This window comes from Pyrgilauda ruficollis, unplaced genomic scaffold, assembly GCF_017590135.1.
Source record: "Pyrgilauda ruficollis isolate IOZ18807 unplaced genomic scaffold, ASM1759013v1 scaffold10, whole genome shotgun sequence".
NCBI classification, from domain to species: domain Eukaryota; kingdom Metazoa; phylum Chordata; class Aves; order Passeriformes; family Passeridae; genus Pyrgilauda; species Pyrgilauda ruficollis.
The window spans coordinates 13,121,284-13,596,641 of record NW_024508101.1 but is presented as its reverse complement, the minus strand read 5'-3'; the positions used below and the strand labels follow the sequence as shown (position 1 = coordinate 13,596,641).

The 475,358-nt window shown below is 37.5% G+C and overlaps 2 protein-coding genes across 2 annotated transcripts; one reads left to right on the top strand and one right to left on the bottom strand.

Moving 5' to 3' along the window:
• Positions 1 to 75,044: 75,044 nt before the first annotated feature.
• Positions 75,045 to 464,665, top strand: CACNA2D3 (calcium voltage-gated channel auxiliary subunit alpha2delta 3). Its single transcript, XM_041463788.1, has 38 exons — positions 75,045 to 75,163; positions 75,793 to 75,874; positions 159,220 to 159,336; positions 195,707 to 195,766; positions 230,484 to 230,646; positions 248,652 to 248,783; positions 250,165 to 250,225; positions 250,308 to 250,458; positions 258,845 to 258,919; positions 269,647 to 269,736; positions 273,346 to 273,459; positions 323,483 to 323,561; positions 328,316 to 328,449; positions 348,334 to 348,351; positions 355,173 to 355,244; positions 356,031 to 356,111; positions 360,102 to 360,176; positions 370,442 to 370,525; positions 375,491 to 375,562; positions 375,796 to 375,857; positions 377,691 to 377,758; positions 379,467 to 379,512; positions 379,665 to 379,762; positions 380,581 to 380,674; positions 382,407 to 382,502; positions 383,609 to 383,730; positions 384,344 to 384,424; positions 423,075 to 423,136; positions 424,007 to 424,051; positions 427,353 to 427,415; positions 429,960 to 430,030; positions 438,437 to 438,512; positions 441,965 to 442,017; positions 443,565 to 443,620; positions 447,065 to 447,176; positions 462,749 to 462,861; positions 463,652 to 463,734; positions 464,573 to 464,665. The coding sequence occupies exons 1-38, from the start codon at positions 75,045 to 75,047 to the stop codon at positions 464,663 to 464,665; spliced, it is 3,273 nt and encodes a 1,090-aa protein (XP_041319722.1).
• Positions 395,793 to 416,696, bottom strand: LRTM1 (leucine rich repeats and transmembrane domains 1). The gene is made up of 4 exons (XM_041459692.1): positions 416,388 to 416,696; positions 401,021 to 401,072; positions 399,821 to 400,417; positions 395,793 to 396,226 (listed from the first exon to the last, which is right to left on the bottom strand). The coding sequence occupies exons 1-4, from the start codon at positions 416,694 to 416,696 to the stop codon at positions 395,793 to 395,795; spliced, it is 1,392 nt and encodes a 463-aa protein (XP_041315626.1).
• Positions 464,666 to 475,358: the final 10,693 nt, after the last annotated feature.

The following is a 475,358-nucleotide window of genomic DNA, read 5'->3' as shown; positions in this document are numbered from 1 at the left end:
GACACTTAACTGAGAGCCCACAATATGTGAAAATATCTTGTGCAGATTTCAAATGGAAATACATTTTGCAAAATCAGTATCTCTGATCCTGGCATAAAATCAGGTCAGGTGCACAATACACCTGAACAATTTTTTTCCCCTGACTGGACAGAGACTAGATAGTCTATTAACAGAATTTGTCTTCAAGTTGTTTGCTTATACAATTTCTTGATATCTGAATAAAAAACATAAAGAAGCTTTAGTTCAAAATATTATGGTTAAGAGTTTGAAAGCACATATGTGCTAGAGGAATGCCCAAGGGTCTGCTTTGTGCTTTATTTCTTTAGATAACAGCATATCCTTATATACAGAAAGCCATAACTGTCTGTGTATTACATATTTTTCTTAACTACAAAGACTTTACCCTGCACTAGAATGAAATTGGTGCTCACCAATTTAAAGTTGTACGAGAGTCTAGAAAGAGACTTCCAGCGCCAGGCAGAGTGAGTAGTGCTGCATTTAGTGTTCTAGCAGAGAAAGAGCAGCTCAGTCCCTGCGGAAAGCGCCTGAGTGAGGAAACGCCCGGGACTCGGGCATGGGGATGCTTGGAGCGTCCATCGGGTGGCAGCGCGGCAGTGAAGGGACGCGACCTGCCTCGTTTGGCCGCTGCGAACGCTCCGCGCCTTCGGCACAGCGCGGCTGCGTTCTCCGGTCCCGCACAGTCCTTACTCCGCTGCCGCTTGGCGCTTTGTCGTGCGAATTCTTCCCGCGTCGAGGACTGGTGTCGGCTACACAGATTGAGAATTTGTTAGACGTTTCATATAGGCAGAGTTTTGGGTGAAGTGGGAGAAATGCTTATATGTTTACATATCATTATTTTATTGATGGGAATGATTTTTTTTTTTTTTTCATTTGGGCTTGTTGGCTTTTTTTCTTCCTTTTTTCCTCCATCTCTGTATACTTCCCCCCGTTAGTGGAATGTCAGACTTCCTTTTTTGTTACTGCAACAGTTGGCTTTTTTTTTTTTTTTCTTTAATAAATTAGAAAAAGATGAACAAAATAAATGAACTAATAATAACCTTTTGAAATATAGCAGATAAGAAAAATTATGATCATGACATGGGTCAACTGAAAATAAAAATCAAGTCCTCAAACCTATGTGATAAGGTTTTCAGGCAAAGCCTGAAATAGAACTGCCCTGCTTACTCTCCTACTTATGTCATTTCTTGAGGATATACTTGCATCTGTCAGGTAGAGGAAGCAAAAGCAGTTTCAGATTCTGGCAGTGTTTTGGTTTAAGGCAAATATCCTTTGCCTTGTTATGCTTTCTGCAGATGCATGAGAATTTGATTTTTCATGTACCTGATGAGTCTGGATGGTGAATGTGTGCACACACTACTTTGGCATGTTTTTCTTCTTTTTCTGAATTCTTTAAAAATATTTGGCTTTCAAAGGAAAAGTAAAATTTAATACAATGAAATTTGAAGATTAAGTGTTCACATTATGGATGATCCTTTTTCACTACTGTTCCTTTATTTTAAAATCCTCTTTGTAAAGGGAGCTTGTAAGCACACAACTAGATTTTGTGTAGTTATTACCACCTCCTAGATTTTACTTTTTGGTACTAGCAATGATGTCATGCTGTTGTGGTATCTTTAGAAATGAAAAGGAATGATTAACCAGGGAAATGGATTTGTTAAGACAGATATGAATGTTGCCTTTTTTGCCAGACTGTTTAGCCCACAGACCAGGGCAGTGCATCAGCTGCAGGTGACCACATGGTTCAGCTGATGTCACTGATGTCTTCTACTGTGATTCTGGTCTTATCTGCACACAAAAATTTGCCTGTACTGATTTGCTTAGCATGACAGTACTAGAAAATTAGGGAGAGAGGCTCTAAAGACTGAGAAGATAAACATTTATAGGGGAAAATGGCATCTCAGAATGCTGAAGGGTGGTTTAAATGCCAGACATTATCATATCTAAGTAAACCTGGTCTCCTTCATAAGGTTTTACATTGATTGTGTTCTCTGGAGCCTGCTAGGGCATATAGTGTGTTTCTGTTATCTGTAAAAGCTGTCTTAATTGTTTGGCATGCATTAGACTGTCTGTTTTTGGTGATAGCTTGGTTGTGAATACACTCAAAAGAGGGAAAAAAGCTTTAGCTCACTGATGCTGTGGAGCTGCTTGTAGGTAGCTGGAACATTCTTATCAGCCCCTTGGTGAGACAGGTATCGGCTGTTTGACCGAGGAAACTCCTGCCTGAAAAGTGGGAATGGAAGCTGGGAAGACTTGCTTTCCAGCAAGGTGCTACTGTTTGTCATTTATCTCTGTTTTTGTGTCTGAGGCGACTGCAGCGCACAAAATTGATTCTGGAGTCCTCTGGCCTCACAGATGTGATATCCCTGAAAATATGTGCAGCTGGGATACCCCTGTGCTGTTTCCTGCTGGATGTGCATGGGTTGCATTTACACTGATGACTGAGTGAGTAGAAGTGTTTCTTCTTGATTCATATTTGCTTTGCTGTGTGTTTGGAGATTTGTGTCTGCATTTGGAGCCTTTTAATGGGCACTTGAATGTGCCATTGCTGTGCCAGGAGTGGATTCCCCCTGATGAAGCAAGGCTGAGATTGCACAGCAGCTGGAGCTCTCCTGCAGCGTGGGCATGGAGTGATCAGCTCTGCTCAAGTGCTGTGCACACTGACGACTGGCAGCTGGCAAAGAGGCTGCGTGGATAAGCAGTTCTGGAATCAACAGATTTCAGCAAACGAAACCTTGGTTTTTCCTCTCTGTGCAGCAGTAGTGGCCAGCAATTTCCTAATGGCCAGCAGTTTCCTTGCCAGTGGAAATTGTATAAAACAGTATGTGAAAAGATTAGCATAAATTTTGAGAATTTCACTTACTGCATTGGAAAGGGGGATGCAAATAAGGTGGCAAATTGAACAAGGCTCTAGCTGTGGCTAGAGACATCTCTGATACTTGATATACCCTTTTAGCTGTTAAACTTTCTTCAACTGCTTCAGACTTAACAGCCAAGGTAAAAATAGCACGTGGGGTACTTGGCAGAAGTAGGTGGATGAAGCAAATTCAATAATCTATTTGGTGAATAAAATGCTGATGTGATAACTGGAACATTGTTCTAAAGAGCTTTTATGGTTCTGTTGTTGTATTAGTATCAATTTTTTGTTTTCCAAATATTTCTTACTTTAATGGAATATGTTTGTGCAATCAGAACACCTTTGAATGGGTGCAAACTGTGTAGGTATTTTAAAAGCACATGGTTGTTGAAGGTGGAGTGGACTCACACTGGAAAAGTTCATGCAGGACTATATCTCAGTGAGGGACCCCAGGCTGGAGGAGGGGAAAGACTCTGAGCAGTGGCTGAAACAGCCTGTGATGAACTAGACAGCAGCCCCATTCCCTGTCTCCCTGTGCTGCTGGGGAGAGGAGACGAAGCTGGGGAAGGAGAGAGGAGTAGTAGGAAGGTAGTTTTAAGATTTATTTTACTTCTCTTTATCCTACTCTGATTTTACAAGTAATAAATTCAGTTAATATCCCAAATTTGAGTCTGTTTTGCCTGTGATGGTATTTGGTGAGTAATCTCTCTCCTGGACCTTAACCCATGAACCTTTCATTATATTTTCTCTCCTCTGTCCAGCTGTGAAGGGGAGTGATAAAGTGGCTTTGGTGGGTGCCTGGTGTCCAACCCACCACACAGAGTTAATTAGAGAAGTGTTATCTAATATCCGGTTGTGCAACACACACCTCCTCCCAGGTTTAGTTTTTGTGTGAAAATCACATTTGCCTCTGTTATTATCACATGGTAGAGGACCCTAAAGATTCTGATTTTAAAACACAGATGACACTTTTTACTATTCTATTTACTGCATTTTCCATCTTTTTCACATTTAATGCAATCCCACTGCATTATACCTCACAATCTAGAACATAACGTACATGGGCTCTGTGCTATCAGAGGCAGAACTGGCCCCCAGTAAGAAATTGAATATAAACTTGAATATTTTTTGTTCATTTTCATCAGATGACAGATTTTGGATGACTAAACCATGGTTTCAGTTCTTTACAGTCATATTGTCATGACTTTAAATAGTCTTCCTTTTATGCTTGACTTAAATGTGTTTTAAATTCAGAAGGAACAAATTCAGAAGTATTTCCAGTAACTTCTTTATGTCAAAAATTAATTGCAATTGAATTATCATGTGTTTTGTGCTTAAGGAAGCAGAAAAGCCTACCTGTAAAGGATTCTGAAATGCTGATTTTATTCATCAATAACTATGGTAAAAATTCAAGTTCTGCAGCAATCCAGTCAGCATGAAGCTGAGCTTCAGTGGTAGAGAAAACGAATGCAAACCAGACTAAGTAATGACATGATAAAATTTCTTGCTGAGTTCTTCCATAAAGCAATATGTTGAATTCTAATTACTGCTTTAAAAAAAAAAGGAAATTATAGTGGTATTGAAGAAGATTGTAAGAGTTGATTTCTTGTAGAAGCAAAGGCAGTAATAGATAGGTGGTATCTGAAAAAATAAATAATGAGAGAGTTGAAATATATAAACATGTAAATGGATTAAGCAGTGAAAAGTTTTCCATTTTTTTGGTAACAGAAATATTTGATGACAGTGAAAATTAGTGGGTGGTAACTGGTATCTTTATGGGCTCATGACAGAAAAGCCTTCGATGCAGAAGGAGGTTGTTCTTCCACAAAACCTCCCAACAAAACCTGCAGAGTCAGACTGTTTTTCTTGAGAAAGACTTTGGAATCAAACATTTTAGGTCTTATGCTTTTTTTTGTAGTAGGATGCTCACATTCTAGGCTGCTGTCAAAACTAAATTTATTTTTGGAAGAAGTAGAGGTGATTTTAAGGAAAGATATTTTTCCCTTAGGCGTTGGATTCCTTCCGTCTTCTTGCTGTTGGACACAAGAAAATCTGACACTCAAAAGGAGTTGGACACTTTTCCATGAGAATAGTGTTTAAATTTGTGCTTTAAAACCAGTCATGTATATAAGCAATCACCTCTGAGTCTCCAAGCAGTAGGAATTAAGCTGACATGTTTGACTAAGTAGCTTATTCTCATATTTATCTCAACTAGTATCTCCTGAGCTTTTCTTTGAAGTGCTTGACAGCAGGTACTGGAAAGAGCTACAGCAAAGCATTTGATGCCTGGAGCTCCTTTCAGAGACTTTCCAGTCATCCTTGCTCCTCCTGCTGTGGATCTGCAGCCTTCCTATGGATATTAGAAGCAGCCATTGGGCTGCAAGGTTTGCTTCTCTCCCTCTGTGTTCCAGCTGCTTGTCTCCCATCATTAACAGAGGTTTTCAGGCTGTCTTGGCAGTGTTTGCCTATCTCATTTCTAAGGCAAGACAATCCTGTCCTGCACTGTCCCACTGTGTGACGTGGTCTTGTAGAGAACCAGTGAGCACCAGTTCATTGTGAGGATGAAGCCAGGCACCAGCATGAAAACACAAGGATTTTAGCAAGCAGGTCTCTTGGCTGGCTTCCTTATGAAGGATGTACCCAAATCCAGCCTGCTGCAGCCCAGTTGCTTTGGCAGCATTTATCTCCTGAAGCTCTCTAAGTGATGTTGGATATCACCTGTGCCATGCTTTAGGTGGGTGTGACTCGTGGAGAAGGTGCTCCTGAGCATTCCCAGCTGCACCATGACCCTGTGGGCTGGGGTTTGCTGCTGACCCAGCACAGCACACGTGGTCCCCAACAGGTCACAGGGGCTCGGTGTCTGGCTCTTCAGGTGGCTGCCAGAGGGAAGGACAGGGAGGCCAGGCTTGAGGCAACTGCTTGTGTTTTTCGTGCAGAAAATCTGCAGGTGTGTGGCAGCAAGGTAAGCAGGAGACAGCTGGTGATGAAGTTCAGTGTTTAATTTGCTATTTTCTTCTCTTGAAGACCTGTCCTGCACCCTTTAAACCTTTCATAATTTTAAGTCATTAAGGAGAGAGAAAGGGTAAAGATTGTTTCTCTGGGCTCGTACTTTCACCCTGTGACATAATCCTTTATGTTAAGAGGCTTTCTTCCAGGCTGTTAGCCAGGTACACGAATCTCTGTAGACTTAATCAAAGAAATGACAACTAAAATAGTATGAGAGAAGCTTCCAAAAAATTGAACTCACCACAGACTACAATGCTTTATTAGGCTAATAGACTTTAGAAAGTGCTTGTTTCCAGATTTTCCTCTTTAAGCTGTTCAAAACATGCTCCTGAGAGCAAGCTGAAAAAAAAAATATCAATGGAGAGCAGTTTTGGCTTTCACTTGCTTTCCTGCTGCAATGTGACTGATCCCATTAGAGTTCACTTGTTTAATGCTGAGAGGCAGAATGCAGGTTCTGGAACCATGGGCTGTATTTTGTCAGGTTGCTTTCTTTTGTCAATTACAGCTGTTTTGAAGACACAGAAACTTCACTAATAGCCTAAAGTTCCTTCTGTTACTTTGGGTTAGTAGCTTTCCATGTGTGGAAAACTGACACTATTGCCTTCAAATTTAAGCTGTTTCATTGCTTGACAGCATCACATGTTGATTATCAGTTTTTTTTTTTTTGTTTTTCCCCTCTCAGGAGTTATTTTCTAAATCTCTTTTTCAGGTGACACCTGACTACATGAATAATTTTTTAAAATAAAAATGTAATAGTAGCTTATGAAATCTTTGCTTTTGCATTGAAATGTCATAATTGGACCGTAAATTACCTAATTTGCACAGAAGTCAGAGATTCTTGATAAATACTGACAGCACGTGTCCTTTGGGAACACAAATGTAGAGATTGCTTCTGAGTGTTTTCTTACAAACAATACAAAGTGTGGGGGTCTCTCCCAGTGGGTAAATTATTTATACAGTTCTGTGTCTTCCTTGAACCTTTCCTTCAGCATCTTCTGGTCCATTTACAAATGCTGCAGTGATAACATATCCAGTGGGTGAATATATCCAGCATTTGGGTACCACATCCAGAGAGTGATGTGTCTGCGAAGTGATTAAGCACAGAGGAGTAATTTATTATTAAACTTGGATAAAAGAAAAACTGGAAGCCAACTTCTTCCTTTTAGTCTCTGAAGCCGTTATTTGAATCTCTTAATGTTAATATCTCAGTCTTTTTCTAGTAATTCTTTCTTTTTGATGGACTTGAGGCAACTCAATATTTTTACAGACAGAAGCAGGGACAGCATGCAGACTTGAAGATGAGTGCATTTAAAGATCTGAGTTTTTGACCACAGCATTCTTCACTCCCTTTCCATTAACTTTCTTAGATTTACATTACAATTTTCTTTGTTGCTATCATTGAAATACCGATAGTCAGATCAAGCTAGTTCTAAAATAAAGACAGAATATTTAACTACTCTGCATATTTCATTTTAAGCATGAAACTGAATAAACTTGATACTTCTGGAAAAACCAGTTCCCTTAATAAGAATAATCAATTACATTTTCCTTTCTGCCACATGGCCAGACATGCAGAGCAATTCTTTCCACCTGGGTTCCTCATGTCATTTGAAAAGCCAGAATTAAAAGGGACAGAACAGGGATTGCAGCCCTCTCCATGTCATTATATAAACTTTCTCTCAGTGCAGCTGGTACATCAAAACAAAACCTGCTTCAGAATAGACTCAACAGATTTTAACTGTGAGAACAAAAGAATTTAATTCTATATTGTGATTTTTGTCCTAGAGAATTAGCATTGTTGTGGGGATCCATAATCACCTCAGTACATCAATGTAAAAACACCTATGTCTTTTTGTAAATTTTGTGGATTTTTTTCCCCTTCCCTCTTGCTGCCCTCCCTGAACCTGTCATCCCCTGGCTGTGAAGTGTCGATCTCCTTTTTGCAATATGTGACCTGCAGTAAGAAAAACCCTGAAAATTATGCACTTACCCTCATCTCAGCAATTAATTCCTTCAGTATTTTATGGCATCTATACAGCCACTGGTAAGTTCAAAACAGTTGGGATAAGCAGAAATTAGAGGAAGTATATAAATAAGCAATTAAATATAGAAGCAAGGGAGAAAAGTGTTTTCTGGGCAAGTGGGTTTTATGTATGAGCAACAGCTACTTGTCACCTTTCTGAGAAAATTCAGGTCATCTTCAGAGGTCTGGAGGCCCTCCCTAGGAAGGAAATGTCTTTGTGGCTATTTCTGTAACACTGATGTGGCTTCTACCAGCTAGAACAAGGCAGAAGTGTCTCTCTCCAGGCTCAAGAGGTTACTGCATGTGTTGTGTACAAAGAGTTTTCACAATCTGTGTTGAGAAGCCAGTTTAATTTTACTGATTCATACATCTTCATGCATAGTCTTTACAGAGCCTCTTAAGTTTGGTCAGTCCTTTATCAGAATTTATTGTATTTGAAATCATCTGGGTCTTTGAGGTCCTAGGCCTGCTGTGACTCTGCAAAATTCCTACAGATTGTTGCTAATTTTTTTTTTTTTTTTCAGGAGCTTTCCTATTCTTCCTATTTGCATATTGATACACTGCTCATCTCTCATAGAACTAGTGCAGCATTTTGTGGTAAAATGTTGTTGTAAATCACTTTTATGTTTTAAAATGTCTTTGCAAGGTGGTGGAGTGACTTAGCAGAAAATATTGCAATTGCTGACAGCAGATTCTTTAAGAGAGAATGCTTGCAAAAAAAAAAAAAAGATAGTGTAAGCAGAAAAAAATCTGGAAGTCTCATTGTCCACTTTGGTTCCATGACCTTGGATTTAATTAGAAGACTTCTCATCTTTGTTGCTCAAGCAATGCGTAGACAGTCCTATACACAAACTTGACTTATTTTATGAAAGAGGAAAAATTAGCTAATCTAGGAGCTTGAAATGAAAGGTAGCTAAATTGATTTTCTTTTCCTAAGAAATTTTTATTTAAAATTGACCTCTCTGAGATGTGAACAAATACAGATTCTTAATTTTTTATGTTGGTTCCATGTACGAAGGAAAAAAAGAAAATCTGGGTTTTGGATTTTTTTCTGCTGAAAACCTTTATCTATTTAAAAAGGTATGAGTATTGCCTTTATTCTACAAGGTTATTTGATTAGTGATATTATCTATTTCACTAGTGAGTATAGACCTTAGACATTTTGGAATGAAAATAGGACTTTTTAATGTGACTGTGTGCATTGTGTCATGGGAAATCCTATTCCAGTTATTTCTCATTTTCTTTTGTCAATGATCCTATTTTAAATGTCTGATGTCTGTGACAGCAGTTGAGTTATGTGAATTCTGATTTTTGTAACACACATGCTGTTTTATGTATCTTTAATAATGTTAACCAATCAGACCAATGTGCTTTGTAGCATCCTGACTTAGTTCATGTCTTTTTGGCCATGTTTGTTTTTTCTATTGATTGCACAGAAGTGAAGACAGTGTGACAGTGTTGTGTATCTATTTATTTATTTTTTATTCTACTCATTCTCTTTTGTCTACTCATTCTTTGTTTCTGAACCTGTGGAGGAACGATGGGAACTCTTGTGCATTGCTGGCTGGTTGTGAGGGAGGAATGTCTGAGGGGCAATGAATTAATTGATGTACTTAGACTGTGAGTCTGTAGGAAAGAGAGCCCCCCCAGCCCAGCACAGACTCAGGTGGCTGTGGGCAGCAGGAGACTGCAGTGGCTACAGGAGCACAGTGCAGCCACTCTTCATCACCTTGAAACTTCGCATAAAATGAGGCTCCGTCAACTTCCCAGACCCAGATCATGGCAGACCTGGGGTTACTTTTGGGGGAATGGCTGTTGGTGCTTTCTGACAAATCCAGTTCCTTTCTGGTGAATTTTTTTTAGGAAAGGGAAGAGTACACTTACTTAAAGCTGAGTGCCAGTCATGTTAGGGTAGTAGCACCAGATGACATTCTCCTCTTCTCACCCTTTTATCCTCAAACTGGTAATAGCCTTTGACAAGCATTGCTGTGATTAAGTAAAGAGACAGATTGCCTTGTTAAAGGTACTTCAGAGAGTAGGGAAAAAATACTTTGAAGACTGCTTAGATTAATAATTCATAGTTAGCTGATGTAGCAGGACAAACAAAGTACACTCAAAGTTCCAGATACCTGGAGATCATGAATGTCACTGCATCCTTATAATGGACAAGGTGCTGCTTCAGGACTTCAGGGACAATGTATTCATTGTTCTCCACTTTGTCCAATGTGGCAATTAATGTGATTAAGCTAGCGCCAAATCTGTTTTAAATACTGTTGCACTGGGTCATTAACTTTAACACTGTCATCATGTTCTCTCTAGTGCATTTGCCTTATTTAAGGGAGGTACTAATGCTTAGCATTCACTTGAATCAAGAATGTATTAATGTTTCTCTAGTTCTCAAGATATTACTCAGTGTTCATGCATTAAGAAATATATTGGACTAATAGGTGAAAAAAAATTCAGCCCTATATCCCTTAGCCATTTGAAACTCCCACTGGCATAGTAGCAAGTGTTTTTATACCCATAGTTTGCAAACCTGTTGGTGTTTAGCCAGTTGTATGTGCTGTTTTTATCTTTTTATCTCTAATCTTCATGACTGCCTAGAATAAAAGTAAACTGGAACTGTTCATAGGTTCTATAAAGGACATGATGCAGTGTAGTTCAGAAGAATTGCCAGGTAATTTCAAGCAGTTCCTTTTATTCAAAAGGTCCATCGAGCCGTGCTGGATTTTCTGGGGAGCACTATTGGGATTGGCTGGGCACTGCTACAAGGGCTGCCTGAGGCTGCCTGAAGATGTGGGCAGTAGGTCTGGACACCAGTGACACATTGCTTTTAGAAATGACTTAAATAGAGGCACAAACTGCATATTAAACTTGGGTTGGGTTTGGAAAACTGACTTGTTTGAAAGAGTCCTAGTGATCAGAGTGAAGTGAAATCACATAGCAGAAACTTGAGCAAAGGATCTGAGTGTCAGTTACACAGCCATGAATCCACAGAAACACTTAGGCAGCAATTGGTGTAGGTGGCTTCTAGTCTTTGTCTGAAATTCCTCATATAGTTGAAACAGTGAAGTGATTTAATATCACATATAATGGTATCTCTGTGCTAGAAAATGTAACAAAAGAAGAAAAAAGAATGCATTGATTTTTTTTTTTTTTTCTTATTAAAGATATCAGTCTGTCACTGCTCTCATTGTTCACATGTGGGAGCAAGGGTAAGAAAAATTCTCAAGGGTCTAAAATAAATTCTTATTATATAATTTGCATGTGTTTGACTTTAGGAGAATGAGTCCTTGGCCTTGAGTTTAAAGTGAACAGGAAATGTGCTTGTGTGGTCTGTGTCTGAAAAAATTACTAGAGAAGCATTGAATACACAAATGTATCTGCTAGTGAATTTCAGACACGCTCTTCAAATGTTCATGTTGCTTTACTTGGGAGAGTTTTAAAAGTAGTCAGATATTAAATTGCAGACATGTTGTGTTCACCAACATGTGAAAGTCTGTTAGGAGCTAGGGTGGAAATTGATCTGTGAGCTCAGTTCCAGTGAGATTAGAATACATTCACAACTTAGGGTGCACAGTTCCATGGGCAGAAAAGCATGCAGTTGTCCAAGGGCTTGTATACCTAGGAACAATCACTGAATTAAGGTAACTTCACTGAATAAAGTTAAGAGCTCCGCAAGTGAGATTTGTACCACATTAAATACAAGAGGAGCTCTTGCCAAAGTGTAAATGTGAAAACATTTATTTTTACTTTTGTTGACTACCTTTTAAAGATATGTAACCTTCTCTGAAGTACATAAAGCACTCAGAGGTCTCTTTCTGGAGCAGGCAATGCTGTGTTTTTATGAATCAATCCATATGAACAGCTACATGTCCATAAATATGCTTGCTTTTATCTTCTTCCTTGATTATTTTTTTCTTTGGAGTTCTGTAGTTTTCAAAACAACTCTCTATGCTTTGCAATGTGACCTGAAAAGTTAGTATTAAATGTATAGAAACCTGCTGCTATAGAGCTGGCGAAGAATGTAGTGGATTCCATCTCCGTCATGACAGCAGGAGCTGTGTTGTCTTAATTAGCTCTTTTCATAGCTGCATCATTTCCTAAAAAAAAAAAAATAAAATTGAGAATTGGTTGTGGATAGAAGTTAACTTCTTCACTTTCAGCCCTGGTACATACAATAAACTGAATTACCTCTAATAGCCCTTCTGTTCCAAAATTGATAATTTTTTGTCTCGGCAGCCTTTGAAAGCATATGTCTGCAGCACTTTGTATCTTGAAATAAACTGAGGGAACTTTCACACTACTGTAGAATCATCTGACTTGATAAGTACCAAGGAAGATGGAGTTTTTCTTGTGCACTAGCCAGATGGATCCCACAGATTCCACACTGCACAGTCTGGTCCATACTCTTGGCAATAGTTTCTAATGTACATTTGAGCTTCATTCTTTCATTTGTGATGACCTTCACTTCACTAGTTAATGTTTCTAAATGTGTAATGCACTACTGGTGTGTTTTCTCTTTTTTTTTTTTTTTTTTTTTTTATAATTCAATAGCCATGTACTTGTAGAAATTCTTCCCAATAGATTCTCTTAGTGTTTTACGTTTTTAGAGGGAGGGTGGTTGGGAGATCAATTTATTGGATATTTTCAAACTTTTTTACAAAATTGGGGTTGTGAATGTATACTGCTTAAGAAAATTTCCCATTAATGATCTAGTCCACCTTCTTGTGAGAAAATTTGGCCTCCTCTGTGCAAAATCCTACACAAAATAAATTTTTGGGCAGACTAAGTATATCTGCACTTCCATCCTTTGCATCTTCCTCCAATACTGATTATTTTTTCTATTTTTAAAATGATAAAACCCAGTGGATGTCCTTTAGACATTCCCTTTTCCAGGTACTTGGGAAGATATGTGCCTGTTTATCAATGTTTTATGTGTGCATTGCTCCTGCCCAGTTCCCCAGAGGATTTGCTAACTGAACCTCACACTCTTATTATGGCGTGTGCCTGTCAGGAGTAACTTAGGGGGCAGGTGGGAGGTGAGAAGATACTTCTCTAAATAAGGGACCCTGTGAAATCCTCATCTGAGACAAAAGAAAGACAGATTTGTGTCAAGGTACCATGGGATTTCTTTATGGATGAAAAGAGGAGAATACTTTCATAATGTATCCCTCCAAGATAAAAAGGTAGCAGCCTGTTTTGACTGCATTCCAAAGGACTTGTGGCACATTAAATCAATTCAGGGAAGTAAGAGGGAACCCAAGAGCCTTAGGTGTTATTTCATGTAGGCTCATGCAAAAAAATTCCAAATTTTTTGTATGTATTTTTTCCATCTGTGATTAGCTCATTAGTTCCTCAGAGAACACGGAGCTATCTGAGGATAAGAAATGTTAGGTCACACACTAGTGTAAAGTAATTCCCAGGATGAATTTTTTTATCCTTTCAGATGAAAATCATACAAAATTAAAAACAAAAAAGCACATTTCAAGGTTAAGAGATTATTGCAATGAGATGAGTATACAAAAACATGCACAAATTATGCCCACTAGATGAAACCTATTAAGCTATTATTCTTACTAGTGTTGCATTCAGTATTTGTAGTATAGACTCTAAGGAATTCTGCCTGATGCCTGTATTTAAATTAAGGTGGAGTAGTTTATAAGCAAAATAAAATGCTCAGTGTTTCATATTAACAGCAAGTAAAATAAAATATCTGCCATAAAAGGGAATGAAAGAGATCTAAAGCCTAAATTGTGTATATTGGCTCTTCATTGGGAAGATCATCTCTCCTTAGGGGATTTGATAGTTCACAGCTGAACTGCATTTTGACTTTGGTACAAAATATGTTGGACTATTTGGAGCTTAGTGACCATGTCATGTAAAACCCACATTCTGTAAGTGGCATGCAAGGACAGTATAAATATCAGTGTGTATGTATGGATAGCTAACACATAATTATCAGTAAGCTGTCATCATGAATACAAAATAATGGTGCTTACGAGAACAGAAAATAACTACCTTTCTGCCTCTAATACGTACACCAGTACGTATTCTCATGTCAAAACCACAAGTTCTTTTCCAGGTCAATTTTGCATGTGCTGTTTCATTCTGAGGAAATCTTGAAAAAAAGAATTCTGAAAATTTGAGATTTTTCAAGCCCTCATGGACTACCCATATTTGATACTTTCCATCAAGTTCATCTCCTTTGCAAAGCAAATTCATTATTGATCAGATAGTTTTAGGCATAAAACACAGTAAAGCCAGTGCAGATTCTAAAATAGATTTCCAGCAAATTAGCAAGAGTGGGGCAGTGTGAAATAAATCAAGTGCACCTTGTGATAGATTGTTGCTTTTCCAAAGAAGAAATAGATTTTTTTCATGCATTAATGGAAAATTCTCCCATAGCATGGCTTGTCTAGCATGTGTTTCCAGAGGGTATCATTACAGATAATGGACTTGGGTTTGCCCCTCCTTGGGATACCAGAATTTTGCAGAGCTCCAAATTTGATTGCCATGTTCTCAGTGCATTCTTGAAAATCTATTATAGAGGCAATATCAAAATTGTCAAAAGACCCATGCAAACAAAACTCACAACAAGTGTTAAAAGGCAAAGTATGTGCTTTTGTAAGTGATAGTGAACTTCAGGTTTGCATCTTCAAAAGACTCTGCTGCTTGTGGGCTATAATGCAGAATAACAGTTACAAAATATTACAGAATGGTCAGTGAGGCAAAATCATCAGCTCTTGGTGTTACTTGAACAGGCCTGTTGTAATGATTCTCCTTCATGGGAGCATTTAGATGTAATGTGAGGCACTTGTGGATGTTGGATATACATTACGAACATGAATATCCTTTCTTTTCTACTCTGAAATTACATTTCACACTATCCTTCTCTCCCCAGTCCTTTTGCTAAAAGGGTTTGTAGCTTGCACATCTCTCTGTTTCAGACTGTAGTTGATGCATGTGCATTCCCTGCTTTGGCAGGTGCTGTTCCTGATCTCAAGGACAGAGATTCAGCTAAGTGCTAAATGCGCAGGTCGGCTGTGGCATCACTTTTCCCACTGAGTCCTGGCAGATTCTGTACAACAGGTTTTCATAGCAGGGATCATCTCCAAATTACTGATTGAAAATTTGTGTATGGAACATGCTGTAAGAGTTCCACTATAACTGTAGAAGGAACTCCAGTCGGTTTCAGGTTTTTGGCATAGAAGAGCTACAAAGCCTTATGTAGTTCTCACCATGGAATTAGGCTGTGGAACCCTTCTACCAGGTTGTAGATTCTATGCGAGTTCAAAAAGTGGCTATGCAAATTTGTGAAAGGAAAATTCTTGAAGGAGGGGGAAGCACAAATATATCAGCTCTGGGTCAAGATGTCTAAGGTGCAAGATGGTGGAAGTTGTGAGAATATACTTCAGTGTTATAATTCCAAGTTATTTCTTTTTTTTTTTTCCTTTACATTCACTCTTGATATCTATTGGAGCTGGAGCACTGAGTTGGCTGGCTGGCTTAATGCAGAGATATTTATATTAAGTTCTTAAAATCTTTAAGGATTTTTTCACAAGAAAAAATTATTTAGCAACAAAATCTTTTTCAAAAGTCTTAAGGGTGCCTCAGTCCTTCTCAGAAAGAGGGGAGTTGGTGATAGCTTACAAACGGAGGTTAAACATGTTTATATCTTCTTGAACCTAAATCTCTTTGTTGCTGTCTCCCTGATGGCTGTGCCTTCTAGGGTTTTAGCAGCAAGCTTAGGCTACCTGATTAAAACTGATGTTCCTCTGTTTTTAAGGTGATCAGTGGTGGCTGACTTACTACCCTGGTGTGGAATGGGAAGTAATGTGAATAATTCACCAAGTAATTGTAACACAGATGGAATTCAACTGTATCATTCCATCTCCTTCCCTGTAGGTGCTTGGACTTGTCTCAGCATATTGCCTGGTTTCATCAGAGTAACAAATCCAAAAAACTGTCAGGTTTCCATTATCACCATGTCTTTGGCACATGAGGTAGATTTTAAGTAGATGATTCATGAGAATACATTGTTGGAAAGGGCTGTGCTGAAATGTGTGTGACAGATGTCAAAGAAATATTGCTGATATATTTTAAGTGCTGCTCCCAACTGAGGCATTCCTGAAAGTGTAAATATCCTATAGCAACAAGGAAAAAATCCTTCTGTACCCATCAGGAAGTGCTCTATATATGGAGCCAGGCTGAACATTTGTGGTGTTGACAAAAGACACATATAGAACAACAAAATTGAAGTCATCCTTCAGGATAGCAATATGGGACACACAGCTGTGCTCCCATGCTGTTGTCCAGCTTTTGTGTAAAGGTGATTTCTTCTTCACTGCCTTTTGACGTTTCTAGTGTTGTAAACAGAACACTTGTTCAGCTTGCAAAAAAGTTTTTGTAAAATGCACAAAAATTCACGAGTGCCTTGTAAATGCCAGTTACAATAGCAGATATGCAAGCATGTTAACTGAATTTCCTTGTATGTATGTGCATGAGTAGGGCCAGCTTGGGACAGTTATTCAGGGGCAAAATTTGCCATGGATGCAAGACTATTTAAACAATATAAATAACTAGTTACATGTCTTGTGCATTAAAATATCACTATGATGGAGGTTCTTAAAAATTAAGACAAAGTTAAAAAACAAAGCCCAAACTCTCCAAATAGTTTAGAAATTCCAGGCAGGATAGGAGGATAACTTGGGGTAAAACCAGCCCACCTAGATGAGAGTAAAGGGGAGGGCATGCCAAGCTTAGGACAAGGACCTTGTTTCTCTTGTGGCTGCTCTCTAAGAACCAGGAGAGGAAAAAGCTGAAATTAATAATTTTGACCAGAAAGATGCAAATGGCTGTGAGACCACAGCTGTTGGCAAGGATGTTCCCAGGAAATCTAACAGCACCTAAGGGAGTAGCAATAAAAGGGAAAGAGCCACCAAAACTCTGCCAAGGCTTTGTGACTCCATGAACTGAGTGTGTTCAGCTTCTGTTTCTGTTGGAAGACATCCTTGCAGGTTAACAGATCTGAAATTTCCTTATACTTAACAGTATTTACTGCTCATTATGGCTGTAAATGACGCTGAAATTAAACTCTCTTATTTTGTTTTGTTTTCTGAGTCCAATAAAGTTGCTGGGAACTTTTTTGTACTGCAAAGTATTGAGGGACTTTAGTGAACTGAAATGCAAAGCAGTACTTTCAACTGCAGTAATAACAAGGAACAAATATGAATGAAGGTGTATTAAAGTGAAAATAAACATAATAACCGGATACTTAAAAATTAATTTACAGCTAAATAAATTTAAGTTTTAAAAAGTATTTTCACTTATCATAATTTATGTTAATAACTTTATATCTTTACTCTGTGCTACAGAATCAAGTTTGTTTCAGGACAATAAGCAAATTAAAAATCTTTGTAGACAAGGTGTGTTAGTCCCCTTAGGGTTAGTGTTAGTCCTCTAAGGCACAGGGAAATCAGAAAGGTGCCTTTGTCATCTGAAATTTTCCTCTTCTGCACAAAATTATAAATGATATAAAGGAGTATATGCCTTAAGCACAAGGAACTTAAACATTTACTAACATTGGAATCAATGATTTCTGCCTAGAGAAGTGACCTTTTCTACAGCAGCCAGTGTTCTGTTTTATAAATATTTGATGAAACACTTTAGGTTGGGCTTGTTGTTAGCAAAGGAGATAAGTGGGGGTAAGTGTGCTGTGCTTGCCGTGGGCTTGCTGGGCAGTGCTGTCCTTACCAGCTGCTGGACCTTCTAAGAGGCAGTGTCAGGCTGTGAATTTAGCTTCCACACCTTGCTGTAGCAGTACAATAACAAGTGGAAAATATATGTGTGCATTTCTGTGTGTCTATTTCTATTCACAAGATTTAATTCCAGCTTTGTCATTATAGAATCAGACACAGAGTTAAAAATCCTTTTCTGTTTGCATCCGGGATAGGCCATGCTCCAAGCAATGGCCACAGAAATTGTCTTTCCTCTTGGTTTCTGTCTGCAAGTTCAAATGAATTCCATGATGTGATACTGTCAGCTAGTTTTGTGCTTTCATGTATTTGCTCAAAAAGAAGCGCACTTTTGATGTTGTTCTACTTATGTCTCATCAAAGGTTTCGCAGCAGCTGCATTTCATGGTTCTGTGCAAAACCACCTGGAAAACATCCATCCTCTGAAAGTGATATTCTTAAGAGCGCCTTGCAGACTCAGATTTGCAGGTTGCTGAATGCTGCTAAATTGAAAACGACCCTATTTGAAAGGAAATGGATGCCGTCAATCCTTTAAGAATATCAAAAGCTACAGCACAAACAGCTCACAAAATGTAATGGGTGTCTAGAGATCCAGCTGTAAAGCTGCAGTGTAGTGCAATCTGTTGAATTTTAGTCATATAGAGTGAGATTTTGCATATCTCTCCTAAAATGATTTTATAGTGAATGGCTATTTTAAACATTTACTGAATACGTGATTACCTGTGCTTATTGAAAGAGACAAGACCTGTGTTTAAAGGAATTGTAGCTAAATTCTCCTGTTACCTTCATGTCTTCCCCCATCAAGTTGCCAAAGAGCAAAGCATGTGCTTTATGCCTGCTTAACCAAAAGTAAATGCATTTAAAGATCATTGAAAAAGGATCATTGCTGCACTTCTGTAGTGGTTAGGAGAGTACTTGAAATATTATTTTAAAAGAGAGATGAGAAATAAATTATGCATGTTCCTGATGAAGCTACTCACGAAGGCCTCAAGTAACTGTTTGTGTACTTGTGCTGGTTTATATATGCTACATATGCATAAATTATTAATAAAAAAGGTAAATAGTACTATCAACAACAAATTTTGTTTTCTCAGTGATCTTAAACAGTGAAAACTTAATTGGACCGTGGAGAGTGTGAGACGGATCTTTTAGAATTGTATGATGCAGTAATATGATAACAATTTTTAAAAAAAAAATACCAGGTAGTAGTAAGCAGAGGAAGTCCTAATATAATGCTACAATGATCTCCAAATTGGCTATTGTTTTTCAGAGAAAAAAAAAATCTGAGATATTCTTGAGAATTCTCTAAGAATGTCAGTTGAAGGTTTACACTGGATTATTCCAAGTGGCTTTAGAAAATACTCATTTTGATGAAAATTCAACGCTTTTTTAGCAAATCCATTTGGAAAAAATATGATTAAAAGTGTTCTGGTGTTCACCTTGTTCCTTTAAAGTAGATCAATCAGATGAAATTAAGATCCTTAAGATCCTTAAAGATCAATGATTAACAGAAAATACTAAGTAAAAAGAGAAGCTCTGTATCTCTTTTTGCTTGTTTTATTCTGTTTTATTATTATTATTCTTGTTTTATTATTATGTAGCAATCTGCTATCCCTTTCCATCAGTCACTTGTAGTGGCACTTAATGCTGTGATTCATACCATTAATTTATTCCAAGAATTAACAGATAGTGTGTAATAATTAACTACAACATGCTGTCGTATGGGTTTCACTGCCTGCTACACGGAAGGACAGATATCTCTGTACTGATCTGAGATTTTTGCTGTTCAGGTGATACAAAGGAGCCAGATGCTGGCTGTAATTAATCACTAGAGAATTGTTCTGTTGATGGAAACTCTCAGCTGGAATAAGGCACACAGAGCTGGCTTCTGCACCAAACACTTCTGCCTCTCTGACATCGGAAGAGGGACAACATTTTGATCCATGAATCCGTCTGATATGTCATGTTTTATGGAAAACATGTGTTCCTAGGACATTAGGTTGATGTTGGCTTGCCCACGGAATCGTGGAGTTGTAATTATTTCCTTGTTTTTCATCTGCTGCCCTGGTCTGATGAAAAATTTCAGGAGATAGCATAATGAAAGAAGAATTTGGACTCTAAATTTATTTTTTTTTTTGATTAATGGATATCCTCTTAAAAATAATTCCAAGAAGTATTAGAATGATGATTAGAACTAAGTCCTTTAAACTATTTCCCCTGTTATATTGACAAAGATTTGTGAGGATCTCATTAGTCACAAGAAGTACAATAAAGGAGTACTCACTCTAAGAAAAATGTTTCTTTAAAAAAGGAGATATATTGTTTTGAATTTGCACGAGAAGCAGACAGTAAGGTGCCCTTCTTGCAGGGTCACCCAAGTAAGTAGCATGCGTATGTTTTCTGTTGAGCTCCTTCCCCTGTTTCTGCACTTACTGTACCTTTTAAGGAAAGGAAGATAAATTCCTACCAGGAAATAGAACACAAAGTGAAATCTTTATCCAAATTATAAAACCCAAACATTTTGTGGAGATTTTTTTTTATGATTGCTAAAAAAGAAAATGATGTGTTTTAACTCTCCCATAGTTTTATATAATCTCCTATTCCTTTGAAATCACAGCAAAAAAGAGCTCTCAAAGAAGAACCCTCCATGGGGAAGATTAAAGTGGGTCATTTATGGTGGGTGTGGCTGGACAGTGCCCAGGCAGAAAGGGAGGACTGCTTTTCCCAGGGAGGTGGTGGAATCACCATCTCTGGACGTGTTTAAAAAAAGACTGGACATGGCACTTGGTGCTATAGTCTAGCTGAGGTGTTAGGCCTGGGTTGGACTCGGCGATCTTAGAGGCCTCTTCCATCCTCGCTGTTCTGTGCTTCCGTGAGGGAAGGAGGGCGGGCTGGGTTGGAGCGCGGAGCTCCCGCCTGCGCTGCGCCCGTTCCGCCACCGGGGGGCGCCGCAGGACGCGGGAAGGGCCGGGAGCGCCGCCCGGGAATGCGGGGTGCGGCTCCGCGGCGGATCGGGAGCGGGGCGGCTCTGAGCCAGCCCTCCCTGCTGGAGCTGGAGTCGGGCTGCCAGTGACCTTTCTGCCGCTCACCCGACAGTTCAGAAATGCGTGGTGATAATTATTCTGTCTGTGCTGATCTGGCACTGGGGAGTTCCTGTCTCAGTGGAGTGTCAAAGTGGATCGGATGGTGGAAAGAGAAATTCCCAAATCCTGCTCTCTCTCCCTTCTCCTTCCCACCCCCTTTTTATTTATTTATTTATATTTTATATTTTAACCCTCTGCGCATCAGTTACTGTCCTTCTGGTCCAGACCCTTTAGAATTTGCTCGTGCTTTCTGAGCTTGTTTCACCTTTGGGTCCCGACAGTTGTTGCCGCTTCGCTGTGCAATGACAGAGACTGATAGCTTTGAAAGGAAGTAAGCACCTGGAACCCACTTCTCCCAGGTGTGGGTGCTGACCACATTTAACTGCAGTCCTCATGCCCGTAGCAGCATTGCTCTTTAATGTTCTCTAGAGATCCATGGCAGAGCGATTCTGCTGATTTTCTTTTTTTTTTCTTCTTTTGGCATGAACACCATCAGGACTCAGAGCATCCTTATGCTGTCTGCAGGGAGGTGCAAAACCACCCACCAGGTTATTTATTCATCCACTTCAGCTTTTTGCTTGGGATCACAAGAAGCTGGCATTGTCACCTCAGGATGTGGTGAAACCAAAGTGCATGGCTGTGGTAGACAGGATGCTGTTGTAATTCAGTTTCTCTTTGAGGTAAGCCATAATTCTGACTATTAGAAGAGGTATCATTTCATCATAGCTGCCAAACACAGTGAAATTCTTACAGACTTTCCAGGTGGGTTTGACCCTGGTATCAGCTGGGTCACTGTTGTTAAAATGCATTTCACAGTCAGTGAAACACTTTGCACCTGGGAGTCTCTCCAGCCCTGTGATGAAAAGGGCAGCTGAGTCCTGGAAGGTCTCTTGAGGCAGTGTTAATGCTCAGTGCTCATTTCTGGGCAAAAAAGCCCACTCAAAACACCAGTGGGAATAAGAAGATTATGACCAACACCTCTGAGGAAAGTAAATCTTTCCATGTCTCGATGTATTCATGTGAATACTGGATGCTTTTAAAAAAAGTTTTAATTTATTTTTTAGCTGTAATTAGAGCTCATTAAAGAGCTAAGTGGATCAAAACCTATGGACTATGATACAGTTATAGACCATGTGTGTGGTAGCCTAAGAATTTATATTCAGTTCTTGACAACACAGACTTGGCAGTTTCTGTGCTTTCACTCCCACTTGCTATAAATATACAACGGAAAAATCTAAGTGTTAAAAATTTTAAAGTGTTTCCCAGGCTGTTCCTGCAGTGAAATTATTGTGCCAAAGTGGGTCATAGGTGAGAGTGGGATCTGCTGTTCCATAATCTTATTGCCTCATGTTAAGGGTAAAGTGCTGTGACAGTGATATTGTGCATCCTGACAGGTCAAACAAGTGAGAGCAGTGCAAAGAAAACCACAACTCATGTAATCATTGAGATCAAAAAAAAAGTATTAAAACTAGGTTTTTTTTTTCTTAAGGTGAAAAGTTTTTGAACTGCCTTTGTAGTTATTTCATTTCTGTTTTATACAAACCTGCCAAGCAGCTCACAGATGTTGGGGCACAGCTGGGCAGCACCTCTGGTTTTTCTTCTGAGGAAAGTCTGTCTTAGAGCTGGCAAAGCAGTAAACCCTGGAGTGGCTACTGAACGTTTGAACTCCTAATACTGAGCAAAGGAATCCTTCAGTTCTGCAGGGCTTCATTCATAGCTTTTGCATGGAATTTCATGTTTTAAAAAAATGTACAAGAAGAAAAATGTTATCTCTAAATTCTAACATGAATTCCCATAAGAAGAACACAAGATTTCTGATGGGGGTGTTTTCCTCATTCCTTGTTGTCTGGTTTTCATCAGTCTTTTCTCTAACAGAAAGACAATCTGCTGTGTGTTAACTCTTCTTTGGGGTCTGCCATCTTTTTCCCTCCCTAATGCAGGTACAAATCTAGTGTGTGGAGGTGTTCCTGCAGTCCAAGGGAAGTTGCAACAGAGGTGGTGTTACAAAATGTTCAATTCTCTCTCTTACAAGTGTACGTTGTGTGTTTTTCATTATATATTTTTGCAAGGTTGGTAAATTACAGTTTAAAAATTACCTGTTCAGCACTAAATTGCTTCCCTATTGATTTGGTTACCTTCTTGCTGCTTTTGCCATGCAGGCCAGCAAGAAGTTTTGTTTCCTGTGGTGAAGTTAATCAATGAGGAGAGACAGAGAGCATGGAAGGAAATATACTTGTTCATATCAAAAAACTTTCCATGCATTTCAGCAATGTTCATACCAAAGCAATTGCTCTTGTTTTCATTAATATTCCTGTAAGAAAAAAGCAAATTTCATCTAAGCATGGTTATTCATTTTCCTCATGAATACATTTATTGGGAATATTCAGAGAGAGATGCAACTGGTGGCAGTGTTGTGTGCCATTGGGAAGCCCTTAATGATTGGCTCCTGAGACCTCCTTTCCTCTCTGTGCTGTGAGTTGGTCAGGGGATAATTGTTGGTTTCAGTGCAATGTGTACCAGTGCCCTTTTGAGCAGAGGGTTCAGGCTGCAGTGTGTAATTGCTGGATAGATGGATTTATAGTGAGTTGTGGTCTGCAGGGCAAAACACTTACTTGGCACACCATCCCTGCTTCTGCACAGCTCTGCAGCCATGTGCTCCCAACTTCATCTTTCCAGATGATGGATGCTGTCATTCCTGCTCTCTGAATGAATCAAAAAGGAAAAAGTCTTGCCATTAGTCCCATCATATGCTTATAGTTTCTTTCTTATTTGATTATGCTGGAATTATTTGAATTTTTTTTTTTTTTTTTTTTTTTTTTTTTTTTTTTTTTTTTTTTTTTTTTTTTTTTATTTTTTTTTTTGCCCTTTTGAGCAGAGGGTTCAGGCTGCAGTGTGTAATTGCTGGATAGATGGATTTATAGTGAGTTGTGGTCTGCAGGGCAAAACACTTACTTGGCACACCATCCCTGCTTCTGCACAGCTCTGCAGCCATGTGCTCCCAACTTCATCTTTCCAGATGATGGATGCTGTCATTCCTGCTCTCTGAATGAATCAAAAAGGAAAAAGTCTTGCCATTAGTCCCATCATATGCTTATAGTTTCTTTCTTATTTGATTATGCTGGAATTATTTGAATTTTTTTTTTTTTTTTTTTTTTTTTTTTTTTTTTTTTTATTGTTTCAGATACTTTTCTACCCATATTCAGTTCGGAGTCCCACAAGATATCTTAAGTGCAAAAACTTATATTACTGGTACTTAAGAGTGTCAACAGGGCTCTGTTTATTTCCCTATCATTTTGTTATCTCACCAAGAACATGTTATGACGTTTTACATGCCTGGTATCTTCTAAAAATGTGGAAATACATCTGAAGAATAATTTTTAATTCCCCTTTTTCACATAGGAAAGCTGAAGCATAAAACCAGAAAGATTCACTTAGGGCCCACAAAAAGGCAGCTGTTAAGCTAGAAATAACCTGAAGTTTGGACTCTTAGAATCTGACTTCATTATTCATTGTTGATCCATATCATGTCCTTTTTGAAATATATGGGAGTCAGAATTTTATTTTCTGTTACTTTAAATAGAAAATATTTCTCCTAATTGAGAACCCTGTGCTAAATACTAATGATTGTAAGTTACTGAATCCACAGTCATGGAGTTCTTTCCATGTTTGGTTTGGAATGAATTTTTTTTTGTTGTTCCATGAAGTTACACATGTGTTATTTCTACTCAGTGCTGATTTTGATCTTGATGTCATGCAAAATCTCCAATTCCCATTCCCTCTGGTGAGCAACTTAGAGCAACAGAGGAGAGAGACACTGTGAGTAAGAAGATTTTTGATTAGTTAGTGGTTCAACATAGTAAGACTACAAGTCTTTCTCAAGTATTATTATGTAGTAAATACAAATTTATTTTCTAATTGCATGGAATGAATTTTCCTGGTACTCAGCAAAAGAAGCTGTATCAACCATACTAGTTCAGCTACAGAAAACAATACCTGGAGTTAGACAAAGAAATGCTCCTCTCCCTCTCCCTCTCCCTCTCCCTCTCCCCATTACTTTATTCTGCATACTATTTAGAGTAGTAGAAAAGGTGAAAAACTCAATTTTAGTGTGTCTGTGTGTAAGTGGTATATTTTGGGAAATGTTCAAAAGAATTACATGAGTGTGCTGAAGGAATCCATGGTGCTTGTGTTGGAAGGCAGCCTCTTGGGAGCTGCAAGCTGCAGTTGAAGCATGATGTTTTTAAAGGAAGCCACACTGCTTTGCAGGGCAGCTTGGATCATTGGCATTTATTTCTGTGACTGCGCCGTGGCACTCGTAAATCAGCCTGTCAATAGGTCCCTCCCCTGAGACATTGATCCCTAGGAGTCCACTTTTATAAAGAAATATTGTCCATTTCCATCCAAGAAAAGACACCATTGAGAGTAAACATGGACACAGGAAGGCTTGTCTTCCTTTTGGTGTTTGCTTTCTTCTCCAGGCAAATAGATGATCTGGGTTTCAATCTCATATCCTGATGCTATTAAGCTTCTTGAGTTAGACAACTTTTGATATTTTCTGCGTATGAATTTACCTTAATAAGTACGTGCCAAAAATGGATATGCAATCAAAAAATGGTACCAATATGTAGTGTGTTAAAGAAATTAATTTTTGTGTCAATAGATACACCAAATAATTTTTAAAACAAGCCCCAGGTAGTGATTTGATGTAAAAAAGTATAAAGTAAAAGAAAAATCCTTCAGTAGTGAAATTGACATTAATGAGTAAAGAACTGCTCTAAAGTTGCAAAAAACCAGAGGTCCACAGGAATGTGTTGGTGTTAAGATGTGTACCACAACACGAAACATCGCTGTGCCACATGTGCTGAAAGTATACTTTAAAGAGAATTATTGCTATTTGATTTAATTATATTCATAATGGACATTCACACAGCTTCCTGGTTATAAGTGGTTAAATAGCACTGAGCACATTCTTACTAAAGTTAAGGCCAGCTGTGGCATATGCACAAACACAGAAAATATGGAATACAGCCATCTATACTCTGTGGTGCAAATAGCTTTGCTTCAGTTAAAAAGGGACCTTACCAAAAAGTTTCAGTGTACAAATATATATATATATTTGCATACACACACGGGTCTATGTATATATTCATGAAAAAGTATTCCTTAAATAGTTCTTATTTGTATTTCTCTATTAATTAATGTGAAATCCTTGTGTTAGTCTTTAAACAACTGCTTCCCCAAGTCTTTTTAGTGTACCTCCACATTTTTATGGTGTACTTATAAATTTTTTGAGGTTACAGGTAACTGTTGTGTTGGATCTTGAATCTTCAGTTTTAGAAAGCACTGTGTAGTCAGCTGCCAGTTTTTATTAATTATTTCAATTTATTATTTCCTTACTATTTCAGCTTTCTCAGCTTGTAACTCAGACTTCTGAGAAAACTTGGTTTGCAGCTCCAGCAAGTTCTTCAACAGCTGCTGGTGGTTAGTCAGCATTTTATAGGTGATTGTCATTGTGTAGTACAACAGTAAAAATGCTGTACTGAATAATGCTATATATTTAAAAGAATTTTTGCAAGCAATATAAACCTTAAAATGATTCGTAAAATAGGGATCTTTCCTAATATCTTTTCATCTGTTATACCAAGAAAATATAATGCATAGTACTTTCTGAGGCTTCTTTTAGAAATGTCTGTGGTCAACAACCATAACAGTGTTTTGCAGTTCAGCTTTGCTGGGTGTGGAGCTGCTCTGTGCTGAGGGGAGAATACTTTCATTCCCAGCTGTTAGCATGGGGCAGGGTTTTATTTCACCAAAAGGTTATTTGTGTGGTGCCTCTGCAATGAGCTGTGACAGTAACTCTGGAATTTCTCTCTGAGAGCGCTCCCCAACCTCAGGATCTGATCTGACAACAGCTTGGCCCCAGTCCTGCCTGCACTGCAGGCTCTTTGCAGCACCCCAGCCCAAGGTGACTCTGGAGCCAGTTTAATTGGCCATGGAGGGATGAGCCCAGCAGCAGGAGCTCCCTGGGGGCTCTGCCGTGCGTGGCTGGGCTGTGCTCAGGGAGTGCCAAGCTGATGGTGCAGGAGCCTTTGGGAACGTTGGCAGGCAGAGAAAATCCGATTAGACTTTGGACAGCTCTGATTTATGGGAAAAGCCTACACCAATAAATGTGCAGCTGGTCCACTTGCCAGCCAGGCTGTGGGGAGAAGTGCTCACAGAGAATTAGTGTTCACAGCCTGGTTTGCAGTTTCAGTGTATCTCCACTCTATGCAGTGCTAAAGACATGATAGCTTCAGTTAAAACTCTAGGACAAATAATTTAATCAATGTGCTTCTGGGTTTTTTTGTTGCATAATTATAATTGTGATAGAAATGTCCCAGTCTGTGGAATTAACTTTGTGCCTAGGCTCATGTACAACACAGTGTAAAGAGCTCCTCATTCCACTGGAAAGGGTTAACAAGACATGAATAAGGGATGTGCAGTTAAGATATTTGCATGAAATTGTTAGGGGATTTGTAGGAAGCATTTTAATCTTATAATTTTTCACCAATTATTCATTTTTTAAAATAACATCACAAATTTGAACACAGCTAAAAGGCCCCAGGCTTTACCATACATCCCAACTTTTGCAATCACAAGAGAAAATGTACCCTTTCTGATTTTTATGTTTCCTTCAGCTCTTCACTTAGAGAGTAAAGGGAAATGATATTTAAGCTTTTCTCTATTCTTTCTCATCCTCCTACCTAGAAAATTATAGCACTGAGTCAGGTGGATAATTCAGAATAGAAAGAATAGCTCTTGTTTGCATCCTTGTATCTAGTTTTCAGAGCTCTTTTTATATTTCAAAATTTTTTTCTCAGGTAGTTCTGGGGGTAAATTTGGCAGACTGTTCACACTGCATTTATTGATGATTCAATACCAATTGTCCTTCTCTGAGAAGGTAGTAATGATTTTTTTTTCATGCTTTTTTCTTTCTTTTGCCTTTTTTTTTTCTTTTTTTTTTTTTAATATTCAAATCCTGGCAACAATTGCATCATTCCTCCACTAAATTTTGAAAAATATTCATTACCATAAGGGAACTATAGTTAAGAATCCCTTTGTGACTTTTTATAATAGAAATGGGCAAAAATAATAGGGCTAATACATGTGTAAAAGGCTATGTTCATCCTTAATGTGTCTTAGAATTTGAATAGCTGAAGTATCAAGACTCAATGAATTGTCATCTTCCCCACTGGTGAGTCAAAATAGTAACAGTGGCATTTTTGGGGTGGCCATAGGATACCCAGTATGTCACTGATGTTTGTTTGAGCTGCTCTTACTTTGGCCTGAGTTGGACACTGGTTCACTGGAGTGTCAAACAATAACCAAATGGGTGGTGTTGGCCCACACTGTGGCAAAAAGAGCAAATCCTTTGGATTACCATGTCCCCTTTGGAACAGGAAAATTACATGTTTATTTTGGCAGAAAGAGTAAGGCCTTAAACAGGCTCAGAGACAGAGTTACCCTGGGTTAGGTGCATCCAGACAGTGACTGAGGATTGTTGGCCTGTCAGTGTTAAAGCCTCTCAAACCTAACTTTAGTTTTTTTTATAACTACTCAAAGTAGTTATAAAAATTTAAAGTTTATGTCTGTATTTTAAAAAAGATTACTTACTACTGAGAACAATAAAATTTTTAGATATTGTATATTTACAAAAAAATAAGGGCTTACCCTTGCTGGAGTATTTACTAATTATCAGATGGTCAGTGTTTTACATTCCTGCTTGAATACAGATGTGAAGTATCCTTCCTGCAAGAGATACAAAGGTAGACACGAGGTGGAGAGCGGGTGACATTTAAAGAAACAAATTCATAAAGAGGAGGTTGAGAATAGCCTGTATTATTTACATACCATAGTATGTAAAGTTTCAAAGCCAAGTGATATAGGTCTTTTTTGCTTTTTTAAGATGTGTCCTGTCAAAAACTTTGTTTCAGAACTCTTTGTTTCAACTATCTGTTTGTGACTGTATTTTGAAAATTTAAAATTTCAGTGTCCCAACATGAAAGATTATTTCTGTGATTACAGTCATGGCACTGTATCCCTTTGGTATTTCTGTCATTGTCGTAGATTTCTTAAGCAGTCTTGGTCTGTATGTTTTGTTGTTTCTACAGGAAAACCTAACGTATTTCTGGAAGCTTTGATAATATTTTAAGTTATATATATGCATATATGTTAAACCTTATATATTGTTGATTTCTGTTTAAATTTTTGCCATTTGTTTTGCCATTTTGTTCTGGTTTTGACTTCTGCCAGAAATAATTATGTTGAGGTTTCCCTCATGTATTTACTATGGATCTTATTTGATAGTCCAGTTTAGAAAACACATTTATCTGCTGGACATTAAAAAAAAAAAAAAAAAGATGATAGCAATGGTGCTTAGCATTATGAGAGGATTAAAAGCAGTCTTCAGTGAAAATGTCCCATTCAGACAGCTCAGGTAATGTTTCTTCTCTCATCCCAAATGCTAATTGGACCTCAAACTGGAGCCAATAGTCCAGCAAAACAATGTAACATCACCTGAAAAATATGCCCCTGCAACATTTCCCAGTGGGGGACGCAGCCATGCCTGGCATGTGAAATTGCAGGTTTGTCACATCCTGGCTCATCAGCTGTGTCCTTTCACCCACAGCAGCACTGCGGAGCGGGGTGATGTGCCCCAGCTGAAGAGCCAGCGTTTGACAGGCTCTTCATTCCAACGAGTGTGCCAGGTGCCAGGAAATCCTGCAGTCTCCACTGATGCTCAGTGTAATCACTCTCCAAGCCACTGTGCTCTCTCCAGTGTGGTCTTTTGAAACACCACTTAGGCAGAACAATGATTATCTGCACTTTAGGCTTGCATCTGGAATAAAATAATGCCAATAACCCTCTCCCCACTGTCCTGCCTCTACATCTGTAAATCATTTAAATATAGCCCTTTATTTCAGAACTCCACATTTGCCAAGGAATATCAGAAATCCATATAAAGTCCCAAGTGCCAGATTTTGTGTCTGGATCTCTGATTTAGATGAGTAATGTGTAAAAGTTCATGAGGTGTGAAACTGCACATAGATAGCTGCTACTGCTTTATGCACATGAGGACATTAAGGTTTCTTCCAAGGTCAGTTCAATTTATGCTCACCAAATCCTATCAGAAATGTCACCTGTCTTCAGACAAAGCACATGACTGAGAATTTTGTTAATATTAGCTTATGTCCCACCATACTCACTTTTGAAAACCTCATATTAAAAGAGGGATGATGTGAAGACCATACTCTCTTAAAGATGTCATGATATATTGTAATTATAATTTAAAAATAAGGACTGCTAGCTACTCTCACAATCTTCATGTTCCATATGCTTAAGAGTTATGAGATTTAATATTGAATTTGGTTTGAAGACTTGTTTTAAAAGTAACCACAATGGCTGCAGACATACCTATTAATTTTTTCAACACGTTTCAGATCTACACACCTTTTCTTTATTTGGACTCATCCATCCCATTATTGGAAATCATGTTTATAACCAAAAGTATTTTTTCCCTGTTCAAAACAGTTAGTTGATCTTCTAAATTGGCCAGTGAAATTTTTCACTAAAAGTTGTGTTGCAATTGATAGCACTGTCAGTCCTTGTAACTGTGAGTTGTTGATAACTGCAGGCTATTGCTAATGCCACAACAAAGTTATTTCTAAAGCATGCAGCTACATACTAAAGAACTTACTGACAGGATTTGATTAAACTGTTTTGGATAAAATACAAGGCTTACACTAAATGGAAGTTAACCAAAAGGTGTGATCACTGAAAAGCATAAGACAAATAAACTACCTGTTAGAGTGGTCTAAGGAGAAAAATTAATATCCTTTATTTAATGTTTCTTTATTATTTATTATATTCCACTTATAGTTCAAAGGTTCAAATATATTCCAGAAACAGGAAGTTATTTCCATTTGAAAATGTCAAGATATTCAGTGCAAAGTGATGCCTCTGTTCATGTGCTTTGTGTCATAATAATTTCCACATTTGAGTTTTAGTTTTTGAGTTTTGCTGGTGGCTCATCAAAAGGTGTAAGGATTAGCATGAGTAATACAGATTTATGTCTACTGCGGTCCGGGAATGTTCTTTTGTGGAAAAGGATAAGACATGTCATGTCTTACTTTCCTGCAAAGCTTTTCTCTGTAAGCGACCAGGTCTGGGTGTTGCTGAACCTGAGTGCTACCAGAATTCTTAAATGATGCTCTTAATCCTTAGTCACCATTCCTCTTTGTGCCTGCTAATAATTTGCAAAACTAAGTGTTAGTCTTTGCTGCTATTTTTTTTTTCCCCTCATAATCTCTGAGAAGCTGTTGATGAGAACATGGTTCTGAAATGGTGCTTATGAGTTTGTAGCTGTTTTGGAGAATAAGGCATGAGGATTAAATCAGCTCACACAACATAACAAATGACCAAATGAGGCATTATTTATGTCTTGTGTTGACATAAAGATAAGCTGCTACCTGCTCTATTTTTTCTGCACCGGAATTTCTACAGCACTTACTTTCAAACCCACACTAAAGTGAGTAGCCATAGATATGGAATGTTTAAAGCCCAACACAATCCATGACTTGACAAGAACTACACTTGAAGTGCTTCAACTTTAAGGTAAGACAAAAAAATCATAACCATGGTGGGTAGACAGATTTACTTCACTTAGTGCTATTTGGATAGTCAGGGAGCTCTGAGCTATATAAGTTCCTAGATGTCATAAGTCAATACTGGCTTGAGAGATCTCCCTGTGGATTTCACATTTTAGAGTTCCAGTTGTTGCTGTGGCCCATCCCTTATGTGCAGTAGTTTTGAGTATGGTACACCAGGCACACTTAAAGACAGGAAGTTTTTAATGTGTCAATGATCCTGATTTTTCAGATTTATCTATGGATCCTTTCTGAGCTCTTTTCCCCTTCCTGAAAGTGTGTTTGTATTTCTTAAGCACAAATATACTACATTTCTAGTCAGGAGATTGAAAATGCAAATGTGTTTTTCCCTGAGATGTTCATATCTTTTTGTGGGTTTACTGGTGGGAGAGAAAAGCTGGCTAGAGTTTTAAGAAATATTTACATATGTGAGTTGAAATGTTGCTAACTGCACTAAGAAAGACTGCTTTCAGTTTACACGAGGCATTTTTAATGCCAACTTCAATTAAATTTTGCAAATGCTATATTACTGAGGAACACAAGGTTCTGAGAAGAGAGAAATTTTTTTTTAGGGCTGGAATGATTCTTTAAAGTCTTCAATATTTTAATAATTAGTAAAGCGCATATATAGTTGCAAAATAAGTATCAGTGTTGTCCCTTTGAAAATCACAATAAGAAATGTCCTCAAATTCCTGAAGAAGTAAAGCATTCTTCTTTGGATCAGAAAATATGTATGTGTGTTGATTTTGTTTAAGAAATAATATCTGTGCTAACCTCGGTGAATTTAAAACTTTGTCAGAATTTCTGAAAAAAACCAACATTGGCTCCACTTGCTGGATCATCTGAATGAAAGTTCAGATACCTATTTCCTGGTTTAGTTGCAGAGGGTATAAATTTTTTTCTGTTTTACCCTTTTAACTCAGTCAAATTGCACAAGAATGAGATTTGCATGCCTAATGAAGAACAGCTTAGAAGATCAGGAACAAAGCATTTTTGTAGAACTAACACAAACTTCAGATATGTAAGTGCAGAAACTGTTACTTAGCCACAAATGGTTTCTGTCAGATTCAGCTTTTACCTTGGATATTTCTGAATGAATCTGGATTAACATAATGAGAATTGCCATGAACCATCTCATCATAATTTTAGAAATTTCAGTGCTGAATAGTACACTAGGCTTTATTATAAAGCTTTGTGACTGGGTATTTTTATTTTATAAGATATATTTGCCCTGTATAGTTTAATTTACATTTGTTTTCCTGTTTGTCAGCTATTTTTTTGTTGTCTAGCATTTGAAAAAAGGAGACAAAGTACCAGTAAAATTCTGACCACCAGTTGAGGATTATATAATCCAAAATAGCAAACAATTGCAGGTTCTCTGTTTCCTAGTGCCCCTTGTACTGGACATGTCCAAGGGGATATTCATTATACATTGTCGCGAGTTACAAGTAATTACAATTTATTCCAAGAATTAATGGAATTGAAAATACCCTTCATCTGGATTTTATGGTAGGATGAGAAACTGTGCATCACTTTTAAATTTGGCAATCAAAAGAAATCAATCACAAAGGAGTAAGCATATATAATATGCTTTAGTCTTTGATGAAACTATCTGGATGGAAGTGTTTTTCAGATATGAAATATTTGCAGTGATACAAAAAATCTGCTAAGATTTTTCATAGATAGGCTTTTTTCTTTTTCCCATGTCAAAAACACAGAGCAAATGTGATCTAGTTGGAGAACTGATGATAAAGGGGTTTTTCTGTTTCATTCAAGTTATTGACAGCTTCTATGGCAGCTTTATCTCTCTACATGAGTGTGCAGCATTTTTCTCTTTATTCTTGATCCTTTTACAGCTTTTAAGCTATTTTCCTTCCTGTAGTCTCCGATTCCACTACTCTTCTATTAAAGATGGAGAATGATCCTTCACAAGGGAAGCAGGTTTGCCATCAGAGATGACACAACAATTTCTTTAAATGCTTCTTTTAGTAATATAAAAATATTTTGCATAAAAGAATTTATTTTTTTAAAGAACTCTCTTGGAAATTCACCTGTCCTCCAGTTCAAATATGTTCTTACCTCCTTTTCTTATTTATAGAGGAATTGGATCCAGTGTGGACAAAAGTAGCATTACTTGTTGCTGGTGATGTGGATTTAAATAAAACAAACTCCCTCTGAAATATTTAAGAATTTATAGAGCATGGAGGGGTTTTCATTCTTACCTTGACTTGTGTATGTCAGAAAAAAACACATCTAATAAAGACATCAACATGATTTGCACAGATGGCAGTGAAGTAGATTTTTCCCATTGTGAAATTGATGGCAAGCCTTTCCTCCTTGCTGCCCTCTGCACATTATTTCCCCTTCCTAAACTCCTATTTCCAGAAGTCCTTCTTGCTGTGGAAATGTGTTAGGTTGGTTACCTAATACTTATTTATTGTCATGGATAAAGCACACATGGAATTTTGGAGGTGTAGGTGAGCTCTGTCACAGACAGCAGGAAGAGAAGAGCCTCAGAAAGCAGAATTATCCTGCAACACAAATCCATGAAATCATGTCCTCAGGATATTAAAAGTCTATGGTGACTGAATTGTTGACTTTCTTTAGTAATTTTACTTGTTGGCAAGGATATTAAGTGGACTTCTGTAAATATTGAAGTAAATTTTAATTTGGAAGTCTGAAATCAGGTTCCAAGTCCATAGATTGGTGCCTAAATATAACTGGCCTGATTTTTATTGAATATCAGGTCAGTCGTACTGAAGCAATGGAAATTATTCCCAAGGGATGGATACCAGAGGCTGGTTTTAGATGTCAGTTTGGAAAACTCAGACTTTGGGCTTTAAATTCTAAAATATATACAATAATTCTTTCTTGTCACATCTAAGTTTTACTACTGATCTTTGTTAAATGTTGCGAATGAATGAGACGTTGTTAATGAACTTTTTATGCGCTTTTGAATTGTGTACCTGAAATTCCTGTGCTCAGATGACCAGGTGTTTAAATCCAGGTGCTAAGTGCTGCTTTACTGAATATTTATGAACGTCTCAAGATGTAAACTGAGCTAAATGGAATAAATGCCGGTGTGGGTGAGCACACAAGTAAACCTGGACAGGAATTGTCTCATATACCCCTGTTCTGCTGGAAGAGACTTTGTAATGAAATGAAACATCATCATTTAGTGATTTAATATTATTGTTACTGTGCAAACACTTAAAATGTCAGTGTGTTAGTCTTAACACTGTTGTGGTTCCATATTTTATTAAAAAACATAAAACATGCAATGCTGCATCAGTTTGTATCCATCTGTTTGCATCTAGAGTTTTCTAGGTTCTTTCTTAGCAGGATTTTGGGAGCAAAGAAAAGATCATATGTAGAAAATCCTTTCTGAATTTTAACTTTGATGGCTCTTGAACGAATCTTTGAGAGGTTAATGAGGGTTCTGTGAGTATTCACAGAGTGATAGCCATTAAAAAGATGACAACTGATGCGGTAATTATATCTTTTCATGGAAAATTTTCTCTGATCATTACAGAATTCATAATGAGTTTCTGAACCCCATCTCAAGAAGGTTTTAGAAGCTGAGGACCCATGACTGTGAACGCCTTGTTCCTGTTGTGTTGTCTCCAATGCTTGCATTTTTCCAAGAGCAACTACACTGCTATGGAAAAAGATATTATTGGTTTATCCTTTAATAGTTGCTTCTCCAGAAATTTGTGTAAGCTGGAAATATGCTAATTTGATGTATCTTTTGGGCATATGGAGGCAACTCTGTAAGTTTGGGAGGCTGCGGAAAAATAGAAATTTTGAAAAATAGAGAGATGTGTAATATTGTAAGCACAACACACAGAGATTTCACTCACCCCCCCGCAGCCCCTCTCCCCCAAAATTTTTCCTGCACAAGTTTTAGAATATTTGAATATATACATTATTAATTACCTATTCAGTAGTTGGCTGCACTTTTCTCCTTGCAGTTGTGAAACGGCCACGTGTAATGAAACCTTGCCAAACAGCATAGGAAGGTAGTCAGAAAATGGAAGTTCTTTACATAAGTAACATATGTAGATGAATATATAATTAATTAAGAGTGTATGAGAGGCTACATCCTCTGTAAATCTGCAATATATTATTCATTTTTCTTCATCTTTTTATTAGTTAACCTATTACTGTAATTATCACTCCTCTTTTGTGGCAAGCTTTTTAGATTAGAATTAATCACTCTAAAAATAATGCAGTCACCTAAAATATTCACATCATCAAAGATGAATTCTTTTGTGGTGCTGCAACCTGATACACCTTGGTGAAAATTTGTAGATGTGGCATTTTATATCCGTTAGGGAAAAACAGGCTGACTGCATGAGAAAAGGAGTGGTGAGTCAGGGGAGGGAGATAGGAGTGACCTTTTCCTTTTTTGTTCTTTGTCTTAGTCTTGCACTTGTGGTTTGTAGTCATCATTTTCAGAGCAAAAAAAATGCCAGGCTAATTAATTCAGTATAATGTGTAAATGCTTCCTGAATATTTCTGAATATTTCATAATATTCAACAGTATTATGTTATTTAAAAAATAATTGGGATGTAAGATCTTTACTCACATTTTCCACAAATAATATTCACAAGTCACATGAAAATTCCTTGTAGGGCGAGTCAATCATCATTTGACAGTTTTTGGCCAAAAAGTTGTCTGGTGTTCCTTGACGTGAGAGTTTCTGTAGTATCCAAATGTTCAAAAAAGCCCCTAAGTGATGTAAAATATGGTCTGCATTTCCTTCTCATTTTTTCTTGTAGTGGTATAATGTTGTGCTCTCAAGCAGTAATTATGACAGCTGAGAATGGATTTAGAGGTGTAAAAGCTCTAAATTAACACTACTTGTAAAGAGGGACTGAGCTCTGTATGTAATTTTCTTCTGTGTTAATGGTTTCAGAAGGTGGGTGAGTGAATCAGCCTCAGTTGGAGAGGTCAGCCTTGCAATTTTTCCTCCATCACTTACACTTGGAGTACTTGTGACAACAGAAATGGAAAAATATTGGAAGGAAATTATTTTGGATCATGCAGCATGATATCTTTATGCAAGATGGATAGTCCTGGACAGTGGGCTGTCAGCCAGGAATTCTTTTCCACTGCTGAAGCTTCAGACTGTGGCAAGACTTGCATTAGGTACAGTCCACAGAAATATTGTTTAAGTCCACAGAAATATTATTTTCCCCATGGAAGGAAGAGCTTTCCCATTTACAACTCTCTCATATCCAACAGATCACGGTTCCTCAGGAAGGAAGGAACATGGCCAACCTCTTTTCTTTTATGAAAGGTGCCATCAATGAGCTAATTATCTAATTCAGATTAATACTTTTATCATGTCTGTTTGTGCCAGCCTTTATGTCCAGCCAGGAAATAAGACACTTGTCCTTCTTCAAGTTGCTTTGAAAAAAACAGCAGAAGACAAGTTCTAATTGCAGCTCCTCTTCCTCTGACCTTATATTTAAGAACAGAGCAGGACACTTCCCACATGTCCTTACCACCATAGCTCCCAGTCTGCTGGCCTGTAGACACAAACACTCTATACAAAATTGTAGGTAATTAGTGCAAGCAGTGAAAATGGCTCTCTGGTTTGCCTTTATATCAAACATTCCAAGTTCAAGCACCTCAGTGAAAATTGCACAATGACAGATTTTTAAAAATTCCTCTGTGTGATGACTAAAATGGTAGAACAATGCTGAATTTCCTGATAGTTTTAGTAGTACTTGCTTTTTTGGATTTTGCATATTCAACCTTTGGATTAAATTAAAGAAGGTATTTGGTATGAGTAAGTAAATCTGTAGGAAAAAATGCAAGAGGTGAGGTATCAGACAGCTCAAGGCAAATTTATGAAGCCTTTCATTTACCCATGTTTCAGCAGGAATCAGAGCGATTTCAGAGGGATAGCTTTTCCATAGCATGGATTAAATGAGTTTTTTGCCTTAGTGCAATGAAAGATTGTAATTCTAATCATTGTTAGTAAACAATCTGTCTCTGTGTACCTGTAAATGTTTTGGTCATAGAATCTTTTGCAAAATCATTTGGCTGCATCATTTGATGGTCATGACAGAACTCTGTCTCCACTCATGCCTCTTGTCTCTGTGGCAGTAGTTTGTATCCAAATCCATCATCAAAATGTCTGTCCCATGTCTCTTATTGACCTAATCAGTCTGACTATTTTTGACCATGGGAAGCCAGTTATTTCTTCTTAACTGTGAATATTCTCTTTTCTAGAACAGAAGTGTAGCTGCTTGGTACTAGTTTTGCTCCAAATGGATGTTTGAGTGGCATAGTTCAGGCATAGGACCCTGGAGGTATTGACTTATTTTAAAATCAGGCAGATTTCCAAAACTGAATTTCCTTTCATTCAGGCACAACTTTCAGCATAAGAGATGAAATAAAAAGGTGAGAAAGAATACATGTTGATAGGTGAATTGATGTGCTTTTCCCTTGCTTAGGGACAAAAAGGAAAAGTAAGGAAATAAAAGTTGCCATTTGCTGTGTCTCAGGAAAATGAAGCATTTCATGTTCACCTGCTCACAGACTCATCCACAGCACCATTTTCACTGTGTGAAAGGTGCTTGGAGGCCTATTCCTGTGAAATGCACTTGCTTTTACTACACCTAGTGAAGAGGCAGGTAATGAGGAGAAAGTTTGGAACAATTAAATGAACTGCAGCCCCTTGTTCCCTTATCCATTAAGGAAAGAGCATTACAGGAAGCAGCTATGGTGAATAATAACTCTGGAGAACCAAGAAGAGAGCTGACATTAGTGATAATGCACTTTCTGCCTCTAGAAGGTAATATGTCTGCAAAGCAAACAATTTGAAATCCACTCGAAAGCAAAGAATAAATACTGAGAGTGGAAATGCTGGATAGCAGATTGAAGCAAAACACGAATTTGAAATGCAGTCATTGACAGTAGGAAAAGACATAAATTGGTATATAAGTGCTACTGGGATTTACATAGAACATTAAAAAGTTTGGGAAAAGCAAAAAAGCATAGCTCATATGTCAAAAACATTGGAAACAACTTACAGAAGAAAACAGTGTAGCTATTGACTCCCCAAAATGCCTCATAAAACTTGAGGGTATTGGGAATTGAATGGGAACATGTGGTTCTGTGGGCTGGATTTTGGCCTGCATTCAGTTACTTGGGGTTTATGGTCACCCCTAAGCTTACAAACACGTCAGGCGAAGTCTTGCTAGACCTGCCTCTGTAAAACTGGAGTTGCAAGGGAGGAATGACAGAATGGTTGCATGTTAATGACCAAAATTACCCACCTGAATGGTTTACTGAAGGAAAGCAGGCTCTGCTGAATACATTTATGTTCTGATTGTGGAGATTAGATTATATTCCCCTTAACAGTGGAGTTTTGATTTTACAGTTATTTAATACACCAGAAATAAATAGATGACAAAAGCAAACCTTAAAACTTGCGTACGTTGAAAATGTATTTTTGCCAGATAGTTGCATCCTCTAATTAATTAATTCATATCTGTGTTCTGTGTGTTAATTTATCTATTTCTCTTTCTCAGTTACTCTGAATGCAGAAGGTGAATGGTTATCACAATGTTGCCTCTGTTCTGGAAGTTGTTTCCCCAGCTGCCATGAGGCTGTGCTGTTCCAATAACTCACATGGAATTCCACATTGCTGGGGATGCAGCTGATACCCATAGGGGTGTGCATGTGTCCATGTCCCCTCTGCAGCCACACAGCACGCCCTGAGCCATCCAGGGTAGCATCTGAAATACGTGTGAATAACTTATTAGATCTTTCCAACAGTATGGCTGCTGTATTATGACCAGCCTGAATGTTTAATTTAGAAAGAACTGATGAATTTTTCATATTGATATAGTCATTTTCCTTTTAAGTGTGTGTTTTGTATCCATAGGGAAATACATGGAGTTGCCAGGGTAACCATGACTTTTCTTGAAGTCCTAGGATGATTAAACACGTGCAGTTCATGGATATGTGTCTGTGTGGGGTGAAAAGGTTTCTGTCAGGGCCATTTTGACAAAGTTGGGATGAATGGCATCCAGTATCCCAGGGAAGCCTGTAACTAGAACTACACTGACCATGGGATTTCTTTTGTAAGCTTGTGCAACACACAGAGAAACCACTTTGCTGTGCAGCAGCATTTATTGCTTGCAGGGAAAAAGTAAAGACAGCACTAAAGGTGCCTGGGTGGTGAAGACTCAAAGCCAGAAACTGTGAACCTTCAGTGTGTCTTGCCATGGGAGCAGTAAGTCAGGTCCACAACTCTCCTTGCCTGGGAGTTGGGATGCAAATGTGGTTGTGAATTCAGGGACAGCCTGCAAACAGTAAATACAAGATCAACTGCTGCAGTAGATCTTCCTGATGCTTAATTCCACAGAGATGATGAGACTTTCCACATTTCATAATATTTGGTTTCCCCAAACCATATAAAGATTAGGCTTGTAACATTTACATATGGATGTATGAATCAGGTATAACTATGTTTGCAACTTTAGCCTAAAAACCATAGACATAGTTATTTAAAAGTCAAATGTTATGACAGGACATCACAAAAAAAGCTCTGTAGAAGTAAAAAATCAAGGCTAAGAAAGGTCATATTTAATATATTATAAATATTTACTTTATTTCTTTGTGGCTTTAACAAAAATATTCTTGCAGAGCCATTCCTTAAATATCTATCACAAAGCTTTGTACTAGTGAGAGTACATATGAGTAACTCTTCTTATCTTTGGCTATCATGCACTAATATTGAAAGCTGGAGGTGTAGACCCAAGCTCAATTTTTTGAGTAAAATGACTACTATTTATATACATGTGTACACACAATATTAGTTGCACTTAAACTCAAGTAAGATATGATTCTATGATCTAGACAAAAGCAATTATTTTATTTTAGTGGAAAATTTAGAAGGCTGTCTTGAGCTGATGTGAATTCTTCTGTTTAAGATGCCAAAGACTTTTGTCTAATTCTCTTCAAACAGCTTAGCTCTGCCCAGGTTAGAAACAAATTTACTGTTTTGTTCAAACCTTAAAACTACAGTAGTGCTGTTTTACATCTTCTTTTCCTTGCTTTTTTTTCCTCTTTTTTCAGAGGAATGGAAGTCTATTTATCTACTGCTAAGCAATGAATGACACTGATAAAACTTGGCTATTTTCAATAAAATGGAACGAGGTCAATTTGAATAAAGAATATCTTATGCTAGTCAAAGTGCTCAAGGACAGCAGAGAAGGGGAAAGAAACTGAGGGTGGAAGGAATTCAGTTACACTTTTTTCAGGGGAAGTCCAATATCTCTGCAAGTCTAAAATTAGAAATATCTGCTGTATTAAGAAATTAGCAGTAAGAAAGGTGGACAATCTAACAAAACTATAATAAAATGATTTGTCAAGGTCAAATAGCTCAATTTAATGCTGCTTGAAATCTCTCTAAAGTACTTAAGTGAAGCTGTGTGCAAATCTGAAACCACTCAGTCCCACAGTGAAGGTTTTACAGTGAAATAGAAAATCAGCCACTGGGAGAGAGCACATCACAAAGAACATGTAGAGAACTCAGTATGGATTTTTATGGCTGGAGCTACTGTAGTAAGTACAGGGAGGACTTGATAAAAAGGAACCTCTCAATAGATAGTCTCCATTCCCAAGCTGTTTTTCCATGTCTGGCTCCAAGAGCTATTACATTCAAACACTTTCATGTGTTTGGGCTCAGCCTGAAGTTCACTGATGTGGCACTTGACAGAATTCTGTCACAGGTGCTCATGCACTTAAATGCAGATTTTTACTCAACAGCTTCCACCTGTGTTCACTCCTGGGTCAGTCTTTCTTTGGGCTTGTACAAAAGCTTAATGTTTTTGCTGCATGTGCTTTTTATCATAATAGAAACATAAGTATTTTGCACTGTCATTGGATAGTGCTCCCAAGGAACTTCAAAACAATGTGTTGAAATCAGGTTAAATGTATGTCTACCCTGAGCAGCAGAGTAATGTGCAGTGAATGCCGTCCAGGCTGCTAACTCCTCATGGAGCAGGACAGAGCCAAGGTTTAGCTTCCAATAATAATCTGAACTCCTTGTCAAGAGCAACCACCTTGCAGGATGTCAGCAGAGCTGCTTGAATGACCTGGGAGAGATTTCAGGTGGAACTTTTGACTGGGAGTTGTTTCTGTGCCTGCCTGGTGCTCAGAATGCTGTGGACATGTGGGTTTCTCTTGGACAGTCCTGGGATTAAATCACAATATTGATGTGAGTAAGCAGACACAAATCTCTGTTTTACCTAGTTTGATGTTAAGAAATTGACCCCACAGTGAGGAATATCAAGTGTGGAGCACCTGTGTTTTCTTTCAGGATTTCCTTGCAAACAGAGGTAAACAGAGAGGCTTTGGGCTCTGTAGTATTCAAAGAGGAAAGAAAAAAGTAGACACCTTAGTGCATAAACCTCACGGGGATTTCTTTAGTTTAGTGGGTTCACAAGAATGATGCTTGTGGCCATCAGGGAAATCTCTCTGCCGCTTGCTCCTGCTCAGAGAGTTGAGAGTTTTCTCAGAGTACCTTCTTTCTCCAAGCTGACCCCTCTTACCTGTATGGTGTTTGCAAAGCAGCTGAAGGCATCTGTGCTAAATGCACCCCAGTCCTCAGCTCCTCCAAGGCCACCAAAGCTGTTTGATTTAGATCATTACTTCAGTGAAAACAATGCCCTGTAAGTTTGCCAATGTAATCCTGGTTTCAACAGCACAGGACATGAGTAGTAAAATATACCAGTGTCCATTTAAATTTAGATATCAGTGTGAAAAAGAAAATATACTCCTACTAATATTTAACAAACAGTGCCTGTTGATTTGTGCCACTCATCTGGAGCACCTTGGGCATATCTTCCAAGTCTAAAGTTTCTAGAAATCATGAATTAAAAGCTGAAATGACTCTTAAAATCTGGTTGAATTCATTAGTATTTATGTTATTGTTTATCCCTCAAGGAGTTAGATTTTGGATACAAATGGAAATGCCCTTGCTGCTATGCCTGACTAGATGCAAAATACAAACTAAAATTAAAACACATTAAAAAGAATGAAGGATTTCCAAAATCTCTCCCCCCCACCCAAAGGATTTACTGGACAAAAGGAGGAGAAATAATGTGGGAGATTTAATTCCTCGGTAATTTCTGTCTCTGCCTTCTGCCCTATGACCCATGGTAGGTGTAGGCTTTTAACACTCCAGTCTGCAGAATCTCCTGAGGAACCAAAGGCTACACAGCCTTGAGTAAGGAACTGAGAGTGGACTAGTGTAGCACATGCACTGCTTTCATTTGGCTCAGATCAATCCCTCACTCATCCCTTTGGTCAAATATTTTATCAGTGTTTGTATCAAACTACCTGAATATCTTATTTTTACAAATATTTTCCAAGGATGGGTTAAAATTATGGCCACAGATATAATAGCTTTCTTGTGTTTAATGAAGTGGGTGAGACTAACTGTGATTTAATCAGATCTCTCTGTCCTCATGCATGGGTTTGCACAGAGATAGTTCCCATCTGTGCATCTTTTCTTTTTGCCTTAGGGAATTTAGCAGGAAACCTAGTACTCATTCAAACAGAGCAGCATAGCTTAGTGATTTGTATTCTGGTCACATCATAAATAATCCTCCCAATGCTTGTTCCAATATATAGTAAACACATTTGGGAAAAATACACACAACTGTGTTGAGTGGAGTTGATTTGGGATCACTAAAGTAGTATTAAACCAGCATGTTTGTAGCTCCTTCTTAAAATTTTAACCATGTGGGAGAGAGAGATTTCTGAAACTATCTGATAGATAATAGTGAACATTAATATTTCTTTTTCTTGAAAAGACAATCCCTTTTTTGGATACTGTAAATTAATTTTATTTCTTATCTTTTTGTCTTGCAAGCAGACCCAGAAGCCATAAACTGAAACAGCAAAGCAGAATCAAATGCTTGAACACATTAAAAAAACCCAAATACCTTGTTCACAACAGCCAGAGCTGAGCAGTGAAAGTCTCAGCACTTTTGAAAAGCAAGTCTGTTAACAAAGAATGTAAAACGTGTTTTTAGTAGCTTTAATTACAGGTACGTTTTTAACATCAAACACATTAGTTGAGCAAAGAGTAAAGTAAGTCAGAGATGGTTAAATGAAGATTCCTTATGCTGTCAAGGGCCCAGCCAGCTGAAATGTCTGTACCTGACTTATCTTGAGAGAAACATGCAGGCCACTGTAACCTCAGATTCCTTCCTTTCACATCCTGCCCCAGACAGAAGGCTCAATCCTGTTTCCAGTACCATGGACTAGTTACCAGCACAATGTGCTTTCCTATCTACTCACTTGCACTGAGCTCTGTTTTGCTCCTCTTGCTCCTCTGAATATCTTGGTTCACGAGGAATTTGCAAGGGTATAAATTCCCTGAAATGCCAAAGGTGTTTTCCAGTTGCTTAAGGCTGATTAGGTTCTTAGAAATGAACTTCTTACTTTAAAAAAAGGTGGGAAAATGTCTGTTACCTCCAAGATGTGTTGCAGTTATGTGGTCCATGCATGGTAATTATTTTAATGTTTAATAAAAAATAGAGATGTAAGTTACTGTATGAAGAAGAGTAAGGCAGCATGGGGCAGACAGCAAGGCAGCTGCAAGACCAAGTAGCCCTGAATTCAAATCAAGGCTGGAACCTCTGCATTTTATGGACAAAAATATTTTTTTTTAAGTCAGAACCTTATCATAACATCTCATCTACAGATCTGTTCAATAGATGAACAGTATTTTTGCACAGTCATTTTTAATATTTCAGCTCCATTGCAAGGTCTTCTGTGCAGGGCAGGTCTCCTCTAAAATCCATGGCAAAATTTTTGAAAAAAAAACCCCAAAGAATATTTAGAGCAAATATATTTTGTTCTAAAACCAGACATCCAGAGATGTGTTCCATTTCTCGTTAACTGTCTTTTCAGAAATGAAAGTTCCTCTAGCCTTTTTTAGGCTAGATTAAATAAATGTGTTTTTACACATTTATTTTTTTCACATAATTATTTAATTTCTTAATTGTGCTACTTTTGTGGGACAGATTTCAAGGATAACATTTCAGACTACATCCAGGTGATTTCACCCACCCACGTTATCTGCTAAATTTTCCCCATGGATTTAATTTTCTGGATGTAATTTAAATGATGTGGAATTAAAAAGGGACTAAATACCCTTTTGTTCAGGAATTGTATTGAGTAAATATACTTATTTTTCCTCTGTGTCTAAGCTGTAAATAATAGTGTATACTCACTTTAAGATGGTCATTACTGCGATGGAAGTTGACATAATTTTGAATTTTTTTTGGTTAGTTGAGCAATGAAAGTAGTACAAAGAAGAGGAAGCAAAGAGGCACAGGCTCCAATAACTCCAAATGCCTCTTGGCAGCTGAAATATTCAAGTGTTTAACAGAATCATAGAATAGTTTATATTGGAATGGACCTTTAAATATCACCCAGTCCAAAGCCCTGCCATGGGCAGGGGCATCTTTCAGCAGAGTTGCTTGATGGATGTAAATACTTTGTGATGTTTAAGCTCTGGCTTTAATGGTTCTGGCAGTTGCATTTGGAAGACTGAGCCTTATCAAGGGTCAGAGCAGTGGCTTTGGGCAGGTGCTTGTTCTCTGACCTTTTCCTCACAGACATGCTTCTCTCTGGATCTAAATAAACTAGTTAACTCGTGCTTTTCCTTTACAATAAACCTCAGAAACAAATGGAGCATTTATTCTGTAAGGTGACCAGCGTTCACTAACAAGGTAAGAGAAGCCTATTTAATGCAATAGTAATTAGGAGAGAATTGTGCAGGATTTAGGGCAGGATACCCACGTAAACTTGTGCTTAGGCAACTTGTAGAGTTGTTTAACACACACATGTTGCACAGCAAGGCTTCTTACTCAAGCCAGGAGACCAGAACAGTGCTGAAATATTAGGACCTGTGTTGTGTGTTTAGACATGGGGTTCAGTGCTGACATACAGCAATAATGGCTCCAGATATTTTAATTAGAACACCTGCAACGGAAAAATATTTACAGCTTACTCAGTCTATTTGGACCCAATCTGTATCTGTTATGCATTTTTAGCACTTCCTATTATCACAATCATGTGTTGGAATGATCCCCATTCTTGAGCTCAGATTACTCATGTCATGACAGTAGTGCCTAGGCAACAACACAAATCAGGGGTAATGGTAGAGATAATGTGTTTTGATATTTTATCACATGTAACAGTTGTCTGTCTCTGCCCCCAAAGCACATCATCTGTCTCTTCTGTTAGATGTAATTTTTTTTTTTAGTAAAGAAATAGGAGAGATCTAATTTTGCTGGACAGTCAAATTACACTTTTCTAGAGTCATAAAGAACTATTACAAACAAAATAATCACCTAAAAAAATAAAAATAAGTTTTTTTTTTTTTTAAACAATAACAATTCTTCATTGTTGTCGATCATGGATGCAGTAATTCCTGAAGGTTAATGGGTTATTTCTTGAGCACTTACATATTCACTCATGTGTTAGTTTTGAATGGCCTGGTTTTTGGTAGTAGGGGGCCACAAAGATTGCTCCTGTGAGGAGCAGCTGGAAGCTTCCACCATGTCCAGCAGAGCCAGTCCCTGATGGCTCTGAAGATGGACATGCTGCTTGCCAAGGCTGGGCCATTAGAGAGGTTGATAATGCCTCTGTGATGACATATTTAAGAAGAAAATCAAAAGAAAATAATGCAGTTTTTGGCTTTTAGTCAGAGAAGAGGAGGAGGTGAGAACATGTGAGGGAAACACCATGGAGACACCAAGGTCAGTGTATCTGAAGGGGGAGGAGGTGCTGCAGGTGCCCCTCTCCTCTGCCCAGCTGTGGCAGGGGAGGGTAAGCAGGTGACTCTCATGGATGCCTGGTGTTGGGCCAGTGTCAAACCAGAGCAACCTAAATAGGAGAAACTTACATTAAGTTCAAGGTCACCTTACAGAAAAAATTGCAGAGTTGAAATTTGTAGTAAATAACTCTAGATAAATACAAACTAGTTAATCTTTTAACAGATTTTATGTGATTTAAAAAGCACCTCCACACACACCTGGTCCTCATTGAGTTTTTCTGGGACCAGTCTGCACACGAGATTCAGGTGCTTTGGGAACAACAAGCCAGGTTATAAGAGATGAGGCTGGGTGTGAAGGAAGAGGTGGAAGGGAAGAAAAAGCTGGAGAGGTGAGAATGTAGAGAATGCAATACAAGGGAGTTGTTGGAGTTCATGCTGTTTAGTTTTCTTACGGTATGAAAGATGTTATGATTTATGGGAAGACAGATGTGGGGCTTGCATTCTGGGTAAGTAAATATTCCAACCCGCATTTGAAGTCCACCCAACTTCTGTTCATTCTGGTTTTGTGTGTTTGGTTTTTATTTTCCCCAGTAAAACAGTTTTTCTTAAATTTTGTCTTTCTCACCTGTGCCCTTACATTCTTTACGATCTTTAAATTCAATAGACTGTATGTTGTTGCGTGCTATGAGAAATCTCCAGTAATGCATTGTTGCTGTATATGATGAAAAGGCTTTGCTATTTTGCAGAACAGAACTGTAAGCCAGGGACAAGGCCAGACATAGGAAGATATTCTGAGTTTTCATACGTGTATAGAAATGGAGTCTTGCTTTAGCCACAAGTCAGGTGTTAGTCCCTAGACCTCTTCTCTAGAATTACACACAGAGCAGTGAGTGATATTGAGAATCTATGGGCTACTTTTAAAGGGTGCAAAAAGTAGCTACCGCCAGTAAACTTGTATTTGCCATATGGGGACTCTAGTTGACAACAGCTGAAAATGTCTCATCTAAACAACAATGCACCTGTGTGGACTTGCTCTGTAACTTCTTCATAACCCCTTGTGCACTGCTTGGCTTGGACCAGAATCCCTGAGGGGATCTTATCCTTCTTCTCCTGCCTGTAACATTCCTGCTGAATCATGTAAGATCTTATTTTCTGACTTAACAGTCAATGCCCTTCTGGTCTCCAAAATCAGTTGTGAGACCTTTTTGTTCCTCCTTTACAAAGCTTTTGTATGGCAGGTTTGCTCTGAAGGTCTAAGTGCCTATCCAGGTGGTTATGTGGTTACTCCCTTGGAGCTCTGATATAAAAAACTTGTCTTGCAATTAGTGGGAATGACTTTGGCAGAGTGGCATCTTGCTGGAATATATCATTCAAGATTTAAGAGCTGAAGTTAAGCCTTGGTTTTTTTACAGTAATCTCTCTTGTGTCAGAATGGAGATGAGTGTCTTTCACTCCTTTTTGTGATGTCTGCTGTTGGACATGGACGTATCTGAATGCCAGGTGTTAGAAAATATCAGTGGTATAACAACTTGAAGTTTATCACAAGCTATCCAATGTAGTTGGGGCAGAAGCGGTTTTCTCCCCTCACCCCCATGCTGATTAAGTCTCCTCTTAGAAAGATCTATTCCATTTTGGGTCCTACTGATGGGGCAATTTAGCCTGGATTGCTGCATTATTGTTATGTTCAGTTATTATCCTCTGACTCTTTGTACTGCTGAATCACCCTATCTCATCTTAGAGTGTCTCTGCTTGTGATCAGGTGGATGAGTGACCTTGGTACCTACAAGAGTTTACTTTGGGTTGCTGTAAGAAATATGATGTTAAAGGTTCTTCAGAACAAAACTGTAAAGCTGTGACTCACAGCAACACAGACTGGACAAAGACGAGGATTTGAAAACAAAGGAGATTTAACAATACCTTGTTTATGCCTGGCATTTCACTCCAGTCCCTAGATAAGTGTGACTTATCTTTGGCATGCCTTGCCTACTCTCTTGGGGCCCAAATTACAATCTGCTTGCTGCAGCCTCTGCCTCTGTGAGATTGCTGCAGCTGACAGCTGCAGAACTCAGCACTGGCCAGCGAGCCAGCAGCAGTGAGTTTGCAGACGTGCTTGTGCTCTGCCTGTCTTTTGCTTAAAAGCAAAAAAAACCCCTTAAAATAAAATTCTGTGGGCAGATGACCCTGGTGGTGACTGAGTTTACACATATTTCCTTTTAGTATGTCAGGTGAATGTATGTATATACAGATTTAATAATCTGTTAAAAGAAGTGATGCTGATTTTTTCTTGTTTTTTGCCTTTTTTTTTTTTTTTTCCTTGCCCTTTTATTGTCATCTTTTCTGTTATGCTAAGGAAAGACTTGGGGGAGTGATGGGGGGAGAGACAACCAGGAAAAGTATGATTTTTAAAAAAAAAATTATGGCAATGTCTTTAAGAGTACATGCTAACATATTTCATTGTCTTAATTTCAACAAAGAAAATGCCATGTACTGCCAGGACTGTTATGTATAGCATGGAGAAGATGATACCATGGGCCTAATTTTGAGAATAGAAATAGAAATAAAAATATTTTTAATTTGTTCATGAAACTATCCAGTCCTGTTCAACAACTAGGAAGTTACTGGTGAAAAATTTTTAGTTTTAAAACTTTTTTAGGTTTATCTTTGGTGTATCTGGCTTTATATTCCTCAAAGCTTTGTTCCTTGTGCTTTTAAATGATTCAGTAGTCTGTTATTTCTTTTTTTAGGAAAGCTTGTACTAAAATGTGTATTAATTTCAATCTAAAACCTGTGTTGGACTATTTAATTGCAGTCTAATTGGAATACCTTGGAAGCCCCATGCAGTTTGAATGATACCAACTCTCTGGTGCACTGCCTCCTGTCCTACTTGGAGCTTTTGCTTCTCCCTGCTGGTTAGAGAATCTATACTGATTAATAGTTTCAGTCTTCATTTAAAAATAAGTAATTCTTCCCTGTTGCCTGTGTTTAGGTTTGCTGGATTCTCTAAGTAATTTTTTTATTTGTTTCTATTATATTGGAATTCCATACCCAGTTTCAATTGAGTCTTGAAGAACAAAGCATGAAACAATTGAGTTTAATAAAGGAAAAACTCCTCACAGTGATCAGTAAAGCAAGAAGGTGATGCTTATGTGTAGGAGCACCAGGTATTTGTGCACTACTTACAAACTTTAAGGGTTGTTCATGCTTTTTTTTGAAATATCTCCTTACTTTATTGACCCTTTACTACTCATAAATCAATGGTGACATTGCACATGTCTAAAATTGTAGATAAAAGCCCACCTGGAGCACAACCAGCAATTCCAAGAATTAGATTTAATAATATGCTTCAAACCTATGGATTTTCTTTGATGACTGCATTGGAGAATTTACCAAGTCCCCTTTTTGTAAGGTTGATCTTCAGTGCTTGTGGCTCTGGAAATGTGTAAACCACAGGCATTACTGACTTTTCAATTGTGAAGTAGTAAAATACTTTTGTTCTACTTCAGGGCTTGAATAGTTGTGTGTGTGCTGAAAGTATGGTGAACTGCTTTGTTGAAGAAACCTTGGGATTGCTTGAAAAGAAAACAAATATTAATAAATGCAATGAAACATTGCAGACTGAACCTTTATATTTAAAAATAATGTAGCAAGCCTGTAGTGGTGGAACCATTAGCTGGCCTTTTCTACATTTTGTAGAGCAGGATAATAGTTTCTCAGGTGCAGAAATGACTAGCTAGTTTTATTCCATTGCTTCCAATTTTTTGCTACCCAGAAAATGCTCTTCAATTTTTTTTAATAAGTTGTTATCTATGGACCGACATTAACCAGAGCTGGAAAAATGATTTTTTTTTTCTTAAAGTACAAGAGGGAAAGAGTGTTATGGGCTGTAATTTTCTTTGAAAAGCAAGTAAGTTAAAAAAGTTACAATATGCTCTTTTATTGTCACTTGTAAAAGCTAAACTGTTACTGGGAGTTATGTGAAAAATCATGTTTTAGTTTGGCAAACAGTATTATCGATTGTTGAGGCTTTGCAGAATTTTTTCTGAGTCATAATTAACATCTTGGCAACCTTGCACATATATAGCTTCATTTTTATTTTTGTGCATAATTTTAAAATAGTGTCGTCTGCAGTTCTGGTAGCCTGCTCTGCTTTACTGTAGACCTGGGAGATGCACAAAGACATCGCACACTTGGGTGGTGTGTAAATATCTTTGCTCTACAGCACTTATGAGAAATTTCTACTTGTTAGAATTTTGTGAATAAAAATTGGGGTTTGCTTCCTTAATACGGAGTCAGAGAATGAAAACAAAGAAGGCTGGGTAAAAGAATTAGGGCATATGTTCAAATGTCTTTGGGGATTTCTCAGACTAATATGTGAAGATCCCTCACAATAAACAGTGCCTTTTGTAAAGCTCTGTGCTCTTGGACTTGCAAGTGTCAGCTTAGGTGTGTTTCCCACCCAGTTAAACCATGTATTCTTGAAACTGCTCTTAATGCAGGGAGGAGAGCAATGGCCAATAACTGCAATACATTATTTCAAAGGTCCCATGGCTGATGTTATTGATATAAACTTGCAAATTCTGTTATGTGTACCGCATTATACTATTAACACCACCCACTCAATATTCCTATTAATAGTTTGCATGCTGTATGGTATGATAGGGGATGTCAGGGCTGTGTCCCTTCACAGAAAGAAACCGTGAGGTTGTTTTGTTTGGGGAGTTCCACAGAATTTATGTAATGGTTAATTTATGGAAACTACAGTCTTATACCAAGAAACAAGTTGGTGTAAATTGAATCATGCAAGACCCTTGGTCATTAATAAAGACAGATCTAAACTATAAATGGCCAGTATAAAACACAAAAAAAAAATCCCAAACAAGAGATATAGTAGTATTTTATGCTAACTCCTTGGAACTAATGATTGAAAACAGAGTTTGCAGATGGCACTGAAACAGAAAGAACAAATATTAGGCAATGTGAGTAGACATGAGAAGGGTTTTGTTCATAACCACCATGTGTGAAGTGAACTGTTCATTTGATACAAATGCAACAACAGATGCTGAAAATGTCTATTATGGCATTATCACAATGAAACAATATTTTTAGTCTTGGTGTGTGCAAATGACTTGCATATTAATAATTATAATTTGTGTCATGGTGAGTTATTACAATACACAATCCTCATGTTCCTGCAGTACCCACAACTTTTTTCTTCCATTGATATCTATTAATACTGCTTGAAATTTTACAGCAGATCAAAAGTCCCTTGTCATTCTAAAAGCTGACTCTATTTTGCATGAATTCTCTTCTTTGTTTCGTTGTGTTACTTGAACACATTGTATCTTCAATTTTTTTCTTAAATCCACAATAACAAAGAAATCAAGGACTCTCAGCAAACCATAATTTTTAAAAAATATATATATATATTTTGTTTTGAGTACAATTAAACAGTATAATTTATGTTTAAGGGCATGAGGAGAAAAAAGTCCTTGCCCCACATTAGGTATTTTCACTCTTTATAACTCAGTGGCATTGTGCAGATCTTCTGGGTGGCTTTTTTGTTTAATTGTTTCATATACGATACCCATTTATAAACCAAGAGCTTCTGGAGCTATCACTTGCTTAGTCTGACTACTTGAAGCTTGCCTATGTTTTCAAATTCTTGTATTGTTGTAACTCAGAAAAATAACAACATAACTAATCTTGTCTATTAATTTTCTGGTTTGCATATACTATTATATTCTGTATTAAAATTCTCTATATATAAACTGTGTTGCTTATAGGACTTCTATAATTAGCCATTTGTTCTTTGGCTGGAACAATGTCTAGATGCTGTTTCAGACTTTGCCAGTTCATTTGAGGTCTAGAGTAAAGCTTTAAGGGAAGCTGAATGACATCCTGAAATCCATCACTGATTTCTGTGTTAAATGTGCAAGGCAATATTAAAACAAGAGCTGGCACCTTCTGACCTCCCTTATGCAGCTGAATTAACAGTTTAAATGAAATAGATTTACCATTAGTGTCAGTCTTTGGGCTCGAGGCAATGGGTCACAACACTCTATCTGCCTTGGAGAAAGTGACAGGAAAAACATTGATATTGAAAAACTGCTTTTAAATTCCTGCATCTGGGTGGTGGCAATCTTAAAAAAAAAACTAAACTAGCTGAAACACACTGTAAGGGCTGTGGGGCCAAGGTTCCCAAAGTGACATGTTTTGTCCATTTCCTACACAGAAAATGAAGCCAAGGGAATTGGTTGCTTACCTAATTCTTCTTCAAGCAGCAGTTTTGAGTTTCTCTTATCCCTGCCTTTGTTTTGTGCTCTCTAGAGATTCTTCCTAGATGAAATGGTTCTGATTTTTTAATAGGGCTTGCTTTTTGCTTCTGAGACTATTGCTGTTCAACAATGAATGCACCTGGTAATTTTTATCACTGCTGTCTTTAATTTGAGCTCAAAGTTAACTGCTCTTAAATTAGTAATTCCACTGCCAAGATGAAGAGTCTTTTTGAAGCTATGAATGAGTGAAAATGTAGGAAATGAAGTGTGGGTTTCTGTTTGGAGATAACAACACTGCTTTTCTTGCACTCCCAGGTTTTGGGTCCCTGCTCCTAAACTCTGTTTCCCATTTTGCATAAATTGTAGACCTCAGTTCTGAAGTCTTTAAGCTCGTGATAAAAATTTCTGCCTAACTAAAATATCTCTGATATTTTTCCTCCCTCTGAGTGTTATGGGAATATAATAAGGGTTATTAAAGTAAATAAGATTGCATTTTCAATTAAAGTTTCTGTTTTGAAAACTCAAGAGCTCCAGTGTCCTTTTGAATGATTAGGGAAGCTGCTTGTTTGATGTCTCTTCAGTTGTATCAGCTGTAGGGAACACTTCAGGACAACTCTCAGCCGCCAGCCCTTGCCCAAGAAGGGGACTCTAAGCCACCATTTGATGGAGAAAAGAAGGATGATGTGTTATTTAGTTGCTCTGTAACAGCAAGAAGCATGTGCTGTTTCAGATCCATTGAGGTGTGAAGGGATGTGATTTGTGCTGCCTGTTTCTGCCTTTCCCTGCTCCCTTCTAAAATTTTGCCCTTGAATTTTACTCATGTATCATCTGGCCTGCAGACACTGGTTTTCAGTCCAGTGACTTCTAGTAGCTTCTTGTTTCAGTAGCCCTATTTAAAGTTTAAAAAAAAAAGTTTCAAAATATGGTGAGACTACAAATGGAAAGTGCTGATTTTTGTTTAAATCTCTTAATGCTCTTTGTGATGAAGGTGCTGAAATATGTTAAAGAAAAGCTCCAGTGATGAGAGCTTTATTTGTAACAATAAAGTGAATCACTAAGCTTTTTCTAATAGTGCAGATTGTCAGTGATTACTGAATTTTCTGGCTCCTGCTGCTTTGGACAATTCCTGCTTTGTGTTATCAAGGGTCACGAGAAAATTGTGGTGTTTCTTTTGTGGTGCTGGACAAAGTGCCATGTTTTGTGACTTCTGAAATGAAATAATTTTGAATTTGGTTTTTCCCCCTTTTCTTATTCACCTTCTTTTGCACAGTAGTTTGAATTCCCATTAGAGAAAAGAAGGTTAGTAACAGGCTTTCAACTTCCCAGCACTTGCAAGGCAATCATTAATGGAGGCATTTTGACATTCTTCTTTCCATGACAGCCTTAAGCTGCAGCCACAAATGGCTTTTCAGATTTATTTGAACTCTTGTCTTTAGTTTTCATGTTTTTGATGAATGGATGCTGCCTTTAGAGTTTCTAAATATATGTTGGACATATGAAAACATATTCAAGGTCTCTTCTTAAGTGAAAAGAAAGAGTAAAGCCCATAAATAAACCATCAGAGCATTGCTTTCGGAGACATGTCACACCTGTTGTAGAATTAGCGTTCTGAAACTTCAGAATGTCAGACTGTTTTTAGAAAGATTCTTCCTAATGAAGAGAAAAAAAAATAAAAGAAAAATAAGGAAGAAAAAAAAGTCACTTCAAAGAGCTACTTGCCTGATTGAGTTGGGGTGAAAAAATGACTTGATGGCTTTGATCCTTCCATCAAATGAAACAACATGAGAGAGGAGGGGGGAGGTAAATGTGTGGCTTTGAGAGTAATGTCATGCTATCAATGAGGATACTAAAGATATTTATTGGCTTCAGCAGACTGTATCATAATACAAAAGAATTTTTCAGTCACTGTAGGGCTACCAATGTCCTCTGCATTAAAATTTGGTGGCAGAATGTTAATAAATCAACAGTGGTTGTCTAACCAACACTGGGTGAGTGGAGATAGATTCAGCATTACTCTCCAAAGAATAAGGGCTGTCTACTCTGCACAGCTTATTTCCAGTATAAACAAACATTGTATTAGATAAATATAAACACATTTGTCTAAATATGCTGTGAATATTTTATGCATAGCTCCTACTGGGGAAGGAAAAAAAAAATCTATCAGACCTACAGTCTGAGTTTCATTGAAGAAAAATGCTACAATTTCCATATCTGCCACCAAATTTGATCTAAGCCTTACTGAGTACAATTGCAGGGAGGGGGAAAGGGATTGTTCTTGAACATTTGGTTGGTGTTTCAGATCCTGTGTTTACCATTTATGGTGTGCATGGAGACACTGAGGATGTGGAAGACAGATGGGTTGTAGGAAGGATGAACAACATGAATGGGTGGGGAGAGGAACCCCTGGGTGCTGAGTGGTGTCAGGAGCTGGCAGGTGTCACAGGAGAGGTTCAGCACAGGGTGTAACACCGAGATCTGGTGAGAGAGCCATGGGCTGTGAGCAGGGAAATGCTTCCTGTTCCTTAGTTCTTGCTGTCTTCAGGGAACTGGGACTTCATACTGTCTCACTAAAGATGGGCAGGGTTGCATCAGGAGATACTTGGCTCTGTCATCAATTTTACCTGAAAACAATCTCAGGGATTCTGTGCTCATTTCTGACCCAGGAATAGTTATTTCTGTTCTCTGATGTTGTGATTGTGAGTTGCTTTTGAGGCCAAGCTTTGCAGCTGACCTTTCAAATTTGAAGTGCTATCTCCTGTAGCAGAATCCAACACTCCATTTTCCAAGTAAAGCTAGAGCATTCAAGGTCTGCTTTTTCTATTTTGAGACTTTGTTTTTCTAACCTTCTTTTTAGTCTTCTATAAAGATGATAGAAGAAGGGGGAGGAAAGAGAATAGTAGCAAATGCTTTTAAAGATTCAAACAAACAGCAATGCAGAATAATTTTTAAGGTGTAGTCAAATCTAGGCACAATTTTTTTCTTGTCATCCTTATTGTAAGTCTGTAATAAATAATTAAGTTGGATGCACTACTTCTGTACAGGTTAGTGTAAAGTAAAAACAGCTGCTGTCTGGTATTTCAATCTCATTTTACTTACTCCCTTTAGTGAAAATGCTGACCTAGAAATTGTCATCTCTGACTGAAGCAGTGCCGCTTCTGCTCCACTACCTACATCTGATAGTGATCAGTGGCAGCTGTTTTGGAAAAAAGTAGGATAAAAAAAGTCTATAGTGGGAATATATAGAATATTTTTTGCATTTGGAGAATATTTCTGTATGTGATGGTGTGCTAAGAAACAAAAGAAGACCGTAGGGGGTCAAGTAGCAAAGAAATGTTCTCATGCTGAACAATAAAACATTGATTAAAAAAATAAAATAACAAAATTTGTGAAAGATCTGTTTCTTGGACTATGGTAAACATTTTGTTTCTTTACAATCCAGTTAATATTTAGCTAAAACTAATGTGTAATTGGTACATCTTGCAATCAAAATTAAAGTGTAAAATCAACCATCAAATTTTTAGCACTTTCAGAGGTTGGTCCTGGTAACGTACAAATTTGACTCACTGTGAGTAAGTTATTACATGCTCTGGGAATGCTGACTCAATTGCTGGTCTAAAAGACATAAGAGAATAAATGTATTTTCCTACAAGATGTTCAGAACAGGCCTGTAAGTGTAGGCTGGTACAGTGTGTGGCTGCGGCTGTTCAGATGAGTTTTGTATGTTCAGAACATTTCATTGATGTGAGTGTATTGTTTTGGAAATGGATATTGACTTTGCAGCCTGTTACTGTTTTTGTGTAACACTTAAGAAGAATTGAATGCGAATTATTACTCCTTTGGGTTGGAGATGCTGGCTGCTGGTTTTGAGTGGAAAGCAATTGTAGCCAGTTCTCACCAAGTCAGGCATCTGAAGTGCTAGATGCTTTTCAAAACTCTAGCAGATGTCTAACTCTATTTTCAGGTTCTTGAACAACATTTTGGAATCTGGTCTGAAAAAGCTAAAAACCCCCTGTAAATAGCAGTAGGATTTTTATGGCAGATTCAGGTACATAGATTGTCTATCTTATTAATATATTTTTTGTGAATGCTTTGCAAGGTTTGAAGGATGTTTTGCTTGTGATCTCACAAGTAAAACACTCCAAGACACCTTCTGTTCACTGAAACAGTAATAAAGGTCCTTTTTCATGGCATTGGTGGATCTAAACACTCATAAAACTGATTTCTAATTTTTACTTTTATTTTTATGTTTGGTGCCACCAACCATAAATGCTCTTGGTGTCTGGGGACTAAGAGTGGTTAGGTGATTGCTGTGAGAGTTTTGTTGTTTGGAGGGGTGTTTTTTTATTCTTCCTTAAATTCACAGTGGTAGACAATAACTGAGGAAGTCCTTACAGCATAATTTGGGAAGGTATTTTGGCAGGTACATTCTTTGTCTCTTTAGTTGAAATTCCTTTTTGGGATGTGAAAGAAGGCTTATCAGTGAAATGGAAAATTTCTGGGCCTTGGCATGTGGTGACTCTGACCTTTATGATGACATTGATTGATGTTCTGGATGACACTCTCCAGAATACTCTGCCAAGCAGCCTTGGCCATTGTTCCCCAGAAGAAAAAGCCAGAAGAAAATGTGGGGGTTGGGTTGAAGCAGTGAGCTTGGTCAGCCAAGAGAAAGCCCTGAAGCTGCTGCTCACCTCTGTGCTGGGGGCTCAAAGCTTTGGGCCCTCAGTAATGCCTGTAATACAATAATTGTTTTTTTAAGCTCTTGTGCTGAGAGAATAACAAAATAATTATCTGTTTATCCTAACAGATCAATTGAGCATCTGTGGGGGGGGGGGGGGGGGGGGGGGGGGGATGAGGCCTTCAAGTGAGCTGCTGTTCAGCATGTTTCCATCTTATTGGCCCTATACATTCACTTGTAATCTTGTTTAAATTCTATCCCACCACTACTGTTGGCCATTCAGATGTGCTGCCACCTGGACTTGTTCTCAGTAGAGTAACTGCTTTACCCTCAGGGAATAAAATCTGAATTAGTGCAACTTGTCTTGAGAATGCAGGAATGGCCTGAGCTCTGGTTGCTACTGTGCTGCTTTTACCAGGCTGCCACCAAAACACACTTCCAGGGGTACCCCTGGCTGTAATGTCCCCACAGCCTCCTGCAAAACTGGTGCACAGTGGCATGGCCAGAAGTTCAATGCCTTGCTCAAAAAGAGCAGAGTTACCTGTGTGGTGTGGAAAAGGCATAGACAAAAGTAAGGCAAATTGCCTGGCTGTTGTGTTACCAGATGTTAGCAGATTGTTCTTGAGCAGAAATGAAGAGTTAATGACTATGTTACACACAGGTTTGTGGTATCTAGGTTTAAAGAACTCTGGAACTCTTTGTTAGAGAGACATTTTTTAATTGCAAATGATTTTTTATTAAAATTAGCAGAGATTAATGTGTTTTGTTTTCAGTTTCTTGTGGATTTTTCTGTAGTGTTTGAAGCACTGCTTTGCTTGAGTGCTTTACCATGCAGGCAGTTTAATGATTCAGTTGTGTTTTGTTCCTGGGAAAATGTGGAAGTTTGGGAAAAGCAATCACTTAGTCCTGTTAAAAGTGTTTTTGATAAATATTTACTGTCTTGTACAAAAGCTGGCCTCATCTAGTATGAGATTAAGGCTTTTCTCTACCTTTACTTCTAATAAAGCAAGGGGAATGTTGAGGCAGACTTGATAAATAAAAATGGATTATGGTTACAGTAGATGCAGGTCCTTTTGAATATCTTCTGTTCAGCAGCTTCCAATGTCATGGAGTCACAGTTTATAGTTCTAGCTTGTTTGTTTTTTGGTGTTTTTTTTTTTTTTTTTTTTTCCCATGCTCTATCATTATATAGTTTAATAAAGTTAAATCAGAGTCTACAAAATGGCAAGTTTTGGAATGAACCAAACTGGCTATATACCCTTAAGACCAGAACAAGCTGGTATCAAATAATGTGTACTCCACCCCTTTGGCTTGCTCATTTTGTAGGAAGAATCTGATTTACAAGCTGTGCTTATAACTGGCTGATTTCTAAGGGTCTTGCAGTGTAATATTTTTTGCTTGTGACTATTTGCAAGACTTACAGTGAATGAGATAATCTTTACAGGTTGTTTGAAGTATAGAATGGATTTTGTGCTTTGTATTTTAGAAGGAATTTTTCCGACATAGCATGTGAAACTAACAGCTTGATAGTGGAATAATCTGCAAGGAGTTCAGTGTGTGTTGGGTGGCAGTTTGTGGGCTGGGTTTTTTTGTAGCTGTAGTAAACAGAGAAGATCAGAAGCAGACTAAAATAGGGAGGAGCATGCAAATTATATTAGATCAAAGCTTTTTCAAAATACTGTTTAACTTTCCAGATGTATTCTCTGAACATGTCATCTCATAGAAAAGGGGAAAAACCCCATTGTAGGCCAGGAAAAAGTGAAAAAAAGCATAGGTAATTTAAAATGTAGTCAGATTATTTGATAGCAAATTAGGTAGCATATAGGAAAACAGAGAAGAATCTTGCAATAGAAGATGAGTGATGGATCCAGGGGTCAATAAAACAATCTGAGAAGTAGGAAATCTGGCAGGAATGATGTAGTTGGTTTAGTCAAAGGCAAGACTTTGAGCATGTTTTGTGCAGTGTGCTGAGCCAGGTGATGATGTGGACTTACCCTGGCAGAAAGCAATTCAGTGAGATTTAGCTGTGACTGGATCCTGAGGGCTCCTGCTGCTCTGTGTCATTTCACTCTCCTCAGTCCTGACAGGCTGGCTTCTCTGTGCTTGAGAAATTTGCTGTGAAGGGTTGGACTCTGCTTCTATTCAGTGCCCAGTGGTGGGGATTTTGTTGGGCAACCAGTCCAGTAAATATTTCTTAATCTGCCCAGTATACACCGTCAGGAAAGGGAGATGTTCACAAAGAAAAGACAGACACAGCTCTCCAAACCGGCCTGTAGCACAGATGGGCACTTGGCATGGAGGCAGTGATGTTTAACGGGTGAGTTCGTATCCTGGAGACTTGAATGCCCTTTCCCAAAAGGTTCATATGGTATAATTTTTTTTCTTTTTCTTTTTTTTTTTTCCCATGCTGGGAGGGGGGACTGATCAGCTGTGGTGCCTCCCTGAGGGCCTCTGTGCTACTGTCCTTTTGATGCATTACTGGACCTGCTGTGCAGTAGGATGGGTGCTGGCTGGAGCACGGGTGTGCACGGCACTGTCCCTGTGCTTAACAGGATTTTCCTGCATTGTACAGCATTTCCTTTTTCTAATTCACTCCCAGAATAGGTGTGAAGACATCTACGAAGCATGCATTCTCTTTGAGTCTTTACTCCCAAAAGTTTGAAATAAATCACAGGTAGTGTGAGGAAAGAATAACTTAATCTTTCTAGGCAAGTCCTGGGAGACTGTTTTAATATCTCAATAATTACAGAGCAAGTATAATAACAGGGAACAGAATAAAATCTGGAAGCCATCAAAAAGAATCAAATAGCTATTTTTAGTTTGCTCTTTTGCTTGGATTTTTACCTTGCAATGGCAAATTTTCCTGCAGTAAAGATATTTTCAATTGGTGGCTTCAAAGCCTTGCAAGTTTTAAATAATATTTCCTTTTATTGATATGTGAACTCCAGCTTACACAATAGTATATTTACCCTAAGTAACTGTGTATTGATCTGGCACTTAGTCCTGGCTCACATATTTAACACAAACTGAGAGATTATTCTATATCTTCTATAGTCTCATTCTAGAATAATTCTGTTCTGAAGGGACTCAGCTGTTGAAACTGCAAAGTACAGCGTATTTCTGACTAGTAAGTAATAGGCTTTTCTTGATTTGAAGGTTTACCAGCCTGCTCCCTTAGAGACTGACACGTTTGATTTGTCTCCTGTGAGCATGTAACTCTTCCTTGTACCACTCTTTGCCACTTACAATTTAATTAACTCATAGTTGCCAAGTTTTTTTTTTTTTTTAAAGTAGCCTAAGGCTTCAGCTAAGAAATGTAAAATATGCTCTGCTAATGCCACCTGCTGATGCTGAGAGTACATATCTGTCTGCAGTTATGTTATGTGTGCAGTTATCTGTACTTATTATGTATGTACTTATTTTCTGCAAGTTTTTATGTTCCATCCTGTATACATGCAATGAATAACTTCTCATATGCTTTGTCAGAGTGTTATTTTAGACACATAATAATGAAATACTTCTGGCTCTTAGTCCTGTGCGCAGTAATTTCACTTTAACTCTAGTCCAACTCATGAAGTGCAATTCTGGTTCCTAAAAATAAACAAAAGAACCCAACTTAGTCCTTGTTCTCACTGTTGTGTACTAGTTCCATGCATAGTTAAACTGCAGACTTTAAATAAGCCATTCTTTACATTTTTATAAATGTGTCTCACTGTCTCAAAAGTTTCATGTGTCTGGGAAGATATAACTATTGGGCTTTTGTGTGACTCAATCAAGTAGAATTCCATTTCTCTGCCCCACCTTCTTGCTGTCTTTCTCTGTTGCAGAGGACTCGTGTACAAAGTAACCCTGGTGATCAGGATCAAAGGGTGCTAAAAAAACCTCCTTTGCTGGAAGTAGTTTTCACTTTTCTGACTGATGGCAGGCAGGGTTGCCCACAGCCCTGAGAGACAGGATGCAGGTACACTCCCCACTGTTTGGATGGGTTTAGCAGTGGATCATTTTTGTTCCAAACCTTGTGTTTGGTTTTCCCTCGTTGCACAGTTCAGCGGGATGCAAACAACTGAAATAATCAAGAGCTGGAATTACTTAGTATCAACCTGTACATAAACAGTAATTGAGTGATTTTGGACGAGGCTGTGCAAAAGCAGGCCAACACTGAAAGCTGAAGTTACTGAAAACCTGCTTTTCACATTTCCCTCCACTAAGGGCATGGTTTGGGAGCTGGGGAGGGAGAATTGTGATGGATTAGAATGTGTCAGGCATGAGCTTAAACTGTGAATCAGAACTCTGAAACAGAACTAATACCACTTTAGGGGGAAAACAAAGAAAAAAAGCTGATCTATTAGCACCATTAATTTATTTGTGCAGTAACATTTCCTTTGACAAACAGCTCTGTATATTGAGCATCTGCTTGTTTCAGCCACAATCATGTCCTTCATCTTTATAATTATGGACATAGTAGCTGAAACAAGGTCTGTTTCTTGGGATTAGTGAGATTTTAAAAATATTTAATTACTATTTGTGATTACTTTTTCTCTGGTCAGTCTTAATTGTGTGCTCTGTTGTTCCTTTCATAGGACCCATTTAACTCATCTGATTCAAATAGTTGCCGTCAAAGGAGTTGAGGATTTAATGTTCATGTATCTTTTTTACTTGGAGTTGCAAACATCCCAAATTTCTCTTTACTCATAAGAAAAGAAGGGATCTCTCTCTCTGTGTTCTCTTGTGGATGTTGGGGCAGATATCTTCGCCTGCCCTCAGGCACTGTGCTCCAGCCCTGTGGGACAGTCCATTTGTTGTTTTGGGATCCTGGCTCTTATCTCCCATGGCTGTGACAAAATTATCTTCCTGTAGAATATAATTACTTTTGATTGTTCTTCATTGTTCTTGCTCTGTGTTTTTTCACTAATTTACAGTAAGGAAAATATTTGTACTCCTGACTTTTCTTATGCATTATCTCAGAATTACTTGTTTTGTGGTTTAAAGTGAAAAACTAAGTCAGGACCTCTAACTGGCATCATATCAACCCCTTCAGCAAATGCAATTGTCTGTCACATAGATGGGCCTTCTTATGCAGAAAGATGAGTTTATTTAGCAGAGATGTTAAAGCTAGTTATATTATTCTGTATGTACTTATGAAAGTGAAAAATGTCACTGACAAAAATGTGTCAGGAGTTTAATTTTTTTCTTGTACAAATTGTAATTTACTTTGTTGGGTATTTTTTGAGATTTTCTTTTTAATTGAACGTACTAAGAGCAAAAATGAATTTTTATTTTGGTGGACAAGTGCTTATCTGTAAGTTAAATTTGAAAGCTGTCTCTTAATCTTTGGAAAAGAAGCAGTGAAGGAAAGGAAGAGAAGACTGATGAGCTGAGGCTGTTTATCTTGTGTGTGCAGGGGATTTGAGAATGTGATTCTTATGTGTTTTAATTCTTTGAAATTGTTGCTGCAGTAATGCTTTTCTATTTTAATTTTGGATGATGCATGTGTACATAGAACCAACAGAGTGTTTCTGACTTTAAAAGTCCCTGCTTGCAGCTGCTTGATCTGCACTTTGCTTTGGACTGAAACAGGTGCTTAACTTGTCTGTCTGCCTCTTATCCTCTCCTCCACCCCACGTGCCTCTGAAGTGGACTGTGAAATGCTGCAGCAGCAGTAGCTGAATACAGTTGTTAAAGGAAATGGAAGGAGAGAGACTCTTGCTTCAGCACAGCAGGGGTCTGCATGTTGTGGAGACCTGCTGCACTCACACAGCTACCATGCAAAGATCATGTCATTTTAAAACACCACCATAAAGGAAAATAGTCTTTAATGATGGACTTTGCTAATACTGAAGAGTAGAATTAGGAAATGTTACAAAAGGTCTAAGCATACCTGGGTTTTTCTTTTCAGTCTAACAGGGGCTGATTACTGTTGTGTTGGAGCACTTAAGAACAGTCCCATTCTGACAAGTCAAATGAAGGGGTTATATAGTTTCCAAACATTTAATTTTGAGGAGAAAGACTCAAAAGTGTGGTCCAGAGGAAAATATATCTGATCTGCAAGTACTCCCCAGTGAATGATCCTTCATGTATGAATGGAAGTCCAAGATGTATTAAAAATGTGCATACCTGAAACTTGCAGTGTTCAGATGTGCACAAAAATCAATCAAATTCCTTCAAACCCAGAAACAGGGTCCAGTTTGCTGGCTGTTTTGTAGGCATTTTTGAATGTTGCATGCTTACCAACTGAATGCTCAGCCAGCCTTACTTAGCCTGTGAACTCTGAACTCAGTAAGTAGAACAGACTTTTTGTCTGTCAAGTTTTCATTAAATTTTAAAATACATATGCAGGTTTGTGGTGTCAGCAAAGAAAAGAATTCTTTCTGGCAGGATTCAGCTTCAGGACTCTGTTCTCTAGGATAACCCTGCTTGAGCAGGGAGGTTGAACTACTGTGGTCCCTTCTAGCCTGACCCATTCTGTGACTGCAGAACTTCAGTGCCCGTGTTGGTACATTGCAGCTCTCTGTGGTGTTATTTATATCACATAATACCTATTAGCCAGGAGCTGGGGGCTCTGCTCAGTGAAGGCAGATTATTTAGTGTGTGCAGGAGCTGTAAACCTTGTGATGATCATTGTCACAGCACTCTCAACACAAAGGGCTTCCCTGCCCATAACAAACAGCTCTCAAGCTCGCTGCACATCTCTTCCTAACCTCTTGCTGAGCCTTGACAGGCTGGCACAATGGCAGACTCTGCAGCTGGTTTCCTTTTAATGAACTGGAAATGGCATTACACGGGTGCAGGCTTGGTGTTAACCCCTGATTGATGTGTTATTTCACCAGGTAACTTCCTCTGTGCGTGTGCTAGTGCAGAGCAGGCACGTTCCACTGCACACAATGGCTTCATTCTTCACTAGATAAATATAATGTGAGTAATTGCAGTTCATTATGTAAATTCCTCTGTATGAGACTTTTATGGAGTAGTAATGGATTTTGCAGAATGTTTTTCTCCTACATAGAATGCTGTTTTTTAAAACAATGTAACAGTGTCCATCAGGAGGGAGGCTTCTAAACCTGCAATTTATAACATTTTGTTATAACTTAGTCTAACTTGAACTGGAGAGAACAATGCTGACTATACAAACATCTTACTACCTACTACTGGAAGGTGAAAGGCTGTTTGGTGTGATAACTGCATTGTTATTTTACTATTTATTAAGCATCTACATCATAGAAGGGAAACAAGGGTGGAATTTAAAAGGAAAGAAACATACACCCCTAAATAAAGGGAAACATATGGGAGAATTAAGAAGATGTGATGGAGAAGAGGAGAATTGAGGTCTAGAGGCACCATTGCTTGTGGTAATATTGGAAAAATATCTAAAACATAGGAAACATCTTGGTATATCCCAAATTTATAGGGTTTAAGTATTTCTCTCCCCGTGTATATGTCAGTACCGGTACAGAGATAACAACAAATATTTGAATATAATAATAGAAGAGCATTCCAGTGTGAAAAATAGGAACAGATCTTCTGTTGGTAAAGCATAATTAAGAATGAAATATAAAAGGACTGAAAGGTATCCCTGTTAACCTGATATTATTTTTTTTTCCTGACAGTATGGTTTTAAATCCCATCTTATATTTTACTGCAGATTTCTGCCTAAGTTTTGCATTCTGGCATGTAGAAAAAAACCCAGTCAAATGAAAAAAAAAAGAGCTGGCAACTCTTATGCCTGATTACAGTAGTTTTTAAATTAATCTTTTCTGCTTGGAATAATGTGGAATGGCCTTTGTTTCTGGGCAATAATAACTGAAAACGTGAAAATCTTATATTTTATTTCTGTTGGGTTATTCTGTTTTGCAAATAGAGGAGAGATTCTTTGGTCCTTACATTGACTGATAACACCAAGATGCAGTTGTGTCAGTCAGTTCCGTGGAAAAAAAGGTTGCCCAAGTTTGTGAAGACAGATCTTTGTTGTGTCCTGGTGAATTCCAGCCAATACTGTGACATATCTGGAGGGCCCTGACAGGTTTCCAATCTAACAGTGTCCCTAAAATATTGACGTATACAGAACGGCAGTCTTTGTGTGTTTTTGATATAGCTGAGATCCCTGCATAGTGAACAAAAACTGTTAATAAGGAAAATAGTTTGAACATAGTTAGAAAAGCAGCTCAAGTCTATAACTGAGTGAAAGGAAAAGCCAGATAACACAGCTGCTCTGTGTAATGGCTAGCCTGTCTTCAAACAACTCGACTGTGAAATGATGCAAGCCTTGAGATTATTACTTTTCCCCGTTGGCAATTTGTGTGCTTGAACAGCCTGTGCTCTACTATATTTCAGTCTCAGGATGGGGGTGGCAGGATGCTGGGGGGTGCGTATTGTGCCAGTTGTAGTAAAAAAGGGCAATTAGGGCACTCATTTTTTTTTAAATAAATCCCTAGTCACTTCATCTACAATTCTTCAAAATGCATAACACTGGCTCTCTGGGTGGTACAGCAAGGCAGGATGCCCAGAAAGATGACATGTGTTGTCTTCAACTACTGCAGTTTCCTGGTCTTACTGCTTCACGAAATATGTAACTGCTGCTCTAAAAAGTGCTCCTTGAAGTGTGGGCTGCTGTCAGATCTGCCTCTCGCTGCCAGCAGGCTGTGGGCTCAGATGTTACCCAGGGTGCTGTGAAGGAGCTCAGCTTGGCTGAAGGACTGGAGTTGACTCTGTGCATCTGTAGGTTAAAGACGGGGCATGTACTGATTGCATCCAGAGTACCTAAAGGTTGTCTTGGGAAACTGAAGCTTTTTATTTACTCAGTTTGGGAGAGCTTATCTCTTCAGAGCTCTGCAGTTTCTCAGCTGTGTGTTATGACTGTCTTGCTTTGCCTGGGAGTAATTAGTTTGGTTCAGCAAACCTACCAGACTACTGACTACTAGGACAAAACTGTTAGAAAGAAGTGCCACTGAACTGTTGCAGTTTTCCTTGATAACAAAAACATCATAGTATTGCTTTCCTTTCACAACTAAAAAAAGGTCTGGCTTTAGATTTTAAAGCTTGAGTAAGGAGCTTCCTAGAACAGCTGCTTGCAATGAGGATTTTAAGCATTGTGAGTAGGTGACACCCCAGGTGGAGATTCCCTGGGGAGAAGTGGCACCCCAGGGAATCAGCAGTGCACTGGTGAGGGGGTCAGGGGGCTCATGGTGGTGGATGGCAGTGGTGCCCTCAGGGGCTTGTGGCTGTAGCCCTTGATTATGAGGCAAGTGCCGCAGGACATCACTTCAGAAGGCTTTTCATGGAGTTCTGACACCTCCTGTTCTGGAGACTGAGCAGCTTTTGCAGTTCAGGTTTATGGTAATTTGAGAGAGAACGGAGCATAGGCTGTGATTTACATGGCTGTGTCTTCTCCAGGAGCGTGTAGGAACCAGAAGGGTAGCTAGGATGAAATAGCCTTCATTATACGTTTATAAAGGAGGATGGAAACATGGAATTTAGGGATCCAAGTAGCTGGAAAACTGTTTAAGGAATTTGATGTGTTTTTTGAGAAAATGGGTGGTACCTTTCTGTGCTTGGGAAAAGTAGGACTTGCACTAGATAAAGGTGAGAACTGAAAAATAGGGAGCCTTAGTTTACACGTACCAAAACACGCATCAGGTTGTATAATGCTCAGGAGAAGCTCTTGGAGTCTGATACCTTTCCTGTGTCCTTCTTGTCTGTCTTTTTTGTAAACATTGACAAGATAGCATATTGTTTTTTATCTTGGCAGCCCTCAGCTAGTTAAAAAAAAACCCAAAAAAACAAAACACTTTGAGGAAAATTAAGAAGTCCATCCACCATTGAAATGGAGACAGTTATTTCTAGCAACAGCTGAGAAGTGGAGGGCTGAGAACTGCACAACCTTTTTATTCTTATTTTTGAGGTCCCTGATAAATGCCACATGTAATAAAACATCCTCTTTGGATTGTCACTGCTGTTGTCACTGGCCTTTGCTCAAATATTGCATTGAATCCATTATCTAAATCTACTTTATTGGTCCCAATTGAAGATTAGCAAAAGTATTTTCACAGCATAAAAAAACTCTGAACCAAACTAACCCCCTTCCCTGCCAAACTGCAGCCCTCAAAACCCACAAAATATTGGGGTGGGAAAAATGTGATAATAAGTTTGAGTCAGAAATTTTGTTTTTTCTGTATTTTTTCTAAAATATATCTAGTATTGTGTGCTTATAAGTAAAATTGTAGTATAAATTGGTATTTGGGTGGTGATTTTTTTTCCTTTTCTTTTTATGGATAGGAAGGATGACTATATTATAGCCTGAACTTGTTAGTATTAATGTTTAAAATGGAGTGATGCATTAAAAAGTAATAAGCACAGCAGTCTGTGTCTGTTGCAATGTTAGTGACACTATGATGGATTAACAGCCTGTAAAATAGAAATGCATGCTCTGGCAAATATTTTACCTAACACTTATTAGTATATTTATGGGTATCAATTTTACTTTTACTTTGCATCTTTTAAGCATAATCATGGTTTAATATATTTTAAAAACCTACAGACCTATAAATCTGCTAGTCTGCAGGTGTGAACTTTCCATGATATGTAATGTCAAGTTATATTATTAAAGTAGAAGTAGAATTTAAGCATTATACACAAGCCAGAATTTGAAAACCCAGAATAAGAAACTAGATAGTTGTTTTGGTGTTTTTTTCCTGTGTTGGGGTATTTTGTGTGATGTTGGAATCATTCATTATGCCCAAGTCCACTTTTCCACTTTAGAGTATTATAGGAGTGCCCTAATAATAGATGGTTTCATCTGTCTCAGCAGCCAGATGCCATCAATTAATGCTCACCAGAACAAGAATGCACTTGCACTGGTGGGAAAAAATGCAATCTTAAATTTGATTCTTACCCAAGGTGACAGTAACCCCTTAAGAAATGAAACTTGATTTGCATAAACCAGCAACTCTTAAATAGGTTTTATCAGCTTGCTGTTGTGACCTTAAGACAAATAATGACTTGCTTACACTCTTCTTGAAGTTAAGCCAATTTCAAATTCTGGAAAGCTAAGAAATTTTCTTAGTGCTCCCCAGTATTATTTTAGACCTTCTTGAAATCTCTTTTTTTTGGTAGTTCCTGATAGCCTTTCTCTGCAACTGAGATCAGATATGTAAGCCTAATAGCTTCACAGGATACTTGATTCTGTTGATATATATTATTTCCTTATGCAACAATTTAATGGAATTCATTACCACAGTGCGTTACTTTTTAATACATACTATTTCCAAACTGAGATAACTTTCCTTTTGAGATAACTTTGATTTTCAGGATAAGTCAATGTTCACAATAAATAAAAAAGGCTCAACAAAGTGATAGAGCAGAGGTGGATCACAGGTTAGCAACTGCTGCCATGGAATTATACAAATTCCATTTTCTGTACTCAAGAAGCAGAACTGTGGTGAATATCAGAGAAAGAAGCTGGCAGTTTAGTCAAGACTTCATAAAAGTCACATTCCCACCACAAAATTCATACTTGTGATGTAGGAATTAATTGGAGAGTGACAGAATTATGGCCCTCTGAAGTACCTTATGGCTCTATGTAATTACTTGACACGGCCCTGTTTCTTGGATTAAAAGCCATGGTATGTTTTCCACTTGGAAATATGAATGTTATTTTGAAAATAATTGCATGCCAACCTAAAGTTTGCTGGTTGCTTTCAGCTGAGTGGTTGGAACCTTGACCTCCCTGATGACAGTGGCTCCACAGATGTCACTTCATCTCCTGCTGCAGAAGGTGCCCCTTTGACAGTGGCTGCTCTGGGCTGTTGCTCCTCCCTCCCCCCTCGAATACATCATTTTGGGCACCCAGTGTTTGTGTCACCAAGCCTGCCAGGGTCTGGAGTACAGGCAATGCTTTTCCTAACCCTTGAAGTTGCAAAAAGGGTCCCTCCAAGTGGCTTTGAGGAATTTGTAAGGTTTGGGGGGGGAACATTCACAGGCCATTATAGGCACGACCAGGGTTTCATTCTAGAGCATAGACAGTAATAGATTCACACTTAAATGTGCTGTGACCTCTAGTCTTTTTTTTTTTTTTTTTTTTTAATTGTCAGAGAAAGAATGCTAGGTAGGTTTGTTTCCATAGCATTCTGTCCATTATATCAGAGCTCTTAATTACAGTTTCTCATTTTTAAGTCATATCTTCAGTTTGCAGGTATTTTGAATTCATTGAAAGCATTAACATTTACAGCCTAGCACCAGCTTTGGGAGTAAAAAGATAGTTTATTTGCTTAGAGAAGAGTTCATTTCCCAGCGTGAAACACTTGAAAGAAACCAAAGGCAGACTTTGTCTTAATAGTTGAAAATTCAAAATAAATGAAGCTTATGTAAAATGGCAGTAACAGACTAGAGCTACAGTGGACTGCTGAAATTGGATTTGGGTAGCTATAAACATAATTAGCTTAAAGCATTCTAGCTTGCCATGCAGTGTGAGCTCTCATAGGCTGGGATTGATAATGCTTTGCTCTTTTGCATTTTAACTCCTTGTGGAGATTCAAAAGCCAGCTGATCTTAGGCTTTGTGGAAGCGAAATTAACCACGCGTTCCTTAGGGGGTTATGGCAAACTGTGAGCTTTATTGGGTGTGGAAGTGTGCTAAAGATAACGTGACAGTAACCTAAAATGCTGTACTACCAACATGCTAATTAGGATTGTATATTAGTATTTTTAAAAATTTTTAGAGATTTGTATTTCTAGTTGTGTAAATGATTGATTATATGTAAACATTGGTTGTGCATGCTCTTAATGCTCTCATGGATGAAATACTAGTGCTTGATTTGACCTGAACAATATACACAAACAAGGTGATAATATTGTAAAGTTGCATATAAGAAATACTGATGCGGTTCAGAATTTCTGCAGGATTTTTGTTTCTCCAAAACACGAGCTCATGCCCATTATGTGAAGCTGTGCTCATTTAAACCAAAGTAATGCTACTTGACCTCGGTCTTTGCTGTAAGTGGGTTGGAATTGGTCAATAACTTGGCATTCCCACACTAGTGGAACACTTAGATTTATACACGAGACCTCCATAAAAGTCTAGGAATACACATTCTGTGTGTAATGTGATTTCCTAGAAGCTCCAGAATAGGCTTCATGTGCAGCCTCCTGCTCTTCCTCAGATCTTTGGATCACTTGGAACAAGCGAGCCTTTGTTCTCACAGCAGGCAAACACAGCTCGATGAGTGCTTCCACCACTGGGCTGCTTCCAAATAATAAATTCAGAACCTTCAGATTTTGCCTTTCATCTGACAGACACAAGCTTTGCAAAGCTGAGAACTTTTGTTATCCCTCTACTTCTCCTTCTTCTATTTTCCATGAGTGAGTGTATGTGAAACATTATGCTTACACAGAAGTAAGGGAAAGTTTCATAGACTTGTTAAAGGCTGAAAGGATTTTTACCATGATATTATAATTGTTTACTGTATGAGGTGACTCTATATTATTTCACTTTTTCCCTCTTTATTCTTCCACTGCTTTTATTTAAGGGATATTTTTTGAAATTAAGTATTTCAAACAAGAATAAGAATGGATAATTTAGTCTGTTAAATAAAAAAAATCACTGTGGAGAACACATCTGAGGATTATAATCTTAGTATTTAGTAGTGCAGAGGAATGTAGTACAAAGCAAGTATTAATACCACATCATGCAGAGTAGTTACAGCTTTTCTATTTTTGCAGTATCTGAATCTTCTAATATATGGAATAAAGATAAACTGACTTATTTCCTTTCTTGTATTCTTTTTAAAATATTAATTTCCAGTGTAGGTGTCTTACATCTTCAACAAGGCTTTTAGTACTTCAGGCTTCTGTATTTATTACTTCTGTTTAGAACTCATTGTAGAGAAGCATCTGAAAAAAGAAATACAATAAACATTTGTGTTAATTATATAATTTCCTCCTACCCTTCTCCCCTGCACCATATGTTCTCTTCTCTGTATGGCTCTCAATTGACTTTTATTAGGGTTTGATACGTGTCTAATCAGAGACCTCAAAGTACATGCTGATGATTCAGTTGTGACCCTGTTTCTGTACCCTTTCATAAGTGCAAATATACCTGGAGGTAAAAGAAAAGAACAAGGGGATTAATTGATCAGGTAGCTGTTATGTGTATTTATATATGGGACTTTGCCTTAGTCTGTAGTCTCTACTTCAGCCTTTGTGTCATGTCTCACATATCCCCTTGACCTGGATGTTTTGATTGCTTATTTGTGGGTTGGTTTGGTTGTTTTTTGTTTTTCCCCCAATCCCTTGTTTATTTTCTTGAATGTGGTTCTGTGAAAAACCTTTGGGGATTCATCAAGTTTCTCTGCCCTTGTCTATGACTTTCCATTACAACATTTGAGTCACATACCCAAGTTTTATTTCTGCTTTCATGGGGAAAACAGCTTCTTTCATTTTCTGTGAGATACCAAAATGAACCATTGTGCTTGATCATCAAGGACACAGCAGAAAATTAGTTGCAGTTTTTTATCCTTTAAAAATGAGAGGCCAGGAGCAGGGAGATGCAACTTAATATACTTGTATGAGGTGCTCTACTTCAGAGACCAGAGGCATGTAAGGAGGTTACCTGCACTTTCTGCTGAGATGCACTTTGGTTTCTGAATGTATATTTGCTATGTGCATAAGTGCTTTCCTTCTCTGGTCAGTTATATGTGCATATACTTTTCTAGTGGGACAGAAATTATTCCAGATTCAGCAGTTGTTTATAACAGCATAAGGACATGATAGAAATGCCACATTACTTCCAAAAGAGAAATTCACTACTATGCTTTGAAACTGGGCTTTCTGCTGCCTTTGCTCCAGGACATCAGAAGGCTGGAGCAAATAATGAAACACATTGCTCTATCCCCAGTAAAAAGGACTGAAACTCTCCACCAGAAGTTACCACTTCTTTTTCCTGTGCTTTTCTTGGTCCTTCGTTATGCAAACCCACTTAGGGAAAGTTTCTGCATCCTGATGGGAGCAACATGGGAGAAATGCTGACATGAATTTTGAATCTGGTGTCATGACTGCAGTGATCTGCATACCAGGAATAGTCAGCAGTGGTCAGGCCAGGACACAGCTGCAGACAGGCTGTGGTGTCACCTGTGGTGGTTTGTGGGTGTTATGGTTCAGGTTTGATTTCCATTCACTGAATGGTCGGGAGGAGCTGATTTCCTGCATGGACAAACCCAGTGTGCATTAATGAAAGGTGCTGAAAGCACTCTGAGGTATAGTGTACACAAGTGTTAACACAAAAGAAGCTTGTTCTTTCAAGCAAAAAATTATTTTCCAAGTGAATTTAATCTTAGACTAGCAATAGTACAAATACAATTTTTGTATTAAACGAGTGTGTGTCCAGTTTTGCATGACGCATAAACAGTAGGTCTGATATAGTATTGAATGTATGATAAATGTAAACAAAGTCAAGGTTTGATGAATGACTTTATCATCTTTTATTGCCAATAATTAGTGATGGGTTAAATCTATGTTAAATTTTGCTGGCCTCTTGAACACAGGCATTTGTGTACTTTCAACAAGCTTCCAGTAGTGCTTTCAGAAATAAAGGTTATTTGCCATAAGGGCACTGTGTTGGCTTGAAGCAGATAAGGATCTTTGTTAACATAAGAACTGTTTGAATCTCACCAAATGAGCTTATGTATTTACTGCCTGACAGCGTTCAGCATGTAAAAAGAAGTAAACAGCACAAGTACTGAGATATTCACCCAATTCTGTTTCTTTTCTGGCTTTGGAAAGATACTATTGTTTATGTAATATGTTCAAAGGAGCACATAATTGATTATATACAGTTAGTCAGCCATGTGCATTTTTACATTTCTGCCTGTAGGTAAGCTGAACACCTGGTGACATGGCAGCATGTTTTAAACACTGCTTAGGAAATCCACAGTAACAGCACAGATAACAGGACTTTCAAAGTGGTTCAGTAATACACAAAATAAATGTTCCTTTTAAGAATTTTTTTCTTTATTGCCTTTATACAAAGGTATTAGAACAGAGGGAAATGTGATCTATTTACTGTTCGTGGTGGGGATGGCTGGTGGGTGGTGAAAGTTGCAGGGTACTCTGTTCTGCACAGTTCCCCTGTTAGTCTTTCTATCTTTAAACTTCTCATTTCTTTTGAGAAAGCAGGAAGCTTTTGTCAGCTAGATATTGAATAGAGGTTTTGATATTTAAAACAAAATGTTCAGTGCTCTTAGAGATGTTAATATGGAAAGAAATACAGGTACTACATCTCGGGCTTCAAGACAGAAAACGTTAAGATAAGGACAGTGTACAAAGGCAGAGCGAATATTTTGAGGTGTTAATTCTAACTACAGAGGGAAGAAACTAGAATTCTGGAGCGGACACTGGAGCTATATTGTAGGATGCGAGGATGACTCAGCCCGTGCTCAGATCATGGTCTTGCCATACTTGTTTACATTAAAGTTCAGTTGCTATTTTAAGTCTGCACATTTAGTAGAGAAGAAGGTGAGAAAAAAGCAGAGGGAGAAGAATAAAAGCGAAAGGAGGGAGGGTATATTTTAAAACGCAACAACAACAAAAATACCTGGACCAATCCCTCCTGCTCCGTACGCTGCTCTCTCAGTGGAAGAGCTTGTAATCCTATATTTGCTATATCAAGAGGATTCTTCTATGAGCACAAATTAATAATTTATTCATAGGCTGGAGTCAGCCCGCATTGATTTACTTATGCTGCATTTCTTTTCATTCATAAGCCTTTGCCGGTCCCGAGCTCTCGGAGAGTGACTTGCTGCAGTGCTCCGGCGTGGGAGGAAGCAGCAAACGCGCCTTTATGCACAAGGACGCGCTTCCTACCACTCGATTAAATGTGCGAGCCTGACCGAGAGCCGGGGCTCGCTCCGGGAAGCCGCCGCTGCCGGGCGATGCTGCCCGGGCAGGGAGCGCCGCTCCGCTCCCGCCGCCCGCCCGCGCCCGCCCCGGTGCGGCGCCGCGGCCGGGATGCTCCGGGCACCGCACGGCGCTGAGCTCCGAGCAGCCTTCGCCTCTCCGGGCTGTGTGACAGACAGGAGCTTGTCATGCAGCCGTGCCCTGCCTGAATCGCTCTCCGGTGGGTGTGCGCGGCCCCACGCCCCCGCCCCTGCCGAGCCCTTCCAAGCTCAGCCCCCGGCAATGTGCAGCGCTCTCTTCTCGCCTTCCTGGAAGGGCTCAACTACACTTTCAGCTGCTCCAGACTTTCTCTGCTTTTGCCGTACCCTCCCTCTGGTCCAGCTCCTCCTGTGCCTGCCTCTCTGTCTCGGCGCTATCCCGTTAAAAGGCTGCTGATCCTGCTCCGCTGAACCAATGCTCTGGCTGGCTTGATCTGGGATGAAGGCTGGAGGTTATCGGCGAGGGAAAGGAGAACTCTAGGCAGCTTTCCATTTGCAAAGTGAGCAGTAATTGCAAGAAGACAGCCTCCCCAGCTGGAATCAATAGTCTGCTTTCTTGCTGCTAAGGGCACTTTGGAGCAGCAGTAGGTCACTGAAGTAACTTCAGCACACTGCTGACTGCGGAGTTGTAAAGAACTACATGCAAGTGGCTGCAGTAGTGCTGGAAAACGCTTTGCTGTTACCAGGGACACAATAGTTTTCAAGTCATTAGAGCTTCGATTCTGGTCCGCTCCTTCCATTACACAGAGAGGGTCATTCTTTGGAGGAGTGAGGATGGAGCTGTGAATTTTTCTTTTCCAGTGTCTCCTTCTAGTGGAAGGGGGTAAGAGTGGGGGAAAAGAAGCTTTTAGAAACAAACCCCCACTGCTGCTGCACTCAGCTTCACTTGAATTTCCCCAAACCTTTCCAGGCAAAGAGAGGCACAATGCCAGAGAACCTGAATCTTCTTCGGGGTTTTGGGGGTTTTTTCTTTATCTTCTGGACAGCTCTTAACACAGCCTTAGTGGATGTGGTTGGATCGGAGCAGCAGATCCCCTTGTCAGTGTAAGTGCTTTCATGCTATTCCTCTCAGGGCCATGCTCAAGGATGAGAACTTGGCTGCTCAAGTTCTCCTGTTTTTGTATTGCAGATATTTGGCTGTTCCAGGGCACCTTTGCTCCTCTGTCAGCTGTGTTTAAAGTGGTTGTCTCCAAGGTGCTTGGCACTACTTTAATTTTATTGTAGGAGCATGTGTTGGTGGAGTATGTGGCCACTGAGTTTTAAGTGCTTGTGTTTACTGAAATTGATGCTGTTAACGCTTTCTCATGTAGGACTTTATCATTCAGAACTGTTTTGCCATTTTATCTGCTATTTTCCTTTCAATGCATGTATGTTATGTTGTGCCAAAGCACGTTTCTGTGCAAGTTAATTGCAAGTTAATTCCTTACATTTTAATGGTTCAGGTTGGTAGTTTCACATCAGAGGCCTTACCTTAGCACAGGGTCTGGTTTGTGCTTATACTTGTACAGCTTCACTGATCCTTTGCTGTGCTTAGGTTCCTTAGTGAGCTCTCTAATGCAAAATTGCTCAGATCCTTCCGAGTGCAGCTGAAGCTGTTACAGTCTCTGTTGCTAGCTCTGACATGTGTATTACATTTCTTCCTGTCTCTTTTTTTTTTTTTTTTTTCTTCACAGTGTAAAGCTCTGGGCCTCAGCATTTGGTGGAGAGATCAAATCTATTGCAGCCAAATACTCAGGTTCCCAGCTCCTACAGAAGGTAAGGATTTCTTTGGTTGTAATAAGGAAGGTTTTAACAGAGAAAATGGAGGCAGATTTAATTTTTAAATGAAAAGGAAAGCAGTGCTGTGTGTGCTTTTGTCCAAGATCTATTTTTGTATTGCATACTAGTCCCTGATGACTCTTTGCATTGCACTGCACTATCTGTAGACTCCTTGCTTAACCTGATATTTTTCTGTTGGAATGACTTTTTTTTCCATTGGAAAGTAAACTCCAACACTTATTTCTTGTAGCCTAGGCTTCAGCCCAGGTTGCGGGTGTTTAGTCTGGTTGCTGCATTGTGATGATGATGATGATGTTTCTGTGCAGAAACAGCTGTTTCTTATGAAAGATGTTAACTTCATTCAAGGAACAGAATTAGTGCATATTGTATTATTTTCACCCTGGGCTCTGTGTACACAATGCACTGTATCAGGAGAAGGCGGCTGCACTGTTGTTTGTCATCTCTGCAGTTTTTACAATGCCATTATTCCCCCAATCATCTCAACCCAGTGCTGAGATGTATTACATCATTACAGATAAGAGGAATGAATGTGGTTATCTTCTTGCTCAGCTGCACAGCTGGGTAATAAGGTGGTGAAGTATAGCAAAAACTTGAGAAATTGGTATAAGTCTACATAATTGGGACAGAGGGTAATGAAAAAGCAGATTTGAGTATTAGGTATATATCAAGGACTCTGTTTAATTTAAATATGCAACCTATAGTAAACTTCTGTATTGTGGACAATTTATTTTTACAAGAGTTGCAAAAAAAAAAAGAGAGACTAAGAGGAACATGTTAGACTAAGACTGCTATTTTGGGGCATTTTTAACAAGTGATTCTCAAAGTGCAATATGTAAATGCAAAAACATTGAGACATTCACTGATCAAAAACACTCATTCAACCCATATATTAAATTTCTTCTGAATTTTTGTAGACATGATTTTTAGTTCTGAGTAACACTAATTTTATTTTTTGTCTGATTGTGAAGGAAATTATTCCTTGAGCTTTTAGCATTTATTTCGAAAGGCTTATATATGTGTGAAATTATATAACAGTACGTGCAGCAGCTGAAATAAAAAGCTTGTGCTATCCTTTAAAATGAAAGCAACTGGCTTTAGTAATTACTAAAGACATATGAGTTCTTTAGAAGCTTGTCTTTTCAAATTTGTATACCCAGGACTGTAAAACATGAATTTCACTAAGTGAAAATACTGAGCTATTAAGAACAAAAATATTTGCGGTCTCTTACTGCCTTTCAAGGCCTTTAGATGGCTTTGCTTCAATATGTTGGGCAAACTTTCATTTTATTATGAAATTCTGGACACTGAATATTTATTATACTTCCAGCTCACATTCTTTAAAGTCTGTGTAGTCTTACATTGTCACTGTTTTTATGAACACCTTAAATTCATAAAGCAGATGGAGCTTTCAGTTTTGATTAGTTTGTGATCAAGTATTATTAAAAAGCTTTATTTTTTTTTATTGGGCCATAACAAACAAGTATTTTTATTTAACTTTGGAGCTCTTCCATGTGCAGCCATTTCTGCGCAAAAATGGCTTTAGAAATGAAGCCTGCCCAGTCCTGAGCCCAGCGTTTGCTAGGAGAATGTGGAATGTACCGTGTGTGGCAATCAAGCTGAAATCCACAGAGTCAGGATGGAATCTTCCTCACAGTACATGCTGCTGTCATCCCTTCTGGGATGTATTTTTTCCCTCTGAAGTAGCAAGATTGCTTCCTATTGGTCGTTATAATTGTAGGTAATTGGAAGCTATTCATTTTACCTTTTCATCAGCATCCTTTCTGTTTCACTAACCAGTCTGTGCTCCTGTTTTTGAAGGTGGACAGTTTATGTTCTTTCAAAGCTATTTTGTTTTTCTTTCTTGCTTATATTGTATTTCCTTATTTAATGAAAGAGAAAAGAAAAAAACGCAGGTTTGGCAGGTATTTAGAGCATTTTTATTCCTCTGTCACTTGTATTGTTGTTTTTTTTTTTTTTCTTCCTTCTGGTTACAGTAGTTTTTATAAGATGTCTATTGCTTTTTCTTTTATTTAGAATTCCAAAATGTCTCTGTCCATTTAAGCTTGCTGTACCCTGGTGTTGATTGTGGCAAATGAGCCTGGATGACAGATGACTTTAGCATGTACTTTTTTGTATGGTTATAAAGTATATTTTTTCTGTAAGCTTGTGTGAATAGAAACATACCAAACTTCAAGTGTTTTCAGCATGCAAAGTCAGTGACAGAGGTTGTCACAACAGTTAAGGAGGTGATAGCACAGGAGGGCTCTAAGTACAAATGCCTTTTTTTCCCACCCCCTCCCTCCCCACTAGCCAGGCATCAAGAATATGTTTGGTATTTACTGTGAGCTCTGGGTGATCAGAATCCATGTCATTTTAAAGTCAAGATTCCACTTTTAGAAGCAGTGAGACTTCTGATATTACCAGAGGAGCCCACATTTCCTGATTATGAATTAAGCATCCTTAAATAAGTGAAGATATAAAATGTGTGCATGATTATGGATCTGGACAGTATAGATTCCTCAACTGTCAACTGCTTTGGAGTGCCATTTAGGCTTGCTAAATGAAAAATTAATGTAAAGGTTACTTGATTCATTCTGTCAGCACACACAGTGAGTGCTGCTTTCAAAGGGATGTGCTCACAGTCGAGGCGTGATTGACAGTCTCTACTGCCCAAATGTTTTGCACATTGAGTCATTTGACCCACACTAAAATTCCATTCAGCAAATTAATTCGTGTGAGATACTCAGTAAAGAAATTTTTTGCCGGTTTACAGTTGTGAATATTGATGGAGTTATTGCAATTCTTAAGGTCTTGCTGTACTGTGAACATCAAATACATGACCAGCACTGATGTACTCTTGAGTTTGTAAAAGATGTGTAATAATATTTTGGTTGCTTTTTAAAAGTACTTCTTTAAAATCCACTACTTCCTATATCTTAATTGAATGTTTCATTATTTTATGTCATTATGATGATCTTACCCAAGTATTTTTTTATGCCTCCTGGAAGTATCTGGGATACATGACTTTTGTCAAAACTGACTTTAGATGAAATACTGATGCTTCAAATTGCTTGGAAAATAATAGTTCAGTAAGTAATTTCAGAAACTATGATGAGGTTTTAAGCAAAATTAGCACTTAGAAAATGTTCTATTCCTTGCTTTCAAAGAGATGGAACACCATTAAGTGTAAAAGAAAACATCCAGTAGCAAACAGGACTGTATTGTTCCTAATTTGTCTGGTTTCTGGGAGCATTACAGTTGTCATATAGATTTGGAGAGACTCCTTGATGCTGTAGAGATTTCATACTCTTCACTTACTTAGCAAATATTACTGGGGCCTGAGAATTAATTTTAATTCTCTCTTAGGTGTTTTTTTTTCCTTAGACTGTCAAAAGACATCTGCATTATTTGAATCCTGATATTTTTTATTATTTTCTTTTGTAAACACTCTGAATTTAGTGGGTCCTGTACTGGATGTGAGAGTGTAGCCCACTGGCAAAGCCAGGCTTCAAATATGGGATGCAAAGCAAGGCTTAGGTGCCAGGAACATATTCACTTCAGCTGCTGCAATTAGAGTTTTGGAAAACAAGCTTTGGGGAATGCTGCTGTAATACAGTAAAGCTCTTAAATCAGTGCAGTGTTGGTTTGTGTGAAAGTGCAGCATGGTCTGTGCATTCTCAGGTTCCTTTTGATGAGACTTCCTTTAAAAAAATATTCTGAGCTTTGATTATTCTTCATTTCTTCCTGAATTGTCAATTTTATTTATTGCAAATGTAGGAACAGTGAAAATACCCTTAATTTCTTGGTCCATCCACAAGGGTTTGTTCCTGACCAGAGCTTGTTTAAGGCTCCCTGAGACTTTCCTTATGTAAGTTGTCTGCTGGAGCTCTCAGTGTTATGTAAGCACTGCCTGCCTTGGTCTGAAGCAGGCTGGAGTCTGCATCTGCCTGCTCCTTTCAACAAATCCTTCATTGTGTTGGGAGCTCTCAAATCACTGCTTTCTCAGAGCAGGTTTTTCAGTCAGCAGAGCATTCCTGTTTTTAAAGATGCAGAATTGCATTTTATCTCCCTGAATAGGATGGGGTGTTGGATCTTGGTAGTTTCTTGTAACTGTGGAAATGTCAGTGCAAAATGAATATAACGGGGTGATTTAGATCAATTAGCATTCAGCTGGTGGATCTGATTCATACAGTACATCTATCTTTAGTTTAAATTGTATAGTAGGAACTTAAATTCTTAGGCAACTTTAGTGCAATCATCTTGACATTAATTGCCTTTCTTTTATTCAGCCTTGTGTTGGTTCTGGTTTTTGTAGGCTGTTTCTTAGATTGAGACACAGCAACTACTGCTTGGAAGGAAGGGTCAAGTAGGACTGAGACCTGCAGGTTAAAGGATAGGCATGGACTGACTTTTTGGATATCAATTTAAACTTTTGCCACTTGAGCAATTCTAAAACAGAAAAAAAAATAGGGAAAAATTATCAATAAAGTCTGTAGACATATGGCTGTGAATCAAAAAATACAAAAACCCCATCAAAGGAAATATCACTACCCCCAAAGTCCAAAAACCAAACCAACAGCAACAACCCCTTTTTTCCCACCAGCCAAACCTGACACCTACCCCAAAGCCCAAATTCAAAACCCCACCAGCCAAGTAAATAGTGTAGAGCTTACCAAAAACTGTATTCAGAATTAATTCATTATAATCTGGACTCCTGAAGTCTGGTTTATGTAAAATGTGTCTCTTAGCACTGACTTAAAATCAAACCTTAGAAAATAAAAGAAATATACACCTGAGAATCTTACACCAGTGTAATTCTGTGGATTAATGCAAAAGATGTTTTGGAATTTGCAGGATTTGAATCTCCAGTTGATCTTTAATTCCTAAAGATCTTTGGGCTACATGAGCAATGAGATTTTTCTCCATGCCAAACTAGGTACAGAACATTTCAGTGTGCTTTGGAGCATTTTATGTTGTCTGCAGACATAAAGATGTAAATTCTTCTGGATAGATATTTTAGCTTTGGTCAAGAATAAAAAAATCAAACACATTGTTATGCTACTCGTGTATTTGGTGGGAAACCCGGTGGCTTCCATGCTGATTTTCAGGCAGTATGTTGATCTGTAGAGGAAAGGATTAATCTTCTCAAATTAGAATACTTTCTTCTTTTTCTCTATAACAAAAAAAAACCCCTTGGCCTTCTTTTTTTGTAATAAACTTCTGCCTTTTCTGGAGATGTTGGAAAATTTTTTCTCTTCTGTGAAGTTATAACTGTACCTTGAATGATCTGTGATTTGTACTCTCCTCTCCTGTTTGAATATTATGGCAGGAGTAATAATTTTTTTTGTTTTGGTAATGGTTTTAAAATGCATTCAAATCAGCTTGAATATTAAACATCATGTTTTAGATTTCACTTGGTCTAAAAGGGAAGCTATGCTGAATTAATGTTTTTCTTCCTTCAGCACTCTCTGTTTTGCAGCATGTTCTGTGTCTTTCTGGGTTTTGCAAGCAGAGTGTGATCCTCTTGTATTATTGAAAGTAAAAAAAATTGTATTGTTAGTATGTAAGAAGAATATGAGATAGCTTTAGTAAGTTCATGATACATGCATTGCACTTTCAGTAATGTCTTTTAATATGGAAATTATTGAGCAGACAATCCAACTGGAAAACATCAGATCTTGAAAGGAAGAGAATGCTAATTCCTTTACTTAATGCATTTATGGTTGTTTGTTTTCACATCCTGTATTGGAAAATGCTTACGTTTCAAGGTTAAAGGAGCTGCTCTCCATGCAAATTATCTTGACAGTGAAGGTATGTAGAGCATGAGTAGATGCTGTATTGAAGTGGTGATTCACTCTTAAGTAACTGCTAATCAATACTCCACACTTACAAATGTCATTAGTGTTCTGTAGGGGAGTTTTTTTTTGGTGCTGATAATAAGTCTTAACACATTTTACAACACAAATTATATATTGATAAGGTAGATGGTATTTTAGTTGCTGTAGTAGTTTCACGAACAGATAGCAATGAAATAGTTAAATTAATTTATAGTTCTTGTGGAGTTCCATTTTGCTTTTTTTGCATATAATGTTTCTGGAAAATTACATGGATGTTTTTATGATCCTGTTTAGCATCCACCAAGTTAATTTGTGTAAAGCTGTAATACTTTCTTCGAGTGTGTGATCAAATACTTGCAAGATTTGTATTTAAAAAGGAAGTCTTCACAAAAACACTTTAAAAATCATAGCTGGAAAGAAATTGAAAAGGGTCTTGGTGGCCTTTCCAGAAGTGATTAATTCCAGAAACACATAATTACTGGAAATATCCTGCCCTCAGGTCTCCCAGGACCTTCCAGGTGAAGTTACCCATGTAATAAATGGTTACCAGTGCACTGGTTTTAAAGACAACGATATAAGACACAAGGGGATTGTGACTGCTCAAGACAGGAGTGTACAGATTCTGCATCCAGCATACCAAAACAGGGCAATATAAATTTCTTCTCCACATCCATGGTAGATGTACAAGAACCGGTCTTTAAACACAATAATTAAGTTTTTGCTACTATCCATTTATGTATTTAATTGGGATTTTTTTTTTCTGAGAGGAAACCCTAGAATAGTGGGGAACTCTTGCAGGCTGGTTGCTCAGAACAGGTTCCTGGCCATTATGTAAATTTTGTTGAACTGCCTGATATTAGGAAAATGAGCTGCATCCTTTATTTTGGACTACCATCAATAACAGTAATTGTATTTCTTATTTGATGTTTGGTATGTATGTGGTATTAATCTTTGTGTCTATATCTCCTTAAGGCATAGCTGGGGTGTCCTTCATTTTTCACAACAGAAACTGGTTATAAACGCAGTTGTCAGTGCTGTATAAGGTAGCCAGGCTGGATGAAAACTTGCTGGTTTTCTCCTCCCCTTTTAAGCACACAAACAAATATTCTTAACAAAATAGATTTTACTATAGAGGAATAAATATGTCAGCTCTAATAGAATAAACTTTTTGGAAAAAGATGCAGACTGCTCACATCATCTCTTGTTGGGCTTCAGGTCTTACAACCACATGACAACGTATCAGCAGGGAGAGCTTTTCAAGGTGTTCCCGTGTGTTCTTGTGTTAAATGTAACTATGGAGTACACAATGGAACCTCAGTGGGGCTTGTAAGACTCTGGGATGTCCCAGTGAGAAAGAAGGAAATGATCAGATGTAGACTCCTGGTCGATTCCTTATGTACCTACCACAGGTTCTAGTGCTTTGTTATCAACAATTGATACTTGTTAAAGTTTGTTCTTCACTGTTGTTATTCTTGAGAAGAATTTTCCTGAAGAATTACTTGCACTGAAGTTTTGCTTCTTTAGGTGGAGCCTGGTAGGTTGGTTGGATAGAGTCTTCAAAGCATCTAAGTTCTTGTAGTGATTCTTCATCAAAAGAGTTTGACAGGTGATTTCTTCTAACCATGTTTTCTGTCTGTCAAGATTCCTGAAAGAACTGGAAAGAGTTAAACCAATGCATTTCACTGAGGTGATTTAAAAAAAAAAAAAAAAAAAAATCCTTGAAGGTATTTTCTTTGTCCAAGTACCTGCTCTCACTTTTGTGTTTTGCTTTTACTTTTCTTAACTTGACATGGTTTATTGTTGTCTTTGTTTCTCTCCCTGTCTCTTTCTGAACCACCTTATTTACCTTTCATTTTAATCTTTCAGTTTTTAAATGGGCATATTTTCTAGAGAGAAATGTTTTCTTCTGAGCCTGATGCCAAATGTTTTGCATAAATAATTTCATAGTACAGGAGGCACTTAGAGATAGTTATTTCTATTTATCTTTCTAGATTGAGATCTTAGAGCACCAAAGTTAAGGAAGTAAAAGATGAAGGAAAAAGTTGTTCTCAGGTCCATTAACAAACCAAACTATAAGGTGGCCTAATCTACATAATAAGATTGGGGATATAAAGAGAAATGTGTGTGTATAATTCATTCAGAATATCAGGGCTTAATGCGTGGATCCTGTGGATTGTTGATTATTAAAGTTTCTCGTATGTATCACTGACAGTAATTTCCTTAAAGCAATTCCTCTTAATTTTTAAGAAAGGATGGAAAAACTTCTAGTAGTCCCATAAGATGTTTTTCCTTGGTGCTTTCAAACTGTGGCTTCCCTCAATTTTGAGCAGCTGATGGATTATATGTCCTATTAATACCATTCCTCTACAATGTGCAAGTTGACTAGATTTCTTTTGCTTAATGTTCTGAATATAGTGATACTGGATTTAAAAAATTCTAATTATACTGTAAGAATTGAGACTTTTATGTTTGACACTAATGACTCCACAAAACTGGTTTTGGAAACCAGCACTCATCACCCCCTCTGTACAAAGTCTTCCTGTCTTCCACTGTGGAGCTCTGTTTTTCATTATTTCTAGACATGTGGAATAATGAATTCTGGAACAGGATTTAGAAGATCTTTTAACACTGATTCCTCTTCAAAGTGGGGTCAAAGCTAAAATCAGTGCAGATTTCTTGGGTCTTTGAGTTTGATCTTCAAAACCTTAAAGGGCAGCAGTACCACAGCATCTTTGGTTCCAATGCTTGTCTCTAGACTGGACAAGAAGTTACTTGAGCTGGAACTTCCCATTTCAATTTGGCTCCTGAGTGTCACTTCTACTTCCTTAAATATTATAGGTTCATCGTCTTCATAATCTCCTGGAAGGCATGGAAAGGCACGGCACTTTGTCATGGCAGGCACCCCTGAGGTCCCAGTCATAGACAACACTATGGAATTCTTTAGTTGCTTCATTAGGTCTCAACACTTTTTCTGACCTATTACTTTAAAATGCTTTATGGACTCTTAAACGGAGCTCTCTGCTGTTTGATATTCAGGTGGGCTTTTTACCACTCACAATAGGAATATGTAACTGTTCTCATAATTATGAAGTCTCAAGAGTAATTTCCACTTAGCTGATTGCATGAATAGGAGAAGACTTTTTAATTTGTCGTTGGTAACACAGGAATTTATTTTCTAATCTAGGGCTAAGACAAGCCATTTAGCTCCCAGTTGCTTTATTAGCCTTTTCTTTTACTATCTTTATCCCCCACAGTATCTTAAGTGAACTTAGTGTTGTACAGAAAGAGTCTGTCAGCTGGCAGAAGGTTTTATGTCTTATTGTCTATTTTTACTTTATTCTACAGTAGCTGTCAAGGGATTTCTTTGTGCTTTTATACACAAACAAGGATTTTACTTGTTTTCAAAAAGCGGGATTCAAAATTATGCAGTCGTAATATCTGTAGCCTGTTAGGTAAGAGCACAGTGAAAATGCTGTTTGGAATGCATTATGAAAACTCTGGTCAGGGCCCCAGCATGCAGTGTTCCTATTGTTCCTTCAGGTCGCATTTTAATACTTGGATATTCAATATACTTTGAAGATTTTGTGTCAAGCTATCTAAAATTGCTAACTTTCAAAAGAAACATAAAAAAAATCCACATACTACGGGTATTAAAATTTGATGCGATGGGAACACATCGTTGGTCATAAAATTAGATAATTATCTTCTAAAGTAACAAAGCTTTAGAGATAAAAAGCAGGAGCATTCAAACTTTGGCTTTACCTTGAAGCTAAATGTCTATCATCTTCTGAACAGCTGTATGAAATGTATGAGTACTGAGCTGTTTGGCCATGATGCTATCATATTACATTAATAGCAATTTTCACTGATAATGAAAACTGGTAGGAGGCTAAGAGCAAAGCTTTAGATTATGACTTGCAGCCATTGACTATCTGCATCCAGCAGATTTATTACCCCCTATGCACATTGTGCCTTTTATAATGTTTTCTGCCGTTTCTTCATCAAAGTACGACAAGAAAGATATTATAGATGGCATGAAAGAGAAAAAATCTGGGTACTCACTTCACATTTCAGGCGTGCACTCATTACAAACTGCAATGCGGCTTTACAGTAAAATTAGGGATAAATTCTAGCATCCCCCATGAAACCTTTGAAGGGGAGAGGAGTGTGGATGAAAGAAAACTGGAGAATTTCTGTTGGTCAACACTAATTTTCTATGTATAGATATATCTGGCTTTTATCCTGTGTGTTTTGTAACCATTTCTTGATGATCTACTTAAGTCCTGTAATCTTGGTGGCCAAAACTCAGTGCAGTCCTTAAGCACAGTGCTAATTTAACCTGTAATGTCACACAGACAAATCTGGTGCAAGCATCTGGATTTCCTGAAGAGTGCCAGAAACCTTAAACTGAAAATGAAAACTGCCAGAGTAACTCCCCTCTCTCCCCAACTGGAGGCATCTTTCCCCAGTTTTTTTTTTTTTTGAGTAAAATGGGCCTAGTAATACGTTTATTCTCCTCAAATTTAAAACTTTGAGATTAGAATTAGGGGCTATGCTTCATTATGAAGAGTTTAGCATTTAGAGAGAATTGGCTGGTGAGGAACACTCTTAGCATATGGATATGGAAACAGAGGGAAGTGGAATGGAATGGATCAGCTCTGAGAGCTACAAGGCATTAATTTTAACACACTATTTAAGTATAACTGCTTGCACTACTGAAAAGATAAATGGTTTCCTGTAACAGTCCTGAATAACTACAAAATTGATAAAAACTCTTTTTCCTGTTGATATTTGGTGTCTGTAGCTGGCAATAAATCTCCATATGGCAATGCACTGGCAAGTGAGATTGAACCTTTTTTGTCAGAGGATGAATTCCTCCTGTGCTTTGAATATAAGCTGATATGCTCTGCTGATATCAGAAAGTAATTTGCAAATTTGCAAACCTTTTCTTCTTTCCCTTATAATTTTTCCATGCTGACATTTCTTTCTCATTATCCATTTTCCACATAACTACAGTTCTGCACCACTTTTCCCTGTCTAGATCCTTCAGACCTTTTCTCACCTATTCTGGTTTTCTTCCAAGTAAGATGCCACCAACAGGACTCTCATTAGAGTCAAATCCACAATTGTTAATGCAGCTAAATTGGGAATCGAGCAATTTTATGTATCATTTTATGAGTGTCTGAGTATTTCTGTCTACATTTCAATTACCATAGAAATTTATTTTCATGCATTCTTTGTCACTCTGTCCTTCTCTTTACTCCCACTTGTTTATAGCCATTGGTTTCTTCCTTTGGAAATATTTGCTCTTAATGTGATTTTTCTAAAAGTTCCTTTAGCGGTTACATTCATAATACTGCAGTAAGGATCTGGTCACCTGAGAAAATAAACAAATAAAATGAGTAATATCCCAGTAATGCTTTTATACCTAAGAATGGGGGAAGGTTTTGCAAATAAAGCAGCTTTTCTTAAAATATTTTCATTAAATTACGGGGTATGAACCCTTAAAAGGAAGAATAAATAGATAGGATCTATTGGTGCACATTATACATTGAGAATGTAATTGGAAAAAGAAGATGGTTATTTCTCCAGTAACAGCCAATATACTTGGTTTTGCCTTGGATGGCATGTGCAGGAAATAAGGTGGGAGGGACAGAATTTCCTCCAAAACCAAAAGGAAATTCTATCATGGAGGGGGAGGCAAGTTGTGCAGAAAGGAGCCAGCATCAGGAAGATTCTACAGGCTCAATAACCAGCCAAAGGTGAGAACAGGGACACATAAACGTAGCAAAATGAAGGGGAATGGAACACATTGAGAGCAAAGAAGCAGAATAAAGAATGTTGGTTTCTCCTCTGTATTTTAAGACAATTGGAGAAGAAATAAGTTTGTGTGAAATGCAGGCAATATCTGTATTCTGGTGATTATTTTTGACAAATTTATTAAATAAATAACATATTAAAATTATGTAAGTCATAGAAGGTTAAGCTTGCGTTTTTGAGTGCACAAGTACCGCATTATTTAGAACTTTAGCCAGGAACTGAAAATAAGAAGAAATTGTATGCTAAGAAATGTAAATTTCAATTCAGGAAAGGCATCTGAAATTAAACTGGATTTACTAATGATGTAATTCTGACGTTTGTATTTTCCTTCTCAGATGCTTAAAATTGGAATGCTTAAACATTTAAAAAAATTTCTAGTTTGCTTTGCTGAAGTCCTTTTTTTCTGTACAACCCCAGTGTAATAGGAATATAGTTCAGCTACATTCATAAATTAACTGTGCTCCTGTCCAGTCCACCTTAAGCACCTTATTAATATAGATATATATTTGTTCAGTAGAACTTCCTCAGCATTGCAAGATGTCTAGGGAATTTTGTCTGAAAAAGGATGGCAGAACACAGCATTACATGAGGGATTGGGACCTATACTTATGTGTTGGGATAATTCAAATGTTAGTGTATAGTATTATTCATCTAGACCATATTTATCTGATTGCATGCTGCTTATTTATCTTGGTTTATAAATATACAGGATTTGAATTACTGAAAGCTCTAATTATTCTGAACATAATTTGTCAGACAAAACCAGCTGCTAACTCAGCTCTTCTCAAGAATCTCCAGTAAAAGGCACAACCTAAATAATAATGTCTTGAAGTACAGAATTCCCATTCTTCACACAAATCCTCTCTGCCTGTTGGGTACCTTCCTCTCCAGAGTCCAGTAAAAGCCCAGGTTTTTTTGATGTGGCTGAAAGGACAAGAAATCCAGGCAGAGTGTACTGTGGCTTGCATTGCTTGGGCTTCACTCACGGCAAATTTTTCAGCATTATTTAACCTGTAGGTTGGCAGAGATGATTCTTTCCCATCTTGGCAGAAATGTTGGTATGTTCATTGTCTAGTGCAGCCATTAAGCTGAACTAAATAGTATTCCTGCTTTCAAAGCTTTCAAAAAAACCTACAGGTCTAGTTTGCCCCTGACCTGGTAATTAACCTTATGCAATTCCGTTCTAAAATGTCTTCTTCCATGTGTATAAAGATGGGAAAAGTCCTGCTTTCTGTCTACAGTTTAAAAAAGAAATTGATGGCAGCTTCTGTGCAAAATTTGCTTGTGTGGGGTGTGTTTTAATAGGTGTGGTACTCTTTGTTTTGTAAATTTGGTGGTTTTGTTAATTTAATGAGGTCAAATATCATGAGTAGGTATAGATGAATGACTGATCTAGTTGACTGAATAGGTCAATTATCTGTAACTCTGCATCTATAACAATGCTGTCAAAAAAGAAGAGCCATCTATATGGCATTTATAGAATCTGTTTCCAAAGGCTTGAATGAAAACAAGGTGTCTGTAGGATTAATGTTATTATTTCAGTGTCATTTGGAAGTAAACTAATTAGCACAACATTTGAATGCACAACAGTTCAGGGTTGATTGAGGCCAGGGCGGATGGGAGTCACTTCTCTTGTGGTTGTGAGTGGCACCTCTGCAGCAGCCTTGTGCCTGAAGTGAGGTCGTTTTTGGGTAGCTTTTAATGAAAAGTTCTTGCCTGAAGTGTTGTGTACCTCAATTATTGTCAAAGAATAGCAGATCTTCTGTTGAGGGTCTAGGGCTAAAATCATCACTGCTGATGAGAAGTGATGTTAAGAAGAAAAGTGAAGGAAAGAATTGCTGTTGACTGAGAGGTAGTTAAGCCTCAAAAAATTTCCACCTATATCTAGGATATATGAGAAAGTCTGCATCTACTGTGACTGTATGTTGCCTTGCAAGCCTTTAAACCAATTTTTGGAATGCTGAATTTTGTGTAAATTGTAAAAGGATTGGATCTGCAATCAGGTAGTTTTCTTTTATATTCAGAATAGTATACACAATGATGAGACTGTTATCTGTAATGAAACCATATTCTCTTGGAAAAGAGGGGGAGAATGTTTGAGGAGGCAATGTTCTTCAGACTAGAGAAACGTTATGGTTTAAATATGAAGAGTAATTATAAATCTTCTTGATGGCTTCACATTAAGTCGAGCTGTAATTTATTTCACTGCAAAAGTGTGTGTACTTTCCTGATGTCTACTTTTTCTCCTTGGTGGGTAGGAGGTTAGAATTGAAAGATGGCTTTTGTTTCCTTATTTAATTGCCTAAAAGGAAAAGTGACTGGAATAGAATCCCATTTCTTGTAGGGGAACAATAAAATGAGATTCTCTCACCTACTGATTTCAAAATATGCACTTCTTAATTCTCTTCATTGTTTCCCACAGGAGCTGGCAATCCTTCTGTGACACCAACTCTTCTCTGTCCTTGTATCACATATAAAGAATTGCTTTTTTCCCTTTTTAATGAGTGGCTTGATATACAACATGTCTTTTGCCTTAAGCATTTATTTCTGTTCTCCTTTCTAATGCATTTAATTTCCTTCCCCCCACAATCATCTGTCCTTGCTTCAGACTTCTGATATTATTTGACAATTCACTTTTTCATAATACAGTTTATTTAATTCTGTCTTCAGATTTACTCCTGTGTATTAATTTAATTTTTTTAATATATACACACATATAGTAAAGCTGTTACTACCTTCTCAGCTCTTGGAAATACCCCAGTACCTATCTCTGAAGAAATATCAAAACTAACCTTATGTACATAAAATCCCTCTGGGGTTGGTGACTCCACCACTTCCCTGAGCAGCCTGTGCCAGTGTTTGAGCACCCTTTTAGTGACAAAGTTTTTCCTAATATCCAATCTAAACCTCCCCTGGTTCAACTTGAGGCTGTTTCCTTTTGCCCTATCACTTGTTAACGTGGACCTCTCCGTCTCTACCAGTGTCATTCAGCCTCTTAAATGCCCCTTGGTTTTCACTGCATTTAGTCTAGAACATCTTCTGGGTTATGGAATGTGATCTCTGGAAAGTGTGAATTATTCTCTGCTTGTTCATTGTGCGTGAAACAGCTCAAGGTCATGATTTGCTATAGTTGCAGAAAAAACCTGATTTACTTGGCTGTTTCTTAATGGCAACCACCTTCATTTAAAGAGAGAGACACTGTTTATAGGATTTTACAACTGCAGGCTAAATACTGTGCTAGAAAGGGGTAATAAATAACATTTGTGTAGTTTTATGCCTATTTTTTGACTGCATATTCAAATTTTCAAATTTCCATTTTTAGGACTATTTACCTGTTCCATCTTAACTTTTCTCTCATTGCTGTTGATAGATTTTACAAGGTATGTTTTATATATATATATATGTACATAACCATATGCTATCCTTAAAAACCAAAACTCCCCAAAATCTCTGAAAACCTTGTATTACATTTAATTATTATGTAGCTGTATGAAACGTTATGAGGTTTGGTAAAAAATGATATAGAGCCATTTGAATACACCTTATTGTCTAAGATGGTGAAATTTATCACTAATGAGTTGCATACTGGCTTGTCTATTCTTTGTTTACTGTGTCTAAATAGTCGTTAAAAATCATATAGTAGAATTGTGATATGATTCTAAGTCTTGATAAGGTTTACAGGGTAAACTTTTTATTTTATTCTTTATAACATGGTTATCCAGGAGAACAAAAAAAAAAGGCTGATAAGGAAAAAAAACCCTGTACAGATTCCCCCCCCCGCCATGTATTCATTATACATTCAAGGATTGCTCTACCTGTGCAGAGATAAAAATACCCAAGCACTGCAGCAAGATGTTGTATTGCAGGTGGTGTTTGTCCAGGCATGAAAAAACCCTTCCTTACTCTGGTTTTCTGAAATGTGAAGAAAATGTGAACAGAGATTTACTTTGTTGTGCTACATAAGTACGAACAGTTGTTTATTCTGAATTAAAGGAGGAAGACAGTAGGTGAAGTTGGATACCATTGTTCATTGTCCTAAACAAGCCAAGCCACTTGTCTGATGCTCTAAGAGCAGGATTTAATTATTGTTTGGGTTTTTTTTTTTTTTTTTTTTTTTGGTAAGATACCGTCTGGATTCTTTCTTGACCCTTCAAAGAAACAAATCCTTTCCATACAAAAGTATCCTTTGCAACTTCCTTACCATAAAGTTGTTGCATACTTCTTCATGAAAAATAGAAAGAGTGAGAGTTAAAAATGAGCAACACTCCCAAAGACATCTGATTTGCCCAGAGCATGCTGTGAATGAGATCTTAGCTTTACCTAGTTATTTTTGGTGTGTGTTTCTTTTGTTTGAGGTTTATTTTTGGTTTTACCCAAAGTTTTTTAAGGACAGAGTAGCAATTTGCTACTTAAACCATGTACATCCAGTCCCATGTAGAAGTGGTATTTTAGTAGTGCTTGGCTACTGTCTAGGCAACTGCACATCCCAGAGCTGCTGCTATGTCAGGTGCTCAGGAGCCAAGAGCACTAAAAAATCAAAATGCTAAAATCAATCACTGATATATTTTGGGGGAGGGTGGGGTATGGGTATGAAAAGCTCTCACTTTGTTTGGCGCAGTTAAACAAATTCAAAGTAAACCAGAAAATTGTTGAGGAAACTTGACTTGTGGAATCATTTCCAAGGTTGTGTAGCTGACATCAGAGGGAAAATAGTGGAAAAGAAAAGAGCAGGAAAATAAGGACTTTGTAGGTTGGCCAGGGAGCCTTGGTGTGGAGGCAGGTGTGCCATGGTGACCGTGTCTTGTCCCAAATCTGCTGAGCTGCCTTCTGAAGAGTCTTTGCCACAAATGCTTTTCAAACAGAATATAAAGCAACACTCAAAGGGAAGTAATTATTGATTAAAACTTTAATAAAATTAAAATTTTAATCAAAGGGGGGATTTTTTAATCAAGTGTCCCACATTTTTTGATGAGTGCTGGCAATTGTGTGTCAAACACATAGACAGTTGTGTTTCTGAAGATCACTGTTGCTTGGCTACTCATTCCCTAGCTTTTCTGCTCTGGAACTGGGAATGGCAGCACAGTAAGACAACAGTAGATGTTTATCCCTTTGTCTAGGCATAGTTCCATTTTTTTTTTTCCCCCTCTCACCAAAGGTAAACGTATTCCTCTTGTAAACAATTGGCTTTTAGTTAGTTGGCTGATACTAAAAGATAAACAGCAGGAGTGCCAGAGGGTATTAAGTCACTCTTAATAATCCCAGTCACACTCTGGGAATCTTAGTTGTACTGGCTAATAGGAATCTTTGGGGTACAGCTCTCAGTCCAGACCACACGTTGTCTATGAGCAGATCCTTACTTGGACTTCATTAAGTTTAACCCTTCCAATCTGGAATCAAATTAATGACAAACCCCTCCCCACTCACTTCAGCTCTGCTTCTTTGTGGGTGAGCTGCCTGAAAAGTTCCTGTACTCAGATTCCACTCTCTTATGTGTTTCTCTGCTGAGCCTTTCTCATCTGGTTGGAATAATAAGCAATAGATAGTTATTAACAGGTAAATTAGAACAATTGCAATCAGGCAAAATATTGCTTTGTACACACTGATCAATATTTCATTTTCTACCATTTTATTAATCTGTTTGAGTTGCTGAGGATAATTTGCCCTTCTCCTCCAACTAAGAGGATGCAAATTTTCAGGCAAATGATTCCACCCTTCCAAAGGGTCTCTTTAACCAGTGCCATGTGCAAGCCAGAATTTTTTAGGTGATCTGTCTCAACTTTTAAAAACAAACCCTTCAGCATTCCTACAGTTGCCTAAACATTTTGTATCTATGACATATGCTTTTAAAAAGATATATTTTCCTGTTTTAAACAATAAACTTGGTCAACATGGAAAAAACCAACCAAATCTCATGAAACTCTCTTATTATTACCGTTAGGAATATTTAAAATGCCTGGAGGATATTTAGTTAAGCTTTGACTCTTGGTATGCCTCTGTCCTCAGGAGTGCTGAGCCAAATGTGGGGATTTTTGGGTTCCATCTCATTTCATGTGTTATGGGTTCTTTATTTCATCAAGTCAGGAGAAGCATTTTAATCTCCTGACACTGCCATGAGGCAAGGTGTTTCTAGGAAATGTTACCTGTTACATTGTTAGAGCAGACAAAAAAAGACTTATGGGATCCATGATAAGATTTTATTAGCTTGACCTATTTAGTAGTTTTTCTTCCTTTTTGTGACAATTTCTGTAATAGGGATCAGGAGAAGTGTCAGTTTTTCACTGTGGAAGTGGTAAAGCAATTACACACACCTTTAAGGCATTGTATTTTGAAGTTTTATGTTTAATGCAAGACTTTCTTCTAAGCTTAAAAAATAGGAAGGAATTTCAGAAGTGTTTTGATAATGGTCTGGGATTTTTCTGTGGAACTTTTTTCTTGCGTTTACTGTTTTTTGTCACAGGATGGCAGCATGAGTAAGACCCTAAGAAGGTATAGCAGGGAGTACTTTTTGACGTATTTTAAAGATTTCTCCAGGGTTAGATTTGTTGCCCTTCAAAGGGAGACATCAGCAATAATTTTGCATCCTAAAGACTGATTAGCTAAGTTTGCAATGCTAATGCATCATCTTGTGGTCTGGAGAGCAAACTATGAAGGGATGGAGTGGATAAGCTTCTGATTTGCAAGATGAAGTTTCCATTCAGATCAGGCTTTTGAATAGAATTGACTTTTATACACTGGCCTTTTATTTTCCAGATTAGAATCCAGGGTTCATTTTAGCAAGCTTTTATGACTTGGAATTTTTTTCCTTTTTGTTACTGGACTAAAAACTTTTGGCTTGTCAGAGTATTTCACAGAACATATACTTGAGGCTGAACCAAATGCCTGGATCCCTAAACCCTGATGCATCTTACCTATTAGAACTTTGTAGGCTAAACCCATTTTTAAAATGAATTATTTGATCATCAGTTTGACCAGATCCTGGGGAAGATCTCTCACCAAGTGACTGGTTTTGCAGGACAGCTGCTGCTGCTAGACATGCCTCTGTCAAGAGCAGTGATTGTGTCTCAAATATCTTATCTGGAAAAGCACCTGTTTTTCAGAATAAGTGGTTCTTGAACATGTGCATGTGTTCTGATTTGTACAAAATTACAGATCGATTTTTCTTGCCATCCATTGCCTTTATCCTCAAAACTATTTGCTTAACAAGGTAGAATACAAAAGGAGGAAACCCAACTTCTACTCATGACCTAGTGCTTTTACATTTTATTTCTGTTACTCAAATCTAAACTCTCCAAAGTTTACAGCCTTAGTTTCCTGTGAATTATATTCTCTGATAGTTTTGTGCCCTTCTCCACTATTATATTTAGGAGCTTTGTAACTGAAGATTCAGACTTTCAGTACTTGCTCCAACATTGAGAAATAGCAAGAAAAATATTTTCTTACTGAAAACTCTCTGCATGGTTGACTGAATTCTTCACCCTCTTTCCATAGAATAATTCAATACAAAGATCCTAGGATGCATCTTCATGACCAAGTGGTAAGCCTTGGAAGTCTATGGCCTGGGTACAGTTTGGGTTCAGATAAAGAGTAAAGAATTTCAGCCTGAGATGAACCCATTATTAGCCATCATATTTATGCAACTTATAGATATTACTACTAAATGCAGAATGGTGAGAGGCAATAAATGGAGATCTACTTATTCAATTTTTTTCTGTAGGAACAAGACTTGTTATTATAGGGTATTGTCAATAGAAAGGGGGAATACGAGAGGAGGGAGGATGAGGTTTGGGTGGTACATGTGCTGATGTATCACTTGGTGTGGTTCTGACTATGTAATCTCTCTTTCCCTGCAGACTTCTTTTATATTGGATCTCAATTTGCCACTGCAGATAATTCTGCTATAAACCACTTAGAGTTGTCATATTCTCTCACATAATGCTATGTCAACCACAAAGCCAACAATGTCTTTGATCACTTCTGTGGTGTTTATTAGTCACTTTCCTTTCAGGAATTTCTGGGCCCTTTTGAAAGCTTCAAAGAATTCTACTCCAATCCTGCATCAAACCAAGACACCCTTCAGATGAAGAGGGCTCTGCATTATCCCTGCAGATGCCATTGGTGCTGGTTCTGAGTCTACAGAGGAGTTCATGAACAGTGTAGTGCTTTTCTACTGCTGCTGGGGAGCTGAGCAAACTTCTGTGTAGTGCTCCCAGCTGCCAGTAATTTTAGAGGCTTTAAGTATAATGCTCACTATGCAGATTTACATTTACAAATTCTATTACTTTGTCCATTTTATTCTGTGAGTGGTTCATGTCCTTCCTATTCATTTTTCTGTTCGAGTGTTATTTCAGCTCTAATTTGTTTGACATTCTTGGTAGTAGTATATTTGTATTCACAGAAAAGCATGTGAACAATTTCATCTATTGATGCTGTACAATGTGCCTATTAGATATACAAGTAGCAGTTGAATATATCCCCCGACCATTGTTAGGCCTCTTCAAATGATAATGTGCCCACGTTCTTCTGTGAGGCTGATGCAGCATAAGAATGAATCTGCAATCTTCAAGGACTCTATGTTGTGCTAGTAGTGACCAGAAATTGAAAGTAATTACTTCCATTACTTATGCAGCGAGTAGCAGGGAAGATGTGTACTTTCATTATGTTCATTAGTTTTACTTGTAGATGGCAGCCATTAGCAAATCGCAGCGTTGAGTTCACCTGGCTCAGCTGGGGAGCTCATCCTGCTCCCGTGGTGGCATCATGAGCAGAAATAGAGTGAAGAGTTCTGGGTCATTCTCTGGGTATTTCCACATGAAGTGTGGAATCAGCCAGAGAGTGACTTTTAAAATCTCTAGTTATTCCATACCAGCTCCTTCACTAAAAATGCCTTTGTGGAGTGATACTTATTATGCAATGATAAAAATATATACACAAATCTTCTTATTGGCCTCTTTTTACAGAGCTATTTCTTCATATTTGGAAGAAGTATGAGCATAAGGAGATTTGCTTTCAATATCCCAGGAAAGAGAAATTATGTTTATTTTGTCCTTTTTGCTTAAAGGTTCTAATAGTAATAAGTGATATTACATAAAGGGATCTCAGTGTAGCATAACTAGAGAGCTGTCAAGTCCATGTTCTAAGATCCCCTTGAAGGCAAGAATTAAGAATGACAACTTGTTAACATTTATTTCCTGAGCTGAATTTTAGGCAAGTCTACGTGTTTTACAGAAGCAACTGTATAGAACAGCGAGCATGTGGGTGTTCTCAGCAGGATCACAGTGTGCTGCTACCAGCAATCTCACTGAAAAATAGTAATAAAGCAAGAAGGAAAACAAGTATCTGCTAGTAATGTATGTGCTAGTGAATGAGCTGCTTGATATAAATAGCTCAGATACATCACAGTTGCAAAATGGAGCAAGATCCTCCTAAGTGGAAGCAGCTTCTTTAGGCTTGTGTAGCTTCTCACTCTTCAGAGAGAGCTGGGGAAATTCATGGTGCAGAGTTCTTGAAATGTCTGCTTTGACGTGGTTCTGGCTTAATGCATTCAATAGATAAGATGAACTAAATAGAGAAGGCAAGCTCATGGGAGGCTGAATGTGGGACTTTGTCACGCTATTTTGGCGTGGCAGCGTTTTTGAAGCATTTATGGACTTCAAGAAGTAAGTAGGAATCATGTGACTCCTTTATGTCAGGCTTTTGAATTTTCTGTCAAATTCAGAATTTGCTTGAGCAAAATGTTATTTGGTTTGAATTGCTGAAACAGCATGCTCAGCTAGTCATAAAAGGTATAGATGGTGTAGTAGGTCCTTGCTGTGCTGTTGAGGGTGGTAGCACTGGATTGCCATCTCTGAAAACCACTGCAAAAATGCTCTGAAGTGTAGAGGTGAATGCATTTTCTGTGCATGAATAGAGACTGTACTGGCCATCTTTCATTGCAAAGGATGAGCCCAAGGTTGGACAAGTTGCTTCTTGGTGCCGTGTGTGTGTGGTCTGTCTGTGTGTCCCAAGGACCACTGGCAGGGCTCTTTTATTTTTTTTTTTTTTGTATGGGTGTTTGCTCACCCATACATCCTCTGAGGGATTGCAGCATTCAGTTGTTATACTTTGCACTCAATACCATTAATCTAAAGTGTGTTATTTAACTTATTCTGGGTTATTAGCTGCTAACCTTGAAAGGCAGTGAATAAAAAATGAAAAGTATCTTGATGCCAAGCATTATTTCTTGAAAATGCAGTGCCTGGATTCAGTAATTGTCATTCAACAGACATTGTCATTTCAACATTTCAATTGTCATTTCAATGACAGAAAGGAGAAAGTGCTAGCTGAAGTATTAGTTTATATCACCTGTTACGTAATAAACAAATTAAACGGTAATATCATACAATTTGGGAGCTTGAAGGAATGACTTCCCCACTTTTTTTTTCCTTGTCCTCTCACGCACCAAGATACTTTGGGGTTTAGTTACCAAGTGAACTTCCCCCGACAAACTTACCATTTTCTTTATTTTTCATAGTATTGCAGCTTGGATTCTGGAAATAAAATGTGTACTGAATTCATCAGGCTATTAGGAAAAGGATTATTGCCTCTTATGTGTGTTGCTTAGTTATGGGCACAGGTAGAATTTCACACTGTCATTATCAACCTTCAAAATTTTCTTAGGAAAGAACAAATTAGGGTTATGTGCACCTGACATGCCTATTGATTCAAAGCATGATGGGCAGTTCTGATAAGATAACTGATTTCTTAATATGGCTGATAATTGAAAAGGGGAACTCTTCAAACAGATGGGTTTTGCATTACAATAAGTGATTTAATATGTATAATTTTAATTATTTTACACTTATACATTTTCAATGTAACTTTTTCTGAGTTTTTTATTTAAACTAGAGGTAGTTTTAAGAGTTTAAATTTGGAGTAATGATTATTGGTTTAAAATTAAATGATTTTGGTTTAAAATTAAAACTTTGGATTTAACAGGTATTGCGTTTTCTCTATTTGCAGTTTAATTTCTCTCAAACTGTGTCATGTCTTTCATATGATTTCAATTCATGAGTTCTGAAACTCATGATCATGTGAGCCTTTCAGTTACGGGGTTTATAACTATACTGGAATAACTGCATAAGGGAGTAGTAACTCTGAGCTTACAGTCTTTCAATATGTGAGAAAAAAAGTCATGTTTGAAGAGCAAGGGGGGGTTTTGTTTTGTTCCTCTATTTGTAAGTAGTAGAAAATGTGATATAAGAAGTTGGTGTATGGTGGCACATCCCACATCCCCTTCCATTATTTTTCTTCCCTCATGAGAATGCACTTTCTTGGCTACTTCTCGTTATGTACTCTGTCTTGAGACAGAAAAATAGAAAATCTCTTGGCTGGCATTATGGCAGTGATTTCAGTTAGTGGACACCAGCTTCAGCTGGAAGGATTTTGTAAAAGTTATTTATTTAGGGTTATTATATTTTTTCCTTATCTGTTTAGTGGGTATGGGCACATTAATGTTTATAAAGTACTTTCTGAAAATTGAGGGAAGGTGTTTGAAAAGCATAAAGCAGAGCCTTTCTCCTGTTCTCTGCCATAGTCTTCAAAAGGGATTAAACTTAAAAGCAGTCTGGGAGGATCAGTTGTGGGAAAGTAGCACAGTGTTTCAGCTCATTTCACATGGCTCAAAACTGGGGAGAGGCTTTTCAAATCAGCTGTATTTGCAGAGCCAGGCTTAGCCATATTTGTTTGCTGTCTTTTGTACCAAGCCATAAAGTTTTCTTTCACCATGGAGAGCTGACACACTATTTCATATTTCTGAGCACAAGAAATACTAGTAACTAAACTCCAGCTTTTCACAAAATGTCATTCTCTTGAAAAGTTGTCTCTAATGGATACCATACCACTTCTGCAATTTTTTTCTTGTTTCTGAATGCATTCTATCCCCACAGAATAGCCTGATGGTCTGAGGGGGTGAGAAGCCTGCAAGATGACCTGAGAGCTTTTACTATTTTCCCTCTTTGGAAAGAAGGTTTTGGTGTGCTCTAGGCTTAGTCTTGTGTATGTGATAGATCAAGTTAGTGGTTTAAGTGTTTTCCAGGAACAGTGGGACTAAATTTAGAGAGAGTTTTATGCAGGATATTATGGTAAGAAAATGTGCCATAATATCCTTGCCAAAGCACGGGGTTGGGATTTCTAAAAAGCACCCCCAAACAGCCCATTTTGGGGGGGGGGCGGAGGGGGGTTGGGGCGTAAAAAGTGGCTTCTGTTGTAAGAAAGAAACTGCTTGGAAAAACTTTCCCCTTCAGGATTCCTCCTTGCCATGAAATCAGAGCACTTCCAGGTTAAGCACTACAGGAGGAAAAGAGATTTTCATGTAATAATTATTGGTGAACCCAAAGAAACATGACTGTGCTGCTGGCATTGAAGGTGGATGGCTGCAGAATATAAGAAATGTTGCTTGAAATTGCAGGGCAGAACACAGACTGTTCATTTGGGTTATCCTGTTTGTTGGTGTTCTTCACTCGCCAGTGGAATCTATTCTTTGTGAAAATATTTACATATTTTTAAGAAAGGTGTGTGATACAGTGATTGAGCAATGTTGCTATAGCAATTTAAACAGTTTGGACATCTGAGGAAAACTGTAATAATTACAGAGAGTGTTGAGCACACTTTAATGCAAGCAGCTTTTCTATGGTGCAGATAACTCTGCCAGGGATAAGTTTACAAAGAGGTATTTCTGTGATTTATCTTCAAGATGGAAAGAGCTTTGAGGGCACTTCTTTAGTAGGACTTCCTAAAACTTATCTTGCGTCTACTGGGAATTTGCCCCAAAATATTATTCTTCTCCAAAATGTAGTCACACTACTTTATCCTGTTTTTGTTCTTTGTGTTGCATATCAGAAACTGATAAAACTCACAGTGTTTGATTAAAATGAGAAAATCTTTGCTAGGGCAAAAGCTGTTTAGACATTTAATGGTATGTGTGCAGAGAATGTTGCAGCTGAAACCTCTGAGACCTCTTACCAGGGCATCAGGTTGAGACTTTGAGAAGCCCTGCGCAGTTTAATAATTCTGAGGACAATCACTTGTTACTCTGTTTTTGACCTTCTTAAACCAAACAACCAAACTATTTTCATTATAAAAGAAAATGTTTTGATTTTCCTTTTTCCTAGTCACTTGATGTAATGTTTTCTTTTCTTTTTTTTTTTTTTTTTTTAATCTCTGGCAAAGAGCAGGGAAGTGTCCATGGTACTGGCACACCAGTACAGCTTGGAGCAGCAGTGACCCAGGACTGCTGTCTGTTTTCAGACTTACATCTTTAGCTGTATCAGCCATTGAATTGGAGTGGTACTATGGAAATACAGCACTGCATCAGGCATTCTGTATTCAGTCATAATCATAGTGCTTTTGTCCTGCTCTGGTCCCAGCTTCATATTATCAGTTCTTCTTATTTCTTCTTTATTGTCTGCTCTAGAAGTGAGATCCATTCAGATGTTGACCATGTGCAGAAAAGAATCAGGCTTATTTTATGTAATATTTTAAATCCTTTCCCATTTTTTCTGGATTCAAGATATGCCTCTATAGAAATGGAAATAAGGCCTAGCAACTGAGTGGTATTGTGGAGTGAGTTCCATCAGCTGCATGAGCAAGTGAATAAAAAGATGAAAGAATTTGAAATGAGCTTAAAAATATCTCTTCCTATTACTTTGTCCCTTCTAATTTTTGAAATCTGTCATATTTTATATTTAAAAATTGAATTGAATCAGGACTCTTCCTTAGCATGGTATATTTAGTGGATTCTTAAATTTGAAAGATTTAAAAGGCAAACGGTTTTCTTTTGTGAACTTAAAATTACTCTTGAAAGCAATAACTCCTTCAAGAAATATAGTTAAATGGATAATATTCATGTGACCAGGAGCAATTTAAATATGCAGTTGGTTATATGCCTTGCAATTGGAAAGGAGAATAATGCAGAAATTTTGCAATTCACCAATACATCCTAATACATTCACTATGACCTAATTCATGTAGCTACAGTTTCTTCGAGTCTAGGAGTTTGTTGGAAAACCAGAGCAGTGGAGTGCTACATTGCAGTTGTGTTTGGCTAAATTTCAGCGTTGGCTTTTTAATTCTGAGTTGAATCTTGCAGGCTTTGTGCCTGCTCAGTTCAACAAATGACACGGTCAGTCTTGATCTCTGCATTCTTATAAAAAGCATCTCTGGTTTACAGCAAAACAGTGAGTTTGGTGGTGCAGCTCTCCTGTAGAATCATGCTTTGTGCAGAGTGGAATCCCAATCTGAAAAGAGGACAGCAAGAATTGCTGGGAATGGAACAGGATGAAATCAATTGTTATGCTAAGCTATTAATGCATGTTGGACTCAAATCTTGAATAAAATATGCAGGGCTGATTTTCCATCCCAAAAATGTTGCAGTAGGATGAGAAAAGGTAGAGGCAAATCTTTAATATGCTGAAATGTACAAGACACCTTTGCTGGGTGAAATTAAGACCAGCATCCAAAAGAAATGAAAAGCAGGGAAAGGATAGTTTGAAAGCTGTGTAAAATCACTGATGACAGGAAGAAGTGATCAAGAAATTATTCACAGTTTCTTTTAACAAAGGAGTTGAAAAGCACCATATGACATTCAGTTAAAAGTTTTGATATAAAGGAGATGCTGTTTTCATTAGACATAATTAATCTATGCAATTCATTGTCATGGGATATTATAAATGCCTAAGTATAAATAAGTTCAAAAAGCAATTAAGCAAGTGCACAGAGGAAAGGTTTACCAAAGAGCATTAAAAATTAGGTGGATGTAGATGCTACTTTTATCTTGAAGTTCTGACATCACAGGTTTTTAATGCCTGGGAGAATTTATGTGGAGCATATTAACACCTACATCTCCCCTCTTTATAGCATTTAAGCATCTGCTGCTGGACATGTTAGCAGTGAATATTGTGTTCATCCAATGTGACTATTCTTGTGTCTATAATGATTATTGTAGGCTACATAAAGCATACCTTGTTCATTTCTGCTAATTAAGGGTGACAGCATAAATCGTGCTGGCTTCAGGGTGATGAAGTTTAGGCATGACTTCCTGTGCTGAACAGGAGCAATTTCAGATGTGTCATAGGAGCTCCTACAAATCACCTGGCTGCTTTGCTTTCCATTACAGGTGTGTTTTGTGTGTTATTTCCTTGCTGAGTACAGTGTATGACTTCAGCTCAGTGTTATGAGCTTTGGTACCACTCTAGGAGAAGTAATCTTGGATCTCTGCTAAAGGAATGGTTTGTTTACAGTGCTTGTCTCTTGAACTGGATGTGGCATCTTCAATACACATAAAAAGAAGACAATAAAACAGGTAGTTGACAGCAATATCAACCACACCAAACTGTTTCCTCCTGCTGGTTCCTCACATAATTTGCTGTGTCATTGTAGATTATATTTGTTAGTTCAATTACTTTTAAATTCCTTGATAAAATAATTTGTTAGTGTGCCTATTTAGAAAGGTCAATTAAAATTACTTAGCCCAGAGAAATCAATTTACATCAGAAAAACTGCTTGAAGACACCATTAAGTGCCTCATTCACTGACAAAACTGGGTATGCAGTTAGATTGGAGCTCCAGATGTGGGGGCTTCCCACAATGAACTTGCACTTTTGAGTTATGAATGCTGAAGCATATGAAAGGCTTCATGAGTTAGGAGTTCCATGGCTGAATGTTTGCTCTTGTGCCATTTCACTTCAGTTCCTTCTTATTTATTGCTTTCAATTAATTTTTCTTTGTTGCAAAACAGCTAAAAAGAAAATTAGAAACATAACCTGTCATAGTAAATCTTTGCTGCATAGTCAGTGTAGCTTGTAGTCTGCTGCCCTAAACAAACTGTTCAACTGATTAGGCATCAGTAGCTTCTTTGTGTTTTGTCTTTCCAGCTAAAATAGCAGAAATGGGCACAGCTAAAATTAATTTTAAAAGAACAGGTTACAATATATACACCTCTTTCTCACCTCTTTACCCTTTGTTAATGGTGAAGAGCAGTAAATCGACTTGAAATTGGGCCGAACTGACACCTACAATTCTTATGCTGTGCTTATTGTGTGAGAAACTAACTGTAGCATCATTAATCAAGCTGTCAGGTACAATGTGAAAGTCCTACATTCATTACATAAAGAGGAACTCCAGGAAGAAATGGAACCCCGGTGATGAATAGGCACTGGACACCAATTATTGTGGTGCTATTAATCATTACAACCAAAGTTAACACAGACTGGGGAGTGCAAGCTTAAACCACTGTGGGGAAGAAATGCACAATATGCTCACATTCATATATATGGTTTTGTGAGCTTTATAATCTTCAACATTCACTTGATGAGATGACAGCTAGAAGTGAGGGTTGCCAAGTTAACTCAGAAACACTTCTAAAGGCAAGTATGATAGATGAGGAATGTTCTTGCCGTGCATGCTCTGGGAACACATGAATCACACTGACTGTGGCTGCCTCTCAGGTTTTCCTTGGGAGCCTGGATGTTATTTCACAGAGAGAGTTCTCATATTCACCCTGAAGGTGATTGTTGTTTCCAGAGTTGGAAAGTTTCTCATCCTATGAGAATATGACAAGGATACACTTGCAAATGACAGGAGTGGTAACATCTAGTTAATAATATCTAAAGAATATGTTTTCACTGATAGGAATCTTTGCACATCTATGTAATGAATATCTATGATTGTTTCCTTGGATGGCAGACATCATCCTGATTTACAGTTTTTCAAATAACTTTCTGTAAGTAGTTTTGTGGCAGGGACTTTTTAGGGGTCTTATTCCCACTTCCTGTAATTCCTGAAACTTTCTGTCTAAAATCAAGGTCTGAAATCAAAGCTTAATGAATTTGATGCAAGTGAAAAAAAGCAAACCCCTAAACTGTAAAGGCAGTGGATCTCAAAGTAGTTTATTGCTGTGTAGCACCATTGCAAAGTAGCATATGTGGTTGAAATGATGTGCAACATGAAAAGTGTACACTCCACTTGACTGACAGTCAAATTGAAGATTTTTTCAGAAAATACTGTGAAATTATTAATTTTTGTGGAAAACAGACACTTCCCTTTGGAGTAGAAACTGTACAAAATGGGTTTGATCCTATATGTATTTGAAAGCTCTTAATGAAATTATTATTATGAATCTCCAAAATTCTATTTCTTTTATCCTTATGTTTTTCACTCCAACATTAACTTTTGAAAGCCATTCTTTTGTGTTAATTCCCATCCCTGGAATAATTCTCATTAATTTCAAATGTTTTGAATACAAAGTAGGTATACTTATTTGGGTGATCAATGACTTAAGCTAAATAGTGAGATTTAAACTCTTCAGTTCATCTGCTTCACGCTTCTCTTTCATTTTCATAGAAACTCTTTGAGCTGTGGCAGAAATCTCAAGCTGATTTTTGCCCTGATGCATAAGAGAACTGTACTCTGCCATTCTTTCTTTTTCAACAGAATTTGAGTGGAAACCCTGTCTGCTGCTTTGCTTGGACTTTTCAAATTATCACTTGAATCCTAAAGAGTCTTCAGGATTTCATGTCCTTTTTTGAGACTGCTGAGAGCAAATGTTGCCATCTCAGTGTTTCACTGCAGAGAGGAAACTAATTGCACGAGGCCACTTTCTGTACAATCATCACAGAACATTCAATCAGAATTAATTGCTAAAATTATATAATTACAGCTGCACTGAATGAGACTAGACCACAGCATCTGTTCCAGTCCCAACTGCATTTACTCTTGCTTTTGGGAGAAAAGTGCAAACTAGGATATTGCCTTTTCTGTGCCATTTTATGAATACCTAAATAAAATAGTGGTTTATTTAATGGGAGACTTTGAGGTGAAATAGATATTTTAAAACCATCTTATGGTAATAATATTACTGTCGGAAGAAAAGAATTATGACTTAAATTATTTATTAAATCCTGAAGGGCTTTTAGGTTTGGTTGTCTTATCTTAAGATATCTGAGGAATTGTCATAAAAGAAAGCAGTAACTTGAATGGAAGGTCTCTACACTGAGACCAAATAAATGAATATTGTGTTAATGATTGCATGAGAAACAGTAAGTTTACCTCTAAATATCAAGTAACTTTAGAAGGGAAAGGTGTACTGGTTTTGACAAAGCAGGAAGAGGAACTGAAGCTTTAAAAGACACAGTGAGAAAGGTAAAAGCCACATTGGAGTTCCTTGCTCATGTGGCTGATCTTGGTGTCCTGTCCATTGCATTTACTTCTAGGCTATTGACTGAGCAGTAAGGAAATGTTTTCTTTTTGCCAGCCCTAAGCCATCAAAAATTTCGAGACAGTCCCCTTAAAACAAGAGATGGGCTTGAAAGAGAGAACCAGTACATTCCATCTACTGCTCCACTGGTTCTTAATCTTGAAGTTGACCAACTTTCAGAATTTATTCTAAAATCATGAAATTGGTATAGATATTTTTCATCAGAACTCGATTTATATGTAATAACTTTTCCCTCAGAAAACAAACCTTTAAAAAGGCATAAACAGCTTGAGATTTGCAATCATGAATAAGGAAATTTAGCAGACACTGTTCTGCTATGGAAATTCAGGGTTATAACAGAGCATTTATTAAAGCTAATTTATTATCAAACATTTCAGAAAACTTAGATACATCAAACTGACAAAGAAAATAATAGTTATATTCCAAGTGAAAAAGCATCTGTGTGTGTGTGTATCTCAAAAACCTTTAATTTATAAATTGTGTTTCTTGGTATCTCATCCTTTTTTTCAGAAATGCAGTAACACGTCACTGAATCCTTGTTGCTCCCCTTTTTATGTTGAAGTCGCTAGTTTGAGCATGTTTTTTGAACGTATTAGACTTGTTAATCCACTCTGATTTAAATGTTGTCTTTCCTAAAACAGCAAAGCAGCATGTCTGAGGCTGTCATTTAACACAAAATATCAACTAAAAACTGCTGCCTCAGTAAGTTCATTTACTGCTCTGTCCTTGCTAAGAAGGCAGGGTTGGGGTTTTTTCCTATTTCACACATATAATAAATGTTGACAATATTTGTCAAAAACTTTTTATTAGATGAGACAGAGACAAAATTGGATTTCATGATAAAAGGAGCACTCAAACAATCTCATTTAGAATGTATAGTCTTTTTTGCAGTGCCACTCTGCAGAGCTGTTTGGTGATGAGCTCTGGTTATATGAACAAAATATTTTACTGACTGAATTGTTAATGTGCTTAATCTCCAGCAGCCTTTGCAGATGCATGGAAGCATATTGTGATAATTGCTAAAATGATATTTTAGCATATTTTCCTGTTTCAGAACTCATTTTGCGTTCAAGTGTTAATTTCTCTCTCTACTTTGAGTAAGATCACATTTATTTTTGACCAGATGTTATACAACAGCACAACTTAAACTGAAGTCAGAAAGCAGTATTAATTAATATTATTGACGAATAAACAATAGGTTTAACATATAAATAATATTTCTGTGTATTTCCTTCCTAGTTCTAACTACAATACCTGGATATGTGCATGTAAGGGGTCAAGTCACATGAAATTAGGTTTTATGTGGACTAGACAAACTGACAGTGATTCCTTTCTTGGTCAGGAGACTGAAGCTGCATAAGGGCCTTTGGCTTAATAAAATACCATGATGGAAAAATGCAATTTGTATTGTTTCACATGTACTAATTTAGGTGTTTGCAGTTTTATTTGGTTCATGATAGTAGCTTCAGATAAAATATACACATTACAGGAAGTATTTTCTGCACTGTGGGTATCTAGTAGTTGAACTTCAGATGCAGCTTTTTAACTGGCATTGATAATTAAAGGGAAATCAAATAAGGAAGTTTTAGGGAACTGCTTACAACTAGCTGGGATTTTTGTGCTGTTGAGATTCATGACTGAAAGATATTTTGATGAAAACTTGCTATGGCATTATATGTGATTAAATTACAGTGTCAGCCAAGCAGCATTGCCTTCAACAGTATCCATATAAATTACCTTTATGCTCTTTGCTCTGAGAGTCTTTGGAGCACCTGTATTTATATGCTGCTGTCTGCTCTTGAGGGCCCTTCTTTCATAATGAGGATGCAGCTCTTCTCACGTGGTGTTTGATGTAGGCATGATTACAGACAAGATACAGAAGGTTCATATAATTTGCTCTATTTATTCTACTGCTGAAGATACATATTTCCATTTTAAAGATATCCTCCTGTGGTTTCTTTATAGAGACGTAAAGATTTCAATAAGTAAGTATAATTAGAATTTCTTTCCAATTCAGACAGTGATTTTCCTGTTGGTGGGAGGTTATTTTAAACCTGTGTGCCTGGTGGTTATTACATGCCAACATTCTCACGTTTATACTTAACCAGGTTGAATTCAGGTATCTTTCACCTGGAGACTCTGCCTTTGGCCCTACAAAACTTAATTACCTTGATGTCAAAAGGAAAATTTGCAGTGTTGAGCAGCAGGGACAACAGGGATAGGGGATGTCAGGATAAGTAGCAGGCCATCTTTGTCCATGCATCCCTTTTGTAACTGGAACAGGTTGTGCAGGGAAGGTCGTCTCCATCTGCTGAGCTTTTCAACACTGGGGCTTTGCCTCGTGTTGAGTGGCTGGTGTGTCACTGGGGTTTGCTCAGCTGCATTCTGGTGCCCTGCTCTTTGCAGTGTGAATTGTGTTAAAGTGACCTCTCTGCACCTGAGCTTTGAAGAAACTGGGAGACATTTGGAAAGCACAGGTATTTCACTTTTTCATTTATTTTTCTTTTCTATTTACCTGTATGAGTGCAAATCAGTGCAAATCTGACAATTTGCACTGGCTTTTTTTTAAACTAATTTGGATGGTTGGCATAGTGACGTAAAGAAGCAACAGTTGTTGAAATTGTTCTTGTGTACTGGTTTATTTCACAGGAGAGATGTGAAGTGCTACTATTTGGGACATGAGTCTTGACAAAAGGATCATACAAGAAGATATGCTCTAATTAAAGTAAAATGTTCTAACTACTTTTACAGCTAAAACCCTGTTTTTTGAATGGTGAAATAGTGAAATAAGACTAGGAGGCGAGTGATCAAATATGTGGCTATAGTGTGTATTGGTGTTTCTTACACCTGCATAGGGAATAAAGGCAATCTAAACAAATTAACATAAATGTGCTTGAAAATGACAGAAAATCCTACTGAATGTGCTCCACGGTGTGCTTAATGCAGGCTTCTTGGAGATCTCAAAGATAGCACTAGTTAAGATGTGTGAAATTAGATCACTTAATTTAGCTGCCTCATGTCCTGGATTTCTGTGAGAAAATAAGGTCTTGATTTCACTCGACTCATTAATATAAAACTTTGTATTTGAGTGCATATGTTTCAGGATGTGAGAATTGTGTTACAAAGCCCTGGCCATCCACAACATTAAAAATCCTTATGAAGAAGTGAAGTGCCCAGTGTTTTGAAGGATTCTGCTTATGGTATTTTGATTATGTGTTAAACACATTGCAAAAAGTTGGAAAAGACCCCAAACAAACAGGGAAGTGAGCTGTAAAATAGCTGTAAAAACAGTAATCCTTGTTTTATGCATATATTGTGCACTCTGTTCTGTATTCTTACTGACAGGTAAGGCACAGACGTGGCTGATAAGTTTGAGTGTAGCTGCACTAGAGTGTTCCTTAATTCTGGGGAGAGGTATTTGTGACAAATTCAAATTCTCTGTCATTAGAAAATGTGCAAGTTTCAGAAGAGTTGAAATAATTTCAGATTTAAGAGGCAAAAATAGGAAATAATTGAAAGCTTAGAGGAAAACCTATTACCTGGCTATGGCTGTGTGTGTGCTCTGCCATTTACTGGGAGCTGTCGGTGTGGAAGGAAGGAGCTGGGACAGTGGTGCTTTGGGCAAACCAGCAAACAAAAGCACCTGGACATCACTCCAACTCACATTTCTGTCCTGCCCAGGTAGCTGCAGTGGTTTCAGGGTAATGGTGAGTGATTTCTTGAAAATGTTAGCAAAGAAGAACGCTATTGAGATGTTAATTTGCTTTTATGCAAATTGACCTGTCAATGGCACACTGAATGTGGAAGACCCAACTTCTTTTCCTGGAGTGGTTCCTATGGTTTCAGAGGTATGCTTTCTCAGTTGGGAAGATATGAATATTTATGGTACACAAAAAAACCCTCATCTGTGTTGCAGTTTCTATAATTTTTATTTAATTTTACACTAAAAGATGTCATTTCTATCCATTGCATAGGTAAATGGCTTCATCAGCAATCATTTTATGCATGCAGGAGCTGGCCTGATTTACAGAATGCTAAACACAGATGGGTTTGTTCCTAATGCTCTCTAGTAGCTACTGCAGGAAAGAGTGCACAGTATATGCCTAATACATTATTTACTGAAGATAAATGCCAGACATGATTATGGTAAATTAGACCTTTTGAATTATTTATGAGACTCAGTGCTAAATGTTTTTCTCCTCCTTGTGTTACTATAAAAGCTGTTATATAATTGTTGGTAAACACTTTTTTTGTTAATTATTCAAGATACAGGAAATAAAATGTTTGGTTAAGTGAATCTGTTATTCACTTAAAACCATCTGGTTGTTTCAACATTTATCTCTGCTTTCTGAGGTAAAAAATTAGTGCATTATCAGATAACATTCCTTGTTATCACCTAGATGGAGAAATTGAAAAGCAGAGTATGTATGGAAAACATTATTATTATTATTTAACCATCACACTTCACTTTCTAATATTACCTAAATACGTGAGTGGCAATGTGTTCCATGACATGTGACTATTCTCAGTTGAGTGGATTTGTGGCTAAAGTTGGGTATTTTAGCTTGTGCCCTGACTTGCACAATGATTGCCCTCTTTTCTAGTGAAAGATTTGAGTTTCTGAGGAAAGCAGGTCTGTGCACTACTGGGATAATATTTTGTATGTTCCAATCTCTAACTGCTTCATTGATTTCCAGTAAAACACCAAACAAAAAAAATCTGAACCTGAATTAAGTATTCTATACAAGGAATTCCTCCTCCAGCTATTTTAATGTTTGTGGAGTTCTTTTTTCTTTTTCTAATTATATTTTGAAATTGAAATTCTAAGATGCCACCATTCCCAAAGGCCAAATGAACATAAGCTATTTGACAACAGACTTGTTTTTGGCAGCAAGGAACATGCTGACAATGTGGGCATGTACATCTTTTGTCAGTTTTTATTTAGCATTCAAAATATATTTCCCATGCTGTGAGAGTGCTTCTGCACCAGTTTTAAAGCTATGCTGGCAATAATGTGTTAAAGTCTCATTCTGCATTTTTCACAGAGACAATACCCACTTATTTATTCCAACTGGAGCATCTTTGGGAGCAGTTCATATTTATTTTGATAAATTTTCTCTATTGTTTTTTCACTCAGTTGGGATAGCAAATCTCCCCAGTTGGTAGTTGTTTGGACATCACATTTGAATGTGCTGTAAAATGTAGCCATTCTTAGATGTGGAGATGTTGTGTGGTTTTGGAAGAATTAATTTCAGGAAGATTTTCTTCATGCTTTGTGTGTGCCTCATTAAATACCTTGTTGGACTGAGAGGTATGAATGGAGAAATGCTGGAAACACATTGAAGACTGGTCTGTAATATGTGCCCAGATCCCACTCACCATATTTCTGACTCTGGAGGAGGAAACAGTGAATTTGCGGAAGGTGCGGAACGTTTGGGTAGGAAATTGTAGGGATAATGCACTCCTGCCACTGTGTGTTTCTTACCAGTCTTACTCATCAAATTAAGAATCAGACAACTTTCTTATCAACTTCATTTTAGAAAGCTGTTACTGTTTCTTCTTTCTTGCAGCAGATTAAATTTCTCCCCCCATTCTTCTCTCTTGGATTCAGCAAGAGAAATGAAACACTATTTGTGTTACCTTTTACTGAGAAGTGTTTTTTGAGTTGTTTCATTTTCCTCTGTTTATAAAGCATTATGAGAACTGTGGTTTGTTTGTTTTGTTATTTTTTTTATGCTTATTCTTCTGTAAAAGGAGAATGGACAATTCAGGCCCAAATCTAAGCTATACATTTGTTTCAGGAAAGCTTTCGTAAGTAATGTTAATATATGCATTTTGTTCCATTAAAAGGGTAAAATGCAAAATGCTTAGCACTTAAATCTGTGAGGAAAAATGGGGGAAAAAAAACCCCCAAACCTGCTTTAATTTAAATTAATTCAACTTTAAGAGAAATTTCTACATAGGTCCAAATTCTGCCTGTCTGTTTTTTCCCCCTATAAATTGATGAGTTAAAGGAACCCAGTGTGGTTTGGCCAAATCCTGTGTGCACACTTCTCCAGAGTGCTGTTGGGTGTGTGAGGCAAGAGGAGCTGGTTGAGAACATGCTGAGAAATGATTTGTGTTTTTCCTCTACTCATTTACCAAAGGAGCAGGAGAAGAACAGATAATGATTTGTCCATGCATATTTACATCACTTGACCTGTACAAATTTTTTTGTTCCCTGTGATCTTTTCATAAATGCAGGGACCTGAATTTCAGGTGTGATTAAAAAGAGTAGTTATAAACCCTGAGCTAATATACAATAGAGAACAAAATACCTGCAAGGCTATAGGAAACATTTCATATCACTCCTGAAAAGCAAATGCAGCCAGCCAAGGTTAAAAGTTAAAAGTTGGCGCTGGTGAGGTAGTAATTGGTGTTAGTAAAAAACCTGAGAGCACTGTAATGGGTAGAGCACTGGATTTCAGTTTCAAATGCTGTGATGGCCTATTTATCATCCCTAACACTGCTTGTTAGGTATCAAAGCCTGAGATTCTGTACCAGCTTTTGCATGCAATTTCTTAATTTCTATTTTCAAAGTAGATGTTATTGTGGGGCTGGTGTGGGGGCAAGTAGTAAAACAGGTGCCAGCTTAAAAATTTCTGATGCTGACCTTTGAAGGAGGCATATTAAAATGTTGCTGCAATATAAAAAATGCAGTTGAATACCATTGCCCCAAGTTTCCCTGATTTTCATGCCTGATGTGCCTAATTTACTGGAAAAAAATTTCAAGGGGTTTGGGGCTGCATAATTTCCTTGGTTTGCAGCCTTTCTTTCTCTAACAACAGTTTTGTGCACCCTGGCACAGTAAAAACCACTGTCTTTATCATTTCATTGGTATAATTTAATTAATTTCATAAAAACTATGAATTCAAATGATTTCTAGATTTTCACTCTGCACTTAGCTGTAGGAAAAAGCTAGAAAAAATCCTGTTATAAATTAAATATTCTGAGCATAAGCCAGTTTGGAATCCATACTGTACTTTAAGAAAATTAGTTACGTTTCACTATTTGCGTATTAGAATTTGTGTTTTGTCATAAAAAGTAGTTTGGAAAATGTCCCCATTCACTCTGTTTAAATTTTGATCCTATGAAGAAAAGTTAAGCGTAACTTTTCGTAAAAATTTTTTCCCCTTTGAGTTCTATCAAGTGGAATTAAATATGGCCCCTTTGTTTTCTCCTAATCCACTCGGCAGCCTGCAGTTTTCTGATAAACAATTAGAGTAATGATTTATCTAGAGGGAAAACGCAAATGCTTAAAAGTTACATTATCTGGAAAATTATTTTAAAACTAAATGGTGAAGCAATGAACCCAGAGGGCATAATGATTCAAAACACCACTGAGGAATACTTACTGTGAGGTTTGTAAACTAAACAGCCATCAATATTTACAGGTTCAGACAAATGGTGATTTATTGTCCATGATTAAGTTGTGCTTTAGCAGAAGCCCAGTTGCCAAGACAAAAAGTAACTCCATGTGCCATTTGTTTGAAAGAGGACAAATGACATTTTTGTGGCTGAGAAGAACAGAAATGTCTGCAAGAAGTTGGATACCTTGTCTCTAGCTTAAAAAAACCAATCAACCAAACTCACCACATGCTAAAAACCAACCCTCCAAATAAAACAAACTCGACCTCACCAATCAACAACTCCAAAAGACCAAAACCAGGAGCTGTGTGCAGTGAGATACTGAGGATCACACGTGAGATGCTGATTTCTCTCAGCTTTCTTATATTTAATGAGATGTTGCAGGCACCCAGCATGGTGTGTGTTTGGAAACACAGGTGTTAATGGCTAGCAATGTATTTTAAATGGAAAAATTGTCATAATGTAGTGGAATACTGTTTGCCCCAAAGGGTTAACATCTTTACACGCCCAGCTCCCCCTCTCGGAGTACATCAATAACGCATTTAAAATTCATTACTGCTAATTTTATCATTGCAAGCCGTTTACTGTGCTTTAATGGGAGTGCTGATAAGAGCCTGTCTGCAGACGATAACAGAATTTTCCTCTCCCTGTTCCCGTGCCGGTGCTCAGGGCTGGGGTTGTTTTCTCACAGCTCAGGAGTTGCAGCTGAATTCAGGAGCTCCTGGAGCTGAGCAGCAGCAGCCCCAATCCAGCTGTTATTCCACGAGCTGGCTGCAGGAATTAGCACTTAGTGCTCAGTGTTAGTGCCCCAAATCCCAGGAAAAAATTGGCTTTAGAAGCATCCTGTTGTAACAGTGCTAGCACAGAAATGATTTGGAGATGAACGGAGCTGGGTACTTTTCAAAAAACACTTTTTCAAGGGTGTTTCAACTGTAGAGCAGCATAAATCCCATTTTATGAAAAAGGCATATTATTTTTCTAGATAATTTTTTTTTTCCTAATGTGGTGATTTCCACCTGCTTATAGGAGACTGGCTCAGGCAGATAATAGCCACACACAGCCACCAAAACCCCAAGCATCCCTTGGGTGCCTGCAGGCTGGTGCCCACTGGCTGTGCAGGGGATGGTGGAGGCTGCTGGGAGCACAGGCAGATCTTTGTCTCCCTGGAGCTCCATTCATCATTTCCTAAGGAAGGAATGAGCTTCCTGCTTCCCTTGCAGTCCATGTGGCAAAACCTTTTCCTTGTCATCTAGGGCCCTTCCTTGGGAAACAAATGACCTGCTTCTGCCTCTCCTGTGTTAGGCAGAAAAGGTGTTTAAGCAGGAGGTGAGTTAGACACAGTTCTGCTTCAGTGGTGGCTTCTGCTGGCTGTTGCAGGGAAAAATTGTCCTGGATTTTTTATTACTCTGAGTCCTTAATGCCTCAAACTTCTAGGCAAGGGCTACTGGATTATGGACACTGTTTAGCTCTGGCAAACACTGAGTTTATCCCTCTCTGATGTTCAGGCTCAAGTTAGGAACTACCATCAGGAAGGGTGGTTCTCATGCAGTAGATCTGAGGGCAGCCTGGCTGTGACTTTACTCACTCACTGTTTCATGCCTTTTAGCTGCTCCCAGTGTATTTATTTTAGGGTGGCAAAGCCTGCCTTTCGCTATTTTTAAAGACTGATTTGTGTTTTTAGCTATATCGAAGTATAAAATATGTGTCAATGAAATATATGTATCATACATTCTATGATCTCGATTAATTTAATTTAATATGCCAAAGTTCCAGCGCAAACAAATATCTGGATGCATTTAGAATGCTTCCTCTCTTCAATGAGAGGAAAATTGGGACTGGTGTGCATTAAATCCTGTTTCATAAACAGTCATGGAAATGCACAATTTTCTGAACATAAACAGTCTCATTGGCCTCAGCAGAAATGTTGAAAGTGACTAAACTGATTAGGAGCTGACTGATGGAACTGGAAGGCTACAGTCACTACAAAAGACTGTGCTTGGTCCCAAAAAACCTACTGGCAAGCCTTGTCAGCTCTGGAAGGGCTTCTGTATTCTGGGAATCTGAACCCATTACAGTATTAAACAGGTGGTGGATCAACCTAAACTCCAAAAATCTAAGATATCTGAAAAAAATAATTGTACTTTAGAAACAGGGCTCACTCTGTCAAGTCAAATCAAGTGCCCTATAGTTTAATACAGATGAGGAAATATGTGGAAAACATACACAGCCTATCAAGAAGAGCAGGAACATGAAATAAGAAGAGACCAGACCTTTCCTACTATGTCGAACGGATTTTAACCAAATAAACCTATTATAGAATTGCCTTTGGGGTTTATTAATGTTTTAATTTCTATGTAAATACAAAAATGCAAAAATTAAAAAAAAAATATAAACCCCGAATCTTTTTGGGAAGATTGATCTCAGGTTTCCCAGCTTTCCTCAGTGTGCTCAGCTGTTCCCAGCTGATCTGTGACCCGTGTGAAGTTGGCTGTACCTGCAGTACCTGCACAGTGCCAGACAGAAGCGGGTCCCTGTGCCAGTGGGCAGTGCTGGATCTTTAACACCAGACATCTCTTTGAAGTGTTATAGTGGAACAGGTTGAAACCTGCAGAAAGAAGCTGCGGGGGATAAAACACTACCTGCAAGGAGGCTTGTGGGGACAGTAGGATGAATAAAATATACATGACGTCCATGCAAAATGTGTTCTAATAGGAACACATCTGATTTGGTTTTGTTTTTTTTTTTTTTAACTTACATTTTGCGAAAATCTTATCAGGGTGATGCAATGGTAGCATTTGAAGATCTCCTTAAATTGTGCTTGATATTTTTAGCAATGTGCAATGTTTTCCTTAATCCATTTTAATAGGATTTACAATCCCTTTTTGATCAGAAGCTTCCAGCTTTTCTGAAGCTTCACTAAAGCAATAATTGTGGTAAAGCCAAAAGTGTTGTATGAATTTGGCTTGCAGTCTCTTGATGCAATTTATATACATTCCTACCAAGGGAAATAGCCCAACACAGTATTTGTAGTATGGGTCACACCTGTTGTAAATAAGTGGTCTTTTGTAGTGCTTTACAGTGAACATATTTTTAATTTAACTCTTAGAAATTTTATTTAAGAACATTTTGAGATTCATCAGTATATAAAATTCATTTCCAGGGCTAAAACACCAAGACTGGATCCTATTCAGAGCATTGTGTTGTATCACACGTAATGGAGTATTTTCTTTAGCCATTACCTTCTTTTTAATCCACTTGATCTGGTGTGAACACACAGTCCCTTCCAACCCAGGTGGCTGGACCTCATGCAGACTCCTCCCATCAGGGAAATCAGGGGCAATTTGAGCAATTTAGAAATCAGAATCAATAGTCCTGATGATCAGATTTGCACAGTATGCAAATCTGCAATTGTTTTATAGATGTATTAGCAGAAATAGGCTCTCAGTAGCATGTAAAACTATCCTAACCACCTGGTTATATAACTTGATCTCAACACATTCCTTTTCACATAGTTTTCTTGGTGTAGAAAATAGGTTTTTTTAGAGCAAGGATTAATAGTAGTTAGTGTTTAAAGAAAGCATTTTGCACCCTTTTACTCACAAAGAGGATTATATTTAAGATATGTGACTTGACCACATGGGAGAAGCAAGGCTTCTTTTCCTGAAATGCTGTGAAGGTGTCTTTGGCCCCTCATCCACATAGGACAGCCTTGGTCTAAATGGGAAGTCCTGTAGAGCCTGCTGGAATTATGTTTAGAATCTTGAATAATGTTCTCTTTGTATACTTATTTCTCTTATCCCCTTCAATATTTTTGCCCTGTTCTATCTGAGAAAAACACAAAGTGCATCACAACTGAGCTTTCCTTATTAGCTGATTAAAATCCTAGGTTTTTGTTATTATGTCTGTCAAAGTTGATCACTGATAACATCAGAACAGCAAAAGCAGAGAATTTATTATATCTATCTGCTTCCTCTGAAATGCAGTAAGTAGCAGAGACAGAGGCTTTGGAACAGCAGTAGTGCAAAAAAAGATATGGTAATTACTGTGGTGATGTTTTATAAAACTAGTTTCTGCTATTATTTTCTGCATATCCTTGGGCTCAAAAAGCACTGAAATGAATGTCATTAAAGACAGTGTATTCCCAGCTGTGCCAAGTACAGTGTTCAAGAAATTCCTCCTGTGCCTTTTGAAAAGTGTTTCAACTTGTATAAAATCTATTTACAGAAAGGATGGACCAGAAGACTGAGTGGGGAAAATACTTTGGGGAAAAAAAGATTGTAAACAGAAATGAATACATATTTTCCAAAGAATTTTGGAATATCTGCAAGGTAAATACAATAGAAAAGGTTTTAGTGTCTACTCTGAAATAGGGCTTTACTCTGTCCCCCTCACCCTATTTATCCATTTTAGGGGAAAAGTTAAATAGGTAATCACTGGGAGAGGTTTTTTTTGAATCTGGACTCTGTAAAGTGCATTCTTGTATTGCAGGTCTCTGCAATAAATTAGGAATTCCCTGTTCCCTTTGTCGTATTTCTGGTTGAACTCTAGTCACATGAATGCTGGATAAGTTAGACATATTTTTTTAGTCGAAGATATTTAAGTGTCGTGATTGTCTAATGTGTGAGTTCCATGATTGCCAGATATCTGATACAAATGAATTTTATTGGATATTTAGGTAAATCCAGTCACAGTACTTTGTGAGTGTGCTTTAAAATATTTTTCCAACTGAGTGTAGAAGAGACTACAGATATTTGGCCTCATTAATCATGTGTTAGTTGAGAGTAGCCTGTGTGAAAAAATAGCCTTTATTCTCAATAAAATTCCCTTTTTGCAAAGGAAGGAGTTCTAGATAATCACTGCACTCAAGTTTCTAGTTTCCACAGTTATAACATTGCATATCAATTTCTTTTTTAATGTGCTATTTATCCACTTTGTAGAATTCTATAGTCAAGTGTTGTAATTTGCCCTCCTATTTAAAAATCTTAAATTGAATAATTGCGAAATATAAACCAGTGTTGAACTGGATAAGCTATCTCTATTCATGCTGCCCATGATTACTGAAAATTTCTTAGAAAAGGTAAAAGCTGAGAAATTCCAAACTGTGAAACAGTAAAATGGCAGCCAAGGAAGGGTGCATTCCCAACCCCCAGACCCAGAATAAACCTGAATAAATGGGATTGCAGGATTCTATTGGGAAGGCAATTAATCCCTTGAGAGAGAGAGAGATCTATTAGTATGCAAATGAAGATCATGACACGGTCAGCATATTTTAAAGGGTTTTGTGTCATTGGCAGGCTTTTTCATTGAAACAAAGCAATTTTCAAGAACTTGTAGGAAAAGGAAGTTCTGAGAAAAGGAGTTTATAGAAGATAATGCTTTCAGAAGTGTTCCTTTGCTGCTGGTTTCTGACAGAAGCTGCAGCAGCCCAGAGAGCTTCATCACTGGACAGCCAGGCATGGAGCTTTAATGTTTTCTCCATGTGTTCTTTGTTCCCCACAAGCAGAGCCTGCCAAGGCAGGGCACAGACCATGCTCTTTCTAGGGACAGTGTGTTTCTAGTCAGCTTGGGGAAAGGACACAGTGATCAGGATGTTTGCAGGGCAGGCACCTGCCCAGGCTTTGCCTCATTCCTCTGCTCTTCCATCCTCTCCATGCTTTCCTCTGCCCTGGCTTTTGTTCTCCTCCTGGATAATTCCTGCCCCACAGCCTCTTCAGCTATCTTTGCAGAGTGCCTTCCTCCGTATTGCATGTTCTGCCTCTTATTTTCATCCAGGAATTTGAGGCAAACCTCCTCCTTCCCCCAAATGTGTGAGCCAGAGCAGGGGCATCACCTGCCTTTTACAGAGTGTTTGACCCCCAGCTCTGCAGAACATCAGTGTTGCTGAGTCAGTCTTCCAAAATCACTGAAATGTTCTCTATCTGGATTGTTATGAAGGGGCTGTGGTGTATTCTGACAGTTTAAGCTTGTCTTTATAAATTTCACTGGAGGCAAGTGGTCCCTCAGTGTTATCTTTGGCTGGGCTGGAGACCAGCAGCTCTTTGCTGAAACTGCCTCGTGCCTCCACTCACCTCCTGTGCAGTGAGGGTAGCAGAGCTGCTTTTAGCCCCTGGCTTTCCTAAACGGAGCCATCTCCTGTGTCCAGGATGTGTCTCCCAGCTCTCAGGAGGGTCACTTGTGCTGGGAGGCGACCCACCCTGCTGGCACAGCAGGGACCACTGGCCCTTGAAGCTGGGGAGCAGAGCTGGGCACAGAGCGATGCTCGGAGCACCTGGGATTAAGAGGCCAATTTGGAACGTGCAGTGGGAGTGCTGAACTGCAAATCTCTGAGGAAGCACTGAAAATTATTTTAAAATGCTGGACCCAGTTCTGCAGACCAGGAGCCAGGGCAGATCCTTTGGTAGATAAGCAGTCAGAGAGGCTCTAAGGCTGGAAGAAAACTGAGTTGCTAGTGGTCTCTTAAAAGGCTTTGACCCACTTAAAATCTTTGTGGAAACAAACATATGTAGTTGTGGAATGTTATATTTTGTTTCATTTGTGAATTTATTTTATATTTATGGCTCCAAGCCACTTTCTGAAAAGCAAGGGAAAAACTTACTGTGTACAGCTGAAAGGTATGAAAGATGTTATTTTTGTGCAGAAAATCCCAGAGCTTCCAGTAAACACGGTAAAGCAGAAAATAATAGCCTGTAATAGCATATGAAGGATTTTAAGTTGAGAGATTAAAGAAAATGGCCATTCTGTCCTCTGATACACAAATAGTTTTGCTCATAATAAAACACTTTTTGGTACAGTAGCACTGCAAGAAACTCAGGACATTTTAAATTCTTCAAAGAAAATGTCATGAGACAGTGAAATCTTGAGATTGTGCAAATTAGCATTGGAAAATAGTTTGTCAACCTGATTTTATGTTTTGTTATAAAATAACAAAAATATTTTTGTGATAGCCTGTGGCCTACATTGGGACTAAGGTCTCAAGAGAAAAGACACCAATACTTTAAATATCTCTTTAGTTTGTTTGGACAAACAAACTTTACTTTAGTTTTTTTTGGACAGCAGCAAAATTGACTTTTTATCATGAAAATAAGGGAGATGCTGAGAAATTATTGAGCTTCCAAAACTGCTTGATCCAGTACAATAGTCTGTGAATTTGTGTAAAATGCAAAAATTTGTGTAAATTGGGCTAATTTTTTACTAGGGGCTTACAAAAATCTTGGGTTTGAAGTACTTAATTTCATAGGTACAACATAACATTTATTTTCAAATCCTCAGAAGCTGGAGAGTGTCTTTGGGAAGGTTTTCATCAAGATCACTTTTTAATGGGAGGAAATGCTTCCCTGTGAGGTGCAGAGGCTGGCCCAGGCTGCCAGAGGAGCTGGGAATGCCCATCCCTGAGGTGCTCAAGGCAGGTTGGACACTGGGGCTTGGAGCAGCCGGGGATAGTGGAAGCTGTCCCTGCCCATGGCAGTGGGGCTGGAACAGATTATCCCAAAGGTCCTTTCCAACCCAAACCACTGTAAGGTTTTTAAAATGGTGTATGACTAATGCAAAATTAGTCATATTTGATTTTACTTCCCCTTAATGCTTGCTTTTTGATTTTTTTCTCAGTCATATTTTGATGTGAAATGACAATTTTGTGACAGAACACAGTTCAATAATATTCAGCCATATCTAGTTGAGGAATATTGCTTATTTAATATGCTATTTGGTGAACATTTGCCACTATTCCTATGTTTTATAAAAGAGCAGAGGTATTTTAGTTTATCAAACAATGAAAATGTAAGAAGGAAGAAAAAGTCATTTGAATTATAATGAAGTGGTATAAAATTCACAGTACATTAGTTTTCATCTGTGGGATCTTATAATGAGTATTATTCTGCCAGGCTAAAAATTAATGTTGTGAGGAACTCCCCTCAAGTGCTTTGTGATGTTTCATATCTTTTCACTGTGTTAACCATCATAGGGTTTGACCCTGAGCTCCCAATGTATCTCATTAACACAGAGATTTCTGCTTTAGTTTAGATAATAAAATTACTGTAGCTGATTTTGTCTGTCAGTTTGTCAGTGGGATGGAAATCTCTAAACCTCTACTTTCTCAAAAGTACCTCGAGAGCATCAATACTTGCCAAAGAACCTTTGTTGATGTTTCCTGTGGTATTGTACATGTATAAAAGTTTCAAGTTACATTTTCTGCAGTCCTTTCAGCACAAATCTATTTGACAGAACCCAGAAAACAAGTCACTGTCAGGTTGCATGTTAAGTGTTGGATTAGAAGAGCACAGAGACATTTTTTGGCCACTTCTACATTCTTGGATTACTTGTGCTTGTTGTCTTCTGAAACTGAAGATACAACCCCTTTACCTTCACACAGGTTGTAAAAGGTTCTTTTTGTGATAGCCACAATTGATTTTGGGAGATGATCTCAGTGAGTAGAATCAAAACACTAAGCATTTCTTTTTCAAGCAAAGATGCAAAGCCAAGTCTTTTTAGGGGTGTATTTTCTTAAGAGGTTTATAGGAATGCATAGGATGCAGCTTTTGCTTTTATTCACACTGTTTCAGCTGTTGGAATTAGTGTCTGGTGTTCTGAGGTTCAGTCAATGATTCAGATCTACATCTGGAGTTATAAAATATTGCTGCATCCATAGAAATGTTTCCTTGATGTAAAACATTAGAACTGAATAGAAATAAAATAGCAATTAAATATAATAATTTTGCATAAAAAGCATCACCACAATTGCAAAATTGCACATTTGAAACCTTAATTTGTGACATTGAGAGACCATCCTGTGCACTGGAAGTCACTGATCTCATGAAGAAAGTTAAGTGTACATCATAAAGTGTTTGTACATGCAAGCTGAAATGCTTTTGCTTTTGAAACTGAAAATCGAGTTGCTTTTTGTTTACAAAGGCTTGAGTTTGTCAGAGAAATTGTTTTTCTTAGCATAACTTGTTCATTTGTTACTCCCCTGAGGGTTTTTGTTTGCTTGTTTTTAAAGCCAAATCCTCAAAGAGCTTCTTGTGTTTCTCCAGGGAGTTGCCAACTCCCCTTGGATGGGTGGACCTGAGCAGCTGCTGTGCTTGTGGCACTTCATCCTTGGGGCTGGGGTGCTGCCTTGGGAGGGTGCTGAGCCTAGAGAACACATGGATGGGATGTCAGCTGGGCATTGCAACTGCTGTGCTGCTTCTGCTGGGTGGCTCTGGCCTCTGCCTGCCCTTCTTCAGCTGCCCAGGTCCCTCCAGGATGTTCCACCCCTGGTGGCAGTGCTGGGGCTGCTGGCTCAGTGGCCACTGCCTGAGAGCTCAGCAGATTTCACCTTCCAGGGTCAACTTCAGTAAGGTGACAAAGTAAAATTCTGATAATCCAAGAGTGAAAGGAGAAGCTCTTCCCATATTGCTGACACTAGGTATCTCAGTGAAAACAAGCACACTGTAGAGTATTTTCTTGTCCTTTGAGGATATCAACAGCTTTGGCAGCAAACAAAAGCAGTTCTAACAGAAAAGATCAAGGTAAACACAGGGGTTGCTGTCTTTTTCCCCTACACAGACTTGGATTTTGTTTCCTATTTTTACCCAGGAGGTTATTAATTCAGTAATGATATATTGTCCTGGAAATGCAAAGTATTTAATTCTTGCAATTTCAATTTCAGAATTTTTTTAAAAGTCAGAATTCGAACTCTGGGCTGACTCTGGAATCCACTTCTGTTTCCCAATTGACATCTGTTTTTTCTTTTCAAAATAAAAGGACTAGAAGGACATAACTCCTCTTGACACAAGCTAAAGTATTTTATTTATCCACTGGGCTGAGAAGTCTAGTGTTTTTATAATTTCTGTAATATAAATAACAACACTGGCAAGAAAATCTGAAGGAGAACAAAAATCAAACTTTTCACACTGTGTACGTTTTATTGAGTAATTTTTACTTCTTTGTTTTAGAAGATCACAGAGATCAATTGTATATAGTTATATGTGGGCAATGAAAAGACAATTGCAGCCCCAGAAGCCTGCAGTGTAAATACAGCATGAGAGAGAACAGCTGGACACTGCAGCAGCCCAGGTGCTCTGGAATGAGTGAAATAATTGTGATTGCTGTCATAAGGGGTGCTCACAGTCGACCAGCTGTCTCACCAACAAGAAGCAAAGTTTCAACTGGATCAGGTATTCATGAGTTTTCCTGCTCTGGTTTACTGTCCTGAGGCTTGCAAGTGAATTTCTTACTTGTCAGAAGGGTAAATTAGTGGCTGAAATAACAAGAGAATGTATCTTGGCAAGGGGGTCAAGAAGAGTCTGAACTTAAGAGGATGAAAACAAATAAAACTGTCTTTAGAAGAAGTGTGATGTTCTTTGAACTAGTTGAGTTTGTCTGCATTTATGTGTGCTTCATAGTTCGAGAAGAGTCTGAACGTAAGAGGATGAAAACAAATAAAACTTTAGAAGAAGTCTGATGTTCTTTGAACTAGTTGAGTTTGTCTGCATTTATGTGTGCTTCATAGTAACAAATGTGGTAAAAACTGGAATTGAAGAGATTTATGGTAAAAGTAAGGGAACAGCTTATTTAACGTAATGCTCTGGGTATGGAAGGATTAAAAAATACTTTGCAGACAAAGCTTTGTTGCCATTCAGGGCTCAATTTGCAGTGCAGTGCTTACAGGTTCCTTGGTTGGCCATGTCCTATGCAGTTGATGCTGGAAAAAATTATATTTGTCTATGTCAGAGGAAGGCTGAATTTAGTACTGAATTAATCTAATTCTCTCTCTCCCCTGTCTGATCTGCAAACACCCATATGTAATCAGAGTTAAATGCATCACAGAGCCATGTCTTTTGTGTCATGGTGACACAAAATTATTAGTTTTCTCTTTCACAATTTTTGAGGCAATCTTTGTGCAGCAGGTGAAAAAGGCTTGTACATCCAGAGTATAGCATCCATACATGCTGACTGTTCCTGGTAGTGTTTATCTTTAAGCATGTCATTTATTTACTATTAGTTTAGTACTTTAATGACTTTAATGAGTAAAATGCCTTAAATAGTATGATTGCAAGTCTAATGAGTCATTTGGATGAAGAAGTCTTGCAGTCTTCTGAAAGCACAGACACTTCTATCTCTCATGTCTGCACACAGTGTTGCATATACAGTCTTACAGAAGTGTTAATTTCTTTCCTTTCAAATAACTCTGATTCAACATACAAGAAAATATTTTGTGGCAAGGGCACATTAGAAGACAAATGGAATGTGGAGCGTTTTTTGGGGTTTATTTTCTTTGTTTGTTGTTGTTGTTTTTTTTTTTTTGTTGTTTTTTTGTTTTTTTTTTTTTAACAGCAGTTTTAGGACAAGGTATTTCATTCTCAAACCCTTGAATTTTTTCAGATAATTCTCATGCCTTAAAAGTGAACATTGTCAATTATCTTAAAATTTTTTATAATATACTGATTATATTTTCATTCTAATATCTTACAGGGGAAAGGGTAAGACATTGACACAAGTGCCCACAATATACATCCTGAATTACAATGTTTGCTTCTCTCAAACTAAAAGTTTTACAGCCTTCATGTGGCTGTAGGGACACAAAGCAGAGCAGTTAACTGCTATTTCTACTGAAGACTGGTATTTTCCTCTTGGAAGTCAAAGCAAGCAGGACTGCAGATCCCAGTGAAATCTGAGTTCCAGGGATCTGCAGCTTCCTGATGCACCCTTCCTTTAACCAAAAGGATGAAAGAAGGAACATTGTGGCAAAGGACAAGGTCTTGATGGACAGAGATTTCTCATGATGCGGCTGAGTTTGGAGAGTAACCTGTTTTATTCCAAGTATTTTGAAAAGTTTTATTAAAAAAGCCCTTTTTTCTAATATGGAATATGAGGCTATGAATGGTTGAGTATATGGTACTGCTATCCTGAATTCTAAGATTTTTGTGCTGATTGTGGTAAGAAAATTAGTAAAGATAAATCTTTTACTGTAAACTTTCAGACATTTTCAACTTTAACTTCACTGGATTTGCTGCTCTGTATTTTACAATGATTTTCAGAATGCTGTGACATTTGAGAACAATTGGAGGAAAAAAGTATGTATGTTGCCCTTTATTCCAAAACAGTAATTCTGCACTTTTGGTTGTGTTTATATTTGCATTAAAAGAAATGTTAATGCTTAAAGCTGAACCATTCTGAAACTGCAAATGCACTGTAAGCAGGAGATAAATAAATATATAACTTAGACAGAAAAGGTAGAAATGGCTTTGAAATTGCAGGTACACTGAAGAGGTGAAGCTTCCAAGCTGAAATTGTGTTGACATTTAGCAGTGGAACAATGGGATTGCATCATGATTTGTTTTTATATAAGCAAATTTCAAAGTTATTTCTTTGAACCTCTCTGCTTAAAATGGATTTTATGACCCCTTTATTCATAAACTGCCTTAAAAACTGAAGAGTAATTAATAGAATGAGCAGATCTGACCAAACTTCATACAAAACTTCAGCAATTCTAATGAAATTGTATGAATTGAAGCTATCATCTTTATTAGATGTTTGACTGATGGAGGAAAAAACATACCAGCAGGCAGTTTGAGAAAAATTTCTCTCTTTATTGGTTTGGAAAAAACCTCTGTAGATTAGTGTGATATACTTAAAAAGGTGAAGGTTTCTGTGAGGATGAAATGAAATAGGAAACTAGAAGACGTTGTTTAAAATATTTCAGGGCAGAATAAAATATTGTAGAACTTCATAACTTTTCTGCATAAAAACTTTTGATAGGTTTCAGTCTCCTGTAACTCTGATCAATATCTGACAGCTGTATTTACTGCACATACTTCTACTTAATTTTCATGAGGGTGGGGTATAAAATCTGTGTATCTCCTCCATTCAGCAGGTGTTCCCAACAAGGCTTCCTCCATGCATGTGAAGCAAGAATCCTTAAAAATATACAAAGCCACAACCTTCTTTGCACTTGTTAGTATAAATATACTTTAAAATATATATGAGTGTATTAAAAGCTATGTCAAGTCTGCCAAAGGTGCATTAATCAGACTGGCAGGAACTGATAGAGAAATTAATGCTGGTTGCAATATTTGGCTAATCAGGTGTGCAGCCTCAGCTCTGGCAAATGGTTGAGAGAGTGATTTTTTTCCAATACAGTTATCAGTAGGTTTCTGTGCATGTACTGTGTGTTACTTACACACAGAGTGGCTGCTCTGCCCTTGGTCTCTGTGTTTCTGATGGAGAGAAAGCTTGCAATGGTAAATGTTTATGTAAAAGCACACACTCGTTTAAATACAGTACATTTTGCTGAATTTAATGGTGACTCCACTATAAAACGCTGATGGTATTGCATTTTAGCATTTGTGTATATTTAAATACTAAATTAGTTTTTGTAATATTCAGGCTTTTTATATCTTACCTGATCATCCATTTAAACTCTCTCTTGCCTCCTTGTCCCTTTCTGGTAGACCTGGACATATGAAACAAGACCAGAGAAGATTTTTTTTTTTTCTGATGTAGCAGTGTCTTATCTGCTGTGCCAAGTGTTTAACCTTTTACCACAACTTAGTTCTCACATAAGTGGCATTTTATGCCCATTTTCCAAGAGATTAATTTTGCTCTGCTTGCTGTCAGAGAACTGTTGTGTCTCACAGTGCTTGCAGTCGTAGTGCCAGCAAATTTCTCAGTTTTGAAAGTTGCTTATGCTATGGCTGAGCAGAGATGTGTCACACATCCTGTCTTGCTGAAACAACATGATGTGTTTATTACAACACAGAGTTGTGTTGTGTGTCTCCAGCCCCAAGGAAGCTGTTTTTACCAACTCCATTCATGCAGTGCTGTGGATTTTCTTGTGTGTGTAATAGGCTGCTGTTTAGTCAGCATGAAATCCAAATCAGCACTCAGCGTAACTGTGAGTGCCTCCACAGGAACTGTGTCATTAAACAAAGGTTAAATCAACAAAATGTTGTGGGAAGAGAAAATTGCAATTATTAAACATTTTCTGTTTTGTCCAAAGCAATAATATGAAACCGAATCTATAACATGAAATCCATAAAACCAAGATAATCAGTTGGAATAATATTCCATCCAAAATGTCTAAGAATTCTTCAATATTTTCCTGGCTATTTGTTACAATTCTGCATATCTGTGCATAGGTGGCAATTTCTCAGAGCATTTCCTTTGATGTGCTGCAGAAGACTTGAAGGAGCTCAGCAGCTGGATTGCTCCTTGTTGGTAAAATCTCCAGGTAGGAAAATGTAAATGTATAGGTGGCTTGTAACCTGCTTGCCAGCCTTGGTCTGTGCTGAACTGCAGTCCTGCAGGAGGCTTCAACACCAGCAAATTGTCTCTGAGCATTAGCTACCTACAAAGATTTCTGATTTTTGAAGGAAGCCCTTGCTGGGCACATCATGGCAGAAAGAGTTGCTTCAAAGCTGTAGAAACAAACTGAGTTCTTTTACCATTTTTTAGTGAAGGTGGCTTATGATTACAGTAAAATGTTAAGATAATTGCAATTTATTAAAAGCATCTCTCCTTGTTTAATAACATTTTCTGTCTTTATCAATAATGAATGTCACTGTCAACATTTTAATGATGTTTGTTAATATGTAATTTTAAATGATAGTGATATAAACAATGCAGAGGAGTGAGATGTGCTTTTTTTTCCCTATGGTTTATCAAGCAACTATCTCACTGGCATTTAAAAATTCTTTTTGAAAAGCATGATTTGTTGAAATAGAATGGACAAGCTCAGTGTTAGTGGTGGCACACAGGCACCTCGGGCATCATTAGCTGTTCCACTCTGTCAGCTATTTTCAGAGGGCAAGGGTTTTATGACATTTCATTCACCAGCTGTGCATAGCTTTTGCTTAAGGAAGGTTTCTAAAACAGATAATATTATGATGAATTAAAATTAGAAATTATGAAGACATAAGGGAGCAGAACATGCATTTGGTTAAGAGATCTTCCTCTGTGGGAGTTTTCCTGTAGGTTCTAAGTGACCTATAATTTATAGTTATCTCATAAATACTCTTTACTGTAGTATTTACTTGAAAACATACTGGCATAAAAACTTACTTGCATTTTCAGACTACATAATTCTCTTTAGGCTGCTCTTATTCCTGTATCTGGAGCCTGGGCTTGTGGCTGCTCCTGCTATACTCTGTACCTTCAGCTCAGGATAAATATGTTTGTATGGAGAGCATGGAAGGAAACCACCTGTTCTCTAAAGATGTGCAATCTTCTTTGCCTGGTTTTGCTTTCCGGGTTTCTGGGGGTAATTTTTTACCTAGATTTTGTAAATTTTAGGCATACTGTTAGGAGAAGCATTTCCCAAGGTTTCATTTTTTGGAGGAAGCAAAATGTGCAGTAACTACAAGCTGCTGGTTCTTCATCCTTGTGATGGTGGCGTTAAAACAGGTTGGTGCACATTAAGAAGTCAGTATGGATCAGAAGTAGTTTGGTAGTATCTGGTGGTTGTAGTTTTTTCATGATTAAACTTCACAAAACTGTGCTAGTCGTGGTGTCAGGTGCCTCACGCACCAAGATTTCTTGAGCTTTAAAATTCTACATTTGACAGACTTTGCCAGCTGTTAATCCAGGAAATGATTAAAGCATCTTGGATGAGCATAAATAAACTTTCTGATGATATCATTAGTGTGGAAATGTAATCCCCTTGAGGAAAAAAAACCATGGCAGCATTAATGGCATGGAATTATGTAGTGCACAGCTTAGAGGGTATAAATAGACAATATAGGGAAAAATGTTTTGCTATCTAAAGACTTAAAATATTTGATATTCTCAATCTGTTAGCATTCATGAAGAGCTCTGAATTATGAGGCCTGATCTGCAACATAGGGGGGTAAAAAAAATTTTTTTTCTTGTCTTCAGTGGGATGTGAAACAGGTTATATATAACCTTCTGGAGTTTCCTTATTGTTACCAATGACAGACTAAATATGGGCTGTTATTTAATATAATAATTGTTCCTTGTTTTTCTTTCTCTGCAATATTTAATTTCTCTTGCCCTAAGCATCTTGGCTTCAAAATGTTCTGTATTATTAAGTCTGGTTCTGAGACCTTCAAGGACTTGTAAGATATACTCTTAGCAATTAAAACTAAATTGAAGTAATTTCACCCTGCAGTCAGAATTCAACCACACTGTTTTCATGTTTCAGCTTACCTTTTCATCTGAGATACCCAAATATTTATGCTAATCTTATCAGGAAAAGAATTTTAAAAATTCTGTTTACCATTGAGGATACTGTAATACTGATCTCGGTCTCTGTGTTTAGCCAGAGCAAAAGTGGAATGTTTAAGGTCGACTGCTGTATCAGATTCTGGGAAATCTATTATCAGGCAGAACATTTCACACTTCAGTAAACTCCAAATTAATTACATTGATGGTACATGAATACCAAAAGAAAGTGAGCGTAATTAATGCTACTTCAGCAAACATCAGAGGAAATATTAGAGATTTCCAATTGATGATAATGCTAATGTGTTACATAAAAGTATTTTATTAGAAATGGTATAATGCTGTCTCTTGCAGTGCCTGTGTAATGTGCCAGTTTATTAATTTAAACATGTTTTTATTGGCAATTTAAGATTATATCAGCATACAAATGTATTTTAATACAGTCTTAATTACATGCAGTTTCCTTGCAGGACAGTTTAGGTGTGAGGACAGACAAATCTGAAATGAAAGAGGAACGTGTATGAAGATAGTGGAAGACAGCAAACCTGCTACCTTAGACTTGTGGAGGGCAGACTTTGGCATCTTTAGGAGACTGGTTGGTACAATCTCTTGGAAGGCATTCCTGAAGGGCCAGGAAGTCCAGGAAGGCTGGACACTCTTCAAGAAGGAAACCTTAAAGACAGGAACTGGATGACTCCATATGCCAAAAGATGAGTGAGGTGGGAAGACTGTCCTGGCTGAACAGAGAGCTTTGGCAGGAATGTAGGGGGAAAAAAAATAAAGAGAGGATTTATGACCCTTGGAAAATGGGATAGTGAACTCAGGAGAACTGCAAGGATGTCATGAGATTATGCAGGGAGAAAATTGATGGGTCAAATCCTAATCTGGCTATTGTCATAAAAGAGAATTAAAGAATGTTTCTATAAAGGTGTTGATTACAAAAAGGAGGCCTAAGGAGAATCTCCATCCTTTATTGGCCTTGGGTAAAACATAGTGAACAAGTATGAGGAAAAGGCTGAAGTACCAAATGCCAGTTGTTTGCCTGTCTTTAATAGTAAGACCAATTGTTCTCCAGGCACCCTGGCCCCTGTGCTGGAAAAGAGGATTGGGGAACAGAGTGAAGCCCCATAATCCAAGGGAAAATGGTCAGCAACCTCCCACACCCCTGAAACACACAGACTATGGGACCCACCTGAGGGTATGGAGGAACTGGTGGCAGCACTCACTGGGACACTTTCCATTGTTTATCAGTCACTGGTCCCCATTAACTGCAAGGTGCCAAACGTGATGCCCATCAGATGGGATAGGAATGGGTAGGAAGATTGGTAGGACTGAGGATCCCAGGAAGATCAGGCTTGTCAGTATCATCTTGGAGCCAGGGAATGTCATGGAGCGCATCTTCTCAAGTGCCCTCACATGGCACAGACAGGACAACCAGGGATCAGGTCCAGTCAGCGTGGGCCAGTTTATACAAGACAGGTCCTGCTTGACCTGCCTGATCTCCTTCTGTGACAAAGTAAGTCCTTAGTGGATGAGGGAAAGGTGGTGGTTGTTGTCTCTCTGGACTTCAGGAAAGCCTTTGACAACATTTCTGTAGAATTCTCTTGGACAAACTGGCTGCTCTTGGCTAGGGTGGGTGTATGCTTTGCTGGATGAAAAACTGTCTGGGTGGCTGGGCCTGGAGGGTGGTGGGGAGTGGAGTCACCTCCAGCTGGGGCTGGTCACCAGCACTGGTCCCTGAGATCTGTAGAGGGGCCAGTCATTTATCAATGATCTAATGGGGGGTTGAGGGTACCCCATCAGTTGCAGATGACTCCAGGGTGGGTGGGAATGTTGATGTGCCGTAGGGCAGGGAGGCTCTGCAGAGGGGTCTGGGGAAGGGTCTGGAGCATGAGTCTCATAGGGAGCTGGGAGAATTTAATCTGAAGAAAAGGAAACCCAGGGGGACATTATGGCTCTCTTATAGCTACCTGGCAGGAGGTGTAGCCAGGTGGGGGTTGTTATTTTATATTATCCCACGTAACAAGAGACAGGATGAGAGAAAATGACTTCAAGTTCTGGCATGGGATGTCTAGATGGTTATTAGGAAAAACTTCTTCAGTAAAAGAAAAAAAGCTGCCCAGGGAAAAGTGGAGTTGCCATCCCTGGAGGTATTTAAAAGATGTGTAGATGTGGCACCAAGGGATGTGGGTTGGTGGTGGCTTGGACAGTACTGGGTTAATGGTTGGACTTGATGACAGTAAAGGTATTTTCCAACCTAAACTATTCTACGATTTTCTATCTTCTAGTGTTTATAGTGTAACATTAAGAGCTGATGCTATCTCAAAAGACCATCTGTAATTCAGTGACATTTACACAAAAATATGCCATTAATGGTATTATGGCTTCAATTGTTTACAATCTGAGCCATAATGAATTCCACCCTGCCTATTGTGGAGTACTGTAAGAGCAGCCACTGTAAAACAAGCTGTCGGCATCCAGAATGCAGTTTCTCACCCAGAAACAATGTAATAAGAAAAATAATTAGATTTTGTGATTAACAGAACACAGTGAAATTATATAAGGTGGTTTTGAGTTTTTTTGCAGATGTTAGCACTTTATAAATTTGCATTGGAATCTTATTTCAGCCACTACGACTGACTTTCAAGCAACAGTAAGCAGGCTATAGTTACCCACTGAAGCAGAAATTTAGAGTCAATGAGTAATTATTAAGAGCTTTCCAGAATATTAGCTGTTTCAGTTGCTGCAGTGATGGAATAGTCCATTAGATATTTCTGTTTCTGGCAACTCCTGAGAATTGATTCTGATACGAAACAAGGAGCCATTTTGATCAATACTGTAATTACTCTTATTGATGGATTGTTTTACAATGATAGTCATCATTGCAATGTGTCTGCTCGGGAGGCATCAGCGCTGTCCGCTGCGCGCCGTAATGCGCCACAAATATCGGATTCAAATCAACACACTATTGAGACTGGGCTGACAAGCGTGAAATTAATTGTTCCACTTCATGTAAGACCTGCATTCTTCTTTTGAGAGAGTAATTTGTTGCCGTGTGTAGCCTGGGAACAGTACAGCTTCGGTGCCATGTTAGGTGTGGCTTTCTTGGTCTTTGTCTTTTCCCTGCAAGATCGGTTCTTTTACCCTTTTTAAGTAAAATCAAAGGAATTTGTGACTCAAGGGCTCTGGCAGTTCATATTCTGTCAAGTTTTTCAGAATGGAACTGCATATCTTGGTAAGAGAAAAATAGGCTTTATCATCCAAGCTATTGAAAGGTTTTAAAATACAGGAGTATCACTGAGGCAAGGAAATTCAAAATCCTGGAATATGAAAATAAATCAGAACAAGATAATATTTCAAAAGCTGTTTTTCTTGTTTTTCTTTTTTCATCTGAAATGTTGCATCATTACTAGTGTGTTTTTTAATGAATATTTATACTGAAAATGTTATCTTCAAGTTGCCTTGGTGGAAAAAAGAGACTACTTGCAGAGAGAGAAAACAATTAGAAACATAAATATAGATGTACTGTGCCACACCACTATGGTCTATTCATGGTTGGTTGGACAAATGGCTTATTAATAAATGGAAAGTAATTAATTAATTGTGATAATGAAGTGACAGTTATTAGTACAGTTCCCAAAATTTTGTTGCCCTTACATTGTGTGTTTCTACTTTGAGGATGTTAATTTTCAGCTTTAGGTTTCTTAAAAGAATATTCCTTACATTAAAATACTTGAACTCAAAGGTTTTTAAATTTATCCTATTCCACTTTGCCATTTTCTTCTCTTTTGTATAAGCTGTTCTCTCCCAAATGAAAGGGAAGTTTATTGCCAACTGGCATGGTGTGTGTGCACCCATGCATGTGTAATTTCACACATGCATCTGTGTAAATTCTAACAAAGTAAATTCATAGCTGGCTAAGAGTATACTGGTTTGAATATGGCAAACAGAGAAATAGCTGTGCAACTCAATGGACATTTCTCCATCTACCATTCTGTCTAATAGTGTCAGACTTAAATGTTTGAGGATGATGCTAATATTTTTGTTGTGAACAGCTGAGAATAACCTCCTTGCAGGAGTGAAGAGCCCAGCACAGAGTCCCTTGCTGGAAGCTGATTACTGAGAATTTTGGGTTTTTTGTGTTGAGCCTTAAGAGAACACTACATCTGACCTGAGGTTGTGGAGAAGGTTTCTAAAATTGAGTGATAGAACTGGGACTGTGGGTGTAGTTTGAGTAGAAGTATGTAATATTATATGGTGGAAAACTTAGAGTTTAAGGTTTTTGAATATAGTAATATATTTAAACAAGATGGAGGTTTGAGGGTAGACACTAGTTTTTTTCCCTTTACTTTCTTCTTCATGGGTTTGAGTAGTATTGTATAATTGGATAAAAAAGTCTGCATTGAGGGCAATAGGTAGTTGGTTATTAAGTTAAAAATTAAAAAAAAAGTGTAATTTTTAATTAGTTTATTTTTTCATTTATTTTCATAAACATAGATTTATTTTCATAAACATAAATGCTCCAGTCACTTATTGAGAAAGAGTGCTGTCCTAAAGTCACTGTTCTCTCATCACGAGACTGTCAATCTTGTTAAATACTCTTATCTAGATGGCCGTGGTGGGTTTTTTGTGATGGCAATTTCAGGGCTTTCGAGATACATTGTGTAAAGGGATGGTGCTGAGGGAGTTTTACTTCTGAAGGGACTTGTTCATTCTGTTTGTGTTAAAACTGCTTTCTTATGCTCTTCCCAGGGACTCTTCCAGTACTGGAACACTACCAATAGGCTTTTAGTGCACCCTGAGCAGATGCACAGATGGCTTATTTTTCAAGAATGCCACCTAACAGACAAACATTCGCTTTTTGCCTGATAAAAGCTGTTGAAGGGCTCGAATTGTGCTGACAGCATTTATCCCAGTGACATAAGTCCCACGTTTCACATTTGTGACATGTCCTAGAGAATCACAGAATGGTTTGGGTTGGAAGGACCCTGAGGCACCATCCTGTTCCAACCCCGCGGGCAGGGACACCTCCCACCAGCCCAGGCTGCCCCGAGCCCTGCCCAGCCTGGCCTGATGCTTTAGTGCTGGACAGCAGCTCAGGAGCACACAGTGCTTGTCTAGTGCCATGAATACCAAAATTCTTAGGCACTGACAGTGCCAGCATTATCTGTCAGCAAACATCACAGATCCTGTGCCCCACTCTGGCCTCACCTTGTGCCATTTAGGTGTTAGCAGCAAGACCAAAGATTCAAGCATTATTTAGAAGTGGAAAACCTGGTTTGTTTAAATCTACTTTCCTATATAGAAAGAAATATTTTGAGTTGTAGACAATAACATTAAAAAGTTTCAAATCTTTAATTAAACATTTGTCTCAAGATTTGTCCTGTGCTAATTGAGTTTTGGGGTTTTTTTAAAAACTTGTTTGGATGTTTGATTCTTTTCTGCCTGAACCAGTTGAAGTTTATGCCATCATCTGAATTTCAAATTGCATTTCCAGGATGCAGGCATGAATCAAACACAAATGAAGGAAGCCCAGGGCCAGTTGTGGCTCAGCTCTAGCAAATACAGAAAACCTGTCAGGGAGATTTAGCTTTGTGTTCTCTTTTTCTCACATATCTGTACTGCAGCAGCCAGCAGAGAACTTAAGCTTTCAGGTATTTCTTGAGACAAAACTTTTGAATTTCAATTGATTTTCTTAAATTTTGTTATAAAATTCACATTTATATATCCATCCAAAAAAATGCACAGAACTTTGCACACAAATTAATCAACTATGGTGGTTCTTCCATGAATCATAAAGAAAAATAAAATACATCTTCCCCCTAAAGACCAAACTTTCTTTTTTTGAAGCTCATTATTTTTTTGTTGAGTTTTGACTTGTTTGAAATTGGTTTTTGCAATGAACTCACTGAAATCTCGCATTTATCTTTAATTCATCCCTAGGCTAAAGACACAACAAAGCTCTTTGCTGAAGATAGATCATGCCAGAACAACAGAAATATATCAGGCAGTTCTCTAGGTCAGAAACTCAAAGAACTGCTACTTGCTGACTTTCCAAAATATAACAGATATTTTATTGATCTGTCTCCTTAATTACCATAATGCTGTCTGCTTTATTGCTATTATGGTGTGTGTGATCTGTGATCACTGGAGTTTTATTTTATCTAGGGTATCAAATATAATACATCCTCAGTCACTTAGAGTTTTGAGATTGTTTCTACGCGTATTGATTTTTCAGCTTGTTTTATTAAATTGCAAGGAGAATAAATTCAAAAGCTTGCTTGCTTGATGGATGTTTACAAGTTTGGTTCCTTGTAGGATAGAAATCTCAGTGATACAAAGAAGGAAAAGGCAATCAGAGTGCATGGTTTGCTTTTAGAGGTGAAAGGAGGGTTGGAAGCACCAGGCATCCTGAGGTGTTTTGCTTTGCCCCACAGATGTAGATAACAGCTGCTTCTCTTCAGTCTGGACAGCTTCACCTGAGCCAGAAGTTTTCTGGGCAGAGAACATAATCCCTCTGCTTGAATTTCAAGTAAGGCTTTCCTTTTCTGAGTGGCAGAAATGAGTTTCCTTCTTGAAATTCTCTGAGATGCTCACTTTTGGTGGCTCATGTGTTTGAACAGTGTTCCACAGCAAGTTTGCTACTTCAGATTTCTCTTTGTGTAAGGTTTTGTGCTGGTGTGTTTGTGGAGCAGTTGATGAGCCCAGGGGCTTTTTCAGTATTCTTTTACATCTTCTTTTACATCATAAGATTGTATTAGTTTATGCCTAAACATTGATATGTACAGTTTAAAAAAAAAAAAAACAACTGGTTATTTCTTCTATAAAAATTAAAATCAAACCAAATTTAGATGAAAAAAACTCAGAACTTGGTATATTCTGAGCCTTAGCAGGCAATTGTATTTACCTTCATGCAGATTTTTAAAAGGAAAAAGTATTAAATAGTATTAAAGCATTAAAACTTCCATTTATTTGATGATGTTTGCTATGTAAAAAATCTGCTATCCTTTGTAGCTAGTGTTAATCTAACTACTGTCAGGATAATATTTATGCAAACTTTCATGTGATAAATCACCCAACATTTTGTAGGCTTAACTAGTCATTGGTTCTTTTTATTTGCTAATTTTTTGTATCTGTTCTATAGTGAAGGCTATGTGTTTATCTGCTTAACATTATAAAAATGAAAATATTACATGAACCTGAAATTTTGAGAGGATTTTTTCTTTGTGTACTGTCAAATCTTCTTAGTAATTTAAAGAAATAAAGATTCTCTGTCCAAGAGCTTTGCCAGATGTACCTTGGCTTTTTATCCCTTTGCAATGTTATACTACAGCTGAAGTCTATTTTGCACTTTGTTGCACGGTGGAAATTCACCTTTCTTGCATAAAAAACTGCCTACTTTGAGCAGGTTGCTTTAAAAAATAAAGGAAGGAAGCAGCTATAAAGAAAAACAGCTGAACACTTCTGACTGAGAAATCCTTGGACAGAGGGAAATTGTGGCTATTGACATCCTGGATCTGGCACAGTTATGAACCTGAGTGTGTTATTGAAACTGGACCAAATGCTGCCTTTAAAACCAGAAATTTGTCTCCATTCCCAACAGACATATTTGAAGTAGCAAGTGCTCAGTGTATAAATGCTTTGATCGGATTAGCAGATTTGAGGATTAAGGTTGTCTGTTTCAGAACTGGAAATCACTTTTTCTGAAAAAGTCATATGCTAGTTTTCAGAAATTCTCCTTTCTTTCCTTATTTATACTTTAATCCTGGATAATATAAATGTAGGCACATATAATGCATTGTATGATTAAAACTTGTGAGAAAAATGGATAAAAACTCTGCTTTCATTCACTTGAGTCAACGGTCCTAAATCTGTCTCTCACAGGTACTGGTTATTCATCTGACACGGTCACAAAAACCCCCTGTCAGCTGACAATTGTCTGCCTGAGGCTTAGTCTATAAGCAGGAATTACTTCCCCCCTTTCTCCATGCATTTGGGGAGTAAAGCTGAAGTGACTTAATTTTGAAAATCTGGAGTGCTCGCTGAAAGCAGCTGGGCACGTTAGGACTAAAATCTGATGGACACTGGAGTGTTCTGCTGGCATTTGGTCTGTGCACAGTGGGCATTAGTGCTCCTGCCTGTTTTGCTGCAGGGCTTTGTCCTTGGGCTTGGTTAAGGTGGATGGTGGCACCGGTGGCAGTGTCTAAGGTGGATGGTGGCACTGATGGCAGTGTTTAGGGTGCATGGTGGCATTGGTGGCAGTGTGTAATGTGCATGGTGGCCCTGGTGGCAGTGTCTAAGGTGGATGGTGGCAGTGTGTAATGTGCATGGTGGCCCTGGTGCCAGTGTCTAAGGTGGATGGTGGCACTGGTGGCAGTGCTGGAGCTGTCACGTGTGCTCTGTGCTGGGACTGGATCCCTCCAGGCAGCGCTGCAGCTCCTGCCCAAAGCACTTGGGGCACACCCTCAGCCTTCTGCCAGGAAATTCCCACTTAGGTTTCCTGAGGCAGAGCTAATGGATTGTCCAACCTGCCAGGGACACGGGAGCAGCTGGAGCACGCTGCAGGAAGGAGCTGCTGGGCCAGGTGTGAGGGGCCAGGCAGAGCTCTGCTGGCCACAGGCTGGCCCGGGGCTGAGGGCTCCTTGCCCTGCTCTGAGCCACCAGGTCAGCAGGGACAAAGCTCTCTGAGCTGTCTTGCCACCACGAGAGATCCCCAGGAAAGCACAGAGAGCTGTCAGGGCTTCCTTTGGATGAAGCCATGCAGGTGGAACAGCCACAGGGGCAGTTGTGGTGAAGTGGAGCCCAGCCAACAGCTGTGAGAGCCTGGACAGAATGACAATGCTCTGTGCCACAGAAGCATATTGAGATTTTATGTGTTTTTATTTTTGTCCTCCTGATTCAGTTTGCCATTGAACAGTCCTTAATCTGATTGATTTGTATGAGGATAGCTGAAGGTAATGCATATAACCTAGCGTTCTGCTCTAACTTGAAAATCTCTAATTCTTGAATGAACTTAGTGTGAGACCTGAAAATAACAATGAAACAGGTTCACGTATGTGTGTATATATATATATATATATACACACATATATACTGCATTATTTATCTGTAGTTTTAAAAACAATTCAAAACTGAGACTTCACCATTTCTCCTTTTTTTGTGTTAGAGCATGAAGATTCAGTACATGAAATGGACAATTTACACTGGAAGGATGAGGAAATATATTAAAAAACTGTATGTGGAAATGAATCTGGTTTTTGTGGTTTGAAAAGCAGCCATTGTGCCCATGAGTGGATTTGTTTCCAGCAAGAAAGTTTCAGTGGTAGATTTATGGAGCAGGTAACCAAATTGTCATGGTAAAGTATAGTCACTCTGGATTTGGATCAATACTTCATAGAGTAAATACAGATGAATTTCTGTGTACAGATGACTGACATTTCAAGCTAGAATTTAAAGATTCTGTATTTTCAGTGTTTTTTTAAGCAGAAGATGGGTGCACTTTCAGACTTGTAGCTCTCAAACAAAATTGCAAGTGAGAGGACTGCAGCCTCTATATCAGTTGGAAATACAGTATCAGCTCCTAAAAAAGAGCATGATTTTCACTAGATTTATAATTATTGGATTAATTCCTAAAATAGTAATAAAACTGATTTTTGTGTTTTGATTAAATAGAACACAAATCTGAAATGCATATTTCAATGAAGGATTCTTAAAGTATTAGATTAATAGAAATTGATGACTGCAATTAAATCAAATTACTGTCCTCTGGTTGTAGCATTTTATAGAAAAACCCTGTTTTGAAACCTCTCACCTTTTTCAGAAACTGCAGTAAATAAAAACTTCAGATGGGGTCAATTAAATTTTAAAAGTTCAGCAAATAGAAGCAATATTAAACATTCTTGTTGTCCCTCAGTGAAGTGCTACGAAATGCTGTTTGCTGCAGTACCTCTGCAGGTTTGGGGCTTCATGCAGGTCACTCCCAGCCTTTTTTTGGTTGCAGTAACATTCTGCTCTTTGTATTATATTGCATTTAGATTGTACATAAGTCTGATTCTTGCTGCTGCTTGAATTGCAGATTATTATATTTCATACTACTTGAACTGTTGTGGACTTTTTATTTCATGCTACCTACAAAGGCTTTAAAGTGTAAAATCTTTCTGTGGCAACTGCTCCTCCTGTGATTACTGTTTGCACAAGTAGGAGCTGCACTGATGGCAGCTTGATCAAGTGGGTGAAGGAGGGTTTGCAGGAATGTATCATGTACTGTATGCAAATTTCTTTTAGTTTAAAATTATTTAGAACACTTGCATACTATGTATTAAGCAATTCCCCTCAGATTTATGGCAGAAAAAACCCCTAAAACAGATTAATCCACTCCTACCTGAAGGGTTTTTTTTGGCTAATTAAATGCCTTTTTTTCAGGTCCCTTCCCCTCTTCCCCCACATTAGCATTATGAAACAGGTTAGTAAAGTCACGGTTTCTTTCAAACTATTTTAGTAACATTAATTTTATTTTTGTTCCTCATTTTCACAGAAGTTTTTTTGCTGCAGTTAATAAAAGAGTTTGATCTGTTGTGGCTTGATTTGGTAGATAATGTGATTATTTTGTCCCCTTTTGGTTTGTTTGTTACAACTTCCAAGAAACTGACTATAGACATTTTGTATTTCTGAATGGGAAATTGAAGGAGAAGCAAACAGTTTATGTGGAACTCTCTGTATTATTTTTGGACTAGAGAAACCTGACATCCAAGAAAATTGCTTATGCAGTTAGATTTTGTTGTTTCTCAGTTGGGGTGGCTTTAGATCAAGGGAATGATGATTTATGCAGTACATAATGGTCCAGGGGTAATGAGTGTGTCACTGCATGCTTTGTGAAAAAGAAATTCAGGGAACCATAAGGTATAGAATAAATAGTGACAACAGTGAATTAGAGATCCATAATTCCACTGAGAGGGTCTGAGCATGGCATAAACTTCAGATGTGAAATTTGGATGGTTTCTGGTGCTCCACCACTGGAGCTCAGAAGAATTAATTCCTGTTCAAGGTGCTTAATTCCAAATTAATGAGATTTTTTTCTTGTTCAACATGTGAACCTCACCTTCTTTTCAATTTTAAGCAGTGTGTCCCCACATTTTTCTATCAGGACATCTTTCGTGCTCCCAGTGTGTTCCCTCTTTCTTGCAGGCTTCAGGAAGGGAGCAATAACACCTTTCATTTTCAAACTGCTGCAAACTGACATCTCAGCTGTACTTAGAATGGTTATATTGCTGTCTTGTTTAAATGTCCAAAGCTGTTCATCGGTCAGGCTTAAAATCTGTGACCTTGTCATAGACTGACCATGTCTTAGCTCGATATGTGTATGCTTTTATGGAATTTAAAGAAAAAATAAGTGTGTTTTGGTTCTAACTGTAGTTAATTTCTTGCGGAGTTGTGCAGCTTTTAAATAAATGGTTGGAAAATATTTTTTTATGCAGTTCATCTCTTAAGAGGTCTTTGGGAAAAATAAAAAATTGGAGATTTATACAGAAAATGGTTGTTTTTATTTTTAAATAATATAAAATAGTTTATGATCTGTATTTATCATAGGCTAAAATGTGGATATCTTTTCGCAAATTGAATAACAGATTAGGTACATAAGCATTTAGTGGAAGATAATAAAGATTTTCTTATGTTCATTTCAGTGTATCAGTTCTTCAGAATCACAGGTACTGTTGCTCTTGCTACATAGAGAGTTGTTTCTTAGACTGTGTATGTCTCTCTTGCGTATTAATTATGAAAAGTACATTTTATTTAATCAGATTCAAGTTTTGGTCAAAACTCTGTATTCTTTCCATTTTTAAAGACTTGCATACATACAGAATGTATCTGCTGAAACTATAGTTGTGTATTGAAAAACCCAAACATTTGTGTTTTTATGTTAGGTTTGAAGTTTGCTAGTGTTATTTTAACAATCAATGTAGTAAGCCCTTGCCTTTTATGCAGATAAAGTACAGATGACACAAATATTATTTCTGGAATTCTATTATTATTGATTCTTTCTTTACTGTAGTTCCGAGGATTTTTGGTGTTTGGGATCCCACAATGAAAACTGAGACTGATGCCAAGCCTACAGAACAGAAACTTAGCTGTGAAACAAATTGTTTTTGGCAATAAACTACTGGAGCCTTTCAAAGATTTTTGTTTTCTTCCTGATTTGCCAGAGAACAAGGTGAAGCTTGCCATGGAAATATTATTATCTGTGTTTAATACCTTGAGAAGAGAAGCACCAAGTAATTAAGTGACTAATTCAAGGTTATGCAAAACTCTGTGGCAAAGCTGGGACTTGAGCCCACTTCATTCAAGTCCAAGGTTAATATCTCGACCACCAGACCATTCTTCCTCTAAGAATGTAGCTTTCATTTTAACCCAAAATTTCACTTATGTTAATCTTAGAGCAAAACCAAAATCCCTTTGACTTAAATTTTCTGTAGTTACTCTCAAGTAACAAGGGACTTAAAAACTGCTTCTGCAAAGTCTGACCATTATTAAGGTGTATTTGTTGGTAAAATAACCGATATTTGAAAACATGTTTAAGCTTAAATAGTAAGACGTTTTCTGCTTTCTTTGATTTTTCTTTCCTCTGCCAGCTAATACTATAGATTACTTTATTATTTAATGTAACTGTTTCTGGAAACTAGACAGATTGTGTCTATCTCAGCAATATTTGAACTACAAAGCATGGTTGTTATATTTCTTCTCTCTCTCAATGTATATTTGTAAAATGGAAGCTAAAATCGGAAGGAATTATTAATAATGTGACAGTTCAATGTTCTAAAATTTAAAGCTGGTGTAGAGGGACAATTGACATCAGACTTGAGTTATATAGTAGATCTCACTTTAAAGAATTAAAAGTATGGTATTCAGGACAAAAAAATGAAGTATGAGTACATGGTGCCTGTCTAGAAAGTGTTTTATCATAGAACAAAATTATTTCTTCTAATGCAACTTGTGAAACTCCATCTGGAATAATATGGGAATTGTTTTATAGTTCAGCCCGGAAAAAGGGTGACAAGTCAGGACCAGTAACTGGAAAAACAACAAATAATTAGGAGTGTAATCATGGATGCTATAAATTATTGGGAAAGAAATTGAACACTAAGGAAGTCTGAAATATTGTATATCTAATGTGTGTGCTGCTTTAGGAAACACACAAGCATTTTATTTGCCAAAATATTTTCTGGGGAACTCAATTTTCAGAGGCAGCTTCAATGATCTGGTTTGTTAAGAAGCCAACTGGGGTAGAAATAAATGTAATGGTACTTTTGGATATTATTCATTCATATTTAGTTTGCTCTGTGCTGTATGCTAATACCTGGTCCTCTTAAACTAATTTAGAAGAGCTTATAAATATTTTAGTGAACAAAAAAAAATCATGTATTTTAAATGTTTATATATCTTATCTATACAAGGATGTTGAAGAATGGTAACAATTTTTGCATCAAACCGTTCCTGAAGCACAAATTTGATTTGTTTTATGAATGAAGAAATGAAGAAACAGAAAAGTTAAAATAATTCCATCAGAAGGCTGCTGCAGTGCAGGGAAGACAGCTGCAGTGCTCAGGAGATTTGTGTTGTCTTCCCAATTGTCATTTAGCAAGTGCTTTGTTCTGACTCAGTGTACTGTGCAAAACAGGACCTTTTTTCCTTTCTCCTGGTCCAGATATATAATCTCTAAACCCACCTCTGCCTTCGTACACCAGGAGGGAACCATTACATTTTTACGGAAAATATGCAAAAGTTAGGCTCTAATAGTCATGGAATTGTATATATTTTCTAATCCTTTCAGGTGCTGTTAACTGATACTACATAGAATTTGGATTACACAGGAATTCCAAGGAAAGCCAGGGGTGACCACCTGATTATGACCTTTACCATTTGTTGTTATAGAATTTGTGAAATGTTTCTGCTTGTTAGTGGAATTATTATCTAGGAACAAAGAGTTTTTCTGGGCAGGATTATAGCCACTGCATGCTAATTAATGGAACAAAAGGGATGAGGATTACAGAAGCAATAACAGTAAAATATCCAAGAGCAGTTGCACTGGGGCATTATCTCCTGCCAGCTGTGCTGTTGTGTGCTTTGGCACATCTCCTCTTGTCATCCCTCAGTAACCAGAGACTTTTACATGGGCCTCACAGAAACTCGCCTCCTTCTGTCCATGTGGCTTTCCTTTTCCAGAAGAAATCCTGCCCACAGGGTCAGCAGAACCAGATGGGGAGAAGAAAATAATCTAATGCTGGTGTTGTGAGTGAGATGTCAACGGTTCACCAAAAGGGATAGAGGATGGGTGGTTTCTGTAACCACTAATTGTGGGAGAAACTGTTTAGGGTGAAGTGATTTTCTCTTCAAAACTACATGGTGGCAATTTGAGTATCCTCAGACTGTTCTGCCACGAGATCCTAATGTATACAGAGATTTTCTCAGCTATCAGGGTCGTCAAAGAGTTCTAAATCTGGAAACTGATAGTGAGTTTTAAATCTTGTAAATGATAGTTAAGTTTTTACTGGAAAGCAAAGCAGTACGATAAAAGGTTAGTTTGCTGAAGAATGTTTTCATTTCTAGTACTGAATACCAGAGATCAGATATTCGTAGCATATTCTCTAGGTAGTCTGTATTTTCTTCAATTTCTACTCCACTGTTTTATTTAGAAATATTGTCTTGTCAGGGCTTCTAATGGCTCTTTTTAAAATTTGTCCTATCTCACATCTTGAGGCCCCTAAACCCTGATTTTTAGACAGTTAAGCAAGGGGGTTCATGTGATTTTTCTATTTGTTGTTTTGGGAAGAAGTTTCTGCCAACCACAACTCTCTTCTAAAGTGATCACCAAACACTCCTCATTTGAAGCAAAAATATAAAAGGGTTGGGAGTGTGATTGGAGTATTTGCATGCTTATTTCTTGATTTTTTTTTTCAAAAGGAGTATTGACAGAAAATCTGTAAAACTGACAGAAATCAAAGTAACATTCTTTAATGGAAACTCTTGCAAAATTTTCTAATTTATTGCACTAAATGCTCCCTATCACTGTTCCCTATAAATGTATAATTGTATTTTTTGGACTTGCATGGGTGTATTGATGGGCAGTGTTCTTGTGGTTTGCCTTTTCATCACCAGCTGGAACAGGAAAACTTTGAAGAATGAGCCAAAAACAAATTATGAAGAGTACAGTTTTTTGTTTTAAAGGCTGGAAAACATTCCCTTATCAGCTAAGGCATCGTCAGCATCCATCTGATCAGGGTGTTCTGGAGACATCTAGAGATGCATGATGGCACCATTAAAGCATAAATAAAGCTCAGGAATCCACACAAGCTACGTGCTAGTGTAGTGTTGCAGGCAGGCTTGGGTTGTTGCTGTGAAATGACCTTTTCCATGTTCAAATGCCCTTTAGGAGAGTTTGTGTGTGGGTGTTCCACTGGGACACTGCAGTGGGAAACTGCGAGGAGTTATTTTAAAAATGGATGGTTGGGAACAAAATTAAGTCAAATGAGGCAAACATTGTATCTGAGAACAATTTATTGGTAACAGAAACGAGACTGAAAAGGATTTTCCCAAATGAAAGAGAGCTAGAAGAGACAGAGAAGAAGGAAGGAAAATGGAAAAGGCCTGGGGGAGAGGGGGCAGAGAGGAGGCAGTGGGACAAGTGGAGTTTGGGAGTGCCGTCCGTGTCCCGCGGCGGGGCTGGGCGCGCTGCCAGCGTGGGCAGAGTGAGGGGATTGGGCAGCAGGGCCAGGAGCCTGGATGGGCAGCGGGCAGGGATGGACAAGGCGGCCCAGGCAGGGACACAGAGACAAGCAGGCACGGTGTTGGTCAGGGACACAGGGAGGCAGGACAGGCACGAGAGCGAGAAGAGTCAGAGAGGGCAGGAGAGCCAAAAGATAGGCTGGGGCCAGGGCAAAAGGTGTAGGATTCTAAAAGCCCCCACAAGATGAAAGCATAAACTCCAAAAGCAAGTTCAAAAAAACCCCCAAGGCTTAGGATGCAGTCACTTTTTATGCCCCTTGGCCCCTCCCAAAGTCTGCCTGCTGACAGGAGACTTGATGTCAAAAAGTGGTGGAATATCGAGTAGGTTTTATTATGCTGTAGGATTTTCAGTTATCAGAACCCTTCCCAGTTGTGATACTGTGACAGGAATGCAAGCTTTTTTCAGAGTCAGGAATTTCTATGCAGACACTGAAAGTAAATATAAAATAAATTAATAACTCTATATAACAGATTATGTGGTGGTAGTACAAGTTAGAATTCTAGAGCAAGAAGAAATGCATGTAGTGCAACCCACTTGGCCCCTCCCGAAGTCTGCCTGCTGACAGGAGACTTGATGTCAAAAAGTGGTGGAATATCGAGTAGGTTTTATTATGCTGTAGGATTTTCAGTTATCAGAACCCTTCCCAGTTGTGATACTGTGACAGGAATGCAAGCTTTTTTCAGAGTCAGGAATTTCTATGCAGACACTGAAAGTAAATATAAAATAAATTAATAACTCTATTTATATACTCTATATAACTCTATAACAGATTATGTGGTGGTAGTACAAGTTAGAATTCTAGAGCAAGAAGAAATGCATGTAGTGCAACCCATGATTAAAATGGTCCCTGTGAATTGTTTTCAGTCTGTGTTTAAAAAAAAAAAGAAGTAGGTGGTGTTCTATTGAAGTCTTTAAAGATATCTTGCATCTTTTGCCAGTGGCTATTATGCATTCAGGCACCTCAGGAACAAAGAAATGACAGAGAAATGGATGGCCTGGGTTTAACTAAGTAGGTGATGGTACAGATGAGGCCTGATAAGCTTAACACTCCATCTCTGTGCTGCCACTGTGGTTTGCAAGGAGATTAGAACTGTCTGACTGTGAGGAGGGCAAGCTCCACAAATTCACTCATACATGGCAGTTCTGTAATGAGGTGATACTTCATTCCTTAAACTACTGAACTAGAACTGCGCAAACAGATGTGTGCCTCTGGCAGTGCTGTGCAGGCAGCACAGGCTCTGCCATGCCTCCAAATGCAAACACAATGTCCACTTGCCACAATTGTATTTTATTGGGGTACTCTGTTCTTTGTATGTTTGTTATAGTAAGGGACAAATTATGATGTTGTGCAAAAGGGAAAGTAAATTTAAAGGTGTTTATTATGCAGGATAGAGTCTGAAGAGGATCTAAATATTTATTTTAATTTTCAGTATGTTAACGTGACAAAATTTGTGTTGGAAATTGAGAGTACCTTTCCCTTGGTTATTTGCATTATGTTGTTTCACAGAAAAACTTTCAGAAAGCTCGCAAGATGGATATGTGGCCCCACTTAGAGTGTTTTACACAGTGAAAAGCCCAAGGTCAGCTCAGACTCAGAGCTCAGCTTCCCCGTGTTTGGGGGCAGCAGTTTCACAGAACCACAGAAGGATGTGAAATGACCACTGAGACCCTAATTCACACAGGGTTATCTTTATGTGCTGACTTGTTCTGCCTGCTTTAATATCACCACTTGTGATTTTAACTTCAGTATATGTTAATTACTCTGCTGCTTAGAGGCCTGAATGCAGCTCACCAAGGTCATTGCGTTGTGGCGCTCACGGAGGAATTTATCAATAGGTTGCCTTGCAATGACCTGTGATTGTGGTGCCTATGTTTGATGTTCTGAGGTTTAGTGAAACTGTGTATTTTTATTAAGCAATGAAATAGTTGCAATCTGCTGATGGCAGTTTGCTGAGCATTGTCACAAAGGATATATTTTTAAAATGGAAACTTTAATTTCCATGTATGTGAAAATGCATTGTTAATTACAGCAGCCTAAGGTTTACTTTATACAAAAACAGTACTTAGAAGAACTTAAACACGATGAATATTTAAATTCTTTTCTTTAGAAAGCAGCAGCACTCTCTTTAAAACCAGAGAAACAGTAACTTTATCTTGTTTCCTCTCCTAGAAGCTTGCTGGTCCAGAGACAGTCCATCGGATTAACAGGACCTCCAAATATTTTTTCCTGAGAAGGGGATGCCTCTATTAGATGCTGATCACTTAAACCTTGTGTCTTTTTTTTTGTAATTGCAAAGAAAGGGCATTATTTAATTAACAGTGGAGTTGAATGCAAAACCCCTAAGTTGCAGCATAGGCAAATGTAGTTTTCAGTGATAAGGCTTTCCATTATGGGATATTGAACCACACAAGACTTAGAACATTTCTACAGGTACATTCACTAGGAGAGTAGTATTTGTGCTGCAGAAATGTAATTTTAGGCATTGGTCATTTATACTAAAACAACCCAACCAGAGCAAGATCATTTATTTGAGAAACAAATTTTCAAATTGCAGTACTTGAAAATATCAGCTGGCACGTGCATATGCTCCCAAAAACACAAGCTGTTTTTTCTATGTGCAAATAAAGTAATATTTTTCAAGTGCTCTAAACGTATGAACAGAAAAGATACAGTAAGGAAATAACAATATGTGTTCATTTTATAATTAAAAAAATTTATGTGATTACTGTGTTCTGCTTGCTTCCTCTCATGTGTGAAGGGAGGGAAAGTAAATTAATTACCATTAGCCTGAAGGAGAGCACACTGTGTTCTTTACAACTTCATAGTATTGATTTGGCTGTTACTCGTGGCTTCTATTCTCTGCTATGCAGATTGATGCATCTTTAATTCATAGATACATTATCATTAATAGTGGTTTATTGACCAAGCAAAACAAAGCTGTTGTTGGGTCCTTTCTAGTGCCAAAGCTCTTGACTTTTTCTGATAAATGTATTTGTTTGTGCAGTCTATTACAGACCCTGGAGTTACATGGTTTATTTCTATATACTAGGGTGATGATCTCTTGTGGTGCTACTATAGGTAATACACTTTTTTTTTTTTTTTTTTTTTTTTTTTTTTTTTTTTTTTTGTGAGATGATCTCTGTTGGTAATGTAATAAGTCCCTAGATTACAAAAAAACCCTTTCAGCTCCTTTTGAGAATCAGAAAAAAGCTGAATAAGCATCTGTAGGCACACAGTTTGTGGTGATTGGAGTGGGGCTGGCCCAGCCCCATCCCCAGTGGCACAGCTGTGAGCAGCAGGTGAGCAGCACTGACAGCAATGAGCCATGGAGTGCCCGGGGCACTGAGCCACCTCCAAAGGGAGCAGGGGGCACGCAGGGGCAGGGCATCAGCGTGAGGGGATAAAAGGTTGGGCTGAAGAACAAGAAGGGCAGACCCTTACAGCCTCCTGAATGATGTTACTCTGCATGGGCAGATGCTTGCAGCCTTCTGATTTGGTAAGGTGTTATTCTCTATGGGCTGAAGCTTTCTGCAATTGTGTGGGGATACTCTGTGTGTTGTGACTGTCTCAGCTGTGATGTGCTGTGACAAGCATTCCATGTTTGTGTGTGTATTTTACAGTAAACTGAACCTAGAAAACTTTCTATGTAGTAGAAAAAAGAATGTGCCCTGCACTTTTAACTTGAAATAGGTTTGCTTCAGATTTAATTCAGGCAAATTTCTTTCAAGTTTTCAAAAACAGAACTAAGCTGATGGTTTGTTGAAATGCTTCCAATCTGATCAGATACTGACTTGTGGGTACAAAAAAATAAATCTTTAGCTTGGTAGCCAAATTATTTTCTTGTTTTGTGGGATTTTTGAGAGAGGAAAAAAAGACAGGTTTGTAATACAGGCTTGAGACTGCACAAATTTCTGAGCAGAGGGTCTAAATCTCGTTCATGTTGGATGATAAGTTTTGATGAAGGTGGTATCATTAGGCAGATATGTACAATTAATAAAACCAGTTTGAGCATTCAGTTTTGGAGGAAATAAAGGCAGAGATTGGGGCTGCTCTACTTCAGTCCTCTCTGCTGAACATTTGAAATTTCTCAGGGTTTATTTACTCTTTGCAGTGATGTTTGGGAATACCTACATGTGGGTATGATATGGTACCCACTCTATTGTCTAGAGTATTCATCCAGTTTTCATAAAAAATCCAAAACAACCAAGGAAAACAAAACAGAAAAATCCCAAAACAAACAAACAAAAACCAAAAGAGAAAAAAAGGAAAAAAAAAAAAAAAGAAAAAAAAGTAAAAAAAAAAAAAAAGAAAAAAAAGTAAAAAAAAAAAAAAACAAAGAAAGAGCTACAAGCAGAAATCTGGCTGGGATTTTGAGGCACAGGACTTTTCCTTAATGAGGTTTCAAGTGTCATTTTTAAAAGTGTGAGAGAGGAAAAACTCTGTTGAGGGAAAAACTTGTTGAGAGGCAGCATGCCACATGCTAGTCTAAGACTCTCACAGCTAAATGGTCCAAAGAGAAAAGGATCTGCACAAGTTCTGCTGTACCAGGCATTAGTTTATATCATATTGGAGCCTTTCAAAGGCAGTTATTAAATATTGGATTAAGGGTGGTTTGGTAGTTGAACTTTAACCCTTTGTTTGTCCTTGTCTGTTCAGCAGTTTGCTTTATGAAGCTTTGAAGGAAATGATGATGGATATACCCCTCTCTAGAAGGATACAGCAAGGCTGGCCATCCTCTGCTCTTTCTTTGAAGTTTTACAAGTGACTGGGAATCACATATGGAAGTGAAAAGCATTAGCTTGTGTGGCAAAACCACAAATATGTTTTCACACTTCCAGGCAGTGCCAAATGCTATAGTTAGGTTCCCAAATATTTTTTTTCTTTTTTTTTTTTTTTTATGGGTAACTTACTGAATTCTTCTCAAGACATCTGCACTCAGACCACATGCAGGTGGTCTGATTTTCACAGATGCTGAGAATAGACTGATGTTGCTGGCTTTGATGTGGCTGAGGGGAGTCCAGATTTTTGAAAACATAGTAATTTTTAACGTTCAGTCATGACCTGAAGAATTGGGAGCCTAAATTTAGGTACCCAAATTCTGGTATTCAGACGTTATGCTTTTTCTTGTTATTACAATTCCCCTTCGATCTGAGTGTTCTGACACCTCTCTGAAGCCCTAAATCAATATAAATACTTTTATCAGGTGTGTACAGAAAAGTGCAATGATGATCCAGAGCAGCAGGGATCAATGCCATGTCCTTCAGACTGACAAACAATGACATAAAATGCTCATTTAAGAGTTAATGTTGAAGGTACCATACAATGGTTTAGAGGCATCCAAGCAGACAAATGTTCATGGTATAGAACATTGGAAAATGTAATTTGTGTCCTGAGGAGATTGTGTTTCTTTTTCTGAGGAACAAAACCCATTAAAGATTCTTAAAAGCAGTGCTTTTTGGACCTTCTCAAAAGGCATGGTTATTGCTAAGCAAAGGTTTGTCTTGGAACACACTCCTGGTTTTTTTTTTTTTTTTTTTCCTGCATACATTCCACTTTATGGAAGTTTTCTTGGCGGCTCATTTTATTTTATTGCTCATTTAGGGGCAACCATGAAGGGTGGGAAGCCAATTGTGTAAGTTTTTCTTAGATGGAAAATAAGTGTTGTCTAATAAAAGTCTATAGAAACAGCAAAACCTGGTAGAAGAGCTTGGTGTAAGGCAGGCATAGATTGAGGGGGAACAGTAAGGAGAGAAAGAGACATTCAGTGATAAGAGGAGTGTAAAGAGGAAAAAAAAGATTTACCAGAATGTCTGATTGAAAAAAAATGTTTGTGGTTGTATCCTGTGACCTTACAGCACAAAGCAAGCTGTGTCTTTTGGCTGTTCTTGTTTCCAGCAGCCATGGAGGTTTTGAAGAAGACAGTGCAGCTTTGTGTACGAAAGAAACTGTGCTAGTATCTCATCCCTGCTGAGAATTGGTGATGGCAGTGAATTGTCAGGTTCCCTACTTCTGAATCTTCACTGGCTTAGAAGAAGTGTCCAGGGTAAAAGGATTGCATTCTCAGATTGCTTCAGTGTTTTGTGAGGAGCAAATTAGTTGTACATGCTTTTAGTATACTTACTTTAACCTGGAAATATAGAGAGGGCTTTGCCTTGGATGAACACAGCCTCAGGATTGTGTTTAATTCTGGACATTTATACTGATTGGTGTTTTGTTGCTCATGGAAAGCAGTTCATGTGAAATACTGTAGTGAGTTTTCAGGAGTATCCAGAACAGCCTTATGGAAAAAGGAGTCTCCAGGGCAGTTCCAGAATGTTCTTATTCAGTTTAAATGAGGGCTTTATGTTCTTTTCTAAAATAGAAGCAAAGGTGTGGGTAATTGTATAGACAGCTTCTGCAAAATATATTTCCAAAGCAGCTCTTAATAGCCTTTGTTAACTAGCTCTTGAAACATCCTTGCTGGCCTGTGGAGATGTTTGAGATGTCTGAAAGAATTTGCAAGACAATAGCTGCTTTTTCAGCTATTTTCAGTGATGATTAAATTCACATTCAGGAAAGCTGGTGCGGTGACCCTCCTGTGGAAGGAGTCCCAGGTGCCTCTGCCGTGGGCTCTGGAGATGCAGCCAGGCAAACCTTGCCAGACATTTGTTACTGGGGTTAGCCCTGACCAAAGCAGCTTTGTCAAAGGGAAGGATGGGAATGTATTTCCAATTGCTGTTTGCTTGGAATTAGATTGCCTAACTACTTATTTGGACCACCCATTTGTGGTGATTTTCTTTTCATTATCTACTTCAGGTAAAAGTTAAAATACTGATTTAATCTCAGAGAGCAAGCATTTGAACCTCCTGGAGTGCGTTTCCTTGTCTTTTTATTTATTAGATGCTATAATTTATGCATCACTAGTGTGGCTGCTTTTCTAAAATTGTACTTGTGATGAGAAGTCCTCTGTGGTAGAGTAGCTTTTATCTTCCCCCACTAGCTCAGCTGTTTTAGCCATGCTTGTATTCCAATTAATGCTCTTTACATGGTATTTTTGGTTATATAGATGCTATATATATTTATATATAGCTAGACATAAACTGGTCTAGTTGTGGAAGGTTCAAGGAGACACCTTGTGTGGCATTTCACAGATGGGGCAGAGTAATGTTGCTAAATCAGGAGTTGGGTTGTTTGGTTTTGATGATCATTCAGCTTAATGCTTTAATGGATTTGGTTTTGTGGCATTTACATATAGCCATGAGGTAAAAATAGGTCAGAAGTAAATATCTTTGTAAAGATGCTGGGGGTATAGTGCCCTTGCAGTGATTTTAATGTGTAAATTATTTTGCAAGGAAAGCAGTAACTATTCTTGTCAAGTCTGCTGATGATAACAAATTTCCCAGGATAGCTGATCTTTGGCTATAACATACCAGGTACAGCATTGAGTAGTTAATCACAGTAAAGAAGTATGCAAAAAATATTCCAATATTTTGTTTAAAAAGTGTATTTTGTGAAGTAACCAAACTGGACTTTGAGGCAACAGGAGTTCCTCGGACACCAGGGTGTGTGAGAGTCAAATGTGAGCGGCTAATCCGGAGCTCCTAGGATTTGTTTGATGAAGTGAGTGAGAATTTCTCTGCAGAAAATGAGTGTGTCATCACACTGGACATTGCTGATGGATTTCATCAACACAGAGAGGTTCAGGAAAGGTTAATAGGAGTGTGTAATGTGGTGTAACACAAACTCTCAGTTACTAAGGAGTTCTCTAATGTCAAGGTGAGGAGAAGTGTGCTGTTGTGATTCATCTTGCCATGCAGATCAAGAGGAAGTTAACAAAGCTGACTGTGGTTTATTGAGCAGGGCATTGGAAGAATAACCAAGAGAGCTTGTTCTCTTTGTAGTTCTGAACTGTTGTGTGACATTGGGCACATCACTGAATTTAAGGACAGCCCAATATCCTCTTCTACATGGAGATTTTGATCGACATGCTTTATAAATTCTTTGAAACTCTGGGGGTGAGAAACTTAATACCAGCTCTGAACTAAAATAATTTTGTTCAACAACAAAATAAAAAACCCCTAGTCGTTAATTTTGTTAGAGTTGCTCCACTGAATTAATACATTTCAGAGTCAGGAGGAACAGATAGCAGCATAAGAGTGGCACTCTAACAAAACCACACCGCCATGGGGTCAGTGTGATAAGGGGAAAATACAAAATCTTGTAGGAATAAGAGATTCACAGATGAGTCTGTCGGAGGAGTGCACCATCTGTATTTGATATCTCTGCTGTGCCTGTGCCATCTGAGTACCCTTCTGCTCAGTGGAAAAGCTCCGAGTCCCCCTCACACGCACATGTGATGCTGGAGAAGGCTTTTGAGTTGGCTTCCAGTTGGGTTTATTCCAGCAGTGCATACATGGTTAGTGACCCCTCAGCTCTAATGAGGCAGTCAGTGCTGGATAATTTTAAATCTTCTCCTGGGAATTGCTCTGCCATCTCCCACATGCAGAAGGGATGTGTGCTGTATGGTAGGGCAGTGCAAGAGCTCAGGCCACATAAGGGTGGAACTGTCACCAGTTTTGTCCCATCAATTTGAATATGGTTGTTTTCTTATAAAATGCTGTGATAGACTTTCCAGATGAAAAGTAATTTATATTTGTTTTGATTCAAAAGCCCAAAACCATGTTTTGCTACAGTCCCTGCTCTGTGCATAGCTTTTTAAAATTTTAACAGAACTGTTAATGGAGTAAGGCAGCAACTAATGAGAGATTTTGGGTTTGCTCCATGTATATGGCAGGTTTCGGGTTCTATAATTTTAAAAATCCACAAAACCAAAGCCTATATGAAGTGTGAAGAGGAAGAGGTGTTTTTAAAACACCTTGAATAAATGACATTTTAAAAAAGATTGTGCAGTTGTGCTAAAAAAAAAGGTAAAAATACATTAAGAGGAGTAAAGAGATATGAAGGGGCTTATTGTTAGATTACGATGAAGAATAGATTATTCAAAGAAAGAAAAATTAATTTCTTTATGCATAGAAAACTAGTTTATTGTCAACTTTCTGATCCCTACAATTTAAAAGAACTTGCCATAAAAATTCAAGGCTATGTCAGCTAGGAAACTCAACTTTAGTGATAAATTCATGCATTTAGGGGTAAAGAATACGGTCAGGACTCTGGCATAGCTTTTTAACTAAAGAAACTGCTTTAACAGCTGCAAATTGTATCAGCTGCAAGCTTTTTCCGGCCTTTCAGTCTCATTAATTACATTTGGTTTTTGGGGTATCTCAAATGTAGAATCAAAATAATTCTAATAAGTTTATTAACTCCTGTGGCCCTTCAGTCCAGCACTGCCTCTCTGGAGGGAGTCACTGCTAGGACTGGCATGGCAGAGGGACTGAAGCAAGTCCAAACAGTTCAAGCACTACATAGCACAGCTTTTCTGCTGGGCCAGAGATATTAATTGAAATCAAAAGTTGGTGATTTAATCAAAAGTGCATGTTTCCGCAATCTCTCTTTACATTTACAATGTTGAGGCTTGCACATCTGAAAGTGGTTTTTTGAAAATGGCATGGAGTAAACACACATTTAATTTTTTCATGGAAACAATGGATAGATTGGATATTTGATCTGCCATTTGCGTGCTGGTTCTGCTTTTTCATTATAAAGCATAAAATGTATATATGCACATATAGTTTTAACATGCCTTTGACAAAATCTCTCAACCAGCAACATTTGTGAAGTGTGTGCAATAGAGCTACGAATGCACCTCAGAGGCAAATAACAGCTCCAAACAGGCAACACAGAGAGATGACTTTTAAAGTATTATTGCAAGATTCCTGTTGAATTCCTTTCTTTAATCAGGATGGTAGTGGTATTTACTGGCTCTGAAAATCCCAGGGAGGGGGAAGAATTTTCATCATGAATGGGTAGTGTTCTGCAGATGTACACAGCAACCAGAGCCCTTTTGAAAAACTGAGACTAAGGACGGTGTGCACACATGTAAGTAACTTGAAATATTTTTTGTTTACAGCACAAAGGTGAATATCTTGGTTATGATAAGACTTGATAGAAGTAGATAGAAATAGGAACACAAAGACCTTATTTCTCTTTAGAAAAAAAACAAGGAGAAAAATATTTGAGCTGTAGTCAAGCGTCTTGCTTCAGGAGTGGATTTCTTTTCCTGCCTTGGTCACTCAAACTCTGTGGGTTTTGGTGTGGTTTGGCTTTGCTTTGGTTTTGTTTCTTTTGGGGGCTCTCCGCTATTTTTTTGTTAGCAATTCTTAGTTTGTGCGTGTTTGCGTTGATCTTTCAGTGCCAAATATTTTGATTGCATTAAACACTTCTGATCTGAGTTTTGTACAGATAGGTTTTTTTTTTGTTTGTTATTCCTAGATGATCATTTACCAAGAAAAAACCCCCACACCTAAACCACTGAAAAACATAAAAGCATTAAGGGTTCTGACAGTGAAATACTGTCTGTCTTTCCCCGGTGCTTATGTGAAATGATCTGGCAAAACAGATACTGAAGAAATAATGTATTTTTTTGTGGGCTTTCTCAAATGATAAATGTTCTTGTCTCTCTAGAGAATTTCTTACCAAATGCTGATTTTTGCAAGCCGACAGAATCAGCATTTCAAGTATTTTTTTTTTATAATGCAGCAAATCAGAAGTTGTACCTGCTTCATCTTCTAGACAATTGGAAATTCATTTATCAGAAGAAATTTCCAACTATGCCTCTAATATTTCATACTCTTTTTAAGCAAGTCAATTGTTTATAGCAAAGTTAGAGCTATTTTCTCTCCTTTTAATAACAATACACATGTATTATTGCCTATGTTACAAATGATGAGAATTATCAGTATTTCTTAATGAAGTAAAATTAGGGAAGACTGAAAAAGCCTAAGGGCTGAATTTTTTTTTTTTTAATAAAACAAAATAACAACTTTGTCATCAGCTTAATTATTTTTACAGGGCAGGGAAATGGTCATTTAGGGCATTGCTTGTATGAGCACCTTCATAGCAAGGTAGTTTGCAAGTCTGGGGTATAAAGGTGAGCCTGGCCCAAAAGCTTGGTTTTTTCCACTACTCATTTTACTTAACTGGAACAATAGTGTCATGCTGCTTTTTCAAGATGACATCAAAATATAATAATTTCATTAAAAAAAATTTTGAGAGGGACTACATCTTTGCTGTTTTAATTTATTGAAACTTAAACCCAAATTTAATAGGTAAAAACTTAGTGGTGGGGAAAGGATGAGGGCCTGGAGGTCAGACAGCCTCTGCAGTGAAAGGAAGAGAATGCAGTATTAATGATGGCCTTTGTTGTGGTTTTGTTGTGGTTTTGTTTTGTTTTTTCACTGTCCTGTGTGATTCAGGTTTCTTGCATTGACAGTTGTTATAAAATCAGGTTCTTTATAGGTGGAATCTAAATCCCAGCATCCTGCAGAGTGAGCACTGAGGGCACAGACACACCCAGGTCAGGCTGGCACCTCTCCCCTCCAGTGGAATTCCAAATATAAAATACATATTAAATAAACCTTTTGGTTGCCAGGGTCTTGCAGACCAAGTAAGCTCTCCTGGTGTTGTTGCAAATGTTCTTGAAAGTTTCCAGCAACTGAGTAGAGTTGCACACCATGCAAGATGTGGGGTCTTTTCAAATAGATCTGAAATAATATCCTCTGTTTCTTCCAATTTCTTCTTTTGTGTTGGAACTCTGGCATTTGAATTATGAAAAAATGCATTTATTTACTATGAACTGGCATAATTATAAGATCATAAATTATGAGTTAAGAAATCATTCACATCTCTTTTGAGTGCAAGTTATTTTTAGTTTTCAGAAGTACCAGTTACTCAACATTGAGAAGTGTGGCTTTTTAATGTGCTTTCACAAGAGCCTAATAGACCATGTGGTAGGGCTCTGTGTGCCTAGAAAATGTTGTGGGTTTCAACAGTTCCATTCAGTTTTCAGGCAAACGCAGTGAATAATTGCCTGGCTTTCTTCACTCAATGGCAAAGCTCAAATCAATAAATCTGGTGACCTGAAAGCTGTCTCTTCAAGTGATGCATTTTAGAATACTTTCTGAAAACTCAAAGGTCAAGTCTAAAGGAAACATTTTTATCAGGAGGTGATGTGTTGAACATGATCTGTGCAGCTGGAAAGAAGTGATTGAAATTTGTACTTGATTTGCTTTCAATTCCCCAAAGCTTCAAATCCTGTGGGATGTGGACAGGCATTGACATCATTAATTAACTGGCAGTGTTTTCAGTTTACTGATCATTTACTGCATTTTATCATGGTGTTTGTTACAATAACATTTGCCTCTCTTGTCTACTGTGCTCTTATATTTACTCCAGTGAATAAAAAATGAAACTGTATTTTTCTATAGTAGAAAAATCCCTTTTATCTCTAGTAATGACGTAAATGGACTTCAAGAATCGAAATCAGAACTCTGTTGATGGTATCTAAGTGCAGATCAAAGAGGGGAAAACCCCAAATCTCTTTGCCTGCCTCGAGGGAGTAAAATGCAAGGGGTTTGTTTGAGGTTTCTTAGGTTGCTGGATTGCTATTAAGGTCTCAAGCTAGAGATCCATGACAGGCAATAATGTGGAAAAATAAAATCATTTCTGAAATTACATATATTAAAAAATTGCCCTAAACATTTACTGACAACTTTGTATTTTTAACTTTGTCCCAAAATTGTCTGAAAACTGTTTTATTAAATACTGTTTCATTATCAAAACATTCACAGAAGTTTTTATAGATAACTCTAAAGTTTAAAGGAATTACAAACTGTTAGTCTATCTTGAAAATTAGTTTTGTTGGGGGAAATGGGTACAATATGTGCAGGCATTTTCTTAAGAAAAGAGCCCTTTCTTGCATCGCCAGCCAGGACATAACTGGTCCTGGCTTATTCATTGTTTTGAATATTTTAATATTCTTCCAGGTACTTTGAACCACTGTTTTTGCTTACCTTGTTCTCCATTGTCTTTCTGGAGGTCTATAACAATCATCATTCTGCAGGCAAATTTTAATCTTTTTTTTTTTTTTAATGACACCATTTAATTTTATTCACTCAAACTTTGTGGGTTGTCCCAAGAGTCTGCTGTAGAGGCTGGGTAGATATTTTTGGCACGGGGGTAATTGGCAGGAGGCAGGTGTGACTGCCTCTCCCTCCCTGTGTCAGGAAGGTGCAGGTTTGTGGTCAGGTGAAAGGTTTGGTGATGGGCAGTGATCAGTTCAACAAAACTGCATGTTTTAGAGAGAGAGTCAAAGAACAGCCAGAGTGGAAGCCAACAGTTCTTAGAGTACAGGCTGTGTTGGAATAATGTGGGGAAGAAGAATGTTCTCAGCGTTAAATTCTTTTTAATAATTAAGTTTTACAAAGCTTCCTCATAAACACTGGTGAGGAAAAAAAGTATTGATATGCAGAAAACAGAGAATAAAACTTGTTTAGAATATATTTGTAGTGCTTGGGCATACTGAGAGTCATTCACACTGTGAAATATGGCAATGCTCATCGTAATGGATAAAGGATGCTTTGATGCTTGTGTTTGGGTGAAAGCTCAAGTTGATGTGCTTTGTTTAGGCTTTTCTTTGCATGAAAAGTTAAGCACGTCTAGATAAGCTTGTAGTGTATGTACTCCTAATGTAAGTGTTGTATAGAGCTTGTGAAATGGGCATCTGCAGGAAGCTCAGCTGAGGAGGAGGATTCTAGGTTGCTGAGGCAAAGGGATTGCCAATCATATCACTGTTTTTACATGATTTTTGGAGGAGATACAAGGATTTTTTTACCTTTTTTTGGCTCTTGTTTAGTTGTGGGGAAGAGTAATTTAAACTTTGTGAAGGAGAGTTATCATTTTCCTGCCGTGCATGAGATAAATATTTTTATTATTTTTTAAATGGACTTCTGGTTCTAATCCAGTTGTTCTCTCCCCATGACAGCCTCTTGGCACAAAGCAGCCCGCTGTCATGCAAATAACATCAAATAAATGAAGAATGTCAGCAAAAGTGTAATATAAAACGAATAATTAGTTGTCAAAATTTCAGCTGGTTCCCTGTGAGTAACTTTTCCCTATTTTCTTTTCTTCTTCCAGAAATACAAAGAATATGAGAAGGATGTTGCAATAGAAGAAATTGATGGCCTTCAGCTTGTGAAAAAGTTAGCAAAGAATATGGAAGAAATGTTTCATAAGAAGTCTGAAGCTGTACGGGTAAGCAGCAGATCAGTCTGCTATTTCCTTCTAAACTGTAAAACTAAATATATAGTTTAGGCTCTGCTCTGAAGGCTGTACTAGCAATTGAAGGTGCTGAAGTGGAAATGCTAAAGCATTCAGAAGTATTTTAGGATCACTGTTCAAGAGAATAGATTTAAATTATTTATACCATCAATACACAAAAGTGTGCAATGAGATTGGGACTACCAATTTCCAAGATGAGTTTGTAACATATCACTTGTGTGCAGTAAAACCTAAGTGCATATGGTTGAAATGTTAGATTTTAAAATATCCAGCCAAAGCAGACTTAATATCAGGGCTCACTATTATAAAAATAGTATTGCAGGGAAATGTCTGAGTTCAATAACTGTCCTTTAGATCAGAAAAAGATGCAAACACTTCAAATGGTAAACATTTTAATTGTGACAAGTACTACATCACTCTTCAGGCAGCTAATTAATGATCACTGCATAACTAGACTGCTCTCTTTATGTCTGTAAGTTTTTGTGCTTTTTTTTTCTTTTTTTGTTTTTTGTATTTTTCTATCTCCATTCTGATCCTCCTTTTGTAATAGCTTTGGTGTCTATTAGACACTCTATAAAACAAAAATAAAAGTTCAAATTTTTGTTTTATTATATCCAATAGCATTTTGTTGTAACACGTGTGGTCTAAGGAGTAAAAAAAAAAATCTTCCTGTTGTAGTTTTCCTTTTGCATTATTCTCTGCTAGAAATGGAACAATAGCTCCAGGGGTGGCATCACCCCTGTCAGCAAACTCACAGGACATTGTGGTGATGCTCTTTACCATCAGCTGCTCTATTTCAGCCAGACTTAGCTGCTCAGGTGAGCTGAAGATTCTCCTGTCTCCACTGCAGAGCTGGAGGTATCACCCGAGGACAGGGATTCCTTTTGTGTGACTGAGGATACAATTCCACCCTCAGCCTTGTATTATTTGTTATGGTGCAAAAGGGAGGAAGGAATTTGGCTACGTTTAAGAGGTTGAATTTTCAGGGCTGGCAGTGAAGTAAAACATATTTCAGCTTGTAAAACTGAGCTCACTTGGCAGGGAAGCAGAGAAAGACAATAAACATGGAACCCCGCAATGCTATTTTTACAGTGTGTTTTTCAGAGGAAAAACTACACTTTAATATGTGTGCAACAGCTTCCAGAAGCCTGAAGAATATTGACTTGGGGAAGGGGGAGGACTCTTTTTCTTGTTTCTTTGCGGAGAAAACTGCTCCCCTGAGATCATAATGTGAACAAAGCATTCTTGGAGCAGCACTTGTTTAGAGGGAGAAGTGACCAGCGAGCTGCGCGCTTGGCTGGTGAGGGAATAGGATTCCATCAGGGAGGAGTGCTGCTGGGGAAGAGCAGTTTGTGTCTCAATTAGAGCTTCATAACAAATGCTTAGAACAGGTTTGGTCTCTTCATACAGATGGTGTTTTTATCTAAGGAGGAAAAAAATACAGGATCAATATAGACCACTACGCTCTGAGTAAAAACAAGCCCAAATTCCGCGAAGTTAAACCATGCGTGTAATCTTGAGTGAATGGATTTTAGTGCTGGAAAAAGTGACTGAAATCCAGAGCCTTTTTGGAAGGTTTCCATCTTTAGAAAGGAAGCTAAAAGCGTGGTTTGGACAGGGTCACTTCTTTTAAGAAATTATCTGGTTAGTGTACTTTCCAATAAAGTATTTATTTTTTGCATAATTATAGAAATTGATCCTTCTTGATGCTAGAGATGTAAAGAGTGACCTGTTCTGTTCTGGTAGTAAGTAGTGCTTGGTAATTTGCATCCTGTGAAGTACAAAAACCTTTGGTACAATGCAGGTTTTGCATAAATTTCATCCTTGGTTCATCACAACTAATTTCCCCCTCATATGTGGGGAGGTGAGATGGGAATTAGAAAACTCCTCTACACTTAAGAGCTCTGTTCAGTCCTGGTACTGAATCATGTTGTCTCTAAATACTTGAATTTTGACATAAGCTTTTGATGGAAAATTGTGCAAGAGAACTGAAATGTACAATTCAGAGCAATATGTCAGGTGTATTGGTGATGTTGGAGGAAGTACTAAATTAATACCATATAAAATACCCCTCAGCCTTAGAAATAATGGGGACATGATTGTGAGGCTGCAAATCCAAGGACCCAGAAAGTGTGTTCCAATATTAGCCCAAATTGTTACCCTACACCACTGAGTGAATTTGTTTCAAGTACACATCAAAATCCATTGTTGATTAAAATGTTATATCCAAAAGCATTTTGGGCTAAACATATTTGTTCAGGTATTAGCAGATGTAGCACTCTGAAAAATGTTCAAAAATTCATAGCACGTAAAGTGTTTGATTTGTAGAAAAGGCCAAGAACAATGAGTTTTTGTGGAGGTTTTTTTGGTGTTTTTGGGGTTTTTTTTTGTTTTTTTTTTTTTTTTTTTTTTTTTTTTTTGTGTGATTCTGCTTGATGCTTTCAAACATATGAACTTATTTGAAGCTACTAATCACATGTGAACTCTTCTCCCTTCTCCCCTTTAATATTCTGGATGAATTTTTATCTTTCTGTCTTATCGCTTTTCATAGTGATTAGTTGGTTCAGTGTGATTTTTATCATATTCATTCCCTGTTTGAATTACCCTTCAGTATGCAATTATCCTATCACAGATTGTCCTATTTTTGTTCTGTCAGATACATAAGATAAATGGAAAACTGAAAGTACTAAACCAATTATATAACCTTTTGTCATCTACTTTCTGATGGAAAACCTTGCAAGCAACATTCCCCCCCTTCCTTTCTCCCCGGTGTTCACTGTTTAGTTTGGGTTTATATCAGTTCAGGATATTCATGTTAACCATTTCCTTCCTAATGCTGCCCTGCCTGATTGAATTTCAGGCAGGTAGCTTTGTATTTTATTTTGAAGTATTTGTGATGTGAATTAAGTTAAAGTCGCTGAGCTGTGGGTTTGATTCAGTGCCGCTGGTGTTTTGTTCCTATCTGTGACAAAGGTAAATGGATCCATTTACTTTTAATATTACAGTGCTTGAGATGGGAAAAAATCTTACTGCCCAGAAGGTGACAGACACAGAAACGTTTCCTGCACTGTTCAGCAGTTGTTTTAATTTTACAGCCAGACACAAATAATCTGTCTGAGATCTTTGTGTAGTCTGCTGTCACTTGAGGTACTGCTGCTTTTCTGGGACTTTTACTTATTTCACTCATAGGAAGTTACCTGGGATGTTTTCCGATATAATTTTTAGAAGGTTTTATGATACTTCAGTGACTTGACTAATTTGAAACTTAATGGGAATGAAGCACTGTGACATAATGCTCAGTAAGTAACAAATGACCATGGCAACAAACTTGATAGTGAAAAAGAAGTGGAGTTAAAATTGTTTACTTGGTGCTTTTACTTTTCCTAGTTATTGGCATACTGGGAAAAAATTGAAGGCTAGAGGGAAGAGAAAAAGAAAAATGAAAGATAACCAAGTTATTAGGGAATATTTGAACATCTGTCATAACTTCAGCTTAGTACTAAAATTTTGATTTTCATTAATATTTCCTTGCAAATAAAGAAGTGCTATAAAAATTATTGTTGATTCAGTGCTGTGATGGCAAATCAAGTGTTAAGGATGGTTTTTCTTTAAGGCAACTACACTTGCTGCAGTGGAAAATGCAAATAAGAGGCTTCTTTTTATTAACTTTTCCTACTATAGCTACCTGGTGTTCATTGTGAAGCTGATTCTCATTATAACTGTACTGTGAAAAGTAATTGCTGTTGTACAGTAATTCAATTTCAGTGCATTCATGCATCAGTAAACCAGCGGGGTTTATCTAGAGAAACCTGGGACTCTAAAGCCTTTTATCATGAAATTCCACACGCAGACAAATGTTCTTCCAAGGAGTAGAATATCAGCATTTACATTTAACAAACATTTGCAATGAAGAGAAATGGATTTTTTTTCCACTGATGATTTTTACACCAGTCTTTAAGCTTTTTTTGGGTACTATTAGGATGATATGGTTTATGCACAGTTAAAGTAATGTATGTGATGTTTGTTCTTACTCATATACATATGTGGTGTGCACATTTTAGTATGCACATGTGTATTTGTGTGGGTACAGAGCTTTAGATGTGCTTTTTGGGGTCTATATCCGCCATATCAACAGCTGCAATTCACCATGGCTTTTCTGCATGTATATGTGCATAAATATGTAACAAAGTATTAAACAGCACATACTGCATTCAGATATTTCCAGGCAAATACTGGTAAATTGGTGTCCTGGTCAATAAATGAATGTTTATTTAAAGTGATGGGTTAATGAGTGCAAAATGAACTTGATTTGATGAGCAAAAATCACAGCAAGTAATTCAAAGCTGAGAGTGAAAGTTGCTAAGGAGTGCCTCTTTATTCAGAGCACTACAAAAGATTTCCATGGAGTCTATAAAGCTCAGTAAAAAATTAATTCTGAATACTGCAGTCAATAATTGTAGCTTTATTTACAATCCATCTCCAAATACTTTAATCTTTCCTTGAGCGTACTTGGAATTACTTTTAGTGTGTAACTTAGTGGTGAGTTCCTTCCTCTTTGAGGCAACAGTGAGGAATATTCCAGGTGAATTTTCAACTGATTTTTTTTTTTTTTGAGACTGTTTTAAAAGTGCACCAGCTTGAATGTGTATTTTATTGCACTGTATTTTCATTCTGATTTTGTATCACTTTGATCAAGGCTAGATCAGGAATGGCATTCTTGAAGAGAAGCAAACAATCATTCATATTTTATTTTTATATAATATAATAGAAATAGATCTTTAATGTCAAAACATATTACTTTTCTAGGCTCACTACTTCAAAGATAAAATAAACTAAGTTCCTTCCTTGGGCTAATTTGCATCTGTAGAATTAGAAGAAAAATGAATATCAATGTGCACTCTTTACAGCTGCAGCGCAATGGGGGCTGTATTGACCCCTGATTTTTTTTTAATAAATATAGTGAGGGTTTTTTTTTAATCTGCAGATGGAAATGAAAAAAAAAAAAAAGAACCTCAACATTAAGTTTATAAAATTACTGGGGGAAAAAAATTATAGATGGTTGTGGGTGGAAGGAAATTATGGTGAATCAACCCAGTATCACTATAAATAGTTTTAACTGACAGAATAAAGGCATAATGAATAAAGGAAAGATGGCTACAGTTGTGCTAATTACTGCTAACAAATTAAAGGTTTTCAGCAATATTTTTGTATTCACATTTAGTATTTTAACTGTAATTGTTGCTATTTAATTTTGGTGTAATTTAAATTTGCTGATAGTTTTACTGGTCTCCTTCATGTGTCAGTAATAAATTTGTGTTCTTGAAAGCATGAAGAGATTTATTTTTACTTTTTTGAAAATTGGAATACATTAGAAAATGAAAAGATGGATAACAATCCACTGACAGTGTAGCATTCAATAGCACAATACATAACCTTGATAGCCATGATTTGGAGAATATTTAAAAACGCAGTAAATGTTTTTCTTCTTTATTGCTATTGGACTTGAAGATTGCTTTTGGTAAATGTATAGAATTTAGGATATTCAACAAATGAGGGACTGGCATACCTATTTTAGTGCAGATCAACTGAATCCCAAATTGCTGCTTCTCTTTTTAATTCTTTGAGTTTGCCAAGAAATTTTTGTATTTGTAAGCAGATACTGCTATGAGTTCTGAAAGGGGCGGGGGGGGAATCTATTTTCATTGGAGTGTGGGTGGGCTTCTTTTCACTTTACCCTTCATTCCTATCCCATTGCTGTGGTGTGAGAGCTCAGACCATCCTCAGGTGCATTTGCTGGTAAACAGGAGGAATGAATGGAATAGGTACAAGCAGTTTACCTCATACCCACCCTATGAATGTAATGGAATAAATAAGGAATAGACAGCTTTAATGGAAGTTAGTTTTTCTGTCTGTAGACCTCTCTGAATCATAGCAGGGAGCCCAAGTGCATTGATGAAATATTTAATTCTCATATGTCCTAAAGCCCAGGTTAGCTGAGCTGTCAGAACAGGTCCTGGTAGGGGGGAAGAGGTGAAACATGGAAAAGCTCAGTGGGAGAGAATGAAAAGAAAACCAGTGAAAACTTCAGGGAGATGTTTCAGGGCATATGTGTTTGCCAGGATTTCCAGGGAGTCATGTAGAGGATATGTAATATCCAGGAATTCCTGCTCCCAGCTCATCCCTGCTGGAGGAAATTCTGCTACAGCTCTGCAAATGTGGAGCTTTTGTGGTCTGGGTGCTGCTTGAAATAAAGATCTACTAAAAGTAAAGCGTCTTGAACCATCTTTGGATTTTGTCTCTCTTTAAAAGCCTGGCCTGTTTGTATGCTAAAGGAAAAAAAGAATCCATGGTCTAGTCAGTCTTAGGAAATTTAGTGAATTTCTTGAAGTTCAAATTTAGAAAAAAGAAAAAGTAGTCATAACATAAAAAGGAGAAAAATTAAGACTTGTAAAGAAAACTTCAAAGCATTTGCTGCAGGAGGCAATTATGATGGTCTCACCTGCAGTGCCAAGAAAAGAAGGAAAAAGTATTTAAAGATAATGCATTCAACTATGTAGCATTTATGTGAAAATACAGTGAGGAAATCCAGCCACTTCACAGATTAATTCCTGTATTAGACTTCACTGCAGCAGTACATACCATTCAGTCTCTGCAATCAACATAAAATAATGTTTCAGAGAGCTGGAAAAAAACCAGTAAAGTAGTTTTGGAAGAATTAGGATTAATTAGTCTCATTTATCCTTCTTTCTTATCAGTATTTTAGGGTATTGTGCTGCAGAGAGCTGGAAAAAAAACAGTAAAGTAGTTTTGGAAGAATGAAGTAGGATAAATTAGTCTCATTTATCCTTCTTTCTTATCAGTGTTTTAGGGTATTAGCATATTTTAGTGCTTTACATTAACATTAATTATCTTAACAAAGTCACATTGTCCAACTTTCTGTTCAATGTGGGATTTAAACTAGTCACTTCAAATAGTAATGTTTTAATTAAAATTTGATTTCACTTGCACAACTGTCATCTTCTCAATTTTTAATTAGGATCCTGATCTCATATTGTAAATACGTATCATTGAATCTATTTGTTGGAATTATAAAAATAAATACTGGTACTTTTATGTCAAAGAAATGATAGACGTTCAGTGTCATATCAATTTTAGAGGGTTTATCAATACCTATTTTTAATTGATTATAAATATTCTCTTGAGAAGATGCACTTTAACTTGCTTTTCATGTAACATTATCCTGTTTTCTGAAACCTTGTGTTCATTTGTTTTAATTCTCAGGTAATAAAAAGGATCTCTTCCTTTAGAGATTGCTCAGCCTGTGCAGAGCAGGTTTCCAAGCTGCTGCCTCCTTTTCCCATTCCCTGAATGATGCCAACTCCTCTGCTCCATCTGTGGAGCGTGGGGGAGCACCAGGAGCAGCAGTGAGGAGGAGCCCGTTAATAGCTTTCTTGGAGGCATTTAATGAACGGTCATTTATCAATATTTTGAGGAGGAGAGAGACTATCACCTCTGTGTGATCCTTCATTCTGAAGTGCTCAGAAGCATCTCCGTGAAAAGAGGTGTAAAGAGAATTCATGAGTGGTTTTTTATGAGCATTAACCCTTCCCTCTGCTCTGTGATGGAGCTTCCAGCAGGGGCTGTGCTGGGTCAGGAGTCTGGCTCAGCCTGACTCGCCCCTGGAGCACCATTGCACGAGAACAGCCTCCTACACACACGACCGAGGCAAATACCCCATTTATCCTCCTCACTCCCACCTTTCTTGAGTTTGACTCTAGTGTAATTAGGTAGGAAGAGGCCTGCTTAATCTAAAATACTCCCAGTTTAGTTGATTTTTTTGTCTCTAACAGCTGATTCTGTATTCGAAACACGCCTAGCAGTGGTCAGAGCATTTCCTTGCTCTCTCACCTTTTGGATTTTTAATGCCTACTGCTTCAGAAGTTATTCTGCTTCATCTTATTTTCTCTGGACACTACAGTTTCTTTCAGCTTTTAATTTGAATGGAATTATACTTTATAGGTTTATAAAATACAACCACTGTTCTCCTTCTCCCAGCTGAACAGTTCCTTTAAGACTGGAGAACTGCATGGACTCTCACAGTGTCCTTTTTAAGCTCATGGGCTCTCTGATCATTCCAGGGAGCTGCTGAGAGGAGTGGGGGTAAAGAAACTCTCCCCAGCAGCACTGAATTTCAGGTGGTCACAATTTCTGCTGGAATTAAATCAAAATGTCAGGATTATCACTACTGCTGCTGTATGAAACTGTTTTGGAAGACAAAAGCAAACCAACAATGAGATAAGCTGCTTCATTTCCTCCCCCCCCACCCCGGAAAAGCAGAGGCTTATTTTGAGTATGGGTTAACCAAATATTTAGTTAATTTTCTTGTTTTGAACTGTATTTTAACATCTGTCTGAAATACAGCTGCAATAAAGCATCAGATTTGATACTGTAACTAGAATTTCAAATGTTCAAAACTCATCTTCCTTTTGATGATACTAAGGAAAAGGCTCAAGTTTTGTTTGCTAAGACTAGACTTCTGGATTGTCCTGGCCTGTACTTTGACATACTTAGAAATTGGCAATGGCTCTTAAAAAAGAAATCTCCCTTCTGGCTTCCACAGGTGCTTGCTCACCTCTCCTTTATCTCCTTTGCTTTTACTCCACTGAGCTGTGGCACAGTGGAGTAAAAGTAAGTAAAAGCTGTGGCACAATTCTCAGATAGCCTGGGAATTTTAAGACCGAAGAATTACCCTGTGCAGAAACCCCAAAACAAAAAAGCTGAGAGGCTTTCTTTCCCTTAGATTAATTAACATGTCTTGTTCATTGCATGACATGAAAAACACTTGTAAGAGTAAGGCCCAGGAAAGAGATGGGAGACAGGAATGAGTTGGGTGATATGATGGACACTACTTTTTTATTTTCTTATGGAAGTGGTGGTGGTGACATAGAACACTATTGAACCATCTCCCCGTTTGGATGATTTTTAAAAACTCTGGTGATTCTACAGCTGTTTAGGGAAATGGTCAAATGACTTATAGGTCCCTTCAGGTCTGGTATTTTGTGTGTAGCTGGGCTCAAGTGTGCTTTGCTGTTGCATGCTGTACTAGAAGGTGAGAATCTCCTCCTGTCTGGAGGTGATCAGTTCCTTATGTGTGGTGGCTGCAGAAAGCTGAGCTCTGAGCTCAAACCCTGGGTGTCTGAGCCAAAATGTTTCAAATCAGTAACCTGAATCTCTACAGGTTCAGTAAAATATAAACAAGACTTAAAATTTCATTTTCCTGGGGAATAAGGCAAGGTGTGTCACACATGGCACATATTGATAGATTTGAGATTTTGCTGGACGAAAGGACTCAGGATGAGTCTCATAGTGCACAAATTCTGTGGGACTTCAGTCTGTGACGCTGGAGACCAGCTGCCTTTAAGGCTGATAGGAGGGGTGGAAAGACTCTTACCAAAATAATAGTCCTGCTGTCGATCAATTTAACTAATTGATCAAATTATGCTTAAAATTAAAAAATTAATGGATTTTAAATTACTTCCAAAGACAGACTCTGAATGTGAGATTTCACAAAAACGTCTAGGCAAAGCTCTCCATGTGCACAGCCAAAAGCATCCTAATACATTTCTTTTGGAGATTTGGGGTTTGTGGCAGGAACAGCTGAGGCCCCCAGCTTGGCAAGAACTGCAGCACACTCGGGTGAGAGCAGGTGCAGAGCCTGACACCTGGGCTGGAGTTGGCTTTTCTGTTTTGAGGAGATACAAAGTTATAAATCCCTGCGTGGGGGGAGCAAAAGTGTGAACTTTGATTTTGTAGTATTTTCCATTTAGAAGGAAGAATATTATTAGTTATATAGATCAGTTATCCTAATCACTGTGTCATTGCTTCAGGGGCTACGGTAAGAATAAGTTTAGACATTTATTTCAGCACCATCTTGATTTCAATGCCATGTAATTATGCCACATTACCTTGGGTCTATGTTTTAAAATTATTTGCAGTGGAGGGAACAAACAATAAATTATAGAGATCACTTTTTAATTTCTTTTACCTCCACATGAATAGATACACAGCCATGTATTCTTGGCCCCCATGCATTTCTCTGTCATTTAAGCTAGCACAGCATATCTTGGATGATTGCTTCTGGTGCTGTGTAAGTGCTCCAGCAGGACAAATTGTTTGAGTAAATCATAACAAAAGAGGTGTTTCATGTAAGAAACAAACAGTTCCAAACTAATACTATAAATTGAAATTTTATTGATTACTAGGGTTTTTTTTTTTAATGTTAAGTTTAAATTACAGCAATCATTGTGGCACAAAGCACTACAGAATATTACCTTGCAGAAAAATCTTGTGCCCTGTATTTTCAACGGGTCACTTAAGAGCAAGCAAGGAAAGCAAAAAGGAAAGAACTGCTCTGTACCTGTTAGTCTTTGTTTTAAAAAGAAGCTGGAACTGGAGAGGCAAGGCACAGAAAAAGGCACAGCAAAATCTGTGTGCAGAAAAAGAGTTAGGGAGCATTTGGAGATTTCATGGAGCTTCACATCACCCTTGCCAGGTGTATCATAACATGGACTATAGACTACAGCCTCCCAAAAGGATTACAGAGCAGTTTTTGATACTTCAGAAAAAAATTCAGGGACATCTCAGGGTAATTCTTTAATTCTTAAATGTGAGGATAAGAGATTGTTTAAAACCACTGTAGCTAGTAAACATTTGGCACAGGTTAAGGGAGAACCCTGGTAAACATCTTTATTTGCTAGTTTATACCTTGGGTTCTTTCATCAGTGGAGTTTCTGGTTTTGAAACCCCTTGGGTCTAGCACAACACAGGGATTTTCTCCTTTTTTCACACATTGAGCAGACTAGAATAACATCTATTATTAAAAAAGATTGGCTTATAATTTTCCATTATATTGAAATAACTGGGTTTTGTCAGTAAAATCATACTTTTATAACTCATTTCCCCTAACTCGTAGTGAGATGGTAATTTAGCATTCTGTAAATGTGCCAGTAAATTAGTAATTCTTGAGTCATTAATTTTGCATTTATCTTAATTGTGTTACATCTATGGATATTTATGGAGTTTCACTTTTTTACACTCGAAAAATATTACTATTGGGATGGGTTTAAGAAAACTAAATAATCTTAATGGGAATATTTTTGACATAAAAAATGGAAATTTTGCCTTGATTTGTGAGTTCAGCAATTTTCATTTAAATGTCACTACGAATCGTTGTAGAAATGGGAATTGCTATTTTCCTTTTGCTTTTAGATAACTCCATGCTCATGATCTGGTAATTAAATCCCTAACCTCTTGATCTTTATTTTTGACAGAAGTTCAATAAGGAATTGGATAAATTGATAAAAGATGAGTCCATAGGTGGCTAATTAATATACTAATGGACAACCTTTAAATCAGGAAGCCCATAAAACACTGATTGTCATAAGCTGAAATCGTTTCCTGAGAAACAGACAAAGGCTTTTGTCCTATTCCTCAAGTCCTTTGCTCTAGCAATCACTGCTGCAGAGGCTTTGGGAGCGCTCCTGTCTCTCTCTGTGCTGGCACTCAGCGCTGAGATTCTGTTCATGGTTCAAAGAGTTGAACTTAAAGTAATTCCATGAATGCCATATTTTTGAGAGATCAGGTAGTCTGAGGTTATGACACAGTTTTTTTGGGTGCTGTTATATTTTTATTTTAAAAGTGATATTTTATTTGAAGAATGCTGCATGCTTATGGCTTTTTCTTCTCCTCATCTATCACCTTGTTTTCTGAGCTCGAAGAATCTGAACCATGCAGGTGGTGCTGGCCAGGCTGCCTTGTGCAAACCCAAAGCAATGCTCAGGAGAAGCTCAGACCTTTGCAGATTGAGTTTTGCAAGACTTCTTTCTCTATATGTGAAATATGAGTGGGACAGGTGAGAGAATGCAGTCGTGTCATCATAATCTCTGATGATAGTCAGGTGATAGCACAGAAAAGGATGAGGTTTTATTACAGAACTAGCAGAGAAATAGAGCATGGTTTAAAAATGATTAAAAAGTGAAGTACAAAACAATGGCTTTTGTATTATATGTTCTTAAAACATTTTTATGGCACATATTGTGACAATCTGTAGGCTTATGTGTTTTTTACTGTTGGTAGCTCGTTAGAATGTGGCAGGTAAAGGAGAAACATTATCTTCTGTAATTGCAAAATTGTAAAAGTCCAGCTGTTCCTGGAGGATTCCTTGAGTAAAAGAGATATAGGATACAGTCAACACAAAATCTAGGTTTTCTAAATGACATAACTAAAATGTTTCATCTAAAGTAGCAGTGCTAAGACAAATGTAGAAGCCTTTCATATATTATGCATGAATGAATGGAGTCTTAAATAGCTTCGTTCTGCAGCAGGGAAGGTGAGAACTGTGGGGTAACGTGGTGCTTCCTGTCACAGACACAAACTGATCTTGCACTTTTCTGATTATGCTGTAAAGCAGGACTCGGGAGGATTTCAGGTGCAACTCAACATTTCAGGTGTAAGTATGATGTTGTTCAGGAATTCAGAGACTTGGCATTTATAAACAGGCACAAACATTGTGCATTTCTTCCAGGAGAATGTAGTGCCAGTCCTGGGGTGTAGCCCTACAATTCCTGTGCTCCCTACAAGATAAATCCACACTGTTCATGCAAATCTTACAAGGCAGGGATCCCTGTGGCTGCTGATGTGGATGGTATACTTGACTTCTGGTTAATTTTAATTTGTTGAAGTAAAAGCCTTCCAAGGCACTTCCAGGACAAGATAAACTCACAGACATTCACTCATTGCACCCCATAAAAGTTTAAAGCTCTGATGCAGGAAAACTTGTGATGCCATATATAAAATATATTCAGATTAAAAAAAAATAAAAGCAATGAAATGTCTTTTTTTCTTTATATCACATAAAATGCTTTTTTGTGTTATCATTGCTGCTGGCACAAAGGAAAACATCTTGGACAGTAAATTTGGCTGCTTTTCTTTTCAATCTACGTGTGTGGTGACAAAAATAATTTAGTTTCAAAACCTGCTTAATCCCCTGCATTCAGTCTGTCACAGTTAACATATTGACTGAGCCATCCTGATTGCAGTGTGGACCTTTGTCCAGACAGAAATTATTAGCACCAGCAGCTAATCACAGAGGGCTTGGGCCAGCCTGCAATGGCACATTTGACTTATTGCTAATGGGACTGAATTTAAGGAAGTGTTTTGCAGGAGAAATGTCTTCATTATCTATTATAAATGTCTGTTATTTGTTTCTCCTTATTTGTGTTACAAAGCACTAATGTTTTAAGAAGTGAAATAGGAAAGTGCTATGGTGATTTTTACTCCAGAAATTAATTGCACTGCAATCCTCAGTGGCTGAACATTTAATTTCAGACCAAAGTAAAAGAACATAAAATTAAATCCTGGATGAAACTTCATTCAGTCTGATTTCAGTATTAGTTTCTTATAATGTTTTTGGGAGACAAACAAGTATTACCTACTGGCATGAAAAGAGCCTATAAAATTTAATAAAAACACAGAGTGGTTAATATACTTTTTTATTGGGGTAAGATTTCATTTTGTTGTTGTATTTTATTTCCATTTTTCCTTCAAAAAGGGCATTTTAAACTCAGTATTTCCTCCTGTACAATTCTGCTTCTTTTGAAAATACAGCCTTCCTTTTCTAGTAATTCTCTTTTGCTATTGATTTATGAAGAGTTGAGAATAGACAAACTAAACAAGACTTTTATTTTTTTCTCTAAGTGCTGTAGTGTTAGGAAGCTTGTTTAGTCTGCTGGTATTGCATTATCTATGAATTAGATGATGGAAATAATTTAAACTTTTTTTTTTTTTGGTGCAGTAATCATAATAAAATAACCAGAAAAAGGAATAATTGTTTGATTTAGAATAAAAAAGAAAGATGTAACTAAACACTTTTAATTTGCAGTGTTGCATTTTCACTTGCCTACTCCCACTCTTGCATAGTTCCCAATATATTTTCCAGTGTTTTACATATTATCACATTCATGGTTAAAAGCTGTGAAATTGTTCCCCTTTCCCTTTCTCTCATTGGGGAATTCGAGTACTCTGAGCCAAAATTAGCGTTTAGGTCATTACAAAGACACTGCTGATATTGTATTTCATACTTAATGAATCTTTATTGGCATTTGGGTCTAACCTTGACTCTGCTTAGTGAATCATAACTTGGCAGCCTCAGAGTAGGTGCTCCACTGTCCTATCAAATTCCAGCAGAGATAATTTGGTATTTCCCAGCGATTTCTTTATAACATGCAGCATTGTGATTTTTAAAAAACACTAAAGATAAAGATGAAATAATAATAAATGCACCATAAAACTTCAAAATAAAAGTTATATTAGAGTTAAACTTTGTAAACTTAATATGATTGTATTGTTAGTAAAGGTGATGTTCTCACCTTTTGTGATGTTCTGCTAAAACCCAGCTTCTCCATCTCATCATCCCTAAAGATCTCAAGGCTTGGTAGGAACCTCAGACTTTTCAATACATGCAATAATTTTTTAGCAGAAGAGAACAGAGAAATTCAAATGTCCTCTATGTGCAACAACTGAAAAGGACCTCGTTTCCAAGTCTTAACTTCTAGTATCTAAATGAAGATCTGGAGAGCTCCCCATCCCCTTTTTGGGGCATGGGAAGCAGTTTCAGTGTTCCAGGTGTCTTAACCAGTGCTCTCTCTGTAGCTGCTTCTCCTCCTTGCCTAGTAATGCTATTTGCCACTTCCAGTATTTCTGTTGTAATTCCTTTTCATCTCAAAATAAGTAGTACAGAAAAGCAAAGAAAAAACTTTTGAAAAATTCTGAGATTCTGAATTGATAGAAAATAGAGAGTTAAATAAGTTTTTAAAAGGTAAAAAAAAAAAAACCACTGAGAAAAATCCCATTTTTATATAAGTAGAAACTCAGAGAAGACATTTGCAATCCTTGAACACAGATGAATATTTTTTTTATCAAAAAGCATGTATGTTTCTGGTAGCTGAGTGCAAGTGTTACTGCGATGTGTAGTGACTGGCACCAGGAAGCATCATAAGCTTTCCCCTGGTGGTGACCAAGGTCTCGTGGTCCAGACCAGTGGTGCAGCAGGAGCAGTCACCTGGTGTTCACCCTTCAGGCTTCAGCACATCCCATCTGAGGCTCAAAGCCTGGCTCAGGGCTTGGTAGCTGTGTTCAGGTTTATGCTGAGGATTTTCACCTTGTGCTTTTGGGTGTAATAAAGGTCCCTGTGAACTCTCTCATTTCTGTGTCAGCTGTTTGCTAATATCACAATTCACAGCACAGCTGCAACTTCAGCAGTGCAGGGTTCAGGTCTCAGGGAAGCAATAAGGGACTTCAAAAGCTCAGAGGAGAGAAGCAAAGGCAATTGCAGGTTGGAATGTCTTTGTTGCAAGAGGATTCCATGCATGTGAATTCCTCGTTCTTGAAGAAAAGGGCCGAGGTGGGAGTGAGTATCATCACAAACGGTGGGGAGGATTGCAGAGCAAGCAGCTGCTCTGTTTTCCAGTGCAGTGCCCAAGGGAGGCTGCTCAGCTCTTGTCAAGTCCCAGAGCTGCAGACTGGAAGCTTGGCAAAGTATTCCTAAACCTCCCTACTCCCCAGTGCACGTTCTCTGCCACCTCAAGGAGCAGCTGGTTTGATTTTGTTTTCCTTTCTCCATGGTCAGGCAGTAGGCACGGTAAGATTTATGATTTCTCTCTCAGACTGAATAACCCAATAACCCTGGAATGTTATCATACATACTGGATGGTTACTTTGTACTTTATTTCCTTGGATTTCTTCTTTTTGGCCACTTGTGAGACAATTCTGGTCCAGATGGGCTCTGTGGTCTCAGTGCACACACCTGCTCCCAGGTGTAGGAAGGGAATTCCAGTCGAGCTCTGGGGTGCTTAGAGCCTGAACAGGACAGACTCAGCAGCTCCCTAGCAAGGAGAGAGATTTCTGTGTAGAAAGCTAAATAAACTGAAATGAACTAAGAAAATTTCAGTGTTCAACAAGTTCTGTTGCAAAGAGAGTGCTTTTTAAGGTCAGCTCAAATCTAGAATCCATCCATCCAAATAAAAGTTTACGAATGCAGTTACCCAGATCTTTGGCTGTTGTATATTCAGAGGTCTCTCTCACTTGTACCAGACTTGTCCTTCTCACCTTGCACACACACATACAATCCTGATAAGCTTTTAATCTAGCTAATTTTTGAAAAAACAGCTTTGTGCTTTTTGTTTCTATTTGAAATCAAGCTTTGTTTCTAAACCTGAGGGCCATTTAGTTTTCTTTAGTTTTGACGTATGTGCAGCTCTTGTACTGACAGTTTTGAGAGTTCATAAAGGACCATTTTTCTTCCTCAGAAACTTGCCTTTGGCAAGAGATACTGTAGCACAGTGGCCCCCAAGCTGTGTTTTTTATCTCTTTCTCATTTTAGCAATTAATCTGAATTTTGCCATAGGGAATACCTGGTATTTCTCCTCTGTGGATGTTCTTCACAATTCAGAATATGCCATGATAGGTACTGTGTGATATAGAAGGAAAAGGTTGAGAGCAATGGATTTTGTGGGATGTAGGTGAAATGTGGAACACTGCAATCCAGAGAGAATATTTAAATGTCTCACTTAAACTGTCAGGCAATGTAGATATGCAGTGAATGCATATGTTCTGAGAATATCAAATCTGCTCATGTGCTACCTTCAAAGAGAGACTTTGAAATAGGAATTGCAGCTGAAATTAATTCTGTATGGCACTTTCCCTATCTTCTGGAATTGGCATCAAATTTGCCTCAGAACAAGACAAAAACTAGTCAGACATATAGAGAGCTTCTGGAAATGGTAAAATTCTCACTGGAATTGTGGAACAGCAAAACTAGTAATAAGATTTGGTGCATTCTTTAATTTTAATACTTCTGTCTACTCTATCTGGATGTCACTTAATTAAAAAAGAAGGAAAGGAACACCACCAAGGCATTTATTAATTTTGGGGTAAGCTGTGTGAAATCTGTCAATCTGAGTTCACCATATCCCTGAGATTCATTTTCCTTGGATTTGAAAATAAACCTTAAACCTCAAGGATGAAATGCCACTATGGCTCATTTCATTACTTCCAGCAGACAATAAACCAGCCCAGAATTAGCATTCCCCCGCAGCTGTGCCCCTTTCCCCTGTAGCCTTCTGTGGAGGGAGGCTTGTGAGCAGAGGTCTCTCCCATTTCTGCAGCTCTCCGGCTGCTTTAGCCCTCTTATCCCCAGGAAGGATCTACAGATCTCAGCACTCACTCTCTGCCTGGTAATTCCATGGATGCAAATACAGAGATGTACCTGGGATATTAATCTTCCTGCATGTTAATAAGAAAGGCACAGTATTCCTAAACGTCCCTACTCCCCAGTTCACTTTCTCTGCCACCTGAAGGAGCAGTTGGTTTGATTTTGTTTTACTCTCTCCATGGTCAGGCTGTAGACACAGTAAGATTTGTGGCTTTTCTCTCGGACTGAAGGACAGAATTAATTGGCTTTGAAGTTTCCAAATCTGTGTTTCTGAAGAAGAGATTGCAATGAGTGACTGTGAAAGGGAGCCTGTGTGGAAGCCAAATCACTCTGGAACCAGAGCAGTGCTGGCTGGGTCAGACGCCTGCTCTAAAATCCTCTGTTAGCACTTGACGTGAAATTGAAATTGGAATGATTTCCATCCCTCTGATGGAACTGGCTTCTCTCACTGCTGTTCAAGCATCTGTGCAGATGATGATTCTGTCCTGGTATCTCTTAGAAAGCACTCCTAAATCTAAGAGTATTTATTTGCTTATTAAGTTCTTAGGGAGCCAAAATGAACAAAGCAACCCCAACTGAATTCTCCAAAAAGACTTACCTGTCTGTGCTTAGACAGCAAATGCTGATTCTTGTGCCAGGAGCTGCCCAGCTCTGGTGAGGCAGAACTCTCTGTTTCATCAGGCAAACTCCTTCCTTGTCACCCTATGTAAGTTTGGAACTTGTACCTGGAGATTTGCAATAATTTTTGAGGAAATGGTATCAAGTTTGGCTTTCTTGAGTGAAGTTTTAATCTGGCAATATGAATAATGGGAAGGGACTAATTCTCTTGATCCCAGAGCAAGGGGGGGGTATTGGTGGTGTTTTGTCTGGTGGTTCCAAACTTCTAAATCCTGATTTGCCAATAGATGAATTTGAACTTCTTGAATGAACGTGTTGTAGCTGATCCTGACCTCTTTCTACTTGTCCTCTAAACTCTTGGAATGGCAAAGTATGGGTTCTGCTGGATGCCATTCCTGAGATCCCTGACTGAATGCCATACTTGGGGACCCTGGTAAAAACAGCTTTCAAATAGCTGCTGGAGACCTGCAAATGTGTGTGGGTGAATGTGTGGTTCCATTGTGAGGAGCATCATCAATGGCTTCATTTCTGTGGTGCAGTGGAACATTCCCCAGTAAAAGCCTGTGGGAGGTAGGTTTGCCTTTCACAGGAGTAGAATGAATTCTAACAGGAATGCACAGCAAATAACCTCACATTTTCCCTTTGGCCTCTCCAAATGCAAAGCACATTCCTTCTTTCTTGCTCTCCCCACTGTATGCAATGCTAATATACAGTATAAAAAACCACATGAAAGAGTGAAGAGTAATAGTTAAAAATCAACACCTTCTCAGGTAATATTACTAAAATTAAAAAGAAACAGTGCATGTTTATCACCTTTTGGGGCAAGGGAAAGGTTTTATTTGTGACAAGTTGGATATTGGTGCACTGCTGACACTCTTGTACAGTGTCAGGTTTGAGATATTCAATTCAAGCCTGTCCATACTGTAAAGCCAGCTAGCTTGCTACTAATTAACATCTCTTGTAGCTTTGATTTGTTTTAAGACAAATTAGTAGATGTAAAAGTCTCATTCTTAGACTTGCTGAAAAATAATATTATATGGCTTGAAAATGCAAGGTTCCTCTGCATTTGAGTTTTTAGAATAAAGTAAAACTGCTGCCTTACAATCATGTGCAAAGACAAAGTAGGCTGAATAAAGTAGGATTTCTGATTGCAAAATGGGAAGTGATGTGCAGAGTTTGTGATGCTTCATAATGTAAATGTGATAATTGCTAGATGAAAGTTATTTGGAAATGCTTCTAATATTTGATTTGTCTTTAGCATGACAGAATTTCATAATTTATAATGTTTTAGACAATATTAATTGATGCAGAAGAAATCTGTGTAAAATCTGTTAAATGAGCTGAAAATGACACGACTCCAAGTTACTTTGGGGATGTCAATAGTTAGACATCTCAGCAGAGCAAACCACATAATTTTTCAAGGTTTGATCTTTATACATAATCAATATTTGAATATAGCAGTTGCCACACAGAACTCAAGGATTTTACTACTGTAATGTGAGGTGGCTGAACAGCTATTTTTGTGCAGTATTACCAGAATACCTGCAGCAAACAAGCAGCTGTCTCAGAGACAAAATCTCATTTTTTTATCCTTTTAACTCTTGAACCTGAAACAAACCACTATCCATTTCAAAGAAGTGTTACTTCTAAATAAAATTTAGCTCTAGATGTATTAAACCCAAAAGAGGGGGGGAAAAAACCCCACCCCAAACCTGAGGTTTATTTCTTCATGTCTGAGACTGAGTAATGTGATGCAAAAAGAGTGGCTTTGCACTGTGTTTCAGGGAAGATGACTATCCTACCAAGGTTATTAGAGAATTATGCATTTCACCTTTAAAGTGTTATCTGGCACTGCCATTGAGGCTTATCATTAGCATATCCTTTGATACTTCCATGGCATCAGGAAAGACATAAACCAAAATAGAGAAAGGACTCATAAACAAAACAATATTACTGGGTTGGCTCACTCAGAGTGGTAAATGTTTCTGTACCTTTTCTGCAGTCCTTTAAAATGGAGATAAAATTGTTTAAGAACAGTCCAAACTTGTATCACAATGTAAATGATCTGGGAAACGTGCCCAAGCCAGTGTAGTCTGCATAAATGCAAGTGTTGTCTGTGAAACTGTTATAAGCAGGTCAGAAATAATAATATTGGGACTTTCTATTTGCTTCTAACCTAGCTTTCTTCTTCACAATCTTTATTTAATTTGGGTTTTTCCCATTGATTCTGAAGTAGTTTTGAAGACAAAGTAGCTGCTTGGTGGAATACTGGGGGACAATAACTTTCTTCCTTTGGAGGCCACCCTCTCTGTGTGGGCTGGAATAAACAGGGTAGGGCTGGAGTTGCAGATTTCCCTGTTTCTTTGACTGTTTCTTTGCACATGTTAAAAGTTCATATATACAACTCACGTACCAAAAAAGTAAAATTAGGATGTCATGTCTTTCTTCCGTTTACCTTGCCTCAGCAGAGAGTTAAGAGTGATGGTGATCAGTGCAGCTTTTGTAACAAAATGGGATCTGAATTGATCAATACCCATATTTGTATATAGGAATGCACCATTGTGGTACTTAAGCTACTGTACTGTTTTACTACTCTAAAAGGGCTTATTCTTTGGTTTTTTGCTGTTTCTCTTAATGAGGAACTGAAATATTTTTCTAGATGTAGCAGTGGAGATCCCTGGGGTTCATTGCCTGCTTTTGGAAATCCCTGCTGAATGTCTGAAGAAGAAAGCAATATCCCAACTTTCAAAAATTGAGGATTTAATTGCCATTTGCACGGTCTGTTACACATTTTTGTAATAAAATTGACCTTGCAAGTTTTATTAGTGTATGACTTAGCCATCATTCATACTTCTTAAAGATTCATGGGAAACATCTTACACATTTTTATTTGAATATCGTTTGGCAAACAGTTCAAACACCTATTGGAAAAAGACTTAACTTGAGCAGAGTAAGCAGCATATGCAAAACAACTCCTCAAAATCCCAACACAACAATAATCTCCCTCTCCCTCCACCCAAAAAAGTCTCCCAAAATTCAACACTGAAGGAATTAAGAGTTGAGGCTGCCAAGATGATACTGCTTTACAACCCTAATCCCAGCCTTTACATCTAAGAGTTCTAAAAAAATGTTTTTCTTTACTCCCTCAGTCAGTTGAAAGCGATCAAGGCCGAGGGGATTGCAGACATTAAGCCTGACCACCAGGACATGATTTTGGAAAGGCTGGAAATGGCACATTCTTCAGCAAGCCATGTAATGTGTGCAGTGGGAACATGGCAGTCCCCATATGGAAGTCCTGCTGACAGCAGCAAAATAGTTTTTAAGCAGCATGTACTGTTATGCTGCTCCAAAGAGCTGTGAATTGTGTGGTGTGGAAGCCTGGAAGCCTGTACCATATCCCTCTTCCATCTGTGCAGGATGGCTCTGGTGCCAGACAGGTAGTAGACTCTGCTGTGCTCTGCTACCCTTCATCTGCTTTCATGACTCCCACTAGTAAAAGCAGAATTATACTGCTGGAATTCAGTTAAATCAATGGAATTCCATATGGCAAGGGGTTAGTCACTGTTTTCAATACAGACTTTAAAGGGCGTGAGCTTTTAATTTTGATGGTATTTAGGTTCTTAAAATCAGGAATAGAGTGCTGTTCAAGTTCTTGGTTTTAATAGATTAATGTGTGTTTAATACAATTAGAAAACTACTAGCAACCAAAAAAAAACCCAAAAAAAACCAACTCCACAAAAAAACCCACAAACCAAAACACCAAAAAAAAACCCCCCAAAAACTGTGCCAACAAAAAAACCCCCTCCAACTTTTGTAGAAGGAAGATATGGTTTTAACATGCTGAAAATGTAACTGATTTTGAAAACAGTTAAAGTTTCAAAATTCTATTTTTCACTGTAAAGCTAGGTTTTTTTGTGAAATTAGATTATTTTATTTTTTTTTTTTTAAATACAGCATATGTATCTTAATGTTTGAAATTTTTCCCCAAACAAACTAACCAAATGCCCCTATAAATTGTTTGACTTCTTTTCCCCCTCTTGTTGTTGATAATTCAATGCCAAGATTACTCACACCTGGTGCTTTTGTTTCTCCTCTGTATTCTGATTGCCTCTTGAAGCTCTTCACAATTTCATTCTTCTACAAATGGCTCAGCTGTCTGGAAAAAGGCCGATTGCTTTTGTGAATTTCAGCATTGAGAAGCTCAGTAAAATACTCTTTTGATCTTTCTGCAATTGTTTTAACAAAAATATATCTGCATTTCTATGTTCATTCTTCAACTTTGATTTCTTCACGAATTGGAGTTGCAAATTAATCTGGCTCTCTCAGTGTTATCTTCGTTCATCCTCTCAGCTGTTCTCTGTGAGTTCTGGCTTTTACTTATCTGGTGAAAATAAAAACTTGGATAATTATTTTTCCCATGCTGCTGATTTACAAGATTTTTCTCAGGTCCTCTGTTGTCCTGTTTTGGCCCTTCCTTTGTACTCTGTATTACTGATAACTTTTGGCTCTCTCAGTGTATTTCATACTCATGGCATGTTTCATTTGCTATGAGTATTATCTGGAACCTCTAAGGACTCTTCTAAAGCCTCAAACCATTCTTGAATTATTCCCCAAGAGTTTCTATCCATGTTTTATAAGAATTCTACCTGTGCACTTTTGCATTTCTCAAATGGAATCCAAACATTTTGTACATTCTGTTGATTTATTTATTTCAGTAATTCCTTTGCCTTGTTCTGCCAAGATGGTGCTTGTGACACACACTGCTGGTTGGTGATTCCACCATCCCTGATGGTTTTTTGCATCAGGTATATTGCCTAATATAAAAGTTTTTCTGCTGAATCCCTGGGAGTATACCCCTTGTGCTGTATGATGGAATCTGGTTTTACCCCTTTTTATTTCAGCTACTAGAAAAGCACCAACACTCAAAACATCATAAAAAATCCTTTTTTCCAAGGTCAAGCATTAAAAAAGTAGAAAATGCCTTTTAAGTTTCTGGTAGATTATTTATATTCTGATAATATACATTATATTATTAAAAAATTAATAATTTCTTTTTAGACCTTCTGACCTAACGAATAGAGCAGACTTACTCAAAGGTTAAATCAGTACTGCATGGGGAAAAAAAAATTGCATTAAAAAATTATGTTTAAAAAATGAGTTTTCCTATGTAATATTCAACTATGTGTGCCAGGGCTATCTGCTCAGAGTGTCCTTCAGAAAAAAACCTCCTAGGTCTGATTTCTCTGATTCCATGCTAAAAAACCTATGTTGCTATGCAACAATCCTAAAAATTGGAATTCTTTCAGGTTGGCTTCAGTTAAACCCAATGTTTTGTTCTTCACTTTGCTGGATATAAGATGCTAAAATAATACAATAAAGATGTTCCCTAGAATAAGATAATTTACATAAGAAACTGGGGGGTTTTTGTTACAAACTATTGCCAAAAGGTGGCAGTCTTTGTCCCCAAAATCCTGTGCTCTCTAGGAAATGTTATATGGCAAACATAATTTATTCCTAGCTACACCAGATAATAAAAATTACTTTTTAAGCAGACATAGAGGGTGAAACCTCCTATATTTGAAAGTTTAAGGGTGACATAGCTATAGTTATATTTTATTTTGACAGTGGAATGTTAAATAACAAAGCTTGGAGGGGAGCAGTGATGGGGAAAGAGCACTTCACAAGTAGACTGCTAATGAGCAAGAGCTATTTGGGTCTCAGATTTGGTTAGTGCCTCCAGTACTTCAGCTTTTGGAGATGCTGTTAGGATCTCATGCTTTAGATCAGTAGGTTGCTGTGCTCATCAATCAACCCTATGAAATTCATGTTCAAGTTGTTGATTTTTCTTTACAAGTGATTCAGTTAGATCCAAGCAAAGCACAGATTGGTTTCTTATAAAATAGTCTAAAAAAGGCAAGTGATGATAAGTGATAGCCCTGCTAAATATGTGCAAAAATTTGGCTATATAGTATTTGTGTTTAAAATTGTATGTATTTTTGGTTTTGTTGTTGTGGTTTTGTTTATTTTTTATAGTGAGAGCTGCTCAGGCTGTGGGGAGAAGATGTGCTTTTTGGCAGGGCTCTGTCAGACCTGCAGTGAAGAAAGGGCTTCCTCTACTTAGCTGAGGAAATACCTGAGTAGTCCAAGAAGCTTGTGAAAGTTAGTAACATGTAAACATCTATTATATTAGCAAGTTAAAAGTGAGAAAAATTAACGCATTTTAGAATTTACCAGTGTTACACTCTGAACTCAAAAGTGTGGCAGGCAAACTTCTTGTCACCAGTTGAAGAACATGGAAGGAGTGTAAACTGAGCTGCACCTTGTGTTTATTATATATGCAATATCTCTGCATTTTCTTAATTCTTCACCCAAGGTTTTTCAGTCAATGGTTATCTCAGATTTTCTGCCAATAGTTACAGCAGACCACTGAGATGTTTTCAGATGAAATTCCAGTTGGTGAGAACTCATTCTGAACCATTTAAGTGTTACACAGAAGTGTTCTTCATTTCAATTTCCTCTTTATTTCTTCAAGGGCCTATGATGAAAGCCTAATTACTGAGCATGTTTGACTCATCTTTGTGTCCTGGTGTAGTGAAAACACTAATTATAACGGTTTGGTCATAGAAAATACATTTAATTTCATCTTCTCCTCATTAGAAACATAGAATGGTTTGGGTTGGAAGGGACATGAAAGACCATCTCGTTCTACCCTGTCATGGGCAGAGGCACCTTCCGCTGTCCCAGGTTGCTGCAAGCCCCATCCTACCTGGCCTTGAACACTTTCAGGGATCCAAGGCAGCCCCAACTGCTCTAAGCAACCTGTGCCAGGACTTCCCCAATTTTCCTCACAGGGAAATATTTCTTGCTATCTAATCTAAACTTGCTGCCTTTCGGTTTAAGGTCATTACCCCTTGTGCCATTGCTACACACCCTTGCACAGAATCCTTCTCAGCTCTCCTGTAGCCCCTGTAGGTACTTTGGCATTACATGTTTCTCATGACAGATATTGCAAATCACTTTATTCAGTTAATTACTTTGAAATTAATTATAACTGTTAGAAGGGCATGAAAGATTCTTTTTGAAAGCTAAATCTAATATGTAAGTCTTTGAGAGGCTGCCCAAGAGGTTCAGTAACCAATAGATGACAAATTTTACAACGCTGCACAAACGCACCAGGTCTGTCATGAGCCCCTTTCAGTGGTGCCAGTGGGGTTTCATGAAGGTGTGGTCCAAGGCTGGCCCTGAGTGTTTGCTCAAGGTGTGTCCTGCAATCCCCCCAACAGAACCTGGGCCGGAGGAGCAACCCCCCATTCCCATCCCTGCCTTTGGCTGTGCTGCTGCCCTGCCAAGGACAGATTTATTGGAGTGTACAAACTCAAGGTGGTCACAGATCCTCCAGCCTGCAAAGTGTAGGCAGTTTCATGGAATAAGGATTTAGTAAAAGAGGAGCCTAGCTCCCTATGGAGCCACAGGGTTAGCTTAGATCTCCCCATTCCCATACTGTGCGATTGTCCATCAGTGTGTGTGTTTTAGATTCAACAGCCAGAGAAGGCAAGGAGCATCAACAGCTACAGACCTTTGGACCTCCTAGTTTGTTCCTGGAAGTGTTTTGCATGTGTTTCTCAGGATCAGAGCCGACTGGGACTTAAAACTGCTTGTAGCAGCAGTTATAACTTCAGTGATTTTTTTTTCCTTATTAGGACTTTGCAGGCTGGAGCACATTTTCTGGTTAGATAAATGGTAGATAAATGCATGGTGGAAGAACCAGTGGTGGTGGGTGAGGGATTTCAGCCAGTAGAGGAAGAAAGCAGTGTGGGGTGGTTCACAATTCTCCTATAATCCAAGATAAATGGAGAACTATTGTTATAATTTACTCACTGCCTCTGCAAACTTAAGTTAATAGTTTTTGTTGGCTTGGTTGTAGTCTTGATTGTTACTTTTTGCACCTGCAGGTGTTGGTTAGCTCTGTGAAGATTCTTATTGTTCCCCAGGTGCATTTTAGAAGCACTTTGAGAGGCAAGAGAAAAAAAAAATTACTCAGAAAAATGGGAGTATTCTATGAAAAGAGTTCCCTAGGTCATACCAAAATCTAGAGGTGTGTCAAACTTAATGGAAATTATGTGCTGTGTTGCATATTTTACTTCGTTTTCCAAATAAATCTGCATACGATAATTAAATGGTGAATGTTTCAGTTGATAAAAACTAATTAAGAGGTGAAAGTATAGCTATCTTTCAGTCACTAGGAGCATACAAGTTACAAGACTCTTCTTAATAAGGAACAAAACACCCACTGGATTTGAACTTATTCCCTTTACAAAGCAAAGCAGATAAGGTTTTGACTATGCAATGCAGGCTTTCTTTTGGGTTTGGGAATCTGCAATTTTCCTTTAATTACAAGGACAGTTTAATATTGTTCTTAAGATAGAATTAAAAATACTGTTATAGCAAAAAAAAAATAAAAAAATTAAAAATAAATAAATGAATAGATGGGATGGCATCTGTACCTGAATACAGACTTGTATTTAATTGTGACTTTGGCAAAGTGATACCCCTGTACTCTCTGGGACTTGAGCATTAATCCACAGGTACCAGCAAAATTATTCAGGTACATGGAACTGACGTCCAGTTACTAAGCCCAGACAAATGTCTACACCAGAGAGTTTTTCCAAAACATCCAAACCCAGAGAGATTCAACATAGTCTTTTTTTCCTTTTGTTTTGTACCAGACCAGCCAGAATATACTAAACTATTAAAAGACTAAATTATCACTTAGTCTGAAAGTTGATTTTGTAATTATTTCCAGCATTCTCAGCAATGAAGCCTCCAGAACTATAAAGTATGGTTCAGGAGACCAAAGAAGCTTGGAATTTTATCTTTGAACGTCATCTTTTTACAAGAGAGAAACTGGGGGAAATGCATTGGTTTACTCTTTTAAACATAATACTGATGTTCTTTTCATTAAGACTCTGTAGCACTTCTGTGCTTGGGAACCAGCTCTTGAAATTGGCAGGGCTGGGGCCTTGACACAAAGTTTTCTTTGAAATTCTGTTCCAGCTGGATCAAGTTTTTAGCATTTGGAAACTCCACACATGGAGGCATATGGCCATTAGAAATGTATCACAGCAAGACTGTCTGCAAGTGAAATCTTTGAAAGTTCTTTGTGCTGTGAATTTTCTGTACAGGGTTGAACAAGACTTTCCCCCAGCTGGATCGTTACTTTCTCATTGCTTAGGCAGCAGCAGGCAGGGGAAAGAGTGTCTTTCTCTGCTGAGGCACTGTCAGTGCACCCATGTGCCCTCTGGACCCAGGAGAGAGTTCTCATCTCTCTGTGCTCACCTTGGGGCACTGGAAAACGGGAGGGTCAGCAGCCAAGGGGGTCTGCTGGTGGGTTTAGGAGAGGCTGAGGAAGGTACTGCCACAAGGAGAGCAGAGACTGGAGAATGATGAGATGGTCTAAAGAGACAAAGGTGACAGAATTAGACTGTGCTAGTGCAAGATATTGTAGATGTGCTTAATGAGAGTGCAAAGGGAACAGGGAAAATTGGAAATGGAAGTCACCAGAGGGAGGAATTGGTAGGGACCTAGAAAAGACTGGTCATGAACATGCTTGACAGTGTGCACACCAAAGCTGTTATGCAGAAGAGAAAACTTCAACAGTGGAGTTAGGGTCACCTAATTTAGTATTAATGAGCTCAGGATATGGAGAGTGGAGTAGGAAAGAAACAGGAGTAGGTCTAGGTCTGTGCTCAGTAAGGGAAAGAACAGGACTAAGCCATGACTGTGCTTGAAGGCAGAATTTGGTACATTCTAGTGTTGAATCCACGCCTGTTTAACTTGAGATGTAACACTGGATTTCTAAGTCTTTGGTGAGTGCTTGCAAAATCCACTACTGATGCATTTAGAAATGGATGCCAACTGCCTTCTTCACATCTTCACAATAATGTTCTATTTGCCTCAATATCTTTCTTAGAGAATTCTACTTGCAAGAAGAAGCTGGGAAATTTTTAATTGAAAACTTGTTGTTTCGTTTTCCTTTCAGTTTTTAAAAACTTTCCTTTTCAGTTAATCTGTTGGCAACTGACATCCTGACCCTGTGAGAATTAAAAACCAGTCCAGTGGACATTGCATTGCTTGGTTTGAAAGTGAAGACAAGGCTCTGTGCCTTGTGATCGAGTGCTGGGCTAGACAATGGAAGTCAGTCCCTGCAAAGTCTGGAACTGACCTTTGGTTGCATTAATAAATCTTAAGGGTTTTTTTCTGCTGTTGTGTGACAGTAATCTGGTTGGAAACTGAAAGGAGGGCAGTATATCATGACTGGTTTGGTTGAAGTAGACCACAAATTGCAAGTTGAATTTGAATTAACCTGGGGGGACTGAGCCTTAGTGCAGAGATGAGGAAAAAGCTGAGTGAGGGAACAAAGCAAAGACAATTGATTTCACTTGGTGCTTCTAAATGTAAACAGAACAGAAACACCTTGACTTGTCCCGGGACTGCTGGCAGGACAAAGTGTTGCTTCAAGTGTCCTTTCCCCTGTTGAGTGAACATGGGAATATTTCCATTTATCTGTAGCTCATTTGTGTTGCACATATGGTGTGGGATTCATCTCCCTTAGTTTCAATCATATGAAGTTAAACACCTAGTGAAGAAAAGAGTGAAGGAAAAGTTCCAAAGGTCTTATGAGCTATTTTAGAATGGAACATGCAGCACCTTTGGAGTTTTCTGTCTCTACATATGAAGGATGTTTAGGAAACTTCAGTGGAGAGATGATTAACTTCGAAATAGATGAGGTTAGGTGAGGTAAGTTTTACCAAAGGATTTTGCATTAAAAGCATTAACATGAAAACAGTTATCCCAAATCTTTCTCAAGCAAGACCTGCCAAGCATGCAGCAGTGGTGCTGAGAGCTCTCAGAGCTGAGGGGGTGCTGGTTTTGCTCAGCCATGTACATACTCACCTCCTCAAATGCAGAAAAGACAGTCTGGCATTATCCAAGCAGGGGAACAGTTGTGACAGTCAGGTGTGGCACCCTAAATGTGTGAAAAAATTAATAAATCAGATGTTTTCTAGTGGTTTCAATATAGGAGAAGGGAAAAAAGATCATAATGACGCTCACAGGTTAGCGTTGACAATATTTAAAGGTATGTAAACAGGTGAGTCCATGGACTCATACACAGGCCTGCTTCCCTTGCTTTTGGAAGGTGTTTTACAAAGTAACATTTTGGTTAAATTTTTTAGTGTATGTGGAAGAGGAGAATGCACTGGTTGTGAATTACTCATTGAAAGTAAAACTTTGCATATTGTATTGCCGTATTGCAAGTGAAGTGAAAAGGATGAATAAAGGTATTGCCAGGGAATTACACAACCTTGGTTGGATGTGTGGCTGGTGCAAAATTCTGGCCCTGAGGCAGGAGAGGTGGCTGAAGGAGCTGGCAGTTGCTGTACCCCACCCAGCCAGGCAAATCACATTTTAAATGTCCCTGGAACAGCTCTAAGTTGTGTCTGCAGCTGAGCTGATTCCTTGATGTCTGGGACATATGGAATTAAAAGTATGGAATAAAAACCTATTTAGCACCTCATTCTGCTCTGTGCTAGACATAATAACATGGTAGGAACACAGTTGATAATCTGCATATTTTATATCTGTTATATTGGGTTTGTGCAGCCTCTGAGCACTGAAGAACTTGGTACAAGAAAAATGTGTTATCTTCTTCATATGGAGTCTTCCTTCAGTGCCCTGGCAATCTCCAGATGCCATAATTAAATATAGTGTCGGCCTAGTTAAGTAGAAATGCATCTAATTACTCCAGGATTGTCTTAGCCACTGTTATGCAATGTGTGAATTTCTCGTACTTTAATCCACTTGTAGTTTCATTTCTGTTTTGTCCAGCACGGTGCCAAGCTGAAGTCTTGTTGCTTCAAAAAACCAGCTAGCACTCTAACAACAATCAACCTGAATATCTGCCAGTTTGGAATGAATATAAGTGGATAATTGAAGTTATTTGCAATAATTGCATATGCTAAGCTTTTAATTTATTTTTATCCTTTATTTATAATTTCTGCTTTGATTGTGCTTTGCTGCACTTAGCGTGGCTGAGCATTGTCTGGCTGGAATTTGATAGCAGTCACAGAGCAGGCAGTTTTTGTATGGCATCAGTTGCAAGATTGATATCTATCTTAAGCCCCAAGCACTGGGAATTTGAATAGCAAGGTAACAGGCACTAAATAATTTTCGGTGCATCTTAGTCACAGCAACAGCAATTTTAGTGCTAAAATTCCCTAGAAAATACCACACAGATGAGAAAAACGATCTGGGGTATAAAATACACTGCCAGGCTTTCTGGAAAGAGGAAACCTTCTGTGTGTGTTTGTGTGTGCCCAGCTCAAGGACTGAATCAGCCACGCTGCCAGGCTGCTGTCCTTGCTCTGCCGGGAGCCTGGCGTGCTCCTGAGAGGAGCAAATATTCCTCCAAGGTCAGCATCAGTGTGTGATGCTCCTCTGTGTGCTATGGCAAACACTGCAAAGCTTTTTGTGATAAAACATTGAGATTGGGAGACCTGTTTGCTCCTCGGAGCATTCATTGCTGTCTGATATGATACTGGGTTTGGGCATGGGACATGAAAGTGAGACTGAGGAGCAACATCAAAATCTCTCCTGGCTACTTTTCCTTGTCCACTAAATGAGCTGTGAAAGGAGCAAACCCCAGAACACTGAGGGAACTCAGGAGGACCTGCAGCAGAATCAGCACCATGCCAGAATATTACCTAAGCTCACTTAATGTTAATAAATCTTGTTCTGTCTCAAAACAGCCCCACCTTTGTAGAAGTTTTCAAAGCACCTGCAGCCTTACAGATTTCCTGGAGAGGAAAACCCCTTTTTCACATCTGAAATGAACCCCAAAATGGGGAAGTCACAGGAAGGTACCTGGGTAATGTTCTCAAAGTTCAGTGATCTATTGCTGAGTGCTCCCACATGCAGTGTAGGCTTCTCACGGGGAAGCCAGGGAGGAAAATTGCTCTGATGATGGAAACCCAATCTTGTTTCTCTCCCAGGAATACTTTCAACTGCTGAACTATGTTTAAATAGTTATCTGGCAGAACTTTAGGAAATATTTTTGGCATATTCACTGCTCAATTGCTGTAAATTTTGATTGGAAATTAGACATGCAAATCAATAGTAAGGCTATTAAAATTGCACTGAATGTTTTGCCTGAAGAAGGGTAACTACTGGTAGTTGTATTTTCTGCACACAGAAAACTCATGTTTCAGCACACAGAATGCTGCTGGTTTTTGGTTGGTAATGTACCATAAACCTTGCTACAAGATATGAGAGAAATAAGGTTTTAAAAACAGGCATAGGTTTTCCTTTTTGTTATCTGCCAGTTTTCTTAACAAAGTTTATTGCATTTGATTAAGATAGAAATCTTGCTTAGAATTCCATATACAGGAGTCAGAGAGACATACCTGTTAAAGTTACATAGATGATTGTTATTATTTTTTCTTCCAAAACACAACTCAACATCAAAGTTATATTCATGTTTTTAGGAACCTCAGACAGATCTGATGCCATAGGAAATAATGAGAAAGTTTTTCAGGGCTGTTTTTTGCTGTTGGTTGAATGCATTTGATGCTAGAATACAAGAGCAACCTACAGGTTTGTCTACACTTCTCTAATGACTGTGATATGCCCGTGCATTTTGTTAAAGAAATGTTATTAAATTGTTATTATGGAATAGAAACTATTTATGTTATGGACTTAGATGATACCAGTACCTAGCTGATACTAGTTATAATTTAATTTGAGCCATCTTCTATGCTTTTTTGTGATTTCTAGTAGTTTGAGTAGAACAATTTTGAGAAGCATTTCTGGTTTTCTGTGTTGCAGTTGGTTCATCTTAGAAAAATAGAAAGGAAATGATGAAATATAATTTTTTTAAAGACTTCATAGCCAAAAAGAGAGAAGGGCATAACTTCTGTCAGCATTCATGGATAAAGATTAGTAACCCTCCACAGTTCAGGAGTTCAGAAACTGTTTCAAATTTGGTTACGCTTATGAATTTATTTAATCTAACTTCAAAATGGGATTCTAATGAAGGAAAATCATTGAGAAGTAATCCGAAACCCTTAAAAAGTACATGAAAAGAGAAAGCATCTCAGAAGCTAAAATAACCACCCTACCCTCTGGATGTTTGTCTGATGTTAGTTTTCTTGAAATTGTTATTTGCAGCTTTTATTTTCAACTTTCCTCTGCATTTCTGTTCCTTTTCCCTCTTACTTTTTGTTGGATTCTTCTTGCACTTCATCCATTCTATTTCACTTTTTCTTTGCTCTATCTATAGCAATGTAACTTGAAAGAATTTATCTGGAAATATCAGTTCACTGAAATTATAATCTCATTTGTTAAGGAAATTACCTTGTTAGGTAACTTGAGAGATAGCTTAGTGATTTATTTTTTAAAAAAATTACTGTCAGATAACAAACGTTTATTTTTCACCTCTCAACGTTTTCTGTGTTATTTATAACATCAGTACCACTGAATACATAAAACATTGAGCTTATGTTTTGGTGACCATTTTGAGGTTTTTTGTGATTATGCTATTTGTTCATTTCCTGCTTCATGCTCTGTTTTTACCCACGTTGCACTGTGATATTCTGGGTCAGGCAGTTCATCTTTCTCACGTTTATGTGTGTTGGGAAAGTTCTGAGGATTAGCTCCTTAGCTGGGGGAACCTCAATTGAGCTGTGCCTTAGAACACTCTGATTGCTTTATCTAAAGATTGTTCTGCCCTTGACCTGCCTGTTTATGTGCACACAGATACTTTTCCACATTTAGGCCTAAATTTTTCTGAAAACACCCTTGAATGGTGTGAGTACCAATTCTCACTCTGTGTTCTTCCCATGTAAGTGCATGCAGATAACTCACAATTCCCTTCAGGATAACCACAGCTTGGGAAGCATTCACTTGCTCCAGCAAGGATTTGAGAGTATGATAACTCAAATGAAAATATATTGGCATTTCTATTAAGAGTGTCATTATAAACTATTAAGCTAAAATTGCTAATCATGCTAATGTTGAGACTCATTGCTAGATAACTGCTCAGAAAGTAAAATATTTTTAAAAGGTATCTTTTGCTTCTGTATAAAAAAGTTGCAGTATTACATGTGGTTTTTATGGTTTTGCCTGCAGAGTGTTAAGGAATTTCTTCCATTGTGCTTCATCCCTTTGGGGACCCTTTTTAAAAAAAAAAAAATCCAACCAAGCCCCCCACGCCCCTCTTTGCGTTCAATTTTTTCATTCCAATATAATTTGTGTATATCCACTGATATGTCATTTTGTGGAATTGGACTTATTATTGGCTTTGCTTTTCTGTAGCTCTCCCAGATTTCTCATGGTTTCCTTCATAATGGTGTTGAGATACTTAAAGCAAACTGTGGTTAAGGACTGACACATAGAAAGTGCAGCATATGCTTGTATTTTTTTCATTCCATGTACCAAAAGTTTAATTTTTTTTATTTAGTTTTGTAAGGGCAAAGCACAAAATGTGCTTACTTATTTGCTCCTACAGCTTCAAGGAAAAATTCCTGTCAGTAGACACTTTACTTCTTTGTCGCTGGGTTTCTTGTAGAGAATGTTGCTGAAATGTACATTAAAAAAAAAAAAAAAGTAACAACTGAAATCTTAATGAATAATTCAATAAAATAACATGCAGTACTTTTCATTTCTGAGCTGCCCTTGTTACCAGATGTTTCTACTATTGCCCATCTTATGCTTCTCTAGTTATTTCTTATATGTGGGGATAAATCATAGTTTAAATTTATTTCACTGAGGCAAAAATGTAATTGAAACACATTGGGATCAATACAAACTATATAAGAAGCCATGAATTATTTTTCTAGCCCGCTAGGTACTGATATCTAATATCACTGGTATCTCCTGAAATACTATAATAATTTTTCTTTTGATGATTAAGTAAGTATTTCAGCACAAAAAGAAAAACATGGTTTCCTTTTCCATGTATTCTTTTCTGTATGAAGAATGTTTTTGATCCTTTCACTTTTTTACTCTCAAACTCATTAGTCATGAACTTTTGTATCAGGTGAGCAGAATAGTGATACACCTATGCCTTTATAATAGAGGAAAATAAAGGTAATGCATGGAATTAGAGTACTTATTTTACATAAAAGGCCTTTTTCATGTTTGAAAAATGAGGGTTGTATTTGTAAAATTCTTTTAGCGGGTCACTAGCAAGCTGATTAAGGATGGGCTTCTGAGAATGTTCAAACATGTATGGATTTATTTCAGTTGCTATAAGGCTTCCCCCTCAGAGGAGAAAATTTGTGTTATTTCCCTTTTTAGATTCCAAAGACAAAAATCTGCGGCTCAAATGCATGTTCATTAATGTTTCACATTGCAAAGTCTGTTCTTGGTACTATCCAGATAGTACATCAGTAGTGGGAACAACGGCACAGAAGCTCACAGTTCCATTCGAAGTGTTTTCCCCCAGCTCCCCCTCCTGCAGCAGGTTGGGATGCATTGTTATTTTTGGGTTCTTTTACCCCTGTAAGAAGGAAGGTGAGCTCAGACATTTTGCCAGTTCAGTTCTGGTTTGATTTGCCCGGTGCTGGACCCAGTTCAGTTCCAGTTTGGGTCAAATGGGTTTGCTGTGACCAGCTGGGTTTTCACGGGGCAGGATGTTCAGAGCTGGAACCAGTCAAATGTCAGGGAGCTACTCCCAGCACGGGGCTCTGGGAAGGTGACCTTTGCTTCTCTGTATCAGCTGAGGCATCAGGAGTATTTCCAGCTTTTAATTATACGTTTGAGATTGTGATTCTGCACCAAAGAAAAGTCTGGAGAGCCTCCCCACGGGGTGTGCAGGGAGGGGGCAGGAGTCCAGCAGAGTTCCAGGGTTTTTGGGGCTGGTGCAGGTTGTGGGTGAGTGGGAGATGGGATGGGGCAGCTGGGGGTGGGATGGGGAAGGGAGAGATGAGATGGGGAAGCTGGGGATGGGATGGAGCAGAGAGGGGATGGGATGGGGCAGCAAGGAGATGGGATGGGGCAGCTGGGGATGGGATGGAGAAGCTGGGGATGGGATGGGGCAGCTGGGAATGGGATGCAGCAGCAGAGCAAGGCTGGGACTCGCAGCTGCTCCGCGGACCCAGCGAGCACAACCCCTCCCTGCAGCCGCTGGGCGCTGCTCACACTGTCAGCGTTCTGCTCAACCATTTGTTCTGCATTGGCAACCAGAAATATTTTTCTTGGTTCAGTTTCCATTATAGCTCAAACTGTATAGCAATCAATATGAATTCTGATTTCATTTTGATTTATATCCAAAGGCTTGATAAATGTGCAAACTATTATGAAAAGGGAGAAAAAAAATGTTTGCATGGCTGCCCACTCTGTGTATTGTTAATGAGAGTCTGGACCTTGCTTTGTGATGTAAAATATGTGAAAATATCCATGTGTACCAGTGTCTGATAGAGCAAAGAAAATAAAAGACACAGAGTATTCTTTGTTTGATTTTGGCTTGTGCATATATGAAAGTTCAGGTGGATTAAATGAAATCTGGAAGGAGCTTCTTCCATGGCTGAAATATACTGAGCTATAAGGAATGCTGAGTTAAACCTTAGAAAGGGTATAATGCCATTTCCCAATTGAATATCTGCAGCAACCCCCTCTATGAATTAAACGGTTCAGGTAGCTGTGTTTTGGTGCAACCGTGTTTTTTTTCCTGTCAGATGATAATGGTGAGGAAAAATAACTACTACAAGGAGTTCTGGGTATTGTTAAGAGGGCAAAAATGCTACTGAATTGCTGCCATTCAGTAAATGTTACTTCTGTAATTGCAGAAAAATCTTGTGATAATGTACCACGTTAAGGTAGTATTTCAGTCTGCTCAGTAAACAAACCTAGTCTATATTTTTCTTATCATTTACAGTTGATGTGTAATTTAGAAATTAATTTTTATGTCAGTTTCTTGAAATCGAGTGCATTATTGGGGAATTCCTCCTACCTACTGTTAAGGAAGATTTGAAAAGGACTCCTATGTGCAAAATAAAGTCCATGTGAAATCAACTTTATTTTTGTTCTCTCAAAAGTTATTTCAGAATGGGAGCTACAGAAAGCTGAGCACTGGTGAAAACAGAGACTTTTTAATTTATTTATTAATAGGTGAGCTGTTTTTAGAATTTTGTACCGCCAACAGTGGGTACTGAGGATTTTAAAAACTTGGTCCTTTATTTCTTTTTTAAAATCTGAATAATTTATTTCTATTCAGTGAAGTATGAGAGCAGATAAATTGCACAATGCTCAAAAAATCTCTGTTTTTATATGGGGTTTTAAAGTTGCTATCCATTATTTCAAAAACACTTTAGATAAATTGCACAATGCTTAAAAAAATCTCTTTTTATATGGGGTTTTAAAGTTGCTATCCATTATTTCAAAAACACTTTTTTTTTTCAGCGTCTTGTTGAAGCTGCAGAAGATGCTTACCTGAAACATGAATTTGATGCTGACTTACAGGTAGGAAATAATTACTTTCTTGAATGTTTATCATCAGAGTATGTTTAATGGTTTATACAATAGCTTTCTTGAAGAGCTGCTGTAGAAAGCCAAGCATGTGAGTAACAGAAGGATGCTGATTACAGAATACGGAATTAATGAAGGCTGGCTCAGTATTTTGACAGGTTTTGTACTTAGTGCTTGTGTGTTGGGACACCAAGCAGGTGGCTTTTACTCTTTCAGGGATTTAATTTAAATTCCCTTGCATATCTGTGCAGATCACATTTTTAAACCCAGCAATTAGCCTCGTGTTGTGTCGCTACAGTGGGCTGGTGAGGAACTGCTCTGCAGAGACTCGAGTTTGCAGCTGGGGTGGGAACCACAGGGATGGGATTAGCATGACCTTGATTTGTGCAAGTGGTTTGTGCTGGGATCTGTGTCTGGAGCAGACCCTGGTTTCTCTTTCCTAGCAGCCCTCAGAGCTGCACCACTGCTGTGTGCTGCCTCTAGGAATAGCACAGGAGGGAGCAGCACTGTGGCAGCTCACAGCTAAAAATGTTTAAAACAAGAACCTTTTCCTGAATAAGACACATAATTTTGTTTTTTTTTAAAAAAAGGTTGATTTTAGAAACTGAGTTATTTAACCTGACATTAAAAGTTTAGCAGAAAGTCTTACTCATTGCTTAGTTGAGTAAATACCTCCTTACCTTTAATTGAATTCCTAGATCCATGGTTTCTTGAATGACATGTTAGGTGGAGTTTTGTCTACTTTGCCTCTACCTAGCTTTAATTTTAAAACCTTCTGTGAATATTCACCATAAGTCTATTTAAATTTTGGGCTCAAAGAATTAAAGGAAACAGAGACCTTTTCCATACACATTTTCCCATACGTGTATCCAAGAAATAAACAGACCTGTTAAGTTTTGTTTTCAGATTTTGCCATGGTCATTTCCAGTAATCACAAACCACTTTATTTTAATGAAAATATGATGCAAATTACTGATTTCTGTGCAGAAAGGAAGAAAAATAGAGTCAACTTATCAGGACCAAGCATAAAAAAATTGAGTTTAGAAGGCTGTGATACTGAGATCTGTCAGCCCAGGCTGGAGTAAGGATAAAATGAGCCCACTGAAAAGGATCATTCACATTATTGTTGTATATTCGAGGAGTGCGGAGTTCTCTATTCAAATGCTTTAGAGTTCTATTATACTCCAGCCTTGCAGAGGTGTGCTGCATTTCATTTTGTTGAACTTTAAGCCTTGGAGAAATAGGAACTATTGTCTGAATAAATCAGAAACACACTTTATAGAAGATGTTTTAGAGGGCTGTAGTAAATGCTTCTTCACTGCAGGACAGGTCTCACTTTGACAAAGTCCTTCATTTGCCGGGGCTCTGGCGATATTAACACTTTCAGGAAGCCAGTTAAAAGCCATTTGTGTCAGCAGCATTAACAGGACAATCAAATCTTTGTGTGGAGCTCTGTTGTTTATTACTGTCACGGTCCATTAAAGCTAATCAATTGTTAATCTTGGTTTCAGCGACCCCTTTGCAACCCTTCCTGGGTGATTGTTGTTCTTTATCAAAAATCTCATAATACCATCTGCTCAATAGAAAGGAATGGCCACGATGATTTGATAGTGTACATTCAAGTGCAAGGGGACAGAAGGCTTATATAATGTACAGTGTATACAATTCTGCTCTTAAAGAGGAATTTCTTGGCATTTGTATTGCTTTGGCAGACGTGTGGAAGACAGGATTAAATGCTTTGAATTAGTGATATGTGATACAGCACCAGCCTGTGCTCTTTGTGCTCAGATACTCTGGAAATTCAGAAAGCACATAAAGAAAGTGGTTTGCTTGCTTTGGAGAATGATAATAAAGAGGGTAACATCTTCTGCTGGGAGATGTTCTATAAAAAAAAATTCAAATAATTTATAATTATTGTTAACTGAAATTTGACCTCCTGGTCTTTTACTAGCTCTGTGCTTGTGAGTGTGTTTTGTAAGATGTGAACTGCCTTGTTATGGTTCACAGAAACACTGTGGTGGATTTGGTCTTCTGTGTCTTGAGGACAGCATAGATAATATTGTTTTAGTACATAAAAATGATAGAAGGGAGAAATAAAATAATATTAATATTTTTATTGACTGTAGAAGAGCACCAACTTAAAGAAAATAATAACTCTAAGAGTTCACCTTTTAGACTGCTGGTTTTCTCTTCAGCAATGCTGAAACTGTATTACTTGGTTGGACTAAACCTGATCCCTTCTGGGCATTTTTCTTAGTAACATTATTAGTTTTGTCCTTAGTTATTCCATAAGTATTCTAATCAATACACTGTAATTCTGTGTAATGGTCTAAGCACTCAACTGTCTATCCCTGGATTGAATCTATTGGCACCACTGACCTTGTAGTTATAAACATAAATAAAATTCCCAGAGAATTGAAAGGAATAAATCAAAATGGGTGATGTGATGTTTAACTCATCAGCATTATACATTGCATGTTTGAGTAATGGCCAAACTATGAATCAGTGAGAGCAGACCTTAAAGTTTTACCTTGCAATATTTGGAGTTTGGGAGATTATTTTTTTTCCTGTTAGGGATGTGAGGTTATAAGGAAATAGCCATCTAAATGCTACTTATATTTGAGTCTCAGTCCAGGGTTTTCTTACCTCATGGGTATGGGTGCAAGTCATTCTGTGTTATTAAATATTATTTTCAAGTTTATAAGTGGAATTTCTTTAGTCTTGCCTAATGCATTTGGGGATGTAAAATAAATTACCATTTGTATTACTACAGCAAGTTGCCCTGCCACAATATATTCACAGGTGTAAAGAATTGCTTCATTCATATGGGAAAGTCTCTGTGTTCACCTTTGTTTAAAATGAATCAATTCCCTTGATTTTGTCACTTTAACATAATGGAAAAACCCCCAGCATAGAGGTCAACGGCCATTCTTATATACCCAGCAAGAGGACAAGAGTATTGGCTCTTGCAGGTTTTGAAGTGATTCTACAGTCATCCTTTATTTTTCTTGGCTTAGCTGTTTACCAGAGAAAATAATTTGGAGAAAGATAATAAAGAGGGCATCATCTTCTGCTAGGAGATGATCTATTAAAACAAAATTAAAATGATTTATAATTATTGGTAACTGAAATTTGGCCTCTTGATCTTTTACTACCTCAGTGCTTGGGGGTGTGTTTCCTAAGCTGTGAACTGCTTTGTTGTGGTTCACAGAAACACTGGTGAGTTTGGTGTTCACTCCCCTGGAAGAGGCTCTGAAGTGAAAAACTCTTCCCTGGACCTGACAGGTACCTAAGAATTTGTTGCATATGCAGCTGATTCAACCACACTGGTGGAAGGAGAGAGCCTCTAAACCTCACATCTTCAAACCTCTGCCAAACTGGACCTTTGAAGGGTGAGGATGCACCAAGGTGACAGGCAGCTGCTGCTCTCCTGCCATGGGTGGTGAAGCACCCTGAGCCTGCAGTCACAGGACTGGGGTGGCTGCTGAGCCCCCTGCTCACTGTCACCAGTGTCACCTGTGCCACCTTAACCCAGCTCTGTGCACATAAACCAGCACAGAGCCAGGGCAGGATCCCTCTGGCAGGGCTGGGCTCTTTCTGGGCTCCCACAGTCTCAGGAAGGGGGTGCTCAGCGGTGGGGCTGGTGCTGGGCTTTACTCAATGCAGCAGTAATAATAACTTGTGCTTTGTTTCTTAAAAACAAACAAAAAAACCCCTTAATTTTAGAAGAAAGATTTATAATAACTTAGTTCCTACCCTGTTTTCATACTTCTGACCCCAGTGACAGGAGGAAGTCATATAAAATTTTGTCATGACTACTTGTTCATTTGCTGACTGATTTCACTACAAATACACATCTGCAGGGTAGTTCTTTTATTTTCTCTGTGTTAATTAAGTTCATTAGTGCATGTGCTTTACATTCCTGCCGAGTTTTCTCTGTGTGTGTGTGATGTGGTGATAAAAAAGCAAGGTTATTTCTCTCTGCTAGAATCAAAGCTGGAGCACAGTCGATGTACCAGAATTACCAGATTTTATGTTTCTGATTGTTGTAGTTTTACTTCCTGCATAAGATAGGACAAATTCAAGTGCCAATGTGTTAAGGTGGTTGACCTTATTTCAGTTTTATGCCTGAAGACTAGAAGAGGATTAATCAAACAGTTTTTTGGAAAAGATTAGTTTCTTTTAAGAATACTCTTAAAGTTAATTTAGTGGGATAAAAAAGGAATACTGGTGTAAGTCTGTTTTTCATTATTCCTTTTTCTAAGATCTATAACATATGGCTGAGCCTTAAGGAAAAGGTTTGCAAAACTATACCAGAGTTAGGTACCTGTCTGCCAGATTTTGCTGTCTGTTAACTCCAAATTGCATTTCATGTCCTTGAGAAATCACATCCTTACTCTCAGACTGTGTGTTGGCTACATAAAAAATCTTGTGAATTCAGCAGATGGAGAGTTAAGGGGTTTCCAGTGGTTTACACATGTGAACCATGCACTTTTACATACATATTTTTAAAATCTACAAAAAGACTTCAGATGCTTAGGAGAAAGCACAAATAGTAACAGAGGGCTGAGGAACACAATTAGTGTAGTTTGAGTGGTTTACAGCTTCTGGGTGTAATCCTCCAACTGTTAATATTACTCAATAGTTTATTGTTAAAGGGGAGCTGCCTGACTTTCTCTAATTTTGCAATTTGGCTGTTAAATACAGAGGCTAAATATAGATATAAAATCATAACCTAAATTGATGCTACTTTAAAAAAAATCTGACCTAAATGTTTATTTAGTATAATGATGCCAGACAAAAATCTATAAGATGGATTATTAAATGTTTAGGGATTTAACCAACATTTAAACAAATAGATGATAATTACGTTGATATCAGGTACTGAAAAATACAAGGACAAAAAATAATTGAGAGCAGCTATTCCACATAATCTTATGAAACTCCTCTTATAACACATGCATTACTTTTACATTAGTACTTCAGACAAGTCTGTTTGTGGACTTATTTTCTCACTAATATTGCATGAGGCACATGATAACTAGATTTACAGTCTATTAATATTTTTTTGGCTGTTAGAATAATAGAATAATATTGACTAATCTGAAGTCAGCTCTTGACAGGTCCTGGACATCCACAATGGGAAGGGGAAGCCAGTTGGACTTCAAGAACTTGTAACCAGCAATTGAAGTGACTTTTAGAAAAGTGCATTTAAAATAGCAATGCAACATCTGAAGTTTGACATACTTCATGGATTATTTATCCAAGCTGCTTATTTTCTAAATCAGAATTCAGTCAGTCCAAACTCCAAGCCCGGAAACAGCCTAAATTCCTTTTTAGACTTTGAAATATTTTGCAGGCCCAGGTGCTCTCAGCTCTCTTTGGGTGGGATGTGGACACTGCAGCTGGAGCTCCCAGTAAGGCAAGAGCAGGAAGAGATCCCTGGGAGCTCACACAAATCTAAGCTGTAAACTTCTGCACAGCTCCTGCAGAAGCAGTTCCAGAGCACTACAGTTTATTCAGCTGTAAAATCTGCCTCTGGAGCTCTTTCCCAAGGTGCCTCAGCCAGGATCTGCTCTCAAGGGGTTTGTTTCCATCTCACTCTGACACTCAGGATCTCTGTGGTTTCGCCCATCCACCTGGAGGCATGGTTTGGATACAGCTAGGATGCAAAATGCTGCCAGGACCTGCAGAGCTGTGGTTCTTATTCTGAATAGTGTGAATTTTCCCATACTGATAAAAAAATAAGGGAGATCAAGGAAAGACAGTAAGCATAGAATTCAGAATGTCCTGACTGCAGAGCAGTTTAAAGGCTGAAAGGAAGAAAAAAGTGCACAGAAATGAATGTGAGTGCCTAGTGAGCTAATGAACTACAAGGTTCAGCAAGCCACATTCAAATCATAAAAACATCTATTAGAGTTTTTATTTGGTGTTAGTATTTCCTTTTTTTTTTTTCTTTCATAAAATAATTCAGGGTTTTTTTTTTTCTGAAAGAGATAAATGTTCATCTTTGCAGTTCTTAGTTTTGTATTATTCTTATTGGTTTCTGTGAGCTCAAATTAAGGACTTCCCAACTGCTCTAATACTGCAACAAATTGATTTTAGGATTTTTAGCCCTTTCAGTGGAAAGCATTTTAGATTGTCTTCCCTTTCCTGTTTATTTGTTGAGGTTGGCAAGAGGAAAACTGAAATGGCTATGAAAATATCGAGACATCAGTGAATTCAGATGAAACTGGTTAAAAAATGCAGCAGAATTCATGCACAAAGTAATCTTCAGAGGAAGACTTCCACTTGGCCTTCAGTCTGCATGCAAGGATTAAGTATCAGAAAGGGAGTACAGAGAAAGAGGGGCCATGCACCTTTTTGGTTATTTTAATTTCAGAGCTTTTATGTTTTCTGACTCTGTGGCAAGTGAAAAGCAAAAGAGAAACAAGATTCTGTGAAGCCAAGCTAGAAATATTTTAGCTCATCTCCTAATGATTTTTATTATTAATTTTTTTTTAAATTTTTTATTTTTTTTTTTTACTTTGGAGTTTTGTAGTTTGGGGAGTTTTTGAGCACTGACTGAATATTTTGGATGTTTTAAGATAATTTTGATCAGTGGACAATTTCTATTACTTTTCCTCCTTCCACACATTTATGTTGCTAAGAACTATGTTCTCTTACTACAAACAAATGAAATGTAAATAACTAGAGTGATTTTATTTTTGTTTGTTGATAACTTCTGTTGAGAAGCAGTGACTTTGGGCACAGAAGAGCAGAGTTTAACTCTCTATCTCAGAAGCAGAGATGGAGGAGAGACGATTTTTCAGCAATTTTGTAATTTTGGTGTGGTTCTGCAGTATATAAGGGGCCCATCCAAAAAGAGCAGTAATTCTCTGCCTGTCTGGTTCAATAGCTGTCCTGTCTACCCAGGGCTTGACAGCAGAGGAACTGGCAGCCCTGGGCTGAATTTTTTACTGCAAATAATGTTCTCTGCTTCTGAGGAAGTCTGGCACAGGTTTCTGGAGGCTGGTTCTTCTCACTTCACCTACAGGACTTCTCCTCCTGGTACCCTTTAGCCAAGAGTAGTTTCCAGACATTTCTGGGTTTGCTCTTGCCAGCCTCTCCCAGAGCAGCAGTCTCTAACTGAAGTGTGTGAGGTGTGTGCTGAAAACACTCCATAAATTCAGTTCTACCCATCGAATATGGACACAGTGCTTTTGCCTCGTGATACCTGCTGAAAATAATTACAGAAATCTGAAACCTGGAGTTGTCAATGAACTCTATGACTGGGCTGATAATGCTGTTTTCCTGAGATTTTTACCTTTTATATTTATGTGGTCCTTTGTTATGTTTGCTTGCTACCAGCAATGAGAAGGAAATAACTTTATCATCCCATGAGTGTTTTCAAAATTTCAAGTTCTCTGATTAAACATTGAGACACCCAAAGGTTTTCCTGAGCAAGAGAAACTTCTGCTTCAGAGCAGCTCATAATCACATAGGTGGGGCTCTCAGGATATGAGCAACCTGTTCCAGTTGCTTCTCTAGTGAATATTAAATTATTTGGATTATGTGAAATGCAAATACACTTCAGTAGAAGAGTTAAGAGTTAGCTCAGAAAAGCCTGACGGATGGGGCAGTTGTTTCGGGTCCCAGAGGCTCTAGTCTGAGTGTCTCTCCTTCTTGTTCAGAGGATAGATTTGAACAGCAGCATAGATCTTTTCCTCTCTGGCACAATTCTGAAAAAAAAGAAATGTGTTTTCCAAAACTAAGAAGATTAACAGGTCACATCTAACAGCACCAACAAGATGGAACAGAAAGTATTTTCATACAGATAGTACCTGTACAGTTTTTCCTCTCCCATTCTCAAGTCATTAAGTACCTCCACGTTGGGTTTTTTCTGCTCTTTGTATGCATCTTGTAAGTATTAGAGATATGTTTAGAAGAACTAAAGCTTAGATTCTTGCATATTCACACAAACTCATGGGTTTTATAAATAAAACTGAAATTCTATTTAGAATAGCGATGAAACAGTTTGTTGTTCGCAACATGGAATTCTTTCATTTATTATTTTGCAAGGCAATCTTTAACTTATTCCAATAGAACAGAGAGAGAAATGAGCAAGTATTTTTCAGATAAAAGGATAATGATGTACCAGAAGAAACCAGTCACGTGAAAACAGATAAGTTCATTTTCAAGCAGGTAATAGGGAGAAAAAGAAAAAGGAGAGAGACAGTACAAAATGAACATTTAGCAGAAAATCAATAACAGTACTTAATCCTTAAAATTAGAGTGAAATTTGTCATATCAAACTGGGAGTAAGGGTAAACTTGCAAGAACTTTACCTGAGATGCCGAACAAATTTACTCTCAGAACGCCCAGCATCCCGTCCAAGACTGCCCAAACCGGAGTAGATTCAGCCAATGTTTTTGCCTTCCCACCCAGTCAGAGCAGTGTGTACCGTGCTGTGCCACAGCTTGAGCAGTTGGAGGCTTTCCTGCATTTCAGACAGACTGTCCTTTGGGAAAAGGTGATCCCACCCCAGGCCCTGCCCTGGGCAGGGGTGTACCTGTAGGCAAAACAGATGAAATAAGGCAAACTTTGTTTTGTGAAAGGAAGGATGTGGAGGATGCACAAGAAAGCAGAAACAGTGCAGAAAAAGGTTAGGTGTCAGAAGAACTGTGAAGTGCAGGGAAGAAGGCTGGAGAAGGAGAAACACCTAAATAATGTGCAAAGGCAAAGCTGTTAAGTGTTAATATCTAAGTGTTTCAAGAGTACTGACAGTAATCTTTTTGCAAGTCTCTCTAAGAGCCATTACCTTTGCTCAAAGTGAGGCAAAAATGGAGAAACTATTTTCAACTGCTTTAAAAAAAACCTTTGGAGAGAGCAGAAGTAACACTGAAATAAAATTTTAAAACAGGTTTCAGCGAAGTCAGGCAAAACAAGTATGCACTTGAGGAGTGAGAGAGAAATGCTGCATAGATGAGGAAAAAAGATCACAATGTTATTGAAAAACATTCACTCCTTGAGATTGCTGTAAGCCTTAGAGAACTTGGCTTATCATTGTCAGAGCAGACAGAGATGATGTGTTTAATAATGTGTCTCTCATAGATGTTTATGGGCCTATCAATTTCCAATTCTAACTAACCAAGAAAGAAGCTAAAGAGCCAGAAAAATGACATACAAGGTGAAGTTAGAGTTGCCAGTGCTTAATGTTTGGCATATTGGTGATAACAAACAGGAATTTGACATTGAGATTCACTTCATAGGAGGCAGTTTTTCTGTCTTCTTTTGTTCAGATTTGTGGCCTTGAAAATACTGGCCATCCCTCTCTCACAGAAAAAAAAAAAAAAAAAGAAAGAAAAAGCTTGTCATCTTCTGAAACTACTTTTTAATTAGCTTTTAGCTTTGTGCTGCAGACAAGGTCAGCAGAGCTCTGAGCCCTGTGCCCTGCCCTCAGCACTGTTAGAGCGGGGCTCATGCTGGGAGTCACACTTACTCCTACATTCCCAGTCCTGTCAAGGTCTCTGAGAATGTTTTAAGAAAATGACTTTCCTTGGTTTAAGTGATGCCAAAGGCAAGTGACAGATCTGAGGAGTTTGATCCTATCAAGATTGTTTTTGAAAAATGCTGCTCTGGCTTAGCTTTCCTTTATCCGGGGTTATTCAGTCCGTGTCTGACAGCACAAGGAGGAGGTGATGTACAGGGATTGTTGGTTTCTGATTTGGTAAATTCTACAAAGGCACACTCAGCCTCTCATCAAAGCTATGTGTCTGAGATGTGTGTTCTGCCAGGATCATGTGTTTTCTGAGCTCCCTGGAAAGTATATTTTTAAAAAATCTACTTGAAACCTCTATTTAATTCTGTATGCACTTGTACTTCTATGAGAAACTAAATGCAGGTACAGAATGTTGAAAGTGCAAGATGCTGAGGTGCTTAGGGGAACAGGCAGAGCTGCAGTTAATGCTTTTATTTGTAAGGCTCATTGGTCAATGATACTGAGCTCTCCTCCAGGAAAAAAAAAAGATCCTTAATTCACTCTTACAAAATTCAATGCCCTATTGTTCTCACTTTTCTGAAGTCACTGTTTATAACATCGCTCTCCTCTCCCCTCTGAGGAATAATATAATTTATTGGAGCAGTTCATTCATAGTCTATGTGATATCTATCTTTTGGGACAGAGATACCTTTTGCATGATGTACACACTGTTAACTTCAAACTCTTCCTGTTTGCTTTATGTGCAAGGGTTCATAATCAGGAATATTTATGCATCCTGGTACCCAGTTGTGCTGTGCTTGCTGTTTTCTGCTCTTCATAGAAAATTAAACTTTTTTTCTTTTTGGCTCACACCTACCTGAAAAGCAAAAGATTTGAGAATATTACCCAATGGATTTATGATTACTAGGCAGATAGCCAGTAATAAGCAGTGATATCTGATACTACAGCCCAGACATTCTCTGCTTTTTTCCACCTTTTTCCTATTATCTCTAGGTTTAATAAACTATAAATGGGAGACATAAATGGCAGACCATCTTTTCTCTTTTTGTGTTCTTTTTTTTTTTTTTCTTGAAGGTGCTTGGTGATGAGATTAAGTTAAGGGTCATATATTCTTCCAGCCTAGTATTTAGGAATAGGCAAATTATTGAAAAGGGTGGAAGTGATCTAGGCTTATTCATTTTTGTGGGAGAGCAGCTTTTTTTGCTACACAACAATCATTTTAAATGGAAATAACAGTATTATAGATAGAGATTTAATGAATATATATGAGAAAGGCACGATAGGAGTCACTGAGCAGTTCAGGGCTCTCGATGAGGTCGCGTTTCTGACTTGTGCAGTATGAAAGTGAGTAAATCTTAGATGATCATAGTCGAAATATTTCCAGGGTATTGTACATCCTGCTTATTGTAGGAAAAAAAATTATTTTCTTGCCTCTGGCTTAGAAGAAAGATATTGAGTGAAAACCAGCTGCATTTGTACCTTTACGTTTCCAGCGCTTGTATTGTGGCTTTGTTTCTGGATCTCATGTAATTGCTGACTGTGAAATTAAAATACCAAGCTCATTATTTCAATCTTGAAATATAACTTGCTTTAGACTTATGCTTTTGTCTCTAATTGTACTGTCCATGTGTTGAGCTTCATTAACTTGAAACAGAAGGAGCCCCCACTTTTGTGTTAAAGTTAATTAAACCTGGTAATGGTTATTGTCTGAAAATTTTCTGGGTTCAAGTAGGTTATTTTGCCTCTGTCTCTGTTTTCATGCATCATTTCATCAGTTGTGGTTTGTCAATTCATAATATACAGGATTTGTCTGGACTCAGTGGACTATGGGGTTTTTTTAATCAAAAAAATACTCTTGCATGTTTAATTAATGCATACTTGGAAGTTTCTCCTTGTGAAATAGTCACTGATGACTTCTAAACTCAGATTATAAAAAAAAAAATTGGAAAAACAAAAGCAATTATTTTCCCATGAATAATAGGTGCAGCACAGCACACAATAGATCAATGTCAAGGGCCACAGTTAATGACTTTCAGATCTTTTTAATATAAAAACTGAAGATTTCAAAATTCTACAAATTTATGATGTGTAAAAACTTCAGACTTAGAAATGCAGCCTTCTGAGCTGTGCTCCACATAGATGTGTGGCCATGACTGAGAGGATGAATTAAATATGCACATTTAAATGCATGTGTAGTTTAGTATTTATGCTTTAATAATTTTGTTCAAAGTTTTGCAATTCAGCCTTAAGTATAATGCATGATGTGCACATCTTTATCACTGGTTTTGTGGGTTATGCTTTGTGGGAGATGTACTCCTTAAAAAATACCCCAAAACACCTCCTAGTGAAAGACCATGTCTAAGATCAGGCCATGGGTTTTGCTCAACAAAGCTCAATGATTAAGTGCATGAAAGAAAAGACTAGAAGATGCACTTGCCCATGGGAAAAAAGGAATGTTATTTTCCTTGAAAAATCATGCACACCAAATTTAAATAAGTGTTTTGTTTGTGATTCATTAAAAAAGAAAAAGAAGAAAAACATTTAAATAACAGTAATTTTATTTGATATCACTTTTCTTGCATTTTAGATTTCAGATTTAAACCGTCAGCTGTTTAGCTAAAGCTTTCAGATTATTCAATTGAGATGTAAAAAAAAAAACAAACCCAAATTATTTTCAATCTTATTCTGTGTCCAGTTAACTTTTTGAAATGAGGAGAATGTGTTCAGAGAAATATTGCTGTGCATCCAAAAGGTGCCAATCAGAGATATTAGTGAAAGGTTTAATGGATATTCTGTGCTGTATGAAGCTGCTGCTGACAAAGTCAGCTCAAGAGCTTTCAGCATCATATGCAAACCAGAATTCTGCAGCAAAGAAGAGATGAGTGGAGGGGGATGTGCTGTGTTGGAATGGACCATGGAGGTTTTGGGTACAGGGATGGCAAAGCCCCAGCTGGTTGACAGCAAGCTCAGGAGATTTGGTGCAATTTTTATGGTATGTGGAAACTCATGTTGGATTTGTGATTATTTTTCTTTTTTTGACAGGGTGTATGGAATTGTGATGAGGTAAAATGGTCTGGTCAGAGGCCCTCTGAGGTTATGAAAAGCTGTGGGAGGTTTTGGAGGCTGTGAGGTCTTTCCAAGCCTTTCTGCCCAGCCCAGTGGCCTTCCTGTCCTTGCACAGTGCTGAACTGCTCTCCATGGTCTCCTCTCCTTTCAGTCACTCCCCTCCTCAATTCCCCCCTCTCCTGCTTCAAATTCTGCCCCCTTGGCAGCAGCAGAGAGGGCTGGGCAGACAGGCTGGCACCTGCTGTGGGAAGGTGCTGCCCTGACCCATCCTCACTGCCCGGCCGCTGAGCACAGTCTGGGCTGCAGCGCACGCAGCCCTGGCTGCTCACATCCCGCACAGGACCTGCCCCAGAGGGCCCAGCAACACTTCAGACCCCCCTGGCTCTCCCCTTCACAAGTGTAAAAGTGTCACATCATCTAATGCACTCATTTAGCAGCTGGGGAAACAGTTGTTTCCTGCAAGCACTTGGGAAGTTAACAGTCCAGCTAAGTCCAGCTTTGGTGCCACAGATTAATGACGGGGTAGAGATGTTCAAAGTGCAAACCTCTAAGTGAAGGGACAAATCCCACATTGCCTTTTGAAAATTTCCCTCATTTTCACTGAAATCCCCATACAGGTAGGTATCTATTGAGGTAGCGCCCTAAAACTCAAATTATTATTTTTCTCCTAGGAAGATCTAAATTTCCAGGCTTTTATAACTACATGTCAAATGTCAATAATATGAAAAGGCATATTAAGGAGGTGAAATACAAAATGGTAGTGTTACGAGAAATTATTCAATTTCTATATCCTCTCCCCTTCCCTACTCTGTTTCATCTCTTAGAATAGCAATTTTCTGCAGATTTTATGGGACCTACATTCATTGGGATCTATTACAGTTTATAGAATAAGAAAATTCTTAAAGATTAATTGAAATTCAGAGAATAAGAATGTGTAGCATGTACTATAAAACCACTAGAATACCAAAATATTTTTTTCATTTTTGATCTAATTCCTGCACTGAACTCCTTAAAATAGCAGCCCTAAGAGTATCCATAATTAACCCCATATATAAATGAAATGCCTTAAAAAAAAAAAAAAAAGAAAAAAGTAATTCCTTGATACATACTTTGCTGTGTATTTCTTCCAAATAATTCCCAGTCCTTGACCTTTCTACATTCAGGCAGCACCAGTGTTGCTCATGAGCAGGGTTTGTTTGGCTTGTGGAGAAATAGAACAACACAGATTTTCATCTCATCTTCCTGATTTCCCTGTGTGTGTGAGAAGACAAAACTGAGAGGTGGGATTGTTGTCAAGGCCAAAGAGCCAGGGAGATTCTTTAGAAAGAGTGAAGTGCATTGACACAAAGTGGAGACAGAGTGGTTTTAATCAAGGACTGCTTGAACTCCTGGAAATGCAGGTTTTACTTGTTTGCTTTCACTTTAACTCAAAGGCAGTACAGTTGCACTTGGGGACTGGTTGGAGTGAAAGCAGTTCAGCCTTGGTGGCTCTTCCTCCATCCATGGGTGAGCTTTCTTTCTCCCACCCTGTAACGTTTCAGCATTGTTCCTCCCATCCATCCTCTCCCAACACAGATATTCAGCTCATCTTCCTGCTTTCCCTCTGTGTGTGAGAAGACAAAACTGAGAGGTGGGATTGTTGTCAAGGCCAGTTTGGGTGGATGCAGTTTTATTTTAGCTGGGTGCCGAGATAAATCAGGAGAGAGACAGGAGATTCCAGGGGTTTGGGATACAAAGCTGCTTCATTTGCTGCCTTGCCCTTACTCTTCAGACTGCAGCTCAGCTCTTCTTTGACTGATAAAGCATTTCTGCAGTGACAAATCCTCCTCATAGCCGAGGATGTGCCTGATGGTTTCATCACTCTTGCCATGGTTGCTGGCTCCCTGGGAGCGCTCAGCCGTGTGCAGGCTCCTCTCCTCCGGGCTCCAGATTAGCCCTGACATTAACTGCTGAATTTGGGAAGTGTGAGAGAGCTCCAGAAGGACAGTATAAAATCTGTGTTTTCTGATTTGGACTTTCCAGTGCCATAAACAGTGACATCATTGTATATGCACACAAATATATAACGATGAATACAGCAAATGCAGTCTTGCACGTTGGCTGGAAAATACATGCTCCAGGCCCAGATTTAATAGGAACTTTCATATTCCATTCTTGGAATATAAAGCCAGCATTTTTTGTCTCTTTTGACTTTTGCATTAATAAAATGAGGTCAGGAAATCTGTTAAAGTTTATCTTTAAAAATGTTTTCAACCCAGTCACCTTGTTTTAAAAATCATTTCCGTTTGTTATCTGCAAATTTAAGTAGATTGTGTTTCCTTGTGATTGAGTCTCAGAAGGAAAGCACTAACAGATTCCTGTAATTGATTATACTTTAATGATACATAATGGCAAGTTCTGTTTTCCATTATTGTTACCCTACACGCTGAACTGGAACTGCCGAGATACCAGAATGTATATTGATATACAATTGATTTAGTAACATTTTACTGGTTGAAATGTCCTGCATTAACTAAAACCATGTCTCCACCACTTCAGGAAAAGTGGCCATTCACACATCCAGGGCAGGCTCTGTGCAAGCCTGCAGATGGTCAGTTCCCCCAGCTGTGGCAAAGGACAGCGCTGCTGGGGAGCGCAGCCATCGCTCCTCGGGGTTTCATGGGCGATTACAGATGGGAGCTGGCTGTTCTTACTTTGCAATGTATTGCTAATTACAGTCTTTTCTTTTTGATTGTCCTTTTTCAACAAGTGGTCCACTGCTTCTCCCTCTCACTGCCACCTCTGCAAACCCTCAGCAGTGAATAAGGTAGCTGATGATCTGAAGGTGTTGCTTATCTTTCTGATTGGTATTACCTAATTATGTATTGTTGTCCCCTGATGGTATAAAAATCCTTGTGTTTAGGTGGAAAACTCGAGAGCAGGGATTGCTTTGTGCGCCTGCATGTGATGGTGTGTGCAGTGTAAGGGCAGTGAGCACAGCTGAGTGCTGACCTGTGGCTCACACTCCTCTCTGCTCACACCAATAAATGGAGCAGTTCTGCTCCCGCTAAGCTGCACTGTAGCCCCTGGACATTTGGCCTGTCCCAACAGAAAGGTCACAGGGAAGTTCTGGTGAGTGATCCAGCACACAGAGCTGGCCTACATGGGAAAAAACAATTTTGAAAAGCTAATTTAAGTATTGCATTTTGAAGGTGCTGCAAAAAGCCATGGAGCTGTTGTCTTCTCAATAATTATAGACTATGGAAACTTAATAGCTAGAACATGATAATGATGTTCAATTAGTGATGCATCTTCAAAACACTGGATAGAATTACACAGTGCAGTCAGAGGAGGCTTTGCTTTTGCCTTGATTTCTCATTTTCTTTACTGAGAAGAGGATGGTGCTTAAAGCTTGCAATTCTGGCAAGTTGTGCCAACAAATTCACTTATTGTGTTGCAAGTCAGCAGCTATATTATCAAAATCCTTTATTTTCCAAGAATTTAAATTTAAGCTTTCTCATAGCATAAACCATATTAAGCCAGTGACCATTCTTAACCAAAATTCAGGAGGAAAAAAGAACTTGTAAAACTGCTGTTTGGACTTGGTGAATGTCAGCGTCTCGCAGAACCAAAATACTTTCCAAAAATCTGAAATAATTTTATATTTCAGTTTTTAAAACGAAATTTTATCTTTAAATTTTGCTTTAAATTCTGAAAACAAAAAAAAAGAAAGTCACTTCTGAAGTAAATTAAATTAAACTTGGGTAAGTTGAGCTCAAGTGCAATGACTTGCCATGCCACAGATTTTTTTTGTCTATTCTCTGCTACATACATTTTGTAATGTTTCAAATTACATCACTGTATATGTATGTATTAACATTCAACACTTGGATTCTGTTTAATATATGTTAAATATTAGTTTAATGGCTTTGTGTCTGACACTGATTACAATTCAAATCCTCCTTGCATGCTGTTCTGCTGATAGTAATAGCAGCATTTGTAATGTTCAGTCACTGGCATCCAACTCATAAACAGTAATATCAATTAATATATACTTCTGCTTGTGTGGTTACTCTGTGCGGGGATTAATAGAGAAATTATTTTTACTGTCAGAAAACCATTTCAAAGAGATAAGAATGGCAAATACAAAGCAGATGAAGTTACATAAATGGCCTTTTCAGTGGTGATAGTTGAATGTTTGTAGTGTCTCACAGCAGTTTTGGAATATAATACACAATTTAATTTCCTGTATATTTGTGTTGTAGAGGAACAGTTTTTGGATTGTGAAGGAAAATTTATGCTCTAGTGCAATGTATTCTCAGCTCAACCCCACACTGCAAAAGAAACCTCTACACATTTCTTTAATTTAAGAAACATGAGTTCCTAATTAGTTATACATAGACAATGGAGGATTTTTCCAGCTGCAAAATGATTAATAATACGTAATTAAAATGGAACCTGGATCAAAAACTCATCAAGCCTCCCTAATGCCATAATACTGTACCCTTTTCCTAGGCAAGTGAGCTTCCCCCAGGGGATCTGATGATTCTCTGGAAATATACTCCTGCAAATGCACTGTCTACTCTCATAAGGAAACTCCAAAATTTTCAACTGGGGAACTTTTTTTTTTGATATTTTCATCTTAAAAATATGTAACTCATGAGATTATTAAGTAAATTTTGGAAAATGTGTATACAAGGTATGAATATGCTCTGTTAATATGCTTCATAGTTGGAAGTCAGGTGTGAGTAAGCAAGCACACGTGAAGAACAAACCAGTATTAGTCCTACAGCTTTACTGAACATTTTCTATAAAAGTGTACAATTTATTCCTGCCAGATGAAAACAAAAATCCCACCTACTTGCCTCTAAGAAAAGATCCTAACAAAGCACCCATAAACCGAGAATAAAATCTCCTTACTCCTTTACTTGTTAACCTCCTCACACCCCCATTCCCCATTTTGCCATCGAGGACTCCCCAGACATTCAACTCCCAACTCCCCAGAGGGCTGCAATGGGCCCGCAGAAAAGCAGGATCTGGGCAGGATCCCAGCTCTTCAATGGGAAGAAGCACCGTAACGCTGGGAGCCACTAGATGCCACTCTTGTCTCATCCCAGTACAAGTCTGAGAGTATTTATGGCTGTTTTAAAAACCCAACTGTGCCCTCCCACCCCCTAAGTCCCTTTAAAGATGTTCCTTTGGTATTTCAGATATTTTGCCTTTCATTTTTTTTCCTTAATTAAACTTAGAATATGACCCTGTTGTTTATAGTTTTCCTTCCCGCCGCTGTAATGCTACACTTGTTTATAAATATTTCAAAGCTATTCCTAGACAATATTTTTGTTGCTGGATTCTTGCATAGCTGTGTTGTCCTCTATCTCATTTTTCTCTTTGGGTGGGATTCCAAAAATTCTGACATAAGTATTCATCTATGTTTGATTGATTTCACAGCCAGTTATGGTGTAAGAACCTCTGCATCTAATTTTCTAAAAAATTCTCCAAAGAACTTCACCTTTGCATTTTTTTTTCCATATCAGATACAGTAGGAAGCTCTGAAATTGTTGTATGTTCAGATTTTGCCATTGATAACCCTTTTACTACATTTGTCATGGAATTTCCAAGAAAGTTGCCTCACTGTAGATTCCCCAATTTTCTCATGTAATTTCCATGCATATTCTAAGCCAGGTATTTGAGGAAGAATAAGTGTAAAAATGTTCAGGTTATTTAAGACAATAGAGGAAAAATTTAAAAAATAAAGCAATCCCTACAACCTTCAACATAACAGAATTGTAATGTTCTATCTGCACAATAGTAAACTTAAATTTCTTTTGTTGGCAAGACTGAAGCTGTTCTTTTGTTTGCGTGAACTTGATATAGACCTTGTGATTCTGCTGTTTTCCATACAGAATCAAATGTTCTTTTTCAGTTTTTAATGACTTCTGTGTACTGTAAGCTACCTGTATGGCAGCCAGAGCTGATGAAGTCACTTGCTTGAATGATAGACAGTATATATTTTGTAGGTAACCTGCAAAAACTTGTGAATAACATGGCTGAAAAATGATGAAAGATTATAGGCCTATAAAGACCTCCTGCACTTTGACTTAAGTTAGGTTTAGGTTTACCTGAGCATTTTCTTGCACATGTGGGATGCTGTGAATTGATACAAAAATGCAGAGGGATAGATCCATGGAGAAAACCTTTTGTACCCTGCTCAGTTTCTTAGAGGTGAGGGTAGTTGGTTGAGCTCTGTGGAGAGAAACATGATTTTGGAACATCAAAATGTGAGAATAGAGGGAAAAGATGTTAGTGCATAAAAATATGTCAGTAATAAGGACTATTTAAATATAGTAGAGATACCTTTATTGAGAGTTGATAGACTGTATGCCAATAAAAACTATTACTCCCTTCTTTTTAAGAAAAACCCCAGAACTATTAGTGGTTTATAGAATTAACAACCACACTGCATGCAGACCAAAGTCCAGAGCTAAGTTTGCCTGTGGAACCTTAACTTTATTGCTTCCATATCTCTGAATAATAACTGCAACTTGAAAGTTCCCTTTTTGTCATTTGCAATGGAATGATTTAATTTATTTAAGTTTCTGTGATGAACACTTAATGCCTCACACATGTAGGGAAGGGTACAGTCCGTGACTCAGCGCCTGAGTCTGTAACTGCAGCCTGTCTGCACTGCTGCACTGAGGAAGCACTTGTGGTCATTAGCAAAGGCTGACCTCTCTGTTTGTATACAGTGTCTTGGCCATGCAATTGTTGAAGGGCAAGTTTAGGGATGTGGTTAAATTAGTCTAATTTTATTAACTCTCTGGGGACCATAGTAGTTATTTATGAAAGGTCACTCTGAAGTTCCCTTCTCCTCTACTATCAGATCTCCTTTGTAATCTCTTCCCAATAAGCTCCCCATTACTTCCCTTTCCTGTGGATATTTAAGTGGTGGTGGTGAAAAGAGACTCTGTATCAGCTTTTCTGAAGCACATCCTTAGGTGGTGTATCTGGAGAATATAAACCCCTCACAGAGCTATACCGGCTCACAGAAATGGGAGCAAGTGTTGAGTTTCTTTCTCCCCAAGGGAAAATGGCTGGCAGTTCCATTTGTCAGGAGTAATTCCATGCCCTTTCTTGGAGAGCTCCATGCCAAGGGTTTGCAGATGCCAGTTTTGCTCAAGAGCCACCATCTGCAGGATCAGCAGCTGCTGGGACAGGCACACACCCTCTGACCCTGAGCAGCTCCCTCACACCACATCCATCTCCACCCCTGTGCTTCCTGAGAAGCGTCCATCTCCCATGTCCTCCTCACAGTGTCCATCCTCACCCCTCCCAGCAGCTGGGGCACAAGGACAGCACACCTCTCAGCAGACAATCTGCTGTTGTCACTAAAAGTCTGAGTATCCAGTACAGTTTTCCTCTCTGGGGTGATCTTCAGGTGATGTCTCCTTACCCTGACGTGAGCAAGCTGCCGGTGTCAGGAAATGTCTTGTCTGGCAATAAATGACCTTGCTTGTTCCACCTTTGGGGTAACTAAAAGGAGAAGGGGCAGCTCTGGTACAGGACTCCCAGTCTTGTAGCTGCACCCCACCTCCTGCAATATTTCCTGCAGTCTGGAGAAGCACAGGCACAGCTGGGAGCAGAAGGAGCTGCCTGCAGGGCAGGGCTGGCTCGGTGGGCTGGCAGCTGGGTCTGCAGCAGGGCCAGGCCAGCACGGTGGTGATCCTGTGGGAAACCTCGGGCACAGCTCGTAGGGAGCCCCAGAGTGGGAGAGGACTGTGCTGTGCAGGGATAAAAGGATGTCTGTTGTCATGTGGGGGCTCTGTGCATTTTTTTCCCCCTAATTAACTATGGCTTTTTCCCCTCTCTTCCAATATTAAGTCAGGATGCTTTCCTCAGATGTAGAAGGGCAGACATTTTGAAGGAAATTAGTTTTAATCTAATAAAGTCTGTTCCAGGACAGAATTTGCAGTAAGCATAACCTTTTATAAATAAAGCTGAAAAAGTAAAAAACCACTGAATTTAAGAGAAGAGAGTGTACGTGACATGTTTTTTTGAGTAAGTACTGGGACAGGAGGTTTACTCCCCCATTAGTGTAGGTATATAACTTGGAGGCCAGTAAGTGCCAGATACAGATGGACTAAAAATATAAAGTGTGGTTAAGAGAGAGATTTTATTTTCAGTTTTTACATCCCTACATATGTTGAACCTCAGTAAAAACTAGTTACTACAGAATGAGAACAATAAAATAATCAGTGAGCTTATGGATATAATCAATGATCAATATGTTTTTTAGCTGACAAAAATAATAACCTTGATAGAAAAGGGCTTAGGGAGAATTTATATTAAATCAACATAATGATAGTTATTATCAGAGTAGGAAGTTATGATTAGAATGAGGAATGTATTATGAGCACGTTTAGTGTTATGATATGTAATTTACAATATAATTTGTTTATTCATGGTTTTTTTTTTCTGTTTTTAATGTATGGAATGCTTCTTTTTAGTGAATCACAGTAAGAAATGGGTAGCTCAGGACAGTTTAAAGGAACCCTTGTAACTTACTGTTGGGTAACATGATTAGAAACACCTGAATCCAGGGTTTCTCTGACATCCTTTGTGGTCCGTGTGGTCAGCCCAGGGCCATGAGGAAGTTGCTGGCTGGGGTTTTGATAGCAGGTGATCTGTGTAGGATAAGGCTGCTTCTGAGGTCAAAGGCTCTCCTGATAATAATTCTAATTAACTTGGGCACAGTACTACGTAGGCAAGGTAACAGCTTCCAGCTCACTTTTTTCAGTCTCTGTATTAAGAGAGTTGCTGCCCTGGCTTGTGCTGCACAGCATAGTTGTACTTAATCACAGCAGAGGTCACACCAAATTTGAAGCCAAATGTAAGGTTTGAGAATAAGAATTAAATATTTAAGTCACCCAGGCATTTATTTTTTCCATTTCACTTATCTTTTCGGGAGGCATGTGGAATTTTGGGCAGAGAAGAACTAAAGTAATAATTCCTTTTCCCATGCTTTATTCCCTATATCACTTTTTTCCTCTGTCATCTTGCTTTCACTTAAATTTAATTTTAGCATGGTGAAATGCAAACCAAATTCAGAAACTGAGCATACATTAGGAATGTTTTATTCTTGCTGATTGCAGGTAAGTAAACACCAGTGAAGGACTGTGCTTGCCAGCCCTTTCCAAACCTTATGTTAGAACTTGTGGAGCCATGCCAAGCACTGATGGACTTCAGCTATCATTAAAAGCTAAATTTCCATCAGATTTTTGCTAAGGTTCACAGAACTCCTCAAGCAAATTTGAGCCTCATGGCGGTAGTCTGAGGATTGATTTATTGTTGTGTATCAAACTCTAAAATGGTTTGGGTTTCATGTTTTCAGCATTACAAGTAAACTTGGAAGCTCTCATCCTGACGCATAGCTGAGTGCAAAATCCAGAGTGAGCCAGAGTAGAAATCAAAACTGATTCTTCTCAAACCATGCAGATGAAACCTGCAGATTTTTTTTCCTAGAAGTCTGTATTATGTGCCTTTCAAAGGACTGATAATAGCTTGTTCTTATTTTACAAATATAGACAGATAAGAGTTGGCAAACACTCTGAAGAGAAAGAAAAGAGAATGAAGGAAAAGAGGTACGAAGAAGCTGTGAGCCAACCAGCCCCAGAACCATACTGTGAAATGATATGGCTAAAATATGTGCATGGTAAATAGTGTGACATTGAAAAATGAAACATTCAATATTACAGCCAGAGGAGAAAAATGCCAGCTCCAAAATTGGCTTCTGGCAGTATGTTCAGAGAGGCAATAGGCATATGCTTGATTGCAGTTTGGGTGGAAAGAAAGGAGATTCACAAAGTTCTATTTCAGTCCTTTCTGTATTTTCCCACACTATGAATTAATCACATCAAATACTAATTATATACTTGCAACATTCTGAATTCCTGCATAAACTGTGGAAAAATGTGGAGATGTTTCCAAGACTGGAGCAGCTCTAACAATGAATGCCTATATGTGCTTTTGCAACTGTTTGCTGTGCGTCATCCTCAGACCCAGTTATGTTCTGCAGATTTACTCTTCTGTACTTTGATGGTGATTTACACTCCTAGGGAAGCAGTTGGGTGAAACCATGTCTCAGAAATGTGGAAGCTTAATATAAATAAATGAAACCCAGGCGCTCGATTTCAGTGAATCACAGCCTTTTGACGTTTATAATTTCAACACATGATTGTCCCCAGCTACTCAACCTCTGTGACTCATGGTGATGCTTCAGCTATTGGCTCGACAGAAAATGTAAAACGTAAGGTTGGGGGTTTTTAGCTATTCTAAGATGCTAAAAGATCTAGATCCACACAAGTGGGACAAATTCATACCTACTAACAGTGTGTAAGGAAACTGTCTGATCATTCTGAATTAATGATGCCCTGATTATCTTGCCTGTAACCATGAGGTTAAATGAAGAGTTTTCTACAGGCTTTGAGATACAGGCAGGTGTAATAAATTATTTTGTTGCTGTTGAGAACAGAAGCACAGCCTGACTACGGAGGTGAAATTATCTCAGGAGGTAAATCTGAGAGGGTTAAATTCTTCATGTTTCTAGGGTTGCTCTTGCCTGGAATTAGACACTGTGGGAAGGTTTCATCCAAAGGGAACCCGTGAGGGAGCTGAAGTGCTGGGATCAGGAGGGGCAGGTGCACCTGGGATCAGGTGGGCAGTTTGAACTGCTCTGTGTCAGTGAGGCCTGTGGGAGCTGGCAGGGACTCTGGAGTGCTGCTCTGTGCTGCTCAGGGGTACATCAGACACAGCATCCGAGGGCACAGAAGTACCAGTGATGCTCTGAGGGGCAGGTAACGCTGTGGGGGTTTTTCATCAGGCAGTTTCTGTTCTGCAGGTATGACAAATGTGATAATTCCAATTTTGATCAAGAGTGATCTCTCTCATGAGATATATATTATGCTGAATTATGGTTTGGTTTTTTATTTTTTTCCCCTGCACTTCTAACAACGTGATAAAGGACAGTGTCTAATGAAAAACTGCATAGTTTTAGCAGAATTTTCTTGTAGAAATGTGTAGATAAGCTTGATTTTCTGGTTTGAAGTAAAAAAATTTGCTTTTGGGGGAAGTAAAAATTGAAGTAGGAGGAAAAATTTTGAGTTTCAGAAACAAGATTGAAATTTCCCAAATTCATTAACCTTCTAAATTGCAGTTAATAGCAGAGACACAATTAGTAAGATTCCAATGAGGTTGGTGTTAAGTAATTTTCTCATTTTTATCTGATTTTTTTACTTTTAGCAGCCTGGTGATAGGTACATTTACTTCAGTTTCCTCCGAATTTGTTGTAAAGTAGATTGAAGAAGAGTAGAAACAAAAGAATGAATAGAATAAGAAAATAAGAAGGGTGAAGCTCCTCACCTGTCATCTTGCAGCACTCAGCAGATCTGCCCAGTGTGATGAGGTGTACAAAGGCTTTCTCAGGAAATACCCTAAAGGTTTGAGAAACAAGAATATCAGAGCTAACCGGGAAAAAACACTGGTGAACTAATCTTGCTGCTTTCCATGCAGAACCATAAAACTGGCTGTATTTTCAGGGCTGTTTTCTTTTTTCCTATTTGTTAGTATTTGCCTGACTGAGTCCTGCCTTTCAGTAATTACTATGAGGCTCAGGTAGGAGAAACCCCAGCTTAACATCTGAACTTAGTCTGGAAGATGCCAGTGTTGTGTGTGGGTCATGAACTCTCAGCACTCTGCTCTCTCTCTAAATGTCCTTAGAGCAGAGCAGGCAGGTGATTTGCTCTTTGGCCACTGCTCACAGGAGAGCCTGGGAGCTGAACTCTGCCAGACAACTGCTACAGAGAAGCACTAAAAAACAGACTTATTTCACCTTCTCTGGCACAGTCACACACAGGATTTGGGGAGTGGGTATTAAAATGTGCAGATGCAAACCCTCCTAATTCTTCTGTACATAAAAGTGGTGTTGTATCAGATTAGCCTCTTAGTCATGTGTATGCTGCAAGATAAATGGACAGCTATTGTTTTCAGCTGCTGCACCCACCATTCACATCAAAGTCTCTGCATAGCTGTAACAGAGATGAGAAGCTTTTTTAAATCGAATGTGTCTCATTTCCTTCAAGTATTTATGGCTTGTCACTGTCAAACTGAACCCAAGATGCTGACAAATATGCAAGTCATTTGTAAAGCAGTTAAAGTACAGGATATATATAAGTAGAGACATTCTTCTGATTAGAAAATAATCTTGTATTAATAATAAGTCTTCCTGTTGTAAAATTCTTTCTAAATACAGTAATATTCGGAATGGGAATTAGAGCTATTTCAGGGATGACATTTCATTATTTCCAATCAGCTTTACTATAAACAAACCCTGCAAATTTTCGGTGTCAGCATATAGCTCAGGTAAAACTAAGCTCATATTTGTGCTCTGAGTACCTGAATGTTTGCTGAGGATTTATTAATGGCATATTTCTGTTTCTGGATGATGTGTGTTGCATTAGGCATTTTGAATGGTATCCATTAGCATAAGCCTTTCTGTCTTTGAAAATATTTATGTCACTAAAGTTTATAAGTCTGTTTTAGGTCTCTATGTTTGTTTAAACTACAGATCAGTAAATGGCTGAGATGTGTGTTGCATTTCAGGGTTTCTCCATGATACGTTGTAGCTATTGTTGTTCAGACCCCTGTGTGGTCCAGTCATGTCATATATTATTTCAAAAAAATAGCTAATGACAAGCTATTGCTAAATGAAGTGCTTTCATGGCACCTTATTTAGGAGGGAGGATCTTTTTTCTGGCAGTTGGAGGCTTTTGTAACAATATCTACTGTAATTTCTCCCTTGGAATCTACACAGAGTAAGTCATCTGTGCAGTAAACTTATGTCCAGGAAGCCTGAATTAATAACCTCTGGGTCAGCTTCACAAATTTCTCATTATTCCAAATACCTTTTCCTGTTGGCTAAGCCTTTTGTTCAAGATGAACTGAATTGCAGTGGTTATAGATGGCTTATGACCTGGAAAAGGCTATTGGCAATACAGGTACATTTTGTCACAGACTTAAAATGAAGAAAGCATGGGAGTAAAAGACATTAAATGTAGTAGTTATCCATGAAAATAACCACGCAAACAGTAAATATGTTTATATTTTTATGAATATTGTTTTAGCTGTAGCAATAAGCTCAGAGCCAACATATTCAAAACTGATAAATCTTTTTTATAAGGGCATCTATTATATTAGCACTAATCTTTATTTCTGCAATAAATATTTAAAGGCAATGGAGGATTTTCCTGCCAAGCATAATTAAAAAATTTATGTAATATTTTTTTTCAGCTCTTCCTCAACGTAGACAAATGCAGTGGAATTTATAAATCTGTATATCACATTTTTCATTAAGAAGATAGTAACAATTAAGAAAAAAATGCTATTTGCCCTTAAAAATGTCATTGTTCAGATGATGTCCTGAACAAAAGATGCAGGATCTCAGATAAACATCTGGTAGGAATGAGGACTTCTTCATTGCTAGATGAGCACTTCAGACTCATTTGTGACTGAATGATACTGTATTTTCTCTTGTTATTTTCAATTTATCCTTTACCAGAGAGACAGGAAGGAGCAGTGAAATAGGAAATTAGGATGTTTAGAGAGAGTAACTAGAGAGAGCTAAAAAGTGTTTTTTAAACTGTTTAGATGGCTGAGAGGCCCCTGTGTGTGTGATCTTTCCTGTTGAGCTGAGGGAAGTGCACAAATACAAGATGTACCCAGTCTGGGCTGCCCCTGTCTGCTGGGGACATCCTCAGCTCTCAGCAGACGTTTCATGCAAAGCCCATCTTAGGAATATTTCTTGGATTCTTCAGAGTCTTTGGGAGATGTTATCTCTCTTGCTTCTTGAACCTAAACTCTTAATGATTGTAAACAAGACAGAGCAGCAAGAGGATTGTGGGGTAGATGATTCATAAAACTACCAGTTATCCCACTCCCTAGATGGATTCCAAACTAGAAATTTGGAAGCCTCTAGTTGACTCAATTTGCCTGATCAGCTTTTCTGCAAGTGTTTATCTGTTTTAATTTAGAGTGGTTAAATTTGCCACATGAGCTTACTCTGGAATATGGAAATGGTGGTAGTGTTTGAAAATCTCAGTCCTTTCTGCAGTTGCATTCACAGTGTCCCCCTGTGCTCTGGTTTGACCATAACTCTGAAGTTTGTGTAGGATTCCAATAGCAACACAGTCCACAGCTCAGTGAGTATCACCAGTAAATTGTTCTGTGAGTATCTGAGAATTTAATATAGAGAAGAAATAGTTGTCCAGACTCCAGATAGTTTCATGATGTTGCTCCGACAAATTCAGTTTATGTAATGTGTTCTTCTATTGCTGCTATTATGTTTATCATTGTTGGCCTGTCTTTGCTTGGTGTGAAAAATGGTTAGAAGTTGAAAACATAAAAGAGACAGTTTTTGTATTTCATAAACTTAACTCTTGGGCTCTACCACTCACTTATTCTCACAAGTTCAGGATGGGAATAGTGTGCAGATGTTCATTTTACCTACACAGATATTTTTCAATATCCAGGTTCTTAACTTGCCCTTCTTTCCAACCTCCCTTGTCTCCCAGCTCTGTCCCTAGGGCAAATAAAAACTCATATTTGATGTAAACCTGCCTCAGCTGGTTTATGTGGATTCTGAATTTCTGTATCTAGGACTCACACTTGCTGAATGGAGTCAAGAAAAAACTTAGTGTGTGACATGAAGTATTTTCTTTGTGTCTTTTATTAAACTTTATTCATACAATCAGTACAAAGCAAAATTGTAAAGAATCAGAGAAGTGCACATGCATACTCTGTGATACCCTGTGAGATGATTTTAAACACTTCAGACTTATTTTATGAATAAAATAGATGCCATTGTCCTTCCCCCTTTACTCTAGAGACATGTGTTTCTTTTATTAAATTAACTCATCATCATGGTTTTGTTATTTCAACTGTGGGCTTAGCTGACCAAATTTCTATATTGCTTGAGAGAGTCATTAATCATTTGAAGACGATTTGTATATGTTCAGTTGCTCAACATCTCATCTCTCACTTTACCCCCAAATAAATTCAATAATGTTGCACGTGTTCTTTTGCTTTCCTTTTTGTAGTCAATAATATTAATTTAACCTCCTGTGTGTTGGTGGGTGGTTGGAAGTAACAAAACAAAGATGGGATTGTGGTGAGCACCAAGAAATTCTGTTCTGTTCTAGTTCTTCACTATTTAATTATTTTGATTATCCCCTGTTGATCTGAAAAAAATAAATCTGGTAAAGTACATGTTTAATTCATCATTCAGGGCCACGGTTAGTGTTCAAATGTTGACTGCTGGATACAAACTGCTTGTTACTTTCTGTATTTTTGGGAGCAGCAATGAACCCCCAGCCCAGCCCAAGGTTATAGACAGGCTCTCCTGTCCCTGAGCGTGCCGTGCTGGGGAGGCTGCGCAGCCCTGGCTGAGCACAGAGCAGCAATACATGCGTGCTTCAGACTGAAGAGTCTGGGTTAAAGTTGCTTCTCATGGGACACAGAGAAGATGCAGAGCTCAAGAAATATTTTTTTCTTCCTGCTTGGAAGCTGGAATGAGGCACTTAGGGCATGTGATTGTAGAAAGGCACAGAGAAGTCACATAACGTCTCTGCTGATAATTGGAAGCAGCCTTGAGGTTGTCATCAACCTGAATGTGTCAGATGAGCTGAATATGCACAGAACGACACTGATTTCACTTTAAAAGTTTTCATCTTATCTGTTTGGGAAATATTTGCTTTTCTATCTCTATAGCACGTTTTAAACTGTATGGATGGTATTTTTTAATGTTCTATATTGAGCACCATTCACTGGTTACCTCATGGTAAAATGAAAGACATCAGAATATATTAGTGCTTTGATTTTGAAGCAAGTCTGCCATTTTGCTCTTCTCTTTCACAGAATTATTTTGCAGAAGTTGTTGATCCTGCTTATTCATTAGCTTGGTATTAGCTGTAGGGCTTTCAAGAGAAATGAAGAAATCCTGTGGTTCTAGCTAGTAATAAAAAAGGTATTAAAATGAATTAAAATCTTGCAGGTTTTTGCATCTGTAAGGATACACATATGGTATAATTTGTTTAAAAAGGTCAGTCCCATAAAACTGGTTTGGGGAATATTTGAGTTAGTGGAATTTAGAAGAAAGGCATCCTGACAACCTGTTGTCATGTGTTTTGCTTAATCTAAGTATTCTGCATCTGTGATTTGGCCACACCTAAGTTAGTGGGATACTACTTCTAACCTAAAAATAAAATGAGATATAGTGAAGGTTTTTAATGCTCTGAAAATATTATTAATCTAATAATAGATTACTGTGCAATGTTTTATCTTGGTTTTCCTAGTTTGAAAAGGGAGGATCAACCCTGCTGCAGGATGGAAATAATTGTAAGTTTGCTACAAGCGTGTTCAAAAATGTTTCAGTGTCCTCAAGCCTTCAGAAACACCTATTAGTCTTCCCTTGTTTTCTTTGATCTTGCAACGTTTGTCCTTTTGGAGTGACAAGTTTTAGGCTAATTGCTGCTGCTTCCAACATATTGTTTAAATAAAGTCCAACAAACCTCTCGTGTTTATTAGTAAGAAAATCGAGCTGCTTCTAATGGTCTGTTTCTGAATTGGAGCAGTAAGTGTGGAGCCCTTGTCCATGTCCATCAGGAAAGGGAAGGAGCATCCCCAGCTGCAGTGCAGAGCCCAGGGAGCTCTGCCTGTGCTGAGGCCAAGGTGGAAGAGCAGGAGGGAGCTGAGAAGGGGCAGCCCCAGCCCCAGAATTGTTCCTGTCCTGCGCACTCAGCAGTGTGTGCAGATGACAAGCCTTAGCAAGGGCCACTCTGCCACACTGCTAGATTTTCCAGGTGGGGTTTTTTGCCTTTCCACCCTGTCCCAGTGTTGGACGGTGACTGGGCTGCAGGTTTTGCCTGGTCACTGGCTGGGCTGCAGCTCTCTGGGGTTGGGGGTAATTCTGTGTATTTGAAATCCTCAACCTCCCCAAATGCACAGACCCTACAATCATTGTGTTCTGGTTGCAAGATGATTCACTTAAGTCATGAAAGTCTTGTTTAATGTTGCTCTGGAGATTTTCATTACACTTATTCCATGGTTTGCTGCATCTCTAGGATCATGGTCCCTGGCTCTGAATTCACTATTCCATGCAACTGGAATCTTTTTAACCTACACACACTGGGAGAAGGGAAAAATTATGATGTCACCAGAGTAGGGATTTGTTTTGGTCTTTAGCAGAAAGTATTCCTTAGGGTTTCTTATGTGTATGAAAATGAGAACACTGAATATTTGCTCTTCTAAAAAAAAAAATATAGATATCCAATAAGGCTTGTCAAGGTGTCCAAAATATCAAACTAAAAGCCTGTTACGTGTTTTCTCCTTCCTTGTTTTATTTACTAAATTTTAGTGAACAAAGACTTTTTGTTCAGTCTTGTGACAAAGAAGAGGCTCGAGAGCTTTTGCATGTAAAAGTAAATATTGTTGAAGTTATTTATCTGTAAAGGAAAAGGAGGCTTCATCTGAAACTTGTAACCTAAAGTGATGTTTTTAACTTTAATGGATGATTTAAAATAGCTATCATAATAATTTGTGCATTCAGTGAAACAGTTAATCCTTACAAGTCTGAGACCTTGATGTCTTATCAATTTACTGCTACAATAGATTTTATACTATAATGAAGTATTATTTATTTATCCCCTTTTATGGCAATTTTAAGAGAGTAATCATATTGAGATGGAATGTATAGCCTGGGGGAAGGTCATCTTAATTTGATTGTGTAGAAAACAGATCAGTTGTTGTTCAAGGATGCAAGTAATGTTTCTGTACTACTTCCATAATTAAAGTGGGACTGATTACAACTTTTCAAATCCCGGGTGTTTTTTGAGCTGAATAGAGACATAAAAAAGAGGGGGAAAAGGTGCTGGATGTTCCTACAGAGAGCAAGGAAGCTCTCTGTAGGAACAGAACCTTCAAAGAACAATTAGAAATTATAAAGATTGTCTCTTACAGCAAGAAATGCTGTTTTCTCAAACATAAAAGCCTTTTAAAATTCAGAAGTTTTATTGAATGAGGCACTTTACTTTTATGACCTTTTATGCTTGCTAAACAGACCAAGTTATTGACTACAAAAGCTTTAATCATATGCTTGAAAACATAGATTCTCCTTACTGGACAACTGCCAGAAGAGATTTTTTGAGCCTTAGAAACAGATATGCATTCAGATGTTTGTCACCCTTTACTGGAGTACCAGGACGGGGATTGCTGTCTCCAATGTGTTCTAAGTAGGACAGCCTCGCTCAGAATGGATCACTTTGCTCATTTTGCTTTTCACATAGAACGAACCTGTCTGTTCACTTTAGAGATGTCTCTTATTTGTCAGTCTTGAGAAAAAAACTTTTTGTCTTTTTGGTTCAAACTCTGATGGTAATAGCTATTTTGTTGCAACTGTAGATATTTCAAATTCTGTGCATTTCTAGCTGTCTGAGCTATTTCATGGTAGGTTTTGCTTTCCCCTTAATTTTCCATGTTATTTGCTGTTACTTCATTTTCTCTGATGCTCTAGCCTTGAGGCTCAATGCAAATGCCATAAACTTTCCTTAATTTAATATCTTTCAGATACATTTAACTTTCTCTTTAGATGGGCTGAAAAGTTACAGAAACACTGTGGAAATGGTTCTTCAGTAGTTAAGAATTATCAGTTAATCCAAATATTGCTCTAATGCTGGCTCATTGGTGCAAATCATTCCCATTTACATCTTTCTGGTCCTCACTGCTCTGTGAATGAGACTTTCTTTGCTGTTTAGGTAAAAATAATTTCTATAGTGTAGAAAAAAATAGCAAACTAAAATTGTGGCTTGCGCTCTTTCATGTTGTTAAAAACCAAATCACTTAATTTTAAAATGCCGTGATAAAAGTGATACTTGTTTACTCTTATGCCAAATACTCTCCAAGTTGCAAAGGCAGTTTGCATTACAATCTATCTTTTAAGTTTAATAGTAAACATTTATGTTTAAATAAATATGCTGTTTATAATGTTAACAAATGCTTGATAAAATATTAAGGCATGACTGGATATCTATTTACAGAATGATAAATGTAAAAGGCAATATAGAACATCAGTCTTGTACAACACTGCAATTATGTGAGATGTGTGCAATGCTTTTCAATACTGCACCTAAATTACTGAAGTTTTATTTCAGACAAGTATCCATTGTTGTTATCAAGGTACTTGTTTAGCTGAGACATCATGCCAAAAGAAATGGCTAAGCTGGAATAGAGAACTTTGAAAGTTTCCTTATCTTGCACATCACTTCTCACCTCCAACCTACTCCTGTGGTTCCATTGCAGGCCACAAACTTTGCACTTCCCTGGTTTTACTGTTATATATTTTGAGCAAATTAATTTTCTCATAATTAACATAAATCTTTGGCAGCCATCCTAAGCAAGCACACAGCACATGTTTTTTTTATTGTGGCTGAAGGTATCTTTTGTCTTAAGACAAACTTGCTTCTGCCTGTCAGCATGAAGGCTGCTGTAAAGCAGTTTTGTGATCAGCTCTGTAACAGCCCCATCAGTCTCTGTCTCCTGTGATTTCAGGGTATGGCAGAGCAGCCCAGGGTTCTGCACACTGTCAGCAATAGGATTATTTTGGGGGATCTCAAATATGGTCAGCTCTCTGCTGGGGCAGAATGGTCCAGTGCTGTTCTGCTGGGCCTGTTCTACTGATACCTTTATATTGGCTTGCACTAGGAAAACTTTACAGGGATAAAACTGAAAACTGAGATTTCAATTTGCCTTGTCTTATTATTGTGATACAGTGTGGGCTTTCAAAATGTCAGCTCAAAAATGCAGAATGATGCAGATACTGCAAAGGAAAGTACAAGCAAAAAACCCCAATGTATGTACTTGAGAAAATCTAAATGCACTAAAGTCTAAAAGCTGATTTTTGGTTCTAATGATTCATGTAACAGCTGACATGAAGGAGATTTCCTCACTCACCTACAGGTCTCTAGGTAAGGTTGGAGCAAACTCATCTGTTGGACAAGTCACAGTAGAGCTGAGTCTGATCCTAACCTGGATAATTATCTTGTTATTTATTAGACTAATAACTTTCTGGTGTGTTATATTGTGTGCACTCAGAACTCACCTAGTTAAGGTTATATCAAAGACTGACCTCCACTGACAAGATTAAATTGAAGTCATTTTCTCTAAGAGCTTAGGTAGAGTATTTGTGTTGTCAGCAAACAGGACTTTATCCTCTTTCCCTTGGGCTTTATCTCAAATGCAGTGTCAGAATGCCAGATGGATTTGCTTTCATATTTTTTCTTAAATTTTTAATATTCTTTCTATCACTTTTCAGCTGTCACACTCAATAATTTCCTTGGAAAGGAAGAGCCCAAAAGAAGCCATTGTCTAACAGCTCTGCTTAAATGCTCATCTTTTTCAGTACTATTTTTGAGCTGCATACATTACCTGATGTTTAATCCTTATAACTTGTGGAACTGTCTTAAATATGCTATTTTTGTAGGCTTCTCATTTGCAAAAAACCCTCAACAAGCCAAAGCCCCCCCAGCCCTGCCCCAATCAAACAGATAACCCCCCCAAACTAAACAGGAAAATATTAATAATCTGCAATAGTATAAGGAATACTCCATGCTACAATTTGCTTTTAAAAACCCAAAACATAAATCATATTATTGTGTATATACTGGTAGAATTGAGAAGAGAAAATACAGACTCAGACCAATAAATCAATGAATACTAAATCAAGTGAAGAATCAGTCCTAAATATCCTTAATTGTAAAATAAGTGGTTTAGTTTTTCCTTTTTTTCTTTTTTTTAAATACAGCAGATTTTGGTAGTTGGCTAGCCTTGCCTCTTACAGAACTTGATGAAAGAGGTTTCCTACTAATTAACTTCTTTGGAAAAGGAAATAATCCACAGAATGAAATTAAATAATGCTTGTTTAGAGTTGATTTCAAGTACATACTGACATCCTTATTTGAAATTTGTCCATTTTTCCTTCCATTTACAAAATATTGTAAAAGCCATTGGCAAATAAAATTTACATCCTTGAAATTACCAAGTCTATATGTGAATTTCTGTAGAAATTATTCCATAGTATGTACCTTAAGTTCAGTTCAAGAAGAACAGTATATTGCTACATATTGTAGTACAGAATACTCTATCCTGAAATAAACATGGATTTATGTTTAAACAGTACATGCATTTACTCTCAAATGGATATTAGGGCAGGGACTCCTATTTAAATTAGTGATTCTTCAAAGACACTAAACTTTGGCCTCCTCCAATTAGGAAGCACATCACAAAGTGTTGCCAAGGGTTAAGGTATTTAAGAGGTCAAAAAATAGGCTGTACTGTTTGTTGCTTTCAAAGCTTAGTAAAATTTCTGGTTAAACTAGGTCATAAAGATATCAATAATTTTATCTAAATTGCTTTTGCTTGTCTGGTTATAGTTCTGTACAAAATAGGCCAAATAGTCTTCAGGAATCTTTAACAGGCAGACAATTATTTCTTGTTCAAAATAAGTCACTATTAAGTTTATATATCCAGATTAAAGTATGCATTTTTTAGAAGGCCAGCTATGGTGTGCATTCCTAAAATTCAGTATGAAGCAAATAATTTTAGGCAATGTCAGTTGGTACACACTGAGTACACATCTACAGCTGTAGTTAATACTCCTGAGGAATAAAAACACTTCTAGTTTGTCAGGGACTAAGTTCAGCATTGACAGCAGTTCTTGATCTGGTGGAAGTAAGCTAAACAGGACTCATAATTAAGTAATCATACAGAAAAATATTTAAATTTAGAAAGCTTTGTATTAAAAATGGTACAAATATTGTTTATGATTAGAGCTTTTCTTGGACTGTCCTTAATATTTTCAGGGCAGCCAAAGAACTGAAACAATATGGGGTTTTCTTGAGATGTATTGATAAATCTGTTTTCATAAATGTACCTGTACAAAGAATATAGAGGGAACCTGAGATAAGAATTTCTTGTTCTAGCTGGAGATGTTAATCAGTGGATTGATAGATGTACTAAAACATTCAAACCTCATTTTGATGCTGAACGTGCATTCTGAACAGGGAATGTGGGTTTCTGTTGCAGTATGAATACTTCAATGCTGTGCTCATAAATGAACGAGATGAAGAAGGAAATTATCTGGAGCTGGGCAAGGAGTTCATCCTGGTGCCAAACGACCACTTCAACAACTTGCCTGTGAACATCAGTCTGAGTGACGTCCAAGTACCCACCAACATGTACAACAAGGGTAAGAAAAGAGCTGCTTTATTTCATCGTTCCACTGGCCAAACAAAAGCACACCCTTGCTTGAAAATGAAGCCGTTGATTAACTGTGTATTATCTGTGTTTTCCAGCTGGTAATAATACTGAAATTTTCTATGGAAGAATGTTTTAAGTATGACAGTTCTGTAATATCTTTTGTTTTGTGGCAGTTCAGCAGTTTAATGAGGTTAATGATTTGCATATGAGGCTTGCATGAGTTTTGTCATAGAGTATGGTAGAATATGTTTATCCACTGAATATTTGTTTATTCCATTCCATGAATTATTTTCCAGAATATTCAAATTATTTGACCAGAGCTTGCGTTGTCACCAGTTTAATTCTATCCTTGCTGAGATTTAGAATTTTTTTTGAAAGATATAGGATGGGTGGAGGGAAATACTTTCTTAGACTTATGCTTTCAAACTTCTGAGAATGTTTCTAGCAGTATGTGTGCTATTCTAGGCCTATACACAAACTCTGCAGACAGTATTTATAAGGAATAATTTCTACTCCCCTATTTGATGTAAGTGCACGTTGTACTAGCATAGCAAACAGCAACATTAGGTGTTAGAAGTGATGGACCTCGGTCTAAAACTTTGGAATGTAAACTAAACTCAGATATACATTTACTCTTTTTTTTTTTGCCACTTCCCTTTAATCAGACAGCAGGAATTTGTATTTTTTGCAGTGTTTATGCAGCACCTATCTATTTATTTTTCTCAAGCCAATAATAAAAGAAAAATTTAGAAGGAAATTGCCTAAGTTTCCTAACAATATCTACAGTATATTTGTCATTGGTCTGTAGGAAGCTGCCTAATCTCTTTATCTGGTTCCTCTTCTGTGTTTTAACTATGCTAAAAGACATCTAAAATGACATTAAATGCTTTCCTCTTAATACATTCCAGGCTAGAAATTTTGGTAATCATGCAAGGATATTGTGTAATAAGGCAGATTAATTCAGCTAAGTTGGTCTGCTCAGAGAAGCAGTCGATATAGCAGCTTCTTTTCAAAATTAGGATTCTGACTTGAGAATCCTGATAAACCAAACTTTTACAATAGTCTTAAACTGGAGATGTAAAATAAATCTTCCTAGAGAGTATTTGAAAGATTGTGAAATGATTAATGCAGGATATTTTGAAAAGACTTGGAAAATGCTTAAAGCTAAAGATACCAAATGACTTTTTTTGTGCAAGTGCTAGTATTTATTTAATCAAGCCTGTCTACAAATTAATTTATTCCAGAATTGCTAAGGAGGAAAAAGAAAAGGAAGGAATGTAGAGGTCAGGCAACTGTGCTTTTCTGGAGGAGGAAATTATCCTGAGTAGTTAGTGAGAGCAGTAGAACAAAAGAACCATCAGGTATGTGACATGTGCTCATGCTATGTATTGAATGCATTTTATATGCTGATTTCTTATAGTTAAAGGCCAAAGTTCAAGGGCTTGCTACATCTTGGCTTGGCCTCTCATACAGGGATTTTCTGTAGCTATGGGAAAGATGGAGTTCTGTAATGATTCCTGTTTCTACTTTGTGTAATTCAGACCATCCAAAATTGTCACTTTATGCAGCTGTAGGAAAAAAAAGCATTTTAAAATCATTTAAATGTATTCCAACAGCAGAAATATGGTTTGTTACTGGCTTTTTCCTTGCACATGGACATAATAATCTTGTTTGGAGCCTGTCAGTGTCTGGAAATGGTTCTCTTACCAAGCAGAGAACTATATACTTAAATTTTTTGTTGCCCTGCTCTGTAGTGCAGAGGGGTGATAACAAGTTAATTTAATCCTAACCTGAGGGTACAAGCAGTAGATATTGATAGGTTTACAACCAAGTGTCTGCAGAATACCATTTCTCTATAAAGGGCCTGTTGCTCATTTCCAGGTTATGTTTTATTTTATTGAATTACTAGAGAGAACCACAGCCAGAACTCACAGTTGAAAACAGACAAGTGTGATCACTGAATAGTTAAACACAGGGCTCTTGAGTCAACATAGAAAAAAAAGAACCCTATTTATAAGCTAATTCAAACTTTTTCCTTAACTTTGGTTTTTTCAGTTGTACAGATATTGATCATTTGCAATAGGTTTAGAGAGGAGTCACAGGACTCATCAAAGAATCGACAAATGTGCCATGGACTGAGACCACAGGAGCTCAGTTCATTTAGCTTACTCAAGAGGTGATTAAAGGCTTAATTAGTTGTTCTGTAGTTAATTACTAATACCAGGCTCTATAATCTGGTTGCCAAAGATTGTAAAAATCCCGTGGCTGAAATCAGGCTCCATTATTTTGTAAATTGCACAACTGTGGGCTCAGTTAAGCTTTGGGAAAAGGTTTGGCCGGGTCAGCTTCCATGATCACAGTGATCCTGCCCAGCTGTGGAATCACTGAAGTGCACAGTCCCTAAACTGGGCACTAAATGAGATTGGCTTAAAAATCTTGGCACATAAACATGTTGCTCTTCTTCATTTATCTTCTGGCTCTTTCAGCCTCTTCATAGAAAAGCTTAAAAATATTGATGGCAACAACAGGATTAAATTCTCATTGTAAGGACACCTGGAGTCTGAAAATAAAGTGCTGAAACCAAATTTCATTGCATTTATGATGAAATCAAGAAAATGAAAATATGAAAAATATCAAATCTATGATATGAAAATTTAGCACGGAACATTTTGAAAGGAAAATGAGAGCCAATAAAAAAGTCTGCCAACCTAATTTGTAAGCATACACTAGACTAGTGCCATCTTGGAGAACAGAGTGGATGCACTTACCATAATATAGAAGGAAAGATAAACTAATGAATTTAACAAAGAATCACAGCTTTGCATTTACAGTGGTCTTGACCATCAGTGTAAAATATAAAGAGCTGATTTATATTAGTTATTGATGTGTTTTTATACTTTTCATTTCCCTCTTCTGCACACCCACGTTCCCTGCTTTCTCCATATCTTAGAATGGTGCATTGGTATTGCGTGGCCTGGTTTTTGGTAGTAGGGAGCCACAAAGATTGCTCCTGTGAGGAGCTGCTGGAAGCTTCCACCATGTCCAGCAGAGCCAGTCCCTGATGGCTCTGAAGATGGACATGCTGCTGGCCAAGGCTGGGCCATTAGAGAGGTTGATTGATGAACTGACCCAAAATCTCCCGTGCCCTGTCTCCCTGTGCTGCTGGTGGAAAGGAGGGAGGAGCTGGAGAGAGACGGTGTTTTTAAGGGCTTATTTTTACTTCTCATTATCCTCCTGTGATTCTGTTAGAAATACTCTCATGTCATACCTTTAGGTTGAGCCTGTTTTGCCCTTGCAGTGTTTTCTCCTGATCCTTATCTCAACTCACAAATCCTTTGTTAACATTTTTTTTCCTCTCCTCTGCCCAGCTGTGGCAGGGGAGGGTGAGTGAGTGACTCTCAGGGGTGCCTGGTGTTGGGCCAGTGTCATACCACAACAAATGGACACCCATTATGTTATTTTAATGTTAAAAATATGAATATAAACTGGTTTTTGGAATATAAAGCCTATGCAGTTCAGAAAAGAAATATTTTGGTATTCCTATACAGTTCATACACTGAAGAAATTTGCAACAAAGAAAAGTGGGATAATTGTGCTTTACAGTTAAATGTATTTACCTGTGTGTCCATAGGAACTCCTCGCCTTTAGGACATTTTGCAGAAAAGCAGGTGGTCCTTTTAAACTGCACAGCATTCTCCTGGAATTGGCCTCCTTCATTTTTTCCTGAAAAAGACTGCTCATTATAATGTTTTGTTTTGAGCATACTTTGGGAATCTAAATCTGTCACTGCATTCTATTTCTTCTCTTTGAACACAAAGTGTGCTCATTTTCTATAGCCTCATTGTCCACAGCCACGGGATTTGCAAGGCAGTATCATTTTAAACAAGGAATAATTAATTAATTAAGACTTTTCTGATAATTGTCTTAGCAAGCAGTAGCTCTTCCATCCACAAATTTGGCAAATATCAACTGTGTATAGATTTCTCACAGAAAGCAGGGAAAAGGTTCCTAGTGAATTAGTCATATAGAAATATTCATACAAGAAAAAGAAGGGAAGAATGAATGCAGGTTTTTTATGTTAGAAGGAAAGTTTAATTTTTGGAAGTACAGAATCAATCTGGATCTGGTTTGGGCAGTGCAAGGGCGGAGTCTAGGTGTAACTAAAGCACTGTTTTATTCAGTTGCTCAGCTCTTTTATTAAAAAAAGTTTATATTGGTTACATAGAGGCACAAAATGAGTTTTCATAGGTCTTATTTTTTATGTTTTTCTATTAATTTAAAATGTAAATTATTTGGGACGTGCTGCTGTCTTGGACATATCTTGCATGTACACTTCCACAGCTACACATTCCTAAGATACTCAGATATGACTTTCTACATAACAATCAGAATATTTTAAACATCTATTGTAGAAGACATTATTGATAATGAGAAAATGATTAATAATTTAAAATTTGTATGGCTTCAAAATTTGATTAATTGCTTTCTGAGATGACAGTAGTATATTTAGAAGGATCTAGGAACGTGACATATAATTAAAAAGTAGCACTTGGAATGTGGGCTAGGCTTTCTGGCAAGCATCCACGGGGAGCATGGTGTTAGGATTGCCACTGGGGAGAGCAAGATTCTAGCATGGATTTATGTACACAAGGAAATGATAAAAGAAGACTGAAAACTGATGTTGCAGATGTTGACAGTGTATAAAAGAAAAATAGAGTAGCATTTTACCTTTTGTTAGTATGAGAATATGGGTAACCAAGATCCCATATTCTTTGTCCAAAGTATGTGCTGTATCTGGGATGAAGAACCTACTCTGGTTTTAGGGTTTTTTTCCTAAATCTGTCACCTCATATTTACTCCTACTTGTGGACAGCAGTGACATATTTGCTGCTATTGAGTTTTCACTCAGCAGTTTTTCCATGGAAGAGGCTTATGAATACTTGGGTAAATGTGGTTTTCAGAGGAATGTAGTTGAAAACCAAAGCCAAGGTGAGGGCCAGTGTGCCTTGGTGACACATGCTCAGGCAGTTCTAAGTTATGGCACCTGTTGAAAAGCAACGTCTAGAGTAGTACAGTACCAGAGGTGACACACAGCAGGATCTCATCCACTTACTGTAGCTTTGCATAAAATCCAGGAAACACACGGGGAAATCCATTGTCTCGGTATTAGCTGAAAACAACTCTTGGATTTGAGAATTTGCAGTTGCTCTTTGTTTGTATGACAAGGTAGGCTTTCTGTTTGTAGAAAGGGGAGGAGCCCAGGTTCTCAATGATTCAAAAATATCAGGAAGCAAGCACTTCTCCTTGCCTTTTAAACTATTTCTCAGTTTAACAGTTTCTTCACAGTAAGAAATTTAGAACTAAAGACAGATTTCGTGCCTGAGAGCTTTTTCATGTATAAAATTTTTTTTTTCTACCCCCCTTATATTTCATAAAATCTTATAATATCTGTGCCTCCATATTTGGTCTGAGATTGAGATTTTGGACTAAAATATTACACACTCAAAGACAGCCTTTCTAAATGTTTTTAAAAATAAAAATGCCTTGTAGAATTAACCAAGTTTGACTTTTCTCATTGGGCATTTTGGCAGAAGTAGGGTAAGGGTGAGCATATGTGAATCCATCTAGCAGCCCTGGAGAGGATCCCTGAGATATGGTGGAGGAGACAGACATGTGCCAATAGAGGTAGATTGGAGAAAGGCTAATTTCATTGTTTGGATCAGATCAGATACATCTTGAGAAGTATGTTTGATTTTTGCCTTAAAAAAACCAAAATAAAACCAAAGTAAAACAATTTATCTTGGCAATAGAAGGGAAGTAGGCTTATGTAAGTTGATTTAAAGTAATGGGAGGTTTTTCCTTTGTTGTCATTTCTAGTTTACTGAATGTATAATCTTATTTTACTTGCTCAGTTTTATAATGGAGAAACACCTCCTAGGGGATAAACCTTCATCCCATTAATACAGCTGACAGTGAAATTAAGTGTATTCCACAGCTTTGCATGACTTAGTTATCCACTGAATTTTTTGTACTTATTAAAAGTCATTGAGCAAAGAGTCCATACTTAACTACTGGATAAAACCCCTAGATTTTCCACTTTTAAATAGTCTTATTTATCTTAAGTGTATTTTTGTTTTCATCACTAGTGAATGTCTGAGGAAATGACATATGTACATAGACGTAAATGAAAGTGTATATATATATCTATATGTGTATATATGTATCTCCTACATGGAGAGAATGGTGCAGTCTGTTCTCACACCAAAGGATGTTGACATATATGTGTGATTCACTGAAGTATTTCAGGAAATATTATGGATACAAGATAGTTTTGTGACCACAGTTTTGCAACTAATCAGAAGAATTTTAATTTAAGCTGTAGTACAAGGTTAATGTCTCTTTTTGCCCATGCAGAGATAGTCAGATCACAGCTCTGCACTGCCTTCTGTTTGTACTGCACACAGATCACTTCTGAGAGCCAGGATGATATTGTAACCAGTGTTTTAGTGCTGGCCTCTTTTCCCAGAGCTTGTTTCCATTGAGATTCCATTGTACAGCCTGAGGCACAACATCTCCCTTTAAGCTCTGTGATTATTGAACCATTTCAGAGCTGGCTCAGCACTCTGGTCTCTTCAGCACAGCCCCAAGTGCCACTGTCACACACAGAGTTACATTTTCATGGTCCTGAAATTCAGCACATGCTCAACTTCTGTGCTCCTTGTGGGGAGGTGGAAGCCTGTGCTTCAGAATTCTGTGGAACTGGCATCTGTATCTTTTACCTTGGGCTTTTTGCCCTTTACTCCTAGTAAAGCCCTGGGGTGAATATCACATAAACTCTTAAATGCCATTCAGAGGTGCACACACAGCAGCACCATGCTGGTACAAATGAACAGACTTGCTCTGAACAGACTCAGTTTTGGAAATTTTTCTTCCCAGGCTGATTTACAGTGATGTCTGCTCAAATTTGTTTGAACATGGAAATGTCCACTCCTGCCATGGAGCTTTGTGAAAAAAATTGATGACTGTCTTTGAAGTGCCCAAGGTGGAACGTTGATTGGTGTGTGGAAAAGTGAGATGTAGTGGGCAATGCACAAAAGGACCATATTACCTTTGAAGTCTACAATAATAACTATCTTTCATCCATGCCTTTTTGGTACCTTCCTTCTTTTCCCCTCTGCTCGAGCTGAATTGAAATACCAGTGTCTGGGCATGTGCAGAGGGTTATTCACGAGCATTTTCTCTTTTTAGAAACCTGATATCAATAACTTCCTCACCTAAAAGGCATCAGGCTCTGCTTCAGGGGGGATCTGTGCTCTCTGCACAGAGAAGAAAATATGTTAGAATCAATTAGCGAGTCTAATAATGATATGTCAAAATAAGGCATAAAATTTCCCCAGAAGTGTTGGGTCTGGAAAGTTACTCACCGTCTTTCATAATACTGAACAAGGAGGCTTATACTAATGAACAATATTTCAGTTTTTTCCTTATATGTATGCATGTTACACTCAGGAAGTTAGGTGAACTTTTAGCCCAGTGCTTACACCGGTTTCTTTTAAAGTTGGCATGATTTATACTGAATACATTTCTCAGCATTTACCTGCAACTATTTCTGACATTTCATCATGTCTACCACTATAAAAGAGTGAATTTTCACATCATCTAGCAAGTTATATTTCATAGTACTGCCATGTGATTTAGAATTATATTTTGAGTTCACTGTCATGTTTTTTGTGAATTTTGTAATGAAATCTTTATTCCCTACTATAATGTATTTGAGAGGGGAGGAGCCTTAATAAGAGTTCTCTTTCCTACCCTGACATTAGACTGTGGTCTGTGAATTCTGCTAGTTGCAGTTTTGGCACTAAGGAGGATTTTTCTTATCAGATTGGCTGTCTTTGGTGAATACCTATCAGCAGCCCAGTGGTTGGTTAGGTTATAAAATCTCTATCATAAACTGCCAGGTGCCTCAGTAAATTACTTCTGCATTTTTACATTGTCAGGCCTGGTTCTCTGTTAAGTTAGGAAATACACGTATGTTACAGGAAAGATCATTTGTTAAGGCAGCTGGAGAACAGTGTGTGCATGGTCAGGTCAAAATTATTTGCTCCAAATCCTTTTTTCAATTGAGATTAAAAGAAGATAAAAACCAACCAAACAAAACAAAGCCCAAAAGAAAAATATTCCAGTGGATTACAGATTGTGGTATTTATCCTGATATATTTAGATAATTAAGTAGAAGTCTTAGTGCAAGATACTGCTTTGTCTTTAGTGACAAAGTAGACAGAATCAAGAGAGAAAATAAAATTTGATGATCAATTATACACCCTGAAGTTAATCTGCTGCTTTGAAAAAAGCAATAATATAAATTTTGACTTAGAGAAGTTTGCCTTAACTGTCTTCTGTCTGTTTTTCTCATCCTGATACTGTGACAGAGCTGCAGTTCTGGAGTTTTTGAAGTACAGGAAGCAATTTTATCAGTGCTTTCCATAACTGCAGAGTTTTTCAGTGATGGATGCTGAAGTCCATGAATATTTTCAAGTGTTTCTGTCAACAGGAGATATGGTTTATGTCAACTCAACTAACAAACATAAGGCACACAATATGTTGCTGAGAGTCTCAAACTGTGTAAATCAAGCTGTAAAATCCATTTTAATGCATCCAGTTTTTTAAAATTCGTTCATGACTGTAAAATACACTTTAAATTTCAATAATAAGTAAAAATATAAAGAAGTCTTCATTAATAATAGTCTAAATTCATTTTTCCTTAAATTAATACCATGCTAATACTAATTCCATGTCAATGGATTTGGAATACATTCAAATATTGACAACCATTTTGACTCTGTAACCATGATCACTCTGTGTAAGTATGGATTTATAAAAAAAAAAGTGAATAAAAAGTATCTTACTGTTCTTAAGGTGTATTTGGACTTCACTTATTTTGAGGACAAGATGACTGTAAATATATTCCTATGGATTTAAATGCAATTCTTATCATTGCTCACATTTTCACAATTCAATTCCTTTCCATGGGTTTTTTTTACAAGGTTGCAATACTGTTTTGCACAAAGAGGCTGTATCTCTTTCTCTTACAGCTTTGCTCATGACATGATTCTTTGCAGCACATGTGCACTGTCTTTTGTGCCTCCCTTTGTCTCTGTCATCCATCATTTCACTGGCTGTTGAAAGTATAGATTTTATCATGTGACTTAAACCTTTGTTTACAAGCTTTCTGTTAGGATTATTATTATTTCTGCTGTGGAAAGTTGGCAATCAATTATTTGTGTGCTCTTTTATTGTTTTGTGGATTGTGGAACAGTTTGGGTTGAAAGAGATCTTTAAGGGTCATCTACTCTAATTCCCCTGCAAAGAGCAGGGACATCTTCCCTTTGATTGTGGTGCTCAGAGCCTGACCTGAATGTTTCCAGGGAGGGGGCATCAACCAACTCTGAGTAACCTGTTCCAGTGCCTCACCTTCACTGTGAAACATTTCTTCCTTACATCTACTCTGAACCTACCATCTTTTAATTTAAAACCTTTATCTTTTATTCTATTGCAAGGTATTTTCTTCCAATTGTTTCCATCCTTTGCCTCTTTCTACTTTTATAATCACGAATACTTTTAAAATTACTTGCATCCAATACAAATAGAAGACAACTGTGAATAATTCTGGCCTGAATGTCTTTCATAGAAAAGACATCAGGTGTAACTTGTGTTTTTCTGCTTACCATATTTACTTCTTGAATGCTGAAAACATTGCAAAAGGAGATCTTTGCCTTAGACTTCAAAAATATTCTTTAAGTTTTGCTTGAACAGTTTAGAGACTGGTAAAGAATATTACCTGTGTCAAATGGCATTTCCATTGCATGATGCTTACTGCATGTTAAAAGATGAGTTTATGCTCTACAAGTCAATAAATGCAGACTCTAATCAAAAGTTTTGCTTGCATAGGAAAAAAAATCTGCTGCATGTAATAGTGCCTTCTCTAAAAAATATTGAAATGTGATGAACCACAACCATTTTTTGATTAAGTGAGGTTTTTTCAATTTGATACTTAAAAAGAGCTATGAATATCATTCAGTCATACTTTCCTATCAATGCTTTCCAACTGGCTGCCAAAATTGAGATTACCTATTTTCTAGAATATTAGACCCGAAAAAAAAATCATTTCTCAAGTGATGCAGAAAGATTATAATCTGCAGCTAGCACATATGCAAAGCCATTTTCTTGTAAGGTGTGAAATTAAGAAATAAAATCTTGTCTGTCACTGTTTTATATGATTTTATGGACTTTGCTTCTGAACATTCAACATCCTGGAGTTGTTATTTAAATACTCATGGTCACATACTGTCCTGGACCACTATATTTATATTTTGAAATCCTTCCCCTGGATTGTTTGTCTTCACATTTTAAGGTCTCTAGGACAGTGTTTTCACTGTCTTCCTAATACTGGATATTGTTTAATTTAAAAGGAGCTTTCTTAGTCCAACAGATTTAATCAAGGTTGCAGAGAATGTCCTATCTTCCCGTATTTCTTTGCTTTAACTCTTGTTGCTTGTTGGACAGAGATGCACAGACTTCTCTGCTGCTTCCATCTGGTTTTGCTTAAATTTTGCCTCAAATATGATTCCCAGAATTTACTCAGGCTGCTGCTTTGTTCTTGAAAAGGGCTTTAGCTTCACAGATTATTTTTTAAAATTTTTGCCTCTCAGACCTCTGTCTTTAACAGCAAGCCTTTTGGAAATGTTGGCATGGCCGTGCAAGATGTGTACTACGCTTTATCTTTGCTGTGTTCTAGTCTGTCTCTGGCTGTGGATCCAATCTGTGTGTTTCTAATACATCCTCATCACCATGGCAACTAGATGTCAGACCCAGGCTACATGGAAATGTGAAGTATTTCCTCTAGAAAGCCCTGCTCTCTCCCTCTCCCGATCCAGCAGCTGTTGCTTAGTTACTCAGGGCTGGGCTTTGCCTTCTGACAAATGTGAGCCAGTGAATGTTTGTCACTGAACACTATCTCAGGTACAATATTAAGAGGCTTTTTGACCTGACGTGCCTCTGTCAATCATGATGCCACCCCTACTTCCTTGTAGCTTTTAAGGACAAGAAAGTGACAATAATGCTGGGTTTTGAAAACTGTTAGGAGTGAATATGCATTAATTAAATGGTTGTCTGACAGTAAACTGTAACTGTACTACGTAGTGAAGAAGATTGACACTTGACAAGGAATAATAATATTTTATCTAAATATACATGTTCATTTTGTCTACTGTTTTAGAATACTGTAATAATCTGTTTCTCCATGCTGCTACATTACACAGACCCTTTGATTTTTCTAGGGTATGTGTTGTGTGAAGAAGAAGGCGGCTTGCTCTTCTAGTTAAGCATTAGTATGCTTGGCTAGAATATAAACTGTTTCAAAATACAGTTTGGCTAAAAACATACAAAGACATTTTTACACTACACTCTGTTTATTTAGGTGTCTCGCAGCTTTTATTTGGCACATTCCTGAAGGAGTAAATAGTGTTTAAGAATACATAATGGATTTTGTAACATACTCATCCCAAGATACATTTGTACATCTGCTCAATGTTTTTATTCCTATCTTCAGAGGCTTTATAACCAGCTGAACATTTTCATATCTTGTATGAGCAAAATTTCCATTTTACTCAAATTGTGCAGTCTTTTGGGCAAGGAGGCGCTACACAGGCGCTTCCATTCTACTTAAATTGTGCAAACAGTCTTTTGGGCAAGGATTAGAAAAGCACAAGAGAAGTAAGGGCCTGTTGATTTGAGAGGATAAGAGATGGTGATTTGCCATTGTAGTAGATAAGTGTGCTGTTGTATCCAATAATTGCACATTCGTACTCTGGTGATGCTCCCAGGAACAGAGCAGTAGAGGTTTAATTTATTATATAGCCCACTACAACTGTGATGCATTTTACCTGCTCAGACATTTCTCTCCAAAGGTTTTCATGCCTCCATTTGCTGTATGCAAGAAGCAGGATGTGTTGATAAACACAGGATGACTTTGGAACCTCCTTCAAAGCATAATTTGTTGGTCCCAGCTGCCTTTTGCTGTGCCATTAAGTCAGTCTGCTCCTGCAACTCTGTGTCTCTGAATATCTGTGCAATAGGAACAGGAATATTTTTTTGTGAAGTTCTCGTTAACAGGTCTGCATGGTCTTGTGTTTCAAATGGCTTTTGTAAAGACTGGTGGACGGATGTGTCCCCAAGAAATTTCTGTAAGGATGACTTTTATTTCCAAGGCTGTGTCTTGCCTTTGTCATTCATCACTTTGACAATAGCTCTGATCAAATTGTCCCTTTTGGTATGTTGTGCATTAAATATATTACAGCACAGTTGGCTGGATTTAGCAGCAGTCACGTTTACTTTCTTAACCCTGCTTTGCAGTGTGTTTCACTGGCTTCCTCTGTTGCATGTTGTGACACTTATCCTGGTCTGTCACTTGCCAGAGGTTTGAATTTCCTGGCTGCTGATAGCTACTGTTCCATCAGACTATGCAGAAATTTCTGCTAGCCACATATTAGAACTGGCTCCTTTTTTTTTTTTTTTTTGGAGTATTCATGACTAATTTTGTTTCTGTGATGAAAATGCAATGGATATAAGGCCTCTGTTCAATTTGCTTAATTCCTGCATTCTCAGAATTTGTTTTTTCATTTCCACTTGGAAAACTATTTCCATCAGTGGTTTTCCATGTTGTTCACCCTTTCTCTTTACATTGTGGCAACTTATAGTTCTGTGGTGTTGTATTTTCTTACTATCCTTTCATTTTTCACAGTCCTCAATTTGTGCCATGCAGAAGTGTGGAAATGAGTATGATTCACTGAAAACACAGAAATACCCTACCTGCAGTGACATGAATTAATTTATCTGTCAGGATTACTGGTTTTTGACTTTAGCTCTCAGCTCAAAGCAATTGATGGGTGGGCAATCCCATCTATTAGGAGTATGTTAGAGACAGGTCTAACTGCCCCATATACCTGGCTCCTGGGACAACAGCTTCTATTTTGTCCTGGAATGCCCTTGACTTCTGCTCTGACTTTCTCTTTTAATTTAAAACAGAAGTTAATATTCTGTTTTCATAGCTGGTGCCTATATGCTGTTTCCAGAGCTTTGCTCTAACCTGCCCACTGGTCAGCCCCCACACTGATTGCTTTTAGCTGTTACATCTGAGAAGTTAAGCAAAGTCCAGCCAGGCCAACACCAAATGAAGTGGGCTCAAATTGCCTCTGATTTGCTGCAGCACACTTTCTGTAACTCATGAGAAGGCAATCCCTTAGGAGACAGAAATGAATCTCTATCTCAGAATGCTGTTAGTGAGAAGTTTGCAGCTGTAATTCTGGCTTTCAAATGAGCTAAAGTTCAAGCTCAGTCCATCTCCTTAATTAAAAGAAAAATTACAAACCTCCTCTCCCCAAATAAAAGAAGAACACTATCCCCCTGCCCCAACAATAAAACAATACAAAATATCACCCAAATGCACTCATGAAACTCAGCATAAAAATAAACACATCTGGCCATACTCCAGTTCTTCTGCTGCCACTTCAAAGGAGAAGGTTAAAGTTATTAGGGAATGTTGGAAGATGAAGGCACTAAGTGCCTACTGCTCTGCCTTTATGCAGTCACGTACTGGAAATCTTTAGCATCCCATATTCTTGCAAGGAGGGAATGTGATTTCTGACATTGGTGAACAGTTCCCAGCACATGAAGCAAAATGGACAAACACCTTCTTTTATGTCTACAGATGGCCAGATGCTTTGATCTGTGAGCTGATGCATCCACATTACCCTGGAGTCAGAGAGAGGGGAAGAGAGAGAAAAAAGTGAAGGCAGTTGCCAAAACTGGCATCCAGCCCCAGCTCTTGAGTCTGCTGGACCACCCTGAAAAGCATTCATATTAGTGTTGAGTAGTGTAATTATTAGATTGTTGGTATATGTCCCAGCAAAGTATGTGCTTTTGTTATTCTTTAAAATATGACCAGACTAAATATGTTGTCAATGTCATAAAAACTAAGCTAATATTGTTGCTATCTCTGAGCCAGAAAAAGTGCAGGATTTTGCATTCCTTTTCCAGTGCTTGAGCCCGTAGGCTGTGCTTGCATTGCTCTGTGGTAGGACAGAGCAGCTCTGCAGTTTAGGGCTGCTGCTGGGGCTGTAGATATTACAGGAGGAAAGATCATTTTCAATGCCAGCATCTCTGACAGCTTTCCAGGAGAAAGTAATGACTATATCACAAAAGGAGTAGAACAGGGAGAAAAGACTAAGGAACATTAGAAACTCTTCTTTTCTTGAAAATAAAGCAGAACATGTCAAGAAAGAGAACTTCATAGTTACTGAGTTCCTCAGTGGTTTCCCTTATTTTCTGTAAAACGTGCTGCAATAATTGGAATGTAAAATGAGTTGTGTAGGTATTAGTTTTGTTCCATAGACTTAGCATACTCTGGATTCTGTGAACATAAAAAAAAAGTCATTACCTTTGGCTGTTGCACATCTTTTAGTCTGTGCCCCTTCCTTGCCTTTGTTCAGTCCTTTTCAGGCCAGCAGGATCTGTGACAGCCACCTAATTGCTACATGCATTTGTACTGTTCTCTGGCAATCTCATTTCAGTTTCGTGTCACTGTACTTATTTTCCTGGAGGTTGGATTTATGTTAAATGTCAGTAAAAACAGGTAACATCTACACAAACAATGGTGGAGCAAAATCCCATATAATTGAAACAGGCTCATCTAAAAGACATGGGAAAGGGAATATTTATTATATTTTATCTGCCAGGAAGAAAAAGCAGAAATCGTATTTCAAGAACTGTGGTGAAAGCTATTTCCATTTATTATCTTTGAACCCCATAACATCACATTCATGATTTTGCATTTATATTAAAGTTTGCATTTTTTTTTCTCTCTCACCAAATTTCTGGATATTCTCACAGATTAATTTACCACCACTGACATTTAACTATCTGGAGGATGCAGATGATGCTCACCAGTAATTGAAAAACTTAAGAATACTGTTTCCAAATGAAGTACTGGGGGAATTTAAACAGTTTAGTGTAATTACTAAAATTGGAAATTACCCAGGACAAGTTTAAGATACAAGTTATTAGATGATGACAGTGTAATTTTTTAATGAGACATATGGTCAGAAATGCAGCTGGATTTGGGATGGTGCATGTGGACAGAGATGCACCCACGTAGCAGAGTTGTGAAGTGCAGAACAAAGAGCAGCAGAGTGAAATCCCTCTGCCTGAAGGTGCAGCGGCCAGCAGAGACTCATGACTTCCAGGTCTCCTGTTTTGTCCTGGGACTACATTTGTCCCTACACCACTTTTCCTTGTATTACAAGGATCAAACTGATTGTAGCCCTATTTGCTTCCTTTATTGAAGTGGTTGGTGCCTAAAATGGAACTTGATATATTGTAAAAAGAGCAGCCAGCACAGCAGACATGCAGGGTGTGGGAAGGCAGGGAATTGTCACCAGCTTTCGTTTTGAATGAATACAGTGAGCACAGGTCACATTTTAATTGTGCCCTCTTATTTAAAATGCCTGCTTTATGCTCCTTCCAGCTGAAAAATACATCTATTAGTTTCAGAGTCCCTGGATTAATGTTTAGAGTGATCAGGAGTTGGATGATTAGTCTTGTTAGCCTAATGCAGAATATGGACTCCACCAGACTCGTTCAGGGAAAATTTCCTGATTTTATTTCCATGGAGTTCTCTAATCTGTAATATAGATATATAAACATGTTAAGTGGCTCTTCACAGATGGTCTAAAAAAAGTAATCTAAAATATGCATGGATATTTCAATATAACTTTTTAAAGTTATTTATATTTTTATTTTTTATATACAAATATATTTTTTATATGCTACTGGAAAGACTTCAGAACATAAGAGGTGAATGACTAAAGATGTGCCATAACCTTATGGAAATGGAGTGCATATAGGATTCAAAGAAAACTGTCATTGGGTTGGGAGGCAGAGGGTTCTGCTCATGAGTGGCATTAGAGCTCTGATTCATTAGGAAAAGACATTAAAACTAGGCCCTGAGGAATCTAGGATAGGAGACATCCAGTGAATTGATAAAACTGTAAAATACCAAGGTACAATGGGCAGTCATGGAATAACATCCAAACATAAGTTGCTAAGAAGCACTGCAGGTTATTTTAAATATAAATGAATATAGAATTATTCTGTTGGATTTGTTTGGCTTTTCACAAATCCTGATGACTGCAGGGCATATGAAAAGCCTATACCCTCTGGAGGCTTGAGAAATGGTGCCTTCGCTTGTCCTCTCAAGAGACTTTTCTAGCAACACCCGGAAAAGTAAAAGAACAAAACCCAAACCCAACCCTCTGAACTTGGTCACTCTTTTCAAAGATGAATTAAACATATTGCCTTATCTCAGGATTGTGATGCTGAATTAACAGTGCCACTGCACTTTTTAGTGATTTGGATACTCCATTATAGATGAAGTATAGGAGCAGAATCAGAGTATCAGTTTTTGAGCTGGTACTGGAAGTTCCTGTGGGCTGAGGAATAGAATTCTCATTTTAATGCTCAGGTAATGTCTAAGTGCTGAACAATGGGCTGATATTTTGGGATGCTGACATAGGAGCATATTTTTACAAACCAGTGATAGATCTCAGTCTTGAGAGCTGATTTGTGATGTTTTGGTCACAGCTCATTATTGGGGTAACTACAGACTGGGAAACCACTGGACAATGGGTTTTGCCAGCCAGGCAGGACTGAAGTCAGTGCCCTTGGACCAGTGACATCAGTTTGTTTGATATGTCTGGTGTGGCAGATTTTAAGTGTCTATGTCATCTTCTAGAGAAACAAGTAACTGCACTCCATGTGTTTTAAAAATAAGATCTGTTTTGTTGACCTTGCTTTTTCAGCATTTCTCCTATATAAACCTAAATATTTAGGTGAAAGCAACATGCAAAGTTGTGCAGCTGAGACATTTCCATGTTTCTGCTGTTTTTTCTTGATGAATGCAGGGGAAGATAACAATTTGCCTTTTTTCCACTCCATTAAAATGACATTTGAAGCAGTCTTCTGAAATCAGTACAGTGACATTATTTTGCAAGCTAATGGCTGCTTTATTTCAAATGCTTGAGCAAATGTTACTGTGTATTCATATATACACACTTTTGCAAATTAAATAATGCATCTGTGATTTCAGTTCTGTTTTTTTTCCTTTCCATTCTGCTGACTTCACATAAGATTGAACTGGGAATGTCCTGTAGCTTAATTGTTTCTCACCTTTCAAAATTCACAGTTTGAAATCCAGTAACTTTCTAAGACATGTTCATTGATTTCTCATTTCCCTCTATTGAACCAAATCTGCAGCTAAAAGACACACTTGAGCAGCCTGGGGTCTTAGGGATTGATAGATGGGGATGTCTTAGAACAGTTTCAGCCTCAAGGATTTGCTTTGTAGTTCTCTTTCTATGGAAATAAAAACGAATTGGGTAATTGTTGTGGAATGTGGGTTCAGTGTTTTCCAAACAACATCCAGTAGTATTTGTAATGAGATGTGTTTTTATGCATATTCAAGTGAAAAATAAAAGGTATTTCTCTTTCTGTTCCAACATGAAGGCTTTCAAACATTACCAAATTTAATGTTTAAAAAAATAAAGTGTTGCCATGAGACATTCCATGCATTTAGGGAAGGTACATTGAGTAAATAATCTAAATTAGATGTGGTAGTTCAAGATAGATACTCTAAAGAACAATTTTAACTTCTCTAAAAAGTAGTACCAGGTTTCTTTGCCCTATTTGAGCCATAATTCTGTTCTTTAAGTGAATTATTTATTTTGGATCATTTATTTGACAAAGTGAACTAAAAGCGTTTTGCAACAGTTTTCAGTCAATAGACTTTTGGGTATTGAATAAGCTGAAGATGGTAGAGTTTATGGGATTCTACTTAACAAAATCATTTTTCATTGTGTGTGTTCTTTATTTTTTTTCCAGATCCAGCCATTGTAAATGGAGTTTATTGGTCAGAATCTTTAAATAAGGTGTTTGTTGATAACTTTGATCGTGACCCTTCTCTCATCTGGCAGTACTTTGGAAGTGCAAAAGGATTTTTCAGGCAATATCCAGGTAGGAAGAAGAGAAGTTCTTAAAATACAGTAAAGAATTCCATGGCTGCATTGAGTATTGTCACAAATCCTGACTGCCACAGATACTTGCAGGTTTGATTTTACCTCATCTACTTCTCAGAGAGACTTCCAATCAACATTTTGAAAACTTGAGTTTTTTCTGCCAATTTCTATTTGGAGATGAAACCCTCATGATAACTCATAAAATTTCTATTCAGACAGACATATACAGACATGTGAAAAATAACTTCTAAACAGTCTGTAAGAAGGAGAGCAAAAGGATTAGAGCCTTCATATTGTACTAAGCTTGAATTCTGTGCTCTATCAATGCACACAGTAAGACATCATCTTTATTTGTTTTTTTTATTTTTAAAATTCCACTTAACCTGGCAGATTCACATTAAAAAAATTAAAAAACTTGTTTGAAATTTTATTTTCACACCATTTGTAATAAAATGCAATCGCATCACTTGTATTATTTCTATAAAACTAGGTTAAAACTTATATTGTTGCCTATTAAGAAGTTTTATGTTTAATCCTATACAAAATTTACCACATTATAATAAACTCTGAGGTTAAATTAACTGATTCTCAGCTTCTGTACCTTTGAATCAGGCTCATAGTGGGTATTGTTCCTTTGGCTGATGTGGTTTAGCAACCCATGTTTCTCTAAGTCTTGAGTTTAAGCAAGTTCACTATAAGCCTGCATGTCTGAAAGTGGCTGACAGTAATGGTTACTACATCTGCGTTAGTTTTAGATTACATTTCTGTTCCCAAGCTCCATGACATTTCAAATATTAGTCCTTATTTTCAAGGTTATTTCTTGTTTTGTGCTCAAAAATGAGTGAAAAGAGCAGGAAGAGTTTCCCTGTCATTTTTTTTTTCCCTTGGAGATTTTTTTATCCTATTTCTTCTGATCCACAACCAGGAGATGTTACCTCTTCATAGTGATATGAGTGAAACTCACAGGTCAGAGTATGACCTGTGGGTGAAGCAGGTAGTGGAAAGGGAGCTGCTGGAGCCAGCCAGGGGTCAGAAGCGCTCAAGGTCTGGAAAGGACTTGGCAAGATGTGATAAAGCTTGCCAGCACCAAAGACCAAGAATGGCAAGAATTTTGTGAAAATAATGCAATGAACATATTAGACCTGAAGAGCTTTCACCTTACAGTAGGTTAAAAAGGAGTGAGGAAAAAAATTATTTCTGGTTGCCCTATTTTAGGAACTTTTCTTCTCCCCAGTATTCCCTATATTATGATGGCACAGCCTATTAGATTAAAGTATGAAACTCCATTAACTGCCACTTAGCCCCAATACCACAGATGCATTTTACACAGGTACTGTGAAAGTTGAATTTAATATTTTATCCTCTATATTTTTTAACAGGAATTAAATGGGAACCTGATGAGAATGGAGTCATTGCATTTGACTGCAGGAACAGAAAGTGGTAGGCAACTGATGACTGCCAGTGTTTAAGAAATATAAAATTATAAAAGTTGAGTATTTAAAAGTTTTTTCTTTCATCTCAGGTACATCCAGGCAGCAACTTCTCCAAAAGATGTGGTAATTTTAGTGGATGTCAGTGGCAGTATGAAAGGGCTTCGCCTGACTATTGCAAAACAGACAGTTTCATCTATTTTGGATACCCTTGGAGATGATGACTTCTTCAATATAATTGCTGTGAGTGTCTTGGGATTTTTTTTTTTTTACTATTTTTCTTCCATCATTTCTCGCTATCTGTCATGTTTTACTTCACTCAAGCCACTTGAAAAATGTTGCAGACAGGTGATGGGTGACATCTGAACCCTCTGGACAGACACGTTTGGTTTTTCAGTGCGAGATTCTTTAAGTGCCAGAGATTTTGGGCTGTTTATCTGTGACTTGCAATTTAAAACCCTTTAAAGAAGTAGTCCTCAGTCTGGGGTTGCAAAGAATTTGTTTGGTTTTTTTTTAGTTTGCTTGAACTTTGTATATTACCATAACTTTTAACTTCAGGATGTGTCTGTCTTCCCCCCTGCTTTTCCCCTTCAGCTTGGGTAAAATGTAAGAATTAATAGATGCAGATTTTAGCTGTTGCTAAGCCTTGCATGGCATGCTAAAATGCCAGCATGACTCCTCAATGTTCACGTTCTGGTCTACAATGTGTGTAAGTTGTGTAGAGGGCTGCTGGTGTTTAACAGCAGAGAGAAATCAGATCCTCAGCAGCTCCTCTTGTGCACGAGTGAGTTTTCCATCCTACAGGTGCAAGTTTTAAAGCTGTGACAAGAAGCTGGTTTTACTGTACTTAAGAGTAATGGGATTAATCTCGTGGGTAAGGATGACTTCAACAAATCCAAAACTGACATCAGAACTATGATTTGCAGGGGAGGGAAGGGAGGAAGAACTGGTTGTCACATAAATTTTCTTTTGCTGATATTCTCTTACTAATACATTGTAAAAAAATGGTTTTCTCCAAGGCATAAATGTCTTTAACTTCTTGAATATAAGGAAGATTTTGGCCTTTTTGTTTTCTTGCTACAAGGGAAGTGTCCTTTGTGTACTAAATTAAATGACCCCAGAGACACAAATGTAAACCATTGCCATTGTATAGAAAATGAAGTATATGTGCATGAAGTATATGTACATATACTGTATTTTTAACACATAGCAAGCAGTTCAGACTGTCATATCAATCTCTTTGCATGATAATTGCATAATGAGCAGAAACTCATGTTGTATGAAGATATAATTACATACTTTATCAAAAAAATATTTACTGTCCTTAAAAAATGTGATTAACTGTAATCTAAATAACTTCTGTAAGGTGAAAGACTGTTCCAACTACAGTAATTACTAAGATGTCTGACCAGCCATTTTTGGGTGTATTATCTGTGTTTATCAGTAGTTGTAACAGTTACTGTGAAATATGTAGGAAGAAAAAAGAAAGTTGTTTTTTTAAGTGAAAATTTTACTTTGGGAAAATCAAAAGGCTCATCTGTAACAAAAAAAAAAAAAGTAAAAACATATGTAACTTAAATCCAAATTAATGATTTTGCTTAAGTAGTACAGCAGAAATATTGTGCAAATACTTTTTTAAAAAGCAAGAATTAAAAAGCTAATTGTCACTTTTTCCAATTTAAAGTTTATTTGAAAATGAACCCAGCTGCACATAAAACACCACGGAGTCACGCAATTTTTTACAAAATTTATTTTCAAATTACACAAGCTTCTCAGCACTGCATTTGTGTTGAGAAAAGGAAAGAATCACCCACCTGAGCCTTTCCTCCAGCTGCCCAGGCTGAAATTGTGCCCGACACCTCCGTGGGTCCCAGCACCTTGGCTGCCCTTCAGCGTCTCCCCATCATGGTGAGGTCTGAGGCAGCTGAGCCGAGGGCTGGTTTCCAGCAGCAGCTCTGCCTCTGCAGCTCCTCACTGTCCCTCCTTGCTGTCCTTTCAGCTGGGTCACCCTTGGCTGCCGTCCCTCGGGGTGTCCCCACCTCAGCCTGGCTCCCTCAGTGCTGTCCTCACCCTCCCATGGGTCACCCACAGCCCCCGGTGCCCAGCAGCACACCCCTTTCACCATGGCATTTTCCCATCTGTGTTTCCAGATGTTTCCAGCTGCTGATGGCTCTTTCCAGGTGCCACAGCCTCCAGCCTGCTGTGCCTCCATTTGAGCTCCTTGCAGTGTCTCCAGCCACAGCTGCTGCTGGCTGTGAGGGCACAGGGCACTTTGTGGCCCTCTCCCACACTGCAGCCCTCCTGCTGTGCTTGGCTAGCATCAGAAATTCTGAATTTTTAGAAAGAAACCTAATTTCTGTGCTAATTACAGCATTTGTCTGAGGTAATTTTTTCCCCTGTAGGTTCTCTCCTCTCTAGAACCTCTTTTAGGATGGATACGTGTGTGTTTTTTTAAATAAGTAGAAACAGCAATGGAGAATGTGTTTTTATGCTTATGAGCTCAGCTGGTTAATTTCATTAGGAGGTTGATGTGCAAATACGAACCTGAAGGTGTTCATTGCGTTGACAGAGGTACCACAGAAATGTAGGGACCAAGGAGAGAATGGCAGGAGTGGTGGTGAGGGGGTAAAGAGCTCTCCTGTTGCCTTGGGGTTCTGCAGGAAGAGTTTGTTTTATACTAAGTCAGGGAATAATAGAATATGCTGAGTTTGAAGGGACCCATCAGCCTCATCAAGTCCAACTCCTGACCTGCACAGGACACCCCAAGAATCCCACCCTGTGCCTGAGAGGATTGTCCAAACATTCCTTGAACTCTGACAGGCTTGGTGCTGTGACCACTCCCCTGGGGAGCCTGTTCCACTCTCTCTGGGTGAAAAAATCTTTTCCTAGTATGTAATGTAAACTTCCCTTGACTCAACTTCCTCTTGTTGCAAAAAAATAACAGTGTAAGCAAACAAAAAAATTGCTTGAAAATAGAACAAACTAGCAAGAGAGACCTGTGCTGTGGAGACAGGAGTGGGCATTTCAATGAGGAATGGCACAGGTAGGCTGGGGCTGGACCATGAACTGCTTTCAAAATGTGCTGTGTGAAAGACACAGTGAGGGGACACAGCAAAGCCAGCCACTGTGATTTCTCTTATCTGCAGAAATTGCTTCCGAGGCATTGCTTTGACCAAGTGCCAGCAGGGCAAATGAAATTTGTCAAGAACAGAGATGTTCCAGTGATCAAAACATGAGACAACAAAGCCCACACAAGAGGCTGCTTGGTGTGAAAGCCCTGAAAATCCCATACAGCTTTTATCTATAGACAAGTGTTTGAGTGAGATTGTATCTTACTCTTTGTAATTCAGGCATAGCCTGCTGATGTGCCAGCAGTTTCATTTGAAGGTAGGATATGCATATGTCAGTCCAAGAAATCCCCTCTGTACGAGCAGATCCCTCTGTGTCCAGAGCTGTCCAGCTGTGCAGTGTGTGCAAAAATGGAGCTGCTGTGCCCTGATGGTGGAGACTGAACCTTCACCCAGCACACAGCTGAGCCTTGCTCAGGCTGCTCTGAAAGGCCACTCCAAATCGTTGCTCTCCGAGGGCATCTGGAAGTCTCAGACAAATGGCCAAGTACCCCCTCTCTCCCCAGCCCAAAATATGAAATGGAATAAGAGCTTTATTAGTGTGGGAAATCTGGACAAACCCTCTGTACTCACTAGATGAAGCAAAATTTTGAACTTGAATGACCGTGACTGTCAGCATGGCTTTAATAAGCACACTGATTAACAGAATGAATAATAATAATGTATTTCTGTATGCATATAGATAGATATAAATGTATATATATCAGAAAGCAGAATTCACTGCAGGTATTTCCAGAAAATAAACATTAAAGGATAATGTTAAAGATCATTTTAGCTTTCATGGGTAGGTTGTTGCAATATCCATCTGAAATTGATGGACTAGATGATTGCATTGCAGAAAAAACTATTGAAATACAAGAGCGATTTTGTGCTGCCTATGTTAAAATTTAAGGTCAGTTCACTGGTGCATGAACAGAGATATCTGCACCAAGAAGAGAAAAGGCATGTTTTTCCAATTCACTTTGAAGTATAATTCCAAGTCAAGCATTAAATTAACAACATTATCATAAAACGAGTACTAATTTTGTCAAATGCTGAAATTTTTAAAATGCTTTTATACAAACTCTACACTGAATTAGCAAAATATTAACTGAGCCAAGAATGTTAAATTAACTTTACTGCTTTAGACACACCCTTTTAGCAAAATTGATTAGAATAAAAGTATTTTTTAATTCAAAGCACAGTAGTATAGCTCCCAGTATTAATATGTAGAATTTTCCAAAATAAATAGTCTCTTTTATTTTTTTTTTATTTTTTTATTCCTACAGAGTAGACCAGATAAATTTACATTTCAGCCTGCCTGAATAATCAGATTCTGTAGAGCTGATGTGTGAGCAGGCTGACAAAGAGAGGCCAAAATGCACCTTCATATGAAGTCTCCAAGCAGTGGCCTGTGCTTGTGTGTCACTTGTCTCGCACAGTAAACTATAGAAACACCAATTCCTTTGGTTCCTTTTCTGGATTGGCTTCTCAGCTAATCCAAAATTAGCTGGGCTGGGCTGAATTGGATATATGAATATGCTTTAATATAATGTGAATCTTTTATCTGTGCATTGTTGCACAACAAAATGAAAATTTAATTTATTTCTGTGGACTTTGTGCCGGGCAGCTTAAATGTGACAAAGAAGAAATATGGAAAATGCTAAGGAGGATGTATACTACTTGTGTAGGTGTGCTAAAACCATATATATATCCTTTTCAGAATATGAATGCTATCTTATTATAGAATGTAGGCCAGAAACTATCTAAATAATTATATAGTTTTTCTTAGTCCACATTTTAGCTCACTTACATTTTTATGCCTATTGTGCAAAGAAATAAAAAGAGGGGAAAATAAGGTGAAGTAATAAGAGAGATAACTATAACTATGTAAATAAAATAATAAATATCAGTGTAATTACATCTTTAAATTACAAGAGTAACCCAGGGTTTTCGAAGAGGAGGTCAGAAAGGAAGGTAATTAATTTTAACCTCCCTCCCCTCGGCAAAACCCAGGCTATTCCCAACTATTGTGCAGGTCTCAGCTCTCCAGCTACTGCTGTCACTACTGTCACATGCAAAGATGTCACGTGCCAGGGTATGGAGGAATGGGATGTGTAACACTGGGAAATGTGAGAAAACAGTGTCATGCAAGAACTCTTGAAAAGCAACATGCAGGCTTTCACTGAGGTAAATTAGCAAGACATCTTTACTGGGCATTGCTGGGGAAGTCAGCAGTTGTGAATGAGATCAGGAAGTTATTTCATATGAAATTTCAAATGCCAGAAGAAATGCAGGACTAAGGCCAAATTGCTGATGAGGTAGTGAGGAAGTGGAGGAGGGATGAATTTCTTCCCTTTTTGCACTTTAAAGATTTGGCACAGTTAAAAGAAAGGCATCACCAATACCACAGTAAAATGCCCCGTGACAAGGGCAAAAAAATCAAATATATGCTAGGAAGCAGAAGTTAGGTGTTTTACTAGAAAGTTATAGCTGTAGTAAGGATCTTATCAAGTGTGTATGCAAGTTTAAGTAGCAAACACTCCTTGAATGCTTTCACATGTTACATCAGAAGTCCAGCTTTTGTGGACTTAGGCAGATGCTCTTTTGGGAATTTCATTAGAAACTGAAATAATTCTATTCAGTGCATTTTTCAATCTCTTTATATTTGAGATTTTAAAAAATTATTAGAGAGTTTATCCAATTAGTAAAGAGATAAAAATTAAAATAGGTCATTAAAATGCACCCTTGCAAGAATTCAAGCCATGAGAATCTTCTACACCTTTTTATATAAAGATTTTTCTTACAGTGCTTTCATTTATATCTGTACAGATTTAGATGTAGATGCACAACACAGAGAACACGTCCAGTGCTTGCTATCTTAGAACACCATTACATAATAGATTCCTTTTCACATGTTGGCACCATTCAGCTACTTCTGCCATGTATACTCCCTTGCTTAACATAATTTTGGTGGTAATAATCTCAAGGTGAATCAGATGCCACAACTGGAAATAGTGACACAATTTGTTGGGGTTTCAGAAGGATCAACTTCTATGTTTTCTATGCAATTGTGTTCTCTAAGTGAGAATGAAAGGTTTTAATTCCCCTTTTGTGAAGCAGGTTGTTTCTGTGAAAGGGAGCTGTGAAGGGACTTGAAGGACGTCCTCTGTGAAAGTGTCAGTGTCCTTTATCCTGCACAACTGTGGGACACTGCAGGCTCAGTGGGAAACTGCTGGGTGTCTCTCTGGGTTGTGGGGCAGCTGCAGGCTCTGTGAATAGCTTGATGGCATGAGTTACTCAAAATAGCAGTTAAATCTTACAGAAATCTAGTGAACAGAAATTACAACTATTTAGATGCAAGGCTTGATAGAGTAGGAAGTTGTTTCATTTATTTGCTGGTGGTTATAGACCTTAAAAAAATAAAGTGATGTTGCTACAAAATTAGGAAACCTTGAGCTTGCTTACATGCAAGTGTTTGAGCCTTTAGCATTTTATTGCACATTGGCCAGTTGCAGACACTGTGCCTAGTATGATATAAAGATCAGTGTGTATGCTCTTGTAGTTTCCAATGACAGCTACAGAGATAAAACTAAGAACAGGCTGAACTGGAAAGTACCTTGATTAAAGAGCATATTGAGAAAAACCTGTGTATGACCAGAAAAAAGCTTGGGAGTAGGAGCTGGTGTACCTGAGCTTCACAGATTTTCAGTATTTTATTTTTTGAAATAGAATGCAGTATGGTCTTGACTTTGGACTATAATAAGAGATGCTGTGTAGATTTGCCATTATTATTTTGCAATGACTCTCAGGAGATAGATTGGAAAGCAGTCTGAAGAGAGAAACTACAGGGGAAAGTACATCATTTATCAGATCAATAAAATGTTATGAGGCTGAGATGCACATGGGACACTCTCAGTGACTCTGAACTGTTCTAGAAGCCTTTGCCTTGTACTTTGTATTGCCTATGGAACAATAGAACAGTCCATACACTCTCACACATTGAAATAACATTGATGGCAATAAAACAATTAGGAAGCATGCAAATCTGCTGCAGAAATGATGTGTATATACCATTGAAGTATTTTTTGCTTGTTTCTATATAACCAGTTCCTATGCTGATGCTGATATCAATCATCTCTATATCCAGCAATAGCAAGTTACTCGGGGTTTATATTTCCGTATAGCTGAGGACTGAGACTGGCACAGTGCCTCCATGCAGTTCAAATTAAATACTCTTCCCTGTGCAGGAGTAATTATGTGGTGATGAATGTGGTGAGCAGTGCACTGCTGGAATGAATGGTGACGACAGGTGTCCAGAGCGGATCAGGTTCCAGGGTCTGGGCTGGAGAGAGCAGTGGTGTTAAGTTGAAGGGAGTAGAGAAAATTTAGAGCTACAGGCAGAGAGAGACAGTGAGAATTCACAGTGACAGAGACCCCAGTCTAAGCAGCTTTTTGTTACAAGTCAGCCATTGGAGGGCTTTCTTTAGTCCCACTGAGGTGGAGGAAGAAGGGAGTAGATGCTCACATTAATCTAATGAAATGTCTTCCCTGATTGTTTTTGTGTTGTTTACTGTGGATGTTCTGATTCACTTAATCCTTTATGAAAGGATGAAACCACCTGAAGGCTCGATGCAAAGTCCTTACAGTTTGATCTATGATAACTTATAAAGTTATCTGCTTCCAAAGGAGATAAAATTAGCCGGAGAAGGAATTCAGTTAAGACTCTATCAAGAAAACTATTTGTTGGGGGTACTGCTTTATTAATTTGACCTGTGTTGAAAGGTTTAAAAGATTGAAATAAGTCCAAATTTCAAATTTCAGTCAATCATTTGTTACAAGTTCTACTGACTGCAGAGGAGTTTTCATTTTTTAAAAATGCTTAGGATGCTTCTGAATGCAGGACTAGGCTATGTGGCTTACCTACACCTTCTGGGAAAACCAGATAATTCCTTCAAGATCTTCATATATCATATATGTGATGATCTTCAAGATCATCACATATTCATGACTTTGTCTATAATAAGCCTCTTTGCTTGACTGAAATTTTGAAAATTGTCAGTCATTTATAGGATTGATTCAATTTACAGATTTTTTTTGTGTGTAGTTGTTCCAGTATTAACCTTTCAAAATGTTAGACAGTGCCATAAATATTTTTCAGGACTTTTCTGATATCTAGAAAATAACTGAGTTCAGTTTGTGCTGTATCAAACATGATCTCTTAATATTATCCAGATTTCACTTTGAGGGATATTTTTGCCAGCTAGTGGTAGATGGTACCCTTAAGTCCACCTGAGTTTTGGCATCCATTCAATGCTCCTTTGGAAGTATAAACCTCTGAAAAATTAAGAATCATGTAAAAGGAAAAGAAATACCACAGCCAGTTTTAAAAATGAACAAAATCCTTTTGTTCTTGCTTTCTGTTCTTATTTCATTCACTGTAGTTCTAAGTCATTAAATTGACTTGTACCTTCCAAGCTTTTAATTAAATTTTTCATCATACTTTGTATTTCCCTCTGTAGTATAATGAAGAACTCCACTATGTAGAGCCGTGTCTGAATGGAACATTAGTTCAAGCAGACAGAGCCAACAAAGAGGTAAGGAATGAAAGTAACAAAACAGTGGAGAGCTGGGATGCAGTGGGTGACAATGTGCTATAATGATCTTTTCCTAGTACAATGCATTCCATTATTAAAATTTATTAATTATTCTACTCATGCCATTTTAAAGAGTTTTATGTGACTCCACAGAAAGAAGGAAACAATCTCCTAGTCAATTTGGTTGAATAAACTTAATGGAAAATTGCAGGAGTCATTGAAAATATACTGTTAATAAAGTTTGGTAATTATTTTAAGTAAAGTATTTCAACCACTTTAAATTGAACTATCATTCTGTTAACAAAAATTACTGAGGAAGAGATTGCATTCTTAACTCAAAGTAACACTAAAATTGAAACAAAATCTCCAAACAAATGTAATACTATAAGAATAAAAGAATTTAACATTCAAAATAGGTCTGTCAATGTCATAATGACTCATTCAAGAATGTTCTGTGAAAATGTTCAGATTAGTTTCATCCTGCTAGAATATTTTAGGAACAAACTCCATTATGCTGACTACAGTGCAGATTTTATTTGAAGAGAGATTGCAGTATGAATCTGTAGCTTGTAGTTTAGTTTATTGCCTGACAGTTTTCCTCAGCTGTTCTGTGCAGGCATGCCTTAAGAGCTGAGGTAGAATTGTTCATGCCATGTGAAATGATTAATATGATGGCTGAAAAGCCCTGTGATCCTTGTAGAGGGAAAAGCCTATTAAAATGAGACACATCTCTTATTATACTACTTTTTCCTTGCTAAGGCTTCCTGTCTAAGAGTGGTTTGTCCTTCTGTCCTGAGTCTGGTCTATGGCTGGAGCAGTCATAGTCTTTCTTTAAGCAGTTTCTATTTTCACTAAAAGAAAGTGAACAGAAAAGTTTCAGCTCAACACCCAGTGTGATACTTCACCTGTACTTGTACTGATCAGGAAATAGAGAACCCAGCTCTGAAAACACCCTTTGGAATGTGTCAGTGCTGGGTCTCTTCATGTTTACCAAGACAATGTTATTTTTTATGTTGTTATGCTGATCTTTACTCCATTGTGTTACTCCCAAGAGTTTTTTGCACTTTATTTATGTCCTACAGGAATTATTCTTCATGGGCTTCTTCTTTTATTATATTTTTGATATTTACCACTGTATGTATCTAAATATCATTTGGTTGCTATGTGGGCATGAATTGTTTTTAATAATTGAATGTTTGAAGTCTCCATTTGTGAATTGTGATGCAGCTTTTTAAATGAGCACTTTATTGTGGGTACATCAAATGAGCCACATGAAATCTGTCCAAGTTCTAGATGCAGACCTAAAGATTCAAATGTATTGCCCAGATGTCCTGTCTGGAATTAATCCTACAGTTAACCTTTCTGTCATTCTGCAACTGATCAAAATGCAGATTACCCCCCACCCATATGTTACTTCATGTCAGATTAATTTAATTGATCAAAAAGTTTTTATGCCACCCAGATGATGCTCAGATTTTAAGAACAGAGCTCAATTTTTCAAAATAACTAAGTAAAAATTCATATTTTGTTTTTCAGAGTAAATGTTAATATAATTGCTGGTTAGGGAAATCATTTATTTATTTATTTACAGAATAACTTTGTCTTTAAACTGAATAATATATGCAAGATTTGGGGACATAATTAAATATTAACTTTTTTTCTAGTTGGTTATATTTGTAAGGTAGTTCTTGTTCTTTCCTTGAAAGGCCAGAACTAAAAAAAAAACCCAAACCTGAGATAGGTAGCTTGTAATAGTTTGGTGCATTTGTACATACCATGACTTTGCCAATCTTAGTTTCTTCCTTACATGTGACCTTGTATGTTCTTATTCATTTTTCTAGACACTGTAATGAAGTTAAAAATTTATTTGCCTAAACACTAGAAGGCACAAAAGTTCCATTGTCCCCAGTAGAGCTCAGAGTACAAAGTAGAAATTGTCCAAGGAGGTTGACAGCCACTTAATCCTACATGAATAATTCAGTTATCATGCTCCTGAACCCAGTTAAAAACAGCTTTCTGAAATAGCTGATACTGCTGTAAGCTGTGATCCTGTGTGATTTGACTTGTGTACTGGCACAGCAAATTTACCTGGGGGCCTCATCAAAAACACTGAATTAACTGGAGAAGTTTCTCTTGAATTCACAGCTCTTTGGTCAGGCCTATAGAAAAAAGATGTCCTCAAATGTTGTTCATGTGCACCTTCCAAAACTGGTCCAGAGCCATTAGAGCACTTAGCTGTGTTTTGAATCAAAAGTATTCAACTGTTTGGGTTATAACTTTTATTTCTGTGAGTCTCACAGATACACTAGACTACTCCTGTAGTTTTTTTGGTGGTTTTGGGGTTTTTTTTTGTTTTTTTTTTGGTGTAATTGCCATTGGTCCATTGTAATATCAGAGAAAAAGTAGATAAAATTACACTTTCTCAACCAGTCTTACAAGGTAAATACTCCTTTGCAAGTTCACTGGTAATAATGATAACTCTTTTCTTCTGTTTATGAAATGATGAAAACCCCAAGAAAAATAGCAAGACAAACACTGTGTTTTGTAGCTTTTCCAAGCAGTCACCATCAGCATGTGAACGTGTTTCTGTACTGGCAGAGTAGAGCAGGAGATTGACAGGCAATGTTTTGATATAATCTATTGTTTCAGTTTATATAAGTCTACATCTGCCTGATTTTTTTTTTTTTTAATTCCAACCTAGATCTGAAAATGTAGCTATATATTTGGTTCAGAACTTTCTATCCTTCATTTTTATGTCAAATATTCTTCTCAGTTGAATGGGTGCAATGATGATCACATCTGTTAGTATAAACTTTACTAGTGCCAAAAGAAATACACATATTTTTAAAAAGTTAGAACAATTTTTCTTTAGCTGGCAAATATCTATTCTCAAATGATAACTTTAAATGGAAACAATCAAAATTTGCTGTAATGATATTTCATATTGCTATAGTTTTCTTTTATGTGGAAAGAGGAGGTGTATGATGCTGATGATTGCAGGGACCGAATTTTTAACAGTTCACTCTACTCTACTTTTATGTTGCTATTCATAGTCCTGACCTTTCTTAAGACAGGTATCACTTAGTGCAGCACTGTGGCTGGAAACATGCATGGAACCAAATAGTTTTGTCCAACTATTAGCTTTTAGCTTATGCTGAATAAACTTGAATTCCTACCATTTTGGCAGTACATTTCTCTCCGTCTCTATTTTTGTTTTTTTTTTTTTTAAACCATAATACATGAGTTTCAATATAAAAAATTCCCATTAAATGATCCTTAAGGAAAAAATCCCCCTGTGCCATACATGGATGCACACCCCAGTTCTTGCTAACTGAATCTTGCTAGGTTCATCTGACACCACTTGTACCAAACACAGGCAGTTCTTAGAAGCAGAGATAAGAAATTACTCTGAGATGTTTGGAGCTTTTAATCTCAGGAGGAAAGCAGCTGTCTCAATAACTCCAAATAAAAATTGCTCTCACAGGATCAGTACCCCAGTCTATATTGGCCTTGAAATTATTTATTGAAGAACTACTTTGCTGTCTTTCTGCCAGGCTCAGATGTTTTCAGATGCAATCTTTCCACTCTGAGGACGTCACTTCAAGATGCTGAATGGCGTTCTTTGAATTGTGTTTAATCTCTCAACTTCAACAAAACAGAGAAACAGACTCTAGAAGAATAGCTGTCCTTATCACTTACACTTCATTTGTAGAGAGCTAAAGGGTAAACCAGGCTTCTCAGCAGAATAAATTAAATTATACTGACTTGGGGCAGTCAGGCCAGGGCTGGGTGTGGGGAGAGACCAAGCCCTCCTTTTTAGGGAGAACCAAATGTGATGTTTGCTCCTGCTGGAGGGCTCTGTGGCGCCAGCACAGCCAGCCCTGCTCCTGCCAAGTCCTTCCCAGGCACAGCCTTGGCTGTCCAAGGTCCAGGCGTGAGTGGATCCTGGCTTTGGCATCTGCAGCAGCCCCAGGCAGCTGGGCTACAGCCAGAGCCTCTTCTGCTCCCATCCCCAGCCTGTCTAGGGAAAATGAGACCTGGGAGCATCTTCAGGCAATAGAAGGATTTGTTTGTAGGCTACAGGAAAGAGCCTCAGCCTCAGGGCTTAGAGCAGCCTGGGAAATGAGTGCTTCTTAGTGGTGCTGGTGCTGAATGTTCAGTGGGATTACAGGTAGCAAATAAGCATGCTCCTTCACATTCAGGGATGGGCTGCAGGAACCCTTATCCATAATGTTCAGGAACGTAACAGGCTTCCACAGAGCTAGAATTCAGAAAATCCAATTAGTCTTAGAAAAGAAAGAAAGAAAAAAAGGAAAAAAAAAGCTGTCTGGTTTATACATTTTCTCATTGGAACACTGTCACTCTGGGACAGAAAGAGTACTGTAAACACAGTGTTCATTCCACACATTGGCTCTAGAACACTTACCATTATTTTCTGGACCACAGTAGTAAGGGAAAACTTACCTAAAAGAAAAAATCCACTCTCGTTAAAGAATGAAAAATCATTTAAAGCACTGTAGCTCTCTTATATCCATTCTGTGGTGACACTTTCCCTTCAGTAATGTATTTTAGTTTCCTGTTGCAAGCACCAGGAAAGATATTACAAAGCCAACTTCAGTTCCATCCCCTTCCTTCAATTTTTCTCTTTCAGGTAAGAACATATAACTGACATTAGAGCAAATCTGTACAAAGTGCACACAGAGGAAGGAAGCTGCATTTCTCTTTGAATAACATCCCAGTCATTGTTGATGAAACATTCTTTTCCTCTAGAATATGCAGTCTTTAGTCCATTTGCATCTTTACTTAAGAGTTAAGACTCAACTGGAATATCTGAATTGAACTCTCTTCCCACAGCTATATTAGTAAAGGGTGAAAAGTTAGACTTCTTAATTGATATGATAATGGAGCTCAAGTTAGCCAAAGATTCTTGATCCTGCATTGTTTTGTTAAGTAAAGAGAGCAGTCAGATAAGAAAGAAAATATAGCATCAGTACTTTTACCTTTGCAAAGTTCAGCCTGGCTAAATGAATGTTTTGAAGACTGGTACAGATTTCATAGTGATTGGTGTAGCAAAAGCAGGAATGTTTTTTGAAAAAGCCTAGCCCCTAACAAGTCAGGGGTTACTTGATCAAGACCAATCTTTCGTTAAAGCATTAATAAATGTCTGCTATATTACAGTAGATTTTTGAAGGACGTCAAATACATTTATTATCATTAATCATTTTAATGTTTAACATATCCATGCATTTTTGTGATGGGAAAGGAACAAGGGTTGGAGAAAAAACACTTTCAGACCGGCATCTCCAGCATGTAACGTGCTCTTCTTTAAAGTGTGAAGGTGCTTTGAAAAAGTAAGGGTTTAAGCATCCAGACCTCTTCCCTGCCAGCTTAAAGAACAGCCAAGTAACACAGACTTGAGTAGTAAATCTTCATTTAACTTTAGTTGTTCTTACTGCTGGCAACAACCCACAAGGAGGAGATGCTAGTATAATTTGTATAATCTCTTTAGAAACTTCCCCAGGTTTTGAGCAAGCGGTTCTATCACTTTTCTGGAAAACTGCTGGTTCTGTAAGTGCTTGTTGTGTGTAGCTTTGAGAGCAACCTGGAAGTTCTGTCAGATATATTTCAGAAGGCATTTTTCTTTTCAGAAACCTTACTGAATGGAGTTTGCTTCATGTATTTGTAAAATACAAAGTTAGAGCTTCAAATATGTTTGTGTTTTGATATGACAGTGATGTGAGTGGTGTTAATGTATGTGCCACCAGTTTTCCTAAGAGACACATAGGGATCCCAGTACTAGAATTCTTCCAAGACAGTGTTTCAACTTTCATTTTACAATGAGAGAATACAGTAATTTGTTTTTGGAATAATTATAATGTCAGGTGATGTGGCAGGTGTCACTCTGTCTCCACTTATTTCTAGAAGTTTTCACAGCCTAGCAATTGTCATAAATTTTTGTGTTGGCACACACCTACAGTGCAGTTAAGTTTAGATATGTAGAAATTGTAAGCTATCCCTAATTTGCAGAACTTGCTTTAAGTTTCGTTTATCACAAAAATTAAATCTGTAATTACATTGGGTAGCATAACTGAGGCTGAAATTAATCTGTGATCCTAAATGTGGTTTGGTAATATAAAATATGCAAGGTATATTTGCATTTTACCAGACTATTTTATAATTTGGCATCAGTGTTAAACAGCTGCTACCTTGAAGTGTATCAATTTGCTATACACAAATTTAAAAAAGAGTGGGAAATAGTTCAGACACTATTCTGTCACCGTCTGCACTTTCTCCACAAATTGCAAACATGTGGAACTGCCTATTTTAATACTAGTTTTCTTGGGCCAAGAGGTTTTCATCTTTGAGAAACTCCATGTTACAATTTACCTACCCCAAAGGAATCGGATGACAATCTGATTTAATGTAACTTCAGATTTAAAGTAACAATATTACAATATACATTCCTCTTTTATATGTTTTTTTAATGTACTATATATGGGTTGAGGACATTTCTCTGTAAATGTTTCCAGATGAAATATATCATCTTCTAGATGCACAGATAGGCACAGTAACTCCAAACTAAATCAAGAACTTACCCCAGTGTAAATTCAAATGACAGAAATAGACAGATGTAATGTATAACTTCCAAAAAGCTTTTATTTTTCTATGCAATTACCAGAAATTAAATAACCAGAAGACTGATTCAGCAAAGAAGCTGAGTGAAATTGCCAATAAGAGGTTGGTAAATACAAATTTTGCATATTGAATTTTATTTAAGCAAATTACTTTTGCGTATTTATCTATCCATCTCTGTCAGATTTCACCAAAAAAAAAAAAATCAACTGCATTGCTTAGCTGTTAAAAACCCCAAAACAGTAAAGTTTCACTGAAATCTACTCTTTTTTTAAAACTGTCAAGCTGCTATAGTCCCTCAAAACTTTCAGTAAGCCCCTGACCACTGAAATTTGGTCTGACGTTTTCTATTGCAGTAACTAATTTACTTAAGAAGAAATTGGTTTTAATCTGACTGTATTGAATCTTGGGTTCTTAGTTCAGCATTGTTTTTGTGATTATTTTTTCCCACAAAAGCCCCCTTCGTTTCCAACACAACGTGTTAGGAAACAGAAGGGGCTGGATAATCATTACAGTCAGGTAACCTGAAATTGCCCTGACCAAGGGCTTGGAATGGGTGATGCCTAAATGCATTTTACACACCTGATGCACATTTACCTGTCAGCGCATGTGGGTGAACCTCCCTGTGACACACAGGTGAACATCACTCTCCCACCTCACACAGGCCTTCTGACTGGTTTTCTTCTGTCCTGTTTGTGTGCTGATGTAGTCCATCTTCACAAATCTGATAAATCTTTGCCAAGTATGTCCCAGGGCCCTTTGGAGTCACAGCATGTGTGGATAGGCATGGGAAGTAATTCTAGAAGTAGCAAGGACTTGCAGTAAAGCTGACAAGGAAACCTGGAGGAATGCTGAAGCCATTAATAATGCTTTTCTGTAGGAAGCTCAACCTTGTCAGACAGTTAATAGCAAATATCATGCTTTTCCATGTAACTGTATAACCTCTGTGCATATATTAGTTGTGAACTGCTCCTTTTTGGAATCAGTGGAAAATGCTTTATTCATTGCCTTGAATCTATGGTCGTGTTGCCAATCTAATTTGGGTATTCCTATTCATCACAAGTGATACCTTATTCTTGGTAAACATAAGTAGGCTCCAATAAAAGATTTGTGCAAAGTACTGGGACTCCTGTGCAGCATATTGGCTTAACAAGAATGAAATCAAAACTTTGGTGGTTGTAATAAAAATTAAACTCAACTAATTCTGAAGTCCTAAATTTAAAAATGCATTATTTTTTTCTAGACAAGTGGGAAGAGTAGAGATGGGGACTTTATAGGGTCAGTTCATGAGAGTAAACTTGCTATTGGTTTCCTTCCATTTTGTCAGTGCCAGAGAGAGATAATATAAAGAGAAACAGGTTTCCAGGACTTCCAGGAGAGTGATCTGCTGTAGACCATAGCAAGCTCAACTTACAGAGCGATGTCTCTCTGTGTGTGAGGCTTTAGGCAGTGTTCCCATGTTAAAATGCATTAAAGCAACCTGTGAGGTCTCATCCATGTGCCAGTTAAAAGGTGAGCCAAGCTCACTGTTGTGACAAGCTTTGTCATGATGCTGGGGAAAAAAAAAAAACATTGGTATAATTCTGCAAATGTTTGCTGCAGTGAGCAGGAATGCTGGGCATTTGGGATTGCCTCAGCTGGCATCTTCTGTGCTTTTTTGTGTGTGTCTGAGATGGGCTGGTTATCACAGCTCTGAACTGGAACCGGAGCTCAGCTCTCTGTGATCATGTATCATTACTCGCTTTCAGATGTGTTTGTTTCCTGTTTTCAGATGTCAAATGAAGATGGCTGTAGTTTGTTCTTTTCCTTTTATTCTTGTTTGGAAAGGATAAAACTTTGAAGGTTATAGAGTATTATATTTTTTTTAACGGAAGCCAAAGAATTTCCCCCATGGCTGTGCAGACACTGGACTCTGCTTGCTTGGAGGGTGATCACTTTCCCTTTGCTTCCAAAATATAAAAATTTGTCATCTTCTTGTGATCATAGATACCAGTCAGCTTGTCTAATCTCAATAAACTTTGTGAGACCGTTACAGCAGTCTCTAAGATAAGAGACCAGAAAAAGGAGTTGCCTTAGAATTTCCTGAGAATTGCCACCAAATTAGCAAATCATTCTTCAGGTTTTATATGGGCTAGATAAATCAGTGTCTCATTTTGGCTACAAGTTTGACAGCTTCTGCCACAAAGCAAAAATTCAGTTTCTGGCCTTCATCTCAGAAGAGTCTTTAAATTGCCTGCAATGGCCTGGAATCAGGAAAGGAAAATCAAATTCTTGCCTGTATTCAAATTGCCCCCTCTACCTCCCCAACTTTGCCTGTGTTCTGAATTATGAAAAGGGCTCTGAATATGTGTCCACCCCCAAGCACAGATTTGCTGAAATAAATTGCTTAACTTGAATGATTTGAATTCATTAACTCATAAATCCTAGTAAATCAAAAGTAGGAAACTAAGAAGTAACAAAAATGCAAGTTGCTATCATATTTTGAGAGACAATTTTACCTAATCCCCGAAGAATGAAAATTTAATGTAATCATCTAACCAAGTATGATCCCAAATCCCTACAGTTGTTCATTTAACTGTGAGGCTAGAAAAGGGGAATACACTAGGGTGTACCAAAAGATGCTTTCAACAACCTCATTATAAGAGAAATTCCAAGTTCAATCATGATAATTGGTTAAGAATTTGTCCTTTTGTTCAGTTATGCCAAAGCCATATGCAACAGTGGTGTGATTTTAGTGTTCTGTGTAGCTGTCCCATGACACACAGAACATGAAGGACATTAAAAACCATCCTGACTTCCTTCTCATTTAAGTTCTGGAAGACCTCATCCTGACTTACCTGCACATGTGGATTTGTACCCTCATTCTCCTCAGCTCATGTCTTCCAGACCCTTCTGGATGATCACAGACACCTCCCCAGCTGAACACTTCTGGGCTTCCTCGCTCAACTTCGGCAGAGCTCTGACCCTATAATTTTGTAATCAGACATCAATGTCTGATTGTCATAATTGTGGGCCTAATTTGCATTCAGAATTACCAAGATTATGCATGTCAATTAGGTATATGAGTCTGCAATTAGCTATTGCACATTCTGGTATTTGCAGATGGGAATTAAGCATACAGTTGCCCGGGAATGTTTGTGCACACAGTTGGACAGATACCCAGTCAAACAAGGGCTCCAAAATGACAGCAAAAAGAGGCTGAGATAAACCAGTTTATTACTAAAAAGAGCTTTAAGTTGTAAAGTTGAATTATGCTTTTTGGCTCATTAAGAGCAGGGGACTCCTGCTTTTTGGGATCTGTTTGGTTTCTGAAAGTTATTGAAAGCGGAATTAAGGTGATTTTTATCTCATACTGAAAGCATGTATTATTTTTCTTTAAACTGATATTTCAGTGGTATATGTCTTGCCCTGACATTTTTTCTCTACTAGTTGGGTTGAAATACCCTTTTCTGTTTTGCAGTTCTTTTGTACTTTTTATCCAGTTGTGAAGACTGAAATAGCACTTCACATAAGCATTGCCTCCCCTGCTGTTTCCCACCACACAGAGCTTCATTTTCTTCTTACAAATTAATTGTCTTCTTTTGTAGAACAGTTTTTAATAAGTCTAATATTAATATTGAGTGACAAACTGCATTTATACTTCAATGACCTAATGATTAGAATCTACCATTTTTTAGAGGTGTATACTCTCAAAGCTAAATTTCAGAAATAATTATTGTTATTAAGTATCAGATTCCAAAAACCTAGAGGGAAAATAGTTAGAAATTATATAAAATTACTCTATGAAGTGAAAAGAAAATATGAAGCAGATCTCTAAATAAAAGCACAAACAAAAAACCAAAACAAAATTGATTGAATAAGTAGACAAAAATGTATCAAAAATGTGATGCCATTGCCATATTATTGTAGTAACACATCCTCAATTTAGTGTTCTTTAAAGAGTCAAAAAGGATTAAGTGGGAATTATTTTGTTAATTAGTGTATGTGGTCATTTAAGCCTAAGAATTGGTCTCAAGTATTCACAAATCCTTAATCGTTGACAGGTCTGTTGTAACAACATTCTGACAAACAAAACTTTCCTGTTCATGTTTCAGCATTTCAGGGAACACCTTGACAAACTTTTTGCAAAAGGAATTGGAATGCTGGACATTGCTTTAAATGAAGCTTTCAACATGCTCAATGAAGTAAGTTCATGCTTTTCAGATCCTTTTTGTTTTTCACCTCCTTCTTGTTTTCCCTTTTTTCAACTGAGTTTATATTTATGAAAATATTTTAAAATGTTTCCTGAAGTCTAATTGTGTTGTTTGTGAAAAAAACACTGAAGTGTGTTAGTCTGCTGGAAGATGAAAAAAACTCATCTAAACTAAATTGCAAAGTGTCTTTTGATTGAAGGATGTACCTTGGAAATAAGAGCTCAAACCCAAATATTCTCCAAAAAAGTTTGACTTGACAAGTGTGCCTGCCTTTATGCTGTGTGATCCTAGATTAATTAATGGTTCTAATTCCTGTGTATTCATCTTGAAGGGCAATATTGATTGATTCTTTTCCAGGCATAAAATCCTAAAATGAAAAAGGAGTATCTTCTTCCACCCACTGCTCATGTGTTCAGTCAGACAGTGTGGAACTAATGCCTTCGTGTGGTGCATGCCAAAAATGACAATGGGAAAAGGTTCATGAAGTAAAGGACTGTAGGCTGTTTGTAGAGGTGTTATTAACAATTGTGGGCACCAAATAGAGTCTTGGGAACCAGAAAAACAGTATGAATGCCTCAGTGCAAGAGATGTTCTCTGCTAGTCCTCCAAATCTATGTAAACTGGAAAAAAAAATCACATTGCAGGAAGTAAAGACCTGAAACAAGACCTGTTTTGCTTTGGTTTAAAATTGTGAGGTAACTGACATTATAGTGATGAATGTGATATAAAAACCTTGTTAGATAACTTGATAGCTCTGAGACCAAAGGGATCTGACATCCCATGTGCTGAAGTGTACCCATGATGAGAGGTCTGTAAGATCATGATGGACGATGCTACATGTATGTACTTCAAGGTGCTGTATTAATTGCTTCTATTTATACATTAAAATGAAGTTTTAAATAGGTTCAATCCTTCTTGCATATAAACTTCCAGAAATGCCAGTATAAAAATATTTTCCATTTTATACAGGCGTATCTGCAAAGTCTCTGGGAGATTCAATTAAAGCCACCTAGGCCAGAGGAAAAGCTAAATCTCCCCTCTGCAGAGTACAGCAAACCATTTTCCACTTTGTCTACAGGATGTGACCTTTATGTGCCAGAAGCATGTTTGAATTATAGGTTAACTAAGGATGTCTTTTCTTCATTTAAAAAAAAAAAAAAAAAAAAAAAAGTGGGTGAAAGAAGTGGGTGGTGGTATAGTAAAGGAAAAAAAAACAAACAGAGAAAGCTTTGTGTTACAGTCTATAAAGATTCTGGTTGGATTGTAAAATGGTTCAGGGGTTACACTAATTAAACTCAGTCAATTTTGCCTTGCAATTACCTTTCAATATTTGCTACGGTTGTCAAGACTTGAAGATGTTTGCTACTGATACCTTTGAAAAGCATGTTTAAAAATCCACTTCCAAATCCTTTCCAATTGTCAATTTATGCAGTGTACACTATAGAGAGGCAGAATACACAAGTGCTTGGTACAGTACTTAGACACCTACTATGTCATGTGACAACTGCAATTATCTCTTTTGGTGACAAATGTGCTCTTTGAAGTGATTACCTTTAAAAAAATCATAACCAATTAAATAAAATTCTGTGACATTTCAAAGACTGTTAATCACAACCAACTGCTGTAAATGTCAGGATGCATTGAAATTTTTGCTGCTAACTGATGAATCACTGAGTTAATTGTAGTTCATCATAAGCCCCTTGTCATTGTTATTATTATGGAAAACACTTTCATCACTCTTGCTATTCAATAAAATTAAAAGTTTTAGACAAATATGAGAAGATATTACTCATCAAAGTATTTGAATTTAATCCCATTCTTCAAAATATTCAGATAACTGTGTAGAATAATGCAGATGCATACAGAGTGGTGTTTTAAAATAAATGAACAAAGGCATTTCCCCTTCATTAATTTCTCTTTTCAGACACCTTGTCACTTTTAAAATATATTGTCCATGTGAGGAAGATATCCCTAAACAAAGTAACTTCACCTTTATGTGAGAATAATGGCTGTAAGATCATGAAAGAACTCCACTTTAATAATTCAGGTTCTGGTTATGACTGGAAAACCTGTCATGATGGGAGAATTTTAAGGAGTGACTGCCTTGTAAATTACACAAAGGCAGTGATCACAATACAGCTGTAAATCCACATTAGCTGCCCTTTAAGGTAGAGTGTTTCTGGTACTGTTTGCTGAGGTTTCTGCTGGATGAAAAGGAAGCTGATCTTGAGGAGAGATGCAGGTGATGGAAATGGTTGTTGAATGTGGGTGTGGTTACTCAGAGACAGAAATGTGAAGGCAGAAAAGACAGAGGACCTCTGGAACCCACCACCCACCTGTTCCTACTGCAGGCATTCCTACAAAGATGAAATTTTTAGAAGAACTTTTTTAGGAGAAGTGGGTTTTAGAGTTTGGAAAACAGAGAATATGTAAGTGCAAACAGACTGTAGAAAGCTTAAAAGACAGAGCTGTTGGTAGTCCAAATCAAACCAGAATACTCTGAATATTTTTTCATAACTGCAAGAGCAGTCAGAGTCCCTGCAAGGTAATTCACCTATGAACACAAGTGCTGCTTTTTAAACGAGACCACCCAATTCTGGGGCACAGCAAGGCTGGTGAGGTGGGACAAGGTAATTCTTGCTTGGCTTTCTCAGCATCAAGAGAGGGGAGATAGAATGAGGCCTTGCCTGACCTCAAATGTAATAATGTACATGAAAACTACAAAAAAGTAATTGTAATATCCCATTTATTTATTGTTCATAGATTTTTTTAAATACAGAGAAATTAAAAATCAAATAATTTTACAACTTTGCTATCTTTTTTTTGTCCTAAAAGATGGATCTTTCACCGAAGTACCTTGAATACATAAGGCAATACACAGACAAATAAGAACCTATTCTGCAACCAAAGCAAATGGAGACACATAGATTCAGAATCAGAGCACCAACTCCAGAATGAAGAGCTCATATTATGACAATGTGTTTGCTCTTTGACAGGAGAAAATCCCATTTGTTTAAGGATGAAGCTTCCTTTGCTTATGCCAGAGGATTGCTGTCTGAGTACCTGTGCTCAAGTACTGCACTTCAGCAGCCTGAATTACTTCTATATATTCATTTTGGGTAATAGGAGAATCTCAGAGTATATAAATATGAGCTGGGTTCTCCCAGATAAATATTTAAAGGAAAATAGCATATGGAATGTAATCCTGACTGAATACGAATGAATGCCATATAAATAGTCAAATGTCTCTCAGGAGTTGTGTATCTCCTGTACTTCTCAGAAAGAATCATCATTCATTACTTCTTTTTGTGTAATATGTTCTTTTAAAATGATATTTGAATCAAAGTAAACCCTATGGATGCATCAAAACTCATCACCTACCAAAACCAGGGGGATACCATTTTAATTTTGGGTAGTGCTATATTTATGTATGTTTCTTATTTTTAGATTCACCAAGAACACAAAATCTATGATAAAATGTTTTCAGCCTGAATATTTTTGACTTCTTCTAAGGATGCTAGAGATTTGAAAAAATCCATGTGTGATCCTATCTTCATATAACATGGATGTGCTGTTCCTAATGGTTGTTTCCTTTTGCAGTTCAATCACACAGGACAAGGAAGCATTTGCAGCCAAGCCATAATGCTGATCACTGATGGAGCTGTGGATACATACGATACCATATTTGCAAAATACAACTGGCCAGACAGGAAAGTGAGTTATCACCTTTATTGAATGGGAAACCCAAAGCTTCATATCCAATCTAAAGTGTGTATCTACTGAAAAGTCAGTAACAATCTTTCTAATGATCTATAAATGATTTTGGGTCACTAATTAAAAAAAAAAAGATGCTTATATGGTATTGCCTGAGGATAGAGATGGCCTTTTACTGTGGTAATGGACTTAGGTTAATAAGATATAAAGGCCCTTTTCCCTCCAGGTTACATTTTTGAGCATTAGATAATCCTTCCCCTGAGACACATCATTAAGTATGAAAAAAAATTTTCTTTTTTCTCCCAAAATACACATTAATAATTCAATGCCTTTTCAAGCTAAAGATGGGTATGTACTATGGACAGTGAGTGGCTTACTATGACAGGAGAAAGAGCAGATGTAGTACTCAGTATTTTTAATTACTTCATTTGGCAGAGTGAGGGATAGAGCTGATGGTAAGATTTTGTTAAAAATGTATTTGGCTTTATTGATCTGTATAAAGAAATTTGCCCAGAGTTAAATTACCTTATTATATAGAAAGTGGAAATTTCACAGTAGGGCAGAAATGCCTTGAATTTACCTGATGAGGAAGCTCTAGTGGGCATTGTGTCTCTATGTGACATAATTTTCTTCTACATTTTCTCTTCATCCAAAGCAAGTTTTGGGACTATTTTAGGAAGTTTTTGTAGTTCTTTGCCATGTTATGTGCTTCTGGAAACAACAACCACATGGTTGGAAGTGCAGTTTGAGGAAGTATTTGATTCATGTGATTGTGCTGTATGGGGTTCTGTATTCTGTGGAAAAAACATAGTTTTAATTTTCAGCTTTTAGTCATGGTTCTCTCTTGTAAAATTCTGTTTATTTTCTGAGTGACTTCTGTTTTATGCAAACATAATGTCATTCCACTGGAAAGAAGGCCTGAAAGCTAAAGGCTGTGTGGCCAGTCCTTCCTCTCACTCAATGGGATACCATCTAATTTAAGTTGTTAAGCCCTCAGATATTCCACGAGAACATTTCACTTTATCTAACAAAAACTGGTGTTGAAGGAGTTCTCAGAGTCTCTCAGAAGGATGTGCCTCTGGTGCTGCACTTTCTTATTCTTTGGAGTTGGTTCCTCTCTTAAGAAGAAGAGACTCTGGGGAAACTCTTATCGTAGCAAATCAGCAAGGAAAGAATCCTCTGAAAGAGTCAGCTAAGTATTTTCACAAAAACACGTGTTGTGTATCTTTCATGTGCTAATCCACAGCTCCGTCTGAGATAACCACGCTCGGCACAGCTGTTGCAAAGAGCAGCAGGAGAGGTTTCCATTGGGAATTCTTCTGCAAAGGCCTAGCATCAAGAGTCCTGCCTTGTCCAGCAAGGACATGATGTCTGGGGAGCAGCTTTTAGTTAATATGCAATATTCTGCTCAACTCTTCTAAAAATATTTAATGTATTAACACAGCCTTGTAAATTGTGTTTTAAGAAACATGTATGGGGGGAAAAAAATCTTTTTTTCCTCCTTTCAGCCTGAAATGTTTCAGTATGAAAAATGTAAAAGATTTCCATATGTAGGCTTTAATGCATTAGAGCTTTGAATGTCTTTGTTGGATTTGTTATTCTAGAAAGGAAGGCTATTGAAAATGCAATATCCTACATATTTGCAGTGTCAGTGTGCCTAGAAATTATGCATGCCATGCACTTGAAATTCACTACCTTTGCATTACACCCTCTTTATTCTCTCCAAAGCTGGTTTTTAAATGTACAAATCACACCTTTGAACTGCTTGATTGTTTTGGTTTTGGTTGGTTTTTTTTTTTTTTTTTTTAATGTACATAGTTTTCCCTATTATCTATGTATTGCTCTGCCATCTTTCTTATAATTTATGTTTTTCCTGCATAGTGATACTGGGGTAGACAGTGGTGGAAAAGGCAATAACTCTAATTGAGGTAAATTCTAAAGTTTCTGTTTACCTCAATTACCTGGTTAGTAAAGTACCAATTACAGTTACAGTTGATCTAATGTTAAATAATAGTAAATACTTTATAATTAGTTGCAACATAAGCATCTTGTTCTCTTATAGAAAGGGAAAAATATCTTTATGCAACTGTGAAGACTTTAAAAGTTTGTCAGTGATAATTTCTAAAAATGGAGAATGAATACAAACATGCAGGATATTAACAGCAATTCATGTTTTCTTCTTTTTACAAACCATTCATATCTTTGCAAAATATAGCCTTAAAATGTATATATATATACACCATGTAAACAGGGAAAACAGCACTTTATTATATATTATTGGAGATATATTCTGCCTAACAACAGATTAAAAATCATATTCCTTCTGATAAGGCATTAAAATAAAATCATGTTGCAATTATTAGGAAAGGGAATAAAATGGCTCCAGTTAAATCCCCAAAGTAGCTTAAAGTAAGCAATTGAGTTTTTTGAAGGAAATCAGCCTGATTTTTTGTGTGAACTAGGAAATTATGACCATCAAAAGACTGTTAAAAATCATCTTCTGGACTGTTTCCCTGAAAGAAGGAATGCTTTCATTTTACTGAGTTTTTTATGAGTCTCTGTCTTCCTCAGCAAAAGGAAAAAAACCCCCAAAAATATTTCCCCATGTTTACTTAGTATTTTCTGCTACTTTAAATGTAAATCTAGTATATGCTATTTTTATAACACACTATATTTTATTTATATGACTAGTTGTTAACATCTATTTCCTTTTTTTTTTATGAGGCCATAGGTGCAATCTTAAGGAGCTGGTTCTCACGCATTAGAAATGAGTTTGTGCTATATACATAATTTTTCTCATTCATGAAACTCACATTCAGTACTTTCAAATGTCTGTGATTATTCAAGACAACTCTGCCACATCAAGTACCAAAAAGGGAATAATTAATCCACAAGAGTAAATAAATCTACACATCTCATATAAAATCCCTACTTTTCATCATGGAGCAGAAATAAGTATTTAACAGGAATTGTACCAAGGAAGTGTTTGTTTACAATAAGAGCTATAATATAGTTGCAATAATTTTATTTTTTTTAAATGTCATATTTCAGGAGAAAGCCTTTTAAGTCTCAAAATATCTTTTTGATGTCAGTTGTACCAGAATCATGCTTTTATTCTGTATAATTGCTCCTACTATGAGATCCAAATGCATTATCAGAAAGCAAGGAAAATACTGCACTTAGGTATTTCTCCTTATTCTAATTCAAAAGGATGAAAGGCCATGGGTAGGAGAGGCAGGCAGGCAGACAGACAGATGAGACTACATGGAAAGATAGTGCTTCAGGTCTGCTCCCAGAAGATAGATCTAAAGATCTTTGCTTAAATAAAACTGTCCTACTTCCTTTCTAGTGGAAAATTCCAACAATAACTAACAGAAAATTTCATAAAGATTAATCTTGTAAGTGTTGCTAAAATGTCTTAGTGCATCAAAAAATGGAATTATGATGAGATTAGAGATATTAACAGAACTTCAAGCTTTGTCAGGTTCTCAGCTGAAAACCATTTTAATCATTAATTGAAAATTAGTAAACTTGGAACCGAAAGTATCTACTTAAATATTATTTAACACATTTTGCTAAATATAGCAAGACTGTTCGCAGAATCTTGTGATACTGCAAAGGAAAATGATATAGTAATAAAATAAATTCTCTTCCATGAATTTGCACAACATTTGCATGAATGTGTAAGGGAACAATTTTAAACTCTATTAACTCACTGACAACTCCATGAAGTCTCATGATGTTTTTGCTCTACTGGCTAAAATGACCCAGTCCTTGCATATTTGAGGGTCCTTTTTCTCTCCTCCATTTCCCATTGTTTTTATGTGGCTGTCAAGTTCTATACTTCTACAAAACCCATCTACTCCTTGTGAGAAGCCAAAAAGCATTTCTTCCGTAAACAAGATTGAGAGCAGAGTCTAAAATCTCATTGAGATCAAGGGGAAGTCAGTGTTTCAGTTTGGGTACAGACTTTTAGCATTCTTTTTGGGCCAAAAGCACTCAGGTGGTCAAGGGAGATGTCAGCTTTGTGACCTTTCATGACTGAGGGCAACCAGAGAGAGATGTTCTGCTCTTGGCCTGAGAGGTCTTTGCTTCACGATACGTAAAACCTGGAAAAGAAAGCAAAAGAATCATTGAATCATCTGAACTTTATCCTCCCCTTTGGGTGTGTCTTTGAGTCTGAAGAGCATTTGCTTTCATAATTATGTGAAACAGCTATATGCTATGGTAAATATATGCAAAACCAGAAGCACTAATTCCTGACCAAGTCAAGTCAAATGGAAACCAAAATCCCACCTAAAGTTTCCTCATTTTCTAGAATCAAATCCAGATAGAGAATCTGGGATAAAAATACCTCTGTATCCAGTTACCTTGTTAGTTATTCTGCAGCCTTTCTTTTTCTGGGCAAGTAACAGGGAATAGAACTTCATCTGTCTGTCTCCTATTATTCTGAGGGCTCGGGGTAGAATTAATTCTCTATGGCACAGAAATATTTTCTTTGTGCTTATGAACCATTACAACAAGGCAGAGATTTAAGATGGTTTCTATCAGTGCTAAGACTTCAAGTAGGGTGAATATAAAGCTTAACTGCAATAACATCTTTATTCCAACTGCTAAATGATTATGGTGTAGAAAGACCTAACAGCCAGTGCTGCCCATGTCTGAATGGAACCGTTGAAATTACAATATAAATAGTTCCATGACTTTCAAGTGTTTATACCTACTCTTACATCTGCTTTATAGGAAAAATTTCACAGTCTGGCAGGTCTCTGGATCTATATACAGTTCTTAAAATTATAATTGAATCCAGAGAGCAACACCTTGAAATTTGCTGGATTTAGATTTGCTTTCATAATAGAATACTAGATTTGCAGGCAGTAATAACCAGTTAATAGCTCCTTAATTATGTTGGACTTTTATGCATACCTTTACAGGATCAGTATTTATGGTACATTTAATAATATATGGCTTTCTTAAATATTTAAGAAAATACTTGATAATTTCTGAGAACTGGTCACTTGGTCACTAAAGCTCTTAATCCACTCACTTATATTAGAGATCTATTAAATAAATATTTAGATTTAATTGTTCTGTCTTTTTATTTTAACTAGAAAGCAATTTAGTGAGTTTATTTAGTGATTACATATCCAGTTGATAGATAATAGTTGATTACCTCTCACCTGCTCTATATATGAAATAAATGTCCGAGCTTTGTGTATATAATACTCAAACATTTAGCTTCTGCCACAGGGTAGGAGAGGAGGCTTTCCTTACTCTCCTTTAGCAAAGGAAGAAGAAAACATGGCATGAAAGCTAAAGAAGTTAATGTGTGCTGTGAGAACAGGCTACAGGGGAATGGGTGGCTGCGTCGTGGCACCGCAGTGATGGCAAATCATCTTTCTCTTCATGTCTGCCATCCAAGGTTCCAAACCTTTCTGCAGACCCTTAACCAAGTCTGCAGCTTAGGAACGAGGCAAAGCTGCCATGTGGAGCATTCATACAGCAAACTGAATGTCTCGTGTGCAGCCCTGTCTGGATGTTATTAAACTGATTTTCTTTCAGAACAGGCTGACGTACTTTGGAGGCAGATGCCATTACTGCTGCCCAAACCTGGTGCTTTATTACTGGTTATCTCAAGAACAAAAGAAGGTCCAGACACTTTATAGGCTTTTCAGGCTATGATGTAACTTATATTAATTACTTACCTTTTTGGGCCCTCCTGTAGTATGATTAAGGATGGGGTATGAGATCAAACAGAAGTTTTTGATTTCAGGATAAAAAGAAACAACTCATCACAGCTAGATTCCTGTCCCAAGTGTGATTTCATTTTGAGAAAAAAAAAAAAAAAGTTTAAAAAAGGTTTTATTTTGCCTTATTACTTCTTTTAGTGAGAAAAATAGGCGGGTCGGTCCTCTTTCAGTGAATTTGGTTTTTGGTCAAAACTACCATAATGATTTCTACAAATTTGTCACTAGTGTTTTTACTTTAATTCTTTCATATGACACTCAGAGTAGTTAAGACCTCTTCTTCAGTCACTTGTCAATTTAATTTGCCACGAAGAAACTTCTCCTGCAGTGTTTAAATTGAAACAAATGGAGAGATGTTTTTTGTGAAGATAAAAGTAATTAAATATTATCCTCAGGGTATGTATGGATTGCCAGAGGAAGGATTACTGCTTCTTGTATACAGTCACTTGTTGGCTAGAATCATGGAGGGGCTAATGCTTTCTGAATGTTTGAAGACTATTAGATTGAATGATAATTTATACCCATTGAAAATACATATTCAAATAATATGTGTGCTAATATTTGTAATATAATCAGAAATAGATACAAAAGTGAATTAGCTGTGAGTCATACAGAACACCTTATAAGTAAGGGACAGTCTAAATGGAGAATAATCCACAATTTGAACTCGATTATCCAAAGTACTCTTTGGGAACTCATGAGTATCAGTAACACAAAAATTATTCCTTTTCCTCGTAAAAAAAGAAGATAACTTTTATGTAGTATGTAGACATAGAGAGATCCAAAATTTGAGATAAAATAGGTGTCCATAAAATGTGCTTAGATGACTACAAATAATCACTATTTGCCTCTGGCATAAAATTCCTTGTGGCTGAAATGTTTGGCTGATGGCCATTATTAACAAGAGAGACCAAAACATAAGAAGTAAATATCATAATAAGAAGCTGATATATTATGGATTTGATATGTGATATATATATTATTCTGTTTACTAAAAAACCTCAAACAACCAAACCTTCTCCTGATAGTTTATGTGCTGTAAGGTCTCAGTTTTTCAAAATTATCATGCCAGAAGCAAGACACTTAAAGTGGGAATGATAATTGCACAAATATGCCTATTTTGTTTTGTGGACTACATATATTCCTGAGGTAATGTTTTTTGTGAAGAATTGTGTCATCTGCTTAAGGAAATGGTGAGATCATTTATTTCTGGAAGTTCTTTAACAGCATAATAAAAACTGTATTTTAGTTTGTGTGGTTTAAACTGAGAAATGCTGCAGTTAATCTAAAAGCCAGGATTCAGTTTATAGACTGTTTTTAATTCTCTTTATAATGTATGCATCTTCTTAAACATTATAGAAAGAGATGTTGAAATTTGTCAGAGCTGTTCTATTTTAGATGAGTATCAACAGTCTCTGTAAAATACCAAGAATGTATATTGTTGATTGTGAGGGACCCACCACCAAAAAGGTGACCATAGGTGCTTATATGAAACCCATTTGGTTGCATTGGACAATAAAGAGATAATACAGTACTCCAAACAATTATTTTGGAGTAATATAATTTAAAAAGTAAGTATAGATAGGAAAAAAAAAAGTTAAGTGTTGGATTGAATGTCTTCATAAATTTCCTGTTTAGTTTGCCTTTTAGAAAGAGTTGAAATAATGTGATTTTATATTAAACATTACATTACAGCCAACAGTCACAGTGAAAACTAAGTTGGTGCAAGAGATAAAACTAGAGTTATGTCCACTCATCTCTGGTTCCTCCACTAACAGCCTGAAATTAGGATATCATGGATCTGCAAACTTGCTCAATAGGTGTTTTCTGATATGTGGAGCAGAAGTTACAAAGTGAAAATTTTCACTGACTTTACAAACAGGGAAGAGTGAAAAATTCACAAGTATTTTTGGAGTAAGTTTTAAAAAACTGTACTTATGATGTCCTGTTATAACCCTATTTTTTTTTTTTTAATGTAAGATTAAGCTTGAGTCAAAACCCGTATTGTGTAGTGGACAAGCACTTTAACAGGATTAAAGACTTTTTGATGATTAAGAGGAATGGTCCCAGTTTGATGCAGGAACATGAGCAGAGGAGACACTGCAATCATGAGGCTTGAACAGGAAAATGGGTTATTGCATCTTTTCCTGACCAATTGGTCAGATTCCTTGCTAGTTCTGGTGAGGTACAGAAATTCCAACAGCCTGTAAGCAGCTGGTAAGTACCCTGGAAAACTATGGACCACACCAAAAAGTAACTGTTTTCAGACATTTTCTTCTGAGTTCTGAATTATAGTTCTACCTTGTTTGTATGATCCATTCTTAGTTCATTCCTGTATAATTTTTCTTTTAATGAAATCTTCATACACTCCTATTTTCTGTAACTCTCACTGTATCAAAATAAGCCGTAGTATGTTGTTTCATTACGCAGGGAAACTTTAACTTCTGTTGGATATTTACATTAAATTGAGAAGGTTGGTAAATTGCATGTTTAAATATCAAATCTCAGGAGATGTTTGGAAAGGGAATGATACAAAGAGAGGAAGTTAAATGTTTGGTATAGTATTCTCTTGCTGGCATCCCGTTACATACAGCAAATGGTATTTCTTGCTCATTTTACTCTGAGAGGCCAAATTCTGCTGGTTTGGAAGTACAACAGACGTTGTTTATATGAAATTATTATTCATATATACCATTTTCCCAGAGTACCTCTGTTATCCTTCGTGGTGTCTGGCTGTGGAACAATCCCTCAATGCATGCACATATATCAAGGCAGTATGAGAGATTCATTCCATGCAGGGGCTCATATATGTCTAGTTTAGTATTCATTTCAGTGAAATGCTTACATATGTGAGTTATTACATCCCTGCTAACCAGAGCAATGGATTCAGGCATACATTAAAGCGCTTTACTGAATTAAGAACTAAACAAGTTATCCAAACAATCCCATCTTTAGAACTCTGTTGTGGGTCTGCTGATTCTTTCTGAGTGGTTGAATCTTTAACTTTGTTAGTGGTTAGGCATTTTATGGAATACCCATTTAAAGAGCACTGTTTGTTTATCTCACTGTATTTATACCTACTTTTTCTAAACTGGCATAACAGCATTAACTGCATTCTGAGACTTCTGTAAAACATGGCAGCCTCTGTAGACTTAACTTTTGTGTTCTGTTCCCATGTGCAGACGTCTGCTGCAAAACTGATAAAAACCTATTCTTTTCCATGAGGTTCCAAATTCCATCAACCCATAATCCTCTCTACTACCCTTAACGTAATTGTCTCTCTGCAGAACTGACAGAATGGGATTTGCACATCTGAATAAATATGTTCTCTTTCTGTGGGCTATCATTTGTGCACTGACTTCTCTTAAGATTTCAGTTCAGTCACAGAGGTTTCCCCTTACATGTTCTTGACAGCTTTTTGCTGGATCTTAACATTGAAGCTGAGTTTAGTGCATTGTTAGAAGACAGAAGTCTTTATTCTGCCATCTTATGTCATAAGACATATCTTGAGAAAACATGAAGGATTTTGAATCATCCAGGACTTGTAATTGAAGAAGGCTTTAAAATCCATTGTAGTAGTAAAGTGTATATGCCAGTGACTGCTGTTCAGCATGTTATTATGAAAATAGGAGCAGCTATAAATATTTATAAAACATTTTAAAATATGTGTTATATGGAGGTTCATAAAATAGAACACCTACAGAGCCTGGACAATTAAAGACAGAAGCCACTTAAGGGTTTGTTTTCCTGGAAAATTGTTTACTTCTCAAATTGTACAATCAAGTTCCGTAGCTCTCACGCTTCAAGAGGATCTGGAAATATTCAGCAACTTCTGGCATCATTTTTATGTTCACATCACCTATTTTAAAAATAAGCTGAAACAAGTTATCACTGTGTGAGGAAAAATGCCACAAACACCCTTAGAAAGATGACTACTCTCTGTTTCTGTTGTTTCCAAAGGAAAATTTGGAAGTTTGCATGAATGGAGACAACAGACAAATATTATAGGCAAGCTGGGCAATCCTCTTGGCAAGAATAAAATAAGATGGTGTTGTAAAAAAAGTAATTTTTCTAAGAGTTTTAAATCAAATTATTCGGTATTTCAGCCTCTGATGAAGAAGAATTCTTTGGAGTTTTAATAATGTCTAAGGTAGTATTGGGTATTGTCTGTTTCTGTGCTTTTTAGCTGATTTAATAATACAAGACAGTAGTACAACCATGAAGAAAGTTTCCTAACAATAAAAATCCAAAGACAGAACAATATTGACCTTTCAATGAATCATATTTCAGTCTAAATCTTTAACTGTTGCTTAAAGAAGCAAAATAAAAAAATTCCTAGGCATTTTGTCTGTTCTATTAACTTAATCTCCGAGAGTGCAATTAACTGAGCATACATTTATTGAGTATGCTCATCTTGTGAAAAAGAAATGGCTGAATCTTTCATAAAATAAGAGTTTTGTCCAAATACTGAAACATCTGTGGTAGGGATGGGTGAAAACTGTAAACATTTGCTTTGGCTACGTTTGCATCACGTTAGGGGGCGAGTTTTCATAAAATATTCAGGCTACCAAGTTTTATAGACACAAAAATTCATGGAAAATGAATTTCATCCTGTGTGCAAAAGTGACTCTGGTTCGACTATCTTTCTGTCCATCCATTTCTTGTCACCTGAAATTGGAAAACAGTCCCTCATCAGTCCCCAGTTTGTGGGAGCACCACCAGTGAAACCTTTTTGCAGTTGTACTGCTGGCAATTTCGAGTGGGAACCACAGAATCTGCCTAGGGAATACAATTAATCTGAGATTCCCATTGTTTTCTAGTGTTGAGTGGTTTGTGTTGTGCTGGAAAGGTATAAACAGCCCACCTTTCAGAAATTATTCTGGGCTTTTACCGAGACCAACTTCTTTTCTCCTCGTTGTCCCCTGCCTCTGTTCCTGTGCTGCGGGCTCAGCAGGGTCACACCTCGTGATTCAGGCAGGGATATCCACGGGTCTCCTCACAGCCTGGTGGGTTCTGCTCCTCAGAGGAGAACCCACGCTGTCAGCACAGTGCTTCTGTCTCTGCTGGGCCCATTTTTGGGACACCCAGCATCTGTGCCTTGCTGTAGCAGCAGATCTTGCTCCGGGCTGTGCTGTCCTGGGAGGTCTGGATCCATACATCAACTCTGTGTGCTCAGCTCTCCTGGAAGAATTTCTTCAGAAAATGGCTCTAAGTACAGATCAATAGTAGCTTTCTATTTGTATCTCACACAGGGGGCAATATTTGCCAAGACAAAAGATCCTGTTAGCTGCCTTGAAAAATGAGTTTTCATTTTCTTTGCTGGAGGTATTTTCTAGCACTGTCTTGTGTGTTACTCAGTACAATCCTGTCAAAATGGGAGTTATGTTCTATTCTGGGACTTATCACTGATTCCATGAAGAGTAGTCCCCACAGTATTTATATAGCCAATGGAACTGTTTAGAATTTTTTTGAAAAGTGTGACAGAACTCAGCCCATCATCGAAACTTAGAAATTATTTAAACAAAAAATTATATCAGCATCATTCTAATAACTATGACAATAATTTGTAAAAATATTTTGATACATTTAAGCATTTTTAGAAAACATTCAAGTGTGTACACAAACAGCATGAGAAAACTGTGAGTGCAGAGTTTTTAGCACCATATCTGATAATACTGAATTTTTGGCTAAAAATTTTACTGGCTAAGTACATTTTGACATATGGCACCCCGTTTTGAAACAAACTGTTTTATTTTGGCTGACCTAAATCCTCCTTAAAAGGCCATGTATGGAAACTAGAGATGAGCCAGACATCTGAGGGTGCCTTTGTGGTACGTCATATTTGTGCCATTTCAGACAGAAAAATGCACTTGGCTCTGAATTTGTGTGCAGCAAGCAATAATTAATAAGCCATTGGACCATAAATATAATTTGTGGGTGCTTCCCTATGGTTTTAACAGTGTTATATACAATAATCAGTTATATGCAAAGGTGAATATAAAAGTGAAGTCTTTGACTGTGCTGTGCCTGGATTAGCAATAGGTAATAATAAATACAATTTTCAAAATCATAGTTTGGTTCATTATAAAATCCTCACATACCTTTCCCAAGTGAGTAGACATGGCTAGACTGAGGTCAGGCAATTTTTGGTCACATAGCAGCAGGGATGTATGGAATGTCTTTTCATCTCCCTGCCCCTTCACAGCCTTCACAAAAGTAGCTCAAAATGATCTCTTCTCCCAGGCAAGCAGATGACAGTCATTAATCATTGGCAACCACTCAGAACATACTTCTTGGCTGACAAATATTGAACCTTTAAGGGCATTGGCAAATTCCTTTCCTGAATCCCTCCGTCAGGCTCCTGAATCCACTGAGGGAACTCTGACAAGAATTGTGCCACTCTGCACCAGAGCCACTTTCAGATGTGCTCTTCCAGAGACTCACTTGCATAACTACTAAGAATTATCTTTAAGGATAGCTGGTTAGCAGGGATGGACAGGATCTGTGCACAATGTACACCACAGGGACTCTCAGGAAAGGGAGAGGAATTCAGCACAAAAGTGCTCATGCTGTATAAATAACCACAGCTGCTTTTGCTGAGGAGGGGGAAAATAGCTGAATGTGAGCTCAGCTCTAAGGTTTGTAACATTGCCATATTCCATGCATTTTCAAAGCTTCGTTATTCATTAAAAAACTGTCCATCATTTAGTGAGAGATAGATGAGTAAACACCTGGTTTAGTTTGGTTTATTGTGCTGCTTTTTAAATTTTGGAACATTTAATAGCCATAAGGGTAAAGGAAGCCACACAGGTATTTTACAAATACCTGTAATGAACTTTATGTTCATTTATATCCATACAAATACTAATAAGCTTTCTTTTTTCTACTGATGTACAGATCTAGCCTTTCCAAAAGATAGTGGCTGAAAAAAAGAGGTGAATTTTCCTCCTTTCTCCAAAGTGGCTTATTAATGGGTTGTTAAGTGGTAAAAGAGACTGGTGCTCACTCCCACATGAATGTTTAATCAAGTGTTAACAGCACTACAGTATCTACATGATCCAGAGCTGGTCACAGGAGCTGTGCCAGTACAAAGTGTAGTTGCCCTCTGAGTGAGGCTGGACTATGAAATCAGAAGCATGGGCAAGATTATCATGCCATAATAAGCAGATATCTTTGTACTTTTATTTTTCTCCATTAATTTTGCTGATCTAATAGTAAAAAGTTCTATGTGTGTTTAACTGTCTGTGCAGGACTGCTCAGATTACGATATATTTCCCACTAGAGAAGTTTCTTCTGTGGCATAGGTTCTTGCAAAAAAGTTTTCTGAAACAGCATTCTGAAAAGAGACTTTTGAGAATTAGTCTACATTGTGCCTGTATGTCTCTAAGTTTCGGAAGAGATACATGAAAAATTAATAAGATTTTAGAAGGAACTATTGTACAACAGTGTAGTTTTATAGCTGGATGTTTTAATTTATTCTCTAATGTGCTGACTGAGTGTAAACATAACGTGTTACATTCTTTATGAATGTGCAGAAGAGTCTTTACCATGGGTGCAGATTTGGACCCATTTTTAAGTTGTGCCAGGTTTTTCTTATTTTGGTTTGTGTCATTTTGGGTTTTGTTATTGTTGTTACATTTTTTGTTTGTTTTGGTTGTTGTTTGCTCCATTGATTTAACTATCTGATGAATCTGTAACTGACAGAAACACAGGGCTGAACTGTGAGAGCCTCTCCAGCTCCTCATGCCCACGTTAGAAGCCCTTTGTCAATGGAATTTTAAATTATTCCTGTATTGCTGAAGTGCTCTGTTCATGTTCTCAGTGTGGATAAGCAGCTGATGTATTCTGTTCAATAATGCCTGTACTTCACAGCAGACACAAACAAGAAGTTCTGGTGTTTCTTTGACACTTGTTTGTTGTCATAAACAGCTGTAATATTTTAGGAGTGTTGTACTGTACTAATTACAAAAGTAGGAAAGGTCTATGAAAGAAATAAAAATGTAAGAGAATCTGGACTGCCTCACAAAATGTAGGGCTTAAAAAAATCAATAACACCCAGAAGCTGGACAGGGAATTGTCTCCCTTCAAGATAACTTTAGTCTTAAGCTTTCTTATCCTTTGATTTATAAGTCTGGATCATAATCTCAACATTAAATAGAATCTGAGAGATGCTGATATTTTATCATATTTATCAATTCCACTGCATTTCACCTGTCAGCACTGAACAAATTTCAGGAAAAAACAGAAGAGATTCTTTTATGTAAACATGTTATTGGCAAATCTCTTACATTTTTTTTCCTGTAACTGCCACAGTCAGTGCTGCTTGTATGACAGAAGCTGTTAATAAATTAGGCCCCGAGCCTCTTGATGGCAGTGTATTTCCTTCTTGAGTTCATAGGCTTACAGAACATTTATGTCTCATTACAGCCAGTACAGCAGTTTATGCCCTAATAAATCAAGGGAGCTTTGCAGAGATGATCTTGACAGTAATGAATCTTTCTGTTGGCATTTCCACTTCACAGACACAAATAATGAAGCAAAACTGCCCCATCTGGCCACTCAGTAAGAGTCAAATCACAGTGGGAAGCTGTTTTCTCAAGCATGACACAGGTCATTGTGTGCAGCAGGAGTGAGGGATAGCAGGTTGTGCCGTGAGTGACAGTGCAGAATGAAGCCATTTGTGAGCTTTTATCATTATAATTACATTTGTTAGCCGCGCTGCCAAGACTCAACCCGCCCTTCTACCAAGTCTGTGTGCTCTTGCATCAAAAGCTGCCTTAACTGATTCCTGCAGCTTGTTTGGAGAGCTGTTGGTTGGGTATTGCACAGGAATTGATTTCATCAGCTCAATCAGCCCTTGAAGTGGTGTCATTATTAAAGACTCTCTCAGTAATATTTTTTTTTTAAACTTTTGAAAATGTACTGCCTTGAAAGAGGAAAAACTGACAAAATATGCTGCATGCTAGTTGTAAATAGACAGATATACCAGGATCACTCTGCTTTAGGAGCATATGGAAGAAATGCAGAATATGTCATCTCAGATTGGCTGGTGGGTGCGCTGAGCCTCCTGTGTGGCCTTTGGCAGAATGTGAGCAGGTGATCTTTCCACCTGTTCCAAAATCCTCGGTTCTTATTTTTATACTGTTCACTTGTTAATAAAGTCCTTGCAGCACAGAACTTGGATATACACCAAGAACCCTTGAAGGCTTTTTCCAGGGCCCTTCACAAAGCATCTTGCCCATTTTGGTTTTCCACAGCTCAACATTAAACAGTATCCCCCAGCTTCTCTATTTTAAAGCATATTTCTCTCATTTTGATATTTTCCTGCTTGATAAGATGGTTGGGTCTGATTTCTTCCTTTGGTAAGATAAAGTATTTTCTCCTGGCTTATTACAAAAATTGCATCAAACAACAGAATTGAAAATAGAGTCTTCTGTCAGATGGGAGTCTGGAGCTGCTTTAATTTGTTAGCTTTTTACTTTCCCCCATTCTATTTCATGCCTCCTTCCTTCCTGTTCAGCAGTGTCTCAGCCCTGCACACGTGGGGTGTGCCTGTGGCTCGCTGCCATCCCAAACAGAGCCACCACGTGCCACTGAGGAGATGTCACCCAGGTCCCTGCATGGCTCAGTGCTCCTCGTGTTCTGGGTTTGCACACAGAATAATTCAAGCGTCTGTAGGTGCATACAGTCATTGTTCTGCCTTGAATCTTTCTGAGTTCTGAAATGCTGTTGTTTCTGTAGGCTTAAATCAGCAAATAATTTGATTTCAATTTACATGTGGCAGTTCTCCCTTCTCCTACAGTACACGATTGTTCTGCAAAGTACAGGTGCACTTACAGGCTGCATGTTTAGGGGTGTCTCATCCTTTTCAGGAATGCAGGTATCCATTCTGTATTAGCAACGTGACACAACAAGGATTTTTTATTTCGAAAGTCTAGAAGTTATTTTTTCCAGTTGGTATTTTACAAGGCAATTGATATTTTACTAATTTTTTACTCAGGCAATTGCCTGAGTACAAACCTGTTGAGAATACAGACACAGGCTTGTGGGAAGTGCCAAGTGTTTTTTAATGAACACAGGTCAGTAGGGACTCACTTCTATTTTAAAGACTATTAATAATTAAGTTGAAGCAAGAAGTATATTTCGATGAGATTGAGGTTCCAGTAGATGACATCTCTTCACAATAATGTCTAAGAATGAGGAGGTTAGGCTAGACAGGAGTGACAAATTCCTGTACAGAAGAAACCAAAAATTTCAAAGTTTTTTTTTTTTTTTTCAGTTGAGAGTAAAGGTGGATGTGAATGAATTAAAGCAGCAAGTGCTGTAATCCTCCTCTTGCATGTGCTAAGACTCCTGGTGCAAAGGGTGAAGTCAGTAATCTCTTTTGTGAAAGAGCAGCTGGTGTTCCAAGAAAACACTGGAGGTGGCACGCTCGGTGTTACAGAGTGAGGGCCTGCACCAGTAGTGGTGCTGGAGATCTCCTCCTTCCCACCTTTGGCTGCAGACTTTGCTTTGCCTTCCTCACCTCTGCCCTGAGCTCAGTGACTGCCCTTCCACCCTGTGCTACCCCTGAACTCTCCAATGCCTGCTTGTCTCTTCCTGCTGCTTCCCGTTGAAATCTTGTTCCTACCTGGCACAATTGCACATTGATATTTTTCCCTGTCTCTCCTCATACTGTGTCTATTTGAGAAATCTATTCTAATTCAGGCCATTATTCTTTTTCCTTTTTTGTTTGTTTTTTTGCTAAAAATCTGTTGGCTTGTTTGTTTTTCTTCTCCCCAAAGACCTCCAGCAATCATATCTGTATTCATATTTATTCAAATTTATTCCAAAGCAAAGTATTACTTTTGCAGGACAGAGGAAAATTAAGTGCTGAAGTTCCTTTTTGGTAGAAGCATACAAATTTTCCCAATTGATACAAGCGTTGAAAAACTTCAGGCAACTTTCTTGTTCTTTAAGAACAAGAATCAAATGTACGAATCCTAGGCTATTTGTATGCTTTTCCTGTTCCATCCTTTCTGTTTTTCCTTTTCTTTCCATACATGAAGACTGACAAGTTAAAGATTATACCTTTCAACTGCAGTCTTGACAGATATTTATCTGTGGCTTTTATTTTGTCTGTCTTGTAATGGGACTCACTATAAAATTTCAATACCTTGCCAGTATCTGTGAAATGGAGGGAAGGAAAAATACCTCTGCAGTTTTTGTGTCATAACAACAATTTTGATTGCTGGTATCCCAGCTACTTTTTGTAGTACAGCATCACTTCAGTCTGATTTTTCTTACATTCAGGTGTTTTTATCCACTGAGTGCACTGTGCTGGCCTGTGGGAAATGTATGGAATTGGTGCTGCTTGTTTCATCAGCTGTGATGGTTACGAAGTTTCTCTGTAAATCCAGTTATTCTTTTTTTCAGTTCTTTCTGTTTCAAAGTAGAAAGCAAGGCTCAAACAAAGTTCATAAAAGCAATGTTGCCCCAGCTCCTCTGGTTTATATCTTTTCTGGCTTTCACCAAAGTATTGCCATTTGTTGAGTCCAATTCTGAGTGAGAAATGCATTTCTTTTAAAAAATTATGGGCTGGTGCCTTAGAGAAAGACCATATTTTTAAGTACAGCTTTTAAATTTTACTGTCCCAAAAAGCCTTTCAAATAAAAGCACTTCTCCTTTTTAGCCTTTTCTGCATCACACATTGTAACTTAGAATCAGCACAGATCTGGCTCAGCTGGTCTGTCTCCTACAATCACTGGTTTTGCATCAGAGACGAACATATTCTGCTTTCTCAGGTGTGAAGCAGCAAGAACAAATTTGACCTCTGGAGATTCTACAGCTTTAACTGTACACTTTTTATGTTTAGAGGGTTTTGCCACATGCTTGTGACTCTCAGATAAAATAAGTATCTCTTTAGCTACCATTTCATTAGCAGCTTAAACCCATCTAAGACTATGGAGCCATTATTATATGTGATACCACACAAAAATGTACAAATAATGCACAATACTCTGGCACTCTAAGGTGTAATGGATGCCCCCTATCTTTAGTATGTTGTTACTCATGGCAGTCTATGGTTTTGAAAAGAAGAATTGTCTGCTGGTAAAGTTAATAATGTTCATGTTTGACTTTAGAAAACGTTACATGTGGTTGTTCCATTAAGATGGCTTATGCTGTAAGACCTGAAAGTAACGACAGAATGCTTAATATATTTTTTGTTAACAGGAGATACATTTCAGCTATATTCAAAGGACTGTTTGAAAATTAAGTGAAGTAACTAAGAAATGGTAAAATTATCCAAAGCTGCAAGTGTTTGCAGGAATACATGAAAGTCATTGTGGTAGAGAGACTCACTGAATTTGGATTATTTGCTGTAGTGACCAGTTTCTCTTCTTTTTTCAATTGAAAGTCTCTAATTCTAAACCAAGTATAGTGTGGACCAGGTATTTTTCCTATCTTTATTCCTCACAAGAGACACAGGAGATATATCCCTAGAAACACCCAGGTGCATTCAACAACAGCTGTGAGTGTGCAAGTATGGTGCTAATGAGACACTCAAACCTGAATTTCCTGGGCTGTATCTGTTTGGTACCATGCCTCAAACCATGCTGAGCATTAGTAGTAAATGCTACACTAAATTTTCTTGCTCACTGGAGTGTGTGCTGGTTTCAATGAACAACAAGCCAAATTGTTGTTCAGTTCAAAGATAGTATTTCCATTAAAATTAGTAGGATTTGTACAATGTGACCTTCGGAAAGAGGTTTACACCATACTAATCTCTGTTATGAAATGTTAGTCTTAATATTTTAGTTGTTTTAAATATGCATTGATTTAAGTGGGTTTTTATTAGGTGTATTTATTCCAAGTTAGAAAGTGGATGTCTAACAAAACTCTCGCTTAAGAATGTTTGGAAATGTATGCAAAGGTTTTCACAACAGCACTGTCTTTTTGTATATCCCATTTAAAGTGCCTGCTGGCAAGAAAACCATTCCACTCATCTTCAGGAGATCAGGAAGTCAGTATTCCTTCCCTTGTAACACACATGCTGAACATGGCTTGAGGGTATTAGGTTAATCACACCGGATCTTGGAGAAATTTCTGTGTTCAGAGCTCTTTAAAATATAAATTTGTGATGTTCTTCATGTTGTGATGTACTTAAGACATCTGAAAAACCACAGTAGCTTCAATCAATTTTCATTTCCAGCTGGCAGGAAAATTAGTATTAGGAAAAGCAGTAATTGCAATTAAGCTAAGATCAGATTATGACTAATCTGAAATATTGGCAACCTAAAAATATTTCTCCCTTTCCCTGTTTAAATACCATGATAACTAAATTATTTTTTCTGCTTACAATTCCATAATTTGTATTTGCTTGCAAAAAAGCTAAATTTGTTTGCTTCTACTTCTTCTAGGATAGAGAAAATATGACATTTCCTCACTATCTCCTAATACATGCTCACTGATGAAAACATACAGAATCCTTGAGATATGTGTAGACTGGACAGCCTTGAAATGCAGAAATGTTCCATTAAATTTCTACATTGAGCTTGGGCTGTGGAATACTTCTAAATCATCAAGTATTAGTATATAATTCTGATATTATTTCTCTAAAGCAGGGTTTATATAATTTGGGATATTTTTTCTCCTTTTACTGCATTTTTTTAAAAATTCCTTTTATATATTTTGTCAAGTCAAAGAGATGCCTTATGACTTATAAAAATCCTTTTATCCCAAAAGAATTTTTTTTCCCAAGAAAAAATGCTGAAAACCTCTCCAAAGTCAGAAAACATTAAATAAATCCCTTGGTATTAGGAATTATCAACGACTGAGTAAGATCTTACAGGCAGGAGGCTTTTGCTTCCTTGGTGCCAGGTCCCATCTCTCTGTGGGTGTTTTAGGCGTTCTGCTTGCTAGCTGGAACAGGTGGGGTACTCTGCTGGTTTAGTTTTTCATCCTTATACCCTACTCTACCAAGTTTCTGAAGCATCCAAGTTCTTTATTTCTCATTTCTGAAACGGCCCTGTATTCTCTGAGCTGTCACTTACATATGGCCTCTGAGAGGTGAAGGGTTTTTGGGTAAATTTCCTGATCAGTAGAACAATTCTACAAAATGCCCGGAATAAAAAGGAAGATGGTGCATGTCTTGTACTGTGGTATTCAGCTGGAAAAGCTTCCTTGGTGATTACCATTTGCATATTCCTGAAAGCAAACTTTCTGCAGAACTGATGTTCATAATCTCTGGTTCAAAGCAAGAATTAAAATAACATTAATAGAAGTTAATACACTAAGGCAAATGCACTGCTTGCATATCAGAGGGCTTGCTGCTGCATCTAATTAGAACAGCTTTAAAAAAATTTAATCTATTAATAAATTACTTTGCATGCACATTAAGATGTTAATATTCATATCTGATTTGATTTTCTGTTGTTAACACTCATAAAGCTTTTTTTAAAAAATTGATTGAAGATGACAATGTCTGCATCTCACCGTCATTTAATTAAAGCATTATTTTAATTAATAGAAGTAAAATTGCTTGTCACCTATACAGGAACACTTTCAGTGTTTTTTACATCTGTTTTCTTGCATGCTTTTTCAGACCCAACACTTTTGTTCCAGACTTTTTTTTTTATTTCTGATGAGTTTTGTTTGCTTTTCATTTATACAGCTTCATGATCATCAAGAGCGATGCTTGCTAAAGGGAAAAATTAAACTGGGCAATAAATAAGGCAGTATGGACATCAGAAGATCATATTGGTGTATAAACTTCTCTAGCCTTTCTTTTATGTGGCCTGTAAAAGGGTGATGCTTCCCTTGCCCTCCAGGTGAAAACACTCAGGGATGCAGCCCAGGCAGATCCTCTCAAGAATGTAAAAATATCTGCAAGAACAGAGGTGGAGGTTCTGCCATTTGTCCTCCCTTATCAGAATAAGCTGGAAACATGACTGGATGACTTCATATTAAGTGAAAGTAGAGACTTGCCATCTCCTTCACCTGTTAGCTCAGGTGAGCACTTGTGAAATCACTGCACTTTGTGGAGAGCAAGGCTCTTACTACATTCTCTTGGTACTTCTCTTTTTAAATGGTACTTTCTCATCTCATACAAGTTTAGAGAAAGTTTTATGCACAAAAAGTTTTGGACCTTAGTCTGTTTTTGTTATAAATTGATGTGGCTCTAATTTCTTTTGGATTACATCCTTTGCAAGAGACAGACTTTCAACACTGGGACTAACGACAGTCATACAACAAAATAAAGGAGGAACCAGTGCCAGCTGTGAAATAGCACATGAATACAGCATCCTTCTTCTATTAGATCTTTCCACATAATAGCATTATCTTTTATCTTCCATCTGTAAGGCTTTTGAACTGATTTCTACTTGGCTGGCTTTGGAATCCAGAGCACAGAGTTAGCCATGAAGTTGTAGGCGCACAGTTTGTGGTGATTGGAGTGGGGCTGGCCCAGCCCCATCCCCAGTAGCACAGCTGTGAGCAGCAGGTGAGCAGTACTGACAGCAATGAGCCATGGAGTGCCCGGGGCACTGAGCCACCTCCAAAGGGAGCAGGGGCACACAGGGGCAGGGCATCAACGTGAGGGGATAAAAGGTTGGGCTGAAGAACAAGAAAAGGCAGATGCTTGCAGCCTCCTGAAGTGCTCTGATGTTACTCTGTATGGGCAGGTGCCTGAAGCCTTCTGAAGAGGTATGGTGTTACTGTGTGTGGGCTGAAGCTTTCTGAAATTGTATGGGGATACTCTGTGTATGGTGGCCATCTCAACTGCAGCATATGCTGCGACATAAAGTGTGCTCCCAGTGTGCAGGGAAGGTCTCAATAGAAACCAAATAATAGAATCTTCTGGTATTTTTTCTTGAGTATGCAAAGTTTCACTCCGTGCTGTGTGATATCACTGTGGTGTAATATTTCAACAGCTGCATGTTACTGCTTAAAAGTCTGCTCAGCTTTTTAAGGTGGTTTTAGGTATCCCTGCCTCTGTTAAGAAATCAAAAGCCAAAAGAACAGCAGTTAATGCTGTGACACAGAGTGGACTTACCCTACTCCTTTTTCCTAGAAAACTCACTTCCCCGTGCTGTACCAGAAAGGAGTGAGAGGAGTGCTCCTCACTGACCTGCTGGAACCCTGGGCTAACATCAGCCACTTCCCACGTGTCCTGTGTGGAACTGTTATGATGGTGTTTAGGAATTATGAATGCTTAACATGTTAATAGTTCTGCACAGTGGTTAATTAGTCCTTTTATGTGCATTTAGTGGCATTTTTAAAAGCTCTCGGGAATTCTACAGAGTGGATGCTGGTTTTGAGGGTCACAATGTCACTTATGGGTATCTTTGAGAAGCAGTTTCTAATTCAGAGTGGGAAATCTTCCTCTTCCATCCTTTTCTTGTAAGTCAAATGGAAAGGAAGCCCTTTATTTTCATAACATATAATTATGGTACTGATGCATTTTTAACTGCACGTTTTGAGTGTCTGCAGCTTCACAATTTCTGTGTCCTTTAGAATTTTTTAGAACATAATATATTGACAGCGGTGTATTTTCTTTTGTTTTTGCAAAAGCATCAAACTATAGAGAAAAATCCTGTACCTTATCACATGCTGTTTTAATAACAGACATGTATTTAACTATTCAAAATTTCTTTGTCTTTTGGTGTGGTTTGATGTTTATCTCATTCTACTGTGAAGGAAGCTGTATAAAAAAAATAATAGTAAATATATGCATGGCATTAGATGTGCTAGAAATTGGCTGGAGTGGCTGTACAAAAGTTGAAAGCGAAGTGTTGAAATGTGAAAAGAGGGAGAAAAGAATCCAAAAAAGGGAATAAGAAAGTCATCATGACTATTAGGAAAAGATTGAACATATAGTCATGGCTTTGTTGACAATGAGAGATGCAGGAAGGAATTCTAAACAAGCTGTCCCATCTGTGCAGCATTAACAAGAGAAAAGGCTAGAAAAATGAAGGAAAATGCATTTAAAAAGGGACTTTTATTTTTACTTAGATGTGTGTGTTTCTTGGGAAATCAGGGCACTACATGTCCTCTGTGCACTTCCACTGCACTGAGTCCAGAGGGCCAAAGTGCCGCTTGAAAACTACTATTTTTGGTCACTTTCCATGTGAAACAAAATATGACAAAAAAAAAAAAAAAAAAAAAAAGACAGATACTGTAAAGTTTTGATAGTTTGGTGAGAGGAAGGTGAGAGGGTGCAGCTACTTTTCATATGTTTCTTAATAAACAATAATATTACCAATGCCAACTGCTTCAAAGAGCTCTCTGTCAATTCTCCATTTTACTTTGGCCAGACTTCCATTTCATCCTGATGGAGAGCGGCCATCACTGTCTGCATTTTTTTATCTATAAACTAGAGAATTATTCAAACAAAACGGCACTAGCTGGCCATTACGAAGCTACTGTTTGTAGGAATTTATTAGAAATTGTTAGTTAGTAATTTTATTGTTAATAATTAAATGATTTCTTAAAAGAAAATGGAGCAGTTAAAGGATTGGTAACATGTAAAGGACGTACTCTGTGGGGCAGCACAAATTTGTAGTTCTTCAAGGAAAACTTATTTGAATGTTTACCTTTGTATCACAGATAGCTGGGCTGTGTGGCATAGAATGGAGAAAAGTGCTTTTACAGCTCAGTTCCTCCCTTTGGCAACAGAGAAGGTTAGATTCAAGTATTCTGTATTTGTGGATTTTCACATTCTTAACTGTAGTTTTTCTTAGGAACAAAATTGAGCTTAAGGGAATAGGTGAAAAATATTTTCCTATGTTGGCAAACTATTTTTTCATTTATAAAGTAAGAAAATATTTATGTAATACTACACATTTAATAGCTTAATTTTTCCATGTGATGCTGTACTGTGGCAAAGAAACAGAATTTGGTGACTTATTGTATTGCATTTACTTTGACATTGTCGTGTTTCGTTGAGTAATTTCTATAGAAACTCTTACATCCATAATGTATTAAGTGTAACTTTGTCATGCACTGAAAATGACAATTTATTACTCTGTTCATTCTTGTCTTGCTGGAGCCTGGGGTGGGTACAAACAAAATAAAAATAAGGTATGAGGAACTCAATAAATGGAACACTAGCAGAATAGATACATTGTTTTCAGTAGTTTGCTGTATTACATATTTGAGAAGGCAAAAAATTATATTTTGACTTACACAGGTTCTGGGGACTCGGGATAGACTTAAGGATGAATCAGAACTCATCTTGCCTTTGAGAATATTGAAGGGAATGGCTACCTTATCTAAAAAGAATAAAATCTAGTAATATTTATTTGTTTTCTTCATCTTTTTACTCACTTTGTTGCTGTATTTGCTGGTAAAAAGTTTGTTAAGAATCCCCCATCCTTCTAATAATTTTTTGAGGCTTCTACTTGTAATTTTTAATACATATAAACATTTGAATATATATAAATATTTAAATATATAGATATAAAAAAATTATTTAAGAAATGCAAACCTTTTCTAGTTCTCCACTAGAGAACTAGTAGGCAAAATCATTGGCTTGTTTCTCTAATACTTTTGCTTTCTTCAAGTGAAAATAATGCTTTTAGTTCTTGCTAAAAATTTGATTTTTAGTTTCCTTTATAGCAAAAGAATACAATTTCTACAGCCATCCAAAAGCAGCATATTCTGGTCAGCAGCCTGATTTCAAGCGCCACAATGGAGCTGTTCCTGGATTAACCTGAACTTCTTAGTTTCACGAGTGAGGTGCTCAGAGTGGAAAGGACAGGCCGTTTGTGCACAATTCCGCTGTTCTGTACAACACTTGGAGCGTGCTTGCCGTAGCCCACCAGAGCCTGGGCTAGCTCTGAGCACCCTGGTAGCCACGGCAGCCCTGGGGGACAGGGGGGACTGGCGTTTGCCCACAGCTGAAGCTGAAGAGCTGCAAGCTCTGCAGTGCACACTGGTATAGCAGGCATCAGGCCAAGGAGGAAAAAAAGGCTCTTCTGTCTTGAGGCTCTATTGCTTGATTCTAAACAAAACGAAAACGCAAAAGAGCCCCGAGTGCGTCTGTGCACAGGGTTTTATACAGCTACAAACCAGGGGGATACAGAAAACCGGCCAATAGGGAAACTTCAAGGGTTGAGCAACAATGTGGGACCAATCAGGATAGAGGAAAGGTCACATGGGCCAATGGGGTGTCGTGGATTAGGGGATTTCCAAGCAGGAGTTGCAATAGGGGATGAGTGGCAAGGAACGTTCTGGAAAAAAGGGGCAGGGTCGCCTTGACAGGCAGGGAAGGAACTAGAAAAAAGGGAGGGGAATAGCTTGAGGGACAGCTCCAAGGGAGGGTAGAACTTAGGGATAAACTAACTTTGGGAGAACATGGGGGATAACAGAATGAACCATTTAACAGCAACTTAACAAAATAGACACGAACCGCAACATGTGCTCACTGTCAGTGAAAGAATTTTTCAATTTGTATTTGTTCTTCATTAGTTTATAATGTTGCAATTATATTCAGGACAAACACATGTTTTATTTGGCTTACCATCATTCTTTCTCATGTTTCTGATTTTGTCTTGTTTGATATATACACAGTCTTAAAAAGAGAGACATATTTATAAGAATGGTAAAAATCAAATCCTTCAAATTTTAATAGGGATGTCAAAATTAAAACTAGAATGAAATGGTTCTGAATGTCACATAGAAAATTGTCTTCTTTAAAAGAGCACTGGAATTCATCAATTAAAAATTATGTTCTTTACAACTGAAGTTTTGTGCATATTATACATTTTTATTAGAAGCATTTTTCTCGTCAGGCTTTTATGATAAGCTTAATAAAATACTTCTAAATATTCTAAAATATCTTCTAAATGTTTTGATCGCCATTGACATTTTCACAGTTGACCAGATCAAAATGACAGCAATGAATGACTGTTCAGTTTTATGGAACGTTTGTATCTGAAGTCCTCAAAATACTTTTTTCCCCCCTTTTTTCTGGCTTATGGACAGCGAAAATGCATTGCAGAGAGTTACAAATTCATGGTGTTTAAAATTCATTAAGTGGCAATTTGGTCAGGATCACATTCCATTTGTAATGACTACACAATAGTAGTAGAGGTAGAGGTGTAACAGGACTGCAGCTTTGATTACAGAGCTAAGAAAACTCTCCAGGGGACAGCGCAGCTGTTTAAGTGCTTTACTCACATGTTCTTCTTGGAACTCCTTGTACTTAAGTGGTTTTGATGTTAAAATTTGCTGAATCCTGCAGCCTAATGGACCCTCTTTAACCCTGGCAATCTCCCTTCAGTCCCAAGGGATCAGACCCATGCCAATGGTGATTGCTCTCTACTGTGCTTGTGGTTGTGTGCCAGAGAGAATGCCCAGGAGGAATAGCATTCCTTTGGGACAGTTGTGGTTTTGGAGGAACCCTGCTGTCTTACCTGAGCAAGCCAGGTGAGAACATGGGCTCCTCTGAGACCGTGGCACTGCCTGCTGCAGCTCACACATTTAACTTTATCTGCTGCTTCCCCATTCTGGCAATAACACCATTCCAAATTCTTGTGCCATGACATTTTTGAAGTTTTAGGGAGGACTTGGGGTGCTTTCTGAGGGTACAGGCAGTGCAGGGCAGGTTTAAAGCCTGGCAGAGCTGGGAGTGTTGCATCAGGTGTCCCAGGGTTGGTGCAGGTCCTGTGGGGAGCCCGGGGCTCAGTCTCACAGCTGCTCTGCATTTGTGTTTTTGCTACTGCTGTGCTTTGACCTTGCTAGATTAAAAAGTACTGGAGTATTTCTGTTTATGTGCTGCTCCTTCTACTCTGCCTGAAGCATAAATCTGCTCTGGCCCTTTTTTGACTGCTAGATTGACTTTTGATTGGAGAAGAAGGCAGCTCTAGTGGGTAAATGACAGGGGGATAGGTGACGTTCTGTTGACTTCTCAAAACCCAGCAATAGGTTCTGATTGACCCCAAAGGCTTTAAGAGGGTATTCCTGTTAGTTTTCAGTATTTTTCATTTTCTGCAAAGCTTGATTTGTTTTGATTTAATTGTTTAGATTTTGAGGGTTTATGTATTTTATTAATGTATAGCAGTAATGGGGGAGCCCAGAGGAGACACATCTCTCACTCCTTTGGCATGAAGTGTGGCACTGGGGTTTTCCCTGCCACAGCCACATGCTGCTGCTCTCTCCAGCTGATTTATCACCCCTTCCTCTGCCTTGCCTCAGCCCATGTCTGTGAGCAGGGTAAACTTGAGCAAGCCAAGCTTGTGAGGAGACTGCCAGGCATTTGATGATCAGCTCAGAGTACCTTGTAGTGCTCTCTGTTCAGCACCTTGTGTTCCTTAGCAGCCTTGAGCACGTTCAGCTGCCAGGATATTGATTGGGTAGTTTCCACTGGCTACTGCAACTGCTGTGATACTGTAATTTCCAGTTTCTGTTTTTCTGCTGTCATTTAGAAAACTGTGCACAGTCCAGATTGGGATTTTATGGTCTGCTGCCCCCTTGGACAGTCTTTTTTCTATTTTGATGGAGAAAACCTTTGAAAATGCCTGTAATCTAGAAAGTATATAGTTGGTGCATGGCAATGATGCTATCACAGTAAGTGAAAAATTGATAGGGGTCATTGCTCCCTCGATGAGGGATGAAAATAATGCAAACCTGCACAAACTTCCAGGGCAGAGGAAAAGCAAATAGCTCAATCTGCATCTAACAGATCAGAAGTTTTCAGTGGTATGTTAATGTAGAGCTCCAGTTGTACATGGCATGCTTGGCATTTTGAAGGAGGAAGGAGGTGCCTGGGTCAGTACTGATCAGTTCTTGATGGGGGCCTTGTCCTGCAGGAGCTTTGCTCATAAAGGGTGCAGGGAGAGCTGCAATTATCCAGTGGCTCCCTGAAATGCATGGACAGGAGCCTGTTTATAAGGTTTTTGTGATAACAAAATAATAGTAGGTGATATTTCAAACCTGATGTGATTGTAAGCAAAGTAGTTTGGGCTAATTCTTTAAGCTGTGAATTGGTCACCAGGTAAATACTGTCACTGAATCAAGCAGTGTTTTGTCACCCTGGCAAGGTGGATGAGGAGTCGAAGGGGCTTTGCAGACTAATGGGAAGTGTTGTAGACTGTAGAGGCAGATAATTTTCAACATTTTTGGGTTTGATTCACGCTGGTGTATACTAAGCCTTGACTCAGCCTTCAAATTATGTTTCTTTTTTTTTAACGTACTTAAGACTTTTTCTTCTGTAAAGTTACAAAAAAGAGGGGAAAATAGTGTCTCTTTATCGTTCATGTAGCTTTTAAATATTTTGTTTCTAATTTTTAAAATTCATATTACTTACAGGTTTTACTTAAACAGTTATTAAATATTTACGTATGCTTTTTGCTTAAAAGACATTATTCATAAATTAAGAACCGTTTATTCTAGATGTCATTAAAAAAATTACAACTCACTAATCCAAAATGAGGTGAAGATATATCTTAAAAGATACTGCTACATTGCTGCAGTCAATGGAAGATTACCCAATGTTCACATATTAATGTCCACTGTAAATTCAATTAATTAGCAAGTAATTTGGAGAGAAAAGCAATTACTGTTCATTAATTACTCATGATTATGAAGCATACATTAACTACAAAACCAAGTGCAATTGATTTGGTTCTAACTTTCTTTTTATTTATCTTTTGACATTGCTTCTCTTTTATGTCAGGATGGAGCTGTGATCCTGAAAAGGCTTAAGCATGTGCTTGGCTTTGTGCATTGGAAATATTCTGGGAGTCTTCTGTGAAAAGCATTTTAATTTGTGACCTTGTCTGTTTACTTGTGTTTGAGTTTGCCACTTCCATAAGTAATTTCACTAAGTCCCGACACCTTTTAACCTTCCTGTCCTCATGAACTGCCTAAATTTTATTTGAGCTCAGGACACCTAGAAATCAAATCTGGCACCACATACTCATGATGGAAGGATAGTGATGGGGGAAACCATTTGAATATTCCACATTACATAATTTTTAGAAATAATATTGTGGCATTAAGAAACCTTTAGGAAAAGACTGTGAGTCAGGAGACTGAATTAGCTCATGTATCACTAGAAGTTTGACCTCATGATGGGATGAAGGTTCTGGAAGATGCATCCCCTCAGGATGCAGAGATTGCATCAGAAAGTGATGCAGGATCTGGGATCCTTTTCTGCTTCACCAGCTGCCCAACAAATGGAGTATCTGAGCCAGCTTAAGGCCTTTCTCTGCTTGTTCTGTGCAGGGAAAATTAAAATCAGAAAGAACATGTGACATTTCTGTCTAACTTTTTGAGAGCAGGTGAAAAACCAGGTACATGGCAGGCATATATAGCTCAGTGGCCTTAAAATGTGCCTGAAAATCTTCCTGAATGAACAGACAAGAAAGGACGGGGTGGAGAATTTGGGTTTGTCTAAAAAAGTGCGTTTGTCCAAAAGAGTGTGTTTGTGAAAAAAATTCCAGGAGATTAAATGAAATATTTGTCTATATCTGTGCAAAATCTCAGGACCCAGGTTTATGAATTCTGGCATAAGGACCTTGTCCCAATGTCTCTGAAGCAAGCAGCACTGTTGGTCAATATTTGGAATAATTATTTTATACAATACATGTAGTTGCCAGCTAGATAAGAAGTTTCTACTTTTCAGAAAGCTTCCCTACTTTCTTTGTCTTTTAATGACATGTTTCCTGCAAAAAATTCTGTGAATATCTGTTTATTTACCTAAGTTCATTTGGGAGCCTGATCCCACAACCTATAGATTTTTAGAGAAATTTCTCATTCACGTTCCCCTGTGATACTTTGTGGCTTTAATCTACCTTGTAAAGTCAAGCAAGAATTTGTCAGGACAGTTTGTGGTGAGGAACCTTGTTCATGAAAAGCTTCACAAACCATCCCCTTTGTGTTCTGCTCCTTGGCTTCACCTGAATGTTGTGTTTTGTGGATTGCAAACACTCTGTATATGAAACCTGCTCCATGCTTAAAACACAGTTTTATTTGAACAAATACAAGGCATTGAAGATCCTGGCTTAGAAATGAGATCTTCTGAATTCTATTCCTGCCTTGTTTTCGGGGTAACACACTGCTTAGAGCCTTTGAGCTTTTGCATATCTTGGCTTTCTTTTAAATGAAGGGATGAATAAACCCACCAAACTTGCACTTTTTTTTTTTTTTTTTTGCAGTTCTGTCTGTATAAGTTCGTTTTATTTAACTTCTTGGTACCCCAGTTGAATGGGCAACATCTGGGGTGCCTGACCTGTTGCAAATGAAATGTACATGCAGGCTGTGTCAGTGGAGCCAAAGTTTTGCATGTGAGTTTTAATATACTATGGAAATGCATAAATAGTTGGCTGTAGAGTTTAGATTAGTGGCCCATTTGATTCTGAGATCTCTACAGCTACCAGAGACAAAAATCACCATAAAAAATAACAAAAATAAACCTGACACTGAATGGATAAACCTGAACAAAATGTCTTTGATTGGAGCATTTGGGATGACTGCCAGGCTGGACTTTGAGATGTTTATAATGGGTTATGTGTTGATTGAGGAGAGGAGCATGAAAGGTGCAGTTTTAGCACCCCCAACCTATGCCAAAGTATGCAAGAAGGTGGGGACGGCTGTTTGGACAGGGGACAGATCAATTAAATCTTTTAGGACAGGATGCTTTAAAATGCATGTTTGTAAGTTAAGACATAACCTAAACATTTTATTCACAGGAGGTTCTGAAGTTTTATCCAGCTGGTGAGTTCATGGTGGGGAATCAGTGTTGAAACAGACTCTCCCAGGTCTTCAGCGATTCATTTATTTTCAACCTTGTCGATTTTGAATTGGTTGAGCATTTAAAATTCTTTTCCCCCCTGCTAATTAGTGACCCTAAGGAGGAGTGGTGATGCAGCTTTTCTTTCAGTTTCAGATCAGGAACAGTTTAAGTTTGATTTATTCAAACATATTTTGAGTCCTTTTAATGAAATAAATAAATCATGACAAAATGTCATGGTTGAATTTTTATCTTAACTAGAAATACAGTTTTAACATACTGATTCTCAAACTCCTAAACAAAATCAAATATTAAAAAGGGCTTGTTATTTAAAGAAAGAGATAGACATGGCAAAGGAAAAACTAAGAGCAGATACAATATTTCCTCTAGCCCTTAGAGATAAACAATTCACCTGTTTCAGTAGTTTTGACAAACAGTGAAACCTGGACTGAAAATCAGCTGTTACCCATTTTGTTTGTGAAGGAGCTGTGGAGTTAGTAAATTAAAGCATGTTGGTAAATTAAAATTTTGATCAATGGCTGTTTTTATATGGAAATAATCTATGGTTTGCTAGATGGGAGAAATGGCATGGAATAGCAGTGGTGACTTTAATCCTGAAGAAATAGAGTAAAATTTGACATGAAATGTACATGTGAGAAATTGCTTGTTTTACTTTATACTATCGGCATAATTTAAATCCTGGCTTTGGGTTATCTTTTGGAAACTTAATTTCTTTTTTTGATACTTGTAATTTTGACTGAATTTTATTCCTAAGAGACCTTAGACCATTTGCATAGTTGTCTATTGTGGGAAATATTATTCTGTTGTGATTTTCCTATTTAGAGGTTTGGTTTTTTGTGAAGTTTCATGTTGTGCCATCCAGGTCAGCACAGCAAGCAGTTAAGTAGATAAATAATTCTACTGAATACTCAAGGGCAGAAGTTCATGAGTGCCAACAGAGAGTTACCTCAGTGGAAAAAAGGGCTTTAGCAAGGTGAGACAATAGAGCTCATGCAAAAACAGATGAAGAAAATGTCTGTCCTGGTAAATGTAAATCCAAGTGCAGCAATTGAAACTTTTGGTTGGTAAAATTAGAGCTAATAATTCTAGTAGAATGGACTGGACAGAAACAACATTTTAAAGCAATGAGCAGGATGAGATTGAATGGTCTGCTTTGAGATCCTGGAAATAAACATAAGACTGAAGAATGGGTGTAAAGTCAATTGAATAAAGGATTTATTTTTAAGATTTAGGAAGAAAATGCCACATATTCATACGATCAGATGATAAGCTCAATTCTATTAGACAGCTTAAAGGCTAAAGTAGCCTTATAAAATTCAATGGAAATAAAATTTACAAGATAAATTATTATTGCTGAAAACAAATTTCAGTAAGAAAGTAACATGAATCCATGACTGCTTTCTTAAAATAGCTGTCAAAACAATAGAATGCACAATAATTTGAATTTTTTGATAGCAAATTGACATATAGGTTCACTGGTCAGTATGGAGTACCAGTACCTAGGCATAGGTCAGACTAAAATTCAAACACTGAAATACTTTTCTCTTTTGCTATTTTCATTTGCTTAAATCCTTTCAAATGTGGCCATGTTTTTTAATTGTCTTGTGAAGGATGTTGGCATCTTAATTTTAAAATAATGGTTATTTAAAAAAAAAACCAAAAAACATTAGTTATTATTTTGGTTTTATTTAGCAGCCATGAAAGTGGATCAATGTTATCGAGAAGTAAGCCAGAAATAGCACCAGCTACTTAAAATATATTTGGCTCTTGTAGTGTCTCATTGGTTCATGTTCATATCCACATGCTGCTCTGATAGTCACAAAAATTCCTGGTAGTCACAAATTCTCTTTTTTCATACTGTTCTTTGTTTCTGTGATGTTCAGTAATAACTTGTATTCATATAAAAAGACAGCCTCAAATAGGAAAATTTGCTCTTCATTTACTGAGTCACTGTGAGTAGGATATTAGACAGAGCTGTGCAGACACTTTCTGTACATTACCAGCTGGGAAAAAGCCCAGATTTTAGGCCTTTGAATCCTGGATCCCTGCATTATTCTTTATTGTCTGGGTGTCACTTTTCTGAGTGGTGTAAAATTCGAGTATCTCCTGAGGCAAAATGTCAGTGAATTCACCTAACCAATTATTGAGCCTTCTATAAATTTGTTATTACATTTTTATTATATAGGTAATAGTAAAATGCCTTGGGCATCCTTGCATAAAATAGCTAAACCAATATTAAGTTGCCAGCAGAATGGCAAAACCTTTTCCTGTCTTTGTGAGTTGGAGGGACTTGCTTTGCTCAAAGTCTCCGTAATAAGATGGCTCTTCTAGTATGTTCTTAAAAAGGTCATTGGTTCTGGACAATTTCAGGCAGATGGTGGAACAAGAGTTTCTAATACAAAATGTTCTATTGCAAACCTCTTTTGAATTAAGGTCAGGGTAGCTTCAGCACTTTTACAAGTGGAGTAATCCTGATGGAACTAAAATAGACATTATTCACGTTATTGGGATTGAAAGAATCAACGTTCATTTTGAAGTTGGCGCAGAAATTATAGCCTGTATTGTCCTGTTGAACTGAGTCAAGATACTTTTCTGTGTGGAATATGTTGCTGTAACCTGATTTTGAGAAAGTGAGTGCTGGTAGAAACAAATCTGAAGCAAATGTTTGCAGTTCCCTGGCAAGCTGCCCGTGCAGAAAGCTCTGGTGGCAGGGGCAGCTGGGGCTGAGGGTGCAGCTCCCAGGTCACTGATGGTGTGACAAACACCGGAGTACGCTGCAGAGAAAGGATCTGCTCCCTTTCAGGATATAAACTGACTTCTTCCTTGAAGTGTACTGGCATCATGTGAGTTTTCTCCTGATTCAACATCAGCCAGCAAACTGTCAGCCTTGTCCTAATCTCGCTCTGACAGTGGCCCAGATAATCAATAGCACTGCCTGGCTGAGGAGAGACTGGGACTAATGGCTCCATAGGCACAATCACAACAAATAAAGGAAAGCACTTTAGTAGTCCATGTGCAGCTCTCCTGCAGTGCTAACATTTTTTGGGATGTTTACAGACCTCTTGTACATCTCTTATCTAAGGAATGCATTGAATTTTGTTTTACACTTATATACTTAATTTCTAGTGATGCTTTCAGAAAAGTGTAACTTGAGGAAGTTTGCTGTTATGGGAAATTACAGAATTCTAGGGATACATCATCTTAGAAAATGTCTGACAGTGAACAACTACACTGAAATATGATGTTAAGAGTTAGGAACAGGAACACTGTAGGAGAAGGTACTTGGCAGTAAAAATTCTTCAGTAGCATTCCAGGAAAAAAAAAAAAAGTTTTGGAAAGGGCATGCAGATTGGTGTGTGGCTTGTATTTGCCACATTTACTTTTTAATTTTGTACCTTTGTATTCAGGTAACAATTAAGTGTTACCTGAATATGGTGGGTGTTTCATGTCCACTCCAAACTGCATCATTAGGGCCATTGGGTTGGTCTAAAAACGAAATCAGGAGTGTCAAAGTTGGCAGCTATAAACTGAGGGATGACAATGTCTGTGTGCTGTCTCAAATGAATGCACTGTTATTTGAAAGTTGTAATCATTCTTCTGTGAGATTCCTGTACTTGAGTGAGCTTTATACATATACTGGTTCAGTAAAACACTGGACCTCTATCTCATTTATTGGATTTCAGCGTGGTGGAGCTTAAAAAGATGTGAAGTTTTATTAAAGTGGATAACCTTCAGGTAAAATTTTCTTTAGTTTGAATAAACAAAACCAAATTAGCTGTCCAGAAAAATCTGAGAAAATAAAATCTGATTTCAGTGACTGTAATGGTAACACAACTGTGTGTGCTTCACTTCAACAGTATGACTGACATCAGGGTAAATGTTAGAAAAACTGAATAATAAAGGGGCTTTTCTATCCATGGCTCATCTTCATTGCTCCTCCTTCCAGGGAGCATAAGGGGGATTTAAAAGCATATGTATCTTTGTAGCACAGAGAGCACCACAGACTAAGTGTGGCAATATTGAGAAGTGCCTATTAATAGAATTTGGATGAGGTTTGTTTTTTTTTTTTTAATTTCACATGCAGGTATCCTTATCCTCATACCTTCCAAGGAGATTAAACTGATAAGATCAGAATCTGTACTCTGAATGAAGTTGCCATGCATGGGTTTATTCAAGAATAGCTGTTGTTTTCAGTTCAGATATCTTTATTTCAGATCAGTCCTTAAATGCTGTGCGTGGTGTGACAGGGAACAGTGCAGACACCAAATGTTTTTCCTGTGGGGGGAAAGGCAGTGACCAACCCAAAGGGATTGTGGAGTTGGACACAAGAGCAGGAAGGGTATGATGGACAGATTGGCAAGCAATTTTAGTGGGGCTGCGTTTGTTTTCTTGCTCTGGCATCAGCCAAGGTTCCTGGAGTTTCATTGCCCCCAGCTGGCCATTCCTTTTCCTCTGGTACCCACCTGCATTTCTTGTCTCTCCGGGCCATCAGGAGATCATCAGGGAGATCCATCCTGGGGGTTCCACCCTTCCTCTGTGCCAGCCGTCCCTACTGCAGGGCCCCTGGCACTGCTGGACCCTTAGGTTCAGCTGGGCAGAGATTTAATTCCATGTGTTCAGTGTTGTCTGGCTTAGTTAACCTAATTCTACCTTTGATTGAATAAACCCTTTTTCTCTTTTAACTATCTTCTTAAAAGGTTGAATGAAATCTGTCTTAATTTGTTGCACACTATTTTTCCCTTTCCTGAGGCACACTTTTTAGAGAAAGCTTGGATGCCCACATGTTCTGTTCTCTCTTCTGTGTTTTTGTGTTTGCTTGTTGCGTTCATTTTATAGGAAGTCATGTGTAGATATATATATGATGTTGTATATATAACGTAGAGAATAAGATAATTTTAGGCTCATATCTTGACTTCCTAATCTTTTCTGTTATTGCATTTTGTTTGTGTCTCAGTTGGGCACTGTGTCCCTGTGTTACCTGATATTGCATTAATGATGTTTATTCTTTTCATCACACTGAGAGATCTCAATGTCTCATTTTCAGTGCAGTTTGCAATTTTTACAACTCTGCCCTTTACAGTTTTCAGAAGTACTGTCTTCCTTCTGCAGTGAGCTATTTTGTTCTTTAATCCTGTCTTTGTCTTGTTTTCCAGCTTTCATTCTTTCTCTTGCCTTCTTGGCACTGAGGGCATTACTCTGTTCTTTTGTCTTTACATCCCTGCTCCAAGAGTCTCTTACTTTTTTTGCAGCATTAAGTGACTGCATTAAAAAATTACAGAATGATTTGAGGGATTTTAGATATTTAAAATGACTCTATGTGTTGCAAATGTTCTAGAGTTTGGAATTGCTGATTTGATTTTAGAACTTGTAATGGGCATTGTGATGGAGGCAGTAAAATGTCAGAAAAGGGGGCTTTTTGAATGGATTCAGTTTTATTCCCCAGAAAAGATTGCTCAAAGGAAAAATAAATACAGTGATGTACTATGTCAGGAAGATTTTTAAGAAATCAGTTGCTCAGTGTCAAAAATCTTCCTGCAAAATGAATTATTTTTATCCTTTAAATTTGGAGTTCCCTATTTTTTCACCACTAACTTCATTTCCCTGTGTTTCCTAATGTCAAATGCAAGTTCAGTGTAAGTGTGCTGGTGCTCCATGTCCTCATTTTGGTTCTCAGTTCTCCTTCCTCCCATGTTTCTCTAAAAGAAGGGAGAGGAAGCCCTTTGTTTAGGCTACATGTTTTAAGAATGAAGAGTGTTTATAGAGTATTCATCTGTTTTTTCTTCTCCATGATACATATGGTGACATCACTGCATACTTTTAGAAGGTTTGGACAATGCAAAACCAGCAGTGAAAATGGAGAGAGCAAACAGAGCATGTTTTTATAATTAACTGCAGGACTTAGAGCATAGCTTGTGAGTCATGTTAGAGAAAAATGCTTACTTGGTTCTGAACTAGAGGATGGACCTCTCTAGGCTTTCATATTTGATGTCCACAGTAGTTCAGGTCATCATTCTTTGTTCTCTCTAGTATCAGATTTAAAAAAGCCAAAGTATTTCTTTACAAACACCTCAGCTGCTGTTGTTGATGTTTAGCAAGCAAACACCAGAACATGGATGAATTCACACTGACAGGAGAGACCCCTCAGTGTTTTGTTAACATTCTGAAAGGGTTAACCACAGTACCTGGAGTCACCCACAGGTACAGCCCTTAAATGAGTTGTTCAGGATGCAGTCAGAGAAGAATGATGAATCAAACCTGGGTTGGTTTTTTTCCCCCTATTTAATTAAGATGATCCTTATGTTACAATGTCTGTAGCCTTATGTAAAATGCATTTTACTATTGGATTACATTCTCAGTTATAGTGCTTCTAAAATTACCTAGGGTAGCTAACAGTAAGTAAAAAACCCCAGTTCTTTTGTACATAGAATTTCCTCCTTATCACAGACCTTTCTAACTGTCTCAGGCCCTGCAGTACACGCCAAGTCCAGCTAAAGCTTTTTCCATTTCTCCTGTACACAGGCAGGGCTGAATAACCACTTCCTTTACCTTGCATTCATGTCAAGTATTTATTGTCTTTTCTTTTAGGTACATTCAGGAAGTGTTTGATATTTGCTTTTATTGCAGTAGTTTACCATTGCTGATTCACAATGCATTTCTTTCAGAAATCTAGATCTCTTTCTGGTGCTCCACTGAATTCTTCCTCATCTTTCATCCATGAATTAGAACTTTCCCTCCCAATGATATACTTTTTGGCACAAATTTAATCCTGTTAGTTTCAGACTGTTTCTGTTGCTCCCAAATACTGTTTTGAATTCTCACAGAATCACTGGGTTGGAAGAGACCTTCAAGATGGTCGAATCCAACCCATGCATTAACACCTCAACTAAACCGTGGCACCAAGTGCCACATCCAATCTTCTTTTAAACACATCCAGGGATGGGGACTCCAGCACCTCCCCAGGCAGACCATTCCAGTACTTTATCACCCTTTCTGTAAAAAACTTTTCCTAATATCCAGCCTATATTGCCCTTGGCACAGCTTAAGACTGTGTCCTCTGGCTCTGTCAGTGCTGCCTGGAGAAAGAGCCCAACCCCACGTGAGCCACAGCCACCTTTCAGGGAGCTGTAGAGAGTGATAAGGTCATTATGTTGCCCATGAGTCCAGGATTGCTGAGGATGGCGATACTTCTCCTAAAAATATTTAGAGAATTTAAATCAGGATATCTTTCTCTCCTCTTTTTACCTGTGTAGTACAAAAGACACTTGTTATGAAAGGAAATAAGTTTGATTAAACACAGTCACTCTTAGATTCATGTTGGCTGTTTCTTTCCACATCATTGTGTTGTATATGATTGTGAATTAATTGTTTAATCACTTTTGCTACAGTCTTTTTGGATAGTGAAATCTAGGAAGTGATTCTACAAATTTTTTTCCTTGGTTTTGAAAATATTTATAAATTAGTTTCCCTTTGCTTGTCCTTGGCATGTCCTTTGCTACACAGAGATCTTTAAAAAAATATTCACTAATATTTTAAGGATGATTTGATTAGTTTCTCCAACAATACATGGGAATTTTATCAGGCTTCATTGATTGAAACACATATTACTTATCTACCATTTTTTTCCAAATATGACCTCAGCTCCTAATCCCATAGTTAAAAATGCTTGTGTCATAATAACTACTCAAATTAAACTGTCTGGTGAAGGCTGAAACATATAAAACTTTGACTAATTGAACTTTCTCTGCAGTTGGGTTCTGTACAGTTCTTGTTAGGATTTGCTTGCACACACATTTTGTTATGACTTGGGCCTCACATGTACTTGCTGAACAAAGCAAATGTTTTTGACTGTAAAAATTTGAATTTAGCTTATGGTCCTAGATCCAAGGTGTACTCTGGCCAATATTCCTTATTAGTAAAGACACATTTTGCATTGGCCCCTATTCCTCCAAGGTGTGTATTCAACTGGCGCCGTGCTGTTCAGGTCAGCTGGGTTACAGCCATGGTTTGTAACATTTAAAAATGTGGCTTATCAATCACAGCATCCTAGAGTATTTTAGAATACAGTTAAATCTTACAGAACAGAGTTCTTACACTACTTAGTGGTGTAAAGATGACACCTGGTATCCTCAGTTTCATGTGGAAGTGAGTTGGCAGCCTGTGTAGGTTAAGGCAAAAAAAGTGTAGCGGTCTCTTTTTGATTCCACAAGCCTGTGTGAATTCTCTGCAAGTATCATTTTCTGTTCTGCTCCCTCCAAGATCATGCTTATTGCCACACTGCACGTGTTTGGAGAGCAGGAAATGGAGTTAAACTTTCTGTATTTTTCTCAAGTAGGGTTGGTTTGAAAAATCAGCTGTCCTTTCTGTCATGTGAATTCTGGTCTTCAATGTGACTCCTCTGAATTTACCTATTTTCCAGAAGAAAATCAGAATTTTTCCAAGATTAGACAAATTGGAAGAAATAAATCATAAGGTCAAAAGACCATGCACTTACCTTTAGCCTGTAAATGATGCTGCAAATTTTGGTGACCTGGTTAAATTCAGGGGTTAAACAAAGTGCTGTACACTGTTTCTGTCTTTAGACATTTGTTCTGTATCCATGGACTTATTTTAATGTAAATAGTCACCTCGACAGCTGTGTCCCCTTAAGCACATTTTATTTAGCAGCTGGATTATACACGTCACTTGGCAGCCATGGATTTTCAATTTTTCCCCGTGCCAAGGGGGCAGCTGGAATAATTTGAGTGCTCATTAATTTGGGAGAAATATGAGCTGCAAGTCAGACAACATGAGTCTTCTGTATGGTGTTGTACAAGGATAACCGGATCAGGGTAGAAGCAATTTGCCCTGTCCCAAGGGGGTCTTCGTTTTTTAATAAGCTGGTTATGAAAATTCTATTTCTTTGCAGTTTAAAGAGTCTAATTAGAGCCTGTAAATTCTCTCATATAGCTGGAGTGGATGAAGGTTAACATTAGGCCTCCAGAGTCTTTTCACATTCATTTACAGACTTAAATCAGGTAATAGTTTGTAGCTAATTAGAATGGTGTATTAAATATTTAGCTTGACTTCACTTAACTGTGAGAACACATGGATGCTGTAGGGCTACAAAAATTATAAAGAAGTACATTTAATTTTTAATCAAAGATAAAGGCATAGCAATTTTAATACTGACTGGTATAGTGTGACAGTCTGAGCAGCAATTACCTTCAGTTGGTTAAAATGTCAAGATAAAGGAATTTCATGTCTATTTTATGTTCCTGCTGTAGCACTTTGAAGGTTCAAACAATTCATGGGTGTATATACATAGTGTCTGAGGGATTAAATATTTTTCAGCATAGCAGACAGTTTTTGTGTAAAATCTCATTCATTTTTCTGTCCACTAACTCAGCATTTTCAGAAAGATTTTCTTAAAAAGGTTGTAGTGTTTCTACTCACAGGAAGTCCATTAACAAGCACACTTTCCTACCGGAGTTTGCCAAGCAGTGGGTCTGCTGTTCCATCAGAGCAACATCTGTGTTTACAGCTTCTCCTGCTTTGGCTGATTTTGTATTTCAGTGGACAAGTAAAGTAATCCTAAAATTCTATGCACAAACCTTTTCCTGTTCTTGTAAGTGTTCAGTTTTATTCTCAGGCACATGGTCTGATTCCTGGGGCTGTCCTGTGCAGGCCCAGGACCTGGGCTCTGATAATCCTTGTGGATCCCTTCCAGCTCATTCTATGATTCTGTTACATCCACAATTCACAAAATGCTTTGCATTCTCAGAGTAGACCTCGTACGCTTTTCTGTGCTACCTTATGAAAATCTTCCTGTTGCAAGTTGAATGCTTAGAACCTGAACCTTTTGCTGCTGAAGCCAGTATAAAACCTGTCACCAAATTCAGCTGTACAGAACCAAACATAGGCTTACAAAGTGGAGATCAGCACCACATTGAATTTTACCTAAAATGGTTGGTTCAAAGCAGGGGGGGATTTACATCTCCTTGTAGTGAAGGAAAGCTCAATTCAAGCCTGCATGAAAAGAGACAGATATCCTGAGCCATGAAATACAGAACCTCACTTCAAAACAATTCTGTAAAACTTCTGCAAATGGATCGTATTTTATTGAACTGCACATTTTAGTAATGCCTCTTGGTCAGAGAAGGAGTAGCTATGGATTGAATTTCCCTGCCTTATTTTAATAATTTTTTTGGTGTGAAATTTATTCTACAAAGCAATTTTATTGATTAATATAGAGCATCAAACTATTGCTACACACCTGCATGATGCAAAATGACATTGCACAGATGTAGCTGTGACGTACCAGAGAGCCAGAAGTACCTTACACCTTTTATAATTATCCTTCTACAGTCTGGTGTCTACCAAACTAAAATTACATTCTGTTCACTTTTATCAGGTGAAATTTTTCATGCCTTTTTGCCACTTTGCAGGACCCATACTTATTTCCAGTGGGAGTTGTGTGTACAAATTCCCTTGACAGTGAGTGCCTTGGTACTATTGCTTGTGTGCTAACATCATTTTAGTTCAGACTTGATCCTCAACTGCTCATCTTCCCAAGATTTCCCACAGTTTCTGTGGGAAGTAAGTGAGCTGATCTCTTTTGCAATAAACTGAGTGCAGCTCCCCCTTGTCTTGTCTCATGGGTCACTTATATCCTCAATGACTGGTCTGGATAGCAGAGAAATCCCTTGTTCATTTGTGAACAAAGCTGTGGGTCTAAAACTGGAGTACCAAAAGTGATGAAATGCTTCAAACTGAAAAAGGAAGAATCCTGATGAAGTGGTGACCAAATAATTGAGACAAAATAAAGAAAAAATATACTGTATATTTGACAGAGAAAAAAAGAAGACAAAAGGTGTCTGTAACCTCAAAACAGTCAAACCTTTCTGTCAGCTTGTTCAGGCCTCAGATTCTTGGCTCATGATCTGTAGCTTTAATCTCAAGTTTCCTCTCCAGCATTTTTTGGATGCTAGAAACTCCATTACAGATTGGTAGAAAATCAGTGATAAAACTTCTAAATATCACCTTATTTTCTTACACTGCTTTCCCAGTTGCCAATTTTTATAAAATGGTTTATGACTGCAATAATCCCCTCAACATCAGCTGTTATGGGAGATAATAGCCGCTTGTCAGAGCATTAACCACCCTTGACTTCACTTTGGGCCATTATGTAACAAAAGAATGAACTGGTGGTAAAGTTGCCAGGTGTATTAAATTATATGATGAATTATAGAGACTCTGTAGTGGGGATTAGTGTCCAAAAGAGACTAGTGGAGATTGCCAAACCCATTATCTGATAGGACTGCTGGCTGGACAGAATCCCAGGGGTGAAAGGCCAGTGCTTTATCCATTATGTCATCCTCTAATCTGTGTCTGCACCATGCACGGTGAAGTACGCTGTAAATGAGTTACCATTGTTCTGTTTTACATCCTGCAACTGGGTAATGGCAGAAGTGGAGACGTTGGCAGTATTTGGTTACTTAGAATTTTGTCTGATTTTCATCTTTTCTCATGGATTCCTGCAAAAAAATTAGTTGATATACGAGGAAGTTGAGTAGAGTAGTAGCAGGAATTGTGTGAGCCTGCTTTTTCCACAGGAGCTTCAGTTAAGTCCAAGAAAGTTGGTTATGTCATGGCTTCTGCTCTAATCCCTTCCCCTTCTCTCCATCCAGACAAATTAATTTGTTTAGGCTGCTATTTTGCATTTACGGAAGAAAATGTGTGTTCTACATTTCAGCAAATCCTCCAGGATTTTGAAGAATGTCAATATTAGGCATAGTTGAATTATGCTTGGGTAGTTCATTTAGGATTGACTTGTTAATGGTTTGTAATGACTGACCTGGAATCTTGCAAATCAAGAATGGAATTGAAAATTTCCTTTGCTTTTCAGATGATAGCATAGAATTTGTTCCTAGCTCCAATAAATCTGTTTCATTTTACTTTGAAATAGTAACATTGTTATGACAGAAAACTGATGTCAGGTAACATTTGAAAGTTTAAAAAAAGTGAGTTAAAATTTTCCTCTCCCTCCTATACCCCATGTAATTGAAGTCATTGTACCATGGTTGGATGTACCAGTTGAATGATATAAAAAGCAGAATAAATAATTTTTTTTAAAAACTCAGGAAAATATTTCTAAAATAGTTCTTCAGTATTAATCTGTAGTACTTACACAATATATGAAGGGGCTGTTTAAAGATTTTATTCACACTCTATATAGCAGAAATATTTCTAACACAGCCCCATGGGGCTCAAAATAATTTGTTACAGTTATAGCTCATGCTGAAAATAGATGTTACATTAAAGGCAACAAGCTGGTTTGGGGTGATCTCAGGATTTTGGTTTTTTATTTTGAAGAGTAGTCTTTGGGATGTTATTTCCTAGACATGGTCTTAGCCAAAAAGGTTAATATTCTCAAAATCTGTGAGAATTGTGTTCGCTGAATTGACTTGTTAAACTGCTAAGAAGAATTTAGTACATTCAAGCTACACATTGTTGTACCACACTTAGTACATTATAGGCTGCCTGTTTGCCATCATTAACATGTGCTGCACACAAAGCAGGAGGAGAGCTAGAGAGGATTGGATGCTTATTAGACCTGTTTTGTGAAAGTTTTTTGTTCTGCTTTCAAATACCATCTCTTAAATGGTTATTTAATACCATTTAACGTTTTTGCTCTGCCACATCTTTGCATATTATTTATTGTTTAGCTCCTGCTGCGCTGTTTGTGCCACCTGTGAAGGAGCTGATCTTATTCAGTGCAGTATGACCAATAATCAAGGATGTGTAAAATGGCTAAAACTTGTGTCCCATGTAAAAATCCTGTGTTGGTTTTTTTTGTTTTGTTTTTGTTTTTTTGGGGTTTTTTTTGTTGTTTTGTTTTTGTTTTTTTGTTTTGTTTTTTGTTTTTTCACAGCTATGTTAATCATCAAACTCTTTTAGGGAAACAATGATCCCTGTGCTAATAAGCCTTGAGGTGGTCACTTTCTCATCACCTCCTCTGTCCTTGCACAGTGTAAACAGCATAATCCCATCTCTCCCTGCTAGCAATATTTCTTACTTCTTGAGTGAATTTTCACAGTGGGGAATTATTCTTTGTAAATGCTCAGTTGCATTATAATTTTCTATAAATCAGCAAAGTATGTCAGCACATATTCAGGGCTAGAAGAAATATCCTCACTTGATGTCTCATGTAAAACTTGTGGCTTGTTTGAGTTTTCCTAAAGCTCCCAGCAGCCCTAGACCCAGAGAGCAGATCCAGAAATGCTCCTCCCAGGTGATTGTGACACAATGCTGCTGTCCCCTGACCCCAAGGGATTAACTGCAGCACTCTTTTCCTTTTCTCCTGCACAAATTTCTGAGGTATGTCTATGCTGAGAGTTCTTGGGGATGTGGATGTTTGGGCAAGCAGGGCTCAGCTTCCTGATGAGTGTTTTTCTTGCAGTCTTTGCTTACGTCTTCTTTTCCAGTGACATACATGTTTCAATTATTTGGGGTTTGTTTTTGCTAACTGTCCCATCAGTGTCTAGGGTACAATGTATGGAGTTTCAATATCACTGTAATGCAAAACATTATTGTAAGATTGTCTGGGTACAGTGTGCAAATGTAGGAAGGAAAAAACATGAGGAAATGTATAAATGTAAACTTTCCCAGAAGAGGTATTTTGAATACAGCAGGAGGAAAATTAACAATGAAGAACCTTTTACTGAGTAACTTAACATTTCAGGATTCAATTTCATGAGGTAATGTCTTCAATTTCATGGCTTCCTTGCTCTGAGTGCACTGCAAGTTGAGGCTTTCAGCACCTCACGGGGCAAAGTTCTCCAGCAGGACAGAAGATATTGAGGTGGTGCTGTCTAACATTGCATCACAGGGCTTTACACCCCTTCTCCAAAGAATTTTGTGTGCATTTAGATCATTGTCTTCATGGAATTTCCTGTTAACTTATCAATGCAAATAGTTGCTTGGTTTTGTTTTTTTTACTACTTCATAATAAAAAGTGAACTGAAGTCTAAAAGAGCTATGAAAATATTTTGAGATAAATTGAAGGTTCAAGAGTGACTTTATATTTCTATTTCTCTTTTCCCATCCCTGTTCACAACCCTGTATGTTATGCCCTTTGCAACAACCAGATGCACTGAATACACTTTGAATTTCGTGGGTTTTTTTGGATTGATTGTGTATCAGTTAAAGTTAGTAGCTATAATGCATCTCACATTGATACATTTTATAAGGTCAACATTTTTCCCTTTTCAGATTTGGAAAGGTTTCTTGGGTAAAGACCTGAGGCCTGTTCAGATTTTTTTTTGTTGTGCATATTACTGATTATGATGAGTGGATACGGTATGGCTCTCAAAATCCTTTATGGCTGCATCCAGACTATTCCTCACAGGAAAATGTGGGGTTGTGCCATCTCCTTAACACTGGGACCAACAGAGTTCCCCCTTTTCCCACTGGTGTCTTCTGAGGTGAGGTGTACAAAAGGATTTTGGAGAGAGAAGACTAGGAGGATGAGATTATTTGAAGAAGAGTGGTGTCGAAGACTAATCTGGAAGTAGTGGCAAGTCCAATGTAATGTTGGATGGGAAGCACGAGGTGCCTGTGAAAAGCTGTCTTGAGAGCTCTCACCTTGAGAGCCCTTGTAGCAGTTAAATCAATTCTTTTTTGTGAGGCTGCTTAGGAGTCCAGACAATGGCTTGGTCTCACATTGATCCATTGTTCCCAGTCAGTCCATTTGCTCCTCTGTGCAGAGAATAGCTGAGGTGTTCCTGGACCACCACAGATTATCACTACAGGAACTTGAATTTTGTCCCTATATCCCACTTAAATTCCATAGCTCTTGCCACAGGATTATTTTTATTTCTTGCTGAGCCAGAAAGGAAAGACTGTTTTGCTGAAGGTGTCCATGAAATAGTTTGCAGCTGCAAACAGAGGTCTGCACTGTCAGCTTCAAGCAGAAGTCCCATTTCCCCTCCCACACAGTATTTTAAGTTTCTGGAAATACTGTTTTAGCAGCTGTTTGGCACACAGATATGAATTCACAGTTTCATTGTGTAGAATCTTGCAGATTGACTTGTCTTGCTTAACAGAGATGGGAGAAGGTCCCTATTCTCTTCCCTACGCTGAAGGTTTAATGGAGTTTCAGAGGTGAGGACAGTTCAGGGACTGCAGATGAGCCCACACATAATGGATGGAACTGTTCAGTGGATATTTCAGATGGAGTGCTTAGCACTGAAATAGCTGTCATTTAAGTCATCATTCTTAGCTTTCCTCACTAATGGTTGAGTGTATGCATCTCCGAGATTTTAGATAAACCTTCAGTCCAGAGTTTAAGGGTTCAAACTTCAGAATATTCTCTGGCTGTAAAAGCAAGAAATTTACTAACGATACTCTTATTCTTCAAAATTTGAGGGGCTGCAACAAAGAAAAGAGAGCAACCCCTTGTGCTTCTCACTAGTTTACTGTGGACTGCTGGTTTGGACCAGAGTGCAGAGAAGTGACCATCATAAAATGCACTGTGGAATTTAGTTGGTTGCCTAATATGAATTTGATTCCACAGTTTGGAACCTTTTGAGCTTTTGCAGCAATCTTTTAGTGAGAAGAGGAACCGAACAGAGTCTCTTTCCAGGGAGTGACCCTTCCAGGTCAGGAATGAGACATAATAAGAAGGTAACATGTGGGAGGTTTCCACAGCTGCTGTTCTAAATATAATTAAAATACATCAATCTCAAGTGGTATTCTTTGCCATTCAACACTTGCTTCAGAAAAATATGAAGTGAGAAAGTCACAAGCTCTAATAAAGTTTCTAGTTCCATTGTCCTTTCAGTTTCTTTCAGCTCTCACTCCATATTCTGTGCACCTTGGCTTAAAAATAGCAGCCTACAGCACCTACTGTGCAGAAACAGCAAGTGTAATTGAAAAGGTTAAAGGTTCAAGTTTTTCCTCTTGGAGTAAGCTTTGCTTTGTGTTCAGAGAATCTGACATCTACAGTTTTCACTTCTGTAGATAGGATATAGAAATTCAAGACTAGTGCATCTGCCTGAGAACGTTTTCTTTCTCCAAATCTAATAATTCATGATAAGCCTTAATATAGTTGATATAATACTTTGCAGGTGAGACATAGAAAATATTTTTATTCAGGTATCTCTTTCAAGTATCTTGTAAAGCTTTCAAAATTATCCAGAACTGAAGGGCTCTCTTTCTATAATGTTTTTTTTCACCAGAGAGGTACTTAAACCCTCTGAGGCAGATTCCTTCTCTGATGGAAGTGGTCTCTTGATTCAGTCACAGCACTTGGATATTCAAAGGTGTTTTTCTCATTTGTCTTATTCTCAGCCAGAGCATATGTAGACTATGTAAATGCTGTTACTGGATCTTCTGGGAGGTGCCCGTAACAACTTTGAATTTACTCAGTCTCCCTTGACTGAGCATGCTCTCCTTATGGATTCCAAGGAAGTTTTAGCGTCCTGCTAAAAACATAAGATACCAACACAGGTGCATCAGTGTGTGTCTGCATAGTGCACATATCTGTTAAAGCTAATAGGTTCTATTTTTTTTTTCTCCAAGGTCCAATAAAAACAACAGAATGAGACAGACATACCTTATACTTCCTGATCTATTATTAATTACAGAGATTTTAATCATATGCCTCAGCATATGATATATTTACTATAATAGACGTATTTACTATAATACTATACATATTTATCAGCAGACTACACAATGTTAGTGCTATATGTGGGCTATTTGAGTAAAGTAAGCATTTTCTGCAATCATTTTGCAGAGCAGGACTGGTTTGACACACTTTCCATTCAGTTACCTCACATGGACAAGAAGAAAATTCGGTGGTCACTATTAGCAGCTTTACCTTTCAACATGTATCTTGCCTGAGATCTGAAAATATGGATGGATATTAAATCTGGTCCTTAATGTCTAATCAATGTACAATTCAATTTCAGTGGTTATTGCAATGCTGTGTGTCCTGTTTTGCACCATAAATAGCCCATCACTGCACAGGTCTCATCCATGGACAGCAGTTGAAGTAGTTTGAGCTTATCTTCCCAAATTAATGTAGTATTTCTGTAATACTGACTTAGTTATATTTTTTTATGTATCTGCAGTAAAAAAAACCTGTCACCACAGTAACTTTTTTCCTTTTTATTGGTGTTATTCATCCAGAATTATCACTTAGAATACCAATCCAGAAGACTAAAACTAGTCTAAAAGGTGTGTAGAACCAAGCTTGTTTTGAAAAATGTGATTTAGAATGTAGAATTATTCATGCAAGTTACCAGTTCTAATATTTTATTACCTAAGCCACTGCTTTTGTCTCTGAAAGCAGAAAATAATAAGCCAAATCTTTGTTTTATAAGAATGGGCTGCCCAGGCAGGTGATGCAGTCTCCATCCCTGGAGGTGTTTAAGCAAAGCCTGGGTGTTGTGGCTCTCTTGTCTGATTCACAAGGTGGTGTTGGGTCATGGGTTGGTCTCGATGATCTCAAAGGTCTTTCCAACCTAGTTAATTCTGTGATTCTGGGATTCTTCTGCAGTGTATGGTTAATGCTTTTCACTGTAAGCTCACAGTGAGTTAAGTTTATGAAGGTGAGTTCAATGCCTTGATCAAATGAAACTTTTAGAAGTAGAGGAATAATCAGAATTGTTTTCCATCAGAACTGATCTTGAGGATTTTTCTCACTATGCTGAATGAAGAATTAAACAATATTTGCAATACCTATTCATGTGTCTTTAAGGTCAATGTAGAAGGAAAACTTTAAAGTATCAGCAGCTTTAATTTTAACTAAAATACCTTCCTGTGAACCTGTCGTGGCTATTTTCTTTCAAGGCTACCATGAATAATAGTCATTCTATTAATTCATGAGCAATATAGAAAGGGTATTTTAAAATTATAGTGTGACTTGTATTTCACTGTATATTTCACTTCATGCTGTCCATGGTAAATATCACTTGTATAACATGTACCATGCAAAGTGTGTGGAGGAAAGCACACAATACCTTGGGATAAGGAAGGAAACAGCGCTTCATAAATTTGGATCACTCACCTTCTAGCTCTGTTTTATAGATTCCTTTATTTTTTTCAAGTAATTACAATTAGCAGATTTTTATCATGCTTAAAATATTTTCTAGCAAAACTAAGTAAACTAGATATAGAAAATATACTCAGCAAAAAATCATTAAAATCCTTGCAACAGAAACTCAGAGACAGCCCATTCCTCATGATGATCCATGTTACCAGTTTGTTGAAATTTTATTTTTTGTGGGTTATTTTGCTGCCTGTGCCTGTTATCATGCTTACTGCTCATCTGTTTAGATAAGGCTGGTCTCCTTTTATTAGGAACACAGTCTAGTTTGATCCTCTTTAGATTAAAGCAGATCATTAAGTATAAATCAGAGTATTCAGTCTCATCATAGGCTATTTTCAAGCATCATTTGCAGGAAGATAAAACATGACAGTGATTTATGCTGTATTTTGAGACTATAAATCTCACTGTGCACTTTCAAGTGTCTTTGCAGAACAAAGAATTTCTTTATTAATGCTTTCATAGTAATCAGCAAAGTATAAAAGCACCATTCTTTTGTTTAATGTTGTGTTCCTTAGAGTCTTAGAGTTGGATTATGCAGACTGTTGGACTCAAACTTGCAACACTACACCATCAGTGTGTAGACTTTTTAAACCACATAAATCACAATTCAGTTCTGTGAATATTTTATGTTTGAGAGCCTGGGGAAAGTTTTGTGATTGGAATCTGGTCTCTAGGCATGATGATAACACAAAGCACCATGTGTACCTAGAAACAGGATGTGGCCATTAAGAAAATGGATAAAAGGGCAGTGAGAAAATAGGGTGTCACAACTGGTAGTAAAGAGGGAGACTTTCAGAGTATTTTATAACTACTTCTGTGGGGAAATAAAAACCTATGGGAACTTAGTATAAAGTTGGTTTATTCTACAAATATTATCATTTGTGAATGAGGAAAAATGCTAATGGGAAAAATTAGAAGTTTTAAAAAATTTCCAAATGAATTAAATTATATTGAAGTGCTGTCTCTGAGTACCTGTCTCTGTGGTGACAATGATATCGTGTCATATAAACCTTGAAAACTGAGGGGAATTATCTTGCCTGGTGTTGCAGATTCTTTATCTACAGAAGTATTTGCTAGTTAAATGCCTCTTCCCCTACATAATAAAAATTTTCTGACTTCATAAGTGCAGAACAGATTTGTCTAAAACATACCATTTTTTACACCAATGGTTTTAGTTTATTCTTAATTACAAATTAAGCATAACTGTAGTTAAAGGTCAGATATTAAACACATTCAAAAAGATCAACCATTCTGTTACACAGAACAAAAACCACATTTTGTCAGGAAGACATTACTGGCAAAAATATATTTTTAAGCTACTGTACTGCTTAACCAGTAATACCTTCTTAGGGTTTTTCCTGTGAATTACACACCTGTATCTGAAGTTCCACTAGATATGTTTTAAATGCAGTATTAATTGCTTTATCTTTTGCATTTTACTTTCAGGTCCGTATTTTTACCTATCTGATTGGAAGGGAAGCTGCATTTGCTGATAACCTGAAGTGGATGGCCTGTGCTAACAAAGGTTGGTTAACCTTCTTCTGTGAAATCCTTTTTTCAAAACCCCTGAGCTGAGCCCTCCTGCACATCTGACCCTTCTACAGATATGGCACTAATCAGAGAGGACGGTTTGTTTTCTTTTTCCCACAAAATGAAAATACTTCATTATCTTGTAACATACAATTTAAACATAAAAAACCCCAATTTGAAATTTTCTTCCTTAAAATAGGTATGAAGTTTTTAAACTATGTGGTCTTAAATTTTTGTTCAGAGAACAAACTCATTTCAAAGCATTTGTTCTCTTCTATCTGTTCTTACTCAGAGTGAGTTTGGTTTCTAAGAACACTGGGTACAATCCTGCTGAGTTAGGCAGGATTGTAAAACACCAGACATCCTTTCCCTTGAGGAGCTGACAGTGTAATTGAAAAAACTGGTTTATATCCTTTAAGGAAAAGAGCATTAAACATTCAAAATGCTGAGATGCTGCAGTAAAAGGATTGACCAGTATAAGTAGGAATGATTCAGGAAAAGAACAGCCCCAAACCCCAGCTAATCTTCAGGTTTTCCTTTTTCTTTCCTATTGAGGAAAAAAAAAAAAAAAAAAAAAAGTTCTTTTTTTCCATTGTGCCACATCACATTATGATGAATAGCATCAGGTGCTATCCATTTAGTCATTATTTCTTTAACTACTGTTGTGTACAGCTGATGGAAATTACTCAGTTTGAAGTCTTGTCTTAATCAGCTAATATTACACCATAATTTAGTTTAAATAATAGTATAAGAATCCTTTGAAGCATCTTTTTTGAAGACAATTTAATCAACAAAATCTTTTAACTTTTTAGCCCCGCTCTGCAAATTCATAAAGATCTAAGTACAGCAACTCAGAAATTAGGACCAGGCAATGGAGGCAGCCTTAGTAGATCATCTGGTCCACGTCTTCCTTATTCCCACAGGGGAAAAGTGGTCACCTTTGTCATTCTTCAGGACTACTTTGTTCTTTTCAGAGCCATGATGCTTTGAGTCAGAGTCTTACTCATATGAATCAACTAAACAGCTTAATGACTGTTACGCCTATAAATTTATTTCCCTCTCAGTTTAATAGTTACAATACCTGCTCTCTGATAGCTTATAATGTAAAAAATCTTCTACCCCTAATCATTAATTAAATATTGTTTGGCTTTGAAAATCACAATTGGAAACAGCATGTCATGGTCAGACAGTTCAGGTTTAGATTTTTCCTTGCAGTTTTCACTTACAGCCTGTCCACTTTATTTCAATGAAATGAGGGATTACAGCACAACAGATGAGGAGTGTAGTAAAGCTGGTCTAAAGACTGGCTGAATAGCAGGACTGCAGTTTACTCCTTGTGTGGGTGGGCCAAAATTTGTTGTTGTCACTGAGGGTGAATGACCCTAAAATCAATTTTCCTTGCAGTGATTTTCCCCTTGGAAGCACAGCATAGATGAAGGCTGTTTGCAGGGTTTCCAGCTGACTGGACTGTGCTCAGCAGCCCTTTCCCTCAAAATGGGTCACAGGGGAAATTCACACCACCTTGCAAAACTTCTTTAGCTTCTAAATTCTGATTGTGAAACCTTGAAAAACCCCAAGCATGTTTTTCTGTTACGTTTTTCTGTTTAAGTAGGGCGTATCTAGAGGGAGCTCGCTTAATGAAGCAAAACACCAAACCATTTTAAATACATTAAAACATTCAAGACCCCCAAAATCCCTCTAGAGTCGTTTGTGGAATTTGCAGTGATTTACTCTTCTGTATCATAAGCAAGTGCATATTAAGGAAAACAGGATTTACTAAGATTCTGAAGTGAACAAAGGTGGAAGTTTCCTAGTGCTGAGTGTGCATGTGCCAGATATTAGCAGTAACATCTAGAACTTAGAAATGATAGGCGTTTCCTTTCCCTCAGCATCACTTCCAGCAAAAAGCTGTAGAAATAAAGTTTGAGAGTTAATGCATTACTTGCTAACTAAACAGCTTGGATTTTTTTTTTCCAGTAAAATACACTATTGCAATAGCAATTTGACAGCCTCTGTTTTACTTATTTGGTTTTTTAAACATTTTGTCTTGGGTCATCGCTGCCCTTGGCATATCATAAAATGGACAAAGGATTGGATTGAGCAGAGGCTGAGAGAGCAACAGGATAAAGATGCTTTACATCGCAGGGAGCTGAGGGTGGCTCCAGCTCAGGCAGAGGACAGATGAGCCCCGAGGCAGGTTGTGCCCCAGCTGCAGCAGTTTGCAGACCATTGTATCAGCAGAGGAGAGCTCTGTACAGGGAGCCCCCGTGACATCCATTCCCATGATGAGCACGACCCCAGCCCCTCCTGCACGGGGCTCTGGGGTGGCAGGCAGCCAGTCACCGAGCCTGTTCACCTGCTCCAGGGGCTCCTGGCGGAAAGGGGGAACCTCCACGGGGCTTTTACAGTGCATGAAACAATGAATTCACTCCTTAGTGAGGATTTTTAAATTCTGCTATTGTATTAGTTGCAAGATTATTGCATCTCTTTTGCACAGTGCCCAGGAAACGAACTGCACTCGATGTAAAAATCAGCTGGAGGCATTTTGAAAAGTTATCAGTCTAATGGTGGACATTTTAGAGAAAAACAAGCCAAACATGCAGGGACTGTGTAATGGGGAAAGGCAGCCCACATGCAGAGCCTAAGTGTCTGTCTTTTACCACATTATTATACATCTCTCATGCTTGTCATTACCAAATCTTGCCCATTTCCTTCACGAGTTTTTTCCTGCTGGGGAGGAAAAAAAAAAGGTATATGAGTACCTGAGTGCAGGTGTGATCACATTGTTCACTGGAAACTACTCAGTGCCAACAGATCTCTGCTTCAATTGTAATTCTGAGAAGAGGCGTATCAAAATCCAGTCACTCTGAACTGCTTTGGAAAAATGTAGGTCCTGCCTGTAAAATGAGTGATCCATACCGTTGGGAAGTATTTTGGATCTCTGATTAAAAGCCTTATAAATCACAGTATGTACATGTGTTTATATACAAATTATGAGGTTCTCTATGTGAATAGTTGTCCAGTAAACATATTTTGACTATGTACTGAATTTTTCACCAAATTAAAAGGACCAAATACTGAAGTGTTGCTCTTTACTCACACGACAGAGAAACCTGTTCTTTGAGGTCCCAAAATTGGAGCAGGCAGCATTTCAGAAAGAGTAACATATACATTGCTTTTTCTCATGAGTCTTCCATTGATTCAAGAAAGTACACTATATTTTGGGATTTTTTTAACCATAAATGTAGGATTCTGCTTTCTCAAGTATAGGTTTCCTAAATAAACTTATGTCACTTGTTTTACTCTGTGGCTGAAAAAGCTCTTAGAACCTTAAGACAAAAATAGCCCTGTTCAGAAGCAAGAAATACACCTTAATATTATGTGTAGTAGTCATTGAACAACCTCACACAATACTGGACTTAATGAAAAAAAAATCCTTAAACAGAATATTGAATATTTTAGCAGTATGAATACTATACTATGGGTAAGAATGACATACTAGGAATATTTGAGATCATACTATAATCAAATTAGCTTAAAAAACCACACACAATGCATCACTTCTCCTTTTTTATTATCAAGTTGAAGATATCCATTAGGATGCTGCTAAGACTTGTTTCATTTTATAGATCTATACTAAAAAGTTGGTTCTTTGACTGTGCCTTAATTCACACATAAATAAAATTAATGCAGAAACATCCATTTTGTAGCATTTGAATTTGGGGATGGTGTATTGATTCAGAAATTGTTCTAGATTCAGACCATCTGTACTGTCTTGCCATCTTTACTGTCTTGCCAAAACTGCCCCCATCTACAAAAACACAGCTCAGACGTTCTTTGCAGCTGCCATGCTTTCTGCTGAGCTTAATAAAGCTTAATATTGCAGCTCCACAGAAGCTGTGATCTTGTCAAATGATTAAAATTGTAGGGAGGCCTCTTTCATGTTGGTCTTTTCTCATTAACAGCGAGTAAATGAAGGCAAGTGATGCATTTAAATAAGGCCTGATGAAATTTTTGCCTTGAAATTTGTCAGTCCTTCATCACTATTGCATGATGTGGGCTCCAGATGCCAAGGTTGTGATGTGTAAAGGTACTTGACATCTAAGCACTGAAAAGGGAGTGGTGACAGTTCAAATAGCTGAGGCCTCTGCTGTTCTCAATGCTGTCAGGTTGGAAGAGATCTTTTAAAGCATTAACAAAGCTGTGATCACCTAACCAAACAAGTCTAGTTGCAGCCTACATTTTCTGTGACCTGCCATACCTGTAAATCACGTTACTTTATGAATTTCAGTCACACTGTGTAGGGATGAATGCTTCAGAGCACGTGCAATGACCATTCTGTTACTGTAGTTCTGCTCCATCACGTTTCTTGAAACAGGAAAAAGCAGGTGAGTTATAATGGGCAAAGATGATGCCAGTTCTAAATTGTAAAGCAGAGATCATTGAAAGAAAAAAAGCCAAACCGTTAAACAAAAAATTTGGTCTTGAAATAAGAGTTTAGTACAGACAGTGCAGTGGTTCATAGCAGTGTAGGGAACCCTGGCCTTGAGGGTTGGCCAAAGGTTTCACAGACAAATGTTTTCACCAATTATTATTGTTTGAGGCTGGTCTGATGAAATATTCCTCTTTTGTATCTTCTTTTTGGAAGTAAGCAAAAAACATGACAGACATAAATCACATCACACTTCTTCCTGGGCACTTCTTTTATTTGTTCTCTCTGGTTTCTCACCTGGAATTGCGTTTTCACAGGGTTTTTTACTCAGATCTCTACCCTGGCTGATGTGCAGGAGAACGTTATGGAATATCTGCATGTTCTCAGCCGACCAAAGGTCATTGACCAGGAGCACGATGTCGTGTGGACTGAGGCATACATTGACAGCACTGTAAGTCTGTGTGATAAAGCAAAAATTTTGTGGTACAAACACTCATTATGAATCTGCTTTCTGTTGCTGGAATGTGCAGTGTAAGAATTGGGACCTGATATCTTTATGCTAAAAGAAAATAATTCAATATTACTGAGCTTTAGCAGATATTTATACATTGTAATTACATAGAAAATACTGAAGCAAACATAAGTTGCAGAATAATTTTAAAGTTTATGATGTCCAAACCTACATTTCTTTTATTAATCAAAAATGGTTATTGAACAGGTATTGATTATATTGAGTAAACATTTTTCCTACATGTTTTAGAACATGTCAATTAATATGTGGGTATAAAGACACACTGACAAAAATCAATAGTTTTAGTGTAGAAAGGTGATTCAACATCCAAATGTGATATATTGGGGAAGAATATTGAGAAGATTCTGCCTTTTGAAGTGTATTGAATGGGTAATATGTTAAAATAATTGTCATAATTATCTAATTTTAACTTGACATCCCTGTGAAATATTAGAGTTAAAGCACAACTTCCAATTATGCAGTGACTGAGCTCTTGTGGTACTTCTGTAGTGTGTGTGGTAAATCATCAGATTTGCAGGTAAAAGTTGTTAATTTTCATGGATTGGTCTGAAATGGAGTTTTATCTATTTTCTTTTGCTTATTATATTTCCTTTATTCCAATTAAAATATTTTGGTTAGTATATTATCCATAGAACAAGAGTCTGTACAAATGTCTGCCATTTAGTTCAGGAGATGCCAAATATTCAATATAATGGATAGAAGATCACAAATTACTCATGACACAGATGTTTCTGTCTTCCTGCTTTAAATTTTCACTTGATGGGTAAGGTGGGAGAATCTCATCAGCTTCACTCTGATATTTGGTGGGTTTTGTTTGTTTTGAGTCTGTGTTGCTTCTAGATGGTTCAGTCTTAAATCTATATAAAACCACCCTGGAAACAGAGCTTTTATTTCATTTTCGCAATTATTTAGGCCTTTTCAAGTCTTCATTTGTGACCATGAGTAATGAAAAATAAGTGCTTAAACTGCAGTTATAAAGGAGAAACATAAAGTTAATTGCTTTAGAAGGAATTAGCTTATCTCTGTTTCCTTTTTAAAAATAATGTATTAATCCAGTCTCCCCTTTGCTCTCTTTCTTTTGTTGAACCACAAGATAAGATGAACAGAAAATATGTTTTATTACTGTGCCTTCAGGGCATCCCACGAAATGGGGAGATGAACAGGAGAATCTTGTTGTCATTCACTTTTTTTTTTTTTTTTTTTTTTTTTTTTTTAAATGCTTGAAGTAATCAGTGTGTGAATGTTGAAGGGAGTTTGTGTGTTTGCTAGAGAGAGTAGCAGGAAGACACTCAGGTAAGTGGTGTCCTGGTGCAACTCTTTTTCTTTGCCTATGAATCATTCATTAAAAGTATTGTAAACAAAATCTTCCTTCTTTCTCAATACCAAGTCTCTACCCACCAACAAAGCACAGATTGCTGTCTCAGAATTAATTTGACACTTTACTCTTGCTTTTGCCTGTTAATCTGTATTTCCTCGATCTTTGCAGGGAGAAAAATACTCAAAAATTAGTCTAACTTTCAGGGATTCTCCTGTAGGTTATGGAAAAGCTAAGGGAAATTAACAACTTAATGTTGTGTGAAATGCTAAGTGAATACAGCAGAGGTGAGTAAAAGCAAGTGAATTTAAGAACACTAGAGGGAGTGTAGAGAGGGAATCTTGAGAAAACCAGAAAATCAAAGACAATGGAGCTGTTACTATCTTGAAGAATAGAACTGCATAAATCCAAACAAAATGTATTTTGATGCAGTCAAAACACTTCCATGTTCTTCTCTTTATCCTCCCTTGTTTTCCTGCTCTCTTGACTAAACAGATCAATGCCACTGTGAACACACACATTCACATATATAAATATACATGCCTGCACTCGTGTACATACATTTAAACATATATTTTAAGTGCATGAAAGCTCCATTCAGAACCCTAATGGGTTGGATTCTACAAGAAAAATTGAAAAATAAAATGCCATTATCTGCTTGCTTACTTACAAACTACCTTTTTCCTCCTATTCTTCCCACAAAAAACCTCAAAAACCACAAAAAAAAAAAAAAACCAAAAAAAAACAAAAAAAAAAAAAACAACAACAACAAAAAACCCCCACACACACACAAAAAAAAACCAAACAGACAAAGGAACAGGATAAATTAGGGTATACAATACAAAATATTGAAAACAATATTTTATTTTCAATACAAAACTTGAAAATAGGAATGAAGGGAACCTTTTACCAAACCAGGCTTGCTTCTGCCTTAGCTAAAGCTGCCTGAGTGCTATTTTCAGAGACGGATTCCCTGATCATCTCTAGTGCTTTGACATTGGAAGTGCTCTTAAAATAATCCTCTCTATCCCGTAACTTGTTGATTTTCACAGTCAGTTTGTGTGGCTGCTGCTTGGACCTTTCCCAGTTAAAAATATTAGTGTATTTCCAGACAGCCTAAATGTTCTTCTCGCCCAGCAGTGCATGAACAGCCAGGGTTGGATTCCCAGGGCTACATTTGCATGGTTGCACTCAGTGTCACTGTGCCCTAACAGCAGGAACATACTCCCCCCAAACAGAAGAGCTCACTGGCCAGCTGTGCTGTTTCTGGGCAGGCAACATTAGGCTGTAACATTCAAGGATCCAGACAGAAAGAAGCTGGACAGTAATAATCTCAGGATAGAAAATACTTCCCTTGTCACCCCAGACTGTTCTCATCCAGTATTTGTGCAGGAAGAAGGCATCTGTGAAAGCCTGAAGTTAGTTCATGTAAGTGTTTGATACCATTTAGGAATATTCCCAGAAGAGTTTTGCTACTGAAACAAAGCATGTAATTCCTGTGTCTGTTCACCTTTCCTGTAAGAGGATGTCTGCAAAATGTTCATACAGCTGCCTCTTCGACATGGCTTTGGCATTCCTGAGGAGCTTCACATACAATTGGAAAAAATACGACCTTTATAGAAGTGGAAATCTCTGGCAGGTTGTCATATGCAGAAAGCATGACATGGAACAACCTTTGCATGTCAGGGCTGTGTCCTTTGGCACTGTCAGGATTGCTGGTTGATGTAAAGCAACTGAGACAAGGCCTCTCTGGTGACTCCATGCTTCCCTTTTTCCTGTCCCTGGACTTTTTTCTCTACCCAGTGTTTCCTGTCTTTCTGAAGAGTTAACCAGAGAGCTTCTACGGTCATTTTTAGTTACCCTTCATCAGAAAATTAGTTGTTTGTTTCCTTTAAACCCAGGATTTCATGTTGGAAGTATGATTATCACTGTGTAAATCCTCATTTCTTTCAAAACCAGGAGTTTTGACATAGGAGTGGTACAATTTTAACAAGTGTTACTGGCTCTTGGAGAAACAACAGATTTATGAAAAAAATTGAATTTAGGTCTGTGGGGAGCTGAACTGGCTGTACTTGGTTTTGGCAGTCACCTGGGAAACAGTATTTAGAGGATTATCTTGGACTAATTCTAAAGTCATCTTCAGAATATTTGGGAATGCTAGTCTTGCAATAGCCTGGCAGCTGAAGTACTGCCAATACCTTCAGGCTAAAATGTTGGAATTGAATTCTGTGATATGTACCAGCCAGCCTCCTGTCTTCTGATTGAGTCCTCTGATGCTGTTGTATGTATGTGTATTTGTAAATATAAATATATTTTCTTTCTTTTTTTGAAGAAGGTAATATTTGAAAGTATTTCCTGATTAAAAGGCTGATGCTGTCCTAGGAAAGCAACCAAGAACCTTATTTCTCCTTATAGGGCAATAAATGGAGATAGCTCCACTGAAGTAAAGCCTTTAATAGCCATTTCTAAAATACTTATGATGGGTGCTACAATTACATTATTACGTATACGGTAAAATAAATTAAATTTATTCATCTTCATCCTTTAAAAAAAATCAAGTACTATGTAAGCATACTTTTTACTCTGATCCAAGTTCTTTACAGAAATACAGCAGCAATTATGGGAAGCTCATGCCTCTCAACTCAATTCACATCAGAATCCAGATGTTTTGTGCATGAAAATTTAAAATCTAGGATACAGTTCTTCTGACAGAGGAGGATTATGAACCAGTTCCAGAGAGGCACTATATATATATATATAATGTATATGTATATATGGACAGAGTTATAAGAGAGTCCTCCAGACTGCAAGCTGTTACACTAGGCATATTTTTCTATCCAGGACTTTCTGGTGAGGTATTAAAATGCTGTTTAGTGCTTCTTCCATTCACACAGTTTTCCTTGTGGTCAATGCACAGAAGAGCCTTTATGAAGTAACAAAAATAAAGTAGTACCCCATTTCCACTAGCTTCTACTCCCAGAGATATCTTCAAATACTTTTAGTGGCACAAGTTAATTGTGCCATTATAATAAGTGGATATATTTAGCATTTCTATAACAGTAAAGGTTCCCCAGGCCTTGATTTCAAAAAAGTAACTTCTAGATTGCAGTACTCATAGGCATTAAAATGCATCAGTATGTTCAGAATGTTCAGGCACATCTAAACTGAGTAAATATTGGTAATCACTGCAGAACTGAATGTCAGCAAGTGTCATTAATCAGCAGTTGAGATAAGAAACTTTGCACACAGTAAATTTTTTTTTTTTTTTTTTTTAATACACTAAAAACTAGAAATCTGTATTGCTTTTTTTTCCAGTATCACTTTGGATTTGGTTACATGCTCTAACCTTCCCTTTGTGGCCGGTATCTCTTAATCTCTAAGAATTTGCAAGTCTTTATCAGAGAATGTCATCACCTCCAAGTGCTTCTGAGGTTCCCATGGGAATTTTCTTTTCTCACTTTGACATTTGAGTGAATTGGTTTAGGAAGAAAAATCCCATGCATGGATACCAGGCCAGGAAACCAGGTAGGATTGTTCACAAAATAAGGTTCTTCAAGCTCTGCTTTGTCCCCTACAGATCTCAGTGGCTCTCAGTGATCTTTTGATCAGATCTCAATGTTCTTTTGAAGGCTCTGATAAGGGAGAAAAGCAGAAAGTAGCCCAGGAAATGCTTTTGATTCAGCACTTCAGTTTGGATTAATTTTCCTGGAAAAGTACAGCAGTTCTGACTATTTCACCTTGAGGCTTCCATGGGAACACGACTGCAGCTCAGAGCTGCAGCAGCGACAGTCTGATGTGCCTGCACTGGGACCTCGTGGGTCTGGGACAGTGCTTGAGCCACTGACAGTGCCCATCCATGCAGCTGCTTGTGCACACACTTAAAAACCTGTAGAAACAGGTTGTGCACGCATTTATAGGGAGGTGCAGTATCCCTTTTTGCTGGTGATTAGTGCACTGTCTGTGGAAACCTTCATTGACTGTCTCATAAAAAAGAAAGCATTTGAGCCAAGGCTTTTATGAGTTCCGTGGCCCAAAATTTTCAGTTGCTATAATTAAGTACTCTCATTTTCTCCCAAACAGTTCTAATCTGTTTGTTTTACTGCTGGATCTAGAATAAATGAATTATCATGAAACACATGAACTGTTTCAATTCAGTAAGATCTGTGTCAACTGTCAAAAAACATAATGAGTTCTGGAGACAGTCAATGAATGAACCTCTAAACTGAATAGATTTCATGCACTCCAATTGTCTTTCAGATGCAGCTCAAAACAACAATGGATGTTGTTCTATTATGTTAGAAAATGAACATCTGATTTTCTCCTGCTCAGCAGCAGGGTGCTCATCAGTGCAGGGAATGTTTTCTGCCATTTATATTTGTGCTTAGTTCCCACATTCGCACACCAAGACAAGAGTCTGGGTGTAGTGTCTCCCCAAAAACCACACAAATTGAGACCCCTGAAATCAAAACTGGGCCATGCACAGGAAAATAAAGCCCTTAAGGACCTAGTGGGGGTGTGGACACTTAAAATAAGAATGATTATTCCATGGAAACAGGGTACATGCAAATAAGGTTTTATCACAGGGAGCACCTATGCACACATTATGGACACAAGAATGTGTATCTTTCAGCTTTTTGAAGGAAACTACTTTTTTTTTGATAAATTACATGTTTGTTTTCCTCCACTGCTAATGCTGGAACTTACAGTATTAGGGCAATTTCCAGTGATTGCATTATGCAAAGAGTATTACTACAGAGAGCTAATTGCTAGTTGTCAAAGTCACAGAAAAACTGTTCTAAGGAAATAGCAATACTTAGTTTAATGAATTAACACTTTTCATGTGTATTACTCTACATGGTATTTACACTGTAAAATGCTATAAGTGATACATCAAAAAGATGTTTAAAACCTCAAAACCAAAGCCAAAAGTCCTGCACTTAAAGAAGAACATAAAATTTCCTGCTGGGGACGTGTAACATGGAATGCCATCTGTATTACATGGCACTGAGAAAACTGATTATGTTTGGACCTCTATTTCATAGCAGATGGGTTCATTAAATTTAATAGCCTCCAGAGCCTTTAGAAACAGTGTTAAAAACATGTGGAACATGCTGAGACACTTCACTTCTCGCCCCACAGTCATTATAACTCTGGCACAGACTATAAATATTACACTACTTTATTTCCATTGAATCGGATTACTATTATAATTATTTTTCATACGGTACATTTACATGAGAAATGCAGAATGCAATTTGTTCTCTTCAAACTTTGAGATGTGCACTTGATGTCTTTAAATGCATTTTACAGTTCTTTGCACTTGGAGGCTTTTATGGAGAATTTATTTTTATCTTCCTGCGACATCAGGAAGCAGCTGTAATGCCACAGCAAAGCTGGGTCTTAAGCAGCTCTGCTCCCAGTGTGGTGCAAATAAGACAAGCATTAGGTTAAACCATTGAAGGGAAATCACAGGAGTGTTACATCGTGGCTTTGAGCTATATATTGCCAAAAGATTGTCTTTTCTAGTATTTTATTATTTATATGGTGAGGTACCTTCAGTTTGACCTTGGTATCTGTTCATCTTTTATCACTGGATGAAAGAGAGATTAAATATATAATTTTGAATCAGATTAGTTCCTACAGAAATATTGCTTTAAACAAAGCAAATTCTCATCTCTTTTTGAAATATTCTCAGTATTTGATAGATGAAGGATTGTTTTGCTACTTAGTTTTTTATTTTAAATAATAATTCCAATGAAAACAAGTAAGTTTTACTATGTTTAAGTGCTTTGACCCCTGTCTAACCTTCTTCCACATCTTAATTTACTACATGTTCTGATGTTTAAACTAAATTACAGTTGAAGAAATTGTCCTCCGTGATCACGATTTTTTTCAAAAAATAACTGTTTCCCAGCATCCATATCAGCTTGTTCTTGTACAATGTATCTTCTCTTTCCACTTCCTTTCCTGCAGAATCCTGTGACTATCCACACTGTCTTTTACTGTTTTTCTAAAGTCACTCTTGGTTTTGGGTTGTACTGATAGTTTTAATGTGGATTTTCTCCTTCTTCATATCACTGACTTCAACTCCAATTTTGCCACTGACCACTGCTGATATTATTATCATGACCTGCCAATTTTAATAAATCACCAAAGTTCTGCCATGGTAGATGATGGATGACTACAGAATTAAATAATGATTCCTTCCTCATATAATTTATATTTAAAGTAATAGGTAAGAATCACCAGTTGCTTAGAAAGGGCAGAGAATGAAAGGACACAGTAAGACAGGGTAGGCCAATGCAATAATTCGTTACTGGTTTTTCAAATGGTAGTGTTGACTTCTACAGATTTCCCACACAAGTCCCTAGGTCTCAAGAATCATGGAGTTCTTGCTTATGTTTGGTTAGACTAGATTTCATGGAATTCTGTTGGGAAGAAATGTTTCCTAATATCCAATCTAAACCTCCCCCAGAGCACTGATAAAGATATTAAACAAGACTGGCCCTAGCACTGATCCCAGGGGAACAGCACTGGTGACCAGCTGCCAGCTGGATGTAACTCCATTCCCCATTCTCTGGGCCCAGTCATCCAGCCAGTTTTTTACCCAGCAAATGTGCACCTTTCCAAGCCATGAGCAGCCTGTTCCTCCAGGAGAATTCTGTGGGAAACAGTGTTCAAAGGCTTTCCTTCCTTGACCCTTGCTCTAGAGCGGTGTAATGTTTTGTAACTTGCAGTCAACTGGGTTCTCCCTGGTTAGCCAGAACTGCTGATAAATAATTGAAACTGGTTTCTGAGATGAAAATTGATTGGATGTGTTTTAATAAGAATCCATAGAATTACAAATGTCAGTAGGTTTCACCTGCTGGATGTTCTCCCACCAGTTACTGTGTACAAATTACAAAGAATTGCTCTGCCGTTGAATTTGATTAACAGGAGTATTCGTGCCAGAAGGGTATTGGTCCCATTTGCAGACACCTGCACACTAGAGATAGAGCAGCTTGGGACCATTTCCAGCTGGGATCTGCCAATGACATAGAGTGCCTTTGACTAAGAGGATGCTTTGCATTGCTACCTTATTTCACAGGGAATTTTCTAGTCTTGTTGTGACTCAGAAATAAGATCAAAAAGTTACAATTCACTAACTAGAGAAAGAATTTGATTCTACATCCCTATGTGCTATGGTGAATCCAGCATTTAGGAGGACAGGTCTATCTTGAGTGGAAATTACTTAAAGACATTCACAACTAATAACTGCCCATCTTTTATTTTACTGCCTTTACTCTGAGTGAAATTGAGTTAATTATAAGGAAATTGTAGGTATTTTGTCAGTTGTGTTATATTTTTCCAGCATGTTATTGTCTTTAGTTTTCACATAACATATTTTTTAGTGTAAATGATAATGTAGGAAAGCAATGAATTTAGTATAATGTACTAAATCCCATCCTTTGATCTCCTATTTATCATTCCTTGACTTTCTGGAAGGAACAGGGCAGTGAAGATGAAATGTAATTTATCTGCACTGCTGGAGTAAAAACCTGCAATAATAAGAAAGGTTTATTAAATTATTGGTACTATTTGAGCTTTGCTGCAGTGGCAGAATTCAGTGCAAAAAAGGAGAATACAGAATAAAAGGAAATAATCTTCTCTTTTGTCTATTGTTCTGCAGGTATGGAAGTCTTTAGTTATTTATACCTCTTTTTGTATAATGAGGAGCTTTCCCATACAACTCAGTCATATATACACAATAAGCATAAACATTGAAGTTTGTGTTTATCACAGTCATTATGTGATTATGACTTTCTTAGAAGTTGGTAATTTGCAGAGAAATTATTCAGAAATATACTCTATTCTACAAAGAATAACAGAATGTTTCTTATTGATGCTCTTGCTTTTTGACAGTGATGTTTGGCCTTGGTCCACACCACTGCATTTTGTCAGATCAGATCTTTCCAAGCAGGAATTTCCATGAAAGATTAGTTTAAAGATGATCTATCCAGTTAGTAAATGATCTTCAGCAACATCAGTGCCACCAGGAGAAAGTTTAGAACTGAGAAGTATTTTCTCTGGAATTCATAATAGCCATTTCACCTGCCCTGATGTCAGTTTTTGGGGGTAGGAAAATGCATTCACCCTAAATATTAGTTTAAATTTGCTACTTCTAGGAAAACCATTAAAATTTACAAGGGCTCTCTAGTAAGACCTAGCACAAGGACTCTACAGGGCCATTGTACTTAAGCACTTCTTTTACAGAATTGGATTTTTTTTTTTTTTTTTTTACACTACCATTTATTTAGTGGCACATAAATACTACAGAAGCATACACATTAGAAAGTGTATGTTGATATGAAAAACCAGCACAAATTACAGAGCTTTCTCATGTTGCTTTGTTCTGTTGCAGCCAATGAACTCTGAGTAGTAATAAAGGCCTCAGATTTCTATGTTGACAGGTTTATTCCATAAAACTGTCCAGAAAAGTGAAAGAAAACTACCTAAGTCAGCTATATGCTTTATTCCATATGGGTTACATTTATTGATGATTATTCTTTTTTTATTTTACTCTCTAGTAAATCAGTAGTATCTCTCTTATATACCTGGAGTTAGACTGATATAAACCAGAACACATATTCATTGTGTCAGTTTAAAAAAGGAAAAAAAAATCTTAGTTTAAGGTGCTTGGATTATACTTCTGTTGACTGAGGGAACGTTCTAACATTTTGTATTAAAGCCTTAAAACCTCAGAAATTTGAGTTACAGTGAACAATAAACTGTCTTTGTAGGAAAAATAAGTTTCACCTCCCTTGCCTCCTTCACCTTTCCATGTTATAATTTATTTTAGAAAAATGGAGATAGTGAAACCTTATTTTGCAATAATCAGGGGGTTTATGTTAACGAAATTTTTACCATGTACTATAAGATGATGGTATTTATCCCATTTTAGGTTCTAGTATGTCTAAAAACTACCTAAGTGTCTGCAAACAGCTCTAGCTCTGAGACAGGTGAAAGCATTTTGAGACCTTTTCTTGGGAGTTCTTGTAGTGAAGGAGGAGTAAGGTTTTGTTGGCCAGATGGATAAAGCAATAAAGAAGAAAGGAGGAGAAGGTGATAGGTAATTTTTCCTTCAGCCAAAATGTTTCTTTGATTTAGATTTCACATGCAGTGCATTAAAAAAAATGAAAAACTGTATATTTGAATGTGACTTAGATCATCTAGAAATGTGCTCAGGTTTGTGATCTTCCAACAATCGGAGCCTTAGTTATTGGCCATCAGGTCACACGGGCTTGAGAAGCTTTGAACTTTCAAGATGCGCACAGTAACAGCACAAAGCTTCTTCCAGAATAAAGCAGCAAGAGAATTGTAGCTCTTTCTGCAGAGTGAACCTTCCTAGAACTTGATTAATTCATCCTGCAGTATGAAGAGTCCATAAAATCTCCATGGCTGTTTCAATAAAGTGTAGCTATAAAATCCCAATATGAAACTAGAATGGTGAGATGCATTAGCTTCATGCTTATTAGAAGGGTATCAAGGCAGAATCTGGTCCTCAAAGCAGAGCTAGTGACGAGGATGCAGCATTGATTATGTAATTTTTTCATTTATGATGGCAGCACTAACCATGTCTGTAACACCAACCTTCCCACAAGATAACAGAAAAATTTTATAGAAAAAAAAATCTATTTATAGTTTAGGAGCTTATCCAACTAAGAGATTTCACAACATTAATTAACAGACTTTTCTAAGATTTTTTAAAAAATTATTTGTTTTATCATATAGTTTAAAAATAATGGTCTCAACAGTTAGAGACTTAAACCTGCCTTCTGATCTTGTACCTCTCTGTCAGCTAATAAAATCAGTTGCTTAGGCATGTGAACCTGAAACCACATGTTCCTAATTTGGAAATCACATAGTGGTAACCTTGCTATTAGAGCACAGTATTTTAGCATAATGTTAATTTATTTCCAAAATACACATTGGGCATTTGATTCTCAAATTTTTATACAAAACCTGGACAGAATTTTTATAGATTTTTTTTCTGGAGTATCCCTCTTCCCTGACAAAGCAGAACAGCACTTTCCAACATCTACCTGAGCTCATTGCCTGGGCTTCATGAAGTATTTTTATGCACTGTTTTTTGCACGTACTTTTTTCTTGTTTGTCTTTATGCTCCATCTGAACTTTTTCAGATGTGACTTGAGATGGACTCGTCAGTATTTTGCCCTTTCAGAGGCAAATTGATAAATTAGAGGAAAGATAATTTGAGAGGGAATGAAGTTTTTTGAAAGGTTTGAAGCCTCTCATTTGATTGTTGTGCATAAGCTGCATTTCCTGCTGATTTCTGGTGCCCTTGAACTATTATAATATCTGTGGATTTCTTCTTCTCAGCAAATGAAATAATCCTAATAGTTTTGTGCAGCCCTTCTTCCTTTGAAATCCTCTCCTGTTGTTTATCAGCTCAAATGATCTTATGAGCGTATGGTTCCATCTCGTTCTGCCCTCCAGCCTCCTGCTCCATACAGAGCAGTTCTGGGCCATTGCTTACTGACATTGCCTTCAAGGTGTTTTGTGCCAGCTAAATACATAATCTGTACAAAATTTCTGCTCATTCAGAAGCGATTAATGGAGGAGAAAAAACACCCAATAAAATACAATAATTATTCTGAATGTATTTGTTAGGCAGCTAAGCAGATTGTTCCCTCTAAAAATGTCCAATATTTTAATTTTAAAAGATTGGTTCCAGCACTTAGAGCCTTGTACTTGTCTTTGCATCAAAAAGAAGAATCTAAAAGTTAATTTCAAAACATTTTTGGAAGGACTTGTCTTGAAGCAAATAAGAGAAAGAGTAAGTTCCATTAATTACAACCTCCCCTCCTCCAAACACAACTCCATTTTCCTTTGCTTTGATATTCCCAGAATCTTTTGCAGCACAGATTAATTTCTTACAAGATCAATTTAGTCTTCTAAATTAGTTAGAAGTTTTGCTTCTAGTTAGCAAAAGCAGATAGATTAATTGCACACACAGTCTTATTGATGAGATCCTCCTTATTGATGATGGTTTTCTCCCTATGCCTGATTTTTCTAGTCATGTATGCTGAATTTCAGACATTTGAAATCAATCAGTTATTTTTCTACTTTTCCCCATGTGTTGTGTGCTAAACATTTCACAGTGGTTTTACAGGTGCCTTGTTTTGCCCTGGTATTAGCTGAAGCAAATTGTTTTTTCAATTACAAGTTCATTGATTTCATCATAAAGTAAAAAACAAACAAACAAAAAAAAAACCCACCAAAAAACAACTGCCACAATAAGAAGCTTAAATGAAGATAAAGGAAAGCAAAATCATCTTGAATTAAATATTGTAAGTAAGTCCTGTCAGTCCTCTGATATCAGGTCAGTTTTACAGAATACAAATTTTTTTTGTTCTTATCCCTGAATCCTTGACACAAAATTATGTGTGAACTTTATAATAGATCACTTTTGTCTTCATACCTGTAAATAGTGTCCCCTGCAAATAAGAAAATGTTTGCTTCTACAGGAAACTGCTTGACATAAGTAACTTCCTGTCTGTTTCTTCATTGCACATTTTGTGATCATAGTCCAAAATGCTGGGAACTTGAAATGATGCCATTTGCATGTAAATGTCAGCAAAAGATTCATCTTTATTAAATGCAAGACCCACAAGGTAAAACTGTCTGGTATGAATTGTGCTTAATTCCAACTTTCAAAACTAAGTTACAAAAATCTTTTGTCACTGTAAAAACCTTCATTCCTGTGAGGCTGTGAACTCCATGCAGCAAAACAGAAATTATCTTGGGTTTCTAAGAGCCCTAAAAAGCCCAGATTGCTTGTGACAGCAGGGGGAGAGGGACAGAGCAATGGAATGGAAAATGAGCCTGGACACACCTTCCACTGCTTCTGGCTGAGCAGTGCTCTGGACACACAAGAAATGGTATTACTTTATGAAAAAAGTTGGGGAAAAAACAATGCTTTGGCATAATTCAACTATACATGTTCTGACAGCCATTCCCCTCTTAGGCTGCGTTGGATGGTTGTAAAACAGACTATAGAGCATCTCTTCTACAAGTACAATCCCATTTTCAACAATCAGAATGACATGCTAAAAATCACAAACAGAATTAGTAAACCTGATTTTTTAGAAGACATTCTGGCTTGCTTTACACATCCATTAGATCAGCACACTTTCATCTATCTTCAGAAAAATGATCTTCCTTCATCTTTAGATGTTGGTCTTACATTGATATGTAGAGCAAGTGAGAATTAATATAGTGCAAGATCAAAACCCCACTAAACTCATTGCAGGATCCTCATTGACTTTAATAGTTATTGTGTGAGACTCTTGCTTGGGTTGCCTTTGATTTTACTGTGAGAGAAAGAGGATGTGTGACTGGCTCCTGGGAGGATTTATGATCAAGGATTTATGTTTTTGTTTCTAGGAGGACTGTCAAAGAAGCTGCCCTTTTTCCAAATTGGAAGGGCCTTTATGTGAGATGAGGAAATGAATGAGTGTGTGTATTTGCACCTATTTTCTGAGGCTGATTCCTTTTTCCTTCCTTCTCTTCCTCCCTTTCTTTTTTTGTAAGAGGTAAAAAGACTATACAATAGATATACAAATGTTAATGTAAATTGTATCACTTAGTATCAGTGATGTGTATCTTACAACCACTAGTTTTCTTTGGAATTGTCTATATTTTAAAATTATTCCAATTCCATGCATTAATGTTTGTACAGTTTTTAATTAGGAAGGATATCTCTTCTACATAGTAGACAAGAGAATAGTTGTATCAGTAATTTCTATAGGGAATTATAAATCTAGCAATGTTTATACAGAATATATGTTTGCACGTATAAGCAGAATTAACTATGGACAAATATTTCATGCTTAGGAGTATTTAGTTATTGGTGTAATAATGAAAATAGGACTCACTCTGTTTACACACAAGTATGAGGCCAAAATTTTGACCATGGTGGAATGTTTGTCAAGTGTCTGATCCATTCATTGTTTCTGCTGCTTTGATTTGTTGTCATGTGGCTTATCTGTACAATTAGCATAATTCTTTAAAAAAATTATTAATAAAGTTTTAACCAACCTTTGCATTTAAAGTAATCACTTGGATTAGTCTAAGTATAATATTTCCTGTAAATATTTTGCATTCATTAAAAAGAGAACAGTTAGTTTATACGTAAAATAATCACAGGCACAGACTCAGAGAATATGAGTATGGATTTTTTTTCTCTTAATTTCCACATGAAGTTCAGTGAGCAGATGCAGACAGATATAACTTTAATAACTGCTTTAAAAGTTGAGAACGTTTAGATCCTTTTTTGTGCTGATTCTCATTTTAAAAACAAGATTCCTAGACTGCTGGAGGAATTCTTCAGTCATTTGCTTTAATAAGGAGTTAATGTATTTTAGAAAAGGTATCAAATCTTCAAAGAGTGGAGCAATTTTATTACAAAGTTCTTAAGTCTATGTAATTTTTTATTTTGCTATTTCTTAATTCCAATCCAATGCCTTTACAGCTCCTGTGTGTTCTCTTTTTCATATTTCACACAAGCTAAATTCTTTCCTTTCTGTCATCTATAGGAACTATTTTAAATAGGGAACTAGAATTGTAGGTTCTATCTTTGTTTTATGACTCTCTTCTCCATAGCAACATTTAAATTCCCTCTGATGAGTGTACTTTGCATGCAGAGCACAATCTATCCTTGACTAAAATGCTGTAGTTACTGAAAAATATGTAGCACAGTAAAACAATTATGTGAACAGTGAAGGATTTGGTGCTAAATCCCTTGAAAAATCAAGTACATTTCCTTAGAGGTGTTGGCCTAGTAAGCTGCAGGTTAATGTCACTCTTCTAATATTTATACTGAAATCTTAATGTCAGGAGCATCCCAGTAGGAGGCTGAATTTTGTTTCTTCCTCTGTGTGTGCATATGATTTTGTATGATGTTTGTAGTATTTAGATGGGGGGAATAAGTGCATAGATTACAAAATAAAAATTATCAAAATCATAATACTTAAATATTGTATCTAATAGCAACTGAATAAGTAGATTTTAAAGCAGAAAGTTTACATTTTCTGCTCAAAACTGAGATTTGGAATATTCTTTCTGTTCTTCCCTAAGTTTTTGCTATTTATGGGAAGAAATGAGGAAAGCTGCTACATATGAAATGCTTTGCATTTTCTCCATGTTTACCACAGCACTTCATATCTTTCCTGGAAAAGTATTTTTGAGAAGTAAAAGTTCTAAGGCATACATCCCATGTCAAAGAAAGAGTCAGTATGTGACATGGGTGGGATGAACATGAACATTAGAAACACCATACATTTAGAAATGCATTACGGTTAAATTTAGTGCAGCTCAGAAGGAATTTATAGAAATGTCTGTATTATCAAAACCATATCCTGACTTGCTGATTATTTACTGACATGTTTGCAGTTATTTCTATTGATTTGTATTGTATCTGATTTTGGAGCAATCAAGTCAGTGGGGCTGTTTTTATGTGACTGGTGAGACTTTTAAAACTTGGCAGGACAACTGTGGAAATAAGGTCACTGAATGTAAAATAAGAGTTTTTATTTATTTTTCAAAGTTTTAACATTAATAAATTACAATAGTATTCTTTTTATAACAATAACTTCATGAAATCATTAGAAAAATAGAAATGGAACATTAATATAACAATGATATATATTATTTTTGTTTCACTAGTAATAGAAGCTGTGGGTTTTGATATAGTAAGAAACTACTGACTATAATTTACTCTTGCAGAAGATTTTTTTGATATTCTTCAAACAAACATAAGGTTGAATTCTGATCCAACAGAACAATAAGTCTATAATTCTACTGTGTTTTCCTTTAAAACTTCTAGACTTGGTTTCTTGGAAATCTAGGACATGCAGCTACATCAGGTTTTGAATAAATTGTTAAAACAGTTCTAAAATATTGTAACCTTTTTCTTTTCAATTATCATGGAATCATTTATGAAATCAGTCTTTATGAACTTCTTTTGATAAGGGTGAAAAGACACACCCTTTTGTGAGGTACTTATCAGAACTACTGTCCTATAACTTAACCCTCCTGCTCTAAATACAGTATTTCAGATCTCTGGGGTTTTGTTTGATTCAATCATGTTGGTCTCACAGGTATCTGATCCAACAAATAGTGCAAAGTCCACGATGGTGGATCCCTTTGCCTGTCTTGGGGCTTTTTACCACATTATTAGTATCTAATTTTTCTTTTCCTGGTAATGCCAAACATTTTTCCATTAAGGGTTCAAAACAATACTGGATTATTTGCAAATGTGGAAAGCATGACCGTGTGTGCAACAGCAGTATTGAAAAACCTCCTGCAGTTATTTATTCTGTTCTACATTGTGTGACGGGACCCCAAGTTGACCTGAATTTAGACATGGAATTCTCAACATGTCTTCCTGGCATAAAGCAAATTGTGAACCTCAGGGGGGCCTCCAGTTTCTGAGAGCAATTTTTTTACAATACAAAACAAAATAAGAAAATATGTTTAGTAAAGAATTTTTTTTCTGGTTAAAAGGAGTTTGAAAACAAATCCCACTACTTTTTAACCTGTATTCTTGTAATGCTCCATGCTTTAGTCTTGCTCTTTAATCTAAGAAATTTTTTAGGTTGCAGCAAAATCTGCGTATTTCCATCAAGATCCTTCAGTCTGCTTTTTTAAATCTTTAAATCAGAAAATTCTCTTAGGTTTGCCCTGGAGCTTGCAGGTTTGCGTGCTCCTGTCTCTGCTGTACCTGGCAGTACAACAAAGAGCTCTTCCTAAGAGATCCTTTGTGGGGCAAGGTCCAATTTCCTTCAGACAGCTTCTCCTGAACCACAGCTGCATGAGCCAGGAGGCAGCAAATGGCCAGGTGTCCTCCCTGCACTCCAGCCACAATAACTTTAGCAAAATGATATCAAACTAGGAGCAGTAAAACAGATCTAAGAAATGTGTGTTGTTTAGGGACAAGCACCTGAGGGAGGGGAGACACTAATGGAAAACAAATAGGAGCAGGAGGTACTTTGGTGTGGCTGGAGCTGAATAAAGCCACCAAAAGGGCACAGTTTAGCAGGGGTGTAGGTAGAATAGAAATACCTGCAGTGCTGCAGAGCCAGGGAAAGATCACACAGTTTGCTGCAAAGCTGCCTCTTGGCAGGGAATGAAGCAAAGCACACAATCAGAGGCACCTGCTGGCTTTTACACGCAGACAGGCTGCTCTTACACTGTTCAATAAAGGGTCAGACCAGAGGACTATTACTATTATTGTTAGGAAAATTATTTGTTTCCTATGGCCTCCCAGAAGGGTAATGTCAGACAAAACTCCACAGTTTATTTCAAAGGAATTTGTAGCAAATATTGAAAAACTGAATAGACTGAATTGCTGACATACAGGACCTTGTAACAGCCAAGTCTCAAATCAGCAATAGGATGGATATTTATCTGATGGGAACAAATAATTTTTTTTCAATTGTTTGTTTGGTTTTTTATTGAGGAAAGATCTTGAACCTGGATTTTTAAGCTTAGCTGAAATGTGTCAAGAATTCCAGCCCTGGAAAAAGCATGATCTGCTGACTTTATTATTCTTAATCATTGTGACTACTAATATTTCAGAGAATGGGAATGTTCTTAATTTTATAAAAGCTTATAAATGGACTAACTGAATCCAGCAGCATATAATAAAGAACTCTAGTTTGTAAATGCTTATTAATGTGCTCATGAAAATAATCTGAGTAAAAGCAATAGGGGTCACTTTGTATTCATAAGTGTGAAGCATCTAGTTTGTGTGGTAGTTCTTAACAGGAAATCCTCACTTCAATCCATCTGACTGTAACTTCCTCACTTGGCAAAACTTGACCAAACTGCATGTACCTGACTGTATTTGACAAATTAAAAAAAAATCATATTGCAACTTTCTCCTCTTGTTTGAATGTAAAGTAATTAGCAAGTCAAAAACTAACAAGTGGTTAAACTTTCAGAAAGGCTTGAAACTGCTCTAACCTGTTATACAGAATTTAGGTCGTGTAGTTACAATTCAGATATCTTCAATTTCTGTAGCAACCCTTTTGTAGTGTTCAATATAGTAATTTATTTTTTAAAAAGGCTTTTTTTAATACACATACAAGTCATACTTTAATGTGATCTTGGGTTGTAATTTGATATTGGATCACTGCAGTTTTAGGGTAAAAGAATTTTACTTGTAGCAGTTCTTCCTGCCATGAATTTTGTTACATTTTTTGTTGTGAAAACTGAGAATTGTTGCTGCTTGCTCTAGTATTTGTGAATTAGACATCATGTGACAGTTGTCTTTCATGACACATACCGTGGGGATATTAGCTTTTAACAGAGGACTGTGTTCAAGTTTGGTGCTTTTTCTCTATTTGTTTTTGTTCAGAGGAAGGGCAAAAGGTCAGTCAGAAGCTCACTAGAGATCTTGAAGGTCTTTTTGCATTTGGCATCAATTCACCTGCCTATTTCCATGTTCAGATGATGCCTTAAAAGACAAAATTTGAGTTGGACAAACAAATTTTCTGAGGAGGTACACTTAGCACAAGGTTGAAGTGCTATGTGAGTGAATTTCTCCACAAGTATGGAGTAAGAGGAGAAGAATTCAGAAAAAGGGAAAAATGTATTGTGCCTGTAACAGTTTGGTTTTCTGACTTCCCATGCTACAATGGGTTTTCTTTTTTCTTAATTGAAAACAGAACCCATCTTTCAACACTTGATAAATAAGGTCTTTTATATGTGATGGAGTCTGCTGCCTGCTCTCAATGCCTTTATACATGAGTTGTTGCTCACAGTAAATACTGTGCACACAACCAGGTATGGCTACACCTGTCTGATAACATCTGTGTGGTACAAATATGCATATGTGCATAAATACTTGCATTTGATTTGCATATATGCACATATAATCATACTTGTGTTTACAGCACAGAAATGTATTGTTCTATGCATATATTATTGTATATTATGCATGTATTGTAATCTGTTTGCATAAGCAGTTACTAACTTTCTATTCCCATTTTGTTTTTCTTTCCTCTGTCACGGAGGATACAACCTTCTACTTTAATATGATAATCTCCTCTTAATGTCAGTTTCATTTAAAACTAAAACTGTCTTTATGTTGAATTATATTTGTGTACAGGAAGATGGAACTACTTCACAGTTGAGGTGTGATACCATATCTGATGAGCAAACAATCCTTTTTTTGGTGTGGTAGTATTCAACAAATGTCATGGTGCTTTTGTCATACCTTGTAGAGAAGCTGCCAAATCATAAAGTCAGTTAATAAGCCCTCAATAAGTTGAATCAATTGGCAATGTAAACCTAGTTTCTCTAGTTTCTTTCCTTTACACTTTGTTTTATATTATGTTTATGCTTTTATTAATACAGCAGCTAAAGTGGCTGTTCAGATTAATTTAATATATAATTGCTTGTTCTGTTTTGTTGTTTTCCAGCTCCCTCAGGCACAAAAGGTAAAATATTTTAATCAAATCCTAGTCATTCCAAGTAGTCACCAGTGCTTCACGTTTCCATGGCGGTGTGGGTGCGGTACAGGTGGTGATCAGTGAAACTCTTCACGGTCACGGGGCTCTGAGCTGGCCCCAGGAGGGTGCCTGGCTTTGAGCCCAGCTGAGGCACCTGCTGAGAGCAGCTCTTCAAACTTATCAGCTGTTTAACATGCCAGGCATCCAGTAGCCTTCAACTTGCAAACAGGGAGGCTATTTTATCAACAATTTGAAATAATAGTAGGGATTAAAAAAAAAAAAAAACAAAAAAACCCAACCCACTCCATTACTCCATGTGAAACATTTCTGGGTCTGTTGTAGAGACTGCAGAGCCCATGGCATAGCTGGTACCCTTTCACTGCTCCCCACTGTATCTACCAACACACCCCTGAACACATTCAGCATCTGACTTCTCTAACAGGTTGCATAATTTCCATACAATGTGCTCTTGCCTTTAAACCACTTCTGCATCGATATGGTGTCACCAGAGCCAGGACATGACAGCCAGTGTGGCAGAGCTAAGAGTTGCTTGATGCCTGCTGCATTATCCTTTTGTGTTTCACAAATATAATCAAGACTTCCAGAAACTAGAAAATCTAGCTGGTGTTTTGTGTTTTTGGTAAAAAAGTATTAAAATTATAAAAAGGAATAGAATATGCTGGGCAATTCCAAGACTCACTTGTCCAAGTCATTCTTATTGTTCTTCAATAAGAAATGTCACAGCAATTAGTCAGTTTGACATCACTGTTAGTAACATTCATGGATGATGATGAAAGTTCAGTTTTTAATGAAAGCTATAAGTGAAGTGATCTTTCACTTAATAGCTTTTGAATAATGGTGAGGGCATCCACAGAACTTAGAACTTCACTAATGTATTTCAGCCACTTTTTTGTTTAAAAAGCAAGAAATATGAGGATGGGAGGCTTAATTTTTATGATACTACATGTATTTGAAATTTCCTTTCTCATGGAGCTCAGAAAATTCTATTTCAAACCTGCAGGTAATATGCTATTTTATGACACTGCACTATATGTGTAGTTTGTTCATGCTTTGATAGTTGCAGAACATGGTACCAAAAGATGTTGGCTTTGTTTTGCCTTTTTTTCCTTCTTGAAAAAAAAAAAAAAAGTTTCAAGAAATATTTTGTGTACAGCTTTCTGGAAGAGTAGAAGGACAAAAAGAGTATCTAGACTAGCTAACTTTGGCTTTTTCATTTTCACCTGCTGGTCTAAACATTTGTGCCAAACACTTCTCTTAACAGTTTGCAGAAAGAAGAGAGAGTCAGACTGTGATGTGCTGCTGCAGGAAGTACAACCAGCCAGGCTGTTTGTCAGCTTGTGCCATGTGGTGCTGTATTACCTGTTCTGATGGCCACAATTCTGAGCTATTAAACAATATTCTGGTACAAATTACTCAAGTTTGCTGTTAGCAAATGCGATTTTCATAAATAGCCAAAATTTCCAATTTTTAATGAGTTACCCCTCAATCAAACAATTGCAGAACTAAAACCAGATATTTTTATATGCAGTCATAGCTGACTATAGTCTAATTGACTGTATATTTTGTTCAAAGAGGAGAGAGTTGGGAAGGAAGGAATGGGATGGGGAGGAGGGCAGGTACAAGTAATCCTCCAGCGCTTTTGATAACTTCAGGCAAGAAATATGCTTTTTAATAAGCGTGGCCTGGAAGTTTATGAACAAACCAAGAGAATCTCTCTGGCTCTCTGCAAGGTGAAGAGAAGCAGCACAGAGCTGGTGCATGCCTTTATGAATGACTTAGTCACTGTTTTGCCATATGGTGTCTGAACTTGTACTGTATTTTTGTTGGAATCTATGTATCATCTTGCAAATGTTTTCTCTATAAACATTTCAAACAGTCATGTCTCTCTAAACATGTTCACTTTAATCTTTGAGTGATCTGAAAGAAAAATGTGGCATTTCAAGTTTACCTTTGCTATTTCATATCTCTTATAAATAGTTCACCATCTTGATGAAATGTGTTTTCTCTTATATGTGGGGCACTTTGGCTTCAGACTTTTCAGTGTTTAGTCAGTGTTCTATGGTCATTAGCTATTGATTTTTAAGACCTGTAGGTTTTAAACTGTCCACAGCAATTAAATAACAATTAAACCTGTTATTCATATGCTATCTGCTCTTAGTCAAACTGGTGCAAATTCAGAATTGGAGAACAGGTGAAATGAATAATGATGAGTTTAAGGTGGATGTGTCTGTTGCACCATGATATTTGTCTTGAAAAGATCTTTATGATATGCCCTATACTTAAAACAGAAAATACCACAAAATCAAATCAAACCAACCACCTACCCAACCAGCCAAAAAAACACCAACCAAAAACTCACCAGAGTTACAGGCAATAGAGACCTTGATTTAGTATGGTTATGTTACTTTCAGAACAAAATACATGTAGGAAGAGTTAATGTATCTAAAAGAAAGAACTGCTACCAGACAAATGAAACAAATTCATATGAATTTTACTTGTCCTCTATGTTTCTTTTATGCATGTTTTTAGGTAGCTATTCCACAAGGATGTGAAAATAGCAGTAAGACAAAATAATAACTCAAATTTACCACTGTTAAAATTTGTTCATTTTGATTTCCAAAATGACCTTTATCTTTGAAACAGTTATGTTAACCAGCTTTTTGTATGCACTGAATAGCAAAAGCCATTTTTCCTTAATAGTTCAAAAAGGTGTTTTGTTTCCTAGTAGGAAAGCTTTACTTGCTTTCTTGAGCAAACACAGCAGGATTCAAAAGCTTTTGCCCTACTCCTGCTGTGATGTTTTGTTCTACTTAGCTTGAGTGAAAAGGTAGAAATGAATAAATTAGGCACACAAATCAGAAGCAGAGAGTTGTGTTTACGAACACTGAAGAATTTTTTTAGTGATTCTCTCATGAATGGAGCCATATTTTCTCCATACAGAAATGTTTTAATGATATTTATTGCCCAAAGTTCCTGACAGCTTTATTCGCTCTTTCTCTGTAATCCTTAACTTCTGTAAGTAGTGCTGTGCCCTCCTCATATCTTGATGCTATCATATTTCAGCCTTTTGGGAGGATCATTTATCATCCCCTGCATCCTTTACCTTATACTTTGAATAATTAACTGTCACTGGGAATAGCTGAATTAACTGTCACTGGGACTAGAAAGTAGAAAATTTGGAAAGCTGCAGTTTCATTGAAGTACATGACTAGTGATTTTAGCACTTTTGTAAAATTATAACATTTAAGCAGAATCTAATGGAGTACAAAATAATCATAAAGTAAACAGTTTGACTTAGCACTCCTTTGGATCTATTTCCTTCTGATGAGATGCTATTGTCTTTGTTTTGTAATGTATATTTCGTTTCTATTCCGAAAACCACATAAAAATTCTCACTTACATGTTAATTGCAATCTTTTTTTAATTGCAATTCCAAATTTCTCTCTCACATTCCTCAACAAGCAAACTTACTTTCAATAACATTTTTGAATCAGCAATTTACAAACTCCAACTATTTTACAATATAAGGGGTTTTGTTCATTTACTCTGTATGTCAAACACAGAAACATCTCTTTAACCAAGACACTCACACAGATTCCTATATTGTCCCAGACCATAAGTTGAGTCTATGCCAAAATAATAGCTATTCCTTATTCTTTTACTCCATGTAAAAACCAAATTCCAGTTCTCTGAAGCTCTCAGCCTGCCTCATGACTCTGATCAGCACACAGAAGTGCAGTTCACAGAAGAGTGACACGAACACAGAAGAGTTCACATAAAAGTGCAATGGTCACAGAAGATAGCACATTGTGAAGCAAATCTATACAGAGCAGGCAAAGGAAGAAGGGCAGGGTGGGTTGGGCAGGTGTGTCAGAAATTCCGAACAATCCCCTGTAACTCTTGTTGCCTATAGACTCCCAAGGAAGATATTTCAGAGATGTTTCTCAAATTCCTCTTTCTTAATGAGAACACCTCAGAAAATGTTTCTATTCTTTCCTGTATATGTGTGTCTGGTTGAATTCTGGAGCCTGCCTTATTCTTTGTCCTGAGGTGGATGTTAGTGCTGGGTGTGAGGCTAAACTCTTAAGTGGCTTAACTCTAAGAGGATGATTTTTATTTGTTTTTTTGGAAGATCTGCTTGGAGTTGTTCTGAGGGGGGGTAACTTGTGTACAGCAAGGAATTAAAGGGAAAAATGTAGTTAAATCTATTTCTAAAGGGAATTTTTCCTCCAGTTATAAAATTGCTATCACTAAGCATTAGAGATCTGTACCTTTTTCAGAGAGCAAGTTCTGTTTCTTTATTCTAAACATCCACAAGACAATTAGCCTGGGAAGGCATTTTTTCCTCTTGAGATTTATTTTCTTTCAAAGATTTGTTATTTTTTGCTAAGCATTTTATGAAACTGAGTGTCCATAGCCCTTGGGTAGTTGCCCAAGTAAAATGGTTACCACCATGTCTTTCCAGTAGAAGAACATTCTGGTGGAAATCACTGATGCTGCCTACTACATTCATCATTTTAGACTAGGTAGTAACTCCATTATGATGGAGTTGCTATGATGAGCAGTGACTCAGTAAAACATTGTAAATACAAGTCCCTGCTCATCCAGTTATTTGCTGACTCCACTTATGGAAGTGGTCAGCAACCTGTTCATCTGCCAAACAAATAAAAGTCAAAGAGGCTGGATTATACAGTTGCAATTCTATAGAAATGATTGCAGCAGCCAGCTCTAGTTGGTACTTGTAGATAACAAAATTACAAGGCAATCACTCTTGCCTGCTTCCATAGTCAGTTTTGAGAGTTAATGAGCAGTTCTTTCATAAATTCCCAGGAACTCCAGACTGTGGGGTTTTTTTTTCTCCATGTAAAGAATTTCAGACACTCTAAAACTCTGCTGAAAGTCCCTTGGCTTTATCCTATCCATTAAATTGTTTGTAGTAATATATTGAAAGTGAGCAGACTCATAAATGAATACTGTCCTGGTACTTGACCAAAACATGATGTCAGAGAAAACTACCCAGGGCAATCATAGAAAATCTTGAAGTGCTCCAAAATTTCACCTTGTAATCAGCAGAATGCTTTTCCACTTCCTGGGCTCCTCTCCCCACAAATCATATCAGTGTCCTTGACACTACTACTCTGGCCAAGGAGTGGAAATTCCTACATTGGTTTGGCTGAATTTGAGTTTCAAGTGCAGCCTTTGAACCCACAAAGTTTTGCCAAGTTTTTTGGTTTTTTTTCTTGTTTGTTTAATAACTTACTATTCCTTGATAGAGAAAAGATTATATTAGGGTTAGAATTATCTCTTCTTGCTAACAAGGAAACAAAACAAAACAAAAAGGAAATATGATTGTAAGTTCGTTCCACCTCATATCCCTGGTGATTCCTTATCAGATGTAAACCTTCTTGACTCTAAATCCCATTTGTGTTCCTGTCTAATGTCTGCAAACATTCCCTCTCACCATGAGATAGTGCCATGCTTCAGGAAATATACTTGTTTAAGAAACTTAAAATCCTCCTGAAGAAGACTGGGAGGACGCATAATTTTCTAGATTTTGTTTGTCTGATTTGTTAATGTGGAATATGCTTCAAAAGGAATATTTATCATAATGTACGAATTGTTTTCTGAGAATGTGGGGAGCCAATTGCTATTGCTTCATTATAAGAAAACCTGTGTAAACACAAACAAAGCAAAAAAATAAATTGCAAAATTGTAAAAAGAAAAAAAACCGTGATGAGAAGTTCTACTTGAGTGTAGAAAAGATGATAGAGATGTAAGAGTGATAGGAGAATGTCACAGTCACAAGTGAGCATGAATGTCACCCACAGTATTGCTCAGCAAGATCGTCCCTGTTGCTGCACCCAACTGGCTGAACACAGGTGAAGCAAAGCAGAATTTGTGTTCTACAAAATCTCTACTTGAGGTCATAACTGTCTGTGTCACACTTTCAAATGTTGGATAAACCTCTTCAGCTTTAATATCTGTCCCCGGGGACAGAAAGGGTTGAACAATAACTCTCTACCTCCTACTTAAGTTGTCTTTCACACGTTGCTGGTGAAGATGGATAGCACAGAGCAGTGCTGGTCTGGAGCTCCCCAGCCAGGCTCTGCCTCTGGACAGAGGTTCATCTGAACAGGGAGGAGACAATCTGAGCACTCTCACTGTCCTGTGGCCAGTGATAAACACCCTATAAGTTTCTCTTGAATGGAACTAAGGTCAGGAGATCTGTTTGCTCCCTAAACTGAAAAAATGCATTGAAACCTGATGTGAAGAATCAATTAGTGCTTCATGGCACCTCTGAAGGCAGCTGGAGCAAAGGCACTCCTGGGATCCTGACTGGCTGTCATCCTTTGTGCTGCTGTGTGAGCTGAGATCTTGGTCTGGACCAGAACAAAACCCACACAGCTCATGGCCACTTGCCCTTGGCTGGGAGAAAACGGCTCGAGGCAGCTTAGGCAGAGCTGGCAGTGGGAGGGATGTGAGGCAGAGCTCCAGCTGCTTTGCTGCTGCTCCTGCTGCTTCCACAGCCATCCCAGCCCCTTCTCTCTCCCATGGCAGCCTGCAGAGGGAGAGAGAAGGAGGCTTTTTTCCTGCACTGGAGGGGCTGTGATGGGCAGGCTGGGCTGGGCTGGGCTGAGCTGCACTGACTGCAGGTCCAGCTGCATCACTGTCATTTGGGTAAACTGCCTTATCTCATTTAAAATGGAAATAACGTAATTGAAAAATGCAATCACATGCTTGTAATTGTCCCTTAGTTCTCAGAGATAGTATTTCTTTTTCAAATATAGCTTGCTGATGATCAGGGATTGGTGTTGATGACAACTGTTGCCATGCCAGTATTTAGTAAGCAAAATGAGACTGTAAGTACTCAGATTATTTATGTCATGTGATAATGGTGTGACTGATGTGAAGTTGCTTTCAGGGATCTAATTAGATTTTAGCCAACTCTTAAATTTTTTTCTTTTCTTCTTATTTTGTCTGAAGTTAGAATCCCTTTATTAGCATAAAAATGTGGACAAATAATCCCAAATACCCATGCTCTAGAAACCATGGTAAAATGATGAAACCCTATGTCTGAAGAAAAATCTCAGATGACACTAGGTCTTACAGCTTTCTTACTTCTGTATTGCTTTTTTTGTAGTAAACATTATGTATAATTTTCCTCTTTGCTCTGATATAACTCAAAATTTAATTAGTTTTATGTCTATTATATATGTATCCATTTAACTTCAGTAATTCAACAGACTGTTAAAGTAACTTAAGTGTACTTTTCCCTTAATGCTTGATCTTTCTCTTTTGTTTATCAAATGATAGGCGATATTGGGAAAGACAGGAGTAACATATTTTTAACCGTAGTTTTTAATTTTAAACCTATTTGCATGTGAAAAATTTCAATAGAGGGACTCACAGCTATCAAAACCTTGCATGTCTTTTCTATGTGAATTGTAAATAAAGCAGAAAGGAGCAATATTATTGATTTAATTACTGCTTGATCAGCTGAATTGTACCAGTGCCTGCCTTCCCCACTTTTTAAATAATTTGTCTGTTATCTATTCAATATCACAGTGTAGCTGCAACGTGAAATAAGTGGCGAGAATGTTTATTATTATTGTGGTTCTGAGTGCATCTTTTATTGTTCTTTTCAGAGGTCTAAAGGAATTCTCCTGGGAGTGGTTGGCACAGATGTTCCAGTTAAAGAGCTTTTAAAAACTATTCCAAAATACAAGGTAATGCACAAAATGGTGTATATATAATTTATATTCAGTATAACGCCTCAAATATAACATAATTAATTTAATATATTGTTATTGTTTGTACTTACATCGCTCCATTATTTCACCCATTTACCCCAGGAATTTTACCTCTGTAGTGTCTGAGATCAAGTGCCTTTTTAAAACCTAAGTTAAAATATGGCCTGATTTTCACATTTTTGTGAATCAGAGGGTAATATGAAATACTGACCACATTTTGTGGTCTAGAGGATAATATTAAATACTGTCCATATTAAAATCAATGAAGTAATCAAACTATGAAATATAGCCAGAACACAAGTCAAAATAACCAAAAGAATCATGCTGAAAAACTGCATAACTTCTAATGAAAAGCTATCCTTAATGTGGCTTTAAGCTTCCTGTTTGTGTGTAATTCTTCCTGTCCCAATTCTCTGTCTCCTGGAATTAAAGAAAGTGGCACATTGCAAGAACTTAAACAAGTTCCTGCTTAACCAGATTAGTGCTTCCTTCTCTCCTACCCACTATCCACTAAATATTTTCCTCCACATAGTTTTCCGAAGTCAGTGACAACTCTACAGTAAAAGTCTTAAAATGAATTATCATAAAAAATTTCAAAACTTGAACCACTATATCTCTTGTGAAATGTTGCACTCAGTAAAAGTAGGCTTCAGGCAAATACAAAATGTAATTACTTTTCATTTAAATTTGATGCAGTACATTAGTATTTCACTACTTCTCCATGTCTGAAATGTTTTACTATAGTATCCTGCTATTCGCAAATGAAAATTAAATTAATATTTTCCTGTTAATTCCTAGTGGATTTTTTTGCATAACTAACAAGCATGTAACACAGTATTGCAGACAGCCTTTGGTAAAGAGGCCAGCCCCTGGAATACCTTCATTTTGACAGCACCTGTAAGGAGCATAAATTCGTATATCATACAAATTGTCTCTTAATTGTTTGCCATGTTCTCATTTAGTGATTCTAACAGGGTGGAGGAAGAAACTGACTTGTGAGTGCCTTCCAATATTCCCACATAAAAATTCCTCCCATCAATTTCAATTCTAATTTGAATACATTAGGATTTACCAAATGATTTCCTGGATCAATATACAGTAACTGGAAAGTTTAAATTAAACAAGAATTTGATAAAAATGATGCATAAAAAAGAGTGCCAATAATATTGATAAGGTGAATTGGAGTAAATTCCTGTGACCTGGATCCCACTAGGACAGGGGCTGTGCAAACCCAGCACAGATAGGCTGTCCCAGGTAGAAAAATGTTGCAGGCTATAAGGAGAGGCAGCAGGTGACTCCACACTGATGTCAGAGCACAGTGACAGAGGCATTGCTGCTCAGAATAAATAACAGGGCACCCTCTCAGTGCACACACCAACAAAGTTTGCTAACAGCAATGCTAAAAAATGTTACACTTCTGTGCATGCAGAAATACTGAATCTGTAGAAGGTAGAGGAGAAAGGAGCAAAATTTGCTCCTTTGCTAAATTTGGAGCAATGGACACAATCTTTGGAGCTGCCTGTAAGGAGCTGTGGGGAGAGCAAGTTTCATTTGTAGTGAGAAGGAAGAACAATGTTGTGGTACCTGCAGAAATAAAAGCTTGGCTGTGCATGGCTGCATAGGAAAAGCCAAGTAACGGTGATGTTCTCCTAAATAATCTGTGAGATTTGGACATAGTCTGAATATGAGAATCTAGAAAGGGTGGGAGGCCCAAATAATGGGTATTGGAACAGAGTGAGACTGATTCAGAAAAGAAGTTTTTTAAGAACTAGTTTTCTGTGGAAGTAATATATGATCCATTTGCTGAATATTAGATTTTTATTTGAAGGTATGTTTTATATTGTAGGATGTACTGCAAGAGAGGATTATTTCAGGAGGCACCAATATCAAGCAATGCAGTTGGGTTAGTGAGATCATTTGAGTTATAGCTTCAGTCCCACATGCCCTAAACAAAGACTCTGCAATTGCAAGAGCATAATCACCCCTGGGAGCCATTCCTGCAGAGGCAACACGTGACAGAAAATTCACACAGGGATATAAAATAATGGTTGAAAATAGAAGTCTGCTGGCCTGGAATTCTCTCAGCTTGGATGAGGTGGATTTTATGCTGAGGAAGATGAATAATAGCAATAAGCTGTTTGCAGCAGTTGTTACCTTGACTAAACATCCCCAGATGTCAGTGGCAGTTTCTCCTGAGTAAGGTGGGGTTGGATTCGGTAATATTTGACTTCCATGTGACATTTTATGACAGTTAGCAAAAGGTTTCTTTGTTTCTGGATCTGTGATTTAGAGACAGAATTCAAGGTTTAAAATGGCAGTGCTGCTGTAAATGGTAGCATCACTCAGATACTGCAGAGGCTGTGCAGTTTCACACATTGCACAGAACATGATAAATGCTACACAGGATCCTGTGTAGGTCTCAAACAGGCAAATGCTTTTTTCCTGTGAAAAATACCACCCACATTTGTTTCCTTACCTGACTTCCATTGCCTGGATGTCATTCTGCAGTTATCGACACAGACAATTACACTTGAGATCTGATATTTAGCCAACAGCTCATTCCCTTGTCACACTATAATAGTTAAAATATGTCCACTGTTATTATTTTGGTTATCCCTCCTTTATGAAGAGATGCCAAGAACATATCACCTTCTATTGCTCTCACTGAAGTTTATTGCTGTAGGAAAACCACTAATTTATGAAACAATCTTCTGTGTGGCAGATACAGTTGACCATATACAACCATTCATACAGAGACACTATAAATTAACCTGGAATGTTTTACCTGTGACCTTGCCATAATATCATAGTCTGATTTATATTTCCAGAAAATCACAGAATCCAATAAACTTGATCTCCCTTTTGCCTCTTAGAAAGGATTCTGACTTTTCAGCCTTGCTCAAGTTGCTTCGTGTCAGACAAATTCCTAAAGACCCACTTCAGGAAAGCATTTAAGAATGCACTCAAGTTAAACAAAAAGATTTAGTAGTGAGAACTGGAAAGTAAATATCAAAGCAAGATAGTGCTGGACTTTCAAGTTCCTTTGTTTTTTGTTTTTTTTTAAATACTTGAAGAATTTAAAAAAGTGCCTAAAGATGGATAGGAAGATACTCTCTGCATGGCAAAAGACACATAGTGAACCTGTAGAAAAAGTCTACATTGGCTGCATGTTTATGCTAAGAAGGGATGTTTGAATGACCACATGAAGGATTTAAAGGCACATTTGTTGCATTCAGTGGATGCAATCAACTGTGTAATAAGCATATTATTAAATAGACCAGCATTTTTATTTAAATAAGTACAATGCTAAATTTGGGCACTGTTAGGCCTCAATCAAGCATCTCATTGCTCTCAGTGAATCTCCCACAGTTCCACTCAGTACAAAGATGAAAACTTAGAGGAAATTCTTTGGCAGAAATATCTGCCTTTTGTGGCTCCAGCTGAACTGGAATTAGCAGAGAGCCTTTAAGATGGGAAGATGTAAATATCACATAGGACAGGTCACTGTTGCCCACTGTAGCTGTGCTTTCCTTATCTTTGAGTGAAGTGGTTCTTTAACAACGAGTGAAGAAAACTGTGCACTCCTGGGAATGGGGAATTTATAATATCCCAGCATCTCTTTGCCCTGGCCCATGTGCTGAATGCCACATGCTATGGCATCTCATATATAGCTATATTTTATATGTATATATAATATTTAATTGCCTCTATCACACATAGGAGCAAGTGCCCTGGACAGCAGAGTTGTGGGACAGTGTAAAATCATGCTCTGGGCTGAATTCATCACATGACAGCTTCTCACTTGCACAAAATGTCAAGGATCTTTGCCTATGTTATAGCAAAGCACTGTGTGGATAAGGGCTGGGCATGCCAGGTGCCCTGGAAAGCCAAATTATTGCCTGATTTTTGTTGAAGTGTTTACTGGAGACCATGCTAATCAGTATTTCTTTCTCATTACTTTTACAGTTAGGAATTCATGGATATGCTTTTGCAATTACAAACAATGGATATATTTTGACTCACCCAGAACTCAGGCCTTTGGTAAGAATGCTATTTATTGATCTGTTTTATTTAGCTGTGTGTTGCATTTGGGTTTTTTTTTCCTAGCCTTCATTAAAAATTAAATACAATGGAGCAGATACTTTAAATTGTTTCATAACCCATCATAGTTCTTGGTAAATTTGCCTCTGGAAACAACACTTAACATGAAAAAAACCCTAGGAAAATAAATATACAATTTGCTTCTGCAAAAGATGCAGACCTCCATTACTGCAAAATAGCAAAGCCAAAAATTGCTATAATTATGTTCATTTTACATTGAAATGGAATGTTGGAATGCTCTAGTGCTGTGTAATAACCCCTATTTGTCATGCTAAAGTGTTAAAGTTAATTTAATATATGTGCAGAAATTTCAATAAAGCGTATTTTTAAGCAAAATAGGAGCACTAGGGATTTTCTGTACTAAAAGAGAAATAGCAGCAATTTTTACCTTTAGCTTCCCCTTATCATCTTGTTTGCACTAATCACAGCAAGAAAAATAAAGTCACTGTTTTGCAAATGTTTATCAAGTTAACACCCCAGAGGGCTGGTGCATTCCTGGTTGCATCATTGTTTAGGAACAACCCTGCCAAGTGTTCCATCACCACTGGAAAGCACTGGCATTAATGGTCCCACTGCTGTGGCCACATGGTTGCCACATGTGTTTCTCATGCAGGATCTCCAATGTCCAATTTCAACAATATTTCAGTAGAAAACAGAAATATTAACTGGTTGGATAATTTAATTTGAAAATGAAATTATTGACAAGCTTGATTTATTGAGTCATTAGCATATTTGAAGTCTTCACCAAGCAAAAGAATTTTTCTTTCTAAGATATGGGCTAGGAATTACACACTAAATTAACATTTATGTTTGCACTTAGTTTGGTTTTTAACTGGAGTAGAACTTAGGAAAAGTGCAACAAGGATGTTTCAATGGGTAAATCTGACATCCCAGGTTTGCAAGGCACAGGAATGTATTTAAATGAAAGTTCTCTCTCTACACCACAACAGTTTAATAACTCTTGTCTTTGCTGTAGTGTCCCTTTCTCTTTGGGCAAATTACTTATTTCATAATTATTAGTTTTTATTCAGTATATAATAGATAATGAGGTAATGAGGTCAAGGAACTGTGGATAGCTCTAACACTGACAGAGGCTCTTACCTGCTTTCTAATTTCTGATGTTTTGCTTTACTGAGGCAAAAGGTTGTGTGCTGTAACTATCCCTCACCAAATGTACATCTTGATGGCACTTACTTCATTACCTTATACAATGGAATCTCTTTTTAAAATCAAAATGTTGGTCAGTAGCCCATAAGCTGTCAGCTAGGGGAACTCACTGTGATATATTCATGGTCTGTGCATTTCAGGTTTTTGGAAGAGTCATTTTTACCTCTGGGTTCTGTCAGTGGTGGGTAATGAGAGTCTCCTGCTGATTTCAGTGGAGTTTTTGAGAGTGAAGTGATTGCTGGCCTGGGCCCTTGGTTTAACATTGCAGGCCAAATCCCGATACCATTGTAATATTCCATGGAATTTGTGACAATAATTATGTGAAAATAGGCCGTAGATCTGGAATTAGATAATTCACTAAAGATACTCTCTCAAATGATTTCTGTCTTAGGTTTGCATTCAAGTCTCATTGATTACTGACTTGATCCACTCTGGTTTATCCTGTTGTTATATTTTCCGGCAGTGATGTAAAACCAGAATATTGCTAAATTCCTGAGTTCCTAACCCTGTATCTATTAGTTCTGGAGCTGATGTACTGCTTTCTAAGGAACTGTCTTCTGGGACACAGAGCAGAGAGGCGGGATAGCAAACAGCACAGAATGCTTCCTGCTGCCCCAGATTTTTATCTAACGCTGAGCAGCGCATGTAATCATTAAGCTGGCTGCATTTTTGTGCTGATTATGATTATTCTATTGGGTTTATATTTTAAAATTATTTTCTGGGAGACTTTGTCTCTTGATTCTTCTGCTGGTTTTTTGAATAAACTTGGCTTTCGGTGAGGCTGATGGATTGGGTGCTCGTGGTTGGATTGCAGGGAGGAAGGCACTCCCTGAATCCTGAGCTGCTGCTGGATTCTTCTGCTGGTTTTTTGAATAAACTTGGCTTTCGGTGAGGCTGACGGGTTGGGTGCTCGTGGTTGGGTCGCAGGAAGGAGAGGAAGGCGCTCCCTGAATCCTGAGCTGCTGCTGGAGCAGCCCTAGCGCTGCCTGGGAGCTTCCACCGTCCCCCGTCCCGCTGAGGGACCAGAAAGAACCTGTTTGTTCCGTTCCTCACCGGACGTTAGCAGGGCGATGAGTCGCGACAAACAAGCGGATGAAGCGGGGCCGAGGGTCCCTGGGGAATGGCCCTGGGGAATGTCCCTGGGGAATGGCCCTGGGGCATGGCCCTGGGGACACGGGGCCAGCCCGCGGGGCCTGTGCCCGCGGCTGCAGTGCGGGGCGGCGGCCGGCAGGTGGCGCCGCCGCTCCGCCCAGGGCGCTGCCCCAGCGCGGGCCCGGGCCCGGCCTGGCACCGCCCGCTGCCTCCGCAGCCCTTCGTTCTCGCCGGAATTGTGCCCCGTTTTTATATTTTTCCTTTTTCCCACTTTTTTAAAATTTTATTTTAATTTTTGTTACATAGCATAGAAGAGCATCCATTGCGCATTTTCCTGTACTATGCCCTTTTTAAGTCTCCTTTCCTACCAGAAGCACCCCAGGGTGAGCTCCACAGACTATAGCTGATGGGAAAACCCCTTTTTAAAAATACTGCTTTGATACATCAGAATGCCTCTATATGCTGAGTTTGACTAAAAGTCTATATTTTTACAGAGTGGTAGTTTATTTTCTACGAGAGAATATTTTCAGTTGCGTGATGTAATTTGTAATTTTATATTCTCTTGAAAACCTCGACCTACTGCTAATTTAAAAAGTAATAAATTGTTTGGCAGTTCAATAGTGAATTTTCAGTTTTTTCTTAACTTGGCGTATGAGGCTCCTTACCTGTAGTGAAATGTGCACATGAGGACACAGCCTTCCTCATTTGTGATCATGTCAGATTTAATCTGCTTTTCAGGAGCCTCTTAACACTTGTGGTGTGTGCCAGGTGTTACCCTGTTAGATTTTAAAATGAAAATATGTCATGTTGATGATGCTACACTTTGCCAAAGAAACGAGTTTACTGAATGTAAAGGAAGAATGAGAAACAAGGGATAAATACCTTTTGCATTCCCTTAAAAACGCACACTGTATTAATTGTGGTTTAATTAATTAATTGTGGCTCATTACTGCCATTGTCACTCTGCAGTCTGTTAAAGGTTGGTGCCACAGGAAAACTGCTTTTTTAGGGAAGTGTAGTGGGATTGCAGAGAAATTAAGGAATGTCCCTGGAAGATGAGTGTCAGCCACAGTCACAGATCACAGCATTGTGAACATTATCTGGTGGTAGGGGTTTGTGCTGCTGCCTCTCAGCCCTAATGCTTGTGTGGTTTTCAATAAATAATAGCAAGGTTGCCACCAGTTTTTATGAAGTTCGTGGCTTTTTTGAATCATAGGGATTTGTATTTTTGTTCAGGGAGTGGAGCAGGTTTCATTTTTTTTCAGTAATTACTAGGGTAGAACACTCAGCGTTCCTGAACAAGAAGCCCGAGTATTCTTAAGAAAATATGCATTTAAAGACAAATGCATATGTCCTTGAATAAAATTGCATCTTTTATTTACATTCTACCATTTTAAAAATAAATCTGAGATTAAAAATGCGTTCTAATTTATGAACTAATCTAATAACATCCCTGCTTACTAAAGATTTTGTAATATTTCTGGGTTTAAATCAAAATCCTCTGTTTCTGAGAAGATTTGGAGACATCTATTCTTACTCTCAAGCTCTGTAAGACTTGTAATGGGGTTTATGAATGGCTGTTTGTGAATGCTCTTACCACTGTAAATGAATTCAACTGATGCTTTTCTATACAAGGATGCACATCTTTAACTTGATCAGTCTTGACTGGGAAAGTTACACCTGAAATCAAAACCTTTGTGTAATAATTCAGTGCCCTCACCAAAACATGTTGGTGGTTCAGGTGCCTGAGTGAGTTCCCATTTCACCCTTAGAATGTGAACTGTCACCGTGTGTTGCATTAAGCTGAAGGACCTGGAGTGTTTGAAGATTCTAGATCAGTATTAAGTCTTTTGTAGCTGTAAATTTTGAGAAAATTTGTTGCTCCTAATATAGGAAAACAGAGAAATCCGAGTGTCAGGGGAAACATTAATGCCCCACTTAAGCGGTGTTAGCCTTTCAGAAGCAGCAAATCTCATTTCTCTCTGGGGAGTCCTGCCTGGAACGTGAGATAACCTACACTTACCCTTGCTTTATTCATTGACTCCATAAAACTCTACAGCTGTAGCTGACAGCAGAATATTTAAATGATTTGAGCAGTGTAAATGCCTCACGTTCATTTAAATAACTGAAGAATTCAATCACTTGAATGCCAATGATTATTCCTATTGGAGTTTACATTTCAAAAAAGACAGCCCATCTGAATCCCTGTGAGAGCATTAAATTGCTATCTAATTAGAAGTGCAAAATTACATATATTTAAAAGATAATTAAAGGTTTGAAGGCTGTTGAATAACTGGTTGTACATATAAATGAATCACTGAAAATTTGTTAGCAATATGCGAAGCTTTCTTTTATTCTTTGCTTTCAGCTTTGAAGTTAGGTATAACTGAGCTCATGGGTTTAAGTCTGGTAGTATTAAGATAAAGGCAGATGTTTTTAATTATTTCTACTCGAACCCCAAATAATTATAAGCAGCTGCCAGTTTTACATAATCCCGAATGATAAATCCCGAGAATGCAAATAAAATCCCAAATAGAGGGGTTGTTTTCTTCAGTGGAGTAAATCACATCCATGTTTTTGTGGTAATTGTCTGCAATCCACCTGAGAACCTGAGCTCAGCTGAGGAACTCCTTGGCCAGGCTCAGGGTGTGGGACTTTAAGCTGGTATTTTGTATTGACTTTTACTTCACTATGTGTATTTCTACATTGCTTTATCATTTTAAACATTACTGCACTGTTTGAAAAGCAAACACATATTAGGAGAGTGAGTAGACAGATTTAGTAAATACATGTGGCAAAAGAACTATTTTCTTCTATTGTTTTTCTAGAGGGCTCTCCTGTGTACCTGGCACATCTAATAATTCCTACTTTTTCTCCGCTTGGAAACTTAGAATTAAATTGTTCTCTTTTCACTAGCAAATGGCATAGCTCCTGTTTTCAGCTTCTCTTTGCAGTATTTCTGCAAATTTTGAAGTGCAGCAGTTTTTCACTACCATCTGGCATGGAGAAGCAGTCCAAAGTAACTGGTTTTTACTACCAACCATAACCTAGGAACTTCTGGATTAACATCTTAAATAATAGGCTGGTCATGAAAATCTGTCTTTGGACAGGGAAGATGTTTTTCCTATTTTCCTAAGAGAATCAAGGTGTTACCTTTTTAATATTAACTAAGGAGGTTTGTTTGTTTGTTTGTGAGGTTTGAAACAAACTTTGGTTTTTGGCTGAACACCTATCCGTGTTCTATAGATTCAAGGCTAAGTGCAGATCAATAAGCAATCCTTTGAAGTTGCAGACTGGATGGAAACTGAAATTAAAGTATCACAAATGACAAAACAGGACCATGTGAGCAGAGAAAAAAGTATTCCAAATGAAATAAAGAGCTTAAAGGCCAAGCAGCAGTGATTTAGATTAAGATGCTGCTTCACATGTATCCCCAGGCAGAATGTTTTGGAGCTAAGTAGCACATGGAGAATGAAGGCTCAGTCACTGGGGGTGATGTTGTATTGCCAGTTATAACAGGTGAAGCAGGGAAGGGATTTTTTTATTACTATTGTTTGTTTGTTTGTTTGGGGTTTTTTGTTGTTTTATTTGTTTGTTTGTTTATAAATCACACTTTCCCCTTGCACAGTGGGAGCAGTGGGACAGAGCAGCAGCTCGTGCTGGGAGGGCTGGTGAAGCTCTTGGATGTTGCATTGACCATGGGAAGTCAGGTCAGGTGCAATTCCCACCCCAAAAGCTGCAGGCTTTGCATGACAGTCAGAGGTACCCCAGACAATAAATAAGTGGCAGCTTTAGTGTGCAGAGTCTGAGGGAAGGGAGGGAGCTGAAAAACCGCCCAGACCAGGGAAATGCAAATAAGACAGTGCTTACAATCTCTGCCTGTTTATTTAAAACTGCATGGAAAAGTGTGTAATTTTAGTTACTTTTGCCTTTCCTCTGATACTGTTTCATTCAAGATTTCCCACCAGACTTTGTAGACAGGAATACCTTTGTAAGATGGCTTAGTGCAAGTTAGTTATAGAAACAATTATATTGTGCAGAATTTTATTATGTAGAATTCAAGCTCAGCAAAATATATTTGCATATTTTCACTTGTCTCCTCTAAACAAAAGAAAAAGGGGTCATTCTCAAAGGCTGATGACATTAATACACCTGATGAAATTTATACGTTATCTGAATTCTGACATGCTAATTCAAAAAGATGAAACTTCATTGAATGATGTTATGTTTTAAAATTGGATAAGTTTTTCCAGTACCTAATTCCTTACTTTTGTACACATTTGTAGTTTGGTAATGGAGAGGTATTCCTTGAAATTATTTTACCTCTCTAGATCTTGGTTGTTTTTTAGGAGGTGCTTTTCTCACAGATGATTCCACATTGTGGCTTAGAAAGTTCATTAAAATCTGGTGATGCTTCCAAGGCTACTATCACAGCAACTTCCTCTCTCCCACCTCCCCATTATCCAGATGGAACACGTCTGAGAAATTCCAATCACCTTAGACCCAAGATTGCAGCTGTTAAGATGTAGCTTGCTCTGTCCTTGATCAGATTGCTACACTCTGACTATAAACACGTGGCTGGTCATATTCAAGGCATATGGGACTGCTTGTATTAAAAAAAAATTTAAAAAAAAAGAAAAGAAAATCAAAGCAAAGAGTTTAATAATGGCACATGTAAATGGTTGTGTACAGGGTGGTGAAAAAGTGTGGATCAGTCTTTAGCAACACACATCACACATTGTTTGAATCATCCGATGCTGTAAGGGTCTGGCCCAGTCTCAAACAAAAGATACTGAGTAAGATATGATAAAGCTCATTCTAATGGAAAAACCAAATCATGGGTTTTCCTCACAAACAAATCTCACCATCCTGTAGTTTTGAGCAGACCAAAAGTTCCTTCTTTTGAGGTCCAGATACTTAACACTTTTCAGTATATTTTTTTCCCCTCCCTGGGGTTAACTGCTATATAATTTCACCTCATATTATATATAAGCCAAAGATTAGCAGCACACATTTTAAATCTAGCTCTTTTTCTCCTGTACTTATATCAGAGTAATTTGGTAGAATTCCTAGTTTCTATCTTTCCCAATGGGTCCCTTAATGATTTTTTCAATGCTTTATAGTAATCTTGCAGATGGGTTTGGCTTCAGGCTCCAATCAGCATTTTATACTTTACCCAGGAGCCTCAGAGATAAAAGGTTAGATTAGGTTTGCTACCAGAGAAGAATATACAGATGAATTCTATTTTTAAAATCTGGGGAATTGCTTCAGTGTCCATGAATAACTTTTAGTAAGAAACTAGTTAAGCAATAAAACCAGAAAGAAGCTAGAGGAGAATGGACATTTCAGCATTACTTTTATGAAGTATTTTATATCTGATCTGCTTGCCTTGGTGTTTGATGCCCTGTTTACATAAGCATAATGTAAATTTACTGCTGGGAATAAGGTGATATTTTCGTGAAGATTATTAGTTCCTGTCCTAAATGCATTAGTTCCTGTCCTAAGTGCACGTGCAATTCCTTTGAATGCTTATAGAGCCTAACTCTTGCTTGACCACTGGGATTTTGACTTTATGTCTTCTTTTATGAATTTTTAAGACATGAATGCTTCTGATTCTTTTCTGCAGAACTTTGGATGTTTTATCCAAATCTCCATTTGTTTGCCTTTGGTTTTTGCTCTCTGAGCGTAAGGTGTGGAATCTATATGATTAAAATAAATACTAGCCCCATAATATGATGCTAATGGTTTACCTTGGGTTTGAAGCCTGCTTCTGCTGTCAGACACACAAGATCAACTTTTCTTGTCCTAAATAAAAATCTGCACATGTCTGAGAATGCAGTACAGCCCAGAAGCTCTTCAACATCTGTGAGGGGGGATGTAATTAAACATTGGAGTCAGTACAGGAGCTGTTTGCTCTACTCAGATGATCCCAGCTCATGTCTTTGTAACACTGTTCAGCCCTCAGGATTTCAGAGCTTGACTGTAACCATTTCTATTCTACAATGACTAAATCAGATCAAAGATTTATTTGGTTAATTGGTGCAGCCACAGAGAATAGATGTAGTTACTCCCTGTGAAGATTAAAGATAATATTGATATTGCTGCAGCCATAATGAAAGACTTGCAAAACACAGCTAGAGAAATCAAGCCCTAGTAATGAATGGGATGTTATCCTCTCATGTGTTATTCTTGTGAGATTTAATTATATTGGCTGCAAATTCTGTACTTCAGTATTTGGGTGTAGTTATCTCTCTGGCTATCAGGGCTGTCACAGAGCAAAAATTAATTGTAGGACTGAGCTGCCTGAATTCAAAGTCTGGAGTATGAGCACGTGCTGAAAGTAGAAATTCTTTACATCTCTCTACCCATCTGTTGAATAGTAGTAGAGAAGAAGTAAGTAGACAACCTTATTACAAGTGCAGTGGGTTTTAGCAGAGGGCAAGGAAAGCACATGAAAATACTTTTCAATTGCATCTGCATCACTTCCCAGAACTTTCACCAACAGAGTTACTGGGAATTTTTTATGCAACAGAATGAGAATTGACTTAGGATTTTATCCCACAGAATTTCCTAAAATAACTGGGGTAAGAAAAACTGGGGTATCCAATTTTTAATGAGCAAAAATTAAGGAAGCTCAGTGAAGCCTGTGCTGGGAGAAACTTTACAGTGCTACATCTCAAAATCTCTTTGTGTTAATATGCTGTACTTGATATTTTTAAAAGTTTTCTGTTCAGAAGGATTATTGTTGTTCCTGTTTTTAAGTAGTGTGGTCTACAAAAGCAACTGTGGGATTTGTATGAGAATTTTTAATTCAGAGAAAAAAAAGGATGGGAGCAACCTTTCTAATGCTCAGAGAGCAAGGCTTTCCCTTGGTCTCTGTAATCTGCAGAACGTGATTGAAAGTGCCTGCTCCACTGGCTGTGGTGATGAATTGCTTGTCTCAAACACTGACAGGTTTGGTTTATGGTGCAGTTGGTCCTGGCCTGAGGGAGGAGAATCAACCATATATATTGCCTTGCAGGTACAGTTTCAATCCTTCTGTGGTGCTGCTGAGGAGTAACAAAAGCAATCTGGGGATGTTTCACACATCACAATGTCTGCTGTCATACCTCATAAAGAGACTTGTGGTTTCTCTTGATAAAAGACCGGATTTCACATTTTGCCAATCCTCTCCCAAATTTACTCTTTTTTCAAATGCACTCTCCTATTTTACTTATCCTGTCAGATTCTTTATTCTTCCTAAGTACTTCTTTCTTCCACTGAGCCAGGTTTGTGTGGTTGCGCTAAGAGGCTGATTTTGAGTGTTCAGCAGAGGGCAGAATTTCCCACGTTATAAACACCTCGGTGTCAAATTAATTTGACACGAGAATGTTTATTTTAAATGTGCGATTTACAGCGTAACAGTGAGGAGTGATAAAACCCCCTACATTATCATTATTACTATGTCACTTTTCCCCATGAAGTTGTAGATAAAATGAAATATCAGCAAATGCTAACACCATACTTCCCAAAGACTTGCATCTTATCTTGTTTGAAGTGAAATGGGTAAACATTTTGTTGATAAGATTACAGTAAATATAACTTCCGGCACAGCTGAAAGAGCCAGTTGGAGATATTTAACATAAACTTTAAGATCCAAGGTCTCCTGTATTTTCCATATGGGGAGAAGAACGTACAACAGCTGAGTTTGACCTCCCTGTGTGTCCATCAAGAAAAGCTCTGCATCATGGCAAGAGATCATGCAAATGATCATGAGTTTTAGGCTTTTAGTTCACAGGGAGCATTTCTGCAGCAGTACTGTTCATTTTGTGTGAATCAAGCTATCTACTGCTAAATGTATTACAGACCATCAGTGTGCATTTAGAATTTTTTTTTAATCTTCTGATGTGAAAATCTTTGTGCAAATGAAACAGGATGTGCTAACTATTCCACCTTTTTTGTACCAGTATGAAGAGGGGAAGAAACGAAGAAAGCCTAACTACAGCAGTGTGGATCTTTCTGAGGTGGAGTGGGAAGACAGAGATGATGTGGTAAGTGATATGTTTTAAAACCCTGTCAGAAGACATTGTTGCATCCCACTACTGTACCTGGAAACTGTTTAAGTAGTCATTAGAGAGGCCACCTGACTGCTCTCTGGAAGGGAAGGACAATAGACCCTTTTATTTAATTCAGAATTTTATAACTGTTTTGCATTGCTTTTTCTTTATGTATGCATACACCACAAACACAGACTCTTTGTATTTTTGGTAAAACTCATCACCCTTGCAGTCTCCATGCATCCTATTGTGTATTTGTGCTGGATATCAAATATAGCTCCAGAAACAGGAATAGAATGTCTCCTCAGGGCTGGCCCAGACAACTGATGAAACTCAGAAATTAGCTGAACTTCTTTCCATGAGATCCTTTTTTCCTCAGTGGAAGTAATGGGAGGTTTTTACTTAATGTACAAAGTCGAAAAACATCAGATGCATAAACAAAATTGGATTCTTTGACCAATGTGCAGAGCAGAGTTTCACTCCAAACTCTAATTTCAGACACATGGGTAGCTGCAAGAGCAGCAGTTCTGTGTCTATCACACAATGCTCTCCATTAACCAAACTTTTCAGTGCTCCATCTACTCTGTAGTTTGCTCTTTATCTTATTCTTTCTTACCTTTCAGGCTTAGCCTTTTCTGCAGTACTGTATCAAAAGCTTTCCTTATGTCCATGGCTTAACCTTTGCCTGTTCTTTCTGTCACTTCCTCAATAAATCTGATTTGTTAGGCATGATTCGTTTTGTGTGAATCTGCACTGACTGTCCCTAATTAAATCGTAACTTTCCAGGTGTTCACCTTTCTGTCCCGTAATTTAGTTTTTCCCATAAGGTCCCTCCTGCCAAAGTCACGACTGCATGTCTGTATTTTTCATAGATGTCTCCTGGATCCCTTCTCAAATATCAGTCCTGTGCTAGCTTCTCTCAAGTCCCTCGTACCTCTACTTTTCCAGAGAGGTTTGAATATATCCACTGAAGGTTCCCATATTTACTGTGTCATGTCCTTCTGAAATCTGGGATGGATCACGTACAGCAGCCCCTGGAGTCTTGTCAGTCTTCAGATATCCTAATTTCTTGATCTCTGTCCTGACAGAAGTCTGTATTTTCTTTCTCCCTTACAAAATATATATCTTGCATTCCCTGCTCCCTCCGCCCCCTTGGTGAATAGTGGAGCAGTTCATCTATGTTTTAGGCAAGGTCTGTTTCACCAGGTGATAGATTGTCCTCAGCCTCTCCTCAGAGGCCACTTCACTTCCTAAGCTGAAATTTTGTGTTGGAGTGCACACACAAACTTTTTCAATGTTTTTATAGCTTTGTGTCATTTTCTATGCACACACTATTTAAGGTTTCCTCATAAGATTTTCATATTTTGTAGCACCCTTCTGCAATCTTGGCAATCTCGGCAATCTCATTGGCCTCATGTTTTATACCCTGCTTTTTCTCTTAACTTTGATCCTTTATTATTCAACCAGTTTCTCTGCTAATAACCTTTTAAAATTTCTTCTGTCCTTTCAAATGTTATTGTTGTAGTTACACAGATTTTAAACCTGAGTTTTCTTATTATTATTTCTCCTTGGTTTGGTTTTTTTTTTCCTTTATATTTCTTCCATTATTTTCTCTGCTTAATTTTCACTTTTTTAATCATGTCTCAGTAGAAGTTCAGTGGTTCAGATAATGGGACATTGAGCTATTTCTGTGACATTGAATGTCAAGTTTTATTTATAATTGATATTCTACCTGAGTACACATGAAAGTCCAGATTCAGCTTTCTCTAGGTACTGTCTTTGATTGATGCATAAGCTCCATCACTTTTTCTGAAAGTTTCTTTAAAAATTGAGCTTTGTCTTATCTGAAGGCTGCAAAAATTTTATTTCACATTTTGATAAAAAATATATACATACAATTAATCTGAATCTTTCTTTCACCTATGTTTCTTAAAAATGAATTTTTAATTGTAACACAGAAACAAGCTACACATGACTGTTTCACCCAAGGCCTTATATTTGATGTTCTTGATTTTTTCCAAGCTTGAGTAGTAAAGCATTGTTTATTCAACTGCAGAGGCAAAGAATTAATGTATTCATATAGCTGCTTTTAATAACATATACTACTACTGGTATTTTTTTCTCCCATGAAACACTTACATATAAGCTGATTAAGATATTTTCTTACTTTTTGCCACATTAATTTCATGGTTACATAGTTTTCCAAGAATATAGAATGATCTCATGCTGCAGTAGTGAAACTGAGTTGTTAGGAATTGATTGAAAGATATTTTGTTGAAAAAGCAATAATGCTTATTACTCTGAAAGGTGAAGACATGGGTTTTCTTCAGTGATCCAATGAGGAAAAGGTGGCCAAACTAAGGTTAGAATTTTTTTCACTGTGAAATATCGTTGTCATAAATATATCAGCTCATTTTCCAGGTTAACAATACATGCTATCTTGCTGTTAAGGCATTTTATTAGAAATAGAGATTTTAGCATGAGCTTGTTAAGTTAACAGTGTCTTCCAGCAACATTTGCAAATACACAGTACCAAAGAGGAGAAGTTTCAATTTGGATAGAAACCTTTTTCTTATTAACTCACCTAAAATTCTTCTGGTATAATTTCTAGCTGAATGAAATAATTTTTTTCCAAATAAAAAAAAGACCATGAATGAATGTTTGGGGCTTCAAGCCAACTGAGGCAGTGCTTATTTTATGCATTTGAGGAGGGAGATGAAACTGCAGAAGAGCTGAGAAACCAGATTACAAAGCCAAGAAATGCAATCACAGCAAGCAGGAAAAAAAAAAAAAAAAAAAAAAAGAGAAGTAAAACTCTAAATCCCACATGCAGTCTTGATCTTAAACACTACTGAGAGTTTGGAGATCCTTTTAGTAAATCTATGACTTGCCTGAGGCTTGTGGGAGGAATGGGTCTTAGACAACTGCAGGCACCAATAGGAGAAAAATGAAAACCATGTTAAAGATAAATGGAACTGTTCTGTAAATGTTAGAAAGTAGATGGTTAATTAAGACCAGCTCTCCAAGTCCAAAACCACAAAACTTAAAATAGGAAACTATTTCCAGAATTGCCTATTATGTATTGTTAAAAAAAATCTACAGTAAAATATATGCTTTATTTTATATATGCCTCCAGCTAAAAATTATTCTTTTACACTCACTGACAGAAGAGTAAGACTGTTAATTCAAATCTAGGTGCCCTAGAATTAAATTTAAAGAGCTGCAAAGTTTGCAGTTTTTGATAGGTCAGCCATGCTCAACTTGTTTGTGAGAATAAAACTAGATATTTCACTGGCAAGTTTGGTGATTCTCTTTCCCCTCCATTCTAACTCAGCCTGCAGAGCACATTGATGTTTGTCTTCACAATTTCTCATTAAAACTCAACTGAATTGCTCAATCTGGCATGAGGTACTGTGGAAGAGGAGATATTTATTCAGCAGGAACATGATGTCCAAAATTGTGTTTAGATAGATATGCAATAGAAGAGACATAAAAATGCTCAATTTTCCAATATTTTTTTTTGCATTTTAAATGCTAAATTGATTTGTAATAGCGGAATTTTCAAATCGTAATGAAAACTACAGCTGTGGAAGATCTGTTGGTGCTTTTTCCCACAAAAAGCAAAATAACTCACCTCTTCCATTAGTAAATCTAAGAGTGTTCAAATTAAATATTTCCATTTATGGATGGTGTAACTGTTAAACAGCAACTTTTTTATTTCTTCTCTAAAGTGAACTGATGAATAGGCAAATTCAAAACCCGAAGGCTGAGGATTTCTCAAAACACCTGTCTTGTCTTTCCTCAGTTTTAGCTCAGAACCCTGTCCTCATCCTTGGGGACACTGATGGTCATTTTGGCTTACAGGGTGGGGGATGCTTGTTGGGTTTTTTTAAATCTTTTCACCATCATGGCACGTTCATCTCTGAGAGAGGTTGTGTGTGCTTTGGGAGGAAGGCAGGGAGCACCAAGGTGTGCTAAGGGCAGAGTTTTGAGGGATAATGGGCCGGGGACATTGCAGCTCCCAGGTTTGAAAGACTGTAGCTCATGCAGGAAAAAAAAGTTACAGGAAAAGAGTGTGGGTTTGTAGTGGTGATCTAAAAAGTAGCAGATTTAATTTGCAGAGCAGCAGCTAAATCATTGTTTTTCATTTCTTTTCTGTTTTCCCTAGCTTCTCTGAATTTTTGGTTTATAAAGCAATGAAACACATTTTTGAAGGGGATTTAAAATGTCTTTTGGAAGATGTGGAGAGGTCCAGGTCAATTGTTAAAGCTCTGACTGGCCTAGGTCTTCCACTACAGAGCTAAAATTTAATACCTTTTAAGGGGTGCCTGGACACCAATTGACAACCAGAGGGAATTGAGAAGCACTCTGGCTGTGTGTTCCCCCTGGATCACATTCTGATCCCCTGGGCTGCCATTCTGGTTTTCATGGTCTAGTGCTAATTTTTGATGCAGTTATGATAAAGTTTCTGGTGCTCATTAAGGATGCAGCCAAATGTAGATTCTTATCAGAATAAATAGTGTAAGATAAGGGGTTTTCTCTCATTTTGCTTTCTTGTTATCTGCGTCATTGTTGATGTATTTAAACACTGGGCCCTGGTCTAACCAGCTAAATCCAGCTAGGAATCTAGTCCTTGCCTTGCCATGCAGGATAGTAGTCACACTGTCCATACCAAATAAAATCCAGATTACTACACAAAAAGGTATTTTACTATGAAGGATGCTGAGAGCTCCTATCTTATGTACCTTAGCTTGAAATAGTATGGCAGGAGCCTTGGCCTATACAGTCACTAATAAAATCTGTAAATGGGTTCTCCAGTGTATAGTAGAATTATTGGAAATGAAGGAATGAAGAAAATTGAGTGCTACTTAAGCCAGATGAGTGTACTGGAGAGCTCAGAGCTTAAAGGATTACAGAAAAAGTAAATAAAGGAATTGACACACAGTTCCTTCATTTCAGCTTCGAAATGCAATGGTGAACCGGAAAACAGGAAAATTCTCCATGGAAGTGAAGAAGACAGTGGACAAAGGGGTAAAATGTCTATAATACTATTCTAACTAAACATAAATCAAGCAGATAATTTTTAAATTATTTTTAAGGTTGCTATAAATATGGTTCCCTGCAGTATATATTTTTTTTCACTCACTGAATGTAAACTTTGCTTCTAATTATGTCAGTGACTAACCACTTGATCTTTTATACGTTTCTTATAGCAAACTAACTTCTTCCCCTCTCTCCTTCTGACTTTCTTGTTCTGAATCTAGAAGCGGGTCCTGGTGATGACAAATGACTACTATTATACAGACATCAAGGGTACTCCATTCAGGTAGAGCCGGCCATAATAAATGGATGTTTTGCCCAACTCATTGGATTTGTGCTTATACAGACCTTGTGAACTCATTAAAAGCTCATCAGCACAGGCTGACAATGAAATATCCCTGGACAATGCCGAAAATAGCAAGGAGAAGGAGCCTACCAGCATTCCTTTCAGCTTTTCCAGGGATGGAAAGTTTGTGCAAGCTCACACAGGCAAACTCACAGTGTTTGTCATGGCTTACGTTTCATTGAAAAAATATTCAGTTGAGGTTTACATTGAAGGAAAGGCTTTCGCAAGTACTTGGAGAGCTATAAATACTATAATCCATTTAAGTAACTACATCTTGAGCCCCATTTTATTATTTTTTTCCACAACAAGAATGTAATGTAAAATGAGATAGTATTTCACTTCCAATTTGAGGTTTGGATGTTTTTTTTCTCTGAACAACCTTCAGTGGATTTCTATAACTAAAACCAAGTAAGCTGGTAATTTTTGCATGTATTTTAGGAGGAAAGAAAAAGAAAAACAGGTAGTCACTTCAAAAATGCTCTTATTTGAACTAGAAATAATCCGCTAACAAAAGAACCCTAACTGTACTTTGCACTTGAGGCAGGAGTTTGGCATTTGTGATGCTCAACTGAAATTTTCTTCAATGGAAGAGTTTCACATAACTTGAGCTACATTACCACACAGAGAAACTACGGGCACATTCCTCTGACCTCTAATGCATGTTAAAATTTACTGATGGGTGGTAATACTCAGTGGGTTTTTTGTTTTGTTTTCATGTTGTGGAGTTTTTTTCTGGTTGCTGTTTGTTTTTCTTTTTCTGTTTATTTGTTTGTTTTTTCTTTGGCACTGGCACTCTTGCACTGTTAGCTAAACAGAAATCGGGCTATGTGCATGCATGTAGTGTGAGTTATGGTGCTAAGGACAGAATTATAGTTAGGAAAACTCCTTTTTCAACATGGTGTGTATCTAGTTTTGGATTGTTGGGTAGATTTGGGACAACTGCACACTGTAGTGTCAAAGATGTTTAGTGTTCAGCCCTTTCCCAGACTGAGCTGTTGATTGCAGCTTGCGTGCTCTTGGATTTGGTGCCTCTCCATGTACTTGCATTTGCAGTCTTGCTGATTACTGCAGATTCCTAGCTCAGGATAATCCCCTTCAATGAATGAATGAATGCCAGAAGGTATTCTGTGTTTGTGTTCGATAGCAAGAGGCATGGGATCCCCCAGCCACTTCATTAAACTTGGATGTTTTAAATGGTAGACTGAAAACCAGACCAAAACACAGTGTGTAACAGTTGAGAATTTATGAAGCTGAAGTCAATACAAAAGAGCTATGCTAGCTAAAAATATGAAACACAGAAAAATTAGTCCAGGAGGAGTCATGATGCTGTTGTCACATCTGAAATTCTTTTCCTGTCAGTAGTGCCATCAATTCCCACACTTCTGTAGTTTCTCAACAGCTTCGTCTGATTTACAAAAAATTGTCTCCCTCATTGTAAGGCCATGGTCATGTTGAAGGCTCAGCTGAAGAAATCTCATGCTGGGTGAACAGCAGTGAGCTTAGAGGGGCTCATTTATTAGTTTGCCAGCAAATAATGGTTTACTGCACCTCTAAGCACACATGAATACAGCCAATTGTTGCAGGCACATCAGAACTGAGACATCGTTGAAGCAACTAATTGAACAATAAATATAGTTGGTAAGGGTTTGGAAACAAACAGTTTTTAAGTTAATCATAGAACATGAGCTGGAAATGTTAAAAATGAAAATAGCTCTGAATGTCTGCTATTGTTTGTCTCACAGATTTCAAGGTCTGCTTTATTTCTCTGCACAGTTTAGGTGTGGCTCTCTCTAGAGGACATGGAAAATACTTCTTCAGAGGAAATGTAACTGTAGAAGAAGGTAAGGTACCTACCTTCTCATGTGGCTTACACAGTAGTTTTATTGTTAATTTGGCAGTTCCTTGTCTGCAGATTCCATAAGAGTGTTAGACTTTTTTTTCTTTGAAGATCTTTTACTTCACAGGCTTTCAGGCATAGTCAGACTGTTTGTGAGTCTTCTTTAGATGGGATTATCTTCCATCCTCTTCTCTCAGTACTTCAGAGAACAACTCATAGCCCAGTGTTAATTGTTTGTGGTGTTTTCTGAATGAAGTAACCCCTAAGAGCACTGTAATGGCTGTTGGTTTTGTTCACAGACTATACATTGTGAAATCTTTCAGAGCTGTAACTGGTATGTGCATTAGCTACAAGGATTTACCTGTTTATAATAGTAGTAGAAGTACCCAGGGAAAGAACTGTTCTTTGGTTTTGGTTTTTGATAGGTCCCCAACTAAATGAGTGGAGGAGTCAACTGTGTGAGTCAAAGTTGTTTGGCAAGGTTTCTGGAGATGAAGAAAGAGTGGAGGCATTTCAGAATGTTGAATAGAAGGTTGAAAATTTTAGAAGCTGCTGAGCAAAAAATGTTTCAATAGAAGAATGCTTTCAGATTTTATGCTGAAGTCTCTATTTCCGATTCTCCTTCTTATTTTGTCAGCGTTCTTAAACAAGAAGCTAATTTCTTCAGGGCTTTGTTCTTTGGTTGTATTTTGGGACATGGATATGTTCTTCTACTCAGGAGAGATATGAAAATAAGTGCCTTGAAGTTTGAGTATCTGCACAGCAGCTACAAAGGAGGCACAACAGGAGACTTGGAACTACTCCCTCCCCAGATTGTTCCCTACATCCCTCTCACTGACGTTCTTTAATCCAGCCACACATCTCAGGCAGTCTGAATCCAAGATATACCCCAGAAATGTTAACAGAACCATAACAGTTCCCACTCTTACCTTCAGTGATTCTCCCTCCCTTCATCTCTCTGTCCTCCCCAGCGATCACAGTTTTAGCTCCAGTTTTGGTTTCCCTGCCCTCCTTAGTCACGGTTGCTCTGTCCTTGTTCATTGTGTACTCCAGGGGGTTAGACCCAGATGCTGCCTTCTGAACCCTGGTTACTTATTGTCTATTGATAAGTGGTTTAAGAGTTTTTAAAATTGCCAAAGTACATTTTTATTGTGCTATATAACTAATGATATAGTTCTTATTTACAAGCATATGTGTGACCTGTTAGTACAAAAAACCTTTTCTGAACAATCCCATAAATTGCTGTTTGTGTTCATGGGCTGTATGCTTAGGTTTTGAGGGAATTGTCCTTAATAAATTTTTTCTTTATAAGAGAGGAGAACAGCTCACATGAAATGAGAATTGTGTATTTCAGCATAAAGAATTTTACTGGCCAAAGAGAACAAGGGAGTATGAACAGGAGGCTGTTACCCTTTTGCATTTGTCTTTGCTGAAATGGTCTTCTAAACTTTAAATATATTATGTGAGTAACTCACATGAGTTAAACATATCAGCACAATTTTTTTTTTCTTACCTTTTCGGTTTTAGATCTGATTTAACTAGTTTTGCCAGTTTGTTAGACCCTAAAGTGTATTTGAACATAGTTTACTGTGATTTATTTCATTATGGTAATAACGCACTTTCCAAGAAGGGTTTATATTATGGAGTGTATGCAAATAACCATCTGTTACCCAGACTTCTCCCTAAATAACCCATTATTATTCCTGTTACAGGTTTACATGATTTAGAACACCCTGATGTATCTTTAGCAGACGAATGGTAAGCCTTAAATAAAGCATGAAATTAGTGTCTGTTACCCTCCTTGGTTTCATATTGTTTGTGCCTGCAGAGCCCAATTCTTTATGTTCAAAGACAAAGAAAGATTGTGCTTGTACATATAGCTTTTTACTGTTTTGACAACGTGTTCACAGGTCCTACTGCAACACTGACCTGCACCCGGAGCACCGGCAGATGACTCAGTTGGAAGCAATCAAACGCTACCTCACAGGGAAGGAGCCCCTGCTCCAATGCAAGTACTGGGTTAAATGTGGATTTGCAGGCTTTATCCAGCTAAAAACTGTCATACTTAACCTTCTACAAAATGCAAAGCTACTTAGTTCAACCAGTGATAGGATTGCTTAGCTAAAGTTGCTTTGCAATTTCATATAGTTTTGAGCTTTTCTCATGGTATCAAAAAAAGTATTATTTTTATTATAATTAATTATGTACTATTAGTAGTAGTATTAATTATGATAAAAACTATCAACTTTTACAGTAAACTATGTGTCTGTTCAGATGGTGTAGCTGTACTATGCAAAATTATCACCCCATCTGGTTTTATAAATTAAACAGAACTGATGGGAATCAATCCTTGGATCACGCCTCTAAAGAATATACCTGATATTTCATGAGTATTTTAGGGAAGATGCATATGTAATTAGCATTTCTCAACTGCAAAGCAGAATAAAAAATTCAGATAGGTGCACATTCTGTATGTTTGCAGAAATGCAGAGCTTTTTTGACTGTTACTAGACATACTTGCTTTAACCTTATGGCACATGCAGACATAAGCATTAATAATATATACATGAAAGAGTTATATGGAGTATCATCGGGTATTTTGACCTAAAATTGTTGCTAATACGATGAAATTATATGTGAAAAACTGCATTGTGGTAAAATACAGTGTAATATTAGGTAGTAAATGCTTTGTAGTGTGAAAAGTTTGAAAAAAAGTTTGAAAGCATATCACAGATAAAGTAAAATGTAAGAAAATCCTATTGTTTAGTCATCTAAAAAAGGTCTTCATATGCACATGAATTTACTGATTTTATTGTTCTGTTGTAGGTGATAAAGAATTGATCCAGGAAGTTTTGTTTGATGCTGTTGTGAGTGCACCAATTGAAGCTTATTGGACCAGTCTAGCGTTGAATAAATCAGAGTAAGTTATCTTTGTGTCCATCATTATTCATCAGTCATGGCTGTCTTTTTATTAGTTATGTTAATGAATTGGTGGAATGTCTAACAAATCCTAATGTCTGATCCTAAATGCCACCAAGTTTGAGTTCAATCTGAAGTGTTTATCTTGCAGATTATGTAATGATGATTAGCTGAAATTTCCACAATAAAACTGGTGAAATTGTATCCTAATTGCAACTTATACTTCTGTGTATTTTTAACAAAGGGTACTTGGGAAATTTAATGCACAATTTATCAAAATTATTGATAAAATTGATACTTTGTCTCAGAATAAATTATATATAGAAAAACTTGCACTGGAAAATAATTTCTTTAATCCTTGATTTGTTTATTTTCCAGAACTACTTGGGATCTAGATTCCTGTTAGGGAGAGTCAGAAAATTAGCCAGTCCTTTTTAGAGTTTATATCTTCTACTTTATTCATTTATGCTATGATGTACTAAGGTGTTAAGTAACAAGTTTTTATCCATATCAGAGTAAACAGGTGTTAAGCTTAGCAGTTTGCATGAAATACAATGGTTGAAAGGCAATTCTGGAGATTATCCTGATCAGATTTTCCTAAATTTCAACCATTTTATAAAAGTTGAATGAAAAAATACATGTACTTCTCCTGAATGAATAAAATCAACATGATAAGATCTGGTTCATCAAGGAGCTATCCAGCCTTCTCTGGGAAGATAAAGATAAGAAATTGTTAGATTTTCCTAAATTTCAACCATTTTCTAAAAGTTGAATGAAAAAATACTTTGCTGTATAGCATGTACTTCTCCTGAATGAATAAAAGCAACATGATAAGAGCTCATCAAAGAGCTATCCAGCCTTCTCTGGGAAGATAAAGATAAGAAATTGTGGCATGTTAATAAACTGTGGCCATTGAAAGGTGCAAGGTGCCATCCTACACAATGAAATAACAGGTCCAAAGCACAAGGACATCTGTGTAACGATGCCAGGAGGAGACTTTTGAAGCCCTTTCAGATTCTGACTTTGCTTCATTCTATCTCATTAATGAAACAAAAAATTGGCTCTGGTCCCTGGTTTTGTGGTAATGGGACTGAAGTTCTTGCAGCCATACAAGAATTAGTTTTAAAATAGCTTGGTACTGATAACAGTGCAGCAGAGGAGTTCAGGAAGTTTAAGTTGCTTGCTTTGGTTTTTTTTCCAAGTTCTAGCGGCTAAAACTTGTCCTGATGGCAGCTAAGCTTAACCCTCAGCTGCCTGTTTTAAAATGTTTGCTTACCTGGGCAATAGTCACAGCTATGACTTGAAGCTTAAATATAGCACAGAAATGTTGAATGGACTGGGAGCAAGACCTGGAACTCCTGCCCATCTCAGAATCACCGCGTGCCAGTGGTTATTAAATAGTTTGTAATAGCTATGGCACACCTTTTTATTCTATTACTCTATCCATATAATCCCTTCCTACAAATCCTACAAAATTTATTGTGTTTGGCTTTTTATGGATTCTTAGGCTAAATAGCATTTCTACATTGCATACTAGTCAAAACCCAGATGACTATAACTTGAAAACCAGCATTTAAAAGTGAATCAATAAATAAGGGAACTATGTTTAGAATAATCTTAAAGACAATCTTTTACAAGTAATCTTGTACTCTTGTGCTTTCTGTGGCAGTGAAGCAGCTTTATCTGTTCACTGTCTGAAGCTTTGGCTCTGCTTGTGCTCTGCTGTGTTTCAGGAACTCTGACAAGGGGGTGGAAGTTGCTTTCCTTGGGACACGGACTGGACTCTCTCGGATCAACCTCTTTGTGGGCCCAGAGCAGCTGACCAACCAGTGAGTAACAACCTGTGCCTGGCAGCCAGGAGAGAAAAGAGAGGAAAAAATTAGTTTATTTTATGAAGCCTTCACACAGAGCAAGTTAGAAAGATATCCTAAGATCCCTTAAATTATTTCTTTGTGTGGAACATTTAGAACAATGAACTATTTTACACCTGTAGCCTATAAATCTGCTCTCCCTGCACACACTTCCAGGCTCACATCTCTCTTCAGAGAAATTACAAATATGCTACACCTTTTACTACACCACCTGAAAACAAATACCTGTAGGCTTTTTCAGGGATTTTGCGCCATTGTGGCGGAAAATATTTTTGGTGTTGAATAAAACCAAGGGACAGAATTGGACTGGGTGAAAGAGCAATCAGGAGATCTCATCATACAAGAGTTTCCTGTTTTCCTTTGAGAACGTGATCTAGTGGAGGTGTTATGCATATTAAAAAAAAAATCTGTCTGTGATATTTATGATAAAATAGCTTGATAAAGTTCTACAGGCTTATCTGAAGACAGATATTGTTGTGCAAGTAGGCGACATCAATAGCACTACAATTTGTCACTGTCAGACAGAAAACCAGAACAATGGAGTGGACATTATATTTGTTCTTGGCATAACGTTTCTTCTGTCAACAGAATTTGCTGAAATTATTGAGGAATAAAGTATTTGATTGTCCACTACCACCCCCTACATAGTATTTTGAACATAGGCTGTAAAATTACCTTTTTTTCACTACCTAAGAGTGAATGCCAGTGGCAACCAACTAGCAAATCTCCAGTGCCTTTTCCATGTTGTGCAGCTCACAGTTCTTATATTTTGCTGAAGAAAAAGGCTTTTTAGTCTAAGCATTTTTATTTATACAAATCAGTAAAAACAATTTCAGTGGGACTTAGAGGTACTGTTTTTTACATCATTCACAACAAAAGTTATTGTGTGTCACAAATAATTATTAGTAACTCAATTTAACTCTTTTGTTGAGCAAGTGTTACTAGAAAAATTGCGCTAAACCATTTTCTTTTGTAAAAGATTGCTTTTCTTTTGTCTTTCAAAGCTACAAACTATTGTGTGCCATGAAACAAACAAAAATTGTTTTCTCTCTTTTTTTCTCAAGAGACTTCCTGACAGCTGAAGATAAGGAGAACATTTTTAATGCTGACCATTTTCCACTCTGGTACAGAAGAGCTGCTGAACAAATACCTGGGAGCTTTGTCTACTCAATCCCATTCAGCACAGGTCTGTAATTTTGTCATTCCTTGGATTCTGAACCATGCATGATGCTGAAAGGATCCCAAGTGTGTCAGTACAGAGGGGGCTTTGTAGCTGATCTCAAATATTGATCTGAACTAAGCATTGAAATTTGCAGCTACTTCACTGGTTCTTTGACCAGGTGTGTCCTTCATGGGGGGGCAAGTGAAACCCCAAAGTGTGGTGTGACACTTTTCATTTAGTATTTGCACAGGTAGAACTACATTTTAACAAGTATTTTAAGCAGCACAAGCCCAACAGGGTAAATGTCCACACTATTGAGAAGCCCTGCCAGTTGTCACCTTCGCTGCCCCTTTTAGCAGAGGAGGCAAAATCTGATGGCTCATTTCAGTGTTTAAGCTTGTTTTTGGCATGCTGAGGAATTTAAAATGCCAGTGCCAGTATGTTCTGTGCATATGTAATGTTCCCTGTTTTATTTTCTGAACACTATATCCACATAGACTGTTATCTAAAACCAGGGAAAAAAAAATAAAACCAAAAAAAAAGAAAAAAAAAAAAAACCAACAAAAAACCAAACCTGAATTTCCTCATTTTGCAATAAATGGTTTCAATTTTTTTCCCCCCTTAATACACCTCACAGAAACTGCCAACAAGAGCAATGTGGTGACAGCCAGTACTGCTATTCAGCTTCTGGATGACAGGAAATCTCCAGTGGTTGCAGGTACAATTGTTGTAGTTTTTTCTTGTTGTTAATTTTTATTAATTGGTTTATGAGTTCTTTGCTTTCTCTTTTGGGTTAGCAGGTGTAAATATCAAATCCTTTCAGAAGAGAGAGAAGGATGCAGTTGCACCTGTAAGATATAACTGGATGACTCAGTGTGGAGAGTATTTAAAAAATGCTTCTCTTCCCAAGAACTTGATCCTTTATTAATTGACTCTCAAACCTCCCTGTGAGCTATTGAGTTTGACTTTTTGACCATTATCTGCAAAGCATTTTTTGGTAGAGACAATTCTATATCATCATAAATCAGATTATTATGATAAGGAAAAGGAAATATAAGAAAGCACAATCTGATGTGTAAATGTTCCACCCAGGCTTCAAGTTTGAAATTTCTCTCCTATATCAGGATCGTTTTATAACAGAATACAATATGGTGATTTTGTCTAGATTATCAGAGATGTGGTTTGTTCAGAGCATAGAAGTTGAATAACAAAGCTCTACTGTCTGTCAGCCAAGAGTATAACAGTACCTAAAGACAAAAAGGTGAAGTGTGACACCTACAGAATAGAGATAAAACACACTGATTTCAAAATGAGAGTAAGTAATTTTGAAATTGTTGGATGTTCCTAGCTCAAGTTCAGATGCTTATCTGACCAATGTTTTTCCTAGTTTCCAATGGTTACTGACCTTGAAGAAGGAAAGAATTTTGATAAATCTTATGATTTATTTGGCCAGAAACTCTCTTATCTCAGGAAAAATTAGATACCTACCACAAAAGCAAGAACCACCTTATTTTTCTCTTGTATTTAAAATGCTATTAAAAATGCACTGAATACCATAGTGAAAGAACAAGAATGTGCCATTAAAATGGGAAATCTCAAATATGCTTCCTCAAACACAGAATATTTACATTGATAAGAAAAGATTTTGGAAGGTCAATAGGAAAGCAGCTTTCTGACTCCAATCCACAAGATACATTCTTCAGAAATTATTGAACTCCTCTATAACACTTCATGAAATCTTCATTTTGACTTCATACTCCTGTTAAAGCATAAAAGAGCCTTTATAACCTAATGTCAATGCAGTTACCTGCAAAGTGCTGAAAATGTAATTGAGTGTTTTCACTGTACCAGGAAGAAGGGTGACATTATTTCTAGAATTCTCAGTTGTTTGGATTTAGAAAAAGTTTCATGATGAACGTTTCAATCATCTCTAAAATGTGTAGGGTTAATAGACATCCCGATATTTATTTTTTTTTTCTCACAATTATTTGCAGTTTGGTTTTGACTTTGAGAAGGTATCACACATTATTACTTCTAATACACCATCAACAAGCTTTGGGGTTGTTTGTTTTTTAGTAATTGTAAAAGAGAAAAGCAAGTGCTGTTTCCATTCCCCCAATAATTCTGGTTATTACTGAACATTTGAAATTGCTTGGGGCCCATACTTTCTATCTAAAATAAACACAGGGTGTTGAAAGCTTTTTAATGCCAAAGCATGAAGATTTCCATGGTATCTGTAAAAGCATAATGCCATGAAAGATAAGAGCAGTGTACCTTCACTCTGAAGAACATCAGTGGTTTTTTATTTCCACTTCTGTAAACTTTAAAGACTGTGTGCTAGATATTTTTTTTACAATATGAAACATTTTTAAGAGTTCGTTTTGAATAATTTTTCCTTTCCCTCTTGTATTGCATGCTTTCAGGTGATTTTCTTGTTGGGGGGAGGTCACTTTGGATGCATACAAACTTTTTTCTGTGAAAGTATCACTGACCCAGCTGCAGCCTCTCAGAGACAAAGAAGTGTATGCTGTATTCTTGTTCTGTTTAAGATCATGAATGTGACTTGTCAGTCCTACTTTCCCTCAGAAAACTTTCAAGAAAGTACCCAGCATGTAGTTCAATTTTTAGGTTTTATTATAAGGTTGACAATATTCTGTGTTAAGCAAAATGGATTTGGTGGCAGAAACTGGAGCAGTGATAAATGGGAGAAGTTTGAAGTTTTTATTAGCTTGACTTGGGAGACTAAAGTAAGATTATGGGTAATGTTTTCAAATACCTCCTTTAGAGTTCAAATTTGGCCAAAACATCTCATTTTAATTTGTGTAAAGTAAGTATTCCTTATCCCCATTTGGTCTGAGTAGATTACAGTAAGCAGCAGGACGGGATACACATTTCATGTTAAATCACTGTGTTCCCTAGAGGGATTTGACTGAAAATTAAGCTGTGCCAGAATGTTGTTTATTACAGATCACTACAAGAGTTTAAATCTGGCAGAAAGAAACAAGAACATTGTTATAAAATGGAAAACTGAGTTATTCCTGTCCATGAGAGGGGAAAAAAGGAACAAAACTGACTCTTACTGCACAATCTATAGACTGGGTTTTGGGTTTTTTGTTTTATTTTGGGGTTATTGGGTTTTTTTGTTGTTGTTCATTTGTAGTGGGATTTTTTTGTTTCTTGTTGTTGGGGTTTTGTGTTTTTTATTTGGAAACCCATCACTTATAACAGATTTCATATAAAAGTCTAAGGCTTAATGCAAATAACAAAGATTCAACTGCATAAAATAGGCAAAAAATCCTGAAATCAGTGAGTCTGCCAACTGTTACTACAGAGGAATTGAGTGTTGCTGCTGTTTCACCATCTGTACATACTAATACCAGTTCCCTGTCAGAATGTCTTTGCTTCTTGGCAAAAAGCCCATGTAATTTTTTTTTCTAAAACCTCTCCTGCTTCTTGCAATTGAGATTGTGATTTTTTTTTTTTTTACTTAAATGAATGCAAATTTCTACAGAAGGTGTGTAGATAAATGTTTAATATAACTGTAGTAGCATCATATTTATTGCTGTCCATACAGAGTTCACTTTAGTTGCAGGAGGGAAGTTACAGAAGTACTGCAGGCGGAACTTTCTTTAGATTTGAACACATTTATGTTCAAAATTTCTTTAGCTAAGTGTTTTCTATGACCATGTCTTCTATATCAAGATTACGTTGAAATGTTGAGCATCTTCAAACTGCCCCAGTTACAAAATGAAGAGTAAATGATGGTGGCTTTTTTTTTTTTTCTTCTTCTTCTTAACAAGAACTGAAAATAGAAGAATGACCCCAGACCCCAGTCTTGAAATTTAGTGAGATTCCTGGAAAATTAGTGTTCCTGTGGGTGGCAAAGATGAAGCTAATATAGAATATCTGGATTTAGATAGTGATTTAGCGATTAAAATTGAGGCAAGTCAAGATGGAACTGTGTTTTATGATGTTCATGTGAAGGGCAGTATATTTCTGCTAAATGCTGGTAGAATTCAGCATTCCAGTCTTGTATTCTTTGAGATTCCATGGTGAGTTGGATGTTGACTCAAGTGGCAAACATAGAGGCATCTGGATAAGTGCAACATAGGATTTCTATGTGCTCTGTGTGTGTTTATTTCCTATTTTTGGCAAGAGATGATGGTTTTATGAGTATGTTTTAGTTTAAAAAATTATTAAAGGTACTGCTCACCTAGAAAGTTCTGAAGAAGATACAGGGATGGAAGCAAGCAATAAAGAGTCATCATGGAGCAAAGCAAGGTCTAAAAATTGAAAAACTGCTCTCTCTTGAGATTTTGAGATTGTTGACAAAATATGTGAACCTTCAAAAATGCAGTTCTCTGTAGAGGCATTTTAGTGCAAAAGCTTTAGTACAATATAGGACCTTAAAAGCCCCTCTTGTTGAAAGAGGCCATCACTGTTCACTGAAAACATGAAAATTAGCTCCTTGATATGTTTAATTAAACACAACAGAACTGACATAAACTTCTTAGGGAAAAGAAAAAAAAATTAAAGAATGCTGAGGAAAATGTCTGATGAAAATTGTCAAGTCCTCTTAAGATTTCTTCATTGAACAAGCAGAATCTGGATTTCAGGCCTCATTGGAAAAATCCTTAGCAGGCTTAGTAAAAAGCTCTGGACACTGAGTCAGAAAAATGAAGGATTACACCATGCACAGGCAAAGTCCTTAGTCTCACAATCACTGAAAATTCAGAATTTGAAGGAGATGAGGAGGAATAGTCCATTTTTCTTTAATACAAGGCTGCTTAGAAAAGCTGAAATTACGAATTTTCTGAATCGTTTTTGACTCATTTCATGCAGACCAGTAAACTACATGAATTGTAGAGGCTGGAATTGATCTATTAAGATCATCTGCTCCAATCCTAGTGGACTAAATCATGACAGAATCTGAGCTGGAGCTGATTACCCAGAACTGTGTCCACTCAGGTCTTAAATGCTTCCCAAGTGGAGAGGCCATGCCCTCTTTGGGTGTGTTATATTAGATGTAAGTAGATAGCAAAGCAGGAGTTTTAGTATTGTCCCCACCAATTGTTGCAAATGTAGATTTGCAAAAACATTTTGTTTGTGTGGTACCTAAGTACAAGGAAGGGATATCTAAAGAAGACTCTTCTGCCTTTTTAAAAAAAATATAGTTAGTTTTGTGTTGGACTTCCTATTTATCAAAGTTGAAATTAGCAAATAGAAAACACTAAATGAGCCCTCCTTGCACATGCTCTTCTGTGGCCTGTCAATTCAAATAAAGCAGTAGCTGAATTTGTTTGTTTTAAAAAGATAAAAAGCTTTGCCAGCACATCAGACCTGTAGTTTCTGAAAAATGAGCAAGTCCTCAATGCTTTATGTCAGCTTAACTAAAATACTATAGTAAGAGAAGCTCACTGTAGCTAAATGATTGAGAAATGAAAGTATTCCAGTTCCATGAGGATGAAGGCATTTTACAGTCATTTTCTATCACAGGAAGGTGGTTTCCTGGGATGTGCATTTAAGCATTGCCATAGCTCTGGCTCTACCCTTTATGAACCTGAATAAAAAGAAAAATGGCACTAATTTATATATATATGTGTATGTATATATGAACTAAGTTATGTTTAATATATAGTTAGCAATTTTTTGTATCAGGTATAGGAGTTCTACTGAAACTGAAGCAAAGGCAGTCAGTCCTCTTCTGTTCACTGACAGTGGGATTTTAAATGCTCTTACCAAAAATACTCATTATGCAAAGAAGAATACTATGTTTTATTCTCCCAAAGAAACTGTTCCAAGTAATGCAATGATCCAGTATTTAACTTTTCCAGTATTTAACTTTTCAAACTTGATCCTTTATTTTTATAACCAGCCCATATACAAATTCAAGGATTTTTTTCTCCAAACCCTGGTTAGAGAGAGATTTTTTTGCAAGTGACCTCATCCATCACTTTTTTGTTCTCCCTTTTATATAATTTTAAAACCCAACTTTAGTATAGCAATAAATTCAGTTATTCCATGTTCAATATTCCTAGTCAAAATGCTAAAAGGCCTCAGGTATTTTGAATGAATCAGCTTGAAGATTTAGCATCTCCTTCTAGGTTCATATTCATAAGCTAAGCTAAGAAATAGTAAGGACTTAATTTAATCACTGATTTGTTAGAAGTGGCACACAATTTTTAATGCTTCTGTTCTGGCCAGAGGAAAGTGACCCTGATGAGCCTGCTGTTTAAGACAGTCAAACTGTGCCTTGAAATTAGGAAAGAACAAAAATCTCATATTACTTTTAAAATACAAATTATACTGAGGCTGGTCACGCTTCAGGTATTCATTCTTACTGTTTAGATCAGACTCTACAGGATAGCAATTTAAAAGGAAGATTTGTGAACATACCAAATTTTCAGTAACTGAGATTTCTGATGATCTAGGCTCTAAGTATGGAAGATTCTTTTAAAAATTCAAGGGGGAAAATGTGCACCTTATTTCTGAAAATATGTATCTTTATGACACAAAAACTCTGTTTTTCACCCCCTTTTCCCTTTTTTTTTTTTGGTGTGTTAATATTTTTATCTATGTGACCTCAACATTTCATCCAGGTTTTTTTAAATGAATTTAAACTGGGTTTGCATGCACTTCTCTCTTTTAACAAAGTGACTCTCAAGTACTTGATCAAAAGTAATTTGAACTATTGATATTTCTAGAAGTGACAGATACTGTAAAAGTTCCATAAATACTGAAATCTGCTGATGTTACAGTAGCACAAGTACATCTGCTCTGCTCTTCTTGTACATATTTTTCCTATTTTTTTCATATGTATTGCTTTCATATTATTTTTAAGAACATTCAGGCAAATGTCAATTCCATATACAGTCCTTAAAATTTATGATACCATCTATAAAATTGTATTTTAATATGGAGGCCTAGGGGAAAATGAATATGTCATCATAATGACACACCAACCAAATTTTTGAGGCATTCTAAAATAGATGCTTTCCTTGTCAGGCAGGAGAGTGATTTATCTAACCTTTACTCCTTATTATAAGCCACAGAATATTATTTTCAGCAGTAGCATTTAGCAAATTCCTCAAAATGTTTTTCATATTTTGGTGAAAACCCGACTTTGTGTTTTTCCAGAGTTTCTTGTTCATTTTGAATATTGTTTTTGTATTCATAAATCTTATATTGGTATACAGACTAATGTTTCCAGCTTTAGGAAAACTGAGATGTGTATTTGTACAGCATAACATTAAGCAACTCACATGTTGAGAGCCATTGCTTGGGAAAGATGGTTTGGAGGAGGAGTGTGGAGAGAGGTAAACTCCTCCACTGGATGCTTTGGAGCAGGTGGTGAAGTCCTGTCCCTTTCCATGGGCTGAACAGGGAAGCTGAAGTCAGTGACATTTCACAATTCAGGCATTTACATTCATTTGCATTTGTTCTCAGTTCATTTCACCATACAGAATCAGTGTGTGGAACAGTTTAATAGTGCTTCTCCTTTTTTGAGGTAGTTCTCTGCTGGTGTTGAGAATTTAACCTGTATTTATCTAATTCTTGGGCTTTCCTCACCACTTGTTCTTAGAGAATCCAGGACTTTGACAGATGTATCCCAACACATTTAGTATTAATATGTATATTAAATGGCAGAGAGCATCTGCTCTTTGCTTCTGCACTTCTACTTTGCTGTTGGGGTTTGTTGGTCAGTCAGTTGGGTTTCAGTTCTACATAATTTGTGGAGGAGGAAGATCCTTGTGATCTAATAGATATCAGATTGTAGGGGCATTTTGCTAAAGAATTCTGCTGCCAGCAAAATAAATCCCTGACTGCAGATCAAGCAGAACAAGGCAGTAGATGAGCTGTTGGGTCCTTTGGATAATAACGTCAAATAATGCTGCACAAGGTTGAAGCTGCAATCATAAATATGAATTCATTGCTATCATTTTAAGTATGAGAACTGATTAAATTATTTTCCCTTCAGTGGACTATATTTCCAAACATTAACGGTGTTTTCTCATGTGTTTTATCTTGAAATGAGGATGACAGCCTTTGGAAAAAAGTTGAGCATGTAGTGTCCATAGCCCTAAAACATGGAGGGAGCCCTCTGCAATCAGTCCAAGAGAGCAACCACAGCTTCCGCTGGAGAAAAGTGTCAAGTTTGTATTTTTGGTTTGTTTATTTTGCTGGCTTTTGATTCCTACACCTTCTCCTCTGCTGTGGTTTACTGTGGCTGCTGTTGCTGCTCATTTTCCCCATGATCTGCAGCACATGCAGCCACATTTGAGGTAAGACAAACTCAGGACATACCACAACTCTGAAGATTGTGTTTGCTATGCCACTACTGGCCAAATTAAAAGATCCAATTTATAAAAGTAGGCATCCTTTTTTGGATGCTTGACTAAAGCCTGTGTGTCCTTGTCTCCTGGGCAGCAAAGTTAGATTATTGTAATGGTTAATTGTTAATCAGAGATAAGCTATGTGTAGTGTCACTAAATGTGCTACTTTGATATTCAAGAAAGATCCAGGTTTTGTTTGGACATGGTACTACTAGAGAATAATGAAGTTGAATTTTGATTGACTTTTTGTAAGCTCTAAATGGAAATACAAATGTGGCAAGCCATTATGTTTCAGTTTAAACTTTGTGTCTTTCAATATAGATGCTATTGGTCATTTTCTGTAAAGAACATGGATGTATTGCAGTCTTCAATTTTTGTTCTAAAATGAAAATTTAGAAATTTTTTCTGTAAACAAAGCAATGTAATGAGCCTTTATATGAAAGGTAGGAATGCAACAATATGTGTGCTTTCCCTGCTTTTGCAAATGCCTTGCAGAGTAGAATGTCCTGATATTTTGTTGACTTTGATGGGGAAGAGTGTTTTTCACAGAGATTAGAAAAAAGTACTGTGCTTACTGTAATACTCTCATGAGATTGCTGGAAGGACAACAAAGCTTTCTCAGGATCCTTTATCTGAAAAACAAATCTGTGCAGACAAATAATTTCAGTGGCAGATGTCCATTACTAAGCTTTATAAATTCAGGGCAGTTCTGTGGGGATTCCCTGTATTCAGTCTTCCACTTGTTGTAGTCAATAATTTTTATAGACAACAAATTGTGGCTTTTATCTCTGTTTATCAGTAGATGAAAATTCTGTTTCCTCTACTGAAAAATAAATATTTTACCTTTATTAAATAATTGAATCAATACTTCTCTCTGTTCATTTTCTGCTATTACCCTGTCATTAGAAATGACTGGATTTCTTGATTACAAACACTTTTACCATGGTAGCTATGATATACAGGCTTATAAACATTAAATGAAAAATTTCCTTGTGATTTTTTCCTTTTTGTTTGTTTTGGGAGGTGTTTTTTTGTTGTTGTTTTTTCCATTGGGAAACAGCATTTTAGAAAATATAGCGTCAGATTTTGCATGGGTTGGCTCACTCTGTTCCCACAGCAGAGGGAACTAATGGAAATACTTAATACTTTGATTTGTGGCAGAACTCCCTATCAATTTACAGCTTTGTGTGTGCCTGAAAATCCCCAAAGCATCTTCTATGTGGCTTAGAATGAATTTCTTTAAATGTTGTTGTGCCTCTCATTGACTCTCCCTCATTTTCTTTTTTCCTTCTTCTTCTTTTTTATTTTTTTAAAATATATGAATAATGATACAATGAGGAAAGTCTGAAAAGTTTTTGGTGCTAAGTCTGTTTTTTTAAGGACTAGGAAGATGTTCTGGGTTATTCCTCACTAGGAGATACCAAGTCAATTCTTATTTTTCTTTTGCTTGAAAATACCAAAAGTGTGAAGTGATTTGTGATGGAAGCTGTGCTGCTGTGTCTGAGCCTGTTAGAAACATTGAGGGTGAAATCTCTCTGGAGATGGGAGTTTATTAGCTTTCATCTCAGGATCTACACTTTTAGTATAACAGTGCTCATTTCAGGTTGTCCCTGTGGAAAAGCAGTGATATGGCATGGCTCCAAACTCATTTTTGGGCAATAAGATCCAATCCCGTCTTATTTCCGTCTTCTGAATCTGAAAAACTGTGTGTTTTGCTTTGCAAAATGCTGTAGCAGTAAATGGATAATAGAATAAAAAAATGTAGATTTACATATTTAAATGACTTAGTTCTAGAAGTAGATTAGATTATTTGTTAAACTTTACCAAATATTTATGAGAAAAGAAAAAGTAAACATCAAGAGATCAGAATTAAAGATCCTTAATATAAATATTCTACAAATTAGGATATTATAAAAAATATAAATATTCTAAAAATGTTGTGCTGATGATGTCTCAACTGAAGTAATGTTCCCAGTCTAGGGTACCACATTTTAAACAAAATGTAGAAGAACTGAAAAAGCGTCAGGGAATGCAGGAGGAAAAAAAAATTGAAAAATGTGATCTTGCAGGAAATATTTGAAACAGCTTGGTTCATTTAGTTCAGGACAGACAAGAATGAGCTCAGCCTAATAATGATGTGAAGTACTTAGCAGTTAAAAAAAAAAAGAAAAGAAAGACAGTAATTGATTGTTTTCAATATCTGCTAGATTTAGATTAAGACTGAGATGCTTAATTTTCTCTGGACATGAAAGTAACGCAGATGCAGGAATGAGCTTTAATATTTAGGTTGCAATTATTACAAAGTAGATAAGAGCAAGGGTTACATGACTCCTGCCACAGAGCCCATTACTCAGTCGAGGCTGTTCTGGGACAGCTACAAAGCTTGATCTCAGAATCTGTCTGTTGGAAGGAGAGTGCAGAGCTCCAAATGCCACGATACAGCTTCCTCTTGCCCTTATTGCAGAATGTTCCATGGCCTTTTTTCCTCAGTAGTATAAAAAATGCTGATTTGTGCATTGGCTACCTGGACAGCTCTTTGTCCCTGTCAGTGAGGACAGGTAGGGGGACACACAAGATGTCTGCTACAAATAGCCTAAAATGTATTTCATCAAGTCTTGGAAAAGGTGAATGGCGTTCCTGATCTCTGTTGGTTGCCTTAAAATAATTTCTAAGAACCATTAAAATTACTACCTCTGCAAACTCAAAATATTTGTGGAATTCTAAACTTATGATATTCAAATAGTTTTGGCTCTGATTTGCTGTGATGGCGAAAGAGCTCTGCAGAGAGTAAGGATGGAGCCTTGAGTGAATGCAGCTGAATGTTCCCTCTGAGTGGGAGGACGTGTAAACATGCAGCTACATTATCCTCTGCTGAAGGGCAGCTCTGTGATGGGAGCTGCATCTGCAGCATGGCATTTGCAAAATGGAGCACTTGTGTGAGGATTTGGGAATAAATGGCTTCAGAAAAGTCTGTAGCAAGCTTGTAAACCAGCAGATATCAGGCAGTGTCTTCAGGTATACTCTGTGTACTTTTGGGGCTTGTATCCAAAGCACTGTAGCATTTGTTCCTTCAGCATTTTCTCAGCTCTCTTCTTTTTTCCCTACTAAGTAATTTAAAAACTATATGCAATAGTTAGAAGGTGCTTCCTATTTTCTAAGTTAGGAAATTAATGTAATGTTTATTTGCTGCTTTCTAGGGCAAAGTGGAAAGTTGAAAGCACATTTTTGGATAACATTTATGTTATCAGTGGCAGTGCACAGATTAGCTGGTTTGAAAACTGCTTGTCAATTTTATACATCTTGAATTGAATAGTAATTTGTACTCTCTAAGATAGTACAATGTAACTAATTAAACTAAGCTAGATGGCTATTTTCTTGTTTTTCTTTGCAGAGCATCACTCCTGTCAGCCACTGACTGTATGTGTATCATAGGTCATGCACCAAGAGTTAGTAAAGGATGGTGAAATATTTTAAACTCGCTACATCAAGATTTCGTGATCTCAAACACTCAGCCCTAAGTAGTGGCTTTGGAACATACATACACAAAATAAACAAATTCTGTTGTTCTTTACAAAGTCTTAGTGGATGGTCCAAACAATAAATATACTTACATTTTTAAAGAGTGTGAAATAGAAAAAAAAAAAAAGAAAGAAAACAACCCCAGTAATTAGTATTAAAACAATGCTATTGAGATTCCAGGCTTTCCAACTGCAGGGAGGGCTTTATTTTCAAGAAACCAAAGACAGAGGCGACTCAAGCCGCGGAGCTCTCGAACGGCTCTTTTTCCTCGGCAGCGCCGTGCTGCCTGCCGGGGGCCGGGTGCTCTTTGTGGTACCTGGCCGTGATGGCAGCGTAGGCACAGCCGTAGACGGCAGCTGCCAGCATCATCAGGCACACCACGCCGCACACCACGCCCGTGATGACCACGGTGGCGATGGCGTGGCGCAGGCTGACGGGCCTGGGCCTGGCCTTGGGCTCGCAGCCGCCGCGGCCGCCGTCCCCCGGCTCGCCGTGGTGGCCGTGCTTCGGCCAGCTCCGCTGCTCAAAGCCATGCTGGTGGCTGCTGGCCGGCTGCAGGGGAGCTGTCCTCAGAGGACAGGCCCCAAAGAGCTCGTAGGGGACTTTGAGGAGGTCCTTCCCCTTCCGAACGCCTGGCGCTGAGCAGATAATGCCGTCGCTAATTCCTCCTGAAATGACAAAGCAAGGTATTGTATTGTATTTCTTCCCTGTAGCCATGATATTTTCTGAAAAATCCTTTCATTAGGACTTTTCCCTCCTGAGGAGCTGAAGGCCTCAGGAAAGAAATGTAAACAATAACTTTCTGCTGCTGTGGGATGCAACAGGTGCATCTGTGATTGTTGCATGTTGGTTGTTTCTAATTAAGAGCCAATCACAGATGCAGCTGCACCGGACTCTGAGAGTCACAAGATTTTGTTATGCATTCTATTCTTGTTCTTTCAAGTCTTCTGATAATCTTTTTCTCTCTGTTCTTTTAGTATAGTTTTAATGTAGTATTTATATATATATATATATATATATATATATATAACAATATAATAAACCAGCCTTCTGAGAAACATGAAATCAAGCCTCACGTCTCCACACATAGAAAGTTCCCAACACCTTCCCGATGAAGGAAGGAATGGTGAATCTGACTCCATGTTCTCAGAAGGCTAATTTATTATTTTATGATACTATAATATGTTAAAGAATACTAAAGTATTCTATACTGAAGAATACAGAAAGGGTACTTACAGAAGGCTAAAAGATAGTAATGAAAAACTCATTATTCTTCCTAGAGCCCTGACATAGCTTGAGTTTGATTGGCTAATAAGTTAAAACAATTCACAGCAGAAACCAATGAAACAACTACCTGTTGGTAAACAATGTCCAACCACATTCCAAAGGAGTAAAACACAGGAGAAGCAAATCAGATAATTATTGTTTTCCTTTTTCTCTGAGGCTTCTCAGCTTGCCAGGAGAAAAATCTTGGGCAAAAGGATTTTTCAGAAAACAGGAATGCAACAATGATCTCAATATTTGATAGTTGCTGAATGACCTTAATATAAAATTTACATAAACATGAGGTAAATTTATAATCAGTTTCAACTTCATACTTTTCAAGATTTATTAAAACATTCAAGTATGTTTTAAAGGCTATTGCTCGATTAGATCAGTGGTGAGATTATTACACTTCAAACTCACATAAGAGAGGATTTTCAAGAAGCAGTCCATCAGGAGTTAGGTTACCTGTGCTTTTATGGATGCAAGTGTAAAAAAACCATGGTGGTAGAAAAATAAGAACTATCATAGATAAACAAAGAGGTATTGTTAAGTGCAAATCAGTTTTGTTCAACTTCTGACCACTGCTACTTTTTATGGTGCGAAATAGAAACAAGGAATTTAGAAAATATTTCCCACTTGGTTGAAATATCCCATGAAATTGTCATTGTTCTGACATCGTATGTTAACTGTAACAGGGCAAAGAGAAAGTTCACTGGGATGAATGTACCCATGAGGGATTTTTTGAAGTAAGGTTTGTGGATAGAAAATATACACAGATATAAAGGAGTTGAGTTTAAACAATCTATTACCCTGCTCAAATGCTAAATTTCATGATTGCTTAGAGCCAGCTTCCCCAAGGAGGTTTTTAGTAAAATGGGGAGAGAATTAGGAATCCATAGTCCTGGTAAATCATGGGGTTGTTCCTCAGTGTGTAGAGGAGAATACACCAAATGTAGCCCAGTCAGAGCACAGGGCTTTAGGGGTGTGGTATGTCAAGGAGTCCACAAGGCCAAAATCAATGTTGATATATTGTTAAAAAATTAACTAATCAAATCAACTGAATTTTCTTTCTATTCTATAGCCAAAATAATTCACTTTTCAGCTAAAGCCAGGCATAGATATTTTCATCCTGAAAAGACTTTGAGAAAGAAGTGAATACAGATGGTCCCAAGCTGAAATCTGGAGCCTACTCCACAATTAATGTTGATATTCCAGGACAGATTTGAGCATAGCAGGTCTCTTGGTCTTTAATGGTGAAACCCAAAGCATGGTTCCAGACATCTTCCATGTGTTAAATTGAATATGGATGTAGATAAACCTCCAAATCCTTCAATTCTTATCCTTTCATGGTTTTAAGTAAATAAATATGTGTGCTTGGAACAGAACCCTGGTGTTCCCCCTGAACTGAAGCATTCTCTATGATTTCCTGTGAGTATGCATGAAGTGTCAATTGCCCAGGATGGATTCAGCTAAACATACTCAAATATTCTGGACTTATATCTGCAGAGCCAGTGTGAAGTTTCATCCCATGTGTGTCATATAAGTAGTGGGAAACATTATTGTGTAATGTAACTAATTTTTCTTCATGTGGTTCAGACAAGTAATTTTAGGGAAATACAAACACAGAAGAGAACATAACACTTGGGCTTCCTTTAAAGCTTGTCGCTAAAATTAATTTGTAAGTTCCGTGTCACTTCATTTAATTAATCTGTACAGTGTTCAGAAAAATGGAAGGACATCAATGAATTTCTAGACAACATTGTTTTTTGAAGTAAATTATAATATTTATGCTCCTGGCAGAGTAATTAAGATAATCTGATGTATTTATCTTGGATCATTTCATTCTTCTACACAGAGAAGTCAATCCCTGCTGAATTTCCAGCATAATAGACTAAAGCCCTGTGATAAAGTAATATTTTAGCTATTCAAGATATGAAGGTTTTATTGCTGAGAGGAATTTAGCATTTTGTCTTTTCTGAAATTTACCTCACCCTAAGACCACTGCAGTAGTAATTGTGTCCCTGCATGGCCAGTGTGTGTTTCCAGCTGGCTGCAGAGCTCTGATCCCTGCAAAGGGCAGTCCATCAGTCTCAGGCCACATGGGCCACCTCCGCATCTCCTGTGCTGCACATTCTCCACACCACTCTGGCACAGAGACAGGCAATCAGTACTTTGGTCACATGCAAGCATCAAAGCCTGATTTATTAAAAAGAAAATTGCCCTGCTGTTCTGAATTCTCAGTCTGAACATACCTCCTGGGAGAAATAAATTAATTTCTTCTTACACTTAATTCCTTTAGAATTAAATCATGTTATCTTTTTCACAGCATATCTCATGAATATATTTAAAAGCAGGTGTGACCAAAATACTGTCATTACTATTTATAAACTTCACTTTTCTCTGTGTGATGCTGTGACACATTTCTGTCAGGAAATTGCCAATGAATTGAGTTCCTCTTCTGGTTTACAACAAATTAGGAAGTGATACTAGGTATTCATAAAATATTAAAGAACTACTAAGTCATAATTGATAGAAAAACTAGAAACCTGGGTTCTCTAAAGTTTGCTCAGTACTGATATCTGTCTTGATGTTTGCCATCATGCAACAGGTAAAAATCTTTAAAACAGTAGGTTGGTTTCCAGCAAAAATATATTGGTAGAATTAAAACAAGTGTATGTGCACAAGTATAGTTGTTTTATGTTTAGAAATGTCTATGTCTGAATTGACACACTACTGAACACACCTGTACCTGCTGTATGGGTGTGTGTGCATCCTTGCTCTTTCTCTGGGCACTGATACAAAGTCCCTCTCTGATTCTAGTTTGCCACCTGTGTCTACAAAAGCACTTACATTCTGACCTATGCATAAGAATGTGTGTTTATTTGAGGAAGTGACCTACAGTGTGGGGTAAATTTTTAAGCCATAGAAGTGAAGATCAGTAAGATGCTGCTTAAATATTCTCATGTACACTCTATATAATGAGAAAAATTCCTTACCTCTGTATAGAAAACTCTCCAGCCACAGTTTCATGCCAAAGATATTACAATTGCATTGCCAGGGATTATCTTTGAAGAGAACCACTTTCAGGTTTGGAAGTGATTCCAGCAGAATTCTTTCCATTTTCTGAAGTTTGTTATGCTTCACAGAGAGCAATGTTATATTCCCTGTGCTGTTTCCAAATGTCTCAGGCAATCGAATAATGCTGTTGGATGACAAGTCCAGTTCTTTTAGGTGTGGGAGGAAACTGAAAGTCTTGTTTTCTATATAATGAATCATATTTCTGGTTAGGTTTAAAACCTGTAGATACCTCAGTTTTTGGAACGCACCAGGTGCCACACTTGAGAGGGAATTATTAGACAAGTCCAAGATTTTGAGTAACGGCGTTGCAGTGAATGCGTTTTGGTTGATTCTCCAGATACGGTTGTTCTGCAACTGTAGTATCTGAATTTCGGGAGGTAAACGGGCAGGAATTTCAGTAAGTCCTCTGTTCCTGCAGTCTGCAGTCTTTGAGGCTGTGTAGCAGAGGCATTTTTCAGGGCAGCTGTGAACTGTGTGTGCCAACAAGATGATGCTCCAAACCAAAAGCCAGTTACCTGTATCACAAGTGAAAGAAGATTTTAAATTAGTTTAAAATGTTTGTGTTTAGGCAATACAGAGGCCATAAACACAACCAGAAGGTATACAGTTCCACAATAAACAATAATGGAGATACTGCAGAGTGTGTTTCTTTTATAACACATAAGTAAATTACAGATAGTGTTGAAGTACTTCTGTAATGGAGAATGAAGATAATGCTACCATGGTCTTAAAATGAAGTACTTCCCATGGTTTCTTTTTCAGTATAAATGGTTTTCAAGAGGATTTGCCATCAGTAGAGCAGTGATGTTTGAAGGGAATGTGACAGTTTCTTCTAAAATGATTAAATTAAAATCTCTCCCTTTCTGTCGTAGTAACAACTTTAAGATATCTTGTGTCAGAAGAATTGCAAGCAGAACTTCTATTTTTCATTGGTTTTACTAATATCACTGCCTGGAAGAATTGAGTCAATGTACCCTTGAAAGAATTACAAGCTTCAAAGACATAGCTATAAAAACTATTAGCAGTACTTTTTCAGCAATTCAGATCCTGTAAGATTCTCCTTTAAAATATCCATTTGTTCTTTTTCATTTAATTCCCTTCTCTGAATGCCCCTGTACTTCCCACAGATGCAGGTTTCCACACAGTCACCAGATATTTGTCAAAAGGCTTCTGAAAATATAAATTAGTTGACAGGAGTACTTAGTAATATTTAGTATTTATAATTATCTCCCTGATGTTCAGGTGGTTTTAATGGGGGGAAAAAAAAAAAAAAGCTTTTACCTTTTATGTCTTGCTAATGATCTTAACTTCGAAAACAAGGTACTTAAAGCTATGTTTGTATGCATATAGTGAAACATTAAAAAACTCAGTATAGAATAATTAGATTTTCTTTGACTCAAGAAAGTCAGAATGATGAATACTTTTCTAACATTGTTTTTGAGATGTTTCAAATAATTTTTACTATTTACTTTTTCAAAATGAAAACATTTTAGTTAGTTGCTATTTGAAACCTTTTGAAAACAAAGTAATTGCTGTTTATTGACTTACAGAGATCGAATGTGAATTACTGACATGGAATACCATATTGATGAAATAATGTATGATTATAGTAAGAAATATGGTAAATATATTAATGAGAGTTGTATTTTGAGACTACAGTTTAAGGAACAAATTACTCATTAATTTTCTCTCAGAAATGAAATATTTATATTAAAATTATACACAATCTTCTGCAATACTGAATTCTGCATCATAAAATTCACTTGAAAGAATCCAGCATTCCTGCATGCAAGGTAAACAATACTTTCAGTTCATTACACTGTTCTGCAACAGTTGGCTTCAGGAAGACAGCTTCCAATGCAGAGGAAAAATAAACTCTTGCTTGGCAAGGAAATGCTTTGCAAACAGAAATATTGCATTATTAATCTGAATGCTTCAGGATCTCACCTTTCATTCTGCTCTGCTTGTTCTTCCCCTGGTGGAAGATTTCAGTCCAGATTTCTGATGTAGAACAGTGACAGACACTGCTCTGATTCCCACTTCAAATCTGTAATGTGCTCATCCAGTTTCCTTCCTTGAGGTTTCTTGAGTTGGTGTCTGTGACTTGTGTAGAAGTGCAACAATTTCTACTCAATTACTCTATCAGCCTTTGTTTTTTTTCTTAATCACATTCTCCCCTCTCCCCCCTTTATGACTCTCAGAGACTTATTCTGCCTTTTAATCAGACAACAAGCCATGCAAGCAGTGTCTGTCCAGCTCTGACTGAACAGCTGTAATGTACAAATAATGACCTGATAACCTCGCCTCCTCAATTTGTTTAATCTCCACCAAAAGCAAAGCACAACAAATAAAGCTGCCTTTTTAATATCCAGTATGGATTCTGAATTCTGGTGGGTTATTAGCCAGGCTGTGTCAATTTTTGCAAGATCTCAACATGGATTTTCATTATCCTGGGCTGTGACTGGAGGCAGTGGAGTGTATAATATCACTACAAATAGTCCTGTGGGTTGATGACATGGTTTTGACAGTGCCCTTGTTTGCTCTTTAAGCTTATTCATCTGACATCCATTAGTTGTGCTGACAGGATTTTATTGCTTGGGAGTGCAGGACCAGTGGCTCCTTCCGTAAAAATGGCACACATCCTGGTATGGTCACCATGAATATTGAACAAATTAATTTATTTTCAAAGATATTGGAAAGATGTAGCAGATTATACTAAAATTTACTTAATGTGTGGTGCCTTGTCTTGTTTCTTTGTTATTTCTTCAGTAGAACCCATACTGTGCCATCTACACCAATAAAAGGATTAATGACTTGTGACTGTGATGGAACTCAGAAGTGTTGAAAGGCATGAGAGATCTTGTAAATAATTGAGTCTTTCCAGGCCATATGATCACTCCATTTTTGAGCTGTCCTATGGAGAGGGAAGTTGTGCAATCAAAACATTTCAGACCTATAATCCAGCTTTCTTGGCTACAAATTCTGCTTTAGGTGCTTTTGAAAAGATCACATAAAGCTCCCTTTCCAGGTCAAAATTTATATGATGTAGGCAATTATCTAGAAGGAGTACTAGAAAAATCAGATCACAAGGTCCAAACTGGTGTTGAAATCAGAAGTCATCCAGGGTCCTGTCAAGTTGAGACTTTCATATTTCCAGTGACAGATTCTATCACTTTTCTAGGCAACCTTCTCCAGTGTGTTACTCAGAATCAATAATTTTTTCTTGCATCCAGTGAGAGTTTTCCTTGGAGCAGCTTGTGTCCCTCCCCTCTTGCCCTGTCACTATGAACCCTTGTGAAGAGAGTAAGCCCACCTTTCCCATAGGTACCTTTTGGTTTCCCAAAGCCTGTGCTGTGCTCTGTCCCCCTGGCTCAGGGCAGGGCTGTGCCTGTCAGTGTCCTCTGCCTTGCTCTGTTGTTCCTGACATCAGCCAAGATACCCAGAGGAGCAGTGGCTACATGGGAACAGTGAAGGAGAACGTAGGAAAATCCTCATTCTGTCAAGTAAACATGATTGTTCATCTTGAGGACCCCAGGATTACTGCTGTGAGCAGCAGACCTTACTGTCCTTGACATTCTTGATGGATGGCACCTTGTCCTGATGTGGGGTGAAGCCTGGGATTTACTGTGGAGGAACACTACAAATGTGGATAACCTGTGCCACAGTCATCCTCGTTAACCCCAACTTCACAAAAAAGAGGAGAGAAGCTTAAAGATCAATTGTACTCTACCTTAGATTAAGTCAGATTAATGCAAAAAAGTTTTTTAACTTTTGTATCATGATACATTTATTTGCTTTTTCTAAGGCCTGTCTTAAAAAATACCCATGAATCCTTTTAGTGGAGACACAATTAAATGTAAAAAGGTCTGTTATAAAATAGCATCTTCCTTAGAAGTTGTACCCATGTTAGCTATGGATACTCTTACAAAGAATAAAGTTAGGTCAAGTAGTTTTTTCTTGAGATGACATCCCACTCTCCTTGCATTAACTCATCCCTTGTATCAGTGGCAGCTCTTTTCATGACTTTTGATTAATGTTGCAGGAGGTAATAGCTATTATATTACTGGGTTTTTGTGTGATAAGATGCTTTTAAATTCTCTTTGGTATCTATAATTTTATTTGGCTTATGAATTCAAAGGTTTCTTTTTAAAGTTATTTTTCCATCTTAACTAATATTTGCTGTCCAGATGGGTATACAAGCTCTCACTGCAGTTCATTTCATGTAACAGTGGGCTTAAAGAATGTCTCTTAACTGCTTTCCTATTTTAGGTAAGTCTTTTCAACTATAATTGTATTATTTTTAGTATGCACCATATTACAGAGATGTTCACAGGACGAGGTCACAGAAAGTTAAGCCCTGTTGGAGGTTCAGTTCCAGCAATAATGCAGAAGTTGTTTTATTTATTTGGAATCATGGTATAAGAAGTTACTACTTTTTAAAAAATCTTCATGCTGGGTTCAGATTTGGAAACATATGATTAAATCTGTCAATTTGCTTTTCATGTAGATGTGGCTATTTTTTCCTTATATTGAGAACTCTGAATGAACATGTTTTGTAAACAGAAGTTTCCCCAACCTATAATCCATGTCCTATTCCCATTTATTAGGAATAAAACTTTGGTTGTGACAGAGAAGTCTGATGTGGTGAAAATTACAGTCGTGTCACAGGTAGAGATTTGCCAGAAACAGGATAACCATGAAACCTACTCTTACTTCTGGCCTTTTGAACCACCAGCAGGATTCTTTTCAGTTGTCTGATGTGGTACAGCAACTGTTTTTGCAGCCTCTTAAATTAGTCTGTGCCTTGTTGTAGCAAGGTATGTTTCCCATTGCAAGGAGCAAGAAAGCCCCATGAGCTAATATCTGATCCCTGCTGGCTGAGGGGGCAGCTCTGTCTCTGCTTTGCCAGCAAACTCTTTGTTGCAGCAATTACTGCCATCTGCTTTAAAGGAGGTCTATGTGTAAGAATCATCTCTTTTACAGAAGAACATTATGTAATTAAACTCTAGCAGAAAGGAAACAATTTAAATATTTCAGATATTTAAAAGTTACAGGATTTGGATTCCATTGCATTGTATATTGAGTCCAGGCAGACACAATTATATTAAAAAATGTTCCCCAGACCACAGCAGACAATTCCTATACATACCCTTTATTAGATTTATTTTCCTTATGCTTTTGAGTGGGAAAGAATTAAAACTGAGATACTTTCAGGGAAATGGCATGTGCTTTCTCTTTACTAATGTGTGTCTCCAGATTGGTGAAAGAGCTAAGCTCTTTGCTCATGACCCTAAATGAAACTTTGGGTAAATGCAAACTCCTCTTCATTTTGGTGCAGGACAAAGAAAAAAAATGTATTTGTTGGTGAAACAGCTCATACCTTTGTTAAAATTCTTCCCCTTTGACTGGCGCTTTAAAAAATACAGTAGTGCATGATGGAGAGAGGCTGTGCCCTTTCCCGAGTCACAACGATGTGCAGAGGTGGCAGGGCAAAAGAGACCTGGCAGTCCCTCATGCTTTTCTTTCTTCAAGGGTATTCCTTGTACTCTGAGAGCTCAAAACTCTCTCAAATATTTCCTGGCAGGATACTAGCTTTTCAAAAGTTGTCAAATTTAGAGGAAGACCCTAGATCCTGTTTCTGCTTGCTTTTCACAACAGCAGTATAAGTCAGTGGATCAAACTACTTTTGGCTCAAGGAAGATTTATACCGTAAAAATCAGGCCATATTTTCCAGAGAGGTGGGCTTTTGGGTTTCTTCAGACATCCTTTGTTCTTCAGCATAAGAGGGGAGGAATATCAGCTAGAATTTAATAATGTCAAATGCTGGTTATGACACAGCATAAGGAGACACCATGATTTCTTTGTGTCTGTACTATTTGAGTTTGGTGTTATTTGATGGTGTCCCTTTCAGGTGGGAAGAAATGTTGTGCAGCTCTAGAAACAAGAAACCAGGCAGAGAGTTGTGATTTTGTACAGGGAAAGAGCCCAATTTTTCCTTTCCAGTGGCTTGTTTTGCCTTACTTAGATACATCTGGTACTTGTTTATACAGTGAGTAATTAATCTATGAAATGCATTGTTGAAAGTTATCCTTGGGCCAGAAGATTAGTAGGAATCATATATAATCTTGAGCCATAGTTACCTCATGGGGAAAAAAAAATAATTTAGAAGGGATATAAACTTTCAGTCTTAAGGGCTTTAATCAACCACTAATGACACAACTTATGGAGAAAAACCTTTCCCTGTGGGCAGTTTTTTTTCCATAATTATTATTTATGGGAATTTTTACACCTTCCTCTGACACCTCTAGGAGAGGCCAGAGTATGAGATACAGTAGTGGTTGAGATGAACTGGAACATGCTGTGTTCCAGGTGGGGATGGGGTGGCTGGGCAGCCTGGCAGTGGCAGGGAGCTGCTGTGTCCTGGGCTCCAGGGACAGCCAGGCTGAAAACCTTCTCTGCCTAAGTCAGAACTCTGTCTTTCCCCACATTTCCAGTCCAGGTCAGAAGAACAAATTCTTTTAATATGCATATCAAGGTGTTTGTCACCAGTTCTGTTCATAATCTATAAACAGCTGTTTGGGTCCGTCCTTTGCTGTTTCTTTTCCCTTTCCTCTGAAAACTTTCAATCCCCTAGGTAGTGCAGTCATTCTTTTGTTGTGGTATTATAACTCTAATATCACACACTTAGAAATTAATATGGCTTGTACTCTTTTCCAATAACTAAATGAGAAGAAATATATGAAGGTGAGAAGGGCTTAGTGGAAAACGTTGAAACACCAGCATTAAGTGTGCTTTGGTAGGTAGAAAAATTACCAGGATGGATGCAAGGCCTTCAGAATGAGGAGATGCACAGGGAATAAAGATGCTGGGCCTCTTTACCTTAATTGCAAATTAGATGAAGTTGCAGCAAGGGGCAGATTAAGTGTCAGCAGAGTATTTGTTCCATCACAAATAGCAGCAGGGGAGTGCAGATTCAATTTTCAATCATTTCCTGACTAATGTCAACCACCTGTTATACATGCTGAGCATCCATAGATAGAATGTATCTCCAGTAAAAGTAAATTAATGAACTCACTGTGCCATTATTGCAAATAGAAAATAATATTGCTTGACATTAAGCTAAGAGAAATGAAAGAAATAAAACTGGAAAGAAAAAAAACACATGCAAAAATAAGTACAGGTGTACTTTTTGTTTCATCTTGACATTTTAGATGCTTTTTGTCCTCTCTAAAAAGAGAGATCACTTGCTATTTTTCTAGATAGCTTATTCTTCCTCAAAGTTTTTTCTAAGCTTTTACTTAGTGATTTTGTTTCCTTTTTATATTTAATAAGAGTTTCTCTTCATGGTCACAGCTCACCCTGGACTCAAGACCAGGATATAAATCTCCTGTGCATTCTGAGTGGTTGATTTACTAGGGCAGCTCTTGGTAAGAATTGGAAAGATTTTTTTGAACAACATCTGTAAAAGGGTTTTGAAATGTTCACAGTGTATGAAGAAATACTTTAAAGTGCAGTAAATGTTTCTTATACTGGCGCTCACCAATTGTGCTACAAAGGAGAACTCATACTTCATTGATTCCTTTTGTGCTTTTAAGGCAAATTGTAGTAGTTCAGTAAAACTCACTGTTAAATGTTGGGAACTCCTGTGTTTATGGGCTCAAAGGACTCTTTCTCTTTGCCCTAGTAGTCACTTGAACACAAACTTGCAGAAGCAGGGATGACATTTGCTGCAGTAAAAAGTCAAATAGTTAAACCTTTGTAATTCTTGCAACACTTTGAAAACATCCACAGGAGCCTTTTTTTTTTGGTTTGTTTTCATTAATTTAGCAAGGTCCTAAATAACCTGACATTAAAATTATACAGCTGATAAGGATTAAATACACAATTTTGGTGGATTTAATAATCAGTGGAATGTAAGTGTTCCATTGGATCAGGACTGACGTGCTCAGTAGCTTTGGATTCAAGCTGGGATGGAACAATTCCATTGGATGATGTTTTGCTGCAAGGGAAAAGGAAACTCCAACTCCTGAAAGGATCTCACTTGCCTTGCAGCAGGTGAAGGACCAGGTCTTTCAAAGGTCCCTGTTCCCAGCCTGTGCCCTCTGCAGTGTGTAGCAGCTGCAGCCAGCAGAGCTCTGGGCAGGATCCACGGGCAGCTCCCAAAATCTCTGGGTTTGCTGCTCTCACAAGCACAGCAGGGATATTGAACATTTCCCCGTATGGCTCCAGTGAACAGGATGAGCCAGATACCTTTGCCTGCTGCCACTGCTCTTCATTTCAACAGCAGATAAGTGTTACAAGGCAGTGCAGAGTTTGCTGCTGTCCCAGTTTCCTTGTTCTCTCTGCATTTCTGCCATCCCTACTGCTTGAACTGCTGCAGCTGCAGGCACCAGCAGGGCTCTGACAACATCCTGGAGATCCCATAGCACGCTGTTATCCTTTCCTCACCCTTTTCTTTTTAGTCTGTCAGCAAGTTTTAAACACCAAAGATGTTTATAAAATACCTTTTTTTTTTCTCCACAGAATGTTTAAAATGACGTAACAGGGTAAGTCAGGTGTATGGATAGACTTCTCATGACTCAAGTTTAGTTAGTTCTGCTGTTTTCAGACAGGATAAATCCCTGGGAAACTCAGCTAGTATACAGGATAATAATGCTTCTGTTTAGAATTTGCAAAATAGTAGCAAAATAGTCTACAGAGAAGACTTTTGTTTAGAAATAAAAAGAAAATACTCTTTCAGAGGACATTTTATTAATGAGAATTACAATACTGGAAAATCTGTTATAGATTAGTGAAGAACAGTAACAGTGTATCCAAATGGAACTGGTTGGATAATTAAATTCATTTAATAGGTACTGAAATTTAAACCTCTTGATCCCTCTGATGTAAACATAACTCTTAAAAGTCATGGAACTTGATTCTAAAAGTGTAATGTGGGAGAGAAACTCTGGGACAATGAGTACAGATTTCAGATACCCTGGGAGGAAATGTATTCAGGAGTTAAGCAACAGCCATTTAAATTAAAAAAAAAAAAAAAAAGAAAAGAAAAAAAATAAAAGAACAACTCCCAAAAGTGTAGCTATGAAATATCAAAAGGAACTTTGCTAAAACCCTGTATATGTAGGTATGCAGCTTATATGAGCAGTATTGAAGCAACATGACAGGGATAACCAAGTGACAAGTAAGGGATACTAAAGATTGAAATCATTAAGGAACATCATGTTTTCACTATTCTTACACTCTTTTAACTTGTTCTGTATTATCATATCTCTTTTGGCTGTATGTCCTTCTGTGTGTCTGTTTTGGTTTCCTGTTTTCATGCTGAGAATCCCCAAAGATCCTTATACTATGGTTTCTCCTCTCATTAATAGATTTTTTCCAATATTGATTACGATTTATAAGGTATATATCCAGTGTATAATTGTCTTTCCTTCATTTGGTGAAAATGAAAATTATTTGCTGAGTTTTAACAGATCTTTTAGGAGGATCATACCAAATGGCTGACAGACTGTCTGCTCAGTAGGGAGAAAAATATTTTTGGACTGGTATAAATTATGAAGTCTTGACAGTGGTAACTGATCTATGCCTTGTTTTTGTTTGTACTACCTAAAGTTATTGTTAAGCTTTTAACCATGGCTTCTGTTTCACTGTTCCCTAAAGTGCTGAAGGATGAACTTTCTCTCAAGCCCATGCATTAGTTGAGAGGACAACAGATTTAAGACAACAGCTGCAACATCTGTGAGAAAATAAATTTTTTTTAAAATACATCATAAAAGTGTATTATTAGCCCTAAAGTTCAGACAACATTTAAATGTTGATCTCATCTTTTTGTCTTCCATGTTTATATCTGACTTTTGTGTCAACACTGGGTGATGCTGAAGTATAGAGGTGTAACACATATTATGATTTAGTACAATGCCTTTTAACCCAAAGGCACTTCTATTTTATTATTCTTTAATTTATGGTTGGGTCTCAATAGTGCCCAACCTCGCTGAGCTTTCTCTGTCTATAAAGCTAAAGCTGTCTTAAGCAAAAAGGGTGTGTTTTCATCTTTATTTGCTCTTATTTCCTTCTGCAGTCTGTTATTTTGGAATATAATGGCAGGCCTGAGCTTGGTTACTCATATTTTGGCTGAGACTTTTTATCCTTTTCCCTTTTCAAAATGACAGTGTCCATTTCCTCTCAGTCCCTGTGTTTCAACAGAGTTAGAGCAGATGAGTTCAAAGAACAGCACTGCTGACTTCTCCCTCCTCAAAGTGCTCTGTGGGAGGAGTGGGCTGACTGCTTTCAGAAGGTGAAGTTATCATCATGTGCCTAACTTTAGTGAAATAATAATTTCCATACCTCGAGTTTTTTTGGCATCATTAAGATCTTAAAGGGTTTTCATTAGTTGCTGCTACAATCGTCTTTTCTATGAACCTGTTAGAAAGAAGAAAGAGCAGAGCAGTCTGTAATTTGTAGTTTGTGGTGATTTGGAGATGTGTTCAAACATAGGCACTTAAGTGAATATTTGTATTTTAAGCAATTGTAGTACAGGCTTTTCCTTGAAAAGTGAACACTCTCTGCTTTTCTAAATGCCATCAGCTGGTTATACTTTTACATGTTGTTGCTTTCGTAGATTTGGAGTAAAGAGAGACCTCGTTTAGAACTTCTGCAGACTTTGTTACATTGAAAATGTGAAAAAGTTTTGAGGAAGAAGTGGAAGTTGCTTGATTGAATGCTTGATTTTCTGTAATACTTTGTCTAAATGGAACTTGGGTGAAATTAATAATGTAGAGCAATGTTTCAGTTTCATCATAGTGCAGATTTAAACTAAAACAGTAAAAAGCCCTGTCTATCTACAGTCCTCTTCATTGTACTGCCTCAGCACTCTTGCTAAGGCATCTCTTTAAATATTCCTAATTAGGACTTTGGACCTGGTTCTTCTCCTAAAATCTTAGGGAAATGTATCACCTTTCCATCAACCCAGGATTTGAACTGCAAGTGTGAATACAGCACGTCCTTTCTGCTGTTCTATATAAGAATATTATGAAATGGTGAAGAAAATACACCACTCAGAGATTCAAAATGTTTTACACCTTTTTGGACAGATGATGGCACCTTTCAGGCTTGGGTTTCTAGAGTTCTTGTTAGGCTAAACTTATGGGGGAAAAAATTGCTCTGAAGAAGAGAATCTGTTTGATTTTAATTCCAATTTATAGAGTATCTTTAGACCAGGAGCAGCCCTAAGCCTTGACTACTTCAGACCCTGGACCTACCTTGTCTTCATGGGCAGATGTTCTCTGATGGAAGTTTCACAGAAGTTCAAATTCCATGTGATAATTTCCTTATATATAAAAATTATAAAACATGAGCAATGCTGTCGTTTTATAAAAGAGATTATTTTATACAAAGAAGACCAGATAACACATTTTAAGCAATGGCAATGCTGGTATTTCCTGGTTTTCAGAGATGGGCTGAACAATGGTTTCCCATGGTAGAAGTTTTGCTGTAAATGTTTCTTCTGGTAATGAAATTAGGAAGTGTTGGCTCCAGTTATTGTAACTTAAAACATATTGTCCTCTTTAAACAGGCATAGCCTTTTCTAAAAGTAAAACAGGGACATATAGTGCTCCCATGGAAACTCAGTCAAAATTCTGATTTGTGAGTATGAGCATGATCAGAACTACAATCTAAACTCATTGAATTAAAGGAGTCTTAGTTGTGAACTCAAGCTAGTATAAAAGTATCTGTACACATTCAAGAGTCAGAGCCTTGCATCCCTATAGATGCTTTCTGTCTGCACTTTAAAACAGAATAAAGCAGGGGAACTTGTGCGAGACCCTTCTCTTTTTGTCTTTTGTGGCCGTTTGAGTCATTTTACTACAAAAATCGATATAAGAATATAAACTAAATTTGTTTAAATGTACTTTATTTGAGTTTGTTATAATTTACTGCATTTTAACATGCGGTTTTGATTTCCTTTATATCAAATAAAAGTAAGGAGGGCTTTTCCCTTAGTGTAGAGCATATCAAACCTGTACTGTGAGAGAATGGAGAAGACAATGTTTGTTTCCATTATAGATGTGCTAAGTTTTATTAATTCTGGAATTATGCTCCAGCATTCTTTCTGTAAAACAACAGAAAAATAAAGAATTGATTTGTCTTAATTAGGAAATTAAATATGTTTGATAAATGTGTTATAGCAGAACTTCCCAGAGAAAATTTGCCATTTATAAGTGTCTACATTTTGGAAAGTGGTATTTCAAAATTATTTTGATGTATATATACCATATATGATATATCATGATATATCATGAATATATCATATTCCTATGTCTAGGAATATGATAGAGGCTTCAGAATTACAGGCCAACATGTACTGATTGCAGTATGAAATAAGTGCTTCTGGAAGGCCCACCAGGATCAGCCTGCCTTTGCTATGTGCCTCAACAGCTATAAAAACCTGCCCTTTGCAAGGTTCACTTTCCCTGTAAGTCAGTAAAAGTTTGCCTCTATACAACAGCACAATCTCTGGGAAGTCCTGCCAAGAGTCCTTCCTTTGAGCAGAGTTTTCAGAGTTTCTGTGTTCTCCATTCTGGAAGGGCTTTCATGTTCTCATGCTGTGCTGGGCATCCCTTAACTCCCAGAGACCCCAGTGAGCCCTGAGCAGTGCTCAACACTTTCCAGGCAAAAACCCCAGCTGAATTTGCACCCATCAGGCTACTCATTAACAAGAGAAGCTATTTTGTGTGATAAATCCTTAGTTTAATGTATAATCAGACATCTCCTTTTCAGAAACCTTCCTGATTTATTTCAAAGCTATTACATTAAAAAGGATTACATTTGGTGCCCATTATATTGATTTCCCTCAAAACTCACAATTTATACTTCTAAAATATGCCTTAAGACTGTATTGACAGCCAAATCCTGTTAATCATTAGTATATAAATTATAATAGACTACTTGTTGAAGCATCTGGATAGCAGTTTATGTGAAGTATGGTCCATTTGTACTTTTATTGTGAAAGTCATGTCAGCACTTTCACAATTTCCAGGAGTTAATAACTCACCCAGAGAAGTTCACTTATGGTCATGACTTGGCACACAGGTCTCAGGCAATGCTGACATTTTATTAAAAAACTTTAAAAGTGTGTCAGTGCCTTCTAATTTTATCAGTCTCAACATTTTTTAAAAGCCTTATTTCTTTGGAGTTTTTTCTTGAAGTATCAATTAAAAACATTTATTAATCTTGTATTTGGTCCTAGGTTAGTCAATGTATTGTTCTTTGTATTTTGGGGTTTTAAAGAGGTGATTTCACATTTTTCTAATGAAGAAAATAAGCTGTTGGCTAATGTTCAGGAATATGAAAACACCTCTAAATACACCATTTAAGCCATTTCTGCTGGCACTTAGGCAGGCTTATGTAGCAATTCTGAAGATGACGATTTCTTATTTTTCCTGAAATCTGGTAAGACAAGTAAATGGAAAGCTGTCATTCCACCCTGATTGCTTGGCCTCTTGGATGGCATTAGCTGTTTTCCAGTTCATGGGCATGAACTTCTACACATTAAATAAAGCAAAAGATAAATTATTTTCCCCAATACAGGTCATTGCTGAGAGGTATAGTTAACACTTCTTGGCCATGTTTCAAATTTGTGGCAATAAAATGTTCTTATGAAATAAATTTAAGTAAATGTGAAAATGTTCAGATTACAGCCAATGTTAATCCATAGTTTTAGAAACTGACTTTCAAGTGAGGTATTTGTAATACACCGAACACATCTTGAAAGATGGTGTTTTTTATTTAAGACATAAAAAAGTAGGAGAATACAAAAGAGAAGAAAATTTATATTTCAGTATACTGGAAAATCTCAGTGTTATTAGTCTAAGATTGCTTTCTATTCCTGACAGGTTTAAACCTCCAGTTCAGGAGATTCCAAGAATGCCAGTTTATAGCTCAAATGCTAACTCCTATTTTGCTGAACCAAGATGTAGCTGTGTTCTTTTCTACACAGACATTTAATAAAAATAGATTTTTGATCCAAAAATGAAAAAAACAGGCACACAAATCTGCTTTTGCAAATACTCTTAATGGAAAAGTTTAAAATCTGTATCTTTTGTTGTTACTAGTTTATTTAAATTGTTCAGTAAAAGACAAAAATGTAAATCAGGTTGCAAATCCACCAGTGTTATTTTCTTTGAACGTGCAACAGGAGAATAGCCTGGTACTACTCAATTTCAAACACATAAAGATATGTGCACTGAGTCTTTTGGACACATAAATTTCTTTGTCCTTTTCTAAAACTGTAGATTATCACCACGTGGTTAAGCAGCAAAAACATGGCTAAAGTAGTGATCTTAGAAAAATAAAAACATGAGAACTATTCTGGAGCATTATAGTAAACGTTTGATTTCTGAATCACCCAGTAGATATGGTGTTGAAGGGCTGCAGATTTTTATTCCTTATGGGGTCCTTCTGATGTATTATTTGACTTCAAGTAACATGACTCATATTTTCAGCAATTCAAAGTAATTTGCTAATCACAGTATAGCACAAACAGTTTGTAGAGATTATCATTCTTGTTATTATGACTCAGTAAATAAGGGATCCAAGACTTATTTCCAAATGATGTGGTTTGATGAAATGTCAGTGTTTGCTCGTTCAGTGTCCCAGGCCTGATTTGACTAATGAGGTTCCATATATTCATAGACCATGTGTGGACACAAATCCCCTGGTGACAGCAGCAGAGAGGGAGTGGTTGGTGCTCAGTGCATTCTGTATGCAGGAAATGCTGGATTTGGTCAGATCCCTTGCCCTGGAGAGGGGGACTGGACAGAAAACTCATGAGTTCACTTTGCTGTGGATGCCATAATGTTTATCTTCAATGTCTTGTCCAGAGTATTCTGTGTCAGGCAGCAGGACAACTTGTACCCATTCTGCTGTGACAGGATTGCAGTTTGGGAGGGGCAAACCACTTTGGAAATCATGATAGAAGCTTTGCCCATGTCTGAGGTCAGCCTTCTCACAATACTGAGAAATGTAGAAAAAAAATTTTTTTTGTTAACCTGCTTAAGTAGTAGCCAGAATCAAGTCTGCAAATAAAATATGATCAAGGCTTGAATGTGTTGTGTTTTAGTCACAAGTGGAAGCAGAAAATCTTATATATCCTAAGAGAATCCAGTCACAGGATATTCAGATAAATATCCTAATTTCTGGCTCTTTGTCTGGACTTTGAGCCTCTTAGAGTTCCTTAATTGCCAGCTTGAAACCACAGCCTTTTGGCTGAGATGGAAAGGTAACCTGGCTGTGCTGCTCTGAACTAGGACCTCAGCTGTGAGAAGTAAAGCTTTTTCTGAGAACTTACCAAGTCCTTAAGATTTGTAAAAGTGCTTACAAATACATACTGTTCCTATTTTTCATTTCAGTCATGGGTACTACTCAAATAGCTAGAAAACCCTATAAAACTAAAAAAATGTTTAGGGAGTTATAAAAATACTCTCACTGCTTCATTATTTTAGCATTACTGTGGTCAGATTTCAATCTTCACATGCTTTCTATACCGTTGGAATTCAGAATTATTTGTCAGAGCAGTGGCTGTGCTAGGAGATGCTGGAAGAAAGCTGAAGGCTCATAGGAATTCATAAAAGCTCTTCCACCAGCAGAGTTTCCTCTGTGATGATTCTTGCCTTGTTCCTGCAGGCTGCTGAAACTTCCTATGGCTAAAAGTAGTACTACTCAGCTTTCTTTTTTTTTCTTTTTTTTTTTTTTTTTGGCTTCCTTTGTTGTTTTTTTTTTTCCTTTTAACAATGGAATGAGCCAGGTGTAAGGTATTTTCTAAAAGTTACAGGAAGGATTCTCCAGACACCAGGCAGAGCTGAGCTGTGCCCTGCCTCAACCTTTTCAAACTGGGCCACCTAAGCCACTCTATTCTGTCACTGTACTCCTTGTATCCTTCAGGAACAAGGCACCTCCCTGTCCAGCAAAGTGCACTAAGTGTAAATTTGCATGCCCAGAGGTTACCTTCCTGCAGGCTTATGTGAGGTTTGTTTTAGGGTTTTGTTTTTTGGTTTTTTTTAAAGTTACAGATGAATTCTCAAGTACCTCCCTTGAGCTTTGCTCCTGGTGCACAAAGCTGATCCTAGGGTAAGTGAGCAGAATTCTGTGGGAGCCTTTGTCACAGTGTTGGCAGAACATCAGCTGCTCTCCTCTAAAGTTTGGGATACAGGATGATTGTCTTAATGCTAATTTACAGATAACCTCTTTCCCTCCAACATCCCCTCTGAAGAATCCTGAAAAGGCAATGTTCTTCCAGTCACCAGTGTCTATATTTTTTTATGCTTACACTCAATTTATATCCTTTTTGGGTTTCCTCCTTGCTCCTGCTGCTACTTCATTAGTCCTGCAGAAGGAAGACGTGTGTCAGGGAGTCAGAGGGAGTCTGGTTTTTGATGATGTTCACAGACTGCCCTCCACAGTTCAGTTTGTCAGGGCTTGGCTGCAAACCAAGCCCTTCAGCTTTCCCTGGTGCTTTGAGTTTGGATGAACTTCGGCCTCGCAGCAATCATCATCCTGCTCCCCTTTCAGCTTGGCCTCACAGCAGCTTCCCAGCATCTCCTCCCCTTCTGCTGCTGCTCGGTCTCCAGGAAACACCATTTGCCACTGCCTTCCCTCTGGCTTGGTCGTCTCCAAGCGCACATCATCTTCCACCACTAATTCTAAAAGTCTTCTGGAAGGAAGTAGCAGGCTTGAGGTTCCTGAGTAAAGAGGCAGAACTTCAGTTTTCCACTGCTCATTTAAGGAGAATTCACTCATTTATATTCTGCATCACAATAGCTCTGATGAAGGAAGTCTTTGTGTTGCTAAATCTTATGTGGTCAAACTGTCTCACATAAAAAACTCGATAATTAAATAGGATTTAAAATGTCTCTGTGTGTGCAGTCATTCCAATTCCTTGGTGACAAAAAGATAAAGGTAAAATACCATAAATAATACAAGATTTTTCCCAGCTTATTGTTTAGAATCCAAAACTAGGTGATGGTATGCGCTTGGAGATATTTTGTGCTTGACACTATATCAGCCTCTGTAGCTCAAAATTCTAAAAAAGGTAGGTGCACATTTACATGTATTTCAAATTATTTAATAATAAAATATTTGTAAAGTATTAAAATAATTTTAGAGTACTTAAATATGCCATAGACATATTGTGGAGTGAAGAAGAAGGTTCTATGTTGGGAAACAACAAAGGAAGTTGTAAAAACATTAGAAATTTTCCCTGAGTGAAATAATAAACTATTAGGAAACCACAACACAACAAAACAACACATTGCAAAGTTTCTGAAAAATAATAACCTCTTATCCAAATGCATAACAGGTAGCTTATTTTTGCTGAGGTAGGAACCATGCTTTATCATAAGAAAAACAGAAGAAAGTTCCGAACTGCTCAATAGTTTGGCCTATTTTTTGTCAATTTGGCTCTTTATTTGGCTACCCATAACAGCCCACTGTGAGGATGGCTGGTGTCACCACCCAGGACTGAGATTGCCTGATGCTTTCAGGCATGAGCTTGTATTTTCAGTACATTAAAAAATAGCCAGACTTAAACTGTTAGGCTGATTTTTGTTATTGTTGTTTTTGGGGTGTTTACATCAGTCAGTCATTCCAGGTAATAAAACGAATAAATTTTTCATGTTATAATATAATTCTGAAGATCTTCTCTTTGAAGAGAGGGACTGAAAACAACGAGCAGGGGTGGGAAGAGGAAAGTGCAGATAAAAGGGGAAAGATGACTGAGAGGAAAGCTGAGTGAAATGTTGAGTTTGGAAAGGTGAGACTGCATTTTACTGTGCAAGTAAACTGAACCACAAGCGCTCTGAGAAATGTCCAGTTCACAAGAGCTTGTTCACATTTTTATATATCCTGCATATGACATGGAATGATGCCACTGAGAGTACAGCTACGTTGGGTGCTACTGAAGCAGAACTATGTTACTTATTACATAACTTTATTATATATATATATATATATATATAATTCTATGTAATATATAAAATAGAATATATCATATTATATATTATAGATAACATTTCTATAATATTTCTATTATTCTATAATATTCTATAGATATAATAATTCTATAATATATATAATAATTCTGTATAATAAGTCTATAATAATGTCTACATAGCTATGTTATAGATAAAGAGGCCTTGTTGGAATACTTCTCATTTGTTAGCTAAGATTTCCTGGAACTGAGGGGAGAAAAATATCTAGATTTAATTTTTAACTATTCTAAATAAAACACCTATGTCTTACAAAGTTTTTAATCATCTTTATTGATAGGTGGGAGTCTTCTATTAATGTGCATTGGCTGTTCTTGGCACTTATGGAGTTTATTTCTCAGGATTGTGCATTGGACTGTAGAGTCAGTTTCTCCTTCTTTCCCTGAGCTAAATGCTGAAGATGGATTTTTAACTGAAACAGATTTAGAGTATAAATAGAAGGGAAATCAACTTTTTTGAAAGTATTTAAGTGTGTACTGGAATATTTCACATGCAGTTATTAGATATTTTAAAAGATGATAATCAGAGTTAAACTACTATGGAAAAAGAAGAGCATTTTAAACAGCCTAAGCTCAATACACAAAGGTGATACAGATTGAAAAATAATCCTGCTACAAGTCTGTGTCCAACATTTCTTATTTTGAAGCCAAGTTAAACCTCATTTAAGATAATTCTATCGGAAATAGGAGGCCAAAATGTCCTTAAGATTTTAGGCATCTTTTATGTATGAGAGAGACTCTTCTTAATCTCTACTGCATTCTGTGGGAAAAGGAATGGAGACCTTAAGATATTTTTGTAACCTTGCTGATCTAGTGCTTATATACAGTGTTATAGTGTATAGGTATTTCAGAGAATGGAAATCCCTTTAGCTTTTACTACTTTTTCCTACAATCATGTATTTGGAATCCATTTGTCAGGTTTGTAGGGAGACTCAGCTCCTCTCTTGCCTGAAATAAATCAGTCTAATCTATTTTCCTCTCGTATTTTAAGTAGGAAATTATTCTTTTTACTTAGAACTTAAGAAGGATTTTAATTATTTGCACAGAAGTAATATGCTAAGGAAGGATTTCCTTATCTTCTTGTCTATTTGCTTAACCATGGAGATTGAAAGGAACCCAAGCAATCCTGATCTATTCTGAGTAGTTATTTGTTTTCCTTCATGTTTGCCTTGATACTAAGCAGCCCTGAGCCATGCAGCATTTGAGCACTTCCCAGTGCTTCCATCCTGAGAGCAACCCACTGAGAGAGTGAAATATTACCTTCAGCCATGGAATCGATGCACAAGGAAATTACTTATTTAACAATAATTATCACTGAGCCAAGAATTTAACTTTGTCCTTCTCAACCAGCTATTATTTCAGAGGGTCTGCACTACAAAAATAGCAGCCACTTTATTACACAGAGAGAAGAAATCTCAGGGAGTTAAAGAACTGTTTTTTGTAGGCAGAATTAAAGGATTTTATTTGCATCACCTAAGTAAATTTGCTAATGTGAATAAAACAAAAGATTGGATTTGCAATATTTCTTTGAAACTATACATTTTGTGTTCCATAACACAAAATACCCCTCTCTCAGCCCCTATCAATTGTTCTCCTGCCTGCCTTCAGCTCAGCCCACCCTTCTCTGCGACCCTGGAGAAAAGGCAGCAGTGAGCACAGAACTCCTTTTTTCCTGATTGAGCAATTTTTATCCTTTGCCCATTTTGGTTGAACCAAGCCTGCAAATGTGGAAGAATACTTTGTACTTTGAAGTGTATGTTCCACACAAAGAGTTAGAGTTTTTGTTATTTGTGGCGTTTTCTGCGTACCTTCCTGAACAAGATTTAGAAAAATCTCAGTGCAATTTCAGCTTTTTAATCTGAATCTCTCTGGTAGCTGCTACACCCAGAAGGCTAAACTAGGAGTTAGTGACATGGGAGATATAATTTTGAAGTTTTTCTGTTTCTTTTTCCCCCCTCATGTAGCCAGTTTGTAAAATACAGATTTAATGGTGGTTTGGAGCACAGATATTTTATTCAGAAGTTCTCAAGTGCTGAAGGATTAGGGATTGCTCAGGAGAATATAATGGCTCAAAAAACTTTTGAAGTATATTTGAATAGCTCTTATGGCTTTAAATGACGAGCAGACAAAAAAAAAAAAAGGTCATCTTCTAGTCTCAAAGTTCTTGAAAAGCTCAGGAGGGAAAAACCTGAAGAAATGGTTTAGTACCACATGAGGGTTTGAAAATAAAATAATTTTCCTATACCTTACCACTATACTTAACACTGTTAATTCTTTCAAACCTGGAGGCATTCAAATAATTTTCAGCTGAATTTTAGGAACTATTAGTAATTTTAATTTATTATATGTTATGTAGGATATAGAATATTTAGAAGCTACTCATTCTGTGACAGGGAAATTCCTGTGTGGAACTGTGCAGGGAACAATGTGTAAATAAGAACTGTGAGATGAAAATCTCATATTAAGATAGACCTCTCAAAAAAACTGGCTAATGCTGCTTTCCTGTGCCATGTTTGTGAGATGTGTTCTCTCCTCCTATCCTGCAAGTGCAGGTAGAGATCATAGAATCATTACATGGGAAAAGACCCTTTGGATCATCAAGCCAAACTGTAAATCAAGTCCAGCCATCATGTACTTGACATCATGGAGTAATTCATTATTTAATACCAAGCCAAAGGATTTCAAAACTAATTGAGGAGTTACTTCACAAGGGAAATATGTTAAAATGTTGCTGTTGTAATGCTGTATTACCTTGACCAGAGTGGATGGTTTCTGTTTTACCCTCTTTTATGGCATTGTACCTCATAGATTAGTGATACAAATCTTTTTGAAGTTGGGTAGAGAAATAAACTGATTTCTTTTTTAAAGGCAGGCATTAGCTAAATTGATAATGCCTATACCTTCAGTTTCTGCACAAATTACCCTACTGCTGAAATTGTGAAATCTGCTCAAGTGGGAGCAACCCCAATATTTCTCACTCTCTTTTATTTTCCCTCACAGTCTGCATCAAAATCTTTGAGTTACTTCTGTGAAACTAAACCTGCAGCTGCCACTTCTCATCCCCATGGAGAGGGATGCTCTGCATTTCATAGAAATTAATCCAGGCATTTCAATTGTTGTTATGCTGCAGCATTCCATTGTGACTCAGTGAAACGTGCATGTGGAACCTTTTACAGATGAGCTTTGCTGTAATTCCCTTGTCGCTGTTTCAGATTCTGTTGCGTGGTAGGTTTTGTACAGGACACAGAAAATTCTCTGTGCATATTGACTTTATGTAAGGAAGGTTCTGAGCTGTAAAGTTACCACTTTTCCACAAAACTTTTGCACTTAAATCAGAATTATAAGATAATTTAGAGTGGGAGGGGTCTCCTGAGCACATCTAGTCCAAAATCCTCTCAAATTCGTGTATACATATAATTTCATTAGGGGAGAACAAGAGTTTTACTTCTTTAATTAATGTTTATTACACTTCCATTACCTTTCATTAACACTTTCCAAGAGCAGCAGTTTTCTGGGTGCTGGTATCTCTAACAGTGAACTCCAAAGGGCTGAGCTTGTCAGGACCTTAAATGAGAATATCTGAGTCCAGTCCACAGAGCTCTGCCTGCTGCAAGCACACGAGACTGACCTTCCCAGGCTGACACAGCATCCAGAAGTGAGGGGATTGCCTTGGGGAAAGTTCCTGAAAGTGTGTGTTTCTCTTCTTTGCCTGCATTTCAGAAAAAATCAGGTAGGATGTGCTAGGAATTAATCCAAAGGCAAGCAATAGATGAAGCAAATGTGCTGCTTGGCTGTCAGAGTGCATCTGCTCATGGACCATGATATTAATTCCTAGATAATAAAATGTAGCTGGAGAGTCTCCTCTGGTGTTATTCAAAAGGAGAACTGGATTTCTCTACTTACTCTCTGAAACAAAACAATCCTTGAGTTGCAGATAGCAGAAAAATATTTATAACCTGCTCTCATAGGAAAATTCTTTATGTAATTTCACATCCCATTGTATCAGTCCATTACAGATTTAATTTCACATACTTTTCCCTACCTGCTAACACAAAATCAAATATGTGCATGACATCAGTGTGTGTGCATTTGCAAAAGCAAGTACCAATAATTTAAATGTAAATATGTTTTTAAATGATTCCTGCTGTAGGCCCTAAAGGAGGAATGAATAAATGAAATTTCATTCAGTTTTCCAAAACAACTTTTTTTTGAGGCCTTGTTTTTTGTTTTTTTTTTTTTTAAAAAAAAAACATTAATTTTCTAGGAGTTAGATCTTTAGACTTTTAAAGCTTTTTTGAATTCTCTAAGTTTAGGCAAGTGAAACCAGAAGAATCAACTGCTTTTGGAGCTTCTGTAAACCTTAGTGCTTTATATTGCTTTCCAGTAGAAACAGTGATAGGAACACGAGACCAGGCTGGAAGAGAGGTTCACTGATATTTGGCAAAACACAATCCCACCTGAGATTATGAGAAACGTATAATTTAAACCTGTAGTATCTTGAATAATGATTTTTTAAAAATTGCAATCCGTTCTCATTAATATCATTTTTTTAAAAATTTGATAGCAAGTAAGAATTGTCAGATACTTCCCTTTTACAGAATTACACATAATACTCTTAACTTCCATTTTTTCAAATACATTTTTAATGCTTTTTGTGTTCCACTGATAATTTATGGGTTAAGTGACCTCAAAACAAATCATCACTTGAGTTGCTAACCAATATTTTCATGTTGTTTCAGGAAATCTTCATGGGTTTCAGTAGAAAACACATTGTGTGGGTTTTATAACAGCTGTTATATTGGTACCAGTGAAATATAAATGAAATTGGTGTGAACATAAATATGTTCAGCTTGTGGTTCTTTGATGTTAATTATGGAAACATGCAATTTGAATGATTTTTTTTATCTGCCATATATGTTCTTCACATTATGCAAGCATCTTTCAGTTTAAATGGTTTAAAATATGACTGTGTGGTCTCTTCAATTTAATTAGTTGTGGGTTTTGTTTTTTTTCATTTTAAGGCTTAACTTTGTCTTTTCATAATGAAACCTTTTCTTCCTGACTAATTTTAAAGAATCATTTTGAAGGAATTAAGCATGCTGGGTTTATTTATTTATTTTTGTCTTTCCCAGCTGTAGGTATCCAGATGAAACTTGAATTTTTCCAGCGGAAATTCTGGACTGCAAGCAGACAGGTATATTTTAAATTGAAGGGTTTTTGTCATTGAATCCACAAGAGATTTTTAACTGTGGAAGTGATGATTTTGTCAGAAGCAAACGATTGTAAAGAATACATTGAAGACTTGTTCTGGTTTTACATTTGGATACAGAAAAGGAGAATTCAGTGATGAAGAGCAATTGCTTGATTTTTGGAAGCAATTTGAAGTTTTATTAATTTTAGGCTCCAATATATAAGGAGTTACTTTGTTGGCACGTGGTTTTTCTCCCTTAGAGAAAGAGTAAACAGTAAACAAAAGTGTGGAATTTGTTTCTAGTGATTGCAGAATTGTGACTTCTCACCTAGGTTTGCTCTCTAACACTAAGTAAGATCACACAGGTTAATCAACAAAACTCTATTACTGAATCATGGCTGGCACTCACAGTGCTCAATAAACTTTACCTAAACCATTCAGGGATAGAATTTGTACTCACTGAAGAGGATAATCAGGCACTTTCTGAGGATTAGGAGATGCCATCCCTGGTTTGAGGATTGATTGGAACTGTGCTGTTACAGAAAATAAACCCTGACCCTACCCCTGCTGGAGAATCTTCTCTCATCTATGAATGGCCTCAAAGACTTGGAGTTTGGAGGAGATTGTGGTGTTTAAAGCAGCTGAAATTGCTGCAGTGTGAATGAACCCTTTCTCTGCAGAGAGGAACAGAACATATTTGGTGAAAGATTCAAAAGTTTGCTAGTAATTTTTAGAATTAATTTAGATAAAGATATAATCAATATCTACTACTTCGAAATTTTGTTCATATGAATTTATATAAAATCTTATTTTGTAATCTTCAAAGAGAGAATTGAAAATACTTTATTGATTTTTTCTTTATATCATCTGTAGTGTGCATCTCTTGATGGCAGATGTGCTATAAGTTGTGATGATGAAGTAAGTATTTAACAGATTTTTTCCATTGATTACCTCTACTCCAGTAGAAGATACAATTGATGAATTTAATTTGAACATCTCACTGTACATTGTGGTCATTATCACCTTGTAAATATTACCCTGTTTGGATAGTGAGATTCTTTTTATGCCTGTTACTGGTACCCACTGAATTACAAGGTTGACTCCAGTACCTCAAATATGTGTTGTAATAATTTCTACTTTGTAAATCCAGTTTGGGAAATAATTTGAAGCAGTGCTAAGGCATTTGTTTACCACTTTATTCTTAATGAAAAAAAAAAAAAGTCACTAGCAGTTTAGATTCTTCAGCTGGACACCAGCAGGAACCATACAACCATATGCAGAAATTTAGTAATAATGTGGACATTGCTGATGTAGCGATTCCAGACTTTTTCGTAATGATAAAACACACTGTTGATGGGACTCAAACAAACATCACTGCTCCTCTGGTGAGTCTGTTGACTTTCACAGCTTCTCTCAGTGGCAAGAAAATATCTGCTGAACATTTACAGTATAAATTAAAGCATTTAAAAGTAAACATGAAGACATTAATGCAAATTAAATGGCACAATAGTCAACAAATATTAATGACTATTAATAATAACATGATAATTATAAATATAATTAAAAATAAAGGGAGTCAAGTGATGAGTGTGTCTTACCTTTGATCCTAAAATAGAAACAACACATTAATTAAAAATACTTTTTGTTTTTTTGAGAACTTTGAATTTGCTCATTTGTTCTTGTTTTCACGTTTTATTTGCGTGCTCTGTTTTCTTTCTTTTTCATTTTTGGTTTCTTAACCCATGTTACATTCCATTACTGTTATTGTATACTGGAGCTGTGAAAAATACATAGAGGACTTGAACTGGATCAAAGTTTCTGTAGTTCAGATGTGTTCTCAGACCTCAGTTAACATTCTTGCTGTGTTTATTCTGGACTTCATGCCTACAGTTTTACAAGCTCAGGGACTCTCTACCTATGGAACATTCCCTTGAAATCTGAAATTCACTGAACTTGAACCTTTGGGCAAACCTGAGCACAGTTCACTTCCAATACCTGTGAAACATTGTGAATTAGAGCTCTTTCATACAGCTGTAGTCTATGCAAATGCTATTATCCCATGCATAAAACTTGTATCAGAAATCTGTTTGAGATTTCCTAGCAATGAGTAAATGCATTCTGCTGCCCTTTGTCCATGCTAAAGTTAAGTTACAAGCTGTTTCTTTAACACAGTAGTAATACTGAAAGTTATTTATCTTGCTGGCAAGTGGTGAATTAATGGTTCAGAATGAATATTTTTTCCCTAGTTAATATTTCTAAAATGGATTGAAACAGAAACCCTCTTATCTTCACATTGCACAAAAAATATATAGATTCCATTTCTTGCATTATACCTGTTTCCAATAACAGTGCTAGAAAATTTGTATCTTTTAAAGTTCTGAACTGTGCTAGTGAACTAAATCTTAGAGATTTGAGACATGGCCACTCATTCTTGAATTGAGCCAGTCTTTTCCCAACAGCACATAAGCCATAAACTATGAAATTAAGCCTACACTTTTTCTTGTCCAGCATGACTTCTTTTATTTATTTTCTATACTATGGAGAAATATTGTTTCTAAAGCAGTATCTTTAGATTAATCTTTCATGCATGAAGACTGCAGATATGTATCCTCAGCAGATCTCTGTGTTGGCTTAGCTCCTCTCCTGGTGCAGTCAGTGGGAGGTTTCAGGTTGGCTTTGGGGAGAGCAGAGCTGTGCAGTTAGAGCCTGCTTCTGAAATTCCATCCTTCACACACCACTGGCCTCGAGGAGCTGCCTCTTCTGAGTGCATCAGCTCTGCTCAGTTCTTGGCCAGCACCATCAGCTTTCCACATTGCATTTGCCAGCTTTGGGCTTTCTAGCAGATCACAGGTTGAAAATGAGTTGTTTCAACTTCCTTTCTGACAGGTTTTCTGTCCCTGGGCTTGCCTGTAGCTTGGGTCCTACTTTTAGAATGAATATCCTCCATTTACATTAGGGCATGACCTTCATTCTGAACTTTTGCTGGATTTCAGCTTCCGTTTTTGTTTTTTTAACTCCACTTCATGCTAGCATTTCTGCAAGTTTCTCCTCTTTGGCCCCACAGGACAGTGCTAATATGTGGCCAGAATGAGAATCAGGCACGCCTGAGCATCTCTGGAAAGATCAGACTGCATTTTCACATCTTGCACAGCCACTACTGCATGGGGCTGCTTTCCTCCCTAAAATAGCACAGTGATCTTGCTGGATGTGCAGAGTGTAGCAGAAAGCATATTTTGTCATATTTCTGTACAGCCCATTTGCTGCAGGAAAGGTTTTTAATTAAAAACAAAGCCAGGAGGATTCCTGTATTGAAAGCCATTCTGCTTATTTTTTTCCTTTTATACAAATATCATGGAAAATTCAATAAGCAAAGATAAAAATATTGTTGATTTATACCAACAATAGAAATACAATAAAGATTTGACACTGAGATAGTTATTTGGCAATACTGAGGAGAAACTGAGTTATATCAAGGTTTCAGGGTTTAAGTTAAACCTCATGTTTAAACTCTGAAGTGCAGTAATTAAAACTTTGCCTGTAGCAAGTAATTCTGTGAGGTTAAAATGGTGCATGTGTGTGTGTGGAGGGAAGCTCTGATTTGGCTTTACCTCGTTTTATACAGTTCAGACGTCTGACCTACGAAAAGCTAACAGTCCTGCCTCTAAACCCAGTTCCCAATTAAAAATACAATTTGGAAAGCTTTAGGAGACCTGTGGGGCCTCTTTTACAGAAGTTTCTGGTCCCATCCCCCAACGAACAAATTAAAAAATACTACCTGGTCCCCTGTTGGTTCTGCAGGCTGACACTGTGCTTTCATTAATACATCGTTAGGGTAATGACATTGTGCTGATGTTTTTCTCCAAATAAGGGAGAAGCCATCAGGAGCACTGAAGTTCTGTGCCTTTGCAAACTTTGTTATAAGGAAAACTTTTAAGGAGGGATTATAAAACCACAAAATTTTGGTTTTTATGTTTGTTTGTAATTATATTATATCCTCCCATTCTGTACACATCTTTCTTTAGTTTTGCATGAAAAAGTCATACAAATTAAATTGGATAATATCCCATAACCAAGACTACACTCATTTTGAATTTATGTAAAACCTCATAACAACCTGAAGGTTTTACCCATTTAGAATTGAGTTAGAAGTAAAGTATATAATTATCTTATTGCTGTGTCCTAAAATCAAAAATTAAAATAGTATTTTATTATTTTTCAGACAATCAACTGTTACCTAATAGATAACAATGGATTTATTTTAGTGTCTGAAGACTATCAACAGGTAAGTGTAAGATTTTTCTTGAGTCTTCTCATGTAACATATTAATTTAAAATTACTTTTTTTTTTTTTAATAGGCCACCATCTGAAAATGGTAAAGAATTAACAACATAAAAAAAATTGCTTCTACAAAGAATGTAAGCTTTTTTCTCACTGGAGCTCAGTTTCTTTCTCCCATTGGAGCAGGGTCTGTTCTTAAACTCATAAATGTTCTCTTTAAAGACCTTTCATGCTGCAGAAGTGTCTGTCTTCTGTAAGAGGCTTTTACTCCAAGAAAAAAAAAAAAAAAATCCCTGTGCCATTTTTGTCACATGGAAAGGTTGGGAAGGGAGGGGAGGGCACACAGCTTTTACATTCAAACTTAAGATAATGAGATTTTACAAAGCTGTTGGCTGAGGAGTTTGTTTTCTGGAGGGGATTACAGTCATTGAAGGATTAAAACTAAGCACTCAGCTTCACAATGGAAAGGACAAGAAATATGATTATCACAGAATCAGAATGTTTTGCTCAATCCTGCAAACCTTATGAAGGAACCATCACCATTCTCATTAACTTTTGCCTAAAAACTGCTGGGATGGTGCCCCAGTCATGCCAGAATTGTCTGAAGTTGAAGTGGTTTTATGTGTTGGGATTGTGAATAGGAATAGCCACACTCCTACTTAGCCCTCAGCTGAATTAAATTTGGTATGACGAGCATGACCTAAGAAATACACTCATTATGGAATGATCTTGATACACTGAAAACCTGTTTGTCTACTTCCCCTTTTGTTGTTACTATTTAGAGATGCACAGCTGTGACTTGTGTCAGTGACTGGCCAGTTCAGATCTGGCTTTGGCCAGGAATGATTAGGAAGAGATGTTTCTTTTGGTAGTCACCTGATAAAAGCCATTACTATTCCTGTGAATAGTTTAGACAACAGTTGCACCAGAAGTAGGCTGGGAAGGGGTTCTGACCTGTTTTATTAGTTAAATGCATCCAAGTCTAATAGGAACAGCAGAGAAATCTCTGCTTATGTAAATTTCTAATAGGATTACATTAGTGTATATCTATTTTTTATATATAGCATGCATACAGACTATTGTGGATAGAGAAGGGGTAGAGAAGGGATGATGCCTTACCAATCCCTAACCTATCTGGGGTTGCTTCAGCACTATTTTTCTATCAGCTTTCCAAACATGACCTGAACTGCTCCAAGAATCAGGTTTTTGGGGCAGAGTAATTCTGAATTGCAACTAAATCCTGCTGTATTAAAAAAAAAAAAAAATGATAACCTGAGTGTAACTGCTTGGGGGAGAGCTGGCATTTACAAAGGAAGCTTTTGTGGAGAGAAATGTCTTCATAAGACTGGTGCACAACTTGACAAATCAGGTTTATTGCTATCTAAGGTTATATGAGGCATTTATGGTTTGCAGTTTCTTGATGTTGCCTGCCTCTCCAATCATTAGGGTAATCTTTCTTCATCAGTCAGCCAGGTCTATTGAAGCTGGTATTTTTAGTCATGTTCCTTGTGTTTCTAGGAGACTTTACATACCCATATGTTTTGGAAAATGTTCCAAGGTTCCCCTGAGGAAAGGAAAGGAGAAAAAAAAAAGAAGGCAATACTTGCTTTTTAGGTGGAGGAATGCCTTTTTTTAGCTAGGGCTGTAACTTTTCTGCCTGCGAACTCCCAGGTGCATACTTGAGGTCAGCTAAGTTCCTTGTAATGGAATTGGGGTTTAGTTCATACAAAACCTGTGGAATCCATGCAATTTGAGAGTGTAGTGCCCTTTCCCCCTCATAAATTGTGGGATTTCTCCCTTTAAACAATGAAGAGAAATATCCAGTCCTCCTGGGAGCTGAGGCTCTAAAATAAAACAGGTCTTCCCAAGGTAGAAAAGTGCTGTACTTGCAAGATTTTCCACTGTCACATGAATGGCTGCAGATGACGGAGTCACTTCCATCTTGCTGACCAAATTTATAACAGCAATGTTTGTTTTCTCAACAGAGATTTATTTTTATTAGTCCACAAGTACTGAATAGGGACAAAATGAGTAATTCATCAAGCTGAGTGGTTTTAAGTATGAAATGACTCTGAATGGAGTTAAAATTTATAGGATTGATGAAATGTACTGTTCCAGCTCCTTAAACAGGTCATACAGGAATTATAAACAATGTTTTTTAATGACTGTTTATGAAATCCTCTCACAACCTGTTTATATCTTTTTTGAGTAACATTTTAATCACAAGAATTTGTGATCAGATTAGTGTGTTTTCTTTACAAGCTTTAGGTTTGGAAGGCTTCTATTTTTGATGTTGGATGTTATATAATGTACCTCAATATATTGTTTAAGCTCTCACATCTGCTCAGGGGCAATAATATAATCCCAACAATTTGCCCTGACTGGGAAGTCCTCTCCAGGTTTTATGTAGCAGCAGTCCTGAAAACCCATCTATGCAGCTGTCAAAGCCACTCTTGCCAGATCCTAGAATATGCCAGTTTAAATTGCATCCAGTGTTGGTTTGCATTTATCAACGCTTTTGGTAATTCCTTGCATTTTCCCCTTACAGACTGGTTACTTTTTTGGGGAGGTTGAAGGGGCTGTGATGAACAAGTTACTAGCAATGGGCTCTTTTAAGAGGTAAGAATTAACATTTTATCTCTTAAAAAATGTTCTAACAAAAATATCGAAGTCATGTAAAAGAAAGCCAAGACTGGTAGTGTGGCTGGATTCTCATCTATACCTCTGTATCTTTCCTGTACAACCAGAGTGGAATTTGACTCCATACACATCAAATATTGAGAGTATTGGCATCAGCCACTGTGAGTTTCTTATTAAACAATGGTTTATTTGACTACAATCCTAAAACTGTGTCCTTTTCCTCTTTCCTCTGGGCTCAGGTGGAAAAGGGATTGGGCCATATCCACTACTGAGCAGTTTTAAACAGCTCTAAAGAAAACATTATTATTTTGACCTGTAAAAAGTTGGAGATTGCTCGAGCTAGACAGTCCAGAATGTCCTGCTATTGAAAGGAAAATGTGAACACATCCCAGTAATCCATCTCCATTCACATGCTAACTTACCTTTGAACATGGTTGTGACTATTGACCTGGTCTCACTATCATGGTGACTTTAAAAACTAACAGTGATTTTATGTGTTGTCCTTTGAAATAAATTATGCACTCTGAGGAATTAAGAATGAAATTTCCCTTTCACCTGTAATTCATCACTGGAATCTTCATGGCTTTCATGAGGTCTAAGAATTGTTTATGTGGTCAAAGAGCTTCTCTGTACCCCTTTGTCCTCTCCAGCACAAGAAAACTGCTTCTATACTTTTCCTCTTTATTTTCCTGTGCATTTCTAGTGTGAATAAAAAGATGTATCACTGCTGCCATCCATTACTGAGTTTAGTTACTACCTGAGAGGGTGTGTACAGAGCCTCTCTGAACAGCTGGTTTGTGGGCTTGCTTGGTGAATCAGCTCCCTTAAGCTGTGTCTGTGCATGGCAGCTGAGTACCCCTCCCAGTAAATGACTGACCTGCAATGTGAGCATCTAGCACTCATGGAATCATCCCCAATCCTAGTTTTCTGAGGGTGGCAACTTTTTTGCTTTTAGCACTACATATTTAACATATGCTGTAGAAGGAAGTGAAGTAATACCACTGTTTATAGACTGGATTTGGCAATGAAAGGATCTGTTTGTACACAAGATGAAGCATTTTATTTAATGCAAAGGACAACATGCAGTCCAAACAAAGGGATACTGTTTTAACTTGTCACAATTTGTTTAGTCCTGCCCAACAAAGCATTTCAAGCAGAACATCTACCCAGTGATTGACAGTGGTGGGTACCACCATTGACAAAACAGGCATAGCTTGAGAGTTCCTTTTAAAATGCAGTGGGTGGATCTTTGGACTGGGCCATTGGTTAGGATTTTGCTGTTCTTGGACTTAATTTTTAGAGATAATGAAGGCATAAGGTCAGTGTAACTGAGCTGCCTACGAAGGAAAATGTAAACACAATTAGCTAATTATTCAGCCATGATAAACTGACCATTGCAAATCAGTTAAAGATGGGACGGAATCAAAGTGGAGTAATTGTGAGTGAGCAACTTCTCCTACAGCTGATAGCAGCAGCAAAAAAAACCCAAAAAAACCTGTCTTTGAGCTGTGTTAGATGAGGCCTTTAAATAAATTATTCCAAGAATATGAAGTGGTTCTCACGAAAAATAGTCAGATGCATTCTCAATATTTGTAAGATTATTAATTTGTCTGGGTGGGGATTGTGTTTTGCTTTTCCAACATTTGTTAATATGAAGTAAGAAAAAGGATGCTTGGTTCAGTAGCAAGATCTGTCAGCAGTGCCATTTCCCTGAGAGCACAAAGCGAGCCTTGCACACATCACATTGTCATGGGGGCAAAGCAGAGAGAGAGAGCTCTGTCATTGCCTTTCCTTCTGATAACACCCAGAGCATCCTTCCCTGCAATTTGCTTCTTACATGGCATGTACAGTCCAGCAGGTGAATTTTATAACTCTCCCCTGCCCTGCTTGAGCCGGTTGTGCTCCCTTTTGGGTGAGGTTAGAAGGTTCTGTGGAGCCCGCTGTGCCCTGCAGAAGAGTTTGCTGTCAGCTCCAGCGGCCGTGGGGGTGGCAGTCTCCTCTTCCTGCAGTGCAGAGATCCCAGGGGCAGTGCCAGTGTGTGACTCCTGCCACCTCCCAGGCTCTGCACCCACAAAAGGAATGAAATAACTCTTTGTCTGTTCTCCCAGCTACTGCAAATTTGGGGTGATATAGAAGTGCTTTGTAGGATTGAGATGGAAGTGCTAAACAAAAGGGGGTTGTTTGCTGCTGACTATATTTCTTTTCAACCTGCAGCAGGATGAAATTCAATTTTTATGTTCGCTGTTTATTTTTTAAAGTGAACTTAAATACCTCCTTCCCTCCTCAATTTCTTTAAACTCAGTACTTCTTTTGAATAATGTGTGCATATGTATGTATGTATATTTTCTTAGTTTATGGGGTTTATAATTAGGGAGAAAAACTATATCAGTGTCTGCACAGCAACGTGACATGCTCTATGATTTCATTTAGCAAAATTATGTTTATCTTATACTTAAGTATTGCACACAGTTAAATAATTTAAATATGATTTAAATGTATTATTAAATAAATTAGGATGTGCTTATGGAAAAGTATCTGCTTCACATAACTTAGAAAAGTTTCTTTATGTTTTTCTCAGCACTTTGTTTATATAAAAACAGTGAAAAAAAATTCAACAGCTCAAACCATGAAAATCTTAAAACCAACATTAACATCAGGAAAATTAAGGGCTATCAAAGCAATGAGATCCCTAAAGAAATAAGCATAATAAATCTCGAAGAGAAAATGAAACATCTCTTGACTTCGAAACACTTTCGCCCTTTCCAGTAGGAGGAAAACTAAGCAATTCTATATGAAAAATATGGAAGCAGCATCATTTCCTCTTACAGTTCTCTTTCCAGCAGACATCCTCTTACATAGAAGAGTCTATGCATTGGTATTTGGCATTTAGTAATTTTGTAATTTTGGTATTTGTCAATATTGGCATTGGACCAGGTTGTCAGGATGTATGGCTGAAGTGGCACACCCCTGAAATGCAGCTTTCCCAGGAGCTAAGGCTCAGTCTATCAAGTTCTTGTTGCTCTGAGAGCTTCTCTTGTTTCCCAATTTTTCTTGTAGTGCAGACCCTTCACCTGTGCTCTCCATGTGCACCAAGAGGCAGACTTTCATCTATCTGTCTTGATTTGCTTTATAAGCAAAACTTAGCAAGTGTTTTGCCCCCAGGTTATGAGTATAAAAGAAATTCAGAAACTTGTTCTCCTAGAAAGCAGTTTAGTAAATTCTTAAAGCCAATCATGAGAACAGTAACTGGTTGTTTAACAACAGGACAGAGTTTTCACTGATGCAGCACAGCCTTCAAATGAAGGATATTTTTCTATTTTAGCCAGTATTTCATATTTAAGCATTTCATTAAAATATTCTTAATTTCTTTCTTTTTTGTGCTAAATTGATACATTTCAAATTTGTCTTTATTTTCATATGGATTTTTGCAGTCGTGGATTTAGCTGCCTATTAATTGGGCAAATTGTACATGTATGCTTTGGAGAAGATCAGACACAGACTGAAGGAACATTCCAAATCGTTGGACTTGGCATTGGACAAATTGTCCTTACTAACAAGGTTTACTTTTTATGTCAGCATTTACTAAATGTGCATCTGATACCTGCACACTGAAACTCCCACATTGCTGTGGGGTGTGTTTTCTGCTCATATTTAATTCCTATGATATCTGAAAGTAATGTCTTTAGTGTGAGTTTTAGGTATTGTTTGACTTTATGTCTCTGTAGATATTACTTTTAAGGCAGTGTATTCATATACAGAATCAATTTACACACTTAAGGAGAAACACAGGCATATTTGTTACATAAATGCTCATTCCATATTCTGTAAATACTGGCTGAGTTGCAGTTTTTGTACATGTTATTCCTTGAGAACATTGGCAATTGGGAATAGCTGAGCAATAAAAGCAAAAATACATCATGACAAATTTGTTTTGCCAAAATGCTGTAATTTAGTTTTATTCTTTGCATTGATTTTGGTGAAAGGTGTTACCCTGGCAGCTTCTGGACACTAATAATCTGTCGGTGGAGGTGTGAGAGTCAGAGCAGCCACAGTCTGGGGTTTCCTACAGTGCCCTGGTATCTCCCCACAGGAGCCTCTCTGGACTTAGAAACTGGTTTGCTCTTCACACCATTCAGCAGTGTCCCTCTTTCCTGTCCTTGTGAGAATGCCAGACAGGCTGCACATCTTAGGTCTGAGTTATGAACATCTTTCCACCACAATCTAGCTATAGTCATCACTCATTTTTCCACAGACTACTGAATAAAGCATAGGGTCAATAATTAGGACTTCTGTATTATTGGCTTCCTTTGTTCAGCTCTTTAAAGCATTTTTTCTTTTCCTATAGACTGGATGGTTACTTTCATGGTAAAAAGCTTATTATTCCTACACATTATTTGAAACCCACCTAATCTTGAACTGCTGACAAAACATTTGAAATTTTATGCATTGAAGGCCTTTTAGCTGCTACAATTGTCATTGCTGGTATTTTATACTACCAAGTAGAAATCCATGGTTGTGATGAAAACCTGGCTGAAATAAATAGAGTACATCTGCCAATGTATCCTGTGCTGCTGGTAGGTCTTGGAAGTTTAATTTTCTTGAACCAGATTCAGCACTCAATTGTAAGTACATTGCAAAGTAGGAGAGTGGAATTTACTGTATCAGGAAATTCACAATAAAAGGGTTTTCAGTAAGATGTGTTTGGCTGCTGAAGTTACATAAACTGACAATACACCTTTTGGTTGTGCTAAATAGCTGATGCTGAGCACAATTGCTCTGTGGACTTCAGGGGTGGAAGTTGACAGTGTGGTGGTTTCAGAAAGTTTCAGGAATGTCCTCTGTAGCAAGAGCAGAGCTCCCCTGGGAGTGCTGTGATACAGAGCATGGATTTGGGCACAGATGGGCTTAGGAAGTTGTGTTCCCTTACTGTGATCAGTTGGACACAACATGGTCAGCTGCAAACAGTTACTTAAAGCAGAAATACAATCACTTCAGAAAGAGTAATCTGGAAACCTTTCATCTGCAACACTGGGTTAAGTCTGAGTGAAAAGATAGTCTATTTTCTAAAATCTCAGAAAGGCTTTAGCAGTGAAACAACACCCTGGAAATGACACCTGAGCACAGGACTACTACAGCATCATAGGCAACTGCTTTGACTGCAAATGCTGTCATACCTTTTATAAGGAATAGGGCTGGAAGGCTTTTGCTTTCCTGTTACATTTATAATAAAACCAACACAACTGGATTTGAAGTAGTGAATGCCTTGGAACCCATGTAATACAATTCCTAGTGACAGAGAATCAGGAACTGGTTCAGTATGTTGCAGTGTTCAGACTTCGAGGTGGTTTTCAGCTTCATGCACTGATCTTTGAAGTGCATTGCAAAATTCTCTTTTGTTTCCAGGTCTTTTAAGAACGTTTTGCAGTGATGCTTTCACGGATGTATTTTGCACATCCTGTGCTATAATTGTTTGAATCACCTTTAGGAACTTTGAGCTAGATGTTGAACAGCCCACTTTGAAAGTTACTGAGACAGCAATGCATTGTTTTAAACCCAAAATTTATTCCAGACTTTTGTTCAGAAAAATATGTACCTTTCTAAGCATTTGCTCCTTTTGGTTTTTTTTTTTTTTTTTTGGTTTTTCCTTTTTAAAACCTGAATACATTAGCTGATTTCTCATTTTTTCTTAACCAGAACCTTCACACTGGAAGATTCAAATATATTTACTCAAACTAAACTCATTTAACTAAAACCAATATCATCCACAGATTATATCAAGCCTTTCCAAGTTCTGTAGTGATCCACATAATATTGAGGTTGTTCATTAAAACTCTTTACTTCTGCCATCACTCTGAAATGTATTAATAGTTTCCCTATTAAATGAAGAGTGTTTTAAGTACACTTATTTATTGGTTTTCTTTCCCTTAATCATAATGCAATCTTAGATTGCTGGGTACTCCCTACAATAAAATAAGACAATCTACAAAAAATATAACCTAGCATGTTGGGGTGCAGTATTAATAATATTTCTGGTTATTTGTGGGAGTACAGATTTCAGTCTTTTAATACATTTTTATCTTTGAGCATTTAAAGAAACTATTGACTCTATCAGAATGCAATAATTACGTAAGAAATGTAATTCAAGTTCAAATACTGAGGGGGGGAAGGCTTTTATCAATATCAAAAATTAAGTTCAAATTATAATAGATCTTTCACATGACATTATAGTAGTATATATATTCTATTTATAGTATAGAATAGTATAACAGTGCATATAATATATATATATATTATATATACTAGTATATATAATAGTAGTTGATTAACTGTGCTTAGCAGAATAATGAAGTCAGTCCACTGATTGACCATGAAGTTCTGCTGTGTGAAACTGAAAGTTGAGACATTGATTACACTTTCAAACATGGAACAGTCACCAAGCTTAATAAATATATTGAAAAAACATGTACAATGAATACAGACAAAACAATGTATTCTGCTTCTAAGGCTAGGTATTAAATGAAGCAAGATGGGACTCTTGCATGCATATGGAAAGCCATATGGAATTTCTTGATACTCTGCACAGAGCACATTAGCAGCTCTGAACTGCCCTCTCCTATGCATTTATCTCTTGCCTCCATCACTGGGTGGTCCAGGTGCACACACAACACCACCGTGCTTGGATCCCAAGGAAAAAAATAGCGGATAAGGCTGGAAAGGCTGAGCTCTAGAAATTCCTTTCCAGGGGCTGGATCCTGACCATGGTTAAAGGCTGAAGCGGAAGGAAGGGAAAAGCTAGGGGAAGTGGTGTATTTCTGCATGCCACAGAGGCAGCACAGCTTACACCGTGTACTGCTCTGTTTGTCTTGGCAGATCTGGGTGCGCGGATCTGGCTGTGGGCGGGATGCTGCCAAGGATGGTCAGTGTTGGACTCACACCATGTTTAGGTCTCTAGTGATGCGTTTGTCTCCCATGTGCCTCTCTCTGCCAGTCCACACAACTATGGCTTCCTAGACATTTCTATTCTCAGCATAAGAGAAAAACAATAATGTAAGCACTATGTGCTAAATGTTTAGTTGAAGCTGCGACATCCAATATAGTAGAGATTTTATCTGTAAAGCCAGAAAGAAAATATAGACATAATAAAGAAGCTTTTAGTGATGATTGCTCTCACAAAATTAGATCAGAAAAAATGAAAATATGCTCTCTACCACAATGGAATACAACATTTTATTGGTACAGCTTGCAAGGTTTCATGGCATGCAGTGCAGGATACCTCATGGTGATGCTGAATGCATTTCATGACCTGGTTTTGGCAGCTTCTGGGACATCCTCTGTGTAGCTGAATTTGTGTGCTCTTCTTTCCTCTTCACTTAGAAGCAAGGCACACATTGCAAAATATTTTAGTCCCATCTCATACCTCTATTAACCATCTCTGTCCAGTTGTGTTCCCTTGTCCCTCTGATGATGTACAAGTCAAATGGAAATGTTTCAAATAATAGTGAGTTCTATATATTTACACTTGTTGCAAATTATCAGTTAAAGATTCTTTACATCTGCTACAGATTTTAAATGTTTTGTTTATGTGGATGGAAAAAGATAATTGATTGTTCTATGGACGGACAGATTTAGAGAAATAATCGCAACAATTCCATGTACTAGCTCTGAGTTCTGGATTTTAAATGTAGATCTCTGAAGTGTTTCAATGATGAGTAAGATTGAAAGCATAAGTAAATTTCCCTGTTTACTATGCATCTGAGGAGGCTTCTAGCATAAGTTGATTACAGCAGGTACCTGGAATATTTTGCCTTCAAGAAAAGAAGCAAAGGTAAACCCATCCTGCTTCAAATACTTGTGATGTCAATGCACTGAAATTTCACCTCTGTCTCCTTCAGAAGCAATGCCATGTTCAAAGCAGTTGTGCACTGAGATGCTGAGACCGTAGAAGAGTGTTTCTGCTTTTACTGAAGTTTGAGTGGTCTTTTGTGAGAAGCCTCTCAAATGCATAGGCTCTTTCACTTTCTGGGGCTAAATGTGCTGATCTTAGTCCAGAACCAATTGTTTAAGCATTGTGTTGAATGTGTATTCTCCTCCTCCCCACATCGTTTATGCCATTGTGTGTTACACTCTCTGCATATCTTCCCTGGTTCCTCCTAGCTATGCTTTTGCTTCGTTCTGTAGTCTGCTAAAAGCCTTACAAAATTTTCACAGCATTTCTTACATTCTTCCTTGTAACCTGTATTTTAACCATCCCATTCCCTCCTTCCCCCCCAGCTGTTACAATTTTTATTTTCCTGTCCACTTTGTGAGCAGAATGTTCCATATCACCATTTTTATTCCACTGTGTTTTCTTCTTTTAGTCAAGCAGTTTTCTGTTCTTCCCTGTAGAATTACACTTTATGACTACCAGGCCATGTGTAGGACAAACAAAGAGAGTAGCGACAGTGCCCATAGCTTACTGGACGTAAGTACAGCACGTCTCATGAGCATCTTTCCATGCAACCATCAAAGAAAATTGCTACAAATGTCTCATGGCTCTTGTAAGACTGTTATTTTGATTTGGAATGCTTACAGCTCTCGTGTTTACCCCAGAGCATACAAAGGGTGGTTCATTATAAACTAACGCAAAGTGTTCTGCTTTTTTTAGTTCAATCATTTTAATGCTGGGCCACCATTTCTGAGGTTCTGTCAGAAAGTTCTTTGCACTGTATGAATTTACCTTCTTAGGAATTTATAAATTTGGCAATAGATTGTGTTTTGTCTGGGAGACTGGAATCACATATGCCTTTTCTGTATGCAAACATGTAATTCAAATTAAAATTTGAGATTTTTTTTTTTTTAATGCAAAAGGAATTGTTCACTGACAAGGCATGCAAGTCAGTGAATTTAACAATTTCTTTTTCTTAGTATTTAAACATGCCTTTTAAATAGAATTTTAATGCATTTAAACCCTTGTGTTGCAATTTGAGTACAAACCCTGTCGCTCTGCTAGGCTGGATTAGAGACAATCTGGGTCTTGGTAAAGCAACACTTCCTTATTGCTAAATCCTCTATCAGGGTAATACCCCAAGGATACTTTGTGACCATGCATCCATTTTACTGATTGCTGTAATAATCTATCAGAATTGATTAGGTGTTAGATAGAGGTTTTTCATATTAAAAAGGAACTGTTTTCACAAATAGATGACAGTAATAGCATGAGAAAATTCTTATGTAGAGAGAACAGCAGCAAAACATTGGCAATTTTGCCTGTCTGGAAAAGTAAACTGTTAGTATTTATTTTTAAATGCATAACTAACTAGAAAAATGCAGATCCAACTAGACAAAAAAAAAAAAAAACCAAATAATTTAATAATTTTGTACAGTTGGGGATGTTTTCATTTACATATTTACATGATTCTGTTTTTCATATGCCTGGACTTATGGCATTTATCAGTTTGTTATCCACTAAAGTCTGAACCTGAAAAAAATACCATCTTCCCACCATAAATGATAGACTGCAATGAGACCTAAACTCTTAGTGAAATAGAACAGGCTGCTGTGAAACACATTTGCATGAAATATTTTAAAATATATTATAAGTCTTAACAAAAACCTTCTATCCAAAGCCTCAGGACTTCAGTTCAGTTTGCCTAAGCACTCAGCAAGCAGAGCTGAAGCATTATCTGTTAAAAAGTGGGCTCTAATCCAAAATTATATTTTTTATTATTCCAAAATTTTCCAGGATATCCAGGGAAAAAAACCCTGCATCTGTTATGGGATACACTGAGACATGCCAAGGATTTTTTTTAATTTAAAGATAGTTAAGCTCTATAAACTTCAAGAGAGTTTTGGTGATCCTCAGTATGAAAGATGAACAGAGTTTTAGGTTATTATTTTCCTGTTGACTCAGTCACTTCTATCAACCATGACTCTTGAGAAAGTATAAAGAGAACACACACATAGGGCTGATTCCTCATTTTTCTTGTTTTTTGCCCCGTTTTTTACTAAATATCAGTTTATTAGGCAGTATCCAGTATAATTTCTGCTTAAGCAAAAGGTTTGCTCACAAATGTTTATCTTTCCTGTTGAGAATTATGGTTTTATAAATACATGAATAGAGACAGGGACAAGATGGAAACTCCCTAAAAAGTTCCTATTTTAAAGAGCACAGACATGGAGAAGAGGCATCAGAGACTCTATCCCAGCCTTTTAGACTGGGGGAGTGGGGTGATAAATTAGGGATGGACTAGACTTACAGATCACCTGGTCCATTTCTTTATCAGAATAATACTGCTTCTTAACAGCTCTCCAGATACTTTTGTTTTAATTGTAATGTTCTTTTGTTTTAATTGCTCCAAGACCCACATGATTCTCCATGGAAACACTTTGTTGCAAATGTAGCAGTACCATGGAGCCACAGAACGAAATTATTTTAGCTCTCAATGGTGGTTTAAATATGTAGAGAGAATAAAACTCCTGCAGTTTTTGTTGCAGTTTTTAAATGAACTGTCTGTGAGTGGAAAAGGCTCTCGAGTAAAATCACATTTCATGAGAATGCATTTATATCACTGTAATTACATGGTTTTTTCCACTGGAATTTCAAAACAAAATATTTTTTCATTTTTTGTAGACATTAATGAATTTTTACAGATACAGTGGGGTTTGAAATTTTAATTAATTTTTGGTATTAAAATAGTTACTAAAACACATGGTTTATTTCACACTAAGTAAGTATTCTTCATAAGTAATAACGAATACATTGTTTTACATGAATTTTGGCATTATGAAAACAAAAGTATACAGCAAATTTAATTACTTGGGCATGAAATTTCAGGGTTTTCGATTTGGAATGAAAAGAAATAAGATGTCCCACAGGGCTGACATTTTTTTCTTTCATCTCCAGGAAAGTCTTGTAGTTCTTCATCTTTTCCTATAAGACAGGGCTTCACAGGTGCAAATCTTTCCTGTCTCAGACATTTTGTATTCTGCTGGGTTGGGATCTCATCCTTCTGTGGCACTGACTGAGTTCTTTGGGTCTGTGAATTCTCAGCCCTGCACAGAAACTTTCTCTGTGGCTCCTGAAAATTTTACATGTCGTGCTACTGCTCTGCCAAACAGCACGGCTTCAGTGAGTGCTGGTTCAGGGTGGTTAAACATGATTTTAGATATCTGAGGAGTTCTGTCATTATGATTTCTATTTGTTAAAATACTCTGCATCTAACAGAGTCGGCAGAATTTTATGCAACTAGGACATCCTAACAAAGATGAGGGAGATGAAGTTCCATATTTCTGGAAGCTGACTTTTCTGCCTGGCTTTTTTTTTCATGAAAGATTAATCCTATTAATAGTCTTTTCAAAAATAAAATATTCAGAATGTATTAGAAGTACTGTCAACAGAGGATTTTCAAAGGATTTGCTATGTTTGTTATGATTCAGAAAAACAGAGGGAGGAGGGAAAAAACTTCTTACAGTGCTTACAACTGGACTGTCAAATGACACAGATAAACATTTAGGTAAATTCAGACTTTTCTGAGCTTAATGAGGCTGAGGTAATGAATAGAGATTTGCATTATAGAGAGGCAAGCCTGTGAATTGCAGCCCAAGAAAAGCTCATTTTATCTGCCCGAGCTGTTCCTCCAGCAATAGCCTGGGAAATAGGAACCCCTAGAGGTTAAAGATTTAAGAATCATTTGCAAAAAACTTTCCTTTTCCCACTGATAATCTGTGTATATGACCAAGCATGATAAAAAGGAAAATTCATTACTTATGCATTTTAATAATCAGTATAATAATATTTATTGATCATTTAAAAAGGGGGTTTTTATGCTCCATATACATTTGAATATCCAAAGGATAGTTTTTACATGAAGAGTTCAGTTAAGATATAAATGCTGCATGTTTTGATTTTTTATTAAAAGAGTTTCTTCTCTCCAGCCTTATAATGCCTTCTTTGCCGCAGTAAAGTGGATTATGACTGAACTTGTCTTGTAAGTAGATTTCATGAAGAATGTAACAAATATTTCTATGAATTACTAAATATTGGTAGTTTTGAATATTAATATTTGTACCTTTTGTATTTTACATGCATTGTGCTGCTTTTCTTTGATGATTTTAAATATAGTAATATTTGTAATTTTTTTTCCAGTTTTGCATTTTTGAAATCTGAGAGGATTTTGGCTGTATGAGTGCACTTTCACTTTTATCACACTCATGATCTTCACTTATATCTGCATGGCTTTATTTAGCAGATCACAATACACAACCCAAATTTTTTTTTGTGGTTACTGTTAAATTTTAGATACATCTCTGGCTGTTTGTGATGCTGCTTGGGTGGGCTGCTGTCAGAAGAGAAACTTGTTGCCCTGACTCACTGTATGGTTTGTCACATCATAAAATTCTGTAAGAAGGACCCATTACAGTGCCAGATAAGGTGTACTTGGATGTTGCTGAATTTTTCTATCTCCATTAATTCTTCTAAAATTCCCAGTTAATTCATAGTAATCATTATCTTTAAGAGAAGGTGCCTAAGAAATAGCAGTGTCACATGGAGAAGAGGAAGCCTTAAAATGTGTTGTGTTATTAAGCTATATGATTTGTTATTCTTCTTATCTGAAAGCAGAGCTGCAGATATGAGTGAATTTTATCTTTACTGACACAGAACTGATTTTTTTCTTGTAGTCATTTTGTTTAATTGTAAATTGTATGAGCTTTTTCAAAGTTCAGAATACAAGTTAAGGAGAATTAATTGAATGGCTGCTGCCAGGGGGCAGAGATTGATCTGACATGCAGCTTTCTTAGGTGAATATAAGGGAAAGAAATTGTGTTAAAATGAGATTGATGCTACATTTCACTGCTTTGAAAATGTTAAGAAACCTTCTATGTTTATAAGTATTGTAGATTCATGGGCATAAATGAGCTGGATGTTGGTTTCACATTCTTAACTTTACAACAACTGATTGGCTGATACTTTTCAATCTGTTCTTCCAAGTAAATCATGGTGTATTTTAGTGTTCTTTGCAATTTAGATAGAGTTGATTAGACAGTGGTTAATCTTTTCTGCTCTTCAAAATAAAACAGCTTTATTATTTCAATTTGAGAATTAATAAGATAAACTATTTTATGCGTGCTCCTGTGTGGTAGCCAGGACAGTTATAATCCCATGCCATTTTACTAGAGTCAAAATACACACACGATGAAGAAATAATGTTCAACAGCAAAAATAGTGAGTGCTGCCCTGCTTTGAGAGTTTTAATGGACACTCCAAATACAATCAATATTTTAAATTAAAAATGGGTAAATCTATGATTTATTGATGGGGTTCGTTTCAGAATAAGTTTTCAGAAGTAAAAAAAAAAAAATCAGTAAAAATATGAGAATAGCAGTAGGTGCTAATCCCAGAGTTATGCCAGTAACTTGAATTTCAGTTCTGTGTTAGCTTTTATTTAAAATAGGATTAACGTTATCAAGCTACTGCCAGTTTAGTATTTGGAAAACATTCTGTGGGGTAATGTGAAAACTCTAATAATTTCTCCAGGTTCCTTGTGGAATTTAATCTATGCAGTTGGTGGCACTCTGATCTAACAGCTAAAGGTAAGTGTGATTTTTTTCCTGGCATAATGGCAGAAATATCTAGAGTAATTTGGACTTTTGAAATTCAGATGAGTGCACACTGTTTTACATTAAATAATAAACAGTTAACTGATAACAGTTTTCCTCTCATGCCAGCATTCTCTTCTTTGTTAATGTTTCCTAAAACACAAGAGAATTAAGATCTTCTGTGAATAAACACTAAGTGCTTGTGTGCACTCTACAACACAGTACACCACTATAACAGAAATGCAGAAATGTTAAAATAGTAGATAATCATTAAATATGATTTTAAAAAACATTTCTCTTCATTCTAAAAAAAAATCTTAAAGTCTTTGTGAATAAAGCAATTACACTGTTACACTGTTTTAGTTATACAACTTTTTTTTTTTTTTTTTTTCCCCCTAGAGATGCCATAAAATGTAGCGGAAAATTGTGCTGGAAAATGCCATTTCAAAAGTGTACAGAAATATGACCATCTATCTTATTTCATAGAAAACTAATTTTTTAAAGCTTAAGATAGTGGATTTTATGCTTAAAAGGGATGATCTTTATTTTGTTTTATCTTTCCATTCAAAACAGACATTTAAATATATTAAAATTCAATTTATTCAAAATAATTTTTTAAAATGCAGAAGCTTCATTTGAAATAATGGAATTTTTAATAGTTCCACTAAGAATGGGAAGTTTTCAGTGTAAGCTGTCTTTCTATATTTCAACAGACTTTTTATGGCATTTTTAGAAGTGTTGCTCAAAAGTAAAGGGCCACTTTACAAGAGCAGTGCTCTTCAAGTGACAATTTAATAGGCAAATTGTGCTGCATGTCATTGACTGGTGTAAGAATTTAAACTGAATTCTTCAGCTTCATATTTGCATATTTCTTCGCAAAGCAAGGGATAAAATTGCTGCTTTAGGCTTCATTTAATGTTTGCATTGCCTGGATACTAGGCTGTCTTTATGCCAAAATAATATCCTGTCTGAAGGTAAAATATCAGTCAGGCCCCTAAAATCCAAGACCAAATGTTCAGTGATTTCTCTAAGCATGAAGAGAACCATCTCCAACACTGAGGCTGTGAAGGACAGCCAGGTTTGCTGTGCGAGACCCAGAAAATGCAAAGCTGTTCCTTGAGGAATGGCAGCTGTGCCTCTCCTAGTCCTTGGTGATTGCAGAGCAGCCAAAGCAGCCAGTGTAGGAAATAAATATATTTTTTCAAGCGTACTGTACAAATATGCCTTCATATATCTTGACATGAAACATCCAGTGGAACTTGCATTGTATGCTGGAGAAAATATTACTCAAACACAACATCCTTCTTCATCTCATGAAAATGAATGTCTGACTTGTATTTTGAGAGTGCAATCATTACAGAAGAGGCAATAATAACTTGCAAACTTCCTTTTATTTAAAACAAAACTATCAGTGCAGCACTTTGATGGACCAGTATTACTGAGAAATTTCCACTCATGGTTTAGTTGACAGTGAAGTTTTAATTTCACAAGTCACTTGCTCCATTTCTTTGATGAGTTAAGAGTATTGGAAATACCCCCGCAACATGCTCATTGAAATCTCAGTACTTTCAGAGCAGTGCTTGCCCAGCTCATATCTGGTTAGGTATCAAGGGATGGTTGTTTGGAAGCTGCATATTTTAGGAAGAAAATGCAGAAGATATTTCACAAGAGAGCAGGAGTGAAAAGCACCTGCTTAGGTGTTGTCTTCTGTAAATGCTATGTTACCACTAAGAGTTGTCATATTTATGACTGTACTTCATGTAATTAAAAATAATAAACTTGCACATTTATTTTTTACTTAACAATGTTTACCAAAGCTCAGGAAAAAAACAAACAAACAAACAAACAAAAAACCAAAAAAACAAACCAAAACGTCAGTTCCTTGAGTGGAGAAATTGCTTCCCACTCAAACTGTGACCTTAGTGGAATGTGTTATACTGTGAAGATGCTGGAGAGTCCACACACACCTGCCCCTTTGCCAAACCCTGCTGTGGAAAATACTTCTGCACAAGATCTTGTAATTGCAATGACATTTGTAAATGAGAGAGAAGAACCCCTAAACCTTGGGCAAGCCCATCATCTTCTGGAGTCTAGTGAGGTGCAGGAAATGTGAGACCAAGGAATCTTTTCAGCCTCTTTGTTACATAAGCCATATGTTAGTACAAGTAAGGATAGACTCAAAACACAGGTGATAAACTCCAGCTATTCCTGACAACAGATAAGGAGAACAGAAGAGAAAGGGAAGAGGTGCAATAGAGCTAGTAACACAATTTTCTAAAAAATAATGAACTATTAAACATCTCACAACCATAGTGAAAACATGAGAAATAACAAAACTTTTCTGACCAGCTTTAGTACCTCCTTTGAGATCTGTGCATTTGGTGGAATAATTTTTGGGTTTTTATCATATACAACAACTGTGAGCAGTTCAGAAATGCCTGCTCTGGTGTGACTGGAAATGCAGATGTGGTGGCTCCCCTGGCACTGCTCAGTGGATGCACCACTCACTCTGAAACAGATCATCTCCAGGGAAGGTCTGTCAAGCCCAAGAGCCTGTCCTGTGTAATCTATTTTTGTCATACCTCATCTTGTTTTCCCACTTAGCAATTAGTTTAAGATAGGGCTAACATTTGTGCTGATGTGCAAAGTGTATCTATGTGTTAAGGAACAATGAAGGGGTGGGGAGGAAAAAGAAAGAGAATGAGAGAGAAACATTGTGTGACAGAAGCTTCAGTGTGAGAGCCAGAAGAGCAGCTGTCCTGTAGTTTGACCTTGAACCAGCCCCACTGCTTCCTGGTAACTCAGTTTCCCAATCTTTAGGATGGAAATAGTGACACTTTTCCCCTGCATTGCAAAGACTTCAGATTAAAGGTGCTATGAAGTCTTAATTATTACTATTTTGGGAAGCAGATAACAAGCATTGCTGCTGGGTAAAGTAACTCTTCTGCCTCTCCCACCCACAGAGTTATTTTAACTGATGAAACCCTACAAAGATTCCCAAGCTGTAATATAAAAGAGATGTTTTGGCTTCAGTAAAATATACCACAATTTACATACCAAATAAATGTGAACTTCCATGAATAAAGGTTAGTGATGCACAGTACCACTGAGATAAAAGTGACAGTAAATCCATCTTGGATCTACACAGAAAGAATAAAAACTTGTGCATAAATGTAAAGTAGGTTGGCAATGGCTAAACCATTAATAACTACTTTAACAGCGATGTCTTGCAAAATTGCATTCTGTGAATAAACTCTTTTTTTAAATTTAATTGAAAAAATAGTGTTATGCACTGCCTAGGAAATCTCACAGGGTGGCAGAAGCTGAGTAACATTTCCGTTCTCTGCGAGCTCTGTAACACAGCATCTCATGTTGTTCACAATTTTGTGTGCTGTTCTTCTCATGTTAACATCAAGATGTTTTTTCCTGTGCCTATAGCGCAGAGGTTGAAACAAACCCTGGAGCCCTGTGACACAGAGTATCCAGCCTTTGTTTCCGAGCGCACTATAAAGGAGACCACGGGGAATATTGCTTGCGATGACTGTTTCAAGTAAGCCCTTTCCATTTTTTTTTATACAACTGTTTGTGACAAAGCAATAAAACTGAATTATTCAAGGCTGTGTTGAAGAATGTACGAGTCTGTTGTGTTTTATCCTATGTACTGACCTCTGTCAAGGTGTCATTTCTCCCCTTACAGGGGTCACTTAAAACTTTGATGCCCTTAAACGAAAGCCGTGCCTATTACTTTCTACCAAAATAATGTCAAAGTGGTAGAGGTTTATGTTAATTGCAAATAGAATGTTTTAATTCTTTTCCTAAACTCAGGCAGCATTCTAAGGGCATAGGCTGTAAGATTTAGATTCAAAAGGTAAGAGCTGTTCCGTCTCCCGTCCAGGAGTGAAACCCTGCTGGATAGGTTAGGAATTCCCTTGTGGTACAGTGAGATCTGGTTGTTTTACTGGAATGCCAAACAGAGTTTCCTTCTTAGAACTGCTAGTCTGAAAGAGTGGGAGACGATTAAATCTATTCTCCAAACTTTCAGTGCTGGGAAGCTGAGTTAATAATAACAAATCTCACATGACAGTTCTGTAATGTCATTTCTACCAGCACTCCTGTAAACTTGTCCCGTATAGAGCTAAAAGAAGAAGATTTCAGTCTAGCTTTCCTCTTTCATGCTGAAAATGTGTTTTGTCTGCATTTGTGCTGTGACATTTTGACTGTAGTACTGGTACATTTTAATTGTGAAATTGCATAGGTATTGCTTATGCAAATGTCTGTACTTTTTGATAAGTCTCTTAATTGGATTTCCATTATTCTGAGAGGTTGTCATCACCAGGGAGATTAGTATTTACAGCAATAATTTGTCTATCAATATAAACGTCAGGAAGAATGTATAAGTTAAACAAAAATTGTTACAGCTCTTCCTTTCCAGGCTAAATCAATATGCAATTAGCAAATAAAGGTGAAAACTTCACTTTGAAATCAATAGGTGTGCTTCTGGACTTACTCCTAAATTTTCTCCTTGATATTTTCATTACTTTAAAACAGGAAACAGGAGTAAGTACACTGCAGATAAATTTTAAGTGCTAATATTCACTTTTCATTTGCTACTGACCAACTTTTAAGTAGAAGGAAATTGTTAATGTCTAGTATGAATAATTGGTTTTATATGGCTTTGTGGAATAGAAGTATGAGAGTGCTTTGTAAATTGATGCTCTGGAACCCTTTAAGTGCAACAATGGGTCCCACTGCCTGAAAAGTACAAACTCAACAAAATCAAGCCATGATTTTTCCACTTGACATATCGAATACAATGAAGGTTACACTGCTGTGAGTGCTTTGTGCCAGCATTGTAGAATTTAAGCCGCCTTATTTTGTGATAATTTAACAGAAGGTTACTGAGACATTGTGCAATAAATTATCAAATTATCCTGGAGGTGTTCCAGGCCAGGTTGGATGGGGTTTTCAGCACCCTGGTCTAGTGGAAGGTGTCCCTGCCATGGCAGGGGGGCTGGAACCAGATGGTTTTTAAGGTCCCTTCAAACACTAACCATTGTATGATTCTGTTTAAATATTGCAAACAGAGATGATTCCATGCAAAGAAGATTAATTTAACAGGACTAGGTTTTCTCAAAGGAATGCAGATTTTAGTCTGTGTTCCTAGGTAACTTCAGGTCAAAGGAAATAAGTTTCAAAAATAATACAATTCTGCAATACTTGGAACACACCATGTTGGAAACTGAGTTTAGTGAAAATTATAGTATTTCAAAAATAATGCACTAAGATCTTTTTCGTAGAAAAACATTTTGTGTTCCACAGTGGAAAAAAAAATAAAAGAAAACTCTGTAAGTTGCAAACTGATCTCAAGGCACCCATTATTTTTCTCCACAAGCAATGGCAAAACCTAAAGAAATAATCCAGAAGAACTATTAGATTCTCATGGGAAACTTGTTCGTTGTACCGTTTACCCACTGTCATTAACAATCTACAAATTGCATCTAAGATTGCAGACTGCATTGGATTCCAAATATTTTTGTTATAACCCAGGACACTTTCCCGCAGAACAGCAAAGGAATTTGACCCGAAGTCCTTTGTAGACCTACATCTTCTGACCCAGTTTTCTGTTTCATAGCCTCAGTACCAATAAATATTTTTACAAGCAAGTGTATTGCTTAATATTTGTAATTTAAGAATGATGGGCTCAATCAGTCAGAATTCAGATGCAATCTTTAAAGCAGGAAGTCTGGAGCTGACACTGTGCTGGTGCTTAACCTGTGCAGCATCACTTGGAGCCAGTGGGATTATTTTCTGTGTCCTCCTTGGATCATGTCAGAGGTTAATCTGTGACACATAATTGCAAATATTTATTGCAAATAGAAGAAGATAAGTGTAAATATTTACCTGATTATGCACCCCGTGGAATACTGAAAAACTACTTGAAAGACAATAGAAAAATCTGCATGTTGTGAAGATGTTTGCAGACAAAAGTTGTGCAAATACTCTGCATTAAGCAAGTTTGTGTCAAGAGATACCCCAGTCCCTGGCTTTTGTTCCTGCAGTGCCAGGCACGACTATAGAGCCCTTGTCTGAAAAAGGAGACTAAAAACAGTCTCTTAGTAGAAGTAAAAATGATGACTGATGTTAATGGAAACCATATAATGTTACTCAGATAAGACATTTTGGGCACAAATACTGTGTTTTTGCTAACAAAGTCACAGTCATAGCCAGCAAGGTCACAGGGTGAGGGGCAGTTTTATTCTGTCATGGGTGTGCTGCCACTGATCTTGTAGAAATACTCTTCCCATGCACAGAGGGACAGTTACCAACTGCAGTAATGAAAATTCATAAACATTTCCAATCATAAACTTAATCATGGGTACTTGGATTTAAATTGAAATATGCTGAAATAAATCACACAGTAGAAAGGACTACCTGCTAATTACTTTTTTAATAACTGGCTCATGTTTACAGCCATCTCTGGGAACTCATTCAATGGAAGGACACCTATACACATAAGCAGGCTTTGAGTCAGGCAATAAATATATACAGACATATAAAATGCCCTCCCTATATGTAAACTTATCTCTTACAAGCAAACTACTTTGGGATAAATTGCAACGTTTAAAAACGATTTTCAAAAATATAGGTTTTTATTAAGAAAGCAGGAGCCTAAGAGAAAATAAGAATTAACATAAGAATGTCATTAGGGTCAGGGTTTGGCTGTCCCACCCCATAATTTGTTGTTATTCAATATCCCAATGATTATTAAATTAATCTGTTATTTAAACAGCAATCAAAAACAAGTCAACCCACATTTTCTGAGCACTGTCAACAAGAGAGAAAAACTGGGATTTTTTGAAAAATCTGAAATGGTTTCATATTTTCCAGTAAGCTATTCCTTTTTATAGCAAAAAAACTAATAAAAAACAAACCCCGTTCCTTCTGAAAACTTATATCATAGACTGTTCTATCACAGCCTCAACATTGAAAGTAATTAATTGCTAAGGATAAATATTTTTCCTTTATCAGTCTCAACTCACTCTTTCTGTGAGTCAGAACTACACTAATGACAGATGTACTTTGTATGGACTTTAAAGGTGTTGTACTGCTCAAAGATGAGTTTCTGATTAGACATCAAGCTTGAAATTTTAGACTATATAAATGTCTCAGTGCTGCCTGTAGTTTTATGAAGTATCGCCCCAATATTCTAGCCAATTTTAAATATTAGTGTGCAAACCAATGTTCTTCAGCAATGCTCACTGGGTACTTCACCAGTTTTTGCCTTCTGGGGATATCATCATAACAAATTTTACTTGCAGTAAAAGTGTCTAAGAAAAGAATCCTTAGAATGTCAAAGTTGTTATAAAATAAAATTGATGATGGCTGTTAAGATTAGAAAATGTTTGCCAGTCTTTTTAGTATATCCTTCCATCTCTGTGGAACAAACAAAAATGTTTTTGTCTAATTGCAAATCTCATTTATGCATAAAAGTTCAAATGTTTTCATTTAGCTATATTTAGGAAAATACCATTAATTTCAGCTATAACTGCTACAAAGGTGAGTATAGCAATTTAGTCATCTGACTATTTATACTTTAAGCATATATGTTAAAATTTCAAACCTGCAGTTGAGTGCATAGTTGCCAAATTTGTGTGTTCACTATGAAAACTGTGGGTATACAGATTAGGCAGCAGTTGCACAGTCCAATGCTTAAAAATTTGCCCTTTTAACCTCTCCTGTTCATGTGTGATGACATATTGGACTTGGATGAAGATCAAAAATCTGGCCTTACTTCCAAAAAAATCCCCCTTCACTTTTAATTGCAGTACTCATGGGTCTACAAGGTCAATGCCAAAACCCCAAAGAAACTGTTTTGTTTCCAGTTGATCCTTTGTTCACAATCTTAAGACAAAGAAGAAAGTAAATATAAGAAAGCCATATTGTCACTAGGGAAGCAAGGAAGCATTTAGGTACAATCATCCTAACCCTGGGAAAGATTTATGCATATTTTAATTATGCCAGATATGAAAGATGAATACATTTCCTTTACCTTGTTGGGCATGTAAATCACATGTAAATTGCCTGTTAAAATGTATAGGATGTACTTATTTGAATAAACACTGTCCCATGTATCATCTAGTTGTCCCAACAGAGTGTTAGTAAGCAGACATTAATTTAACAAGGAAAAACATCAAGAAACCAAATTGTTTCTCTTGCTTTCTCATAGACTGGGCATTGAATGCTGTTTATTGTCAACAAAAGAGGTAAATGGCAATGGAAGTGTAGTTCAGGATGACACTGAACCCTTCATGTGGATTTATAATGGCAAATTTCAGACTTGTCCACTAAATGCACAGATTTGGCAGTAACAGATAAATAACAACACTAATTAGATGCAGACTGCTCAGGGCATGAGTATATTAGTGTCAGGAGCAGTGCAATCTGCAGACATTAAAATGGAAATGGTTTTTAAAACCCACTTAATCTCGAGACATACCACCATTTGCTAAAATATTTCCGCATTTCTTTCTCGGTAGAGGCTTGCCAAACTGCTGTACTTGATCATGTTTAAAATGTGAAAATAAATACACAGTTCAATTTCCCATGAAATAAATAATCATTTGCCTTTTCAGATGTAGTTAGTTTACTTCTAAACAAACCAGCTTGCCACATAAACCAGCAAAGCATCCAGGGCCAATTTCTTCTCTTTCAGAGCTCTATCAATGTGCATCTGAACGTCCCTGTGTCTGTCCTCGGACATTAAATTATAGTCAGTCTTCTAGAAGACATTTTGGATTGTATTCTTTTTACTGTATCAGCTTTTTATGATCCTGAGGGAAATGCTGTCTCTATTTCCCCACCCTGGGTCCAGCCCGTGTGTTTTTGCACTGTTATTTGCCAGCAGCCGTGCCCGGTTCCCACGGGACGATGGCACGTGGATGGTTTGGAGCTGTGCCCATGCTGGGTCACAGGTGTGCTGCAGCCAATCTGCTCAGGACTGCTCTTCACAGTGCTGAACAGACCTTGATTTCTGACAGCTTGCTTAGATGTGCATGGAGCTAAAGGAATATCAAGGGAACCTCTGTGTTTTGCATGCCTCAGTGGTTCATTGTTGAAGACTCAAGGATCACAATCTAAGTATATGAAATTATCTTGCACTTCTCTTTTGAAAAGTAGATCTTCTAGACTTGAAGAATACTTACGGCTGTTAAAAAGTCTTTAAACTTGAGGCAACAGCAGTATTTCTAGAAACTTATTTTAGCCAAAACCCCAAAACTCCAGAAGATCCAAAAATATTTTTTCCTTGTTCTTTCCTTATAAAAAGTATCAAATTATGCAATTTAAACTGCTAGAATTGTTTATTAAAGGTCTTTATACTTAGCTTAAAATGTTATATTGTGTGTTACCCACACTTCTCCACTTGCAGGCTGAGTAACTTTCTCTTCACTTCAAAGGCACCAGTGATTATAATGTTTGTCATGCAGGTGTAATTTAAAGTCACTGTATGGGCAATTTAATTCTACCCTTTGATAATGTATATTTTGAATGACCAGTTCAGGAAACACTGTAAATTACTATTTTCATTTAAGAAAAAAGGTATATAAAATAATAGGGCAAGACATATCTAAGTTACCAGGCAGGTCTGTGCCTGCCAGTCATCAGTTTAACAATCCCTTGGACAGTTTTCGAGGCTGGAGAATTCCTGTTTGCTTGGGGCTTTTGCTTTTTTCTTTTTTTGTTTCAGAACATTTTTAGTATACTTGCTGAATTCTGGAGCATTTTAGTTGTTTGTACACAGATTGCTACCCTATGTCTCCCTCTGTAAGCACCATAAAATCATGGACTTCTAGTGAAAATGAAGTTTAGCTACAGGTTTTCTCTCACCAGTAGGACAAGACGTGCAGTCTTCCTCTTAACTCCCCACTTCCAATAAAATGTCTGCAGGGGAATGTGATGATCTGCACCCATTCACTCTTCATAGTTAAAATCAGTACTCCATTAAAATATAAATCATCATCTACTTAAAAGTTAGCTTAATTTTACATTTTGAACAAGCATTAATAAACATTAATGAAATGATAGATAGTAGCTGATGCAATGAAAGGATGCTTTGTAATGACAGGGGATTTAAAAAAGTTGTATGTCTGCCACAATGTATAGAGCTCAGTAATAATATATATTATTTTTATTAACAATGGCTTGGGATAGGAAAAAAATGATTGAAACTGAGAAATGTCGCAATGAATTTTTAAAGCCAGACACGGTTGTGAAGCATTGCTAATAATGGAACATTAATTTTAGTTTGCAATATATTCATATTATAGGCAGACGTAAAACAATGCAAACATGGCTTAGACATCTTTACATGGAACAGTTTCCTTTTTAAAGGCTTTGGGACAGCTTAATGAATATTTTAGAGCCTTTAACTTAGAAAAACTACATGAATAGTAAGATTTGAGAGCCATGCAAGGAACATTTATATATTATATAAAATATAACAGAGTTTTAGCTGGCTATGGAAAAGATGGCACGTAGTGTGCTTAAGACTTTCAGATGTGGCCTTCTCAATTGTTGCTAAAGTTTATGTTAACAGAAATAAATTAACATAAATTAGCATCCTTGCAAACACACTGTGGAAACATCCAATGAGGACTTTAGCTCCAGGATTTATTGCTCTTTTAATGTGAATCTCCTGGTCATTTCTGCTTTTTATACTTCAGTTTCTGTTGTGCAGTTCCTTGCTAGAGTCCTAATGTTGATGAGACTTGACCTAAAGTTGTGGAAAAGAGTAGCTACCAGTTCTTGCAATTAAATGTTACTTTTACGATGTCATATGATGTCTGAGAGCCTTCCTAAACCAGAATTTATCAACTTGCTTTTTAATCTTAAAGTTATATTTAGAACCTAGCTTAGAAATCATATAGCATTTTAAAAAACGCAATCTGAGATGTATCTCAATATAAACCACAACTACTTGTGTAGAGCTAAAGAACTCTGCTAAAAATGCGTATTTTCTAACATGCTCTAGTGGAACTGCATTTTTCAGCCTGGGTATCTTCCCTGACCTCTCTGTTGTGGTCTTGTTAACCAGGTGTCACTCTCAAAAGGAAAAGTCTTTAGCAGAGCTCTGATATGATTTGCTTTGTGCCAGTCACTTGTCTCCTCTGTTGGTCACTGTGAGCACAGAACCAGGTACCCACTCTGCTTGTGGAGACCTACACATGTCACACTCAGCTTGGGTTTGTTCAGGGGTATGAATGCTGGCAAATATTTAAAGTTTGTGGGATTTCTGGTCTTGATTTCTTTGAAAAAAAAAAAAAAATTGCCAGTACATTTTAAAGCTGGAGGTCAGAAACTCTTCATTGTCCTACACCTCGTATGGAAAGGTGGATGCACTAGAAAGGCCACAAACAGTCCAATCAATGAGGATCTTCTGTCATCCTAAAGGCTGTACACTCTAAATTTTTAGATGTTTACAGCATTCCTAACATGCAGTTGGTCAAGCACTCTTGTCTGAACATCAGTTAATTGAGAAAGAAGCCCCTCCTGGTGGGGAGTGAGGGAGGCTGGGCACTTCTGGGCGTCCTGGCTGAATCCCTTGGTTTCCAGCCATGGCACAGCTCTGTGGGGCTCTGAGCATTCAGCAGCACGGGAATGGTGAGGATGACACTGCTCACCTAAATCCCCAGTGCTAAACTTTGCTCTGTGTTTGCACTGATTGTACTGCACCAAATTGTACTGCAGTCAGGCTGTACGTGGTGGCAATATTTTGCTAGCATGAGGTCAGGATCCAATTTCAAGCCTGGGGCTGGAAGTTTATCTGCCTCTTTTCATGTGAGAGAGCCATTAGCTGATTTTTTATATACTGCTCCAGCTCTCAGAAATGTTGTTATTGGCATATATGTTATTTTTACAAATTGCATTAGATATTTCATTCTCTATCATCATTTATTTGGGGGGAAAAAAACATGAAAAACCCAAAAAACAAGTAGCACAACTTGACTGTGATATAAACATTTCATTCATTCATTGCAAAAATGTGATAAGCAAGAGAGATTTGGGTTGGAAATGTGGCCAGCAGCCTGGAAAGCACATGATGGGAGTTGGGAAACAGCAAAGTGGATATCTGCACTCCAGTTGAATGCTTAAAGTTTGTTCCAGACCATTAGGGTTGAACATTTGCAACCAACAGTTATGTGAGTAACACATATTTGAGTGCAGCGTGCACAATATTTTCCATTTACTCTGCCCTCATGCTGGTATTTTTTTTTCTTTAAAAACTAGGAAAGATCACATTTGACAGATGTGAAATCTAATCCCAAAGTTGCAACTCATCTTAATCCAAAATACTCCAAGTTCATTAATGGAGGTTTGCAGGCAAAAAATACACTGAAATACCCAGAGGGGAAAGGCTAAGTTTAGAGTGATGCTAGAGTGGCCACTGAGGGCTATTTAAGTTGAGTTCCATGGAAATTTAGACACTTCCTCACATCTCTGTGCATTTGCTTAGGTTCAATATTTGAAAATATTGCCCTGTGTTTATTTCAGTTCAAACTCCTCACAGTGAAATTCTTCCATGTTTGTAGGATTTGTCTGCCTGAGCAAACAGGTGGTATTTAAAGGATCTTTTCTATTGTCACATGAAAATGATTGATATGATTATGTATGTGCAGGAGGGACATTTGCTAACACAGTACTCTGATATTCTGCTCATAATTTGATTTTAAGCCCTACAGTCATCACTGTGACATTAAACGATAGTAATAGTGTTCCAGTGGTCATTAAGGAAAAAATGGAAAATACATACATGGATTTTTTTTTGCCCTTAAATCAGGCTGCTAAGCCTCCTGAGCATGGAATTAAAAGTGAATCCGAACAGTGATTTAAATATTTATATTACTAAAATCCTGCCTAAGCCATGTGTTTGTCATGACCACATATTCTACTGCAGAGTGTCTGTTGTTATAGGCACAGATATAACAGCAGGGTATTTTGGTAAAATTAAAAGAGAATACTGATTGTAAAATACAGCTTCTATATCAGCAATTATTACTTATGAACAAGGTTTTTTAAAGCAAAGTGCAATAATCAAGTATTTTGGTGAGGAAAAAAAATTTTTAACAGGAAACACACAGCATTGTTTTTAAAACAAGTTGAATTGCTTTTAGTGTTGTTGCTGTGCTCAAATCCTACTGAAATTACAAAGAAATATCTTCCATTCTTCAGTATAATGAGAAGATATTCTCTTTAAATGTTCTGGTCCCACAAGCATAGTTTTATCCTGTGTCTTCCAATTTCCATGCTGCTTGACATTTGTTCTGTTCCCTCTAACACTTTTCAGGCTTTGCAGCTGTTTGAAGAAAATAGGGAGCCATGGATCTGAAAATCAGAGAATTCTGAATGCTCTCAGGAGAATCCTGAATGCTCTCAGGAGGATCCCTGCCATTCTTTGTTGCTGAAACAAGCCTTGTGTCAGTGTCAGTAGCCACCAGAGCTAATGGCAGCAGGGCTGCAGGCCAGGAAAAGGAAAATAGTTCCGTGCAAATGACCAAGAAATGGTGGTGTTTGGGCTCCTCAGTGTGAGCATTATCACTGTGCCCTCTCTTGCAGCTGCCTGGCCCACCCTCAGGCCCATATAAAATATGCTGTGTTGAACCAGTTTCCCTAAAATTCACTGTGCTGGGGCTGGGGAAGTGGCTGCTCATTAGTAGGGAAACCTCACGTCTGTGTTCAGTTTATGTCCTGTCCAAAATTTAACACCAGTGGACAAGGAAATGGATTACCTCTCCTGCATGGAAATACAGAGACTAAGCTGCTCAACTGTAATATTGATTTCCTTTAAGAGCAGCTACTGTAGTCAAATAGTGGGGAGTAAACAACTTAAAGGTTAGGTTTGCTTAGCTGGACAAGACACATCTCTGGTGTGTCTGAAACAGAATTACCTTAGCTTTGCCTGTTATTGATCCAGCTATGCTAGGGAAGGAAAGAGGAAGCCAACTGCATTTCAGAGACAAGATGTTAAGCCTGCCACATAAAGATTTTGCACCATATGATTGAGGTATTTGTAGTGAAGCAATGCCCTGCATTAAGAAGGGAAATCTGACTTACAGAAGTGTGTGATCTGCAAGTTGGCCAGTGAGCTGGGCTTGGTCTGTCAGGGGATACAGCAGCCAGCAGAAAAAAGGGCACAGCTCTGCCTTGGTCCTGCTGGGCCTGCTTCCATCAGCCTGGAAAATGCTCCAAAATCTCTAAGGAGACAGCCTGCAGAGTCCTCATGGCAAAGGCACCTCCTGCAGGAGCAGCAAACCTGCTTCCCTCCGGGCACTGGTACTGCTTGGCCTGTTGTCCCTGTCCTTTCCTCCATCTTGGAGCATCTTCCTCCTTTTCCAGAGAGGTTTGTCCCTCTTCCAGTGCCCTCAAACTCTTTACCACCCAGGGGTTCAGAGACAGAAAGATGAAAGGAAGAGAAAGAAGTGTGGGAGAAGGCAGTGCTGCAAGGGTAGTGTCAGCTCAGTCCCTCAGTCTCTGCTTCTGTACTGTATATATTCTAATTATTTCTCTTTATAGAAGAAAGCTATTCTAATAATAGGAATTTTGGGAATTAGGCTGGGGGGTTTGATTTGCTTGGGCTTTTTTTAAACATTGTCTGGGGAAGAAATTATTATAACTATAGAATACATATCATAACTCTTGAAAGACTTTTACATATACAAATAAAAGGGAGAGAATCCAATTTAAATTTAAACCAAACAAATCAAAAAAACCCCAACAAACCAGATTTGGATGTAGTGTGCTGGCTCTGTAAGAACAGGTGTTGTAGCCCACACTTAGCTTTAAGTGTCATGTTTCACCCTGTTCAGGATGCATTTCTCTGCAGGATCACTGTCCATGTTAGAGAGAAGGACCCTCCTGCAGAAGATGACTCAGATCCCAAAGCCAAGCTCCTGCCCTGAATTATCCTTGAATATCCTGTGTCTCTGCATGGCCAGGGTTGGAGGTGCTCACCCTTCTAATGCAGGAACCTGAGTTATGTGCTCAAAGGCAGCAGGTGTGATTGCACCCCAGCATTTGCACTGCAGTGCTCTTGTGATGCTTTCCAAGTTACAGGCTGTCTGAAGGAGTTAGAAAGAACTGATTATCTGTGGGAAGAGTCGTTTAGCCACCAGGCACACATTGAAAGTGTGCTTTCTTATCATGCCTTCTGAAGCATGACTAGCAAATATAATTATGAACACAGCAATACTTGCAGTCCAAGTCTCTTTCTTTATAATTGCACAATGAAAAATTAATTTTCAAGGAACAGATTAATAAGTATTGCTTTTTGAGCAAATATTTTCTACTTCCAATTAAAAGATGAAGCTGTTTTGTTTGGGGTTTTTTTCCCAAATCTGTTTGCATTTTATTTGTGTTCATGTTTTTATATGGATCAAAAGCAAAAGAGGTTAAAAAGAAACAGATACTGTGTATGCAACATGACAAAATTGTCATGTAACACTCCGACTCAAAATACAGAGTTCCTTGCAGACCAACTCTCTGTTGTTATCTTTTCTTCATTAACAAAATAGCTTGGCATAACTAGATTTTCTTCCTCCCTCTCTGTCTACGCCTTTCAAGTATTAAATTTCTTCCTTCCTCACCTTCCTCACAAAGTCAAGAAACAGTTTGTTTTCAGGTCTGTTTTAAGCCTCTGAACCTGCACATCAAATAAACCAAGCTAGTTCCTCAGTGGATGAAAGATGGAGGAGAAATTATTAATAAGCTTCTTATTGACTCAATGTAGCTTCTACAGGAACCCCAACAGTTTAGTCTGTTTTATATTTGGAGATATTTGCAAGCCTATTCCTTTGCTGCCCCACTGAATGATGGTGATGATACTCCAGTAAAGGAAAAGGATTCAAATCAAAAGATTTACACTACTTAAAACAAGAAGACCTTTATCCTTTAAATGTGAAACATTCTCTATAATAATAAAGCACTTAAACATAGACTTTCTTTTGATTGTTAAAGCAGCAATAAAGTTCAGCCAAACCCCTTACTCAGTCCTTGAGAGTTGGTTTCCATATTAGCAGGGACACAAATGCCAGCTTAAGCCAGCAGGTGTTCAGAACTGGTTATTGTAAGAGAACCTTTAGAGACTCACAGTGGATCTCACAAAAAGATAATACCATTTTCCCTACTTTGTCAGCGACTTCATTTCTCCCTGCAGCCATGGAAGCTGTTTGCTGGAGGTTTTTCTGCCTTGCAACAGAGCCTTGGCGTACACAGTGAAGTATTTTGGTGGAATGTCTCAGTCTCTGAAAGGCTTTGGTCTGACTGTGTTTGTGCACCTTTTGTTTTCTCTGAATGTTTGGTTCCTGAGACTTACTGGCATGAATGTTCAAAATGAATTTCAAAGATGCATATGCATGTCACCATGGGAACTGAAGGCTGGTCTCAAAGAGCAGAGCTGCTGCTGGGATGATTGTGTGCTTTATCCAGTTTGGGCATGGAAGCAGTGCCATGTGAATTATCTGCACACTCACACAGCAACCGTGGTGCTTACAACTGCCACAAACTTGTTTGCCACTCATCTGGTGAGGGTAGGAATATCTCATGACTGTGAAATGATCTAAAATTACAGTAGCTGAAAGAGGTATATTTTGTTTGTGCAAACTATTAATAGAACAGAAAGCTAAAATGGGCATTTTTTGCTCTTATTTATTTGCTCGGTTCAAGCTCAGTCTTGAATCCTCTGTCTTCACTTGCTGTTATGTTGGCTTTACAACTTCATTTGCAGATCATGTTTGAGAATTGTGTAAGGGGAAACGGCCATATACTGCTTGGAAGATGGAAGAAAACATCTTTTAAAATTATTTCTAGTGGGAGGATGAGAAGCCAGTTGTTTCACTTTTCAACATATTATTGAAATTGTTATTGTGCACTAAGGAAAAAAAATGCCACAGAGAGCCAAAATTTTCAGTCTGTTTCTTTATAGCAGTCCCATGCTCTGTGGCAGCCACCATAGGCTTAGACACTTCACAAGCTTCTGTAGTAGTTAAACAGCCTGTAGGTCTGTAAGAATATTCACTATTTGGTAAACAGAGTCAGTGTACTTAGTTGATGCCTATGATATAATTCCTAAGGTAGCAAACAGGGGTTTTTACTTGACTAATATATTGCTCTTTGAACTGCCTTTAATTCATAATTTCCATCAGTCAGTGCAGGTACTGGCATTCCCCAAATTGATGAAATCAAAAATTATGAAGGCTTCCAGTAATAAAGAAATACAGAGAATTTTGCTAGACTTCATAGTTTAGCTGTGTAGTAATTTATTCATCATCATAACTCTGTAGTTGGAACACTCTTCTGGATTAAGTGCTTTCATCCCAGCTAGGTGAAGTGATGGGAATTTTTCTTCCCCCCTCTCTAGTTTGAGGAAGGAATAGCCTTATACTGCACAGCCCTTGTGGCACCTCAAAGTGGGTGAAAGAAGAATCAGGATGGGAAATTGCTCAGCTTTCATGAGCTGGCACCTTTAAACTGGCTGTAGGGTACATGCTTTCCACAGGATTCAGTGCTCACCTGGGGGCTGTCACAAAAGGGCTTGAATTTGGGCACACCACAGGTAAAGCAGAAGATTAATTACTCCCTTCTCAGCAAAAAGAAATTAATCATTTAGCATCCAATTAATTGTTAAAGCATTTTATGCCCATCAGGTTCTTTTCTGAGCTAGTTTTAAAGATACAATGAATATAAGTTTCAGACTGCACAAAATGCAAATAGTGCCAATTTCTGGCAATAAAAGTAATGTTTTTTCTATCCTTTACTGTTTGATTTATTCATAGCTGTTTTGAGAAATTCATGCAGTACAATTTTGGTGCTATTGCTTGCTAAAGATTTTTCCTCCTTTCCTTTTATTGGCCCCATTTCTCCCACACACAAATCCACAAAGCCACAGATGCTCCATTACAATGATGTCAGTCTTGCTACATGCTCCAGCTGTTTGGTAGGTACATTTATAAAGTTCAGCCTTTTACATTATGCCATAAATGTATATTTCACGTATAAACATAAAGTTAACATATTGCAGATCACTCTAAGTGTAATTTTAATGGAGGTTCAGTAAGTTTAAAAAATACTGAAAAGCATTTAATCTTTCCGTTGGCAACATTTTTATAGTAAGTTTTCCAAATTTTTTTTTTCTTAGGCTAGGTCTAAATATTCCCTGCCCTCTCTGCTATTTCATCTTCTGTGATCTTTGGAAAAAGCAGGGAGTTATTATAGTAAGACAATATGTATTTTAAAGAAAGATGTCTGAGGAAAAATATGTTTCTCTCCACATCTTCTTGGTGCTCAAACCCTCACTTAGCATTCTGTACGTTTACCAGCAAACCACACTGCAAAACACCTAATTCTTGGAGTTGCCAGATTTCAGTGATATTTGACATGGCCGATACGCTGCTGATAGGGTACACAAATTCTAACAGATTGTTTCAAAATTTCATGAAGAATTGAGTCTGAACTTAAAGCCATTCTTTGTATTGTGTGCTGAGTTTCAAAGCAAAGGCTAAACAGTGTCTATCTAGCTCTGCCTTTTGTCCCTTTTTTCTTTGGTATGTGCTTAAGGGTTCAGCTCACTGAGACTCTGTGCATCATTGACTGGTGCCCACAGGATCCTTCCCTGGGTGATTTCCTTCTTGTGAAAAATGTCTTTATCTTTTTGCTCTCCCTCTGAGTGGCCTGCTTTGTCTTCATTTGAATGTGGTGCTGAGTTATCACCATATTTATACCAGATAGTCATTATTCTAAAATAAATCACTTTGGAAAATTTTGAGGTCTAATCTCTGTTTTGTTGGCTCAGTAATAAAATGGCTCTCCAGAGGACAGATGAAAGCTGAGATCAGGAGTTGCTGTTGCTTCAAGCAAGACCCAGAGTGCACAAAGGCCCTGGTACAACTGTAGAGACTCAAGTTTGGGGCTGTGAGCTGTCAGTGTGTGGCTGCAGAGGAGCCTTCATTAGTGTTGTGGATCTGTTCCATTCCAGACTGTAAATACATAAAAGTCTGATAAACTCCTAACAAGAACCAGTGGCTCCTAAATGCTGATAATGTCACCATTATTTGTTTTCTTTTTAATTTTCAGGTCTTTTGTTATCCAGCAGATCCCAAGTAGCAACCTCTTCATGGTGGTAGTAGATAATGAATGCTTCTGTGATTCTATCCCACCAATTACCATGGCACCTATAGAAATAAGATATATCCTTTTTTTTACAAACTGATCAGAAAGAGATTCAAGATGCAAATATTGAAAACTTTTTATCATGTAAAATTTGCATTGCATGACATCATCACCTATTACATGTGCTGTTTGAAATTAAGCCATCTGGGAATATGCTTTCGTTATTTTTTCAATGAGAATTCACTTTTTTTTTTTCTTTATTGAACAGCCAATATAAATTAAGCCAGCACACTTACATGGATCTAATGTAGCATAAAGTCATGGTCATCTTTAGACAGCTGAACATCTTTCAAATTAGGCACTAAGTATGTAATTTTCTTATAAGGATGGACCTCATTATATTGGAACTTACAGAACTCACTCTAATACAGATATCTCTTTATTTAAGGTTTGACTGGAGCATTGAAAATGTTTCAGAATCATGCTTTCCAAAACTATAAAAATTTAGCAAATATATCACTTGATTTTTTGGTTGCCTCAGTTCCTAATTTTTGTTGTTCTGTTGTTCAGGTAGTTCAGGATTAGTTTATTCCCATAAATTGGAATTTGTCAAAAGCAGCCTGCAGTCTGCTTTTATTGAAGACTTATGGAGAGACAGGTCAGCAGTGTGAGTGCACCCATGCTGTTGAAAACACAGATCACAGAGAGGAAAGCACTAGAATCACTTTCTTTTCCTTGTGGTGACCAAACATACCACCTTGGGGTTTTAATGGGGATGAAGAAAGGAGCTGAAATTCACTGTATTCATTTCAAAACAGTCCCAAGAGAATGCAAGGCTCAGAGCATCTCTCCTTAACTGTCTTGTACATAATGAATCCCTTAAATGTGAACGGTTAAAATCTCAGAAGATAAGAAGACGCCCAGAATCTTGTCATGGATTTCACCCTGAAGTAAGTTTCTATCTGCTTTTCCTTTCTTTTTGGACTCTGGTAAATTTTTTATTTCTTTAAAAATGATTGATAGGAAAACTATCTTCCAAGATGAAATGTTGGGAAATAGAAGGCTCAGTAGTCAGGGAAGTGAGGGATATTGTAAGTGCTACAAGTCTTTTTTGTACTCATGTGGACAGTGCCTTGAGCTGCTGCTTTTGCAGACTGGTTTGTGTCATGCCAGAGCACGTGGCAGGGTGTGAGCACTGGCAGCCAGGAATATCTGAGGACTTACTCTGGCTCAAGCAGTGACCACTGGATTCCATGCTAGAGATGGCTGGGAACTTTGTGCTGTTAATGTTTGCTTCAGTAATTAGCTTCAGCATCATACCTGTCACGCTATAGTCCTTGTGCTCACACATAATTTTGCTTGGGAGGGATAGTGACCCCTCCACTACACGTATTTACTGCTCTGTGTTCTGCATAATGCTCTCACACAGTGCCAAGGAGAGCTGACAGAGACCAGGATGTGATTCCAGCGGCTTGTACAGCATAGGTCCATTGACATCCTTTGTACTCTGGAGTAACTTGAATTTCTGCCTCTGCTGATGTAATGCAATGTAGAACAAGACCTAAAGTATAAAGTGGAGGGGATGGTGTAGTGCTTGTTGTTTCAGTCTACAACCTAAACTTGTTCAGCTCAAAATGTGTATGTGTATTACTTCCTGAGTATATTTAATTATGGGCTTTGTTGTTTGCATCAGTGTTCTTATGCCTATGTTTGCTAAAAAAACATGTGTCATAATTGACTGTAGTGGCTTGTATTTATTTTCCTTTGTTGTTGTTTTATTTTCTTTAGGAAAATGCAAGAGAATGTGGCGGTGTCTCAGGCCTTAGTGCTAAACCTTCTCTTGTTCTTCTTCCTCTGCTATTGATGATTTTCTCCAGGTGACATTGACTGATGTGTTCAACTGGCATGCTAAAACATGGATAAACTGTGAACTGAGAAATGGTGCAACATAGAGGACATGAAATATAGTCAGAGCATCAGCATTTCATGATTTTAAACTGTTGGTGATATAAATTCTTAAAGATATGTTGAAAAAAGATTTATCTTTTTACTTTGCAAGTCGTGCAGATGTGAATTTGGCATATGGCAGTCATGATTCATCAAAAAAGGACTTGGTAGATAGAGGTGACCATTGCTTTGTCCCATTGAAAACAATTTAAACTGTGTACTTTTTTCAATAAAGTATATTAAAATCACAGTTTCAGAGTGTATTTTAAGTATGCTAATATATTTGTTCAAATAATGAATGATGGGAAGAAAATAAAATAAATGGATGATATTTTATTATGCTTTTAGCCTCTTTCTGAAAAAAATCAAAGAAGAAAATGGGGACTTGGCTTTTATAATAAGGCAGAATAGCTTTTATTAACAAGTTAAGGAAACACCTGTGTGTGTATGAAGCTGAGCAGGTAATATATGGTGCTGAATTATAGAGGTTTGGTTTCTGGAAATAGCCATAAAATATCTTACCTGCATTTAGAAAGTGATTAGAAGCCTTATTAAAGCCTTCTAACTTAGGCAACTTTGGGTCAAATTGGTTGATTTGGCTGCAGATGGCATAAATCAAATACTTTTTATCTAAAGGAATAGGAAGATATGTAGAACAGCCCACATCAAGAGGTGTCACTGTTCTGCTGGTGTTCTGATCTCATGTCAGACAGGAGAAGCTCCTTATGAGGAAAGTGATAAGCAGAGAAAGTCTAACTTGCAACACGTCTGTGTCAGCAGAAAATTGGTTTTGAGTGTCCCTGTTGGCAGGCAAAGACCTAGACCAGTATGTTTTTATTCCAGGCCTTACATTCTCCTTTGTAAGGGAAATGAGGTAATAAAGATGAGCATATTCCTTTGCAATTGGCAGCCAAGTCCCTGCTGTGGATATATTTGCTGAAGATCTTGATCTTTGAACTATGATAGTCTCAGTTTGTCTTTGGAGTTTTATAGAATGCTATCAAATGATGACCTGTCCTTCTAACAGTATGATTCATTAAATACACAATAAAATGCCACTGCTCTAAATCTGGTGCTTGGAGACTGCAGTTTCCTGCTTGGGTGTAGGTTTGCTTTCAGCCTTGGATAAATGCTGAGCAGATTTGCTGTGTATCTTGGTTGGGAACAGGGAGCTAGGCCACTGAGAGGGGCTTTGTTTTAAAGAATACTACTCAGCTTGTAAGGGGAAGAACTAGTAAAACAAAATTTCCACTCCAGTGCTTTAATGGGTTCAAATGCACTAGTACTCCTTCTGATTCTGAAACCATTCTTTGCACTCAAGAATTTCTTTTCCTCATGTCTTTTCACATCTTTTTTTTTTTTTTTTTTTTGTCTTTTTTTTGAGTGTATTCCTACAGACTTCTTATTGGTCTCAAAATCTTTCTCTATGGAATAATTTTCCAGCTGACATTCCGTCAAAATGTTGTCCTAGTGACATTCTTTGTTTACTAAGGAAATTGGGAACTCAAGGCATTTTCTCCACTTTGGCTGACATGGATATCCTGCTCTTCTTTGCTTGGTTTTTCTCTGAGCTCCACTCTCCCTTACCCTCCATCATTCTCACAAAAAAGTAATTTCAATTCTTTATAACTAAAGTATTTAATTTTTGATTCTCCTTCTGAGTTTCCAGAATTCACAACATTGCAGCCTCATAGCTTTTGTATATCTGATTACATTCTTCTGTAATGGTATTTAATGGTTATAGCCAATGCAATACAGGTGGTTTTCTTTGTTGGCAGAAAGTGGAAAAAAAGTATCTTTCTCATTAGAGCTATTGAAAAGCTCTGCATACAACTGTCTGATGTGTTAATCATCATTGCTTACAAAGAAAGGAAATACATTAATGGAGAAAGTGTATTTCTACAAAACCTAGGTGAAAATCTGTGTTAGTAATTCACTGTTCATTTTGGGAAGAGGTGGGTGTTTTTTTTAATTGCAAAGGAGCCAGGGAGTGACAAGAGAGATTAAAGTATGACAGTCTAAATTAATATTGAGAAAGATATTTATAATATGGGCATGTAAATGAATATTGCTCAGAGAAATGTGTGACAGTTCATTTTCACACACTAAGGCAAAGTTATGAAGGCAGAATGCATTGGTGTACCCAAACAAATCACTGTGTGAAACAGAGTAATCCAAGCAAATTACTAAATGTAAAAACAGTTTTGTGAGTTGCCATTTCTCTTATTGGAGAATTGGCAATTAATAATTTTAATTTTGTATCTATTCCGGTGCAGTGTGAATCCAGGCTGATAAAGCCAGTCAGGGAAATGGACACAAGGCCCAGGGACTCCAGGGGTGTGTGTGTGCAGAAGGAACGGCTGCAGCCTGGGCTGAACACAGAAATGATGCTCGTGGGTTTCATGGGAGAGTTCTCCAACAGGGGAAACAGATTGAATCTGCTGAAACAGATTTCCAGAAAAGCTGATCTCATGCTAATGTTGTTCCTGCCTGTGTTTGAGTTTTCTGGTCCCTGTGTCATTAGCTCTGAAGGTGTGAAGATACCATGTCATGAAGTAGGTTTGTGCTGTCATTCCATAGCCTGTGGCAAGTCATAGAAGGTTATGGAATTTAATTCCATTACCTCACCAATCCAAAATGCTATTCTCCTTAAGTACTGAAATTATTATGCAACGTCTGATGCAAAGTCAATTGCACTAAATAGCGAAAGAAATATGTGTGCATGTGTATACATACAGCTGCATATGTGTGAGCTACATATATATTTTAATAAAGAGGAAATTCAGACATTTTATGTATCTTGTATCTCCCTGAATCTGAGGACAAATCCAAGGAGAACTGGGACAACTGTACAATTATTTTTTGCACAGCAAGAGGCAGAGCTAAAAGCTTTCGCTTTTGCAGGGCTTGGATCTTTTTTCTTCTTTACTCTCTTTGCTAATGGCATTGATTTGCAACTTATTAGCCCCAGCTGCCTCCTCTTCCTTTAATCTTGATAAAGTAAAAGCTGTCTGGGGGCTCAGGGCTGGCCGTGGACACACCATTTTCTAATAGTTTTGTGTGGGAAAACTGTCCATAACTGTCAGTGCTGCAAACACTCCTTTAAAATCATGTAAGCCAGAGAGCCTGAGGCAGGTTTCCACAGCTGTGCTATCTCCTCTCATTGTTTTTGTGACACTGAGACTGCCTGACCCACTGTGTTTTGCTGCCAGGGCCAGCTCTGCAATATGTGTGTTCGGCGACACAGGTGGCTGCCCAGGGCAAGAAGATATTAAAAGCAGCAGTAATTGTTTCATTGCCTAAATGGCTTCAAGAGACTGTTTCAGTTTTCTTCTGATAGCAGGAGCCCCAGAACAAGGCACTGGCCTGTTTAGCCCTTTGAGTTCACGAGGCAAAATAGAAGTTTGGCACAGAAGGTTTGTGGCTGGAAGCCTCCAGTTATTTCCATGTGTTTCCTGAGCCCTTTATGGCCTCCAAGGACTTTTATATCTTGGGACTTTGTGGGCCTCAGAAATTCCAGCTCGTGCAGATTTAATGTAAATAGGCACTCACAACTGGAAAGTTTTCTGCAGAAGAGTGCATCAAAACCTTTCACCCGTGGAAAATATTTATATTTGATTTTCCTATTTGATTATTCTTTTCCCTGAACTGCCCCAGATACTCCCAATAATATGCAGCTTTTTTTTCTACTTCTTCAAATCCTTCCCTGTGTATTTGACTGCCTTTTTATTTATCTGGTGTACAACAACGTATTCCCTGTGACAGGTCCAGCTCCCATGTATCTACTGAGACAGAAATGGTTCCCATGTACAGAGTCCAGAAGGTCTCACTGGAGTTTATCACAATCCACTCACAAGACAATTTTATTCTCCCTTGTCTTTAGCCTTTGGCCCTTAAGTTCAGATCATATTTCTTCCAATATAATAATATTCTTGCTGTAGTTCCTTGGGAGGATTTCTGTCCTCTTCAAGATTCAGTCCTATGCTTCTTCCCAAGAACAGTTTTTGGAACTGGGTGTTACAACTTGGGTATACCAACTCAGAGTCTGTTCTTGTGGTGCTCTCAGTGGAAGGATGTATCTCCAACTCTCCCAGCCAGTTTTCCCTTCTTCCCATGGTAAGTGTGGGTAACTCAGCAAATGTTATTTTATTGTTTGCACTTCAGTATGAATTATTTTTTTAAGTCCACAGTTCTGCCTAGCAGATGCTTTGAAGAATTTCAAAGCACAGTGTTAATATAGGAAGAACTCATTGACTGTTCTTGCATTAGACATTTTTGACTATTTTCTCCTAAGTCTCATGGTGTCTTAACTAAGAGTAGCCAGTCATGTGGATTGATCCAGCCATCCAAGTGTTGAGAGGCTAAAACCTTAAGACAATTTCCTTTTCAACAGTTTTAGCAGATTTGATTGCTCATCACTGTGGCAGGAATAACCAGGTAATTAGGTTTGTTTCACACTACCCTCTAACACCTCACCAGGTGTCAAAAGCTCATGTTTCTGCTCTGCTCTGCTGCTAGCAGTTTCTGGCAGCAAATGGGGAGTGTTGGCTATGTACAAATGTTCAGGTAATTCACACAAGATTGACAAAATAGTATGAAAAAAACCAATGCAATATCACAATAAGTGGCATGAAAGCAACTGCGTTCCCTGTGATATTTTCCTTATTAATTGCAAGTCACTTGTTATCTTTAAATGGAATTGAGGCTAAATTTCCAGTCTGTCATGTCACAGTGCTGTAAAATCCAATATGCTTTTGAAGAGTTGAGCTCTAGTTCATTCAAGTAGTGCAGAATTTGGTTATCTCCTACTTGAATTCTTTTATCAAGAGGTTATAAGGAGTTGACAGCTAGTAGGGCCTCTGTAAGATCAAGCTGGAAATCTGTTTTTTTCATTCCAGATGTGGTCTTGAACTGCACTTATATGTGTTTAAAGCAGCCTTGTAAGAAAAGGTTACACTTGACAATTCTGAGTCAGATTTGAACCTTAACACCAGAAGTTCAAGTGGTTAATGCTGGGTTTGTTTGACTATGTTAGGATTTAGTTTGCAGCTTTAACATGCTGGGTATTTCACTTCCAGGAGAAAGGGAAGATCAGATTTCAGTTCATGGTGAGAAGTGTTTTGAATCAGCTATTTAAATGTCTTAGGCAGAGTGCTAAATGTTTGATAGAGGAAGCTAGTCGGGACTAGCTGGGATAGCTGAACGAACTGAGAATGCTCGGGCACACATGCAAATGTGCAGATGAATCCTGAAAGGAGAAACACAGAATCATTTTGGTTTGTTTCTTTGTTATTCATTTGGCATTGGTCAGTTGGGTTTAACTGGAAAAATGAAATATTATTTTTCATTTTCCCATGTTGTTTGGGGGGTGTATATGGGTGGGGAATTAATTTAGAAGCAGTCAGCTGCATTCCTGGACCTTCTAATGCTTCCTCTGAGACATTACTGCAATAGTTAAGAGAGAATCCCAAGTTTCTGACAATATTTTTTTTGTCTGTTATAGTTAATGAAGCTGTTTAGGTACATCTGTTTAATGTCTACAGATGTGAGTGAAATAATTAGTGAAAAAAGTACTCTATTACATTGCTAGTTTCTAAGCATCAAAAACAAAGCAGAGCAACAATTAATTTGTAATTCCATTATCTCTGTCAGACTTTAAAAAGCAGGACATGAAACCTGGTCATAAAGACTCTAATGGAGACTTGTGATTTCCCATCATCAGATCTTTGTGGGTTTCAGAAAGCCATTTTCCTTTAAAGTAGGCATTCTTCCTGCTCTTTCCTCTTCAGTCTTTCAAAGCCTAAACCCAGAGAATTTCAAGAACTCCCAGGAAATCTGTCCTCCGGAGAAACAGTAAACAAAGAGTATTTTGAATTCTGCTTAAAACCTGGAGTTAATGTGATACACTTGAATTCATACAAGTATGGACTCAATAAGGGATATCTAGTTAATATCCTTTAGGTCCACTAGTAATGATATAAACAGAGATCTCTGTAGGAAGATAAATATTTTGCAAGATATTGAAAGGTCAAGAATTTTTATTTTCCACTGATAAAAGTTTTCTTGGCAGAAAACCTCCAGATTTTATTTAAAAGAAAAAAGCTTTAAAAACTTGGGTTTATGAGAAATCAGAGGGGCATTGTTTAAGTCCGGTTTTTAACCATGAAATCCTTCTGACATATGGCAGTCATTATGGATTTGCATCTGTCTATCTTGGAGGATTTTTTCTAATAGAAGATACTTAAAAGTTTCACATTTAACAAATTTTTCAATAACCACTTGAGAACTTCTTAACAGTAAACAATGATCTTAAACTGCCTTGCCAAGCATGTAAATGATCTACAACTTCTAATATACCAAGATTGTTGCATATTTTCAGCCCTGCATTTGGGACCTCTAGGCAATGCTGTTTCAGATTAGGATAAACCATGAATTTCTTAACTGTTTCACTTGAGAGAAGAAGGCTGTATCGTTCTGATATTCATGGCAGAAAACCTGGAAATTTGTCCTGCCCATTCCTTTCCAAATACAGCAACCTTATCTTCATTAGCATCTGAAAGATTTAAGATTAGTGGAGGATACCCTAATTCAAAAAAATGAAATACTCTGGGTAAAATAAACAGGAAACCCCTTCTATGTTTTATACTGCTTTCCCTGCCTTTCCCTGAGCTTTTGCCTCAGTCTTACACAAGAAGAAAAACCCCTTGTAGCATGGCAGGCATAGAGGAAAGATTATGGCCTCTTGAAAGGGAAGACTGACACATTTTCCCCCTGTCCTGTTGTAGCTATCAATAGAAATATTCATGCCACATTCTTGGAAATATTCTTCCTTTCATGTCCTACCGGTAAAGCTGGCTATGAACAGGGAGGGCATACAAGAGCCAGCTTTTTTGTGTTTTAGAGAGTGAAATGAAAATTTTTGGGACAGCATTTTCATGGCTTCAGGAAAAAAAGATAGAACATACATCATTGCAGGCAGAGCCTCAGAAGTGACTTGCAGAAAAGGCAGCTTGGTGCATACTTGTGTGTGCCAAGGGCAGGATCAGGAGCCACATCTGCTGCTCAAGAGTGAGCACAAGCAAGGAGAGCCCAGACTGAAAGCTGAAGCAGTTGAAGACAAGGGAACAGGGAGGGAAGTTGATTCCAAATAAATTCTGCAAAATGGGAAAACAAAAAGACAAGTTACCCACTGAGCTTGGTTTGGTCTTGATTCAACAGAGATTTCCTCTGGAATTCTTCTACTGTATTGTCCTCTTTTTACAGTTTGGGAGATGAAAATGCAGAGAGCTCAGGATGTGAATCCTTTGAGATTCTGCATTTGTGTTTCAATCAGGAAGTAAGAGTAGTCTGGTGCTTGACCTGACTGGGCTGTAAATACTTTGCCCCAGAACTGCTACATTGATCAAATCAGGAATAAAACTGAGGAGCTCAGGTTTCAGTCAGCTGTGTGCAAACAATGTGAAGATATGGCTCCAAAGAATTTCACCTATCAGCTGCATGTTCAGTCTATTAAACTGCAGTGTCCTGAGAGAAGATCATCTAAATCAATACAGAAGAAGAAATCAAGTGTAATATCACCTATCTCTCACAAGTGCTGGTAGACTCTTATCCATTTTTTAATGGAAATAACAGCATTATAGGTGCAGGTATCTTTTCCCTATCTTTAGAGAATTCTAGCTGGAGTATATAAAGTTCTTCATCTAAAGTATCTGTTATTCTAAAGTCAGTGCTATAAGTAAATAAGCTGATTTGAAAAATAGCTCTTAAAGTATGTACATTTATCATGCTTATCAGAAGTCACATTTTCTCTCAAAGAGAGAAATCTTGAATGGTGCCTGTAAGCCCTGAAGTGCAGTATCCTAAAAGGTCTGCTTTCTGGAAGAAGGGAGTATTAAACTAATCTTAAAGCCTTAACATAAGTAAGTAACTGTGAAACATTGCAAAATACTCCCAAAAAGCCTCTTGGCCCATTTGTTACTGAACTTCTAGAAACATAAATTTCTATTACCAGCACTGTCTTCTGGAAGACATTTGCAACTCATATAAATGAAAAAACAGGCGCTTATCAAACAGACAATGCTTTAACATATCAGTAGATCAGGTTTGGGTTTTTTTTAATGGCTGAATAATCACTGAAGAAGCACAATCACAGTATTCATGAAGAAGGAAAGCGAAAGCAAATGGACATAAAATTGATCTATCATTCTTTGTTCCAGTCTTTAGAGACTACTGGACTCCACATCTGTTTCTTCTCCATAGTTTTATCATGATGGATCTTTTCTGCTTATAGGGCTCTAGGTCCATTTAAATCCTTTCATTTTGTGTTTCTATTCCTACTCACTTTTTTCCATGAGTTTTGAAAAAACAGTCCTAAAACACCCTACAAACTACCAAACCCTACTCACATAGGAGAAGAAAAAGAGCTCACTGAATCTTTTTGGAGTTTTCAGATAGTCTGCTGCCATTAAAAGCAGAAAGATCAGTTTAGCACTGCTATAGGGGGTGTGTGTATATATATATTTGTATATGTTACAGTTCTGGGAAATAGTTGTGCTGTAAAGAGCATTATTTTCCTCATGCAAGTATTGATAAGCAACATGTCATCCAAGCACATCCTTACTTTCTGGTTCTGATTACACCCTCTTAACCCAGCCTATACCTATGCACTGGAGTGCCATAACTCATGGAATATGAAGTTCAAGCTGGCTTCTCAAGTGACAGCATAACTCTTTTGAATCTCCTGGTCCAGTCTTCAATAGAGAATGTAAATCCTTGTCTCCTGATGAATTTGAAGAGTGTGACAGCATTCCCTCTATCCATGCTCTGCTCCCTACTCTTCATTGCATCTATGCTCCCTGCTGCCTCTGAAGTGTCTAATGTAAGGGCTGGGGGGTAGAATTAGAAAAGAAAATCTATTAAGAAGCCTCAAATTGCAGCATTTTTTTCTCAGCTCTCTGTGCTTTCACTTGGTGTTTTTCAAGGATTTGATGGGGAGAATTAGCTTCAGTTCCTGCTTATGCATTACATAATGTGCTGTTTAGCACTTGTGCCCTACTTGAAGTGTCTTGGCAGGACCAATCAAAAGTAATTTAATTCCATGGTGCACTTTTAAATTATCTTCTTGAATACATTATAGAGTATAGTACTTTATCTGTCAATTCATCTTTCCTTTAGTTTCTGGGAAAGAAAAGACATTGGTTTTATCTTGAGCCTTGACTTTAACAAAATGCTATTTTTCCTTCTGTTTCTCTGGACTTTGCTGGAAGCTGGATTGGAAAGGACCAATGACACCTACTCAGAGCAATCTGAGAAGGAAATAAAAGTACATATGGGTCTGATTCTGTGTTCCACTGCAAGCATTGTGTGTTTGAAGTGGCCACTGGTGACTGGAACCTCATCGTTTCTGGACTTCTGCAACTTAGAGTTTGGGGGGTTTAGCAGGGTTTTAAATCACGTTTACCCTCTTGGCTGCTCTTAAGCTCTGCAGTCCTGTGCTAACTTCTTCAGCTGCAGTGAATTTAACCTCTTGGTTAACACAATGCAAGAAGAAAAGCTGTGTGTATCTGTGCTGCTGCTGTGTTTTCACCCTTTTTCACCTATACTGTTCTCAGAAACTGACAGTTCTTAAAAGGATTGGAGACCATCATTACTCTTCTTTTTTTATTCAGTTGTCTCAGGTTAATAAATGACCTTTTACCTTTACTGAGGAATTTCCCCATATGTCTGCTCAAAGAATTTCCTTGGATGATTCTCTGTGGATTTCATTCCATGTTTTGTAGAAGTGAATTATGATTGGATTAGAAAGGCGTAAATCTTCCTGAGTTTTCAGGAGATTATTTCCTGGATTTCCAAAGGTAGCAGTATGTCATTCTATCTTCACCCATGCCATGAGCCCTGTATCCCTGTTCCAGGTGGAATTGGTTTCTGTCTGTTTAAAATTAATTTGCTTTAAGTTGGAGATTCAAATTTTAGCAATCAAGAGCAACTGAAATTATGCAAATACAAGCAAATGGCTTTTGAACACAACTTTAAATATGATTCAGAAAACATAGTCTGGCTAATTTTCTGTCTGTAGAAGGCAGCTCCCTACCAGGTGAGATCTGTTTGAGCCAGTGGTATACAGTGTAACCTCCAGAGTTTAAGCTAACTATTTGGCAGGAATTCATAATTTTTTTTTCTTTATTGTGGAAGGCTTCTATGGTATTGCATGCTGCTTGTTTTATCATTTTGTTATAAAGAGAAATATATATTCTTCAAAATTCTCTTGAAAGTATAGCAATTATTTCTGATAATTTTTCTGTTGAGAAAAATAATAGATATTGCCCAGTAAAATGTTAGCTTAAATATGTTCCTTGAAAACTTGTAATGAATAGTCTCATAAGTTTTTCAGTATTCAATGAATTCAGAAAGATTCCAGTTTCTGCGCACCTCTGTTGAAATGAAAGCAACACTAATTGCACCTGGAGGGTCCTGTCAGGACATAAGGATCTGAAGCATCAGGAAATTATTAGTGAAAGAAACAAATATTAGAGAGGCCAGGTTCACACTGCAGATGCTTTCTAATTTGAGGAAGTCAAATATTAGAGCTGCTTCCTAAATAAACCCTATAGGCTTCTATTTTGGCATG

Coding starts and splice junctions, on each gene's coding strand:
- CACNA2D3 (XM_041463788.1), top strand. CDS start 75,045: ATGCCAGAGAACCTGAATCTTCTTCGGGGTTTTGGGGGTTTTTTCTTT. Junction 377,759..379,466: donor AAATGTAACTGTAGAAGAAG/GTAAGGTACCTA, acceptor TTCCTGTTACAG/GTTTACATGATTTAGAACAC. Junction 430,031..438,436: donor GCAATGGGCTCTTTTAAGAG/GTAAGAATTAAC, acceptor TCTTCCCTGTAG/AATTACACTTTATGACTACC.
- LRTM1 (XM_041459692.1), bottom strand. CDS start 416,696: ATGAGTGAATTCTCCTTAAATGAGCAGTGGAAAACTGAAGTTCTGCCT. Junction 400,418..401,020: donor GAAACCTGCATCTGTGGGAA/GTACAGGGGCAT, acceptor CTTGTGATACAG/GTAACTGGCTTTTGGTTTGG. Junction 396,227..399,820: donor GGAGAGTTTTCTATACAGAG/GTAAGGAATTTT, acceptor TTGTCATTTCAG/GAGGAATTAGCGACGGCATT.